At 37.4% G+C, this 576716-nt stretch overlaps 1 protein-coding gene and 2 pseudogenes across 1 annotated transcript; all 3 read right to left on the bottom strand.

Moving 5' to 3' along the window:
* Positions 1-211410: 211410 nt before the first annotated feature.
* On the bottom strand, positions 211411-213104 carry LOC149154265 (eukaryotic translation initiation factor 3 subunit B pseudogene; annotated as a pseudogene).
* A 145852-nt stretch (positions 213105-358956) lies between these two features.
* LOC149154264 (LOB domain-containing protein 1 pseudogene) lies at positions 358957-362248 on the bottom strand (annotated as a pseudogene).
* Positions 362249-549076: 186828 nt separating this feature from the next.
* LOC149154263 (uncharacterized) lies at positions 549077-549424 on the bottom strand. Its single transcript, XM_089444090.1, has one exon. It carries the CDS (start codon positions 549422-549424, stop codon positions 549077-549079), a length of 348 nt encoding a protein of 115 aa, XP_089300216.1.
* Positions 549425-576716: the final 27292 nt, after the last annotated feature.

The raw sequence follows: 576716 nt of genomic DNA, 5'->3' as shown, positions 1-576716 counted from the left end.
CTGTTCTGATTTTCTTTGGTTTCTCTACTCCTTTAAGTTATTAACTAGACTATGATGTAATTGCATGTTATTCTCAAAAATCTAAATTTCAACTCAATGATTAAGGGTTTCCTCCGAACCCTTGGATTATTTTGACGGTTATAAAGAAGGAATTCTATTACATTGCCCTTTTAAGTCCTATGTTGTGATTTTCCATGTATTGTTCCTTTCATGAACCCTAACCATTTTGTTGCTTTTCCTTGTTTCTACACGTTTACCCTCAAACTACCTCTGATCAGGTTGAATTAAATTACCCAGCCCTTTTTTCTTTATTTAGCATAAGGGTAATTTTTTTATTTATTTTACGGTCGAATCCATTCGAATTGTTCACTTGGGTTCATACGAGGGAATTTAACAAATACCCATATGGTTTCTTAGACACAAGATTCCTCCTGAGGAAGGGGAAAACGATATCCCATTGACTTAAAAGGTGGTTCTGGAACTACCATCTAGATACACTATAAATTGAACTTCTATTTGTGTTTTAATTGCCTTCGATTACTAGCTATACTTATTTATCAAAGGAGTTTTTGTACTATGATTTTAATATATCGTTTTTTGGGTTGCAGAAACCCACATTTGTCACGGAGTACTTGATATTTTGCATTGGCTTTCGTGTCATTTTTTTACAAGAAGCATACATATATTATTCGCCCATGATATGGAACAGAACCTTGATGCTTGCCATCAAGTATAATTTCATTGCAGTTAGATATATTATGTTTTCTATTCGAGTACTCAATAACTTTAATTCTTAGGTTTCCTCCTCCCGTATAATTTCGTTGCAGTTAGATATATTATGTTTTCTATTCGAGTACCGGTTTCCTCCTCCTTTTTTTATTATTATTAGACTATTGATTGTAATAGTTTTATGAATAGGCCATGGTAGTTATAGTAGCTAAGTGAACTAGCCCGTAATTTCATAACCCTACTCTTTTGGTTTTCTCTGTTTTGGGGCTTTAATGTAAACCTTGAAATTACTTACTAACTATAGAATTATTTTCTGTTTGCTATAAGTTCGACCTTCAACCCTATCATATGTTTATCCAATATTAACTTTTTTTACTGGTGCTATACAAATTTTGTTCCAAGTACTAGGTTCCCATTAATCCTTTTCCTTCTCATGGTAGGGTTTCCTTCCATTGTAATTGGCTTGTTATGGCAAGAGATACTTTGTCTCCCTTCGTGGACCATAACTTGGTGCACTTTATTGTTGTTAAGCTATTGTACTATACTGCAATTCGGGAAACTTCATGTTTGGTTAATTTATTTCATTTTAACTAATTTTTTCTTTTATTAATACTCATTTTCATTTTTGTAATTGATGCTTACTTGTGGTTGACTTGAGTTTATGAAACTCAACTTTAAAAATACATTTAATTTTTAAATTGGGCCTTCTATACTCAGTTTAACTATTATGAATATTTCATCAACAAATTTATATAGACTATTAAATTTAAGGCATTTTGAGTAATTTGAGTTTCTTATATATGAATTATCCATTGGACTCTCAATAAAATTTTAGATCTCATTGTTTCTATTATGCTTCATATTAGAGTTTATCCCCTTTTATTCATGGCTTATCTTTCCATAAATAGTTAACCACATATCCATTTGTAATAGCTAATGCTTCTTTAATATTATAGATTCGTTAATACTTTCTAGTTGTTTATCTTCTTTAATTCCAGGTTATTTTATACCTCCCATCTTGTGAGATCATAATAGATATCTACTAGAAGACATCGATGCATACTAGTATTATAGTTATATACTATAAAATGTTAATGAATGGGTAACACCTATAAACAATTGGATATAACATAATGTTATCTCGTAGGTTAGGTGTAATACCCCTGGAAAGACTTATTTTATAAATTTTATAAATTTTATGACTTTTATTTATTTTGAGAAAATGGAAAAAGACATGTTTTGAATTATTGTTTTATTTTCTAACATAAAGAAAAAAATATAATTAATGATAATTTATATTATAATTACGCTGTAAGGCATTCCCCTCTTAATGAACTTCCCCAAATGCCTTTCTGTCCTAATGTTAACTGTTAGATCCATTGTTAGACAATTCAAGAAAGATCCGCAGTCCAAGTTAATTAGAAAATTTTAAAAAACATTAAAAAAACTCTTAAGTTAATTACTTAATTAGTTAATTAAAAAATTAATTAATTGTCGTTTTTCGTTATGTTACCTTACCCAACTCGTCCGTCTACCCAACCGGTCCATCATGTACATGCGGATAGCCGCGTTTGCTACAGAGGAGGGTGGGGGAAGTGCAGAGGAGGGTGGGGGCAAATACCTTTGTTGTAGGAGGATCAAGAGGGTCACGGAGGATGGGGGGAGAATGGCTTCTTCTTGGCTGCATGACGATGAGGAGGTCCAGGAGGATGAGGAGGCCCAAAATGAGGATTAATCAGTTGGCAGTTTTTCCCTGCATCCGAATCTGGCGGCCTCTACATCAGAACTAGTTATGGTGGTAGTTATTAGGTTATGGTATACATTATGGGGTTGTTGTTCTCATTTCTCATCTCATATCAGTATTTGCAGTATTTTCAACCTTCTCATATTAGTACTAGCAGTATTTGCAGCCTTCACATAGTAGCCCTAGGAAGATTTGTAGCGTTCCGCATGTTAGGTTAGTTAATTTACCTCCATATTTCCCTTTTCATGTTGTTGAGCTTTCTGTCGGCACTCATTCATTCTACCATCCGTCTTTGCTTCTTGTTTTCTACATTTACTATTGTCAACCATTGTTCCATTTTGATTATATGCGTTGTTGTTCCTAAGAACCCGTAACTCAGCTGTATGGAGTGTTTTCTTGTCCTGTTTCAACAACATTTATTGCTTTTGTCAAAGTTTATGTATAGAATTTATAGTGTAAAGAGTTGTAACAGTTTTAACAACTATGTTATGTTAGCAAGAATTACTATAATGTCTACAAAAGCTATTGATGCCACTTGAATGCATGCAGAGGTAACTGCCGATTTCAAATTCTCAACTTTACATCTCTGGGTGGCATGAATGCATATTTTTGGCACTCGAAAGTATTAGACAGTCTTTAAATTTTTTACTGTTTGAAAAAAAAAAGAAAAAAATGAGGAAAGAGATTGAAGGACTTTCCATCCTCTAAAACTCTGTGATTCGTTTTAGTTTGTGGGAGCTCTGTTTTTACTTGTTCTAATTCCACTGTACATTGTTTTTACTTGTTCTTCTAATTCCAATGTGCATCTCTCTATCTGCTAAAGAGTAACTATGTTTATAACATGTCATGGTTGGAGTTAATTAATGTATCTGATATGATTTTATTTTACCAAGTGACAAGTCATGGTCAAATTATTTACACGCTGTCAGTTAATTCAGTGGAGAAATCATCAAATTGGAGTCTGTGTAGCATTCTGTCTAGGCTCACTAAATCTTAACATAGGAAAAATAGGCTACGCTTGGTTATACCTTGGCCCCAAGCCACTAAATCATATGGTATGATCAAACTAGAAATAAAACATACACATTGAGGCCTTAGAGATAGAGTGGAATGTGGGCTTCTACCTAGGTTCATCTTCTTGTGCAACGAAATGGGGGGCTCGGAGTTGTTCGTTTCCTGGTTGTGGGTTTTTTATGTGGCTTATTTAAAAAATGTTTGGAATATTCAAGGCTCAGGTTAATTGTCTATGTTTTGTAGGATTGTAAATATTTTATGGAAGATAATATCAATGAATCAAAAAACAATGTTTGCAATATTCAAGGCTCAGGTTAATTGTTTATGTTTTGTAGGATTGTTTCTGCTATGCCTCAGGACAAAGCTCCAGTTCTTTTCGAAAAAATATCTTCACCAACGTATTAGGAATTGGAAAGGTATTACAAGGTACCTGTTGATAAGCTTCCCTCTTCACCTGAAAGCCTATGCCTATACTTGCAACAAGCTAGAAACAACAAACAAAACCAAACAGGTGTGTGTTTCATTTCGAACCTAACACATTTTTTTGAAATAGTTCATCATTTTGGTATTGATAACCAACAAACATATAAACGAAACATTGCATCTACTTCATAGCAATACATAATCGCTTCGGTAGATTGTCTTACTGTGGTGGTGTGGAAATTTTATAAAAAAATTGCACCCAGACAATCCATCAGCATAACATAATTATATATGCAGCTCCATCTGCACATATAATCAGCAACACATCTACAGTACACGTTTACAGAAGCATAAAACATCTACTGATAGGGCTTCCATGGGAGATGATCAACCATTAGAGTTTGAGATTTATTTGGGTTTGTGACCGTTCTTTGGGAGAACTGGATAGATTTTTGTCCAAATCTGTCCCAGGTCATTTTTACACAGTCACTATTGTAAATATTTTATGGACTTCTTGTAAAATTTATGCAAGAAAAATGCTCTTACCTTATTTCCTAGGTGAGAATTATTCTCCACCAAGGATACTTAGGGAACATGGGAGTTTATTTAAATAGGTTTGGTTTCCTTAGATGGACTCATCAAAATAAGTTCTTTGAACATATAAACAAAATGAACTATCTTAGGCTAAATGCTTTACTAGCTTCACAACTAATATGGGAATGTTTAACTAAGGATCAAAGGAAATGAGGACCTATGGGCTATCCTAACTTTAACAAAGATTTAACCAGATGTGAATGCTATATATCCTATTTGAAACAATGTGAGACTCAATGTATTGTCCTACAATTTCATTTTCTAATTGTTGGGTGTGGAGCCTGATTATCTTCTTTATTCAGTGCTATCACTGCATTGGACCCTAGTTCATAATGTGGTGGCAATGCCGCCCTTAATATTTTGTGCTGCAAGAGGGCTCTAGGGGAGGGGGCGGGGTGGTAGCGATCTTTAGTAGCCCCCCTCCCTGGCGGGGGATCGGGGGCAGCGCTCCCAAAGCTAAAAATAGATGTAAAATTTCCTTGTAAAATGTTGTAATTTCGTAGTCAATCTAGGTCGTTCATTAGGTGGATATTTGACGGTAGAAGTTATGTTTCATTTTGGGTTTTTTGCCCTAGAAGGCAACCCCTCGCTATATATGAGTGAATTGTATTGCGTCTATGTCGATATGTATTCTGAGTGAGAAAGAGAAAGGAGATTGTGTGAGAGAAAAGAGGGAATTACATCGGATCTGTTGTAGGTTGTATCTCTTCAGTTTGTTAGATAATATAAAAAGGAAGGACTAGCTGTTTCTCCATGGACGTAGCCCATATTGGGTGAACCACGTATATCTGTGTCTCTCTTGTTTTATGTGTTTTCTGTGTTTATATTTCTGCAATATATTTTATGTGTTCCATTGCTCTATAATAATAATTTTCTAACAACTGGTATTAGAGATGAAGGTCTATTTGTCTGATAAAATCGTAGGAGAGATGGGTTACTGGTTCGAGTGGGAGTAATGGTGGAAGATGGTAGGTTTAGGGTCAAAAAATTTAACGGCCAAAACTACCAGCTGTGGAAGATGCAAATGGAAGATTATTTGTACCAAAAAGAGTTGTACCAACCATTGAGCGGAATGGAAAAGAAGCCGACAAGTATGACAGACACATAATGGGATATTCTTGATAGAAAGGCACTTGGAACAATATGGTTGTTCCTAGAGGCATCAGTAGCATTTAATATTTCAAAGGAAATGACAATAGAGGGTTTAATTTCGGCATTGGACAAACTATATGAAAAGCCCTCGACCTCAAATATGATATTTCTTATGAAGCATTTATTAATATGAAAATGTTAGAAGGTGGACTTGTTGCTGATCATTTAAATGAATTTAATACAGTTACCAGTTAGTTAAGTTTTGTAGGGGTAACTTTTGATGATGAAGTTAGGATTATGTTATTTATGTGCTCATTGCGAGAAAGTTGGAATGGTTTAGTTATGGCCATTAGTAACTATGTCTTTGGATCTAGTACCTTAAAGTTTGATGATGTTGTTGGTGCAATCCTTAGTGAGGAAATGTGACAAAAAAGCTCCGACAAGACATTAGGTAATGATTTGACTGCAAAGACTAGGGGAAGGAAAATGGAAAGAGGAAAGAGCCCAGGATATCGCAGTAAGTCAAGGAAAGGTAGATCCAAGTCCAAATCGGGGATAGTGTGTTGGAAATGTGGGAAGAAAGGACACCTGAAGAAAGACTGCAAGTCTCAGAAGGGAAAAGAAGGAGACGCGCAGCAAGAAAACAATCATGAAGTGAATGTGACACATGATGTGTTGCAAGATGCTTTGATTCTTTCATTTGAAAATATTATTGATGCCTAGGTGGTAGATTCAAGGGCCTCATTCCATGGCACACCTAATAGGAAACATTTTCATGATTATGTTCAAGGATATTTTGGACAGGTTCGATTGGGTGATGATAACCCTGTAAAATCCTTGGAATGGGTGCGTTTTTCATAAAATAGCAGAATGGAAATAAATGGCTATTAAAGGAGGTAAGACATGTTCCAGATCTGAAGAAAAATCTAATTTCAACAGGGAAGTTAGGAGGTGAAGGCTGCGTAGCTACTTTTACGGATAAAAATTGGAAGGTCACTAAAGGAGCCCTGGTAATAGAAAAAGGAGAAAAGGTTGGTACATTGTATTTATGCAATGGTATTTCTAATTTTGTTAATGCTTCAACCTCTACAGGAGAAGATACAACATTGTGGCATCATAGGCTTGGGAACATGAGTGAGAAGGGGATGCAGATTCTTCACTCAAGAAATTTGTTGCCAGGTTTGAAGGATGTTGATTTAAAATTTTGTGAGAATTGTGTTTATGGAAAACAAAAGAGAGTCAGATTCCTCAATGTTGGGAAAGAAAAGAAGAGCGAAAAATTAGAACTTGTGCATACAAATGTATGGGGACCTACTCAAGTATCATCTCTTGGTGGTTCTCACTATTATGTTACTTTTACTGATGATGCAACTAGAAAAACCTGGATTTATTTTGTTCGAAATAAATCTGATGTATTTGATACTTTTAAGAAATGGAAAGTTTTGGTTGAAAATGAGACAGGAAAAAGGTTGAAGTGTCTCAGATCAGACAATGGAAGTGAATATTGTAGCAAAGAGTTTGATAGGTACTATGCAGAGAACGAAATTTGCAGAGAGAGGAAAGATCTAGGAACACCACAAGAAAATGGTGTGTCAGAAAGGATGAACAAGACAATCATGGAGCGTGCAAGGTGCATGAGATTGCATGCAGGATTACCTTTACAATTTTGGGCAGATGTTGTAGATACTGTTGTTTATCTAATAAACAGAGGGCCTTCAAGTTCCTTGGATGGTGGTATTCCAGAGGAAGCATGGACAGGTAAAAATGTAAACTACTCATTTTTAAAGACTTTTGGTTGTGAAGCCTTTGTTCACATTAATAAAAAAATAGAACAAATCTTGAGGCAAAATAAAAGAAATGTACCTTTATTGGATATGGTGTTAATGATTTTGGTTATCGCTTTTATGATTATGAAAAGCACAAAATCATTAGGAGCAGAGATGTTGTATTCAATGAAAAGGTTTTGTATAAGGATCAGTTGCAGGAAAAGAAACAGGAAAAAGGAAACAGAGAATACATAGTGCTTGATGAGATCACAGAAAAAGTGAAGGTGCCTAAAAATCATAATGATCAACAACGAGAACAAATACAACAACCACAAAATCAACATGCACCTCAAACACCTGAAAGTGGTGTTAGAAGATCTACTAGGATAAGTAGACCCCCTGAATGATATTCTCCTTCATTATATTATGTATTGTTGAATGATTCTGGTGAACCAGAATGTTATGAAGAAGCAGTGCAGGTAGAAACTAGGAAGAAGTGGGAACAAGCCATGAAAGAAGAGATGGACTCCTTAGCACATAACCAGACTTGGGACTTAATTAGGTTTCTTGCATGTAAAACAACATTATAGGATAAATGGGTTTATAGGTTGAAGGAATTAGATGGAGGTAGGAAAAGGTATAAAGCTAGACTTGTGGTGAAGGGGTTTGCACAGAAAAAGGGTATATACTTTGATGAGATATTTTCTCCTGTTGTTAAAATGGCTTCAATCATAACTATTTTAAGTCTAGTAGCAGCTAAAGATTTGCGTCTTGAGGAGCTAGATGTAAAGACAACCTTTCTCCATGGGGATTTGGGGGAAGAGAGATATATGCAGCAGCCATAAGGATATGAGGTAAAAGGGAAGGAGAAAGTAGTGTGCAAGTTGAAGAAGAGCTTGCATGGCTTAAAACAGGCTCCAAGATAGTGGTATCTAAAATTTGACAGGTTTATGTCTGAACAAGGTTATACTAGATGCCACTCTGATCATTGTCTTTATCTCAAAAGGAAAACTGATGGACGCTATGTTATATTGTTATTATATGTAGATGACATTCTTGTTGCAGGTTCTAACATGCAGGAAATAAATGTGCTCAAAAGAAAATTGGCAAACTCATTTGCAATGAAGGATTTGGGTGTTGCAAAACAAATCCTTGGTATGAGAATAACTAGAGACAGGAAGAATAAAAAATTAGCATTGTTTGAGAGTGAGTACATAGAAAAGGTGTTGAAAAGATTTAATATGCAGAATGCAAAACCAATTAGTATACCTTTGGCTAGCCATTTCAAACTAAGTAAGGATGTGTGTCCCAAGACTCAGGAAGAAATTTCATATATGTCTAAAGTTTCATATGCATCAGCAATTGGAAGCTTAATGTATGAAATGGTATACACGAGGCCTGATATTGCACATGTAGTGGGAGTTGTAAGCGGGTAAATGAACAATCCAATAAAATAACATTGGATGGCGGTGAAGTGGATTTTCAGGTATTTGAGAGGTACCACAAATCAAGCATTATGATTTGGTGGTTCAAACATTACTCTACAGGGATATCTTGATACAGATATGGTAGGTGATAGAGATAACATCAGGAGGACAATAGGGTATGTGTTTACTATAGGTCGAAAAAATGTCAGTTGGGTTTCAAAATAGCAAAGTGTTGTTGCACTCTCAACAACAGAAGCAGAGTATGTTGCTGCTACAGAGGCTAGTAAAGAAATGATTTGGTTACAAAGGTTTCTAGATGAATTAGGTAAGAAGCAGGAGTTGGGCAGGTTATACAGTGACAGCCAGAGTGTCATACATCTTGTAAATAACTCTTCATTTCATTCCAAGACAAAACATATACAACTCAAGTATCATTTCATATGGTTAGTATTGGAAGAAGGACAGTTGAAGTTGGAAAAGATATACACTAGCCAGAATCCTACAGATATGTTAACAAAAGTTGTAACTAGGGAGAAATTGAGATTGTGCTCGGTTGCAATTAGTCTTCAAGTATGATGATGAAGATGAGAAACAACCATGTCCAAGGTGGAGTCATTTTCTAGCAAATGAAGGAGTAGTGGAGTTGCTATAATTAGTCTCCAAGTGGGAGATTGTTGGGTGTGGAGCCTGATTATCTTCTTTATTTAGAGGTATCACCGCATTGGACCCCAGTTCGCATGTAGCACCAATGCCGCCCATAATATTTGTGCCACAAGGGGGGTCTAGAGGGGGCGGCATCGATATTTATGAGCCCCCCCCCCACTGGTGGGGGATCGGGGGCAGCACCCTCGAAGCTAAAAATAGATGTAAAATTGCCTTGTAAAATGTTGTAATTTCATAGTCAATCTGGGCCGTTCATTAGGCAGAGATCTGACGGTAGAAGTTATGTTTAATTTAGGGGTTTTTTCCCTAGAATGAAACCCCTTGCTATATATGAGGGAATTGTATTGCGTCTATGTAGATATTTATTTTGACTGAGAAAGAGAGAGGAGATTGTGTGAGATCGAAGAGGGAATTACAACGGGTTTTTTGTAGGTTGTATGTCTTTAGTTTGTTGGATAATAAAATAAGGAAGGACTGGCTATTTCTCCATGGACGTAGCCCAAATTGGGTGAACCACGTATATTTGTGTCTCTCTTGTTTTATATGTTTTTTTTGTTTCAATGAGAGTGTGGTGTTCTATTTAAAAGGGATCCATCCTGACTTGCCATTGCTCCCTTTAATATCTACCTTATAGTGGCTAAATTTTCTTTGAAGGAACCCAATCAGATACCAATTATTTAATTCACAATTTTACTAATAAGGGTGGGGAGAGGGGGCGGCGATGAATCGATATAATATAATTTCACACAACTTAAATTATTCAATCACAGAAAGACACCAATCGCATGAGAACATTGAACACAAGATATATGTGGAAACCCATTTTGGAGGAAAACACAAAAATTTTAATTAATTGATTTATGTAGGCACCAAGATATTACTACAATCTTTGTTGGAATCCACCTACAAGGGATAATAATCCCCTGTAATTTGCAAGCACTAACTCGTTGGAGACACTAATCTCCTCTAATTTTCAAGAACCAATTTTGGAGACACCAATCCCCTCATATTACTCGTCCAATTTATTCTTCCTCCTATATCCCATTTTCTTCACATTCTCAAATTATATATACAAATTTTTTGTTAATCCTACTAATTTAGACTCCGTGGTATTCAATCTTCCTCCTTTTCTCTTTACTACAATAGTGATTTGTTATTTCTTGGTTAACTCACATACCTATCATACCTTGCACAACAATACGCTCTACTTTGAACTTCTCTTTGGTGGCATGTATATCACATAGTGTTCACCCCCCTGCCCACGCACAATTTTTTCGCATTGTTCCTTCTAGTTTATTTTTATTTAACACTTCATTCATATTTATTTATGATGACACCCTTTAATTTTCCCTTTTCTCTTGACTTAGAAATTTTTTGAGCCAATGTGCTTAATTTTACCTATATAATTCTCCTTTTACGTTTTATCTATGTTCCATACAACCACATGAAACAAAACATTTGATCCCTTTTAACTTGACCATTCTCTCTTAGCATGTCCTTTGGAGAAACTAGGACACTTGGAACATTGATTTTCCATACCAAATATTTGAGTTCTGATATCCTCCACTCTCAAATTCCCTAGTACTACTATGATTAATGGACTAAGTAGACAGATGTTAATTCACGGACTCCACATTTTGATGTCATTTTTCCCATCTCATTGAAAGAATACATACAAGAGGTTGTAACTTTTCATTCATTTTGATACTCTAGTACCGTAGTGCCTACTGACGGATGAGATTTTCGCAAAAAAAAATTCATAATCTATTATTTTTAGTGGCTACTCTATCACATTAGGACATTCCATACTAAATTTCTCTATCATTAATCCATTACATTACCCTAGAACCCTTGCACAAGGCTCACAAGGGCTAACACCTTGCGTCATTACATTTTTTCCCATAACCTTATATTTTTGGATTCTCAGTCAAAACTAAATAGACATGAAAACATTACCAAACATGGTCCTAGTGCAAGTTTCCATATCTTTGGACTTGCCACATTAAACTAGTATCATGGACCAATCACTATCTGCCACATGTTACATCTTCCATGTCATCTTCCATATGTCAACCTTTGACACTACCACGTGTCACTCACAAAAGCCCCGTGGGCTATCCAAAAGTTCAATTTCTTCTTGCCAATTTTCATTTACATATTCTACAACGTCATAATATCTGCCACTTTTCATTTACATGGAAGTGCTATGTTTCCTCCTTGCCATGCCATAGCACAACCATATGATGTTCGACGCATAGTACCTTGTTATGGTCCCATTCAGTACTAGTATTCATTAGCATGCTAAATATGTTAGACACTACTAATACGGTTTAATCATGGTTAATCATAAATTAGTGGGTGAGATGATGGAGACAAATTTTCACAAAAACGTAATTTTATTTGGTTTTAAAGTTCTTAAATTATTTTATATATTGCACTCTGTGGGCCTTTATACTATTATAACACCTTCATTTTCATATACCAGCACCATGCATATTCTTGTATAAACACCAAACTTTGGTTAGTGTAGGCACATTGTGGAAATGCAAAATTTCATTCCATGGAAACACCAAATTTCATTAATTGGTATTGATCCTTCTCAGTGTGTTAAGCATGTTGAGACCATGTAACTACTAAATGACTACCCATAACCTTTACAGTCATGTATCCACTGAGGACACTCCCTAAAATTGGCATCAATGGCAACATGATGTTCAACATGACATTAATTCTCATAACTCTTTGTGTAGTTCTTGGAAAGGATGACTATGTTCAACAAAGTACATATCCAATGGAGATCAAGAGACAAAGCTTCGACGATTAAAAGGAGGTGGGAATTCAAGGGAGTGCCAAATGATGAATTCTTTGTATGTATTTTCGAATTGTATGAATTTTATCTATATTTCTAAAGAAATCTATCTATATAAAAGCATGGAATTGTTGCTTAAATGGGACACTAGAGCATATAATCATATATTTAGAATTATACTTAATTATTATATAGTTTTGAAACTACCATAAATGTAATGCTTATAGGTTTTGAGTAGCCCCGTTTGTTGAAATAATATAAATCTTGTTTTCGTAAAAAGAAGAAACTAATAAAAAAATTAATCTTCTTTTCTAAAACCATTCCATAACCTTAGCTGAAAGAGGAGTGGTCATTATGGTTATGTTTTTCGATTAAATGTTTTTCTCACCATTTGTAAAAATTAAATGATATGATTTATGTAGTGCTTTATTATTGTAAGTAAATTTTATAAATTTGATGACAAAGATTAGACTCCATTTTTTTAGGATTTCTATGTTTTAACATAAAATTCCATGATATTGAATGTAGAAACCTATCTTTTTGTGAGAATAACTTGTGATATGTGTGGGATTCATACACCCTTTTAAGATATAAATTCTAATCCATTATAAAAATTATATTGTTTTTTATATTTTTTATAATGGGTTTATTTTCATTTAATGAAATAATATTAAGGGCTTTTAATATGAATAAGGACCATTATCATTTCTGTAAAATTTAACACTTTAGTTATGAAAGAGGGTATTTCATATAATATAATCATCTATCATGTCTTCAAACCCATGAGTACAAATATTTTGAATACATTTAGGCTAATGTATGAAATGATTGCAAATTATTTAGCAACAATTATCAAGTTTGAATAATTTTCTAAAAATAAACCTTAATTGAATCTTTAGTGTTTCTTTTGTATATGTAAACTATATTCAAATCCATGAGTACAAATATTTTGAATACATTTAGGCTAATGTATGAAATGATTGCAAATTATTTAGCAACAATTATCAAGTTTGAATAATTTTCTAAAAATAAACCTTAATTGAATCTTTAGTGTTTCTTTTGTATATGTAAACTATATTCAAACCCATGAGTACAAATATTTTGAATACATTTAGGCTAATGTATGAAATGATTGCAAATTATTTAGCAACAATTATCAAGTTTGAATAATTTTCTAAAAATAAACCTTAATTGAATCTTTAGTGTTTCTTTTGTATATGTAAACTATATTCAGGTCATTATTTCACTTCAATTGATTAGTGTTAAACATGTCACTTAGGATTATAAATTTATTGCTTATCATTTTAAAACTAAAATTCTCAAAAGAAATAAAACTACCTTCACTTGTGTGTGACACCCTTATCATTATCCCAAATTTTGTAATGTAATTATGAACATATAATTCTGAGGTTCTGATCAGGGTATTATGATTTCAATATCTATTATATGATGTGATGTTTATTTTTATTAATAAAAATGCTAGAGGGGAAGAAATGGGGGAACCAATAAATTATGGTTCCTTTAGGAGGGGTAAATTGACTTAACAAAAAAAATATACCTTTGGTCAATATTTCCATTCGTTGTAATGGTTAGTATTTCCAAGAAGCAGAAAGGTTTGGAATATGAAGGGTCAATGTATGATTATAAAAATAAGAGGGAGGAGTAAACACAGAGTTCTTCTTCTTGGTTTATAAGTTTCTATATTTTTTCTTTTCTATTACTCGCTCATTTTTCCCTCTCCCTCATAGAAATTACAATTGGCATCAAAATTGGTGGCAACTTGTGTTAGAGGAAATGAATGTGTTGTAGTCATCTTTCTTTATGATACATGGTTTTGAGGGTTGGAAATTGTCCTAATTTTGTGTGGTATACAGAGGACTAGAGAGGTTATGGTCAAGGGACTGCAGATATCAAAGAAGGACAATGTTATTTTGGGTATACCTGCATGGTATTTTGTGAATGTTAGAATATTCAAAGATGGAAAGGTTAATCACTACATTTTCTTCCATGTGTGTCAAGGAGAATGACCTTCACTTTTCATGTTAAATAAGGTCTGAATTTCAGTGTGTGAAACACCCCTTTGTGAAATTCTCCTCAAGGAATCAATATCTAGAACAAGGGTGGCCAACTATGAGAAACTTTACAGCACAACTAAACCTATGGTGGGGTACAATGTGGCTCACCCTACTTTATTTTCTAACATTTTTCTAGCTGCAATAGATAAATATTTATTTATTTGTTAATAATATTTTTGGCCTACATGGTATAGTGACATGAATGATTATTTAATTTCTCTTTTTAGAAAGCTTATATGTACATGCATTTTCCCATCATCAAATTTATCATGGTTTTATATGTTATACTATTTGGAGGTATCTTTCTATATGTATTAAATTTTGTAACATTGTTGGATGAGGAGAATACACTTCCTAAATTCTTCTTTAAATAGGTCATGTTAGAATTTATGATATAACTATTTTTCTAGGAGGTTCCAGAAACTAAAACTTGGACCATAGTGAGGGGGAATACTATTGATCATTTTGTCTAATTTTTATATCTTCGATCGCAAAACTTTAGGAAATAATATAAGAGGAAGTTAGAATTCCTATAGGCATCTTTAAATAGGTCATGTTAGCATTTTTCCTGTAACTTTTCTTTGGGTACGTTCCAAAAGTTGAAGCTTGGACCATAGTTATGGGAATTCACACTTGTCATCTAATTTAAATTCTGGACCTTGGGCTGCAATATTTTATGATATATGATTAGAGGAATTTGAGCTTCTTGGATGCTCCTAAAATAATGCATCAAATAGGTCATATTGGAATTTTTTCTATATCTTTACTTTTGGGAGGTTCTAGAAGATCAAACTTGGAACATAGTTGGAAAAATCCAGCTTATCATTTGGTAAAACTTACAGATTTTGTGTCATGATATTTTAGGAGATACGATTAGAGGAATTCAAGCTTCCTTAATTCTCATAAAATCACACATCAAGAAAGTCATGTATTTAAGGGTGTTTCATGGACATTGAGTGGTTGTTACATCCATGGGAAAATCCAAGTAGATCAACCTGAAGGGATCTACCCATCGGCCAAACTAGCAAGGGATAACTGCAAGGGATTCGAGGATATTTGACCTCGTGACCTCCCAAAAAGCGAGGTACTTAGCAACAGGAACTCGACCAAGTGAGTTATCCCTTGGGGGTATCAAGCAGGTCATGTTGGAAATTCTACTATAACATTTAGTCTGGGAGGTTCCATTAGCTAAAAATTGGATCATAGTCAATGAAACTCCCGCTAACCATTTGGTTCAATTTTCAAAGATTGTAATGCTATAGTATAGGATATATTCCCTATGGAAATTACTATATTATTTTTTATGCAAAGTGTTCGAAGAAATGACTAAATGGTTTAATGATTCATTGCATACAAACCGTTTGATGAAATACCCCAATGAAATTTTGTTTTGTGTATGGGGATTGTATTATTGTATGTTAGCATTGTTGTATGATGGTGTTGTTATAGCTGATCCATTCTTATTTGCATGCAAATCATTTGAAGGAATGTGTTTTATTACAATTTGTATACAAACTATTTGATAAAATACCTCAAAGAAATAAATTAAAAGTTGCATGATTGATTAGTATATTTCAGTTATTAAGTTACAAGTGGAATCAAAAAAAAGTTTTATAATTAATTTCATACAAAACTTTTGACAAAATATACATAATAAAATACTACTTAATTGGTGGAATACAAAGTATTTGAAGAAAGGTTTACAGTAAAGTGTGTGAGAAGTTATATGAGAGATGAAAATCAATTTTTGGCAAGTGTAGCTAGGATAAATTTAGTAGGGGCATATGAAAAAGTGGTATCAAAGCTTATTTTCATGCTTGTAAAAGGAAATTAATTTGTTGGTACCATGTAACTTCTACAAGTAATTTAGAGAACTAGATATGTTACAAAGTGGAATCAAAGATAAGGTTCAACACTAAACCTGAATGGCCTCAAGAAAAAATGAAATGATATAGTTATGTATACATGCGTATTTATATGTTTTTTTTTATTTTGATGTATAGGTGGATATAATGATGTTGTTTACAGACTAAAATGAGTTTGATGAGGCAATATAAACATGTAAGATACATATGAACAATGATGAATTGATTCCCTAGAGTATATGAGTAGAATTACAAATGTTTATTGTTGAGTGATGTATCCATAACTATGAGGGGGGGTATCTTAACTTATCTTTGGATAGTTTTAATATTTTTCATTAACTTTTTGAAAAGTTGTCATATGTTGATTAGTAATACCATATGAATGATAAATTATAAGAAATGAAATAGTTAATAGATGCATGTCCATTGGATATATATTAAATAATAATATGTCAGATGCGTGAAGATATGACAGGTGCTTACAGTAATAGACGTGCATGCATAAATACTCAAATATTTCCTCTATCATAGCATAATCTAGATAACTAATAGTGGTTAATAGTGAACATGTAACCAAGAAGAATTTGATATCATGGTTGGGAAGCCAGTGAAGTTGTTGCATGTAGTCTTATGGAATAAAGGATAAGGAATATAAGGTGATGATGAGAGAATAGTGCAAATGGAACCTATGCATGTTAATGTGCATATTCTGACAATGTTGTGACTACACTTCTTAGGTTTCCTTGTGGAAGGCTAGAAACCTGGAGGGAGGAGTGTAGGGACAAGTGTTTGTGTGTGGGATATTGAGAGTACCTAGAGCCCCATATGAAGGTGAAATTCCTATAAGCCACATGGATATAAAACATCCTTGGCCATCCCATGGTGGTTACCTTGGAAGGATAGATGCATAACCCAAGGGATTTTTTTGATTATATAAGGGGGATGTACTACCTTTTATCTAGTGGGATAATAGGGGAATGTGACTCCACCGCTTCGAGGTTGTTAACGTTGATACCTTGACCCTTGTTTGTTTTCAATATTTTTTATCTATCATACTATGCTCTTGATAAGCTAATGTATTTACGAAATCATGGCCAAGCCTAAGAATGAACACTATTAAACAAAACAAGAGCAAAAAACCTATGGCTAGGAGAAAATATGAGCCGATATGAACAAGACTACAAAGGGGAGGGACCCCATAACTATTACATGGAAATATTTTAATTTTAAATAGAATAAAGATATGGATAATGGATCATTAAATAAGGGGTTGACTTGGTCAATATGAATGATATGAACATTGAAGTCACGATAGTGAAAATGGCTTAAGAAGGGAGTTTCCCATAATTGAAATTTGTGCTTTGATGATATGTTCCATATATGACAATAATATGATGGTTGGAATGGTAAACATATAGAAAGTGGAACCTACCAGGTTTTGGGTAATGTGTAATGTTACCTATGAATTCCAAATTCGAGTAACGTTACAGTTGTATGAAGAAAATGTAGGGATTGTACTTTTGTTCATGAGTCCATGAGTAATGTCCCAATGGTTTCTAAGCTCAAGACAAGTGATTCTATACGATAATGTATATTTTTTTGGTAAGGATTATGTAACTATGGGATTGGTTTTTCCTAGTTAATATGGAAATTGTATGTAATTATTACTATATGAAAGCAAGTTTGTCATTAATACTTGGTGGGTTATGAAAAAGGAAAGAAACCTTCAATGTGTAAATATTGCTTGAATATATTTTATGCATGCCATGAGTTACTATGACATGAGTAGGTCATGAGAATAATATTATGTATCATGATGCCATATATTCTTGGGGTATTGACTCCACACATGATTATATGACACAATAAATTGCATAATTGAATGTGATGAAAAGAAATAACTTATAATATTTCTAAGCAACTTTTTGAATAGTGGAATGACTGGCACAAATATCTAATCCCCTAAGGAAAAGTGGAAGCTAATTGCTCAAGAATTTAGATATGTTTATCTTTCAATTTTAACCTATTGGTTTTTGAAATAATTGTTTGAATGCATTATTCAATGCCTACAATGATTTTGATGAAAAGAAATATTGAAATGGTAGCTTCATTTCAATTTATTTTCAAATCAACTAAAAGTGATTGAATTATTATGTGTATAATAATTCTAAGATCACTTGAGGGGATGTTATAAATCTTACAATGAAAATATTTTATGTATTAACACTTACCATTACTTCGATGATTGAAAATATAGATTGTAGTTGATATGGCCTTTGTTATGATAATGAAGGTTGAGTAATACCATATGATAGAGTTAAACATCATTAGAAGAATATTATAAATTTGAAATCTCATTCCTATATCAAGTAAGTTTGTAAATGAAAAGAAAAAGGAAGAAAATTTGACTTAAATTATTATGATTAATCTCACAGAAACTATATGCTTGTATTACATGTGAGATTATGATTTATCCAAGAAGGATAGATGATGGTTCTGAAGCTAAAAATCCCAGGGTGACGTTGTAGTGACATTGGAACTCTATGACATACACTGATCACCGTGAGTTATGTTATGACAAATGTGTTGTGCTATTTAGAAGAAGTCAGAGGGACATCTTTGTTATAAGATTCCATAAGTTTTAAGAATCTTCCTATGGGAGTAAGCCTTGCCAGGGAATGGATTTCTCAAGGGACTATAGAGGTAGGGAAGGGTATGCCTAAACTTGGAAGGTGTGTGATTGCAAACAAGGGTAAAATAAATGAACTGGTTTTCAAATATCCATGTACATACTCATCGAAATCGTGAATGCATTAGGTGTGTACATGAAAACAATGAGATGAACTTGTTCCCTTTGGAAACCTTATGAAGAAATGAACAACCATGCAAGAACTTGCTGGAATTCTTTAAGATTTAGGGTAACTAGACCATAAAAAGTGAATTACATTGTTGAAAGTGGCAACCAAGGACATGGAAAATGTTTTCAATATGGAAGTGGTGTATCCCTCCTTTTGCATAAAATGGTTCTATAGATAATAGAATACCAAGGAAAATGTTCCTTAAACGGGTAGGGGATTGTGAAACCCATTTCATTACCCCAAATTTCGTAATGTAGTTAAGATCATATCATGATGGGGGCGATAAAATTGATGATATGATGTCAAATTGTATTATATTATGTAATGTTTATTGTTATTAGAGAAAATTCTAGAGCTTAAGAAAGGAGACAACCAACAAATTATGATGCATTGGGGAAGGGAAATTTTCACATAAGAGGGAAAATATACCTTGGGTGAATATTTCTCTTTGATGTGATAGCTAGTATTTGAAGGAAGCTAAAAGGTTGTGAAGATGAAGGGTCATTGTGTGATTATAAAAATAAGAGAAAGGAAAAAATAAGGGGTCCTTATTCCTGGTTTTTAAGCTTCAATATTTTCTCTCTTCTATTAATCTTTCATTTTTTCCCTCACTCACTAAGTAATTTGAATTGGCATGGGAATTGGAGATAACTTGTGTGACAGGAAATCAATATGTTATAGGACCCTTTCCTTGCACTAGATGGCTCTAAGGACTAGGAATGGTCCTCGTTGTGTGTGGATCATAGAGAAATGAAGAGGGGAGGGTCAAGTGACTAGAAATATAAGATAAGTACTCCCTTGTTCTATGCATACATTCATGGTATTTTTGTGAATGTAAGCCTAGTCAAAGATGGAAAGGATAATCATTGAGTTTTATTACATGTGTGTGAAGGGGAATGACCTTCACATTTGGTGTGAAAATATAGTTTGAATTTAAGTGTGTGAAATACCCCTCAATAAAGTTTTTCTCAAGGAATAAATATCTTCCACAAGGGTGGGAAACTAAACTTATTGCACAACTAAGCCTATGGTGGGGTGGAATGTGGCTCACCTTACTTCACTTTTTAATATATTTTTGGATGCAATAAGCAAATATTTATTTTTTTGTTAATAATATTCATTACATAAATGGTTTAGTGACATGAATGCTTATTTAATTTCTATTTTTAGCAAGTTTATATGTACATGCATTTACACTTCAACAAATTTATCATGGTTGTAGTTGTTATACTATTTTGTTGTATTTTTGTTATGTATTAAAGTTTTTAACAACATTGATTCAAGAATATAGACTTCCTAAATTCTTTTGTAAATAGGCCATGTTGACATTTCTATTATATATTTTCTTTTGAGATATTCCAAAAGTTGGAACTTGGAACATATTGAGGGTAAATCATACTAATCCTGTGGTCCAACTTTTAGATCTTGGGGCACAAAATTTTATGAAATATGATCATATGAAGTGGGGCTCCCTAAATGCATCATTTAATAGGTCATTTTGGAAATTAATCTATAACATTTCTTTTGGGAGGACCGTGAAGTTAAAACTTGGACCTTAATGAGGGGAAATTTTGATAATCATCTAGTCCAATTCTCATGTATTGGAACGTGATATTTTAGGGGACATGATCATAGGAAAAAAATCTTCTTGGATGCTCCTAAAATCATTCATTGAAGAGGTCATGTTGGGATTTCTACAATAACTTTTGTCCGGGGAGGTTCTACAAGCTAAAACTGGACCATAGTGAGGGAAATCCTATTGATCATTTGATCCAACTTTGAAATCTTAGGTCACGACATTTTAGGATATATGATCAGAGGATGTTGAGCTTCATGAACGCTATAGAGTCTAAAACTTGGACGAAAAAGAGGGGAACTCACATTTATTATTTGGTTGTTTTTAGATGTTGGACTATAATCATTTAGGAGATATGCATTCATGAAGTTGTTATATTACTTTTCATGCAAAGATTTTTTTTTGTTAAGCGTGGTAGTACCTATTTTTTCTATTGATTTGACAACAAGTTACAACTAGTTTTTAAAATAGTTAGCTAACCTCAACTTGCACTATGGGAAACCATGTTTGTTGGCCACCTAACGACATGGTATGCCATCCAAAAATGAAAAGTATTGAGTCTTTATAAAAAATAAATATATGATTGTATGTCTATGCTTATCCTTCTATCTACTTGCATATTGGCATAACTTTAATTACAAGGAAAAGTAAAATCTATCCGCATGAAAAAACTATAGAAAGAGACATCATTTTAACTATTATGCTTCCTTTGCTGAAGAAAATTCCACTAGTGCAGTATCTTTTGCAGTAGACCCCGGGAGTTCAGTCGACCAAAGTATGCAAGGTAAATGATTTTCAATGCGCTGGAGGCGCCCATCCTGCTTCTGCATTCAGAACAAGAGCTTCTAGAAGTCTTGCGTATAGTTCGGGAAAGCCTACACTGCGGTGGTCATGTTCAAAGCTATTTGTTCCAGGGCCTTGCCCAAAATACCCTTCATTGACTAGTAGAGAAACAATGTTTGTTTAAAATGGGTCACTCGGACTCTTGTATTCCCTGGATCGGGCACTAAGATCCACCAATCCTCTGCATCGATCTCCATTGATCCTGCCTGGCAGTTCATATTCACCTCCCATTCCTCTATCAATTTCTTAATTTCCTCTACTGTGCCTTTGTGGTAATCTTGCGTAGCTTCATTAATGATGCTAACAGACAACTTGTGGCCTCTCAGTTCGCCTCCAAGGTTACTGGATTAACCTTGTTCCTATTTTCCTTTATTTTTCCTATCGCAGCCTCACAAGGTAGGTCTTCGAGTTCAAGATTCTGCACGAGCCATGGTGTCCTTCTCACAACTTGATGAAATGTATCACTGAGTGCTTTTCGGTGGTATAATCCCCCATCCGCTTAATTAACGATTTCTACTACCAACCTGTTCGCCTATCCAGAGACCAAAAACACTCTGTAAAACTAAGACATAGTTCGTGCTGGCCTCTTGTGTTTCGCAACAAATTTTAACAACATTTCCAGTAACAGCCAGAGGTTCCCACCCCTTGTACAATGAAAAGTTTGCAGGATTGAGGATACGACACAACACAGACCCATTTGCATTGATACAACCCAAGGGTTTTCTCCCACAGAGCTGCCAGGGAGTCACTTCAGCAGCAAAGACCCCCCATGCCGATTTACCCAGCACCCACCTATCATAATTCCTCGCAGAGTTACGACCGCCATAATTCCAAGGCTTTGCTAAACTACCCTATATCCTATATGGGACTTCCCTGCACAGATGCAGAGCCATGGGTTCAGTTATCTCAGGGAGGCCAAACATAACAAACACAAGAGTTTGTCGAAACCAATTGTCATATATAAACCCTCAAGCCCACTCGTTCATTAGCAAGACGTGCCGCAGTCCTTCTAATCCCCACCCCTTTCGATACAGCCATCCCTCTTTTCGTATCCAAAAGAATCTCTTCATACAGGCAGAGGAGAGGTAGCAGACTACAATTATCCCCTGTCGGGACAGGTAGATGCCAAACTGAACAGAAATAGGGACGTGCCTGAAATTCCTACAACTTAACCCTAGTGTAAAGCATGCACTAACAAGTCTTGACCTAGACCCTCTAATCCCCACAACAACATACCCTACTGACCCACATCGAAAATCCATAAGCCTCTCTTCATGGAGAAATCAGAAAAGGAATGAGCAACATACCAAATAACCAGTGCTAAGGGCAGAAGAGTGCACACCAATGTCGACCTTTCTCCACAACTGGTAAGTCAGCTCGCCACCATCCTTTGAACCAGGGCCAGCATCTCTACTCTAGGCCACTGCATGGAATGAACCAAATTCTTACGTTGAGAATGGCTTCCCCTGCCACCACCCACGTTAATATTACTATCTCACCTACATGAATCAACCCTGCTAGCGTTGAAACGCTTGTGGAGGGTGGTGGGTTTGTCCTTCGAGGCACATGAGATTTAATTGTAGTGATTGTGCCGATGGTGTCATACATACCCCGATTGGGGATTTATGCATACACACTATTTCATGAAGTGCCCCAATGAAAATGTTGTTTTGTAGATGGGGATAATATTAATGCATGTCATCATTGTTATATGGTAGCGTTGTTTTAGATTATGTATGGTTATTTGCATGAAAATCATTTGAGGGATGTGTTAAATGTGTTTTATTACAATTTTCATACAAACTATTTGATAAAATACCTGAATGAAAGAAATCAAAATTTGCATGATTTAGTTGTATATTTTGGTTGAAATGTTACAAGTGGAACCAGAAGAATGTTTCTTAATTTATTTCATATAAAATATTAGACAAAATTTCTACAAGAAAAAGACTAATTGGTTATATACCAAATATTTTAATAAAGCCTTACATGTAAATAGTTTGAAAAAAAATTTAGGAGATGAAAATCAAGTTTTTTCAATTGTAGCTAGCATAAATTTAGTAGGGGTGTGTGACAAAGTGGTACCAAATCTTACTCTCAAGCTAGTAAAATGGAAAAAAATAATTTGGGTACCCCGTAACCTCTATAAGTCATTGGGGGAATCGAGTACATTATAGTGGTATTAGAGCTTATTGTTAAGCACACGAAGAACAAAATATTTGATACCCCCTACTCTTAATCCATCAATAAGGTACTAGATATGTTACATTATCACTAAATTTTTATTTTTGTGAAATTAAAATTTAAATATGTATAAAATAATATAGCATTAAAATGATTTTTATTTTTAAGATATTTATTCATACCTTTTAATTAAAAGTATTTTTTTATGAAAGTAGATATTGCAATGCTCCCTGCCACCCCCTTGTACTATTTCAAGTCGCACGTGGTGTTACATATTCATTTCACCTAATCTCCAAGATCTATTATGAAGATAGGATTAAAAAATACACTCTTTCAAATGTCATCAAAACTCAAAAGAAATGTCGTCATCATGTTCAAATTGATGGGATCTTTCTGGTGATATAAATTTCATCTCAATCTAACTCCAAGATTGAATGTTATGCCCATTTTAATTTTAGCTAATCATCCAAAGCCATATCAACAATGAATCTCCTTGGTCATCCACATTACCCCTATTTGCATGACATGGCACGATCATGTCAACATAATGCGTGGTCCATGACATCATAGTGCTACCATGTGGCATTCATGTTTGGGTGACATTGTGTTCACTTGTCAGCATAATGGGTGTCTATGTCAAGCATGGGTCCCTATGTGACATCCACATGGTCCATGTCAGTTCCCCATGGCATTGCCACATCAACATAGTTGTGGTGCCCAAAAAGTCTTCCTCATTTTCTTTTGCATCCTTTTCTCAATATAGTTAGTCCATGGAAAATCTGACACTTCAACATTGTATTAGCTAGTACGATCCCTAGATGTTTGGATCTAGATAACCATTTTTGCTTGGAGGTAATCCATCCATATCCACGTCTGGGCCTTTACGTATGCATGGACCCTTCGTCACCCTCATATCCTAGATCCCCCAAATATAATCCAACTTAGAGGTGATCCATCCCTAGCCACATTCACCACTTGACTTTTCTTACCATTTCCAGAGCCCAATTCCCTAGATCCCAGTGGTCACTTGAAGGTAATCTAGGTAAGTTACATGTGGCCTATTACAAATTTTGTTTCTCCTTCCACACCGTAGACACCTAGATCTTAAATGTGGGTTGTGTGGAATAAGGGAAAGTTATCTTGGATAGGATCTGTTAACACTCAGGTTGTTCCCTTTGACTACAAAGGGAATACGGCCGAGGTAACCACTAACCAATCTTTTGGCCACAGGCCCTAGCCTACCTGCAACCAGAGAGGGCTCTCTCTTTCTGATTTAGCTTTATTTTGGTGTAATTTTAGGTTAGTTATTATGCACATGATTTTGTTTTGAATTTGTTGGGATGATGATTTCAGTTGGAAATGGTACATTTTTTCAGAATAATCTAGGCCATTGGGCATGGAGTCGATGATGGTGTACTGCTGGAAATGTTTCTTGAGAAAAAGGGTTATGCTACAGAGCTAGATAGGCATCCATGGAACAATTCTTCAAATCTGTAATATGATGGCATGAAATCAGGGAATGAAAGGCAACGAAGGATCTTTCACTATGGTGATAGAGGGAAAAGTGGGAACGTTATCTAGGAGCATTTAAGAATTCCTGAATAACATTCATAATGATAGAATGAATACAAACATGAGCAGTTAAGAATTCATGTTTATGATTAATTCTAAAGAAAACATAGTTAACAACCAGAGATTGAGCAGAGGGTGCATTCAAACAAGTCCTCAGCTATTCTTTTTCTCTTTTGCTAAGTTAATGAAACATATATTTGAATTAAGCAAACATAGAAAGACAAAACATGGTTTAGAATAACTTATTGCTCCATCAAACAACACAGGAATTTTGTAGCAGAATGCGGATCATCACTTTGACATCAAACAGTGCAGAGATCATGAACTTTCCCAACCATTTGTATTAGATAGTCTGAAAACTTACAAGATAGTGTCGTAGAGAGAAAATCACCAACGCCAAATACGTTCTGTGGGGAGGTATATATAAAAAAATAAGATACAAAATATCTAGCTGATGAGTTAATAGCTCATAAATTCTATGCCAACTTTGAGGAATTATACCTGAAAGAGTAAATGCTGCAGTAAATATTTAATGCATTAGTTGTCCATTCTGTCAGAGAGTTTTGACTTTTGTGACCAAATGAGTCGGTTGGGGCTCCGCTGTCTAAAATCTGCGTTTTCTCCTTTTTGGGCTTGCTGTCCCAGTATTTTGCTGAGTCATTGTTCTCACCTGCTCTGCTTGTTGTCTCCATGCTGTGCCTCGTGCTTGCGTATTAAATTCTGTTGACCTGAGGTTGACCAAAAAGAGACAGGACCGAGATCATTTTGGCAAAATTTGCAGCATTGCTTGCCACCAATCTTCTTTAGGTAGTTGGTGTCTTCGTATTTTTATTAAAGTCTCATCTGCCTCTGTGTATCTGTAAAAATTGGGTGGGACCTCAAACAAGTGATTAATTTCATGTTCAATGTAAAATAAATTTTCCAGCTTATCATACAGGCTCTGTCCTAATGGAGGCCCTGTTTCTTCTGAGGTACTTGTGGATGCTGTGATCTGATTGGAAATGAAATTACTCATCCTGGTGGCATACTGCTCACGGGTCAGCAGTCTTCCAGTGCCGGTCAGTAGGCTGGGCAATCCTTTACCTTGCAATGCTCCCATTCTCAGCTTGTAATCATCTACCTCTTCCTGCATTTCCTGACATTTTCTCTCTAAACTTTGCACAAAATTTCTAAGGGTCAGCACCTTTTTTACTGTTAAAACAGTTTCTGTTCTGTTACTGATGTCTAAGGCTGCCAACTCCTCTTTAATGTGAGTGTTCAGGAAGTGTATCATCTTGCTAGCCTGCTCAGGCATATTTCCTAGTGCTTCTCTGGCCTTTTGGTTTTCAATTTGGGCTTGGCCTATTAATTCGATCTGCTCATGCACAGTTCGGATTGATTTCCACTGTCTAGTGATAGAGTGGTCAATCCTAGTCCATAAAATCTTCTTTATTTCAGCCAGAGTCTTTTCTAAATTCAGCTCCTTCTCCAAGGCCTTTATTCCGTCCTTCAGGGCCTTAATTTCTCTAGTCTGTTTAGCCACTGTCATTTTGGATTTATCATATTTTGCTTCTAGCTCAGCCAATTTTTCTTTGGCCTATTTAATCTTTGTTGCCTGAAGCTCTAGCTCCTTGACAGCTTTTGTCAATTCATCCATGCTTATGCTAGACTTAGGAGCTGTTGTTGTTGCCGTTGCAACATCTGTAGTTGTTGTAGTTGCTATAGTAATAGGAGGGGTCACTGCTGCTTGTGTAGCTGCAGAAGTAGTTGGGGCAGTTTGAGGTGGCTGGGAGGTCGACTCTCCCTGCTTGTCTTGCAGTGCTCTCTCCAATTCTCCCTCCATTTGAACTATTCTCTGGTTCATTTGCATTAGCAAGTCCAATGTATCCTCAGCTTCTTTCTCTTTCACCAGCTCTCCCGTTTGTGGGTGCATAGTCGAGGAGAGCCTCATTTTCTTTTTCAGAGCAGCAATATCATCCTCCTTTTTCTTCATTAGGGCCTTGATAGCTTTGGGATTCTTAGGATCATGCCCCAGGTCCACAATAATGTCCTCCAATGTTTTAATTCTGTTGTCTTTGGCTGTGGAGGACATTCTTTCTAAATCAAGCTGAGTATTTGTGTTTCTCAAAGATTCCTTTAACTCATGGGCCAGTGTGGCCTTGTCTACAAGTGTGGCATAGACCATTTCCCCTGTTTGCTTATGTAATTCTATTTGATCCATGGGGTGAATGTCCTTTTCCATAACCTCTAACTTTGTCCTGACATAGTCTGCAGCTGACTGAGGCTACTGAACCTTGGGTTTAAAATGGCTGAGAATCATTTTTTCTTCTTTGATGTCATAAGCTGCCATTAACCTTTCCTGCTTGGCAGGTGTTGCCTTAAGAAATTGGTCATATAACTGTACTCTTAACAGTTCATTTTGTGCCTTAATTTATTTAAAGGTGGCCTTGATGCTAGCTGGCCTCTTGCTTTGCTGTGTGGAGGAGGACACCTCCATGCCATGTTGTCTATCTTGCTCTTGTTGGAAAGAGCTTGTAGCTGTTTGTTGACTGTCTTCTCTATCTTTCCTTGGACTTCCAAGGATTTCTTCACTGACTTCCTCCACAATTGGAGAATCAACCTTTTGCCTCTTGGCTTCAGGCTGCTGAGTGGACCCACTAGCAGGTGTGGAGTCTTCTCGGTCTCGTTTTCTGCCTCTTTCCTCATGGGCAGGAGTCTGTAAGGCAGGCACTGTTGGTGCTTCTGTTTGTTGTAGAGGAGCCTGTACTTGAGGTTGCTCCATTGAAGAGGCAGGTTGTTCTGTAATCACTTCTTTCTCTGCATCCATTATCTCCTTCCCTTTTGCCGTACCTGTTGCTGATGTAGATGGTCCCTGGGCAACTTGTGTGGCTACAGCAGCGGATGTGCCTTCTCCAATTTGATGTGGCAACTTGAATGTTACCTACTGCAAAGAATCCAAGTCAAGAGTTTTTTCTAAATCCTTGACATTTTTCTCCATTATTTCTTCTTGAGTCAATTCCTCAACTAATGTGCCTTGCAATCACTCATCTTGGTTGGCATATTGTTCAATTTGTGGATATTTACAATGGTCATAACCTAGCAACCTGTATTTAACTCTTCTGGCACTAATAAAACCTTCCGGGTCATAAGGGACCCACCAGAAGCTCCTCTTTAACTTATATTTGTCCCTGAGAATTTGATCAACATCTTGCCAACCTTCTTTCTTGTTCATAATGAAGGGGCCTAGATGGTCTTTGAATTTGAGGTGAGCTTTCTTTTTGGCACTATGAAAATGGGTAAGATCAGAACTAATGAGTTGCCTATAGTATTCCAAGGCAAACAGTCTCATTGGTACATACCTTGGAAGCCTGTAAGGGCAGAGCTCACAGCCATAGATTCTAATGACAGTGTGATTTTGATATAGGTACCAATCACCTATTTTGTAACTCTTGGACAGCTGCAAGGTCTTTTTTATGTCAAATGACAATCTAGGAGGAGGGGATCTCATTAGGAGACAAGAGACTGGGTATACAAATTGGTCAATGAACTCACAGTAGGAAAATGGAGAGTTTTGAACCTCATGGAAAACAGATGACCAAAAGATGACAGACCTCTTTTCACCCCTAGAATCCAATTTCTTGATGGGGCATTGGAAGCTTTCAGACTGGTAATACATGAACAAGTGGTAGATATATGATGAATATTTGAATACTCCCTCCCTATCCACTTTCAATAGCTGATCATGTATTTTATTAGCTATGAACTTGGCATAGTTATACTTGTAAGCAGGGGGTTGTCTTGGACTATATGCAGCTAATAACACCAACACTATTTCATCAATGTGCTCACTTGTTTTAAAACCCAGCACATAAGAGATCATATCAACTAGTAGCTTGCCCACCTCATTGAAATGGACATATAGGAAAGGAGGTGGTCCTGTAGGCTGGCGGTCTGCCCTCACGAATGTCTTGGTAATTTTTTCAATTTCAGAACTGGAGAGTTTGGAGCCTGCATCCAGCAAATAGTTCATGGAAAAGGGAAACAATAGCTGAGTCTGTTTGAAGTTGAGCATTTGGTTGATCGAGTCAGGAGTAATGTGAAACAGTATGCTCCTAGATGGAGACTTAACAGCTCTCTAAGTTGGCTCATAGTTCTTGGCACATAAGCAGATGATCTCAGGAAAAATATTGACAGATGGGAGGAAGTAATAAGGCAAATTGGACTCCCATATACCATACATGTCAGAGTTGCTTTGATAGCTGTTTCTCAACTCGCAGAAGGTCTGCAAGTGATTTATGTCGCCAACTAGATCTTGAATAAGGTAATCTCTATCAGCAAGAGGCATGGCTTCAAGCTCTTTGTTTGGTGGATTCATAGGAGTGACACTAAGAGCTGATGGAGTAGCCATTATAGAACTTTTCAGATGTTATCTTTAGAGTGAAGTTTTTGAATAGAAACAAACTGAGGATAACTGCTTGTGAGGATTTGTAGAGGGGTGGCAGAATGATTTCAGCTGAACCAAAAGTCTTCAATATTTGTGGCTGTGGTGAAAAGAACAAACTTTGCAGAGTTTGATTTATACTTTGGTTTCTTTTTAGCAAATTCTCTGAATTTAGAGACTGTGAGGGCCAAATGCAGAGGGGAAAGGGATTATCACAGCTCAATGCACTGAGGTTTTGTAGTGAAGCGCGGCAAAAGGGAACAATGCCGAGCAGGTATGAAATTATATCGGGAATTCAAGCTCGAAAATGGATTTTGGCACGGTGAAATCGTGAATGGACCGTGGTTCTCTTAAACAAGGGGTGTATCAGTAAATTTAGGCCAAATTTATTAGGGACAGAACCATTAACTTAGGGGATTGCAGGTAATTGAGTGAACAAATTCGAGAAAACGGGAAGAACAGGGGTGAACAAATGGAATTCGGCAAATACCTGGTTAAACTAGCGCCAAGGGTGGTTGAGCTGATTTAATGGCAAGTACTGACTTCGAATTTCCAGGTGGCGGCATCCAAATTGTTCAAACTTTAATTCTGGAGGTAATATGGTGTGAACAGCAAAACGACGCTCTCCAAACTTTCCAATTTAAATGACCAAAAAAGGTCACTTTGCGTGTTTTTAATAAAAAATTTGGTACATTGGCGCTTTTGGTGCTTTTCCACGATGACGTCAGCATTGTTAGGTAAAATTGACTTGAGATAGAGTCAAAGTTTACCAGGTTAAACAGTGATGGTTTTGGGGCACATGGTATTGTGCACCCATGGTATTCTGCCCGTGGTATTATATGTAATGGAGCTTATAAAAAGCTGGAAGGACTTCATTGTAAGGCAAGACCTGGAGGTTAGCGGTGAAGGCTCACTTGGTCGGAGTGGTCAGGGTTTTGGCCAATGCTAATAAGATCTTATTAGGTTGGGTTTTTCCCGGATTTGGGGTTTTTCCGGATAAACATTTGTGTTTATGTGTTTATGGTTGTTGCTGGTTATTTTTATATTTATTCCTCTCAGTAATTATTTATGTTATGCAGTAAATTTCTTAACAACTGGTATCAGAGCCAGATTTTGGCTTCAAAGGGATTCTTTGATGCCACGGGTTTATAGTGCTTGATAAGATCAATGCAGCTTCAAAGGGATTCTTTGATGCCAGGGGTTTATAGTGCTTGATAAGATCAATGCAGCTTCAAAGGGATTCTTTGATGCCAGGGGTTTATAGTGCTTGATAAGATCAATGCAGCCTTTTTACAGATCTGGGTCTGAAAATAATGGTGGAACAATCGTACGCGGAACCTCGAGGAGAATGTGCGGAAGATAGTGCCGTAACTGCCAGGGATCACAGTGCATTTGCGATATTTACCGGTTTGGAACATGTTGACGAATTGTTTGGTATTCATGCGGCTTCGAAAATTGTTCGTTTTCTGCTACGTGAGGCCACCGGTGCTGGAATCTACGAGGTTCTCGTCGAGCTTGCAGTTGGAGCAGTTTGATAGAAGTTTTCGAGCAAATCAAATTGAGAGAGGATGGATCAGAATGGCAGCAGCAATAAACAAAAAAAAATATTTTAATGAAGTCAAAATTATTGCATGAAAATGGGCATACTGCTGTAAGACCTGGTAAGGCATGTGTACCCCTCGGTGATCATCAGTAAAGTCTGGGTTAGACCTAGGTGATAGGGGGGATGTCAGGTTAACAATACCCCAGGTAAAAACTTTGAGGGGGTTAAGGGCTAGAGTGAGTGGGATTGTCTCACTTAGCAGGTTTGGCTGGAGTTAGTCAAGGAACCCCAAGTCAAGTTTAAGGGGGGAATTGTTAGGTAAACTTGACTTGAGATAGAGTCAAAGTTGACCAGGTTAAACAGTGATGGTTTTGGGGCACATGGTATTGTGCACCCATGGTATTCTGCCCCTGGTATTATATGTAATGGAGCTTATAAAAAGCTGGAAGGACTTCATTGTAAGGCATGACCTGGAGGTCAGCGGTGAAGGCTCACTTGGTCGGAGTGGCCAGGGTTTTGGCCAATGCTAATAAGATCTTATTAGGTTGGGTTTTTCCCCGAATTTGGGGTTTTCCCGGATAAACATTTGTGTTTATGGTTGTTGCTGGTTATTTTTATATTTATTCCTCTCAGTAATTATTTATGTTATGTAGTAAATTTCTTAACAAGCATGACATCACCGGCGGGCCCCGGCTACGGCAGGGTGACGTGGACGCTGACTCGGATGACGACGTGGCGGGACACGGTGGCACAACATGGATGCAGGCGGACAAAGTGGCGAGTGACATGGGGGAGCAGCGGAGACAGGGTGGTGACGTCATGGCTGACGTGATTACTGACGTGATGGGATGGATGGTGGTATCTGGTTTCCCCGCACAACCTTTGAGCAGAGGTGGTTTTGGGGGAGGGGCCTCCGAACACCCCGGGCGGTCGACACGTGGTGGGGGTACGGCAGGGAAACCGCCCATCCCCCAGACGTTAACCCCCGGCATGTTGTGGGCTGAAAACACCTGCCCACCGTTGGATCTGGTGCGGTGGGGAACGGATGGCTGGCGGGGCGTTTTGGAGCGGCGTGCAGCTTTGGAGCGGGTCCCTCCCGTATATTAAATAATATTGCACTGCGGTGGGTTGAAACTTTGGTTTAGGTGGGTTTTGTGGGTTGGGTTAGTGCGGGGTAATATAGCTTAATGTTTTAATTTAAAACATTTTAACATTAAACGTTGGGATTTGACTGCGGGGGCAGAATTGCAAGGTTTAGATGGGTGGGGTTTTAGGTATAGGTTATTAATCCTAACCAGAGGTTAGATTAATTTCGGGGTTAGGACGCGGAAGGGTTGATAATAGCCCCAAATGGACTAATATCTCCCATAACTATGTTACCTAGCTATAATGCTAGGGGGTGGGATAGTTAATATGTTTTTTGGGAATTTTATATAGTTTTTTGTAGAAAATAGGGGTGGGGATGTAACTAGGGAGCTATATAATAGAGTTAGGAGTTAATATGGGTATGTGAGGTGAAGTGTGAGGGAGAGGTTAAGCTTGTGAACTGAAAACTTAGATACAAGAAATGGATGGAATATGAAATGAGGGTTTTACACAAGAAATGTGGCTTCTTTTATTGAAGAAGGTCAAAACTTGACATGATTTTCTCAAGGGGGAAATGCAAGTAGGACTGGTTAGGCAGATCCTAAAGTCCTCAAGGGGATATTAGTAAGAAACTTTTTAAGGGGAGTGAGGGGAGTTAGACATGCTTTGATAGTTCTGCCATTTAGACCATTGCTTTGACCCTTCTCTTTTTGATGAGATAAGATATGATTTTCAATATATCAGGTGGTCAGACCTTGCTTCTGCAACCTCAACCTACCTACCCAGCCTAGTACACCTAACATTTTTTCTTCTTTTTGAATGGGTGCACTTAGCCTTGCAAACCCTGATTATCCTCTTTTCTTTTGACTGCCCTCCTATCTAAATCTACCCTTATCTCTTCCAAGAGCCCAGATTAAGCAGTTGGGCTCCTTCATTTCTCTATCTAGCTACTCATCTGCCAAGATTGAACTGTTTGGGCAGATATTCATTTTCTAGCCTAGAACAAGCAATTTAAAACATGGCATGGTCCATTTTGAACTGTTGGGCCATCTAGCAAGCTAGCAGTGGCATTTTGGTTAGCCACTTTCCTGGTCTCTCTTTGGGGTTCATTTCAATTATTTTTTCTGACCAATTCATTTTCTTGCCTTTTGATCATTCTTTTAAGGCATACCCTCTTTACATTTTTTAACTCTCTTTTCTTTTCACAAAATATGGAACCTTTGTAGAATCAAAGATGAACATTTTTGGCACTTCCACTGTCAATCATGAAAAATGAAACCTATTGGTATAGGAGACTAACAGGATCCACCTTTTGCACATAGGTGATGGCCCTTACCACCACCAGATGGTGGATGCCAAGATCTAACACTTTGAAGGGAAACCTACCTAAATACAAGCAAATTTCGAAAACAATATCTAGCCTTGTCTCATATCATGGTCATGCAAAAGAGAACTTTTCAGTGTTCACCCCAAACCCTCGATGCCTTAATATGAAATTCATTTGACTAAATGATCTAGCCTGGGTGGGTTTCAGCCTACACACCAAGGTAATGACCATTACAACCACTAGATTCCTAGATCACATTTTTTTTTGTAGAAGCATTAAGGTAGGGGAGAGAGGAAACCAAGGAATTTTACAAAGATTTCTTAACACAAGGGAATCTATATAGAATGCCAAATTTCATAACGTAATGGCCAAGGCCTAAGAAAAGACCCTCAAAGGTACTAGGCCACGATAGGAAGGAGATAAAGGGGAACCAACAAGACCAATTTATTCTAGATATATAGCAAGATAATGACATAGCTCCAAAGACGAAATTAACCAAGTTCAAGCACTTCACATGGTCAATTATGAAAAGAAGTCTAACTCCTTTGACTATTGTAGGCCAGCTAACCTCTTTAATGAGATAATTCTTCTTCATTCATCTTCAAGGAGACATATAGGTTTGTGTGACCATTCATAGGGATTATATATCATGTGTTAAGAAATCAATCTCATGATTTTACAATTACTTAGCATTCTCAGTTACAACAATATATAAGTGTTCATAAACCCATCGAATCATCGCATCATTCATAGACGAATTGATGATAAACTCTAACTAGATACTCATTTAAAATACAACATATAAAATAATTTCATATCATGTAAGGTAACCTACAATCATGGGTATGGGAGTAAGCTTCCCAATAAATAGACATATCAGACCAATAAGAACTTATGAGATAACAAGTTCACTAAGGGAAATCACAAGACAAGTCACGGTTATGTAAGTGATCATGCAAGATGGCAATAGTCACATAGTTAAAGTAGTTCAAATATATAATACAACTTGTCAACCATGAATATGGAGTGATTTATGTAAACCTTTCATGAGTAATACATAACCATACATCTATTAATAAAATACATCAAAATCCTTAAACCAAATATGCATAAACCACTACACTTATTTAAGTGTATTGGAATAGCTAGTAGCATAATGAGGGACTTCGACTCACCACCTAACTAATGACTAGCTACACTTCACTCTCTCTTATCACTGACACCTCTTAGCAAGATCTAGACTTTGTCGAAAAATACTTTCATAGGGGAAATTCACAAAATGGATTGCTCAAGCACTTAGGAGATGGATTCTACTATTGTGGTGGTTCTTTAACTACTCTCAATTAGTAAGAATCATAGTGAGTCACTTACTCTTTGAGTTTCAAATCATAGGGGTTCACCCAACTTCTAGAGGAAGTATTTTACCTAGTTCCAAGGGATTGAATCCACTATGAAGGTGTTCATTAGCCAACTAGAAAGAAATTGTCAGCTCATCAACCAAACAACAGGGACTAAGTGGTTCATTATCCAAATACCAAGCATTAGTAATTTAATTAACCATTCAACAAGCACTTAATGGTTCATCAGCTAAACAACAAGCACTATGTGGTTCTACAACCAAAAAACAAGCACTTGGTTGCATAACAATCTATTTAGCAAGCACTTAGTATTTAATTAACTATACAGCAAGTACTAAGTGGTTCATCATCCAAATAGTGAGCACATAGTGGTTCATCATCCAAACCGCAAGCACACTAAGTGTTTAGTTATTCACTAAGCTTCATACTAATCACATATATTTAAACAAATGGTTAACGGTTTAAAACAAAGTCACAACCCAGGCTCACATAGTATATGCTTAAGGTAATAGAGAACAAAATCAAAGTCAGCTCTAGTGTTGCTCATCATACACATTATCCTCCATAGCTCCTCACCTTCTAGAAATTTAGGCCTGAACCCTTTTGTCTGCTAGGAAAAATAAGGGTTCCCTTAAACTTGAATGAGAGGAGGAGGAAGAACCAATCTCCACACACAATTAGCAATCAAATCCCAAAAACTAATGTCATAGCAAAGAGAGTACAACCAGAGTACAACCCAACCCAAGATAAATATGAAGCGTAAGAGGACCATCTTTGTCCAAGGACCAACCATTACCAATTAACAATTGAGTTCCTGATCAAATTATGCCCATCCCAAAACAAATATGAAACCTCAAGAGATAGCCAACGGGAACATGAGGGAGCTAGAGCGAGAGTGCCCTCCATTGTGCGTATATATATTTTTCTTCAATAACCCGATGTGTTCTCGGAGACAATTAACATGGATCTTTAGTGTTTCTTTTGAATTGTTGTCTCTTCGACCTAAAGGGGAGAATGAAAATGGGAAGTGCCCTCTCATTCCACTATCATAATCCAACCTCATAATTACTGTCAGTAAGCTCTACCAAGCCCAGTTCACCCAAATCTCATCAGAATGAAAATTTTGAAGTAATGGCTTTATGGGTCATTGCATTTTAAAATTGTTGGGGTAATGAAGACATCCAATGTTTTCCCTTATTAACATACAATTACTCTCAAATTAAAGAATAGCGAATCATTGTTGTTTATGATCTAAAACGGGCGAGTTCAGCTCTGGCGGGATGTAAGAATTGAGCTCTGAGACTTCATGATATCCATAGATGATGCTTAAAAGATCTGTATTTTTCTCAGTACACTTTATTTTGGAGATCGTTGATTACTCCTACGCAGCCAAAGACAGGATCTCGAATTCTCTACCTCGCTTCGTACACCGTGCTGTTTACAGCATCGCCTCTCTTCTCGACCGGAAGATCCTGTAACACAATAATGCATCACCACACACTTAGTTTTTGAAAATCTCAGGGTCTTCATATCAGTACGATCATATCGAATTGTACGTAGAGGAGCTTAATTATTACTCTTCAAACACTTCTTCATGCCATAAAAGATAAAGTTAATGCACTCGTATTTCATTCTTATTTACATAGCAGGATTCCAGAAACTCGTAATAGGAGCGTGAACATTATTTATTCTTTGCAAATTAACTGTAGACAAATTAAATGCAGTTGAAAATTGATAGTAAGAATTAGAGCCTTCTATTTGTTAAATGTGTAATTTCAGCGCAGCCGAAAACCACCAAACAAAACCATCTATCTTGTTCGCACCGCCTTTTGGCAAAGGCTGTTTTTCCTTGGAGCCCTCCGAACACATTCACTGGCCGCCACGCGTCCCATGTACGAGCACCCAAAAACCACTTTCCCCGGACGGTAAAGTTCGTTTGTTTTGCCCGAGGTTGGTGTGCGAACCTCGTTGGATCAGCCAAGTGATCTGGGCACGAAATCTCCGCCGTTGATCTCCGGAAGGTGCACGGGCCCATGTCAAATCAATTTTTTTTACGTGGAGTGAAGTTTTGTTTCGTTGACCACCGTGAAGGAAACATTGTAGTTTTAATGCATTTACGTAAAATTTGGTGGCAGCTTTTATTATGGTAATGGGCATACGTCCCATGCCTTTAATACGATATGGGAATATAGTTAATTTTGGTTATGGGCATTGTCCCACATGCCATACGATTTATATTTTTTTTTATATATTTTTTTGCATACGTTGTTATATGTTAAAAAAAACATGGCTACGTGCTGTAGTTTTTTCTTTTAAGTTTAGAGTGGAGTGGCTGCGCACAGTAGTGGGATTTTTTTTTGTAAATGCACAGCAGTGCTATATAGATTTTGGAATGTAATGCTTTGTATTAGTTTTTTGAAGAACAGAGAGCTGTGTATGTAATTTCCACAGCAGTGGAAGATCTGTGAGAGTAGCAGAGTTTTTTTTGTAATTCCCTCTTTGCACAGAGGATGAAATATGTATCAGTTTTTTTTTGTTTTAATTAATAGAAATGCTTTGTGACTGTGTAATGGTGTCTTCTGAGTCATTTTGATTTTAAGAGGTTCTTGGCAAAAGATTCTGGACAGAGTAAACAGAGCATTGTCTCTGTGGTGAATAATTTTATTTGGTTTTGGTATTTCTCCATTAAAAATACCCAACAGTGGTATCGGAGCAAGGCTTAGGCTCTTTGTAGGAGACAAAGAAGCTGAAGGGAGAAGGTTGTTGCTGCAGCAAAACCTCTCAGGTAGACAGAAGACTCAGACAGCGAAGGATTCAGGTATTCCCCAAAAGCATTTCTCTTGTTATTGCTGAAGACAGTCAGTTTTTTTTTTAAAAAATCACAGTCAAGGATTTAAAACCATAGTTCAAGATGCAAGGAATGGCAAGCACAAGCATGGGTATGTTCAACACCCAGCTCCCACACTTTAATGGGAAGAACTATGACTACTGGTCTATAACCATGAGAGCTTTGTTCATCGCTCAGGATATATGGGAACTAGTAGAATATGGGTTTGAGGAACCAGCAGATGAAAATGAGTTCAATGCACTAACTCAGGGAGAGAAGGATCAGCTGAAGCTCAATAGGAAGAAGGATGCAAAGGCCATTGTTTTGTTGTATCAAGCAGTGGACCAGAGTATATTCCCAAGGATAGCAGCAGCTACAACATCACACAATGCATGGCAAACCCTAAAAACTGCCTATCAAGGCATGGAGAGAGTGAAGACAGCAAAATTGCAAATGCTGAGAAAGGATTTTGAAAACTTGAAGATGAAGGAGTCAGACAACATTGAATCATTCTTCACTCATGTGATTGGTGTAATCACACAAATGAGAACTCATGGAGATACAATTGAAGATAGAAGAATAGTGGAGAAAATATTGAGGGTCTTACCCTCAAGGTTTGATGCCATAGTCACCACCATTGAAGAGACAAAGGATCTCTCAAAATATTCAGTTGATGAGCTACATGCATCACTGATAACTCATGAGCAGAGGTTGAGTAGGAATGAAAACTCATCCCTTGAGCAAGCCTTCAAGACCCAGATGTCCTTTGGAAGAGGAAGGGGTCAAGGAAGAGGAAACCGAAGAGGAAGAGGCAGAAGCCAGAACAGAGGTGGAAGGAACAGCCCAGCAAATGCACAAGGAAGAGGCAGCAATCCAAATCAGAACCAAGGTCAAGGCAGCAGCCAACAAAGAGATCAGTATCAGGCTCAAGGACAAAGGTATGATAAATCTAATGTTCAATGCTATTATTGCAAAAAGTATGGACATTATGCTAGTGATTGTAGAAAGAAACATCATGATATGAACAGCAGACAGAATGCAAATGTTACAAGAGAAAACAGCAGTCAAGAAAATGTCCTGTTAGCTTGTAACATGGCTGAAACACATAGTGAAGACATTTGGTTTTTAGACTCAGGTTGCAGCAACCATATGACAGGGAATGTAGCCCTCTTTTCAGCCTTAAATCAGAATTTGAAATCAGAGGTCACACTAGGAACTGATTGTAAAGTGTCTGTTATGGGAAAAGGGGAGGTAAAAATATTTACAAAACAAGGAGAAAGGAAAACCATAGCAGATGTATACTATGTCCCCGGAATGAGATGTAACCTATTGAGTGTTGGACAGCTTATCCAAAAGGGTTACAATGTTTATTTTGTAAATGATGTGTGCACCATCATGGACATACCACCCAGCAAAAGATGCATTGCTGAAGTGAAGATGACAAGGAACAGGATGTTCCCTCTCCGGATCAGGGCAGACATGAAGAACAAAAGGGAAATGGCAGCAGTCACCCAAGAGGCCTTCCAAAGCGTGCCAAAGGATGAGAACTGGTTATGGCACTTGAGATTCGGGCATCTAAATTTTGGAGGTCTAAATTTGTTGAGCAGAAAAGGAATGGTAAAGGGATTACCATTGATAGAGAAGCCGGACAGCCTTTGTGAAGGTTGTATATTGGGCAAACAACATAGAGAGAGTTTTCCATCAGGGAAAAGCATAAGGGCAAAGACACCCTTAGAGATTATCCACTCAGATTTGTGTGGACCAATGCAAGCTCCATCTTTAGCTGGCAGCCTATATTTCTTGACATTCATTGATGATTTTACAAGAAAGACTTGGATATATTTCCTCAAGAACAAAAGTGAAGTCTTTGAGAAATTCCAAAACTTCAAAGCACTAGTGGAGAACCAAAGCGGGCTGCACATAAAAGTATTGAGAACTGATAGAGGAGGTGAGTATATCTCAAATGAATTCCTAAAGTTTTGTAGAGAAAATGGAATACATAAACAGTTCACAACTCGGTACACCCCACAGCAAAATGGAGTTGCTGAAAGGAAGAACAGAACCATCATGGAGATGGCAAGGAGCATGTTGAAGGCAAAGCATTTGCCAAATGAATATTGGGCTGAAGCTGTACATTGTGCAGTTTATATTTTGAACAGGTGTCCTACAAAGGCAGTCATGAACAAAGTGCCAGAAGAGGCATGGAGTGGGAGAAAGCAAGGAGTCACCCACATGAGAGTTTTTGGGTGTGTGGCCTATGCACACATTCCGGATCAGCTAAGGAGGAAGTTGGACAGCAAAGGGGAGAAGTGTATCTTTATTGGATACAGTGATGAATCCAAAGCCTACAGGCTGTACATTCCATCTACCAAGAAGTTCTTTGTCAGCAGGGATGTTCAATTCATTGAAGAGGAAGCTTGGGATGGAAGCATAGAGAAAACAGTGAACATTAAAAGCTGTTTGCCTCATGATGAAGATGAAGAGGAGGTGGCTGAAATGAATCCCCAAACAGCAGCACCAACACAAGGACAGCAAGGGACACCATTGAGGATCAATGAGAGTGCTTCTCCAAGCACACCACAAGGAGGAAATTCAAGTGCATCTTCAAGCACTTGCACACCAAGTGAAAGAGGTAAGAAGTTTAGAAATCTAAGTGACATTTATGATGAAGGAATGAATTCCTTATTTGCCTTGTTTTGTCATGTTGATGATCCTATTCATTTTGAAGAAGCTATTAAAGATAGGAAATGGATAGAAGCTATGGATGAAGAGATGAATGCCATAGAGAGAAACAAAACATGGGATTTGGTTGAGCTACCGAAAGGCAAAGAAGTCATTGGTGTGAAATGGGTCTACAAGACCAAGAGCAATGCTGAAGGCAAGATTGAAAGGCATAAAGCAAGGCTGGTTGTCAAAGGATACAAGCAGCAGTATGGGAGAGATTATGAGGAGACTTTCGCCCCGGTTGCAAGAATGGAAACCGTGAGAGCAGTGCTGTCCATAGCAGCTCAAAACAAATGGAAAGTCTACCAAATGGATGTGAAATCAGCATTCCTAAATGGAGTGTTAATGGAAGAGGTCTATGTGGAACAGCCTCTCGGATATGAGAAGAAAGGAGAAGAGCACAAAGTGTGCAAATTGAAGAAAGCTCTTTATGGGCTGAAACAAGCGCCAAGAGCATGGTACAGCAGGATAGATTCATATCTATTGGAGAATGAATTTGACAAATGTGAAGGAGAACCCACAGTCTACATCAAGGAAAAGGATGGTAAAATTTTAATTGTTGTCTTGTATGTAGATGATGTTATTTTCACTGGAAATGATATTTATCTTATTGAGAATTTTAAATCAGTCATGAAGAATGAATTTGAAATGACTGACATGGGTTTCTTGAGATACTTCTTAGGCATAGAAGTAGATCAAAATGAAAAAGGAATTTTTATATCTCAAGCAAGATATGTCAATCAAGTTTTGGGCAGATTTAAGATGCAAGAATGCAAGGCAGCCATCACTCCCACAGTGATGGGATTAAAACTCAGCAGAGAGGACAGCAGCAAGGATTTTGATCCTAGCCTGTACAAAAGCATTGTGGGCAGCCTTATGTATTTAACAGCAACTAGGCCTGATATTATGTATGCTGTTAGTTTGATTTCCAGGTTCATGGAGAGGCCAAAGGAGGCACATTGGCAGGCAGCAAAGAGAATTTTGAGGTATGTCAAAGGCACTAAAATGTTTGGAATTTTATATCATGCCTCAGAACATTCAGATTTGGTTGGATACACTGATAGCGATTGGGCTGGAAGTGTAGATGATCGGAAGAGCACTTCCGGTTATGTTTTTAACATGGGTTCAGGAGCCATTTCATGGGCTTCCAAGAAGCAGTCCATTGTAGCATTGTCTACAGCAGAGGCAGAATATGTGGCAGCGACAGCAGCAGCATGTCAGGCAGTATGGATGAGAAGGATGTTGAGAAGCTTAGGCCAAGAGCAGGCAAAAGCGACAGTGGTCTTTTGTGACAATAGCTCCGCTATTGCTTTGTCAAAGAATTCAGTGTTTCATAAGAGAACGAAACACATTGACACAAGGTTTCACTACATCAGAGAATTGGTGAGCAATGGAGAAATTGTCTTAGAACATTGCAGGACTCAGGAACAGGTAGCAGACATTTTGACAAAGCCACTGGACCAGAAAAGCTTTGAATTTTTGAGGAAGTGTCTGGGTATGACAGAATGCCCAGCTGTTGAAATTAAAGGGGAGTGTTAAATGTGTAATTTCAACGCAGCCGAAAACCACCAAACAAAACCATCTATCTTGTTCGCACCGCCTTTTGGCAAAGGCTGTTTTTCCTTGGAGCCCTCCGAACACATTCACTGGCCGCCACGCGTCCCATGTACGAGCACCCAAAAACCACTTTCCCCGGACGGTAAAGTTCGTTTGTTTTGCCCGAGGTTGGTGTGCGAACCTCGTTGGATCAGCCAAGTGATCTGGGCACGAAATCTCCGCCGTTGATCTCCGGAAGGTGCACGGGCCCATGTCAAATCAATTTTTTTTACGTGGAGTGAAGTTTTGTTTCGTTGACCACCGTGAAGGAAACATTGTAGTTTTAATGCATTTACGTAAAATTTGGTGGCAGCTTTTATTATGGTAATGGGCATACGTCCCATGCCTTTAATACGATATGGGAATATAGTTAATTTTGGTTATGGGCATTGTCCCACATGCCATACGATTTATATTTTTTTTTATATATTTTTTTGCATACGTTGTTATATGTTAAAAAAAACATGGCTACGTGCTGTAGTTTTTTCTTTTAAGTTTAGAGTGGAGTGGTTGCGCACAGCAGTGGGATTTTTTTTTGTAAATGCACAGCAGTGCTATATAGATTTTGGAATGTAATGCTTTGTATTAGTTTTTTGAAGAACAGAGAGCTGTGTATGTAATTTCCACAGCAGTGGAAGATCTGTGAGAGTAGCAGAGTTTTTTTTGTAATTCCCTCTTTGCACAGAGGATGAAATATGTATCAGTTTTTTTTTTGTTTTAATTAATAGAAATGCTTTGTGACTGTGTAATGGTGTCTTCTGAGTCATTTTGATTTTAAGAGGTTCTTGGCAAAAGATTCTGGACAGAGTAAACAGAGCATTGTCTCTGTGGTGAATAATTTTATTTGGTTTTGGTATTTCTCCATTAAAAATACCCAACACTATTTATATAAAATAATTGTATCGTGTGAGATGAGACGTGTAGTTCCGTGCATGTTTAATACATTTAAGTTTAACATGTAATTAATATTGATATTCAATGAAAAATATAAATATTGCAGTTTATTTCAAGCAAATTGTGTTATTTCTTAAACGTACATGAAACACTCATGGTTGGAGACAAGAGTTATAATATATTGGTCAAAATTGCTCCGCGTGTGCCTTCTTGACGACGACAGAGCGTAATGGTGTGGACAACAAAACGAGTAAAATGTGATTAATACAAGGTGTGGTAAGTGAGGAATATACAATTGGAAAAGAAACGATCGTGGTCGTTGTGGTGTAGTGGTCAGTATGACTGACGGTCATGGGAGAAAATGGATGAAAAAGGTGGGAGGACAATTCAAATGAATGAAAAGTGGTAAGAAAACTGAAAAATGGAGTCGCGAGGTAGAGAGCACAGTTTGAAAATTTTCAGCCTCTTTCAGCAAGGAAGAATTATGAAAGAGGTGTGATTTTATACACGGAAATGAAATGATATTTTAAGGTTCATAGACTAAAAATAGTCGATTATTAGTTCTCTGTTTTTTGCTTTTTGCAATTCAATATTTTTCAGATATAAATTGATGATGAGCTAGCCTAACTTTCCAACAATCTCCTCGCATTAAAAAGATAATGTCAAGAAATTGATGCTAACATGTTCTCATAAATTTCTCTCATGTCTTTGAATGTATCACCGGTGTTGCGGGGGAGCGCCCCCCTCGATCCCACTCCCAGTCCGCGCTCTGGGCAGGAGCGGCTCGGGAGTGCGCTCCCGATAAAAAAATTTGCGCTCCTTGCCAAATCTGGGAGCGACTTCGGAAGTGTTGCTCCCATCGCCTCAGGAGCGAAATTTAAAGCCTTGGAGCGATTAGGGAGTGATCGCTCCGGATTGCTCCCGAGCTTTAAATTTCGCTCCCAGAGCGACGCACGCGGAGGCCAGGAGCGAATGCGGCAGAAAAGAAATAAAATAAAAAATAAATAAAAAAAATCGCGCGCTTAAAAATTGATTTTTTTTTATATAATGAAGGCGGGAGGGCTTTTTTGAATCATTGTGACTTGAGTTAGACTGAGAGAAAGGAGTGACACTGAGAGCAAGGTGCCAAGGAGCAAGGAGCAAGGAACAAGGAGTCTTGGACGCATTTGAGGTACGTTAGCAATATATATATTTTTTTTATTAATTTACTCCTAATTTTTAAATAAATAAATAAATTTTTCTCTATTTCGGTTTCCCATTGGGCCATTCCCATTCCCATCCCATTTTATTAAATTCTGCAGATTCAAAACTACAAATTTCAAACATCATGGTTATATTTCTTGGCATTTTCTTCTTCTTGGTTCCTTTTCTGGTTGTTATGGTGCTGGAGAGTAGGAAAAAGAGGGTTCAAAATGAAGAAGGGGGACAAATTGGATTTGATGAAAACTTCGGTGAGGAGGAGCTAGAGGAGGGTGAACATGATTCAACAGCTAAAAAAACTAAACAAGACCAAACCCCATTGTGGAAATATGTTAACAGGCCTGAAGCAGGGAAAGGGGGTGGAACCACTAAATTTCATTGCCCCCATTGCAACAATAATTACACAAGTTCATACACCCGTGCCAGAAACACCTCTACGGGAAAATGCCATGGGATGGAGATAAACAAATAGGAATCAAAACTTGTGCAGGTGTATCAGCAGCAGATAGAGCCAAATACATAAGGGAAGAGGAGGAAGCCTAATACAAATCTAAAAAATTAAGGGGTTTCTTTGAACCAAGCTCATAATCACAAGCACAAAGAACTCCTTCAGCACCCTCCCAAGGCAGTGGATATGGAGGCACAGGGTCACCACCTTTAAGGTGTAGAACTGTATCAGATTTCCTTGATGAAGGGTATATGAATGATGTGGATTCAAAAGTTTACAAGTTTCTCTATGCATGTGGGATACCGTTCAATGTTCTTCGCTCACCTTATTGGCATGAAATGGTTTATGCCATAAATGATGCCCCTAAAGGATACAAGAACCCTAGGTATGACAAGGTAAGAACCGTTGGACTTGATCATGAAAAAACAAAAATATCACATTCTTTGAATAGAATGACAAGTTCTCGGACTGACCATGGGGTGTCCATTGTATCTAATGGATGGACAAATGTAAAAGGCAAGCCATTGATAAGTGTTCTTGTTGTGTCTGTTAGTGGTGCCACCTTTCTAAATGCATATGATTACTCAGAGAAGTTCAAGACCAGCATCAATATTGCAGAAGCATTACTTGAAACAATTAACCGTATTGGGCCATACAATGTCATCCAAGTCATCACTAATAATACTCCTAATTGTAAGTCAACGGGAGCAATTATTGAGGATAAATACCCCAACATATTTTGGTCTAGGTGTTTGATTCACACATTGAACCTTTTGATTCATGATGTTGTTAAGAACAAAAATGAACACTACAAATGGATTGGTGATTTGTACAAGAAAGGCAAACAAATGATAAAATTTATTACAAATCATAGCAATACCCATAGCCTTTTCTACAGTCACTCAAGATTGGAGTTGTTGAAGATTGCGAGGACTAGATTTGGTAGCTATTACCTCACCTTCAGGTGCCTTTTGAAGTTAAGAGAGCCATTGGCTAGCATGTTATCAAGTCCACACTGCCAGGTATTGAAGGAAAGGGATACAAATGCAGCTGATAGGCGATGTTTTGAATTGGTGGAGGAGGCCACTCTTGATGGTATGTTTTGTGCACGTGTGAGGCAAGTATTGGATTTAAGCAAGCCCATTTATCACATGATTCGGTTTGAAGATACAAATAAACTAGTGATTGGCGAGGTGTATGAGCAGATGGATACCATGTTGGGGAAAATAAAAGATATTGTTCATAACAATGATCCCGACTTGTACAAACTAATTCATGATTGTGTGCGTGTACGGTGGAATAAAATTAATCTTCCACTACATTCCTTGGCGTATATCCTTACACCAAAATACTACTCTACATCTTGGCTGGGCCAACCTGCACTAGGGGGTGGGGTTAGGACCAAACCCCATATAGATGAAGAGGTATCTAAAGGATATTTGGAAGCATTAGAAATGTTGATACCTAACAGGGAGGAATGTGCTAGTGTGCGCCTTGAAATAGGCAGATGCTTCAGTGGCACTGGTTTGTTTGGTACCTTCCATGCAATGGAAGACAGAGACAGATTTGATGCTCTCACATCGTGGGAAACATATGGCAGCCATGGAATTTTGCCAAAATTGGCAAAAAAATTTCTATCACAGGTTGTAGATACTTCTTCTGTAGAGAGGTGTTGGAGCACCTACAACTTCATACATAATGTGAAAAGAAACAGACTCAATGAAAATCGGGCAGAAAGCTTGGTTTATGTGCACTACAACTTGAGGTTGTTGAGTCATTACTGTGATCGGGCTTCTAAGGATCCAACATATAAAATCTGGGACAACCACCCAAAGGATGACAATTTGGAGGATGGCACTATACATCTTGAAGAACTCGAAGAGGAACTTATAAGGGAAGAAGATGAAGTAGCAGCCATGCCACCTGCACCATCCAGTAACAGTGCTCCAGTTCCGAGTCTTGTTCCTTTGCTATCGCCACCTCCATCTACACTTTCTCATAGAGGGCATGTGCCTTCTAGTTCTGGTCGTCGGTCTGTGCGGGAGACTCCTAGAAGACCACCACAACCTGCTCATACATTAGACTCTCATGGCAAGGGCCACATGCAGTAGTAGATAATAGATTTACAATTTACTTGTCTTTTCTAGTTTCTATTAGTTTTCATAACTATTGAGTCTTGACTCTTGACTCTTTCATATCACAATGATATTTTTTGTAAACAATATATGACTGTGACAATGAAAGTTTGAAGTTTGAAGTTGGCAATTATAACTCATTGGTAATGACTTTGAATTATGAATATGATGCTTCGTGAAAATTGTTTCATTTCATTTTATAATTAATTTTATAACATTTCATTTCATGTTAATAGTTAGATCTTATTTCTTGTAATGGTTAAACTTAGCTTACAAGTACAACTTTGGTGATCAATGATGATAAATGTTATATATTGAATTTTCAATTTTGAAAGCTTGAAGTTGAAACTTTAAGATTGATGAATCATGATTCACGAGACTCAATATGTTGTAATATGTATGCTACTAACTTGTGGACGTGGTTGATCAAGATTATAACTTCTAGATGATTGATGTGATATGGTTCAATAATCACTCTATGTTTTTTTATGTTTTTTATATCTAATTCATCATTCTGCATGTTTTTGTTGAAATATATGTATCAAAATATAAAAAATATAAAAATATATATATATTTAAAAAATTGCTCTGGGATTCGCTACCAAACTAGGAGCTTTTGAAAATGTCACTCCCACTCCTCGCTTTCGCTCCCGCTCCCAAGTAACACTGTGCATCACATTCCAAAATGAAATGTTTTCCGATTCCATAGCACCAGATGTGCAAAATGTACACACCCGTTCTTCCCAAGCATCTTTAAGCCTTTTCCACCATCCTGTTTCACTCCGAAGTTGATGTGAGTTGGTCCTTAATTGAGAAATAAGAACCTTTGTTGTCCACGAAACACTAACTCCAATGGACTCTTTTTGTTGTAGATCACATGTAGGGTTGAATTCTTCAATGTAATATTTCTTCTTTCTACCGGACTCTTTTCCCCATATCTTTTTACGAAACTTCTCACAAAAAGAATGAAATTAAATCATCCCCGTAATGGTGTCCAGAGATGTTAACTCCCCATAATAGAGTTAATAGTGCCCAAAGATGTTAATTCCCCAGAATAAGAGTTAATGTTACCCGGAGATGTTGGCTCCCTAGAATCACACTATGTTGTGTTGTAATGCAAAACCTGGAAACATCTAAAGATGTTTATATCCACTTTTTGACTAATGAACAAGTTCGACTTCAGAGGTCGGTTATGATCTTCAGCCATGCTACCGACTTTTTCTTTTATATATATGCCATCATCTTGTGCTTGAATTTGCCCAAATTGGTAATTTTGGGAGGAAGGAGGATGTACACAATAACGTAAAATAATTAAACCAAAAGGAGCCTCCTAATGCAATTTATGCTAATCAAGCCCTGACACATGCACACACACTTTTAGGTAGGAAGACTTACTGACATAATGCTCACGCCAGCAAGGTATGGGGTCAGCGTGATGGGCCCATGGAATAATTAATGGCTGTGAGGGACGTGCGGCGCGCTTTCACGCTGTTGAGCCCCTAGCCGTGGAGGGCCTATGGGTGGTGCAAAAGGGACAAGAGAATGAAACATGTTTCTCTCCGCACTTCGTGACTCGGCTAAATACCATGTGGCTTTCTGGTGCAAGGCCGCTTTTCTGCCAAACTTGGTGTGACATTAGGGCGATGAACGAAGTGGTGGGACTCCGACACATGGAAGGTGGCGAATGGAGGGAAAGAGGACATGGCTACAAACATGGCAGGTTATGTGGTACATGAGGTGGACGCAGAGAGAGGGACACGGAGGTTCACGTGGAGGCTGACATGGTAGCAGGTGGCAAGTGATGGGTGGTGTGGTGCAGTAACGGGCCACAGGCCGACATGGAGACAAGCAACAACATTTCGCGAAGCGTGAGAGGGGATTTCAAGTGACGAGGTCATGTGGAAGGCCTGTGATGTGAACACATTGCTTGCTTTGCATGGTCTCCGTGAATTATCGCGCGTGTGGTTTGCGTGAGGTTGGTAACCATCTCATCTACGAGTGCCTCCGTCATTAGATTGGGTGGTGCGCAACTTCCCTAGGATCCATTCTGCCCGTCAGCTTGGCCTGCTACGCCCCAATACACACGCCCTTGGGCATGCCCGCCGGTGCCCAACGCCCAATTTTGAGGTGCGAAGCGGCCCGAGTGGGAGTTGGGAGGTACCTACTTATGCCCTTGCCATGATGATTTCTGGTGCCTAGGAACAGGAACATGACCATGCTATAACTAAAACATTGGCGGACTACATCCAGACTTTGATCGTATCCACCATTGGATTCTCACAACCATTAATAATAATAATAATAATTTTTTAATGTGAAATGTGTTATTAATTAAGGGATAATCTAACATATAAATGAAATGGTTTTTTTCACAATATTTTTTACGGTTAATTTTAACCAAAATTTGAAAGATATTTTTAAAAGTTTGAGTTTAAATTGTTTGATTTGTAGAATTCAAGTATCTCGGGATTTTTCTCAGGATGAAAAAACCATTTTTCTATTCAAAAATATATGTTAATAACAAAAAATCACAATCTTGCTTGAAATTGTAAAGCCAAATTCTAATGAAGAAAGCTATTTTCTTTCAATTAAACTACACCTAAATAAATATTTTGATAAGAGTCTTGTGCAGAAATCACATAATAATACATTTGTCGACGAGTTTCGAACCAGCAAGTGTGGTTCATCGTCAGGACAAGTTGAAGAACCAGATCATGGAAGGAGTTTAAATAGAGAGAGCAAATCATCCAAAGGCTATAATTGTCCAAGAAACGGCTATATTTGACCACGAAAAGGCTATATTTGAACAGGAAACTATACTTGGGATAGGGCCATTCAAAAAAGTTTGTTATGTTAAATTTATTACTAAATTAGAATAAATTTAACTATTTATATTAAATGAGTATAAACTAATATTAGATTTATTATTATTATTAAAATTACATAAAATAAATATAAACTAATATTATTAAACAAAATTAAAATCATATATTTAGTTAATTAGATATTAAATCAAAGGAACTTTCTTACTAAAATTATTATAAAGTTATTAGTTAAATTCTTTTTCATTTATATTAAATGCCCGTGTTTTTGTTGCCAAGGTTGTGCATTTCCACCACCAAAAATATAGGGAAGTTACAGAAATTGATAACGGTTGGAATATTAGTAGTTGTTGGGTCCCTATCATTTCTTCCTAGCGGACTTCCCTCCGCCTCTTCCCATGCGTTGTTCCTTTCTAGGAGGTCTTCTTTGTTCTTTTTCCCTTTGTCTTCTAGTTCATTTGTTTTTCATTTTTGTCTTTGATTTTTTATGGATTTTTAGTAATTTTTTTTTTTTTTTTGTATAGTTCACTTTCCCTCCCTCTAGATTAGTAAGTAATAATAATTCTTTTAATTATCATTATTATATAAATAAATGAAATTAAAATTGTTGAAGGAATTTCAAAGTTGTGAACTATTGATCTTACCAACCCTTTGGATATAGTTAATAATGAATTAACTAACCTATTAGAAATAGCTATATTCTTTCTCATTAGTTATTTATTGATTTTAATTTAATTTCCTAGTTGTTCTAATTTGAAGAATTTACTTCATATTCCATACTGTTAGATTTCTTTAATTTAGTATGAGGTCAATTAGTTAATCTACTTAAATAAACTTTTATTAAAAAAATTAAGTTCCTCAATAACTTTAAGATATTGCCATTATCTAAGTAAGTAAGTAAGTTGACCCCTTAATAAATAATTTTGAAAATTTCTTATTATTTCATTCCATATTAATAATACTATTTTGTTTTTAATTTGTATAACTTTAATAGTAATAATAAATCTATCAAATTAAATCTTAGTTAATTATTAGTAATAATAGCCCCTATTTGGCTGACATGGCACTAACATCTCAACATAATGTGTAGTTTTGATTGATGAGTCCATACAGGTGATTCGATTGAAATTTTGTATGGAATAACATGTTAAGAGTATTTTTAACCCAACTTTTAAAACTTCAAAGTGAGCCCATTATTTAAAACGAAAAGTAAAAAAAGTAATAGAAATTAAGAAAATAATAAACACTACGAACCGTACCGATGGAATAAAACTTAGCATTACATCTAAACCATTATTAAAGAAAATCAACTATTCATAAAGGCGACACGAATTAATTCCTTTATATATATAAGCACATTTAATATTCTCAACGTAAATGACGTTCTCCTAAATATGGACTCACATAGAAGTCTGAAAAGTTTAGTTTAAAAAACTCTTAACAAGTCATTCAACACACAATTATCAATAACGTGCGGTCCATGTCAGCATAATGTTGTGTGTGGCATCGTTGTATGGAGAACACAATGTTGCCACGTCGATATAATGGCTGTCATTGTCAATGATGGGTCCCTATGTGGCATCCACATGGTCCCTGTAAGGTCTGTATGGCACTACCATGTCAAATTGGGCTTCATTCCCACCAAGTCCTCCTCCCTTTTCTTTTCATCCTTTTTCTCATTATAGTTGGTCCATGGAAAATCTAACATTTCAACATTGTATTAGTTGTTACCATCCCTAAATTCCTAGATCTACATATCAATGTCTGCTTGAAGGTGATCCAACCCTGGCCACATCTGGGCCTTCACATATGCATGGACCTTTTGTCAACCTCATATCCTAGATCTGCCAAATCTAATCCTTCTTGGAGGTGATCAAGCCCTAGCCCACATTCACGCTTGATAGTGCTTATTATTTTTGAAGATCAAATACCCAGATCTCTATGGTTACTCAAAGGTAATCTATTTGAATCACATATGGCATGTCACAAATGGTATTTCTCTTGCCACACCTTATACGCCTAGATCCCATGTGTGGGCCACATTGAATGAGGAAAAAAATTTGCATATGGGATCCATCCCACACACATAGGTGATTGCCCTTAACACTACAAAATTACAGTTGCACAAATGTAATACTTGGAAGGGCCCGAAAGAAAGCAACTATTGAAAAGGATATCTATCATGTGTAATATCAAGGTCATGCATAAGAGAACTTTTCCATGTTGGCCGTAGACCCATGATGCCTTGTTATGAAATTCGTTTGAATGAATGATCTAGCACAGGTGGAATTCGGCCTCCACAACAAGGTAATGTCCCTCACCACTGCTAGATGTTTGGATCTTTGAATTTCCTACAAAGGAACTAAGGTAGGGGGGGAGAGGAAATAAGGGAAGTTTACAAATCTTTCTTAAGACAAGGGAATCTACCCAAAATGCCTATTTTTAGAAGGTAATGACCAAGGCCTAAGAAAATAACCTCAAAGGTATTGTTCCATGTTGGGAAGAAGATAAAGGGGAATGAGCAAGAGAAATTTGTACCAAATCCATAGTAAGAGAACGACATAGCTCCAAAGGCTAAATTAACTAGGTTTAATCAATACACACTATGAATTATACAAATAAGTCTAACTCCTCTAACTGTTGCAGACTAACTACCCTCTATAATGAGATAGGTCTTCTTCATTCATCTTCAAGGAGGCACACAAGTTTGTATGAACATTCATAAGAGTTATAGATCATGTATTAAATAATGAATCTCATTATTTTATGGTTGGTTACTATTCTTAGTTTATATAAGTGTGCATAAACCCATTGAATCATCATATCATTCATAAACGGAGTGACCATAAACTCTAAACATATACTCATTTATGACGCAACATATAAATTGGTTTCGTAACATGTATTATAACCTACAATCATGGGTATGGCAATGAACTTCCTAATAAATAGACATATAAGATAACTAAGAAATTATAATATAGCAGGTTAACTTAGTGAAATTAAGGACATCAGTCATAATTATGTAAGCGATCTTGCAAGATACACAATTCAAGTAAATCAATATCACCATAGATATATAAAACAACTTGTCAACCATGAATATGTAGTGATTTAAGGAAAATTTTCATGAGTAATACATACCCTTACATCTATCAATAACATATATGAGAATCCATAAACTAATTATGAGTAAACCACTATACCTATTTGAGTGTATTGGAATAGCTAGCAATGGAATGAGGGACTTCCACCCTCCACCTAACCAAGGACTAGCTACACTGCCCTCTCTATAATAACTAACAACCCTTGAGCCAGATTTAGAGTTCAAGGAAAAATGTTTGCATAGGGGAAATTCACCATAGAAAGCACTAGGTGGTTAATCATCCAAAGCACAAGCACTTAGTGGTATAACCAAATATTCAACAAGAAGTTAGTGGTTCATTACTTAAACAACAAGTACTAAGCAGTTCATCAACCAAACAATGATCACTCAGTGGATCATAATCCAAATATCAAGCAAGTGTTCAATTATTCTCTAAGTTGCATACTAATCACACAGATTTAAACAAAGCATTCAATGGCCTTAAACAAAGTCACAATAATTAAAACCTAGGTTCACATAGTACAGGCTCAAGGTCATATGAACAAACACAAAGTCAACTCTAGTGCTACTCATCATCCACATTATGCTGCACACCTTCTAGAAATTTATCCTTGAATCCTTTTGTCTTATAGGAATAGTAAGGGTTCCCTCGAACTTGAATCAAAGAGACAATCCAAAATCATCTCCCAAGAACTAATATTAGAACCAATATAGGATAAGCCAACCAAAGGAAAATATGAACCCTAAGAGGACCACCTTTGTCTCAGGACCAAGCATTGCCAATTAACCAATGAATTCCTAATCAAATGATGTACATCCAAAAAAAAAATGAAACCCCAAGAGAGAACAATCATAAACATGAGAAAGTGAGAGTGAGAGTGCCCTCCACTGTGCATATATATAATTTTATCCTATTGTGGTCTGTTCTGAGATAGAATTGACTCGGCTCTTTATTGTTGCCTTCTGAAATGTTGTATCTCTAATCTGCAAGGGGAGAATGTGAATGGGAATTTCCCTCTCACTCCGTCATTATAATCCAATCTCATAGTTACTATCAATAATTTCTACGAACCATAGTGCCCCCAAATCTCATAACAATGAAATGTCTCATATAATGACTTTGAAATAATTAAATTTGGATGAGTCATGGCCTTTCAAAACTAGGAAAGCAAGTAGTTTTCCTCTAGCCAAAAATCCATAAAGCTATCACTTTTTTAATATTTTATTTTATTTTAAATAATAATTTTTAAGTTAGATTTTAAACTTATGTGGTAGTTTTTAGAGTAATAATTTTTAAGCTTTTAATTTTTGGAGTAATAATTTTTAAGCTTTTAAGCATGTATTAGGAAGCTATTGTTCACATTTATTATTACAAAAAGCAATGGTATGTGACAAATATTACTTACACAATTATGTTTTATATAACAATTTATATTTTGAGAAAAGATAGGACCATATATAAATATTTTAAATTTTATTATCTAATTAAAAATTATTTTATATAAAAACCTATTTTATATAATTTATAAGAAAAACTTGACATATATACAAATAAAGCATAACCCATTAGATAGAACAGTGTTGATATTCAATTATTTTTAAATAATCAATTTAATTAAAATTTTCAAAATAATTTTCGACACTTCATTAATCGTGAATAATGGACGTGCATGACAAGACGGCTGGGGCGGTTGGCTTTCGCACCCCCCAGCCGTGTTCGAATCCTGTCGCGGCTCTCTCTGCCCCTTGCTTCGGCCATTTGTAACGGCTATGCCGTATTCTGCTGGCTTCGGCCATATTGATTGTAAATAACTGTAGGCTTCGGCCATATGAGGATTTCTCTCTGAAAAAGAATAATGGATATTTTAGAGTATTGCCAGAAATTACATTAATGCAATATTGGTAGAAAATCTATTTAATCCAACTTTTCTTACACAACTAAGCAACCAAACAAATTAACTACATGTATTCATAAATTTAAAAGATAAACATATAACGGCTATATAACTTCTCTGACGGAAGGTAAGATGGAATCAAAGCGTTCACAATCTGCCTATTTAGCCAGCAGTAGCTGAATATAGAACACAAAGAGTTTAGAGATCGAAGCATAATCATATTTTTGCAGTAGAGTTCATTATTCGCATGCATTTATTCTCAAACACAGCAACAGCGAATCATTCTTATTTATGTCCACAGTGGTTGTAAATGCAGAGGTCGTACGCCGTCATAATCATATTTCTGCATCGGTCAGGACAATGGGCTCGGGAAAGGAGGACATCCAATGTTTTCCCTTATTAACATACAATTACTCTCAAATTAAAGAATAGCTAATCATTGTTATTTATGTCTACAGTGGCTCCCATAACTGCAGACGATCTACGCCGTCTAAAACGGGCGAGTTCAGCTCTGGCGGGATGTAAGAATTGAGCTCTGAGACTCCATGATATCCATAGATGATGCTTAAAAGATTTGCATTTTGCTCAGTAATCCTGGCTACTCCTGCTCGTGTGGCAGCCAATTGCGACTGCAGCTCCAACACTTTATTTTGGAGATCATTGATTACTCCTACGCATCCAAAGACAGGATCTCGAATTGTCTCCCTCGCTTCGTACACCATGCTGTTTACAGCATCGCCTCTCTTCTCGACCGGAAGATCCTGTAACACAACAATGCATCACCACACACTTACTTTTTGCAAATCTGAACGGTTTTTGCAAATCTGAGGGCGTTCAGATCAGTAGAGGATCCAAACACATCTTCATGCGATAAAAGATAAAGTTAATGCACACAATTATTTTGTCCTCGAATTTCATTCTTATTTAGAGAGCAGTGTTCCAGAAATACGACTGTGAAGATTACTTATTCTATGCAAAATAACTGCAGACAAATTTAACGCAGTTGAAAGTTGAAAATTGAAGAAGTGTATGATAGTAAGAATTAGAGGTTTCTATTTTATATAAAAGTATTGTGGGAGATGAGATCTGTAATTCCGTGCATGTTTAATACATCTAAGTTTAACATGTAATTATGTAATTTTGTTGTCAATAATGTATAGTCCCGGCGAGTGGTTGGAAAGGTTTAATGATAATTTTTGGAATTTAATGATAACCACCTCATCTGGCTTCAGTTACAAGACAAGACTGAACTGTTAAATTTACCCAAAATCTAGCGAAATTTTTTGGAAACCCAAAATAACAAATTAAATTTACCCAAAATCTAGCGAAATTTCTTGGAGACCCGAAATGACGAGATTTCATGGCGACTCAAAATGGCGGGATTTCGTGGAGACCCAAAATGACAAAATCCTTGCTCATCGTGTCATAACCCTTGAACGGATAGAAATTCCCAGATAGATTATGGAGTAAAGAACGAAATCTCTATCGCAACGAAATCTCTATCGCTTGGTTTGTATACACTTATGGGAGATAAAAATGAGTGGCTGGAATTTTTGTGAGAGTCATGTTACTATGTTTTTAATGGGTATTAGAATATGTTAATGGACTATATAGGTCAATATGTGTTTTTTCATTATGTGGACTCATAGTCTTATTTTATGGGTTATTTGCAAAGGATAGTTTTGAAGCAACAAACTCTATGGTTAGGAAGAATGTCTAATGTTTGGATGTAGTTGTGTAAAGAATAATAAAGATAGTTGTTATGGTTACTATGAGTAATATTGTGTAAATGATGTCTATGAATGTTATGTCTAATTTACTAACTATGTGTTGAAATATTGGTTTGCATGTTTAATCCAATTTTGTTTACGATTTTAAGAATTATTTTAGATACGCATGCACATGAATGTTCTCATGTGTGTATTTCTACATAATAAGACAATTAGATACATTACAAGGTGGTATCAAAGCTCGGGTTCAACACTACACTAATATCAACTAAAGATCAATGCAACTTTGACAAATTTCTTGTTATAGACTTTTAATTCACTTGATCCTAGGAAGATTATTGTAGTGAAATACAAAAATCCTATGTGAATTGGGTATGAATTTGAAAAATGGTTGTGAAATTAATGAGGACACTATAGAATTAAAGAATGGAAAGGTGAGTAGAGAGCTTCTATGGTGGCTAAAAAATTGTAAAATATAAAAAAATTGGGAGGAATTATATATAGATAATAATGTAGATTGTATCTTTGATGGAGAGTAACAAGGTCCATGATCGTTGAGACATGCCAACAAAGCCCTTAGGGTATCAGAAGATGGATATTTTTGGATCAATGCCCATACCTAAGTTGGCAACCTAGATTCATTTCAATGTTTGTCAAGAAAATCCATTAGTTCAATGACATGGAGAATTTTTAACTTTATGAATGAATTTTTTCTAAAGTTGATTATGAGGTTTTTCTAAAAGCATGTAGAAATACAATATGACTAAGGAAAACAAAAAGTTTATGTTTCATTCAAACTACCAATGAGAAGCAAGGTCTAAATTATTGAAGGGAAAATAGAAGAAGAAATGAGGATTTTAGAAACTGTTGAGAAAAAAGAAATTCTTCCAGAAATGTTGGAAGAAAAATTGATAAATTTTCCCAAAAGCACTGAAAATTTGACTTCAAGTGATGAGGCCAAAAAACTTGGTAAAAATTTTAAAAAATAGATAAATGAGTGAATTTCAATTAGTTGGCTAAGACACTTTTGGGGAATTTTTTCAAAAATACGAAAAGGATGTTTCAGTGATTTGGCTAAAGTTTATTCGGTGAATTTTCCCAAAGCCGTTGAAAAGAATTCTATCAAAATCAACCAGAAGACCACCTGCATTATTTTTTTTTAAATTTCACTATTTAAGCTTCAGTGAGTTGTCCAAAAGAATCCTTTAATAAATATTTGAAAACCATTCATGGAAACTTTTGAGCAAACCAGTGATGATGATTTTTAGAAAGTCCTCTGTGGAAACTCTTGCGAAAATGGAAACTTTTGAGCAAACCAGTGATGATGATTTTTAGAAAGTCCTCTGTGGAAACTCTTGCGAAAATCATTGATGAAACCTATATAGGAAATCCCCGATAAAAGAATTTGATCCACCATAATTGGAGACATTCGAGAAAATTGTGGATGGAAGTACTTTACTAACTGTGACGGAAGGATTTCATTAACCATTGACGTATCATTTTGTCAACCACTGAATCAAAATTTTCCTCTATCATGGATGAATGATTACGTTGAGCGTGGATGAGAGAATCAAGTGAGTGTTGATAAGTATTTTCTTTAGTTCACTAATAATGTTGATAAAATGGTTGAATGAGGGGATAACAAGTAGACACCAATGCCATATTGAAATCCGTATTCCATGCTAGGTCATCTAGATGCTAAATCAACAAGATAATGGTTTACTATAAAAGGGTTTTTTTTTGGGGAGATACAACAAAACTCCAAATAAGAAGAAATTCGTTGGTTAATTCTATAATGTCAAATTTGTTGGTTAATTCTATAATGACAATGCCTAAATAAGTCCTAGTTATGATTAATATTAAATTCTACACCAAATCTCTAAAAGATGAAAAATTATGGTTTTCGAATAACAAGGAATCGGTAAATAGTTTATTGATGAACTTTAAGATATAAATTTTGTTGAAAATTCTAGATATGTAGGAAAAAAAAATGTAAAATGTGAAAATTTGAGAATTCCAAAATCATCAATAATTGTTGATGTGTACTCATAACTATAGTTGGTCTTTACACCTGATACAAAATTTGGTCTAGTCTTTAATGGTTTTTCTTTTACATGTGGCAAAAGTTAGGCTTTGTGAACTATGGTACCATCTAAACAAGTATAAAAATGGTGAATTATTGATTTCAAAAGGTTTTGTCTTTTCAGTCAAAAAGTAGAGTGGGATGTGAGTATAATCATTGAAAATCTATGTTGGAAGAGGTTATTTTTAAAAATTCATAATATTTTTATTTGCAATAATATTTTTCATAAATTAAGTTGAAGAGAGAACTATATCCTAATTAATTAAATATTATGCAATATGTGTAACTCTTATTATAATTGTTGCATGGAGATTTTGTAAAATTAAAGGTACAAGAAGATTTTTTGAATAAGGTTCTCATAAGCATGGATATGAGATCAAAGGGTTGAATATTGGCCCAAGAAATGTAGAGAGAAAGCCTGATGGATATACAAGGAGAGTTGATCATATAGCATTGGTTGAGACCATGAAGAACTTACAAAAGAATGTATGAAGCTATAGATTGGAGAACAAAATGGTGATAAGAGATTATGAGTAGAATCAAACTAATAGTCCATCGCTATAGGGTCTAAACAATCTATAGAGGAAAATTCAAAAGGAGTCCACCACAAGACATGCAAGAAATGCAACATATGCAACATAGCATAATTCTCGTCAAAGTAGATATGAAGAAAATGAGTCTAGGAACTCAAGAAGTGATATTAGCCATTTTCATTCACTAAGTATTTCAGCGTGAATATATCATTAATTCTTAAGATCAAACACTAGCCCAAGCTTTGACATTGAATACATTAAAAAAGGATGATTTAGTTGCATTCTTTGCAATAAGAGCTTAGAAATATATGCCAACCTACATTTGATGGAGATCATAAGAAACATGAAAAGGTTGAAGCATGCTCGTTGGAAATGAGAAATTATTCATAGCTTCATAGTTATTCACCCAATCTCATAGGAAGGATTTATGTCCATCATGTTTAATAGAAGGTGTCAATATCATGGAGCTAAGCGAATCACATCAAGCATATCAATGAGAATAAAATTTCTTGGAATCATTTAAAGAATTTATTTCAAAAGAAATACTTGTTGGAGCATCAAAATGACAAGAATATTGTAATTTCCCCATCCACTTAGGAGACACAAGGAAGGGGATTCATAGGCCTAATATTGTCCCCATATGGTAAGGCAAGAAAAAATTAATTAGGGGAACACAATTGGCATAGGAGAAAACATTACAAAAGAAAAAGTGGTGAAAATGGGACACGTGTCCTAGGTTAATGAAAAGTTATTTTTAAATTCTAAAGTGAGAAAACCCACTAAAGTGACTTTATTAAAATAAAAGGGTAAAACGTTGGTAAAAGTGGTAAAACTTTGGTAACAAGTTAAAAAGTTGGTAAGAGTGTCTCGTCATTCTTGCATTTACTTACTTGATAAAAATAAATTTGGAGATCTCTTGGGAAAGGGTTTAGGGTTTTTGGAAACTCTAATTCTGATTTCTATTTGCACTGTTGAAACTATAATCCCTAGCAAGTTCAAGATAGAGCACTCATATTTCACCATCATGGTTCAATGCGGAGGAAGATATTAGTAGAAGAGTACGTCAATGGTGTTATGAGTTGACATTAAACATCGAATTTTGGTATTCTATACACCTCTTATAGGCTAAGTTACCAAGCTAAATATGTGGCATGAGTTGAGGAAGAAGGGATGAGTTTTTCTTTCACTGGAGGTCGATTGTTTCTCTTGTGTTTTCTCACTGAGTTTTTGGTTAAAGGGCGAGTTAACCACTACTAAAGAGGTAAGTTATTATTGTTGGAGGGTCAAGTTCTACTATGTATTTTGGGTCGATTTTCATCATCCTCAAAGGGGTCGAGTCTACTCTCTTATTGCTTGCAAAATTTGAATGATATAAGAAGGACGAGTTTATCTTCCTAGGGGGCATATACATATCTTGTTGATTGCATCCATGGAAGAAGTACCTTTGCATTGAGGGATGAGATCCATATTAAATTTGAGAGCCAAGGTTCATAAAGAGGGAAGTAAGTATCGAATCTTATAAAAGGAGGTAAGTTTGTCAAAAGGGAGATGAATATGTTAAAGAGGTCGAGACTGATAAAGTGAGGGATGAGTTACTGATTTCTGGGTTGGTGTTTGGTGATTGGGAAGTTGAACCATGTCTACATAAGTTGTTGAAGAATTCACATAGCTTATATCAATATTCTGGACCAATATTCTATAGCTAGGAATTTGGTTGAAGTACGTTATCATTATTGTAATATTTTCATCTAATCTTATTGTAGATAACTCCTACCACTGGTATCTGTAATCTTTGGGTTTAATGGAAAACATTCATCATTATGTGAAGTAAATTTTGGTTCTTTCAGTGGTATTATGTTGTTATCTAATGTCAAATAGAAATGGAAACACCCCTATAGCCAAATATATGCCATTTATTTGACGAAATGTCATTGCGGTACATTTAGATAAAATTTAGAAAACTTGGTGGAAACTATAAGGTATTATGACAAGTTATTATAGAGTGGCATCACAACATGGTCTTGGGAAACCATGTGGTTTGAAGGGAAGCCTATATCATTATTTTGATGAGTTCAAAAGATAACTACTACAAAGGTGCCACTTATGGAAGAAGTTATCAAGTGAGAAACTCTGGGAAAGGGGAAAGAAGAAGAAGTTCCATATGAAAAGGAAGATATAGTCATGGGGGATAAGGAGAATCGAAAGTCTGATAACTTGATTAACATCCTAAATGATTTGGCTAAGGGTTGGAATGTGATGATAGAGCTAATGGGGAAACTAGCCAATGATGGAGGTTCTACTGAGCTCTCACACGGAGAGAAGTTGAAGAAGGGTCCCATTAATGGTGAAGGATATAATAATGGAGAATCCAACCATGCACACACAAACATCCAAAGCCACCCACACATATATAGAAAATCATCTAGACCCACTATGTCACCATTATTAAATGAGACAACAACTGGTCATGAGGAATATAATGATTGGGACATACCTTTTGGGGAATATCTCGAAGAGTATATGAGGATATGATGGGACATTCGAGTTTCCACGTGTTTCACATATTTCTACGAACTCTAGATGATAAAAATCCCTGAATGTGCTCAAAAGGCCATGAGGCAGAACAATGGGCTTCAAAAGACACCAGAGAAAGTGTTTATCCCATGTTTTGATGGGTCATCAAAATGTTTAGCTAGACCATGGTTTCAAAAGTTGGACACATACTTCCATCTACATAAGATGACAAAGGATGAATCCATTAAGTTGGCCACATTTCATCTAAATGGAGAGGTCCATGAGTTGTGGTACCATGGGATAATGACCTTGGGTCATGCGAGCATAACTTTATATTTCAAGTTTACTTGAGACTCATATAGAGATTCATTTCAGAGAGTTGGCACAAGTCAAGAAAACTAGCATTCTAGAGGCATATATCTCTAAGATTAAGATGTTAACAGTTATGGTCATCGACATATCTGAGGAGTGACTAGTGATGTTATTTTTTGAGGGGTTACCTGAGCCTCTATGTGATTGGGTGGTTATCAGCCCACCACTCTATGGGATGTAGTTAGTAGAACCAGAGATATGCAGGATGTTGTTCTAGGGAGAAAATTTCTTACCAAACCATCCTTTCCTCAAAAGATTAAAGAGACTAAACCAGTTGGTACAATAGGAAATCAAAGTTATATGAAGAGACCTTGAAGGAGCTCGGGAAGAGGAAGCTTTACTTCAACTATTACGAGCCTTGGTAACCACGACATAGATGTGTAGAAAAAGGCAAACTAGGCGAGGCAAACTATATTAGAGTCTACTTGGATAGTAACAATGATGAGGAGTTAAGGCAGGGACATACATAGGAACAAGGACATCTAGCAATAGGTGAGGATTCATCCTAGGCTAGGCTTAAGGCCTTGTTATTGCATCCATGCCAATAATCGCAAAGTACCATGTATTAAGAGTTAGGAGGGTCATGTTAAGGCATAAGGTGATAATGTTCACTGATGGTGAGGCATTTCACAACTTTATAGATGCTGTGATGCTGGATCTGAGCAAGATTTTGACGAAGGAGTTTGAGGGATTCATGGTGGTCATCAAATGGAGTGCATTAGATGGGTACAAGAGCGGGGACTACACATTGGCGAATGACGTCTTTGTCATGGACATACGAGATAGCAATGTGGTACTCGATGTTGAGTGGCTTTACTCCATCAAGATATACACTAGAGATCAAAGGAGGATAGAGATGAAATTCATAAATCATGATGGCAGCAAAGAAATAAAACAAACAATAAATTGCATTTTAGCTTCTGAGGATACCAAACAAATAAAAAGACACATGATGTTTTAAAATACAGAATATTACAACCTCTCAAATTAAGCAGAAATAATAAAAATTCTTACAACCTCTCAAATTAAGCAGAAATAATCAAAATTCAATATATCAGATCTGAGAAGAACTGGTTTGAGGGATAGAAGCTCGAGCAAATTAGCATTAATCTATTGGCTGATGTGCTAGTAAGCCTAAATACCAAAACTGCATTAGAGGAATGGAACCTTGAGGAGTTTGATGACGCGGCCATTTCCGAACACCCTGCGTACAAGCAGGAATTTGTGGATATCGTCCGGAGGAAAATATGGTGCCAGCACGCATTTTTCTGAACACTTTTTTCGCCGGACTTTGCAAACAGCACATGCAGGTGTCGTCGACGAAGTGGCGCAGCTCATCTACAAAAAAAACAAAAATAGGCTGTATGAGAACCTTCTTATCACTGTTTTTCTAAAACAATATTATATTCGCATGGTATTGCCTACCTTTCAATTGTTTGTTGGAATAATGAAAACAGAAGCAGTTTAACGGTGGAGTTGGAGCATAACAGGAATGAGCTACTTATAAGCCAAACTTCGGTAAACTACGAATACTCTGAAACCATCATAATAACGGCCAACTATCTGATGTCAGAGTTTCTTCATGCATTTTCTTTCCAGGGAAGTCACAGTTTCATTATGTAATTTTTTTAATAATTAGATTTTTTAACAGGAAGAAGACCTATAATTAAGTTCTCAGAATAATGTCGTGAAGAATTTTGAATTTATGATTTTAGAATATTGCATAAAATCTTAAATCGATCCAAATCTGACGGAAATGAAGTCGTCTATTTTAAAAAAAATAATATCAGTCCAGCAAAGAAAATGCTGAATTTATTAGAAGATCTATATTTTGGTGGAAATTTTGATATCCCAATCCATATAGACGGAGAAAAATCTATGAAGATATCATATGATTTTACACAAAAGTTTAAACTATAATAAAATCTTGATTCGTATTTGAAATATCTGTTGACTTTGATCAAAGTGAAGATTTTAGATTTTTGTCGGCCAAATTTATGATTAAAAATTCTTTTACTAGAATAATAATAAGTTCAGAAAGATTGCTGGGGTTCCTGCTGACCCCGTAAATTCAAATGTAAAGTTGACGGGCTATTCTATGGCCTCTAATAATGAACCCGGAAATGCTAACGAATAAACAAGAAACGTCGGTGTTTGCCACTTGAGTCGTTTCCGTGACGCGTCTATCCCCGCCGTAATTGTAATCTGTATTCCCACTGCATCTTTGAAAGTACATGGAAATAAAATGGGAGAACTATAAAATTCTCGAGAAGACGTACTTTTAAAAGTTATTGTCGCCCAATTTGAAACAGATGGATGGCTATTTCTTCCCGCCGCATCCCAGCGGGGTCCTTCACAATTTGAAAAAAATGGATTGCTGTTTCTTCTCGCCGCATCCCAGCCGGGTCCTTCACAATTTGGAAAAAATGGATGGCTGTTTCTTCTCGCCGCATCCCAGCCATTGGATGGACGGTGAACGGTCTTTTACTTTATTATTAATAATTGAAATTAGAGAGGAGGGTGAAAGGCTGTCAATCCCCATGGGGGGCAATCCATGCGGACATCGAAACGTCAATCCGCCTGGATCCGACCTTGTCACTTAACAATTGACAATTAACGAAAAAGTGTGCGCACCGACTATTAATCGACAATTGGCGCAGAATAATGTACGTCATCACATCGTTTACAAGTTCCTTTGCGTCATAAGATGAAAATTGGGATAAATATGAGAGACTAACGAAGAGGAATTCACAATGTGGTGAATTCGACTCCCACAAATTTAGGGCCGAGAATGAAAATATGATGGAAAAAATAGACAGCCGGGTAACGAGGAAACATGTAAACAAAACATTTGTCAAACAATGTGTAAGTAGTTAGTAGTTAGATTTATATCAAGTGGAGAAATATTGTCTCAATGCAGGAGGGATTGCGACAAGGTGCATTGCTACTGCTTAATGTTACTTCATGGTATTACGGGATAATCAAATACCAATTGATGTTAAAATGCGTTAATCGTATAAATAAATAGTAAGAGTTCAAAATATATCTACCAGTTAAGAGAGGTGTTATGTGTGATTATATATTATTATAGTTATTAATTAAATGATATAGTTACTTTGCCATAGAAATTAAAATATTTACTTTATTTCATATGGTTATTGTTATATTTAAGTGCTTCTTAGTACATGTAACAATATTAAAAACCAATATTATGGTTTATCAATATAAAATTTTAAAATACCAAACTCTATAATCAAAATATTTTATATATATTATATATTTAAAAAAATATAGTCACTATCAATCCACCATAATCATTATAGTTAAAAAACATCAATCATAGTTAACTAGGGTGATCATGGCCAACCATTGTCAACCATAGTTTACTCTAATTAGCATGGTTGACCATAGTTAACCACGGTCAACGATGGTCAACAATAATTAATCTTAGTTGCCTATAGTCAACAATGGGCAACATACGTCTATCATGCTTATCTTTGGTCAACCATAGTCGCCATAATCAACCTTCAAAAACCATGGTCAACCCAATGTCAACATCGTCAAGCAACATCTCCATAGCAAACCATGGCCAATTGTAGCCATCTATTACCAACATGGATAACTATAATATGTCACAGAAAACTATGGTCAACCATGGACTATGTGGTCAAACCGTGTTCACCGATGGTCAATTTGGTCAAGCCATGGTCACCCATGGTTAAACCGTGGTCACCCATAGTCAAGTTCTTAAAATCTTCAATGATATTGATATTAATGTTAATAAGGTTTAACAATAAGGTTTATGAGTAAATTTCAATAAGGCTTTATTTACAGGGCTTAAAACTCTTTAGTAATAGTAATGTTGATATTAATAAGGCTTAGTCCATAGAAGCTAGCTCAATCAAATATCATCATGTCATGAAGTATCATCCAAACCATGAAATTCAAGGTTCAAATCCCCATGACTCAAACCAACAAAGGAAAAAAGATATTAATAAGGTTAAAAAAAATTAATAAGAAGAGTTTTTAATAACATTAATATCAAGGTTTATTAATAAGTTTGAATAAGGTTTTGTTAATAAGGTTTATATTTAATAATATTTCAAGTTTACTTAGTATTTATTTTTTAATAATAATAATAACAATGACAATAATAATAATAGTAGGTTCCTTACTGGTATTGATATTCATGCTTCACGTAACGTTTAATATTTATATTTAATAGGCCTTAAGGTTTATTTAATATTTAATTGGCATCATAATGTGGTAACCTAAATTGACATAGCCTATCTGGAGCAAAATATTCATGTTTAATTTTGATGAACAAAACTCAATGTTGTAATAATAACAACAAACAAAATTCTTCATTACACTATGACAAACAAAAAATCAACATCACAATATGATGATCTGAAATGAACATGAGAATGTGACAAACAAAAAACTGATGTCACACTATGGGGAGCAAATACAAATGTTACAATGTGATGACATAGTCAAGAATAGTCAACTTTTATAATCAATATTTAAATAGTTAACCATGGTCACATATAGTCAACCATATCTTTACCATAGTCAACAATAATCAATCTTGTTCACTCATAGCCATCCTCAGTCAACCTTACTTGACCATATTCAACTATAGTCATCCACGGTTGACCAAAGTCAAACATTATCAACCCTCGTCAACCATTGTTAGTCTTGGTCGGTCATTGTCAATGTTTAAAAAAGTTTAATAATAATAAGTATAATAATATTAATAAGGTTCACTATTAATGATATTAATAATACTATTACATATATTAATATGAAAGTTGACTATATTGAAATTTAATATTGTTAACATTATTTTTTTTCCCTTGGAAAAATCTAGGCAGATTAAGCCCAAAGGGAATCTTCTAAAGCTCGTCGGCCTGACTAGCAGGGCCTAACCCCAAGGGCGTAGAGGAGAATTGAGCTTGTGACCTCCTAATCAGCGAGGTACTTAACAACGGGGACTCTACCAATTGAGCTAACCCTTGGGGCATATATTGTTAAGATTATTTATAAGGTTTATTAATAATATTAATATTAGGAGTTGTGAGTAAGATTTAGTATTTATATTTAATAAGGTTTAAGGTTTATTTAATATTCAACATTGGAATGTGATAAAAGGAAATCAAAGCATGGTTGGTCATGGTTGAATAAGGTTTACAATAGTTAATCATTATAAGCTATAACCAATTTGGTCAACCATAGTTATCTATGGTCACCATGGTTTACTATGGTTGACTTTGGTTGACAATAATGAATTATGGTACCCTATAGTTAACTATGGTCAACATGGCCAACCATCGGAAACCATATTTGACTCAGTTCATGATGGTTGACCATAGTTTGCCAACCATGGTCAACCATTAACATTAGTAAACTTTCAATAGTCGCAATCATCAATGGTTAAGGATGATCAACCATGGTCTACCATGGTGATATCTAGTTGACCATAGTAAACCATGGAAAATTATAGTTGTGAGAACTTTGGTAAATTTCCTCTTACTATAAATATAATCTCTATTTCATCAAATTAAAAATCACTGAGAAATTGGGAAACTCATTCAAGAGTTTGGGGAAGGAGAATTTGCTTGCAGAAACCTAGTTGATATTAATAACATACGGTGTGCTTTAAATTAACGGGTGTCATAATAAATTCAACCAAAAAAGGAATGGTTGGGAGCCATGCATAATTATCTAAAAAAAATATGTAGAGAGAATCAAAATTAAATGAAGTATGTCCATGCTTGCAGACAGAGGCAATGAAGAGGGTGTGCCCACACAATCCAAAATTGGTGGATGCGTCCTTTTAATGGGATGAATTAATGAAGGGGGAATTACCTTTGTGCACATAGAAGAGGCAGGTTTATCCACACATCCAAAAGATCCACAACTACAAGAAACTAGAAGGGGAAAGCAATGGAATTAGAAAACATGGGAGATTATTATTTAAGGAAAATGATGGTGAAAATAAAAGGGGAAGGAAAAATTTGTTTTGACAAAGAGAGTTCTCTCTATAGCAATGCAATTGATAAAAAAACTATGAGTTCCTTACCTTGAGGTTGAGAAAACCACTAAGAGTGTCTTCTCTAAGGACTGATGAGCCCTTTGAGGACCTTGTGCACTGATGAATCTACTTGCTATTAACTTTGCATAGGGCTACATTGTTATTTTCTTTGATAAATGCATTACATTATTTACACATTAAATTCACCCCACAACATTATAACATTATTACAACATATGCAATTATGTAGAAAGAATAACATCATTAGTATTACAGTGAAATAGTAAAAGGAACATCAAAAGAAAAGCACGCACATAGAGATCCACTATGATTGATCAGAGACTAGGGAAAAAAACCACAAGGGGGAAAACCCAAAATTCTTCTTCTTCTATTAGATACCATCAAATTTTCAGTTGTGATATATAGTACATCATCGTGAGATATCATAAAGCAATTCATGCCACCTAGGACCAATCCAAAGAGGTTCAGAACTTTGTTTGTGAACAATGCTAGACATATCCATAGGGGCTTCATTGGGGGAGAAATACCATACCACGTGCATTCATATTGGGGGATATATATTGAGGAAAAAATGACATAATATATTAAGCATATAATAGGGGGTAAAGGGTTTTTATATTGGTGGGTATAAAAAATGGAACTCAAAGTTAATGAAAAAATATAAAGGGGTATAAAAAATGTTAATGGAAAAATGGATATCTACAATATCTAGTGAAAGTATGGGTTTTTTAAATTGTGAAGGTGTATTGGGTTCGTATTAATAGGGGGTTAAATAGTGTGATTTGTAGAGGTGTTTTCCAATATGTAGTCAAATTAATGGTATTGTTTAGTATTCCATGAGCGCACGTGATATGTCAGAGGTTCATTGAGTGAAGCCCCCATGGACATATCATTCTTTAAACAAGATGATCCATATACTACTATTGAATTTGAAGATACTACCATGTCAAATCATACTAAGCCTATTGTTATATCATCAATAGAACATTGTCTCACGTGAGATACAACATAGGTCACAAAAATCAAGGGTCACTACTATATTGGAAAACATACATTACTGTCATTAGGGTTACTGTAGATCTTTGCAAAACAGGTAAGATAATTTTCATCATGACGGCCACTTACATAGGTCATTAATTCAAGGTGATATCATACAATATTTCCACAGATATATACAATCGTAATGTCAATTATGTATTACCAACTCTCATGCCATCTAAACAACTGAACTGAGACTAATATATTCTACAGTGTCGAGATAAACCATAATACTATTGTATTACCTGTTATCCTCCACAATATCCCAAGGCTAAGAAGGGAGATCCAATAGAAGAAAATGGCTAATTAATTACTAAAAAAACTACTAAAATTTCCATATAAATGACTATTTTTCAGTTGGTGACTAGTAGTAGCTAATTTACATTATCTTATAACGCGACCAAATTTTAGTCGTTTTTAGCTTAGTCGTTTATTGGTTGTCTCAATTTTATCTTCTAGTAGTATATTTAGTCATTGATTTAGTCATTAATTGCCACAATTAATTACCAAATATACAACAAAATATATTACTATATGATCGCCTGAGAAACCAATTAATGACCAAAGTAATATGACCAAAATGTTGGTCATGTTATAAGATACTGTAAATTAGCTACTAATAGTCATATGTATGCAAATTTTAGTCATCCTTTGAAACCAATTAATGACCGGAGAAATATTACTAAATTTTGGTCATGTTATAAGATACTATAAATTAGCTACTAATAGTCGTATATATGCAAAATTTAGTTCTTATTTGTAATCACAAATTTATCATTTGCAATAGTTATTTATCTTTTTTTAGTAGTTTCATATTCATTATATAAACGACTAATTTAGTAGTTTATATTCGTTTCATTTACCTTCATTAATAATCATTATAAATGACTAATTTAGTCGTATATTCATTTTATTTGTGCTCATCATTAATCAATATAAAATACTAATTTAGTAGTTTTAAATTGATTTTATGTGTTCATTATTAATCAACATAAATTAATTAATATGCTTTTGCAGCTAAATTTAAAAAATGTCATACAATGTGCATGTTCATCTTATGCGAAACGCAAAGCTGCATATGTTAATTACAATACTAAACAATATCAAGTGGAACTATAAATAATTTCAACCACATAAATTGTATTATATGAAATGTTAAAGTATTACAATTTGAGTTTCTAACTTAATATTAATTGGACTACAATTTACACATGAAATGATGTTTAATCACTTCAAAACATTATCGTTATGTTGCCAAGGCATTGCAGGTGAATTCACCAACTCCAGAGACTTGACGATCAATATGTATGTGTGTGTCTTATGTGGGATATTGAATCTAAGGATATCGCTATATTGGTTACCTTCTCTCTCTTTTTGCATTCGTCGCTACAGTGTTATTGCTTTGAGCCTCTTTCTTCAATTCCTGCTTCTTACCATCAATATCGAGTTCCTTTTCTGAAAACAAAAGAAGGTACAATGCAGAGTGTAAGACATGAAATACAATGAACACTAGAATATAAACTAAAGTAGACTATAAAGATTTTATACGACATATACCTCAACATCAGCAATGTCAAAGCCATTTTTCCCCATACAAGCAAGAAACTCGAACAAGTTTTCTTCAGTTGGGCATTAGTGGCCACTATAATATGGCCAGATGACCTATATAAACAAAGCAAATAAAATGTCACCATATAAAATAACACCTTAATAACTTAGTATTCAACCTTCAGTGATTCACCATATAAAATAACACCTTAATAACTTAGTATTCAACCTTCAGTGAAAGCTTAGGCACAATCATGCCAACTAAGTTACATGCTAAAAATCTCAAGTTGTAGATAACTTGTGAAAACAAATAATATGAGGTGTGATGTTTAATCCTTGTCATTTTATTCGCAACAACATTTCATTTTCTAATGCATGAACTTGGTCAAGTATATAAACAACATGTGCTCAAATAACAACATGAAAGTAAACTTTTATGATAGTCATGAAATTTTTAACACAAAATGGCTACAAGGCTTCCAATCAATATCATGTAATACTAATTTCATATTCAAGCTTTGGTTGTTGTTTAAATGGACATGATACCAAATATTTTCAATTTCATAGTTAAAAGACAAAACAAAATCAAAATAAGCGTTCAAAATACAATCAAATAATAAAGAGAGTATATCACGGAATGAACATTGCAATTATAAAAAAATCTGTTCACCTGTCCATCGATGTCTTATCTGGAAATCCTAAAACATTTGCTTGCCCAAAATAAACATTAGTCGGCGAAAGAGTCACAACATTAAAAACCATAGGAACCCCTGCTAAAGAAATTTCTAAATTTGATGGCTCAGGTGCCTCAAGGATCTCTACCAACAAATTAATCATATCCAATACATGCTATGCATTGTCTCCCCATCCTTTTTCCAATCACATTTCCTTTAACATGCCCACAACATAGTCAAGTAACAATCAAATGAAGGCATTAAAATGTGTTTTTATCTTTTATATCTATACAATTTGACTCTTATTTGTTTCAGGAATATATTAATTCATATTTGAAGTTTTCCTGACATATGATAAGGTATCAATCAAGCATGACATCAGAAAAATCAACCTCAATGAGATCCTCAAACAATTTCTACAATATCAATATTTTTCTTGCTATGATATTTTCGGTAAAAAAATAAACATATATGCAAAAGAAAAATCCATATATTAGTTATCTTCAAACTTTGTAAATGGTGTATTCTTAGGTATCTTTTTAAGATGTTCCTCCGCCTTTACCAAAACGAACTGTAGCTTGGTTAAACTCTGTATCCTTTCATTGGGCATCAATTTCTACAAGATAAATGTCAAACATTATTCTTTCCCATTTCAAAACATGCTACATATGATAAATTTAAAGTCACATAACACCAAGAGAAAACCCTTTTCTCACCAAAATAAATAAACAAACAGTGCCTCTAATAAAAATTCATTCTAATATCATCAAATGAAAATAGAGTGGACCATTTTTGCTGCTTGACTTTACCTGCTTTTGTTATGAAAGTGCTTGGGCTTTAGGAACCAACAAATGTGAGGGAAGTTGTAAATGTGAAAAAAAATATGTTGACCTTTGTAGACTTCTTGAAGCAGTCTCTTGCAACTTTTCACCCAGCTTTTGATCCATAGTAGAAACTTAATATGAACATCTGCATCATGATGAAGAGTGCCATATTCTTCTAGAAGATTAGTTGATCCAACTTCCATTGCTTTGGGCTCTGAACTAGGCCTTGAAAATTGGTTCATTCTTCCATATAGTTGTAATTCTTGCATGGAATCAGTAAGAATTCCTATGGCTCCCTTATCCCCTACAGTAATAGGCAAGTTGATTTGACATTGTGTTGCCACAAAAGTTTCAAGCTTTTCAGTTTTCTGGTAAGCTTGATAAGAATCACCCCAACCAGAAGGGAAAAATGTATTCATATTCACTGAACATTCTATTCCACCAAAGCTTCTAGCTAAGTTAGCATTGCAACTCCCTGAAAACTCAGTGATTTTATCAACGTCATTTCCATTGGATTGATTTACTAATGTCTTCATAGCATGGTAAATTTTATCATCTTGGTCCAATGTTGTCTTCTGAACAACCCTATCTATCTCATCTGACCTCTCATTAATATGAGAATTAAGAGAAGGATATTCATCTAAATTCTCTCCACTCACTTGTTTAACTTTATCCCCTTGCAATCCATAAAATATGGGTGGGCCTATATTGACTTAAAGAATAATTTGACTTTTTCCATCACCCATATCTTGTTGATCTTGGAACGACATAAATCTTATTTGTGATGGGTTTGATTTAGAATATGAAGGCATTATCCGTAATGAAATTTATGAGCGATGACCTTGAGAAAAAATAATTCCTTCAGACATAGGATGGCTTGAATTCATGACACGTGTTTGTAGCATAGGATATCACATGAGGCGATGCCTGTTGATGAATTGACTGTTCATCCAAATCTGGAATTTGTTCTTTGGGAATGGTCTGTTGATGAGAAAATTGCTCCTTGAGATGAGACACCTTCTCATGAGGCAAATTTTGTTGATAAACAACATCTTGAGGAAATTGTTCATTATAATTATGAGATGTTGAAGAGAGAAAATCTATGTTATTTAGTAAAGGCTATGCACGAATGTTAGTGATTTGGTACAAGGAAAGACATGGGAAGTGAGGGAATTGTGGAGATTCCCTACAACTCTTTTCCCAAATGTGACACATGAGGATGTATGCTTATTACACAACTATATTTGAGAACATGCACCAATTTGAAGGAAAGACTATTTTGGATGTAGGCGCAGGAAGTGGTAATTTGGAAATCTAGTACGCACAAGATGATGTAAGGAAAGTTTAAGTTGTTGAAGCAACCAAAATGTTAGAACATGTATGTCCACATGTAATCAGAAATGGTGTTAGCCACATTGTCGATGGAAATGAAGGATCTATGGAGGATGTCATGTTTCTTGAAAAGTTGATGTCATTATCTCAGAGTGGATGGTGTATTTCTGTATACATGAATCCATGTTTCGGTGATCCATAGACGTGATCGATTTTTTAGGCTAGCTATAATCATGGCATCTATGTGTACACTTAGTTCTCATTATTGTTGTTGTAGTCACATGGTGGCCTTGTTTCATGCAATAGCTACATGTTACATGTTGATGAATGAACTCAAGCATTGGCTATAGTTTAGTTATTGATTTTGGATTATGAAGTTGAGTTTGTGAATTGGAAATGTTAGAAGAGAGAATTCTCAAAGCTTCAATTTATAAATTTTATATTGTGTTGATTCTTTCACTTGTCCAATGCACTAGGGGTAAAGTGCCCCAAAACCCCTAAATTGGAGACAATTATGGCCTTTAAGCATCATTGCTTCGCCTACACTAGTTCTCCACACAGTACCATGTTGAGGGCTCTTAAGAGGAATAAATATATTTGGGAGTGTCCAAATGCTTGAAGAGAAAATTTGTTCAGATTTACATGGAAAATATTGTACACACTCTCTTTGATGTTCCTTCTTTGAAGCATCATACCAAGAGAGGCAACATCATTTAGGACTTGCAATTGAAAAGCACTCTGAGAAATAATTTGGATTTTTTTGAGATAATATGGCTTGCCAACCATCGAAGCAAATTTTTTATGAGGCTTTGTTGTTGTACTCCAGAAATATAATTTTCGAATGGCATGCAACATTTTGTCACATTTTTAATAGTAATAGCATAATTTCTTGCCACCTTTGAAGGGTTATGGAAAATAAATGGCATACTCTATTCACATTGCAATTGAAAAGCACTTTGAGAACTAATTTGGATTTTTCTGAGTTAATATGGGTTGCTAGCCATTGAAGGAAAAAACTCTTCATTCAAAGAAGAAAATTTGATGATGAAAGATGACCTGTTTGTTGCATGTTTGGGTAGTGGCTTATTGATAGTAATGCCAACACTTGAAGAATCTGGCATTTCGAGAACACGCAAAATGTGCCTTTTGCTTAAGATGTTGAGCATGCTCCTTGACACTTCTTTTCCACAAAGTGAGCAGTGATACAACATTCGGTTGCTTTTCAACCTCTTTTGTTCCTCAGCCAATGGTCGTTGTATTGCCTTATTTTCCTAAATTAGACTTAGGCTAAGTTACAATAGAAACTTACTCAATGTTTGAGAAAGTGTCCTAAGGAAACTTTGGGTGACTTTTGCATGTCTAGACACTTAGACATGTGTTGACCTAGATACAAACATCACCAACACAATATCCTATCTAATGGAAAATAAATCACCTAGATCGAGAATATTTAGACTCTCTTTCAAGCCTTCTTTGATCCCAAATCCCGAGTCACTCACTTCAAGAATTTGATGCTTAAACCTCCAAGATGCTTCGGCTTCCAAGTAGTTTCCTATCTATAAATAAGAATTTTTTCTTGTTTAAAAGAAATGATTTTCTGGTTAAAAAATCATGATTTTTTTAAAGATTTTTCTCTATGGTGTTTGGTGTTTGTTCAAATTATTAGAGCCAAGAAAATGAATGTTCACATAAAGTTGAGCAGTAGAATATCAATAGTAGTCTACCTAAATAAGAAGGGCATTTTGATGTCCAAGATTTAGGCACTCTTATTTTAGGGAAACATCCCCTGGAAAGTTGAGCAGTAGATTTAGGAAAACATCCTGGGCATTTAGGCATTCTTATTCATTCTATAAAATGATGGTAAATCTAGTACCTTACAACATGTACCTTCTAGGGGATGTTTTCCTTCCAACAATGCCAGGCTTCACTCAAATTTTGCAAAATGGTGTGAGGTTTGTTTTTTTTATGCCTCTATCACAATATGGTTGAGTATGTCAAAAATCATATAAGAGAATTGTTGTGTGTGGAGCATGATTGTTCAGAGGTCTTTGTTTCAGCCGGATGTATACCCCAGGAAGTTTTGTACACCCCTCCATGGGGGGGGGGTGCGGGGAGGACTTGTCAATAAATGTAAAATTGCCTTGTAAAAGTATAGTAATTTCTAGTCAATCTGGGGCGTTCATTAGGCGAATGATATGATGGTAGAACTTATGTTTAGTTTATGGTTTTTTCCCTAGAAGGCAACCCCTCTCTTTGTATGAGGGCATTGTATTTGAGGCTGTGTGATAGATGTGTATTATGTGAGCGAGAAATAGAGAGCTGAGAATGTGAGAGAAAACAGAGGATATTACAACGGATTTGCTGTAGATTGTGTCTCTTCATTTTGCTGGATAATAGAAAGGAAGGACTGGCTGTTCGGGGTGGACGTAGCCCAAACTGGGTGAACAACGTATATCTGTGTCTCTCTTGTTTTGTGCATTTTCTGTGTTTATATTTTTGCAATATTTTATGTGTTCCATTGCTCCGTAATATATAATTTTCTAACAAGAATCACTAAGAGACTCAGAAATTGCATAACACTAAAACAATGTAAAGGGAGAAATAGGGATGTAGAAAATTCAAAGAAAACAACCAAATTAATCATTACAAAATGAGCTAGAAAGAGGAGAAATAGCATGCCCATTAAGGGTTGAACATATATAGAATAGAATAACTCAGACCTCTTTACTATTAGCATCAAAGAAATTTCAATCTAATTGATGTCTTCCAAACAAAAGAAACAAGACTTTCTTTCTAGTTATCAAAGAAGGAAAAAATTAAAATCACCTGGCATTGCATCAAGAGCATCATGCATGACAACTGCTCTAAGCTCCAAATCAAAATGACTTTCAACCCTTTGTTTCATCACAATTTTTTCCACTCCCTTTGAATGACGACCTTCAAACTGTCATGCAAGCAAGTTTCCAAGCCACCTTTCTAGCATTGGTACTATACCACATATGAAAAACAAAAATACTTTCCACATTGGAGCCCAAAATCCACATTCAGTTCCTTTCCCAATGGGGCCAGTGTTAAAGCAATAATAAATCAAATGCTTCAGATATTTACACATTCTTATTTGGGGCATAATCTAATATACTTGTAACGATACATACTAGTTAACTTCCCTACATGTAAAAATGTTGTTGGAAATAATACGGAGAGGGGGGGTGAATTAGTATTAGCAAGTCAATAATATTTCATTTCACAATCACATTTGTATACGCTACTTCAGTTAGTGAAACCTGTGTATATACGAAACTATAGTTAAGGAAACTAGTGTATCCCTGCAGACTTATAATTTAGTTAATTCATCAGATGTTGATCTTTAATCTGTGCATCAGAACCATATAAACAGTAACCAGGTACAGTAAAAACAGAGCAGACAATCACACACAAGAACATAAGATATAAGGTGCAAACCCAGTGTGGGTGAAAACCACCTGCTGCAATTGGCCTCTATCTTCTTTTAATAAGAAACTTCTTTTTACAATATTTTTGTATTGGTGCAGTCTTATACCAGTACGTAGGCTTCTACCTGTAGAAGGCTAAAACCTTCTCTTGTTCTCCAGTTTCTCCTGGAAGGTAGCTTCAACCCCCTTAGCTCTTGTACTAGATGATGTGTTTACTAATACGTAGGGGCTGACCTACAGAAGGCTACAACCTTCTCTTTTCTTCCAGGGACCACGTTTCATAAATTTTTAGACTGGATCCATCACTAACATCAATCAAACATCAAATATATATGCATCAACCAATCTCCTTTGTACCATCCAAAACTGAATCAAACAACCACTTCTCTGAATGCTATAACCAGAATACTGTAACAGTAACCAGAACCCAAGCCAGAACCCATAACACTGCAACAGCAAACAGAAGTAGCTAAAACATATTTTATGAGGTGTGCACTACATCATTATGCCGAACCTGCGTGCATACACATTCTTCCCAAGGCGAACCTACATATACGTTGTTCTTAAATGCTGAACCGGTGTGTATACATGCCTTTGCTATAATTAACATGCGTACAGATCTGTAAAAGATGACTTAACCTTTACAACTATTCAGACATCAGTTATACCCAGATCATCAGATTTATAGATTACGACGTGTGCCAATTATTTAGATAAAATATCAAACCACACAAAGATACTTCTCTTCAAGCCTTAAGATCTTGACCCATCAATAGAACTTATCCTTCATCAAGCGCTCAGGTTCATCCTTGATTCAGATCCAAATATGCACCATAACCCAAAGACCTGTATTCTAGATCTTATTCTTCATTAGATATTCAATGCTTGAGTGTCTTTGCCTAATGATCTTCTCCTCCTTTTATAGTCTTAGGATTTACTCAATACCATGGTCCAAAACCACTTAGAATTAATACCTTGGACCAAATACCTAGGGTCAACACTTCGGACAAGCTACCTTGGACCAATACCATGGACCAAAACCAAGTTTTCCAACATGTATGCGCCTTTCCTTCCATGAAAGTGTGTGTCTACGCATACCCACCTTTTGGTCTGCTAACCCGCATGTATACGTGGATTGATCAATGGGGAACCTTCGTATACCTCTTTTCTTCATTCTGTGAGTCTGAATTGTGATCTGTCATCTGAGTGAGTTGCCATCAAGGACAACACCTGTGTCATAGTGCCAAATCTGTATCATAATGCCAACAATCTCCCCCTTTAGACTTGATGGTAACTTCAAGCCACTCTCCCCCTTTGTCATCAAGGGCAAAGGGTTATGCTCCCCCTGAGTACATGCTGAATTCTCTGATATGCTGAAGTGTGTTGTCCATTCTCCCCCTGACTGTAAGCAAGGTCTACAAAAAGATGTTCTGCAAGAAGAACATGACTTTATACATCATACACGACCTTCCTATCACCAAAGGTTCATACATACATCCATCTCCCAACCAAGTGGGGATATACCAAGATTGACTTATCCACCCAGCCAAGTGGGGATATACCAAAAGTTTATATATGTCAAAACAAGAACATTACATCATCCATCCCATGCATAGTGGGGAAACAAAATAGGTCATTACATGACCTTGATACTAAAATATATACATGACATAGAGACAAAATATCTAAAACAAGACTATGATGGTTATCAAAAGCTATCATCACCAACATCTGTCAATCACCATCTAGACCAACAACCATGATCTCCCTTTGCCTGAATAAAAAACCACTGTGAAATTGTACCAAGATCTTCTAAGATAATGCCAACAATGCATTATTAGAAGTATATGCTCCCCTTGAACCTGTGCCAGATGATCACTATCAGACCGATATCAAACTCTTTTCATCCTGAATCTGGCCCACTTTTTTTCTTCAAACCAACATATACGCGACTGTATCCATAGCAATCGGCGTATGTACGCAGATACACTTCATGAAACTCGCGTACAACCACTTTTCTCTAAAATAGATAAGTTTCAACAACAAGATGATTCATCAACTACTCCCAGCTTCTCTCTGAGATATTCAAATGTCTCTCTGGGCAGTGGTTTGGTGAATATATGAGCAGCCTATTCTTTGGAGGGAACATACTCCAATTTGACCTTTTGTTCAAGCACTTGTTCATGGAGAAAATTATTCTTGATAGGTATGTGCTTGCTCTTGGAATGCATGATTGGATTCTTTGAAATACTGATTGCACTTGTATTATTACATAGAATGGAGATGGGTGGAGTACATGTGATCTGAATGTCTTGCAATGTTTACACCATCCAAAGAAGTTGTGTGCAGCAAGATGCAATAGCCACATATTCTGCTTCAACTGTAGATAATTCAATTGAACTTTGTTTCTTGTTGAACCAAGATACTAATCTGGAACCCATATAGAATGCACCACCACTAGTGCTCTTTCTGTCATCCATGCTTCCTGCCCAATTTGCATCTGTATATGCATGAAGTGTAAGATCTGTATCCCTAGGATACAATAAACCAAAATTTTGAGTTCCTTGAAGATATTTGAAGATCCTTTTGACTACCTGAAGGTGTGATTCCTTTGGATTTTCTTGGAATCTTCCAAATATTCCCACTGCATGCATGATGTCTGGTCGGGTACCTGTTAGATAAAGCAGACTGCTAATCATGGATCTGTAGGTTGGTTGATGTACTGCTGTTGATTCATCATTTGAACTGAGACTGCATCCTGTTACCATAGGAGTACATACTGGTTTAGAATCTTCCATGCCATATTTTTTCAAGATCTACTTAAGATACTTAGTTTGTGATATAAAAATACCATAATTATTTTGTTGAACTTATAAAGCAATAAAATATGTGAGCTCACCAAGCAAGGACATTTCAAATTCTTTTTGCATTACCAAAGCAAAGTTTTGACTCATGGCTTCTTCATTGCTACCAAAAATGATATCATCAGCATACACAACAAGTATTAGAAATTTATCATTGTCAATTTTTATATATAGATTGCTATAATCTGATCCTTTTGAAAAACCTTGTTGATGAAGGTATTTGTCAAGATGACAATACCAGGCCCTTGGAGCTTGTTTTAGACCATAGAGAGATTTTCTGAGTCTGCATACAAGTTTTGGATTATTTCCAAGGATGAATCCATCTGGTTGCTCAATATATACTTCTTCTTCTAAGTCTCCATTAAGAAAGAGAGATTTTACATCCATTTGGTAGACTTTGAACTTTTGAAAACTAGAAAGAGCAAGGAACATTCTTATGGCTTCAAGTCTAGCAACAGGTGCAAAAGTTTCTTCAAAATCTATACCTTCTTGTTAAGGATACCCTTTACAAACATGCCTGGCCTTGTTTCTAATAACCTATCCATTTTCATTCAGCTTGTTTTTGAATACCCATTTTGTTCCTATGATATTCTTATCATGAGGTCTAGGAACTAATTCCCAAGTATTATTCTTTTCAATTTACTCAAGCTCTTCATTCATGGCCTTGACCCAACATTCATCTTTGCATGCTTCATGTACATTTTGCGGTTCGATAGAGGAAAGGAATGCTAGATAGCTTGAAGATTCTGTAATATTTCTTCTTGTCTGCACACCTGCATCTTTCTGTCCCAAAATTTGAGTCTCTGGATGATTCTTCTGAACATACCTAGATGGAGTCTTTTCTTCTACTGTTATCTGTTCTTCTAGTGCATCATTGGTTTCTTTTTCAGAATTAGTCTGATTTGATGTGGAGAGATATTCCTTATCTTCTTCATAATCATTGGTTTTTACTTGCTTTGGATTTTTGCCTACTTCATCAACCACAACATCAATACTTGCAACAATTTTCCCAAGTCTTTTATTATAATGCTTATATCCTTTACTTCGGGAAGAGTAGCCAAGGGGAATGCCCTCATCTGCTCTAGGTTTAAACTTGCCAGGTTTTTCATCAGTCCTCTTGATGTAACATTTGCTTCCAAAAACTTTGAAGTATTTTACAGTAGGAGTCTTACCATACCAAAGTTCATGTGGAGTTTGTGTGCTGTTTACCCAAAAGTTTGTTTTGTTGAGAATAGTGATGGCAGAAAATGCAGCTTCACCCCAGAAGGTTGCAGGAGTTCCACACTCATCTAGCATGGCACGAGCCATTTGTTGAACGGTTTTGTTCATCCTTTCTACCACTCCATTTTGCTGAGGAGTCCTTGCAGTAGTGAATTCCCTTTTTATTCCACGTTCTTCACAAAAGTTGAAGAATTCCTCCAAGGTAAATTCCCCTCCTCGATCAAACCTGAGGCATTTGATTTTTGCGATCTGATTCATTTTCAACCAAAGATTTGAAGGCTTTGAAATTTTAAAATGCTTCATCTTTGTGCTTTAGAAGTCCTATCCAACACATTCTGGAAAAATCATCAATGAAAAATATAAAGTATTCTTCTCCACGAGGTAACCTTTTCCTTGAAGGACCACATAAATCAGTATGAACAAGTTCAAGAGGCTTGCTAGCTGATCCTTCCTTTTCTGGGAAATGTGCTCTGGTTTTCTTACCAAATTGACATGATTTGCATATTGTATTTTCTGGAATTTTGATGTCAGGAAGATCACGAACAACCTAGTATTTGCATGCTTTCCTTATTTGAGGGAAGCTTAAATGTCCCAGTCTTCTGTTCCATAGCCAATTTTCATCATTTTTTCTTAGATAGCACTGTTGTTGTCCTCCCTTGAGTATGTATAAGTTGTTTGGAGTTCTTATGCCTTTGATCACGGTTTCTCCTGTATCAAGCTCACGAAAAACACACCCATTTGATCGAAATACTACTTCATTTCCTTGATCACACATTTGACTAACACTTAATAGGTTATGCTTAAGACCATCAACATACATAACATTCCTAGCTTTAACCTTTTCTTTTAAAAGAACAGAGCCTTTACCTTTTATGACAACAGGAGTGTCATTTCCAAATGAGACCTTCTTTTCCTTTTCTAAGGCATTATATGATTGAAGTTTTTCTTTATCACCTGTCATGTGTTTCGAGCATCCACTGTTGATGTACCATTGATTTTCTTGTCCTTTTGCATACAGGGCTATACCATATCTTTCTGTTTGTGGTTCTTTCTTTCTCCATGTTTTGGGACCCAATGAAGTTTTCTCCTTCTGAGATGTTTGCCGAAATTTACTCTTGCATTCATAATCTTCATGCTCGAAGTTGTTACAGATGGAGCATTCTATTTCATTTTCAAGAGAAGAAAAGTTATTGTAGGTCCTTTTCATGATCCCAGTCACATTCCTTTGATTTCGTGCTTCTCTAGTCATGATGGTCGTGTAAGCAACACATTGAGTAGCTTTATGTCCAAAGTTATGACTGAGAAACATTTGCCATTAAAGAAATTTCTGTGATTATCGAACCTACTGACCTGGTGATTGTAGTTTCCATTGACATTCATTCTTGAAGAAAATTGACATGATTTACCTGAGGTTTGTTGTAGATTCTGTTCATCCTTGAAGTAGATTGAACCCTATTTATTTGGTGATCTTCTTTATGTCTTTGCTGACGATTGTCAAACTATTCACTTCTCCTTGCTGCATTAAGATAGATTTTGGAGGTTAACGACTTCTGTGCTTGTGATTCTTCTTCAGTATATTCAAGATCTATCTTTATCAGAGGAGAATGCTGCACTTTGATAATTTCATCTAAAGTTTCTGATCCTTTAGAAAATCTGAGATTGAGAGCTGTTGTTTTCTCAATATCTTTTCTTAGACCCACAATTTCACATTCTAATTTTTTATTGTGTTTTTCCCTTTAGGAAAGTTGGAATGTCAGAGTATCTATAATCATATTATTTTCTTCCAAACAAACTTTAAGTTTAGAAATTTCTTCATAAATACCATCTTCAGCTAAAGCATCCAAGAAGTCATCATCTTCAAAAGCCATCAAAAGTTTATAGTCATTACCATGTTCATCTTCATCACTCTTTGATAAACCATCGTTGTCTTCATGCGTATAATAGTTGTTCTTATTTACATTTTGTTTTCTATTCCATTTTGCTGATTCCTTACCTTTATCAAGTTTATCTTTGTGAGGACATTTGGCCGCATTATGATCGACTCTTCCACAAGCAAAGCAGTTGAAAGGTAGCTTACCTCTGAATCTTCCAGAACCCCGTTGAAGGTTCTTGAAAAAGTTTACTTCTTCCTCTCCTTTTGAAATATGTCCTGATTCACAGAGTTCTTCTCTTCATGAAGCTTTGAATGCAGCTTCTCTCATATTTGATGGACCCCCTTTTCTCATTTTGAAAGCAGTTAGGATTTCGTGGAGCTGTGTCATAGTGATACTCTGAAGATTCTACTTTTCTTCTATGGCAGAAACTTTTGATTCAAACTTAGAAGATAGGGATCTTAAAACCTTTTCAACTACAATAACTTCTTTTATCTCTTCACCCAAGTTTTTCATGCGATTAACAATCTCATCTATACATAAGAAGTAATTAGTTATACTTTCATAATTGTGCATTTTGAGAGTTTCATATTGAATTATGAGAGACTATAGTTTTTCACGTTTTACTTGATCGTCTCCTTCGTAGCTTAGAACAATATTGTCCCATATTTATTTGGTGGTTTTGAGCTGCATAACCTTGACAAATTCTGATTGTGACAGACTCCCCAATAATGTATTGACAGCCTTGGCATTTGCTTCATACTACCTTTTACCTGCCATATCTGTAGGAATTGCTGATGGAAATGTGTATCCTCCTTCCACGATTTCCCAAACATTTGTTCCAAGAGAGTGAAGATAGGTTGTGGTTCTTACCTTCCAATACACAAAGTTGCTCCCATCAAAGATTGGTGGTCTAATGGATCTCTCTCTTTCGTAGGTACTCATGATGATAGATCTTCCTAGCTTCTTCTAAACGTCTTGCTCTGATACCAATTGTTGGAAATAATATTGAGAGGGGGGGGGGGGGGGGGTGAATGAGTAATAGCAAGTCAATAATATTTCATTTCACAATCATATTTGTATACGCTACTTCAGTTAGTGAAACCTGCGTATATACACAACTGTAGTTAAGGAAACTAGCGTATACCCTGTAGATTTATAATTTAGTTAATTCATTAGATGTTGATATTTAATCTGTGCATTAGAACCATATAAACAATAACCAAGTACAGTAAAAATAGAGTAGACAATCACTCACAAGAACACAAGATATAAGGTGGAAACCCAATGTGTGTGAAAACCACCTGCTGCAATTCGTCTCTATCTTCTTTTAATAAGAAACTTCTTTTTACAATATTTCTGTACAAGTGCAGTCTTATACCAGTATCCAGGCTTCTACCTGCAGAAGGCTACAACCTTCTCTCATTCTCCAGTTTCTCCTGGAAGGGAGCTTCAACCCCCTTAGCTCTTGTACTAGCTGATGTGTTTACTAGTATGTAGGTGTTGACCTACAATAGGCTACAACCTTCTCTTTTCATCCAGGGACCACGTTTCATAAATTTTCAGACTGGATCCGTCATTGACATCAATCAAACATCAAATATATATGCATCAACCAATCTCCTTTGTACCATCCAAAACTGAATCAAACAATCACTTCTCTGAATGTTGTAACCAGAATACTGTAATAGTGACCAGAACCCAAGCCAGAACCCAGAACACTGCAACAACAGACAGAAGTAGCTAAAACATATTTTATGAGGTGTATGCTACTTCATTGTGCCAAACCTATGTGCATACGTATTCTTCCCAAGGTGAACCTGCGTATACGCTGTTTTGAAATGCCGAACCAGTGTGTATATGCGCCTTTTCTATAATGAACTTGCATACAGATCTGTAAAAGATGATTTAACCTTTACAACTATTCAGACATCAGTTATACCTAGATCATCAGATTTACAGATTATGACATGTGCCAATTATTCAGATAAAAGATCAAAACCACACAAAGATACTTCTCTTCAAGCCTTAAGATCTTGACCCATCAATAGAACTTATCCTTCATCAAGCGCTCAGGTTCATCCTTGATTCAGATCCAGCTATGCACCATAACCCAAAGACCTATATTCTAGATCTTATTCTTCATTAGATATTCAATTCTTGAGTGTCTTTGCCTAATGATCTTCTCCTCCTTTTATAGTCTTAGGCCTTACTCAATACCATGGTCCAAAACCACTTAGAATCAATACCTTGGACCAACTACCTGGGGTCAACACTTTGGACAAGCTACTTGGACCAATACCATGGGTCGAAATACCATGGACCAAATACCACAGACCGAAAACAAGTTTTCCAACATGTACGCACCTTTCCTTTTGTGAAAGTGCGTGTATACGCATACGCGCCTTTTGGTCTGCTAACCCACATGTATACATCACTTGATCAATGAGGAACCTACGTATACCTCTTTTCTTCATTCTGTGAGTCTGAACTGTGATCTGTCATCTGAGTGAGTTTCCATCAAGGACAACACCTGTGTCATAGTGCCAAATCTGTAACATAATGCCAACAAATGTATATTGTAATCTATCTACCAACTAGAAAGTATCTACATTTCTGAGTCAAAATTGGATATCTGCATCGACAAATAGTTTTGTTAGTCACAAAATTTCACAACATAAATGGAAAGAATTTCCAAAACATTACTTCTTACACTCCTTTTTTGTGAGTGTCTTCATAGGCTTTAGATTGAAATTGTAATCAAGATGAAGATAATTCAAGTTCTTTTGGTGAATAATAATTTTCAACATATTGTAACCTTGTCTACAAACTTGAAGCCCAACCTCTGCCCAATCTAGCTTAGTTGTCTGGAAAATGTTGGTAGCTTGAAGGGAATGAAACAAGTATTTCTTCTTTTGATCCTTTGGAGTCCTGTGATGAATTTCATTCCACATAACATTTTAGGAGCTTCTAATAGGTCACACGAACCTTCATTAGATATGTGGAGGGGTTGCATGACATGAAGCATTCAAGGAATCAAATCCATGCCACATGCAGCACAACTAAAGAACACAAATAACATGAATATGTGTCATGCATCATTAAAATGCATACCATTGTTCCTTGTACCCATAAAGAAACAAGAGGAATATCTTTCTCTCGTCGCATAAGACTTGATTGCATATTGAATTGATGTGGAGCAAAAAATAATGAAATACCAGCAACTGTTGTATCTATGTAAATTGGTGTATGGTGCAACAAAGGTTCTATGCCTTCCCGGAACAAAAAAATAATCGTCTTGATCCTCGTAAGTTTTCCCCTCATGGATATTAGTCTAATGAAAAGAAGTTGGATGAATCAGAGGATCAAAATAAAATGTTGGTAAATGTAGATCTTAAGTTTTTATGTACATCACCATGGGACTATGATATACACAAAACTTAAATTTCTTAGGCCTGTTGTTGTAGAGATGAGGAAATGAAATTATATACTCTATCTGAAGTGGAGAGTGGATAATAAGCTTATTAATATCATTGAAATCATTCTAGTCTTCATCACCCTTCTCCATATATTGGTACAAAGGATCAAACTTTGGCCCTCCTGTTGTTAAAATAGACATGTCAGTAAAAGTTTGAACTTGATTGCAACAATAAAAGTTATGACAAGAGAAAACAAAATAGATGACCAAAGATTGACCCAACAATTTCCTGGGCATTGGCTTCATAATACCTAGTATGCACATGTTCAGTGCTTTTGTTTTGAAAAATGACTCCATATCAAAGAGATAGAAATAGTTTTTATCAATCAAGTCATAAAGTAGTTGTCATGTGAGATGATGCAAAGTTGCCATGATTGGAAGTGATAATTGCAACCTTCTTTAACTCGGCCCATTTATAAGTTTTGTTTTCAAATTTTAACTAGGGGCTTGTTGACATAAAACCATGTGTATACAAAAAAATCTTCTTCCTCATACAACTCCAACTGGATAGGTTCAAGAGGGTCCACATCTAACAAATTATCTGCATAATTTAAAGGAGGTTCCTCATCATCAAATGGTGGAAAGAGCATTCTTTTAAAATGTCACTTGTCTCCTTTTTCTCTCCGCATTATGATCCACATTATACCCCAGAATAGGAAAATAAATAATATAAATATACATAAGGATTATATTTTAGAAAAAGTATATTATGATAGCGATTAGTTACTAATTAATGGGTTTCATGAGCAAGGAATTTTATTTTAGATGTCTCCCATTGTGAGCCTCTAGGATTTATCATCTAGTCATAAAAGTAAAAGAGAGTCAATGTCATGTATGAAGAACCCTTCTTGGGCATGTTACAAATGTATATAAGTCAATAAGATTGCCAAGTATCCCTCCAAGGAAAACACAAGTGATCCTTCTTCTAGTCAGCTTCAAGATGAAATATAGAAATCATGTCAGCTCACCTAAATTGGAGACACAACTCTTCATATAGTCAAGTCGGCTAATATAAATGGAAAGACTACTATAAATAAGAAACTCAGCCTATTCCATAGTCAAGAAATTCAGATCACATCTGAAATTCAGTGGCTAATTGCAGAGACAAGTTTAGTGAAGGAGCCCAGATAAGGGTACAGGAACTCGGGATAATTACAGATATAAGTTCAGATAGAAATTTCAAAGACAATTATTTTAGTGAAGGAGCTCAAATATATTACAGAGATAATAATAGTGAATAGTTCAGATGCAATTACAGTGAGATGTTATTACAGTGAATAGTTTGGATGCTATTAGAGTGACTACAGTAACTACAGGTCTCAGTGCACTTAAAGTAATGGTCTTAGTGCTATTACAATCTCAGTACAATTACAGTGGAGCCTATCATAGTCTTAGTGCTATTTCAGTGGAGTTATCTCAGTGCTACTACAACAAGTGATCTTGGTATTGCTACAACAAATAATTTCGGTGCTACTAGCAGAAGAGAGGCCGAGACAAATAAGATTTGAATTCAAAGAGGAAGTAGTAGAAGTCTAGAAGGAAAGCCAAAATTTTTGAAGCTAAAGAAGATCAAAGTGGAAGAGGAGTTGTATCTTGGTCTTGGAGAGGCACAAAGGTCCGGGTCTTGGTATTTGTCAATAGGAATCTCTATAAGAAGAATATGTGTGGGTTTTCCTCTCAAAGAGTGAGAGGTTTTGGACTTGGTTAATAACCTACATTCTATGTCTCTTGTCAAGCTGGAAGGATGAAAAATCTTTGTAAAGGTTGGGATTTCAGACCAAGGATAATGGCCCAGTTACAAATAGTTTTTGATGCACAATGCTTCTTCTACTGCTGTTAATGATGCCCACTGATGCTACTGTTGTTCTTTTCGCACTTGTTCTCACTGTTGCTTGCTTCTATATAATTTCCACTATACTGTTGTACCCAAATGTTTCTGTCATTTTCCCTGTGCCATGCAAATGCCTCTTCTACACTACACAAGTCTTACTACTACTGTTGTTTATCCATTTTCTGCCATCTCTTCTACTCTCTTGATGCTACTGATTATGACCACTGTTGTTTCGTCACCCTTACTTCTATTCAAACCTTACATGTGTAAAATCATCAACATAGATGTTGTAGCTTCATCAAAAATTTCTTGGCATACTTAACCAAGACACTACCCTTACTCTGTAATTTCACTGTTTACTTGAGTTCCTTTAGTTCTTGAAATTTTACTTCTTGTAGACTTCAAGCATAAGCATGTTGTCATAGGATTTTCTTATTACTTCATGTGTCAAATAAATCATGCTTCCAAATCAACATTTGTTAATGTTTTAACTGTGATACATATGGGGATGTTTGCACTATGATGATATCCCAATAGGTCTCCATATCTAGATCAAACAGGTTTGAGGGTAATGTGACACATAGTTCCATTGTTATAATATCAAATATTTTCCATCTTGTCATATCACTGCTACAAATTGTGGATGGATGAATGTCTGCCTTACAGTAAGAAACAATCGTAATTTTTTTTCCTTTATACAGAATTAATGCATACAATTAATTCACGATACTTGTAATACTGAACAAGATCTACCACTAAGGATTCACTCTTCAGATGAGGATGATCTGGTATTGTCCTATAAACATATCATCAACTACGGATCATTTTTCATCACAGGATGAGAAGTTTGATCTTGACATCATGAAACAATTTCCATTAGTTTAATTACAAGTGCCATCCAAATATAATTTGTGAAGAGATATTACTCCATCGTCAGTGAAAAGGACAAGTCAAATTTTGATTGTACATTCCAGTGTAGGATATGACTGAATAATTAGACAACCATTACATGACATCATTAATTGGTCAAAGACAACTTCATATCTAACTACACTTGTTGGTTCGAAACGTGTCGGTCAAAAATTTCTCTTATGTAATTTCCACCAAAAGGATTTTCTTAATTCGTTATGGATCATAAAAGCTTGAATACAGAAACTTTAGATCTATTTGACAAAACAATTATTATAGTTAAAAATATTCTGATTCCAAAAGACATTCTCAAGATCCCTTTAATATCAACGTACTTCAGATGGATTCATAATTTTTAAACTTCAAGGTGAGCATTGATATAGAAATCAAGCTTGAGACTTTCAAATGCATAGTGCTCAGATAAGGTGGAAATATTATGGAGTGATGATTGGTATTCGTCATTGTACATGAGAGAAAAAAAATAGCAGACACCTTCAATGAAACCCAAATTCCAACGAGTCCCAAAAGAAAAGATTTCGAAAAGCCAAAAAAAAGAAAAATTCCCATAACTTTCCAGATTAGGTTGGAACATAACTTCTCCTATACTAAACCATCAGATGACCATAAGGGCATAAAGCCAGAGTGGCAGTCAAAAAAATTGTGAAAGAGACCCAACTTCCAAGTTATTTCTCTGTTTTTCGTACACCTCCAAAAATATGTGTATAACAGTCTACCTGGCGAGCCGAGTTTGGGTTATGAAAAAATCTGTGTATAAAAATCTACTTGGGGAGCCAAAATTGGGTTCTGATTGAGGGATCGAGACTGATAATAAAGTGGAGTTTGTGAGAGACTTTGTAGTTGCTGGAAGGAGGTATGATTGTTGGTGTATTTATCAGGTTCCAATCTAAATTCTAGTGCTCTGTAACAATTATTTACTAGAATGTGTGCCATTTTATTGACTGTTGTCATAATTCTGAGTTAAAACATTAATAAAAAATTCTCATTCCATTGACATATGGCATATATCCATGGTATTTTCTAGTTGAATGTTTGTAAAATATATGTTACCATCCTATATTATCTCATTTGGAACCAAAACAATGAAAGTACACCTACAACACTCTGACATCAAACCTTTTGAATAAATGCTTCATCGAAAACATTTCATAAACTTAGAAAACTTAGTGCTATATTGGAAAATTTCTTTTTGGGAATATTACACTTACAAGTTTAACTATGTAGACCTAGTGAATGGTTAAGAGGTATATGATGTCGATGGGAAGTTGGTTTCCTTTGTGTGCTAAAGAGGGAAAACCCAAAATTTGGTTGCATCACCACTATTAACATCTGGAGGCCTCTATTACCCTTCATTTGTAAAACATATTGGATGTAAGGTGAAAATCAGACTTCTTGCAGCTCATGCAGTTGTCAAGGCATATGCATATTGTTGCATGAAGAGCAGGCTTGACATTACAGAATATCAGGTATTTGTACCATTTTTTCAAATGACCCAACCCTCCTTGAATAATGTTGGATTGGGCTTCTCCAAAATCATACAATTCTACATACATGTGTGCTCTCAAAGGAGTACAAGCTATTTCTGGATGGAACTCAATAAATAGCCATTGGATTAGTTGTGCTACCATATCTACATGAAGTTAGACCAATTATTCTTCAATCTAGTGCTTTGGATGCAACCCCACGAAGTTTGGGCATGGAAACCCTTACACCCAAAATACTAAAGAAATGAATTCACTAGATACCAACATGTCTAGTTGTGTCATGGTTCAATTGGGAATATAACAAAGAAAAGATTCAAGGACCTCTAAATGGAAAGAAAATGAGCTTCTAATTCCAACTGAGTTTTAACAATTAAGGACAATATAACATCAAACCACTTTGAAAGAAAGTAAAATTAAATTATCTAGGTAAAGCAACAGTACTTGTGAAACCTCAAGAATGCATTCCAAATAGAAGTAAGTTGGCTCCCCAATGCTTGGAATCCTTCTAGCATTTCCACATTGGATACCAATGGCCAATGCACATTTTTGGACTCAAATGATCCACTTTCTTGCTGCAAAAGAATTGTACAAGAGGAATAAAAACAATGGTACATAATGATACAACCTCATAACTGTGCATGTAAATACATTTGATTATACTATATATTAATCACGTAAAATGTCAACCCCCATCCTAAATATACTTTAGAATACACACACAAAGGAACCCTACTAGATAATGAAAATTGGTATCTTTACCTCTGAGGCACTGCTTGACACATCTATTGATCCTTCCAACATTGACTTCTCATTTTCAGTTACTTCATCATTTCCAAAACCCCTTAGATGTCCATTAAGTTTATTTTTAACTAACTATATAATCAAATGTTCTGTTTTATCCAGATCATCAATTCTTTGATTAATTGCCTTGCCAAGATTCTGCAATTTATCAAGAAGAATATCCCGAGATGTGTAGAGTGCTTTCCATAAGGAAATATCTTTGGAATCAACTTCAGGCTCCTCAGTGATTAGAGTCTGCCATCTCAAAAAACTTCTTGTAAGATGTCATTGGAGTAACAATAGTTGTTTACCATTTAAGAGAATTAAACAAGCATAGAGTGCATCATAATGAAATAAAGCATGTTACCAATGGTGAGATCTTAATAGAAAATGTGAATCTGATCTGACATTATGTTAATATCCATTAACTATTTCTTTTCTCAATTAGAATAAAAAGGAAAATGGTACAGATACAAACATAGAATATATGCATGCTTTCTTTCATCCTCGACGAAATTTTTAACCCATAGCAAACAACTTAAAGAAATAACTCATGGAATGTGATATTCTGTGTCACCACATTGAGCAAATTCTGCACTTTGGAATCTAAGTAAAGCAACAATACCTGTGAAACCTCAAGAATTACTAAAACTAAAAATTCCAAATTTCTGCAATACTATACCTAAACCTACAAACACATACTGCTGATAAAAACAAAAAACATGCAAATTTGAACACTCAAAACAACATCATGGATTTTCTATTAAATCTGAAAAAAAAAAGAAGCTAAATGCTACAGCTCAAAACTCAACTCTCAAACCATAAAGTGCTTCCACTTTATAGACTAGGAAGAAAAACAGGTACAATGAATCTGAATGCATGCACAATACCACCTCTACTAGAAATATTAACTCCTAACCCTAATACACCTTCCTCACAGGGATAACCAAGCCAAATAAGGTGCACCTCTACATGCAGATAGACTAAGGCATGGAAACATGCATCCACCTAGAGATTTGTCCCCCTTCACTAAGTTAGGAATCCAAGTGCACAAGTGCCAGTACAAACTTGAACTGCACCCTCTAACTATACATGCAACTTCTAAATAAAGAAAAAGACAGATTTTGAACTGAACTGCTGAATATGGAAAAATCATCTTAAACTGGAACTGGAATGCACATACATTTTTTTGGCATCCACATGCAGGTAAAATTACACATGCATACAAAAGCCTCTAAGATACACAGGTAAAACATACACTCCCTTTTAGCAAAGAACATGCTCTCCATTACACGAAGCCTCTCCTTGAACATCTAAAACTTCCCCTTTTCCAAGGGCTTGCTCCAAGTATCTAGAACCTGTCGATCTATAGGAATGTACTAAAAAATCATTAGTCCAATTTGATCCCTATCTCTAATAAAGTGGTACCAGACCAGATATCAATATGCTTGGACTAATCATAAAGCATTGGATTCTCAAAGATTTTTATACAACATTGATAGTCATATAAATCATAGTAATGTCCAAATTTTACCTTTCAAACTAAGCTAATAACTTGTGAAGTTAAATGGCTTCAAAAATAGAAGAGTTGGATGCCATGTACTCTGACTCTATTGAACTAAGTGCCATTGAAACTTGTTTCCTGCTAAACGAGGAAACCATACATGAACCCAAACAAAAGAAACACCTTGAAGCACTCCTCCTATCACTAGCACTACCTACTCCATCAAACCTATAAACCCATGCAACATCAACTCTCCATCACCAAAATACCTTAAAATACTGGAAAACAAATTTTGCAACAACACAATGAACCTACTCGGGCTTCACCATATACTAGCTCACAGTGTTAACTGCAAAACAAATGTCCAGTCTAGTATTCACCAGATACATGAGGAAGCCTATCTTCTCCCCATACAAATTGAACCAATCAAATCAGAATCAGAATCAAATGGGCATGGTTTCTAGAAAGAAGAAAAGGAAATTTATATGTTGGATGCAATCGTAAAAAATGTATCTAGTTCTCTAGTATTAATTTCCATATGGGATGGTGTATATAAATTCCTTTAAAGGTGATTTCCAAGATGAGATCACTGCATAATTTATTGCCTAATTCTTTGTCTGCATTTTTTTGATATGGCATCTTAGAATACAATCCCACACCCTCCCATTCAGAGATACATAATACATTCTTTAGTAGTCGCTAGCCATTGCTTACCAATTTTGATCAGCAACAAATATGTTTTACACCATGAAAATGTATTCGTCTAACCCTCTTACACTCACTTTGGGTGTGTGGCTACAGGGATCATCCCTTGAAACACATTAAAGTGGATTTTTTTAGAATAGGTACCTTTTTGGCTGCCCAATCATGTGATTGTCTGCTGGGTGCATTTTCTAGCAAGGGGGAATGCCCTCAGTAGATGGGGAGGCATTTCCCATCTGGGATGTAGCCCAGAAAAATAAAAAATTAGAAATTGAAAAAAATAAACATAAGAAATAAAACAAAAATAATTACATAGGAAATAAAACAAAAATAATTACATAGAATGCCTCCCCACAATGAATTTCTTCTTTGGGAAGTGCATCCTCCCATTTTTTTAACCATCTAGAGAAGAGTCAAGACAAAAAATGTCAGTGTTGAGCATAGAAATTTTTGAACTTGATGTTACTGTTCTAGATGCATTGAATAGTTTGGAGAAAAATTGTTATAAACTTGAAGGAAAAATAGGGCAAAGGGACCATGAAAAGTCTCCAAAACAGACCTATGTTGACCAACCCCACCCCAAGGAAGTTACCCAGCTAAGTAGTTCAAGGATCCATTTGGGAAAAGACTTATGTAGGTGCCCATTATCTCCTCTTTTATGCTCTTCCTATGCATTCCTGCTTTTGGTATTCCATCTTTCACAATATTCAACAGTTTGTTTCATAATGATGTAAATTCATCCCACAAACCATTTGGCATCATGGTTCCAAAAGGTTATTTTATTTTGGTCTTTAGCTTCTTCAAAAAGATCAATATTCAGTATTCCAAGGTGGTCCCTGGATTTTTGATAGAGATGGGTTTTTAATGAAGTAATGATATGAAGGTTTTTATTTGTTGGAGTCTGTGAATCTGGAAATCTAAAGGAGGCCCAAATTGGACCCACTAACTATACATACAACTTTAGAGTTTAGATGTAAACTAGTGAAGGCAACCAAAATAGTCAGACAAATTCCAGTAATGGGAAAAGAGAAAAGCCCACAAATATGAAGGGAAAATAAAATGAAAGAAGGACCTTGCAGCTTGAAGAAAGCTCAGAAGGACAACCTTGATGAAAAATTAAAAGACTCCAGAAACATGGCATACCCTCCATGCTTTGCTAAATCCCCTCATATGAAGCAACCAAAGGAAGAATCTGCTAGACAACCCTAGGAATCCAAAGAAAACCCAAGTCGCATTCTAGTGGGCCTGTAACATTGAAGGTTAGCTCAACAATCCCCCATCATAAAAATGGGAGTGAAGTATTCTCCTAGATAGTCCAGTGAATTCTTGACACAAAGAGGAAGGGTTGATTGAAAGGGAGGGACGAAAAGATGGAAAAAGAGATGAAGCAACCATTCTCAATTGATGAAGATGATCAAAATATAGAAAATCAACAAACAACAACTATAGAAAAGGATACCAATGTAGGCCTAGAAGTGTAGATTGAAGAATTAAACATTCCCTCGGGATAAAGAAAAAGCAATGAATCCTGGGATTTCTCCCTCAAGAGAGGTAGTTGTCAATAAAACTCTCTTGGGAGGAATAAAGCGATATCACAATTCTGACAAGTCTGATTCTGATAAGGAGTTGTGCCACCATAAAATTTCTGGAAATAAAAAATTATGATCTACAGTTAGTCCTTGTATAACCTTCTCGAGGAATACAGATTAAAGTTGAAAAGAAAAGACGAAAACAAAAAGTAGGATCAAGGATAATTTTCCTCATTATTAATTGACATTATTTCTTCAGTGTAATTGATGTGTATCTTAAATTTGTATCAATATGTATCTTATGGATATTTATGAATCATTGGATGCTTTTAAAGAAATTCCTTTTATAAAATGGTCTATAAGGTCATTTCTAAGGTGAGGGCAGCAAAATGAAACACATTCTCCCTAAAATCATTTCAGAAACCCATTGTGGACTTGTTAAAGGTCAACACATATATGATAGCATCACAAAATTATATTGGTTTGGAGAATTATATATCCGGATATGGTGAACTAGAGTGCATTTTCACTAATAGAAACATAGTAAAAGGCTCCATAATTTGGTTTCTGTTGTGTTGGAAAAAAGTTTGCCTACCCAAGTGCCAAGTTAGCAACTTAACTTAGGTAAAGAATCGAGGAAAGCTCATTTTTAGAAGTATATTGGTTTGGAGAATTATATATCATGAGCTCGAGTGAATTTTCACAAATAGAAATCTTGTAAAAGGCTTCACAATTTGATTTTTTAACTGAACAAACATAGAGATAATCAAACAACAATGGTTTTAGGAGTTCAAAGGAAAATATTTGGAACGAAACTTGGAGGTTAGCCAGGTATAGCTTCAATAAGCTCTCTAAAAGACTTGGGACATGAAACCATGTGCCTACTAGATAAAGCAGACAGAAGGGATGCTTAGGGAAAAGATCAAGAAGGATGTCAAGATAGCAATAGAGTTAAGCCAGGAGATTCAAACCAACTTATAGACCTAGTGGTTAGCTTTAAATCCTTTGCAGAGAAGAAACATAAACTTTGATTTAAAATGGTCATCTTATCGCAGAATATGGTTGTGTATTGTTTTTCTGTGTGTACAGTTTTTTTCCCAATTTCATGAGTTAATGAAGAAAAAAAATATGTGTTTCTGACTATTTTCAGAGTACTTCGAATTCTTATTACTTTGCTGTTAGTAATTTTCAGTTATCTTATTAATTTTTAGATCTAGAATAAAGAAGTAGTTTAGTGAGTTCCTTTAAGTTTCAACTTTCTAGGATTCATAGTTATGGATTTGTTTACCATTTAGTGAAAATGTTAGAAATGACATCCTTCAGTTCATGATTTTCCCATATAAGAAGTCATGTTTATATTTTACAAAGCCATTTCTGAATCTGTCAACATTTATGAAAGGCAGTAAAATTTGTGTGGTATCACATTTCAATTTATCACAGTGATTTCAGTTCACCATTAACTTGAACCTTGAGTATGAACTGCAACTACAATAAAGCATCTGTTGATTTTTTATAACAAGTTCTTTGCATAGGATAGATACTTCAGCGAACCTACTTTACATTAGCAATCACATTAGACATTATTATTATGATAATAATTGAATAAATAACACGTTATAAAAAGTTAACATGGAATCAGAGCCAGGAGAAGTCAAGCCCAAGTTAGAGTTAGATGGACCAGTCATACAGATGAGAGATTCTCTATGGAACTGTTTTGAGGCAGATTTTGTTGTATGGTTAGCACAGAATTTATGGCTTGGCTCAGAGGCTTATCCTCATGACAGTGGCACAAGGATTTCTTCACATATGATCTCATGATGGCTCCTTCCAACACGGTGTTCCTCTCTCTTCAGAGAAATCTAATGGGTTGTAAACTCGCTGAGAAGGTATTTTCTCTCACATGTCTGAGGCACTATAACTCGCTAGTAGGCTTGCACTCTCACTACAAGACTCCTTCCTTGTGATCTCGCTCTCAGGTAACACTATAATTGCTTACAATCTCACACTCGAGTATGACTACTATAACATTTGGTCTCGATCTCACTGAAACAGCGTATAGTTTCTACCTATTTGATCTTGTACTGGTTGGCTATCACTTCACTTCATGTATCATATGGCGTCTTTGTGTCATGTATGGCATCATCTACTTATGGTATCACTGCGTATAATATATCTGCATTATGTAGAATATCCTCTACTGGTTTTTGTGGCAGTCTTCATTTTCTTAATGAAACTCAGTAAAAATGTATTGCGTTGTACAATTTGGTTTGCAGAAGTATTGAATGCCTGAGAAAAGGGGTTACCTAGATTTTATATAGAGCCATTGTGACTTGTAGGCTAGACCTCTTCATCACCACTCTTTATATTTCCATTTTTTGCTAAAGCATCACAGCCCTTTGATATAGCTTCTGAGGTGTCTACTTCAATTTTTATCAGGCTTTGAAAACACTGGAGTAGAATGCTTTGGTTCGACTTGTTGATTTGGAAGAGCAAGGCTATCTCCAAGGTTTGCCTTGTAAGAAACTTTTTTGACATCAATGGAGATTATAGTGTCTATACCTTGTGCCTCCAAAGTTAATCTCCTACAATAAATTGTCTCACAAGAGATCCAATATGTGCACAAGGTCACAACTTATATCTTCAGAATATAGACTTAATTCAGAGATCGAGTCTTGAAGCATTTTGGAGCCCATATGCATAATGCATGTTCGAAGGGTGTTTATGTATTTATTTCAATCAATCTTGGAAGATTCCTGTGACCTACTTATGCATTTTCCAAGGTAATTAAACATAACTCTGTGGCAAGGTCAAATTCTAAAGCAGCTCATATTAGTCGCTATGATTTGTAATTGGTTCGGTATATCTCACCTAGAATAAATTTTTTGTGAGCTTGAACCTGAGGTAGAAATTTCACTGAGTCTACAATACCAAGACTCATTTATAGACATATCGTACGCTCATTCAAAAATTTCTGTGGAGCACTTCCGACTGAATCATGAAGAATTTTTGTGTGAGGATTAATTTTCTGGCGATTTTAAAGGCCATCTGTCCCTCCTTCTATAACTGATCTATGCATATACATTCAGCCCCTCCCTTGATCAGATATTTAGCATGCATTTCATTAAGGCAGAATATTCAATATTATTTTCTGATATATCTTGTGGAAAAATTTGCATAAAAGGCTGAAAATTTAAGATGCAACCCCTTCCTCATAAGCTTATATGTATGTATGCACTTGGCCCTGATCAAAGTTTAATGCTAGCATAAACATCTTGATCTGAACATCTTTTTTATCTTCTTTGGGACAAATTCACAATTCTATAAGAATGTGTATTTAAGGTAGAAGACTACATTTTTCTGAAGAAACATTTAGGGTGAGCTTCTAAGGCAATCATTTCTGTCAAATTCAGATTTGATTGAAGGTTCAAATTTTGGATATTGATTGTATGTCGAACTTGAGCATATCGAAATTACTTACTTTATAGTGAATATATATATAGTTAAGTATGGTTTGAGGCCTTTAAGGCTTCTCTTCAAGGTCATCTATATCAAGTGTTTCAAAATATGAAGTACACCTCTTACGACAAGAAAAGTCAAAGAAAATCACACTAAGGCAGTTTTGGTGCAAATCACTTGGCACCTCCATACAATCAGGGATATTAGTAACAATGTACAACAATGTATTCATCCTAAGAAGCATCACTAATAGTAGCATTTGTTGAAATGGGTTCTATAGCAGAAAAGAAGCTTTGGTCCAAGTTTGAGAATTGTGATAAGAAGGTAAATCGGTTTTGTTATTTATTGCACACATGAGGTATTCAATCAATCATAAGGATTGATCCCTAAAATAATTTTATACAAATGCTATCATATTACTATTATATGTCATGTGGTAGTACAGTAACAAAACATAATCATTAAAAATATTAGGAAATAAATATTGCTAATATTTTCACTTCAAAGATCAGACTGGCTTGAATCATGTAATAGCAAAAAATGTATGCTTGGATGAGGATGGTGTCAGTCTCTTAGTATATTCGTTCAGTCAGTCATTCTTATGAAATCAGTAATAAGGTTATATTGATATACTGTTGTTGAGGCCTGTCAGTTGAACGAGCAGATCATGTGAGAGAGTTTACTTGGGCATTGCTGAGGTTTGGTAATTGAAAGTTGTTGATATAGTTGCAGCATGATAATGTCTCATCTTAAAGATGAGGAGAAGATTGAAAAAGGTTGGATGTTCAAACGAAGTAAGTCTTCAGAGGGAGCTATGGAATCCCTGGTAGAATGGCTTGTTAGCTCTTCTTTCCTGATGATTTTTACAACAGAAAGACCATGTCATAAGACATTGATCTTTAGAAGCTGGATGACTGAATGATTTTGGATTAATAGCAGGTTACAAATAGCCTGATGGTTATGTTTTGGGCAAAGTTACTTTTCTGATCTTCAGAGGGAGCCTATGGTCAGCTTACAACTATTGATAATGTCTATAAGAGGGAGTTGTCTTAGCCTTGATGCACTTCTTCCTAGATAAAATGGAGAAGTTGTTGATCCAAATAGAGACAACTTATGAAGGCTCTCATGTTCATGAAGATATCTCTGTTAACTATGATCTACAACACCCTGCCAAAATTGCTAGATTGTCAGTATGATAAATGAAAAGAGCACCTTTAGGTGCTATATCTCTTGGAATCCACCCCTTATTTCATGGATGAATCAAGAACTAAAGTCTAGGAGCATCTTTGAGGCTGAATATTTAAAGCATCAAGCATGGCTTATTATGAAGCCATTTGGGTGAGAGAGCTCTCCCCTGTAAGCGATTTGAGCACGTGTTGGAAACCACCATTGTATATTGCAGAATGTGATTTTCCTTTCACAAAATCCCATGTTCCATGATCATTCCAAGCATGTTGGCATCAAGTACCACCTGATATGAGATATAACACAGCAGGGAGCAATCAAGCTCCATCATTAGAGAATGGTTGTGCAGATTATCAACATCCTCGATAAGACTCTTAGCAAGGTCACGTTTATCTCTCTTTCGATAGAGGTTGGGAGTTTTGGATAGACCCTACTATGAGGGTCTCGGTTGAACATTGAGCTCTGGGAGCTCCTGTGGGATTGGGGTACTTATTGAGCTATGAGTGACCATAGGGTGAGTGGTTCACCTTCCCCTATTGGTGCGTTGTGTACAGGGTGAGTGGTTCCCCTTCCCTTGTGATACCCCACAATAATTGATATGTATGTAGGGTGAGTGGTTCACCTTCCCTACGATTGTAGACACATGTATGTAGGGTGAGTGGTTCACCTTCCCCTACTGATAATGACATGTGCATAGGATGGGTGGTTCACCTTCACCTATGGCATATGAGGAGGATGAGTGGTTCACCTTCTCCTGCAGATGCCCCAATGAGAGATACATATAGGCATTTGTTGACATGTCAGTTGGACGTGGTTCATCATTTCCCCACATATAGGATGCTCATTCCCTACGATTATGGGTTGGCATGTCGGTGGGACGTGGTTCATCCTTTCCCCACATGTAGGATCCTACCCATAATTGATTATTGTGCCTTGAGTTTGTAGGATGTGGTTTGTCCTTTCCCTACTTGTGATTGTGATGTGTGATTGTAGGATGTGGTTCATCCTTTCCCTACTTGTGATTGTGAGTAGGATGTGATACATTCTTTCCCTACCATTGACTCAATATCATCCTACCCATGTAGTCTGGGACACATGGCAAGTACCTCTCATCTGGCAAATATTGAGTTGGGAAAAGTGGTTAGGGACCATAGCGCTAAGAATGGATGCATAGGGTACTGTCGTACTCATTATGAATAGGATGAATGGTGTTATTCAACTTGATCGGGGATCAATTCTAGTTGAGGTTTTACCTCTAGACTAACTTTTGTCAGTGGCGCGTAGTAAGGTCTTGTGACTCTCTCTCGATCAATTCTTCTTCATTATTATATCAGTGTCCAGCAGAGCAGAGATGAGATTCAGAGATGGTTTATGTCAGTAGGTAGATTGATGATGATAGATGGATTGACAGGTGGAATTCTCCCTAGTTGAGAAAATTGGAAACTAGTTCCAAATTATACTTTGGACAACTCCTTTGGTAATGATAATTGAAACATTAAATTCCTCTTGTTGAGAGGACCAAAATCAATCTAAATATTGTTAAATTTGGACAAGTAGAAGTGGGATTTTGAATTATTCTTCCACATGAAAATTAACAAGGTCAACCTCACCTTATGTCAGATCAATAAGCCCAAGATTCATGTCTCTTCAACCCCATTGATATATATATATATATATAGAGGAGCCCTCTCCCTCATTTGAGACACATCGACTTGCCGGAAATTATGTCTGAGGTGGCCATGGAATTGGAGGAGGTCGAAGGTTTTTTCATGGGTTATCTTCTGCCCTAGAGTCATGTCTCTCAAAGCAAGACAACTGTAGGTCTAAGGAGGTTTTTTCATTAGGTGATTCTCTGCACAAGGTTTGAGTTCCCTCAGATAATCAGCCGCAAGGTTTGAGGACTATCTATGAGTAAATTCTAGATCTAGTAAAGTCAGCAGGCATGCTTCACACTAGGATAGAGAGGCCAAGAAGGGTTAGATCAGCCAAAAAAGGATCAAATCATCCATCTATGGACAACCCCTTGCTTGACAATGGTAGCTGCAGATGAAAGGAGGGTTTCTAGGTTAATTGGATGGAACAATGGTGAACTGTAAGAAACCATCACTTTCCATTGTTGACAGAATGATATCATTACAATTTTGTCTCTAATCATTATACTTTCTCTCTTGGTTGAACATTTGATATTAATAATAACATGAATTGATCAAGGGTTTTCCCCATCGTGGGGTTTTTCCCTGGCTTGAGCCATATTTTGTGTCCTCTTGTCTTGGCTTATCTTCTGCACCCTTTTTTCATGTTCTTTCTTCAGTTATTATCATAATAATAATGTCTAATGTGATTGCTAATGAAAATTGGGTTTGTTGAAGTATCTATCCTATGCAAAGAACATGTTATCAAAAATTAACAACATCAGTTTTCCTCATAGAAATGTTTTCCAAGTTGACAAATGATACAATAGATATTTCATTTATTTACTAGTTTTCTCAAAATAAAGTGGCATCAACATGTTTTCATTTAGATTCTAGATGCCAAATCTTATATGTCCACAATTAATAAGAGAGATTACAAAATCTCAAATGGGAAGCAATGACGAGAACCAATGAAAGTAAAATTACATTGCAACTTCTATTGCTCTAGACCCATTATCACAGATTCAAGGCTTAGTCATTTTTTAAAGGAATGGAGAATAAGATCCTTCACTTAGAACAAATCAGAGAAAAATACCGATCTCTTACGTAATAATTAAAGTATTGAATAAGTATGCTTTAGATGAACTAAAAATTCGGATGTCAGGACAAAGCAATGCTTAAAACCTGAGCCATGACCAAGGATGTTTTTCCCCATCACGGTTTGCGAATCTCATGCTAGTCTTGTTAGCATTGATAAATATCTTTTCTTGAATTGGTTTTAATCCCAAGAAGGGTAAATAATAATAACTACTTTAGAATCTTACAAATGCACATTGACAAATCCACCTTTTGCCTTGCACTGAATCTCATCAGTCTTAATATAGTGCCTCATAAGAAACATAGAACTAAAACATTTGTCAAATCAGAAAGGCAGTAAAGATTCATGATCTCGAGCATTCATGTATCTATCAACTGGCATTACCACTAACCAAACTTTTACCTAACTTGAGAGTAGATAAGTGCTAAATTTTATCCTTAGATATTTTAATAAAATAAAGCATGGTAAAATTAGAAGGAATAAAATATCATCATAAAAAAAGAAACAAAAACAAGTTAGGCAGAATGCTAAAACCAATTTAACTATATAGAGAAACTTCACTGCTACATCTAATAAAAGAAATCAAATATAAACCAAGCATTTTGTTTAAAGCAATTTTTTGTTTGGAAGTTCTTTGAAAAACATGCCCTGCAGAGCTACACCATAAAGAGTAGATTTTATTTGCCTTAAGTGCCAAGCTTGGGGCTTATGTAGTCAACCTGCTCCCAAGATTTTAACCCAGTATCATCCTTTTGATTTTCACACAATTTAGGTGGGGCAGACCACAGTGAGAATGGAACCCTGATGGATGCCTCTATTGACCTTAGTAGTGAACTAATGCACCATTGGCATTTAAGGTAGTTGTCAAGGAAATCAATTTCAAAAGATAAAGTTGTTAGTAAAAGACAATTTAAGATGAAAAAATATGATGATGCCTATATTAGATTTCAAGCTATAGTACTTGAACTGCCATATCATAAAGTATGTCTTAAATGTTAAAAAGAAAAACAAGTCACAAATCAATCTAGTTGGTACAGTAATTGCCACCATCCCTATTAGAATGAGGTTCATAAATTAGTAAGTACTTATTCTTGTAGCCTTCTAGAAGAAACCTCGAAACCCTGTTCTGTGCATGAGCTCACGTGCATGCATATAGTAGCTCATAATATTAGAGGAAAATGTGACGGCTTAAGGGATAAACCTTGACGAGTGTAGCTACCACCATGGCTAGATAGTCACCATCCCAGCCACACCACAGGGAGTAAAAGTTATTTTTTAAAATTGGAAGATGGCATTCACCCATATATTCTACAATTCCATATGATATGTTTTACTAGTAACAGAGTCTTTGATGTAGGTTTTATCCCTGTACAGAAATTACCTGCATACGAGTTTTAAAACACAGAAAATAAATAATGCAAGAGTAGAACACATAAAACACATATACACAGAGATTTTCCCTTGGATCCCAAAATCGGGACTACCAACTTGATTTTTTTTATTATTTTCCTTTCAATGTTATAATACATATTTATACATGCCGAAGGACTAAAAACCATCGTGTCAAACACCATGGAACGAAAATCTTCGCGTCCAAAAAACCTGTGCAAAAATCATGCACAAAACCATAGGTGGGTCCGCCCATCCTAACATAGGGTCCAAAATCAAAATTTTCTGGGGTGCTACCCTGGACCCCATTAAGTGGGGTTACGGGTAACCCTCAAACCCCCTGTTAACTATGTGGAAAGAATATAACACAACCCAACATTCTCCCACTTGTTGTTTTCTTTCCACAGGAGGCCACAGGAGAGCTCAGTCATTTTTCTAGCCCTGAAATGCCAATTGTTTCTCTACACCAGGAGAACTTCTCAGAGCTCATAGATTTTGTCAATGCATTTGCAGTATTCTTCAAAGTGTCCACCTTTACCAGCAACACCTTTTGGTCTTCTATCATATCCCTCACAAAGTGATACTAAACATCAATGCGCTTTGTCTTTGAATGATAAGCAGGGTTCTTTGCCAAGAAAATTACACTTTGGCTGTCACAGTCTATCCTTATAGCTCCCTGTACTGATCCCATGAACAAAATATCTGCAACCAAAATGATTCCTTGCTTACATGAGTGGCTGCCATGTATTCTGCCTCTATAGTTAATATTTCCACTACAGATTGTTTCTTACTCATCCAACTGATTGCACCACCAAATAGGTTAAACACATACCCACTTGTAGATCTTCTCCGATCCAAATCTCCAGCCCAGTCTGAATCAACAAAGCCACGAATATCCAACATTTTTTCCAATCCTAGTCCTCCTTGGTAGCACAAACCATAATCACTAGTGCCATGAAAATACCTGAAAACCTGCTTCACTACTATCTAGTGCTCCTTCCCTGGTTTTGACATAAACCTGCTCAATACTCCCACTGCATGTGCAATGTCTGGTCTAGTACATACCATTGCATACATTAGGCTAGCAACTACACTTGCATATGGAACATGGGACATGTCCTCTTCCTCTTCTTGTGTCTTGGGACACTCTTCAGTAGCTAACCTCACACCTACAGGAATAGGAACCTTCACCGATTTACTATCCTGCATATTAAACCTCTGCAGTATTGTCTTGACATACTTCCTCTGGTTTAACCAGAGCTTCCTCTTTGCCTGATCTCTTTTAATTTCCATGCCCAAAATATAGTTTGCAGCACCAATATCTTTCATGTCGAATTTGGAGGACAATTGGATCTTCAGATCCTAGATAATTTCTTTGTCATTTCCAGCCAGCAACATATCATCCACACACAAGACTAGATAAATAACACGGTCACCAATTAATTTAAAATACACACAGTGATCTGCTTTGCTTCTGGTGAAGCCAAGTCCTCGTATAAATGTATCAAATTTCTGATACCACATCCTTGGTGACTGTTTTAACCCATACAGAGACTTCTTTAACTTGCATACCAGTTTTTTTTTACCCTACAATACAAAGCCTTCAGGTTACTTCATGTAGATCTCCTCTTCTAGATCCCCGTAAAGAAATGTTGTCTTCACATCCATCTGTTCTACCTCAAAATCAAAAGTAGCGGCAACATATAAAAGTAATCTAATAGAGGTTACCTTGGCAACAGGAGAAAAATATCACCAAAATCAATTCCCGGCACTTGGGAATAACCTTTTGCTACCAACTAAGCTTTGTATTTCTCCACCTTTCCTTCTGCATTTGTCTTCTTCTTAAACACCCATTTTTTTCCAATGGGTTTCCTTCCAGTCGACAACTCCACCAGATCCCAAGCATCATTTTTGTGCAAAGATGCCATTTCATCAACCATGGCCTCTTTCCAGAGTTTTCCATCCTCTCAATCCACTGCTTCCTTCACAGTTCTAGGATCATCATCAGTAACAGACAAAGCAAAATTTGAACAAAAAGGAGATGGACTATACCTTTCCGGCTGCCTTCTTTCTTGAACTGATCTTCTCACAGCCGGAGTTTGTGGCTCTTCATCTTTTGATTCTTCACTTGCTGTAGAGTCTGATTCTTCCTCCTTTATTTCAAACTCTATCTTCTCAAGTTCCTTTGGTTGGAATTCATGTTTAATAACATCTTTCACCTCTCTGAACACCACATCTTGGTTGTACACAACCTTCCTTTCTACTGGGTTCCAAAGCTTATAACCCTTTAAACCATCCTTATACCCAATAAAGATGCACTTTTTAGATTTACTATCCAACTTGGTTCGTTTCTCCTTTGGAACATGTACATATGCAACACATCCAAATACCCTCAGATGTGAAAGAGAGGGTTTCATACTAGTCCATACCTCTTGTGGAGTCTTATCCTCCAACGCTGATGAAGGTGACCTGTTGGCCAGGTAACATGCAGTATCCACCGCCTCTGCCCAGAATTCTTGTCCTAGCCCGGCACCACTGAGCATGCTTCTTGCCCTTTCCATCAACATCTTATTCATTCTTTCTGCAACTCCATTTTTCTGAGGTGTATATGAAGTATTGTTCTATCGTGCTATACCACACTTCTTACATAATTCTTCAAATTCTTTGCTGCAAAACTCTCCACGATTATCTATCCTCAGTACCTTTATCTTCTTCTCTGTCTAATTTTCCACGAGAGCCTTAAATTCTTTAAACCTTTCAAAGGCTTCATATTTCTTCTTAAGGAAATGTATCCATGTATTCCTTGAGAAGTCCTCTATAAATGATACATAGTACATAGAATTACCCAGTGATGGAACCTTCACAGGTCCAAACACATCATTGTGCACAAGTTCTAATATATGTTTCACCCTCTTACTTCCATAGGGGGAACTCACCCGATTCTTCTTCCCATATACAAAATTTTCACAGAAATCAAAATCCAGAGAGCTATTACTCATACCTTCTACCATACCTTTACCATGAAGTATTCGAAGGCCCTTCTCTCCATTATGTCTAAGCCTTTGATGCCACAACATGGTCTTCTCTCCAGAGACCACTAGATTTTCTGCTCCACTTTCAGGAGTCATAGAACTGTTGCACCCATCAATAACAGTGCTACCTTGTAGCTTGTATAGAGTTCCAATTTGAACTCCCTGCATCAATACCAGTGCTCCCTGAACCATTTTGCAGGTATCCTTCTTGAACACTGTTTTTACACCTACATCATCCAACTTGCTTACAGAAATCAAATTTCTGGCCAATGTCGGAATATGTAGAACACTCGGAAGTGTTCTAACCCTTCTACCTTGCAACTTCAACTTTACTTTTCCACGACCAATGATTCTAGCCTTCCTATCATCCCCTAAGAAGACATCACCACCATTGTATTTCTCATACTCGTAGAACCGCTCTCTATGGGGAGTGGAGTGAAAGGATGCACCTGAGTCAATCAACCATGCCTCATGATCTACATGTGTACTTGAAGAAGCCAAGTACACATCCCCACCTTCATCTGAGGTGGTTTTCACCTTTGCAGAAGGAGCATCATCAGATCCCTTTCCTTTATCAGGAGCTTTATATTTACAGTCCCTTTTGTAGTGCCCTTCCTTTCCACATTTCCAGCACACCACCTTTACAGGTTTTCCTGGAGATTTAGATCTCCCTCTAGATTTAGATCTCCCACTCGATGACTTATTTTTATTTTTGTTCTAGGACCATCCTCGTACAGACAAGGCATCACCATTCCAGCTCTCCATATTTTTACATCTCATCTCCTCCGTCAGCAAGGATGAGACTATTTCATCAAACTGCAAGGTAGTTTCATTGCTACCTATTGCAATAACCAGACTATCCCACGAATCTGGTAGAGAACAAAACAAATTGATGCACTTATCTTCATTTGGAATTTTAATATCAACAGATGCTAATTGACTTACCATAGTATTAAATGCGTTTATATGCTTTGTCACCGAGTCTCCATCTTTGATCCTCACGTTATACAACTTTTTCCACAGGAACAATTTATTCACCAGAGACTTAGATTGGTACAATGTCCCTAACTTATCCCACAAAGCCTTCATTGTAGCTTCCCTTGATACATTCAGCAATACTGAATCTGAGACACACAATTGTATTGTGCTCTTTTCCTTCCGATCCAACTTCTTCAATTCTTCATCGGACACTCCCATTGGTTTAGTACTCGTATCTACCACGATCCACTAATATTTATCCACCAACAGATCTTCCATCTTGAGATTCCACAACTCAAAACTCTGACCATTAAATTTCTCAATCTCTATCTTTCCACTACTCTCCATCTTCTTTCACCACCAGAATCAATCTCACAGATCTCCCATTGAACATGGTCTACCATAGGCCTGAGCGAAAAACCTCAGCAAGAAAGGCATCCCCTTGAAGCCAAAACTGCTCTGATACCAAATGTAGGTTTTAACCCCATACAAAAATTACCTGCATACAAATTCTAAAACACAAAAAATAAATAATGCGAGAGTAGAACACATAAAACACATATACATAGAGATTTTCCCTTAGATCCCAAAACCGGGACTACCAGCTTGATTTATTTTATTATTTTCCTTTCAATGTTATAATACATATTTATACATGCCGAAGCATCCAATACCATGGACCGAAAGCCATCGCGTCCAAAAAACATGTGTGAAAATCATGCACAAAACCATAGGTGGGTCCGCCCATCCTAACATAGTGTCCAAAATCAAAATTTTTTGGGGCGCTGCCTCAGACCCGATAAAGTGGGGTTACAGGTAACCCTCAAACCCCCTATTAACTACATGGAAAGAATATAACACAACCCAACATTTGAGAGGAGGTTTACACACTTTATTTGATTAAGCCCTACTACCTCAAACTATAATTTTCTTCTGGTTAAATATGAAAGAGAAAGACACATATAAAGAAATAAGCACTTTATAGATATAAAGATTTAATGCATATGGTTAAAATTATAGTTGTCCATCAAATCCTATTATGTTAGAGGCCTTATCAAATATCTAGTTACATGATAATAACATAAACAAACTTAGTGGGTAAGAACCCAAAATAGCTATACATGCAAGATCTCATTGATTATCATCATATCAGTCAAAAACCTAAATAATTGTTGATATCATTATCGAAGGATCTACAACTAAAAGACAAGAATGGAAAAATCATTGGAGATCTTGCCCTTGTTGGTTTGTTTAAAATGTGGCATAGAAATATTTCTTTCTCTTATGCCTTCAACATGCAAACTATAGCCCCAACAGAGCCCTCCCATGCATCAAAACCTTGAGGAGATTATTCTTCACTAACTAGAGCTTGGTCCATCTCAAAGGTTGAAATTTCAACCACAGTTTACTACCGGTCAGACCTTCAATCACTGGGTACGCACAAAGTATTCTCCAATTGAAAATCAATGGAAAGTAGGAAAGGAAAAAAAAGGTCATGGAAACGAACAACAATGAAAGAGGAATAATGGAAAGAGGCCCACGATTCTAAAGTTGTCCTCTTGTTATATACAATATGAGCTTGTACTCTCAAGTAGGGTCAAAAGTGATGGCCACTTTGATACCTTCGAGATTAATTCTTCCCCATCCCCAATCATATCAACATAAATTAGCTTTCCCTTATGGGTAAATTAGCAATTAAGCACATGTGAGCTACTACATGTACAAAGAGGGAAATGTGAGGAGAACAACCACAAGACAACAATGTTGTAAAGTCTCCAAGGTGACAAAATATCACAATCAAAAGGGGCATGCATGACCCGAGTGTTTTTTGTAATCAGATCAACCTCACCATGGGGAAAAGGTAATGGATTGATAGAGATGCGAACAATTGAGAACACAACACCTAGTCGAGAATCATAGTTTGATCTATGGTAAATAGAACGATGACTTATGAATAGATTCTTGTTTCAAACTTTCATCGTATTGTCTTATGTAGAAATTTTGTCAAATAAAGATATCTACTCCGAAGGACATGGCTATTAGAGTGTATGTGACTAGAATTTTACTTGAATTTTATTTTCATTGTCAATGAAATAGATATGATGTCTTTAGAATTTCCAATTCCTTCAATGCATCTTCTAAGTCTCTTTCTATTTTCTTGTCACTACAATAAAAGAAAATCAAGGAAGACATCTCCACCATATCGTGTATTATTGCATAATGACAATTATAACAAACGGGAGTATGATGTGAAAGTTTTGATGGAGGTTATTCCAGGAAAGACCCTTTATATTGTTGTTAATATCCAACAAAAAGCCTACTAAAATGACCTTGCATTCAAAAGTATTTGCGTTCAGGTCGCTACTGAAGAACACTGCACACAGCTTCAAGGAAATAGTTTAGTTCCATTGAGCCTCCCAGTGATGGTTGTGAAAGATCTCAGTCATACTGACTTGTCAGGATCATTGCATACTATGATTAGGGTAGAATTGCAGGTATGCACATCAATATTAGTCATATAAGTACAATATGTAAAATTAACTATAGGAATATTAGAATGCAGTCCCTTGAAAATGGAATGCTAATACCTCTATAATTTTGAATCCACATTTGTAGCTCTTTGTAAATGAAATGAACCAAAGAAAAGATATCATGCTACTTGTGGTAGTTCAGGAACTTGTATTATGAAGGAAATGATAGAGAGTATTTTTTGTCTTCTTTCAGTTTAAATGGCTAAATTTTTTGTAGTGCATATCCTTGTCTGCAATTCATGGAAACTTGTCTTTAGTTGTATTTTCTAAACTGCAAAGATAATTCTTTTCCCTTGTAGATCATTTTGGTGACCTCTAAAGAAATCTTACTTCTATAATTCTATCTAGTCAATGGTTTCACATTTTTATGTTGCTTTGCACATTTGACGAGGTTGAAGGGGCAAATAGAATTTGAAAAGCTTTGCAGGTAAGAGATACATATATATTTTGTATGTATTTTTCTTGTTTTGATGATTTGATATGCAGGTTGTTTTTGTTGTAGATTCTGTTATCTGTAGCCCAAAGAGTACTTAGGTTAACTGAGAGGTAGCATCACATGATTTTGAGGGGTTAAATGTCTTAACACATTTCACAGATTTTTCAAAGTGGACATGCCACTGTGGTAATAGTTGCAATTATCCTAGACATCACAAAGATGACAACTGTGAACCAAAGAGGGCCACAAGGAACAACACAAGGTATGGCACTGAAGCCACTAAAGATGTTAATTCCAGACTGAGGAAAGATACGATCACATCCACCTGGGGTTATGCACCCTGAAGCCAACTTCTAAATTGGAAAGGCTCTAGCAAAAGACATTCATTTCTAGTTGTAAGACCCCCTTACTGATATCTAAGTATCTCAGAACCTATTGCTTGCAATGCTCAAAAATCAAACACACAAAATATTCATGAGTACTACGTGAGTTAGACAATGAGGATAAATGAATGAATTTTGCAATCATTTAAGGCATATGTCATAAAATGTTTCTAATAAGAAATTGTTGATAAGCATCCACAACCCAGTACATCTAAACTAAGTTTTTGCTCGAAACTAGTATAATTGCATAGAATCCTCACCCATCTGTCAATATCCAATAAAAAAGTAATAATAGATTTTATGCCAACTAATCCCAATAACGAGTTGCATGCCACACTATTTGACCCGGGTGGGATAGTTTAGTTTGGACCAGTTGGTTAAAATAATTAATTCGCACAAATTCGAGAATTCATTTTGGTAACAGTTTGAAAGCAAGTTTACCTGGAATCAGTAGATTCCGCAGCAGCTTAAGCAGTAGGTCCAGTTCCAGGTGCAATTGATCCAGAGCCAGTGAATGATCCAATAGCTTACTCAGCAACAAAGGTAGCAAATCCAAATCCAAGAAGCCTTGAGCAATATATAAGTGAAATGATTGAGTTTGGGATTTGTAGAGATCATATAGTCCCTTAGTCCCCTGGAAGTAGAGATCTCGCCAACTATGATCGGGTTGTAATTCTAGTTTGATAGCCATAGAAAGGAGTTTCAGTTGACCTAGTGAAAACATGGGCACCACCACCCTCAGTTTGAGCTTCCATTTAGCTAGCTATAGCCTCCTGCATGGTCCCACACCCAAAAATATGGGCAAGGATATTTCCTGAAGGTGTGAACGTTGAGAATGTTTTCTTCCTTCCTAAAATCCAAATGAGAATGTTGGGTTTAAGAAAGTGTCAAACAATGGGCTGAGCGAAATGTGCTTAACCATGGACAGCGGGCTCAACGAAATGTTCTTAACCAGATAACACTGAAATGCAATAAAAATATGGAGACCCCATAATTCAATGCAAAATAACAAACCACTAAAACAAAAAGAAAGATACTTTGGGAGTACTTTCCATGCAAGCCTCGTAATCATTTATCCCACTTCACCATTGAGTCCAATGCTATCAAGTTCCGCATTTGTTGCTGCAAGATTTTCTTCAAGATTAAATGAGCATAACTTACAGCTTCTGGTGGGAACTGGCTGGGAAACATCAGTAGGAGGCCATTCTGGTTTTAAATCACTAGAAATGCTAAAATCTAAATCTATTAATCTTTCTTTGTTGCTGGAGAATCTTAAAAATAACAAGACAAACAGATAGGAATTTTCTGATATTGCTAAATATGAGATAGTTGCCAGGGTAATTCAATCCAAGATAAGGCATTTACTGATAAGGATATACACTATGAATAACTAGTTTTTGTGTTTGTGATCTTACAGACAAATTTTGTCAATGAATATTATCCTACTTTGAAGTGGAAGTGCAGATTTCAACACTTGTATTGTACCTCTCCTACTTAAGCAGGAGTTTCTAGATAAGATGCCATGCGATTGTCTTCCTGAACCTCTGCTCTGGTATTTTATGTGAGTGCTTTTGCAAGGACTGGAGAATGGTGGAATTCATCCATCACTGGTTGAAAGAGAAGTATGTATTGTCCTTCCAGTTACAAGTCTTTGAGCCTGTAAGATATGGCAGCTTGAATTCTTGCTAAGGAAAAAGGTTTCCCTAGCAGTATCGACATTTTTCAACATTTTTCCAGCAAATGGCATTAGGTTGGATTCTGCCTTTTGGACCTGTGCCAATAAATGGCATATCCATTTTAGTGTTGCTGAAGCCTTTCAGATTTAGTTGGCCTCATGTTGGAATTATAAACCAAAGATGGACACTATCCATTGAAAATTGAAAAGGCAGCAACTGATTAAACCAACTAAACCATCACCAGAATACAACTCAGATCTTTAGGGGGGCAGTAGACCACTCTTCTCTAGGGGTATATGATATGTTGGGATACTTGGGTCCTATAAGGCATATGCGTATTATTGTGTTTAGGATTGCTCGTTTTGGAATCTTGGGTATTTATCTCTTTTACATTGAGATTGAATAATGTTAAATATGTGATCAATACCATTGAAATCACTTCATTAACTCGCTCCTTGTTTCAAGGGAGTAGTTAGTAATTGTTGGTTGTTAGTTAGGATTTGGTGTATAAACTTTTAAATGTGAACAATTCCTACTGAGACTGGAATAGAACTCTTCTGGTTCTTGCAATCTGGTGAATGTGTAACCATTATATCTTCTTGATATAAATGAGTCGTATGGATAACAAAGGTTAAGGACATTTCCTCAATCTGTGAACACTGATACAATACCTTCGATCACTATCGTGGCTTGGTTTTCACCAGGTGAGTAGAGTACCAATAGAATACCATCGTGTCAAAGAAATATTCTAATAGGAATTCCATGGAATATAATTTCTTAATGGAAAGAGGACTTGGCACCATAGTTTGATTTTCCACCAAGAAAAAGAAAGACGAACTGTCTAACTGTTTAACCTACAAATTTTAAATGAACCCTTGTTCTAGCCCAAAATGGTAAAATATGTCTCAATGTATTCTCGATTTCTTGAATCTCAAAAACAAATGTAGGTTCGAATAATGCGAATATACTATATGTTTCCATCTCATAATAACTCTCTAAGACACAATAATGTCAACAAAAGGTATATTTTCAGATCTTCAAGAAATCTTCCACAAGAGAACGAACAAATAATTGGATTACTTGACAGGGAAAAAGGAGAAATATGTACCATGTTTGAGCATTTTGAGGAGAGAAAGAGAAGAAATGTAGACCTGCTCAAATGAATCAAGCATAGGGCCATCCATAGCAGGTGGTCCCATGCCCCCTACCCCTGAAAATATCCTTTGCAATCTCTCCATTGTTGCTTCTGCTTCTTCTTATGCTACTGAAATGAACCTGCTGCCAAAATCCCAAAACCTCTCTCTGCACAAATTATACAGAAATGAATAGGGCCATCTGTAGTAGGTGGTCCCATGCCCCCTACCCCTGAAAATATCCTTTGCAATCTCTCCATTGTTGCTGCTTCTACTTCTTCTTATGCTACTGAAATGAACCTGTTGTGGGGAAAAGTATCCGATGCGGATGACACTAACCCTTTCTAAAGGTGACAGACTTTAGCAACAACTGAATGACAAAGTTTTCATGTTCATCTTTATGAAAGCACAGAGAGAATAGAAAGAGGATCAACCAACCTGGTGTCTTGCGCTTAGTCGATCCTTGTCCTTCTCGCTTTGTATCCCGTTCCCAACTCTTTACTCTCCAAGCCGATCCAGCTACGCACAGAATCTGCACAACAAAAGGGAGCAAACTACGAGATACAAGCAATCATAATTGAAGCATGGATTAGGTTGCATCAAATATACATGTAAACACAAAAGCATCTATGTAAAACAAGTATATAGAAGAACATGCAAACTTTACTGATAGAAAGTAACAGGGTTCCAGAGGAAGTTACAACCAATGATGTTGGCCCCAATCCAGCAGCACCTCCTCGGCAACAAGAACTCTCTTCTTCACCTCTAGTAAAACAATCACCCAATAATCCTGGCAGTATACCAACAGCACCTCCTTGCTTATACAAAATTCCAGCCTCCTTAGACCTCATAGAAGAGCTCTATATATAGGAGAGAAGAAGAGAGGATGAGTCAGCTTGAGGCTGGCATAGAGCTGACTAGTGTCCTCTCCCTCTTCAGTTAATCTTCAGTTCTTGAGTCCACTTGGAGATCCTTGGTTACACATGGTGATCAAGTACCTCTTACTCATCACAGGGCGAATCTTATGAACCAAGTGTCAGTTTGGAAGCTTCCTGGGCAGTTGACACCTTGCAGGATGACTGTGCCACTTGGCCAATCTCGCCCAGCGCAGGTAGCCTTCATTACTTTTGACTTCCAGCGCAGGTACAAAGAGGGACAGTTGCATTCCAGCGCAGAAGCTCAGTGGAGCAGCTGACATGATCCAAAATAAGCCTGTTTTGAAGTGTTTTCAGGTGGAGAACTGATTGGAAGTGCTGTTGTTTGATGACCTTGTTCTTTTAGGGGTAAGAACAACATGTTTAGGGACTGAGGATCCCTATAATTATTGACATTTCATGCTCCATGCTGCGAGGCACAAAAATGTCTATAACAGTTGCCCCCTAAAGTATGAGGCCGTTTATCGGGTGAAATGCTTTATCTAGAGGATCCGAAGTTCGTTCCAGTGCTGAGGAGAGTGCCCTGTAATACAATACAATACAATACATTATTTTTCATTCTATTTTCATGATCTAGCTGAGGCGGGCATTCCCATGCTCAGCTTTTATAAATACATTTTGGTACATATGACAGACGATCGTCTGAAGATAGACTGATAATTTTCTGCTGAAATTATCATCCTTTGAGTAGGATGATCATCTGCTGCAATGATGTACATGGCAAATGCTTTTATATTTCCTGAATATATATCGCAGCCCGGATGGATAAAACTAGATCCGGGGTCTTCAAACTCGTTCGATCTTCACTCTAAGTACAAGTCGATCCATGTGAGAATTGCGCTGAAGTCGAACATGGAAAGACATCGCTTGATTACCGGTCAATAATGAAAACCGTTAACAAGCGCGAGAGGAATCACCAATAATGACGATGACCCTCAAGGTACTGCAGTACAATTCACGTGGCGTGAATAAAGGACTTGGCGTCGAACGCCACGCAAAATCCTCTGGTCGAAGGTCATTGATGTATACCTGTCGCCGGAAGTGAGAAACTTGCCATTAAGGCATGCAAGCTTCAAAGTACTGATGGGGGTGTTCCTAGATCAACTTCTTGGATAATGAGCTGAAGTCGACAAGAAGCGATCCATCAAAGGAGGGCCTTAATGAATCCCACATCAATGACACGGAACGGAGCTAATGACTTTAGTGGAGGTGAAAACAAACTGTGACATATGATTCAGGGTGGCGATCATGAATGGATGAAGGATAATGCATGGTAGTGGATGGGACACGGTTGACACTTTCAGAATGACCCCTCTTGAACATATAACGACACTGATGTGATGGATCGGTAGCATTACCCCAAATGTGGATGGTGTGGCGAGGACCATGGTGATGAGACCGGTGAATGAAACAACCCAACCCGATGTGATACGGAGGAAAAGTGTCATGTCCAAGAGTGACTTGCTACCATTAAACTTTGAATGTTCTCCCAATTTTTCCCCAGTCATTTCTGACCAGTACCTCTTTATTTTTGTCAAGCTTGAGGAGGATAACATATGCTTGTTCTATAACCTGCCCTTCGGGCAAGCCCATCGCTATGTTTTAACGAGCCTAGCGATAGGGAAACTCGTTCTCGTCTAAAGACAAGTTTGTCGCTATTTAATCATTTTAACGAGTCTAACGACAAGGAAAACTCGGTCCTTTTCATTTTAAGAGAGTCTGAAAAGGTACAGAAAGTTAACTCCAAAATTCCTTTTTCGTCATCTAATCCCTTAAGTCCGAAAAAGTATAAAACAATACAGAAGGGATGAGTGTTCAGTACTTTTAACGAGCCGAACAAGACAAGCGCTCGATCTTTTTGTGCAATAATCCCTCAGGTCCAAAAAAGATTAAAATCTAGAGGAGGGATAGCTCTTCTGGTCGTTTAACGAGCTGGAAGGCCAAAACTCGGCAAACTTTTCATATTTTACGAGTCAGATGAAAAGAGCTCAAAGAAGACTCGTCTTTTGAGGAACGAGTGATAAACAGGGATAGAAGCAGATTCCAGGTACAGGTTGGAATTCTCCAATCACGGCAGTGTCACAAGGATGGCTAGGTGAAATCACTCTTCACAGCTGTTTCTCAAAAGAGGTAAACACACAAATGGAGGTGAATGATCGGCCAAATGAAAAGTGGAGGTGACGGTGCACAAACACGACCAAGGCTTTTATGGCTGATGGATTTACGATCTCAAAAGGTTATTTACCGGGATAGGTTCTTTTTTTTTAGATAAAAATGAGCTTAAACTCTGGAGGGAACATTGCTCACTGCTTTTATTTATTTTTTAACGAGCATGAAGACCGCGTTAAAACTGCTCGGATCTTGCGTTTATTTTTTAACGAGCATGAACTATGTGCTAAAACTGCTCGATGATAAGTTTGCATGCCCCCAGCATAATAATGAAAATCGAGTTGCATGCCCCCCAAGCTTCATTGCATTCAACTCGGTGGTTGGAATGAAGGTTTACCTTTGAGATTTGGAAAGGGGATTTGTTTCATTTTTTAACGAGGTTGACATGAGATAGGAACTATCCTCGAAGCCCACTGTATTTACAGTATTTCCATTAGGGCGACGATCCATGCTGACAAAATATTTAGGAATCTTCCGAATCCGTTGGATATAGAAGATTTCATATTGTAGGTTTCCACTGTGGCTACTTCCGCCAGATCACCTGCCGGTGGTAGGGCAAAAGTACCCATTAAGGTTGGGTCTTTTAGGAGACCTACTCCAATATTTTGAAGTGAATGATTACTCTCATGGATCATTGTGCTGCTTCCCGTAACTTGAGAACTGTTGGGGAGAAACGTTTGTTGGTCGACGATTGTAATTTTTCCTTGAAAAGGAAATACAATCCTTCTGAAGTAGGTCGACACAACTGCGGCCATGGCATATATCCAAGGCCTTCCCAGTAGGATGTTGTAATCGAGATTTCCGTCGATTACTTCAACATCAACTTCTACTGTTTTGCCCCCCAGTTCGACTTGCAAGTTACTTAGAATTCCGTATGGAGTATATGATCGTCCATCAAATGCTTTTAATGTCGTCGACGATTTCGACAAGGGTGGTGAGCCTAAATTTTTCCAGCAACTCATCGACATAAGACATGTAGATGCCCCCTCATCAATAATTGTTCGATGAACAGTTTTGTTGAGGGCTTTCACTTGAATAAGGAAAGCTAGTTGAGCTGGTAACTTAGGGTCATATCCTTTATGATCAAAGGCCACAAGATTGGAATCCACTGGGCCAATCCCACCTATTGCTGATAATAAAGTTTCCTCTTTGGAGGGGTAATTTTGCGGTACCTCAAGTGTCGACATAGCGGACGGCGATTGGGCCAGGTCCTCTATTATATTATAATTCTGTGCTATTTCGGCACGAGGATTAAATGTCGATTTGTGTACTACTCCCTCTGGCGAGTTTATTATCGGCTTAGGAACGATGGGTGGCACAACTTCGTTCAAAGTTGTTGTCGAACTACTAGGTTGTTTATCAGCCTTGTTATTCGACCGCTGAGGATTCCGGTAACCTTTATCCCTTGTCAAAGCATTATTCTGCTGCTTTGAGGTGGACAACATAAGCACTTGGGATCGGGAAGCATTTTGATTGGCAACCAGATTTTGACCAGTATTAGGAAACGGATCAGTCAACACAGCTGAGGTTTTCGGACTCTTAAAGAATCTTTTAAGCTCAGCTTTGCATGGACAATCTGCTGTCCAATGATCCTCATCGCATATATGACACCCCGAAGGGGGTTTCCCTTTCTTTTTCTTCTTGCCCCCTGGTTGCTTCAGTTGTTTGCCCTTGTCGTCCGACACGGCACTTACTTCCGAGGCAAGAAGTTCTTCATTTGCATTTTGATTCGAAGTCTTACGGGTTTTCTTAGACGAATCCCGTGTTGACTTTGCGTTTGCAGTGCCAATCACACCATCGCCGGCATGAGAGTCACTATTTGATCCAGGAGGGGGAGGAATTGAAAATTCCGGTCTAGGGGCGTCAGGTATCTTGTCATAGAGCGTGCCAGACTGAGTATATACTAAGTCTAAATACTGGGCACGAGCAATAACTTGCTCCTCTGTTACGACGCCTCCCTTGGCCACATCTTCTGTTATTGCCGGCAGAAGCGACTTTATAAACCACTCAGCTAATAGCTGATCTGGAACATAGGTTTTTACCATTCTGCGACGACGACGCCACTCATGTATATGATCTGATATATGTGTGGCCGTTGTCTGCTTGAAATTGGTCAAGATTTCTGTTCCAGTTTCGTACCTTATAGGTAACTGAAAGTGTGTTAACAAAGTCGTGGCTAGGGAGCTAAAATTGTCGAAAGAGGCTCTAGGTAATTCAATATACCATTTGGCCGCCGGACCAGTCAATGTCCTCTGGAAAAGGCGAAGCCTTATTGAATCATCATTCAAGGTATTCGACGAACACCACAGATGGAATGTCATCACATGATTCGACGGGTCTTCGCCCGGATTTCCATTGAATTTAGGAATGTCCGAAGGAAGTTTGTGAGGAATCGCTGGCCACCAATGGGCATATGCGATTGGATCGTTCGTCAATCGATGTAAATCTGGTAATTCTAAAGTCGCCACGAATGGCAACTGCTGATTCAGGTTCGGCGAGGCGTACCCAGGGTACGATGGAATCGCCTGAGCAGTAGGTCTTTGCATACCAGTATAATGCAACTGGTGTTGATATGACTGATATGGTTGGTGGGCTTGGCCACTGTAAAGTGGTTGGTTTAACCCGTTCTGAATATAGGGTTGCCCACTATTTGCAAAGATCTGTTGCTCAGATCCCTGGTATACCTGTTGAAACTGAGGTTGTTGGTATTGCACCATCCATGGTTGTGAAGCCATGTTTTGTTGTGCAACACTAACCGACGGCCCAAGATGCGGGGTTATGGTCCCCGTTTGTATCTGTGTCGTCCCGGCAGTTGGCGATTGTGGTTGTGTTGCAGGGTCAATTGGCTGTTGCATTACAACTTGGGGTTGACATACAACAGGCATCGATTGAACTTGCGATACGGTTACAATTGCTGGCGTCGTCGGGATATGAGACATAGGTACACTTTGTTGCATAGAATATACAACTCTTGGTTGTTGGGGTAACATAGGTACCCAACCACTCGTCGTTACTTCAGTCAAACCTGAATGTGGTTGAAAACTGCCGTATGGGTATCCTCCCGAAAGAGGAAGTGAAAGGGCATATTGCCCCCCATACGGTAACAATCCGGAGCTCAAGGGTATAGATGGCCTTTGAGGACTGGATGGCCCAAAATGATTCCCAAAGGGATCAATTTGTCTAGTTTCAACATAAGAATTACCGGGTATTATACCGGAAGAGCAAACTGGAACAGACCAAGTTGTCATAATAGTCCCTGGGTGGACTCCTTCTAGTTGATGAGAACTAGTTGGGACAGATGGTATGCCGGCAAACATCGTTGGAATGGCAGCAGGAGCTTCTGTTGTCGCCGTGTCATTTGGCACAGTTCTAGATGTCGACGGTTGTTCAGACATTTTAAGTCTATCCAATAAACTTCCTAACGATTCTTCAGGAACTTCTTGTGGCGATAGACAAACTTCTGATGCAGAAGGAAAAAGAGTGGTACCTACTCCAAAATGAATTGGAGTATTTGCTTGCTGGTCCTCTACGATTTCCTCTATTGCAATCAGACCAGGAGGAAGAGGCAGACCGTCAGGTCCGTAAAAGATTTCTGGTGCCGAAGAAGGGGTTGCTTCGACAGCGATAGTTGTTTGAACAACAAGACTCTGTGGACCGGTTTCAGATGGAACTGGTTCAGTTATGCAAGTACTTGTCTTCAGACTAGGATCAGTACAACTGTCCTTCTGTTGCTGTTGAACTTCTTCAATAGAGGCAGGGATTCCAGAAATATTGGGAGTGACTAGAATCTCGGATGTTGTTGGAACTTCCGTTCTAACTTTAAAAGGAGATTTTGACCTGGTCAAGCGAGTTCGCTTCGTCCGTACTACTCTCGGTTCCGGAGACAAAGGTGGTTGACTCGCAAGTCTCCCTGAACGACGGGGTTTTAATTGACTTTCCTCCACGGTTGCGGATTACTTGATCAACTAAAATACAAAAAGGGGAATTATGTTTCTGTATTGAATGAATTTTATTAGACGCTTTTAGACACAACTTTGCTTTTTCATGTTTTAAGAGTCGAGAAAAAGCTAAAGATGACTCTAGTCGCCTTCGATGTATTAACGAGCCTGAAGTGACAAATGCTCGGTTGGACCTTTTCAATTATAGAGTTTGAAAAGAGCCAAAAGAAACTGCTCTGGAGATCTAGGCAGAGGGTGTGCCAAACCTTTCGCGAAACCACAGAATACGTTTTACGGTACGGGTGGTCGATCTTCGTGAATGCTGTGTTCACTGCATCGCGATCAGTAGGGCGGTCGACACGGCTTCCTAAGGATAAAGGATAATTGCCTATAGGGGTCTCCCAATATACGCGACGGTACGCGGGAGCTCAAATCCGTATTAGTGCTATCGTCCCTCAGGAGGAATCACCCACCTTCGTAGAGATCGACAGTCACTACGTTTAACGACGCCGGAACACGTCTCTACCTAGACCTCTATTGTGAGCGTTATGTTACAATGCGTTTTTAGATTCATTCAATATATTTTAAGTTGATCTTGTTTATCAGTTTGTCTTTCAGGATCACCACAAGATGTATTGGTACAAATTCCTAAATGCAGCTAAAATGATAAGCAAGCTTTCACAATCCTTTTAGCTTTGAAAATCCTAACTACTGAGGGGAGAGAAAAACAATATCTTTCCACACAGAGCACAAACTAATGCACTTTCTCCTAGATCAGACACCCAAACTTATCAAAAATGCAAATGCAAGATGCATGTATTTCTTTTCTTTTCCTTTAATGTTGATGCTTAACAAAAGGAAAACTGTTGTATGACTTTCGAATTCAATTTGAAGTGTAAACAAACAAGTATTGTCTAAATGAAAAGACGCTTTACAAGTACTTGTTTTACACCAAAAATATATGAATTCAAACCATAAAGTGAAAACAAACCAACTTAAACAGCTATGAACAGTAATAACACTAACTCATAAGATCGCAATCTAAGAGGCCACAACTACTAGGTTCGCTTTTCACAATGGGAAATTGTAACTGAAACAAGAAATACTGAAAGAACGTTTACAATTTCATCACACAACTGAGGCGGAATAATGTCAAGGAGATAAGGTCTACAGCAAATACAATAACCAGCAAGCAATCAGCCAAAAAATAAGCGCAAACAGGGCCAAGACACAAAGGAAGAGCTGAGCTAGACTAAGGCCAACTGGACCAGCGCAGGCACTGGTCTGCCAGTTTCACTCTCAGCGCAGTTCCCGAAGGGAGCACCTGCGCTATAATGCAGACTGCCTGTGGACAACCTGCACTGACTTACGAGAGTTATGTCTGCTAAGAATTCCGGGTCATAAAAAGCTCAAAAATGTACTGTTTTGACTGAAATAAAATGCTATGGGTTAAGTACAGGCTAAGGGATGATCAAAAGGATAAAGATCTATCACAAAGAGTAAGGATTCATCTGTAGATTAGCTCTTTAAATCTTGAATTTGCTCAGCAAAGGAGCAAGAGTAGCAAAACCCTCTACTTCGCTTTTGATAGAGTCAAAAGCTTTTCGATTCGGTACTCCTTTCTTCAAGAAATGAATAGCAAAATACTACAACAACAAGATACTAGGATCTCCCCAGTGGAGTCGCCAGTTTGTTGTGGGGAAAAGTATCCGATGCAGATGACACTAACCCTTTCTAAAGGTTACAGACTTTAGCAACAACTGAATGACAAAGTTTTCATGTTCATCTTTATGAAAGCACAGAGAGAATAGAAAGAGGATCAACCAACCTGGTGTCTTGCGCTTAGTCGATCCTTGTCCTTCTCGCTTTGTATCCCGTTCCCAACTCTTTACTCTCCAAGCCGATCCAGCTACGCACAGAATCTGCACAACAAAAGGGAGCAAACTACGAGATACAAGCAATCATAATTGAAGCATGGATTAGGTTGCATCAAATATACATGTAAACACAAAAGCATCTATGTAAAACAAGTATATAGAAGAACATGCAAACTTTACTGATAGAAAGTAACAGGGTTCCAGAGGAAGTTACAACCAATGATGTTGGCCCCAATCCAGCAACACCTCCTCGGCAGCAAGAACTCTCTTCTTCACCTCTAGTAAAACAATCACCCAATAATCCTGGCAGTATACCAACAACACCTCCTTGCTTATACAAAATTCCAGCCTCCTTAGACCTCATAGAAGAGCTCTATATATAGGAGAGAAGAAGAGAGGATGAGTCAGCTTGAGGCTGGCATAGAGCTGACTAGTGTCCTCTCCCTCTTCAGTTAATCTTCAGTTCTTGAGTCCACTTGGAGATCCTTGGTTACACATGGTGATCAAGTACCTCTTACTCATCACAGGGCGAATCTTATGAACCAAGTGTCAGTTTGGAAGCTTCCTGGGCAGTTGACACCTTGCAGGATGACTGTGCCACTTGGCCAATCTCGCCCAGCGCAGGTAGCCTTCATTACTTTTGACTTCCAGCGTAGGTACAAAGAGGGACAGTTGCATTCCAGCGCAGAAGCTCAGTGGAGCAGCTGACATGATCCAAAATAAGCCTGTTTTGAAGTGTTTTCAGGTGGAGAACTGATTGGAAGTGCTGTTGTTTGATGACCTTGTTCTTTTAGGGGTAAGAACAACATGTTTAGGGACTGAGGATCCCTATAATTATTGACATTTCATGCTCCATGCTGCGAGGCACAAAAATGTCTATAACAGAACCTGCTACCAAAATCCCAAAACTTCTCTTTGTGCAAATTATACTGAAATGAACAGTGCCATCCATAGCAGGTGGTCCCATGCCCCTTGCCCCTGAAAATATCCTTTTCAATCTCTCCATTGCTACTTTTTCTTCTTCTTATGCTACTGAAATGAACCTGCTGCCAAAATCCCAAAACCTCTCTCTGCGCAAGTGCAAATTATACGGAAATGAAAGAAGGGACCACATGACGGAAAAATATGTGACCGTGGAGAATGCTAAGGGGAATTAAATTTCATTAAATAAAATGTTGAGTCTTTTCTTTTGTTTAATGGGAGGTATTTCTGATTATAAATAATTGTTATAAATAATTATTAATGGTATGAAAATTGTTAGGTATTTGTGTCACCAAATATTATTTGAGGGGATTTTGGTGGATTTATCAAAAGTGAATTAGGGTGATATCAAAACAAGTTTTGTGTGGTTAAAAAGTGTAGAAAAATAGTAATGTTATGGTAATGATCAATCATCATTTCCAATTAATTGTTTGGTTTAATAAGGATAACTAATTTATGGAGATTTTTTTATGGTGTTCAATAGAGGGAGTCAACATGGGAAAGGTAATACTTTGGCTCTCGCATGTTTTAGAAAATTGATATCTCTTTGTCCATAAACATTAGGGGTGGAAAAATAACATAGGTTCTAGAGCTAAGTTTGTTCCAACTTAGTTATATCTTGAACCACAAATTGGTGTTGACCTCATGGATATGATAGAAATTTGGTGGCTTGTAGGGTAGTCTTTTCATGAAATAAGAAGGGTATAAATCAAAATAAGCTTTGTGGTAAAAATGTAGAGTGAAGTAGCAATGTCATAGGATTAATGATCATTTCCAGTGACATGTTTTTTTTAGTAAGGGTAACTAATCTATCCAGATTTTCCATGATGTTCAATAGAGGGAGTCAAGATGGCAAAGGCGATAGTTTGGCTCCCACATCCTTTAGAAATTGATCTCTTTGTCCATAAACATTAGAGGTGGAAAAACATCCTAGGCTCTAGATCTAAGTTTGCTCCAAATTAGCTATATCTTGAACCACAAATTGTTGTTGACCTCATAGATATGATAGAAATTTGGTGGCTTGTAGGGTAGTCTTGTTATGAAATAATTTTTTCAGTTATTATCTAGTCATATTTTTTAATCCTAGACTACATTAGTCATTTAAGTTAGTCACTTTTGGTTTAGTCACTTGTTGTCTAGTCGTATATTTTATCCCTAGACTAAATTAGTCATTTTTAGTTCGACCACTTAAAATTGCTCGAATTTAGTAGTATTTCACTTGAAATAATTTTGGTGACTAACGTTTATAGTCACCTAGTCATTAATTTCATCATTTTCTATTAGTGATCAAAGGAGGTAACCTCAAACTAAGCTTTCAGTTTTCTAGCTAGCCCTACCAAACCAAAGAGGGCTCTCTATGAAATCACAACCAAAGGTTGACTGGGATGTAAAAGCATATTAGGCTAGGTATGCTATGGTTAGTTAGGTTTTGAGTTTTGAGGGTTTTGATGTTGGATTAGGGATGAAAACCAAGTAGCTACATCAAAGTATGAAAGGGTTACCGTAGCAAATATATGGAGGATCAAGGTAGTAATAATTTTGTGATGGCTTTAGGGTTTTGTCAGTGTAGTGTAGGGTTTTAAAGAGTAAGAAGGTCTTAATGAGCATGTGCACCATGAATTCATTAGTTAGGAAGAAAAATTACACAAAATGACTTTCCCATCAAAACAAAGCTTACATGAAAAGAATTATGCTTATCACCTTTAAGGAAAATCACTGAAGAAATAAGGTATGGAAAGGAGAGATGTATATCATTCATATATAACCATAATAGAGAAAATACATCATCACAAAATCACTGCACATGAATTCCTAGATAATAGCTGCAATTGCTCCTTTAATTTCCTGAATAAAGAGTTAAAGTAGAAGCTACAAGTGCTCCAACCTCTGATTTCCAACCCTCCAAATGACTAAGAAAATGATACATATAGACCAAAACAACATCTCCCTTCTCTTAGGGGTAAAATCCATGAGTGGTGGAATAGTTCCCAAAATATCTCTAACCACAACCTAATGACTAGGGAGGTTAACAAACTCTGCTCTTAATAGAAAAATCGATACATTTGACGATAAAAGACATCTACAATCATGTATCTACTCCACATTCACTATAACCAACCTATTTACACCTATTTACATCATCACAACATCAAGAATGACAAATTACATCAGTGGAGGTATAATCTGGACTAAGTCAACCGAGGAGAGTGGCTTTCAGATGAAAATGCAATGAATTCAAGCAAAAGCATAGCGTGCGAGGAGAAAACGCAGTGAAATTGGTAGAAGTCACTTTTGGAGGCATTCTCGAGGTCAAAATCAAGATATTTACGTCTCATTGGAAATATGTGGATGGCTAGTTATCATTTGACTTATCAAGCAAGTCATTTGGACACTCCATGATAGAGAAAAATGCATTTTCCGAAGACTACTCCCCGAAGTGCAGCAAAAACATAGCAAAAACACAACACCATCTTGCAGGGCACTTTTGACTACCTTCCCGAGATCCAAATGCAGATCTGAAGGTACCATTGGAAATATTAGGATGTTTGTTTATCAATAGAGTACTTAAGAATGAAAATGACCTCTCTAAGATTGAGAAAAATGCAGTCTCCCAAGGTCACTCTAGAAGTGCAACAACTCTCCCGTAGCCACTATATTTTAGGAATTTCTCTGAAATCATAACACCTGGGTATAAAATGAAGGAGGTTTTTTTTCCTTGGTCTATTATTGACTAAAACATCTTTCACATTTCTAAAATTCATCTCTTTTGGTTAGAAATATACTTTGAAGAAAAATTGTCCCTATGTGTAGCAAATGATTTGTCTCTTGGAATGATTTTCTTGAGAAATGATGGAGACATAATGTTATGTGCCGAAATGGGATCATAACTGGATATTTTTAGTCCTTTATACTTACTTTGATCAGTGGTTGTGGTCTCTACATCCATTATGTAGACCTAGCTCAATAGGAAAGGAAATTAGGGTTTAGTGCTAGAAAACAGGGGATTTAGGGAAGTTTTAGGAATGGAGGGAGATGAAGGGTTTTGAGGGTGTCTAAATTCTTGGGAAAATTTAAGGGGGTAGGGATAAATGTTAGGGAGTGTAGGGAGGTATAATTTTAGGGAATGAGTGAGGGGAAGGGGTCCAAAATGTCAAAACACAGTCCTAGCCTAAGAAAGTATAGTCTAGGCTAGGGTTTGTGGGAAAATGATGATTTTGAGGTATAGGAGTGAGGGAAAATGTCTATAGAGGTATATGGAAGGTGGGAGAGGAAAATTGAGCTTAATTTTGATGGTTTGTCTCAATAATTTCACCAAATAGACTATGAAACCAAGCAAACCCCACGAGAGGGAAATATGATCTTTCTAAGCATGAAATGATGGTGGAAAGGAATCACTTGTTTGAGAGTGAAAATGAGTTTTTTTGGTGGCGATATGTCTTATAAAGTTGGAATGAGCAAATGAGAAGCTCATTTTGGTCTTTTATAGTTTGGAAATTAATTTTCTCCTTTGGTGATGTAGTGGCCCCAACATGTCCTTTCACATTCTGATTTGATTTGCTAATGAACTGTAGCCTTACAATTTTTTGCATATATTACATCTTTATGAAGATGAAAACATACTTTAGAAACCTTTATTGAAGACTTTTCACTATTACTACTCCTTTAAATGATGATTTTGATGGTGAAATGACCAATTTTCATGATCTTAACCCTATGACCTAATAATGGAACAACATGGAAATATGAGTTGAATGATGACTATGGGACTCTTTCAACAATGAATGAACTGACCATGATGGTTTCCATTTACCATGGAGGTGAAAGGAGTAGTAATAACCTAACTGACGTCGCGAGTGACAAAATTTTATTTTAAGACCTACTAAAACATAAAAATTTGACCTAGGACCCTAACAAAAAACTTTGTAAGAGAATATTTGATGACTAGTGAATGATAGGACTCATAGACGCTAACAAGACCAAGGATAATATTGTAGAGAAACCAATCATAATGTGGTATTGTAGCTAGAAATGTAGAGGTATACATACATGATACTAAGATTCAGAAAATATGATGCAAAGAAAGAGAATTCCAACTATATCTCATAAATGTCAATATACAATGTGGAGGTACTATACTGAAACTACAAGTTAACACAAATATTATATGCTTAGAAAAAGGTAGAGGAACAATGCAAGAAGAATCATATGTAATGTTGAGAAGCATAAATGAACTATGTAACACACCATACATAATTGTTCAAAGATATATCAATTCCTTTTGGAAAGACACCACTGTGCACATAAATGTTTTGATGTGACTTCCTGCAATTCCAATACAGAGGATGAGATCCAATTGAAAGGGAAATGGGACATGAGTGATACCAAAGATTTTTTGTGATGCATAAAATATTGTTGTAGACATTTTGGATCATAGGATATCCACACCACTGTAATGAGAACAAACCATAACGATCCATTGTGAATTACTTTACAACATATGTGTCTCACATGAAATATATATCCATCCTCAAAAAAATTAATACAAACCATAGTTAATGTTGGTCTTAGGAACATAAGCGAGCCATTAAAATCATGGAGCCACTAAGATCTGTAATAACTAAGTAATTTCAATTCTAGAAAAATAGTGATATGACCCACTAGAGCCATAGTCGGTGAGAAAAAAGAATGATCCTTAGAAATAGAAATGATTTCTGTGTCATAGATATGTGTGCAATCGAGAAAATTCGAATATAAAGATGCAAACTTGACAATATAAATATCTTGCCTCTCAGAATTGTGAGCCAAAAGATGTGAACCTCAAATGGATGCAACATTTATTTCAGAGATGTGAGAATGAAGTCTTGAGATATAATGGAAACCCAAAAGATACCTACAAACTCTCATAATCATAACTTCATGTAAATTCATCAACATAATGACAATATTTATAGATGTTTCCATGAACAAGTCGACATGAAGTTTCAAAGTCAACAATGATTTCTTAGTGGGAAACCCCTTTAAAGATAATTTAAATTTAAATAATATTTTATGTTTAAGTGTCTTCAAAATTCCTTTCTCCAAATCAATTAATCATATAACTCTTCTCTTTCAATTGACTTATTTTTCACCAATTCAAATTCCCTTTTAGGGCTTAAGGGTTCCTCTTGGGGCGTTTGGATTTCCCATAGGAAATTTGTCCTGAAGCTATCCACTTTGCAACACTCCCTCTCATCTAGGGAGAAATTTCCGTGTGCATCGTAGGACTTATCTCATCATACCTTCACCATAACATATCTCAAATGAAAACATCTCAATCATAAGAAAGGGAGACAATTGTATGATCGATAAGACCTATTTCATGTCTTCATATATAAGAAGAGTAATGCTCAATAAAAAGTAGGGGATATCAATCTTCAAACCCTGCCAATCTTCAATTTGAATTAAATCACCTCCAAAATATCCATCTCATCATATCCCATACTTTGATCATCAACTAAAAAATCTTAATCTAAAGTACAAGAAGAAGAATCATCATAGGGAAGCACCAGACTCCCATCCTATATCCAATAATTAGTATGATCATGAAAAATAGAATGATCATCGTAAACAAGTCATATTTCATCTTCAATTATCTTGCTTATCTCTATATGTTGAACACTATTAAATTTTAAGAAGAATGTGACGTCATATGGGATCCCAACTCAACCCACAACAACATTGGAGAGCTCAACTCAATTTGGAACAACATCAAGGATCCCTACTTAACCTGGAACCACATCAGGGAGCCCATCTTAACCTGAAATATCTATCAGCGGAGAGTAAATTCTACCACCCATGAAGCTCGTCATCAAGGAGCCAATGATACCACTTGGAATCCAATGACAACGAGGAAGGTGATATGGGACACTGTCACCTCATGTTTGTGACAATGTGGAAGGTACTATGGGACACTCTCACCCCAATGTCATCTCATGTAGGGGAGGATCCAACTACAATCCTATATCCAAATACATTGGGTGAGATCGGACCTACACTAATGCATAGGGATCACACTTTATCCCAAAGTCCCTGATAATAGATGAGATCAAATTACCTTGATAAGGATCACACACAACCCTATTTTCCTTGATCCTCTCATCTTGACCCTTGAGAGTCAAAAGGTATAATGCTTGCATCCACCAACTTGGGCAAGATCCACATCTACTACAAGGGGTGGGGATCACACTCTATCCCAAGTCCCTCATCACATTGGCCAATGTAGAGGTTATCCAACAAAGTGGTAGGATGCTAACTAGAGCATAATATGAATAATGGAGATCATATATCTCTATACACCCTATTTGTAACAATCTCAGGTTAAAAGTTCATATAATAATGTTAATAATGAAAAAATAAGGCGAAGGTGATGGGACACATATTCCAAGTTGAATGTTGGGCAAAGAATCCTAGCGGGAAACACTTCTTGTTTATTATGGATAGGGAAATTGGAAAAGGAACTAGAAAAGGATTTCAAAAGGAAAAAAAAAGAATTATTGGCATTTTATTTATGAAAATAAAGGAAATTAGGAGAAAAGGGAGGTGAAAGGTCATAGGTTGCATGTGAGGAGGAAATTGAAGGAAAATACAAGAAAAATGAAGAAATTAGAGGCATCAATAATAAAAATACATCAGACCATCCATTTGAGGGTTTTTGTCAATTTAGTTTTGGAATTGGTTCAGAGAGAAGGAGAACACCAAAGAGTAGAGAGAATGCAAGGAAGAAAATGAAGTAAAAGGAAAGGAAGGAAAGAAAAGGAAAGAAAAGGAAGGAAAATAAAGCAAGGATCAAGCAAGGAAGAGTTGGATCAAGTTCCTTCGATAGGAACTCTTTCATGTAATAGGTTTCATGTATGATTTCCTAGCTAGTTTTGGCATGTAGGGTACATGCATGTGTGTATTTGGTTCATTTTTTGTCTTAGGCATGGTTTTTTCAAAGTTTGATATTGGTTTCATCCTTTCCTTTCCATTTATGAATAGCCATGTTGTGATGGGATGTATTCTTCATTGAGCTTTGGATTTCCAGAAGTTTTTGGATCTAGGTAAGGTGGTCTCTGGAAAATCCCAAGGGTTGGGGGTGGAGATGGTTTTCTATGGGAAGCCATCAATAGGTGGGTAGAGACGTGAATATTCCTCAAGGGATGGTGAAGGAACATTGAGGTGTCCAAGCTCAGTTTGGTTTCTTTATCTCAGGACCGGTTTATGTGAGATCACGACAGAGTGAGGGTGGAGGTTGTTTAACCTCTTAATTCCATTGGTTTTTTATGGATTGGTTTATCTAGTGACATCCCACATTCATGCTTGGAATATGGAACGGGTGTGATTGGCTGAAAGAAAATTTTGGTTCAGCCCAATCTATGGTCGGGTGGTATGGAAGCCCCTAAATTTGTTGGATTTTGCATATGTTAATAAGAGTTAACTTCCTCTTGTACTTTATGACTAAATGTACTTGTTAATATGTGTCTTTAATGGTTGTTCTCTCATTATTATTATCCTGGTTATATATTGGTTATAAGGATTGTTTTATTACAGATTCAAATTATGGATCTTATCATGTTTGACTCGTAAGTGAATGGTTATTGAAAGCATTACCTAATAGGCATTATTAAAACTACTATGAAAGGGCCCTAGACCTTGTTTATGATTCTCAGATAAGTTTCATATATCTATGTTCAGATATGCATTCATCACATGTAGATTGCATGCTCACCATGTGTTTGACAGAATGACTCTCATGGTTAAACATGGTTAGGTCAAGTCCTTATCTAAGTTTTATGTTGAAGGCTTTGTCCTTGTGTCATTTATCTTTTTTGAAAGTCATCACAAGTTCCGGGCAGTTGTCTAGATCCTAGCCCTAAAAATGTGCTTTATATTTCATGGTTGCATGTGTTAGAGTCAGTCTGGTCATCCCTCCGTCAGAGATCAAAACTCTTTTTGCATTTCATTTTTAGGTGTCTCGCTCGATTCACTCAGTTGCATTCCGCTAGGAGCATGCCATAAATCTGACAGAAGGGCTTTGTCATTCATTCCCCTCATGTCTTGTACCTGCTGGCTTAGGTCTTTTCATCAATGTTTATTAAAGTCCATGATAGTCAATGTTTGATCTTTTAATGGGCAAAGAGTCATGTCAATCATAGGTCTAGGGTTTCACAAATTGAATCATTAAAGTATCCAAATGCCAACAGGCCAGAGGGAGGTTATACACATGTTTTTTATTTCGCGAATTTCATCATCATATGGATGGATTATGATTGTTCTTCAAAACTCTGTTTTGAAGAAAAGTCAACATTTTGTCCTTTGTAATAATTTTCAAAAGTTTTCAGTTGTTGAATTCTTCAGGCACAACCCTGGTCTCCTTTTCCAAATTCCATGTCAGCTATCCCTGCAAAAAATTGCCAAGAATTTCATCATTTTAGTCAAAAAATCAAAAAGGAAATTTAAAAACAGAGTTGTATTAAAATGGAAAAAGTGCCAATGCCAAAACATTACAAAGATGGGTCTTGGAGAGTCAAAAATCTAATCCATGTCTTTATAAAGATATTTTCATGAAGATCAATGTCATTTGTATGCCAAGACCAAAGAGAAGCCATTCAAAGCAAATTGGTAGAGTTAGTGTGCGATTTGGGTGAAGTTGGAGGAAATTTGGCCGGCGCGGTGCATAGAGCAGGTGGCGCGGCGCACTGGGGAGGCGCGACGCACTGGGAGAAGTTGTCCAGTGTAATTCTGAATGGGCGCGGCGCACTGGCACAGCGCGACGCATACACCTGAAAGCCCGAATTTGCTTCAAATCTCTCCAAATTTCCATTTATTTGCATGGATTTGCCAAGTAGGGTTGACATCTTGATATTTCATCCATTTTTGTGTTGAGTGATGGTGGTTTATGGATGCTAATGATTGAAACAAGAATTCAAACCCTTTCATTTTGAATCCCTCACATGTAAGCTACTGCCTAGGGTTTCAAAACTTGTTTGCCACCAAGGTTACTCTTCTCCATTATTTCTCTTGTCCTTAATTCCCTTTGTTCTTTGACTCCATTGTTCCCCATCGCCTAAAGTTACTAAACCCCTATCCTAAATTCCCTTTCCCAAAAATTTCAAATGTGAAACCCTAAACCCTATCCCACACATAAATCCCTCAAACCGTCTCCCATATTTCCCTAACAAATCTATCCCAAAAATTCGTAATCCCTTACTATTATTTCCCCGTCCTAATAGTGCCTGTTTTTATTTGTTTCCCCTTGGTGGCAGAATTTGAACACATCACTAAAAGAGCAGTTCAGCACAGTTTTCCTACACCAACATCTTTTTCTCCAAGGTAGTTTGAAAAACAACAGTCATGGCATCTGAGCATTCATCGGATTATGAAATGGAAACCCAAAGTGATTCTCCCATGGAGGAACATGCACCCCGGAGGCCTCACAGAGGAGGTAGGCATATCAGAGAAGAACCGGTCACCCTCACTGAATTACAGGCCTGCCCTCTTGCCATGTTCTATTTCCAGCATTAGTCATGCTTTGAGTTTTGTCAAAAGGTGGCTAATGTTCAATTTCATCATGAGTTGGCTCATCTATTTGTGTTGCATTTACATGGAGATCAGGCTACCTTGGCTAGTGTCACCTTTACACTTACACCAGAATCTGTCTCACTAGCAACCGACATACCAAACATTGGGGAACCATGGACCAAGAGGAAGAAGATTGACTGACAGCATTATGAGCCATACATTAAAACTGGTTTCTTGAGGCAGCTCAAGAGAGTGTTTCCATTCCGATATCTGAAAGATGAATATGCTCCACTAATGAAATTGATCATGAAATATTTCAGCTGTGAGGGACGGTTCTCTCGTCTCTATGCTTATCACATCAGGTTGCGCATGCATTTCACTAGTGTACGGATGATGAACATTCTGTATTTCATTTGCCGGAACATAGAGAGGATGACCACCCTTGTGTAGCACAAAACACCTCAGTAGCAACTTAACAGTGTTTATCATTTTGCTCTTATTAAGATTTTGGTGGTTCATCAGCTTGGATTACAGGGCATCACTTGGGATGATTTCCTCTCCTGTGACTTCTTTAGAGCTTCACAAGGATTATCAGAGGTCAAGCATGAGACAAGTGGACCTTCTCATCAGTATGAGTGCCATGAGACTGCTAGTGTGCCGGTATTCATCACATATCAGAGAGGCACTAGACATTTTTTTGCAGTAGTGAAGCGAGTGTTATCTCCACCCGGGGTGGAAGGGGCCTCGTTTCCTCCATCAACATCACAGGTATAGGACAAAGGCAAGAGGCCAATGCAGGATGAGGGGCCTTCAGGTGAGCAAGAGACCGACTTCATTTTCGTTCATGATGATGATATAGATACGGGTCCACAAAGTGCCAAGCTTAGGGAGATCATCCAGGAGCAGCAAACAGAGATCCAAGCCTTATCCCTTAACTTGGAGAGAGCTAAGTGTACCATGAAATACTTGGATCAGAGGAACAAACAGCTTGAAGATCAGCAAGCCATCATGGAGCTACAGAACATCCATGAGAATCGCCAAGCTGCACAAAGGAGAAGAATTGAGCTCACGTCATTAGAGCAAGAGATTAATGAGGATCGAGAGTCTAATCTCGAAATAGTTAACATGCACATAGAGATATTTTTGGACAAGGTCGATAAGGACCATGCATTTCTGAGACACATGGCTTTCCACTACATGGCACGAAACAAGGTCTGCAAGGCACGAATTAGGAATTTAAAGGCAAAATTGAGGAAGGCAATAAGGAAGCAAAAGAGGCAAAGGGAGCTTGATCGTCTTCAGATATTGGCTGAAGCCTCTTTATCCCAGAATAACACTTAATGAAGAAGCTCCATCCCAAATTTCAATAAATTTGGGGCATTTCTGGCATTTTGGTACAAAAAAAGTGTTTTTCTCCCTATGTGCCGCGCCACATGGCGTGCGCTTTTGCTAGGGAGCTCCAAATTAAAAAAAAGTTTATATTTCTAGATTTTTCATGAAAAAGCATGGTTTCTGGTGCATGTTCAAGAAGTTTGGGCAAGTTTTGAGTCCTCAGGAGGTCAAAAACACTCAAAAAATGACCTCACTGCCCCTATTTTCACACACAGGAAGCAGTCTTGGGAGATTAAAGTTTTGGAGGGGCAAATGACATCCAAATTCATAAATTCCACTTGGTTTGGAATGTAGATAGGTAGAGCTTTCTAATGAGCTATCTTGGGCTCAATTTTGACTTCAAGAAGTGCCTCAAACTCAGCCTCAAATTGGCACAATGCATAGAGGATTTGGCGCAGCACATAGAGGATTTTTGCTCAATTTTTCACGTTCCAGCTCAGAAATTCGGCCAATTTGACTAGTTTTGTTTTGTGATGTAATTTTTGATCTATCTTGATGTAATTAGATAAAAATGATGTAATTTTGGCACTTATTTACTTGTTCTAGAGGATTCATTCACTAAAAAGTGAAAATTTAATGAATGAAAGTTTCCTACCTTATAGAGGCAAGTTGTTTTGATTGCCTAGATTTTAGTGCTTTGTTTAGAATTGGTTGAAACAACTCCTAGAATGATGAGCTCGACCACTAGAGGCAAGGGAATGGGTTGGGCTAGTCTATATCATGTAATTCCTAAGTCATTTTCAGGGTTGGACACTTGGGATTGCTTTGGCATATCATTGTACATTCTATCTCTGCATTTTTGGCTAAGGAAAGACCATGGTTTTGTAGCACTGTTTGGGATCCATGTGGCTTTATGTTTTGATGGTGTTCTTCTCTAAGTAATTGTAAGTTCATTAGTGTTATGTGTATCATTTTCCTATCTCTTCTTCTGAATTTGAACAAATGAGTGATTAAGGTAGAATCCATTAACTGCTATGCTCTGCCTTTGAATTTGTTTTAATTTCCATGTTTTCATCTGTTTAAGGAGAATTATTGAGACTCTCTTGCTCTCTTTAGCTCCTCACTAGTCTGATCTATTCATTCACTTACTTTAAAGCATCAAAACGATTGCCTTCCTTGCCCCAATCAGAACTCTGCGGAAAATGTGCCTCATCCCCGAGCCCAATTTGCCTTTCCCTATTTCCAACACAAAACCCCCAAAAACTCAAAACAAACCCTTGTACTTCATACCTAGCGTAAAATTAGCTTTTATTTCAGTCATCTTGAGCCCCATCGCTTGTCTTTTGCCGAGATCAACCCAGAGAGAGCCCTCTCCTGTCCTCATAGGGCTAGCTACGAGGCTGAGCATGGTTTGATGTGGACCTAGAACCTTGTCTTTTGAGCCTGAGGCAAATCTAGACTCTAACAGCATGCACAGAATGAGGAAATTTAGATTGTAGCCATTGGGAGGTAGAGTTATCCATGCCACCAGAGGGTTACAATTGCTGGCTTGCTTTGTTATGCAACCAAATGGGAGTCCAAATCACTAAAAAAGAGAGTTAACTCAGGGTTTGGGCACCTCGAGTGGTTGTTTAGCTCCTGGGGGTCTTGTAGCACCTAAGGGAAGTCAATAATGGTTTAGGTTGTTGATTCCACTTCCTTAATTGTACTTAGGAGGTTGAGCCATGTCATATCAGCCCTCCACTCATGTTTACCTCGATGGGCTGGTGAAAGTGGGTGAATGTGGGAGGTGGCATTAGAGAGTGGTATGAGAGCATGGTTCAAAAACTTAAACCAGATGGACTAGATGCATGTGGTTATGCATGCATTGTCATGGTTATGGTTTTCATGCATGAGGTCATGGAATGCAGTTGGAATTTTCATACATGATCTTGGAATATTTATGTGATTATGATTATACAGATGAGATAAGCCTCCTTTGAACATCAATTAGGTATGATTTTGGTTATGGTATCTATTTGGTTTATTTGGCATGGTATACTTGTAGGAAGGACATAATCAAATATGAAGAGAAAAATAGTGGACTATAGTTCATGTGAATCTCCCTACATATCAGTTGGACAATAAGGATATGATTATTATCCTAATATAGAAAATACATTGAAAAGTTTGAAGGAAAAGATCAGAAGTTGCAAGTAATACAATGACAGGTTGGTTGAGGCTCAGGAAATGCTTGAAAGGGCTCAGGAAAGAAAGACGAGGTCAATTTGTTCATCCTTTAGAGTTTGTGATGCTTTCATAGAAAAAGGAGAGAATACTAATGGGGCATATGGTAGAAGGTCTCGGTTAAAATACAGGTTGGATAGATGGGACACAATCAAAGGTGGCATATCAATGGGTAGACCTGAGAGGAGGACTAGTATGCATGGGTTTCATCCTAGTTCCTCATCTAGGATACATCATCATCATCATCACTACCATCATCCTTATAGGAGGAATGAGTACTTTCCATAAGAGTTCATGAAATTCAAACCTCATACATTTGATGGAGAGATGAAGAAGTCAGAAGATGCAGAGGCATGGTTTCCTGGGATGAAGGAATTCTTCAGATTGGATAAACATTCAGAGAACATGAAAACCAAGATAACTACCTTCATTATTAAAGGTAAAACATATATTTGGTGGGAAGATGTGAATAATGTTAGAGGCATTCGAGAACAAGAGTTGATTTGGGATGAGTTTGAGAGACCCTTCAAGAAGAATTACCTATATGATAGATATTATGATGAAAGAGATAAGGATTTTTATGAGCCACATATGGGTTGTATGATAGATGATGAATATACCAGTAGGTTCTTGAAGCTTTTGAGGTATGTTCCTTACCTCAAGGATGAGAAATAAAATATTCCATGGGGGCTTCATTAAAAACGAAATACTATGTCATGTGCGTTCATATTGGGGCACAAAAAATGTGAAAAAACTAAAATAATATATTGACTATATAATAGGGGCTAAAAGGGTTTTTTAATTTTATATGATAATATATATACTATAGTTATTGTTTATTCAATATATTGGCGAAGTGGAGGAAAACTTATAAGTAGGAGTATGCAAACTTTTCCTCTGCAGTTTCGACTACTCCAAAGGGAAGCAAATTAAGCCAAAAAAAAATAATGTAGAGTATGCTGAGTTGGGGCAAGGAGGGTAGAAAGTATTTTCAAAGCGGAAGCAAGGACCCTACCGCTACTACTTTATATCAGAAGGCAGAGACTAGTTGTCTACCTAGAAGAAATGTTGGAAGTGGGTTCTCTAACTGGAATTTGGGATGTTGTTGTTGCTTATGATGTTGGTAGTGGTAATGGGCTTGGTCTAGTGGCCCATTCATTGTTTACTCCAGAAGACCCATAAATATAAAATCTCTCTTGAATTTGTAGGTGATGCATTAAATTCCCCTGCCAAATCCTGTCGATAGATTCACCACTTCAACATCGTTATTCTGCAATTCCCCCTTCCTATTCATAGTTGATTGTATTCCAAGCACAAACATTTCCTCTAGAGTATCGACTACTCCAAAGGGAAATGAACCTCAAGTTGAGGAAAGAAATAGGAGCAGTATTGTGGGAGACCACAATGAACTTTTCCTCTAGAATATCGAGAGATCGTAGCGAACATAGGGTTAACTTCTAAGAAAATCAACAAGGAAACATTCATCAATTTGTGGCGTCGAAGAAAGTGATTCATTGTTGAGTTTCAATGCAGTTTAAACTGTAACAAGATCGACTATGGCATATGCATTAGGAGGCCATCCAATGTAATGAATACCACTTGCCCAAATTTTGTAATAATTTGTTTAATCGAGTCATCGAGATATTTATGTCATAGTTTGTAAGAGAGTTAAGAAGTTAGCAGTCATCTAAAATTTTATCACTTACATGTAAATGAGTCTAAAAGTAGTAATGTATCCTTCATTAATAATCATCTAGCTCTGGGTTTTGAAAATATCCTTAAGGAGACTAGTGCAACAAAAACCCCCTTTTGATTGTATGTGGTTACTCTCCATTGTCACCTTTATTATGGCAGGGGAAGGAAAAGAGCTTGTCTCTATTCTAATCCAAGTTTTCAAATCCACCCTACTTTTCTCAAGACTATTGGACTAGGATTGATTAGTCTCAGAGCTTACGTCAAATATGAAATTTAAGTGCATATTCTTCTACTAAGAAACAACCTAAGATTTATCCAATTACCTGAACTAACTACCATAAGATGTTAGATGAGGACAAATTGCTTTCGAAAGATGTGCTACTTTCACTTTTCAGTGTTTCGCAACGATTGGTCCTAAGTAAGACCTAACCGGACTAATTAAGATGCTACAATAAAAATCCAGATATGGAAGCTTGAATAAATCACTATGAATAGTGAACTTAAAAGAGGCTAAAGTTTTCATTTTCATAATTATATGTTGTTGTATATTCCCTTATTGACTTGTTGTGAACAATGGGTATTCAATAGGTACTATGTTTCCTTGACATCATCCCTTTCCCTTTTGTGTGGAAGCTCAGGTTTATTAATAGTATTTTTTCCATGCCATTAGTGTAGTTTTAGTCTATTTTAACTAACATGTAGTGTTAGTTTAGTGTCTCCTTGATATAATCCCTTCTTTATGTATGTTTGTGTTAGATGATCTAGATATGCCTTTTGTGTTGTATTTATCATGTTTATCCAATAATGGATGGTTAATCAAGTTCATAACAGGGAACAACATAATGGATAGTTAATAAGGTTCATGGACATGCATGATTTGATAATTACCATGATAAGTTATGTTCATCCTTACACATGGGGGCTTAGGCTCTATTTATATGTGAAATGCTTATCAATAACTCATGGAAACATCTTTGTTTCACTGGTATTATTATGTATTTATTTTCCCAATTAATCACTTGTGAAAAGTACAAAAGTAAGTTGGAAGAATTACAAAACCCCTTCATCAACCACTTCTCCTCTCTATTTGTTTGAGGTTATACACCAATGGTGGAATTCTGAGTTGAACAAGAGTATTTGTACTATATATCCTCAGTTGGAAAAGCCTCTGTTGGGTGTTATGTAGAAGGAAATACACATGCCTCAAAGTGGAAATCAATAATAGGATAACATATATGACATCAACAATACGTATAGACAAAATTTTCATATCTTTGTCCATTTTTTATTTTAAAAATTTGATTATATACTACTTATAAGAGGACAACTAAATAAGAGAGTAACTCAAAAAGGTCATTGTAATAAGTAAATGATTCACTTTCTCATTTACATTTTTTTCATGGAATATCACTTTATTCCATCCAATGAACTAGATGTAAATACAATGAGCCAACAATTGGATTACTGGATGGTGTTTAGTATTTCCATTACATTGAAGAAATTTAAAATACCTTGAAACTGGGTGACTGACTCCCTAAATCATGTAGATTAACACCTTTCAAAATTTTTTATAATCCTAAACTACAAAGTGCCTTTGGTTTTATAACCAGAGTTGCTTGTAACTGATTGTGGGCATTTTTCACAATCATTCCAATGTGCTTGAGATCTCTTTCTAGAGTTGTCTTCCTGAATCACCTTTCGGATAAGCATGAAAAGTGAAGTAGCATTTCCTAGTGATCATAGATTCATTCAGTGCATAATGGAATCCCTTTAGTTTTCCATATAAGTTTCCATAAAGTTGATTTTGAGGTAATTTTGGGCTATAAACTATCCTCATCACATTTTCATCTTTCCCATTGTCAGGCTAGGTAGTAACTCCTCACCAAAAAATTGATTCATGCTTATTCCTTCAGGTAGGTCTTCATTAAATACATGAGGGAGAGACTGTTCAGTTCATCTCCCGATGACTATTCATATTACTTATTTATCTATTTACATTATATTCACCCAATCATGAGGATTAGGTGTCAACATTCCCCCCCTTAATCTGAAGGGATGTTGGTGAATCATTCTGAATTGTTCAAGCTTTTCTCTTCCAAGTGCTTTGTTGAAGATGTTTGCAATTTGCTAATTTGTGGAACAGTGACAGAGATGGATTGTTTTGGCCTCAACATGATGTCGAATTAGATGATATTTAGTATTTATGTGCTTCGTTCGATCATGGAACTTTGGGTCCTTGTCCAACTTTATTGCAGAGGTATTGTCAATCATGAGTGGAGTTGATTGTACTTGTTTTACCTGCAAATCTTCAAGAATTTTCCTAAGCCACACAATTTCTTTTGTTGCTTCAGCTGCTGCCACGTATTCTTCTTCTGTTGTGGAATCTACTGGAACTGATTGTTTACGTGATCTCGAGGAGACAACTCCTGATCTAAGACTCATAGCATATCCTGAAGTAGATACCCCAGTGTCTTTGTCTCCATCAAAGTTTGAATCAGAGTATCCAATCAAGCTGAAGTCGTCCACCTGTGTATACTTGGTTCCAAAGTCTTGAGTTCCCTTCAAGTACCTTAGAACTCTTTTTGCAGCAGACCAATGTCCCTCACAAGGCTTTTTCATAAACCTAGAGAGGATTCCAACAGCAAATGAAATTTTTGGTCTAGTTGTAGTTAGGTAGTTGAGACTTCCTACAAGCTGTCTATACTTTGTTGCATCCTCAAATTATTTTCCTTCAATAGATGTGAGCTTTAAGTTTTGTTCCATTGGAGTAGTAAGAGGATTGCATTCTGTCATGTAAAACCTGTTCAACAGATCTCCAATGTATTTCTTTTGAGAAAGAAATATGGACTTCGGATGTTGGGTTACTTCAATACCAGGATAGTAATGAACATAGCCCAAATCAGTCATTTCAAAACTTTTCCCCAATTCCTTCTTTATGGATGCAATGTAGCTTAAATTGTTCCCTATCATCAAAACATCATCTACATATACTGTTAAGCACACATGGGTAGTAAGAACAATATGAAAGATAAATCATGTGAGTACAATTTTTATTAACAAGAGATATACATTTATAGTACAATATGTGACCGTTGGGTTTCACATCCCAAGGTCTCTTGGAGTCCTTTTGTCCATTCGGCTTCCAAACTAACCCATTTAGGATTAGGTGTCCAACATTCCCCCCTTAATCCGAAGGGCTTTGTATGAGTCCAAGAAGAGAGATGTAATACAAAATGTGCAAAAAAAGCATGGCAGCACGAGGCTGAATGTGCTCTCTGAAATTTTGGTATAAAGGGCGGTGGTTTAAGGATGACTACCAACACTGGAACGCTTAGTGCAGTTCCCAGAACTCTTCCAAAACTGGCAAGAAACTGAAGTTTTCTGCTAGAGGAAGTGCTCCTATTGTTTTGAAGAGGGAAACCTTCAACCAATAAAGGGAGGTCTCACCCCGCATAAAAGGGAGAACTTCAACTTGAAAAGGGAAGTCTCAACCTGTGATGGTTTAAGGATGACCAACAACTCTAGAATCCTTAATGCAAGTCCTGGAACTCTTCCAAAACTGGCAAGAAGCTGGAGTCTTTTGCTAGAGGAAGTGTCCTCAATTTTGTTCTTGGAATTCTTCCGAAACTGGCAAGAAGCTGAAGTCTTCTACTAGAGGAAGTGTCCCAGATTGCCAACTGAAGGCATGTTTATGGGCATATTTGTTTCTGGCTACAACTCTGAAACTGGTGTGGCAGGTTGTGGCTCAGGCTCGCTTGATGTGACTTTGAAGCTTGTAGATGACCATCATTTCCCCCCTGTCAGATACAAGGTGAGATGATGGAGAAAACTCAACTGCAAGACTGTTCAATACTCTGGAACAAGTTCTGACATGCATTTGGAATATCTTCTTGGCTGTTGTTGCCCATTGCCAAGAAGCGATCCATCCAAGATGAATCTTTGTTCTTGCAGGACGTTTGTTTCTGAAGCATTTGTGTGAAGAATGGGTGGTTTTATGACAGTGCTTACATGGATGAAGATCAAAATAGTGATCTTTCAAATGGCCAACTCGGTCACAGTGTTGGCATTTCACAATCTGTTGTTGTTGTTGTTGTTTTGGAAGAGGGGTAGAGTCTGGAACAACTGAATCTGAACTGTCATAAGGAGCAGGTGCACTATCATGAATGAATCCAACACTCTAAAACTGAATGGGCTTTGAGTAGTCTGGAATATGAAAGGACAAGTCCTTGTCATATCCAAGGCCGGTTCTGTGCTTGTTGTAGACAAGCTGTTCCCAAGGTTTGATGATGGGCTTGGGAAGTGCAGACTGAGTTTCCGCATCTGCATGTACAACTACTGCTTTATTTGAATGAACGGTAACATTATTGACTTGTTGCTGATGGGTGGTTGTCTCAATGTTCTGAACAAAAATAGGTTCAGAATGATGTCTATTTTGATGTAGCTCTTCTTGATGTAGCTGTGATTCAAGCTACAAAAAATCGATCTTTTCTTGTGCATTTTGCAAATAAGTTTGAATATCAAAAAGAGTTTCTTTGTTGACTTTTACCATCCCATCAACAGTGGAATGAATTAGGATATTCAATAACTTTAATGCATCTTCAAGTCTGGCCATTATCTCAATAGATACACGCTGATATGCAAATGATTTTTTTTTTTGCCACAATGTTCTCCACGGTGGGTGATTTTCGTAAGTTTAGTCACTATACATTGTTTTTAATGCTTCCACATGTAGTAACAGTCTCCAAATAAGCTTATATTATCCAATAGAAAATTCAGAAATTAAATGCAACGACCATTAAGTGATAGCTACTACATAATGGACTTTTCTCATTCAAAAAATTAACTAAACAACGAACATATTGGAAGATAGAACCTGATAATTAAATGTCAACGAACACAAATTAGTAGATATGCAATTATCATCCCCCAAAATGGCACCTCAACATTTGTTTATGATGTACGCTGCCCAGGAAATGGAAGAATAGATTCCCTCTTCACCACAGTCCTTGTATCATCATCAAACCACACTCATTCAGCTTATGAGATAGCATACAGTCCCTTCAATGCAGCTACAACAATAGCAGAAGGTGGAATGATGACTTTAGGCCCCATAGAAAGAGCTCCAGAATTCAATAATACACGCAAAGAATACTTTAATCCATGAAGAGGGATGAACCTTCAAGGTTTCAAACCATATAACAATCCACCACAGAGAGCGTATGTATAAGAACTAAAGAATATAAGAGCCAATAATATTTTTCATTTATTAGATATGCAATAAAGTTGACCCTTGCTATCACTATCTTCACCACTATTTTGCTTCTCCATAATGCTGGGCATCCTCCTGCAAACAAAAGGAGTTTGACCTCACTGATTTCTCTTCAACAGGTTCCAGAACTGTGAATTCAATACCGTGTGAGTACTCCACCCTGCCCAACTGTCACATGGTATTGATATTCTCATCAACTTCAGTTTCAAGCCTATAGCTTAAAATAGTCCTCCAGTAAAGCTAAGTGTGCACAGTACCACGTTATATTTCAGTATAAACGACATCAAGTACATGAAAACTCCCATATGCCAAGCTTAGAGCATTTCATCTTTCTATTTTCCAAAAGCTAAATGAATCGAGTAGCGATGTTATTTAAACAAAAACTTTCGTATGCCTTTAACCCCAAAGAATCCTAACCATGGTTTCCGTGCTTCAACTTACAAGAAAAACTTCAAAATTGATTAATTTTACGGTCAAACTTCAAAGCTTTAAGCAATTGTGAACCATGGCTCTTGAGGTTTAAGCTTGAAGGAGCTTCAAATTGGATTGTTTGGGAAAATTCCGACTACAGACTTCAACCATTTTTGAAATAGTATTCTCGAGCTGCATCAGCTTCAAGAAAGCTTAAAATCACCTTAATCGACAAGTGATCTTCCCTTGTAGATGATTTCAAATGTGTTTGAAGCTTTCACCTTGAAAGGGCTAAATTGTTGCAATCAAAGGTCACCCTTTAATCATTTCTGGATCATCGCTCTCAAAGCTTTACTAGAACCAGCGAAGCTTGAAACCGACTCAATTTCACGACTTCCTCTTTTAGCAAAACTATCAACCATGCTCTTCAATCTTTTATCTTCACAAAGGATGGTTTGTAGAGTCAAGCTACTTCCGTCTAGCAATTTCGAACCAGTGCTCTCGAGCCTCTGCAAACCAAGGAATCTTGTAGGGAAAAGCACCTATTGATCTTCAGTATTCAAGCAATTTCAAGCCGTCCATCTAAAGCTTTAATCTTACTCATGACCTTAAAGCTTCAAAACAGTTTAATTCAAAAATCTTGCGTCTCCCACGCATATACAAATTTGGACGGGCACTGAAACAGAGTTTGTCGCAGACGCTTGAAGCGCTCTTGGCGCAACGGAAGGGCGTAGTGCCATACAAGGACGATGAGATCACGATTGTAACGAATTCTTGAACAAGAAAACTTGATTCCAGATTAAGAGAGTCGTGGAATCCATGGTTTTTCAATGAGTAAACCCACAACGTTAATACTCAAACGCATTCAATTACCATAATGTTTCAAATGCATTCAACAGCGCATTCATTCAATAGTGTTAATAACACAACAATTCAAATGCATAGGCATATACCATTCAGGTTCAATGCATACCATTCAGGTTCAATGCATATACCATTCAAAAGTTAAAGCAATACAGGTATCTCTGTGTGGCTCAGCAGATTCAACAACGTTCAAATGATTCAGCCACAATTAATGCAATATGCATTCAATAAACCAAACGTTGATACTACGGGACAACGTTACGCATACCATTCAATATCGAACCATAACGCATTCAAACCTCGAACATAACGCATTCAACAGGAGTTGGATCGTCATCGATGGTGGCAAATCTCTGCAGTGGCACCGTCAGGCCTCAACGCTAAAACATGAAACGACAGTGCTATAATAAATTGACAGCATGGACAGATGTGTAGTGTTGGCAGAGGCAGGTTATTTCAGATTTGAGGGGAATAACGCAGCTTCAGAGGTCAGGTAACGCAGAACTGACATATATATAGAGACCACAAAACAAGTGGCTCAAATTGGAGCAGGACCAGCAATCGCCTGCTCTGATACGATGTTAAACACACATGGGTAGTAAGAACAATATGAAAGATAAATCATGTGAGTACAATTTTTATTAACAAGAGATATACATTTATAGTACAAAATGTGACCGTTGGGTTTCACATCCCAAGGTCTCTTGGACTCCTTTTTTCCATTCGGCTTCCACACTAAGCCATTTAGGATTAGGCGTCCAACATATACCACAAGATATACAACTGTTTGGCCAACTTTCTTGACAAATAAAGTTGCATCATCAAGATCATAATGTTTGAAATTGAGTTTCAGAAGATGCTCAGTTAGTTTTTCATACCAGGCTCGTGGTGCTTGTTTGAGGCCATACAAGGACTTCACAAGTTTGCATACTTTATGTTCATGTCCTTTCACAGCAAATCCTTCACGCTGAGACATAAAAACATTCTCTTTTAGATATCCATTTAAGAAAACAGTTTTTACATCCATTTGATGGACTTTCCAATTGTTTTGAGCTGCTAGTGCAAAGAGTGTCCAGATGGTAGCCTTTTTCGCTATGGGGGAAAAAGTATCCTCATAATAGACCCCTTACTTCTGTGCAAAACCTTTTTCCACAAGCCTAGCTTTGTGCTTGTCAAGTGAGCCATCAACTTTATACTTGTTCTTGTAGACCCACTTGCAGCCTATTGGTTTGGTTCCTAATGGAGGATCAACCAGCTTCCGAGTGCCATTCTTTATGAGGGCATCATACTCTTTTTGCATTGCTTCTTTCCATTCATCATGAGAAGCAGCTTCTTTGAAGGAAGTTGGTTCAAAATCTGTAGGCAAGTTCAATTTACAATCATAAGAAACATCCATATCAATAGGTGAATTAGAGTCATCCACATCACCTCCATTTTTCCAGTTTGAATTTCTAGTTCCTGTCTTTCCAACCTCATCAGGATGAACACTTTCAAGTGTCTTTGTCAGCCACTTTGGGGGGTCTTTCTCAGATGGTCCAGGCTTCTCCATTGATTGAGTTGGGACTGAATCAAGATTGAGTCTCCCAATTCTATCAATCACATCACTTAAAGCATCATCTGTTGTTGGAGTTTCATGCGAGGGAGAGTGTTCTTTAGAAGAAGATTCCACATGTTGATCTAGTATAGGAATCCCCCCTTCAAGATGTGGAATCTGATTATCAAATTCTTGAAATGATTTTTCTTTTGCGAATCTATCCAAGCGATCAAGTTGCCGCTCAACAACATTGTCAGTTTTGGATGATTTAAGAAAAATTACATCTCTAGATACAACAAAATTCTTATTTACTTCATTATAGAGACGATATGCTTTGGAGGTGTTTGAATACCCCAGAAAGATACACTTATGACTTCTAGCACCAAGTTTGTTTCTATGTACCTTTGGTATCAAGGCATAACAGGTGGAACCAAAGACCCTGAGATGCTTTACCGAAGGAACATGTCTATACCACATTTCATATGGAGTCTTTTTTCTTATAGCATTAGATAGACATCTATTCTTTATATATGAGGCACATAGAATAGCATCAGCCCAAAACATTATCTTTACATTTTTGAAGAAGAGAATGGATTGTACCATATTTAATATTGTTCTATTCATTCTTTCAGCTACACCATTTTGTTGGGGATTATAAGGCACAATTGTTTGATGTTTGATCCCATGTTGGTGAAGATAGTTTAAAAATTCATTTGATGTGTATTATTTTCCATTATCAGTGTGAATAGACCCAATATGAGATTGTGCATCATTTTCAATCCATTTATGAAAATTCTTGAATGTTTGAAAAGCATCAGATTTGTTCTTCAATAAATAAACCCAACACATTCTGGTGTAGTCATCAATAAATGTCATGATATATTTATTTCCATTTGCAGAAGGAACAGACATTGGACCACATAAATCTAAATGAATGAGTTCAAGTTTTCTATGTGCTATTGAATGTGAATCATGAAAAGACTGTTTTCTATGCTTTCCTAGAATGAAAGCATCACATTGCTTAAGTTTCCTAGGAATTGTAGGCAAACCAGCAACACCATTTTTCTTCAACAAGCGGAGACTATCATAGTTCAAATGTCCAAATATAGTATGCCATAATAAAATTGATGGAAATGTACCTTCTTCACGATGAGAATTGTATGAGAAATGTTCTGCACGAGCAGAGGTTCATTGTAGCTTGAGAAGCCTTTCTTCTTCTATTCCCCTCATGACAAGTGAGTGGTCAGATGCTTTTCTTACCTCAAGCTTGCCATCAAACATATGAATAGAGTGACCTTGCTGGCAGATGTGGACCAAGGACAACACGTTTCTCTTGAGCTATGGGAGATATAGAACATGATGCAGAAGAAAGTATGGAAGACCAGGCAGTTTAAGCTTGACTGTGCCAAGCCCTAATGGCTTGATTTTTGATTGGTCTGCAAAGTATAATGCTCCATCAACATTGTCAGTGAAATCTTCAAAAAAATCTTTTCTAAGAGTCATGTGGTAGGTTGCTCTTGAATTAAGCAACCAATCATTTTTCCAAGAAGCAAGTCAAGCATTAAATAAATCTTCATTTACTACAATATTACATTGTGCCACAACATAGTGAGTGGATTCAGGTGCTTTACCTTTGTCTGTATCATCATTTTTACCTTTCTGTTAGTTTCTTTTCTGCTCAATTTTTTCCCATGGTAGGTTGCATGTAGAGGCATCATGTGATCCATTCCTTTTGCAGTGAATGCAGTGAAAATCTGCCTTTTCTCCTTGAGAGTGCCTACCCCCCTTGCCTTTGAAATATCTTCCTCTTCCTCTTGAATGCATATTGTAACAAAAAAAATACTTCTGCTCGCAAAACTTTTACTCTTAATGGAAAAAAAATATAGTTCTAATGTGACTGGACAACAAACTCAAAATGACAGCAAATGCCAATACCCCAGAGATATATATCGGCCTTTTTTTTTTGGTAATACACACTATTCAAAATATATATGGTTTTCTTCTTCCTTTTTTTTTTGATTAACCAATGCCGCCCTTCAAAAAATTTTAGCACACAACTGCGATTTTAAAACATGCACAAAATCAGGTAGCATACCAAAACTGGAAGAAATCTTGTCAGTGTACCAAAACAGTCGTTTTATAGGCAATGTACTAAAATAGTTCAAGATACAAGCAGCGTATCACAAAATCAAGCAGCGTATCACAAAATCAGGCAACATATATACCTGCAACGTATCACAAAATCGGGCAGCGTATATACTAGCAGTGTACCAAATCAGGCAGCGTAAAGGCAACATTAACATATTGTAATGAGAGTAGCTTGAATATAATGCCAAAAACTTCAGTACCTACACAAAGTGGGGCAACATTCAACATATATGCAACTTTCAACGTACAACACCAGGACAACATTGAATATTTAGGCAGCGTTCAACAAACTTCACACTTAGGATAGCAGTGCACATACAACTTTTTTTTTTATTCAAAAAAAAAACATTCAACCAGAAGCTTTGATTCTCACACGCAGGTTATCAAGCTATGAAGCACGTAGGTGTGCTTTGATTCTCACATGCAGATGAAGCACGCTATCACGCAATGAAGCACACAGGTGTGCTTTGATTCTTGCATGCAGGTTATCAAGCATGCAGGATTATGGTTCCATCTCAAGTAGTTCCCTTGTACACAGCGCCAAATCTTCCCTCACCACGCTTGTTCTTACCATGAAAATTTTCTATTGCAGCTACCAATGTTTTCATTTCAAACACTGTGAAAACATTGGACAAGCTAGGAATCGGTTGCAGATCTTCTCCAACTCGTGAGTCTTCACAGGAAAAAAGAAACGATAGCAGGTCAAACATTCAGGCTACTGCATGGAGTAGGTCACTGTGTGAAGCAGTGTCCACCATGTGGAGCAGCATTCTGGTCATTTCGTGCTAATAACGGTTCAGGTTACTGCGTGGAGCAGGTCACAACATAGAGCAGCATTCATGCTACACAAATAGTAATTGGGACAACGCTTTTGAATGGAACAGCACATTGTATGAACGTCGCTTTTAAATGGAGAGAAGAGGAGAAGAATAGGGAGTTACAAAGGACGTAAAAGCTAAAACGGAGCTGGCTATGATACTATGTTAGACCAGGCAGTAACTCCTCAACCAAAAATTGATTCGTGCTTATTCCTTTAGGTAGGTATTCATTAAATACATGAGGGAGATATTTTTTAGTTCATATCCCGATGACTGTTCATATTACTTATTTATCTATTTACATTATATTCACCCAATCATGAGGATTAGGTGTCAACATCCACGTAAACAATTCATTCATCTTTTGTTCAATAAATGCATCCTGATGTGTAAGAACCCTCCACAATAACATTGATGAGTTTATAAAAGTGATCACCCATCGTTCTCCTCTCCATCTTCTTCAACCTAGATTCAACTATTATAGATTCAAGGCCATCCTAAAGGTTTTCCAATTTTCTTTATTCAATCAGCCATAGTACCTCATTTGGATATACTCTAAGACTTACAATTAGTAAACATATCTAAGATTTAATTTTGAAGTTGTACCATTAATCCTCCAGCCTCAAGGTTTTATCTAAAAGCCACTAAAATGTATTAGTGTCATTTCCAAGTATTATAAATTAAGAAATTAGGTCACGTCCTTTACTATGAGCCAATAATAATGAAGCTCATTTTACTAATCGCATGCTTAACATTAATCTCTGCCTTACACCTATAATTCCACCAATCATGGCAAGATGAGACCTAAGAATGGTCAATCTGAAAAATCCAAAATAATTATTTCACTACCCAACAACTTGGCTTGACAGAGCCCAAGAAAAACATTGTTGGTGCTCCCTTATTGTCCTTACACTTTTATTATGATGTCCCTAAAATATAGTCAATGTTTATAAACTGGAATATTTTTTGGGACAGGGTCCCTTGGTCAAAGTTTGTTAAGTTTTGTTAAATATTGTAAAGTATCCACATTTTGAGGAGTGGAGCGCATGTAGCATAGGTTGATAGAAGTCAAAGGGGCTTTAGGAACGTCAAATCCCCTTAGTTTGTTATAGTCAAGTTGTTTTGAGACCCGCCCATGGTTCACAAACCATGGTATTGTAATGAAGAAGAATATAAAAGGAAGTCATAGAAGATTCATAGGATAGCTAAGTAAGAATAGTGCATGAGTTGGGTTTCATTTTATCTATTATGTCCTTGGACAAAAGGGAAGGCTCCTGCAACTGTGAGCGTGGAGACCTTGGTAAGTCTACAACTGTGTCCGCGGGCCCTTGTAGCTATGTGCACAGGGTTGGAAGAAGCTGTAATTGAAGATTTGAAGCATAATGAAGGCTTATTTTGAATAACTATCTATGTATCTATGTATTACAATTTTATCTCTGAATTTATTATATTTTTTATCTGTTGAATGCATTTAATCATGAAAAGTACTTAATATATTCGCGAAGACATATATCTATTTATTTATATGATGTTATGCATGTTTAGTGCAATTGACAAAGAACATAAACCTGCTAATTGTTAATTACTGTAAATTCCAGGTTTCAAGGGTTAGGGTTCTTAAAGGTCAAGATAAATCCCTATGTTTGGAAAAAAACATCACATTGTCCTCTAGATGTAGACACCCGGTTCTAGCATCCCCCAATACTACCTCGGGTGAGACTGCAGTCTGCGCTATGCGGGTTGCTAAAAGTGCCAGTAGTGTAGGGTTTTGTTGGTTACCACAACTAACTCCGAGCCTGGGTCCAAGCTCCCTCAAGCCAACAAATGGTTCTATTACCATGACCGACATCTATCTGAGGAATGTGTGATGTGGCATAAGTGGATATCGACTAATAAGGAGATTGAGAAGTGGATATATTAGAAGCTGAACGAGTTTGAAGCTCAAGAAAATAGGAATCTATGCCTATCAAAAGAAGAGTGGTTGTAGATACATCTGTATACATAGGAACACAAAGTTTTCTTTGGCTATTTTCCATGTGAATTATATGAATGCTTGGCTAAATTGGCAGATGGTCAACCTACCTAGAAGTTGGATAACCATATTATGTGGACTCAAGAGTTAGTAAAGTGTCTAGAAGGATCAGATTACAAGGTTGCAAAGGCTATTGATTACTGGATCAATAGTATTTCGGGTGGATTTATTACTGAGTTCGTGATTGATATGTCTGCTAGTTATGGTGAAGCTCAATGTTGGGTTTCCAAAGGACCAAGAGGTAAGTATCTCAAGGATCTGAAGACTTGGACTAAAATGATATTGTGCAAAAAATGGGTTATGCCGCTAAATTGATGTTTAGAAGAGGCTCGATGGGAGCTGCGTGAAGTGGGAAACAATTCATAAAATATCTAGATACAATTGTTGAGTACAGTCCTCTATTCGGAGCATCCGATAGCAAAGAAGACAGAAATAGTCCAAAAATGCCCAAGGTTGTGCCGCAATGTGTATATCAGGGCACTACAGGAATACCACATCCATTCACTCCGCCTCCTCCATCACCTGCACTCCACACACCTATGCCTCCACCTCCACGTCCGCTATTCAGTATGGTGAACACTATGAAGATGCCTATATTTAGGGGTTTGGGGACAAAAGACCGTGATCAATTTTGGTTTGTAGCAGATGTTGTGTGGAAGTCACAAAATATAACAGATGATGATCTAAAGAAAGCACAGTTGCTCATGGCAATGCAAGATATGGTGCTGAGTTGGTATATTAAGTATAGTAAGACTCATCCAGTTGCGTCATTAAAAGACACAAAAGATGCGCTAAATAATGAATTCAGAAAGCCAAAGTCTCAAGCCCAGAATGTGACTAAGGTCAAAGAAATTAAGCAGAAGGTAAATGAATCTGCATGGGATATTGATTAGAGGCTAAAATTCCTGTTGCAATAGGCTAATTTACAGATCTCAGACAAGCAACATAAGGATTGGTATATTGCTTCGTTATTACCTCATTTTAGATTACCATCGTCACAACAAAAGCTTGGATCGTAGGCTGAAGCACTGGAAATTCCTATGAAGTTGGAGGCTTCGCCTATTGAGGATATGAACCTGGGAATGTAGCAGATTCAGTCGCATTTGGTTAGCCCACATATGGAGTTACATGATCTCAAAAAGGGGAAGGAGTTCCAAAATTAGACCCGTGCTAGAGTATGGTGCTTAAAGTGCAAAGGAAATGGTCATGACAAGGATAATTGCCTAGTATATCATAACTATCTAATTATGGGAGGTCATATGCCCCTAAAGTCAAAGAATTCCACTAGATAAAGTAACAGTGTAGTGCCATGGTGTGCTATCTACCAAATAATAGGAAAACACTAAACTGACAATTTCCATTTGTTGCAGAAGTTCGTGTAGACTCCCCAACAACTATTCTGCATTTTTTGTAAGTTTGCAGGCCATGATGAGCTAAATTTCCGAAGCTATGAGTTAATTATGAATAGAAATCTGACATATAAAGTACAGGATGAGACCCGTCTATAGAAGGATAAAGGTGCACCTGCAGTGTGCAAAGGATTCCAGGGATGAGGAAGAGGACGAGGGGGAGGAGCTAGAAGAGGCTGCAGATAGATTACTTGTTACAATTGTGGGGAATCATACCACTTTCTGCGAGATTGTCAAAACATGACACATCCCTCTTGTCTGTATTTCTGACCATTTGACCATGTAATAGATGATTTCCCTGTAATCATTGCGAAGATGCAAGAGAAGAATAACTAGCATCCCACTCAGAACATCCAAATGACGAGGTCAGAACCACACGAGGATGACCCTAGCGTTAATATAGCTATGCAAAATGGTATATCTATTGGGGAAAATAAAGTTGTAGGAAAAAAACTAGAAGAGAATACATGGGTCCATAGTTCTGCTAACAAGGATAATGAATTTTATTTGCACAATGCGAAAGAAAAAATTATGGAGGTGAAAAAGAACTTTGTGGATTGAGGAGCTTCCACGTCAAAGAATCATAATGCATGAACAAAAAATTCCTGAATAAGTCATTGCTACATAGGAAATAGATCCTTTAGTATTGACATCCTTCATACATACCTGCATGAAGCTATTAAGGGACCAAAAAGTGGTGGAGGGACTGAAAGAGTTAATAAAGAATTGCACTGGCAAGGGTAAGTGGCTTCCTGAACAATGCGTAGTGAATAAAGTAGAAAAAATTAAGAAAAGGATTGGACGGGAGATGAGATTGTCTACAAAAATTGGAAAATTTTGAAATGGTCTAGGTGATCCTAGATTTGAGATCTAAGTGAATTTTTTTCCTAAACATACCTGGGAAAGAATGGGAAATTCGGCACTACAGTCGTCCCCAATTCAGCTTTGAATGGTAAAACAACAAAAGATTATTCCTATGGGACGTTTATATGGAGTAACTGTAGAAATTGAAGGGGCGTGTGCTATAGCTGACCTTGAGGTATTCGAAATATTGGATGATAATAATCCTTCTCAACGCTCCTTGGAATCGATTGGGTGTTTCATATGAATGCGGTCATCAACTTGAAGAAGCGCAAAATGACATTTGAGAAGAAGGAACTGCGAGTCATTGTTCTGTTGGATCTAGCTGAGGGTGCATGATATATTGAACTAGTCGCAGATTACTATGAGGAGGATGATATTGAAAATATCTAAAAGCTTACTGTGTGGAATGAGGATTGGATCAATCCTGTTGCGGATGCAATAATTACTTGGGAAAGGATAACTCTTGCAGCTCAGATTCAGATGAGAAGCTTGAGCATTAGTAGAATAGATTGCATGAAGTATCAAAGCTACGATGCAACAAAATTACTAAATCACTCCAATGTATATCCACTAAGGTACAAAATTTACCATATTATAATGGCTTAGAAGATGTAAATTTTTTTCTTGATAGATTTGAAAGGGATGTACCAGAAGAGAATCCGTTCTAGGAATTAGACATCACACTAAGAGATACACCTACCAGATGGTGGGGTACACATAAGAACAATTTTGCAAACTAGAAGGAGTACCAAAGGATGATGAAGTTGCGATTTGGATATGAAAATACTTGTATTTCTGAAAAATATACAGGGAAGGATGATCTGCAAGAGCATCTAGATCGTTGGACGAAAGCATGGGGAGAGGAACCACAACCTGAATGGGTACATATATTCCACCATACCTTGGATACTATTCAGATGAATTGGTATTTGGAAACATAACTACGACATGGAACCATGGAGTAGGATGTTTTGAAGGAAAGTTTTCTGCTAACATTTAGTTTTGAGGACGAATTCGAATGTATAGATGAAGCATTACAGGAAATCAAGGCTGCAATTTTTAGAATCCCTGTAGAACCTATCACATGGGTACAACCTGACTTGAGTACACAATTGTACCATGCTCTATAATGCTACAATGTTACCATAGAAGAAGGTGAGGAAGATCCTAGGAATATCAATATCCCTGAGTCAGAGGGACAATGTGATGTCACCGAGCCTAAGGTAGAGGTTCTTGACACTTCAAAACCATTGAAGACCAAGCAAGTGAACATTGGGTCGGAAGTGTAGCTGAAGTTCACGAAGATAGGTAATTAATGGGATGTGCACACATTTGACAAGGTCATGGAGCTAATGTGGTAATATAAGGACTTGTTTCCAACAAAATTCTCTGACCTAAAAGGGATAATAGGTGATTTGGGTGTTATGAAGATCAATCTGAAGCCAGATGTGAAGCTAGTAAAGTAGTGCCCATACCGATTGAATCCTAAATACAAAGAAAAGGTGCGCAAAGAGCTGGATAAGATGCTCGCAACAGGAATTATTGAGCTTGTAGAAGAATCAGACTGGGTTAGTCCTATGGTGGTTTAGGAGAAGAAGACAAAGGGAGAAATTAGGATTTGCGTAGATCTCAGGAAGTTGAAATATGCTTGTGTACATGATCCATTCCCTATTTCATTCACAGATGAAATCTTGGAAAACATTGGTGGTCAAGAAGCATACTATTTCACAGATGGATTCTTGGGATATCATTAGATCAAGGTCACGTCAGAAGATTGAATTGAGACTACCTTCACCACAGAATGGGGCGCTTTCCAGTATATAGTTATGCCCTTTGGACTTAAGAATTCCCTTGTGATCTTTTCTAGGGTGGTAGTCGTTGCCTTTAAGGAATTTATTCACAATTTTTTGGAGGTCTACTTTGATGATTGGACGGTGTTTGGGTTAGTTAAAAATCATGTATCAAGTCTTTGTCTAATGTTGGATACTTGTAAGATGCATCAGATCTTCCTAAATCCAAAGAAGTGTGTATTTTGTGTACCATATGGAATACTTTTGGGCCACATTGTTTGTAAGCAAGGGTTGATGGTGGACCCTACTAAAATAAAAATGCTTATCAACTTGGGGCCTCCTAGGAATGTAAGAAAACTACATGCTACATTGGGCCATATAGGATACTATAGAAAGTTCATTAAGGCATATGTGCAAGTCACTGCGCCCATGGAGAAATTATTGAAGAAAGATGTGGCATTTTGTTGGGATGATGATTGCTAGCAAAGCTTAGATGTTTTGAAGGAAAAGATGGTTACAACACCTATTCTAGTATTCCCTGATTGGAAGAAAGAATTCCATGTATATGTGGATGCATCCTAGGACTAGTTTTAACCCAACCAAGCGCAGGGGATATTGACCATCTGATTGAATTTGCGAGAAGAAAGTTGTCTAAAGTAGGAAAGAATTATTTCGCCATGGAGCGTGAAGGGTTGGCGATGGTATATTCACTCCAGAAATTCAGGCACCATCTATTGGGTGCGCACTTCAAAATGTATACAGACCATTCAACTTTGAAGTACCTAATCAACAAGCCTGTGTTGGGGAGAAAATTTATAGGTGATTACTGTTATTTCAAGGCGGGGATTAAATGTGGTTACTACTATTTCAGGAGGTGGTTACTACTATTTTAGTAGCTGGTTATTTCTATTTCAGGAGGGTGATTAAATGTTGGGCCTGATCACCTTTCGCAGATTGAGAATGGCAAAGAACCTATAGGTCTTGATAAAGGATTGTCTAACGCACAAATCTTTGTTGTGTGCATTACAGATGAAAATTTTGTGGATATCATCCAATTCTTATCTACAAGTGTAGCCCCTGAAGGATATACAACATAGTTGAAGAAGTAATTGGTGGTCAGAGCTGTAGATTTTTCCGTAATTGTAGGGCACTTGGATAAAATGGGGTTGGATGAAGTTCTCTGTAGGTATGTACCTGTTGACAATGTTGGAAATGCCAACATGTCAGGGGATCTCCCTGGTAACAAGTACCAATTAGACCTCAGACTGTTTGGTGTAGGATTCCCAGTAGTGGGTCATATGGTAATGCCTTGACCGTGATTTTTCACAGAGGCAAGTAACAAAACTCCGTTGGTAGCAAGGGTGTGATAGCTGCAGTGAATCAAGGAAGGTGCATGGGAGGTTCTAACACATGGGGGTTGAGATGAGTGCGCCCCTTGGAAACCTGTAATAGTACTCAACTTAGAAGGGAACACACGAGCAAAGATACATCACAACATCGAAGGAAAATTAGCGAGAAATCCAAAGTGATGGTTAAACCAACAACACAATTCAGAAATATTAATACATACTTATACAGAATAGTCCATACATGCATGCATAAGAAAATCAATACATAAATCATTTAGAGTAAACCAGATAGCATAGAATACAATGCAACATATGCATGAAACATGTTGGCTCTTATTATATAAAGAAGTGTAAGTTCGAGTCATACAATACATCCAGGTCCAACGACTAGTTCCAATAGTGGAACGTTATAGCCACATTTGCCTACTCCAAAGTGATGTACTAGCTCTACGCAGTGGAGAAGCCAAGGCTCATTACAATACTATCCAAGCTCTCTCCAAGAGAGTCTTAATGGAAGTTGGGCTGACCAAAAGCCTTTACAATGAGTTATGAGGGACTATTTATAGAAAAGGGTGGGGTGACCCTTGACATTCCCCGTTGTGACAGTTCAAATACCCTCATGACTATTCACCTAATCTATGATTGTTACATCCAGCTATCACAACATGAATTACACTTGACATGACTTTACATTACAATGCACATGTACCCATGTGAAACAAAATGGCTTGAGCAAGCCAAGCTAGACATCACTCTGAATTAGACAACCATGGATGTCCAACTCCTCAACATCCTCATGCTGATCAACAGTAACATACTAATGCCAAGAATGGTAGTCCTTAATGGTGTCTATGTGCTTCACGGTGAAATCTATCTAAAACCTGACTCTTGCCTCCATAGCACCCGAGTACACTACTCAAGCTCCTCTGTCCAACTCATCTAAAAGCATGCACATCACTGTCTTCAATGCATCCAGACCAGCAACATACTTGTGCATGATGTTTGCACTGAAGGGAAAGTTTGGGCTGGTGGCAATGCACATCAACTTGTCGTAGTACAAGTCAAGCTCTAGTCGAACCTGTTTCTTTGTCTTTGACTGGGTGAGAGTCCCAATGGGTGGGATTGCATGTGTGCACACCAGAACATCAATACTCTTGAATACTCGTGCATGGGAATATTATATGCTAGTGATGTGTTGCGGGAGCTCTTCATAGATCTAGATCTAACTCTAAATATGTGCTTTTAGCTCAACCGCATTGGCCCTCTCCATCTTAGGCAAGTGAAGCGAGGCTCCCTTGTATTTCATCGTCCATGTTCGCATGTCATTAACAATAGCATGCAAGTTCTTTAAATATGTTCTCTTTGAGGACATCGCTGCTGCCATCTGTTGAGATGGACAACTGCCTTATGAACGGTACCAAAATTGGAGTACAACACTCACATCATCGTGTCAAGGGACAATACTTCATCTAGTATTGCCTTGTTCACTTAAGTTCGAGTGGACGCTGTCACCAAGTCTCCTCTTTTCTTGGCCATCTATAGTTTCTTCACCATTCGCTCATTCTCAGCTATCATAAAGTGAAGACTTGAGCTAATGGCTTCGGCATACACTCTGGTTGTATGGGCCAAGCCTACTGGATGTTTGCGAACATTAGTCACAATCACTCATTCTTCAACTTGCGCAGGATATGTATGATCCTCCGAAGTTGACACTCTGTGAGACTGCACAACTCTATGTTGAGATTCGTCAAATGAGATGTTGTGCATCTCTCCTTTCGGGAGATCACCAAGGATCTCAGTGCCCCCTTGGTCACTTGAGACTTTATCATCATCTAGATGCAGTGAAGTGGGTAAGTTGATCTCTTGCTGATGAGGCATGAGGTCGGTGTCGTGTTCCAACTCTTGTTGCTCCATGTCTGCATCCAACTGTTGAAGTTCTTGTTCCTTGTCATGAGCAAAGTCTTGCTCCTACGATGGTTCACCCTGTTTTCCTACTGCTAGTTGTCTTGATAAATCAACTACTTGTATGAGCGTTTCTTCATCTGTTTGCACATTTTGTGCCCCTTGCCGTATCTATTGTTGTTGTGCTTCCCTCCCCTGTTTGCGCAGCTCTTGTTCCTTTTGTAGTTTCTCGCTCAACTCATGAAACTCCTTCTCTGCTTCTTCCATTCTTCTCTTATCCCTCTGCCTCTACGGGATTCACATGTCATGATGATGCCTCTTTATTTCTATAGCGATAGCTGATTTCTCTACTAATGGATCTTCTTGCAACTTGTTGCTTTTCTCTTCCTCCATGCGATCAACAATCTTCCTCTTACCTTTGTCGTGCATTGCTATGATTGCCTTTGTTGCTACTACTGTTGCTGGTGCTCTCTGAGGTGGTGCTTCATGTTTCTTCTCTAGCCACTCACAGTGAAGTCAACCTATTGATTAGGTCTGGAGAAACTATAGCAATATCTCCGTGGGTCCTCCTCAGCCCAATGAAATTCCCAGTGGATCCAGTTGGACTGAACTCTCATGCAGTGATCGTTCAAAATACAATGTGGGTCATACAGATTGTAACTTTAGAGGTTGAATGGATACTTCTTCATCTGTTCTGCTTTGACATCTTCTTTCTTGATACTCCGGATCTCATATAACCCAATCCACAATGGAAAAGTGGGCCAAATTGCCTTCTTCTTCTGGTGGAATATAGTTGTTAATCCTGACGAGATGTGATAAGCTACTTCCTACATGACAAGTATGTCCAAGGAAAACTTTGGTAAAACAAATTGAGGCTTCTCCACACTGAACATTCGGATGAAGGTGTTGGACGGTGAGGCATACCAATTAGCAATGTCTAACAGTGCCTCCATTGCTTCCTTTGACATGCAGGGTGGATCCTGTTCGAATATCATCTTGTAGACTGGGGTGACAAAATGATCAGACAACTATGTGATTACTCCTCTGAAGTTGCATTCAGACAACAACTTGAAATATGTGTTCACAACAGTCTCTGCCGGTGACCATGCCCACTCCAAGCCCGAGAACTCCTGTCGGGCACAGATTTCATCTAAGATGTAGGCAGACATGTAAATCTCTGCATGCATACCTCCAGGTGACTGTTGAGCCTTTGTTACTTGTTCCTTCAGCTGATGAGCTAGCATGCCAGACTAGTTACATGGTTTTCCCTCTCTAGCTAGTTGGTCTAGCGCGATCACCCAACTCTGTGGGAAGGTTTTTGTGCTTTCTTGGCCATACAGTCAACATGAAAATATGACCAAGTACTGATGCGCCTTCTGCAGTATCTTCGCCTTATAGATTTGGTTGGGTGTCAACCTGAATCGAGCCGGCTCCTTTACCCAGTTCTTCAGAATGTCTCTAGAGTTAGCACTCATGTTGGGTAAGCTGAAGGGAGTCTTCATGATAGTCATGGGCTCTAACATCTAATACATCTCATCATAGCCTTGTGCCCAGAAGGTTGCAAGATTTGTCCCACTGACACTGCTCAAGGTCATCATCTTGGGATTAGTGTGAGAGACAATCCAGCGTATCATGTATGCGCATGGGAACCCAGGGTATGTGCATGGAATCCAGTACAAGACGAGAATGTTCACATACACCAAACGGTCTTTGAGGTCTTCCTCAAAAGTACTGCGAATGCCTCATTAACCTCTTGCCACTTCAGTTCGATGTCCTTGTCTAGAAATAGTTTGGTATCTCCATAGATTGGTAGAATAGAGGACACTTGCTCAACTACTACTCCATCTGCATTTCTGTAAGTGTCCTATGATCCTGCTCTCTTTGAATCCATTGATCTTGTACTACTAAAAGGTAGATGAACATTTAAAATATCTGGAGACAAGTAACATGCATGGCGAGAAATCTGTCAGTGAAAACCAAAGGAAATTCGGGGAATGACATAGCACATACTTGGGGAACTGATAGGCAAGATTGCACAATATTTTGGGAGGCTGGTGAATGGCTACCAAAACTGCACAAAAGGTAGTCGAGGCTATTTGGGAAGGAAGAATAGGTGATGAATTTTCATAATGCGTAATCCATAATGGCTAATGGCTGTTGGGATTGCGCAATGTGCAATTCCAGCTGGGAGTGACTGCAGGCTCAGGTACTGTATTGCACAATTTTCTAGGCCAGCAGTCATTGTCCCTTAGAAATGTGTAAAACAGTCTTGGAGGATAATGCCTGGATAAAAATACACATTTCTGGAGAGGAAGGCAAAGCCTTCCTTCCCTAGCTTGAGCAATGTTGTCTTGATGAAGGCAAAGTCTGGGCTAAGGTTGGCCAGACTCGCCGACAGGAAACTGAAAGAAAATATGCAAGTGTATGCATGGCGACACTAATTGAAAGAAAAAGTGATTGTCATTACATGCAAATGATAGAAAGAGTTCAAATAAATCAATCAAACAACACTCACACAAGCGAAAACATAAAAATCGACAGAAATGATGAAAAGGACAAGTCGAGGCCACTTACCCATGAATAGCTGAGCTGGATGTGTCGAAGAGTCCTGGATATACTATGAGATGTTAGAGCTCCAAGGTTGATGTGAAAGAATGAGCTTTGATGCGTTGAATAAATAAGTTTTGAGCTCATGACACACATTCCACAAATCTAGGAAAAAGCGACACTTGGAGAAAATTTGCTAAACGAACTTTGCATGTAACCTCTAGCTGCTGAAAATAGCTCCCTGAATCATGGGATGCCTTTTGCATGTTTCCTTTTGCTATTTCAAGAAAAGGCAAGTCATGCATGAAAGTCAAGTTTCCTTGGTCCTGGTTGGAACTGGTCAACCCAACCGCTCATGCATGAAGCTGCTCAACTACTTGAAGGAAATGTGCATTTCTGGATGGGAGCTAGGCTGGCTGCCCAGGAGATTTGCACAATTTTTAGGCAGAGCAGCTGACTGCTGCCTAGATTTGCAGAAATTTCTAGCTAAGCAACCTTGCTGGGAAAAATTATGCAATTTTCACTATGAGGGTTGACTTGTAGAATTGCGCAATTTTGGAGCCTAGTAGGCTTCGAGACAGTATTGCACAATTTCTGGAGGTAAGGCTAGTTTCCCTCCAGAATTATGCAATTTCTTAGGGGAGTTGCTCAGCCTGCAGCTGGACGATGTCTGGATGAACAACCTGTGAGGGGAATGCATCAAGCTATGCTCGATAGGCTTCCTTTATTCCAAAAACACTGAAGCTTTTATACTTGATGACACAAGAAAAGGTGATATGAAAAGTTGGTAGGGAGGCTCCAAAATGATGCTAAGGAAAAATTTTGGAGGGTGGTTGTAGCCACCACAACACTTGGAGACAGGCTGGTAGAACTCCAGCTCTCTAAATGCACCTTGTTCATGAAAAGGAAGCCTAACATATCTGGAAGTATTGTCCAGTTCTCAGCTCATCTTGGTTTCATAGTAGCTTGATTGTAAGAAGTAGCATCTGCCAAGCTCTTGGTTGATTGAAACACATTCCAAGCCAAGGCAACATAGTTGTTTCAATTGGGGTTGAGGGGTATATTGTTCCACAAGCAGTATAGTTGTCAGAGTCTTAGTCTCATCTCTAGTGTTGCTCCACTGCTAGCAGGCTTGGACAGTACCTCGATGGAGTGACATAGGAACACAAGCATGGCTCTGCTTCCAACGAGCTTGGTCAGTACCCCGGCGGAGTTACTTGTATCACCTCTTTGCACACGAAGCCTTTATCTTATTTCACCTTATTCATTTTCATTTTGAATTTTTCTTACTTTTTGTTTCTTTCAACTGTGCATATCACTTATTCATTTCATAGGCAAAGGAGGGATCCTAACTTATTGAGAGTAGAAGAGGTTGTTGCAGTAGAGAAGTAGTTTATTATACCTCTGACGTGTGTGTTAAGGTTTCCCCCCTCACCTTACTCTACTTGACTGAGCGGACAAGGGTTAACCCAAAAACAACTGACTAGAGTAGGCGACACTAGCTAGCATGAAAGTGTCATGTTTTCACCGAGGTTCGCTTTGAACAATACGTATTTTCCTTCGATGTATCATGGACTAAAAGTAACAAGTTCTTCATACAGAGGCAAGATGACAGATAACCAAGTAGTGATAGTTGTACAAGCCCTCTTGTAGTTTACCCAGCTCGTTTCAGGAGTCACACATGGTTTCATGTGAAGTTGACCTACGAATGAAACAAGCAAACTAACAAACAAAAAAACAAAGCAAGATTAGAAGCGAAAGTGAAAGAAAAGCTAGTAAGAAAACAAGCAAGCAAGCAAATTGACTGAAAGAAAACACTACTCCTACTCCTAAGCTAACGATGCATGGGCCTGATCACGTGAAGTGATATTTCTAATGTAGCCATTGGCGTAGTGTTTGACCCATGTTGGTGAAGGCTTGGTCCACGACAAACCCAGTTGTATGAACCAGAAAGTAAGAAAGATATAACAATAAAGACAACCACACATCGTATTTCAAAGTGCCCACAGGACATAAGTGAGTACAAGTGCATGGCAGGCAGTTTGTGGACTTGTCATGAAGCTGTGCGACATTGCATGCAACTTTGAGGCATAAGCACACTCTTGTCTGGGACATGCAAGCAAACGAAAGAAACAAAGATAACTTCTTTCGTGCGCATGCACTTGCAGTGTAAGAGTTGTCCAATCCATGAGCGATAGGATCTTGTAGTTCGAGTGGAGAAAGTATGATCTGTGTGTGATATGGATCTTAAATGCATATAGATGAGTGATGAGGAGCCTTGGGTGATTGAATAGCTTCCAGATCGAAAGTGAGACTAACCCCAAGAGAGAAAGGACCTAACATAACCATCAAATCAGGCTAAAGTACCTTGATAGTTTTGGGTGTTTCAACTTCATCATCAGGTAGATCATCATAAACCGGTGGCTTGGAAACATCAACTGTGATAGAGTCATGATTGTGATCAAATATGGAAGCAAATGGATCACAATCACCATGATCAGAAAAATCAATAAGCTCATCAACATCCTCATGGTCAGATGAATCAAATAGAGGGGTAGATGAAAAGTGAACAAACTCATCCACTATGTTTCTAGAAAAGATAGATGAAAGGTCAAGTGGATTTTCAATGAATAACTTATCCTCTTCATTTTCGAATGATGGACCAACATCCGGTGTGTCTTGCGAGTTATCGACAATGGGTTCATCCGTGGATGGAGATACACATGCAAAATCATGGATGTCAGGTTCACCAAAAATTTCAAGAATGAACGGAGGAGGCTTGGATGGAAGGGAGTCATCCTTCGCCAAGTGTTGATGCTCAAGCTCCCACTCATACTCTTCATGAATGACAGTGCATGTTGGTTGTGTAACACCAACTTTGTCAATGGCTTTTTCCTCATTCACAACAAGTGAAGAGTCCAGAATGGAAGAACACAAGATAGTATCATCTAGAGGAATAGCCGAGTGTGAAGACGGATGTTGTGGAACATAATGCATATGAGAAATAGAAGGACTCACAACCAAATCTGCATGAAAATTAGGTGAAGTAATGTTGGGACGATGTGAGAGCTGAACAGGTGTGTGAGCATGATCCTCAACATCACTCGACGGTGGTGGAGTTGTTTGATGAGGGGATGACGGACAACCACTCATGACAGTGACTACATCCATTTGAGATTGTGTAGCGCCGCAGGGCTTGATTTCAAACCTCTTCTTGGGACAAGCAGATTTCATAATGAAATACTCGAATCGGTCCCAAAGATAGAGAAATTTCATCTGGATCCTTGGAGATAGAAACTGCAAGTTACAGAAGCGCTGCTAAAAATCCGTAATCAATTCATGCAGATTGTTCTATTGTTGTAACAGTTTTTGGTCAAGATGGTCTGGATCAAAATGATAGAAAGTGTCTTCAATGAGATAACAGAAGTGCTCAATTCAGTGCACACTGTTAGCTGGTAGTCTGAACAACCATCAAAGTAGAGATTCACGAAGTTTGTATGCAAGCAGCGAGTTGGCCTATTTGTTAGAACACCCATCTTCCTCATGAAGCATGGAAAGAAAGTCATGTAGGTACTTAGGCCAGGCCACTTCGCCTTCACCATCATACATGTAAGTGGAGAAATGATCAAAAAACTCCCTTGTGATGGTGACATCTTCATGATTCGAAAAAAAATCACGAAGGGAGAAGAGTGCAAGAATCCATGAAATATATGCAAAGGTTCAAAATCAGATGAAGGGACACATCTTGTCACATGGCCCTCCTTCTAACACAAGAAATGTTGACAGTGCTGGAGTAGCCAACATGTCAGGGGATCTCCCCGGTAAGAAGTCCCAATTAGGTCTTATACCGTTTGGTGTAGGAGTCCAAGTAGTGGGTCATATGGTAATGCATTGACCACAATTTCGTATAGAGGCAAGTAAGATAACTCTATTGGTAACAAGGGTGTGATAGTTGTAGTGAGTCAACGAAGGTGCATGAGAGGTTCTAACACATGGGGTTCGAGATGAGTACAACCCTTGGAAACCTGTAATAGTACTCATATTGGAAGGGAACACACGAGCGAGGATACATCACAACATGGAGGACAAGTTAGCGAACAATCCAAAGTGATGGTTAAACCAACAACACATTTTAGAAATATTCATACATACTTATACAGAATAGTCCATACATGCATGCGTAAACAAACCAATACATATATCATTTAGAGTAAACCATATAGCATAGAATACAATACAACGTGTGCATGAAACATGTCAGCTCTTATTATATAAAGAAGTGTAACTTCCATTCATACAATACATCCATGTCCAACCACTAGTTTCAATAGTGGAATGTTACAACCACATCCGCATGCTCCTCCAAAGAGATGTATTAGCTCTGCGTAGTGGAGATGCCAATGACCATTACAATATTGTCAAAGATCTCTCCAAGATAGTCTTATCGAAAGCTTGGCTAACCAAAAGCCTTTACAATTAGTTATAAGGGATTATTTATAGCAAAGGGTGGGGTGTCCCTTGACATTCCCCTTTGTGACAGTTCAACTACCATCATGACTCTTCACCTACTCTATTACTATTACATCCAACTATCACAACTTGAATTACACTTGACATGAATTTACATTACAATGCACATGTACCCATGTGAAACAAAATGGCTTGACCAAGCCAAGCTAGACATCACTCTGACTTAGACAGCCATGGAAGTCCAACTCCTCAACATCCTCATGCTGATCGACAGTAACATACTAATGCCAAGATCGGTAGTCCTTGATGGTGTCCGTGTGCTCCACAGTGACATTTGTCTGAAACCTAACTCTTGCCTCCATAACACCTGGGTACACTACTTGGGCTCCACTGTCAAATTCGTCTAAACGCATGTGCATCATTGTCTCCAATGTGGCCGGACCAGCAACATACTTGTGCATGATATTTGCACTGATGGGCAAGTCTGGGTTGGTGGAAATGGACATCAACTCATCGAAGTACGAGTCAAGCTGTAGTCCGACCTGTTTCTTTTTCTTCGCCTGGGTGAGAGTCCCAATATATGGGATCGCATGTGTGCGCAACATAACATCCATACTCTTGAATACTCGTGCATGGGAAGCTTGTATGCTAGTGATGAGCTGTGGGAGCTCTTCATAGTTCTGGATCTGACTCTGGGGACATGCTTTGAGCTCAACTGCATTGGCCCTCATCTTCTTAGGCAAGTGAAGTGGGACTCCCTTGTATTTCATCATCCATGTTTCCATGTCATCAATAGTAGCATGCAAGTTCATCATGATAAGTGCTCTTCTAGCACATCGCTACGGCCATCTGTTGAGATGGATGACTACTTTATGTATGGTACCAAAATTGGAGTTCAATGCTCACATAACTGTGTCAAGGGAAAATACTTCATCTAGTGTTTCCTTCTTCAGTTGAGCTTGGATGGACGCTGTCACCAACTCTCCTCCTTGCTTGGTCGTCTCTAGTTCCTTCGCCATTCACTCATTCTAAGCTATCAGAAAGAGAACTCTTTAGCTAGTGGCTTCGGCATACACTCTCTTTGCATTGGCCAAGGTTGTTACATGTTTGTGCACATCAGTCACCATCACTCATTCCTGAGCTTGCGCAGGAGATGTATGATCCTCCGGAGTTGACACTTTGCGAGACAACACAACTCTATGTTGAGATTCGTCGAATGAGATGTTGTGCATCTCTTCTTCCAGCTGATCACCAAGGATCTCAGTGCGTGATTAGTCAAGTGAGACATTCTCGTCATCTGGATGCCGTGAAGTGGGTAAGTCAACCTCTTGGTGATGAGGCATGAGTTCGGTGTCTTGTTCCAATTCCTGTTGCTCCATGTTTGCATCCAACTGTTGAAGTTCTTGTTCTAACTCATGAGTGAAGTCTTGCTCTTGTGATGGTTCACCCTCTTTTCCTGATTCCAGTTGTTCTGATGAATCAACTACTTGTACGGGCGTTGTTTCATTTTTTTGCACATGTTGTGCCCCCTGCTGTATCTATTGCTTATGTTCTTCCCTGTCCTGTTTGCACATTCAGGTTCCTTTCAGAGTTGCTCCCTCAACTCATGCAACTCCTTCTCTGCCTCTTCCATTCTTCTCTTATCCCTCCGCCTCTACACAATTCACATGTCGCTCTGATGCCTCTTTGCCTCTATAGCCATATATTCCTTCTCTACTAATGGATCTTCTCAGAACTTGTAGCTTTTCTCTTCCTCCATGTGATCGATGATCTTCCTCTTACCTTTGTCGCACACTGGTATGCTTGCCTCTACTGCTATTGTTGCTGCTGGTGTTCTCCGAGATGCTACTTCATGTTGCTTTGCTAACTACTCCACAGAAAAGCGGACCTGTTCATTGGGTCTGGAGAAACTGTAGCAATATATCCATGGGTCCTCCTCAACCCAATGAAATTCCACATGGATCTGATTGAACTAAACTCTTGTGTAGTGATCCTTCACAATACAATGCGGGCCATATGGATTGTAACTTTAGAGGTCGAATGGATACTTCTTCATTCGTTTTTCTTCGACATCCGCTTGCTTGATTCTTCGGATCTCATATAACCCAATCTGCAATGGAAGAGTGGGCCAAGTTTTCTTCTTCTTCCAGTGGAATCTAGTTGTCAATCCTGCCGAGGTGTGATAAGCTACTTCCTGCATGATAAGTATGTCCAAGGAAAACTTCGGTAGAACATGAGGAGGCTTCTCCACACAAAACATTTAGATGAAGGTGCCAGACGGTGAGGCATACCAATCAACAATGTCTAACAGTGCCTCAATTTCTTCCTTTGACATGCAGGGTGGATCATGTTCAAATATCATCTTGTAGACTGAGGTGAAAAAATAATTAGACAACCATGTGATTACTCCTCTGAAGCTAAATTCATACAACAACTTGAAATATGTGTTCACAACAGTCTTCGTCGGTGACCATGCCCACTCCAAGCCCGGCAACTCCTGTCCGACAAAGATTCCATCTTAGATGTAGGCGGACATGTAAATCTCTGCATGCATACCTCCAGGTGACTGTCGATCCTTCGTTTCTTGTTCCTTTAGCTGATGAGCTAGCATGTCAGACTAGTTACATGGTTTTCCCTCTCTAGCTAATTGGTCTACCGTGATAACCCAAATTTGTGGGAAGGTTTTCATGCTTTCTTGGCCATACAGTGGACATGAAAATATGACCAAGTATTGATATGCCTTCCATAGTATCTTCGTCTTATTGATCTGGTTAGGTGTCAACCTGAATTGAGCTGGCTCCTTTACGCAGTTCTTTAGAATGTCTCTAGAGTTAGCACTATTGTTGGGTAAGTTGAAGGGAGTCTTCATGATAGTCATGGGCTCTGACATCTTATACATCTCATCATAGTCTCGCGCCAAGAGGGTTGTAAGCTTCATCCCACTAACACTCCTCAAGGTCATTGTGTCATGATCAGTGTGAGAGACGATCCAGTGTATCATGTCCGTGCATGGGAACGCGGGGTATCTACATGCAATCTTGTACAAGACGAACTTGTGAATGTTCACATACACCTGATGGTCTTCGAGGTCTTCTTCAAAAGTTCCTGTGAATGCTTCATTAACCTCTTGCCACTTCATTTTGATGTCCTTGTCTAGAAAAAATTTAGTATCTCCATAGATCGGTAGACTAGAGGGCGATCACTCAACTGCTACTCCAACTGCATTTCTGTTAGTGTCCGGTTATCCCGCTCTCTTGGAAGCCATTGATCCTGTATTTCTAAGAGGAAAATGAACACCTGAAAGATCTAGAGATAAGAAACATGCATGGCGAGAATATGTCAGTGAAAACCAAAGAAAATTCGGGGAATGACATAGCACATACCTGGGGAACTGATAGGAAAGATTGCACAATTTCTTTTGGGAGGCTGTGTGAGTAGTTGCCAGAACTGTGAAAAAGGTTCTCTGTGCTATCTGGGAGGCAACACTGGCTGCTGGATTTTTGAATTCAAAATCCAAACTGGCTGTTTTTTTTGCGCAATGCATAATTTAGATTGGCTAATGGTTCCTGGGATTGCATAATGCGCAATTCCAGCTAGGAGTGATTGTAGGCTCAAGAACTGCATTGCACAATTTTTTGGGCCAACAATCACTATCCCTCAGAAATGTGGAAAATAGTCTTGGAGGATAGTGCCTGGAAATAAATAAGAAATTCTGGAGAGGAATTCAAAGCCTTCCTTCCCTAGATTACGCAATGCTGTCTTGGTGAAGGTAGAGTCCGGGCCAAGGTTGGCCAGACTCGCCGATGGGAAATTGAAAGAAAATATGCAAGCGAATGCATGGTGACACTAAGTGAAAGAATAAGTGATTGTCAGTGCATGAAAACATGAATGAAAGATTCATTGAATAGATCAACATGCATGTGGGTGAAGCGAGTCGCTGAATCAGCGACCGTTCGTGCAAAATAGTTTCATGCATGCGACAACAGTGAGATAGCAAGGAAAATAGAAACAGTGCATGGAAAAGCCAGTATACATGTAAAAAACAACAAGCATTTAATGAAACCAAGCAAGAAACACTCACACAAGCGAAAACATAAAAAACGACAGAAATGCTAAAAAAGACAATTTGAGGCCACTTACCCATGAATAACTGAGCTAGATGTGTTGAAGAGTCCTGACTATTCTGTGGGATGTCAGATCTCCAAGGTTGATGTGAAAGAATGAGCTCTGATGCATCGAGTAAATATGTTTTGAGCTCATGACGCACATGCCACAAATCTAGAAAAAAGCAACACTTGGAGGAAGCTTCCTAAACGAACTTTGCATGTAACCTCTAGCTGCTAAAAATAGCTCCCTGAATCATGGGATGCATTTTTCATGTTGCCTTTTGCTATTCTGGGAAAAAGAAACACATGCATGCAAGTCACGTTTCCTTGGTCCCGGGTGTAACTGGTCAACCCAACTTCTCATGCATGAAGCTGCTCAAGTGCTTGAAGGAAATGCGCATTTCTGGCTGGGAGTTGGGTTGGCTACCCAAGAGATTTGCACAATTTCTGGGCAGAGCCGCTAACTACTACCCAGGTTTGCACAAATTTTGGGTTGAGCAACCCTGCTGGGGAAAATTGCGGAATTTTCACTATGAGGGTTAACGGGCAGAATTGTGCAATTCTAGAGCATAGCAGGCTACCAGACAAGATTGCTCAATTTCTGGAGGGAAGGGTGGTTGTCGTCCAAAATTGCACAATTTCTTGGGGGAGCTGCTTAGCCTGTAGCTTAACCAAGTTTGGATGAACAACCTGTGAGGGGAATACATCAAGCTTTGATTGACAGGCTTCCTTTATGCAAGAAAAACACTGAAGCTTGTATACTTGATGAAGCAAGACAAGTTGCTATGAAAAGTTGGTAGGGAGGCTCCAAAACGATGCTAAGGCAAAAAAATTTAGGGCGGTTGTAGCTGCTACAACAGTACTGAATTATGAAATAAAAAGTATCCTCGCTGAAGTGCATGACAGAGTTGTTGGAGGACATTATGCTAGAAGAGCGATTGCACAGAAGATCCTATGAGCTGGTTTGTGGTGGCCAACTATGCACAAAGATTCCAAGAAGTACTGTCGGGCATGCAATGTTTGTTAGAGGACTAGGAAGCTGTCGTGAAGGGATGAATTGCTCTGAAAGCGCAAGCCTCATTACAAGCATTCGACAAATGAGAAATATATTTTTTGGGACCTATTCAACCACCAAGAAAGAAGACAAGAGCACGCTACATCATCACGACGACTGAATACTTCACCAGGTGGGATGAGATGCAACCCGTGAAGGATTGCATCACAACTATAGCTACGAAGTTTATATTTGAGTACATGCTATCTAGGTTTGGATGTCCTAATATTTGGATGAGCGATAGGGGTTCACATTTCCTGAATGAAATGATTGCTTCTTTTCCTGAATAATTCCAGATGTATCATTAGAAAAGCATGTTGTATCATCCTTAAGCGAATGGAACAGTGGAATATTTCAATAAGATCTCGGAGAATGCATTGATGAAGATATTTAATGTGAATAGGAATGATTGGGATATGCGCAAACAATCTATTCTTTGGGAATATAGAACTACCTATAAGAAGTTGATTGGACAAACACCATTTCGACTAGTTTATGGACAAGAAGCGGTGATGCTAATGGGGTACATAGTGCCTAGTTTGAGGATTGTTGCAATCATAGAGAGGGAAGATCGGGATATAATGGAGGAACGCCTCACACAGATACTTGAGTTAGAAGAAGATTTCTTCTTGGTAGGTTTTTGTTCGGTACCGAAGGTCCCACATAACAGTTTTGGGTTTGATAACCTAGAAATTAGGATAAAGATATTGTAAACCTCCAAAATATTTGGAGCGCAAAATGTAAAAGGTAAAGTCAAAGGGTTGTCTGCCGAAGAAATAATATAGAATTAAGTCGGTCTGCAAACCATAGAAAGGTATAAATAGAGCTAGGCTCTATGGGTAGAAGGCAGTTTTTGTTGGGTATGAAATATTGTATCTGATATGTAATGGGTTTTTGAGAAGGAAAGTCTGAAAGCATCTGTAAGTCCGAGTTGAGGGTATTGGGTAGTGGATAGAGGCTCTACAGCTATGTGCGCAGAGACCTAGAAGAGTCTGCAGCTATGTGCGCGGATCTGGATGTATTGGTGATAAAGTGGAAATAAAGATAAGTTGCTTCTGAAATTCCGTGTTAAATCTGAATTATTGCGGATCTGGCTATTGTATGGTTAATGTAACTATTTGATTTATGTGCATATTCTTATGTTATGAATATATGTGAATCTGTGGTTACTCTGAATGCGTGAACTGGTTAACTCTGATAAATGTTTGCTTAAAGACCCTAAAAAGTAGATTGAATCTATAAACAACACATTAATAAGTAGTAAGGATTATCCTAAGCCCTAATCTGCATGAAGCAGAGTAGCGCGAAGCTACAGAATGGTGCGCGAAACCTCCAAACCACATCTAGACATCCCAAGGGTGTGGAAAACTGGTTCTAGCACCCTCCCCTTCTACCTCGGGTGAGACCTTAGTCCACGCTACGAGGGTTGTTGCCGAAAGGACCGGTAGCTACGGGATTTGTTTGGCCAAATACTTCTTCCAAACCTAGGTCCGGCCCATATAAGCCAATAGTTTTCATCAAAAATTACAGAAGGCTCAAGGAAAGGCATGGCATGATCACCACATTAAGCAGTGCACCTTTAAAAATGGATATTTAGTGTTGATGTATGATAGAAAGTTTACCAAGTTCCCAGGAAAGTCTTAGATGCATTGGTTGGGACCATACATAGTCAAGGATATTACGGATTGTGGTGTAGTTCAGCTCGCGAAGCTGAATGGGGAGCTATTTCTAGTAAGAATCAATAGGAGCTAGTTGAAGTTGTATAGGGGCGTTCCCTCCCCTGCGTAATGACTATATGGATGCAGGACAATCTTAGTACTTCAGGAAGTTGCAACGAAGTGAAGAAATATAAACTACGTTTTCAGGAGAAACTTGTGGCAAAAATATTGGGTTGCACGATGGTTAGGAGAAACGCACAGATGGGAGCTGCGACAAGGAAGTTGTGCTAGCAAGGTGGGTCCTGTGAAACCTGACCAAAAAATGAAAGTTGGAAGCACTGTAGATGATTGGATGGCGATTTTTCTGTTAAAGGGAGTAGGAGGAAAGCATTTAAGGAGCATATCTTTGGAAATCTGCCACCAAAATGGAATTAATGAGGGAGATCTGGTGGGAATTGATGGATTTGAATCAAAGGGGGCTATAAATACAACATCCCACTCCACATTCGAACACTTTGCTTCCAAAGGGATTACCTTTCTAATTTTCACCTACGTTTGAGCACAGATGATTGCTACATGTCTGGGCGAGATGGACGAGAGATAGAGAGGGAGTTTTCGCAACAAGGGCTTTGGTTTGAGGTAGATTTGTTTGAGTGTTTGAAGAAACTATACTGGGAGAGCATTGAAAAAATGACTGCAACACCACTAGTCGCTACCACAATTCCTAGGTCACTGAGGCCAAAACCTACTAACTCTACGAAAGGATAGAAGAAGGAAAAGAAGCCACAACAAGCGTCGGTTTGGCAATCGCCATGGAAAAACCCAACTGAGGTTAGACATAAAGGTTGTATGGATAAGAATAAGTAGTCGACGGAACCCTTGGATCTGGATGAAGAACAATTGACTATGGGGGTTGAATATATCAATGCAGAGGGTGCAGAGCCAATTACTCTTCTACCACCTTATGTACCCCCTATAAAATCCACTGCCAAGGTGACTAGGGACCTTGACTCATTGAAATATAAGGTATTCACACCATTTATGCTGGAGAAATTACATGTTGAGGGTAGCTTGTTGGCCCACATACCAATTCTGAAGATGGGGGAATGGGATTTGGGCAACCATGCGATGTTTCCACAGTTAGAACCCATCAAATTCTTGAAATCAGTCTACTACGAGGAAGTAGGAGTCACAAGGCTTAAGCCAATGAAGTGGGCGGCCTAGATTGAACACGCGCGGTTTCTCAACATGCTATATGTTCCACATTTCACCCGCAGCATAATTAATAACATTTGTGTGTGTCAATTGTTTGCACTCGTTCATGATGGGTTCCTTTGGCTGGGAGGGCCCATTCTAATTGACGAGATGATGGTCCATAGAATCACCACACTACCTTATTAGGGTATGAACCCTGTAGACACTTTTTTGGGGAAGTTGTAGGAGAAGAACCTCTCAGATCAGATGAAGAGTGACTTTAGGTTGGTAAATAAGTTGCAAGGATAAACCATTAGCTCCATCTCGGATGGAGCCATGCAATTTGATGCACAGACTTTGGCAGGAAAAATAATGTGGAAGTGTCGTGCCAATGAAGTGTCAGCACTAGTAGTATCTTTAGATACGTAGTGTAGCCAAGGGGTCCAATTCAATTGGGCTACTGTTAGAAGTTCTTGGAGGATTTCTGTGAATCCTAGAAGGATGGAAAGGTGTTCCAATACACGTGGTTACTACTATTGATCGTGTTGGTAGCTTGGAGGATGCTTGAGGATAGCCAGTTCCCAACGCTAGATCTAGACTTGTGCGAGGCTGTGAAATTCATCTCTCTATGGGCGATGAAGGATCTGTTCCATAGTGATTGAAACAAAGATGTTCTGGGTATTGTTTGAGTTAAAGCTATGGGTGGTGATCAACCAATGACCACGGTTGTCACCCAACCTTCAGGTGCAATACAAAAATATAGTAGACTTCAAAGTATATTTTCACAATCTGTCCATATGCGTGAAGAAGTATGTCACAGGAACATGGCACAAGTTGGCATATTTAGTTAGGGAGGATGATATTATGGGGATCATCAGAAAATGACCAAGTGATTGGCTCACCCCATTTGGTAAAGCTGCAATAATAGTTAAGGCTGTATAAGGAGAAACGAGGAAAAAAACATCTACAACAATGACCAAGAAAGACAAAGAGAAAGAAGCACATAAGGCTTCTAAGAAAGAAAAAGAAGCTCAAAAGGCTTCCACGAAAGAGAAGGAAGTGCACAAGGAAAAATATGTGCATGCAGCAACATCGCAGGTCATCATTGACCTCAAGGAACGTGATACAAAGCACACTGATGTAGAGGTCGAAATCATAGATGAAGAAGAAGAGGGCACAAACCCCTATCTCGGATCGGAAGAGTTAGAGTCTCGATTATAACCCTATTTTCCACTCCATTATAGTGAGAGAAACCCAATATCAGTTTACCTCAGTTGTTTGGCTTAAATGCATCCCCTTTCACCTTTTATTTTACTTATGTGAGATTTATCCCATCATAAAAGGGTCAAATTACATAATTGAGAAATTTGTCATAGTTATTTTGCCAAAATATTATAATTATGAGATAAAATTTATTTCATTATTGAGATAATTGAGAGAAAACTCATAATTATGAAAAATGTTTCTAGAGTTTTCCATTCCCAATGAGATCAACTTGACCCACTTGTGCTTGAGTTGGTTAAGGGGCCATTATTGTAGAAGTTTCCTAACTTATCAAGCCCCTAGGTGTCTAGATACATTCTCTTGGAGGATGGAATGAGCCTTTATAATCTCACCAAGAGGGAAAGGGGAGATGTGTCAAAAATATAGTGCGAGAGCTCTACCGCCTTGGGAGAGGAGGCCATACTGCAAGTTGGAGGAGAGGATCTTCTTTGTTTTGATGGTATACATTTGATGTAGTTCTATTTATATAGTTAATAAAAATTTGGGTTCCCTTCCTTTCATGAATTTTTGTTTAGTATATTATATGATCGTAACTATTGCTTTTGATCTAACGATATTTTGAGGAAGATCAACTGTTTTCCTTGTTTATTTGTGCTTATGTGCAGAGATAGAAATCTGGTGTAAATGTGTTGCATCGCTAGAGTCGAACGCAATATCTGCATTGAACTCAAAACCATTCGCCGACATGCAAGGATTCTAGGTGTGATCTCTCATCTATATCATAGATATGATTTCTTGCTACATGTCATGCGGAAAGAGTCGTTAGTGCGGACACAACCGACCTCCCTAGAAGCCTAAGACTTTCTAGTGACAAACAAGACAAACAAGAGCAATCCTTCACTAAATATGCATTTACAATATGAGAAATCAAGTGTTTAGATCCTACCTGTAACCCAACGCTGTTGTAGTAGTCCAACTTCGTTGATCCGGATGAGCTCCTCCTTCTCTTCGAAACCTGCATTCACTAACAATCAAACGATTAAATAGCACCTGAATATCACATAAAATAAAACATATTTAACATATAGACCAAGGAGTATATGAAACAACTCATAAATAACAAATTGTTGAGAAGAATGGACTTATTTGTATTAAAAGGTAACAAAAGGAACTATTACAACCTGAGCCTTGGTGTTGTGCAAGTCCCTCCCAGGGTCCACAAGAGTTCTCCTTTACTCTGATCAGCTCACCCACTTCCAAATGAAACAAGCAAAGATGGTTATCTCTCCTCACAAGCTTCTACAAGGAAGTCCTAATTCCAGCAGCATCTACCCTTAGGAATGTTCAGCTTTCAACCTCTCCTCCCTTTGGCCCAATGCCTGTATTTATAGTGTTCTAGAGGAAGTTATTCAGGTCCACCATCAATGGGATAAGCCCCTCTTTGGATGGGATAGCTCCCCTCTTGATGGGATAAGTTCCTCTTTGGTAGGGATACATGAACCATCTGGAGGCGCTTCATACACGTCAAACAAGCTTCTAGAAGACTCTAGAAATGACCACAAGTAACTTTTTTAAGATGAAACTCGCGCCTTTTGACCTTTACAGGGGTACGCACCCACCCCTTTACATACAGAGCGTACAAGTACGTAGGTATTGTGAACTTGGGTTGCGTACACGCAGGTAAGGCTAAGAGAAACTGCGTACCAGAGATAATTGACTTTAAATGACTTTTCTCTCTTTCTTGAAGTTTGACATGAAGAGCAGAGGCATGAGACTTGCCAAGGAGGATAGTATGACAGTGGATGGAGCCATACTAACTGCAAATAGTCATGGTGACATTTTTTAGTGTAACACTACATGCATGACCATTTGGATTGAGGGGCCATTATTAGATCACATTAGCCATTATATTTTTTTTTCTGGTGATCTCAATCGGGCATGAGATCACGGAGCAATAGCTCCTTGCAGATCTAGCTGCAATAGAACTGGTGCTTTCAATGAGAGCATTTTTATTTTTCCCTCTTTGTTTGAGATCTCCTCTTCTTCTTTATGTTTTTTGGTTTTCTCTTGTTCCCATTGAGTTCTCTGTACTCTTTTGGATCCATTTTGATCTCCTTTGATTTTACTTGCTTCAGATCTAAGTTGATCTTAGATCTAGAGTTTTATTTTTGTTTTTTGTATGAGAGAATAACAAATCCGAGAATTAAAATCAAATTCTAGAATTTTTTGTATAGAATTTGATTTAAATAACCACATATATGCATTCTTCTCATATTTTTACCCCAAAACAAAAAATAAAAAATCACTGGAAACGGACTCTGTATGAGGAAGTTATGGCCAATTGAAAATTTTGAAAATTGTGCTTCTTTCACCCTTGCACCCTGCTGTTTTTTTGTTTATTTATGTTCTTTTCTATACATACTTAAGTGAAAATAACTATATATATGTAATCCTCTTTATTTTTTACCTCAAAAAAAAGAAAACAACTGAAACAAAGATTGTATGAGAAAGATATGGCTGATTGAAAAATCAGCCTGTTTTCTATCCGTTTTTCCCAATTTTTGGGTTTTCTTTCAGCTTATTTTCTTGATTTTTCAGGTGTGTTGTTCAAAAATTTCTACTATTTGTTGGATCTATTTATTTATTTTTATTATGGCTGCTAATATCTATCAGATATGATCCATTTATTATCTATTGGTTGGGATCATCCATTTCTTGGGTTCTTCAAAGTTTCCTTTGAAGAATTCTTTGTGTGCTTTGGTTGAGGACTAATGTTCTCATCTCTGGATCTTTGTTTTAGATATGTTTGGCTGCTTTTGGTAACTACTTAGATCTCATTCATGTCCCACTTTGGTTTTTTGTTACCTTTGTGTGGCTTGGTCACTTGTTTTTAAGTTACCTATTGTCTCTCTTATTTGTTTTCGTCACAATTGGTGGTATTGTGATTGGTTGTGTAGTTGGCATCTAGGAAAGTTCTTTTGAGTGTGTTTTCATTTCTTTGTATCACTCTCATATGATCTTTTTTAGGCCTTCCTATCTCTAGGGTCTGGTTTTTACCTTTGTAGAACATTGGCCTTTGTTGAGCCATTATACTACAACCCTAGTTTGATGACATTTCCCCCCTTTTTCACTTTTGTCTTTCAATTTGATTGCTTTTAGTTTGTTTCTTTCATTGGGAATTGTTTTTCATAGTTGTGACGCTTCTGGAGTGATTTTTTTCTTTCTTAGGAATATTTTCCTTTGGTTTCTTTTCAAATTGTTTTGGTTTGCCTTCCTGGTTTGTTTTGGGTCATTAATTCACAAAATTTGGGATAATTTTCATTCAAGAAGATTTAGAGGTTCATCATAATAGGCATTGGTGTGTTAGAGGGCTCTTACCCTGCTGTTGTTAGCATTCATTGAATTGAAAATTGAAAATTTCATATAGCTGCACCAGGGTGACTAATTAAGAGTCATTCACACCATCTCAGTTTCACACTGCATCCCTCCTGTGTAAACAATAGCCACTAAATCAACGCGATAATAAAATTAACTAGATTCATATTTTATTTTCACCCGTAGTACAAAAACACTAGCTTAGGCTAGGGTCTTGGAGATAGGAGTGTGAGTTAACTACTCCAAGTCTACAAAATTAACTTAGCATCTTGCAGTAGGGAGTTAAATCCAGTTGCAGTAGTGTGGTCTGGGAAGCCCTCCTCACAAAAGGGTCAAGCACGAGGTCACACTTGGGCTAATTGAATTGACATAACCCCTTTCTCTTAGTTTCAGGTGGCGCAATATAGCAAAATATCCACGCCTACAAATGGTGTCATTATCACTTGGGGACCACTTGGGAGACAACTCTTAAGGGGGTTTCGGTCTTAGCTCCTTTTGGGGTTAAGTTTCCTACCCTTGCATGTGGATTTGTCCTGCGAATGTCCCCCAAGGTCATGTTATTGTATGTGGTGACCATAGTGGCCTATCTTCTTAGGGCTTATACACAGGTGCAGGGTAGGGTTCGTCTTCTCTGTACCTGGGATGGATATTAGTCATACTCTCTCAGTCCTCTCGGAGGGTGCCCCACGACTAATAAGGGAACTTGCACCAAGTTCACAGATAGAAGGGATGGGAAGCAGGTCACTACTATAATTGTTCCACCGCCAGCTTCTTTGTATTTTGGTTTGCGTCTGCTATCTTCTAGGAAGTTTCTAGTGTGTACTGTTCAGTCCAAGTCAGTAGTTTTGGCCTTAGGGTGTTTCCACTAACATAATTATACTCAAATCATAAGTTACCACCCTGGCTGAATTTGTTCATCGATGGTCATGTCGTATTCACGGTTTGCCTCCTGAACGAGGTGGACTTCTTACCCCTACACAGAGAGTACCCATCGGTGTTCAAGACTTAGACCACCACATTGTCATGGATTCTATACCTGGTCCTTCTGGTACTTATTTGGTTTCTATCAAGATTTTGACATATGACTTTGACGCTCCTGCCAACCCACCTTTGACTGATCCATTGGGACCTAAGCTATTGCGGTTGAACCCTAATGGTTCCACACCTGTCTACATTCACATGCATTTGTCTATACTTTACCCTATGGCTGAGTCTGAGACATCCTTACATTCTGCATCAACAATGTCAACTGCCATGACATCATTTCCACCTCTTAGTGTGGTTATACCCACTCCTCTGTCAACACCTATTACTACTCCTTAGGGCATTCCACCAAATTTTCCTATGACTTTTGCAATTTTTTTGAATGTTTCCATGCCCACACCATCTCCTATGCCGACTATGGCACCCCAGCCTAGTTAGTCAGTAGGTTTAGGAATATTTACCCTGCATTTTGCCCAACTAAATGTTCATGACCCTCGGTTAGTCATGTTATGTCCAATAATATGTGGGGAGGATCATCCATTGTCCCTGGTCAACCTAGGGGAAAAACCGCTTCTAGTATATCACAGGCTTGGTATAGTTCACTTCTTGGAGGGGCGCCACCTACCAATACTTTTAGTAGGGGGGTTAGTTTACCTAGAGGCAACCCTATTTCTAGTACTGTTTCTCACATAGGGTAACCTCCTTATGTCGGTCCTACTGCGCAGAGTGGTCCTTTTCCTAAACTCGGGTACAACCCCATCAGTAGCCATGCTTTTGGGGGTCCTTTTCTCTCTGGTGGTACTTACCCTAGGGGAAAAAATCCATTTACTAGTCATGCTGTCCCACAATAGTCCTATGTCAGGGAGAACCCTTTTCTTCACCAGCAGGTGCATCTTTCCACTCATATGGGGGGACCACATGGTTGGTCACAGGCCTCTCCCTCCTATGACCCATTTAGTCAGGTCAAAAATCCTTTCTTATCTTCTCTTGATTTACCAAATTTGGAAAAACTGACTAATGACCCCATACGTCATGATCCTTGGTGGCTACCTATGCCCGCGAAATTACCGTCTGATATTCCCAAGTTTGAAGGAAATCCTTGGGAGAATCCATCCACACACATTACCACTTATCATTTGTGATGTTCATCTAATTCTTTAGTGGATGACTATGTTAAAATTCTCTTATTCCAACGTACGTTGACCGAGGATGCCACAAAATGGTACATTGAGTTAGATATTGCATCCTACGGTGACTTTGACTCCCTTGCTCAAAATTTCTTGACACACTTCCAGTTACCTACTCGGTATGATATCGATTCTGACCTCTTGTCCAATTTCAAGCAAGATGATGCCACATTAATTTCTGATCATATTCATTAGTGGCGTCGTCACAAGAGGTTGGTGAGAACCAAGTTACTTGATGAGATCTTACTTAAATGGTTCATTCGATCTCTCCAACCTCAGATTGCCAAGGATGTGTTAATGTTTCAAGCCCTTACTGAGGAACAAGCTATTTTAGCTACCCAATAGTTGGATCTTATCTATTCACAGTTAGGTACGCTTTATGAAGTGCTGCCTAACACCCCTAGAATTTCCATTGACTCTCTAAAACATGCTCCTGGCCCATATGTCGATGGTGTGATTGGGTTTGTTTCTGATTCCATGAGCCCACTTGCTGCCCAACTTGGGCAATTGATTATTATGTCTCAAGCCCAACAACTGCATTAGGCTCTACTAAAGAACCTACTCTTGAGCTGTCCACCGATGTTCTCATGGTGAAGTCCAGTCAATCAAAGAACAATCAACAATCTGGTGGTAAGAAGAATAATAAGTGAAATAAAAAAAAGAATCAAAATGCTTTGGAGTCTCAACCCAACCCTTAGAGTGAGGGAGAGGGCACTAGTGAATGTCATCGTAATGTCAAGTTCCCTTATAAAATTTGTCAAGGTGACCATCTTACTCATGAATTCCCTCGAATGGATGAGGTCCATAGGATTGTTTCACCACTGTCTACTCAACAGATTGTTGTTTTAACCCATGCATTCCCTGTGCAACCCCAACAACAAATGGTTTCTCAACCTTCTCACCCTTTACAAGTGGGAAATGAGGGGTCATCTTCACGTAATTCATTCATCTTCATGTGCAAGGAAGATCTTAATGTGCCCACATGAGCCAAGTCTTATGATGTTCTTGAGTCAAGGCCCCCATCTAAGGAATCATCAACTCCACTACCATCCACTAGACCTCTCACTCTAGATAAGCTTGTGGAACCCGTGTTTCGCCCTCCCAAGGGTCTTCCTTGGAAGACAACACACAATCCTTTTGCCAAGGCTGGTCAACACTACAATATTGTTGAAGATCTAGCACAGGTTCCTTGTGCCATGTCTACCTTGGAGGTATTTCAAAGTTGTCCTCAGCAGCGCAAAACCTTGTTGTCTTCCATTGGTGGAGTTGACCTATCTGACTCTAGTCTCATTTTATTTAACACTGATAAAGCACTCCTCACCTTTCCCATTAGATTGCTTTCCAAATCATCATGCATGTTTTCCATAAGAATATTCATCACACTTTGGTGGATGAAGGCTCTTCCATATGTGTCATGTCAGCATCATGTTGGAAGACTATAGGCTCTCTGATGTTCGCCATGTCCAACACGACTCTCCAAGCTCTTCATGGACACAATTTTGTCCCACAGGGAGTTCTTCCAAATTTTTCCATCGAGTTAGGAGGGAAAATTGTCCATGTTGATGTCGACGTTATCGACGCCACATTATATTACAACCTACTTCTTGGCCATAGTTGGTTTTATGCAATGACCGTAGTCGTCTCCTCTGTTTTTTGATTGCTTTGATTTCCTCATGAAGACAAGATTGTTACTATTGATCAACTTTACTTCTGTGTGCCATCTGCTCATATTTCCACCACTGGAAATTTTGTAGCACTTGTAGGAGCCCACCCTGCTCAACTCTAGAGTGTCAGAGTTGGGCTCTTCAAAATCTCATCTCTTATGGGAGTTTTTCCTCAACCCCCTCCACTGCCCACCAATCCTTCTACTTCTACCACAGCTCTTATGCATATGATCTCTTCCGACAACCATGGACCCCATAGACCTCATGATCCTTGGGTGGTGCCACTTGATTCTATGGAAGCTGATCAAGCTAGTGAGCATCGTCTGCCACCTCTTGTCGAAGATATTTCCTCTTTGGTAGTCCTGTCAGTACCTCCTGACGCGGGTCAGAAATTCCATCCCAATATGTAATATGATCAGGATCTTTTACCCACACTAGTCATCCCTTCACCTATTCCCCATGACTCCCTCGATGAAAAAACCACCTAGCTAGTCAACTTGGAGGTAATGGATTCATAGATTGATTATATTAGGGAGGGTACGCCTCTTCATGCCTCTAAGATCCCCGATGTGGAACGAGTGTAGCTTGGCACTTTAAATATTGAATCGACTCAGGGGGTATCTCCTCGACCTTCATTGGAATTCCCCCCCATGGAACGAGTCAAGGCTTTGGATTCTAATGTTGAACTTCCCAGTGAATTTTTGAACTCCTTACCACCTGTTGATGAGCGTATTATAATTGCTTTATGTCTTGATCTGCCCTTATGCGCTCAGGTTGATTTTTAGAGTGCGGTTATGTTAGACTATCTCTAGCATGGTCAACCTTTCCGGATTGGGCAGTTTGACTTCCTTTTCTATGACCCCACATCGATGAGCCATATGGTACCTTTATCCTTCATGCATTTGCGTATAGAAACCCTTGGCCTGTGCCCCGCTATGGGCACACCTTAGTGTGAGCTATTGGACTGTGTTTCGCTTTTACATATTGTACATAGGAGTTTTATCCTTTATCTCTTTTTTGTTTTAGAGTGTGATGTGAGTATTTGTCATGCCTTATTTATGCGAAAAATCCAAAAAATTATAAAAAATAAATAAATCATATGGTCTTGTTTTTACCTTATCCATGTTTATTTACTTCATTATGTGATTTAACCATGGGTCTAGTCTTTCTGGATGGTTTTTATAGGATATGGTGGTGTTTCTATTATGACATCCATTGGGCTTGAGGTATGTTTCCTCTTCCTAGAATATAGGGGTAGGTCATATATCACCATAACTGTTGCATTTTGACCATCAGTGCCATCATTATGCCTTAGGTCCAACCCCGTCAAGTTGCGACTTTAGCCACTCTCCTTTATGCATGTCGTAGCTTGGCAATAGAGCTTACCCGATCATGGATACCCTAGTTAGCACCTTTTTTCTGAGATGGTGTCCATGCAGTCATTTTTTACTCCTTGGAATTCCTCGTTCTGACCCACCATGACCTAGAATTTGAGCCTCATTTCCTCTTCTTCGTCATATTTCGAGATTTACCCTAGGAGGATTCCACCACTTTTATCCCTTGTGATTTCCATTTTTTATCAACCTACTTTTGCATGATGAGCCTTGGTTTCTCTCTTCCATCATCATCATCTACTTGGCCTACCATCCACTTTCACTTGGTTTTTACCCTTTCTTGGAGGAACTGCTACAATGAGTGGTCCTATTAGCCAACCTCTTGTCCTCATTAAGTCATGAGAAGTTCCAATATTACCAAAACCATTTGCTACCCTCTATACCACTTGTTCCTCTAGAGGAGTTTTCTTTAAGCTCTTTTCAGACTCCTTAATTTAGAAAATATTGTCGAGTGAACTTGTGTACTTCATGCTCGTTAAAGTACCTGAAGTTTCATCCACCCAATATAAGTTTAACCTTTTTCTAGACTAGGATAGACTAGTTACGAAAAAGAAATACCCTAGTCTATTTTGGCTAGGAGGTGCCCCTTTGTATACTTTTATTTCTTTTCCAGGCTTGGGGGACAACTTTACAAAAAAGGAACTTATAAAAAAGAGAAGGGGAGGAACATGTTTTTCCATTATTAATCAAAATGGCAATGTTATTTGTGCCACCCTTGAAAATGATGCCTTTTTGTCTCATTATCTTACTGTTGGGTTTTAGATTGCTTAGGAGCCATGCCATCCATATGAGTCTATATACTCCTCCAACTGGTTAGTCTTCCAGTCATATGGAGCATGCTTCGATGCCACTAGCATCATTTCATGATATCACCTGGTGCTCATTAGTCATGCTGCCAAGTCACTCTTGTGTTGTGCCACTATGTGTTCAAGGGAGGTCTCAGCCTGTGTCGACCATATGCAGTAGCCTATTGACCTTTTTGAGTTGGCCATCCTTGTGTCAGTTGTGCTTCACCACTTCATGACTTCATCCATTCATCAAATCATCCTAGTATGTTCCGTGTCGATTGATGGGGGAGACATTATGGGCCTCCTTTGATGAGTATTCTCCTGTCAACTTCAAATCATTATCCAGGAGCTTGATCTAGGAACTAGTATTACATTAGAGCTTGCAGACCTCAGTAGTAGGATTCTTCATGATCAACTATGGGTTTTCATCATTGGCTCCTGATTGATCGAGTTCACTAGCGTTCGACATCAACTCATCTATTCACACTTAGTGGACTGTACTAGGTACCTTGGGGTCCATTTTTCGCATTGGTGGATTCACTCACGTTTGTTGCTAGTTTACCTCAGTGGTTGGTAAATAGGTGATTTCTACCATGCTCAACTGTAGATCATCCATTCGCATGGTGTAGATTCGTACCATCGGGGTTATGTTGAAGACCCTAGGTTAGGGACATCTCACTCTTATATGGTATCCTTCCCAGGCTGCATTGGAGTTATGTATCATTCATGTACTTTGAGGGCTACCTTGAAACACTTCTTTGTTTGTCATCTGTTGATAGTCCTACTGATGTACACTGTTACATAGATCCATGACTATATTTATTAGTGGATATGCTCTATCTGTTGAGTCACATGGATCCATTATGAATGCCTTCGTGGCCATGTTCTAGCATTTCATTTCATGGATCCGTTGTTTATTTTTTGGCACCCATGTCTGTATCTTTTTATGACTGAGCATGGGTATGCCTTCCTTAGGGATGTTATCAAGAACAGATGAGACTTCAACACTTGAGTTCCTCCAATCCAACTTCGTAGTCTTGGCTCCTTCCTCCAATTTTGAACATTGAGTATTATTATAATGCATTTCGGCCATCATTTTCTCTTCTGACCTCATGCATTAGGGGGCATCTACTATAATCCTATTTTCCACTCCATTACAGTGAGAGAAACTCAATATAAACTTACCTAAGTTGTTTGGCTTAAATGCATCCCCTTTCACCTTTTATTTTACTTATGTGAGATTTGTCCCATCATAAAAGGGTGAAATTACATAATTGAGCAATTCCTCATAATTATTTTGCCAAAATATCATAATTATGAGATAATATTTATTTCATAATTGAGATAATTGAGAAAAATATCATAATTATGAAAAAGGTTTGTAGAGTTTTCCATTCCCAATGAGATCAAATTGACCCACTTGTGTATGAGTTGGCTAAGGGTTCATTATTGTAGAAGTTTACTAACTTTTTAAGCCCCTAGGCGTCTAGATACATTCTCTTGGAGGATGGAATGAGCCTTTATAATCTCACAAAGAGGGAAGGGGGAGATGTGTCAAAAAGATAGTGTGAGAGCTCTGCTACCTTGGGAGAGGAGGTCATACTACAAGTTGGAGGAGAGGATATTCTTTGTTTTGATGGTATACATTTGTTGTAGTTCCATTTATATGGTTAATAAAAATTTGTGTTCCTTCCTTACATGAAGTTATGTTCAATATATTATATGATCATATCTATTTATTTTGATCTAATGATCTTATGAGGAAGATCAACTGTTTTCCCTGTTTATTTGTGCTTGTGTGTAGGGATATTGATCTGGTGCAGATGTGTTGGATCTCTCGAGTGGAGCGCAAGATCTGCATCGAATTGAAAACCCTTCATCGAAATGCGAGGATTCTAGGTGTGATCTCTCATCTATAACATAGATCTGATTGCTTGTTGCATGCATGACCATTTTTATTGAGGGGGCATTATTAGATCACATTAGCCATTATATTTTGATGTCTGGTGATCTCAATTGGACATGAGATCACGGAGCAATAGCTCCTTATAGATCTAGCTGCAACAGTATCCCTTTACGACCAGGAAGAGGCAGAAGCAAAGTTCCATGGGACCTCGCAAGAAGTAGAAGTCTGCTAAGTCTATGAGTATGACACCATTGGTCCTCACAGAGGGGGACCTTGATGAGATAGGTGATGTTGTCTACTCTTCCACTGAAAATGTATGGGAACACATCGAGGATCAGTACAACCAGGTATTAGACAAAGTACAACAGGGTCTAAAGGAATCGTAGGTCCAGACAGGAGTGATCCAAGCGAGTGTGGTGGAAGCGACCGTGGATCAAGTGAGTGTGACAAAATTTAATACCACTGCAGAAATCACATCCGAGCGACAATCAGTGAAACTATGATGGGGTTCTCTCCATTTTGAGACAACCAAAGACTATGAGCGTGTGCAGTACTGGAAAAATCTAAGAATCAACCTTGTAGCACTACCCAGATGAGCTCCGCGTATGGGAGAGACAAGTGCTATTGCTTATCAACGAGATAAAAATTGATAATCCACATATTTTTGTAGAGAAAGTGTAGGCATTGTAGGCCCGTGATGGGGTGATGCAGCGCAATCAATAGTTAGAGGCAACCCTTACCCAAGTATGCAGCAAGCTCCTTGAGCTCCAAATTCCAGTAGAGGCAGCTTAAGCTATTGCGGTGAAGGAATCCAAGGAAGAAATTGGAAAGGTATGATTTGAGTTGCAGTTACATATTTTAGTGCTTCAACTGAAGCTGCAACCAACCACTCCTTCAAAAGTTAGAGAGCAGCGCGAGGCTGCTATGAAAGTAGATATGACCACTCTGGTTACTGCAGTCAAGGAATGCAGCCAATTGTTTGAGTAGACAATGGAGATCTGGACCTTGCTATAGGACGATCCACACTTGTTGAAGACCAAATATGACATCCGTGAAAAACAACTGTAGTTTTACGAGATTAGGGTGACAACGTGGACCCTAGCACCTGTGCAGAGGTTCATTGGGCTTCAAGAAGGGAAATTCATACTAGTCTAGATTGATGAGTTGCATCAGAAGGCCTCTATTATTTCCTCACAGAAGTAGCCATAGGTCAACGAGGCAAGCCAATTGTCAAAAGCATTCTAGAGCAAGTTAAAATCTCTTCAACGGATGCAAAGAGCCATGATCCTTACAGTCGAAGGTCCAACCATAGAGAAATTGGTCAAAGAATTTCGCCAGGCCACCACAAAGGGAACAACAGATCTTCAAGCATTGAAGATAGAATTCAGAGGCCTGCAAGAAAATGTTGAGGTAACACCACTAGAGTAACTCGAGATGAGTCACGACATTGTGTTGGGGGCCAGTTGCCATGGGGTCCCCTAGGTCAAATTTTGTTAAATATTGTAAAGTCTTTGCATTATGAGGAGTGGAGCACACGTAGTGTAGGTCGATAGGGGTTAAAGGGGACTTAGGAAGGTGAAAGCCCCTTATTTTGTTATAGTCAAGTTGTTTTGAGACCCACCCATGGTTCACAGACCATGGTATTGTAATGAAGAAGAATATAAAAGGAAGCCATAGAAGAGTCATAGGATAGCTAAGAATAGTGCATGAGTTGGGTCTAATTTTATCTATTATGTACTTGGGCAAAGGGGAAGGCTCTTGCAACTGTGTGTGCGAAGAACTTCGTAATTCTGCAGCTGAGTGCATGGGCCCCTGCATCTGTGTGAATAGGGTTGGAAGAAGCTGTAATTGAAGATTTGAAGCATAATAAAGGCTTATTTTGAATTATAGTTTTATCTATGAATTTATTATATTTTTTATCAGTTGAATCCATTTAATCAAGAAAAGTACTTAATAGATTCATGAAGATGTAGATCTATTTATTAATATGATGTTATGCTTGTTTAGTGCAATGGTCGAAGAATATAAATCTGCTAATTGTTAATTACTATAAATTCCAGGTTTCAAGGATTAGGGTCCGCGAACGTCAAGATAAAGCCCTAAGTTTGGAAAAAAACATCACATCATCCTATAGATATAGAAACATGGTTTTAGCATATCACAATACTGCCTCGAGTGAGACTGCAGCCTACGCTATGCGGGCTGTTTCCAAAAGGGCCAGTAGTGTAGGGTTTCTTTGGTTAGCACAGCTAACTCTAAACCTGGGTCCAAGCTCCCTCAAGACAACAATATTCATATTTGAGCTTTCACTAACCTTACATGGCTTGAGTAGTAATTTATTAATTTAATCTTAAAGTTTGCAATCTCCAATTTGGATATGATCCTTTCTTCCATGGAAATCCCCCTTGGTCGACATTACATTCCTTTATCTCCACTAGAGTCATAATCCTTGCTCTCCAATGTTTGTATAACTTGAATCTGATTGAGAAAATATACTTTCTTGTTCATGTCCCTTCTTCTATGACTTCAATTTAATTAACTACATTACATAGATATACAAATAACACATAACCAACCCTAACTTATGAATTTTTATTAATATCATATTCGTAGTATGACAAAGATAATTAAACAATTGTATAAAACAATATACTTAACTATTTTTGTCAACAAAGATTCAAATATTCATTAATAACTATGCATTTAACATCAATTTAAAACTAGATAATTGATGATAAAATTATTCATTGTTGAAGGTGATTATGATTATGCTTCTCTTTTGGGGTTTTACCCTTGGACACGATAGCTGGGGAGAGTATCTCTCTTGTACTTAGTTTCACATGATATCAATATTATATTCTTGGTCAATGCTCTAGCTCTTCCTCTATTTCCCTGGCATGATCTCTCTCAAATATATTTACAACCACTATTGCATAGAAATTATAATCACACTACTAAACCCCAATATATTATAATCACACTCCTAAATCCCAATAGCATGTGGGAGACTTAGAAGATACAAGATGCTTTTCTTGATCTAATATATGTGATCTGATTACTACTATCCAACCTGATAATTTGTATAGTAGATCCTAGTTCAACTTATCTTTTATTAGATAAAAAATATGACTATACAAAAAAGTTCCATCAAAACATTCTATCATTCAATAAATAGCAATTATAATCACACTACTAAACCCCAATATAATATAATCACACTCCTAAATCCCATTAGTATGTGGGAGACTTAGAAGGCTCATGATGCTTTTGTCAATCTAATGTATGTGATATGATTACTACTATCCAACCCTATAATTTGTATAGCAGATCCTAGTTCAACTTATCTTTTATTAGATAAAAAATATGACTATGCAAAAAAGTTCCATCAAAACATTCTATCATTCAATAAATAATAGATCAAAATTTCAAACTGTAATTTCTCTTTTGAGAAGTTGGGCATTCCAAAGCACATACTACAAAACTTCCAACAAATGAGTATTCTACTGTTATGAATGTGACAATGAAAACAGTTGAAAATTGTTGCATTTCTTCCAAAGACATCTCCTTCCATGAATGCACAATCATATATGCCTATATGGAGGCACAAATAGATTCATGCTATATAGTCACTAATTCCAACTACTCAAAACTAAATGAAGCAATCTCTTCATCGACATGTACTAACTCTTCACCTTCAACCTCTTTTGTTTCATATTCCTCTTCTTCATTAGTGGGCTCTCCATCACGTAATTTGTGCCTATATAATTTCTCTCCATCATGGATACTTTTCCATTCATTCACCCAACCCTTTCATTCCTCTTGCAATCTCTTATGTTTCTCCTTGTCTTACTCACTCAACAACAATGAAACATCCTCGTCTTTAGCCTCATACTTCTTGCTATAATTTTTCAAATTCTTAGAAATATCCTCCTCTTTATCCTGCCTTACAAGAGAGGGTTTCCTTGGATGCCATAATAGCTGATATAAATGATCTTTGAGAATGTGGTACAAAAAATTTCCATTGAAAGGCTATATGTAAAAACCATTTTCCATTTCATGAACAATTGTGACAGTTGTTGTAGCATACCTTTGTTAAACATATGTAGCTGCGGAAAAATTCCACTTTGGTCAGATCACCTTATGGATACAATAATTTCATCTAATTCCTCTTTTAGAGAGGACCAAAATCGACCTAAAGATCACTTATATTGGATAAGGGAAAGTGTACTTATGAAGAAAAGCCACATGTGCATATTAGATAAGGTTGGCCCTAAAGAAAAGTGGACCATATTGAAAGGATATAAGTACAAGTGTACTTAACCTCATTTAGAAATAATGATGAGACAATATTCTATATTATTTTTGTCTCGCATAGGTCTGAGGATCATTTACAGAGGATTAGGTTAGCTCTGAGTTGAAATTACAGGGTCTGAAGCTCTCATTTCAGGTCTAAGGTTTTGGGCCACAGTTGCAGGCACAACACAAAAGGATCCCAACTATAGTTGCTCTCTTAGAGGCTAATGCATGTGACAGGAGCCTTCCAGTTGCATGGACAACTCACTATGCATGTGACTAGCAGTTATGGTTTCCGTAGTCCATATCTGACCCAGGTTGCTCGCTTGCCAGGCTTAAGGGAGCGACTGGGAAACCATAGTTGCTTGCATATCTCCTCCTTTATGTGACTAGGAACTGGAAGATGAAATATTAGTCTTCTGAATATTTTGCCCAGTGACCATAATGTTTGGAAGTTGACTGCATGCAATGACAATCCATTATAGACTTCAAAATCATATTTTTGAGTACTAACATTATTCAGTTTAAATAATGGATGTTGTAGTTGTTTTATTAGATAATTACATAGATGAAGATATGGATCAGTGTAATATCCTTTTCTGAATCATTCGATGACAATCTAAGAAGAATAATTTGAAAGGGTTTTACCCATAGTGGGTTTTTCCCTTGTCCCCGACCAATCCTAGTGTCTCCATGCGTGAATCCTTTTCATCTATTGTTCCTTTCTATTTTGCCGCATTGATGACGATGATATTGTTCTTTCTACATAGTTTCATATGATCTAAATAAGGTTATGATGTTATGGGGTGAACTTAGTGTGTTAGTGAAGAAATCCTATTATCAAAGAAAATACAAATATAACCCTAAGAAAAATTAACAGGGTATCATAGCTTGGGTTGAATAAAAGTCATGGAGATCACCCCCATGGAGACACCTTTGATGGAAGAAAGAGAAGGTGGATGAGACCTAAAAGAATTCTAGGGTTTGAAGATAATATTAGGAAAGTTTTGTATTAGGGTTTTATGAATGTTATGAGGTTAGGGTTTGATAGAAACCCTAATTTATGGAAAATATATGAGATATGAAACCTTTCATGGTCAATGTGAAGATATTCAAGCACCTGTGACCTATTTGATAAAGTCCTAGATGGGATATTCTCTAGTAGACCTCGTTATTGTTAAAGTTGATTGAAAGAAACATTTTTATGTGGAAAATTCATAGTGATGGCTCTTAAAGTTTGGTTCAAGAGGGAGAGGATCACCTCTCATTGAAGATAAGTATTTCTTGATTTATGGTGCTCCTTTATGTCTTTACCTTTGTCTAGACTTATATATCTGATTATTTTTTAATAATTAATTATACATCCTACATGTATATTTGAGTATTTGGATTATTCTAACCTCCTTGATGAGATGTAATAAGAGGATCCTTCTTGATTATCATTTTAGATGTAGGAAAGACAATCTAGAGCTAGAAAAGGTAAAGAGGCACATGTTGAAAACATGTCTAAGTGATACAAGCTGCTAATGTCAAATGAAAACATGCACATGCATTTGAATACTATAAGGTATGCATGGTATATTGTTTCAATATTATGTTTCAACTGCAATATTGGATGGAAAGGTAAAACCTAAGGTATGTTGCAAAAATCTCCTTCTCAAATGGCTCGTGCATGAATATAAAAGTGATTTTGATTCCTGCTTCTTATGATGAAATGGTACACTTGATATTGAACAAGTATCTTACTCCTTGATCATGATGGACTTCTTAATTATATGATGCTACTTAATGTTGGTATTTGATATAGTAGTATACTGGATGTTTGGATAACATCTATCATTTTGGATATCTTGATCACATAAAGAATGTTAGCACCTTGATTCTAGTAGATGGTAACTTGACACTACTTGTTTGTGAAAAAAACGACAACCATGATAATAGAAGTATAACAATGATATTGATATTCAGTATCTCTTGTTGGCCATGGTTAAGTTTTGATGTGCTTAGTCATTATGGCATATGGTAAAATTGAATGTCCTAACTTAGTGGATTGGGTTATGTGACAAAGAATTAATGTTGTGGTCATGATTCTTGAAGTATGCTCCTATTAGCTATTTGGCACTAACCCTTGATGAAATATTGATGCCATGATGTCATGGTGAAGTGGTTTATGCTAACATATATGACCATGATGAATATGTGGATATGGTTTGACTTTATGATCTAATAGATCTACTAATGCATGATAGCATTATAGGCAGGTTGGTGGCATGAATGAAGATGACTTAAGTGGGTTCCCATTTAGAGGGATAACCTCTCCATAAGATCCCTTCTCCTATTTTCATTTGCATTATATACTCTTTACTATTGAAGTATGATTTATGGGCATAAATAGACAAATATCTAACATTGTTGATCTGCTGCAATGTTTTGCTGTGAGGAGAGAGGGTTTTCTCTTACTATAAGCCTCAGTCATACTGAAGAAAGCCTACAGGTGTGATTGTAGCCTCCTAGGCACATAGAAGTTGTAACACCCTCCTCCCACATCTACCCAAGCAACTGGACAGCTGGGGTAAACAAGCGACAAGAGGCCACTATGATATGATTCAACCTCCTAAGTCATGTTAAGGAAGTGGAACTAATAGAAACACATCATACATACATTCAACATCAACATTACAACCCTCAGGAACCAATCCAACATTTCTGCCAACTAGCCCTTGGGTCCCATTGAGATTTTGGACCACTTGACCTTTGGATGCTCTCATGCTATGGGCATGCTAGCATCATGGGACCTCTAACACTCTCACATACCTACAAGTGAGCATCCATGAACTATTTTGCATAGTGCATTGCTAGCATCCTCAGGATTTGAGCCAATTTTTCAAGCCCAGAGTCGAGGTCATTGCCCATAATTGAATCAAATCTTCACAACAGTAAAATAACAGAGAAATGACAGTACAAATGAAATTACTTGAATAAGACCTTGATTGGACCCCTACTAGCCATGACAAAAATTTCGTCAAACATATCACAAATATGTAATCTAAAATTGTAAATAATAGATCTGAGCATAAGGGTCTCATACTTAGTTGAGAATGACTAAGAAACATTGATGCCTCATCTCATCAACTGCCATTTCATCTATTAGGTCATAGATACATTGTTCATTCATTTACGAGTAAAAACATGATGAGAGCCATACATAGATACTGTCATAAAACAAATATTTAACCAACATAATAGTAGCAGAAATACAAATGAAATCATAACCATATAAACCACATATAACCACTATAATACTCATAGAATTATAAGGATAAATAACCTCATAATGATGATACAAAATCCAAATTGAGGATGGAACTTCCACGTTCCACCCGACTGTAGGATAGCTGCGCCAAATATCTCTTCATCCATTCACCCCCGTGCCATATTCCAAGCATGAATGTTTTATATGATAGAACACATCAATCAAAAACCATCCACTGCCTTCAGAGGCCATCCACCTCAACACATTAAACAATGATTCCACCTCACGGTCGAACATCACAAAACCATCTTCAGATTGGTCCCTATCCAATACTTCCATGGCTTCCAGATCACTTGTCCTACCAAGGCTTCCAGAACTACTAACTCAAACAACAAATTTTACTGGGCTTCCAGAGAATTTGTCCAACTATGTCTTCCAAGACTAGTAAATCAACCCACCAAGGGCTTCCTAAACGTTTTTCCAACCAAGGCTTCTAAGACTAGTAAGTCAACCCAAGATGTTACAGGGCTTCCATAGCATTTGCCCAACTAGGGCTTCCATAACTAATAAATCAACCCAAGCTAAGGAAACATGAGAACCAACCAAAAGAAACCAAAGAAAACAAATCCACAATCACCATGCCTATCTAGGAAATGGCAAGGCTAGGCAATCCACTATTAATCCCATCCATACTCGATGCCAATGATGGATCACAACCAACAAACCACATGCATATGCCATGCATGCCAAAATTATTGAGGAAAACATACAGGTAAGTCGACACCTACAAGAAAAATCTGCTATATCTACTAATCCTGATGTTGTCTTGCGTTTTCCTACTCTTCTTTTTCCTTCTTCCTCCAAAAATTTAAGTATGCCACACCCTCCAAGAGTTCTCCAAGAAAACTCTAAGTATCTAAGAGTATGAGAGAGCTCCAAAATTGAACTGAAAAATGGTTACCAACTTATCCTCAAAAGCCTTTTTATGAATGAGGCCTCTATTTTCTTCATTTTCAATTATTTTCATTCATTTTACTCCTCACATGCAACATGTGACATTTCACCTCCCTCTTCTACTAATTTGCATTATTTTCATAAATAAATGTGCGAAAAATTATATTTTTCCTTTCCGAAGCTGTAGCCATTTCCTTTGTAAATTTCCTTAGACATTAATAACCAAATGAACACCCACACTAGGATGTCTAGCCCAACATTCATCTTGGAATAAGTGTCCCATTAACCGTGATTACTATTTTTCCTTTATTAACTTTTGTTACATGGAATTTTCACTAGGGTTGTTACAGAACTCTCTCCCTTGGGTGAACACCATCCTCGGTTTTCAACAACACATATAATCACAAAAATGTTGTAAGAAAAATATACTATAGATGGAGTTTTATAACTTAGCTCGATGCAATATTTACAATGATCAACTTGCTAAGAAGCAAACCAACATTGAAACATAACAAACATAACATCATAATGACATGATACCCATACCGCTTATTGGAGCTTTATAACATAGCTCATGGTGGTATTTACATCCATATAGATATGTACATATAGCAGCATCACCAAAACATATACCAAAACATATACCAAGACATATACCAAAACCACTTTGCTTCAACCAAAAATCAATGAAGGATACATGGTCTACATCTAATTCGCCATCTCCCATGTAGCTTCATTGGGCACAAAGTGCTTCCATTGCACCTTAACCTACTTGATTTCTCATTTATGGAGAATGAGCACCTTTTTATGAAATATGCACTGAGCCTCTGACTGGAATTCTTCATCTGGCTCCACCTATAATAAAGACTAGTCAATCACATCATCAACATCTCTAACATACTTCTTAAGTAATGACACATGGAAAACATCACCGTCTTTCACTGTCGGAGGCAGTACAAGTCGACATGCTACTCGCCTAATCCTCTCAATAATACTGAAGAGTCCACAAAACCGTGGTGCCATCTTAGCACATGATCCAATCCATAAGAAATTATTTTTTGGTTTGATGTGCAAGTACACCTATTCCCCAACTTAGAACTCCTTGAACAACCTGTTTAGATGTGCATAGCTCATATTCATTTCATGTGCTTCCTTTAAATTCTTCCTGATATCCTGCATTTCCTGTTCCATGTTTGCCAACATGTCTGGCGCAATGAACACCCTCTTAACTAGGCCACTCCAACTGACAAGAATATTGCAACTCTACCCATACAATGCCTCAAATAGACTCATCCTCAAATATTCTTGATACCCATTGTTGTAAGAAAACTCTACCAATGGAAGGTACTCTTCACACTTTCATTGCTAATGCATCACCTACGTCATCAACATTTCCTTCAATATCCTATTTACCCTCTATGTCTGTCCATTTGTCTATGGATGACAAACTTTACTGAAGGCCAAATCTGTGCCCAAACCTAAAAAGAATCCTTCCAAAACTTTGAAGTGAACTTCACATCCTTGTCTGATACAATCTTCCTCGGAACACCATGCAATCTGATCACATCTCTCATGAATACCTATGCTACATCTCTATCTGATAATGTAGACTTCATTGGAATGAAATGTGCAACCTTTGTCAACCTGTTCACAATAACCATGATGGAATAATGTTGTCTCACTCTCCTCAATAAACTTGTGATGAATTCCATGGAAATGACTTCCCATTTCCACTTTGGAATGACAATTCATTGTAGCAGTCCACCTGGATGTTTACACTCTTCCTTCACACACTGAAAATCAAAACACCTAGCCACAAACGCTGCTGCATCCCTCTTCAAGTTCATCCAATAATAAAATCACTTCATTATTGTGAGTGTCTTCTGATAGCCTAGGTGATACAAATATGGTTTCACATGAAACTCCCTCAATATCACCTTCTTGATATCACTATTGTCTCACATATATATCCTGCCTGTGAACCTAACCCACATCTTGTGCACCTTCACCTATACCTATGTCTGTTCCTGTATATGTATATGTACTATCTCCTGTATTTGTACCTGTACCCATACTCTGCTGCAACCTATGCATAATATCCATATATATGGCATCCTTCTAACCTGCCTGCATGATCCTATTGTGTAATTTTGTTCCATAGGAGCTCATAGCTGCTAAGTGATTTACCTGTATTTGCCTACAAAGAGAATCTACCAATCTCTTCTCTTTGCCTTTAATGTACCTAATATCAAAATTGAACTCATTGATCGTATCTAACCACTGATCCTACCTACCATTCAAATTGGGTTGGTCAAATAGATATTGCAAACCACTGTGATCACTCATCAATGTAAACCTCCTACCCAAAAGACAATGTCTCCACATCTTCAATGCATATTTAATCGATGCCAACTCAATATCATGTGTGGGGTAGTTATTCTCGTGCCCATTCAGTTTTCACAACTCATATCATATCATCTATCCATCCTGCATCAGGAGTCCACCAAGTCCTTTATTGCAAGCATCTGTGCATACTACAAACTCTTTGTTCAGCTCTGCAATATTTAAGACTAGTTCATGTGTCAACGGATGCTTAAGTTGCTCAAAACTAGCCTCACACTCCTCTATCCATTCGAAATTCTTACCTTTCCTCTTCAATGATGTGATAGGATAAGCAATATGTGAGAAGTTCCTGATGAACCTCCTATAATAACCTACCAACCCCATGAAATATCTCACCTCATCTACATTCCTAGGATTTGCCCACTCCATGATGTCCCTTATCTTTTTTGGATCTACTGCAATGTCCTACTTAGCGACAACATGTCCCAAGTAGTGTACTTCAGTTTGAAAGAAACTACACTTGTTGAGCTTGGCATACAACTTATGCTCTCTCAACAACCTCAACACTGCTGCTAAATGCTCGACATGCTCTTTCTCATTTTTAGAGTATAATAATATGTCATCAATAAAAACAATAAGAAACTTATCCGAATATAGATTCAACAAACTATTCATCAAGCACATAAATGAAGCTAGAGCATTAGTTAAGTAAGAAGGAACTACAACAAAATCATAATTCCCATACGTCATCCGGAAGGTTGTCTTGTAAATTTCCTCCTCTTTGATGGATACCTGATGATATCCAAATATCAAATCAATCTTCAAGAACATTACTTCTCTCTTCAACTGATTGAACAAATCATCAATCCTCGACGACATATACCTGTTCTTAATTTTCATTTTGTTCAACTGCATGTAGTCAATGCATAATCTGAGAGTACAATCTTTCTTCTTCATAAACAAGATCGGTGCACCCCATGGTGACACAATTTCCTTAATGTGTCCCTTGTCTAACATTACCTTCAACTGTAGATTCAACTCTACCAACTCAGGTGTGCTCATCCTATAAGGTGTGTTTGATGCTGGAGGTGCCTCTAGCACCAACTCAATAGAAAAGTCCACCTCCCTGTGAGGTGGAAACTCTAAAACATCTTCAGGAAATACATCCTTGAACTGTTGTAGAACTCGGTACCTGTTCAAAAAATCTACATCCACAACTTCCTTACCCTTGTCACTAGAAATGTGCACTGCGAGTAACACAAACCTTTTCTGTGACTATGTTTTTCTTACATAGTTGTGACCATCCTAAATGACGTGGATTTCTTCTTACCCTGTAAGACTCTTGGTTCCCCATTTTCATACAAGCACTCAATAGCTTTTTCATAACAATCCACCTTGGTTCTATGACGGTACAACCAATCCGTGCCCTACAAAATATTGTATGATCTCAACGGTAATACATTCAAATGTGTTGTGGTAGGCAAACCATTCAAATCAATTGCACAAGCTCTTACCCAATGATGAACTCGCTTCTTTGTACTTGTAGCCAACTGCACTAACCAATATTCTACATGCAATTCCTTACTCAAACCACACTCATCCACCAAGTCAGAACTAACTTAGATATAATCAGATCCGAGGTCAATAAAAATAGAAATAACTTGATCACAAAGCTTACCGTCCATCTCAATGATAGATGTCTTATGGTCTGCTTGTTTTTTGTCCAATGTTGCATAAATATGATGAACACTCTGGCCAACATCCCCAACTGTTTGTGCGTCTTGTGCACTATATATCTGAGGCCTACCACCTTGATTCTGTGGACAATATCTCCTATGATGCATCATCTTTGTGACAAGTCCATCACTCTATAGGTTTCAAGCCTACATCCTTTTTCTGCTCCTCAGATCGATGCCCCAGTCCTTTTTCAGATGCTTTGAAACTCTTAGATGGTGCAACATTCTACTTATTACCCAAATACTATGATCTTACTCTCTTCTTGTCCCATTTTCCTTTGTTCTTTGCATTTCCTTTCCTGTCTAGATTAGTCTCATATCTGCACTTCAATTTTTCATAGCAATGCTTTAGGTTTGGGATGGCATCCTCTAATGATTTAGGCTCATCGAACTCAATCCTACCTTTGAAGTCCATTGGTAACACATTATTGAATCTATGAATCTTGGTCTTATCCTCCATGACGCAAGGCACATACCTTAGTAGCTCCAATAACTTGCCAGTGTACTCATCATTTGTCATAGACCCCATCTTTAGTTCATATAGTTCCTTTCCCTATCATTAAAGTATCTCTCTGATGGGTACTTCCTTTTGAATAGCCGCTCAAACTCATTCTAAGTTAACTCCTCCTATATACCTCTGACATTCTTCACATCTTCCCACAAAATTTTTGCTTTACATTTGAGACTAAATGTAGCTACTTTGGATTTCATGTTCTATGAATAGTGATGCAACCTAAAGAACTTCTTCATACCAAGCAACCATTCCTCTGCATCTTGTGATTTCTCGATCTCTCCAACAAATTTTGGTGGTTTTTCTTTCTTATACTCATATGGAAAGTATCACCTATCACTCCTCCTGTATAGATGATAACGATATCAATCATCATGCCTGTCAGAACCAGAACTAGAATGGTACATGTGTCTATCCCCTCTCCTATATGGAGTGTCCAACAGTATTCCATCTCTAACCATGTCATCTTTATCTAACTTGTGGCCACCATTTGACCTAATACCATATGCCTCATTAGTTTTTTCCTCCTCCTCATGGCTGATCTGAAGTAGTCCATGTTGCTGTAAATATGACAAGATCTGAAGTATCACTGCATTTACCTCTTGTAGATTCTCATGTTCCTGTAAAATTATGTCATTATCTGCCTTATAACTCCTTATTTCTTCCTTTAAGCTTCTCAGTGTATCTGCTAAATCAGTAGAGTTCCCAACACCATACTGCTCATCTGATTCACAGGGAGAGTCTTTGTAGTCTACCATCTTGATAGCCATTTCATATTTCTTCTTGTAAGGTATATCATGTTAGCTAAACCAAATCACAATACACCAACGTACCTTAATATTGCTCGAGGAGGATAACTTGTCTACAATATCAACAAATCAGCATAATACATGTATACCATAATCACGACAACATATAGAAACATAACACATACCTATATATCCATGCAACCATCATCCTAGCTAGGGTCTAGTCATTAATGCATGACCGTATCAACAACGCATAACACGACCTCATGCATGAAAAAAACCACTACATCATTGTATACTTGATCACATGCAAACATTAACATGCATAAGAAATGTGTAACCAACCACACACATGCATAAACACATGTAATCAAGCATAAAAGAACAATACTTGTAACCAAACCTACCAAAAAGATACATGTAACCAAGCATACAAAATGATGCATGTAAGCAACATACAACAACACGTAACTAGTCATAAACTCATAAAGATGCACTCCATAATAACAACATCAACTTCCACATCACGACATCACTACAACCATGATCAACATCATGAAAATGCAACAAGCATATGAAATGCAAGTTTAAGAGACACACATGCAATCAACATGCATGCATGACTGCACACATCCCATTCATTCCAAGGGGTGAACCATTCTCTCTTACCACTCTATAATACCCTCCTCCCACATCTACCCAGGAAATTTTCTAGTTGGGGTAAACATGCGACAAGAGGCCAATATGATATGATGGAACCTCCTAAGTCACATTAAGGAAGTGGAACCGATGGAAACACACCATACAAACACTTAACATCAACATTAGGCCCTTAAGAACCAATCCAACCTTTCTACGAACCATCCCCTGGGTCCCACTGATATTTTGGATCACTTGACCTCTAGACGCTCTCATGTTATGGGCATGCCAATTTCTAGGGACCTTTGGATGCTATCACAGGCATGCAATCCAATGCTCGGGGACTATTTTGCATAGTTTTCTGCCAATATCCCTAGTATTTGAGCCACTTTTTTCAGGCCCAAAGCGCAGGTCACTGCCCAAAATTGAATGACATCTCTAGAACAATAAAATAATAGAGAAATGACAGTACACATGCAATTACTTGAATAATACCTTGAAAATACCCCTACTAGCCATGATAGACATTTTTTCAAACATATCATGAATATGTAATCTACAGGTGTAAATAACAGATCTCATCATAGGGGTCTCATACTTAGTTGAGAATAGCTAAGAAACATTAATGCCTCAACACATCAACTACCATTTCATCCATTAGATCATAGATACATTGTTCATTCATTTATTAGTAAAAACACGATGAGAGTTGTACATATGTATTGTCATAAAACACACACACACACACACACACACATATATATATATATGTATATATATATATATATATATATATATATATATATATATATATATATATATATATATAGATATAGATATAGATATAGATATAGATATAGATATAGATATATCTATATCTATATCTATATCTATATCTATCTCTCTCTCTCTCTCTCTCTCTCTATATATATATATATATATATATATATATATATAACTTGCATAATAGAAACATAAATACCAATGAAATCAAAACCATATAAACCACATATAACCAATATAATACTCATATAATTACAAGGAGATATTGATGATGCAAAATCCCAACCTGGGATGGGAATTCCACATTCCACACGCTCATAGAATGACTAAGAAAAATCTCTCTTTAGTCATTCACCCTTGTGCCATATTCCAATCATGAATGTGGAATCTCATATAACAAATCAATAAAAAACTATTGAAGGCTTCCAAAGGCCATCCAAATCACCCCATCAAACATAAATTCCACCTCATGCTCTAACATCCCAAAGCCATCATCAAATTGGTCTGCATCCAAGCCTTCTAGGTTTTCCATAGTGATTTTCCAACCAAGGCTTCCATGACTAGTAATTCAACCCACATATTCTACCAGGAATCTAGAGCGTTTGTCCAACTAGGGCTTCTAGGATTAGTAACTCAACCCACCAAGGGCTTCCAGAGCATTTTTCCAACCAAGGCTTCCAGGACTAGTAACTCAACCCAAGCTGTTACAGAGCTTCCAAAGAATTTGTCCAATGAGGGCTTCCAGGACTAATAACTCAACCTAAGCTGAGGAAACATGAGAACCAACCAAAAAAAATAAGGAAAACAAATCCATAATCACCATGGATATCCAGGAAATGGAAAATCTAGGCAATCCACTATCAATCCCAACCATCCTCTATGCCAATGAAAGATCAGAACCAACAAACGACATGCATATGCCATGCATGCCAAAACTAGTGAGGAAAGCATACATGTGGCTCAGTACCTGTAAGAAAAATTTGTTGTAGCTGTTGATCCCAGTCTCCTCTTGCACTTTCCTTCTCTTCCTTTGCCCTCTTGCTCCAAAAGACCAAGTATGCCACACCCTCCAAGAGTTCTCCATGGAAACTCTAGGTATCCAAGAGTATGATAAAGCGAGACTAATGAGAGAGATTCAAAACTGAACTGACAAAAGGTTACCAACTTATTCTCAGAAGCCTTTTTATGAATGAGGTCTCTATTTTCTTCATTTTCCATTATTTTATGTCATTTTCCTCCTCATATGCAACCTGTGACCTTTCACCTCCCTTTTCTCCTAATTTTCATTATTTTCATAAATAAATGTGCCAAAAATGCCATTTTTCCTTTCCGAAGCCTTAGCCATTGCCTTTTCCAATTTCCTTAGCCATTAATAACCAAATGAATAGCCACACTAGGATGTCTTGCCCAATATTCAGATTGGAATAATTGTTCCATCAACCATGGTCATTACTTTTCCTTTATTAACTTTCATTACATGGAATCTTCACCAGGGTTGTTACAGAAGTGAGCTCAAGGGTGTGACTGAGGCATTGAGATAGTTATGGGAAAATATAACCACAATCGCTCAGTTATAGTTCTTCAGAGAGTGATTGAGAAGCCTCTGTCAATCACATAACCTCTTTAAGGCTGCGACTGTAGTCTCACAACCATGCAGAGGAAGGCCTATGGTTGCGACTATGCCTGCAGGAAACAAAACTGAAGTTTTGTGCATGAAATTACATTTTCACCTGAAATATGTGAGTTCTATAGTCATGAAGCAGACAATAGAATAATATATTAACACTAAAGTTTGAATGTTTGCTATAATATGAATATATAGAGCTAGCTTGTGTTTGCAAGTGATTAGCACATGCATATAGATATGTCATTATACTTGAAGTTTGTGCTACAAGAATTTGACATGATTTGGCTAATTGATATATATGAGCAGTGTTTAGATTTTTGACATAATTCTTGATAATTACTTAAGAACTTTGACTTTCTATATTTTGGACTATAGATATCACTATGATAAAAGAATTGAGATTTGGCCTAATGAGTAATGATTTGACTTGACGACTGAGGATTTTCATTGATAATAATGCTATATGGGCATAGTGACCTTCAGTGGCTAATATTAGTGTTTTATAATATCATCTTCATTTTTCTTAGCACAATGGTTGAAGTATTGACAAATGTGATTCTGTATGAAGTAACCTCATGATAAATGGATGGAACCTACATGAATTATTCTTGGTGTATGCATTTTGATATAGTAACTTATATTATGATCATAAGGATGACTTGATGAAGTTTTTTTTGATATTGCTTATGAAAATTGTTATAAATCTGAGACGAAAATATATGATAATAGAAATAAACCCAAGAAATAACAATATTTGAATATAGATAGAAATTCTTCTTTATTGATATCAAACCCTTGAGATAGGGCAACACCATATATTCACTCCTTAAGGAAGGAGAACACTCCACAAACCATATGCTTGTCCATATAATATTCTTTGACATCTCTCAATGGGGAGTCTCTAGCCTTTATATAGGCCTCATACATACAATACCATAGGTCATTACCATGGTTCCCTCAATACCATATATCTAATACAATGGGCTTATTATATTACTGCTAATTGCTTGTGGTCCCTTACATGATATGGGTTAACCACTTTATTTATTACTATGGCCCATCTCATTATTACATTATTCCCTTGGGTACCTCCCTCAGTACCCCATACTATCCCCCCTAGGTATACTACATTCCACCCCCCTTAAACATGTTTCATCCCCGAAACATAAGAAGAACACAAATAATAAGAGCTACTCAAAAGAGTAGTCCACTGGTACCATGCACGTGCATCTAGCCATCCAAGAGAAAGGTGAACCCTCGATCTAGCTGGTGCCTCACTCACTTGAGATGGAAGTTGACCCTGGCAGCTCTTCTGTGTTGATATGTAGTAGGTGGATCATCGCCCCTCTCTATCTGTCATGTCGTCCTTGTGGCTAATCCGTTGCCATCTTGTAGGTTGTTTTCTTGCAGGGTGATGTGGGTGGTGATATGCCAAAGTTTTAACCAACAATATATCTTTCTTTAATTCACCACCTAATGGACCCTGATTGGTATCTGGTACATGTTGTGGCATCTGTTGTTGTTTTTTATCTTCCAATATTACTTCAACCACGAATTACGTACCTGTAACATTTTTTGCTTCAGCTTCCTTGGGCTCTACCTGTTTTTCTCGTACCTAGTTTGATGTTTTTGTTTGGTTGCCGACCATCAAGGGCTCATCATCTAATGTGTCAGTCCCTGGAATATCTTCTGCTTTAGCCTCCTTGGACTCTACCTATTTATTGATGGAAATATCCTGTAATGTAATTTTCTTCTTTTTATAGCAGTGCTTCAGGAATTTTTTCTACACATTAATATTGATAGTACCCACAGATTCCATCCAAGGGTATCCCAAAACAACATCCATGTTATCCATATTTGAAGTATAAAAATGAAAATGAAGTACATACTTATCCATAAAAAGCTTCAAATCTTTAGAAAGTTGAACATCCTCATTATCAACCTGTGTGTTTTCAATGTGTTTTGCTGGAACTTGCAATTTTTTATCAAATTAACATTGATAAAATTATGTTTGCAGCTAGGATTTATAGACACAATGATATTCTCCTTCTGAATACATCCATGAACCTACAATATGGAGATACCAGTAGAAAATAACCCCTTACATGTCTCATTCTCCTGTTTTCTAGCCTGGGACCATTTGTCTAAAAGGACTTTTTCAAATTCTTCATCTGAAAGGTTGTACAACTTCTTCCTCGCAACTGATCTAAACCATTTGGCAGCCTCATCTTCCATATTAGTTGCTATGAAAATTTTCCAATTTTTTACCCATAATGACTTTTTTTCTATTAATTCTTCAATAGTAGGACCATTATCTTTTCTTGTAAAATATAGAATTGCCATGAAGAGGGTTTTGAAAACAAATCGCTTACTTGGAAAAAATTTGAAATGGCCACAATTCAGTTAATATGGCTCAGAATCCCTACTATGACCTATTTTCAGAAATGGAATAACCATTCTACATCTTCCCATGTGACATAAATCCTGATCTAGGCATTGTAATTTCATATTCGTGCTGCAACTGTTCCGCCGTCGCAAAAATTTATGAAAAAAAGAGCTAATTTTGAATTAGCGATATCTCTCTCCTTCGGACTTCGATTTGACTTTTTTTTTTTTAAATTGGATACTTTTTTGCAAAGGACCCAAATCTGCAATTAGATTCTGCAAACATTGACCCAACACATACATATCGGATTTGCAAACTCGTCGCCGCGAAAAATGTCTGCAACACAGCTCATTTTTAAATCAACGATATCTCCCTCATCTAGACTCTGATTCGGTCGATTTTTTTTTTTCAAATTGGGTATTTTTTTTGCAAAAAGCCCAGATCTACAATTAGATTCTATAAATTTTGCACCAAAATATATAGATTGGATCTGCAAACTTGCCACCCAAAATGTTCCTACAAAAAAAAAAAAAACTGCTTTGCCCAAGAAAGTGCTCTGATACCACTTGTTATAGATTTGATCTGAAAATATATGATAATAAAAATAAACCCAAGAAATAACAAGATATGAATATAGATAGAAATTCTTCTTTATTGATATCAAACCCTTGAGGTAGGGTAACACCATACATTCACTCCTTAAGGAAGGAGAACACTCCACAAACCATATGCTTGTCCATACAATATTCCTTGACATCTCTCAATGGGGAGTCTCTAGCCTCTATATATGCCTCATACATACAATACCATGGGTCATTACCATGTTTCCCTCAATACCATCTATCTAATACAATGGGCTTATTATATTATTGCTAACTACTTGTAATCCCTTACATGATATGGGTTAACCACTTTATTTACTACTATGGCCCCTCTCATTATTACATTATTCCCTTGGGTACCTCCCTGAGTACCCCATACTATCCCCCCTAGGTATACTATATGCATCGCCCCTAGGTATACTACAAAAACTTGTTGACATGATAATAGATAAAGTCATGACAGGATGAGAGCCCTGCCTATCACCTTGTCCAAAGAATTTGATGTTGTGATATTGTGATGATTTTGATATTGGTTCTGATTTGTCATCTAAAATTTGATACGCTGACTTAGTTGATTTGATTTTAAAATATTGTCGTTATAAGCATATTGGTTTGGAAAAGTATTATGTTTGCATACAGAACTATGTGAAGTAAGATCCTCGATCTTAATATGTCCACATTGACAATTATCTAGTCAAGCCAAGACGATGTGTTGATCCAAAGCTCTACTTCGGAAGTGTTCCAAGGTATGACTTTGATTTTGGTTTTGGTTTTTTATACTGATGGTCTACCATTGACATGTAATGAGCCTCTGATGATCTAAGTAAGAGGGATATGACTTCTGAACCTCAAAATGGTGAATCATGGCATGATGAATCAATTTCTGAAGTTGGGAAAGTATAATCTATATTGTGAAGCTATTGAAGAAGTATTGGAAAATGGAAATGAAAATCCTTGGACACTCCAATTGAATTTCAATATGTGGTGAATTTTTTTTGTTGAACTCATCTTGGCAACCAACAATTTATTGAAGAACTGATGTTCCATTTTGAACACCCATCCATATATATATAATGTGTATAGAATCTAAATGAGTTCATGATTGAGCACCTTCACTCACATAGATTTTCCACAAAGCATCCTTCTAGCTATTTGCATGGGATGATCAAATTTTTGTCTGAGACATTACTCCTGTGCTATATGACTACCTGGATGTACTAATGATGATTAGGATTATTATTGATGAGACGAAAAAAATTGGATGTTTCCTTAGTATGAGATCTCCCATGATATCCTAGATGAGGGTCCTGTAGTACAATTGAGGTTGAGTACGATGTTTATAGCATGTCTAGCTATGAGGTAAGATGAACAAGTTCTTTGGAGAGATGATTGAGAAAGTTCTAGATATGACATGGATACATTGCGATAAAAAATAGTGGGATCCAATTGGAAGAGAACCCAATATATATCTGGGACTGAAACACCTTCATATATTGAGACAGTGTTAACATACGAGACAAACTTAGGTGTGGTTGGAACCTCCTTGAGGGAGAGGATGTAAAGTCTCCTTTTTGTGATATATAGTTATATTTTGTTCTAACATGATATTTTATTTAATGTCTTGTATGAATAGGAGAAAACTACTATTGAGACATGCTGATTACCAGATATGAGAATGATGATAGGTTTTTTGATCTATAAAGAGAATCTCTAATTGAGGACATTGATGGTCTATGTAGAGTATACCCCAGTTGGCATCATATCCACAAGCAGGGCTTGCTGGGAATATCTCTCCCCGTATGGCCAATGGGTTGAGAGTGTACTTGGGGGTGTACAACCAAGGTCAATTATGAAGTGGGTGTTCTACCACATGATTGCTTAAACTCATCTACAGGAAGAGCAACATGCAATAGGATTAGGTTGATATTTTCTCCCCTATGTGGTTTCAGGTTGAGATTGAGCTCCTCGGTGTGATTTCAAGGTTGAGATGCACTCCACTGTGCATTTGGATATCCTATTTCTTAATATGGGGTTGTAGAAGTAGCTCCCCCATGAGATTTTGGGTCAATATGTGCTCCTTGATGTGGTTCTAGGTTGAAACCTGCTCTTGGATGGTATGTTCTCTGATGATGATACAAATCACAGATTTAGGTCCCCGCTGATATCCCCAGGTAGTAGCCGCTGGAGGATATTTCGGGTAGTGGCCCGATGGAAAGAGGGTGGTAGATTGGCTCCCTTTCGATGTCAAATTTTTTCTTCTTTTATATTTGAGAATGTTCATCACATAAGTAGGAATAATCATGAGATAAGAAGGAGTAAGAAAGATATGAATCTAAATGATCAGCAATGATACGAGATGATGAGATACCTTAGATTTGATATGATAATAGGATGACATGTTGATCGATGGTTAGATATTGGCAGGTAGAATTCTCCCTAGTTGAGAGGGAGTGGTAAAAATACGTAATTGTGTTAAAATTCCACTTTGGTCACCTAATGGAGATGATGATTGTAATTAATTTCTCTTTTCAAGAGGACCAAAATCGACCTAAATATCACTCAAATCACATAAGGGAAAGTGTACTATGAAGAAATGCCTATAACAACCCTAGTGAAAATTCAATGTAAAAATATATAAATACCACAGATGATGGGACATGTATTCCAAGATGAATGGTGGGCAAGACATCCTGGTGTGTGTTCATTTTGTTGTTTATGGATAAGGAAAGTGGCAAAGGCAATGGCTAAGGATTTGGGAAGACATGAGGCATTAATTGGCATTTTATTTATGAAAATAATGGAAATTAGGAGAAAAGGAGGTGAAGGGTCTCAGGTTGCATGTGAGGAGGAAACTGAAGGAAAATAATGGAAAACGAAGAAAATAGAAGCCGCATTAATAAAAATGCTTCTGAGGATCAACTAGAAGGACTTGGTCAGTGTAAGGTTTTGTTAGTTTAGCATTGGAGCTCTCTCATTATTCTCTCTCCCTCTCATACTCTTGGATGCTTAGAGTTTTCTTGGAGCACTTTGGCATTGGAGCAAGAAAGGAAAAGAAGACAAGAGGAAGCAAAGATCAAGCAGGGAAAGGCAGGATCAAGCAGCTACAATAGGTTTCATTGCAGGTATCAACTTTCATGTGTATTTACTTGCTAGATTTGGCATGCATGGGATTGCATGTGTTTCTTTTCTACCATGGAATGGGTCTTTCCAGGTGTGACAGTATTTTAAGCCTAGCCTTTGTCATTTCCTGATAGCTTTGATGAGATGGGTTCTCTCATGCATTTTTTGGGGGATGGTTGGATTAGATTCAAAGATGAGTGGGGTGGATCTCCGAATTGACTAACACATGGTGGTAGTGGTCCCTGAACTAGACTGAGGATGCACGAAGCCACTGGCCTAGTAACCCTTGAACCAGATTGTGGGTTGTGGTAAAGCCAGATTACGTGCCTCGATGGGCCTAGGAGTCCTTTCTAGTGAATGGCAGGATATACGGTAAAGCCAAGAGGTGGATTTTCTCTTTGTTGGTCCTAGTCATTCCAGGATGGAATGCATTGTAAATATTGGAGAGTATGTCTCAATCTAGGGCCTAGTGATCCCTGGATAAGACTACGGATGCATGGTAAAGCTTGAGAGACTAGGAGGAACTCAATTTCCTCACGCTGTAGGCAGAGAACTCTAGTGGTATACACATTGATTGGTGTTTTGACATGTTCTATGAGTCGCACATTCATGCCTGGAATATGGAAGGGGGTTATTGGCTGCAAAGATACTTGACTGAGCCAATCTATGGTCGAGTGGAACATGGTAGTCCCATCACCGGTTGGTTCATTGCATTTATTAACGAAAATTTCATTCCCTTGATTTTCATGTGCAAATGTAATGATGTATATATGGATTTTGATGGCTGATATGTTTATTGTATTTCTATTCATATTATGTTGTTTATATGCACATTTACCCCGGATATAATGGTTGCAATTAATTTCTTTTTTTGAGAGGACCAAAATCAACCTAAATATCACTCAAATCAGATAAGGGAAAGTGTATTATGAAGAAATGCCAACATGTGCATATTTGATAAGGTCACCGCTAAAGAAAAATAGGCCATATTGAAAGGATATAAATACAATTTTCCTCTACCTCAGTTAGACACAATGATGAGACACTCTTATATCTTTTTTTTCGCTCGCACAAGTCAGTAGCTTGTCCACGGAGGATCAAGTTCACTCTAAAGTGAAATTGCAGGGTCTAAAGCTTGCATTTTATATCTAAGGCTTTTGGCCACAATCACAGGCACAAAATAAAAGGATCCTGATGACATTCTCTCTATCAGAGGCTCATGCATGTGATTAGAGACTTCTAGTTGCATAGACAACTCACTATTCTTACGACTGAGAGTTAGGGTTTCCGCAGTCTAGATATGACCCCAGCCACTCGCTTGCTAGGCTTAAGAGAGTGACTAGGAAGCCATAGTTTCTCACATATCTCCACTTTCATGTGAATAGGAACTAGAATTTGAAATCATAGTCTTCCAAAGATTTCAGTTAGTGACCGTAGGGTTCAGTGGTTGATTGCAGACAATGACAATTCATTACATAGATCAGAATCATATTTTTGAGTATTAGCATTATTGGGTTCAATTCATGGATGTTTTAGTTGTTTTGTAACATATTTTCATAGATGAATATATGGATCATTGTACTCTATTTTTCTCAATCATTTGATCACAATCTAAGAATAATAATTTGCAAGGGTTTTCCCAATAGTGGGTTTTTTCATGGTCCCCGACCAATCCCGGTGTCTCTATGTGTGAATTATTTTCTTCTATTGTTCCTTTCTATTCCATTGCATTGTTGATGATGATATTGTTATTTCTACATAGTTGCATATGATCTGACTAATGTTATGATGTTATGGGGTGAACTTAATGTGTTAATGAAGAAATTCATTTATCAAAGAAAAGAACAATATAGCCCTAAGAAAAAATAACAAACTTCTAGTGGAATCCTACTTGTTATCAGTTGCCATAAAATGTTCGCCAATTTCCATTGTCTCAAGTTCATCAAAATTTTAGAATTCAAGGAGAACATTTAAGGTTCTGAGCCATGCAAGAATAATAAACGGTCTAATGGGGGACCCGTCAAGAAAATTTGCTTGTTTTCCTTTAATTGTAGCCATATTGGAAACTCGTTCCACGTTATTAGGGATCCTTGTTGAATAGAAACTAACATATGGCTTGGGTCTATTCCCATGGGTAGTAGAAAACCTATGCCCTTTGGTATCCCAAGTGAATCCAATGACATTTTCATTCTTGTTCTCTAATTCCATCACCTTTATGCAGATATCTCTTCCATTTATTTGGAAAAGTTAAAAAGTTGTGTATGTACTTTTATTCATCTTTATATAATGGTCCACTTTGACTACTAAAGTCCCTATTTCTTTGCTAGTACATTTTTCAATCACTTACACTGAATATATTTTTCTGACTTAGCTCCTCCCTTTTAGGGTTTTATACAAGACTCACATTTGCAGGTTGGTTACAACCACCTCCCTCTTTTACAAACAAGGGCTGGTATTGGATTTGTTAGTGACCAACTAAAATCCATTATATTGTCAACTTTAAGGGATTTATTATCTAGTAGACTCATGGTATTTGTATCTTAAACACCGATGGTATTTTTACCAATGCGGGAAAAGTATCTGTCATCTATGCCACTAGCCCATCTAAATATAGGCCAAGACACACCAGTAACACCACTAGTTCCACCAGTAACAAAATCATCAACACTTACTTTGAACTCTCTCAATACTTCACCAATCCTTGTGTTAAGGGTGGCCCTCTTTGTATCTTGAGTATTACTTGGCTCTTGGATGCTGTAAGTAACCAAAAAGTTTTCACTAGGAAAGAAATATACCAACTTGAGTTATGGATGTGCAAAGTGCATTGGGGGGTTAAAGGTTGTACTACCTCCCCAAATAGTTGCTTCCAACCTATGCATTGTTTCTAGGTATGTTCAAAGAGATGACCACTGGATAGAGCTCTCAGTCTAGCACCTACATCAGTAGACCCAATCTAGATTGAGTTGTCTAGGATCATTCCAATAAACTTTTGTGTCAGTGTTCAAATGAATAACAAATCAATCATGTCCTTTCTCATATGTTATCCACTTTTTCTAAATTTCCCCCCCGTGTATAGGCCATTGTTTCTAGAGGAATCCATTCATTTGATACTTTCATATATTTATCAAAATCATCAAACATGTTCACAACAAATACAGGATTTTTCCAAGTTATGTCTATTTGTTTGATATTTTTTTTTTGTGCTTCCTAAGTTGTATTGTACTCTATAAAGCAATATCCCTGAGTCTTATGGGTTTTGATATGGAGTAGCATCCAATGCCCCTCTTCCTCATTGTACCAACCTGCCCAAAGATCTTGCCAACAATACTTTCAAGTTTCTCAAACTTATCTAGAGGGACATTTGGGAGATTGTCTAGACTCTCTATAATGTTGCATAACCTAGTCTGGATCTCTAGTGAATATTCATCTTCCTCCTCATCCTCATTTTTGATGTCCAAATCTTCACCCATAGGAAGTTTTATTGAATCCAATTCAACATTGGAAAAATTGATGTTGATTTGTTGGATATTGTTACCCAGGCAAAGGGGAGGCACTGACACAAGCATCTCAATTGTATCCATCTTTCTTTCTAAGCTCTCTTACTGTTGTTGGACTCAATATCGAAGCCTATATGAGGGAAGGAAATGCATGCATAGCTGGATGCATATGTGATACTTTTGAGGCACATATAAATTTAAGCTTATCTTAGTACAACCTTGTGAGTGATCTCCAACTATTCAAGCGTTTAGGAGATCTCAAGAAACCCCTAAGTAATGATGTTTCAATGTAGAATCCAAGTATTGAACATAGATTAACCCAATCTGTTAAATGACCTCCACTTATTCAAGAGATTCCAAACAACCCCTTGTTAATGAAGTTTTCAGGTTCAAATGCATTTTCATGCAGGGAAGCCGAGAAAACTAAGATCTAAAAATCACAATGCTTATGTATCTATCCATATAGTGATTGTCTTCTTCTTCCCCTCGAAATGTTAGTTTTGAAATTCAAAATGGGTATTGCAAAGGGAACAATAAATACCTATGGAATTCTAGATCTTTTTAATTTTTCTAATTTTTGTTAATAATATACATGCGATGATATTCATAAAGGGAAATGGCTGATAGATCTCTTTTTTAATATCTATTAATGTGTAAAAAAGTGAGAAGGAAGTTTGTTCATTTTCGTATTGTGACACTAATTATGCATTATTTCCATTGAGATGCTTGTTGTTCATTATGAAGAATTATTTTTTTTGCAATTTACTTTTAAGTCTCAGTATGTTTAAATAAACCTAGATCCATCTTAAATCAATCTACTAAACATATATCAAATATCTTTTTACTATAAAAGAGGTTTACATGTCATATTTTATCCCTCTTGATGCATGGTAGATTCTAAATTAAGATGGATATAAGTTGGGTTAATTATAATTATAATTAATGTTATTAATTTATTTTATTTTTTACACCATAAGGTGTTTCTTTGGGAAGAACTCCCCTTTCTACCACTTTGTACCTTCCTGCACTATTGATTTTTGCATTAGATGATGGAATTGATATTCCTCATTCGATTGTGTTCGGTGGAGGTAAGTTACTAATTTTTTTAAATAGTGGGAGGCCTTTATTCTCTAAGTCATAATACTAGTTGTATTTCTACAATGTTAATTTCCTCACCCTAGCAATGGTTGGAATGGTCCTGTTATCACTTAAAAAAAAAATCTAAAATTTTGGACAACTGGTATGGTTCTAAAGTTTTATGTTAGTCTTGGTCAAGTCATTTTTATTGTTTTGTTTAGGAAGTCTAAATCATAGAGTGCCGTCTTGTTCCCATTATCAAATAAGGTCAAAAATCTTGTTTTACCTATCATTGATCCCACATTATTTCAAAAGTGTCATGTGTTAAGGATGTTTCAAAATTGACATGCGCAACGAAATTGCCTAGGAGTTTTCGTAGCACAAAACTCATAAAATACACTATGTGCACTATGAAATCGGGGATTCGTAGTTAGGAGTTTTCGTAGTGCAAAACCCAGAATTTTCACTGGATGTGCTACGAAGTTGGGGATTCGTGCCAAATCTTGTCTAGCTGTCAAATCCATCAAAATCCATTAATGTTTCATCATCAGGTGTCAGTCCATGAACCTTGCTTATCACATGCAGCCATTCACTCTCATCATTAGATTCATTACGGGTTTTGTATGCACTCTTTGTCTTGGTATTTTTCGTGTTCATTTCATGCATAAGAGACAATTGGAAAGCTCAGGGACGACATTCACCATAATTCTTTGAAAGCTCAAGTGAGGCAGTTCTTCATTGCAACTCAAGCGAGGAAGTGTTCAAACTAAGACAGTGCAAGTTTTTTCAACTCTACTTGCAGGGGTCTCACAGAAATGTCTGAAGGAAAGAAAAATCATAGATCAGGCCGGTGTCTTAGAGTTGAGCCTGAAGGCTTAGATGTTCTCATGAGGAACAGAGAGGTTGAACATGCATTCAAATAGGTGGGCTACTGGAGATTCTGTGAAAAACTTCAGGGAGGTCACATTCAAGTAACCAAGGATTTTGCCTTTAATTTCACCGGCTTGAATTCAAAGGTTGGAGTGCTAGAAATACCAATTTCTCCTGAGGTTATATCTACAGTCACAGAGATTCCTAGAGGCCAGGAGAGATGGTTTAAGAACTTCAAATTTGAAATGGCACCTTGCAAGGAATTTCTGAAGCCAGAATACATAGACTCAGACTTAACCAAATCAGTGCCTAGAAGCTATGTAAAAGATTCATATGCCAACTTACCTTCATGCATCCAAAGATATTTTACCTGTGAAGGGAGGTACCATAAGGTGTACTCTTACCATTTTAAGCTTTTATTACATTTCACTAGAAAAAATATCTTTAGACCTTCCTTTTTATCTATTTCATAGCTTAGGCAAGATGTCTGATAAGATTCAATTGAAGAAATAAGCTTGTGAAACCTCATTGTTCCATCATGGTTTGATCAAATTGATTGTTTTACATGAGCTTCAGAAGATAGGTAGAGAATGGTCTGCTTTCTTGTTTATGACAGGCTTTAGAACTGAAACAGGCCTTAGCCCTAAGGCTAAGGAAATATCTTCACCAGTAGTAAGTCATCAGGAGGAAGCAAGATCAAGTAGGTCTGTGAGATTGAAAGCCTGAAAGCAAGTGAAGGAGCCTATGACACCACTAATGGTTCAAGATACCCCTCAACAGTCACAGAAGAAAAAAGTTCAGATCAAGGAAGTGGTACAAGAGCAGTCTATTGATAAAACAGTCCAAAGAAGAGTAACCAAAAGTCAATTAGCCAAGGAAAAGGGGAAAATAGTGATTATTGATGAAAGCCCAGCTTCAAAGGGAAGTTTGAATGATCTCCTCCAGGTTATCGACATAGAAGAGTCCCCTCTGGTCCAAGAAGACTTATTTGAAGTAGGTAAGAACAAAACAAAAAGAGTTAAATCTTCTAAAAAACTCCAATTTGATGATCAGGTCTTAGAGTTTGTTTTCAAGCCAAGAAGGCCTATGACTAGACATTTAAGAAGGTTACAAGAGGCAGAGCCAGAGGTAAGTGAGACAGGAGAGGTAGCAGAGTTCCTTGAAGAGCCTGTGGTTCCATTAGTACAATCATCACTAGTGCACAAAGATGACATAAACAAGGTAGTGATCACTCATGAAGAAGAATATAGCTTTGATGAGGTCAAAAAGAAATTGGTGTCTGCCAATATTGAGATTGCCCAACTCAAGGAAAGGGCAAGGAAACATGCAGTTGAAAAAGCAAATTTCAAAAGAGTAATAGCCAGTTGGGAAGATGGAAAAGTTCCAAGATATGAAGTAGTGGGCAGTCATGCTCAATATTTCACTTGGACTGTCCTTGCAATAAAGGAAGCAAGATATATCAAAAGGATCAATGGAAAATTAAGAACTAAAATCTGGATGATGAAAAGACAAATTGAAGATTTGAAGATTCAACTGAGTGAACCTGAAGGACAGCCTCAACATAAATGAACCAGACAGTAAGTGAAGAAGTTTTGACACAATTTTGATGTGAAACTTACCTTTTTGAAGATTGAAGATTGTTTTTGGATGGACAATGTCAGTTTTGTATGGCTCATTAGCATATGGTGAAACCATTAAAAATCCCAAGAATGACAAAAACTGTGTGTTTTTTATTCACACAGCAGTTTCGTAGCGCGCTACGAAACTGCTGTAGCTGCCAATTTTGTTTTTGTGGATCAATATTGAAATGAAAGGGGGATTATTTTGAAAGTATGCTACTGCAGAGACATAAGAAGACCACCTAAGAAGTTTTGAACCTTAAGCAAAGGCAAATTCAAGAAATGAGAGACATATAGAAACCCCAAACTCTGTGCTACGAAAATAGTAGTCATTTCATAGCTCAGACAGTTTGTCATGCTTCAGGCAGCATTCAAGAGGTTTTTGTCTTGGCATGAGTATAGGAGCAAGATCTGTAGTTAATTCAATGCATCACATGTGATTAAAGGAGACAATATGGTTAGCAGACTTCGAAGAACCTCCTTGGAGACCAAAGCAGAAATACAGGGGCAGTTTCCTAATATCCAGGAACAGTCAAAGGACAAGCAATCAAAGGCCAGCATGGAGTTTAAAGTCATCACTTAAGCCAATTTTGAAGAGGGACGACTACCAAAGAGTGAGTTTATTTCATAGTCAAGGTTGTTGCCAGCATAATAAGGAGTTACACTCCTAGTTGTATTAGGTCTCTAGGACTGCTAGTTAACAACTAGTTGTAATTAATAGTTTGTTTAAGTATCAATAGGTGTCAGGTCAAGTAAAATTCGAAGTCCCCTCATGCTAGAGGAAGGAATCCAAGATTGTAATGAACTCTATATATGACAAGAGATGTAAGGCACCAAGGGTTGGAAATTTTTGAGAAAAACACTCATATTGTGTCATTGTAGAAGACTATGTTTTTTATGTAATACAAAGTTTGGCTTTACTACTCAGGATTCATAAGAGAGTTCAATACTTGATTGTCTTATGATTGTCCTCATTTACTCATTTTCAGTGGTATGAATGTATGTTACTTAGAACTCATTGGCAATGCTCTAACTTCCTTCATGCATTTGTAGATTGTGTTTCCTACATGTTCTTATGTGTTATTGATATATTGAACTCTTGATGCCCTAACTTCCATGTGAAGCTAATATTGTTGTCATACTAAATATTTTCTGACTCCATAAGCCCAATGGATGTTTACTGATTGTGTTCAACCATTCATACTCATTTACTTGTTTCATAGAGTTAGCCATCTAATCTTTTACTAAAATCTTTAACCTAGCGAGAGATCCCTCTCAGGTTTGGGAGGCTAAGCCTCAGCAAAAAGTTGGTTTGAACTAGTTACTCAAGGTCTTCCTGATTAGTAGCCTATTAGGAGAAGGTTTTGTGATAACAGGTCCAATCATTTTATATCTACCTCATGCCTGTCTGCGAGTTTTCCTTGTAGACTATGTTGAAGCTCCAGGCACTGATTCTATTTGATTCTCCAAAGTTCATGGTATTTGTTTTGATCTCTGCTAAGGTGAATTCCTTGGCTTTATCTTCATGCTTACTATAGGTGGAGGATGTTCCACTTCATTTCTGCCTTATTTCTCTGGAGCTCTGGCATCTGAGAGAGCTAGAGTGAAGCTGGGCAATGGTGGGCTGCACTGTGTTTTGGAATAGACCTTGGTGACCATATGTTTTATTCCATATGCACCACAAGACCACAAATATGCCCAACAAAGTACCATTTATCCCACCATAGAAAATTCCACTAACCCCCAATTTACAACTTCCCTTTTCCCAGTCGACCCTGAAATCACAACTAGAGGCTTAAAATAAGGAGTTCTAATAAGCATGTGGAAGAAATGTGTTGAGAATCAACATAGAAATTCTCTAAATATGGATACATCCCGCAGGAAAATTTCAACATTCTATAGGGACCTGGTATAGACGTTGGCACTTGGGGACGAGGGAAACCTCTAAATACTGAAGAAGTTCAAGTGGCACCTCCATGGGCAATGGGCGTCAAAATGAAAGTGCATTACATTGGCTTGTGTTGCATGGACCTTGTGTTTTTGGAAGAAATGGTAAGCTATAAGAAATATCGGCAACTAGAAATTGTCCATTTCAACCTTCATTTTAAACAGTAGAGTTATAGAAAAATTGGGGGAGCCAACACTTATTTAAGATTGAGGGGCTATTATTTAATGTTAAGAAGTTATTATGAATCTATTCTATTTAGCTATAGGTTTTCACGTGGGTTGTTTTGATACATGTTGTTGTTTAGTAGATTTAAAGTATGTTTTTTAGGGTTTCAAACATGAAGAAATATGAATACATGGACTTCTCGCCACCTGTTCTCTAGAGCATTAGTTTCTTTAGCGGCAATTAATTTTTCTTGGTAATGAAATCTCTATTGTTTTAGTGTCAAGCTCCACTCTTTCTCTGCATCTTTGGACATCAAGCAATTGGGTATCCACTTTGTTCTAGCCATAAATTTTTATATTTGACATAATAATTCAAACTAGGATGTAGTATTTCATGGAAAGAATTTCTCAGTAACTAATTGCTGGCCAATTGTTGAAATGGTTGAGATAGAGTTGTTGAAAGTGTTGGAGAATGTGTAATTAACCTCAATCCGAGTGACAAGGTACCTATAGTATTTACGGGAGTATTTCATAAGAGAAAAACATGTGTGATTTCCTGAGAATTAAAAATGAGAGATGGGTTCTGATAAATGATGCAAATTCAAGGTTTTGCATCAATGGGAAACCAATTTACAACTTCCTAGGCAAATCAACTTTCAACCAACACACTATTTTTCATGAAGGATGTCTAGCCAAAATTAATCCTAAAGCTCCTATTGACAAAGTTTGTATTTTAAGTTGTGTTGTTTCTACAGGTAAATTACATATTATTTTTCTAATAATTTGTTTACATATACATGTTTAGTATCAACCATATTTAGGACTATGGTTTCCATATTCACTAAGAAGTTACATATATTCTAATTTAAACACCCAAACAGATTGATCACTGCAGATGTTCATACCTCTTCTTTTGTGAAAATAGAGTTCCATACCCCATTCATGATTATCTCCCTACCATATTAAATATTACCCCCTCGGGTTTCTTTTCTTCTTTGACTTTGAGTAGGAAATTTCTTATTGGGATTCACCTTTCCGCTCATACATTGCATACCTTCTTTTTTACAAGAGAGCTTGCTTGCCATATTCACAAATTTTATGTGATATTTTCCAATAAATATAGTCTCTAGTAAGAATCTAGATTTCCCAATTCATATGGTTTATAATAAGATTTTTTTGTCCTGTACTCTTCTACACCCAAATTCCTAGGCTTCCATATTTCCTTGATGCCCAAACAATTGGCTCAACATTCCTCTAAGTGACCACATACATCTCTAAACACCGTGTCTCCTACTCCCCTTAGTTTGCATGCAAGGCATGGCTTTCCCTTCAATGTTCTCCTTCCCTCGACTCCTCGTACCATCTAAGGTCTGGGTTTACCTTGCACTATCACCATGCTCATAAACATTACCCTGCCCCTCCAAGGATTGGGTTTCTCTTGGACTGTGGCCATGCTCATAAACACTCACCTATCCCTCAAACTTCTAGGTTTCTCTTGGATGCTCCACTAAAATTGAATGTTACTCAATTGAGACTCTAAAATGTTTTATAAAGTGGGTTATTCAATTATGGGCAAATGAAGGGAAATGAAACACTTGAACCAATTGACATTTAATTATGTTTTAAAAAGTGCTTGGTTCAATGTTTGGGATGATTTACTGGCTAGACCGTTAATAAAATTATCCATGTAATGGTTTCTTTGGTCAAAAGTATTGTTTAAAATCCATTTCTTTTGTGGAATCAGGGATGGGTGCTACTTTGAGTGTAGGCAAACCCAAGAAGGGTTCAACAGTAGCAATTTTTTTCCTTGGGAGGGTTGGGCTTTGATGGGCCTCTAAATTAGACATAAATTAAGGCCCATGCCTCTAATTTAAAACATAAATTAAGACTTATGACCATCCTTCAACACATTAAACCTCTATTTTTGCCTTAGATAATTTATTTTTAACCTTAATATATTCATTAGGAAGGTTATGAATAATTGAATATTTGTGCCTAATATTATTTATTTTTTGTGGAATATTATGAGAATATTGGGCAGATTATGAAGAGTTGGAGGAGGAGATAATTTAGGAGCTTGTTCCCTACTACTCGAGGATCAATAGTAAATAATAAGTCAACAAGATACTATGGAATTATGGCACAAATTGTGGAACTCCAATGATTGAGAAAATCTAGGAATGTGTTCCACTAATTAAGGGAGCAAATCCATTAATCAAGGGATTTCAGTGGGGAAAGCTTCCTCCATTCATGGGGAATGATTCTTAATCATTTCTTATAAGTACGAAGTCAAATTTTCCTCTAGGAAATGACTGAGAAAATTTGGGAATGTTTTCCCTTCTATTTAATGCAAATTCCTATTATTGGGGACTGGATCCACTAATCAAGGGATTTTGGTAGGGAAAGCTTTATCCATTCATGGGGAATGATTCCTAATCATTTTGTATAAGTACCAAGTCAAATTTTCCTCTAGAGATATTTTCATTAATGTTATTGTGGAGAGAGCTTGTATTCTTGCAGCTACATTGTATTTTCTTGCAGGAATGTAATTCAATTGGTGAGAATAATGAAGATTGGTGTCATGTTCAGCTTTTAAATCTTGTTCTCCTCCATAGGTCTCTGAGTTTCCTTCGGCCTGACCATCCCAGGAACCTCAGAGCCCTTTTGTATCATTTTTCCCCTCTTTTCAATACTTATTCACATGCATCTCTTGTTCTTGTTTCTTTCTATTTCTGCATTTAGAATTAATGATTTCTTGTTGTAGGATTGAGTTAAATGGTTTATGTAAGTTATTTTACAGGATCACAAGCATTATTTCATCTCTCTTGTTTTTGTTTCTTTCTATCTCTGCATTTAGAACTAATAATTTCTTGTTGTAGGATTGAGTTAAATGGTTTATGTAAGTTCTTTTACAGGATCACAAGCATTATTTCATTGTTGGAAAAGATTTTGAAGTTCATAGGAATAATTGAGTTCCTTGGATTAGTTCTCTTATTCCCAAATCTAGATTGTTGGACCTCCTTTTTAGCAAAGAACAATAAATTTCTGCTATTTTTTAGAGCATGCTAATGAGCTTCAATCAAATTTATTCCACTTGCATTAGATCACAAAATCATTCTAGTTCATAACAAAAATTACCCCATTGCATTTGCACTTGATTTGGTTAGGATTTTTTTAGATTTACTAGCTCACTAGTTCTCGAATTTCTAGATTTTCGACTAGTAATGTTTTTTTATTTTTTGCATGGGTTAGCAAAGGTATTTTTGAGTGATTCCAATTGGAATAGGGGCCTAATACATCCTAGTTTATAACAATATTTTTTCCATCCAATTTGGATTTGATTTGATTGGTCATTAAACCCTCAACGATTTCATCATTTCACAAGGAAACTTCTCTAAGATTTTTGAGTAAATACATCCATCTCCCAACTTTGGTTTTGAGTTCTGAGTGATCCTAGGAATTTTAACACTCCATTCCACCCATCTACCACCTTCCCTAAGCCTTGCATGACCTACAACACCTCACATTTTTCTCTCGGCTATATCTTGTAGGTTCACTGTAATTCTTGCAGGATCATCCTGTAGGTTTCTAATACATCCTGTAGGTTTTCCTGAAATAGCTTGTTTTGAGGCTGAATTGATGGAAAACCTCTAGGAAGTAACCAAAATCCTCTCAAGGGTATCCCACACTATCCAACCATCTCCTAACCCTTCCATCCAGCCTCCAACATCCTTAATTCACCTGCCACATCACCAAAAGAAATTAGTTTGCATACTTGATTTTGCATGAAAAGACAAAAAGAGAAAAACATATTTATTTCAGTTCCTTTACTTACACATTAGTGATGTTTGATGCTTCTTAATTCCATGCTTATATAGTAGCATTTTGTTCACAATATTTTATCATTATTGCAAATCATAGTTTCTTGGTAGTTAATTAGGAAATGGCATGATTTAGCATTGAATTTCCGTCTCTTCCTTGTATTTTCTTTCTTGCAATAGGTTAAGGTTCCATTTCAAAAATTTCATTTTTTGCAATTAGTTTAGAATTTTACTTCAATACATGCACTCCATTACATCATGATAGCAAAGGAAGGACACATTGTATGCCACACATATAGTGCCGACACCTCTTAAGTTTGTACGAACCCCAAGTTGATAATTAAAGTCGGTAGACTTGGGAGTTGCAGCATTATTGTTGCAACACTAAGGCTCATCAGGCTTGCTGTAAGTATTCTCTCTTTATGTTTCTTTGTGTGATTCTTAGTGTATATTGTTGTTATACAATATGAAAACTTTTCTTTTAAGGACCAGTATTATCAACATATTGTTTAATCTCTGTTAATCTTTTTATCTAGATTTCACTATGCATGTTTCTATTTACTTACAAAATGGTTTGGTTGACTGTTTATGGCTGACTCAACTATGACCAAATAAATCATCCTTTGATTGGTTTATTTCCTGTGGGGGTAACAACTTTCTTCCATTTTGACTATGCTTAGAAATGTAATAATGAACTAAACCAACCTAGATTTATGAAAATGGATCGACGCTAAGCAATAGGTAGAGAGAATGGAGTAATGAGTGGAGGGAAATTTTTTGGATGGGTTGAGTGAATTTCTTTGTTGAGTTAAACTTTGTTTGTGAAAATGAATTAGGTTGTCTGATAGAGTAGAGTGAATGGTGTAGTACCTCTTATTTACATAATGTTGATTGTTAGAGAGGAATATTTTTTCCATGTCATATCCTTAAGTATTTAATTTTATTTTTGTTATAGTCGTTGTTGCTTAGGGACAAGGGAAACCTTAGAAGATTGAAGTTCAAGTGGCACCTCCGTAGGAAATGGAAATTAGAATCAAAGTGCATTGCACTGTCTTGTGTTGCACAAACCTTGTATTTTGGGAAGAAAAGATAAGTTATAAGAAATATCATAAACTAGAATTTGTTCATCTCAACCTTCATTTTAAACACAAGAGGTATAAAAAAACTAGGGGAGCCACCACTTATTTAATATTGAAGGGCTATTATTTAATTTTAAGGGGTTATGATGAATTGATGCTATTTTTCTAGAGTTTTGAACTTGAGTTTTTTTTGTCCATGTTGTTGTTTAGTAGACTTGAAGTATGTTTTTTAGGGTTTTAGACACAGAAATATGTGCACATGGACATATCCCCCACATGCGATCTAGAGCATTAGCTTCTTCGACTGCAATTAAATTTTATTGGTAATGAAATCTATATTTTCAGAGGGTCAAACTCCACTCTTTCCCTACATGTTTGGGAATGAAGAAGTTGGGTATCCACTCTGGTCTAGCCATGAATTTATGTATTTGACATAATAATTCAATTAGGAATGTAGTATTTCATGGAAAAAAGTTCCTGGTGATTAATTGTTGGGCAATTGTGGCAATGGTTGAGACAAAGTTGTTGAGAGTGTTGGAGAAGGGCAACTAACCTCAAGTCAGGTGATAAGGTTCTTCTACTATTTACTAGAGAATGCAGGTAATAGAGAGAATGCAAGTTAGAAGAGAGAAACATGTGTGATCTCCTGAGAATTAACACTAAGAGGGGTTATGATAAATGATGGAAAGTCAAGGTTTTCCATCAATGGAAAAATAGCTTACCACTTCCTTGGTACATCGAATTTCAACCAATACACTATTTTACATGAGGGATGTGTGGCCAAAATTAACCCTAAGGCACTTACTGACAAAGTTTGTATTTAAGTTGTGTTTCTATACGTAAATTACTTACGGTCTTTTTCTAATATTTTTTTTTTAATTTACATGTTTAGTATCAGCCATATTTAGGACTATAGCTATCCAAATTCAGTAAGAAGTTACATATATTATAACTTAAATGCCAAAAAAGATTGGTCACTTAGATGTCCATACCTCTTCTTTTGTGAAAACAAAGTTCTAGACCTCTCTCATGATTATCTCCCTACCATATTAAAGATTACCACCTCAAGATTATTTCCTTATTTTAATTTGAGTAGGAAAATTATTATCTCGATTCACCTTTCCCCAATAAGTTGGATAACTTCTTTTTTGCAAGATACCTTGCTTTCCATATTCACAAATTCTATACAAGATTTTCCAATAAATATGGTATCTAGTAAGCATATAGCTTTCCACTTTCATATGGTTTATAATAAGATTTTTTTTTTCCTTTAAACTTCTACACTGTGATGCCAAGCCCTCTATATCTGCTTGAGGCCCAAAAAATTTGCTCACCATCAGGCAAAATTTTAAGGATGGAAAAGTATCTTGAAGTTTAAACACCGTGTATACCACTCCCCCGAGTTTGCTTGTGTAAGACATGGATTTCCCTTGAATGTTCTCCTTCCCTTGACTCCCCTGCACCTCTAAGGTCTAGGTTTCTCTTACATTATGACCATGCTCATAAAGATACCCCTACTAGTGCAAGGACTGGGTTGCTCTTAGGCTATGGCCATACTTACAAACACTCACTAGTCCCTCCAACTTCTGGGTCGCTCTTTGATACTCCACTAAAATTAAATGTTGCTCAGTTGACACTTTAAAATGTTTTTTAAAATGGGTAATTCAATTATGAATGACTTAAGGGAAATGAAACACTTAAACTAGTTGAAATTTTATAATGTTTGAAAAAGTGTTTGATTCAATGTCGGGGATGTTTTGTTGGTTGGAATTTTAATAACATTGTAATGGTTCCTTTGATCAGAAATATTTTTTTAAATCCATTTCTTTTGTGGAATTAGGGATGGGTTCTACTTTGAATGTAGGAAAACCCAAGAGGGGCTTGACAGTAGGAATTTTTGGCCTTGGGAGTGTTGGGCTTTCTGTAAGTGTTCTCTCTTTATGTTCCTTTATATGATTAACAATATATATTATAGTTCTACAATCTACAAACTTTCCTTTTAAGGACTAATATTATCAACGCACTGTGTAATATTTGCTAATATTCTTATCTAGATTTAACTACACAAGTTTTTGATGGGAAAGAATTCCAAGATCTTCTCGAATATTTCGGATAGATTTAAGAAGTGAAAGATATGAACCAAGTTGCTTCTTTTCCCCATTTCCATATAGGATAATCTATGTATATATGTGTTGACTCTAGAATTTCCTTTCTAATTAGTTTCTTCAATACTTTTTGTAATCTCAATTAAACCATTTGGCTTAATAGAATTTTTGAGCCTCAGAGACTATGAAAAACCCATTCAAGAAGCATGTTGATTTGCCTACATTTTTGGATATTTTTGCACCTTGAGAAACTTGGTGTTTTAGTCAACCGGTTGAGTAGAGTTCCCTCATTTAATATTTTATGTGCATAAAGTAAATTTCCTTTCTATATTCATTATGCATATTTAGATTTATCAAATTCCCTTTATAAGAAAACCTATAATTTAATTCTTGCATATGTAGATTTATCAAATTCCTTTTATAAGAAAGCTATAAGTGAAGTCATAATATAAAAATATAGAATTATTTTAACTTATATTTATCCAATTTTTTTTTTTTTACTTTCTAAAACGTTATCATAAAAAGACATAATCAATTTAATGTTAGTATCTCCTATAATTATTGTTTTAATGATATACACTTACCAGTATGAATTTTTTTTAATAGGTAATTGCAGAAAGAACTGATGGAGGAGTTGACTGCACTATTAAGTATATAGTAAACATTAGAGCAATGATTCAAGCCTTTGAAGCCTATCATGATGCATTTTCTCTTAGCTCCTTTTCGTTTAAGATATTATTCATTTGAAAAATATCGAAAAGATAATTAACTTCCTTTTAAAGAAAACACCTGCAATGAATATGTCGATGGGCCAAAGGGAATTTGATATCATAAATTTGTTTTCTTAGGGCTAAGGTATATATCTAATAGTAGGTGTCCATCATTCAGAGATAGTGGGTGTGAATATTCTAAATGAAAGGACATTGAAAGGAACTTTCTTTGAAAATTATAAACCTCGTTCATATTTTCCCAGCCTTATAGAGATGCATTTGAGTAAAGTAAGACTTCAATTATTATTCAATAATGCATTCATTTGTTTGGTTACATTTCATTTCTATAAATATATTTGTCAAATCATGATCATAGATAGTTATTGGTTGGTATGTCAATGATATGACAACACTATTCTCTGCTTGCTAGATGTCATCTAGGTTTTTAATAGACCGTTGCTTGATTTTATAGAAGATTGAAATGGGTAGGATGCAAATTTTTTTAATTGATCATTACTTGTTTTTTGCAAACGCTTGAACTGGATAAATTCAATACCGAGGTTGTATAAATTTAATACAAAGGTTATGTTCGAATCATTAAGCACAGAGAAAAACATAAGCGTAGCTTTGAGATTATTCATGTGCAAGATGTTGTTGGGCAGGAATTTGCCACCCGACAGGGTAATGTATTCACAATTGGAGAAAACACAAAGCCTTGGGTTTCATTTCCAAAGGGTAAGGGTGTCAAGCTATCCATCACTGAAGAGGCGAGAAAACGCCATGCAACTGCAACTGCTAGTGCCTATTTTTTGCTCATTAGGAAACTCGATAGCTTTTATGGTTAAAATTTGTTATCTTTGTATACTTTGATTGATATGGAAAACTTCGTTGGGAAAAATTAGGCGCTAGCATTGTTTTACTTGTGAAAAAAAATGGTTTTATTTTTCATTTTTAAGTGTAGCTTTGAGATTCTACTGATATCTAAATGTTATAATGTTATATTTGTTTGACATCAATTTTCCAGAACAATTTGAATGCAACGATGAATATTTTGTGTGGCCATTCAATTTATTCGGTTGGTTTTGGATACGATTTTATTTTTTTTAATTACAAATAATTGTGATACGTTGAGATTCTTTGCGTATAGAGTTTGACTTATGGGTTGTTTTTGTTAAGTTTTACTTTATAAACAAGCAAAATGATTTCAATGTTATAGTGTTGGTTTGTATGGAAATATTGAATAATTGATTCTTAGAAAGCTTTTGAAATATTCCTTTACAATAAAACTATTGACAATGGACTGTTTTGTAGTCATATTTCTATTCATTTGGTGTTTATTATGTTTCTTATTTCGAGGGGCAGTGAGGTAAATAGTTTGGATTTATGGCATTTATCTGTTATTCCATCGGTTGTTTGCTAGAATGGTGGGAGTGGAAGGTGTGGGCAATAATATAGATATCATCTCTATCCTTCATTCCTGAGAGCATCGAATGAGTGTGTTATCTGGAGCATGCCATATTAGAAAGCTGAGAATTATTCTTACTTATAAGATTATATTTATCCTCTGACAATTGTTATAACAATTCAGGATTTTTTCACATCGGTTATTAGTGATATGTTTTTAGGTTTTCAATTGTTGTCATAGTAGTCATTTTTCTATGGAGTTACCTAATAGGTATCTATATGTTATAGATTTTGTAAAACAATATTTGGCATGGAGAAAGCAGAATAGATATAAACCTTTAGCCTTAAGGAGAAAGGTCTCTTGCGATTTGGAATTGAAAATAACTCTTGCAGGCTATTCAAGGCACTGTAAAGAGGATTTTTTCACATAGGTTATTAGTGTTATGTTTTTAAGTTAAGAATTTTTGTTATGTTAGTCATTTGTTATGAAGTTAGCTAATAGTTATCTATATGTTATGCATTTTGTAAAACACTATTTATCGTGCATGTAAGGAATAAAGGTAGGGTAGGGGAAAGCAGAATGTATATAAATCTTTAGCCTTAGGAGAAAGGTCTTTTGGGATTTGGAATTGAATGTAACTCTTGTAGGCTATTTCAAGGCACTATAGAGAGACTGTATTGTCCAGGATGGGGTTGGGTTCACATTGAGATTTAAAATAGATCATGTATGTATATTAAGTGATGAAACATTCAATAAAACACTCTCTTAATTCTAGACAGAATAATTTTAGCAATGAATCTATTTTTTGCAGAGTTTAAATTTCAAAGTTTTTCTCACAGAAATGTTGGTAATAAATAAAATTGCATAATTCTTTTATTTTTATCATCTATTTTATCTTTCCTATGCTCTGGACTCTTCTTTTGCAACATTGTGGTGCAATTTCTAGTACATAATTTGATCAAGTCAAAATGTTTACATAACAAGATAGGGCAACATCTTTTCCATAAACTAGAGAGCATCTCTCAACACAAATAAAATTTCATTTATATAAATTAAATATAATTTGTAATATTTTTTATTCATTTTAATAGACATTTTTTATTATATGTATTCAAATTTTAAAATATTGATCAACGTTGAAATAGAAAGGTATGAAATGTAATGTTGGAATGTGAAGGAGATATAGTTTTAATTTTTTAAATTTTTTAATAATTTTTTTATTATATAAAATTTAATTTTTAAAAATATTATTAATGTAAAGATTATTATCTATAAAGTATAATGTTGTAATTTTAAGAAAATGAATGAGAATTGTTTAAAAAAAATTAGCATAAAATGTAAATTTTCATTAGAAAAATAATAATTTTTTTTATAAAAATAGACATAATTTTTTAAACAGTGTAATAATACATTGTTATGATATTAATTGATAATACGTAATTATAATATAAAATTTTAAAATTTTATATTGTTCTAGAAGCTGAATATTATATTTGTAAACCTTAACATGTTTAAAAGTAATGTTATAAAATAAATAGATATTAATAATAATAATATTATAATGTAAAGTGTTTTTAATCATTCATGACATCATATAATGATTGCGTTTGTTTGATTAATAAAAATGCTAATAATATGATGTATTTTTAAATGATAAAATGTTGTTTGATAAAAATATTAATGATTTTTTTTTACAGGTTGGGTCGGTTAAACATATTAGGATAATAATGATCTGATTTTGTATTTATTATATAATATGTTTATGTTGATGATTATTTTTATTTTATTTTAATGTTAAATGTTTATATAAGGCTTATATTTATCAGCGCACGAGATTTTGGTTTGACAATGAAGGGTGTATTGTTAAGGCACTCCATGTGATAGGTTACTGATTCTTATATTTGTTATTCTAAAATATGATGATGATAATTTTGTTTTTGTTTCTTAGATGGGATAATTTTTCTATAAGAGAATATAATGTTCACATATATCCTTTGTGTGTGTTGAATTACAAAAGAAAAGGAAAAAATGCTTATATTTGTTATTCTAAAATATGATGATGATAATTATGGTTTTGTTTGTTAGATAGGATAATTTTTCTATAAGAGAATATAATGTTCACATATATGTTTCTAATTGTGTCACTTGTCCTGGTTTTGTTTGTTAGATGGGATAATTTTTCTATAAGAGAATATAATGTTCACATATATGTTTCTAATTGTGGCACCTGTCCTCCTATCTATAAATCGGGTCACAACAGGGGTGATTTGAACCTTGGATCTATCAATTTTCATAGATTTCACATTAATTTGATCACCAATTGAGTTGCCCGCTTGGGACATAATAATGTGCTTTTTTAATTAGATAATATGATTTTAGTTTTATTTATTAGAGTAGATGAATTATATTAGATATCATTCTTTTAGATGAATTATGTTTGTTAGATAATATTATTAGGATAATGATGAATGGTTTTGCATATTAAATGAAATCAATAAATTGCTTAATGTATATGGTATTGATATTTGTATGTTCTTAATGTGTAGTTTATTTCATATATATATATATATATATATATATATATAGGTGTGTGTGTGTGTGTGATGAGATATTTTTATTTCTTATATGGCATGATGATGACAAGCGAATTTTATTTTGATTTTGTTAGGAGGAGAGAAGGACGGAAATAGATATAGATAAGGGGGAGAGAGGGATGTGTGTTGGGGGAGGGAGGGGGAGGAGGGAGAGAGATAGTAAGAGGAGAGAAAAAGACAATGGCAAAAGGAGAGAGATACAAAGAGATGGATAGAGAGATAGGGGGAGGGAGAGAGGGAGAGATAGAGTAAGGGGAGAGAGAGTGGGAGGAGTGAGTGAGAGAGAGATATTAGAGAGAGAGAGAGAGGGGAGGGGGAGAGAGTGGGGGGCAAAGAGAGTGGAGAGAGAGGAAGAGGGAGAGGGAGAGAAGGGGAGAGGTAGAGGGTCACTATTCACAATAAGTATATTCCCTTTATTTACTTGTGAAACATAGTGTTGACATGATCTGTATATTCCTTTATATGTTCTAGCAACTAGTCGTTACCAAATAGAGCCACTCATTCATCCTTGTCGGAAACGAAGCCTTGAACTTAACCTGACAAACAAAATAAATTTTTAATTAATTCCATGAAAGTGTCCATGTTTATGAGATGGATAGGCCATAATCACATCATCTAAAAATAATAACTAGAGAAAGCTTTAACATTGAAGAAGGACTAATCCATGCTAGAGGATTGAAGAAGGGAGGGTAATAATTAAAGTTTGAGTGTAAATTTTAGTAGGGTATTCTCTACGTGAATGTCATTTGTAATTAGAATTTGCTAGAGTTTTCATTTTTATACGTTTTCCGAGTGTGATTGCGCATTCAATACATGCTAGATATTTTTCATTATTTTATAAGTGAACTAGGAAAATCACAACATAAAATATAATACTTAATCAAGCACACATGCTTATAAATACAACACAATTATTTGACTTAGCAACTTGAACCTCATTAAAAAAAAAATTTGGTAAATAAAAAAAAATACTTATCTTATTGAGTATTTACAAGGGAGCATGTCACATCATTGTAGAGACTAGACATTCTTTCATCTACTTTAGCATTCCTATACCATAGTTTGTATATATACCATTTTCCAAAAAATAGCAAATTTCTCTTACATATTGATTGGAATTTGTAAATACTACAAAAATAAAGTTTGCTACTTATAAACAAGGGTGGTTGTTCATGTCCATTATAATTCACCATGAATGCATGAGTATAGCAATATTCTTAGATATGCATTTCAATAAAAAACGAGGTTTCTCTCTTTATTCCTCTCAAAAAACCCAAATTGTTTGTAATAAGTATACTTTCTTAAGATATAGTGAGTGAAAGATTAATTGAAAGATGCGGGTATAACCCATCTATTTATAGGATATGAGATTTGGGGCCCCAACCTTGGCGGTGTTAGTGTCAATATTTGCATCCTGCCATCAATGATCAGAAATCCTCTTTTCATATCATTTTAGGGGTCCGATTTAGCAATTTTTTATCATTCCACTAGGTCATGCAAAAAATTAGTCACTGATGGTATTCCTAGTCCAAAAACATCACTCTTTCCTAAATGTGATTACTTGCTGGCATAGTTTCATATCTTGTTGAATCTACATCATCCATAAAGTTATTTTTATCATGCCATTTGTATCAGTCATAAGGTCATTATGTCATCTTAAAATTCATTCCTTGAAGGTCTCATTAGGTCTTTAGGGTTTTTCAAGGTTTCATTAGGCCGTTAGGGTTGCCAAGGTTCCATTCCATTGCATAAGACTAGCAAGTAAAGGGTGATCAAATAACATCCCTTCACCACGTGAAGATGATTTGTAAAGAGAAATGCTTATTTCATTATGTAATTTAATGTCTTTCAAATGTAATAATTTCACCATCCCAAGCTGTTAACTCAATGTTCCAAAGATGCCAGACCATAAAAAGGTCAATTTTCGAAGGAAATAGTCAAGTGAAAGGGTAAAGTTTCAAAGCGTTAAGTGCATGCCAAAGGGAGTTGTTTTTTCCCAAGGGTGTCCAAATCATCATTTTCCACAAGCACTAAACCCTAATTTTCTCACCCATTGAGTTAAGGTTGGTTATGCAATCAGAGAAATTTGAGTATATGAGGCATAATGGAGGCCATTTCAGTGAGTATGAGGCCATTCCAACTCATACACATCATGTCTTCATCATTTTTCAATAAGTCATTCCAAGGGACAAATCATTTGTCACACATAGGGCTGGTTTTCCTTCAAACTATGTTTTATACCAAACAGGGAAGAATTTGGAAAAAGTGAAAGAGGTTTTTGTCCAAAATAGGCCAAGGAAGAACAACCTCATTCATGTTTTACACATGTATCATGGTTTTAGAGAAATGCAAAGAATATAGTTGCCTAAGGAGAGTTGATGAACTTCGGGAGTGACCTTGGGAAAATCAATATTTCTCCTAGCTAGAGTGACCAAATGAATTTCTTGATGAGTCAAATGATAACTAGACACAGAGAGCTTTTCAATGAGCTTTCATGACCTCCAATTGGAGTTGATAAAGATCTCAAAAAGTTGATTGCAACAACACTCAACATTTTTGCAACCTCATTCTGCACATTTTGACCAGTTTTGCGAGATTGGGCTTGTGATAGGGAAAATGAGCTCCAAATTGAGAACTTCAAGATATTTTGGAACATATACTAAACAAGATTTCCAGCAAGCTATCCCACACTCAATTTGGACATTGGGATGGCACTCAAACGTTGATTTGAAGTCGGTGTTGTGCGTTTCCTTAAGGCGTTGCACGTTTGTCCAGGAGAGCCAAAATCGCCTCCTCAGTTGTACTAAAGTGATTTCAACCTCAAGATAATTAAGTAGAATCTAAGGGATGTTCCTTTTCCTCCTCAAGTCAATTTCTAAGTGTTTGAAAGGTTTTATTGAAGATTTGGTTTAATTTCACATCTAAACCCTATCTTCCCCAACACTATCCTTGTATTCACAATCCCTTTCATATACTCCCCTATACCTTCCTTCCCTCTCCCTAAACCTTTTTATCCAACACTCTCTAAACCTTTGTCCCAAAACCCTAAACCCTAGGTGCTACAATGACCTAGGCTCCCAAACCCCAACCCTCATATCCATCATACTAATACTCCCTATCCCCTCCTCCGTTACATAAATTCCAACAACCTAATACCTCCCTAGGGTTTGACATTAAAACACCATGGCAGAAGAAGAAAACAGACCATACAGTGAGGCAGACCTAGAACCAGAGGTTTGAAAAAAGCCTTGGAACTTAAAGGGCAAAGGCAAAGAGAGATAGTTTATGAAGCTATGGTTGATGATCATATGATCAAAGAACACAAGGAAGGTTGGCTTCAGGCCATTAATGATCACTTGGAGAAGTTATTGAAGAAATGTAAAAATAAAAAACTTGACACACTTGCAAAGGCTTCACTCCATGCCTAGATACACCAAACATTAGCTCCTTAACCAATTTTGAAGACTCTTGGCACATTTTAGCAAATATTGTCTTTTTTCTGTGTTTTTTGAGGCAATTTTATATCAGTAGCTTGGTCAAACGTGCAACGCCCTAGGCATTGCGCACTTTTTGGAGGCACTTGTTGGAGGAATGGCCACCACCATTGGATTTAGAAGGCCCAAGACAGTGAGGAAAACCATGTTTCCAGCCTTGGAAGGCAAAACTGGTTGGTTGAAAAGGCAAAAAACTCGCAACAAATCACATTTCTACCTCATTTTTGGACCAGGTGCTGCGCGTTTGACCAGTCTTGGGAGAATCCATTTTTGGAGAGTCAAATCAAGCTAATTTTGAAAACTAAAGATAGATGTGGAAACTCGATAGGATAATCTTTCCAACGAGCTATCTTGGGCTCAATTTGGACATCGAGAAGGTAGTCAAAAGTGGGTTTGAACATGACGTTGCACACTTCCTTCACGCGTTACGCAATTGACACTGGCACTGCGCACTTGACAGGCAACCAAATTTTTCACTATTTCTCTCAGAAAATACTTTTCACCGGTGGGATTTTGATTCTTCACTGATGTAATTCATAATGACGATGTAATTAAAGTGTAATTTTGTTACCTAGGGTAGATACATCGGATGAATGGCCTAAGTGGCATGTAATGAATTAGTTTGCTTCATATTAGGGATGAGTCAGTTTGACCACCCTAGTCTTTAGCTTTCAGTTCAGCTTTTTGTGCAACTGCTCCTCTCATGGATTCAACCTCTGAGGCTAGGATTAGTTGTTTTGAGGCCTATATCATGTATTTTCTTAGTTATTTTGTGGTTTGGACTCAGTGTGGATGCTCAGACCTTGATTGTACACCTTTGTAAGCAGTTTGGCAGGAGATTAATAAGAATTGTAGCTATTTTTATGGGATCCCTATCGTATGGAGTTTTAGTATAATTTCTTCTTCTTTTATTATATGTTTATGTGTATTATGTATGCCATCAATCATTTAATTGCTTCTAGTTGAATGTTTTCAATTTTGATAGGTAGAATCCATTGCATCAGTGCTCTACCTTGGCAAACCATTCCCCATTTCATGTTTTCTGCAGTCCAAGAAGGATCCATGATTGTCACATGCCCTTCTTAGCTTCTCATCAGTCTGAAACATCTCACCCCATCAAGCCTAAGAGTGTTAAAGCCTCTGCCTACCTTTCTCCATAGAACACATTGCATTTCTGACCTAATTTCCCAGACCTAAACTACCCTACTCCTCCTGATCCGACAAAACCCCTCTACAAAATCCAATCAGAACTTTTGTGCTACTATACCTAGCCTAAAATCCTTTACCTGATCCAGTCATCTTTACTGAGATCTTTATGGAGAGAGCCCTCTCCCAGCCTAGTAGGGCTATCTACTTGGCTAAGCTTGGTTTGTGGTTACCCTGGCATTGCCTCCCTTCAGCCTGAGGTTAATCTAGGTGATAACATAGTGGCAACGATACTGGCGAATGTAGTTTTATGTTCCTGAGTAAAATGTATCAAGTTTAGATCTGATTGTTGATGGTGGACAACAATCAGAAACCTGAAGGCTGAAATCATTCACCTGGCGACTCCAAGTCAGTTTCAAGATCAGATCCAAGGACTCCACTGGAGGATGAACCCGACTAGCAAAAACATGAAAGGACAATATCGAAAGATCAGGTATTCAATTTAGAATTTCATCCAGGACATTATGTTCTTTGTTATAAATTATCTCTTCTCTTTTCTCGAGAATGTCAAGAAGGCTTTAGAAGGTATATTTTATTCGAGAAGAGATCCTAGACCTGCATTTGATTCGCTCCCTTTGAAGATTGTGAATACAAAATATTCACTTGCCTTTGATCTTGATCAAGACCCTTGTTTTGAATCTTATGATGATCGTCTCCGAACTAATGAGACTCAAGAGACCAAGACTGATTCTACAGCTTTTGTATATACTCCTATAGCTTGTAAAGTTCCAGATAGATACAGGCCTCTGATTTTACCTCCTATATCCTATGGATTCCCTAAAAATCATTACCTATATCTACTAGGAATTGATGGTGAATGCGACAAAATCACTACTGAGAGACATGTAATAAATTTTGAGTCTTTTCTTGACCATTTTAAAGTTGATGAAGAGGATGTCAGTATTAGTATTTTTTCTTTTTCTTTGCAAGGCAAAGTCAAGAGTTGGTTCAGAACCCTACCTAATGCGAGCATCTCAGATTTCTAATAGTTCGTCAAAGTTTTCCTCAACAAGTGGGTGGTCAGATACAACCCTTTCTTGATTCTAGAAGAGTATAATCAGCTGAAAAGACGGCCGGGGGAGACAGTACAATAGTTTTCTGCTAGGTTTAACCAAGTCTATTTTTCGATGCCTGCTAATATAAGGTCTTCTCCTGGATCTGCTCTCTTGCACTACCCAGATGCCTTTGATCTAGAAATGGAGCTTCAGCTGAGAGAACGGAACCATGCAACAATTGAAGAGATGCAAAGCAATGTAGTAGATGTAGAGGCTAATCTATTGATCAGAAGGGCAAAGTTGAGGGAAGAATAGAGGAAGAACATAGTACCAGAGGAATCAACATCTTTAGAGGTAAAGCTCAATGTTTTGGTAAGTACAGTGGAAGAGATGATGCAAAATATCACCACAAGGAATAAGTATGATGTTGAAGACCATGGCTCTCTGATTGAAGAAGAACAAGCAGTTGTTCCAAAACATTTTCTTTCTTATCCCAGTTGTCATAGATCTGTTAATGATTGTTTTATAGATCATCTTGGAGAAGAGATATCTGTTGATCTGACATGTATGCTTGATGATGTGTTCTATATTGATATTTTACCTAAGTTTGATCAGTAGGATGATGATTATGTTCTCCAAACAAAAGCTAGTCTTGTAGACAAATCAGCAGCTGGTTTGTGGAAGGAGGAAGTTCAATTTTAGTAACTTGAATACAGTGATGAGCCGATGCATATCAGCTATGGAAGAGAGGAGGTAAGTGTAGCAAATTTTGAAGTAAGTGAAGGATCTTTCCCTATTTGTTTTACTTCGTTTTAGTTCATGAGAGACAACTTTCGTGCAATCAGAAATTAACCATTGATGAGTTTTGATCTGGACCATCTAGAGGGCAATGAAATCCTTGTTCAAGACTTCTCATATCTAGATTTGCAGTCCCCGAATCCCATTGAATATCAGGTTGAAGATGAAGACTTGGAAGCTGGAACATATGATCAAATGATGGAATATGATTCCGTACCATTATGTTTTGAATCATTTCATTTTTTGAGGGAAATTTTGCATAGTATATCTTCAAATGTGCAGCCTGTAGAAAATCATGCAATCTCATTGGAACCAATAGAAAATGGGTTGCAATAGGCTTTTCAAGTTTTTCATGATCCAATAGCTAATGTGATGGATGATGTCTGTAGTCAAAGTCCTTCTCCATTAGCTAATTGTGAGCTTAGTAAAGGTATTGATACAAACTTGGTCTGACACCCGGTTTCTTTGTCATTTTTAGTAGGAGTCTTGTCACAAAGCTCAGATGAAAGTTTTCATTCATGGTATGAGGAGAAACAAAGTAATTCATTAGATGACCTAAGTACCAGTGCACATGAATCTAAAGATCCTCATGCAGTATTTTTGGAGTGAGATAGAGCATCCATATTATTCACTCTAGGAAAATTTGGATCTGTTTACAAGTTTTCATGGGAGTTGCATTTCAGTAGTTCTCTCTTGTTGCTCATAAGCAAGCACTTGCGGAGAATTAAAACAGCAACCATAATGCTTACTTGGTTGCATTGTTTGTTTCATTTCACTTGATCACGTGAGTAATGGATCACTTAGAGTAGGGTGTGATTAATAAGCTCACAAAAGTGAGCATGGTTCAGTTAGTTTTAGAGTTAGTTTTTGTCGTCAAGTCATCAGTTTTCAGTCATGCATTTATATTTAAGTTTTTGACTGTATTGTTCCACATGGTTTCGCACTTGGTCTACGGTGTTCTTGACATCTCCAAGGAGCTACCATCCCTAATAAGGCCGATGTTAGTGTCAGTATTTGCGTCCTGCCATCAGTGATTGAAAATCCTCTTTTCATATCATTTTAGGGGTTTGATTCAGCAATTTTTTTATCATTCCAATAGGTCATGAAAAAAATTAGTCATTGATGGTAGTCCTAACCCAAAAACATCACTTTTATCTAAATGTGATTACTTGCTGACATAGTTTCATATCTTCTTGACTGTACATCATCCATAAAGTTATTTTTATCATGCCATTTGTATCAGTCATGAGGTCATTATGTCGTCTTGAAATTCAGTCCTTCAAGGTCTCATTGGGTCTTTAGTGTTTTTCAAGGTCTCGTTAGGTCATTAGGGTTGCCAAGGTTCCATTCCACAACATATGAACATCAACTAAAGGGTGATCAAATAACATCCCTTCACCATGTGAAGATGATTTGTAAAGAGAAATTCTTATTTCATTATGTAATTTTATGTCTTTCAAATGTAATAATTTCACCATCCCAAGCTGTTAACTCAGTGTTCCAAAGATACCAGACCATCAAAAGATCAAATTTTCAAAGGAAATAGTCAAGTGAAAGGGAAAATTTTCAAAGCATTAACTGCATGCCAAAGGGAGTGTTTTTTCCCAAGGGTTTCCAAATCATCATTTTCCACAAGCACTAAACCCTAATTTTCTCATCCATTGAGCTAGGGTTGGCCATGGAATTAGAGACATCTGAGTATATGAGGCATAATGGAGGTAATTTCAACAAGTATGAGGCCATTCCAACTCATACACATCATGTCTTCATCATTTTTCAATAATTCATTCCAAGGGACAAATCATTTGCCACACATAGGGCCGGTTTTTATTCAAACTATGTTTTAGACCAAAAAGGGAAGAATTTGGAAAACGTGAGAGAGTTTTCTGTCCAAAATAGGACAAGGAAGAAAAAAATCCTTCACTTTTTACACAGGTATCATGGTTTTAGAGAAATGTAAACAATACAGTTGCCTCAGGAAAGTTGATGCACTTCTGGAGTGACCTTGTGAAAATCGTTATTTCTCCTAGCTTGAGTGACCAAATGACTTTCTTGATGAGTCAAATGATAACTAGACATAGATATATTTCCAATGAGATTTCATGAGCTCAATTTGGTGTTAAGAAAGACCTCCAAACGTTGACTGCAACAAGACTCAACATTTTGGCAACCTCATTCTGGACATTTTGATAAGTCTTGGGAGATTGGGCTTTTGACAAAGCAAATGAGCTCCAAATTCAAAAAATTCAAGCTATTATGGAGAGTAAGCTCGACAAGCTTTCCAACGCGCTATCCCATGCTCAATTTAGACATCAGGAAGACACTCAAAAGTTGATTTGAAGTTGGCGTTGTGTGTTTCCTTAAGACACTACGCGTTTGTCCAGGAGAGCTAAAATCGCCTCCTCAGCTCTACTAAAGTGCTTTCAACCTCAAGAAAAGTAAGTATAAACTAAGGGATGTGCCTTCTCTTCCTCAAGTCAACTTCTAAGTGTTTGAGAGTTTTTGTCGAATATTTGGTTTAATTTCACATCTAAACCCTAGATTCCCCAACACTATCCTTGTATTCACAATCCCTTTCATATACTCCCCTATACCTTCCTTCCCTCTCCCTAAACGTTTACATCCAACACTCTCTAAACCTTTGTCCCAAAACCCTAAACCCTAGGTGCTACAATTACCTAGGCTTCCAAACCCCAACCCTCATATCCATCATACTAATACTCCCTAACCCCTCCTTTGTTACATAAATTCCAACAACCTAATACCTCCCTAGGGTTTGAAATTAAAACACCATGGGAGAAGAAGAAAACAGTTAATACAGTGAGGCAGACCTAGAACTAGAGGTCTGAAAAAATCCTTGGAACTTAAAGGGCAAAGGCAAAGAGAGATAGTTGATGAAGCTATGGTTGATGATCATATGATCAGAGAAGACAAGGAAGGTTGGCTTCAGGCGATCAATGATCACTTGGAGAATTTATTGAAGAAATGTAAAAAGGAAAAACTTGACACACTTGCAGAGGCTTCACTCCATGCCTAGATACACCAAAAATCAACTCCTTGACCAATTTTTAAGACTCTTGGCAAATTTTAGCAAATATTTTCTTTTTTCTGTGTTTTTTGAGCCAATTTTATATTAGCATCTTGGTCAAATGCACAACGCCCTTGGCACTGAGCAATTTTTGGAGGCACTTGTTAGAGGAATGGCCACCACCATTGGATTTAGAAGGCCCAAGACAGTTAGGAAAACCATGTTTCCAGCCTTGGAAGGAAAAATTGGTTGGTGGAAATGGTAGAAAACTAGCAAAAAATCACATTTCTGCCTCATTATTGGACTAGGCACTACACGATTGACCATCATTGGGAGAATCCATTTTTGGAGTTACAAATCAAGTTAATTTTGAAAATTGTAGATATATCTAGAAACTAGACAATATAATCTTTCCAATGAGTTATCCTGGGCTCAATTTGGACATCGAGAAGGTTGTCAAAAGTGGGTTTGAACATGGCACTGCACACTTCCCTCAGGTGCTGCACATTTGACACTGGTGCTGCACACTTGACAGGCAACCAAATTTTTCACTGTTTCTCTTAGAATATACTTTTCACCTATGGGTTTTTATTTTTCACTGATGTAATTCATAATGATTATGTAATTAAAGTGTATTTTTGTTACCTAGGATAGATACATCAGATGAATGGCCTAAGTGGCATGTAATGAATCAGTTTGCTTCATATTAGGGATGACTCAATTTGACGGCCCTAGTGTTTAGCTTTAAGTTCAGTCTTTTTTGCAACTACTCCTCCTCTCATGGATTTGACCCCTGAGGCTAGGATTAGTTGTTTTGAGGCCTATTTCATGTATTTTCTTAGTCATTTTGTGGTTTGGACTCAGTGTGGATGCTCAGACCTTGATTGTACACCTTTGTAAGTAGTTTGGTAGGAGATTAATAAGAATTGCAACTATTTTTATGGGATCCCTGTGGTATGGAGTTTTAGTACAGTTTCTTGTTTTGTGATTATATGTTTATGTGTCTTATGTATGCCATCAATAATTTCATTTCTTCTAGTTGAATGTTTTGAAGTTTGATAGTTAGAATCCATTGCATCAGTGCTCTGCCTTGGGAAACCATTCACGATTTCATGTTTCCTACAGTCCAAGAAGGATCCATGATTGTCACATGCCCTTCTTAGCTTCTCACCAGTCTAAAAAATCTCACCCCATCAGTCCCAAGAGTGCTAAAGCCGCTGCCTACCTTGCCCCATAGAACACCCTGCATTTCTGACCTAATTTCCCAGACCTAAACTCACCAGCTCCTTCTGATCCAACAAAACCCCTCACAAAATCCAATCAAAACTTTCGTGCTACTATACCTAGCCTAAAATCCTTTACCTGATCTAGTCATCTTGACTCAGATATCTACGGAGAGAGCCCTCTCCCGCCCTAGTAGGGCTAGCTACTTGGCTAATCTTGGTTTTTGGTTACCCTGGCATTGCCTCCCTTCAGCCTAAGGTCAATCTAGGTGATAACATAGTGGTGACCATACTGGGGAACTTATTTTTATGTTCCTCTATATAATGCATCAAGTTCAGATCTGATTGTTCATGGTGGACAACGATAAGACTCCTGAAGTCTGAAATCATTCACCTGGCGACTCCAAGTCAGTTTCGAGATCAGATCCAAGGACTCCACTGGAGGATGAACCCAACCAGCAAAAACATGAAAGGACAATATGGAAAGATTAGGTATTCAATTTCGAATTTCATCCAAGACATTATGTTCTTTGTTATAAATTATTTCTTCTCTTTTCCTGAAAATGTCAAGAAGGCTTTACAAAGTATATTGTATTCGAGAAAAGATCCTAGACCTGCATTTGATTCATTCCATTTGAAGATTGTGAATACAAAATATTCGCATGCCTTTGATCTTAATCAAGACCCTTCTTCTGAATCTTATGATGACCGTCTCCAAACTAATGAGCCTCAAGAGACCAAGACTAATTCTACAACTTTTCTATATACTCCTATACCTTGTAAAGTTCCAGACAGATACAAGCCTCTGATTTTACCTCCTATATCCCATGCTTTCCCTAAAAATCATTACCTATATCTACCAAGATTTTATGCGAATGCGACAACATCATTGTTGAGAGACATGTACTGAATTTTGAGTCTTTTCTTGACCCTTTTGAAGTTGATAAAGAAGATGTCAGTATTAAGCTTTTTGCTTTTTCTTTGCAAGGAAAATTCAAGAGTTGGTTCAAAACCCTGCCTGATGTGAGCATCTCAGATTTCTAGCAGTTCGTCAAAGTTTTCCTTGACAAGTAGGTGGTCAGACAGAACCCTTTCTTCATTCTAGAAGAGTATAACCAGCTAAAAAGACAGCCAGGGAATACAGTACAATACTTTTTTGCCAGGTTTGACCAAGTCTATTTTTTGATGCCTGCTAATATAAGGCCTCCTCTTGGATGTGCTCTCTTTCACTACCCGGATGCCTTTGATCCAGCAAAGGAGTTTTAGCTGAGAGAATGGAACCTTGCAACACTTGAAGAGATGCAAAACAGTGCAGTAGATGTATAGGCTAATCTGTTGATCAAAACGGCAAAGTTGAAGGAAGAAGAGAGGAAGAAAATAGAACCAGAGGAATCAACATCTTTAGAGATAAAGCTCGACATTTTGGTAAGTGCAGTGGAAGAGATGATGCAAAAGATCACCATAAGGAATGAGTATGATGTTGAAGATCATGGCTCACCGATTGAAGAATAACAAGCGGTTGATCCAAAACATTTTCTTTCTTATCCCAGTTGTCATAGATCTGATAATGATTGTTTTATAGATCATCTTGGAGAAGAGAGATCTATTGATCTGACATGTATGCTTGATGATGTCTTTTATACTGATGTTTTTCCTAATTTTGATTAGTATGATGATGATTATGTTCTCCAAACAGAAGCTAGTCTTGCAGACAAATCAGCAGATGGTTTGTGGAAGGAGGAAGTTCACTTTCAACAACTCGAATACGGTGATTAGCCGATGCATATGAGCTATGGAAGTGAGGAGAAAAGTGTAGCAAATTTTGATGTAAGTGAAGGGTCTTTGCCTCCTTGTTTTACTTCGTTTCAATTCATGAGAGACAACTTTTGTGCAATCAGAAATCAACCATCGATGAGCTTTGATCTGGACCATCTAGAGGCCAATGAAATCCTTGTTCAAGACTTCTCATATCTAGATTTGGAGTCCCCAAATGCCATTGAATATTAGGTTGAAGATGAAGACTTGGAAGCTGGAACATATGATCAAATGATGCAAGATGATTCTGTACCATTATGTTTTGAATCATTTCAGTTTTTGAAGGAAATTTTTCATAGTATATCTTCAAATAAGCAACCTTTAGAAAATCATGCAATCTCATTAGAACCAATAGAAAATGGGTTGCAACAATCTTTTCAAGTTTTTCTCGATCCAATAGCTGATGTGTTGGATGATATCTGTAGTCAAAGTCCTTCTCCATTAGGTAACTGTGAGCTTGGAAAAGATATTGATACAAACTTTGTCCGACACCCAGTTTGTTTGTCATTTTCCACAGGAGCCTCGTCAGAAAGCTCAGATGAATTTTTGCATTCATGTCATGAGGAAAAACAAAGTAATTCATTGGATGAGCTAAGTCCCAGTTTACATGAATTTATAGGTCCTCATGCAGTATTTTTGGAGTTGGATAAAGCTTCCATATTATTCAATCTGGGAAAATTTGGATCTGTTTACAAGTTTTCATGTGAGTTGCATTTCAATAGTTCTCTCTTGTTGCTCATAGGCAAGCACTTGCGGAGAATTAAAACAACAACCAGAATGCTTACTTGGTTGCATTGGTTGTTTCATTTCGCTTGATCAAGTGAGGAATGGATCACTTAGTGTAGGGTGTGATTAATAAGCTCATAGAAGTGAGCATGGTTCAGTTAGTTTCATAATTAGTTTGTGTCGCCAAGTTGTCAGTTTTCAGTCATGCATTTATATTTAAGTTTTTGACCGTATCGTTCCACATGGTTTGGCACTTGGTCTATGGTGTTCTTGACATCTCCAAGGAGCTACCATCCCCAATAAGGCCAATGTTAGTGTCAGTATTTGCGTCCTACCATCAGTGATTGAAAATCCTCTTTTCATATCATTTTAGGGGTTTGATTCAGCAATTTTTTATCATTCCAATAGGTCATGCAAAAAATTAGACACTGATGGTAGTCCTAGCCCAAAAAAATCACTCTTCTCTAAATGTGATTACTTGCTGGAATAGTTTCATATCTTCTTGACTGTACATCATCCATAAAGTTATTTTTATCATGCCATTTGTATCAGTCATGAGGTCATTATGTCATCTTGAAATTCAGTCCTTCGAGGTCTCATTAGGTATTTAAGATTTTTCAAGGTTTCATTAGGTCATTAGGGTTGCCAATTTTCCATTCCATTGCTTAAGACCAGCAAGTAAAGAGTGATCAAATAACATCCCTTCACCATGTGAAGATGATTTGTAAAGGGAAATTCGTATTTCATTATGTAATTTTATGTCTTTCAAATGTAATAATTTCACCATCCCAAGTTGTTAACTCAGTGTTCCAAAGATGCCAGACCATCAAAAGATTAATTTTTCAAAGCAAATAGTCAAGTGAAAGGGTAAAGTTTCAAAGGGTTAAGTGCATGCCAAAGGGAGTTGTTTTTTCCCAAGGGTGTCCAAATCATCATTTCCACAAGCACTAAACCCTAATTTTCTCACCCATTGAGCTAGGGTTGGCTATGGAATCGGAGACATCTGAGTATATGAGGCATAATGGAGGTCATTTCAGTGAGTATGAGGCCATTCCAACTCATACACAACATGTATTCATCATTTTTCAATAAGTCATTCCAAGGGACAAATCATTTGCCCCACATAGGGCCGGTTTTTCTTCAAACTATGTCTTAGACCAAAAAGGGAAGAATTTGGAAAACGTGAGAGAGGTTTTTGTCCACAGTAGGCCAAGGAGGAAAAAAATCCTTCACTTTTTCCAGAGATATCTAGAGTGACCTTGGGAAAATCATTATTTCTCCTAGCTGGAGTGACCAAATGACTTTCTTCATGAGTCAAATGATAACTAGACACAGAGTGATTTCCAATGAGCTTTCATGAGCTCAATTTGGAGCTGAGAAAGAGCTCCAAGCGTTGACTAAAATTGCACTCAGCATTTTGGCAACCTCATTGTGCACATTTTGACCAGTCTTGGGATATTAGGCTTTTGATAGAGTAAATGAGATCGAAATTGAAAAAATTCAAGATGTTCTGGAAAGTAAACTCAACAAGCTTTCTAATGATCTATCCCACACTCAATTTGGACATCGGGAAGGCACTCAAAAGTTGATTTGAAGTCGGTGTTGCGTGTGTCCTTAAGGCACTGCGCGTTTGTCGAGGAGAGCAAAAATCGCGTCCTCAGCTCTACTAAAGTGCTTTCAACCTCAAGACAAGTAAGTAGAAGTTGAGGGATATGCCTTTTCCTCCTCAAGTCAATTTCTAAGTGTTTGAAAGGTTTTATTGAAGATTTGGGTTAGTTTCACATCTAAACCCTATCTTCCCCAACACTATCCTTGTATTCTCAATCCCTTTCATATACTCCCCTATACCTTCCCTCCCTCTCCCTAAACCTTTACATCCAACACTCTCTAAACCTTTGTCACAAAACCATAAACTCTAGGTGCTACAATTACCTAGGCTCCCAAACCCCAACCCTCATATCCATCATACTAATACTCCCTATCCCCTCCTCCGTTACATAAATTCCAGCAACCTAATACCTCCCTAGGGTTTGACATTAAAACACCATGGCAGAAGAAGAAAACAGACCATACAGTGAGGCAGTCTTAGAACCAGAGGTTTGAAAAAAGCCTTGGAACTTAAACGGCAAAGGAAAAGACAGATAGTTGATGAAGCTATGGTTGATGATCAGATGATCAATGAAGACAAGGAAGGTTGACTTCAGGCCATCAATGATCACTTGGAGAAGTTATTGAAGAAATGTAAAAAGGGAAAATTTGACACACTTGCAAAGGCTTCACTCCATGCCTAGATACACCAAACATCAGCTCCTTGACCAATTTTGAAGACTCTTGGCACATTTTAGCAAATATTGTCTTTTTTCTATGGTTTTTGAGGCAATTTTATATCATCAGCTTGGTCAAATGCATAGTGTCCTAGGCGCTGCGCAATTTTTGGAGGCAGGTGTTGGAAGAATTTCCACCACAATTGGATTTAGAAGGCCTAAGACAGTCAGGAAAACAATGTTTCCAGCCTTGGAAGGAAAAACTGTTTGGTGGAAAGGGAAAAATACTAGCAAAAAATCACATTCCTGCCTCATTGTTGGACCAGGCGCTGCACGTTTGACTAGTATTGTGAGAATCCATATTTGGAGGGACAAATCAAGTTCATTTTGAAAAATGAAGATAGATTTGGAAACTAGATAGGATAATATTTCCAACGAGCTATCCTGTTTTCAACTTGGACATCGAGAAGGCAGTCAAAAGTGGGTTTCAGCATGGTGTTGCACACTTCTTTTAGGCGCTGCGCGTTTGACACTGGTGATGTGCACTTGACAGGCAGCCAAATTTTTCACTGTTTCTCTCAGAAAATACTTTTCACCTATGGGATTTTTATTTTTCACTGATGTAATTCATAATGATGATGTAATTAAAGTGTATTTTTGTTACCTAGGATAGATACATCAGATGAATGGCCTAAGTGGCATGTAATGAATCAGTTCGCTTGATATTAGGGATGAGTCAGTTTGACCACCCTAGTCTTTAGCTTTCAGTTCAGTCTTTTTTTACAACTGCTCCTCCTCTGATGGATTCAACCCCTGAGGCTAGGATTAGTTGTTTTGAGGCCTATATCATGTATTTTCTTAGTCATTTTGTGGGTTGGACTCAGTGTGGATGCTCAGACCTTGATTGTACACCTTTGTAAGGAGTTTGGCAAGAGATTAATAAGAATTGCAGCTATTTTTATGGGATCCCTGTGGTATGGACTTTATAGTACAATTTATTCTTTTGTTATTATATTTTTATTTGTTTTATGTATGCCATCAAACATTTAATTTCTTCTATTTGATTGTTTTCAAGTGTGACAGGTAGAATCCATTGCATCAGTGCTCTGCCTTGGGAAACAATTCACCATTTCATGTTTTTTGCAGTCCAAGAAGGATCCATGACTGTCACATGCCCTTCTTAGCTTCTCACTAGTCTGAAACATCTCACCCCATCAAGCCCAAGAGTGATAAAGCCTCTGCCTACCTTTCCCCATAGAACAACCTACATTTCTGACCTAATTTCCCAGACCTAAACTGCCCAGCTCCTGCTGATCCAACAAAACCCTCTACAGAATCCAATCAAAAATTTCAAGCTACTATACCTAGCCTAAAATCCTTTAACTGATCCAGTCATCTTGACTGATATCTTTACGAAGAGAGCTCTCACCTGGCTAAGCTTCGTTTGTGGTTACCCTAGCATTGCCTCCCTTCAGCCTGAGGTCAATCTAGGTGATAACATAGTGGTGACAATACTGGGGAACATAGTTTTATGTTCCTGAGTAAAATGTATCAAGTTCAGATCTGATTGTTGATGGTGGACAACGATCAGACACCTGAAGGTTGAAATCATTCACCTGGTGACTCCAAGTTAGTTTCGATATAAATCTGAGGACTCCACTGGAGGATGAACCCGACCAGAAAAAACATGAAAGGACAATATGGAAAGATTAGGTATTCAAGTTGAAATTTCATCTAAGACATTATGTTATTTGTTATAAATTATTTCTTCTCTTTTCCCGATAATGTCAAGAAGGCATTAAAAAAATATATTGTATTCGAGAAAAGATCCTAGACCTGCATTTGATTCATTCCCTTTGAAGATTGTGAATACAAAATATTCGCATGCCTTTGATCTTGATCAAGACCCTTCTTCTGAATCTTATGATTTCCGTCTCCAAACTGATGAGCCTCAAGAGACCAAGACTGATTCTACATCTTTTGTATATACTCCTATAACTTGTAAAATTCCAGATAGATACAAGCCTCTGATTTTACCTCCTATATCCCATGGTTTCCCTAAAAATAATTACCTATATCTACCAAGATTTGATGGTGAATGCGACAACATCACTGCTGAGAGACATGTACTGAATTTTGAGTCTTTTCTTGACCTTTTTGAAGTTGATGAAGAGGATGTCATTATTAGGATTTTTGCTCTTTCTTTGCAAGGAAAAGTCAAGAGCTGGTTCAAAACCCTGCTTGATGTGATCATCTCATATTTCTAGCAGTTCGTCAAAGTTTTCCTCGACATGTGGGTGGTCAGACAAAACCCATTTTTTATTCTAGAAGAGTATAACTAGCTGAAAAGACAGCCAGGGAAGACAGTGCAACGGTTTTCTGCTAGGTTTAACCAAGTCTATTTTTCAATGCCTACTGATATAAGGCCTACTCTTGGATCTGCTCTCTTGCACTACTCGGATGCCTTTCATCCGGAAATAGAGTTTTAGCTGAGAGAATGGAACCTTACAACATTTGAAGAGATGCAAAGCAGTGCAGTAGATGTAGAGGCTAATATGTTGATCGGAAGGGCAAAGTTGAAGGAAGAAGAGAGGAAGAACATAGAACCAGAGGAATTGACATCTTTAGAGATAAAGCTCAACATTTTGGTAAGTGCAGTGGAAGAGATGATGCAAAAGATCACCACAAGGAATGAGTATGATGTTGAAGACCATGGCTCGCTGATTGAACAAGAACAAGTGGTTGATCCAAAACATTTTCTTTCTTATCCCAGTTGTCATAGATCTGATAATGATTATTTTATAGATCATCTAGGAGAGAGATATGTTGATCTAACATGTATTCTTGATGATGTGTTTTATATTGATGTTTTGCCTAAGTTTGATTAGAATGATGATGATTATGTTCTCCAAATAGAATTTAGTCTTGCAGACAAATCAACAGCTAGTTTGTGGAAGGAGGAACTTCACTTTCAGCAACTCGAATATGGTGATTAGTCGATGCATATCAGCTATGGAAGCGAGGAGGAAAGTGCAGCAAATTTTAAAGTAAGTGAAGGACCTTTGCCTCTTTGTTTTACTTCATTTCGGTTCATGAGAGACAACTTTCGTGCAATCAGAAATCAACCATCGATGATTTTTTATCTGGACCATCTAGAGGGCAATGAAATCCTTGTTCAAGACTTCTCATATCTAGATTTATAGTCCCTGAATTCCATTGAATATCGAGTTGAAGATGAAGACTTGGAAGCTGTAACATACGACCAAATGATGCAAGATCATTCCACACCATTATGTTTTGAATCATTTCAGTTTTTGAAGGAAATTTTGCATAGTATATCTTCAAATGAGCAGCCTGTAGAAAATCATGCAATCTCATTGGAACCAATAGAAAATGGGTTGCAACAGTCTTTTCAAGTTTTTCATGATCCAATAGTTGTTGTCTTGGATGATGTATGTAGTCATAGTCCTTCTCCATTAGCTAACTATGAGTTTGTATAAGGTATTGATACAAACTTGGTCCGGCACCCGGTTTCTTTGTCATTTTGAGCAGGAGTCTCATCACAAAGCTCAAATGAAATTTTGCATTCATGGTATGAGGAGAAACAAAGTAATTCATTGGATGAGCTAAGTCCTAGTGCACATGAATTTGAAGATCCTCATGCAGTATTTTTGAAGCCGGATAGAGCATCCATATTATTCAATTTGGGAAAATTTGGATTTGTTTACAAGTTTTCATGGGAGTTGCATTTCAGTAGTTCTCTCTTGTTGCTCATAAGAAAGCACTTGCGGAGAATTAAAACAATAGCCAGAATGCTTACTTGGTTGCATTGGTTGTTTAATTTCACTCGATCAGGTGAGGAATGTATCACTTAGAGTAGGGTGTGATTAATAAGCTCACAAAATGGTTCAGTCAGTTTCAGAGTTAGTTTGTGTTGTCAAGTCGTCAGTTTTCAGTCATGCATTTATATTTAAGTGTTTGACCGTATTGGCCCACATGGTTAGGCACTTGGTCTACAGTGTTATTGACATCGCCAAGGAGCTTCCATCCCTAATAAGGCTGATGTTAGTGTGAGTATTTGCATCCTACCATCAGTGATCAAACATCCTCTTTTTATATCATTTTAGGGGTCCGAAGAATTTTTTTATCATTCCACTAGGTCATGTAAAAAATTAGTCATTGAAGGTATTCCTAGTCCAAAAACATCACTCTTCCCTAAATGTGATTACTTGCTGGCATATTTTCATATCTTCTTGACTGTACATCATCCAAAAAGTTATTTTTATCATGCCATTTGTATCAGTTATGAGGTCATTATGTCATCTTGAAATTCAGTCCTTCAAGGTCTCATTAGGTATTTAGGGTTTTTCAAGGTTTCATTAGGTCATTAGGGTTGCCAAGGTTCCACTCCATAGCATAAGAACATCAAGTAAAGGGTGATCAAATAACATCCTTTCACCATGTGAATATGATTTGTAAAGAGAAATTCTTATTTCATTATGTAATTTTATGTCTTTCAAACGTAATAATTTCACCATCCCAAGCTATTAACTCAGTGTTCCAAAGATGCAAGACCATCAAAAGATCAATTTTTCAAAGGAAATAGTCAACTGAAAGGGTAAATTTTCAAATGGTTAAGTGCATGCCAAAGGGAGTTGTTTTTTCCCAAGGGTGTCCAAATCATCATTTTCCACAAGCATTAAACCCTAATTTTCTCACCCATTGAGCTAGGGTTGGCTATGGAATCAGAGACATCTGAGTATATGAGGCATAATGGAGGTCATTTCAATGAGTATGAGGCCATTCCAACTCATACACATCATGTCTTCATCATTTTTCAATAAGTCATTCCAAGGGACAAATCATTCGCCACACATAGGGCCGATTTTTCTTCAAACTATGTTTTAGACCAAAAAGGGAAGAATCTGGAAAAAGTGAGAAAGGATTTTGTCCAAAATAGGCTAGGGAAGAAAAATGTCCTTCAATTTTTACACAGATATCATGGTTTTAGAGAAATCCCAAAAATACAGTTGCCTCAGGACAGTTGATGTGCTTCTAGAGTGACCTTGGGAAAATCAATATTTCTCCTAGCTGGATTGACCAAATGACTTTCTTCATGAGTCAAATGATAACTAGACACAAAGTGATTTCCAATGAGCTTTCATGAGCTCAATTTGGAGTTAATAAAGAGCTCCAAACGTTGATTGCAATAGCACTCAGCATTTTGGCAACCTCATTGTGCACATTTTGACCAGTCTTAGGATATTGGGCTTTTGATAGAGCAAATGAGATCCAAATTGCAAAAATTCAAGATGTTCTAGAAAGTAAACTCGACAAGATTTCAAACGAGCTATCCCACACTCAATTTTGACATCGGGAAGGCACTCAAAAGATGATTTGAAGTTGGTGTTGCGCGTTTCCTTAAGGCGCTGCGCGTTTCTACAGGAGAGCTAAAATCGCGTCCTCAGCTCTACTAAAGTGCTTTCAACCTCAAGAAAAGTAAGTAGAAGCTAAGGGATGTGACTTTTCCTCCTCAAGTCAACTGCTAAGTGTTTGAAAGGTTTTATTGAAGATTTGGTTTAATTTCACATCTAAACCCTATATTTCCCAACACTATCCTTGTAATCACAATCCCTTTCATATACTCCCCTATACCTTCTTGCCCTCTCCCTAAACCTTTACATCCAAGACACTCTAAAGTATTGTCCCAAAACCATAAACCCTAGGTGCTACAATTACCTAGGCTCCCAAAGCCCAGCCTTCATATCCATCATCCGTTACATAAATTCCAACATCCTAATACCTCCCTAGGGTTTGACATTAAAACACCATGGCAGAAGAAGAAAACAGACAATATAGTGAGGTAGACCTAGAAGTAGAGGTTTGAAAAAATCCTTGGAACTTAAAGGGCAAAGGCAAAGAGAGATAGTTGATGAAGCTATGGTTGATGATCATATGATCAAAGAAGATAAGGAAGGTTGGCTTTAGGCCATCAATGATCACTTGGAGAAGTTATTGAAGAAATGTAAAAAAGGAAAAAATTGACACACTTGCAGAGGCTTCACTCCATGCCTAGATACACCAAACATCAGCTTCTTGACCAATTTTGGAGACTCTTGGCACTTTTTGAAAAATATTGTGTTTTTCTCTACTTTTTGAGGAAATTTTATATCATCAGCTTGTCAAACGTGCAACGCCTTAGGTGCTACGCAGTTTTTGGAGGCACTTGTTGGAGGAATGGCCACCACCATTGGATTTAGAAGGCCCAAGATAGTTAGGAAAACCATGTTTCCAGCCTTGGAAGGAAAAACTAGTTGATGGAAAAGGAAAAAAACTAGAAAAAAATCACATTTCTGCCTCATTGTTTGACCAGCCACTGTGTGTTTGACTAGTATTGGGAGATTCCATTTTTGGAGGGACAAATCAAGTTCATTTTGAAAAATGAAGATAAATCTGGAAACTAGATAGGATAGGCTTTCCAAAAGCTATCTTGGGCACAATTTAGACATCGGGAAGGCAATCAAAAGTGGGTTTGAACATGGCGCTGCGCTCTTGCTTCCGACGCTGCGCGTTTGACACTGGTGCTGCGCACTTGATAGGCAGCCAAATTTTTCACTGTTTCTCTCGGAAAATAATTTTCACCTGTGGGATTTTGATTTTTCACTGATGTAATTCATAATGATGATCTAATTAAAGTGTATTTTTGTTACCTAGGATAGATACATCAGATGAATGGCCTAAGTGGCATGTAATGAATCAGTTCGCTTGATATTAGGGATGAGTTAGTTTGACCACCCTAGTCTTTAGCTTTCATTTTAGTCTTTTGTGCAACTGCTCCTCCTCTCATGGATTCGACCCCTGAGGCTAGGATTAGTTGTTAGGAGGCCTATATCATGTATTTTCTTAGTCATTTTGTGGGTTGGACTCAGGGTGGATGCTCAGACCTTGATTGTAAACCTTTGTAAGTAGTTTAGTAGGAGATTAATAAGAATTGTAGCTATTTTTATGGGATCCCTGTGGTATGGAGTTTTAGTAAAGTTTCTTCTTAGTTCATTATGTGTTCATGTGTTTTATGTATGTCATCAATCATTTCATTGCTTCTAGTTGAATGTTCTCAAGTTTGTTAGGTAGAATCCATTGCATCAGTGCTTTGCCTTGGGAAGCCATTCACCATTTCATGTTTTCTATAGTCCAAGAACGATCCATGATTGTCACATGCCCTTCTTATCTTCTCACCAGTCTGAAACATCCCACCCCATTAAGCCCAAGAGTGCTAAAGCCTCTACCAACCTTGCCCCATAGAACACTCTGCATTTCTGACCTAATTTCCTAGACCTAAACTTCCGAGCTCCTCCTGACCTGGGAAAACCCCTCTACAAAATCCAATCAAAACTTTCATGCTACTATACCTATCCTAAAATCCTTTACCTAATTTGGTCATCCTGACTGAGATCTTTACGGAGAGTGCCCTCTCCCAGCCTAGTCAGGCTAGCTACTTGGCTAAGCTTGGTTTGCGGTTACCCTGGCATTGTCTCCCTTCAGCCTGAGGTCAATCTAGGTGATAACATAGTGGTGACCATACTAGGGAATGTAGTTTTATGTTCATTGGTAAAATGTATCAAGTTTAGATCTGATTGTTGATGGTCGACAACGATTAGACACCTGAAGGCTGAATCATTCACCTGGTGACTCCAAGTCATTTTCGAGATCAGATCTAAGGACTCCAGTGGAGGATGAACCTGACTAGCAAAAACATGAAAGGGAAATATGGAAAGATCAGGTATTCAAGTTGGAATTTCATCCAAGACATTACGTTCTTTGTTATAAATTATTTCTTCTCTTTTCTCGAGAATGTCAAGAAGGCTTTACAAAGTATATTGTATTCGAGAAAAGATCCTAGACCTGCATTTGATTCATTCCCTTTGAAGATTTTTAATACAAAATATTCGCATGCCTTTGATCTTAATCAAGACCGTTCTTCTGAATCTTATGACGACCATCCCTAAACTGATGAGCCTCAAGAGACCAAGAGTGATTCTATAGCTTTTTTATATACTCCTATACCTTGTAAAGTTCCAGATAGTTACAAGCCTCTGATTTTACCTCCTATATCCCATGCTTTCCATAAAAATCGTTACCTATATCTACCATGATTTTATGGTGAATGCGACAACATCATTGCTGAGAGACATGTACTGTATTTTGAGTCTTTTCTTGACCTTTTTGAAGTTGATGAAGAGGATGTCAATATTAGGCTTTTCGCTCTTTCTTTGCAAGGCAAAGTCAAGAGTTGGTTCAAAACCCTGCCTGATGTGAGCATCTCAGATTTCCAGCAGTTCGTCCAAGTTTTCCTAGACAAGTGGGTGGTCAACGGAACCCTTTCTTGATTCTAGAAGAGTATAACCAGCTGAAAAGACAGCCAGGGGAGATAGTACAACAATTTTCTGCCAGGTTTAACCAAGTCTATTTTTCAATGCCTGCTAATATAAGGCCTCCTCTTCGATCCACTCTCTTGCGCTACCTGGATGCCTTTGATCTAGAAATGGAGTTTAAGCTGAGAGAACGGAACCTTGCAACACTTGAAGAGATGAAAAACATTCTAGTAGATGTAGAGGCTAATCTGTTGATCAGAAGGGCAAAGTTGAAGGAAGAAAAGAGGAAGAACATAGAACCAGAGGAATCAACATCTTTAGAGGTAAAGCTCGACATTTTGGTAAGTGCAGTGGAAGAGATGATGCAAAAGATCACCACAAGGAATGAGTATGATGTTGAAGACCATGGCTCGCTGATTGAAAAAGAACAAGTGGTTGATCCAAAACATTTTGTTTCTTATCCCAGTTGTCATAGATCTGATAATGATTGTTTTATAGATCATCTTGAAGAAGAGAGATTTATTGATCTGACATATATGCTTGATGATGTGTTTTATACTGATATTTTGCCTAAGTTTGATCAGTATGATGATGATTATGTTCTCCAAATAGAAGCTAGTCTTGTAGACAAATTAGCCGCTGGTTTGTGGAAGGAGGAAGTTCACTTTCAGCAACTCGAATATGGTGATCAGTCGATGCATATCAGCTATGGAAGCGAGGAGGAAAGTGTAGAAAATTTTGAAGTGAAGGATCTTTGTCTCTTTGTTTTACTTCATTTCAGTTCATGAGAGACAACTTTCGTGCAATCAGCAATCAACCGTTGATGAGTTTTGATCTGGACAATTTAGAGGGCAATGAAATCCTTGTTCAAGACTTCTCATGTCTAGATTTGCAGCCCCCGAATGCCATTGAATATGAGGTTGAAGATGAAGACTTGGAAGCTGGAACATATGATCAAATGATGCAAGATGATTCTATACCATTATGTTTTGAATCATTTCAGTTTTTGAAGGAAATTTTGCATAGTATATCTTCAAGTGAGCAGCCTATAGAGCATCATGAAATCTCATTGGAACCAATAGAGAATGGGTTGCAATAGGCTTTTCAAGTTTTTCACAATCCAATAGCTGATGTGTTGGATGATGTCTGCAGTCAAAGTCCTTCTCCATTAGGTAACTATGAGCTTGGAAAAGGTTTTGATACAAACTTGGTCAGGCACCTAGTTTCTTTGTCATTTTTAGTAGGAGTCTCGTCCCAAATCTGAGATGAAAGTTTGCATTCATGGTATCAGGAGAAACAAAGCAATTCATTGGATGAGCTAAGTCCTAGTGCACATGAATTTAAATATCCTCATGTAGTATTTTTGGAGTCGGATAGAGCATCCATTATTCAATCTAGGGAAATTTGGATCTGTTTACAAGTTTTCATGGGAGTTGCATTTCAGTAGTTCTCTCTTGTTTCTCATAAGCAAGCACTTGTGGAGAATTAAAAAAATAGCAAAATGCTTACCTGGTTGCATTGGTTGTTTCATTTCATTGGATCAGGTGAGGAATGGATCACTTAGAGTAGGGTGTGATTAATAAGCTAACAGAAGTGAGCATGGTTCAGTCAGTTTCAAAGTTAGTTTATGTCGTCAAGTCGTCAATTTTTAGTCATGCATTTATATTTATGTTTTTGACTGTATTGGCCCACATGGTTAGGCACTTGGTCTACGGTGTTCTTGACATCTCCAAGGAGCTTCCATCCCCAATAAGGCTGATGTTAGTGTTAGTATTTGCATCTTGCCATCAGTGATCAAAAATCCTCTTTTCATATCATTTTAGTGGTCCAATTCATTTTAGGGTAAGGTTTCAAAGGGTTAAGTGCATGCCCAAGGGAGTTGTTTTTTCCCAAGGGTGTCCAAATCATCATTTTCCACAAGCACTAAACCCTAATTTTCTCACCCATTGAGCTAGGGTTGGTTATGGAATCAGAGACATCTGAGTATATGAGGCATAATGGAGGTCATTTCCGTGAGTATGAGGTCATTCCAACTCATACGCATCATGTGTTCATCATTTTTCAATAAATCATTCCAAGGGACAAATCATTTGCTGCACATAGGGCTGGTTTTTCTTCAAACTATGTTTTAGACCAAACAGGAATGAATTTGGAAAAAGTGAGAGAGGTTTTTGTCCAAAATAGGCCAAGGAAAAAAAATGTCCTTCAATTTTTACACAGGTATCATGGCTTTAGAGAAATGTCAAAAATACAGTTGCCTCAGGAGAGTTGATGCACATCTGGAGTGACCTTGGGAAAATCAATATTTCTCCTAGCTGGAGTGACCAAATGACTTTCATGATGAGTCAAATAATAACTATACATAGAGAGCTTTCCAATGAGATTTCATGACCTCAATTTTGAGTTGAGGAAGACCTCCAAAAGTTGACTCCAACAGCACTCAGCATTTTGGCAACCTCATTCTATACATTTTGACCAGTCTTGGGAGATTGGGATTTTAACAGGGCAAATGAGCTCAAAATTGCAAAAATTCAAGATGCTCTAGAAAGGAAACTTGACAAGATTTCCAACGAGCTATCTCATGCTTAATTTGGACATCGCAAAGGCACTCAAAAGTTGATTTGAAGTGGGTGTTGCATGTTTCCTTGAGGCATTGTGCCTTTGTCTAGGACAGCTAAAATCGCCTCCTCAGTTGTACTAAAGTGCTTTCAACCTCAAGACAATTAAGTAGAAGCTAAGGGATGTTCCTTTTCCTCCTCAAGTCAATTGCTAAGTGTTTGAAAGGTTTTATTAAAGATTTTGTTTAATTTCACATCGAAACCCTATCTTCCCCAACATTATCCTTGTATTCACAATCCCTTTCATATACTCCCCTATACCTTCCTTCCCTCTCCCTAAACCTTTACATCCAACACTCTCTAAACCTTTGTCCCAAAACCCTAAACCCTAGGTGCTACAATTACCTAGGCTCCCAAACCCCAACCCTCATATCCATCATACTAATACTCCCTATCCCCTCCTCCGTTACATAAATTCCAACAACCTAATACCTCCCTAGGGTTTGACATTAAAACACCATGGCAGAAGAAGAAAACAGACCATACAGTGAGGCAGACCTAGAACCAGAGGTTTGAAAAAATCCTTGGAACTTAAAGGGCAAAGGCAAAGAGAGATAGTTGATGAAGCTATGCTTGATGATCATATGATCAAAGAAGACAAGGAAGGTTGGCTTCAGGCCATCAATGATCACTTGGAGAAGTTATTGAAGAAATGTAAAAAGGAAAAACTTGACACACTTGCAGAGGCTTCACTCCATGCCTAGATACACCAAACATCAGCTCCTTGACCAATTTTGAAGACTCTTGGCACATTTTAGCAAATATTGTCTTTTTTCTATGTTTTTTGAGGCAATTTTATATTAGCAGCTTGGTCAAACGTGCAACGCCCTAGGCGTTGCGGACTTTTTGGAGGCACTTGTTGGAGGAATGGCCACCACCATTGGATTAAGAAGGCCCAAGACAATGAGGAAGACCATGTTTCCAGCCTTGGAAGGCAAAACTAGTTGGTGGAAAAGGAAAAAAACTAGCAAAAAATCACATTTCTGCCTCATTGTTCGACCAGGCGCTGCGGGTTTGACCAGTATTGGGAGAATCCATTTTTGGAGGGAAAAATCAAATTAATTTTGAATACTGAAGATAGATCTGGAAACTAGATAGGATAAGATTTCCAACGAGCTATCCTGGGCTCAATTTGGACATCAAGAAGGCAGTCAAAACTGGGCTTGAACATGGCGCTGCACACTTCCTTTAGGCGCTGCGCGTTTGACACTGTTGTTGCGCACTTGACAGGCAGCCAAATTTTTCACTGTTTCTCTCAGAAAATACTTTTCACCTGTGGTATTTTGATTTTTCACTGATGTAATTCATAATGATGATGTAATTAAAGTGTATTTCTCTTACCTAGGATAGATACATCATATGAATGGCCTAGGTGGCATGTAATGAATGAGTTCGCTTGATATTAGGGATGAGTTAGTTTGACCACCCTTATCTTTAACTTTCAGTTCAGTCTTTTGTGCAACTGCTCCTCCTCTCATGGATTCGACCCTAGAGGCTAGGATTAGTTGTTTTGAGGCCTATATCATGTATTCTCTTAGTCATTTTGTGGGTTGGACTCAGTGTAGATTCTCAGACCTTGATTGTACACCTTTGTAAGTAGTTTGGTAGAAGATTAATAAGAATTGCAACTATTTTTATGGGATCCCTGTGGTATGGAGTTTTAGTACAGTTTCTTCTTCTGTGATTATATGTTTATGTGTTTTATGTATGCCATCAATATTTTCATTGCTTCTAGTTGAATGTTTTCAAGTTTGATAGGTAGAATCCATTGCATAAGTGCTTTGCCTTGGGAAACCATTCACCATTTCATGTTTTCTACAGTCCAAGAAGTATCCATGATTGTCACATGCCCTTCTTAGCTTCTCACAAGTCTAAAACATCTCACCCCATCAAGCCCAAGAGTGCTAAAGCCTCTGCCTACCTTGCCCCATAGAACGCCCTGCATTTATGACCTAATTTCCCAGACCTAAACTACTCAGCTCTTCCTGATCCAACAAAACCCCTTTACAAAATCCAATCAAAACTTTCGTGCTACTATACCTAGCCTAAAATCCTGTACCTGATCTAGTCATCTTGACAGAGATATTTAGGGAGAGAGCCCTCTCTTGGCCTAGTAGGGCTAGCTACTTGGCTAAGCTTGGTTTGTGGTTACCTTGGCATTGCCTCCCTTCAGCCCGAGGTCATTCTAGGTGATAACATAGTGGCGATTATACTGGGGAACATAGTTTTATGTTTTTTAGTAAAATGTATCAAGTTCAGATCCGATTGTTGATGGTGGACAACGATCAGACACCTGAAGGCTGAAAATTCTCCTGGTGACTCCAAGTCAATTTTGAGATCAGATCCAAGGACTCCACTGGAGGAAGAACCCGACCAGAAAAAACATGAAAGGACAATATGGAAAGATCAGGTATTCAAGTTGGAATTCATCCAAGATTTTATGTTGTTTGTTATAAATTATTTCCTTTCTTTTCCTGAGAATGTCAAGAAGGCTTTACAAAGTATATTGTATTCGAGAAAATATCCTAGACCTGCATTTGATTCATTCCCTTTGAAGATTGTCAATACTAAATATTCGCATGGCTTTGATCTTGATCAAGACCCTTCTTTTGAATCTTATGATGACCGTCTCCAAACTGATGAGCCTCAAGAGACCAAGACTGATTCTAGAGCTTTTGTATACACTCTTATAGCTTGTAAAGTTCGAGATACATACAAGCCTCTGATTTTACCTCCTATATCCCATGCTTTCCCTAAAAATCATTACCTATATCTACCAAGATTTGATGGTGAATGCAACAACATCACTACTGAGAGACATGTACTCAATTTTGAGTTTTTTCTTGACCTTTTTGAAGTTGATGAAGAGGATGTCAATATTAGGCTTTTTGCTCTTTCTTTGCAGGGTAAAGTCAAGAGTTGGTTCAAAACCCTGCCTGATGCAAGCATCTTAGATTTTCAGCAGTTCATCAAAGTTTTCCTCGACAAGTGGGCGGTCAGGCAGAACCCTTTCTTGATTCTAAAAGAGTATAACCAGTTGAAAAGACAGCCACGGGAGACAGTAAAACAGTTTTCTACCAGGCTTAACCAAGTCTATTTTTTGATGCCTGCTAATATAAGGCCTCCTCTTGGATCTGCTCTCTTGCACTACCCGGATGCCTTTGATCCGAAGATGGAGTTTCATTTGAGAGAACGAAACCTTGCAACACTTGAAGATATGCAAAGGAGTGCAGTATATGTACAGGCTAATCTGCTGATAAGAAGGGAAAAGTTGAAGGAAGAATTGAGGAAGAACATAGAACCAGAGGAATCAACATCTTTAGAGGTAAAGCTCAACATTTTGGTAAGTGCAGTGGAAGAGATGATGCAAAAGATCACTACAATGAATGAGTATGATGTTGAAGACCATGGCTCGCTGATTGAAGAAGAACAACCAGTTGATCCAAAACATTTTCTTTCTTATCCCAGTTGTCATAGATCTAATAATGATTGTTTTATAGATCATCTTGGAGAAGAGAGATCTATTGATCTTACATGTATCTTAGAGCATTGAATGTCACAAATCTTAATGAGATGTGCTTGAGTGTGGGTTGAGTAATTGAAATGTGGGAGAACTAATATGCATCTACAATGTATATAAAAATGAGAAAGGTGCATTGTAGCATTCATGTGGGGTCATAAGAGAGGCATCATGCCACTATAAAAGTGATATAAATATAAAGGGGTATTAAAAATTTTAATGAAAAGATGGTTACCTACAATATCTAGTGAGAGTAGGGGTTTTTTAAATTGGGAAAGTGTATTGGGTTTGTATTGGTGGGGGGTTAAAAAAAGTGATTTTTAGAGGTATTTTCTAATATGTAGTCAAATTAAGTGTATTTTTTAGTATGCCATGAATGCACGTGCTATGTCATAGGTTCATTGAGTGAAGTCCCCACTAAAGATTAAAAGGTTCATGAGTCGAATTCTAGTAGCGTATTGAGACCAAATTGAGTTTGATCACCCTCGATCGTTGGAGGAAGCCATCAGGAAACTGAAGCATTGTTATGAGAAATCAAAGCATAAAGCTAAGACTAAGTGTGATTTGAAGCGGAATGAGAAATTTAAAGGGAATTGGCCATCGAGTCGAGAAACACCTCAGGATGTTGGAGAGAAAGAGAATGTTGCTTCTTAGAAGAATTTTAATGTTGTTGAGAAGAGACATGGGTTGTAGCATGGAGAGAAGCGTAAAAGAGGTGATGGTAAGTGACCATTGCAATGTTAGATTTGTGAAAAATATCATCATAAGAAGGATTTTCCATTGTACTAGAGTGGAAAGCCTCAAATATCTAGTGCTCAAGAGGCGCTGAAAGTTGGGGATGTTGGTCATAACATTCCTCATATTTATGCACTTGTGGAAGAAAAGAAAGCAAATCACCAGACATCCATTATTGAGATGGAAGGTAATATTTGTGGTCGAGTTATTTCTATTTTGATTCACCCTGGATCAAATTATAGTTATATTAACCCTAACCTAGTGGATAAGTGTGGCTTGAGACAAAAAGTACATGTAGAGTCTTGGTTGGTGGAGTTGGCTATAGGTAATAAAAAGAGAGTTCATCATTAGGTAAGAGATTATGTATTTGAGCTTAATGGTATTCCTACATTGGCACATATAAATGTGCTTCCATTGGGATCATATATAATGCTTCTGGGTATGGATTGGTTGTATCTCCAGAGGACTAAGGTGTATTTTTATGACAAGGCTATTGAGAGCCTGGATGATAATGGGGAAAAGAGAATCTTGTAGGTAAAGAAGAATCCTACATCGGTGAGAATGGTTACAACTATGTAAGCTAAGCATAGTCATAGGAAGGGGTGTGTACTATTTGCAGTTCATATTTCCAGTGACAAGGGTAAGGATGTTGAGGATGTGGAATCCCTCAAGAAGTATCCTATCTTATAGCAATGCAAAATCTATTTCCAACATAGATTTTAGATTTACTTCCCCACAGGGAAGTGAAATTTTATATTGAGTTGGTACTAGGAGGAACACCAACGTCAAAGTTACCTTACATGATGAGCACTCCAAAATTGGTGGAATTGAAGTTTATAGTTGAAGGAAATTCTTGATGAGGGATGCATTAGGCCAAGTGTATCAACTTGGGGTGCACCGGTATTGTTCGTAAATAAGAAGGATGGTACTCTTAGATTGTACATTGATTACAGGAAGTTGAAAAAGGTGGCGATCAAGAACAAGTATCCATTGCTGAGGATTGATGACTAGTCAGATCAATTGAAGGGAGAAACAATGTTCTCAAAGATTGATGTGAGATCTGAATACCATCAGGTACACAGTAAAGAAGAGGATATCTACAAGAATTCTTTTCGGAACAAGTATGGGCATTATGAGGTTTTTGTGGTTCCTTTTGGGTTGAATAATGTTCTAGCTACTCTCATGTGCTTCATGAATAGTGTGTTGTGTCCTTATCTCAACAAGTTTTTGATTGTATTCATTAATTATATATTGATATATTCTAAGAATGAGGAAGAGCATGCAGAAAAGTTAGCAACAATATTGAGATTGCGAAGAGAGCATCAATTGCATGCCAAGCTTAGTCAATGAAACTTCTTTCAAACAAAGGTACATTACCTAGGACATGTCTCCAAGGAAGGCATAAGGGTGGATCCAGAAAAGATAAGAGCTATCATGGAGTGCGTTATAGAAATTTTTGGGCACTGCAAACCCAATCATATATGTCCATAAACCAAGGGCTTCTGAGTCCCTAAAAGTGTTGTTTCATGCCCTAAAGGAACAAGGTCAGCTGATTACATCATCTCCCATAAGTTCTCCACAGGAAACTGCTCAGAACTAGTCAAAACTGGACCATACAGGTTGCTCAATTTTAAGGGTGCGATGCATCTCACCTGCCCAGTGTAAAAGGTGCGATGCATACTAGAAATCCCTTCTGTAGGGTGCGATGGGTGAGAATGGACAAATGGTAGAGACAGTTTGTGAGGTGGATGATCATGGAATATTCCAGAAACTTCTCCTGTGACACTTGCCTCTCTGAATTCCCCCAGGGATGAGTAATAGATCATCAATCTCCAAGTGGAATCAAGAACTATCAGAGAGAATACACTAATAAAAATCCCAGAAGCTGACCCTCCTCGCTGTAATCATCTATATATGGATCCATCATCACAGAGATACAGAGGCTGGAATTTTGTATCTTGTAAGGAAGTGATGTTGGTTTCCTGGTGGAATATCATAGTATTGGGTGATCTAAGCTTTTCATGAGGTGAATAATGGCTTTCAAGATGGGAGGATGATGTTGGGTCAGAACAATGACTTGTAATCCTCTCTCCTAATATTCATATTAATAAAGCTATTTAAGTTTTCCTCCACATTCTTGTATGTTTGATAGTATATGCATTTGTGTGGTCAATATATATCTGGTCCTATATTGTTTATGGTTGTAGATCTCTGCACTTTGAAGGTATTATGTTGCTTTAACTTTACAGGTACTCTTTGAAGCGGAGTGGTCAAGGGAGGAGCGGCAAAGACCTGTCGGTGAGGAGAAGGAACAAGCAAACAACCGAGCGAAAGATCGAGGTTGGTATTCTTTGATCCTCTCCTATCTACTTTTCATAAAGGAAAATGAAAGTAACTTTAATCTATTTTCTAAGATAGCTACCCATCTTTGTGGGACTAGCAGCTCTGCATAGACACTAGATTTCCCGATAACAAAATGACGACTCCGCTGGGGAGAGAATATCTTGTTTGCTTGTCTATACTTCTTTTCTTTATAAACTTACAGATGGAGCTTGAAGTTAAGCCAGCTAGCCTTCGAACTGCATTTGCTATGAAAGTGCAAAGTAGATCAATGCTACTTCAGTCTATCTCCAGGTTTTGTTTATAAACTGAACAATCAATTTGCAAACATCCTAATTGCCCTAGTGGTGGCTCTAGTAACCTCATTAGATCAACCCCTGTGATTTCTATTTACTGGCTATCATTAGCTCGGCCTAAATCCCTGAACTAAGCTGCAAACTGTGACCAAGAACCAAGTTGAAGTCTCATCCCTGGACCATCGCACTTTCTCCTCTTGGGAATCTGGATGCATCGCACCTCCCGTGTCTAGTAGGTGCGTTGCATCACACTTTCCCTGTGTTGCAAGTGCGCTGATCAGATAAGACCTCTTCCGCTCTTAGATTTTCGTTTCTTTATTCACTCTCTCCAGCTTTATTCAGGAATTTTGTTGTCTATGATCAGTATACCACTATGGAAACTCCCTTCCTTTGCATGATTCCACCTCCATAGTACAAAGAATTATTAATGTTTTTATATATTGTGCTCCATTTACAGTTCTCTTTTACAAAAAGTAGTGTAATCAAACTGTCGTCTTTTGATTTTGAAGTGTCGCAAGTGTCGTTTTCAGTCGAAGAAAAGAATTGTATTGTTCTTGATGGTCGATTATACAGTTACTCTTGTATTTGATTTGAATTAGTATTTTTTCAAGTGTCGAAAGCAGTTTTCAATTCAAAGTCACAAAGTGTCATCATTATCTTCCTTTCATTTTGAAGAGAAATTTGTTAGTACTGTCGCTTTGAAAATATAATTCATATTTGTACTTAGCATTCTTCTTGTCATTCACACATTAAGAAGGCTCAAAACAAATACATGCATGTGAATTTGCATTTGGACTGCTTGTTGGTTTGATTTAGGACAGTGCATCTAGTGTGTGCTCTCTGCTCTATGTTGAAAGAATATCATCTCTCTTTCTTTAGTAGCTAGGATTTTCATTGCAAAAAGAAGATTAAATGATTGTTTATCATCTTAGATTGCATTTTAGGAATTGTATATCTACATCACGCGGTGAACCTGAAAGGAAAATTTCCTAAGAAAGATCAATTGTAAAATAAATTCAATGAACATAAAAGCGCTTTGGAACCTAACGCACAACATTTAGAAGTCTACGCTAGAGACGTATTCCGACATCATAAAGCCTGGTAACTATCGCTTTCATTGTTGGTTGGGTGATTCCTCCTCTTTGAGACGACAAGTGCCAGTACGGACTTGTGCTCCCACGTATCGTCGAGTATATATTGGGAGACCACAATAGGCTATATCCTTTATCCATAGGAAGCCACGTCTGCCACCCTATCGGTTGAAATGCACTGAACACAACATTCAGGAAGATTGACTGTCGTACCGTAAAAATTATTCTGCAGTTTTGCGATTGGTTTGGAAATCCCTCTGTCTAGATTTCCAGAGTAGTCTCTTTCATTCCTTTTTAGACTCCTTAAAGGAAAAGGTCCATCTAAGCACTTGTCACTTCAAGCTCATTAAAAATCAAAGGCGACTAGAGTCATATTTTGTTTTTTCTCGACTCTTAAAAATTGAAAAAACAAGTTGTGTCAAAGCATCTAAAATTTATTTTAATCGGAACAATGTCACTATTCTTGTGTTGGTCTTAGGTTGAGGAAAATGGAGTCCACCAACCAAGGATTTCCCCTTGGACGAAATCCTAGTCCTTTCTCCTCTTGGGGAGATGTTGGTGCACCTCATATGGCCACATTGTCACTTCCAGGATTGACGATTGGCTTGCCAATATGGCTCTTCTTGACCTTCGTCATTCAGAACACCATGATTCCTAAAGAATCAAGTCAGCAACTAGATGATACTAAAGTTACCCCCCAACCTTCTACTTCGTCTGATTCTCCCTCTCCTCCTTCCTCTTCGCTTGATGAATCTGGTAAAGCCAAAAATCAAGTAACTAAGAAGGAGAAGAACGAGAAGGAGAAGAAAGAAAAGAAGAAGAAGGAGCCAAAGGAAAAAAGGGGCAACCGTGCATCGTCTAGCGAAAATAAACACACTGCACCATCCATGACTAAATCTCCATGTGTCATTTGCAAAGGATACCACTATCATCGAGATTGTCCTTGTATCCCTCGGATCTTAAAGGACTATTCTCCTCATTTGCACAATCTGGTGTCATCAACCTCTGAAAATCATGTTGATAGTACACCATCAACTAGTGAAAGCGAAGCATTTGGACAAAAAAGGAAATGTAAATTTCCTTGAAACTCTGTGAAGGCGATCACGTCATCCACTGTTGTCCCTTCCTAGATTAAGCAAAAAGAGTCTTGGATAACCGCCCCATTTCACCGCTGCAGCTTCCTCCTGGATACAAAAAACTCTTTCCGAGTCCATCACTAGTTGAAAATCTTACCAACACAACTTTGTGGTCGATCGAAGCATATATCATTGAATATAAACCCGTTGAATCCATACCAGACAAAAGTCAAAAGGTTGAGGCGGCAGTCAACCCAGTCTTGTCTTCGGAAGGTCCATCTTCAGATGATACAATCACCGAAGAGAATGAGAATGACACCGTTCAAATTATTTTCGTAAACACAGACTTCGATGAACATGGGGGCAATCTACACGTTCCTTTACTACAAGAAGGAAGTTCACTAGAGTCATATATGTCCGTCTATTCGGTCCCACCTCCAAGCAACCTAGTGGTTTCCTTCGATTGGAATCTACTAGGCAGACCCCGTCTACCGTCTAATGTACCATATCGAATCATTGTACAAGCTTACAGAATGGTCATGGTCGGTACTATCATAGATGAAGGGGCTTCTATGAGTATCCTTTCCTTGACTGCTTGGAAAGTGCTGTGTTTGCCAACGCTTATGCCTGAGATGAGAAATCTCGCAGGCTTCGACAAAGGAACCAGTCGACTGTTGGGGATCCTTCCAAATGTGCCTATAACTTTGAGAAGGAAAACCATGTATATGAATGTAATGGTAGTCCAAGGGCCTTTAGATTACAATCTACTCCTTGGGCGTGACTATATTTATTGCATGGGAGCCATTGTCTCCTCACTCTTTCGAGTAATGTGTTTTCCGCATGAAGGAAGAATGGTCCAACTCATAGACCAGCTTTCGTTCCCCAGCTCACACATGGCAAATAGTCAAATACCATCCCTGAATGGTATTTTCATGCAAGGAACATCTCATCAACCTCCAGTCTGTCCACCTGAAGAACACGAGTAATTCGGGAGTCGTGTCTAAAACCCTGGGGGCATGCACCCTGGTCTGCTTCAGCAGGAAAACTCTGGGTATAGGATGGGTTTCTGCGAAGGATATATGACTAGTCTGACACCCTTCCGTATAGGAAAATGGGATTAGACCGGATAAGATACCTCTGTTAGAAGGTATGCCTTTCTTGATAGAATAAATGTTTTGTTTCGAAATTGAGGGGTAACCTGTAAAAGGTAGGCCTTTCCTAACAAAGCAAATGTTTTGTTTGCAAATTGAGGGGTAACCTCGAAACTCTACTTCACTATACCTGGGGTCATGCAAACCTTTTTGCATGCAAGTGAAGAATGACCATTTATTTTCTTAGTTTGTAGATTCTCAAACCCTTTAAACTCGTAGGATTGGTCGTTCCTAACTTACATAAAGAGAGGATACGAAGCAAAGCTTCGAAAGGTGAAATCTCCATAAAAATGGAATATATCGATGAGATGCCCTTATTATACGACTAGCACGAGTAGTTTTTATGTGAAGTTCAAGCTCGCTAAAAATTAAACCTAAGCAATGAGCAAATGTTTTCCCCAGAGTTTAAGCTCATTAAAAAATGAACCAATTTTCGGTAAATAACCATTGTGAATGCATTATTATTAGCTTTTGAGCCTTGGTTGTGTTCTCATCATCACCTCCACTGTGTTTTAGCCTATCATTCACCTCCATTTGATTGTTTACCTCTTTTGAGGAATAGCTGCGAAGAGTGATTTTGTTAGCCATCCTTGTGACACTGGCGTGATTGGAAATTCCAAACCTTACCTGGAATCAGCTGCTACCTAGAATTATCACTCGTTCCTCAAAAAACGAGTCTCCCTTAATATCTTTTCATCTGACTCATAAAATATGAAAATTTTGCCGAGCAGTTGGCCTCTCTAGCTCATTAAAGCTACCAGGAGTGCTATCCCTCCTCTAGATTTTAATCTTTTTGGACCTGAGGGATTATTACACAAAAATATTGAGCGCTTGTTTTGTTCGGCTCGTTAAAATTATCGAAAATTCATCCCTTTCATATTATTTTATACTTTTTCGGACTTAAGGGATTATATGACGAAAAAGGATTATTGGAGTTTCCTTTACATCCCTTTTTAGATTCTCTAAAATTGAAAAAGGACCGAGTTATATTTGTCTTTAAACTCATTAAAACCAATAGCGATAAACTTGTCCATATAGACAAGAACGAGTTTCACTGTCACTAGGCTCGTTAAAACATAGCGATGGATTTGCCTGAAGGGAAAATTATAGAACAAGAATATGTTATCCTCCTTAAGCTTGATAAAAATAAAGAGGTACTAGCCAGCAATGATTGGGGAAAAATTGGGAAGAAAACTTGAAGAAACTTTATTGGTAGCGAAGTCGCTCTTGAACATGACACCTTCACTCCACGTCTGAGTCGGGTTGGGTTATTTCGTTCACCGGTCATATTACCATTGGTCCACCGTACCATCCATCTTTGGGGTTAACGCTACCAATCCATTTCAAGTGTCGCCAATATGTTCAAGATAAGTTGATCAGAGAATTCACCAACCCATCTTGTGTCTCATCCATTGCAATACCTTTATGCTTCATTCCTTCATGACCGCCACCCTGAACCCTGTATCATCAGATTGTTTTCACATTCAAAAGTCATTTGCTCCGTTCCGTGTCATAGATGTGGGATTCATTAAGGCCCTCCTACGATGGGTCACTTCTTGTCAACATCAGCTCATTATCCATGAAGTCGACCTAGGAACAACGCTTTTAGTACTTTGAAGCTTACATGCCTCAATGGCAAGTTTCTCACTTTCAAAGACATGTTTACATCAATGGCTTTTGATCGAGAGATTTTGCATGGTGTTCGACACCAAGGCCCATTTTCGTACCACGCAAATTGTATTGTCATACCTTGAGGGTCATCATCATTATCAGTGATTCCTCTCGCGCATATTAACAACTTACATCATTGGCTAGTAATGAGGCGATGTCTTTCCATGTTCGACTCTAGAACATTTTCGCATGGATCGACTTGTACATCGAGCGAAGATTGGACGAGTTTGAAGACCCCGGATCTAGTTTCATCCATCTGGGCTGCATTATATTCAAAAAAAATAAAGACATCAAATGTACATCATTGCTGCATATATGATCATCCGAATCAAAGGATGATGGCTCTATTAGAATCATCAGTCTGCCACACAGACAATTGTCTGCCCTATGTACATGAAAATGAATTTATAAAGATGAGCATGGGAATGCCCACCTTAGCTAGATCATGAAAATTTTATGAAGATAATATTGTATTCTATCTTATTATAGGTTTCCTTCCAGCTTGAAAAACCTCAGTTCCTCATGATAAAGCATTTCACCCGACATCAAAAGATTAACGACCTCATGCTTTAGGGGGCAACTGTTATAGAAATTTTTGGGCACTGCAACCCCAATCATATATGTCCATAAACCAAGGGCTTATGAGTCCCTAAAAGTGGTGTTTCATACCCTAAAGGAACAAGGTTATCTGATTACATCATATCCCAAAAGTTCTCCACAGGAAACTGCTCAGAACTAGTCAAAAATGGACCATACAGGTTGCTCAGTGCTAAGGGTGTGATGCATCTCACTTGCCTAGTGTAAAAGGTGCTATGCATACTAGAAAGCCCTTCTGTAGCGTGTGATGGGTGAGAATGGACAAATGGTAGAGACAATTTGCGAGGTGGATGATCATGGAATCTTCCAGAAACTTCTCTTGTGACACTTGCCTCTCTGAATTCGCTCAGGGATGAGTAAGAGATCATCAATCTCCAAGTGGAATCAAGAACTATGAGAGATAAGACACTAATTAAAATCTCAGAAGCTGACCCACCTCCCTGCAATCATCTATATATGGATCCCTCATCGCAGAGATACAGAGGCTGGAATTTTATACCTTGTAAGGAAGTGTTGTTGGTTTCCTGGTGGAATATCATAGTGTTTGGTGATCTAAGCTTTTCATGAGGTGAAGAAGGGCTTTCATGCTGGGAGGATGACGCTGGGTTAGAAAAATGGGTTGTAATCCTCTCTTCTAATCTTCATATTAATAAATCTATTCAAGTTTTCCTCCACATTCTTGTATGTTTGATAGTATATGCATTTGTGCGGTCAATATATATCTGGTCCTATATTGTTTATGATTGTAGATCTCTATGCTTTGAAGGTATTATGTTGCTTTGACTTTACAGGTACTCTTTGAAGCGGAGTGGTCAAGGGAGGAGTGGCAAAGACCTGTCGATGAGGAGAAGGAACAACAAAGGACCGAGCGAAAGATCGAGGTTGGTATTCTTTGATCCTCTCCTATGTACTTTTCATAAAGGAAAATGAAACTAACTTTAATCTGTTTGTTTCTAAGATAGCTACCCGTCTTCATGGGACTAGCAGCTCTGCATGGACACTAGATTTCCCGATAACAGAGTGCAAAACTCCTAGAAATGTGGATTGTTATCGGGAAAACTAGTGTCCATTCAAAGTTGCTAGTCCCACTAAGACTGGTAGCTATCTTAGAAACAAACATATTAAAGTTACTTGTGTTTTCCTTTATGAGAGATAGATGAGAGAGAAGCAGAGAGCACCAACCTCATTCTTTCGCTAGTCTCCTTGCTTGTTTCCTCTCTCCTTTGATGAAGCTTTTGCCACTCCTTTCATTCTTGTCCCACTTCAAAGAACACTTGTAGAGTCAAGGAATAAAAATACCATCAAAGCATAGAGATCTATAACCATAAATAATGTAGGATCAGATGTACATTAACCATATAAATGCATACATAAACAAGATTCAGAGATATACAAGCATATGGAGGAAAACTCAAATAAATTTATTGATAGAAGTAGTAGAAGCGAGGATTATAACCAGGCTGTCTGATCCAACATCATCCTCCCAGCATGAAAGCCCTCTTCACCTCATACAAAGCAAGATCACCCAACAATGTCTTCAAAGAGAAACCAACAAGACTTCCTTACAAATTACAAAATTCCAACCTCTGAATCTCTTGGATGAGGGATCCATATATAGATGTTTACATGATAGTGAGTCAGCTTCTGGGATTTTTATTAGTGTCATTTCACTTATAGTTCTTGGTTCCACTTGGAGATTTCAGATCTCTTACTCATCCCTGGGTGAATTCAAAGAGGCAAGTGTCATATGAGCAATTTCTAGAAGATTCTCTGGGTTTCCACCTAGAAAACTGCTTCTGCCATTTGTCTGCTCTCAGTCATCACACCCTACAGAAGGGCTTTCCAGTATGCATCGCACCCCCCGTGTGTAATAGGTGAGATGCACCGCAGCCTATGCATGGAGCAGTTTGTATGGTCCTGTTTTGACCTGTTCTGAGTAGTTTTTCATGGAGAACTTCTGGGAGATGATGTAATCAGCTGACCTTGTTCCTTTAGGGTATGAATCAACACTTTTAGGGGTTTAGAAGCCCTTGGTTTATGGACATATGTGATTGGGGCTGTAGTGCCCAAATATGTCTATAAAAGTTGCCCCCTAAAGCATGAGGTCGTAAATCCTTTCGATGTCGGGTGAAATGATTTATAATGACGATCCGAGGTTTTTTGAATTGGAAGGTGACCTGTAATAAGATACAATACAATACATTATCTTCATAATATTTTCATGATCTAGCTGAGGCGGGCATTACCATGCTCAGATTTATAAATTCATACTCATGTACATAAGACAGACAATCATCTGTGTGGCAGACTGATGATTCTGGTAGAGCCATCATCCTTTAGTTTGGATGATTATCTGTGCAGCTGTGATGTACATTTGATGTCTTTATTTTCCTGAATATATCATAGCCCGAATGGATGAAACTAGATCCGGGGTCTTCAAATTCATTCAAACTTCGCCCGAAGTACAATTTGATCCATGTGAAAAGATGTTCTGATGTCGAACATGGAAAGACATCACCTAATTACCAGCCAATGATGTAAGTTGTTAACAGGTGCAAGAGGAATCACCGATAATGATGATGACCCTCAAGGTATTGTAGTAAAATTCACGTGGTGTGAATACATGAGTTGATGTCGAACACCACGTAAAATCTTTCGGTCGAAGGTCATTGATGTAAACCTATGGCGGGAAGTGAGAAACTTGCCATTGAGGCATGCAAGCTTCAAAGTACTAAAAGGGTTGTTCCTAAGTCAACTTCTTGGATAATGAGCTGATGTCGACAAGAAGTGACCCATCGTAGGAGGGCCTTAATGAATCCCACATCTATGACATGGAATGGAGCAAATGATTTTGTGGAGGTGAAAATGATCTGATGATATAAGGTTCAGGGTGGTGGTCATGAAAAAAGGAGAGTGAAGGTATTGTAGCATATGAGACGTTAGCTAGGTTGGTGAATTCTCTGAGCGACTTCTCTTGAACATATCGGCGACACTGAAATGGATTGGTAGCGTTAACGCCAAGGTGGTTGGTATAGTGGACCAATGGAGATATGACCAGTGAATGGAATAACCCAACCCGACTCAATCATGGTGACGGAGTGAAAGTGTCATGTTCAAGAGCGACCTGCTACCAATGAATCTATTGAAGTTTTATTCCCTTTTTCCCTAGTCATTGCTGACCAGTACCTCTTTATTTTTGTCAAGCTTGAGGAGGATAACATATGCTTGTTCTATAATTTTCCCTTCGGGCAAACCCATCACTATGTTTTAATGAGCCTAGCGACAGTGAAACTCGCTCTTGTCTGCATGGACAAGTTTGTCGCTATTGTTTTAACGAGTTTAACTTGGTCCATTTCAATTTTAGAGAGTCTAAAAAGGGACGTAAAGGCAACTCCAGTAGTCCTTTTTCGTAATATAATCCCTTAAGTTTGAAAAAGTGTAAAATAATACAAAAGGGACGACTTTTTGATAGTTTTAACGAGCCAAACAAGATGTTTTTGTGTAATAATCCCTCAGGTCCAAAAATATTAAAATCTAGAGGAGGGATGGCACTTCTGGTCACTTTAACGAGCTAGAGAGGCCAATTGCTTGGCAATCTTTTCATATTTTACGAGTCAGATGAAAAGAGATTAAAGGAGACTCATTTTTTGAGGAATGAGTGATGTTTTTGGATAACAACTAATTCCACGTAAGGTTTGGAACTTTTCAATCATGTCAGTGTAAATAAGGTGGCTAATAGAATCACTTGTCGCAGCTATTCCTCAAAAGGGTAAACAACCAAATGGAGGCGTATGATCAGCTAAAAAAGAGTCGAGGTGATGGTAAGAACACGACCAAGGTTCAAAAGCTAATAGTCATGCGATCAAAATGGTTATTTACCAGAGGTGGGGTTCATTTTTAATGAGCTTGAACTCTATGGAAACACTTGCTCATTGCTAGGTTTATTTTTTGACGAGCTTGAACTTTGCGTAAAACTGCTCATGGCGAGGTTTATTTTTTAACGAGCTTGAACTTTGCGTAAAACTGCTCGTGATAATAGTTAGAGACGTTGATTTCACCATTAACACTATGTTCTTTTGACGGTCGTGCTGCCTGTTCAATTACTCCATCAAATTGATTAGAAATGTGAATACATGCTTGAAAAATGAGTTAAACAACCATATTTTACTCGAACTACGTGAATAGTAACATAAAAATAGTTTTTACCTCTCATTTTTACCATTTCATTCAAATTTGGGATTTTTGGAGCTCTGGAGGTGTTTTCCCCTTTGATTTTCACCAGCTGATTCCGAGAGATTTTGTGGACTATTTTCGGTGCCATTTGGACCAGGTAGGAGCTAACCCTGAGCTCTTCAATTGCATTCTTTCCTTTTCTAATTTTCAGCGTGCTTTCCTGTTCTTCTGGGCCTCTGGGGCTTGAACAATTAGTTCTCTCCCCATCGCACCTAATGTACATCGAAAGGTGTGATGCATACTGAGTTGGCCATTAGCCAGTCAGGATGAATCTCACCTAGTACACAACTAGGGTGCGATGGGTGAAAAAGGGAAAGTTCATGCACTATTTTTTCATGAAAATTTTTCATGTTTTTTCCTAAATCAGGACCCTAATTCTTCTCTTGTTTGTTTTTCAGAGATTCATTGGATCAAGATGGTCGTTACATGGTGTGAATGTGAGCATGAAGAAGAGGACATGGTTTCTTTACATGATCCAGGTATGGTGATTGCTTTGCGAAACTGTGGTTTCCTCAAATTCTTCCGCATATCCAGCATAAGGCAAAAAATCAATTTGTTGCAATATTTTGTCAATGCATGGGATCCTACCAACCAAGTGTTCTAGATTTGAGGTAAATCCATCCCTTTGACAGTTGAGGATATCTACTTCCTGACTAGTTTATCGAGGCGTGGTGCCCCTCTCTCACTATCAGGATCCGCCCGTGGAGGTGAATCTATTAGGGATTATATTTGTCGATTCTGTAGAGATGGATCTCAGCCAAGCAGGGACAACAAGATCAGTATTCGAGATGTCACTGACCGGTCCTTGAGGACTATCTTATTCACCTTTGCTAGATTGGCTGGTAGTGCGGCTCTTCATTTGGCCAATAGGTCCTATATGCAGTATGCTCTGGAATGCCTTGAACCAAAGGTATTCAACTGGTGTGATGCAGTACTTCCAGTTATAAAAGAACAGCTCACCAAGGTGAAGAATGGAAGATCTAAGAACTTTGGCTATGGTTCTATTCTCACCGCCTTTGCCTTGGAGAAGATCCCATTGATGCAGCCACAATACATTTCACTCGGACCACCAGTACCAATGGAACCACGGATGCAGAGATGGGTCGATCTTATGGCCAGACATGCTGGTCAGTCACAGATTTCATTATTTGATGCCTTCTTTGAGTGGTTCGACTGTCAGGAGATGATCTTTGCTGAGTATCCATATGCTGGGATGGTTTTCCGGGGTGACCCAGATTTGGTGTTGCCGACTGGCGAGCAATGGGGTGTTATAGGTAAAATATCTGACCATATCTCTATTTATTATTTTTATGATGTTCTTATGTCTTTTACATGTTATCAAGACTAATCAAACTCATATATTTGTGCAGATATTGGAGCAGTGCGACCAGCAGTGCGCCCGAGGGTAGCAGCTACCATTCCAGCAGGAGAGGCTGTAGGGAGGGTTGTCCTTCATGATCTGGACGTACCTGAGACCCTTGTAGTATTGTAGGATCATATTGAGGGTCTCATTCTTGGTATCCAAGATGTGAGGACCGACGAGTTACCTCTGAGATTACAACGCCATACTATTGGCATGCTGAGCCGATGGACTAGGCTATTACGTATGATCACACATGCAGTGACTTCTATCACCAACACCATTAGTCTAGGGTGATTTTCTGCATTTTTGAGTTTTTTGGTCCTATGACTGATTTTGTCTTGGACACAGAACATCTTTCATAAACTATAAACAGTTATATATATTTTTGATTTTCCGAGCTTTATTTTGGTTAATTTATATGATCCTGATGCAAATGTTGATTGAAATGCTTTCATTTATAAATGCTGCAAATGTCTATCTAACACATAATTTGCTAATGAATAAGTTAATGTGTTTAAGTTTTTGGAAATGTGTTAATATCGAATAGAATCAAATTTTCTTTCCAAAATCCTGACCCTTAGGAACATATGATAGATAGCTGGATTCTGAACAGAATATAGCCAGTAAGTTGTAGGATGACAAGTTGTGAGTCTAGCCTAACAAAACGTTGGCATATGCCATGTGTGATGGCATCAGAGAGAAGTTCTATCAACGCGCTATACTCAGCAATGTTGTTCTTTGATCGACCAATACATACTCCTCTGAAACTCACTAACTTGCTGCTTGGATCAAAAATGGCCCACGCCGCAGAAGATAGGTTCCGCGTACTACGATTAGCTTCATCGGCATATCCAATGAATGATTCCAATAGGTTCGACATCTGCAACAAATGCAAGAATGGATTACCTAAACAAAATGATCACTCTTGACGAAAATAAAAATGTAACAAAAGCATATAAAGAGGCTACTACACTTAGTCAAGCATAGTAACGCTTGAGGTACAACCCGTTTTGGGGTTGTTCCAGTGGAATTCCATCATAATCTACTAGCTCGTAGGCTCCTTTTTCTAACACTCGTTTAAAAATGTAGGGACCCATCCACAAAGATTGGAACTTACCTGCTCCCAATTTATCAGATTCTTGATCATAAAGCAAGACCAGGTGACCTTCTGAGAAGACACGGGTTTTGACATTTTTGTCAAACTGCAACCTAACTTGTTTCTTATGGGCTTTGTTAGCCAAGGCGATGTCATGATGGGTTTCATCCAATTGGAGTAGTTCCAAGAAACGAGCCTCTTCCTCTGAAGTTCCGGGGAGAAGGTCAATTGCGAGCTTGAGAGATGAAATCTCACATTGAATTGGTAAGACGGCTTCCAGGCCATACACCAGCTGGAAGGGTGTAAACCCAATCGCATTTCTTACCGAGGTTCTGTATGCCCACAAGGCTGAGTACAGGATTAGGTGCCAACTCCATTTGCGGACTCCAATCATCCTTTGCATCATGTGCCTTAGGAATTTGTTGATGGCCTCAACTTGTCCATTAGCTTGTGGATAATACAGAGTAGAACTGTTGTGGGACAATCCTAGTTTGGCAGCCAATTTGACCATCATGTGATTGCAAAAATGTGATCCATGATCTATGACTATAGCCTGTGGAACACCGAACCTAGAGACTACATGATTGAAAAATAAAAGAGCATTCGTTTCGCCGTTGTTGTTTAATGTAGGCATCGCCTCGACCCATTTCGTAAAATAGTCAACTGCGACTATGATATACCCATGCCCCCCGGCCGAGGTGGGGTTACATGTCATGAAATCTATGCCCCATTTGGTGAATGGCCCAACAGCAACTACTAGTTGCAAAGGTGTGGGTGGTATTCTGGTTTTGCATTTGAAGATTTGACAAGCATGGCAACTTCTGATTGCGGTTATGCAATCTTTGAACATTGTTTGCCACAAGTAACCTGCTCGTAGAATCTTTTGTGCCATAGCATAACTAGATTGATGCCCCCCACACGCGCCTGAATGACAATCATTCAGTACTTTTTCGGCCTCCTAATGGGTGAGGCACCTTCGCAGAACTGTATTGATACCACGATGATAAAGCGTATCACCGACGATCATGTAGTCTTTTGCTTGGTATCGAGTACGTCGTTGTTCAGAGCGAGAGGTATTAGGCTTGTATGTTTGGGTTTGGAGATAGATGATTATATCTCCGTACCATGGATCACTTGATGATATTAGAAACAAAGATTCATCCACGATTATTGCTTTGGATGTTGAATCGTTGGACGGTGATGGGAAATCGCAAAATAACTCCGTGAAAACTAGAGATTTCTTTGATTTGGACTTGACGAATTCCAGATCAAACTCTTGCAAAATAGCTATCCATTTTGAATATTTGCCTCCAAGTAACTGACGCGATAGAATGTAAGTCATTGGGTTGCAATCTGATAAAATGGTAGTTTTGTGAAAGAGGATATAGTGTTGAAATCTCTGTATTGCTTGAACAGCTATGAGAGCCAGCTTTTCAACATAGGATTATTTTCTTTCTATATCATTTAAGTTTCAACTTAAATATTAGATAGGATGTTCGATTCCATTTTCTTCTTGAACTAAAACCATTGCGATGGTTGTATATGTTGTAGCTAGATATAGGTTAAATTATTTTTGATAATCAGGAGCGTACATTAATGATTCTTTTATTAGGGATTCCTTCAGAGCATCAAAGGAAGCTTGTGCAACCTAATCCCAGTTGAAGGGTACTTCTTTTTTCAAAAGACACATATAACCTTTAGCAAGTTCGACATAATTTAGAATGAATCTCCTTAGAAAGTTCGCTTTCCCTTGGAGTTTCTGAATTTGAAGAAAATTTGGAGGTGGAGGCATATCGATGATTGCCTGAACCTTACATGGGTCAAGTAAAATTCCATCCTTAGAAACTACGAAGCCAAGTAAATGACCAGAACTGACAGAAAACACACACTTGTGTGGATTGAGTCAAATCTTGTAGTGTCGGCAACGTAGAAATATAGCTCTCAAATGCCGCGGAAGATCAGTCCATTTTCGTGAATGAGCTGAAAGATCGTCGACATATGGTTGAACGATGTTCTTGACTTCATGGAAGGTATAATTCATATCCCTCTGAAAAGTTTCCCCTGTGTTCTTTAAACCGAAAGGTAATTTGTGGTATGCGAATGTGCCCCACAGACATATAAATGCAGTCTTCGACTAGTCCTGTGGGTGGATATTTATTTGATTATACCTGGAAAATCCATCCATAAATGAAAATATTTCACATCTGGCACATTCATCAATTCTCTGGTCAATGAAGGGTGTGGGGTAGTTTTCGTTTGGACAAGCTTGATTTACATCCCTATAATTAACGCATACTCTAATCGTTCCTTTCTTTTTCATCACAGGAACAATATTCGATACCCAATCAGTTAGAGGAATCGGGTAAATGAAACCAAAATGTAAAAGTTTTTCAACTTCTGCCATAATGGCAGTGGCTTTCTTCGGGTGCACCTACCGAATCCTTTGTCGTACCAGTTTGACATCTAGATACATCTTGATTTCATGTTCAACGATACTCGAGTCAATGCCTAGAATATCCTCGTACGACCATGCAAAGACATCTCTAAATTTGCGAAAGAGAGCACAATATATTTCCATTTCTGAAGAAGAACAAGATTTGTCGACATGAATATTCTCTACAACATTAGTTTTGATCGAGATATTTATGGCGATAGTTTCTTCAATATTGGACATATTTCACTCGGAATCCATCGTATTTATAATATTTGATAGAAAATCAAAAACTGAAGGATGATCAAGGTCGTTGGAATAATCTTTGTTGTAATCCGGAAGATGGGAATGATGGTGGTAATATTTCCATGGTGTCTCTCCTATCATCATCTACTGAATAATTCCTTCGTATGTAGAATGTACATGTGACCAAGCATCTGAAGAGGTGCCATATAACTTTGACCTATTTACCTAGACATTCGATGAGTGTTTATTTGGGTTTGCCACCCTGGATGAGAAAATTGATTGCTACAAAATCTCTATTGAGCTTGGAGGCAAAACCTGTTGATGATCCATGCTAATAAAATGTTTAGAAATCTTCTGAATGGAAGATATCACATTGCAAGTTCCTACTGTTGCTTCTTCCGCTAGATTACTAGGAGGTGGTAGGGAAAAAGTACCCATCAAGGTAGGGTCTTTCAGTAGGCCTACTCCGACATTTTGAAGCGAATGAGAGCTTCCATGGATCATTGGGATGCTTCCTGTAACTTGTGAATTGTTGGGGAGAAAGGTTTTTTGATCAACGATTGTAATTCCTCCTTGGAAAGGAAATGCAATCTTTCTAAAGTAGGTTGATACAACAGCATCCATGGCATAAATCCAGGGCCTTCCTAGTAAGATATTGTAATTGAGGTTTCCATTGATAACTTTGACATCAATTTCTACTGTCTTGCCCCCCATTTCAACTTGTAAGTTACTTAAAATCCCATATGGGTGTATGTTCATCCATCGAATGCTTTTAATGTCATTGATGATCTTGACAAGGGTGGTGATCCTAAATTTTTCTAGCAACTCATTGACATAATGTAGGTAGATGCCCCCTCATCAATAATTATTCGATGAACAGTTTTGTTGAGGGCTTTCACTTGGATGAGGAAAGAAAGTTGAGCTAGTAACTAAGGTTCAAATCCTTTATGATTAAAGGCCACTAGATTGGAATCCGCTAGGTCAATCCCACCTATTGCTGATAATAGAGCTTGCTTTTGGGAGGGGCAATTTTGCATTACTTCAAGTGTCGACATAGCGGACGGTGATTGGGCCAAATCCGCTACTATATTATAATTCTGTGTTGCTCTGGCATGAGTATTAAATGTTGATTTGTGTACTACTCCCTTTGGCGGCTTTATTGTTAGCTCAGGAATGATGGGTGGCAGAACTTCGGTTGAAGTTGTTGTCGAACAACTAGGTTGATCTGCAGCCTTGTTGTTCGACAGTTGTGGATTCCCATAATATTTATTCCTTGTCGACATCAAAGAATCATTTTGTTGCTTTGAAATGGACAACATAAGCACTTGGGAATGGGAAGCATTTTCGCTAGCAACCAAATTGGTTTCTAGGTTTGGAAACATATTAGTCAATACTGCTGAGGTTTTTGAACTCTTAAAGAACTTCTTAATCTCAGCTTTATATGAACAATCTTTCATCCAATGGTCCTCATCACATATGTGACATGGCCCAGGAGGTTTCCTTTGCCCATAAGGGTTTGCAGAAGATTTTTCAGGAGACGAATCATCCTGTTTCTTCTTTTTTCTTTTCCCTTTCTTCTTGCCCCCTGGTTGCTTTGGTTCTTTGCCTTTGTCTATCGACACAGCATTAACCTCCGAGGCAAGATGTTCTTCATTTGCATTTTGACCAGAAACTGTGTGGGCTTTCTTAGATGTAGCCTTTACGGTTTTCATGTTGGTTGTACCTATCACGCCATCGCTGGCATGAGAGTCTTTGTTTGATTTAGGAGGAGGAGGAACGAAAAACTCTGGTCTAGGAGCATCAGGGATTTTGTTGTAGAGCATACCAAACTAAGTATAAATCAAGTCTATATATTGTGCATGAGCAATGACTTGCTCTTCACTGACAACCCCCCCCCTTTAGCCACATCTTCTTTAATAGAAGGTAATAATGACTTAATAAACCATTTAGCTAGCAGCTAATCAGGAACATATGTTTTTACCATTCAACGACGACGTCGCCACTCATGAATATGATCAGATATGTGAGTGGTTGTCGTCTGCTTCAAATTGGTAAGAAGTTCCATTCCTGTTTTGTACCTTATAGGTAACTGAAAATGGGTTAAAAAGGTTGTGCCAAGGGCACTGAAGTTATCGAATGAAGCTCTAGGCAATTCGATGTACCATTTTGCTGCGGGACCAGTTAACGTTCACTGAAAGAGGCGAAGTCTAATCGAATCATCATTGAGAGTGTTGGACGAAAACCATAGATGAAATGTAATAACATGATTCGACAGATGTTCACTGGATTTCCATTGAATATAGGAATATTTGATGGAAGTTTATGAGGAATCACCGGCCACCAAGGGGCGTAAGCAATTGGATCATTTGTTAGCCGATTCAGATCTAGTAATTCCAACGTTGCGACGAAAGGAAACTGTTGATTCAGGTTTGGCGAAGAATACCCAAGATAAGATGGTATCACCTAAGTAGTGGGTCTTTGCATACCAGCATAATGTATTTGATGTTGATAAATTTGATAAGGTTGATGGGCATAACCATTATGACATGATTGATGGTGACCATTTTGAATATACGGCTGCCAATTACCTGCAAAGCTTTGTTTCTCAGGTCCTTGGTAAGCTTGCTAGAATTGTGGTTGTTGATATTGCACCAGCCATGGTTGCGAAGCCATTTGTTGTTGTCCAATACTGGATATTTGACCAAGATGAGGGGTGATAGTACCTGTTTGAGGCTGAGTCGCTTCAGTTAAGGAGCCACTAATCGACGATTATGGTTGAGTCGTTGAGACAAGAGGCTGTTATATTACGAACTAAGAGACTTGAGGTTAACATACAATAGGTAGTGCTTGTACTTGTGACACGGTTACAATAGTTGGTGCAGTGGGAATATTCGATACAGGCAGATTTGGTTGCATTGAATATACAACTCTTGGTTTTTGAGGCAGTATTGGCACCCAACCACTAGATGCAATTTTGGCTTTACCAGAATTGTTTTGTGAACTCTCATATGGTTGTTCTCCTGGAGGGAACAATGAAAAGGCATACTACCTCCCATATGGCAGAAATCTAGTGTTCAAAGGAAAAATTGGTCCTTGTAGACTGGACTGCTTAAATTGATACTGCTGAGGAGGATCAATTTGCTGAGACTCAACATAAGAAATCCCAGATATTATTCGGGACGAACAAAAGAGAACAGACCATATCGTCGAAACAGTCCTTGCGTGGACTCCATCTAGTGGTTGAGAGCTAGTTGGGATAGATGGTACACCAGCGAACCTTGTCGGTGTAGAAGTAGGAAGTTCTGCTACTGCTGTATCAGATGACACAGTCCTAGATGTCGATGGTTGTTCAGACATATTGAGTCTATCCAAAAGACTTCCTAGTGATTCTACAGGAACTTGCGGTGAAGGTTGACTATCTTCTAAATTAGAAGGATATAGGTGGATCCCAGTTCCAAAATGTAATGGGGTACTAGATGGAAGATCCTCCACAATCTCTTCTATTGCAATCAGTCCAGGTGGAAGAGGCAGACCGTTAGGTCCATAAAATATTTATGGTGCCGAAGAAGGTACACACTCTGTAGTGACAGATGTTGGACGGGTGACACCTTCCGAATCACTCCTAGATGGAGCTGGTTCAAGAATTATGTTTACCGTTACACTAGGATCAGTTCTAGTGTCCTCTTGTAACTTTGGAACTTCTTCTGTAGAGGCAGGGATACCAAAAATAGTTGGAGTAACTGGAGTCTCTAAGGATATTGAAACACAAGTTTTAAACAAACCAGGGGACTTTGACCTAGTTAAACGAGATCGCTTGGTCTGGAATGGTTTTGTTTCTGGAGTCAAAGACAGTTGACTTGTTAGTCTCCGCGACTGGCGGGGTTTTGATTGACATTCTTCCATGATTGCGGATTACTTGATCAACTCAAAATAAAAAGGGGAAAATTTTATTCTGAATTAAATGAATTTTATGACGCTTTGACACAACTTGCTTTTTCAGCTTTTAAGAGTCGAGAAAAAGCTAAAGATGACTCTAGTCGCCTTCGATTTTTAATGAGCCTGAGGTGACAAGTGCTCAGATGGAACTTTTCTTTTAAGGAGTCTGAAAATGAATGAAAGTGACTACTCTGGAATCTAGACAGAGGGATTACCAAACGAATCGCAAAACTACAGAATACTTTTTACAGTACGACAGTCAATCTTCCCGAATGCTGTGTTCAGTGCATTGCAATCGATAGGGTGGCAAACATACTTCCTAATGATAAAGGATGTAGCCTATTGTGGTCTCCCAATATATTCTCGATGGTACATGGGAGCACAAGTCCATACTGGCACTTGTCATCTCAAAGAGGAGGAATCTCCCAACCTACGATGAAAGCGATAGTTACCAAGCCTTACGATGCCAAAATACGTCTCTAGCCTAGACTCCTAAATGTTGTGCATTAGGTTCCAAAGCATTTTTATGTTCATTGAAGTTTATTTTATAGTTGATCTTTCTTAAGAAGTTTTCCTTTAAGGTTCACTGTGTGATGTAGATATACAATTGCTAAATGTGCAATCTAAGATGATAAACAGTCGTTTACTTTCTTATTACATGAAAATCATAGCTACTAAGGAAAGAGAAATGAAATTCTTTCAACATAGAGCAGAGAGCACACACTAGATGCACTTTTCCTAAATCAACTTCAACATGCAGTCTTAATGCAAATGCACATGCATGTATTGTTTTTTAGTTTCCTTAATGTGAGAATGACAAAAAGAAAACAAAGTATAGATCTGAAAAATCTTCTTTCGAAGCAATAGTACTAACAATTTTCTTTTCAAAAAAAGAAAGTAAAGCCAAGACGACACTTTGCGATTTCGAATTTAAAATTGCTTTCGAAACTTGAAATACTAATGATCCAAATCAAATACAATGGCAAAATTGTAATCGACTATCTAAAAGAGGAATGCTTTGTGACACTCTCTTTCTTGATTGAAAACAACACTTGTTACACTTTCAAATCAAAAGACGATAGTTCGATTAAGCTATTATTTGCAAAGGAGAACTGTAAATGATGAAAAATACATAAAAAATCATTCAAAATTCCTTCTGATGGAGGTTGAATAATGCAAGGGAAGATGGTTCAACAGAGATATACTAATCACAGGCATCAAAACTACTAAATAAAGTTGAAGAAAATGAAGAAAAAATGAAAATATGTAGGTAGAAACAGTCTTAGTCAATCATCGCACCTATAACACAGGGAAACATGGATGCATCTCACCTGAAACACACGGGAGGTGCGATGTTTCCAAGAAGAGATAGTACGATGGACTAGGGACGAGACTGCACTTGGTTTTCACTCATAGTTTGCATCTAAGTTCAGGGGTTTAAGCTTAGCTAATGATAGTCAGTAAATACAAATTATAGGGGCTGATCTAATGAGGTTATTTGAGCTAGCACCAGGGCACTTATGATGTTTGCAAGCTAGATGTTTAGTTCATAAACCAACCCAGAGATAGACTGAAGCAACGTTGATCTACTTTGCAGTTGCATAGCAAAAGTAGTTCGAAGGCCAGCTGGCTTAACTTCAGGCTCCATCTGTGGTTTATAAAGCAAACAACAGTAACAACACAAACAAACTATTCGCACCCTAGTGGAGTCGCCATTTTGTTATCGGGAAAACTAGTGTCCATTCAGAGTTGCTAGTCCCACTAAGACGGGTAGCTATCTTAGAAACAAACATATTAAAGTTACTTGTTTTTTCCTTTATGAGAGATAGATGAGAGAGAAGTAGAGAGCACCAACCTCAGTCTTTCACTAGTCTCCTTGCTTGTTTCCTCTCTCCTTTGATGAAGCTTTCACCACTCCTTTCTCACTTGTCTCGCTTCGAAGAACACCTGTAGAGTCAAGGTAGCAAAATGCCATCAAAGCATAGAGATCTATAACCATAAATAATGTAGGATCATATGTACATTAACCATATAAATGCATACATAAACAAGATTCAGAGATATACAAGCATATGGAGGAAAACTCAAATCGCTTTATTGATAGAAGTATTAGAAGAGAGGATTACAATCAGGTTGTCTGATCCAACATCATCCTCCTAGCATGAAAGCCTCTTCACCTCATACAAAGCAAGATCACCAAACAATGTCTTCAAAGAGAAACCAACAACACTTCCTTGCAAATTACAAAATTCCAACCTTTGGATCTCTTGGATGAGGGATCCATATATAGATGTTTACAAGAGAGTGAGTCAGCTTCTGGGATTTTGATTAGTGTCATTTCACTGAGGGTATTGTATTCAGGCTGTGGAATATATGTGTATTCTCAGAGTGAGAAATAAAGAGGTGAGACTGTGATAGAAAACAGAGGATATTACAGCGGATCTGCTATAGGTTGTGTCTCTTCATTTTGTTGGATAATAGAAAGGAAGGATTGGCTGTTTCGGGTGGACGTAGCCCAAAGTGGGTGAACCACGTATATCTGTGTCTCTCTGGTTTTATGTGTTTGTGTTTTTCCACATATTATATGTCTTGCATTTCTCTGTCATATATAATATTTTTCTAAAAACTCTGAGTCAGAACCTAACAAGGTGAATGAAAATGAAAAGCAGATTATCAATGCGGATCCCAACAACACCGTTGCCACAACGAAGATCCAGAAGGAGGAACTTGAAGATCCAAAGGAGGAGGAGTGCCTCTTCAACTCCCAGATGTGGGTAAAGTGTTCGCCACTACAGTTCATTGTCAATAGCGGGAGCTAAAAGAACCTCATTTCAGTAGAGGTCGTGAAGCGGCTGGGATTACCAACCACAGCATATCCACAACTGTACACCATCGGGTGCCTTGACCAAGCACGAGATATTCACGTGAGCCAGTATTTTCGCCTTCCATACAGCATCAAGCCCTTCACGAATGAGGTATTATGTTACGTTGCTCTCCTTAATGTTTATGATTTATTATTATCCAAATCATACTTATGGAAGTGACATGCTGGGTATGATTCAAGGCCTTGTGCTGCTATTATTACTTTTGGAAATAAGCTATATAGGATACCAGAGGTAGCACCGCCTACCGCCATCACTTTGGTTACTGCAAAACAATGCAGTAAGCTCATTTCCAAAACTGGGACATTTGTTTTCCTGCTAATACGCCCTCAGGGAAAGAAGAAGACAATGGCCACGACCTCCAGATAGGGCCCCTCCACACGACAACAACAAATGGAAAAGGTCATGGAGGAATACGAGGACGTCTTCACCTCCCCCATCAAGGTACCTTTGCATTGTTAGGTCAAGCACTCCATCGATCTGACCCCAGGTGCACCGCTGCCCAATGGACCAATCTGTCGGTGCTCCGTTCTGGAGAACGACAAAATCAAGAGGTAGATTTAAGAGCTACTACAAAAAGGTAACATCTAGCCAAGTTCATCACCCTGTGGGAGCCCAATCATGTTGGTACAGAAGAAGGATGGGACATGGAGACTATGTATTGACTATCGGGCACTGAAAAAGACCACTGTCAAGAATAGGTACCCGATCCCACGGATTGATGAACTTGTGGACAAACTTAAGGTGGAAACATATTTGAGCAAGATCGAATTGAAATCAGGATATCACCAATCGAACCCTCTGATGTGTGGAAGACTTCCTTCAAAGCCAAGGAGGGCCTTTTCAAATGGTTGGTTATGCCTTTCGGGTTGACAAATTCTCCTGCAACCTTCATGAGGCTGATGGATGACATATTGTGGCCATTCATCAACTCATTTGTAGTGGTATACTTGGATGACATCCTGATCTTCATCCAGCATTGGGCAGAGCACTTCCACCACTTCTGATAGGTTCTCCAAACACTACAACAACACAAGCTATCTGCCACTTTCGAGAAATGCACTTTTGGCATGACCCAGGTTCAGTATCTAGGATACATGATTGATGAATTAGGGTGCATGTGGATCGAGCCAAGATCCAAGTCATTCAGGATTGGCCAGCTCCAACCACTCTGACAGAGCTCCACAGCTTTCTGGGTCATTCCAATTTCTATCGCAGGTTCGTGTTGGGATTCTCTCATATCACTTGGCCCTTAAGTCAATTCACAAAGGAGGAGCAAAAGAAAAATTATTTTGGTCCAAATCTCAACCGAAGGAATTCACAGAGTTGAAACATTGCCTCTGCTCTGCACTAGTTCTCACATTACCAGACTTGCAACAACCATTTGAGATCGAGACAGATTCCTCTAACTATGCTATTGGGGCAATCCTTACTCAACAGCGGAATCCAGTGGCATATCACAATGAGACACTTTCAGACATAGTCCAGAAGTATCCCACTTATGACAAAGAGATGTATTCCATTGTGAAGGCCTACCAACAATGGAAGCATTACATTTTGGGGAAGGAAACGGTCATCCACACAGACCACTGAACCTGCAATTCATACAGACATAAGGGAAGTTACAGAATGATTTCCATTAGAAGTGGTCCACATACCTACAACAGTTCCATTTGAATATCAAGTATAAGAAGGGCAACACCAATAATGTTGCAGATTGCCTCATCCGACCACCGATCATGGCGTTAACCACCGTGCACAACTCTTATGGGCATTAGACTTCTGATTGGCCACTTCTCTATGAAAGCAACCCAGAATTCAGCCACACATACCAGATGCTCTTGGAGGGTCAGTAAGTTCCATATTTTCACCTCCAAGATGCCCAATTATACCACCTAGGACACCTTTGTGTTCCTTCAAGCGAGCATGCCCAGATTATTTGGGAAGCACACTACATTCGAGCCGCTGGGCATTTCGGGGTTGAGAACATGATGGTATTACTGCAGAAGTATTTCTATTGGCTGAATCTTCGAGAGAATGTCGAGAAGTACATTAGATCCTTCACTGCCTACGTCATTGCCAAACCGACCATTAGGAAGCAAGGCCTCTATACTCTGCTGCCTACCCCTATTCAGCCTTGGGAATCCATCTCCATGGATTACATGTCGGGCCTTTCTTCTACTAATCATGGAAATGATCGTGTTTTTTTGGTCGCCGAAAGATTCTTGAAGATGGCCATTATGGTGGCCTCCAAGAAGAATATCATTGTGGAAGCCACTACTAAAATCGTCTTTGAACGAGTGTGGGTGCACTTTGGGATCCCACAGACTATCATCTCAGATCGAGATAGAAGGTTCCTCAGTACATTTTGCTCCAGTCTCTGATCGATGCTAGACACCAAGCTAACTAGGTGCACAACTTTCCATCCCCAAACTGATGGCAAGACATAGGTCGTCAACAGGATGATCATACACATTTTTCACATTTACAACTCAAAGAATCCATGGACATGGGATGAGAGCCTCCACTATGTCTAACACAGCTATAATCGGGCTCTCCACAGATCAACTGGCAATAACCCTTTTCAGGTGGGCCTGGGATTCAAGCCACTATGTCCCATTCATGTGGCCATGCCATTTGCAGCTACTCAGGTATATTCGACTCATGTCCAGTCTGAAATCGATAAGGAAAATAGCTTCATTGAGCACATCCAACATATCCACCAGTAGGTCCATGACCTTCTAGAGAAATCAAATTCCAAGTGCAAGCAGTGACATGATCAACATCGGGTGCCACACAAGTTTTAGGTGCGCGACAATGTCTAGTTGCATTTGCAAAAGGAACGCCTTACTGGAGCCTATCAGAAACTTAGACCACTCCATTATGGTCCTTGCACCATTACCAAGGTTGTGGGAGACAATGCATTTGAGCTCAGCATTCCCCCATTCCTTGGCCTACAACCAGTGTTCAATGTGGACCGCCTTCGACCATACTTCCCACCATTGCTAGACAAGTCAAACATTGCAGAACAACCCACACCTACAGAGTTAAATCCAGATTGCATGGAACAAGCCACAACTGATTAGATCATGGACACGCATATCAAGAACACTTAACAATAATAGATCAAACTATATCAAGTTTTCAAGGCAGTCCAACTCCTTCACTGGGGCAAGTGGCTCACCAGGGACCAAGTTCAACAAAATTTTCCTCATCTCATGGAGGAACTCAATGCAATAGGGATCATTTCTTCCTAAGGGGGGAGGAATGATCCAGGTGTATATTGGTGGCCACCCGCCTATCTCACTTGGACCCCCACCATTGTTTCTTTTAGTTTTTTAGTTTCCTTATTTATAGCACAGTTTACTATTTTTGGTAGTTTTTCGGGTCTTGAACTTTCGGAGCCTTTTTGAGGCCCTAAATTATGTTACTTCAGAAAAATCAGAGAAACATGGATTGTGGACCGATGTTGCTCACTCAAAATATGTATTCCTTAGATAGATCTTTCTAACGAGGTATTGTGCCCATCAAACGGAGATCGTATTCCAAAGTTACAACCCCGGGAAGTTGATGTACCAATTTACCCAAACGGGGCCCATAGTTTTGCACTTAATCTCCTAGGGTTAGGTTTTGGATGTTTAGGGTTTTCCATTGTTTCTCAACAATAAATAGGCTTGTGAGTCTCATTGTAACATAGTTCAGAGGCATGTAGCCGCCACATCTCTTCTCAAAGATAAGCTACAATCGCCCGAGCTAGTCGTATTTCCATTTTGTCAGTAAGCATATTTCAGTATTTGATATTAATGAAATGAAACATTATTTCTACTCCATCTTTGTATTTATCGTTATATCTATAATTTTTTTCATTCCTATTTAAATCCAAATCAGTGGTAACAGAGCAGTCTGATCTTTCTCTATTTTTCTTTGCATGTCCCCAACAAGGTCTGGAAATAAGGAGTTAGGGCTTGAACTGGTCGAACCCTTGCAAGACCAGCCTTGCAAATCCCAATGACCTCCCATGGAGGATGAAATAAAGACAAGGGGGCAAGAGATCCTATCAAAATCATGCTCGAAGAAGCCCTTGAGCGACAAAGGAACGCGATGATGGATAAGTTCTCCCAGATCCTTCAGCGGCTACCCAAGGGCGACACATCTACTTCCGGTAGCTACTCTTAAAGCACCACACCCTTTAAGGTACAATTTAACTTTGACATTCCCATATTTGAGGGTTAGATAGATGCAGACGTTGTATATAGATTGTTAAATCTGTTAGAAGGATATTTTTCCATTCATGATTTTTCCAGCCGGGAAAAGATCACTTTCACATTTCTCAAAGCGGCGCCCCACGTCAAGGACTAGTGGGAAACCTACTCTGAGCAGAAGGATGAAAGTACAAACTCACTGCTTTTAGCTGCACCCACTTGGAACTCATTCCAGGATGCCATCAAGGAGCAGTACTACCCTGTCAAGAGCTAGCAGGATGAATACATCAAGTGGACAACGCTGCGACAAGGAAGGGAGCAAGATGTTCCAGAGTTTACCAATGTTTTTCATACCCTTCATACGAAGTTGGGTATTAAGGATTCTCAGAATAATTTGGTTCTCAAGTACCATGGCTCCCTACATAGGTACATCAAGGACGAGATGGAGTTCCTGGAAATCTCCTCGTTTCGCATGGCATACCGATATGTTGTCAAGATCAAGCAAAATTTTAAACTGAAGAAGTATGACTTTCGATCTACGAATCTAAAAAAAAAAGGAAAGGTGACCCCAAACCACAGAATAAAGGACAAAGCCAAGGTGGGGTGGCCCAGGAGAACCCACCAAAGCTGTAAGAAAAGAACAACACCACGAAGCCCAAGAAGGACACAGGAAAGTGGTGTGAGTTCCATAAGAGCTCCACTCACAACACAAGTGAGTGTCAGGCCAAGCAGTCACTAGTGGTTGAGCTAAAGGCTTCAAAATCAGATACATGTTTTGACTCTGAGTCAAAACCCGACTAGGGGAATGACAAAGGGAAATAGATTAACGATGCAAATCTGAGCCCCACCGTTTCCACAACAAAGATTTGGAAGGAGAAACCTGAAGATCCAGAGGAGGAGGAGCACCTCTTCCACTCCCAGATGTGGGTAAAGAGTTCCCCGCTACAGTTCATTGTTGATAGCGGGAGCTAAAAGAGCCTCATTACGGAATAGGTCGTGAAGCGGTTGGGCTTATTGACCATAATGCATCCACAATCGTACACCATCGGGTGGCTTCACCAAGGATGAGATATTTGCGTGAGCCAATAGAGCCACCTTCCATACAGCATCAAGCCCTTCACAAATGAGTTATTATGTGATGTTTCTCCCCTTGATGTTTGTGATTTATTATTAGGAAAACCATACTTATGGAAGTCACATGTTGTGTATGAGTCAAGGCCTCGTGTTGCTATTGTTACTTTGGGAAATAAATTGTAAAGGTTACCGGAGATAGCACTGCCTACAAACATCTCTTTGGTTACTACAAAACAATGCAGTGAGCTCAGTTCCAAAACCAGGAAATTGTTTCTTTATGATACGCCCTCAGGGAAAGAAGAAGACGGTGGCCACGACCTCGAGACAGGGCTCCTTCGCACAACAACAACAGATGGACAAGGTCATGGATGAGTACGACGACATCTTCACCTCCCCTGTAAGGGTACCTCTACACTGTCAGGTCAAGCACTCCATCGATCTGACCCTAGGTGCGTCGCTGCCCAATGGACCAATCCGTCGGCTCTCCATTCTGGAGAATGACGAAATCAAGAGACAGATATAGGAGTTGCTACAGAAAGGTCAAATCCAGCCGATTTCATCGCCCTATGGGAGCACGATCATGTTGGTACACAAGAAGGATGGGACATGGAGAGTCTGTATTAACTATCAGGTGCTGAACAAGATCACTATTCAGAATAGGTACTCGATCCCATGGATTAATGACCTTCTAGACCAACTGAAGTGGGAAAATTATTTCAGCAAGATCGACTTGAAATCAGCATATCACTAGGTACCAATCGAACCCTTCGATGTGTGGAAGACTACCTTCAAAGCCAAGAAGGGCCTTCTCGAATAGTTAGTTATGCCTTTTGGGTTAACGAGTGCTCCTGCAACCTTCATGAGGTTGATGGATGACATCTTGTGGCCATTCACCAAATCATTTGTAGTGGTATACTTGGATGACATCCTGATCTTCAACTAGAGTTGGGAAGAGAACCTCCACCACATCCGATAGTTTCTCCAAACACTGCGGCAACACAAGCTATGTGCTAATTTGGAGAAATGAAATTTTTGCATGACCCAGGTTTAGTATGTGGGATACATTATTGATGAATGAGGGGTGCATGTGGATCCATCCAATATCCAAATCATTCGGGATTGCAGCTCCAACCACTCTGATAGAGCTTTGTAACTTTCTGGGTCTTGCCAATTTCTACCACAGGTACATGTTGGGATTCTCTCATATCACTTGGCCCTTGAGTCAAGTCACAAAGGGAGGAGTAAAAGAAAAATTCTTTTGGTCTGAATATCAATAGGAGGCCTTCATAAAGTTGAAACATCGCCTCTTCTCTACACCTGTGCTCACATTACCAGACTTGAAACCACCATTTGAGATCGAGACAGATGCCTCTGACTATGTTATTGGGGCAATCCTTACTCAACAGGAGCATCCAGTGGCATATCACAGTGAGACACTTTTAGACACAGTCTGGAAGTACCCCACTTATGACAAAGATATGTATTCCATTGTGCAGGTCTGCCGACTATGGAAGCATTACATTTTGGGGAAGGAAATGGTCATCCACACAGACCACCACCCCCTGCAATTCATACAGACACAAGGGAAGTTGTAGAATGATAACCATCAAAAGTGGTCCACATACCTATAGCAGTTCCATTTGAATATCAATTATAAGAAGGGAAGCACCAATAATGTTTCATATTGCCTCATCTGATCACAAAAGCGACCCAAAATTCAGCCACACATATTAGACACTCTTGGAGGGTCAATAAGTTCCAGGTTTTCACTTCCAGGATGCCCTATTATGCCACCTAGGACACCTTTGCGTTCCTTGAAGTGAGCATGCCAAGATTATTTGGGAAGCACACTACTATTGGGCCACTTGGCATTTCAAGGTCAATAAAATGGTGGCAGTATTGTACAAGTATTTCTATTGGCCGAATCTTCGACAACATGTCGGGAGGTACATTAGATCCTGCATTGTCTGCACCATTGCCAAACCTACCATCAAGAAGCAATGCCTCTATACTCTGCTACCTACCCCTAGTCAACCTTGGGATTCCATCTCCATGGATTACATGTCGGGCCTTCCTTCTACTAAGCATGGCAACGATTGTGTTTTTGTGGTCACCTACAGATTCTAGAAGATGGCCATTATGGCAGCCTGCAAGAAGAATATCACAGAGGAAGCCACTGCTAAAATTTTCTTTGAACAAGTGTGGGTACACATTGGTATCCCACAGTCTATCATCTCAGATCAGGACAACAGGTTCTATAGGTTTTAACCCCATACGAAAATTCCCTATATACTAATTCTAAAACACATAGCATAAAAAATGTGAGATCATAACAGATAAAACACATATACATAGATATTTTCCCCTGGATCCCAAAACCGGGACTACCAGCTTGATTTTTCCTTATGTTCCTTTCAATGTTATAATACATATTTATACATGTCGAAGCATCCAATACGATGGACCAAAAACCATCGTTTCCAATACCATGGACCGAAAACCATTGCGTCCAAAAACATGTGCGAAAATCATGCACCCCTCAAACCCCCTGTGACCCTTCCGCTACGCAATCGACACAACGAAGCGGGGGCTCTGACCCCCCTCTAATCCCCCAGTTAACTACGTGGGTTACTCATGGAAAGAATATAACACAACCCAACATTCTCCCACTTTTTGTTTTCTTTCCATAGGGGGCCACAAGAGAGCTTAGTCATTTATCTAGCTCTATAATGCCCATTGTTCCTCTACACCAAGAGAACATCTCAGAGCTCACAGATTTTGTCAATGCATCTACAGTATTCTTCAAAGTGTCCACCTTTACCAACAACACCTTTTTGTCTTCTATCATATCCCTCACAAAGTGATACTGAACATAAATGTGCTTTGTCTTTGAATGATATGCAGGGTTCTTTACCAAGAAAATTGCACCTTGGATATCACAGTCTATCCTTATAGCTCCCTCTACTAACCCCATACATGAACACAATATCTGCATCCAAACTACTTCCTTGCTTGCATGAGTGGCTACCATGTATTATGCCTCTGTAGTTGATAGTGCCACCACAGATTTTTTCTTACTCATCCAACTAACTACACCTCCAAATAGGTTAAACACATACCCACTTGTAGATATTGTCTGATCTAGATCTCCAACCCAATCTGCATCAACAAAGCCATGAATATCCAAAACTCTATCCAATCCTGGTCTTCCTTGGTAGCACAAACCATAATCCCTAGTGCCACACAAATACCTGAAAACCCGCTTCACTGTTGTCCAATGCTCCTTTCTTGGTTTTGACATAAACCTGCTCAATACTCCCACTGCATGTGCAATGTTTGGTCTAGTACAGACAATCACATACATCAGGTTACTGACTGCACTTGCATATGGAACACGGTACATGTCCTCTTCCTCGACATTGTTTAGCAGATAACTTTACACCTACAGGAATAGGAACCTTCACTGGTTTACTATCCTGCATATTAAACCTCTGCAATATTGTCTTGACATACTTCCTCTGGTTTAACCAGAGCTTCCTCTTTCTCCAATCTCTTTTAATTTCCATGCCAAAAATATAGTTTGCAGCACCAAGATCTTTCATGTCAAATTTGGAGGACAATTGGGTCTTCAAATCCTGGATAATTTCTTTGTCATTTCCAACCAGCAACATATCATCCACATACAAGACCAGATAAATAACACGGTCACAAATAAATTTAAAATCCACATAGTGATCTACTTTGCTTCTCGTGAAGCCAAGTCTCCGTATAAATGTATCAAATTTCTGATACCACGTCCTTGGTGACTGTTTTAACCCATACAGAGACTTCTTTAACTTGCATACCAGTTCTTTCTTACCCTTCACCACAAAGCCTTCAGGTTGCTTCATGTAGATTTCCTCTTCCAGGTCCCCATGAAGGAATGTTGTCTTCACATCCATCTGTTCTACCTCAAAATCAAAAGCAGCAACAACAGATAAAAGTAATCTAATAGAAGTTACCTTGGCAATAGGAGAAAAAATATCACCAAAATCAATTCCTAGCACCTAGGAATAACCTTTTGCTACCAACTGAGCTTTGTATTTCTCCACCTTTCCTTCTGCATTTGTCTTCTTCTTGAACACCCATTTGTTGCCAATGGGTTTCCTTCTAGCCAGCAACTCCACCAGATCCCAAGCCTCATTTTTGTGCAAAGATGTCATTTCATCAACCTTGGCCTCTTTCCAAAGTTTTCCATCCTCTGAATCTACTGCTTCCTTCACAGTTCTGGGATCATCATCAGTAATAGATAAAGCAAAATTTGAACAGAAAGAAGATGGACTATACCTTTCTGGTTGCCTTCTTTCTCGAACTGATCTTCTCACACCCGGAGTTTGTGGTTCTTCATCTTTTGATTCCTCCTCTGCTGTAGAGTCTGATTCTTCCTCCTTTAGCTCAAACTCTATCTTCTCAGGTTCCTTTGGTTGGACTTCATGTTTAATAACATTGTCATGTGGAAAGAATCAATTTTGCGGACAAAACCGACCTCCCTAGAAGCTAAGGCTTTCTAGTGACAAACAAAACAATCAAGCACTATATTTCCCTAAATATGCATTTAAAATAAAAGCAACCAGGTGTTTAAGGCTTACCTTTAGTCCAACGCTTGTTTGTTGTAGTCCAGCCTCTCCGATCCAGATGAGCTCCTTCTCCTTGAAGCCTGCATTCACTAACAAGCAAACGATTACATAGCACCTGAATAACTCATATAATAAAACATATTCATCATAAAGACCAAGGAGTTTATGAAACAAATTATATATAACAACTTGTTGAGAAAAATGAACTTAATTGTATTAATTGGAAACAAAAGAAACCATTACAAATAGTGCCTTCATGTTGTGCAGGTCCCTCCCAGGGTCCAGCAAGAGTTCTCCTTTACTTTGATCAGCTCACCCAATTCCAAATGAAGCTAAGAAAGGATTGGAATCTCTCCTCTCAAGCTCTAAAAGGGAGTCCTAATTTCAGCAGCATCTACCGTTAGGAATGTTCAGCTTTCAACCTCCTCTCCCTCTGGCCCAATGCCTGTATTTATATTTCTTTAGAGGAAGTTAATCAGGTCCACCATCAATGGGATAAGCCCCTCTTTCAATGGGATAGCTCCCCTCTTGATGGGATAAGTTCCTCTTTCATAGGGATGCATGAACCATCTGGAGGCGCTCAATCCACGTCAAACCATCTTCTAGAATTCTCTAGAATCGACCACAAGTAAATTTTTTGGAGTAAAACTTGCGCCTTTTGACCTTTACAGGAGTACGCACCCACCCCTTTACAGACAGAGCGTACAAGTACGCAGGTGTTATGAACTTGAGGTGCGTACACGTAGGTAAGGCTAAGAGAAACTGCGTAACCAGAGTTATATAGATTTTTAAAGACTTTCTCTCTTTCTTGGAGTTTGACATGAGTAGCAGAGGTATAAGACTTGCCAAGGAGGACAGTATGACAATTGATGGAGCCATACTGACTGCAAATAGTCATGGTGACAAATTTTAGTGTAACAGATTGCCCCCTAAAGTGCGAAGCCTGTAGTAGATTAGGGTTTCATATCATCTAGGAAGGGTGAAGTACTTTATCATTTCAAGGATTATCTTGTGGAGAGCCCAGTCGGAACCTGCAAATATTCAACACAAAATACATATATGAGATCATATCATCGCTGAGGTAGGCATTCCCATACTCAGATCAAAAACTTTAACTAACAAACTAACTACTGCTCTGATACAGGAATGATTTCGCAGTACATCATAATCATAGACTCATGTAGACATAGTATGGACGCATCCATCTATTTATAATTAGTCTACTATATAATGAATACAAAACTCCTCGCAGCCTAGATTGCGGAAACTAGATCCAGGGTCTTCATTTCTACTTACCGAAATAGTACGATTCTATCCATGTGAATAAATGAGTTGATGTCGAACATGGTAGAAACCACTTGATTACCAGTCAATGATGTAAACTATTAACAAGTGTGAGAGAGACCACCAGTGATGTCAATGGTTCTCAAAGTACCCAGTACAATCCATGAGATGTGAATGAATGTGTTGATGTCGAACATGTTAAGGAATCCTTCGATCGAAAGTCAATGATGTAAACTGTCGTCAAAGGCGAGAAACCTGCCATTGATGCATGCAAATTTCAAGGTACTGACGATTTCTAGATCATCTTTCTAGATAATGTGTTGATGTCGATAGAAAGCGATCCGTCGTAGGCAAGCCCACAACATGAAATCATAAATCAAGTTGAAGAAATGTAGCTGTAAGGACTGACTCAGGGATGGTCAAGATGGATGACAGGTATTTTGCAGATGAATGGTTTATTTGCAGTGACCTCTTGAACACATAACGACACGATAGATGGCTTGGTGACAATTGACCCAAAGTTAATACCTGGCTGAAGACTTTCAATGTGTTTTGATCAACTGTGAGGCAAAGGATTTCCCAACCCAGGTGAATGAAAAGTGTCGTGTTCAAGAGCGGTGACAAGGTTTCTCTGAGACAAAGGATAACAAATAGGCTCACTTTTCTCTCTTTTTCCCCCACCATTTCTGGCAAGTACCTCTTTATTTTTTACAAGCTTGAGGAGGATAACATTTGCTTGATTATAAGCTCATCCTTCGGATGAGTCCAACTTAGTTTAGATTCGAACCCTAAGAAGGAGTGGTCCATTCCTATTTGTAATCGAACAGGTCCTTTACTGTGAAATTTTAACGAGTCCAGTATAGGAGAAACTCGGTGTTTTTCAATTTTAGAGAGTCTGAAAAACTTAAGAAGACTCCAGGGTTGACCTTTTTCGTAAGTTTGTGTCTCCCAAGCCCGAAAAAGTATAAAATAATACTTGAGAGAACCGCTTGATCTTTACGACCAAGGAGTACTTTCATGATTAGTGTCTTTGACCTGAAAAGTAAAAAGCGATCAAGGACACGTCGTTTTATTTCCAATATTGAATTTGAAACGACAAAAATCCGGCAATCTTTTCATGTTTTTATAGTCAGAAAAGGGCTATAAGAGGACCGTCTTTTAATTCCGCTTTAACGAGTGTAAAAGAAATGCTCGGCAATCTTTTCATATTTTAGGAGTCAGAAAAGGGCTTAAAGATGACTCTGATGTTTTTGTTTGTAAAAAATGACAATTTTCCCTGAAAATCCTTTATCCTGCACAAAAACCAACACATTAGTCATACCTGTTGATGATAGATAAAAATACTTTGAAAAATACCTTTTCATGGTGAAAATTAAACAAATTTACCATTTATTTACCCAAAAAACCTATAAAAAGGGCTTTTACCAATTCATTTTTACCATTTTACTGTTGAGGAGAGAAAAAGGGCTTTTGGCAAGAAACTTCCCATGGACATTGCGGAGAATCCGACCGTCGAAACCGAACGCCGTCTCTTTCAGGTATTCTACAACATCCTCCTCTTCATTTTCATCCATTTGGAATTCGTTTTTAGGCCCTAGTTTCATTTTTTGGAGGCTTTGGGGTTTCAAGATCCGCCTTTCGGGGTACGCAGGTGTTCCACTGGTGACCCGCGTACCCCGACATTTTCTCAGTTGGGAAAATGCCGGGCGTACGCACCTTGCCTTAAGGGAACCCGCGTACCCACGCTCTGTTCCTAAAGGCGGGGTGCGTACCCCGCAAAACGAGTTTTCAAACCCCAATTTCTTCAAAATGGACCAAATTTTTTTGATTTTATGGAATCTAACAGATGTTTTTTGGTGTGTAGATTGCCCACCATGCTTGATTGGCGTGAGAGAGAGCACGAAGATGTTGATTTGGCCGCCATTAATCATCAACCATCAATTGATGCTTTGAAGGCATGCGGCCTTTATAAATACTAGGCCATACCTGGCATGAGGGCCCAGGTGAGATTTCTAGAGTGGCTGGTAGAAAGGTGGAATGTTCAGGATCAGTGTTTTTATATCGGAGGGCACCAGATATAGCCCTCAGATATTTACTTTCTCACTGGTTTGCCCAAGAGAGGCGAACACTTGACTCTGTTCGGGACTAGGCCGGGTGGCCAGTCCATTGCTAGTCTCCGACTAGAGTGGTGTAACACTCAGAACCAGGAGAAGGGGATACAGATCAAAACTATATCCCGACCTGAACTTATGGTGATTGCCTTTACAGTTACCAGACTTTGCGGGGCTGCCGCTTTGCACATTGCCACTGGGTCCCAGATGCGGATGGCGATTGATTGCTATCGAGGTACCATTTTCAACTGGTGTGATGCTGTGTTGGCCAATGTAAAAGGCCAACTGCCTCGAGCCAAAAACGGACAACTGAAGACTTTTGGTTATGGGCCTTTAGTTGTCAGTTTTGGCTTAGATAGGGTTCTGATGCTGATCCCACAGCAGCTCACTGTTGGTGTTGGGCTTCCTCGAGAGCCCAAATTGATGCGATGGGTTGCGGTTATGGCCCGTCATCCTGATGAGGGAACGGAGGTTGTTTGATTTACTCCGGAGTACTTTCACTGGTTAGAGGACTAGGTCTTTTCGATATAGGATTTTCCTTATGCCAGAGTTGATTTTCGTGGAGATCCGGACATGATTCTTCCACTGGGAGAACAATGGGATGATACAGGTAACTTCATTTTCTACAAGTTTTTAAACTATCTATTTTTTTTTTTTGTTTTTATATCGTCTCAAAACTGACAGGTAACAATTTTCAAAATGCAAATGTAGGCCCACGTCGTCCAGCCAATCTTTGGCTTTTCGAGAGGAGACTACCAGTTGCAGCGGCACCAGCCCCGCAGGACGAGGCCACAGAGACTTTAGCTGAGTTGGAACATGACCTAGAGCGTCTTACAGCAGACATACCAGAGACTACCATAGATGATATTCCTATCAGGCTTCAGCGCTTTGTAGTCGGGGTCCCAGGACCTTTTAGGAGGTTCTTGTGTAGAGTAGTCCGTGCAGTGGTGTCATATAGAGATCATCACCAGTGATTGGATGGTCGTTTTTGTAGACACATGTGACATTTTGGTTTTTTTGTACTTATCATTTTTACCGATCATAAGGTGTTTTTCAAGCTATGATCGAAGAAGATGTATTTTTGACACACTCCTATCTATATACATCATTATTACCGGCTTATTTTGTAAATCATGTTATGGAATGGTTTTAAATTTACATGTATGATTATTGCAAATGTCTATTTAACATTCGAGAAGCAATTGCATCTGCTAATGTATTTAAAGACCTTAGAATATGTTGATATTCAATGTAATCAAACTCACGTTCCAAGAGACGCACTCTCAAAAATAACCTTAATAACACTGGATTTCTAATGGCATACACTCTATTAAGTTGTAATACAACGAGTTCAGAATCTAACCTCACTATCAAACTCCGAATCCCAAATGAAATAGATTCAGACAATAACTCAATCACTGCACTGTATTCTGCAATGTTGTTTGTTGTTTGACCGAGGCTCACCCCATGCATAGAAACTAACTCGTCAGAGGGCGAATAGATGACCCAAGCTGCGGAAGAGATATTCTGTGTACTACAACAAGCACCATCAGCGAAACCAATGTATGTTTGGAGAGGCATCGACATCCGCATCATCAAGAGTAAAACCAAGATAAGCCAGAATAACGATGAAAACACACTTTCTAAGATAAGAACACTGTCTAAACTAACAAACACACCATCTAGAAAGAAAAACCTGACCTAACTAAAATCTCCATACCCATATTTTAAGCGTAATACCTCTTTAGGTAAAGTCCATTTCTGGGTTTACCCAAAGAGTCCCCGTCAAAGTCTACCAGCTCATAGGCCCCTTTTGCTAGCTTTGGCTTGACAATATAGGGCCCATGCCACATAGGAACGAATTTTCCAGCACCTAATTTATCATTAGCTTGATCATATAGCAACACTAGGTCTCCTTCCGAAAAATTTCGAGGGATCACATTTCGATCATACTGAGCTTTCATCCATTTTGCGTGAGTCTCGATTGCCAATGCGGCATCGCGTCGATTCTCATCTAATTGAGCTAAGTATAATAAACGCTTCTCCTATTTGGAAGTAGCTGGAAGTAACTCGATGGCCATTTGCAGTGACGGGATTTCGCATTCAATGGGTAGCACAGCTTCCAAACCATAAACTAGTTGGAAAGGAGTGAACCCTGTTGATGTTTTCACTGAGGTTCGGTACGCCAAAAGCACTGAAAATAACATGTTGTGCCAATTCGACCGATGAATACCAATGATTCGTCGGATCATGATAACTAAAACTTTGTTGATGGACTCAACCAGACCATTTGCTTGTGGATAATAAGGAGTTGAACTATCGTGACGCAAACCAAACTGGCCTGTAAGTTCTGTCATCATAACGTTTCGAAAATGGCGCCCATGGTCAGTGATTATCGCTTGTGGGACACCAAACCTAGCAATTATGTGATTGAATATGAAAATTGCAGCTGTCTTGCCGTCTGCCTCGAATGTAGACATCGCCTCGGCCCACTTAGTAAAATAATCACCGCAAGGATGATATACGCATGCCCCCCGGCTGAGTGAGGGTTACATGTAATAAAATCGATACCCCATTTGGAAAAAGGACCAACGGAAATTATAGGGTGGAGAGGAGCAGGTGCAGCGCGCATCTTTCGATCAAACACTTGACAGTTGTGGCATTTTCGGACCGCAGTAATACAATCTTTAAACAAGGATGGCCAGAAGTAGCCAGCGCGCAACACCTTTTGGGTTGTGGCATACCCAAACATATGAACGCCACACGCTCCAGAGTGACAGTCATTTAGAACCCTTTCTACCTCTTTGTGAGTTAAGCAACGTCGAAAAATAGAGTCCGCCCCACGTTGAAAAAAGAGTATCTCCAATAATTTTTTATTGTTGGGACTGGAATCGAATTTTCCGACGTTCCGACTTTGAAGCTTCAGGCCGAAAGGATTGGGTCTGGAGATAGATGATGATATCCCCATACCATGGATCTAAAGTGCTGATTAGAAATAGAGATTCGTCCGCAATGGGATCCTCTGCCACAGTTTCCGTGTCAGCACGCGGGAAGTCACACATTAACTCTGCAAAAACTAAAGATTTCTTAGACTTAGATTTCTCAAACTCCAAGTCGAACTCCTGCAGGATAACAATCCATTTGGAGTACTTGCCCCCTAGCAATTGTTTAGTCAAAATGTAGATCATAGGGTTGCAATCCGAAATGACTATAGTTTTACGGAGTAAAATGTAGTGACGAAAACGTTGGACATCTTGAATGGATGCCAATGCCAATTTCTCCACATGTGAGTATTTTAGCTCAGTGGGATTTAACGTCCTACTAAGGTAATATATCACATGTTCTGTTCTGAATTCATCTTCCTGAACTAAGACCATTCCAATGGTGGAATGGGAGGCGGTGAGGTACAAAAAGTAATCCTGGTTGTAGTTGGGAGGATGCAACAACGGTGCATGGGTCAACGCGTGTTTGAGTGCATCAAAAGATTGCTGAGCTATCTCATCCCAAGAAAATTGAGCGTTCTGTTTCAACAACCGTGTAAAACCCTTTGTAACCTCGACGTAGTTAGGAATGAATCGTCGTAAAAAGTTTCCTTTCCCCTGCAAACTTTGGAGTTGGTGAAGACTCGAAGGAGGAGGCAATTTGATGATAACTTCTACCTTCGAGGGATCGACGCGAATGCCGTCTTTCGAAACTACAAATCCTAGCAATTGTCCCACTTCTATACAGAAGACACATTTGTGTGGGTTCAACCGAATACGATAATACCTATACCGCATGAAGATGGCTCGTAAATGGACAAGGTGGTCTGCTCGATGTAATGAATGAGCGGGCAAATCATCGAGATACGATTGCACAATGTGTTTGATGTCATGAAACGCATAAGACATCGCCCTTTGAAAAGTTGCTCTGGCATTCTTAAGCCCAAAAGGTAATTTGCAATAATGAAATGTCCCCCATGGACAAATGAAAGTCGTTTTTGGTTGATCGGCAGGTAGAATATTGATTTGATTGTAACCGGAAAAACCGTCCATAAAGGAAAATATTTCACTACCGGCACAATCATCAATGATTTGATCGATATAGGGCGTTGGGTAGTTATCCTTTGGACAAGCTCGATTAATGTCCCTATAGTCGATGCATATTCTTATTGTTCCCTGTTTTTTGTTAACTGGAACAATATTCGATACCCAATCTGTTAACGGGATCGGATAAATGAAACCTGCTTTCAACAGCTTTTCAACTTCTGCTTTAATTGCAGCAGCTTTTCGTGGGTGAATCTGACGCAAACGTTGCCGGACGGGTTTAGCATCCGGGTAAGTCTTGATCTCATGAACAACAATCGCGGGAACAATTCCTGGCATTTCCTCGTAGGACCAGGCAAACACGTCGCGGAATTCTTGAAAGAGGGCCTTGTATGTCTGAATTTCATCATTTGTACACGAGGCACCTATATGAATGTTCTCAACAATTCTGGGCTTAACTGAAATGTCAATGGGAATAGTTTGAGAAATATTTCCCAAATTCAACTCTGAATCAGGATGTTTCATGGGATTCTGAGCTTCCTTGACATATTCAGCTATAAAAACTGATGAGAAATCATTTTCAAAACGATCAACCTCAGGTAAAAACTAAGATCTATGATGGAGATTGTCCCATGGTAAGTCCTCTGTACACAGGACTTCACTAAGTTGTTCGTCAGATGACACAACTTCGGGAAACGCTATTAACTCCAAGGTTGACATGTAAAGTGATTCCTCACGGACCACATTCATTTGGTCAACTTTGGTTGAACACGGGTCGGAAAAAGACTGCACGGCTTCATAGGCAATTTCATATGGACTCAACGACATAGAATTACCAAATGAGTCTATTTCAGATTCAGAAGGAACGATCCAAGGATCGTCGTAATAAATAGTGTCTGATGTAATCATATGAATGGTTGCGAATGAAGACGACGCGTTGAGTGGAGGAAAAGGAAAAGTTCCCAGTAAACTGGCATCTTTAACTAATCCTACACCAACATCCTTATATGGGATAGTCGTTTTACCGACATGCTGGATACTCTCTGAAGAGGTTGGGTCGGATGAAAAGTAAGCTAGTTGGTCTATTGTTACGATCTTGCCATTATGTGGAAACTTTATTACTCGGAAGACCGATGAAACGACCGTTGTCATAGCGTAAGTCCAACTTCGACCCAAGAGAAGGTTGTAGTCTAGAGGGGCATCAACCACCTCCACATTTAGACTAACGGTTTTTCCTTCAACCCCTATAGGCAAATCCTGTAGAATGCCAAAAGGACGGAACCCACAGCCATCAAAGGCCTTAAGAATTGTCGTGGATTGATTTAGTGAAGGAGAACCAAGCGATCTCCAACACTGCATCGACATAATACACGTGGAAGCTCCCTCATCAATTATAGTCCGATGAATAGGCCTGTTTTTGACTATCACTGGGATCTGGAAAGCCATTTGATGAGGCAAATGCGGTGTACTATTTTCTAGATCAAAGATTATTAGGTTCGGGTCCTAAACATCAACAACTCCTATAGCCGACAAAAGTAATTTGCGTTGTGCTAGACATTATTGCAGCACTTCCAAAGCCGACATTTCTGAGGGTGAAACAGCTAAGTCCTCAACAATGTTATAATTCTGGGCCGCTCTCGCATGTGGATTGAAAGCGGACCTTCGAAGTACACCCTTGGCGGGCGGCTTGATTACTAAGTCTGGATTAGGCTTCTCGATCTGTAGTGGATCGGAACCGGGAGCTGAGGTTGATGGATTAGAATGAGAAGATTCTGCTTCTTTCGATCCATCAACAGGACTTTTACTACCATAATGTTGCGATCAAGTTGCAATCCTTACATGACACATCATCAAAATGGGTTTTTCAGTGGCACTCGAGGAAGAACCTATCATTTTGCTATCTTTCGGAAATGGATCCTTCAAGACAGCAGGAATTTGGGAACCCTTGACGATCTTCGCAACCTCTGCTCGATGAGGGCAGTCTCTTGTAAAGTGTTCTTCTTCACAAATAAGACATGGATAACGAGGCTTGCGTTTTTCATCATTGGATTCCGCCTTTTCAGTTTTCTCCTTTGGAGTTTTGTCTGCTTTATTCTTCTTCTTGCCTTTCTTCTTCCCACCAGATTTTGATTTAGCCGTAGATGACTCTACAGCGTGAATGTCGGCGGAGAGTTCAGCGGAAGAATCTCCCGTCGGGGAGTCTGGTAAGGTTATAATAGGAGAAGAATTCTTTGAGGATTTCTTCTTGCTTTTAGTGTTCACCGTACCAATCATGCCATCAGCAGCATGAGATCCCGAAGGAGCAGCAGCGATTTGATTTGACTTAGGAAGATCTGGGATCTTTTCGTGTAACGTACCTGACTGAGTATAAACTAAGTCAAGGTATTGCGCTTGAGCAATCACTTGCTCCTCAGTAACTACTCCGGCCTTAGCTACGTCTTCAGTAATCTTCGGTAACAATGATTTAACAAACCATTTAGCTAAGATCTGGTCTGGGATAAAAACTTTCACTAACCGCCTTCGACGTCTCCATTCATGAATGTGATCGGAAATATAAGTGGACGTCGATTGTTTTAATGAAGTTAGTAACTCCGTGCCATTATCATATCTGACCGACAACTGAAAATGAGTTAAAAATGAAGTAGCTAACTGGCTAAAATTATAAAACGAGGCCCGTGGTAACTCAATGTACCACTTGGCCGCGAGACCAATGAGAGTGCGCTCGAAAAGACGTAAGCGGATCGAATCATCCGAGATGGAATTTGAGGCACACCAGAGGTGGTAAGTCATCACATGATTCGACGGGTCCTCTCCAGACTTACCCTCGAACTTGGTAATGTCACTGGGCAACTTATTCGGCATTGGCGGCCAAAACGGAAGATAATTAATTGGATCGTTCGTTAGGCGCGACAAATCTCGTAAATCCAAAGTTGCGATAAATGGTAACTGTCGATTAGGATCCCTAAAACTCTGGGTCACACTACCAGCCCCAGGAGGAGGATATCCAGGATAACTAGGAATAGGAATCGCATTCGGGATATTGTATCCTCCTGGAAAACCAAGATTAACCGGACCGTATTGGGGTTGCTGTGGTTGTTGATAAGTGTACCCAGGATACGGTTGATACTGGTAAACTGGTTGCTAGACAGCAGGACCGAATTGGTACTGACCTTGGTACAGTTGATAAATGAATTGTGGTTGACTTGTGAGAACCGTACTTAAACCAGGTTGTCCTACAGGCATCTGAACTGTAGTTTGAATTGTGGATCCAGACGATGGTAAAGATGTCTGAGGAGTAGTTACAGGGACAGTAGAAACCGGAGCTGTCGATACTCCAGAAGTAAGTGCGGTAGATGGAACAGATGTTGTGGTAGTTGCAGAAGTCGTTTGAGATGGAGTACGAGGTGAAATAGGCCCGGACTGAGAAACTACCGAAGGTACAGAAGTTTGAATATTAGACTGGACTGGTTGTTGGGGTGGACCAGAAACTAAGGGTTGTCCAGTTTGAGATGACAACTGTACATTTGGCTGCAACACCTGTTGAACTTGTGATGGATCCCACACTATGTTTATTCCAGGGTATTGACCCATAACAGGTTGAGGATATTGAGATCCATAACCGGGTTGAGGGTAGGATTGATAATTGAAAGGTACATTTCCCGTACCTTGAACATAAGATTGACCTTGGGGTGGTTGGAAACCTTGACTCGAGTACTGACCTTGGGGTAGATACCCTTGAGGCATGTACTGATACTGGGGTTGACCTTGAGGTATAAATTAATACTGGGGTTGACCTTGGGATACATATTGAGTCTGGGGTTGACCTTGAGGAATGTAATGTACCGTAGGCACGTAGTATCCTTGAGGTTTCCCCCAACATGCAAATTGTGTACCTTGAGGTTGCCCCCCAGGCGTTAATTGAGGCTGCCCCCCAGGCGGTAACTGGCCACCTTGAGGTTGAGAAGCGGGAATAGAACCTGACATCATAAGAATGTCTTCTACGCTCAACGGCTTTGCACCATTGCTTCCAGTGAACATCCTTTGTTCAATGGGTTGAGGAGATGCTCCCGAAAAGGTACCAGACAAAGACTGATACCCGGCAGGAACAGAAGGACCGCCGTACAAAAAAGATTCAGGCGATTGAGTAAACATGGACGACTGACCTGACATATTTACGGGAGTATAAATACCCCTAGGTGGATAAGAAACTCGAGGTGGTGAAAAACTTGACACTGAGTTGTCCAAATAATTAGTTAAAGAAAGATACCAAGTAGTACTTCTAGGTGGACTGTAAAAAATGGATTCACGCTCCCTTAGATCAATAGTAGGTTGATCTTCAGGGATAGGGATGCCTATTTCTTCTTCCGGAACAAGTTCTTCAATAGCTATCAAACCAGAAGGAAGATTTTCGGTGATGACTCTTTCTACCCTAGGTGAATTAGGAACACTAGAAGCCGGAGAGACTAACCCCGATGTTGGAGTAACAGGTTCAGATATCTCAGGTTCTTCGCCTATATCACTAGTAGATGAAAAACTACCAGCAAGCTTGGAAACCGAAACAACTTCAGGATTATAACCTGTTTCTAGACTTTGGTAATCAGGATGAACAACCAATGAAGACTCTCCTTCTTCAGGTGACCCTACTTTACTGCCACTAGGAGTTACAAGGACTTTCAAACCTTCGTAATGGCACGGGACATCTTCAGGAAGTTGGCCCTGAAGTCTACGCGACTTCCTCAACAAATTAGCCACGGTTACAACCTCAGGAGACTGGCCCCGAAGTCTACGGGACTGTCTTGGTAATTTAGCCACAGCTAAAAACTTTTAACTATTGCACACGCAAACAAAGTAAAATCTCAAAGCAAACCGCCTAAAGTCTCTAAAGAACCAAACAAATTCGAATCACACACCTAAAGAATCTAGGGCGTCAAACCAAACACAAACAGTAACCTTCTGGACCGAAAACACTAGTTGGTGATGAAATCCAACATCGCCGAATTCAGTACAGAAGTGGTGGGTGGAACAGTTACCCCGACAACCTGCTTAATGAATAGACTGGACCAAGTTCCTCCACTTAAACCATCTCGAGTGAAGTGAACCCCCTAGAAAATCCAAGTGAGTCTAGCCGACGTCTGCTCCAGGTACAGTGGGATCTTCCCTCCACCGTCACCTTGGGTAGAATCCTAAAGATAATAGTCACTAAGGTTACCAACAACAACAAATATACATGGGGGAATAGTCTACGACCCGATAGCACGCAAGGGCAGAGTAACAAGCTCAATCCCCTTGCCGGCTCCTTGACAATAATCCAAGGTTTACCAATAAGTGACCCCAGGCTCCTCGACAATGGTTAATTTGAGCTTTACCGTTTGTAGTACGTGCGTATCTGGCATTGTTCCCAATGAAGGAGGATTGATTCCCTCACTGGTTCGGACATGGTCTCGTGCTTCTCCTTTAAGAGGAGCTTTCCCAGAGTACAAATGAAACAGTTGGATTTATCCTACCACAAGATAAGCTACTTGTTTGGTTTTACTGTCTTGGAGAGTTAATTACTCTCCTACTCCAAGACACTAGCCTGATCTATATTGGTGTTTCAGAGCCCTAGTAAATAAAAAGTTACTAAGTTGATTTTACTTTAAGCGTTAATTTTTATGTCTTTTATTTAGGACAAAAGGTAGCGAAGATGAAACTGATGGTGTGTAGACTCGACTCAAATCCACTAAAAAGATGCACCTAGGATGAAACAAAACAATCTTTCCTTTTCAATGAATTCCCTAGCTAAGAGAGTTGGAGAATGCAAAACTTATAAAGACAACTTTCTTGGCAATGAAAATCAAAGAAACAATCTCGTTTATCTTTTCCAAAGCACACAACACATGACCACTAATTATTTCATGAAAACTTCCTTTCTCTTTTCAAAGACTTCAAACACTACTAAAACAAACTTTCCTCAAAAGAGATTTTGTATTTTTTTCTATTTAACAAAGCATGTAAAACTACTTAACAAAAATCAATCTTAAGATCTATGACAATCAAATCAATCTAAGATCTATGAAAACGAAAACCAATTTTAAGATCTATGCAAATCTAAGAGAAATTCACCTAAAAGCAAATCTAATGAGGTAAAAGCCTACAAAATATAATTCCAGGATGTTTTACTCAGTTACAATCCAACCAAGGACTAATTCATGCAGAATCATAAACTAGTCAAAAACAAAATAAAAAGTTTTTGTTCTTTTTCTTAAGAATGAAATTCACAGCTTAACCAACAAGCCTTCTCGAAATTCCGCAAAGAGACAACACAAAGGTAGGTTTCTCACAAAGGTGAATTTTACGAAAGGTCTGACTCCTAAGAAGACTGAAAAGACCAGGGAGATCCAAGGTTTTTACAACTTCTAAAGCCAAAGTCACTACAAGACCAATGCAAAAATCAAACCTAGGGCTAGAATCTCTATGAACTTCACTAAAACCCTTGACGCTAATGAAACAAGCATAGATGAAAAATTTTTACAGGTAAACAGTGGATCTGGGCAGCAAAAACAAGCTATAAACAAAATCTAAAAGATAAAAAAGAAAAAATTGAAATTTTCTAGGCTTTTGACAGGGTACGCAGGCAGCCTGTTTGCACAGGTGCGGCCACGCTCTGTGTACAAAGCAGCAGTGCATACAGGTACGCACTGTGCTTAACGCAGAGGGTGCGTACTGCTCTCAAAATCAAGAAAAATAAAAACTAACTTAACCCTAAGCTATTCCACCCAAATTCACAGTCAATCAGTCAAAAACTAGAAAGAAATCAAATTTTCTCAAATCAAAGTATCAATCAAAAGAGAAATCAATCGAATCCATGGATTCCACAGTATGGTTGCCATTTTGTCATGCGGAAAGAGTCAATTTTGCGGACAAAACCGACCTCCCTAAAAGCTAAGGCTTTCTAGTGACAAACAAAACAATCAAGCACTATCTTTCCCTAAATATGCATTTAAAATAAAAGCAACCAGGTGTTTAAGGCTTACCTTTAGTCCAATGCTTGTTTGTTGTAGTCCAGCCTCTCCGATCCAGATGAGCTCCTTCTCCTTGAAGCCTGCATTCACTAACAAGCAAACGATTACATAGCACTTGAATAACTCATATAATAAAACATATTCATCATAAAGACCAAGGAGTTTATGAAACAAATTATATATAACAACTTGTTGAGAAAAATGAACTTAATTGTATTAATTGGAAACAAAAGAAACCATTACAACTAGTGCCTTGGTGTTGTGCAGGTCCCTCCCAGGGTCCAGCAAGAGTTCTCCTTTACTTTGATCAGCTCACCCACTTCCAAATGAAGCTAAGAAAGGATTGGAATCTCTCCTCTCAAGCTCTAAAAGGGAGTCCTAATTTCAGCAGCATCTACCCTTAGGAATGTTTAGCTTTCAACCTCCTCTCACTCTGGCCCAATGCCTGTATTTATAGTGCTTTAGAGGAAGTTAATCAGGTCCACCATCAATGGGATAAGCCCCTCTTTCAATGGGATAGCTCCCCTCTTGATGGGATAAGTTCCTCTTTCATAGGGATGCATGAACCATCTGGAGGCGCTCAATCCACGTCAAACCATCTTCTAGAATGCTCTAGGATCGACCACAAGTAACTTTTTTGGAGTAAAACTTGCGCCTTTTGACCTTTACAGGAGTACGCACCCACCCCTTTACAGACAGAGCGTACAAGTACACAGGTGTTATGAACTTGAGGTGCGTACACGCAGGTAAGGCTAAGAGAAACTGCGTAACCAGAGTTATATAGATTTTTAAATACTTTCTCTCTTTCTTGGAGTTTGACATGAGTAGCAGAGGTATAAGACTTGCCAAGGAGGACAGTATGACAATTGATGGAGCCATACTGACTGCAAATAGTCATGGTGACAAATTTTAGTGTAACAAACATCTTTCACCTCTCTGAACACCACATCTCGATTGTACACAACCTTCTTTGTTACTGGGTTCCAAAGCATATAACCCTTTAAACCATCATTATACCCAATAAAGATGCACTTTTCAGATTTACTATCCAACTTGGTTCATTTCTCCTTTTGAACATATACATATGCATCACATCCAAATACCCTTAGATGTGAAAGAGAGGGTTTATTACCAATCCATACTTCTTGTGGAGTTTTATCCTCCAATGTTGATGAAGGTGATCTGTTGACCAGGTAACATGTTGTCTCCACCGCCTCTGCCTAGAATTCATGTCCTAACCCAGCACCACTGAGCATGCTTCTTGCCCTTTCCATCAACGTCTTGTTCATTCTTTCTGCATCTCCATTTTGTTGAGGCATATATGGAGTAGTCTTCTGTCATGCTATACCACACTTCTTACAAAATTCTTTAAATTCCTTACTGCAAAACTCTCCACTATTATCTGTCCTCAACACCTTTATCTTCTTCTCTGTCTAGTTTTCCACTAGAGCCTTGAATTCTTTAAACCTGTCAAAGACTTCAGATTTCTTCTTAAGGAAATATATCCATGTATTCCTTGAGAAGTCATCTATAAATAATACATAGTACATAGACTTACCCAATGATGGAACCTTCACATGTCCAAAAACATCACTATGCACAAGCTCTAATATATGTTTCGCCCTCTTACCACCAGAGGGGAAACTCATCTGATTCTGCTTCCCATGTACACAATTTTCACAGAAATCAAAATCCAGAGACCTATTAATCATACCTTCTACCATACCTTTACCATGAAGTATTCGAAGGCCCTTCTCTCCAATATGTCCAAGCCTTTGATGCCACAGCATGGTCTTCTCTCCAGAGACCACTAGATTTTTTGCTCCACTTTCAGGAACCACAGAACTGTTGCACCCATAAAAAACAATGTTACCTTGCAGCTTGTACAGAGTTCCAATTCGAACTCCTTGTATCAATACCAGTGCCCCTCGAACCATCTTGCAGGTATCTTTCTTGAACACTGTTTTTACACCTGCATCATCCAACTTGCTTACATAAATTAGATGTCTGGCCAATGCAAGAATATGCAGAACACCTGGAAGTGTTCTAACCCTTCCACCTTGTAACTTCAACTTTACTTTTCTGCAACCAACGATTCTAGTCTTCCTATCATCCCCTAAGAATACATCATCACCATCATATTTCTCATACTCACATAACCACTCCCTGTGGGGAGTGAAGAGAAAGGATGCACCTGAGTTAATCAACCATGCCTCATGATCTACATGTGTACTTGAAGAAGCCAAGTACATCCCCACCTTCATCTGAGGTGGTTTTTACCTCTATAGAAGGAGCATCATCAGATCCCTTTCCTTTATCAGGAGCTTTAGATTTATAGTCCCTTTTATAGTGCCCTTCCTTTCCACATTTCCAGCACACCACCTTTACAGGTTTTCCTGGACATTTAGATCTCCCACTCGATGACTTATTTTTGTTTCTATTCTGGGACCGTCCTCATACAGACAAGGCATCACCATTCTGGCTCTCTATATTTTTCCATCTCATCTCCTCCGTCAGCAAGGATGAGACTATTTCATCAAACTACAAGGCAATTGCATTGCTACCTATTGCAATAACCAGACTATCCCACAAATTTGGTAGAGAACACAACAAATTGATGCACTTATCTTCATCTGAAATTTAATATCAACAGATGCTAACTGACTTACCACAGTATTGAATGCATTAAAATTCTCTGTCACCGAGTCTCCATCTTTGATCCTTAGGTTATACAACTTTTTCCACAAAAACATTTTATTCACTAGAGACTTAGATTGGTACAAAGTCCCTAACTTGTCCCACAAAGTCTTCGTCGTAGCTTCCCTTGATACATTCAGCAATATTGAATCTGAGACACACAATTGTATTGTGCTCTTTGCCTTCCGATCCAACTTCTTCCATTCTTCATCGGACACTCCCCTTGCTTTAGTACCCGGATCTACTGTGATCCACTAAACTTTCTCCACCAACAAATCCTCCATCTTCAGTTTCCACAGCTCAAAAATCTGACCATTACATTTCTCAATCTCTATCTTTCCACTGCTTTCCATCTTCTTTCACCACCAGAATCGATCTCGCAGATCTCCCACTGAACAGGGTCTACCACATGCCTAAGAACCCCTCAGCAACAAAGGCGTGCCCTTGAAGCCAAAACAGCTCTGATACCAAATGTAGGTTTTAACCCCGTACAAAAATTACCTGCATACTAATGCTAAAACACATAAAATAAAGAATGCAAGAGCATATCACATAAAACACATATAAACAAAGATTTTCCCCTGGATCCCAAAACCAGGACTACCAGCTTGATTTTTCATTATGTTCCTTTCAATATTATAATACATATTTATACATGCCGAAGCATCCAATACCATGGACTGAAAACCTTCGTGTCCAAAAACATGTGCGAAAGTCATGCACAAAACCATAGGTGGGTCTGCCCAACCTAACATAGGGTCCAAAACCAAAATTTTCCGGATAGAGTGGGGTTACCTGCACCCCTCAAACCCCCTGTGACCCCCCCGCTACGCAATTGGCACAACGAAGCGGGGGCTCTGCCCCCCCCCTCTAATACCTTGGTTAACTACGTGGGTTAGTCGTTGAAAGAATATAACACAACCCAACAGGTTCCTCAGTATATTTTGGTCTAGTCTCTTGTCGATGCTAGATACCAAGCTCACTAAGTCCACAGCTTCCCATCCCCAAACTGATGGCCAGACAGAGGATGTCAACTGGATGATTGTACACATTTTGCGCATGTACAAATCAAAGCATCCATGCACATCGGATGAGAGCCTCCCCTATGACCAGCACAACTATAAACGATCTCTCCATAGCTCGACTGGCCATAGCCCTTTTCAAGTGGGCCTGTGATTCCAGCCACTATGTCCCATTGGTGTGGCCATGCCATTTGCAGCTACTCATGTAGATTCGGCTCATGTCCAGTCTGGAACTGATAAGGAAAACAACTTCATTGAGCACATCCAACATATCCTCCAGCAGATCCACGACATTCTGGAGAAATAAAATGCCAAGTACAAGCAACGACATGATCAACATCGGGTGCCACACAAGTTTTAGGTGGGCGACAAAGTCTGGTTGCATTTACACAAGGAATGCCTTACCGGAGCCTATCAAAAACTCAGAACACTCCGTTATGGTCCTTACACCATTACCAGGCTGTGGTAGACAATGCACCAAGTGTTCAATGTGGAACGCCTTCGACCATACTTCCCACCATTGCTAGACACATCAGACATTGCAGAACAACTCACACCTACAGAGTTAAATCCAGATTGCATGGAACAAGCCACAACTGATCAGATCATGGACACGTATATCAGGAACACCCGAAAAAAAAGGAACAAACTATATCGACTTGTCAATGCAGGCCAACTCCTTCACCAGGGCAGGTGGCTCACTAGGGACCAAGTTCAACAGAAGTTTCCTCATCTCATGGAGAACTCAACGCAATGGGGACCATTGATTCTTAAGGGGGGTGGAATGATCCAGGAGGATATTGGTGGCCACCCACCTATTCCACTTCACCCCCACCATTGTTTCTTTCATCTTTTTAGTTTCCTTATTTGTAGCACAATTTACTATTTTTGGCAGTTTTTCGGGTCTTGAACTTTCGGAGCCGTTTTGAGGCCCTAAACGAAGTTTTTTGGGAAGATAGGGATCAAAATTGGGTGCCAATTAATGTTTCTCACTAAAAATTTGTAGTCCTCAGATAGAGCTTTCTAACGAGGTATTGTGCGCATCAAACGGAGATTGTACGCTAAATTTACAACCCCGGGAAATTGATGTACCAATTTACCAAAACGGGGCCCATAGTTTGGAGCTTCATCTCCTAGGGTTAGGTTTTTGGATTTTTAGGGTTTTCCATTGTTTCTCAAAAATAAATAGGCCTTTGAGACTCATTGTAACACAGCTCAGAGGCATGTAGCTGCCACATCTCTTCTCAGAGATAAGCTACCATCACCCGAGCTAGTCGTATTTCCATTCTGTCTGTAAGCATATTTTAGTATTTGATTTAATGAAACGAAGTGTTATTTCTATTGCATATTTGTATTTATGGTTATATCTGTAATTTTTTGCATTCATGTTTAAATCTGGATCAGTGGTATCAGAGAAGTCTGCTCTTTCTCTGTTTTTCTTTACATGTCCCCAACGAGGTCGGGATATAAGGAGTTAGGGCTTGAACTGGTCGAACCTTTGCAAGACCAGCCTCACAAATCTTGACGGCCTCCCTGGAAGATGAAAAGAAAGATGCAGGGGTAGGAGACCCTATCAAAATTGTGCCCGAAGAAGCCCTCGAGCGACAAAGGAACGCGATGATGGACAACTTTGCCTAGATTCTTCAATGGCTACCCCAGGACGATGCATCTACTTCCAACAGCTACTCTGGAAACACCACACCCTTTAAGGTACAAGTTAACTTTGACATTCCTATATTTGAGAGTCAGATATATCAAGACATTGTAGATAAATGGTTAAATCTGCTAAAAGGATATTTTTCCGTCATGATTTTTCCAGCCGAGAAAATATCACATTCGCACTTCTCAAAGCAACCTCCCACGTTAAGGACTGGTGGGAAACCTATTGTGAGCAGAAGGATGAAAGTACGAACTCACTGTTTTCAGCCGCACCCACTTGGAACTCTTTCCGGGATGCCATCAAGGAGCAGTACTAACCTCTCGAGAGCTAGCTAGATGAATACATCAAGTGGAAAATGCTGCGACAGGGAAGGGACCATGATGTGCCAGAGTTTACCAATGTTTTTCATACCCTTAACACGAAGTTGGGTATCAAGGATTCTAAGAAGCATTTGGTTCTCAAGTACTGTGGCTGCCTACATAGGTACATCAAGGACGAGATGGAGTTCTTGGACATCTCCTCACTCGGCATAGCATACCGATATGCCATCAAGATCGAACCAAAGTTTAAACAGAAGAACCAAGAGTTTTGATCTGCGAATCCAAAAAAAGGGAAAGGTATCCCCAAACTGTAGAACAAAGGGCAAAGCCAAGGCAAGGCGTCCCAAAACAACCTGCCAAATCCATAAGCAAAGAACAACACTACAAATCCCAAGAAGGACACGGGAAAATGGTGTGAGTTCCATAAGAGCTCCACTCACAACACGAGTGAGTGTCGAGCCAAGTAGTCACTGGTGGCCGAGCTAAAGGCTTTGGAATTAGATGCATGTTCTAACTCTAAGTTAGAACTCGACATGGAGAATGACAAAGGGAAGCATATTATTGATCTGGAGCCCAACACCATCGTTTCCACCATGAAGATCTAGAAGGAGGAACCTGAAGATCCAAAGGAGGAGGAGCGCCTCTTCCACTCCCAGATGCGGGTAAAGGGTTCTCGGCTAGAGTTCATTGTCGAAAGTGGGAGCTAAAAGAACATCATTTCAGCAGAGGTCATGAAGCAACTGGGCTTACCGACCATAACACATCCACAACCATACACCATTAGGAGGCTTCACCAAGAACGAGATCTTCACGTGAGCTAGCAGTGCCACCTTCCATATAGCATCAAGCCCTTCATGGATGAGGTATTATGTGATGTTGCTCCCCTTGATGTTTGTGATGTATTGTTAGGCAAACCATACTTATGGAAGCAACATGTTGTGTATGAGTCAAGGCCTCGTGTTGTTACTGTTACTTTGGGATATGTTGTACAAGATATCAGAGGTAGCACTGCCTACCGCCATCTCTTTGGTTACTACAAAACAATGTAGTAAGCTCATTTTCAAAATCGGGAGATTTGTTTTCCTGATGATACACCCTCAGAGATAGAAGAATATGGTGGCCACGACCTCCAAACAAGGCCCCTCCACACGAGAAAAACAATTGGACAAGTTTGTGGAGGAGTACGAGGACATCTTCACCTCCCCCACAAAGGTACCTCTCCACTATCAGGTCAAGCACTTCATTGATCTGACCCCTAGTGCGCCACTACCCAATGGACAAATATGTCAGTGCTCTATTCTGGAGAACATTGGAATCAAGGGGTAGATTTAGGAGCTACTGTAGAAAGGTCACATCCGGTCGAGTTCATTGCCCCGTGGGAGCCCGATCATATTGGTACAGAAGAAGGATGGGACTTGGAGACTCTGTATTAACTATCGGGCGCTGAACACAATCACTGTCTGGAATAGGTACCTGATCCCACGAATTAATGACCTTCTAGACCAACTGAAGGGGGGAAAATATTTCAGATAGATCGACTTGAAATCAGGATATCACAAGGTACCAATCGAACCCTCCATTGTGTGGAAGACTGCCTTCAAAGCCAAGGAGGGCCTTCTCGAATGGTTGGTTATGCGGGTTGACGAATGCTCCTGCAACCTTCATGAGGCTTATGGATGACAACTTGTGGCCATTCACCAACTCATTTGTAGTGGTATACTTGGATGACATCCTGATCTTTAGCCAAAGTTGGGAAGAGCACCTCCACCACATCTGATAGGTTCTCCAAACACTGCGACAACACAAGCTATTTGCCAATTTGGAGAAATGCACTTTTGGCATAACCCAAGTTCAGTAGCTAGGATAAATTATTGATGAATAGGGGTTGCATGTGGATCCAACCAATATCCAAGTCATTTAGGATTGGCCAGCTCCAACCACTCTGACAGAGCTCCGTAGCTTTCTGGGTATTGCCAATTTCTACCGCAGGTTTGTGTTGGGATTATCTCATATCACTTGGCCCTTGAGTCAAGTCACCAAGGGAGGAGCCAGAGAAAAATTATTTTGGTCTGAATCTCAATAGAAGTGATTCACAGAGTTGAAACATCGCCTCTTCTATGCACCATTGCTCACATTACCAGACTTGCAACCACCATTTGAGATCGAGACAGATGCCTCTAACTATGCTATTGGGGCAATCCTTACTCAACAGGGGCATCCAGTGGTATATCACAGTGAGACACTTTTAGACACAGTCTGGAAATATCCCACTTATGACAAAGAGATATATTCCATTTTGCAGGCCTCCCGAGAATGGAAGAATTACATTTTGGGGAAGGAAATGGTCATCCACACAAACCACCGGCCCCTGTAGTCCATATAGACACAAGGGAAGTTGCAGAATGATCGCCATCAGAAGCGATCCACATACCTACAACAGTTCCATTTGAATATCAAGTATAATAAGGGCAACACCAATAATGTTTCAGATTACCTCAACCAACCACCAATCATGGCGTTAACCACCGCACACAACTCTTGTGGGCACGACACTTCTTATTGCCCACTTCTCTACAAAAGCAACCCAGAATTTAGCCACACATACTAAACGCTCTTGGAGGGTTAGTAAGTTCCAGATTTTCACCTCCAGGATGCCCTATTATGCCACCTAGGACACCTTTGTGTTCCTTTTAGCGAGCGTGCCAAGATGATTTGGGAAGCACACTACAGTCGGGTCGCTAGGCATTTTGGGGTTGAGAAAATGGTGGAAGTACTGGAAGAGTATTTCTATTGGTCGAATCTTCGACAACATGTCTAGAAGTAAATTAGATCTTGCACTGCCTGCACCATTGCCTTACCAACCATTAAGAAGAAACGCCTCTATACTCCGCTGCCAAACCCTAGTCGACCTTGGGAATCCATCTCCATGGATTATATGTCGGGCCTTCCTTCTACTAAGCATGACAACGATTTTGTTTTTGTGGTCATCGAAAGATTCTCGAAGATGGGCATTATGGTGGCTTGCAAGAAGAATATCATAGCAGAACCCACTGCTAAACTTTTCTTTGAATGGGCATCGGTACACTTTGGGATCCCACAGTCTATTATCTCATATCGGGACAACAGGTTCCTCAATACATGTTGGTCCAGTCTTTGGTCGATGTTGGACACTGATGAACCCTAGAAATGGGTAATTATATGGGCTCATTCTACCTCTTATTTTGACTTAATCCACCATTTTCATTAGTTTATTGCATGTTTTTGAATATATTTATGCTAATAGAGTGAATTGGGTTAGTCATTTTGCCATGTAGTCTAATATGTGCCTTATGCATATTTTTTGGTCAATTTTGGACAAAGTCAAGGGATTTATGAGCAAATGGTAGCCAAAACTCAAGGAAAATAGGGAAGAGGACTTGTAGGGGGGTGTCTCCTTCATTCATGACCCCTTTCCTCAAATCCTCCACCAGCCACTCGGAGCACAAAGGTCCACATTGATGATTCCAAGGGGAAGCCGAGCAAGTAAAGTAGGACTGATGTTTATCTCCAGTCCTAGGAAGCCGAGTTCCTTGATTTTAGGAGGAATGTTGGAGGACTCCATTTGTATAAATAAGGAGGCTTAGAGCCTCAATAGGTTAGCTAGTTATCAGTAGATTTTTGCACTTTTGTGCAGCATTGTGTTCAGCTCATTTTCGAGTTCCTTTTTTAGAACAGTTTATGTAATGTGACTACTATTTTTGATAATGAAGATGAAATAGTTTTTGAGTCAACACTAATCTCTTTCAGAAGGTTAAATCTCTTGGGTTAGGGCCCAAACCAAGCTACCCAACACCTCCTACTGTGTACTTATATGTTTTTGCTTCAGTTCATGAGTTAATTTATGTTGCATATATTCATTTTACTTGATTAGATTATGTTGCTTTTGATGGTTAGCATAGTTGTTTTTGTTTCAGTTGCTCAAGTAGGTTACTATAGTGACAAAATAAGATTCAAAAAGGCCAATAGCAGGCCCTGATCTCCTTTCTCCCCCATGGGACTATGATTTGAGGTCAAGGCACTACTCTTGCCACCAAAAACACAGTTTTTGCTCTTCCATGCAACTGGTAGTGTGATACCTCAGTTTGGAAAGATTGATATTGGTTTAGATTCAGTTTCTTAGATCATTTCCTGTTCTTTTACCATATATATCTCTGCATGCTTTTCTGTTCACAGGTTACTGGTCAGCGTTTTCTGTTTTTAGGTCAGAAATTAGGTCAAGCTAGAGAAATTTCAGTTTTTAGTCCTTTCTTTGAATAGTTTTTGTAAGTAGATGTGTAGATCTCTTGCAAGACACCTTAGCTCACCATAAATCCATAAAACAACCAACACCAGCTCACTTCTCATAGATTTCCTAAGTCATTCGCAACATTTCGCCAATCTGCCGTAATTTCTGCGTTTTTCTCCATAAAGCTGCTCTCTTTCCATTTGAACAAATCCAACAATCACGTTCATTCTTGATCATCCTTGACAAGTTCTAGACACCTCAACACCTTCATCTAACCTTCAGTCCCCTTTCCCATCATTTTTCCACCTTCAAAACTCCAAAATTAGCTCTCTGCCTCCTCCTGTAGAGCCTCATGTAGATCCCCTGCAGCCTCCTGTAGAATTTCCTAAGAGTGTTTTTTCGAAGTCTGATCGCTATAAAAATCTTCAAAAGGGTACTAGGGACTTCTTAGGACCTCTCCACACCTCCCCCCACCTCTGCAACAACCAAGTCCATCTTCTTTTACCACCAAACCTTTGCACAGTCACAACTAGATAAATCACAGGCATAATAATTTCACATAAAAACACTCAAAAGCACAAAAAGATGTTTTCTTCCCATTTCTTTTCAAAAGTAGTTTGAATAAATGAAATTTACCTTTTTAGTAGTCAATGGCACTCATTCCATCAATTTTCATCTCTTTTCTTGCAAAAGTAGGGTTAATAGGTAAATTAGGGTTTGCTAGGGTTTACTAGGGTTTGCGTTACATTTCAGTTTTCCTTCTCTTTCTGTAAATAGAATAGTCCCTGTACAGTTAGCTTTCTTTCATCATAGCTAAAAGTTTCTTCTGAGAACTCATAGAAGTTGGCTTAAGCTCCTAGCAAACTTACGCTAGCTGACCAAGTGAGAGCCTGCAGTAAGAGCTAGTACTTGTGCATACAACACCGTTGCTTCCAAGTTTGTTACAAACTACCAGGTTGATAAAAGTAAAGGAGGAAGCCCCAGGAGTTGTAGCATTATTACTGCAATACTAGTGCTCACCATTTTTTTTGGCACCATTGCCGGGGAAGCATCAGATTATTTTGTGATTACTGCTTTCTTCTTTTTTCTACTGCAACATTCTGCTAGGTAGTTTATTTCAGCAAAAGTAGAGTAGTTGTTTCATTTCAATTCTGCAATTTCAATTTAGCAAAAGTAGATTAGCCCTTTCAATTCTGCAATTTCAATTCAGCAAACGTAGATTAGTCATTTCCTGCTTTCATTTCAATTCTACAATTTTCATTTCAGCAAACGTAGATTAGTCATTTCCTGCTTTCATTTCAATTCTACAATTTCCATTTCAGAAAAGTAGATTAGACCTTTCCTGCTTTCATTTCAATTCTACAATTCCCATTTCAGCAAAGTAGATTAGTCATTTCCTTGCTTTCATTTCAATTCTGCAATTTCATTTCAGCAAGTTTATTTCAGTTAATTGCAATTTATTGTTCAATCCATTTCAGTTTTGCAGGTACCAGCAGAAAAAAGAACAAAAATCACCCAAAAAGAGATTTCCTTTCATGCCTCGTAGGAATAGAGACAATTCAGGAAAATTCCTACCCAACACCCCCACCACATCACACAGTCACCCTTCTCTCTTCTTCGATGGCAGTGATCCAGAAGAACCTATAGGTGAACCTCCAGAGATATACGAAGATCCTATAGCAGAAGAAGAGCAAGAAACCATTCCTCCTAAGCCCATGGCTGAAAACATAAACGTTAGAGGAAATGGGGAAAGAGTAGAAGGTACCTTTCTTATCCATGAGACCAATGGGGACACTAAAACGAAAAACATAAGTCTCTCAGCCTTACCTCACTTCCATGGCTTGACTACCGAAGATCCTAATACCTTCTTGTTTGAATTAGTTGTTCTTTGTCGAACCTATGACTATGAAGACGATGTGCAGAAGTTGAAACTGTTTCCTTCTACCCTCAAGGATGCAGCATTGCACTGGTTCATGGGGTTACCTGGCAACAGCATCACAACTTGGCCTTAGATGCAGCAACCCTTTAACAACAAATACCGGGACTACTGTAGGTCAAAGGATACCAAGGAAGAGATTTTCTGAATGACCATGGGAAGCGATGAATCCTTAGAAGACTATGAAGAGAGGTTTTAGTTCAGTGATAAAAGGGCCAGGTGCACACTTGACCCCGAATCTCTGAAGTTGGTCCTGCTCAAACGGGTCCTGGAGGACCTTTTAGACACCCTCCATTTGCTGGCTGGGGAGACATCTACCAACTACCTTATGATGACATAAAGACTGTGTTTAGAAACCATTCTAGGGCAGCCAGAAAGAGAGGTAGGGGAAGCCAACCTTTAACCAGTAAATGCTCATCCAGTTCATCTCTTAGAAGTGAATTTGAGAATTGGCTGGAAGATTTCAAGAGCGAGATGAGGCAGACTCTTGCCATGCAAATGGATACCTTGCATATCAAAAGAAAACAAGAGGAAGCAGAGAGGGCTTTGGCCATCTTTTGTCCTAGGTGCACTAGAAGGCATCCTAGGAATGAATGTCCATTGAACTCTATAGAAGTGTGTTCAGTCTGTGAAGAAAACCATTCTACAAATCACTGCCCTTCCTTGTCTGGTCTTCAAGCTGCATACCAGGGGGCCGAAGGAGCCACTGAACCACTCTATTTCATGAACCAAAGGAGGCCACATGGGCCTAGAATTTACCAGCAGGGAATGTAAAAACATCCCAGACCTATTACAACCCCAATCAAGCCACTCCCATGCCTTCTTAGGGACCCCCTGCTCATCCATCCTGGTCCACACCCCCTCCTTGGTCATATCCATATCAATACCATGTTCAACCAGTTGCTCATTTGTTCCACTCTTATGCTTAGCCACAGCCTGAATGGAATGCACCTCATCAGGGTGGAGGCCCCAGTACAACTCTCCTCTTGCTCTCTTGCCTCCACCACCTGCTCAACCACAACCATTGCCTCCTGCTCCACCAAGGCAACCCCAAATACCTGCTCAATCAAATCCGAACCCGAATAATAGACAGGCCCATTAGGTATATAGTGGAGAAACATCATGCCCAACCTATGCTGTGGAGATTGAGGAGATTAACCTATGATATGGGAAGGTTCTCCTAGATAACCAACCTCCCCCTAAGGAGGATGAGGAAGAAAAATAGGAAAGTGAACCAAAAGCCACTCCACCCTTTCCTGAGAGATTAACTGGAACCACACAACCATTCCCAGAAGAAACTGAACTTCTAGGAGAATTAAAACAGTTATGTGTAAAGATAACACTTCTCCAAGCCATAAAGGATGTGCCCATATACAAAAAGATGATCAAGGAGAAGTGCTTCAGGCACCCAAGCAGGCACAGGAGAGATGCTCCAACTATCAATGTCGTAAGACAATTGTCCAACCTGATGTTGGGGCAGGTGATCTGTCTGAAATATATAGACCCTGGAAGTCCTGTAGTTGATGTCCACATCAATGGCACCATAATCCCCCATACCCTGATTGATCTAGGGGCTACCATTAATGTGATGACCAAGGACACTATGCTCAAGCTCAACCTTCAGGGCTCCCTAAGAAAGACCAAAATTGTACTACAGTTAGTAGATCGCTCCACCATGACGCCTAAGGGGATTGTGGAAGATGTAATGGTCTCCATCGATTCTTGGGAGTACCCTGCTGATTTCCTAGTTCTCCAGCCAAAGGCAAAGCTCACTGGGTATCCTCTCATCCTGGGAAGGCCCTGTTTGGCCACTGCAGATGCCTACATCAGTTGTCGAGCTGGGAACATGACAATCAAGAATGGGCATATGTCCAAGTAGCTAGTCCTATATCCTCCTGCCCAACCTTTGTTAGAACATGATTTACCTCTCTCGTTGGAGGAGGAAGATGAGAATGAAGTTTATTCCGCACCACTGTGTGCAGTAGACGCTACCATGGGTGGCCCACAAACTGAGGATGATCTTATTGCAAACTTGATTCAGAATCCACCCCCCAGTGTGTTGCCATTAGAAGAGCTGGTGGAAGAAACCCAAGCCAATCCTTTAGTTGATCTCTGTGTGGCTGACCTGACCTCTCTCCGAGTTAAGAATGTGGAATTCAGCCCAGAAAGAACCTTGAAGATCAACTCATCCCTATCCACCTCTCAGGAGAAAGAACTATGTAGCTTATTGAAAAACCACTTGGATGCTTTTGGTTGGAGCTATAAGGAGATGAAGGGAGTGCACCCTTCAGTCTGTACTCATCACATTTACATTAAGGAAGACTGCAAACCAATCAGGCAGCCTCAAAGGAGAATGAATCCAGCCTCTAAGGACATTGTCAAAGAAGAACTACAAAAGTTGTTGGATGCAGGATTCATCTACCCCATCTCTGACAGCGAATGGGTTTCTCCTTTGGTGCTAGTGCCAAAGAAAAATGGTTAGTGTAGAATCTATGTCGATTATTGGGAACTAAACAAGGCCACCAAGAAGGACCATTTTCCTTTACCTTTCATAAACCAAGTGTTAGATGGCCTAACAGGGAAGAAGTTTTTCTCCTTCCTAGATGGGTTTAGTGTGCACAACTAGATCCAAATCAGCCTGGAAGACCAAGATAATACCACTTTCACTTATCCTTGGGGTACCTTTACATCCTAAGTCCTTCCTTTTGGGTTGTGCAATCCTCCTGCCACCTTCCAGAGAGCAGTACTGAGTATATTTGCTGAACTGGTTCATGATGCAATGGAAATCTATATGGATGACTTTACCCCTTATGGTTCTAACTTCCAGAAAGCTTTGTCTAACCTGGGAAAAGTTTTGGACAAGTGCATTCAAATGAACCTATCCCTTAGTCCTAAAAAATTTGAATTCCTGATGACTGAAGGGACCGTCCTAGGTCATGTAATCTCTCAGCAAGGATTACAGGTGGACCCCAACAAAATTGCCATCATCCAACGAGTTCCACCTCCTCAAAAGGTAAGAGATGTTCGGAATTTCCTAGGCTTAGCAGGGTATTATAGAAGATTCATTAAGGATTTCAGTAAGCCAGCCTCTCCATTGTTTGGTCTTTTGGGGAAAGATGTTGAGTTCATATGGACTAACAACTGTCAAGAAGCTTTGCATACCTTGAAAAGTAATCTGGTGACTGCCCCAATTTTGAGAGGTCCAAACTGGGCCCTACCTTTCCACATTCATACAAATGCCTTGAACAAAGCGATAGGAGTAGCCTTAGGGAAAATTGATGAGAAGCTGTCTTATGCCATATATTTTGTAAGTAAAAAGTTGTCCAAGGCAGAATTAAACTACACTGTAACCGAAAAGGAGCTCCTAGTTGTAGTCCATTCCCTAAATAAGTTTAGACACTACATCACCGGCTATCAAACATTCGTACAGACTGATCATGCTACAATTAGGTATTTAATGAACAAACCAGATGTAAATGCTCGTATTATTAGATGGTTACTGTTATTGCAGCAATTTGATTTAACCATTGTTGATAAGCCGGGTAAGGAAAATTTTGTTGCTAATTTTCTGTCTAGACTAGATCTACCTGCAGGTGAGGAAGGAATGGTGGATGATCAAATGCCAGATGAACACCTATTTGCTATCTTAGTACTCTCTCTATGGTTTGTTGATATAGCAAATTGCTTGGTTTCAGCATAGTTCCCGCCACATTGTCCTCAAACGAAAAGAGCAAGATCATGAGTAAAAGTACCACATTCACCTGGATTGGGGGCAATCTCTTCAAACTTGGCCCAAATCATATTTTGAGGAGATGTGTCAGGGAGGAGGAAGTTTTTGACATTCTCCTAACCTGTCATGATGGGCCCTATGGCAACCATTTTGCAGCAAAGAGGACTGCTTTCAAAATTCTGCAAGCAGGTTACTATTGGCCCACTCTTCATCAAGATGTAAGGAGATATATCAGCCAATGTGACCGATGTCAAAGGATGGGGAAACCTACTCCAAGGGATGAGATGCCCCTGCAACCTCAAGTAACTTTCGAGCCATTTGAGAAGTGGGGCATGGACTTTCTGGGTCTTGTCAACCCTCCTTCAAAACAGAAATCTTACATCATTGTGTGCACTGATTATCTGACAAAATGGGCAGAAACAAAGGTAATCAAGATAGCAACAGAAGAAAACGTAGGTGAATTTTTGAGAGAGAATATCTTCTACAAGTTTGGCTATCCAAGATAGTTAGTCACAGATCAAGGGAGTGAGTTTACCTCCAATCTGATTGAAGACCTGCTCACACATCACAAAATTAAGCATAGAACTTCCACCCCTTATCATCCGCAAGCAAATGGACAGGTGGAAGTCACTAAGAGAGCTTTGGAAGGAATTTTGACCAAGGTAGTGAGCAGCAGCAAGAAATATTGAGCAGATCGATTGGTTGAGGCCACCTAGGCCTATCACACCACTTGGAAAACCACCACAGGGTTCACACCCTATGAACTGGTCTATGGAAAGAAGGCTTTGCTATCAATAGAATTTAAATACAAGACACTAAGGATGGAAGCTCAGCTGGATCTAGATCTCAGCCATGCACAAAAGGAAAGGTTACTTCAGCTAAATGGACTGGATGAACAAAGATTGCAGGCCCTTCTCCACTCAGAGGTAGTCCAGCTTCAAAGGAAAATATGGCATGACAGACACCTCAAAGAGAAACAATTCCAGGAAGGAGATTGGGTGTTGTTGTATGATTCAAGATATAAATATTTCAAGGGAAAACTGAGGACAAGATGGTTGGGACCGTACACAGTAGAAAAGTGCAATGACAATGGTTCAGTTCTGATCCGGACCATCGATGAAGAAGCCATCCCCATGCTCATCAATGGGCATAGGTTTAAGATCTATAGGAAGCCCCTCTCCAAGCAAGAATTCATTGAGAATCTAAGTAAAATAGTGTTGGTAGTGGAGCAAGTCTTTGCCTCCACTCCACCCACACCCTAAACACAAATAAAAGAAGAAAAAAAGCAAAAACAAAAAAAATAGAAAAAGGAAAAACAGGAAAAAAGAGAATAAAGGATCCCTGGGTGAAAACCTCCTGGAGGCACCCTGGGCAGGTAGTGAGGGTGAAAACCTCTTGGAGGCACCCCAACTATCTCAAAAAAAAGAGAGAAAAAAACAGAGAAAAAACAAAAAAACAAAAAAAACTAACTTCTTTTGAATGCATTGCAGATTGCAGGAGGGTAACAGAAGAAAAAGGGACATGGCTAGGCTGAATACACCACTGGTAAATCATTTCTCCATCGCCATTGTCTTTTCCCAAACCCTGGTCTCACTTGTTCTGGAAATTATGCACCCTACAGGAAGCTCTGTGTATTCTACAAGAGGCTCTTGTAGAAACCACAGAGAGCTCGAAATCAAGTTCAGAAAAGAATCAGAGGGCTAGAAATTTGTCTAGAAGACCTATGGACCTCCCTTCCACCATTCATCCTCCCAACTCTCCATTCCATACCTGCACCACTGCATTTCCACTCGCTTCTTTCTTCCGTGCATAGAACACAAAGAGATCCTGTTTATTTTGTTTTTTTTTTTTTAAAGAGAAAAAAATGAAGAATAAACTGCAGCATCCGTAACTTATTTCTTACCTAGTGTATACCAGCTACTTTTCCTTTTCCTTTAGAACATTCCTCAACTATCTCTTTAGTCCCTGCTCAAACCTCAGCCATAAATTTTAGAGGGAGAAACAGTTATAGGAAATCCTATAGGATTCCTGTAACAACTGATGCCCTTAAAAATCGAGCTCTAGAGGCAAGGTCAATGCAACCACAGATGATAAAACACCAGCATGATGTAGCCAAGCCACCAGTTCAAAAGCCATGAGCACCAACAGCAACAGCAATCCATGAATAGAGTGCCAAAGTCTGAGCATGCAAAGCACGGTGGAGACTAATAGGTAAGTGACGAAACCAGTTCCTCTGTTGCATGAGTATAATTTAGAAACTGCATGAACCATTGAGATGGTCGCGATTAAATGAAGTCGATGGCCATCTAACTGGACACCCTCATCCAGTTCAAACAGAACCCCTCGTCCAATTCAAACAACGTTCAGTGGGTGCAACCGTCATGTGTTTTCAGTCAACTCATGAAGAAAACTCAAAACAAGTAGTGGTGGTGGTGTATAATGGGAATGATGGAAGTGATTGTGGGTAGGCGGCATGAAGAATCATAATGGCACTGGAGTAGGGACCAATGGTCCAGATGGGGATAACGTACCCTTCCTGCCACCTCACCTCGTCACCGCAGAACATGCCATAAGCTTAAGTACGCTGCAGTCGACGCCTTCATCACCTTTGTTTTCATTTGCATCATCGTGCTCTCGACTGCAACAACTTACCTACCACCTTCAAAACCTTGAAACAGTTGCTCTCTGTTAGTTTCAAAACCCTTCCGCTTATTGGGCTCTACAGGAGCATTATCGCACTCTACAGGAGTGGAAACACAGTCTATAGGAGCCTTTCTACAGGAAGGCCAGTGAGCAGCTCTGTAGAGGAAAATTCAGGATTTTATGCCAAATTCAAGCTCGAAAAGGTAGGCTTAGTAAAACCCACTCTGCATTTTATATATCTACAAAAGGTGGTGGGATTTGAAGTGAAGTATTGAGTTGAAAAGAAAGGGAAAGTGAGAACAGAAGTCTGCCTGAGTTTTTTAGAAATATACACAGTTTCTCCATTTACCTTCTGCACTGAAATTCTGTCTCTTTCTCCTCTGTGATATTCTCCTGTGTAAAGAAATGATGCAACCCTAGGAAATTAAGCCTGTAAAACAGTGAATTTGCATTGGGTGGGCTGCTTACTTTGTGAAAAGAAAAAAACACTGTCTTACTCTCTATTTTTTTTAAAAAGATATTGATTTCCTCAAACAGCCCGAGAAGTAAATTAAGGTTGAGAATAGAGTTTGAAGGGCAGGAAAGTTGCAATTTGTTTTTGTTAAAAAGAAGAAACATGAAAAACTCTCTCTAGTTCCAGAAAAAACCTCAGCTATTCCTCTGTTTCCAGGTTTGAAATTTGTTGTCTCCCTCCTCACCTGAGAATTTCCAACAGTCACTGAACATCATGACAGGGGGTTTTATGAGGAAGGAGCCTCTGAATTCAACTAAATTGCATGAACATCCAGAAGTGGTGGCCCTCTTTACCAGGGCAACTTGGATGTCTTTCTTTGAGAAGTTTCATGGGTATGATGAGGAAGTCACAGAGGAATTTTTATTATCTTTAAGACCCCATTCAAAAACCCATGCTATAGTTAGTTTCAGGGGTCTAACCATAGAACTTACACCAGAGTTCATCAGTAGAATTACAAGTCTCCCACTTGGGCTCCCCTGGAGCAAAGAAGAAAAACCACGAGGACAGGTTGCTAAAAAGACCTTTTTCCAACCTGTTGAACATCCCGTGGACGATAAGAATGGGATCAGGAGGACAAGTATACCTTATCCATGGGGTGAGGTCAGCTATCAGATCATGAAATATATCTCCTGTGAAGGAAGATACAGTATAGTCTATGGTTATCATTTCAAACTGTTACATGAACTAAGATATGGCATGGACCTGCCTGCATCTAGAAAACTCAGTCTTCCATACTTTCTCCTCCAATCCTTGATAGAGTGTAGCACCAAATTGAATGCAAGGGTTCTAGACCAACTGGCTCACCATGGGCTCATTAAATTACTGGTGGAGGATGCCCTCCACACTTACACAATCCCTATAGCTTAGGATATTTTCAGGAACATGACTAAAGAAGATGACATAAAAACTCTCACTGATGACCTTAGTCCATCTGGTAGTGAAGAGGAGGAACAGAAAGAGGAACCTGAGAAGGAAATCCATGAAGAAGCACATAATATTCAATTGGAAGAAGAAAAAGAAGAAAAACAAAGAGGAGAGGAGAAACATGACACCACCATAGTTGAGCCTAAAGCAGAGAAGAAGATAGCATCAAAAGCAGAAAAATGGAAAACCACAGTAGAGAAAAAGAAGAGGACAAGAACTAAAAAGAAGAAACCCAAGACAGCTGAAAAAAAGGCTGTCACAAGAAAGGCAGAAACTCAGCAAGAAAAGGAGAAAACAACACCAGATACAATAGAAACAAAATTAGAGACAGCAGACGCAGGAAAAATAGCAGATGGGAAGGAAGAAGCCTAGTAAGAAGAAGTGTCTCCTGAGACACTAGCAAGAGAAGCAGCAATTGTTCTTGCTGCACTTAGTACTCTAGCCAAGCCCAAAGGAAAAAGGAAGAGAGAGCCATCTATGTACTTCAAAGCTTGAAAGAGCACCATAATCAAGATAGGGAAGCCTCAGCCACCTTCAAAGGAACCCATCATCATTGAGGATGTACCTACTGTAACAAAGGAGGAATCTCCCTCCAAAATCTTCATCACTTACGAGAGAGGAAGCCCTAAGACCTCTACCTGGAAAGAAAGGATCAAACTAAAGGACTCTAAAGTAGTCCTACAGGAGATGCAGACCTCTCTAAAGGAGACATTGGAAAAGCTCAAAGAAACTGAAAAACTTGAAAAGAAGGTAGAAGAATAGACCCAGGAGGAAGATAAGGCAAAAGAGATACCAGAGCCTGGACCTCGGCCTAACTTAGGCTCCTACTACAACCTTCTGGAAGGTGGGAAGATCATCCCACAAAAGTTTGTAGTGCCTCTTTTCTTCGAGCTGGAAAAGGAAAGAGTCAAGACACATACATGGATGCAGATTGCAAAATCAAAAGGGGTAGAAGACATTGGGCACATGGAAAACAAGTTGAGAGAGATGGGCAAAGAATTGAGCATGGTCAGGCATACAAAAAGCATCAGAAGAGCTCAATTGGAGGAAGAAAATGAAATGTTGAAGAAGTAGCTACAAGAAAAGGAACCTCAAGGAGGAAAGGAGCTATCAATCTTAAAAAGACAACAACAGGAAGAGGAACCCCAGACAGATAGTGAGACATTGATGAAACAACAATAGGAAAAAGAATCCCAGGCAGAAAATGAAGTGCTAATTTTGAAAAGGCAGCTACAGGAAAAGGAAGCCCAGTTAGCCTACATGGCTAGCTAGGCAATGGAGGCATTACAGTGCAGGCAGCCAGCCAAATCATATGCATTGTACCTCAAAGATCAGTGGCTCCAATTTCAGATTAAGACACTGGCCCAGAGGGGCACAATACCTTTTCAGGATTATGGCCAATTTATGCATTTATGTGATCACAGTTCAGTTGAGGATAAAGCGAAGCTAGCAGAATTTTACTTGCACAACATGGCACTTACTGACATGAACTTGTGGGATCCAAATGCTACGTTGGGAGACTTGCAGCTAATGGCTATGGCATCTTGGATGAGCCATGAAGAGAAAAGGGCAGTAGAAATCCAGAAAATGATGGAAAAAGAGCTGAGTGAACCCCTAATGATTAGAGCAGAACCAGCAGAACCCTTGGCTCTCATCTATGCCCACCAACACCTTGCAGCTAATCCTCAAGTTGTCCCTAACTATGTTGACAAGCAAGCCCAGGCTATTGCTCATTTCGAGGATATGGAGAGATTGTTTGGCGATGACTGCATTCATGCCTGCATGAGAAGGTGGAATACATTGCCACACAACCTAAGGATCAGGGAGTATCACTCCCCAAATAGGATGAGGGAAGCCATGAGGAGAGTGCCCCTGTATAAGCACTCAATGCAAAGCTTGAAGGCAAATTGGATTGGCCTTAAATTCAGTCCTCCACTGCTACTAGGACCGCTGGAAGGAGTAAGAGAGGAGCAAGAATACAAATAGTGGGAAGAAGTGGATACGAAAGCAGGTTTCCATGATAAAGAGGAATACATCACATCAGAGGCTTGGGATGCCAGGGAATCTATTAGAGCCATCAAGGATGAAGAGTTAGATTAGTTGCTCAAAGGATGAGAAACCCATTCAGTAGGGGGTGATGATGAGCCCAAGAAATGGGTAATTATATGGGCTCATTCTGCCTCTTATTTTTACTTAATCCACCATTCCCATTATTTTATTGCATGTTTTTGAATATATTTATGCTAATAGAGTGAATTGGGTTATTCATTTTGCCATGTAGTCTGATATGTGCCTTATGCAGATTTTTTGGCTAATTTTGGACAAATTCAAGGGATTTATGAGCAAATGGCAGCCAAAACCCGAGGAAAATAGGGAAGAGGACTTGTAGGGGGTATCTCCTTCATTTATGACCCCTTTCCTTGAATCTTCCATCAGTAACTCAGAGCACAAAGGTCCACATTGATGATTCCAAGGGGCAGCCGAGCAAGTAAAGTAGGATTGTTGTTTATCTCCAGTTCTAGGAAGTCGAGTTCCTTGATTTTAGGAGGACTGTTGGAGGACTCCATTTGTATAAATAAGGAGGCTTAGAGCCTTAGTAGGTTAGCCAGTTATCAGTAGATTTTCGCACTTTTGTGCATCATTGTGTTTAGCTCATTTTCGAGTTCCTTTTTTAGAACAATGTATGTAATGTGACTGCTATTTTTTATTTTGAAGATGAAAGCGTTTTGAGCGAGCACTGATCTCTTTCAGAGGGCTAAAGCTCTTGGGTTAGGGCCCAACCCAAGCTACCCAACACCTCCTACTGTGTACTTATATGTTTTTGCTTCAATTCATGAGTTAATTTCTGTTGCATAGATTCATTTTACTTTGTTAGATTAGGTTGCTTTCGATGGTTAGCATAGTTGTTTTTGTTTCAGTTGCTCAAGTAGGTTACTACAGTGACAGAATAAGATTCAAAAAGGCCAACAGCAGCCCTGATCTCCTTTTTCCCTTCCTGGGACTATGACTTGAGGTCAAGGAACTACTGTTGCCACCAAAAACATAGTTTTTGCTCTTCCATGCAACTGCTAGTGTGATACCTCGGTTTGGAAAGATTGATATTGGTTCAGATTCAATTGCTTAGATCATTTCATGTTATTTTACCATATATCTCTCTGCATTCTTTTTTTTTCACATGTTATTGTTCAACATTTTCTATTTTTAGGTCAAAAATTAGGTCAAGCTAGAGAAATTTCAGTTTTTAGTCCTTCCTTGAACAGTTTTTGTAAGTAGATGTGCAGATCTCTTGCAGGACACCTCAGCTCACCATACATCCATACAATAGCTAGCATTAGCTCACTTCTCATAGATTTCCTAAATCATTTGCAACATTTCGCCAGTCTGCCCTAATTTCTGTGTTTTTCTCCATAAAGCTGCTCTCTTGCCATTTGAACAAATCCAACCATCACGTTCTTTCTTGATTGTCCTTGACAAGTTCTAGACACCTCAACACCTTCATCTAGCCTTCATTTCCCCTTTCCCATCATTTTTCCACCTTCAAAACTCCAAAATTAGCTCTTGGCCTCCTCCTGTAGATCCTCCTATAGATCCCCTACAGCCTCCTGTAGAATTTCCTGTGAGTGATTTTTCGAAGTCCAATCGCTATGAAAGTCTTTAGAAGGGTACTAGCGACTTCTTAGGACCTCTCCACACCTTCCTCCACCTCTGCAACAACCATGTCCATCTTCCTTTACCACCAAACCACTGCACAGTCACAACTAGATAAATCACATGCATAATAATTTCATATAAAAACACTCAAAAGCACAAAAAGATATTTTCTTCCCATTTCTTTTCAAAAGTAGTTTGAATAAATGCAATTTACCTTTTCAGTAGTCAATGGCACTCATTCCATCAGTTTTCATCTCTTTTCTTACAAAAGTAGGTTAATAGGTAAATTAGGGTTTGCTAGGGTTTGCATTACATTTCAGTTTTCCTTCTCTTTCTGCAAGTAGAATAGTCCCTGTAGAGTTAGCTTTCTTTCATCACAGCTAAAAGCTTCTTCTGAGAACTCATAGAAGTTGGGTTAAGCTCCTAGAAAACTTGCGCGAACTGACCAAGTGACAACCTGCAGTAAGAGCTAGTATTTGTGCATATAGCACCATTGCTTCCAAGTTTGTTACGAACTACCAGGTTGATAAAAGTAAAGAAGGAAGCCCCAGGAGTTGCAGCATTATTTCTGCAATATTAGTGCTCACCAGTCATCAAACTCACTAAGTCCACAACTTTCCATCCCCAAACTGATGGCCAGACAGAGGTCATCTACAGGATTATCGTACACATTTTGTGCATGTAAAACTCAAAGAATCCATGCATATGGGATTAGAGCGTCCACTATGGTCAGCACAGCTATAACCAGGCTCTCCACAGCTCGACTAGCCACACACCTTTTCAAGTGCACCTAGGATTCCAGCCACTACGTCCCATTGATGTGTCCATGCCATTTGCACCTACTCAAGCAGATTCGGCTCATGTCCAGTCTGAAACTGATAAGGCAAACAACTTCATTGAGCACATCCAACATATCTGCCAATAGGTCCATGACATTTTGGATAAATCAAATTCCAAGTGCGACATGATCAACATCGGATGCCACACAAGTTCCAGGTGGGCGACAAAGTCTGGTTGCATTTGCAAAAGGAATGACTTACCAGAGCCTATCGGAAACTCAGACAACTTTGATATGGTCCTTACACCATTACCAAGGCTGCAAGATTTAATGCATTTGAGCTCAATGTTCCCCCATTCCTTGGCCTGCACCTAGTGTTCAATGTGGACCGCCTTCGACCACACTTCCCACCATTGCTAGACACATCAGGCATTGCAGAACAACTCACACCTATAGTGTTAAATCCAAATTGCATGGAAAAAGACACAACAGCTCGGATCATGGACATGCATATCAAGAACACCTGACAACAAAGGATCGAACTATATCGATTTGTCAAAGCATGCCAACTCCTTCACCATGGACCAAGTTCAGCAGAAGTTTCCTCATTTCATGGAGGAACTCAGCGGAATGCGGACCATTGCTTCCTAAGGGGGGAGGAATGATCTAGGTGTATATTTGTGACCACCGACCTATTCCACTTGGGCCCCCGCCATTGTTTCTTTCCATTTTTCAGTTTCCTTATTTGTAGCACAATTTACTATTTTTGGCATTTTTTCGGGTGTTGAACTTCCAGAGTCGTTTTGAGGCCCTAAACGATGCTTTTTGGAAGAACTGGGAGCAACATCACCTTTCAATTGATGTTGCTCACTCAAAAGTTGTAGTCCTCGAATAGATATTTCTAACGAGGTATTGTGGACATCAAACGAAGAGCATATGCCAAAGTTACAACTGCGGGATGTTGGTGTACCAATTTACCAAAACGGGGCCCATAGTTTGGCGCTTCATCTCCTAGGGTTAGGTTTCTGGATGTTTAGGGTTTTCTATTGTTTCTCAACAATAAATAGGCCTTTGAGCCTCATTGTAAGAAAGTTCAGAGGCATGTAGCTGCCACATCTCTTCTCAGAGATAAGCTACCATTGCCCGAGCTAGTTGTATTTCCATTTTATCTGTAAGCATATTTCATTATTTGATATTAATGAAATTAAGTGTTATTTCTACTGCATGTTTGTATTTATAGTTATATTTGTAATTTTTTGTGTTCATGTTTAAATCTGAATCAATGGTATCAGAGCAATTTGCTCTTTCCTTGTTTTTCTTTGCTTGTCCCCAACGAGGTCGAGAAATAAGGAGTTAGGGCTTGAAATGGTCAAACCTTTGCAAGACCAGCCTCGCAAATCTAGATGGCCTCCCATGGCAGATGAAAAGAAAGATGAGCAGGAAGGAGATCTTATCAAAATCTTTCTCAAAGAAGCCCTCGAGTGACAAAGGAACGCGATGATGGACAAGTTTGCCCAGATCCTTCAGCGGCTACACAAGGGTGATGCATCTACTTCCGGCAGCTACTCTAAAAGTGCCACACCCTTTAAGGTACAAGTTAACTTTCACATTCCCATATTTGAGGTTCAGATAGATGCAGACATTGTAGATAAATGGTTAAATATTCTAGAAGTATATGTTTCCTCTCATGATTTTGCCAGCAGAGAAAAGATCACTTTCGCACTTCTCAAAGCAGCCCCCCATGTCAAGGACTGGTGGGAAACCTACTGTGAGCAAAAGGATGAAAGTACGAACTCACTATTTTCAGCCGCACCCACTTGGAACTCATTCCGGGATGCCATCAAGGAGCAGTACTACCCTATCGGGAGCTAGGAGGATGAATACATCAAGTGGACAATGCTGTGATAGGGAAGGGACCAAGATGTGCCAAAGTTTACCAATTTTTTTCATACCCTTCACACGAAGTTGGGTATCAAGGATTCTGAGAATCATTTGTTTCTCAAGTAACATGGCTGCCTACATAGGTACATCAAGGATGAGATGGAGTTCCTGGATATCTCCTCTCTTGGCATGGCATACTGATATGTCGTCAAGATCGAGCTAAAGTTTTAGCAAAAGAAGTGAGACTTTGGATATGCAAATCCGAAAAAAGGGAAAAGTTCACCCAAACTGCAGAACAAACGGAAAAGCCAAGGTGGGGCTGACCAGGATAGCCCGCCAAAGCTGTAAGAAAAGAACAAGACTGTGAATCCCAAGAAGGACACGAGAAAGTGGTGTGAGTTTCATAAGAGCTTCACTCACAAAACAAGTGAGTGTTAGGCCATGCAGTCACTGGTGGCCGATCTAAAGGCTTCGGAATCAGATGCATATTCTGACTCTGAGTCAGAACCTGACAAGGGGAATGACAAAGGGAAAACTATTATCGATGCGGAGCCCAACGCCACCATTTCCACTACGAAGATCCAAAAGGAGGAACCTGGAGATCCAGAGGAGAGAGGAGGAGCGCCTCTTCCACTCCCAGATGTGGGTAAAGGGTTCCCTGCTACAGTTCATTGTCGACAATGGAAGCTAAAAGAACATCATTTCAACAGAGGTCATGAAGTGGTTGGGCTTACTAACCACAACACATCCACAATGGTACACCATCGAGTGGCTTCACCAAGGACGAGATCTTCGCGTGAGCCAGCAATGCCACCTTCCATACAGCATCAAGCCCTTCACGAACGAGGTATTATGTGACGTTGCTCCCCTTGATGTTTGTGATGTATTATTAGGCAAACCATACTTAGGGAAGAAACATGTTGTGTATGAGTCAAGTCCTCATGCTGTTATTGTTACTTTGGGAAATAAGTTGTACAGGATACCGGAGGTACCACCGCCTACCACCATCTCTTTGGTTACTGCAAAATATTGGAGTAAGCTCATTTCCAAAACTAGGAAATTTGTTTTCCTGATGATACACCCTCAAGGAAAGAAGAAGATGGTGGCCATGACCTCCAGACAAAGCCCTTCTATAAGACAACAACGTATGGTCAAGGTCATGGAGGAATACGAGGACATCTTCAGCTCCCCCACAAGGGTACCTCTGCACTGTCAGGTTAAGCACTCCATCAATCTGACCCTAGGTGTGCCACTGCCCAATGGACCAATTTGTCAGCGCTCTGTTTTGGAGAAAGACGAAATCAAGAGGCAGATTCAGGAGCTGCTACAGAAAGGTCACTTCCGGCCGAGTTCATCACCCTGTGGGAGCCCGATCATGTTGGTACAGAAGAAGGATGGGACTTGGAGACTATCTATTGACTATAGGGCGCTGAATAAGATCACTGTCCAGAATAGGTACCTGATCCCCTGGATTGATGACCTTCTGGAACAACTGAATCGGGCAAAATATTTCAGCAAGATCGGCTTGAAATCAGGATATCACCAGGTACCTATAGAACCCTCTGATGTGTGGAAGACTACCTTCAAATCCAAGGAAGGCCTTATCGAATGGTTGGTTATGCCTTTCGGGTTGACGAATGCTCCTGCAACCTTCATGAGGCTGATGGATGACATCTTGTGGCCATTCACCAACTCATTTGTAGTGGTATACTTGGATGACATCCTGATCTTCAGCCAGAGTTGGGAACAACACCTCCACCATATTCGATAGGTTCTCCAAACATTGCGTCAACACAAGCTATGTGCCAATTTGGAGAAATACACTTTTGGCATGACCCAGGTTCAGTATATGGGATACATTATTGATGAACGGGGGATGCATGTGGATCTGGTCAAGATCCAAGTCATTCGGGATTTGCCAGCTCCAACCACTCTAATAGAGCTCCACGGCTTTCTGGGTCTTGCCAATTTCTACCACAGGTTCGTGTTGGGATTCTCTCATATCACTTGGCCCTTCAGTGAAGTCACCAAGGGAGGAGCAAAACCAAAATTATTTTGGCCTCAATCTCAAAAGAAGGCATTCACAGAGTTGAAACATCACCTCTCCTCTGCAACAGTGCTCACATTACCAGACTTGCAACAACGACTTGAGATCAAGACAGATGCCTCTGACTATACTATTGGGGAAATCCTTACTCAACTGATCTGATAATGAGATCTTTAAACAATTATTAAGCTATTATAGACTCATGTGCATGGATTTTCCTATGTTACTTTGTGCAATGGATCGATAAGATTGCGAAATACATAGACAATGAAGCAGTTAAAGAACATAATAGACAACACACATAAACACAGCAAGTTTAATAAGGAGTTCACCCAACACTCCTGGGCTATGTCTCATGGTCCAGCCTTTAGTGGTGACCTCTCTATTATGTCTTCAAAATAGAGTTTTACAATAGTGAGCTCAATTTGAGCCTCACACAACAGATACAAAACAATAAGGCTTTACTTGGATCCCCCAAGTCTCTTCTGAGTACACAGACTCTCCTCACTGACTCTCTGTCTCTGTTGCTCTGTCTCAGCACTACTTGTCCCTATTTTCTCTCTATCTATGGCTTTTAAATCCAATCGGCACTGTCTGTTCATTTCACCTTCTCGGGCTCTCTGGCTCCCCGACCTCTATCCACTCAAATCCCTTTCGGAGTGTTAGGAATAATTTCTAAACGCTTCCCAGGATGGTGGCCACTTGTACTGTAACGAAATGGTCATCGGGCCTTTGAAATCCTTCAAAATCATCGTTCTCTATTTACGGAGAGAAATACGTTCAAACACAGGAAAATTCTACCAAACTCTATTTATCGGACTTCAAATATCCATAAATCCGCCTTATACTCCTATTGGGTCCATCTGAATGTCGACATCGCATCTCCACCGTTGAATATGGATCTTTACGTGGATCGCCCAAGTCTCTTCTGAGTACATAGACTCTCCTCACTGACTCTCTGTCTCTGTTGCTCTGTCTAAGCATTACTTGTCCCTGTTTTCTCTCTGTCTGTGGCTTTTAAATCCAATCGGCACTGTCTGTTCATTTCACCTTCTCGGGCTCTCTGGCTCCCTGACCTCTGTCCACTCAAATCCCTTTCAGAGTGTCAGGAATCATTGCTAAATGCTTCCCGGGATGGTGGCCACCTGTACTATAACGGAATCGTCATCGGGCCTTTGAAATCCTTCGAAATCATCGTTCTATATTTACAGAGAGAAATATGTTCAAACACAAGAAAAGTCTACCAAACTTTGTTTATCGGACTTCAAATATCCATAAATCCACCTTATACTCCTATCAGGTCCATCTAAATGTTGACAACGCATCTCCACCATTACATCTGGATCTTTACGTGGATCCCCCAAGTCTCTTCTGAGTACACAGACTCTCCTCACTAACTCTTTGTCTCTGTTGCTCTCTCTCAGCACTGCTTGTCCCTGTTTTCTCTCTGTCTGTGGCTTTTAAATCCAATCAACACTGTCTGTTCATTTCACCTTCTCGGGCTCTCTGGCTCCTCGACCTCTGCCCACTCAAATCCCTTTCGGAGTGTTAGGAATCATTGCTAAACGCTTCCCAGGATGGTGGCCACCTGTACTGTAACGGAATGGTCATCGGGCCTTTGAAATCCTTCGAAATCATCATTCTCTATTTACAGAGAGAAATATGTTCAAACACAGGAAAAGTATACCAAACTCTATTTATCGGACTTCAAATATCCACAAATCTGCCTTATACTCCTATCGAGTCCATCTGAATGTCGACATCGCATCTCCACTATTGATCTGGGAGATTCAGTTCCAACGGCTATGGTTCATTTCGGGCGGCCCTTTCGTACGGGGATTAACCGCCTGATGAGGGTGGTTTGCTCTCTCCTCAGCTTAGACACGTGGCAGCCATCCTATGGGATCGGGGGGAGCCTAGCCCAAACCATTTACTGCCCACGACCTACCCGAATTCTTGCATGTTTCCTTTATATTAAAAATATACATTAAACGCTAAAATCCCAATCATATCGGACTTGAAAAGAGTATTCAACAGCATTAATAAACCCTTTCGGGTCCGTAATATTGCATCGGTGCATTATCCCTTGTATTTTGTTTGTTTAACGAAAGTGCGATTTACACTGAAAAAGCGTTATTTCTAGACTTGAAATATTATCAAATATCTAGTCCATAATTTTATTGGGTCCGGCTATCGTAGTCATGGTTATTACCGACCCTGCTCCATTGAAATTTTATGTTGTGATGTTGCGATGTGATTGATCGCAATCGCACATCGCACATACCCCGGGCCATTGTAAGCGCTCCTTTGCATTTGTCGATAGCGATACTGCGATGCAGCTGGGGCCGTTGATCTGTGCGCTTGATCAACGGTCCTTGTTGACCCCACTGATCGTTGTCGTGTATTTCTTGTGGTCTCCGCCGATAGCCTCCCTTTGCCACCGCCGATTGCGATTCGCCGATCAGATCTGGACCGTTGATCGGCTAGATCCGATGACTCTGATTCAAAGTTGCTTTAAACCGCTGATACTCTATTTTTCAATGATTTCTCTATTTTTTTGCCTCCTGATAGTGTTATCCGCCTTCTTTAGAGGTTTTCTTATGTGACAGTTTTGAATGTTTAGAAGATTTTGAAGACTTAGAGGTTTTCTCGGATCCATTTGGATCACGTCTTGCCACTGAAAAGGCTTTTGGACCACCAAAAGTTTTTTTTTAAGCATCAATCAAGTGAGACAACTTCCTCACTTGTTCAATCTCTATCCATCTTGCACTGCTTGGTTTTGAACCTTTGAGTCCAATTCTGAGGTACTCAACATCCCCTCTGCGCGTAGTTCTCACCTTCCTATCCAGAACTGTATGTTCTTACAACTCATTAAGATATTCAGGCAACGGATCATCAATAGAAGGAAACTGACTTTGCTCTTCGGGATCTTCAATAAATGAAGGTTCAAATAGTCTCAAGTTCTCTGCATTAACTACTGAATAGATGTGCATGTAAGCTGGCAAATCAACGTGAAAAGCGTTCTCAACAATTTTCTCAAGTATCTTGAAAGACCCATACCTTACTAGCTTCAGCTTCTTACCTTCACCTTGCATTTTGTCTTTGTTGATGTACAGCCATACTTGATCACCAACTTGGAAGTTATGCTCAATTCGATGCTTATCATGCCTTGCCTTGTACTTGGCTTGGCTCCTTTCCAGCTATTCGTGCACTACCTAATGAATTTCTTGGATCTGTTCAATGAACTTGGTTGCTTTGTCAACATCAATGTGTCCATCAACTACTATGTCTTTACTAAAGACAAAATCCAAGGGATACCTTGGTATAAAACCAAAACAAGTCTCAAAAGGAGATCTTTGTGTAGAAGAATGTTTAGCACAGTTGTAAGCATGTTGCGCATAACACAAACGTTCATCCTAAAGCTTGGGATGCTTGCTGCAATAGCTACTGAGCAACTGGATCACTGTCCTGTTGACCACCTATGCTTGGCCATCTATTTGTGGATGGAAGGTTGTGCTCTTCTTCAGTCTAGTGTCCATCAACTCCCATAGACTTGACCAAAACTTCCCAACAAATTGGGAATATTGATCAAAGACAATAGAAGTGGGTAATCCAAAATGAACCCATACATGCGGAAAGAACAACTTTTCTATTTGTTCAGTTGTAATCTACTTGTTACAAGGTATTAAAATACACATTTTGCTAAACCTGTCCACAATAACATATAAATAGTCATGACCTTTTCTAGACTTTGGCAATCCCCCAACAAAGTCCATGGAAACACTTTCCCAAGGATGAGAAGGAACTGGAAGTGGAGTGTACAAGCCTAGTTTTCTATTGCTGGGCTTGCTTCTAGCACACATGGTACACCCTTTAATATATCTAGAAACTGTTTCATGCATTCTTGGCCAATAACAGAATCTTTGCAGTTGTGCAACTGTTTTACTTACACCAAAATGACCTGATATTAGAGAAGTGTGTGCTTCTTGGATTATATTAACTATTTCAGTTTGAGGAATGCATAACTTTCCCAAATGATACAAGATTTGGTCCTTAACATGATAATCTAATTCTTCTACTTGTTTTCCATGACTTAAAGTTGCATATACATCCTTAAAATCTACATCTTGAGCATATTGTTCAATGTAGCTTTCATGCAACACTGAGTTATGCTTAAGTATAGTAGATGCATTGATAATTGGTCTAGATAACATATATGCAACCTTATTGTGTATGTCTTTCTTATATCTGATGACAAGATGAAACTGTTGTAGAAAACCCATCGACCTATAGTGTCTTGATTGCTGCAATTTAGTTTGTGAGTGTAAATATTGAAGTGGTTGATGATCAGTATGTATAATTGTTTCTTTGCCTAATAGGTAATGTTTCCACTTTTTTCACAATCTGTACTAATGCATGCAATTATTTATCAAGGGTGGGATAATTAACTACTTCATAATTAAATGTCTCAGAATGATAACATATGGGTTTACTATGTTGCATCAACACTGCTCCCATGGCATAATCATTGGCATCTGTTTCAATCTCAAATGGTCTTTGAAGATCTGGTAATGCTAGTACTGGTGTTGTACTAATCTTTTCTTTCAAGGTTTCGAAGGATTTCTGTTGTTTGCCTCCCCACTGAAAAACCTTGTTCAATCCTATCAAATCATGTAAGGGAGCTGCAATCAAGGAAAAGTTAGCAATAAACTTTCTCCAATATTGTGTTGCTCCTAGGAAGCTTCTAACTTCTGTAGCAGATTTGGGTTTAGGCCAGTTCACAATGACTTCAACCTTAGAGGGATCTATCTTCACTTCACCATCCCCTACAATATGACCCAAATAATTCAAAGATGTTTTTCCAAATTCACATTTTGATAATTTAACATAGAGATTTTCTTTTTTCAAAACATCTAGAGTCTACCTTACATGTTTAAATGTTCTTCCCATGTTTTATTTAAAACAAGAATGTCATCTAAATATGCAATTAAAAAATCATCAATAAAAGGTCGGAGTACATCATTCATAACTCTCATGAAAGTGGCAGGAGCATTAGTTAAGCCAAAAGGCATAACTAGCCATTCATACAACCCTTGCTTTGTTTTGAAAGCAGTCTTCCATACATCTTGTTCTGCAACTCTGACCTAATGGTAGCCACTATGCAAGTCCAACTGGGAAAAGTAAACAACTTCTTTCAATTGATATAATAGATCATCTATGCGAGGAAGAGGATAACGATTCTTGATCGTTATTTTATTCAGTGCTTTGTAATCAATGCACATCCTCCACGAACCATCTTTCTTTCTCACCAAGACAATTGGAGATTAGCATGGTGATGTGCTTGGCCTTATGAACCTTTTGTCGAGCAGCTCCTGTACCCACTTCTTGATCTCTGCATTCTCTAAAGCGGATAGCCTGTACATTCCAATGTTAGGCAATGGAGCATCTTGCTGCAAATGAATATCATGTACAATTTCCCTTTTGGGTGGCAGACCTTTAGGTAATTGAAATAGGATATCATATTTTGAAACAACTTTTTCTAAATCAGCTTTCTGTTTAGCATCACAGCCTTCAAATACATGGGTTTTATCAGGGGTCTTTTCCTTTACAACCATTAGTAAAAATTGCTTGCATGAATTTACAATTCTTTTCATCTTCCATGAGTTAATGAGAGTGTAGTTATTTTTGAGTTGATGAGATCTTACAATATATTCTATTCCATATTTTTTGAGTTGATACTTATTTTCAGTTCTATAGAAAATGGATTTTCTATCATACAAGTAAGGACTTCCTAAAACAATACCAAATATATCCAGCGGAACTATATCTAACTCAACCTCATCTACAAAAGTTGACCCACAAGCAAACCTAAGTTCACATTGTCTAGTCACTTGTAGTTTTGCTTTATCACATACCGAACCTAATGGATATGGCTTCTTGTGAGGTGTGGCTATTAGTCCCAACTTCTTTACAATTGCTTCAGAAATCATTTTTACTTGTGAACCACTATCAAATAAAGTATCAATCTATTGATGCTTGGAAATAACTCTAATATGAAAAAGCTCATGTCTTTTCCTCTCATTTTCTTCATTATCAATAGATTGCGCATAATTACTGGTAGATGCTTCAAAAATTTTACCTTTTATACCTGCAGCTGTGATTGTTGTTTCATCACCTGTGTCTGACCCCAAATCTTTCTGAATAGCAGCAACATTCTTCTTCTTCTTGCCATCAAACTTCTTGGGTTTTAGCTCCGGATACAAAGACCAGCAGCGTTCATCAACATGTCCATCCTTCTTGCAGTGAGTGCATGAAGGTTTGTCTTTCTGTACAGTGTTTGTCTTCCTCTCCTTCCATTTTTGCTTTTTCTTTTCCTTGTTCTTGCTTGCAGTGGGTTTTGATGATCCCCCAATCTCTGGGTTCACATTCTTGCCTCTAGCCTCTAGATGTGTAGCCTGAACTAATATCTCATCTATGCTAGTAGGGTTAAACATGAGAATGGTGTGCCTCAAATAGCTATGCAGACCACCTATATACTTTAGCAAAGTTTCAGGTGAGTCTAGAGAAATGCCTAGAATTAAAGCTCTTTTTCTAAATTCTTGGGTATAGCTTTCTACAGTTTGCCCTTTTAGCTGGCGAAGAGTTTTCCAACTCATCATTGCTTGCTACATATAAGCTAGTGGATAGAATTGTTTTTTAATGGCAGAAACAAATTCACTCCGGGTAGAAAGAATTTTACCATGCTTCTTCAAATCAGCTTGTGTCCTACCTTCCCACCACACTAGGGCAGTTCCTCCAGGGCGAAGGCTGGCCAGCTGAATCTTTCTCCTTTCTGAATCAATGTTCTACACCTTGCAATATACATCAATCTGTCTAATCTAATTATCTAGCTTTTATGCATTTAATTCTCCATCATATATTGGCAAATAAAATTCTACATCTAATTTAATGAAAGGGCTAGAAGGAGTTGTTGATAGAGGAGGCTCTTTCCCTTTTCCTTTTCCTTCTGAATGGCCATCTAGAAGAGGTTCCTCTGTTCCTTTGTGTTGTTTAGAGGTTGAAGTATCTCCACTTCGAACTTTCTTAAATTCTCGATACATCTCTTCTACCATGCTCTCATGGTCATGAAACTATCCATGAACTGAGACTCTGATTCCAAGGGAATTTCTTTTGCCATTTTCCTTCTAGGACAAACTCTTCCTATTTCTGGGTTAGTCTCAACTAGTTCTCCTTCTCCTAAATTGAGCTTTGACCTAGTTAGCATTCAACAATCTAGCACAAGCTTGTCCAACCTTAGCAAACCTAGTGCTTTGATACCACTTGATCTAATAATGAGATCTTTAAACAATTATTAAGGTATTACAGACTCATGTGCATGGATTTTCCTATGTTACTTTGTGCAATGGATCGATAAGATTACGAAATACATAGACAATGAAGCAGTTAAAGAACATAATAGACAACACGCATAAACACAACAAGTTTAATAAGGAGTTCACCCAACACTCCTAGGCTGCTTCTCCTGGTCCAGCCTTCAGTGTTGACCTTTCTATTATGTCTTCAAAACAAAGTTTTACAACAGTGAGCTCAATTTCAGCCTCACACAAAACATACAAAACAATAAGGCTTTACTTGGATCCCCCAAGTCTCTTCTAAGTACACAGACTCTCCTCACTAACTCTCTGTCTCTGTTGCTCTGTCTTAGCACTTCTTGTCCATGTTTGCTCTTTGCCAGTGGCTTTTAAAGCCAATTGGCGTTGTCTATTCATTTCACCTTCTTGGGCTCTCTGGCTCCCTGACCTCTATTCGCTCAAATCCCTTTCAGATTGTTAACAATCATTGCTAAACACTTCCCAGGATGGTGGCCACCTGTACTGTAACAGAATGGTCATCAGGCCATTGAAATCCTTTGAAATCGCCGTTCTATGTTTACACAGAGAAATACATTCAAACATAGGAAAAGACTGCCAAACGTTGTTTATCAGACTTCAAATATCCATAAATCCACCTTATACTCCTATCGGGTCCATCTGAATGTTGACATCGCATCTCCACCGTTGATCTGGGAGATCCAGATCCAACGGTTATGGTTAATTGCGGGCAGCCCTTTTGTATGGGGGTTAACCACCCAATGAGGGTGGTTTTCTCTCTCCTCAGTCTGGACACGTGGTAGCCATCGTATGGGATCGGGTGGAGCCCAACCCAAACCATTTACCGCCCACTGCCTACTTAAAATCTTGCATGTTTCCTTTGTATTAAAAAATACATTAAACGCGGAAATCCCACTCATATCGGACTTGAAAATAGTATTCAACAGCATTAATAAATCGTTTCGGGTCAGTAACATCACATTGGTGATTTATCCCTTGTATTTCGTTTGTTTAACGAAAATGTTATTTACACTAAAAAATCGTTGTTTCAAGACTTGAAATATTATCAAATATAGTACATAGTTTTATCGGGTTCGGCTATCATAGTCATGGTTATTACCGACCTCGCTCCATTGAAATTTTCCGATGCGATGTTACGATGTGATTGATCACAATCTCACATCACACATACCCCGGGCCATTGTAAGCGCTCCTTTGCATTTGCCGATAGTGATACTGCGATGCAATTGGGGCCGTCGATCTGCACGCTTGATCGACAGTCCTCATTGACCCCGCTGATTGTCGTTGCATATTTCTTATGGTCTCTGCTGATAGCCTCCCTTTTCCACTGCCGATTGCAATTTGCCGATCGAATTTGTACCGTTGATCGGCCAAATCCGACGGCTTTGATTCAAAGTTTCTTTAAACCGCCGATACTCTATTTTTCAATGATTTCTCTATGCTTTTTCCTCTCGATAGTGTTATCCGCCTTCTTTAAAGGTTTTTCTTACGCGACAGTTTGGAATGTTTAGAATATTTTGAAGACTTAGAGGTTTTCTAGGATCCATTTGGATCATCAACAGGGGCATCTAGTGGCATATCACAATGAGAAACTTTCAGACACAGTCTGGAAGTATCCCACTTATGACAAAGATATGTATTCCATTGTGCAGGCCTGCCACAATCGAAGCATTACATTTTGGCGAAGGAAACAGTCATCCACACAGACCACCAGCCACTACAGTTCATACAGACGCAAGGGAAGTTGTAGAATGATCGCCATCAGAAGTTGTCCACATACCTGCAACAGTTCCATTTGAATATCAAGTATAAGAATGGCAACACCAATAATGTTACAAATTGCCTCATCCGACCACTGATCATTGCGTTAACCACCGCACATGACTTTTGTGGGCACGAGACTTCTCATTGGCCACTTCTATACAAAAACAACCTAAAATTCAGCCACACATACCAAACGTTCTTGGAGGGTCAGTAATTTCCAGATTTTCACGTCCAGGATGCCTTATTATGCCACCTGGGACACCTTTTTGGTCCTTCAAGAGAGCGTGCCAAGATGATTTGGGAAGCACGCTACATTCGGGCTGTTGGGCATTTCGGGGTCGAGAAAACAATGGCAGTGCTACAGAAGTATTTCTATTGGCTGAATCTTCGACAAGATGTTCGGAAGTACATCAGATCTTGCACTACCTGCGCCATTGCCAAACCGACCATCAAGAAGAAAGGCCTCTATACTCCACTGCCTACCCCTTGTCGAGCTTAGGAATCCATCTCCATGGATTACATGTTAGGCCTTCCTTCTACTAAGCATGGAAATGATTGTGTTTTTGTGGTCGTCGACAAATTCTCGAAGATGGCCACTATGGCGGCCTGCAAGAACAATATCACAACAGAAGTCACCACTAAACTCTTCTTTTAATGAGTGTGGGTACACTTTGGCATTCCAAAGTCTATAATCTCAGATCAGGACAACAAGTTCCTCAGTACATTTTGGTACAGTCTCTGGTCGATGCTAGATACCAAGCTCACTAAGTCCACAACTTTCCATCTCCAAACTAATTGTCAGACAGAGGTCATCAACAGGATGATCGTACACATTTTGCGCATGTACAACTCAAAGAATCCATGCACATGGATGAGATCCTCCCCTATGTCCAGCAAAGCGATAACTGGGCTCTCCACATCTCGACTTGCCACAACCCTTTCAAGTGGGCCTGGGATTCCAGCCACTATGTCCCATTGATGTGGCCATGCCATTTGCAACTACTCAGGTAGATTCGACTCATTTCTAGTCCGAAACCAATAAGGAAAACAACTTAATTGAGCACATCCAACATATCTTCCAGCAAGTCCACGACATTTTGGAGAAATAAAATTCCAAGTACAAGCAAGGAGATGATCAACATCAGGTGCCACACAAGTTTTAGGTGGGCAACAAATTTTAGTTGCATTTGTAAGAGGAATGCCTTATCGGAGCCTATCAAAAACTCAGACCACTCTGATATGGTCCTTACACCATTACCAAGGATATGGGAGTCAATGCATTTGAGCTCAACATTCCCCCATTCCTTGGCCTGCACCCAGTGTTCAATGTGGACCGCCTTCGACCATACTTCCCACCATAGCTAGACACATCAAACATTGCAGAATAACTCAAACCTACAGAATTAAATCCAGATTGCATGGAGCAAGCCACAATTGATCGGATCATGGACACACAGATCAAGAACACCTGACAACAAAGGATCGAACTATATCGACTTGTCAAAGCATGTCAACTCCTTCACCAGGGCAAGTGGCTCACCAGGGACCAAGTTCAACAGAAGTTTCCTCATCTCATGGAGGAACTCAACGCAATGGGGACCATTGATTCCTAAGGGGGCAGGAATGATCTAGGTGGATATTGGTGGCCACCCACCTATTCCATTTGACACCCACCATTTTTTCTTTCAACTTTTCATTTTCCTTATTTGTAGCAAAATTTACTATTTTCGGCAGTTTTTTTGGTCCTGAACTTCCGGAGCTGTTTTGAGGCCCTAAACGATGCTTTTTTACGAAAACCGGGATCAAAATAAGGAACTGACTAATGTTACTCTCTTAAAAGTTGTAGTCCTCAAATAGAGCTTTCTAACGAAGTATTGTGCGCATCAAATGGAGATCGTATGCCAAAGTTACGACCCCAGGAAGTTGATGTACCAATTTACCCAAACGGGGCCCATAGTTTAGCGCTTCATCTCCTACGATTAGGTTTTTGGATGTTTAGGGTTTTCCATTGTTTCTCAATAATAAATAGGCCTTTGAGCCTCATTGTAATATAGTTCATAGACATATAACCACCACATCTCTTCTCAGAGATAAGCTACCATCACTTGAGCTAGTCGTATTTCCATTCTGTCAGTAAGCATTTTTCAAAATTTGATATTAATGAAATGAAGTGTTATTTCTACTGCATCTTTGTATTTATGGTTATATTTGTAATTTTTTGCATTCCTATTTAAATCTGGATCAGTGGTATTAGAGAAGTTTGCTCTTTCTCTGTTTTTTATTGCATGTCCCCAACGAGGTCAGGATATAAGGAGTTAGGGCTTGAACTGGCCGAACCTTTGCAAGAATAGCCTCACAAATCTCGACAGCCTCCCATGACGGATGAAAAGAAAGACGAGGGGGCAGGAGATCCTACCAAAATCATGCTCAAAGAAGCCCTCAAGCGACAAAGGAACGCAATGATGGATAAGTTTGCCCAGGTCCTTTAGCAGCTACCCAAGGGCGATGCATCTACCTTTGGCAGCTAGTTTGGAAGCGCCACACCCTAAGGTACAAGCTAACTTTGACATTCCTATATTTGAGGGTCAGAGAGATGTAGACGCTGTAGATAAATGGTTAAATCTTGTAGAAGGATATTTTTTTGTTCATTATCCAGTCGGGAAAAGATCACATTCGCACTTCTTAAAGTAGCCCCCCACGTCAAGGACTGGTTGGAAATCTACCGTAAGCAAAAGGATGAAAGTATGAACTCATTGTTTTCAGCCGCACCCACTTGGAACTCATTTCGGGATGCCTTCAAGGAGCAGTACTACCCTATTGGGAGCTAGGAGGATGAATACATCAAGTGGACAATGTTGTGATAGGGAAGGGACCAAGATGTACTAGAGTTTACCAATTTTTTCATACCCTTCGCACAAAGTTGGGTATCAAGGATTCTAAGAAGCATTTGGTTCTCAAGTACCGTGATTGCCTAGATACGTATATCAAGGACGAGATGGAGTTATTGGAAATCTCCTCGCTCGGCACGACATACCGATATGTCATCAAGATCGAGCAAAAAATTTAAACAGAAGAAGCGAGACTTTGGATCTACAAATCCGAAAAAAAGGGAAAGGTACCCGCAAACCGCAGAACAAAGGACAAAACCAAGGTGAGGCGGACCGGGATAACCCGCCAAAGCTGTAAGCATAGAACAACACCACGAAGCCCAAGAAGGACACAAGAAAGTGGTGTGAGTTCCCTAAGAGCTCCACTCACAACACAAGTGAGTGTCGGGCCAAGCAGTCACTGGTGGCCGAGCTAAAGGATTCAAAATCATATGCATGTTCCAACTATGAGTCAGAACCCGACAAGGGGAATGACAAAGGGAAGTAGATTATCAATGCGGAGCCCAACGCCACCGTTGCCACCACGAAGATCCAGAAGGAGGAACCTGAAGATTCAGAGGAGGAGAAGTGCCTCTTCCACTCCCAGATGTGGGTAAAGGGTTCCCTGCTACAGTTCATTGTCGACAGCAAGAGCTAAAATAACCTCATTTTGGTAGAGGTTGTGTAGTGGCTAGGCTTACTAACCACAATACATCCACAACCGTACACCATAGGGTGGCCTCACCAAGGACGAGATCTTTGCATGAGCCAGCAGTGGAACCTTCCATATAGCATCAAGCCCTTCACAGATGAGGTATTATGTGACATTGCTCCCCTTGATGTTTGTGATGTATTATTAGGAAAACCATACTTATGGAAGCAACATGATGTGTATGAGTCAAGACCTCATGTTGTCATTGTTACTTTGGGAAAAAAGTTGTACAGGATAGCAGAGGTAACACTACCTGCTATCATCTCTTTGGTTACTGCAAAACAATGCAGTAAGCTCATTTCCAAAACTGGGAAATTTGTTTTCCTGATGATACGCCCTCAGGGAAAGAAGAAGATGGCGGCCATGACCTTCAGATAGGACCCCTCCACATGACAAAAACAGATGGACAAGGTCGTGGAGGAGTGCGAGGACATCTTCACCTCCCCCACAAGGGTACCACTGCACTGTCAGGTCAAGCACTCCATCGATCAAACCCCAGGTGTGTCGTTGCCCAATGGACCAATCTGTCAGCTTTTGACTCTGGAGAAGGATGAAATCAAGAGGCAGATTCAGGAGTCACTGGAGAAAGGTCACATCCAGTCGATTTCATCACCCTGTGGGAGCCCAATCGTGTTGGTACAGAAGAAGGATGGGACTTGGAGACTCTGTATTGACTATCGGGTGTTGAACAAGATCACTGTTCGGAATAGGTACCCGATCCCACGAATTTATGACCTTGTGGACCAACTAAATGGGGCAAAATGTTTTAGCAAGATCAAATTGAAATCAGGATATCACCAGGTACCAATCGAACCCTCCGATGTGTGGAAGACTGCCTTCAAAGCCAAGGAGGGCCTTTTCAAATGGTTGGTTATGCATTTTGGGTTGAAAAATGCTGCTGCAACCTTCATGAGGCTAATGGATGACATCTTGCAGCCATTCAACAACTCATTTGTAGTGGTATACTTGAATGACATATTGATCTTCAGCCAGAGTTTGGAAGAGCACCTCCACCACATCCGCCAGGTTCTCCAAACACTGCGGCAACATAAGCTATGTGACAATTTTGAGAAATGCACTTCTAGCATGACCCAGGTTTAGTATCTAGGATACATTATTGATGAACGAGGGGTGCATGTGGATATAGCCAAGATCCAAGTCATTCGGGATTTTCCAGCTCCAACCACTCTGACAGAGCTCTGTAGATTTCTAGGTCTTGCCAATTTCTACTGCAAGTTCGTGTTGGCATTCTCTCATATCACTTGGCCCTTCAGTCAAATCACCAAGGGATGAGCAAAAGCAAAATTATTTTGGTCTGAATCTCAACAGAAGGCATTCACAGAGTTGAAACATCACCATTGCTCTACACCAGCGCTCACATTACCAGACTTGCAACCAACATTTGAGATCGAGAAAGATGCCTCTGACTATGCTATTGGGGCAATCCTTATTCAACGGTGGCATCCAATGGCATATCACAGTGAGACACTTTCAGACAGAGCCCGAAAGTATCCCACTTATGACAAAGAGATGTATTACATTGTTCAGGCCTGCCGACAATGGAAGCATTACATTTTGGGGAAGGAAACTATCATCCACACAGACCACCGGCCCCTGCAGTTCATACAGACGCAAGGGAAGTTTCAGAATGATCGCCATCAGAAGTGGTCCACATACCTGCTACAGTTCCATTTGAATATCAAGTATAAGAAGGGAAACACCAATAATGTTTCAGATTGCCTCAGCTGACCACCGATTATGGCGTTAATCACCGTGCACAACTCTTGTGGGCACGAGACTTCTGATTGGGCCACTTCTCTACAAAAGCGGCCCATAAGTCAGCTACACATACCAGACACTCTTGGAGGGTCAGTAAGTTCCAGATTTTCACCTCCAGGATGCACTATTATACCACCTCAGACACATTTGTGTTCCTTTAAGCGACCATGCCAAGATGATTTGGGAAGCACACTGCAGTCGGGCCACTGGGAATTTGCAGGGTTGAGAAAATGGTGGCAGTACTGCAGAAGTATTTCTATTAGTTGAATCTTCGACAAGATGTCGCGAAGTACATTAGATCCTGCATTGCCTGCGTCATTTCCAAAACGACCATCAAGAAGTAAGGCCTCTAGACTCCACTGCCTACCCCTTTTCGACCTTGAGAATCCATCTCCATGGATTACATGTTGGGCCTTCCTTCTACTAAGCATGGCAACTATTGTTCTTTTGTGGTCATCGACAAATTCTTGAAGATGGCCATTATGGCGGCCTGCACGAAGAATATTGCAGTGGAAGCCACTGCTAAACTCTTCTTTGAATGAGTGTGGGTACACTTTGGGATCCTAAAATATATCATCTCAGATCAGGACAGCAGGTTCCTTAATACATTTCGGTCCAGTCTCTATTCGATTCTGGACACCAAGCTCACTAGGTCCACAGCTTTCCATCCCTAAAATAATTGCCAGACAGAGGTCGTCAACATGAATATTGTACACATTTTGCACATGTACAACTCAAAGCATCCATGCACATTGGATGAGAGCCTCTCCTTTGTCTAGCATAGCTATAACCGGGCTCTCCACATCTCGACTGGCCATAGCCCTTTTTAGGTGGGCCTGGGATTCCAACCACTATGTCCCATTGATGTGGCCATGCCATTTGCAGCTACTCAGGTAGATTTGACTCATGTCTAGTCTGAAACTGATAAGGCAAACAACTTCATTGAGCACATCCAACATATCCACTGGCAGGTCCATGACATTCTAGAGAAATCAAATTCTAAGTACAAGCAGGAACATGATCAACATCGAGTGCGCATAAGTTTCAAGTGGGCGACAAAGTTTGGTTTCATTTGCAAAAGGAACACCTTACCGGAGCTTATCGACAACTCAAACCACTCTGATATGGTCCTTCCACCATTACCAAGGCTATGGGATACAATGCATTTGAGCTCAGCATTCCCCTATTCCTTGGCCTACACCTAGTGTTCAATGTGGACCGCCTTCAACCAGACTTCCCACCATTGCTAGACACATAAGACATTGCAGAACAACTCACACCTACAGAGTTAAATCCAGATTGCATGGAACAAGCCACAACTGATCGGATCATGGACACATAGATCAAGAACACCTAAAAACAAAGGATCTAACTATATCAACTTGTCAAAGCATGCCAACTCCTTCACTAGGGAAAGTGGCTCACCAGGGACCAAGTTTAGCAGAAGTTTTCTCATCTCATGGAGGAACTCAATGCAATGGGGACCATTGATTCCTAAGGGGGGAGGAATGATCCAGGTGGATATTGGTGGCCACCCACCTCTTCCACTTGACCCCCACCATTGTTTCTTCCAGCTTTTCAGTTTCCTTATTTGTAGCACAATTTACTATTTTTGGCAGTTTTTTGGGTCCTGAACTTCCGAAGCCGTTTTGAGGCCCTAAATGACGTTTTTTTGGGAAAACTAAGATCAAAATGAGACGCCTAACAATGTTGCTCACTCAAAAGTTGTAGTCCTCATATAGAGATTTCTAACAAGGTATTGTGCGCATCAAACGAAGATCGTATGCCAAAGTTACGACCCGAGGAAGTTGATGTACCAATTTACCCAAACGGGACCCATAGTTTGGCACGTCATCTCCTAGGGTTAGGTTTTTGGATGTTTAGGGTTTTCCGTTGTTTCTTAACAATAAATAGGCCTTTGAGGCTCATTGTAACACAGTTCAGAGGCATGTAGCCACCACATCTATTCTCATAGATAAGCTACCATCGCTTAAGCTAGTCGTATTTCCATTCTGTCTGTAAGCATATTTTAGAATTTGATATTAATGAAATGAAGTGTTATTTCTACTACATCTTTGTATTTATGGTTATATCTTTAATTTGTTTCATTCATGTTTAAATCCGGATCAAACAAATTGAATCATCGCATCATTCATAGACGAATTGACCATAAAATCTAACGAGATACTCATTTAAAATACAACATATAAAATAATTTCATGTCATGTAAGATAACCTACAATCATGGGTATGGGAGTAAGCTTACCAATAAATAGACATATAAGACAAATAAGAACATATGAGATAACAAGTTAATTGAGTGAAATCACAAGATCAGTCACGGTTATGTAAGTGATCATGCAAGATGGCAATAGTCACATAGTTCAAGTATTTCAAGTATATAATACAACTTGTCAACCATGAGTATGGAGTGATTTAAGTAAACCTTTCATGAGTAATACATAACCATATATCTATTAATAAAATACATCAAAATCCATAACCCAAATGTGCATAAACCACTACACTTATTTGAGTGTATTGGAAAAGTTAGCAACATAATGAGGGACCTCGACTCACAACCTAAATAAAGACTAGCTACAATTCATTCTCTCTTATCACTGACCACCTCTTAGCAAGATCTAGAGTTTGACGAAAAATGCTTTCATAGGGGAAATTCACACCAATGGCTTTCTCAAGCACTCAGTTGATGGATTCCACTATCATGGTGGTTCGTTAACTACTCTCAATTAGTAAGAATCATAGTGAGTCACTTACTCTCTGAGTTTCAAATCATAAGTGTTCATCCAACTTCTAGAGGAAGTATTTTACCTAGTTCCAAGGGATTGAATCCACTATGAAGGTGTTCATTAGCCAACTAGAGAGAAGTTAGCAGTTCATCAACCAAACAATACGCAGTAAGTGGTTTATTATCCAAATAGAAAGCAGTAGTAATTTAACCATTCAACAAGCACTTAATGGTTCATCAGCTAAACAACAAGCACTAAGTGGTTCATGAGCGAAATATAAAGCACTATGTGGTTCATCATCCGAAAATCAAGCACTTAGTTGCATAACAATTTATTTAGCAAGCACTTAGTGTTTAATTAACTAAACAACAAGTACTAAGTGGTTCATTATCCAAATAGTGAGCACATAGTGGTTCATCATCCAAACAACAAGCACTAAGTGTTTACTTATTCACTAAGCTTCATTCTAATCACATAGATTTAAACAAATGGTTCAACGATCTTAAACAAAGTCACAACCCAAGGTCACATAGTATATGCTTAAGGTAATAGAGAACAAACTCAAAGTCAACTTTAGTGTTGCTCTTCATACACATTATGCTCCACAGCTCCATAACTTCTAGAAATTTAGTCCTAAATCCTTATGTCTTCTAGGAAAAATAAGAGTTCCCTTAAACTTGAATCGGAGAGAAAGAGGGAGAACCAATCTCCACATACAATTAGGAATCAAATCCCAAGTACTAATATCATAGAAAAGAGAGTACAACCCAACAAAAGATAAATATGAAGCCTGAGAGGATCACCTTTGTCTCAGGATAAGCCATTGCTAGTTAACCAATGAGTTCCTGATCAAATTATGTCCATGCCAAAACAAATATGAAACCTCGAGAGAGAGCCAACAGGAACATGAGAGAGCTAGAGCGAGAGCGCCCTCCATTGTGCATATATATATTTTTCTTCAGTAACCCGATGTGTTTTGGGAGACAATTGACTTAGATCTTTAGTGTTGTCCTTCGAATTGTTGTCTCTTTAACCTACAAGGGGAAAATGAAAATGGGCAATGCCCTCTCATTCCACTATCATAATCCAACCTCATAATTACTATCAGCGAGCTCTACCAACCCCAGTTCACCCAAATCTCATCATAATGAAAATGTTCAAGTAATGGCTTTTTGAATTTGTATGTGATTTTGAAACTTAAGTTTGGATGAGTCATGGTATTTCAAAATAAGTGAAAAATCAAGAAGTTTTTTCTTTGGCCAAAGATCCATAAGACTATCACCATTTTAGTTCTTTTAAATAATTTTAAACAATAAATTTTAAATTCTTAATCATGTATTAAAAAGTCATTGTTTTCTCCCACACTGTTATTGCATTCACATCTACCATTACAAAAAACAATGGTGAAACAAAGGGACGTGACAAATACAACCTATACAATTATGTTTTATAATGTTTTATATAGCAAGCTATGTTTTGAGGAAATAAATTTTATTAGCAAATTAAAAATTATTTCATATAATTCATTTTATATAATTAATTGAACAACTTTAACAACATGCATACTACTACAACTCATTCAAGTGTCACATGAGATTATTTTTAATTAATTAATTTAATTGAAAATTCCAAAATAAATATCAACATTTCATTATTTTGCTATGAATAGTTTAGAATATTAGGTGCATAGGACATTTGTTTTCTCTTGTGAGTGTTGAAATGACGTAGATATACATTTCCTGGATCTATTGATTCTTAACAGGTTTGTCCTGCTCGTATTTGTTGGAGAATCCATCTTGCTGAAGTATCAAGTCCACATTTCCTGGATCTATTGAATCTTAACAGGGTTGTCATGCTCGTATTTGTTGTAGAATCCATCTTGCTGTGTACTAAGTATCAAGTTTACGGGGACGTACTAAGTATCAAGTCTAAGGTGATTAAGAGTCATGTTTATGTAAAACTTTCTCTTTAATAAATGAAAGAAAATTTAAAATAAATTTCTACTAGTTAAAAATATATTTAATCAAACTCTCTTTTATACGATTAAGGCAATTTGAGTATCAAGTGTACGGTGATTAAAAGTCATGTTTATTTAAAACTTTGTCTTTAATAAATGAAAGAAAATTCAAAAGAAATTTCTACTATCTAAAAATATATTCAATCAAACCCTCTGTTACACAATTAAGGCAACCTGAGTATCAAGTCTACGGTGATTAAGAGTCATGTTTATGTAAAACTTTCTCTTTAATAAATGAAAGAAAATTCAAAATAAATTTCTACTAACTAAAAATATATTCAATCAAACCCTTTCAAACCCTTTTTACACAATTAAGGCAACCTGAGTATCAAGTCTACGGTGATTAAGAGTCATGTTTATATAAAACTTTCTCTTTAATAAATGAAAGAAAATTCAAATAAATTTCTACTAGCTAAAAATATATTCAATCAAACCCTCTTTTACACAATTAAGGCAACTTGAGTATCAAGTCTACAGTGATTAAGAGTCATGTTTATGTAAAACTTTGTCTTTAATAAGTGAAAGAAAATTCAAAATAAATTTCTACCAGCTAAAAATCTATTCAATCAAACCTTCTTTTACACAATTAAGGCAACCTGAGTATCAAGTCTATGGTGATTAAGAGTCATGTTTATGTAAAAATTTCTCTTTAATAAATGAAAGAAAATTCAAAATACATTTTTACTGGCTAAAAATATATTCAATCAAACCCTCTTTTACACAATTAAGGCAACATGAGTATCAAGTCTACGGTGTTTAAGATTCATGTTTATGTAAAACTTTCTCTTTAATAAATGAAAGAAAATTCAAAATAAATTTCTACTAGCTAAAAATATATTCAATCAAACCATCTTTTACACCATTAAGGCAACCTGAGTATTAAGTCTACCATGATTAAGAGTCATGTTTATGTAAAACTTTGTCTTTAAAAAATGAAAGAAAATTCAAAATAAATTTCTACGAGCTAAAAATATATTCATCCAAACCTTCTTTTACATAATTAAGGCAACTTGAGTATCAAGTCTACAGTGATTAAGACTCATGTTTATGTAAAACTTTCTCCTTAATAAATGAAAAAAAAATCAAAATAAATTTTTACGGGCTAAAAATATATTCAATCAAACCTTCTTTTACACAATTAAGGCAACCTGAATATCAAATCTACAGTGATTAAGAGTCATGTTTATGTAAAACTAAAGAAAATTCAAAATAAATGTCTAAGCTAAAAATATATTCAATCAAACCCTCTCTTACACAATTAAGGCAACAATTAATTTAACCGGATGTTCTCATAAATTTAAAATATGAAAGACAGTCCGACTTTATACTGCAAAAATGCTGAGATTGAATCAAATTGTTCATGATCTGCAGGTTTTTCCGGCCATACTTAATAAAGAACACAAAAGTGTTTAGAGATCCAAGCGTAATCCAATTTTTGCAGCGTCAGTTAATAGATTAGTCTCGGCGGAACAAGGTAGACGAAGAAATGTTTCTCAAACAAAACAATAGCGAACCATTCTTATTTATGTCTACAGTGGTTGTAAATGCAGAGATTGTAAGTCGTCATAATCATATTTCTGCATTGGTCAGGAGAATGGTCTTGGGGTAATGAGGACATCCAATGTTTTCCCTTATCAACATACAATTACTCTCAAATTATAGAATAGCGAATCATTATTATTTATGTCGACAGTGGCTCCCATAACTGCAGAGGATCTACGCCGTCTAAAACGGGCGAGTTCAGCTCTGCCGGGATGTAAGAATTGAGCTCTGAAACTTCATGATATCCATAGATGATGCTTAAAAGATTTGCATTTTGCTCAGTAATCCTGGCTACTCCTGCTCGTGTGGCAGCCAATTGTGATTGCAGCTCTGACACTTTATTTTGGAGATCGTTGATTACTCCTACGCACCCAAAGACAGGATCTCGAATTCTCTCCCTCGCTTCGTACACCATGCTGTTTACAGCATCGCCTCTCTTCTCGACCGGAAGATCCTGTAACACAATATTGCATCACCACACTTAGTTTTTGCAAATCTCAGGGTCTTCAGATTAATTATTATTCTTCAAACACTTCTTCATGCCATAATAGATAAAGTTAATGCACTCGAATTTCATTCTTATTTACAGAGCAGGATTCCAGAATCCCGTAATAGGAGCGTGAAGATTATTTATTCTTTGTAAAATAACTGTAGACAAATTTAATGTGTGTTTCGTGTCTTTGAATTCGGCCAAAATTTGGTAATTTTGGGAGAAACGAGGATGAGCACAGTAATCTATAATAATTAACTAAAAATGAGCATTCTAATGCAATTTATAGTAATCAAGGCCTGACACGTGTGCGTAGACTTTTGCGTTGGAAGAATTGGGTACATCCTGTTCACGCCAGCAGGGTGTGGGGTCATCGTGATGACTTTTACGTTGGAAGAATTGGGTACATCCTGTTCACGCCAGCAGGGTGTGGGGTCATCGTGATGGGCCCGTGGAACAATGAATGGGTGTGAGGGACGTGTGGCGCGCTTTCGCGCTGTTGAGCCCCTAACCATGCAGGGCCTAGAGGTGGTGCGGAAGGGACGAGAGAACGAAACATTTTTGTCTCTCCACTTCTTCAATCGGCTAAACAGTGCGAATTTCTGGTGTGAGGCTACTTGCAACCGTTAGATGAGCAGTTGTCTCCACCGTCCGATCAGGCATTGCAACTTTTCTGCCAAACATGCTGTGACATTAGGGCGATGTATGAAGTGGTGGACTGGGGCACATAGAAGGTGGCGAATGGATGGAAACAGGACATGGCTGCAAACGTGGCGGGTGACGTGGTACATGAGGTGGACATGGAGGAGGGACACGGAGGTCCATGTGGAGGCTGACATGGTAGCAGGTGGTAACTGATGGGCGGGGTGGTCAAGCAGTGGGCCACAGGATGACATGGAGAGGACACACAGTAGCATTTCGCGAAGGGGATTTCAGGTCGCGAGGTCGTGTGGAAGGCCTGTGATGCGAACACGTGGCTTTCTCTGAATCCTCTCCACGCGTTATTGCACGTGTGTCATGGTGGTGCGTGAGGCTGGGAACCGTCTGATCTACGAGTGCCTTCGTCATTGGATTTGGGTGGTGCTCAGCTTCCGCTGGTTCCATTCCTCTTGTTGGCGTCGCCTGCTATGCCCCACTACGCACGCCTTCCTGTTAGCTTCCCCTGATATGCCCCACTACGCACGCCCTCGAGCATGCCCGCCCGTGCCGAGTGCCCTAATTTGAGGTGCGAAGCGGCCCGAGTGGAAGGTACTCATGCCTTTGCCATGATGGTTTCCGTAGCGTAGCAACCCGAATATGATTATGGTTAACTAAAATATTTAAGAGCAGCTGCGTATAGGTTGTATGAAGAGGTGAAAGTAAAATTAAAAATTTACTAAATATTTTTGAATGTTTTAGAAGCGATATCGGGGTCAAGCAAGGTTGTCTATTGTCTCTTTTGGTGACAAGTAGTTAAATTCACAAAGGGGTAATGGTATCTATTTGGGCAAGTTTGTTATAAGGCTTCTTTGCAAAACGAAAGTATGAAAGTATTGGTCTTCTCTAAGAAAAGAAAACATAATCACCGTAAGTTCTACTTTGAAGGCAACATTCTCGAAGAAGTTGCAGATTACAAATACCTCGGAATTGACTTCAACAAAAATCTCCCTGGAATGGTTGTAGAAAGAAAAGAACTTTGGGGTATTGGAAAGCATTTTATGCTTTTCAAAATAGGTGTAGAGAGGCAAAGTTATGGGACTGGAAAACCACTCAAACTCTTTTTGGGCTTCTAGTGATTCCGGTTATTCTATATGGTTGTGAACTATGGGCCAGCAGTACATTCGATATGCAGTGGAGAAAAATTGAGTAAATTCAAAAGCATTTGATTCCAAACAAATTTAAAATTAAGCAGAAATGTGAAATGTGAAATAATAATAATAATCTTTTAAATGTGAAATGTGTTATTAATTAAGGGGCTTAGTTTTTTGTTTTGTTTTTTTTTTTTTTGTATTTTGAAGGGTAGTCTTACTTATAGATGAAATGGTTTTTTTTCACTAACATTTGGCAGAATTTTTTAAAGATTTGAGTTTAAATTATTTTCTTTGAAGAATTCAAGTACCTCCTCGCAATTGTATAACCAAATTCTAATAAAAAAACTATTTGGTTTAAATTAGACATATTGTGGTGACGTTAAACCACACTGGTTCAAAATGCACAAATAAATTTTGATATGATTATTATCGAAAAACATGTGTCAAAAACTTAAATAAGTGTATTGATATTTATGAACTTTTCTCCAACATTTTATTTATATAACTATAGTAATCTATATTTATTATTCAGACCAATAAAAATGAGAAATAACCATATCAATGTCTTTCAGATATTTATTCTCAAATAAATAAATAAATTGACCCCAAAAAAAACAAAAACAAAACAATAAATTGCGTTTTAATTTGAGGATGTCAATCAGACAAATATAAAGACAGAACATTACCAGTTGAAACAGTGTTGAACTAAACTAGCTCTAAAATGTGAATGTAAACTTTCATCGTTCTCCTCATACACCTACAAATCCTACAACCTCTCAAATTAAGCAGAAATATCAAAATTCAATATATCAGAACTGAGAAACTCGATCGGTGGCCGGTTATTACTTCTTGAGGAACCTTGGCTGAATTTTCGTGAATGCTGCTCTGTGAAATTAGCATTTATCTATTGGTTGATGTGCTAGTAAATGTTAAGCAGCAAAGCCTAAATACCAAAACTACATTAGAGGAATGGAACGAACCTTGAGCAGTTTGATGACGCGGCCATTTCCGAACACCCTGCGTACCAGCAGGAATTTGTGGATATCGTCCGGAGGAAAATATGGTGCCAGCACGCATTTTTCTGAACACTTTTTTCGCCTGACTTTGCAAGCAGCACATGCAGGTGTGGTCGACGAAGTGGCGCAGCTCATCTACAAAAAAAAGACAAAAATAGCCTGTATGAGAACCTTCTTATCACTGTTTTTCTAAAACAACATTATATTGGCATAGTATTGCCTACCTTTCAATTGTTTGTTGGAATAATGAAAACAGAAGCAGTTTAACGGTGGAGTTGGAGCATAACAGGAATGAGCTACTTATAACCCGAACGTCGGAGAACGACGAATACAGGGGAGACGGCAAATACTTTCAAGTTTCAACCCATCATAATAACGGCCAACTATCTGATGTCAGAGTTTCTTCCTGCATTTTCTTTCAAGTGATGTCACAGTTTCATTATGTATTTTTTTTAATAAATAGCTTTTTAACAAGAAGAAGACGGAAATGATTTTAGAATATTGCATAAAGTCTTAAATCGACGGAAATGAAGTCGTCTATTTTTTTAAAATAATATAAGTCCACCCAAGAATATGCTGCATTTATTAGAAGATCTAAATTTTGGTGGAAATTTTGATATCCCAATCCATATAGACTGAGAAAAATCTATGAAGATATCATATCATTTTACACAAAATTTAAATTATAATAAAATCTTGATTCATATTTGAAATATCTGTCGACTTTTATCAAATTGATGAATTTAGATTTTCGTCGGCCGACTTTATGATTAAAAAATCCTTTACTACAAGAATAACTTGAGAAAGATTGCTGTGGTTCCTGCTGACCCCGTAAATTCAGATGTAAAGTTGACGGGCTATTGTATGACCTCTAATAATGAACCCAGAAATCCTAACGAATAGACAAGAGATGTCGGTGCTTGCCACTTGACTCGTTTCCTTGACGCGTGTTTCCCCGCCGTAATTGAAATTTGTGTTCCCACTGCATCTTTGAAACTACATAGTAATAAAATGGGGGAATAACTATAAAATTCTTGAGAGGACGTACTTTTAAAAGTTATTGTGCCCCAGTTTGAAAAAATGGATGGCTATTTCTTCTCGCCGCATCCCAGCGGGGTCCATCACAATTTGAAAAAAATGGATGGCTGTTTCTTCTCCCCGCATCCCAGAGGGGTCCTTTCTCCCGGCCATTGGATGGACGGTGAACGGCTTTTTATTTTATTGTTAATAATTGAAATTGGAGAGGACGGTGAAAGGCTCGCACTTATGCCTTCTATTTAAAAGAGGGGTTGTGTATGATTATACATTATTATAGTTATATAATTAAATGATATAGGTAACGAGATTTATGATATGCATTAAAATAATTGGCTTTTCAGATTGATACACTTAAAAAATATATATATAATTAAAAATATAAAAAATAAATAAACTATATATAGATATATATTAAATTATTACTCAGCCCCAAGGGTTAGATTAACTGGTCAAATAAGTGCTTCGCTGTTTGGGAGGTCACAGGGTCAATTCTCCCCGAAGCCCTTGGGGTTAGGCCTAGCTATTGGCTGTGGGGCTTGATACCCTTGATCAATCTCAGATATTTCCTAGACATAGCGGCCAACCAGTGACCGGACAAACACAGATATTTTGGTGGACATAGCGTTCAACCAGTGATCACAGGTGTCTTTAAACCACCTAGAAATAAATAAATAAATAATTTATTAGATTATTACTCTTATTATTAATTATAAAAATAATCAAAATATTTCATATATATTATATATTTTATTTTATGTTAATGTTTTTTCTTTTATAATTAAATTGAAAAGGAAAAGGGTTATAACTATTTCGAAATACCTTTTATTTGTGATTAATAATGAAACTTTTGTGCATATGTAAATTGTGTAAGCTCTATTGGGAAATAAACATGCATATCAACTTCACAAGAGATATATCATCTCTATTTGTGACAAGACTTGACAAGAGATATATCATATCAGAACAATATGAAAAGTAAATCAATGTAAAGATACATTATTAACTTAAAAAAAAATGGTTTGAATACTGATTTTCATTCTAGAATAAGGAGTTTCATTTCACTTACTTTCAATACCAACAAATACATTGTTGTAACAATATTATAGACTTCATCACTTTATGGACATAAGGCTCCATAAAAGTACTTAATCCATCAACAACCAACTACTAATCAACCCTTTGCATTACACCTATCTTGGAGGATGATCCCATTCAACTGTTGAGATTTTTATCACCTTGTTATTGGTATTGATATCTTCTTCTTCTTCATATCAAACATCTCTATCGTTTTGTCTTATCAAAACTAGGTATTGCATCCAATAGATTTCACTCCTTGCCTCTGAACCTTTGTTGCAATTGTTTTCTCCTCTAGATATCCCTCTGGTCCCAAAAGTAGGTGTTTCAACCTTTATTACATGTTTGTAACTTGACCCCTTCATTTTGATGATCAAAATGAAGGGTCCAACAAGCCTTAACCACACTTGTAAAAGTTAGCTCATAGATCTTCTACACTAGTATAAATTGTTGAAATTCTTGAAAATCCTTCTATCATTTAGCTAGCAGTATGTTTGGTCCTCCCATAAATGTTTGAGATTGTTCTAGGTTTCATTCAAGTCTCATCATGTAATGCACCCCAAATTCACACTTTTTTTTTTTTTGGTTCATTATCATGAAGTTCCTGTTGGATTAGTATCATGATTGTATGCATTAACTCACTTCTTCCTTTTATGTGTATAGATCCATCCATCCAATTATTTTTTACTCTAATTTCTTAATTTTACTTCATGCTCAATTTTTCCACCTTATGCGTGAAGGATTCTATTCCAAGACACCCTCTTAAGTTTTCCAAGAACAATACTCATACTTATGTAAAAGGTTAAGACTTAAATGTAATAAGGTGGGTTTGCCACCTTACTGCCATACAATGCAATCCCTGTGTTATTGTTTAGTCCTTATATTATATATTGTTGGGTCTCCTTACCTATTTTATAGTCATGGTCATTTGATAAAAAGGCTTATGAGAGTATTTTGAACCCAAGAACTTACATTTTAAAGTGGATATACCTTGGCAATACATGGATGCTTCAACCTTATGGTTGGAAACTAATGTTCCTTACCCATGTGGCAATGTGTTATGTGAACTTTGGCTAAGTGGCTTCTCCTACAGTGTTTGACCCTGACCCGCACACATGAAGTTTCAACAAGGCATGGCGTAAATCACTTGGATTAATCCAATCGTGGGGAAACTCTTAGTGCCATTATAGTAGACTAACCTACCTCTTAGTTGATTCATTTTCTTTGCTCATTTGGTTGTGACTGTCTTTGTGACTAAGGATGAAGGTTTGTACCTCATGTTCTTTGGCTCCTCTGAAAATTCTCTTCCATGAATTTTACCCTATTCCCCTCTTCATAGGCAATTTTATCAGGTAATTTGGTGCATTCCCAAGTGTTGTTTCACCTTGGTGCTCTATTAATTCTTCATGGCATAGTTAATGGTAAGCGATTGTAGCCCATATCTTTTCTCTTCTCTATTTTAGGTGTGTGAATTACTTTTTTCTAACTAATAGCGTACTTATTATCTTTTTCAAGTTCCATTAGAAACATCTTAGTAAATTTGACATTTTAATAATTAAGATCTTACATATATATCTATTCTGATTCTCTATGGTTTCTCTACTCCTTTAAGTTATTAACCTGACTGTGATGTAATTTCATGTTATTCACAAAAATCTAAATTTCAACTCAATGATTAAGGGTTTCTTCCGAACCCTTGGCTTATTTTGATTGTTATAGAGAGGGAATTCTATTACATCGCCTTTTGAGTCCTAAGTAGTGATTTTCCATGTATGGTTCCCTGCATGAATCCTAACCATTTTGGGGGTTTTCCTTGTTTCTACAGGTTTTCCCTCAAACTACCTCTAATGAGGTTGAAATAAATTAACCAAGTCCTTTTTTCTTTATTTAGCATAAAGGTAATTTTTATTTTATTTTATGCTAGAATCCACTCGGATTGTTCACTTGGTTTAATACGAGGCAATTTAACAAATACCCATATGGTTTCTTAGACACAGGATTCCTCCCAATGAAGGGGAAAATGGTATCCCATCGACTTAAAAGGTGGTTGTGGAAATACCATCTAGATACACTATAAATTGAACTTCTATTTGTGTTTTAAGTGTCTTTGATTACTAGTTATACTTATTTATCAAAGGCGTTTTTCTACTATGGTTTCAATATATTATTTTTTGGGTTGCAGAAACCCACATTTGTCACAGAGTACTTGATATTTTGCATTGGCTTTCGTGTCACTTTTTTACAGGAGGATATATATATTATTCACCTATGACCCACGACATGGAACAAAAGCTAGCTTCTTGCCATCAAGTATAATTTCATTGCAGTTATATATATTATGTTTTCTATTCAAGTACTCAATAACTTTAATTCTTAGGTTTCCTCCTCCTTTTTATTATTATTAGAATATTTATTGTAATAGTTTTAGGAATAGGCCAGGGTAGTTATAGTAGCTAAGTGAGCTAGCCCAAGTAATCTCATAACCCTACTCTTTTGGTTTTCTTTGTTTTGGGGTTTTAATGTAAGCCTTGAAATTACTTACTAACTATAGGATTATTTTCTTGTTTGCTATAGGTTCGACCTTCAACCCTATCATAGGTTGATCCAACATTAACTTTTTTATTTGTGTTGTACAAATTTTGTTCCAAGTACTAGGTTCGTGTTACTCTTTTTTCCTTCTCATTGTAGGGCTTCCTTCAATTGTAATTGGCTTGCTATGGCCAGAGATACTTTGTATCCCTTCGTGGACCATAACTTGGTGCACTTTATCATTGTTAAGCTATTGTACTATGATACAATTCAGGACACTTCATGTTGGTTAATTTATTGCATTTTAACTAATTTTTTCTTTTATTAATATTCATTTTCTTTTTTGTAAATGACTCTTCCTCGTGGTTGACCTAAGTTTGTGAAACTCAGATTTAAGAATATAACTATTTTTTAAATTGGGCCTTCTATACTCAGTTTAACTATTAGCAATATTTTATCAACAAATTCATATAGACTATTAAATTCAAGGCATTTTGCATAATTTGAGTTTCTTATATATGAATTATGCATTGGACTTTCAATAAAATTTTAGATCTCATTGTTTCTATTATGCTTCATCTCAGAGTTTGTGCCCTTTTATTCATGGCTTATCTTGCAATAAACAATTAGCCTCATATCCATTTATCATGGTTAATTGTTCTTTAATATTATAGATTCGCTAATACTTTCTAGTTGTTTAGCTTCTATAAGAAGGCCCAATTTATGTACTATAAAATGTTAATGAATAGGAAAGACCTATAATCAATCGGATATAAAATAATTTTATCTCATAGGTTAGGTGTAATATCCCTGGAAAGAATTATTTTATGAATTTTATATATTTTATGACTTTTATTTATTTTGAGAAAATGGAAAATACATGTTTTGAATTATTGTTTTATTTTCTAATATAAAGAAAAATTATAATTAGTGATAATTTATGTTATAATAAGTAACTCTCTCATAAATATGTTAGAGGCTAACATGAGAGATTAGCCATTAATTTCCAAGGAAATGATTGAAGTATTTATGCCTAAATAGGTAAGAAAAAGGGGGGAAATGTACCATTTTCTCTCTTTCGGCTAAACTTGTATTTTTCTGAGGGAAGAAAAGAAAATAAATTATATAGAGATTGCAGAACACCTTAATAATATAGGGTGGGAGAGAAATACCCTACAGTGGAATCTGAATGAGAAACTTTGGGATATAAATATAGTATTTGGATAACCGTTACAAGTGAGAGAGGAATATCGGTAAACACATGGAGTTTGCAGGACACTACATAGGGTGTGGAGAGTACAAATCCAAGGATCTTTTTGGTTTTACATAAAAAATAGAGGGAGAGCTTGGGGGGAACTGCTTTTACAAGATATTTCACTATTGGGGCTAGTGTTTATCAATGGTGTATGTATGGATGAAACTTTCACTTATAATAATATAATTGAGCCACCACGTTTCATGCATATGTTGTTGATGTAGTTGGACTATTCTGGTTTCTTTAGCAATTTATGTTATTTAACTTATGCATTTTCTTATGAACTATTTTATATGCAATTGTATGAATCTTGTTGAATGTGTTTTGTTGGATTAACCCGTCACTTTGGATTGTAAACTATTCCACTTTCCATCTTGTGATTTCATTCTGATCGCGTGTTCTATTCAGTTTACGTACTATTACAGTCTTCTAAGGGACACACTTCTTTTTCCCCTCGGTGTGTTAGCACCCCCATGCATCTCACTTGACTTGTTGCAAGATCACACACTTGCTTCTGACCAAAGTCATCATACTTATATATGTGTGCTATCGCGGTCAAGGCACTACATTACCACCCACTACTGGGACTCCTACTCCAAAGGGTCTGAGGTCGATTGGGACTTCTTACCCGGGAGATCCCCTTGAATGTTGGCAGGTCCAGCACCTTCAACACATGGTTAATCACAGATTAGTGGGTGAGATGATGAGGACCAATTTTCACAAAACCGTAATTTCATTTGGTTTTAAAGTGCTTAAATTATTTTATATATCGCATTGTGTGGGCCTTTATACTAGTATAACACCTTCATTTTCATATATTAGCACCATGCATGGTCTTTTAGAAACACCAAACTTTGGTTAGTGTGGCAACGTTGTGGAAATGCGAAATTTCATTCCATAGAAACACCAAATTTCATTAAGGGGTATTGATCCTTCTCGATGTCTTGAGCATGTTGAGACCATGTAACTACTAAACAACTCCCCATAACCTTTACAGTTATGTATCCACTGAGGACATCCCTTGAAATTGACATCAATGACAACATGATGTTCAACACAACATTAATTCTCATAACTTTGTGGGAATAGTTCTTGGAAAGGATGACTATGTTCAACAAATTATATATCCAATGGAGATCAAGAGACAAAGCTTTGATGATTGAAAGGAGATGGGAAGCTCAAGAGAGTGCCAAATGATGAATTATTTGTATGTATTTTCAAATTTTATCCATTTTATCTATATTTCTAAAGAAATCTATCTATATAAAAGCATGGAATTGTTGCTTAGATGGGAAACTAGAGCATATAATCATATATTTAAAATTATGTTTAATTATTTTATAGTTTTCAAACTACCATGAATGTAATGCTTCTAGATTTTGAGTAGCCCTCTTTGTTGATATAATATAAATCTTGTTTTGGTAAAAGAAGAAACTAATAACAAATTAATCTTCTTTTCTAAAATAATTCCATAACCTTAGCTAAAGGAGAAGTGGTCATTATGGTTATGTAATTGTGATTAAATGGTTTTCTTGCCATTTGTAAAAATTAAATGATATGATTTACATGAGTGCTTTATTATTGTAAGTAAATTTTATAAATTTTATGACAAAGATTAGACTCCTTTTTTTAGGATTTCTATGCTTTTCCCTTAATCTAGACATTTAACATAAAATTCCATGACATTGGATGTAGAAACCTAATTTTTTGGTGCGAATAACTTGTGATATTTGTAGGATTCATACACCCCTTTAAGATATAAATTCTAATCCATTATAAAAATTATATTATTTTTTATATTTTTTGAAAAAATAAATTCTTCTAAAATTATATAAATAGATGTTTAAAATGGTGTAAATTTTTTCTTTCAATTTATATAATGTATTTTTTCTTTTTTTCATTTAATGAAACAATATGAAGGGTTTTTAATATGAATAAGGGCCATTATCATTTTTGTAAAAATTAACAATTTAGCAATGAAAGAGGGTATTTCATATAATATAATCATCTATGCTATTGTTAAAGCCACGAGTACAAATATTTCGAATATATTTAGGCTAATGTTTGAAATGATTGAAGATTATTTAGTAACAACTATCAAGTTAGAATAATTTTCTAAAAATAAACCTTAATTGAATCTTTAGTGTTTCTTTTGTATATGTAAACTATGTTGAGGTCATTATTTCACATCAATTCATTAGGGTTAAGCATGCCACTTAGGATTATAATTTTACTATGTATCATTTTAACACTAAAATTCTCAAACAAAATAAAATTGCGTTCACTTATGTGTGACACCATTTTCATTACCCCAAATTTTGTAATGTAATTATGAACATATAATTTTGGGGTTCTAACGATGGTATTATAATGTCAAACTCTATTATATGATGTGATGTTTATTTTGATTAATAAAAATGCTAGAGGGGAAGAAATAGGGGAACCTATAAATTATGATTTCTTTAGGAGGGGGAAATTGACTTAAGAGAAAAAATATACCTTTGGTCAATATTTTCGTTTGATGTGAAGGTTAGTATTTCCAAGAGGCAAAAAGGTTTGGAAGATGAAGGGACAATATGTGATTATAAAAATAAGAGGGAGTAAACATGTGGTTCTTCTTCTTAGTTTATAAGATTCTAGATATTCTCTTTTCTATTACTCGCTCATTTTTCCCTCTCCCTCATAGAAATTCTAATTGGAATCAAAATTGGTGACAACTTATGTTAGAGGAAATGAATGTGTTGTAGTCCAGATTATTTATGATATGTGGTTTTGAGGGTTGGAAATTGTCCTAATTTTGTGTGGTATATAGAGGACTGAAGAGGTTAGGGTCAAGGGACTATCGATATCAAAGAAGGACTCTGTTATGTTGTATATACGTACATGGTATTTTGTGAATTTTAGAATATTCAAAGATGGAAAGGTTAATCACTACATTTTCTTCCATGTGTGTCAAGGAGAATGACCTTCACATTTGGTGTTAAATATGGTCTAAAATTCAGTGTGTGAAACAAATCTTTGTGAATTATCCTCGAGGAACCAATATCTAGACCAGGGGTATCCATCTATGAGAAATGTTACAACACAACTAAGCCTATGGTGAGGTGCAATGTGGCTCACCCTACATTATTTTCTAACATTTTTCTGGCTGCAATAGATAAATAAGTATTTGTGTGTTAATAATATTTCTGGCTTATATGGTTTAGTGACATGAATGATTATTTCATTTCTCTTTTTAGAAAGTTTATATGTACATGCATTTTACCATCATCAAATTTATCATGGTTGTATATTTTATACTATTTGGATGTATCTTTCTATATGTATTAAATTTTGTAACTTTGTTGGATGAGGAAAATACACTTCCTAAATTCTTCTTTCAATACGTCATGTTAGAATTTATTATATAACTATTTTTCTAGGAGGTTCTAGAAACTGAAACTTGCACCATAGTGAGGGGGAATCATATTGATCATCTTGTCTAATTTTCAGATCTTGGATCGCAAACTTTTGGGAAATAATATTAGAGGAAGTTGGACTTCCTAAATGCATTTTTAAATAGGTCATGTTAGCATTTTTCCTATAACTTTCCTTTGGGCCAGTTCCAAAAGTTGAAGCTTGGACCATAGTTATTGGAATTCACTCTTATCATCTGATTTAAATTTCGGATCTTGGGCTACAATATTTTATGAGATATGATTAGAGGAAGTCAAGCTTCTTGGATGGTCCTAAAATAATGCATCAAATAGGTCATATTGGCATTTTTTCTATATCTTTTCTTTCGGGGGGTTCTAGAAGATGAAACTTGGACCATAGTTCAATAAATCCCTCTTATCATTTGGTAAAGCTTAGAAATTTTGTGTCATGATATTTTAGGAGATACTATTAGAGGAAGTCAAGCTTCATGAATTCTCTTAAAATCACACATCAAGCAGGTCATGTTGGAATTTCTACTATAACTTGTAATCCGGGAGGTTCCATAGGCTAAAAATTGGAACATAGTCTAGGAAGCTCCCACTAACCATTTGGTTCAATTTTCAGAGATTGTAATGCTATAATATAGGATATATTCCCTATGGAAATTACTATATTATTTTTTATGCAAAGTGTTCAAAGAAATTCCTAAATGGTTTAATGATTCATTTCATACAAACTATTTGATGAAATACCCCAATGAAATTTTGTTTTCTAGATGAGGATTGTATTATTGTATGTTAAAATTTTTGTGTGTGGTATTGTTGTAGCTAATCCATTCTTATATGCATGAAAATCATTTGAAGGAATGTGTTTTGTTACAGTTTGTATACAAGCTATTTGATAAAATACCTCAAAGAAATAAATCAAAAGTTGCATGATTGATTAGTATATTTCATTTATTATGTTACAAGTGGAATCAAAAAATGTTTTATACTTGATTTCATACAAAATATTTGACAAAATATACATAAGAAAATACTACTTAATTGGTTGTATACAAAGTATTTGATGAAAGTTTTACAAGTAAAGTGCGTGACAAAATATATGAGAGATGAAAATCTATTTTTGGCAATTGCATCAAGGATAAATTTAGTAGGGGCATATGACAAAGTGGTATAGAGCTTATTTTCATGCTAGTAAAAGGAAAGTAACTTGTGGGTACCATGTAACTTCTACACGTCATTTAGGGAACTAGATATGTAACAAAGTGGTATGAAAGATAAGGTTCAACTCTAAACCTGAATGGCCTCAAGAAAAGATCAAATGATATAGTTATGTATACATGTATGTTTATATGTTTTTTATTTTGCTGTATATGTGAATATAATGATGTTGTTTATAGACTAAAAATGAGTTTGATAAGGCAAGATAAACATGTAAGATACATATAAAGGATGTTGAATTGATTCCCTAGAGTACCCCAGTAGAATTACAAATGTTTATTGTCAAGTGATGTATCCATAACTATGAGGGGGGTATATTAACTTATCTTTGGCTAGTTTTAATGCTTTTCATTAAATTTTCGAGAAGTTGTCATATGTTGATGAATAATACCACAGGAGTGATAAATTATAAGAATTGAAATAGTTAATAGATGCATGTCCATTCAATATATATTAAATAATGATATGATAGATGCATGAAGATATGATAGGTGATTACAATAATAGACGTGCATGCATAAAGACTCAAAGATGTCCTCTATCATAACATAATTCATATGACTAATAGTGGTTAATAGTGAACATGTAACCAAGAAGAATTTGATATCATGATTGGGAAGCCAATGAATATGTTGCATGTAGTCTTATGGAATAAACGATATGGAAGGTAAGGTTATGATGAGATAATAGTGCAAGTGGAACCTATGCATGTTAATGTGAATATTGTGATAATGTTCTGACTACACTTCTCAGGTTTCCTTGTGGAAGGTTGGAAACCTGGAGGGAGGAGTGTAGGGACAAGTGTTTTTGTGTGGGGTATTGAGAGTACCTAGAGCCCCATATGAAGGTGAAATTCATATAAGCCACATGGATCTAAAACATCCTTGTCCATCCCATGTTGGATACAATGGAAGGATAGAGGCATAACCTAAGGGATTGTTGTGATTAGATAAGGGGGATGCACTACCTTTGATATAATGGGATAATGGGGGGATGTGATTCTATCGCTTGGAGGTTGTTGAGATTTATACCTTGACCTTGTTTGTTGTAAATATTTGTTATGTATCATACTTGGATCTTGCTAAGCTAATGTATTTACAAAATCATGGCCAAGCCTAAGAATGAACACTATTAAACAAAACAGTAGCAACAAAACTATGGCTATGAGAAAATATGAGTGGATATGCACAAGACTACAAATGGGAGGGACCCCATAACTATTACATGGAAATAGTTTAATTTTAAATAGAAGCAAGATGTGGATAATGGATCATTCAATCAGGGATTGACTTCGTCAATATGAACCTGATGAACATTGAAGTCATGATAGTGAAAATGGCTTAAGAAGGGAGTTTCTCTTAATTAAAATTTGTGCTTTGATGATATGTTTCATTTCTAACAATAATATGATGGTTGGAATGGTAAACAAATAGAAAATGGTGCCTGTTACATTTTGGGTAATATAATAAAATTACTTATGAATTCCAAATTCTAGTAACATTACTGATGTATGAAGCAAATGTAGGGATTGTAATTTTGTTCACGAGTCCATGAGTAATGGCCCAATAGTTTGTAAGCTCGAGACAAGTGATTATATAAGATAATGTATATTTTTTTGTAAGGAACATGTAACTAAAGGATTTGTTTTTCCTAGTTAATATGAAAATTGTATGTAGTTATTACTATATGAAAGGAAGTTTATTATTAATACTTAGTGGGTTATAACAAATGAAAGAAGCCTTCAATGTGTAAATATTGCTTGAATCTTTGTGATGCATGCCATGAGTTACTATGACATGATTAGATCATGAGAATCATAATATGTATCATGATGGCATATATTCTTAGGGCATTGACTCCACACATGACTGCATGATACAATAAATTCCATAATTGAATGTCATGAAAAGAAATAACTTCTAATAATTTTAAGCAATTTTGGAGTAGTGGAATGAGTGGCACAAATCTCTCATCCTCTAAAGAAAAGTGGAAGCTAATTTCTCATGAATTTAGATATGTGTATCTTCCAATTTTACCTATTGATTTTTGAAATAAATGTTTAAATGATTATTCAATGCCTACAATTATTGTGATGAAAATAAATATTGCAATGGTAGCTTCATTTCAATTTATTTTCAAATAAATAAGTGATTGGATTATTATGTGTATAATAATTATGAGATCACTTGAGGGGATGTTATAAATATTACAATGATTTTTTTTATGTATTAACACTTACCATTACTTGGTTGATTGAAAATATAGATTGTAGTTCATATGGACTATGTTACGATAATTAAGGTTGAGTACTACCATATGATAGAGTCAAACATGATTAGAATAATCTCATAATTATGAAATATCATTCCTATATTAAGTAAGTTTGTAAAAAAAAAAAAAAAGGAAGAACATTTGAGTTAAATTATTATGATTAATCTCATGGAAGCTATATGGTTGTATTACATGCGAGATTATGATTTCTTCAAGAAGGATAGATGATGGTTCAGAAGCTAAAAATTCTAGGGTTACATTATGGTGACATTGGAACGCTATGACATACATTGATCACTGTGAGTTATGTTATGACAAATTGGTTGTGCTATTTACAAAAAGTCAGAGGGATGTCTTGGTTATAAGAATCCATAAGTATTAAGACTCTTCTTGTGGGAGGAAGCCTTGCCAGGGAATGGATTTCCCAAGGGGCTATGGAGGTAGGGAAGGGTATGCCTAAACTTGGAAGGTGTTTGATTGCAAAGAAGGGTAATGCAAATGAATTGGTTTTCAAATATTCATGTACATACTCATCGAAATCATGAATGAATTAGGTGTGTACATGAAAAAAATGAGATGAGCTTGTTCCCTTTGGAAACATTATGAAGCAATGAACAACCATGCAATAATTTGCTACAATTCTTTGGGATTTAGAGGTAACTAGACCATAAAAAGTGAATTACATTATTGAAAGTGGCAACCAAGGACATGGAAAATATTTTTGATATGGAAGTGGAATATGCCCTCCTTTCCATAAAATGGTTCTATAGATAGTAGAATACCAAGGAAAATGTTCCTTAAAGGGGTAGGGGATTGTGAAACCCATTTCATTACACCAAATTTCATAATGTAATTAAGGTAATATCATGCTAGGGGTGATAAAATTGATGCTATCATGTCAGATTCTATTATATGATGTAATGTGTATTATTATTAATAAAAAATATAGAGCTTAAGAAAGGAGACAACCAACAAATTATCGTGCATTGGGGAGCGGAAAATTCTACTTAAGAGGGAAAATATACCTTGGGTGAATATTTCCCTTTGATGTGATCGCAAGTGTTCCAAGGAAGCTAAAAGGTTGGGAAGATGAAGAGTCATTGTGTGATTATAAAAATAGGAGAGAGGAGAAAACAAGGGGTTCCTATTCTCGGTTTTTAAGCTTCAAGCTTTTCTCTCTTCTATTAATCTCTCATTTTTTCCCTCATTCACTAAGAAATTTGAATTGGCATGAGAATTGATGATAACTTGTGTGACATGAAATCAATATGTTATAGGACCCTTTCTTTGCACTAGATGGGTCTAAGGACTGGGAATGGTCCTTATTCTGTGTGGATCCTAGAGAAATGAAGAGGGGAGGTTCAAGTGACTAGAAAGATAAGAGAAGGACTCCCTTGTGCTATGCATATATTCATGGTATTTTTGTGAATGTAAGCCTGGTCAAAGATGGAAGATAATCATTGAGTTTTCTTACATGTGTGTGAAGGGGAATGAACTTCACGTTTGGTGTTAAAAAATAGTTTGAATTTAAGTGTGAGAAATACCCCTGAGTTAAGTTATTCTCAAGGAATAAAGATCTTCCACACCGGTGGATTGCTAAATTTATTGCACAACTGAGCCTATGGTGGGGTGGAAAGTGGCTCACCTTACTTCACTTTTCAACATTTTTTTGGATGCAATAAGCAAATATTTATTTTTTTGTTAATGATATTCATGACATAAATGGTTTAGTGACATGAATGATTATTTAGTTTCTCTTTTTAGCAATTTTATATGTACATGCATTTACACTTCAACAAATTTATCATGGTTGTAGTTGTTATACTATTTTGTTGTATTTTTTTTATGTATTAACTCTTGTAACAACATTGGTTCAAGAATATAGACTTCATAAATTCTTCTCTAAATATGCCATGTTGACATTTCTAGTATTGGGATAGGGTACCTAGGGTCAATGTTTGTTCGTTTAATCAGTTTTTTATTATAATTTTATAAAGAATGTAAAGTATCCACGAAATGTGGAAGCGGAGCACACATCTAAGTAAGAGTAAAAGGGGCTTTAGACCCTTCTATGGGTAAGTGATAGGATGGTTTTTGAGACTCACCCATAGGCTACGGGCCATGGTATTATAATAGAAAGGCTATAAATATTTGAGTCATAGTGAGTCTAGACGATAACTTTAAATGAAGATTGATTGAAAGGGCAAGGTGATAAGATAGGAAAGGTTTGTTTCATGTACTTAGGTGAAAGGGGAAGGCTCCTATAGTTGAGTGTGTGGAGACCTTGGAAAGTCCACAATTGAGTGTGTGGGCCCCTACAATTGAGTGTGCAGGGTAAAAGAGTCCGTAATTTGAATGTTGAATCTAATAAATATTGATTTGGGTTGAATTGAATACATCCGTTCCTTGTTCCTCAATTATGATTAAGTTAATGTATCTTTTCTCTGTAAGATGTTTTCTATAAATTTATATGTTCTACTTCATGAATCTGTTGGATCTTTAATGCGTATACCTATAAAATGTAATGAACAGTTTTTGCGAAGATATTGGATAAATCTGGTAATATAAGTGTTCAGAACTGGTAGATCTGCATGAAGGAAAATCTAATGTTTCTATCTACTGATCGAAAGTCATGATTCTACCTCTTTTATGTCGAATAAGCCTGATCATAGACCTTTGCTAAGGCCTAGAGCTCAATTGGATAGAGTTGCAGTGGTGGACAATAGGAGGGTATAGATCTACGTGAACGCATATCTGCGCTAGAAGCACTTCAGGATACACATCACACAGTCTCTGGATGCAAAAACCTAGTTCTAGCATCCCCTAAACTGCTTCAAGTCAGACTGAAACCTGTGTTACACAGGTTGTTGCCGAAAGGGCCAACAGTTAGGGTTTTGTTGGTTAGAGTGAATAACTCTGAACTTGGGTCAAGCCCCCTTATGCCAACATCTAGTATAAATTTTCTTTTGAGATATTCCAAAAGTTGAAACTTGGAACATAGTGAGGGTAAATCCTATTGGTCATGTGGTCCAACTTTTAGATCTTGGGGCACAAAATTTTAGGAAATATGATCATATGAAGTCGTGCTCCCTAAATGCATCATTGAATAGGTCATTTTGGAAATTATTCTATAATGTTTCTTTTGGGAGGATCGAGAATTTGGAACTTGATTCCTAATCAAGGGAAATTTCGATAATCATCTAGTCTAACTCTCATATATTGGAATGTGATATTTTAGGAGGCATGATCATAGGAGGCCAATATTCTTGGATGCTCCTAAAATCATACATTGAAGAGGTCATGTTGGGATTTCTGCAATAACATTTGTTTGGGGTGGTTCTACGAGCTAAAACATAGACCATAGTGAGGGAAATCATATTGATCATTTGATCCAAACTTGAAATCTTAGGTCACAAAATTTTAGGAGATATAATAAGAGAATGTTGAGATTCATGAATGCTACAAAGGTTGAAACTTGGATGAAAATGAGGAGAAATCACATTTATTATTTGGTTGTTTTTAGATGTTGGACTATAACAATTTAGGAGATATTCCTTCACAAAGTTGCTATGTTAGTTTTCATGCAAAGCATTTGAATAAATGCCTAAATGGTTTAATGTTTCATTGCATACACACTATTTCATGAAGTGCCCCAATGAAATTTTTGTTTTGTGGATGGGGATAATATTGTTGCATGTCATCATTATTATATGGTAGTGTTGTTGTAGCTTATGTATGGTTATTTGCATGAAAATAATTTGAGGGATGTGGTAAATGTGTTTTATTACAATTTTCATAAAAAAATATTTTATAAAATACCTCAAAGAAAGAAATCAAAAGTTGCATGATTTAGTTATATATTTTGGTTGAAATGTTACAAGTTGAACCAGAGCAACGTTTCTTATTTGATTTCATATAAAATGTTATACAAAATGTCTACAAGAAAAGGATTAATTGGTTGTATACCAAATATTTGAATAAAAATTTACATGTAAATAGTTTGAAAAAATGTATGGGAGATGAAAATCAAGTTTTTTCAAGTGTAGCTAGCATACATTTAGTAGGGATATGTGACAAAGTGGTACCAAAGCTTACTCTCTAGCTAGTAAAAAGGAAAAAAAAATTGGGTACCCCGTAACCTCCGTAAATCATTGAGGGAATTGAGTACATTACAATGGTATTAGAGCTTATTGTTAAGCACATGAAGAACAAAATATTTGATACCTCCTGCTCTTAATCCAACAATAAGGTACTAGATATGTACATTATCACTAAATTGTTATTTTTATGAAATTAAAATTTACATATGTATAAAATAATATAACATTAAAATGATTTTTATTTTTAAAATATTTATTCATACATTTTAATTATAAGTATTTTTTTAATGAAACTAGATATTGTAACACTCCCTTCCACCCCCTTGTACTATTTCAAGTTGCGCGAGGTGTTACCTATTCATGTCACCTAATCTCTAAGATCTATTATGAAGATAGGATTACAAAATACTCTTTTTAGAATGTCATCAAAACTCAAAAGAAATGCCATCATCATGTCCAACTTGTTGGGATATTTTTAGTGATATAAATTCCATCTCAATTTGACTCCAAGATTGATTGTTATGCCCATTTTAATTTTACCTAATCATACAGAGCCATATCAACATTGAATCTCCATGGGCATCCACATGACCCCTATTTTCATGACATGGCACTCCCATGTCAGTATAATGCATGGTCCATGACATCATAGTGATACCATATGGTATTCATGTGTCGGTGACATTGTGTTGACATGTCAGCATAATGGGTGTCTATGTCAACCATGGGTCCCTATGTAGCACCCATATGGTCCATGTCAGGTCCCCATGGCACTGCCACATCAACATGGTTGTGGTGCCTAGAAGTTCTTCCTCATTTCCTTTTCCATCCTTTTCTCAACATAATCAGTCCATGGAAAATATGACACTTCAACATTGTATTAGCTATTACTATCCCTAGATGTTTGGATCTACATAACCATTTTCTCTTGGAGGTGATCCATCCATATGCATATATGGTCCTTTACGTATGCATGGACCCTTCGTTACCCTCATATCCCAGATCCCCCAAATCTAATCTGACTTGGAGGTGATCCATCCCTAACCACATTCACCACTTTTCATTTCTTACCATTTCCAGTTCCCAAATCCTTCACTAGTAGAAAATGAGCAATTAGTGACTAGGTGACTAAAAAAGTTAGTCACCATAGCTTTTCCAAGTGAAATACTACCAAAAATGAGAAATCTTAAGTGACCAGACTAAAAACGACTAACATCAATCACTAATTTAGTCGAGGGTTAAAGTATGTGACTAGCTAATAAGTAATACAACTAAAAATGACTAACATGAATGACTAATTTAGTCTAAGAATAATAATACAACTACTACAATAACATGAATCAGTTTTTTATGTTAGTCATCTTAATTGTGTCAAGCAATAAAAACTTTCAAGTGATATGGGATTGAAAGGTTGTTAAAGATTGGTTGAAAGGTTATCCTTCCTTAAACACTTCTTCATCCTCACATGGTGTATAGGTGAGCCAACTTTGCATTATTTATCTCTAATAATTTGTAATTTTAAAAATATATTTTTTAATAAAAAAAATATTTTATGTATTTTTTAAAAATCTATTCATTGAATCTAATTGGATCTAGTTCCAATTTGAAATTAATTTGAAGGGAAATTTTAATTTTTAAGACTATAATATCAAATAAAAACTACTTTAATTTCATATTAACCGACCTAGATGGACATCTTAACCCTGTGTTGTAGCGGCTACAACCACCCTCCAAAATTTTGTCTTAGCCTGTTTTGGAGCCTCTCTACCAACCTTACATAGCAGTTTGTCTTACTTTGTCAAGTACTCAAGATTTATTGTTTTCCTCACACAAAGGCAGCCTATCGATCACAGTCGATCCATTGCCCTCACAGGATGCTTACCCGGACTTGGTCCAGCTACAGGCTGAGCAACATCCCCTTGAAAATTGCGCAGTCCTGGAGGGAAACTAGCCTTCCTTCCAGGTATTGCTCAATCCTCTCTAACAGCTTGTTGGGCTCCAGAATTGCGCAATCCTATCATCCAACCCTCCGAGATAGATTTGCACAATTTTTCCCATCAACAAGCTGTTTAGCCCAGGATTTGTGAAAATCTAGGCAGCAATCAGCTGCTCCGCCCAGAAATTGTACAATCCCCTTGGGCAGTCAGCCTAGCTCCAAGCCAGGAATGCACATTTCTCCTGAGTAGTTGAGCACTCGTATGCATGAACAGTTTGGTTGACAAGTTCCACCCGAGACCGAGGAAACTTGACTTGCATGCATGCATGACTTGATCTTCCTAGAATAGCAAGAGACAACATGCAAAAGGCATCCCATGATTTAGGGAAGTATTTTTAGCAGCCAAGGGTTACATGCAAAGTTGTTTTAGAAGTTTCCCTCCAAGTGTTTCTTTTTCCTAAATTTGTGGCATGCGCGTCATGAGACCAAACTTTTTTATTCGACGCATCAAAGCTCATTCATTCACATTGATCTTGGATCTCTGACATCCCACAACACATCCAAGACTCTTCAACACATCTGGCTCAGCTCTTCACGGCTAAGTGGCCTCAACTTGTCTTTTTCATCATTTCTGTCACTTCTTGTGTATTTGTTTGTGTGAGTGGTGTTTGCTTGATTTCTTTGAACATCTGTTGTCGTTTACATATAGTATAGCTTGTTATACTCTATTTCAATTTTCATTGCTATCTCACTGTTGTCACATGCATGAAACCCACATGCAGGTTGATCTACTTGCTAAAGATTCCATTCATGTTTTGCATGGTTTGTTTATCACTTCTGCTATCACTTAGTTTTTCCATGCATTTCATTGAATTACTAGCTTTCAATTGCCTGTTGGTGAGTCGAGCCAACCTTGGCCCGGTCTCTGCCTTCACCAAGGCTACATTGCACAATCTAGGGAAGGAAGTCTCACCTTCCTCTCCAAATTTGTGAATTCTGGCCCAGAACTGGCCTCCTGGACTGTTTTTCGCATTCCTAGAGGACAGTGGCTGCTTAGCCCAGGAAATTGCGCAAATCTGTCCCTGGGCCAGCAATCCTTCCCAGCTAGAATTACGTAATCCTAGCAGCCAACTTCCCAACTTGATTGTGCATTTTGCAAATCCAAAAACTAGTCTAGTCTCCCAAATAGCCTAGACTACCTTTTGTGCAGTTTTAGCAGCCAGTCACTTAGCCTCCCAGTGAAATTTGTGCAATATTTCTCATTAGTTTCCCAGGTATGTGTTATGTCCTTCCCCGGGTTTGCTTTGTTTTCATTGACATATTTCTTTCCATGCATGCTGCTTGTTTCCAGATCTTCCAGGTGTTCATCTGTCTCAATGGCTTCCAAGAGAACAGGATCTTAGGACACTAATGGTATGGCATCTGGAGCAGCAACTAAGCAGGTGTCCTCTGGTTTGCCGATCTATGAAGACACAAAGCTGTATCTAGACAAGGACATCAAACTGAAGTGGCAAGAGGTGAATGAAACATTCATAAGTAATTTTTGGCAAGACCTTGAATACCGCCAGGTATACATGAACATTCATAAGTCCAGCTTGTACTGAATTTCATATAGATACCCCGCATTCCCATGCGCGAACATGATTCACTGATCGTCTCTCACACTAACCCCGAAAAGATGACCTTGAGCAGTGTCAGTGGGAAGAAGCTTGCAACCTTCTAGGCACAAGATTATGTTGAGATGTATCAGATGATTGAGCCCATGACTGCCGTGACTCCCCCGTTCATCTTGCCCAACAGCAGAGGCCACTCCAAAGACATTCTAAAGGATTGGGTAAAGGAGCCAGCTCATTTCAGGATGACCCCCAATCAGATCTATAAGATGAAGATATTGAGGAAGGCATACCAATACTTGGTCATATTCACATGTCGACTGAGTGGCCAAGCAAGCACTAAGACCTTCCCTCAGAGTTGGGTGGTCGCGCTGGACCAACTGGCTAGAGAAGGAAGACCATGCAACTGGTCTAGCATACTGGCTCATCAGCTAAAGGAGCAAGTCATGAAGGCTCGATAGTCACCCAAAGGCATACATGTAGAGATTTACATGTCAGCCTACATTCTAGATGCAGTCTATGACCGACATGAGTTCCCAGCTTACAGTGGGCATGGTCATTGATAGAGACTATTCTGAGCACGTATTTCAAGTTATTGTTTGAGTGCAGCTTCAAAGGAGTGAACATACGACTATTCGACCATCTTGTCACCCTAGTGTACAGGTTGATATTCAAACAAGATCCACCCTGCATGTCAGAAGAAGCGATGAAGGCATTATTAGGAATTGCATATTGGGATGCCTCACGAGGCGGCACGTTCATCCAAGTGTTCAGTGCGGAGAAGGCCCCGCATGTTCTGCCAAAGTTTGCTTTGGATGCGCTTGTCATGCAAGAAGTAGTGTATCGTATCTCAGCATGATTAAAAGTAGGGTGCAGTGGAAGAAGAAGGCGCCTTGGCCCACTCTTTCATTGCGGATCGAGAAATATGAGATACTGAGCACCAAGAAAGCGAATGTCGAATTGAACAGATGAAGAAGTACCCGTTCGACCTCCGAAGCTTGAACCTGTATGACCCACATTGCATTGTGAAGGATCACTGCATGAGAGTTCAGTTCAATTGGATCCATGGGGCATTTCATTGGGTCAAAGAGGACTCATGGAGATACTGCTACAATTCCTCTAGACCCAATGAACAAGTCGGCTTCGCTGTAGAGTGGTTGGCAATGCAGCATGAAGCAACACCACGGAGAGCACCAGCAGTAATAGTAGCAGCAGCAGAAACAACGGAGCCAAGCATACACATGCACAACAAAGGGAAGATGAAGATTTTCAACCACATGGAGGAGGAAAAAAGCTGCAAGTTTCGAGTAGATCCACTTGTAGAACAAGTAGCTATGGCTTTTCAACAGAAGAGGCAACAACGCGACAAGTGAATCGCGTGACGACAAAGGGATAAGAAGAGAATGGAAGTAGTAGAGAAGGAGTTGCATGAGCTAAGGGAGAAAAGCCGGAAGGAACAAGAGATGCACCAACTGGAGAAGGAAGTGCAACAATAGCAGATTCAACAGGGGGTGCATCACGTGCAGACAGATGAAGTAGCACCCATACAAGTAGTTTATTCTTCTGAATAGCTGGCATCAGGCAAACATGGTGAACCCTCGCAGTGGAAAGACTTTGCTCAGGAGATAGAACAGGCTCTTGAATAGTTGGATGAAGACATGGATCAACAGGAGTTGGAACATGACACTAACCTCATGCTTCACCAAAGAGAGGTCGACTCACCCACTTCAATGCATCCAAACAATGAGCAAGTCTCAGATGACCAAGGAGGCACTGAGATCCTTGGTGGTCAACCAAAAGTGGAGATGCACAACATCTCCTTTGACAAACCCCATCACAGAGTTGTGGAGTCTCATAGAGTACCGACTTCGGAAGATCAAACATCCCTTGTGCAATTTGAAGAGCAAGTGATTGCGACTGATGTGCACAAGTATCCAACTGCGTTGGCCGATGAAACTAAAGTGTATTCCAAAGCCACTAGCTCTAGTGTTCATTTTCTCATAGCTTAGAATGAGCGAATGGTGAAGGAACTATAGGTGGCCAAGCAGGGAGGAGACTTGGTGACAATGTCCACCCAAGTTGAGCTGAAGAAGGAAATGCTGGATGAAGTATTGTCCTTGGACATAGTTATGTGAGCATTGTACTCCAAGTTTGGTACTGTGCATCAAGAAGTCGTTCATCTCCATGGATAAAAATAGCGATGTGCAAGAAGAGTATGCATCTTGAAGAACATATATACTTCTTTTCATAACATGCGAGCATGGATGATGAGTACAAGGGAGCCTCGCTTCACTTGCCAAAGATGATGAAGGCTAATGCGATAAAGCTGCAAGCATGTATCTAGAGTCAGGTCTAGAACTATGTAGACCCACTGCAACTCATCACTAGCATACAGGCTTCCCATGCACAAGTATTCAAAATCATCAAGGTTATAGTGCACACCCATGCGATCCCATCACTTGGGACCCTCACTTAAGCGAAGACCAAGAAGCAGGTCCAACAGGAGCTTGACTTATACGTCGACGAGCTGATGTGCACTGCCACCAGCCCAGACTTTCTTATCAGTGCAGCCATCATGCACAAGTACGTTGCTGGTCTGCCCATTCTAAAGAGAATGATGCACATGCTCATAGACGAATTGGATAGAGGACCGAGCAGTGTACCCAGATGCTATGGATGTAAGGTTCAAGTTTTAGATGGATATCACAGCAGAACACACAGACACTCTTAAGGACTACCAATCTTGGCATCAATATGTCACTGTTGATCAACATGAGGATGTCGTGCAGTTGGACTTCTTTGGTTTTCCAAGTCCAAATGATGTCTAGTTTGTTTTTTCCAAGCCATTATTCACATGGGTACATGTGCATTGTAATGTTGAGTCATGTCGAGTGTAAGTGAAGTGTCAAGAGTAGATGTAAGAGTCATAGAGTAAGTGAAGAGTCATGAGGGTAGTTGAATGGTCACAAAGGGGAATGTCAAGGATCACCCCACACTTTGCTATAAATAGTCCCTCATAACTCATTGTATAGGCTTTTGGTCAGCCAAGCTTCTACTAAGACTATTTTGAAGAAGGCTTAGACAGTATTGTAATGTGCCTTGGCTTCTCCATTGCATGGAGCTAGTACATCTCTTTGGAGGAGCAGGCAGATGTGGTTGTAACGTTCCACTGTTGGGGATAACAGGTTTACATGGATGTATTGTATGATTGTGACTTACACTTCTTTATATAATAAGAGCCAACACATTTTCAAGCATATGTTGTTATTGTAGTTGGACTGCTCTCGTTGCTTTAATGATATGTGTTGTTTAACTTACGTACTTGTGTATGAACTGATTCACATGCAGTTATATGAATCTTGTTGCTAATGTGTTTTATATGTTGTTAATGTTGTCACCGTTCGTGTCGACTGCTCTATCGGAGATCATATAGACCTTTCACTTGAACCTTGCTATAACAACCATCTCACTCGTCTCGAACTGATCTGTGAGTGTTGTACATGTTATCTTACCTTTTATGATGTGAATACCAAATCCGAGTGGAATGCTCCGCCGGAAGTTGTGCATGTCCTTTGTGTTGTGTGTTCCTAGCCTAGTTGGGACTGCTCCCTTTCAACATGGAACTCACCTTCACCTTCTTCCCTTTTCGAAGTGTTGGAACCTCTCATGCACCTTCCTTGACTCACTGCGTCAGTCACACCCTTGCTGCTGAGAAAGTTATTCTACTTGCCTCTGTGCGACATCGTGGTCAAGGCATTACCTTATGACCCACTGTTGGGACTCCTACACCAAATGGTCTGAGGTCTAGTTGGGACTTCTTACCAAGGAGATACCCTTGACATGTTGGTGGGCCCAACACCGTCAACACCCCGGATCTACCAAGCGCCGAGAGGGGTCCAATCTCTTGAGGTGAAAACATTTTTTCTAATGCAAAACTTGACGAAATGTTTGCTCCTCGAGAGATTGGATCTCTCTCGACACTTGATAGTTATAGGATTAATATGGATCTAGGTTGGTTATATAATACTATATAATATCTATATTTTTATTTGTGTCTCTTTGTTATTCCCTCTCTATATCTCACCCCATGAACATACACACACTCTCTCTCCCTCTCTTCCCCTCCTATGTCTAACTCTCTTTTCCCCTTCTCTCCCTCCCTATCTGTATCCTTCTCTCTATTCCATCATGCTCTCCTCTCTCCCTCACTCTCTCTCCATGACTCCCTTTTCACCCCCTCTCTCTCTCCACCTTTCTCCCTCTATGTTTTTCTTGTTCCCTCCCTCTCCTACCCCATCCAATTCCATCTCCCTCTCATCGTCTCTATCTTCCTTCCTCTCTATCCATTATCTCCCACCTCCCTCTATCTCTCCGCCCAAATCACTCTCTCTCTCTCTCTCTCTCTCTCTCTCTCTCTCTCTATCTCTCTCTTCCTTCCAACACTATCACTATCTTCCCCCCTCCCTCTCCTTCTCCATCTCTATGTCTCCATCTCTCTCCCTTCCCCTTCTCTCCCTATCTCTATCCTCTCCTCTTCTTTCTCTTCCATCATTTCCTCTTTCCCTCACTCTCTCTCCATCTCTCCCTTCTCACTCCTCTCTCTCTCCACCTCTATCTCTCTATGTCTTTTTTCTTTCCTCCCTCTCTCCCCCACTCCAACTCCATTTCTCTCTCTCTCTCTCTCCCCTCTCTCTTCCTTCCTCTCACTCCCTCTCTCCCACCTCCCTCTCTCCCTCCCCCCACCACTATCTCTCTCTCTCTATCCTCCAACATTTTCACTATCTCCCTTCCTCTCTCCACCCCCTCCCCAATGCTCTCTTAAATTTGATCACATTGTATTATGTTTAAGAAATTATTGAAATAAAAAAAACTTAATTCGTTGTAAAATATTAAACCTATATTTTGGATCAATCATGTCAAAGAAAATAAAATAATGACAAAATTTAAAAAGTCATGCACCATATTTAATCTATTATAATTAGTCAATTTGCTTGCTCTCATCCCTTGGATACTTAGATAAGATGGATCTAGGCCGGTTCTATATATATATATATATATATATATATATATATATATATATATATATATAGAACCGGAATAGATCCATCTTAGCTTAATTTTATTAAAACCTTAATTTAATTTCTATGGGAATATTTTTAGTAGTCGTGAGGATAGAGTGTTTAGATATATCTCAAATTGTAACATTTTCCCTTTTAGATTCAATTAAAAAAATGTTGTAAAATTAAATTAAATTAAAATATTTTTACTATGAAATAAGTTATGGTTTTTTGGCATGTGGTATTGATAATCCATGGTATTGGTCCATGGTATTGTAACAAAGCCTATTTACAAGTTAATATCCATGGTAAAGTGAGGGTGAATATCCATGGTTAACAATCTTGTCATATTGTTATAAAATATTTTGATTGTGAAATAATTTATGTTTTTTGGGCATGTGGTATTGATAATCCATGGTATTGACCCATGGTATTGTAACAAATGCTATTTTTTATAAGTTAATAATATCTAAAGTAATGTGGGGGTGAATCTCCACTGTTGAGAATGTTGTCATATTGTTATAAAATATTGTGGTTGTGAAATAAGTTATGGTTTTTGGACTTGTAGTATTGATAAGCCATGGTATTGGCCCATGATATTGTAACAAAGCCTATTCACAAGTTAATAAAAATATAACAAATTGAATTTTATTATTTTTATTAAATTAACTTTTTATTGTTAATTGAGGTCATATTACACTCATCCCAGTATCATTTTTAACTTCTTCTTCTTCGTTTTAACTCAGCGCAAAAATAACAAATTCTTATCAAAAATAAATCATTTAACCCAATTTCAATTTATATAAATATTTATTTTATTTTTTCCATTATAAATATTTCTTTTCTTTTTCATTGCCATTTTAGCGTTGGGTTCAAATAAAATATTCACAGATTACAACATCACATTGTAGCACTGCATTTTTCTCAGTATCTCTTAAAGGGAATTCATTAGAAGGGTGCACATACTCATGACAACGCCTACATCTAAATGGTACATGCTCGTAATCAAGAGTCTGCTTCCATATTTCATCTTGAAAGTGGATATCCACAAATATGGGAGTGGTTCTAAAATATTAATAGATTACAACATCACATTGTAGCACTGCATTTTGCTCTGCCTTGTCTATATATGCATGGAAATGCCGGAAGAAGGAAGACCATCAACGTGATCTATGGATTTCATGGGATTTGAACCCCAGATGGAGTTTGCATGGGAAACACCTCAGGAGAGCATCAACCATTAGAAGGAGATTTTGGTAATTTTTACATGGGTATGAATTTGGACTCTAGAGAGTTCTTCCTTTGTACTAAAGATGATTTTTGTTCTTATGGGTAAACAATTTCAAGGGTTTATATGATCAAAGCATAAATTCTATATAGAGTTGAGGGATTAATGATTATGGTAATGCGGATCTTGATTGCGGCCAACAATTCATGAAAATACAATGCACAAGTAAGCATTTTGCATGTTCTTTTTAAGATTTTGGTAATTTTTACATGGGTATGAATTTGGACTATGGAGAGTTCTTCCTTTTTACTAAAGTTGATTTTTGTTCTTATGGGTAAATAATTTCGAGGTTTTATATCATCAAATCATAAATTCTATCTAGAGTTGAAGGGTTAATGATTAAATTTTACCTAGAGTTGAAGGGTTAATGGCTATGATAATGTAGATCTTGATTATGGCTCACAATTCATCAAAAGACAATGCACAAGTAAGCATTTTGCATGTCCTTATTGTACAAAGGGTTTAATGATTATGCATATCAAAAGACAATGCACAAGTAAGCATTTTGCATGTCCTTATGTACAAAGGGTTTAATGATTATGATAATGCAGATCTTGATTGCGGCCAACAATTCATCAAAGGACAATGGACAAGTAAGCATTTTGCATCTCCTTATTGTACATATCAGTTTGCTCCTCCGTAACTTTTCTAGGGTCAGAATGCATAAAATTTTATTTTTTCTTTTCGCCTTCTTTTAGTGTTTGATTTTTTGTGTAATGGACTCTACCATGCCCAAATTCAAAGGGATCGAGTGATGCAAGAAATTTTTCTAGTACGATGCAAATGCTAGACCTTCCTCAAACTTTGTTACATGAAATTAAAATTTCTTGTAATCATGAATATAAAATATTTTATGTTTCATCCATAGATTTTGATCTCAATGCCTATAGTTTTAAACCATGTTACTATATTTTAAGTGGAATATATTTAGATCCATTAAACCTTACAACTCTCGAAAGCTTAGGTTAATTTTAGCTAAAAATAATGAACCTGAATGACTTTTTGAATTTAGATTCAATTCTTACAGACAATGATTAAAAATGGAAGAACTCAAATGGTATGATAACTTTTACCCACCCATGAATTTCCAAGACCTTTCCTATTATTTTGAACCTAAACAGAGAGAGTAGAAGAAGAAGAGGGGCCTATATGAGGTGGACCCTGACCTGCTTGATACTTTTCAAAAGTTGGGCATGCCCGTGACTAGAAGAAGAGATTGACCAACGTTGTTGTAGATGTTATTTTTGACAGTGTTTTCATTGCTACCACGCATAGGTAGATTCTATAGGCAGTTGATGTTATATTTTGTTCGTTATAAGAGGTAATTCAAGAGTACCTTTATGTAGTTTGGAAGTAGCTTGGCAGGGTTGTTCCTCTAGTTGATAACTATTATGTTACATTGTATTTTTATTTTTTTAGTGATAGTTCCTTCTATTAAATTCCCAAGAACATTTTTTCACCCATGGAAATATCCACTTATTTCAGGATGAATGAGATGCAGACTAGGCAGTTTGAGAGGACTCTTATTGTTGTAGATGAGAGGATTTCTGTGAGGTGAGAGGAGTTATGTGACATATATTGAAGGATGCACTGCACCATTTTATGACATCAATCATCTCCATGCCACAATATTGGATATTTATTGCACCAAGGGAGCAACAATAAAGTATTCCAATATAAAGAATTGGTATGTCGGGGACGAGGAAAGCAGATGTGGGATTTATAATTTTATTACGAAAAGAGGTTTGTATGATTGACGCAAATCCTACAGGTAAATCATGTCATTATATTTCTATGAAATCTCGGAATGTGCTCAATACGAAAATATGTATGTACTCTTGAATTTATCTATGTTGTAATAAGATCAAGAATAAAGTTGTCATTGCAAATAATTGGGATCTACCATCTAAGTTTACTTTATTATATGGAATTGTTGATTTGTTAGATCCAAACTAGTTAGGGTTGAATTTATTTTTGCTGTAATGAGATTAAGAATAAAGTTGTCATTTTAGTCATTGAAATATACCATGTAAGATTTAATGACTACATGAAATTGTTTATTTGTTAGAGCCCAACTTATTAGGATTATGAAGAGTCCTCTTTCACGACAATATTTATGAATGCTCTATTCTTGCTCAAAGAATTACAGATTACAGAACGGTGGAAAATAAATGAGATGCAACTGAATGGTTCTTGTTTTAAAATGTGTGGAGGGAGTATAAAATGATTTTCAGTTGCATTCAACTATTTTGGAGAACCCACTAAAGTGCTTCAATTTCCTCCTAGTTAATTGCATTTCTATTATCCTAATGCTTCTATAAGTTCTTCTCTAAAGTGATCTCTTAACTACCTTGGAGGGAAATTGATGACTTGATTGGAACCCACGGATTACAATTTGATTAGGAGCAAGGGATGAGAAAGATTCATATTCTTCAATATATTCTGCAAGTTAAAAGCATATCGAACTATTTCCTTTCTATTTAATTGATACGACAATCACTCGACAATTTGTTAGGATTTTGAGACCTTTTTCAATGATTTGTTTTCTTTTGAAAGTTATGTTCTCAATTAAAGAAATTAAAGAAAAGGTGAAAATGATGCAATGGAAGGATTTTCTGTTTTAGTGCATAAGAATTCCTTGCTAATGTGAAGGGCTTGGTATTTTCTTGACTCAATATTAGTCGCATTTGACTTCCTAGAATTTATTTTAATTTCATTTTTGTTTTGTTTATATTTTTATCCTTGAAGTTGGTGATCTATTGTGTAATAGGAAGTATTAAATACTAAACACTCTCAAAGGTGATATTGATGGATGACTAACTTTAAATGACCCTACTTGACACTTTAGTATTACATGGTCATGCAAAGAAACTATTAATAAATATTAAAGGGAAAATGATTAACGTGCAGTGTTTCTTAGCTTATCATATAATTACTACATTTTGGCCCCCAATAATATATTTGAGGCTACTTTTTGGTTGTTACTTATGGAGCTTCCCTTTGGCTCAGAAAAACATCGAGGATAAATTTCTATTGCATTGGCATTGGACATCATCAAAGAGGAATTCACCAAAATTAGTAGAGGACATGGAAGCAATTGGTACAATGAGTGGATAATGCTAGTGAAACACCAATGCACCATGATTTCTTGTGTATTTAGATTCACTTGAAATTAACTAGCCATAAAACGTACATTTTTTTCTGAATATTTTCATGTATACATAAATACTAAAAGCACAATTTTAGACTAATTATTAAAACTAATAATTATCTGATAGTCATCATTTATAATTAAATAGTATAATATGATTAATGTTATTGGACACCATTATAGGGTATGATTGTGAGGGGAATTTTGAAAATATATGTACACTTCTCATTGTATTAGACAATCATCTCTCAGAGTGTGATATCCATCAAACGAAATGTACTACCAGAGGCCATTGTGGGATTGAAATTTTTTCTTTCAGTTGAAAATTCGTGATATATTTTCTTGGGCCTTAGTGTTCTGCTTCGCTAAGGTTTTGACACTACTCATAGCTAGCACCTTCATTCAACCAATTGAGGTACTCATCTTGGAAAGTTGAATCTTTTTGTCTCCACAATCGAATATGATGTTGGATCAATCTCATGATCATAAAAAAATAGGTCATAATAGCGAGGAACTTTTACTGTGGGAAAAATAATATCGAAATTTAAGGAATGTGACTCTTTTAGAACGAGCAATAAGCTTATTTTTTACACTGATCTTTTTTGTTTCCATTTTCTTTCACAAGTTATCTATTGCGCGATGTTTTTAACATGTAACTTAGTTGGTATGATTGTGCCTAATGTTTTGTTGAAGGTTGAATACTAACTTCCTAAGGTGTTATTTTCTATGGTGACACTTTATTTGTTTTGTTTATACAGGTCATCCAGCCACATAGTGGCCATTATCGAATGTTGAGGTATATGTTGTATAAATCTTTTATAGTATACTTTATTTTATATTCAAGTATTCATAGTCTTTCATGTCTTATACTCTGCATTTTATCTTCTTTAATTTTCAAGAGAGGAACTCAATATTGATGGTAAGAAGCAACAATTGAAGAAAGAGGATAACAATAACACTAGAGCGAAAAATGCAAAATGAGAGAGAAAAGAGAATCTATCGAGTGATACCCTTAGAGCCAGTATCTTTCATAAGACACACTCATAGAGACTGATGGTTAAGCCTTCAGAGTTGGTGAATTCACTTGCAATGCTTTGGCAACACAATGATAATGTTTTGAAATGATAAAACAATATTTCTTGTGTAAATTGTATTCCAACCAATATTAAGTTGGAAACTCATATTGTAATACTTGATATTTTATATACTAAAATTTATATGATTGAAATTATTTTTATTTGCACTTGATATTATTTAGCCTTGTAATTAAAATATGTAACTTTGTGTTATCATATTAGATAAACATGCACATTTTATGATTTTTTTTTAAATATAGTCGCAAAATCATACTAATTAATTTATGTTGATTAATAATAAACACATAAAATCAATCTAAAACTACTAAATTAGTAGTTTATTTTAATTAATGATGAACATGAATAAAATGAAAATATGATTGAATTAGTCGTTTATAATGATTATGAATGAAATTAAATGAAATGAATAGAAACTACTAAATCAATCGTTGATATAATGAATATGAAAATACCGAAAAAGGATAAATGAATACAACAAATGATAATTTTTTTATTAAAATGATGACTAAATTTTTCATATATATGACTATTAGTGCTAATTTACAGTATCTTATAACATGACTAAAATTTAGTCATATTTCTTTGGTCATTAATTGGTTTTAAATGATGACTAAAATTTGCACATATATGACTATTAGTATCTAATTTACAGTGTCTTATAACACGACCAACATTTTGATCATATTTATTTGGTCATTAATTGGTTTTCTTGAGGATTCATATAGCAATATACTTTTTTGTATATTTGGTCATTAATTGCGACAATTAATGACTAAATCGATGAAAAATTAATGACTAAATATACTACTAAGTGGTAAAATTGAGGAAACCAATTAATGACTAAGCTAAAAATGACTAAAAGTTGATCACGTTATAAGATACTGTAAATTAGCTACTATTGGTCACCGACTGAAAAATTGTCGTTTGTATGCAAATTTTAGTTGTTTTTTTAGTAACTAATTGGTCATTTTGTACTAGTGCCTAGATCCTTGTGGTCACTCAAAGGTAATCTGGTAAGTCACATGTGGCCTATTATAGATGTTATTTCTCTTTCCACACCGTAAACACCTTGATCTTAAATGTGGCAATGTTGAATAAGGGAAAACTATCTTGTATGGGATCTATCTTGTGCAAATAGGTGAGGGCCCTTGCCACCACCAGATGGTGGATGCCAAGATCTAATACTTTGAAGGGAAACTGACCTTAATACAAGAAAATTTCGAAAACAATATCCAGCCTTGTGCGATATCAGGGTCGTGCAAAAGAGAACTTTTCAGTGCTAACCCGAAACCCTCGATGCCTTAATATGAAATACATTTGACTAAATGAGCTAGCCTAGGTGGATTTCATCCTACACACCAACATAATGGCCCTTACAACCAGAAAATTCCCAGATCAATTTTTGTTTTTTTAGAAGCACTAAGGTAGGGGGGGAGAGTAAATCAAGGAATTTTATAAAGATTTCTTAACACAAGGGAATCTACGCAGAATTCCAAATTTCATAAAAATGGCTAAGGATTAAGAAAAGACCTTCAAAGGTACTATTCCATGTGAAGAAGGAGATAAAGGGGAACCAAGAGACCAATTTATACTAGATCCATAGTAAGATAATGACATAGCCCCAAAGGCGAAATTAACCAAGTTCAATCACCTCACATAGTGAATTATGAAAAGAAGTCTAACTCCTTTGACTATTGTAGGTTAGCTAACCTCTTTAATCAGATAAGTCTTCTTCATTCATCTTGAAGGGGACATATATGGTTTGTGTGACCATTCATAGAGGTTATATATCACGTGTTAAGCAATAAATCTGATGATTTTATGACTACTTAGCATTATTAGATACAACAATGTACAAGTGTGCATAAACCCATCGAATCATCGCATCATTGATAGAGGAATTGACCATAAACTCTAACTAGATACTCATTTAACATACAACATATAAAATAATTTCATAGCATGTAAGATAACCTACAATCATGGGTATGGGAGTAAGATTCCCAATAAATAGGCATATAAGACAACTGACATGAGTGGAAAATAATAAGTTAGTGACTAGGTGACTAAAAACATTAATCACCACAACTTTCCAAGTGAAATACTACAAAAAATGAGCAATCTTAAGTGACCCAACTAAAAGCAACTAACATAAATCACTAATTTAGTCGCGGGTTAAAATATATGACTAGCTAATAAGCAATACAACTAAAAATGACTAACATGAATAACTAATTTAGTCTAGGAACAAAAATACAACTACTTAACAAGTACTACAATAATATGAATATATTATTTATGTTAGTAATTTTAATTGTTTCAAGCAATTTAAACTTACAAGTGATAGAGGATTGCAAGGTTGTTAAAGATTGGCTTAAAAGTTATCATTCCTTAAACACTTTGTTCGACTCTTAATTTGTCATTATTATTACCACTTTTTAACATTCATTTCATCTATCTCCACTATTGTTTTATCACATTATTTACCATAATTTATTATATAATTTCATTTCATAATCGTTTATGCTCTTGTGGATAAATAATATATGATCTCATTTATTTTTAATAATTAATGATTATAATGCATGATTTTATTTTAATCATTCGTTATAACCTCACTCATGATTTTAGCCTCCAAGATCTCTTCCAGATTGTAGATTTGGTCTTCAACAGATAATTAGATATTCCAACTCAAGAATTTGCTGGCATAAGAAGTGACAATTTTGTGTAGCACGTTTTGGGCAAATGAAAGTGAATATAGAAAATAAAAGACATGGGTTTTGTTCAGAATGAACCCAATTAGTTTTCTGCTGAGCAGTTTTAAGAAATTCGGTTTGTATTGGGAGAAATGCAAGGTTCTTTGAAGGACATATTTGCAAATTTGTTGTTGCGGCCATTTTCTAGAATTGCCCAATTGTCATAACTAAATTCGACTTGTTCCAGCTGAATCATGATGGAAAGATATCTCAGATCTCATCTTGAATATTGAGATTAGTTTGTTGTAAGTTTCATTTGGATGTTTGCATATTTAAAAGACACAATTCAAAGAGAAAAGGGGTTACTAGCTGATGTAAGAATTGAACCTTGTAACAGTGGAACTCTTGTTAATGAAATTTCCAGCCTTATGATATTTTTCTCAAATATGTGAGTTAAGTACAACCCTGACAAGGGAGTTGGGCCCACTCTTCTGATCAGGTGTTGTGTGTGTGTCCTTTTCATGTATATTTTTTTTACTTGTTCTTTTCTTTATTGTTGTTACAGATTTCCATAGATTGTTGTGAATGTTTTTCTTTCTACAATTTAATTCCATTACTGTTACAACGATGCTTTAATTTCTTAGTCACGAACCCTTGGTCAACATAAGATTGTAACCTTACTCCTACATATACCTTGTGTTACCTTGAAAAGTGTACGCACCTAGATTGACATATTAATGTGGTAAAGGGTTGAATAATTTGTTCATACTCGGACACCAACATTTTGGCATGATTGCAGGGGAAGGCTAACAAGGTGCAAGACATGATCTGTATCGACCAGAGGGTCAATCTCTCGTCTTGGGGAGAGAAGGAGTTTTCTCACTCTATTCTAGGTCTTGAGCGTAGTCATTTCTTTTCTTTTCTTTATTGTTTTTATTTCGTTTTTTTCCCGTTTTTATCTTTAGGCCCAATCTCTCATCTTGGGGAGGGAATGGTCTTTTGATGCCCTGCTCCAGGTCCTGAGCTCAAATTTTCTTTCATTTATGTTTATTTTGATTTTGGAAAATCTAATCTCTCATCCTCAGGAGGGAATGGTCCTTTGACGCCCTGCTCGAGGTCCTGAGCTTGAGATTTCCTTGTGTGCATTCTTTTCTTGTTTGGTTTCTTGGCCTGGGGAGGGAAGGGTACTTTGACACCCTGCTCTAGGCCCTAAACCCTAGGTTTCTTTTTCTTTAGCTGTTTTCCTTTCCACTTAATCTCTTGTCCTGGGGAGGGAATGGTCCTTTGACACCCTGCTCCAGGTCTTGAGCTTTAGATTTCCTTTCAAATTGTTTTTTTAACTAGGAAGAAAAAGGTAGAAATTTGAAGAAATCTTACCATTTCACTCAAGTGGTGATGTACGCACCACCCATTCCACTAACAAATTGACAGGAATATTCAAAGGAGGAACCTCAAAGCAGCACATGAAGAACATCTTATATTATGGTAAGAAATGGCTCACGTTGTTACTTTTGAATCCCCTATCAAAGATCTAGGAGGAGTGACACAATGTCACATAATTCCTCCATCTTCTCTGCCAAATTTTCATGGTTTGGATAATGAGGACCCAGATATATTCTTATTTGAGTTTGAAGTACTTTTTATAGGATATGATTATTGTACTAATGATCAAAGGTTGAAAGTGTTTCCTCCTACTGTAAAAGGAGTAGCTCTTCGATGGTTCATGAGACTTGGTGGGAATTGCATCAAAACATGGGAGGACATGAAGAATTTATTCTTGGAGGAGTACCAAGACTATTGTAATGCCAATGGAGATATTTTCAGTATGATACAAGGGGAAGATGAAATCTTGGATGACTATTTGGAGTGATTTAAATACAACCTTCAAAAATCAAAGCATAAGCATTTGGAAAAAGAGATCTTAAAAACACTCATTCCTAAAGGAATCAAAGATGAAATTTTAGAAATATTAAATCTGATAGGAAAATGTGACTTTTTTCAGCTAACATATGATGATGTTTGTGATTTATGCATAAGGTATTCAAGAGGAATTTCCAAGGCTGGTAATAATTCTAGAGAATTTTCTTCGTTCCTTTCCAAATCTGCTACAAGAACAGGAGATATAAGATATGACATCAGTGATTTATTTGAACATTTTAAAGTTGATTTTATTAGCTCTCTAAATTCACAATTTCATGTTTTGCAGGTTAAGAAAAATCAAGCAGAATTTGAAGAAGTGATTTTTCCTCAATGCCAAAAGGAGCATCCCATGGATAGTTTCTCTTTCTTACCTGGGATGAAAACAACATTTCCAAGAGATGGAGAAGCTACAAAAATTTCACAACCATGGAAACCTTGGCCTACATGTATGTTTCAAAACACTTCCTCTCCATTGTCTTACTTGCATAATATATTATGGAATACTCAAGTGTTAGGGCAGCAATGCCAATCTCAATATAACCCCCATCAATCTTGTCCACAAGTTTGGCATGGTTCATCCTATGATTACATGAATACTCTCCCTCATCTTGTGGCACAAAAATATCATCCATATTCTTTTCCATCTTTTCAAGAACACCTTGCTTGCGTATCAAAATCATCCACACATCCCAATCAACTACATCATCATAATCCTCCACACCCTACACAATATCTTGCTCAAATAATTCCACACCCTCACCATAATAAACCAGTACAACATGCTTACAGTGTTGAATTGCAAAATATACCTATCCTTCCCACCCAATCTATCTCGCATACAAAATTGCAAAAAACTTATATCGAGATTGGAAATGTTTCAAATCCAAAAATTGTAGAAGAAAAGGAGGTTTCTTCTAGTCTGCATCAACAAGTTGTTTTAGAAACTCAAGAACTTCATAATGACAATTATGGGAAATCAAGAAAGTAAAGCATATATTGAAGAATGGTTTCACTCCATAAGTTGTTTGCAACGTCACTCCATATTTCAGCAATTTTTGACACCATATTTTCAAAGGAAGTTGGTCTCTCATACCCTAGTATTTATTGACAGACATTTCTCAAATTCGGGTGTGTATACACTTGAGGCATTATTCCTAAAATGGATCCATTGGAAGTACTCTTATATGTAATTATGCTTTATTTTTCAATGTAGAATAGGTTAGTGTAGAATATAGAATAAATAAGTATATAAATCATTTTCGTTATATGTAGAACGAGTTTTGTTTGCTGCAACTTGCTGAGTATATCAACATCAGTGGTAAATATTTGAATTTAATTATGTATGTAGATGTATTATATTGAAAATTATATTTCTACAAACACTCATCATTATTTTGAAAAAACAATTGCTTGATTATCATATCTTATGGCGTGTGGGCTTGATAAAACCACTGAAATCACAGTCGGTACAGTTATGTTTTGAGGGACAAAATGGGCATATTTTCAAAACATATTTCTATCCTAAGTAGCCCTTTATTTCTACTTTCTAATCCAATTTGAATCATTCAATTTGGATTTGAAACGAAAGAGTTATGACTAAAACATTAACAATATGCCTAGTAGGCAGCTCGAAACAGAGTTGGGACAATCAACTTTTGGAGGCCTAATAGACTAGATTTTGGAAACTTGCTTCTGCCATATATCACCCTATTAATCTAGATTAAAGTGCAATTTTAATCACTCAATTTTGATATCGTATGAAAAAGTTATGACCCAAATACTGACTATCTATCGTAAATCAACACCTTTAAAACTATGTTTTTCTGATTGTTCCTTCGCACATTTGACCCATCAATTCTTCATTATTTAAAAAAAGTTTCTATTGGATATATTTACATGAATCTTCTTTAATCTCCAATTTGAATCGATTCAATCCGTCATCAAATGAAAAAGTTATGCTTAAAATATCCACTATTGGTCTAAGCTGGGAAATTGAAAATGACTCTGTTATGGAAGTTGTTCTAAGTAAACTTGACATATCATACCATGGAATTTTCAAAAAATGTTTCTATTGGTGATATACCTTTGAGGCAGCTCTGATTTCACTTTGGAAATCCTCAAATAAGAAGAAGAAAAAGGAGTTATGATTAAAACATTGCTGGTTAGTATGGCCGACCACTACTCTCCCGAAGGTGACAATTTTTTTTCCCTGTTTTTCTTTCTGTGGATTTGTTTTCTAGAGTAACTACTTGTTATTTTTTTCATATTTATTGGATTTAAAGAGCCCGATCACCTATATTCTTCCATGATTACATGTTTTATAGCAGGTAGACGCTCATTTTTTGCAAGTCCCAAGAGAATAAAGGAGGTTGATTTGTTTTTGAACAAATCATTCTTAAAGGAAATAATAATGAAATAATAGATTTTCATCCAAGCATCTATTAAGAAAATCTGATATCATGTAATTTTGATTCTTTCAAGGTTCCATGAAAATTGATCATAAGAGTTTGTTACAAAATTATTCCTGTTATTTCTCACCAACAACATGAAGACTTTTTCATTACCTAATGGATTCATAACAGGAGAAATAGAGAATTGATTTCCATTTGAAGATCCAAGTCATTTCTACCAAAACATTTTTCCATTCATTTACCATTGAAAGATTGAAAAATTGTTGTTTCTTGAAGCAAATTAATATTCTCTTAGGAACAACATTGTTGCAATTAAAATCATAGCCGTTGCAACTTGAGCTATTTATTTATTTACTGTTTTTCAATAAAAAATTTGTTTCTTTTCTGATTTATTTTATGTTGTTTTTGTTCTAAAAATAAATAAAGAAAGTTCTTAGGTATCATGATGTCTCTCCATATCTATACAGTTGCTCCTGAGTCTTATCAGTATATGGTTTCCTCAGATCTAACTAATGTTACTCCACTGGTGCTGTTACTCTGCCAGTGATGTTACTCCGCTAGTGCTGTTACTCCACTGGTGCTATTACTTCGCTGGTGTTATTACTCCGCTGATGTTGTTACTCCACCAGTGTTGTTACTCTGCTAGAGCTGTTACTCCGTCAGTGCTGTTACTCTTCCAGTGATGTTACTCCGCCAGTGTTGTTACTTCGTTGGTGTTGTTACTCTGCCAATGTTGTTACTCTGTTGGTGTTGTTACTTCACAGGTGTTGTTACTCTTCAGTGCTATTACTCCGTCAGTGCTGTTATTGCATCACTTTTGTTACTCCATCGGTGCTGTTACTCCGCCAATGACGTTACTCCACTGGTGCTATTACTCCACCGATGTTATTACTATGCCAATTATGTTACTCCGCCGATGTTGTTACTCCGCCAGTGCTGTTACTTCATTGGTGTTGTTACTTAGCTAGTGTTGTTACTCCACCGCTGCTGTTACTCCACCGCTGTTGTTACTCTTCCAGTGCTGTTACTCAGTCAGTGTTGTTATTTCGTCGGTGCTGTTACTTCGCCATTGCTGTTACTCTGTCGATGTTGTTAGTCCTGAAAATTTTCTGAGTACTCAGCGTTGTTACTCCTTCGGTGCTGTTACTCCTCTGGTGCTGTTACTCTGTGGTGAAATTTTTTCTAAGTACCTGGTGCTGTTATTCCTTCAGTGTTGTTACTCCTTCGGTGTTGTTACTCCTCTGGTGCTGCTACTCTGTGGTGAATTTTTTTTCTAGTTACTTGGTGTTGTTACTCAGTGGTAAATTTTTTTCTAGGTACCTAGTACTTGTTACTCCACCAAGGTAAGTCTTCAAGTACATCCCTAATCAACTCCGTGTATTTCATTGATGTTTCAATTATAATTGAGGACGGTCATATCTTAGTTGGGGGGAGGTGTTGCATTTGATCGAAAATGCATTGTATTTAATATCAATGATGTCATGTCATCGTTGTTATTAAAATTTCACACGCCAACTCATACATATCATGATTATTACCACCATAATCCATAACAATCCGTAAACCCCACTTATCCACACACATTGGAACTTGAATCATGCACGGCGACATTAACTTGGTGAATGGGGAAATACATTTAATTGTCTAGGTTCTCTCTGACATAATGATTGGGTAGTCAATTTATCTTTGTTTATCTATAAACATAATTTTATTTTTTAAGGAATAATTATGAAAAGATGATTTCATCATGGCAACTTTCAACTTTCCTAATTTATCAAGTCCCTGATCTTGTAAAATTTATGATGATGACAACAAAATTGTACTTAAATCTTTCCATCGCTATCTAATGAATTATTCCTCAAACCCCAACCTTAACAAAGAAAAATATATTTATCAACAACCATTTGAAGGTTATTAGTATTTGAGAAGAAAAATTACCCGAGTTGAAAATTCAATACTATGATCTACTTGGTTACCTTGTTTTCTCAAAACTAACTACCGATAAAGCCATTGTTGCATATATAAGGTTTGCTAGAACTCATGGTTCATGGGGTAATATTTAATCAGTTCTTAGATAATGGTGGTTATGGTTTATATTTATTATTGAGTTATAAATATTTACTTTACATATTAGGGATGAAACTTTTAGGATATTTGATATTTGACATTTTGTATCATCTAATCTATCATTTCTTTATCCTACAAGTTTCATATCTTTAACCAAATATAGTTGCTTTATCCAATCAATCTCTATTTAATCCTAGCTTAACAACAATACTATTATTTTGGGGAAGGATGAAGAGGCCTAATTCTGATTTTGAATCTTGATAAATTACTAATTGAGGATACTCATGAGATGTGCTATAGAAATTTTGATGATAGGGAAACTAATCAGTTTGGGGGAAGGAAATCCTGCTACACTTTTTGATTACTTTCTTTGAGCTTGCATGGCTTCCACCTTCTACATCACTTACACAAGCTCAACCTACATTAACCTCGACAAATTTTAATCCATAGATGTCATTCCACGTTATTTTGTTGAAAGTAACAATTGAGGTGAAATAACATGAGTGTTTGATTTATTAAAAGTTTAGGAGAATGTCATAAAAAAAACCACTGAGCATTATTCACTCATATTTTTCAAGCCATTATTTCCCCTACTTTATACAGAGGCATTGGGTCGCATCCCCATGTGGGCATGCAACATATTTAGTTTGGGGGAATGTTGAGCTCTTAATTTGTCATTATTATTACCACTTATTAACATTCATTTCATCTATTTCCACTATTCTTTTATCAAATTATTTACCATAATTTATTATATAATTCCATTTCATAATCATTTATGCTCTTGTGGATAAATAATATCTGATCTCATTTATTTTTAATAATTAATGATTATTATTCATGATTTTGGTTTATTGATTCATTATAACCTCACTCATGATTTTAGCCTCCAAGATCTCTTCCAGATTGCAGATTTGGTCTTCAACAGATAATTAGATATTTCAACTCAAGAATTCATTGGCATATGAAGTGACAGTTTTGCGTTGCACGTTTTGGGCAAATGAAAGCAAATCTAGAAAATCCGAGACATGGGTTTTGTTTAGAACGGAAAAATTCAGTTTTCCAATGAGCAGGTTTCATAAATTCAGTTTGTATTGGGAGAAAAGCAAGGTTCTTCGAAGGACATATTTGCAGATTTGTTGTTATGGCCATTTTCCAGAATTCCTCAATTGTAATAACCAAATTTGACTTGTTCTAGTTGAATCATGATGGACAGATCTCTCCGATCTCATCTTGAATATTGAGATCAGTTTGTTGTAAGTTTCCTTTGGATGTTTGTATATTTGAAAGACACAATTCAAAGAGAAAGGGGAGCTAGCTAATGTAAGAATTGAGCCTTGTGACAATGGAACTCTTGTTAATGAAATTTCTAGACTTATGATATTTTTCTCAAATATGTGAGTTAAGCACAACCCTGACCAGGGAGTTAGGCCCACTCTTCTGATCAGGTGTTGTGCGTGTGTCCTTTTCATGTATATTTTTTTACTTGTATTTTCCTCATTGCTGTTACAAATTTACAAAGATTGTTGTGAATATTTTTCTTTCTACAATTTAATTTCCATTACTGTTACAACGATGCTTTAATTTCTTAGTCACGAACCCTTGTCAACGTAAAATTGTAACTTTACTCCTGCATATACCTTTCGTGTTACCTTGAAAAGTGTATGCACTCGGATTGACATATTAATGTGGTAAAGGGTTGAATAATTTTTTCATACTCGGACACCAACACACTTCTTCATCCTCACATGGTGTACAGCTGAGGCAACTTCGCAATATTTATCTCTAATAATTTGTAATTCTAAAAATATATTTTTTAATAAAAAATAATTGTTTTATGTATTTTTAAAAATCTATTCATTGAATCTAATTGGATCTAGTTCCAATTTGAAATTAATTTGAAGAGCAATTTTAACTTTTAAGACTATAATATCAAATAAAAACTACTTTAATTTCATATTAACCAACCTAGATCCATCTTAACCTCGGATCTATCAAGCACCGAAAGGGATCCAATATCTCAAGGTGCAAACTTCTTTTTTTAGTTCAAAACTTGTGGAAAAGTTTTCACTTCAAGGTATTAGATCCGTCTTGACACTTAATATATCTCGGGTGAAGATGGATCTAGATTGGTTATATAATACTATATAATATCTATATTTGTATTTGTGTCTCTTTTTTGTTCCCTCTCTCTATCTCATCCCCCAAAAATACCCAATCTCCCGCTCCCTCTCTTCCCCTTATCTCTCTCTCTCTTCCCATTCTATCCCTCTCTATCTCTCTCCTCTCTATTGCCTCCCACTCTCCTCTCTCCCTCACTCTCTCTCCACCTTTCTCCCTCTATGTTTTTCTTGTTCCCTCCCTCTCCTGCCCCCTTCAATTCCATCTCTCTCTTCCTTCATCTCTCACCCTTCTCTCCTACCTCCCTCTATCTCTGCTCCCCTAATCACTCTCCCTCTCTCTCTCTCTCTCTTTTGTCCATGTTATGAAACCAGCTCAAGAAAAGATAGAAAAGATAGATCAACGCCTTAGAATTTAGCCTCTTCGAGGGGGCAACCTCCTTTACATTACATAAATGAACAATTCTTCGATGATACAAATGACAAAACCTCCTTTCTATATATAGGAGTCTAAGGAGTCACAATATAACCCAGCCTACCTAACAATAATAATATAAAGCCACAAAAATAACAATAGAGGGATTCTATGGGGCACAGTAATAACAATATGGGGGCAATAGGGGCACAACAATATTAATAAGGGGTATAACTACAATAGTAATGGGGTAATCACTAGTATTATAGGGACCCAACATGCCCCTCTCTTTCAAAAAAGTGTTTTCCTCAACGCTTGAGTAGTTCTGGATACTTTTGTATAAAATTCTCATCCTCCCATGTGGAATCTTCAGCAGATAAGTTCTTCCACTTGATAAGATACTCCGAAATTGATCGATTTCGTAGCTGTCGAGTTCTTGTTTCTGTGACTGCTTCCGGTTCCAATATAATTTTTCCTTCCTCATCAAGTTCTAGAAATATTGTTTGAACTGGGAGCTCGTCGCCTATAACCTTCTTTAAACATGAAACATGGAAAACTGGGTGCAATCGAGAAGCTGCAGGAAGCTCCAATTTGTATGCCATAGTACCAATCTTTTGCAACACCTTGTACGGACCATAATACTTTGGTGATAATTTATTATCCTTATTAGCTTGCTTGAGGGACATTTGCTTATATGGTTGTAGCCGTAGGAATACCCAATCACCTACACCAAAAATTCTTTCACTGCAATGTTGATATGCCTGTTGTTTCATTCTATTCTGTGCCAACACGAGGTTATCCTTTAAGAGTTGGAGGACTTGTTGTTGATGTTCGATGTGATGTTCCACTGCCTGAACCTTAGAATTTTCTCTTAAATATGATGTGATGGATTGTGGTTGATACCCATAAAGTTCCATAAATGGGGTCATTTTTGTTGTTGTATGGAAGGAAGTGTTATACCACCATTCAGCTAGAGGCAACCATTTGACCCATTGTGTCTGTTTATCAGATACAAAGCAACGAAGATATCCTTCCAAACATTTGTTTACTATCTTAGTTTTCCCATCAGATTGAGGATGATAAGATGAGCTATGAGCGAACTGAGTACCAAGACAAGAAAATAATTATGTCCAAAAATTTCCAGTGAAAATGGGATCTCTGTCACTTACAATAATCTTTGGGTTTCCATGTAGCTTTTGAATTGTTTCCGTAAATGCAGTAGAAATTGTACTGGCCTTAAATGGATGTGATAATGCACAAAAGTGTGCATACTTGGTAAGTCTATCAACTACCACCATGATGACACTCTTTCCCTAAGACTTGGGTAAACCTGTGATAAAATCCATTGAAACCTCCTCCCAACGTTGGCTTGGAATGGATAAAGGTTGTAATAAACCCGGTGTCTTAATTGTTTCAACTTTATTTTGTTGGAAAACGAAACATTACGCCACAAACTTTTGAAAATCTGATTTAAGGCCATCCCAAAAAAATTCCTTCTTAACCCTGTGGTAAGTTTTTAAAAATCCTGAGTGCCCTCCTAAGGGAGAAGTGTGCAATTCCATAAGAATCTTTTGTTTTAGCTGGGAATTCTTACAAAGGTATAAGCGATCTTTGTACCATAACGAATCATTTTTCCAGCTAAATGTATCAGACGTACTGGAATCTTGTTGTAACTTTCGAATAAGTGCTCACACTTCTTCGTCATTCTTCCATTCCTCCCTTGCTTCGTTTATCCAATCTGGTTGGATAATAGAAATGGCACACAACAATGCTTCTACATCCTCATCCTTTCTTGAGAGTGCATCTGCCACACATTTTTCTTCCCTTTTTTGTAGATGATTTCAAAGTCATGACCCAACATCTTTGTGACCCACTTTTGTTGCTCTTCAGAGGATAATCTTTGTTCTAAAAAGTATTTAAGGCTATCATGATCCGTTTTTACCTTGAAGTGTCTTCCCATTAGGTAGGGTCGCCATTTCTTAAGTGCATGGAGTATTGCCAACATTTCCTTATCATAAATAGCTTTTCTTAAAAACTTTCCCTTGATTGGACGACTTTCAAAAGCAATGGGTCTTTCATCTTGCATTAGAATAGCACCAATTCCATTTCCTGAAGCATCACATTCCACAATAAAGGTTTTTGTGATGTCCGGTGTAGCTAAGACCGGTGCTTGGCACATTGCCTCTTTAAGATGTTCAAAGGCCTTTGTTGCTTCCGGAGTCCATGAAAATGCATCTTTCTTCAATAATGTTGTTAGAGGTGCTGTTATTCTCCCATAATTCTTAACAAACTGGCGATAATAACATGTCAACCGAGAAATCCTCCGAGATGCTTTATGGATGTGGGAATTTTCCATTCCTTAATGGCTTTAATTTTGCTAGGGTCTACCTTAACTCCTTCATGAGATACAATATAACCCAGGTATTCCACCTCCTGGATTCCAAAGAAACATTTGGATCTTTTTGCATATAATTGTTTCTCCTCCAATAGTTGTAGCACCCTGTCAACATGTTCAACATGATCCTTCCAAGACTTGCTGTAGATTAGTATATCATCAAAAAGTACTAACACAAATTTTCTAAGGAATGGTTTGAAAATTGAATTCATCAAACCTTGAAATGTTGAAGGTGCATTGGTAAGGCCAAAAGGCATAACCAAAAATTCATAATGACCCTCATGAGTTATAAATGTTGTTTTCGGAATGTCTTCAGTCTTCATTCTGATTTGATGATATCCTGAACGAAAAACAACTTGGTGAAGTAAATTGATCCATGCAATTCATTCAGTAATTCTTCAATGATAGGAATGGGGAACTTATCTTTAATAGTGAGCTTGTTGAGCTCCCTATAATCCAGACACATGCGCCATGATCCATCCTTCTTGTGCACCAATACTACTGGAGCAGAGAAAGAACTTTGACTTGGTTGAATTATACCAGCCTCTAGCATTTCTGCAACCATACGTTCAATTTCACTCTTTTGGACATAGGGATATCTGTATGGCCTGATGTTTGGAGGAACACTTCCTGGAATCAGATGAATAGCATGATCATGATCACGCATAGGTGGGAGACCTTTGGGAGTCTCAAATACCTTGGAATGATTGTCCAGGAATTTTTGGAGATCTGGAGAAATAGATGATTCTGGTGTGGAAACATCTAGCGAACATAATTGTGCAATTACACCTCCTTGTTCCTTTTTTAGAAGCTTTGTCATACCATTAGAGCTGATTATCTTTCCTGGTTTCCCTGCAATACCCCTTAATTCAACTTCCTTTCCTTCCGTAGAAAATTTGATGAAAAGTTCTTGAAAATTAAAAGCTATTGTACCCAAGGATTGTAGCCATTGGACTCCTAGTACAACATCAGCACCTCCCATTGGAATGGAAAGCACTGGGCTAGTCAATACATATTCTCCCATGGATAGCTTGATATTATGGCACTTTCCAGAGCAATTTATTGTTCCTCCATTTGCAATCATCACTTGACACTCTGGTGCTGGATATACGAAGCAATTAAATTCTTTTGCTACCTTACAATGAATAAAATTGTGGGTGGTTCTTGAATCAATCAACACTATTACCTTTTTCTTCTTGATTTGTCCTTCTATCTTGATGGTTTGAGGAGTGGTAATTCCCGCCAATGCATTACAAGATATGGTTGGATTTATTTGTTCTTCATATAGGCTTTGTTCCTGGAGTATATCCTCTTCTTTTGACCTTTATTGCTTCTTTTCTTCTTCCTCTTCACAATCTATGTATACTAATTTCTTCTCAGCACACTTATGACCTTTAGTGTATTTTCTATCACAACTGTAACAAAGTCCTTTTGCTCCTTTTTCTTCCAATTGTTGAGGTGTCAACCTTATAGGTTGTGGAAGACTAGGGGCAGCAACACTTCCGTCTTTATAGTTGTGAGTGGTATGCTTCCTGGTTGCCATAATTTTGCTTTCCATTTTTCTTGCTAACCTGAATGCCTTCTCTAATGAATCAGATTCCCAAAGGTGAACATCATGTTGGATATTATCCTTTAAAGACCCTATGAACACATCAATCCTATGCTCCTCTGGAATATCTTTTACCCTTATGTTCAATTTTTGGAACTCCTCAATGTGCTCCATTATTGAACCCTTTTGTTTGAGACTTATCAATTGGCTAAAAAAAGTGTTGCTTTTTGTATCCTCATAATGTGCTATCAATTCTTCCGTAAAAATTGCCCAAGTGATAAATTGTTTACGAGAGCAAAGCCATTGATACCATATAAAGTGATTTGGTTCCAAATATAAAGTTGCCATACATACCTTTTGTGTGTTTTGCACATTATTGAGATCAAAAATTTGCTCCATCTGTAATATCCATGTTGTGGGATCCTTGCCATCAAACTTCCTCATATCGATTTTTGGAATATGGTGGGTCTTTGATCCAACATTAGAGTCTATGGAATCATGATTAACATTTATTTTGTTCACATCATGAGTTTCCTTTACAACCTTTTCACCATTAGTAAGTATTTCTTGTAGAAAATTTGTCAAATCTGTCTTCAAATCTGCCATGTCTCTCTTCAAATCTATCTTTGAATCATCCATTTTAGCTTACATGCCCTTTATCTTAGATTCCACGCCATTTATCTTAGATTCCACGCCATTTATCTTAGCTTCTGTTAGCTTTTGTGAGCGTGACATTTGTTGCACTTGTTCTTGTAATTTTGATATATAATGTAGCATTTCTTCCTCTTCTTCATGAGTCATGCTAGAGCTTTCAGGTTCCTTACTAGGTGTTTGCATTTTCTTTCCTCAGGGCATCAGTTACCGATAATAATGCTTTACTATGCCCTTTGAATTCCTTCAAACCAAGCTTACGCAAAAATTAAAAAAAAAAAAAACTACACACCTTTTTTCACTTCGTAGAAGCCTGATATTGAATCTGATGTATCTCTATAATTTCGGATCATCCAGTTTCAGTTTTGAAATTGTGACCTGTAGTAGCCTTCTACGTCCTCTTTTCAATGCCACCAGTCTGATCCAAATTGGATTTTCCAAGGAAGATTTATGCAAAATCTCCCACAGTGACCTGCTTATAGACTAGTTCAGTAGAGCCAACTTGTACGACGTGCCACGAATCACTGTTTCAACCTTTGGCTCTAAACAAATATATAAAAGAAACTACAGTCCGTCCTCTTTCTGTAACTTCTTACAAAATTTCAATCCGATGCTCAGAAAGAACGTTATGACGATTTTTTCCAGGTCACCTGTTTGGAATGTAATTCAGGAGTCTGCAAGAAGACCAACTTCCTTAGATCATATCTCCCCAAATATAGCTGGAAATGTTCTGAAATTCAGACCCGATATTCAGCGCGATGTCTTCTCAAATGGGTTTTTTTTTTAGCTTCTGAAAAGTCACAGAAAAAAAATTTATACCGAAAATTCCATGATGACCTGTTGGGTGCAGCGAAACCCTAGAATCCAAGCCTTTGATACCAAATGTTATAAAACCAGCTCAAGAAAAGATAGATCAACGCCATAGAATTCAGCCTCTTCAAGGGGTCAACCTCCTTTACATTACATAAATGAACAATTCTTCGATGATACAAACGACAAAACCTCCTTTCTATATATAGGAGTCTAAGGAGTCACAATATAACCCAACCGACCTAACAATAATAATATAAAGTCCCAAAAATAACAATAGAGGGATTCTATGGGGCATTTTACAATAACGAGTGCGGAGCCCACAACATACCCCAAAGCTATTACTTACTTGATACGAGCACTGGAAGGAAGCAGCTTACCTTATCCACTCCGCCTACTTAGGAATAGACTACCTAAGCCTTTACTAAACCACACGGCTTTTTACCCTCTTCTTTTATACCTTACCTACTATGCTTACTTTGATTAGATAGAAAGAATTTCTTTAAGGCGGGGGGGCCCCTTTCACCTTGAACCTTGGGACTCTCACCTTTAGCCCTCATCATAAAAATCAACAAACAAGGCCAACAAAAGCCTTTCTAATAACAATATGGGGGCAATAGGGGCACAACAATATTAATAAGGGGTATAACTACAATACTAATGGGGTAATCACTAGTATTATAGGGACCCAGCAGTCCAACTCTATCACTATCTCCCTACCCTCTCCTTCTCTCTCTCCCCTCCATATATATGGCTCCATCTCTCTCCCTTCCCCTTCTCTCCCTATCTCTCTCCTCTCCTCTTATCTCTCTTCCCTCCTTTCCTCTCTCCCTCACTGTCTCCATCTCGCCTTCTCACTCCCTATCTCTCTATATCCACCTCTATCTCTCTATGTCTTTGTTCTTTCATCCCTCTCTCTCCCCCTCCAACTAAATCTCTCTCTCTTTGTGTCTCTCCCTCTATCCTTCTCTCTCTTCCTTCCTCTTGCTCCCTCTCTCCCACCTTAGTCTCTCTCTCTCTACCCTCAACCTTTTTCACTATCTCCCTCCCTCTCTCCCCTCGGCCAACCCCCAACTCTCTCTTAAATTTGAACACATTCTATTTTCTTTAAGAAACTATCTAAATTAAAAAAACTTATTTGGTTGTAAAATATTAACCCTAAGTTTTGGATCAATCATGTCAAAGAAAATAAAATAATGAAAAACTTAAAAAAATCATGCTCTATATTTAATCTATTATTTCTAGTCACTTTGCTTGCTCTCATCCCTTTGATCCTTAGCTAAGATGGATATATCGTGGTTCTTTATATCTATTTAGCTAAGATTTATCTATATGGTTCTTCAACTAGCATAGATCCATTTTAGCTTAATTTTATTAAAATCTTAGTTTAATTCCTATGGGAATGTTTTTAGTAGTTGTGATGATAGAGTGTTTATATATATCTGGAATTGTAACATTTTCCCTTTTAGATTCAATTAAAAAAATGATATAAAATTAAATTAAAATAAAATATTTTTACTATGAACTAGGTTATTGTTTTTTTGCATGTGGTATAATAAACCATGGTATTGGTCTATGGTATTGTAACAAAGCGTATTTACAATTTAATATCGATGGTAAAGTGAGGGTGAATATAAATGGTTAACAATCTTGTAATATTGTTATAAAATATTTTGATTGTAAAAAAATTATTATTTTCGGGCATGTGGCATTGATAAGCTATGGCATTGTAACAAAGCTTATTCACCAGATCATAATATCAATGACAAAGTGGGGCTGAATATCCATGGTTAAGAATCTTCTCATATTGTTATAAAATAATTTGATTTTGAAATAATTTATGTTTTGGGAATGTGGTATTGGTAATCCATGGTATTGACCCATGGCATTGTAATAAAGCCTATTTTTTACAAGATAATAATATCTACTGTAATGTGGGGGTGAATATCCATGATTAAGAATCTTGTCATATTGTTATAAAATATTTTGGTTGTGAAATAAGTTATGGTTTTTGGGCTTGTGGTATTGCTAAGCCATGGTATTGACCCATGGTATTGTAACAAAGCCTATTCACAAGTTAGTAACAAAATCAAAATATAAAAAAATGAATTTTATTGTTTTTATTAATTCAACTTTTTATTATTAATTGAGCCAATATTTAAATGTTTACACTCATCCCAAATATCACTTTTAACTTCTTCTTCTTTTTAATTTCGCCTCTAACACAAAAATAAAAATTTCTTATTAAAAAAATTCATTTAACTGAATTACAATTTATAAATTTTATTTTTCTATTATAAATATTTGTTTTATTTTTTCCATTATAAATATTTATTTTCTTTTCCATTTCAAGTTTAGCTCTAGGTTCAAATAAAATGTTCATAAGTTACAACATCACATTTTAGCAATGCATTTTTCTGTGCCTTGTAGATATCTGCGTGGAAATTCCTGAATAACTATTTCTTTTCTTTTTTATTTCAAGTTTAGCATTGGGTTGAAATGAAATGTTCACAATTTACGACTATCTTGATTTGGGTAGGAAGTATCTCGGCAGGGTTCAAATGTTCACAAATTTTGGGAGCTACAAACAAATTTTCGGTAATGGGGTAATTAATCAAAGACCACTAAAGTCCAAACTATGTGGATATTTGGAGATAGATTTGCAGGGGTGGGATAAAGGCAATCTGGATCAGACTTCATGAACTCCTTTCTTGGAGGTTTCCTCCCTATGGGGTAATTGATGAAAGACCACTAAAGTCCAAACTATGTGGATATCTGGAGATAGATCTGCAGGGTTGGGATAAAGGCAGTCTGGATCAGACTTAATGAACTCCTTTCTTGGAGGTTTCCTCCCTATGCGGGATCTCTCGGTCAAAACCCTTGATCCATCACCCTTCTGTAATTTTCTTGTTTTAGTGGGCTTGAACAATTTATGTGTGGAAAGATGGGTCTAAATTAGTGTGGATATTCCCATTTTGATAAATCACACTTTTGTAGTTGTAAATCTATGGTTAACTCTATGCCTTTATAAAGGTTGGTTGACTTAACCATAAGCAGTGGACGTTCGACTTGATTTGAATGGCACTGGATTAAATAGGTGAAAATATGTGGAGTTCTGGTAAGTGTTTTGGTTAAGGTTCTAGTTTCTTGTACATACATTAATTGTATAACTTCAGGCTGGGTAATTTTTTACATTCAAAATTGTCAAATATGTAGAAGTTACTTTACACGTAGCTTAGATGAGAAAAAAATTGCCTTAATATAACATGTAAACTTCATATTACTTACAACTGATGCTATTGTATCTTATTGTGCATATGTTAATTGTATAACTTTAGTCTGGGTAATTTTTTACATTTAAAATTGTCAAATATGTAGAAGTTGCATTACACGTAGCTTAGATGAGAAAAAATTTGTCTTAATATAACATGTAAACATCATATTACTTACAGTCGATGCATATTGTATCTTATTGTGCATATGTTAATCGTATAACTTCAACCTAGTTAATTATTTACATTTATAAATTGTCAAATATGTAGAAGTTACATTACACGTAGCTTAGATGAGAAAAAGTTTGTCTTAATATAATGTGTAAACTTCATATTACTTATAGTTGATGCATATTGTATCTTATTTTTCATATGCTAATCGTATAACTTCGATGTGGGTAATTTTTTACATTTAAATTGTCAAATATGTGTAGGTAATTATTTACATTTAAAATTGTCAGTAGAAGGTACATTACACGTATCTTAGATGAGAAAAATTTTGTCTTAATATAATGTATAAAATTCATATTACTTACAATTGATGTATATTGTATTTTATTGTGCATATAATAATCATACAACTTTAGTGTGGGAAATTGTTTACATTTAAAATTGTCAAATATGTAGAAGTTACTTTATAGGTAGCTTAGATCTGCACACAAATAAAATATAAAAAATATGTGAGGCGAATGAGTAAGCATTTTCACACAGGTTTAAATATTCCCCTTGTTTGGTGAATAGAACCAATTTAGAACTATTGCTATTTTTGGTGGAGTATTAAGTTATTAACCCAAGATAAAAAAAGGTTAGTCTCTTAAATGATTGAAAAAGGCTATTTTGAATTTTATATAGAAGTTACATTTTAGGTAGCTATATCTACCGTGATGTGATTATAATATTCCAACTCCATTTTTTTCAGATTTTTGAAATTTTAAAGGTTTCTCTAGTTTAGTGTGATTATGCAACTAAATAGTCGATATTGTTTAAGACGTCTCCTGTTTGCAACATCTTGAATTCTTAAGTGGGATCTTGGGCATGTAGTTTTAACTAGATGGTGTTTTATAGTTCAGGAAAGAGACTTTAGGAGAAATCTTGAATTGCATGCTTGTTTCCATTATGCATCTAATATTTGCATCTTTTTCCAGGTGAATAACCCAACATCCTGTGTTGAACATGAAGCAACTCAAATATTAGGGAAGAATAGTTATTCTATTTCTAGAGGGGTATAGATCTAGAGAAGGCAATAACAACTATCATAAATGGCTTTTGTCAGGTTGTATTTAATGACATCTCACTAGAATTTTCTACTGAAGTAAATCAGTTGATGAGTTTGAAGCTTGAAGGCAGTGTTGAATAGGTGTTGCAAGGTCGCTCTATAACACTATCTATCTACATGATTCTAATACCATCATATGGTGTCTCAATAAAACTATTGTCTAGTGTCGGGTGGTAGATGTAGATAGATTTCTCATGTCCTATAGGTAAATCATATCATTATATTTTCTATGAAATCTCAGAATGTGTTCAAAGTTTGTCTCAAATAAGGAAATATGTATGTACTATTGATCTATGTTGTAATAAAATCAAGAATAAATGTTTCATTGCAAAGAATTGGGACCTACCATGTAAGTTTTCTTTACTACATGAAATTCTTGATTTGTTAGATCCAAAATAGTTACAGTTGAATTTTTTTTTTGTTGTAATGAGATTAAGAATAAAATTTCCAGTTCAATCAATAGAATATACCATGTAAGGTTTCTTGACTACATGAAATTGTTGAATTTCACAACTTATTAGGATTATGAAGAGTCCTCTTTCATGAGAATATTTATGAATGCTCTATTCTTGGTCAAAGAATTACAGATTACAGAAAGGTGGAAACTAAATGAGATACAAGTGAAGGGTTTCTATTTTAAAATACGTAGAGGGAGTATAAAATAATTTTTGGTTGCCTTCAAATATGTTGGAACACCCACTAAAGTGCTTCATTTTCCTCCTCGTTAATTTCGTTTCTACTATCCCAGTGCTTTTAGAAGCGCTTCTCCAAAGTGATGTCTTAACTCTCTTGGAGGGAAAGTGATTACTTTATTGGAACCCACATATTACAATTTGATTAGGACCAAGGCATGTGAAAGCTTCATATTATTCGATATCTTCCGCAAGTTAAAAGGATATCGAACAATTGCCTTTTTGTTTAATTGATACGACAATCGCTCCAGCATTTGTTAGGATTTTGAGAGCTTTTTCAATGAATTCTTTTTGGAAAGTTCTGATCTCAATTAAGGAAATTAAAGAAAATATGAAAATGATGCAATGGAATGATTTTATGTTTTAGTGCCTAAGAATGCCTTGCTAATTTGAAGGTCTTGGTATTTTCTTGACTCAAGATTAGTCGGATTTGACTTCCTAGCAGTCCTTTTAATTTCATATTTGTCATGTTTATATTGATATCCTTGAAATTGGTAATCTATTGTGTGTGTAATAGGAAGTATAAACTATTAAGCACTCTCAAAGGTGATATTGACGGATGAATAACTTTAAATGTCCCTACTTGACACTCTAGTATTACATGATCATGCAAAGAAATTATTAATCAATATTAAAGGGAAGATGATTAACGTGTAGTATTTCTTGGCTTTCCATATAATTACTAAATTTTTTCCCCCAATAATATATTTGAGGCTACTTATTGGTTGTTCCTTGTGGAGCTTCCCTTTGGCTCAAAAAAACATCTAGGATAAATATCAATTGCATTGGCATTCAAAATCATCAAAGAGGACTTCACCAAAAGAAGTAGAGGACATGGGAAAAATTGGTACAATGAGCAGATAACCACTAGAGAAACACCGAGGCACCATAATTCCTTGTGTATTTAGATTCACTCGAAATTAACTAGTCACAAAATGTACCTTTTTTCAAATATTTTTGTGTATACATAAATACTCAAAATGCAATTTCAGACTAATTATTCAAACTAATAATTATTTGATAGTCATAATTTTATAATTAAATAGTATTATATGATTAATATTATAGGACACAACTATAGGGTTTGATTGTGAGGGGAATTATGACAATATATGTACACTTCTCATTGTATTAGACAATAATCTCTCAGAGTGTGATATCCATCCAACGAAATGTACTACCAGAAGCCATTATGGGATTGAATTTTTTCTTTTAGTGCATCGTGGTGATATATTTTCTTGGGCCTTAGTGTTATGCTTCCCTATGGTTTTGACACTGCTCACAGCTAGCACCTTCATTCAACCATGTGAGGTACTTATCTTGGAAAGTTGAATCATTTTTTCTATACAATTCAATATGATGTATTATTAATCTCAAGATCCTAAAAACAGAGGCCATAATAGAGAAGAACTTTTACCATGGGAAAAATCATCTCTGAATTTAAGGAATATGACTCGTTTAGGACAAGCAATAAGGAGATTTTTACACTGTTTTTTTTCCACGAGTTATCTACTATCTGATATTCTTAGCATGTAACTTAGTTGGTATGATTGTGCCTAACATTTTCTTGAAGGTTGAATAATAAGTTCCTAAGGTGTTATTTTCTATGGTAGCATTTTATTTGTTTTATTTATACAAGTCATATAGCCACATAGTGGGCACTATTTCCCAACTCAAAACCATTGCCCAACTGAAAAAAAACTTTTTTGAGTTTCTTATTTTTCTAGGGAAAAAATGGCATTGAATTTAGTTTATATTCCAATGTTCATCGTCTTTTATGTATTATAATCTGCATTGTATCTTTTTTCATTTTTAGAAGATGAACTCAATATTCATAGTAAGAAGCAGGAATTGAAGAAAGAGAGCAATAACACTAGAGTGAAAAATGTAAAAAGAGAGAGAAGAGAACCAGTCTAGTGATGCCCTTAAAGTCAATATCTCACATGAGACACACACATACATACCGATGGTCAAGCCTTTAGAGTTGGCGAATTCACCTACATTGCCTTGGAAAAATAATGATAATGTTTTGAAGTGATAAGACACTATTTCATGTGTGAATTGTAGTCCAACCAATATTAAGTTGAAAACTTGTATTGCAATACTTGAAATTTCATATAATATAATTTACGTGGTTGAAATTATTTATAGTTTTATTTGATATTATTTAGTATTGTAATAAACATATGTAACTTTGTGTTTTCACATTAGATGAACATGTGCATTGTATGACATTTTTTTTAATTTAGTCACAAAATCATAGTAATTAATTTATGTTGACTAATAATAAGCACGTAAAACCAATCTAAAACTACTAAATTAATAGTTCATATTGATTAATGATGAACACAAATAAAATGAATATATGACTAAATTAGTCATTTATAATAATTACTAATGAAATGAATGAATAAAACTACTAAATTAGTCGTTTATATAATGAATACGAAACTACCAAAAAAAGATAAATGAATACTGAAAATGATAAATTTGTGATTACAAATGATGACTAAATTTTGCATATATACGACTATTAGTAGCTAATTAACAATATCTTATAACACGACGAAAAATTAGTCATATTTCTTTGGTCATTCATTGGTTTCAAACGATGACTAAAATTTGCATATATATGATTATTAGTAGCTAATTTATAATATCTTATAACACGAACAACATTTTGGTCATTAAATGGTTTTCTCAGACGATCATATAGTAATATTTATTGTACATTTGGTCATTAATGGTGACAATTAATGACTGAATAAATGACTAAATTAATGACCAAATGTATGACTAAATATACTACTAGATGATAAAATTGAGACAACCAATTAATGACTAATTTACAAACGAATAAAAGTTGGTCGCATTATATGATATTGTAAATTAGCTACTACTGGTCACCGACTAAAAAATGGTCGTTTATATGCAAATTTTAGTCCCTTTCTTAGTAATTAATTATCCATTTTGTACTAGTGTAAGAACTTATGAGATAACAAGTTGACTGAGCGAAATCACAAGATCAATCATAGTGATGCAAGTGATCATGCAAGATGGAAATAGTCATATAATTCAAGTAGTTCAAGTATCTATTAGAAGTTTTCAACCATGAATATGGAGTGATTTAAGTAAGCCTTTCATGAGTAATACATAACCATACATCTATCAACAAAATACATCAAATTCCATAAACCAAATATGCATAAACCACTACACTTATTTGAGTGTATTGGAATAGTTAGAAACATAACGAGGGACTTCGACTCACCACCTAACTAAATACTAGCTACACTTAAATCTCTCTTACCACTAACCACCTCTGAGCAAGATCTAGAGTTTGACGAAAAATGTTTTCATAGGGGAAATTCACACCAATGGCTTACTCAAGCACTTAGGATATGGATTCCAATATCCTGGTGGTCTCATTAACTACTCTCAATTAGTAAGAATCATAGTGAGTCACTTATTCTTTGAGTTTCAAATCATAGGGGTTCATCCAACTTCCAAAGGAAGTATTTTACCTAGTTCAAATGGATTGAATCCACTATGAAGGTGTTCATTAGCCAACTAGAAATAAATTAGTAGTTCATCAACCAAACAACATGCACTAAGTGGTTCATTATCCAAATAGCAAGCATTAGTAATTTAATTGACCATTCAATGAGCACTTAGTGGTTCATCAGCTAAACAAACATTAAGTGGTTCATGAGCCAAATAGAAAGCATTATGTGGTTCATCATCCGAAAAATAAGCATTTAGTGTTTAATTAACTAAACAACAAGTACGAAGTGGTTCATAATCTAAATAGTGAGCACATAGTGGTTCATCATCCAAACAACAAACACTAAGTGTTTAGTTATTCACTAATATTCATACTAATCACATAGATTTAAAAAAATGTTCAACGGTCTTAAACAAAGTCACAACCCACGGTCACATAGTTTATGCTTAAGGTAATATAGAACAAAATCAAAGAAAACTCTAGTGTTGCTCATAATCCACATTATGCTCCACACTTTCTAGAAATTAGTCCTAAATCCTTCTATCTTCTAGGAAAAATAAGGGTTCCCTTAAACTTGAATCAGAGAGAAAGAGGGAGAACCAATCTCCACACACAATTAGCAATCAAATCCCAAGAACTAATATCATAGAAAAGAGAGTACAACCCAACCAAAGATAAATATGAATCTTGAGAAGACCACCTTTGTCTCAGGGCCAAGCATTCACTAGTACAAAATGGCTAATTAGTTACTAAAAAAATCACTAAAATTTTCATATAAACGACCATTTTTAAGTCGGTGACGAATAGTAGCTAATTTACAGTATCTTATAACATGACCAACTTTTAGTCATTTTTATCTTAGTCATTAATTAGTTGTCTAAATTTTATTATCTAGTAGTATATTTAGTCATAAATTTGGCCTTTAATTTAGTCATTGACTTAGTCATTAATTGGCACAATTAATAATCAAATATACAACTAAATATATTACTATATGATCAACTGAGAAAACCAATTAATGACCAAATAAATATGAGAAAAATGTTGCTCATGTTATAAGATACTATAAATTAGCTACTAATAGTCATATATATGCAAATTTTAGTCACCATTTGAAAATAATTAATGACCAAAGAAATATGACTAATTTTTGGTCATGTTATAAGATACTATAAATTAGCTACTAATTGTCATATTAATGCAAAAATTTAGTCGTCATTTGTAATCACAAATTTATCATTTGCAGTAGTCATTTATATTTTTTTGGTAGTTTCATATTCATTATATAAATTACTAATTTAGTAGTTTATATTCATTTCATTTACTTTCATTAATAATCATTATAAACGACTAATCTAGTTGTGTATTCATTTCATTTGTGTTCATCATTAATCAATATCAACTACTAATTTAGTAGTTCTAGATTTATTTTATGTGTTTATTATTAATCAACACAAATTAATTAGTATGATTTTGTGACTAAATAAATAAAAAATGTGATACAATGTGCATATTCATCTAGTATGAAAACACATAGTCACATATGTTAATTACAATACTAAATAATATCACGTCCAACTATAAATTTCAACAAGAAATTATATTATATAAAATGTCAAGTATTACAATACGAGTTTACAACTTAATATTGGTTGGACTACAATTTAGACATGAAATATTGTTTCATCACTTCAAAACATTATCACTGTGTTTCCAAGACATTGCAAGTGAATTCACCAACTTTGAAGAATTGACCATCAATATCTATCTGTGTGTCTTATGCGAGATATTGGCTCTAAGGGTATCATTAGAATGGTTCTCTTCTTTCTTTTTCTTCATTTGTTGCTACAGTGTTATTTTTCTCCTCTTCCTTCAATTCTTGCTTCTTACCATCAATATTGAGTTCCTCTCCTGAAAATGAACATCAACAATGTCAATGCCATTTTTCTCCATAAAGGCAAGAAACTCGAACAAGTTTTCTTTAGTTGGGCTGGATATTGGATACTATGTGGTTAAATGACCCATATAAACAAAGAAATTAAATCTTCAATATACAAAAGAACTTAGTAACTTAGTATTCAACCTTTAGAAAAAGGTTATGCACAATCAAGCCAACTAAGTTACATGCTAAAAAGCTGAGACTGTAAATAACTTGTGAAAAAAAATAATATGAGGTGTGATATCTAATCCTTGTCATTTTATTCACAACACATTTCATTCTCTAATGCATGAAATTGGTCAAGTATATAAACAACATGTGCTAAAATAACAACATGAGAGTAAACTTTTCTAATAGTCATGAAATTTTATTAACACAATATAGCTAAAAGGATTTCAATGAATACCATGTAATACTAATCACATCTTGAAGCTTTGGATGTTTAAATGGACATGATACCAATTATTTTCAATTTCATGGTTAAAAAACAAATCAAAATCAAAGGAAACGTTCAAAATACATTCAAACAATAAAGACAGAATATCATGGAATGGACATATAAAATATTTGTTTACCTGTCCACTAGTGTCTTGTCTATCATTTCTATTTTTTTTTTTTCGAAAATAACCATGAGGTAAAAGAATCACAACATTAAAAATAATAGGAATACCTACTAGAAACATTTCCATAATTGATGGTGCAGGTGCTTAAAGAATCTCCAACAACAAATGAATCATATCCAAGACATGCTCTACATTGTCTCCCATCCTTTTTTAAATCTCATTTCCTATAACCTACCCAAATCATAGTCAAGTAACAATTAAGCGAAGGCATTGACATTTTTTTTATCTTTTATATCTATAAACTTTGAATATGATTTGTTTCAGGAACATATTAATTCATATTTAAAGTCTTCCTATCATGAGAAGGTATCAGTCAAGTGGGACAACAGAAAAATCGACCTTAATGAGGTAGGAAATAGAACATATATGTAAAGAAAAAAATCATATATTACTTGTGTTCAAACTTTGTATATGGTGTATTCTTAGGCATATTTTTAAGATGTTCCTCTGCCTTTACCAAAGAAGATTGTAGCTTGGGTAAACTCTATACCCTTCCATTCAACATCAATTTATGCAAAATAAATGTGACATGTTATTCTTTATCATTTCTCAACATGCTACAAATGATAAATTGAAAGTCACATAAAACCAAGAGAAAACCATTTCCTAACCAAAACAAACAAGCAATGCCTCTAATAAAACTTTACACCTCAAAAATTACTCTGCGATGTTCTTAAGCTAAAGCTGAGGTTCTTTGAATCATCTTTAGGTCATATTTAATGTGATATTCATATGTTTACCATTATGTACATTTGGTGTTCAAAGAAATATATAAATCCACGTCATTATCATTTCCACTATGGGTCCATTCTTAACTGGTTGTAACCCATAGTATCATTTTCGCATGTTATCTCCACATACCCACCAAAAATATCAAATATGGCAAACAAATGGGATTTTGGAGTTGTTTCTAAAACTATGTCATTAACACACGCTTCCAATGTATCTGAGCAAATGTACCTACTTGAATTTCTTCTTCCATATTTATTTACATCTTAGAAAATATTCATTTCAAAAACCAAGACAACTCCAATATCTTCGAATCCTAACACTCATCCATATTTGCTACAAACACTAGGAATTAGTACCCTCTTACAATTAAAATTGTTAATGTATAATTGCTTGACAAAGAATAAAGAATGCTAAGAGAATAATAATTCTCTCACAAGTAATTACCAAGATCCGAAATTCAACTTGCAATCGAATTTCAACACTCATTTGGAACCAATGATATGACTTGTACATTCAACATTCTTATATATAAATGTTACTTATATGTAAAAATTACTTTTCCTATTATGGATATTACCATATTCCAGATGTTCTAAATATTTGTGAGTATACAAACCTTGTTTGTTACAGACTCGCTGAAACCTGCCAAATATTCAAGAGAATTATCAACTCTTTGATGATAGAATCCAAATTTTGCATCATGGGGAGACCAAAGAAACATTTCTCCTTTCGATTAGCTATACAAGGACAAAGCATGATCTATTAAGGCTCTCAATTGCAACCTGACTTTATAAATTTGTTCCAGGTTGGATGCATACAAATTCCAAGCTGAGTTTAGGCTTCATATTTCTCTCTTGCAATTTTCATTGAGTAAATTATTTATCTTTTAGTGGCCCATAAGATTCTGGAGCCTTATCTATGGATTGCTACTTAAGTGACTACTCTGAAAGTTATCAGCTTTATTCAAGAAATCTTACACCTATTATTCAAATTTAAAATCTCTTCATTGATTAGTGTTAGTGAGGGTGTCTTTGCATACAACTTACCACTACTCTTAAACTTCGATACAATGTTCAATATCTTTAACACAATTGGGTCAGATATTGTTTCATGTTCTTCACAAGTTGTGTCTATAATCTTGTTCAACTTGGTTGTCTTAGGTCGTACACTAATTGTAATAGGTGGTAGAGGAATTAGCCTCAAGAGAAGAAACTCATATAAAGAAGAGACATTGAGTTTGAAAAGAGGTTATAGGTGAAAGAAATCTTCACCTGTTTTATTCTCGAGGCAAATTTTTATTCAATCTCAGTTTGCCGAGGAGAAACAACAAGAGAAATTCATGCTTGGAAACTAGTTCACATGAATTGCTTTTGTAGAATAAACTAATTCAACTATGCCTGCAAGGTAAATGGGACGATAAAATGAGGAATTTATTCATATTTTTATATGAAAAGATAATAATATTTAACATATATGAATAATACTTTCTTAACTTTCAGTCACATGCTAAAGATGAAAACATATGAGAAAAGTGAGTTTAAGATGGACTAAATGGATAAATCTGAACTATAAATTTCTACATAGTTAGTTTGAAGAAATCCATACAAAATGTATATTCCTCATGTGAGAAAATTGCCTTATAGGATGATTTTGTTAGTAATAAGGCAATAAATATTTTGTCAAAGGGATAGTCAATGCTAAAGTTTAGGGACCTCACAACAATTTGTTTCCTTCAACTCTATTAAAAGGAATATCATCCATTTGCACAGAGCAGAGTAGGGATTCTACACCACAGTACTTACCATCAATGTAATTGAATATCTTACAGTGGGGCATAGATACTTGAGTAACACTTTGGAACTTCCTCAATGTCATGTTCCTCTCATTCTTCATGTAATTGTGTAGTTGTAAGGATAAAAATAAAGGGTGAGATGATCAAATCGTTGAAAGGAATGATCAGGATGGTATGACAATCACCTGGGCAAGAAAGGAAAAAAATGAAGGAGGAATACAACATGGCTTGAGATGAATGGTGGAAAAACTATGAAATGGGAAACTAACAGGTAGGGGACAAGGAAAGAGGGAAATAAAGGGGACATAATCCAATAAAGTTAAGAAACATAATTTGTTTATCTACAAATAAATAAACTTGAGCAAATATAAATGAGTGAATCTTAGTTGTCACATGCCAAAGATCAAAATAAATGAGTTTAAGATAGAGAAAATTCATCCGAGAAAGTTAAATTGTATATTGTTAGATTCCAAAAACATTCATAAGGAAAATATTTCATTTGCCAAAAAGAAAAAGGAATGAAAAGGACATGATTAAGTCTAATGAAATTCCTAGATACAGAAAGGGCTCAGAACCCTAAAATATTGTCCATATCATTGTGGAAAAAGAGACAAAGGGTTTCCCTGTGTGGTTTGAGCATTCAGAGTCTTGGAAAACTGCTAGCATTAATTCATTATCCATTAACAAAGGTGGATTCATCCCTTGGATGAAACCTCAAGGTAAAAATACATAGCTCTACTCCTAGTCTTGTGATACCAATGCTTAGGTTATTGTTTCAGCCCTAAATCTCAATGAATTTTCACTCATATCATATGACATAGTGTTTTCATATTCTACAAGAGTAAAAATGGTCTACCCTACATGCATATACTTGATGTGGTTTGTATTTCCTAGGTTGCTTATTAGTACAACATTCCATTTTTCCTTTCCTTGTTCATATTTATTTCCATTTCTTCCCATCTAATCTTGAACCAAAGTTTGATTAGATAGGTATATTGTCTATGTCAGTCTGGGTGAAGAGGGTAAATGCTTCCTTGGCCAGTTGTAAAACTATGTTAAATTACATATTCCAGTAACGTTGGCATATTTCATTTGCCGCTACAACCACCCAAATGATAGGAAATTGAACATAATTTATTTTCGGAGAAATATTTTTCAAGTTTGATTTTCCTAAGGGAAGATACAAGGGGGGATTTCTACTTTATTCATATTCATGGAATAGTTGGATTTATTGAGAAAATTGTAGCTATTTAAGAGGAAGGTTGAAGATATAATAGAAATTTTTGCCCAATAACAAGGGGTGAAGGAACACTTCAAAGAGTAGATGCTCCATCATATGATGGGAGTAGGTGAGTTAGAAAGGAGTTAGGAAGAGTCAACAAGAAAGCTTCGAGCAAGTCTCCTGGTTGGTTCCTGAAATGTATGCATTACTGGAATACAATGAATTAGAAAATTAATTAATTAATCTATTGTTGAGGATTATTATTGAGCTATTTCATGTATTATTGCAGACTCTAAGTTGAACAATTTCCAGTTTAAGTGACTTGCTACAACCGATCCTCACACAAGTTTACAAATGCCAAGAAATAGGACCGAATGGTCATATTTTCGAAAAAGAATGTTGAATCTATCTATTTTAATAGAAATAATAATTCCTTGATGATTGCGTTTAATAAGGATTGTCCATCCTCAAAGTTTAGTAGCATCTAGATTGTATCAATTAAAACAGGGAAAACTACACATGACATTAAGATATTTTTAGATATGCCAAAAACATTTCTTGGGTTTTGATATTCCAATTTGTAAGGAGATGATTTAATTTTTGTCAGATAGAGCATGCAAAGTTTTCAAATTGAATGAATACAAGTTGTTTTTCACCCGGATATTTAAACACAATTTATTCCTAACATTTTAAGTCCTGGAAATATGGAGATGGTGATTTATTTCTAAGAAAGGAAATTTCATTAAAAAATCATTCCAAATACACTGAAGCACTTCACAAGCAAGTTTTCATCTCTCTTGGTAGTGGATATCATGATTAGTTCGTTGCTCTCTATGGCAGTGATTGAATACTTCACAACTACGTGGATTGGGGATGGAAGTTCTTGATGTATCTTTTGGATTCCTCTAAATAATAAAATACAATGAATTTCATGCAGTGTAGAAACTTTTCTATTATGAAAAACTATATCAATTCGTGTGCCACAACCAAAGAAAAAGGTTTCAATTTGTGATCTCTCAGAGATCTTGGCCCAACCCCAAAAGGAAAAGCCACACATGCATAGATCCTCCTTCATAACAGGAGAATACAATAGTGAGAAAGTAGTTAAGATAGTCCATAAGAAAGCTTGGAGGGGATTCCTCATCGATCTATCCTCCCATGCACATATGTAGATATTTTGGAATAAAAGAGCTCTGATCAATATTTAACTATATATCTATAATATTTCTCTAACTCCTATCTAAACACTAATTATTTCCAATCTAAAGTTCATTTACTTTGTAATCTATGAAAAAATAACTTTCTTTATTGTCTAAACAGTAATGGTTTCTTATCTAAAGTTCATATACTTTGTAATTTGTGTAAAATACCTATGGAATTCACTTCACACAATAGTCTTAAATTGGTGTTATATCAAACTTAGCTGAGGAATTCTAGCCAAAAAAACAAAAAATATATGCTTCTCGTGCACATGAAATCATGGCTCAACACATACATATTTTTTTAGAATGAAAAAGTGGGGTTGAATTGTTCTAGCCACAGGCACGTGACCTTAATAATCCTCAGTTTTCAAACTTCACCCATTTTTTTATGAACATTGTATGGTAGTTGAAGGAACCCAGTGTTGGTATTTTATGTTTTAGGGAAGGTCATAGATAAATTGGTTTACCAAGGAATGTGGACAAAATCCCTTCATGGATTTAGAAACAATGCTCCTATATTGTGTTCAGATTCATGGGAGGTTGGAATATATGCTCTCTAACTTCGTCCCAATGAAAATTTTGGGTATGGAAGTTTTCACTGATGCTTTGTATTGTCTATCATTGCATCAATTGTGACAAAGTTAATGAACCTAAGGATAAAGAAACTTCATAAATTCCAATAGGATATGATTCTGCTTCAGAAGTAAAATTTTTACTTTTTCGTTGCCTTATTATGTGAAAATATTGTCCTATGGGAAGATTCTTGGTTGTCAAGAAATAAACATATTATCTAAGATATAAGTTCCCAAGGTGAATATTGTGGAGTATAAAGTGATTCCTAAGTATTCAAAGATCTATCTAATCTGTATCGTCCATAGAAGTAGATGGATTAAGAATTGTTGTTTCAGAATCTATAGAGACAATGGGCAAGAATGACAAGATCCATGGAAGATTGAAAGAAAACCCATTTCTAAAGTATTGTTTTAATTTTAGATTCACAAAAACTTTTAAATGTCTCTACAAGTGTGGTCAGAATTTATGAACATTATTTGGAGGAAAGCCATTTGGAATATATATTGCATGACTGTTATGCCACAAAATGGAATATTTGACGATGCAAAATTTCTCCATGAAAATGCAAGAATGTGTGAGTGAAAATCCCTAACATATCTTTATAGAATATTGGTCACTTATCCCTTGAGGGTGTAGATAGAAGGAATAGTGGTTATTCAACTATATCTAGATGCCTATAGGAGGTACATGAAACAATGCCAAAGAATATTAGAATGTAATCTTCAGATTAACTCTTTTCCAAAATTGTAGCACAACCTTCAAAAGAGATCTGTTAATGGAGATATATATAGACAAAAGAAATTCAATATTAAGATTAATGTCTTGAGTTGCAACAAAAGAAGTTCTCTTCAAAAGTATATGGATTACTTGGGAAGCATGATAGGATTTAAGATCATAACAAAGAGACATTAATCTTAGAGGGAGAAGGTAGAATAAGAAAGGCTAAAGCATTAAAGACCATTTTATCTTCTAAATAATGGTGTTGATTCATTTCTATGAGCCTTGTTGAGATTTGACATTATGGATTGTATGTCCATGGATATCTTCTTGAAAAAGTCTCCGATGTTGAATTGATGAGACCTTCTGACTGGCACATTTGATGCATACCTATCAAGGCTTGGTAAAACTAATTCCAACCTCCATATCAAGGTTGTGATGGATGAACCTAGGAATCTTCTTCCTTATGTGTTTGACTCCCCAATGAAAGAGCGAGTTGGTTGCTAAAATGAATAAGAAGAATCTTGGGTTGATGCCCTATTTGGAACCATAAGTCTAAAGTTTCCCTTGGACAAGGGAAGAATGATATCAAGATTCTATTGCATGTCTACGATCATCATATGCAGGGAGCCAATTGGTTAGCAAGGATTTTTTAATTAACTTAGAAGTACCGATGAGAGGAAAATCACAACAAGTGGTTAGTTTTGGCTCTCCTATGATGAGAAAAAATCAGTCTTCTAGGGCACCTAGTTATACTAATGCAAGGCATATGGAAGGGGTAGGGGACCTACATTTCATCGATCTAGAGCTTCAGCCAATTTAAGATGTCTATTTGGATGATCTCAACATCTAGTTAAAGGATTTTATCTGGTGCATAACCAACGATGTGTTTTTGAACATCCCCCATCACCTATATATTCTATAAGTATTGTGAATGTGAGATTGAGGTAGAAGCCTTCAGATTTCATTTTCTTGAGAGCACTTCAGACTACTACAAAATTGTCAACTTTACATATTCAGTGGATGATATTGATGTGGGCTATTGTGTTTCATTTCAATGGTGTTTTACTTTTAATTTTTAGAAAGTTTTCATCCAAGAAAATGAGAATGATAAGTGCTTGTTTTTCACCCAATTGAGTTCCCAGGATTTACATACGGATTCCCATTGCATATCATAAACTCCATCCTTCTAAAGGGAACTAGTCGTTTAAGCTTTTCCAGCAGGAATGGCATTAGCCTTGACATCTTAAGTACCCAACTCTTGCAGAACAACTTGAGTTGTTGTCTAGTTATCTCTTGTAACCATGATTGGGTGTATGACCATTTTATTTAGACCTTCTATGACAGAAAATACCTTCCTTTTAAATGGATCAAAAATGGCCAACATTTCCACTAGTCTTTTATCAAGGCCACCAAAATTCCTATTCTGATATGTTATTTAATATCCTTTAAATAATAGTCTGCAAATGAAGGTGTAGACAGTCCATGCTCAGACATCAGCTTCCAAGTACCAACCAAAATATTTATCCCATCTATTAAAAATCTTACATATTTTCTGACAAGATCTTCAATTTTTTTGGAAGTTAATCAAGCAGTATTCTTGGTCCCAAGCCCCTTCATATACATAGTTGTAGGTGGCTCACAAAAGAAATGAAAGTGATGTATGTAGTCTAAGACTACCCTTGTCAATGGATGCTAACTGCACAACTCTGTTTGAATCAATTTTGTTGAATGTGTTTGAAGTGGAGGTCACCATAGCAATCTAATGAAATCTTGTTTGAACCATAGTGAAAACAATAAATCATTTTAAATCTAAACCTATATTACATGTGGAAGAGTGGCGCAGTTTTTGCTAGCTTGGGAATCATTTTATATCCAACCTCTATTTAAAAACCACTAAAATTATAGAGTGAACCGTAAATCAATGCTCCAGGAAGTCTGAGGATTGTTGGATTAGTTGTGTAAATGGTCAAGATTAAATATGGCATTGAATTCTTGAAAAATATCGCGTGTTTTTGGCGCTTCAATGATATTGACAATGACTATGGATTCATGGCTATATTCGGTGGGAATTTAGTAATACCTCCAGTTTTAGAATGGGAAGAAGTTAGAAGATTGCAATAAGGTCATAATTACATGGTTAAGGTTAAGATTCTATTGTTAAATATCACACCAAAGAGCAACTATTTTGAGAAATTCAACTAGTTGCATATATGATATAACTTTAGCCCTAGTAATAAAGGGTTTTCCTTTTGTGAGGGTACTTGTTTATCAAATACAACACACTATATTTTTTTGGCACTTGACAATGTGGGTCATTGGTTGTTTCACCAACAACATAAGAAACAACGCCAGACCTACTTGAGGGTCATCATCAAAGAAGTGCGATTAGGGAGACACCTTGATATATCTTCCCCACCAAATGGGAGAGTCACACCTATTGCTAGCATAGTGACTTCATCCTCAATACACAAAACATATGAAACTTTAGCACCAATATTCACAACACATGAAGTCAACACTTCATTTCAAAATGTTGCAGAAGAATTTGCTAGTGGATTATAGTAGTATTGAACTACAAGTCCCACAAAAATTGTTTCCATTCATTATTTTCAAATTTTTCTAAACCTATTTTCATCACCTCTGAGATTATTTTATTATTATTATTTTTGTTTCCTCTCAAAATATGTGAACAATGCCATCTTCCACAAATCATTGTCCAAGATTTCATCGAATTTCAAATCCACTTCCTTAGCAATGGAATCATGTAAACCTTCAATCTTAAACTTCTAAGAAACAATAACCCAAATTAAAACATCAAATATACCGACCATATTCTTGAAATGGTTATGTGGAATGCAAACTCTTACAACTGAAGACAATATCTTCTAGACATAAAAGTCCACTGATAAAAAAATGTGTAATATTTTATTTGAAAATGCTTCAATGTTTTCAGTTAAGTTCTCAAATGTGAGATTTTAATTACACTCTCTTTAAAAAAAGCAAGAAATCACATTCTTGATCAAGATCTACTTCAAGAAGACAAGCATCACAAAAATTTGGCAGTAGTTTTAAATCCAAAGTTCCCTTTTTCCCTTCACGCATCCTCTTAAATCATCTCAAATAAATTTTAAACCACATGCCTTTCTAAAGTCCCAAACTCCTAGTAGATAATTGAGGTCACTCTTTCTAAAACGAGTCCTCCTTAGGCCCTAGCATTTGTTGCTGGTAAAAGAATATTTCAGTCAAATAAGCATGTTTGAAGTTAATAAAAATTGTGTTTACTTAATTAAAAAAGTCCTCTATTTCTACGCGGAGATTATGGCAGGCCATTAACAAATCACAAATGTGTGGCCATTCAGTAGTTGATAAAAACCCCACTACATTATGTGTATGGCATGCCCATTTGAACCTAATGTTGCTAACATTTTTTAGTTCAAGTGGTGCTTCTAGGCTATAAATTAAATGTTTTTTTTCCATATGAATTGAAAATTTACAATATACATCAAAATTTCTAAAGCTTTCACTAATCAACTGCAACTTCAGAATTGTACATGGAACCTTAACAGTGCAAGGAAAAAATTATTCATAGAATTCCCAAAACATTAACGATATGGTAAATTGTCAAACAAACCAACCTATGTGCAAATATGCACATTTCATATCTCTTACATGGACCTACATAATTCATATTCATTCCTCAACACCAGATACAAGGAATTCAACCCTTGGTTTAGAATATTGTCACTAGAGAGATTTTACAATTCTTGAGATGGATTACCTTAACTATGATAAGTAGCACAAACCAACAAAGATATGTAGTAATGAATTGAGGCCATTTTAGAAGGAAAAAAGATTCATTCAAGTTTGGTTTTGCATCAAGCAATAAATAGGGAAAGGCACTTCATGTCTAACACAAATGGAAACAATGCCAAAAAAATAGTTGGACGATGAACTATATTTGTATATCCTATATAGTATTCACCATCAAGAAGATAAGAAAGACAAATTTTAGTTTTTCAATATTTTATTATAGCAAGTTCCTCTCCACTGATGAGGTCAATGATCAGTGTAAATCTCTTTCATTACTGTGCCAATATTCTTTATCAATTTAGCCACATCCATCATGTATCTATCTAAACATGCAAAAACATTTGTAAGTTGGATATTTATTACATAAATGCATCTATTTGCTGAGGAAAATCACTAATGACAACAAACATATCATTACACTAATCCATCATGGAATTTTAGAGACATAAGTAGTACTTGAACTGAGAGGGCCTTTCTGGAGGTCAGAGAAAATCTCATGATCATTAGAAAAAATAGTGATCCAAACAAAAACAAAAAATCTCATGGGAATAACCTTAAAACAAAATCAAGGCCATATGGTCAAGGCACACACATAGAGGTAATACAACAATGGACAAATAATATTAAATATTTGATGATAATTTTTCATCCTTGAATCTCCAACACACACATCATTCATCATATCTAACTTATTTATAGCACCCCTACTTGTTAGGTAGTTTAACCACTTAACCTCTAACATAAATATTGATATTGTATTTAATTGGTCACATATTTACATTATAATGTGACTTAAACATTAATGCCTCCTAACTTTAATGTTCAAGAGTGCTAAGGCTTTAACAAGAACCAATGCGATCAACCCAAAGAATCCACAATAAACTCAATGATCCCCAAGCCCAAGTATCCTCCTTGCATATTTCAATGAGAAGAAGATTAGATCAAATAATTCTCACCCAACAACTCATGGTTGAGAGAATACCTCCCATTTTCCCCACCTCTCCCACTTTCTCTAATGGACCTTAGGTCATACATGTCAATGTCCTCTTTGAGATTTTTTAGCACCAAATTTATTGTTGATGCATTTCTCCTTTGATTTTGTTTTCCTCTTCCTTCCAATAGATTAGGTACTTCCTATATTTTATGGAAAATCCCTCCCTTATATAATTTTTTCACTTATTCTAGTGTGGTTGGGTTGAATAGGATTTTGTTCTTTTGGCTCTTTCTTTTAAACTCTTCTCCTCCAATATTTCTTCATCCGATCTAATTTGCATCATTCTCTTGTGGTTAGCCCTAACCAATAAGTTTTTCACCTTGGATAATGAACAAAAGAGGAACTAAGTAGGGATAGGCAGATGTATATTTTACAATAGTGAGAAAATTGTGGATCAATAATCTATGACTTATTATTTTTCTAGAGTAGTCTCAAATGAGGTTACTAAAGCCAAGTGGGAAAAACTAAATGGAAAAATATGACTTTGGTTGATTTTCTTTTTGGCTGGTTATATGATAAGACAATAGAAGCGTATAAGTCTCTCACCTACCTGCTTTCTTATGGGATTTGGGGGACCTGAAATTAGATGATCTTTTAGGATTCGGTTATTAGATCTGTAGAGGTAGCATGCAAGGTTAGAATGGCTTGAGCTGATAATGAAGTACTTCTCAAATAGATTCCTCCTAGAATCTTATTAATTCCATGTATTGACCATAAAAGGTCTTGAGGCTTCTTCGATGTAGCAAGTCAAGGAAACCCTGGTATATGTGGAGTAGGGGCTATTTTGACTCTATGAACTACCTTAAGCTGATGTATGATGTTGGCCAAGGTTCAAACAATCGACTTGAATTATGTACCCCTTGGATTTTGTTGAAAATTGCAGAGGAAAGAGGTCTAGAAAAAATTCAGGTCTATGGAGATGGAACATTGGTAATTTCACTCTGCTCCCAATTACGAATATTGTCCAAGAGATATAAGACTCTTTTGAAATTAATTCATTTTCACATGCATACCGTGAATTCAAGACACATGCAGATAGGTTGTATAAAGTAGCTTCTCTCTTGCAGGAGGGTTTCTTAAATTAACTTGAATTCAGAGGAGCACCCTCATTTCAGCTACAGAAAGAAATTTTTATTCAACTAGTCTTTCGGTACCAAATGGTGGTTTTTTTAGAGGTTTTTCAGATCCATTATAAGAACTATGAGTTTTAAATTCGCAGGATAAGTAAGATGTCCCGAAGATGTTTTTTGATGGAATAATTGTCTATAATACACTACAAGAATTAAAATTGTGGATTTAGTCTTGTGACTAGAGTGGACAATGCAGAGAACAAGAGAGGCTTGAGTCCGTACAGGATTGAACAATGTATATTCTGATTCCATTCTAAAAAATATCAAATATAAGATTCTTTTGCTTTAAAAAAAATAATATTTTTGATCTCTAAAAGGGAAAGAAATGTCAAGGCATTAGAAGGTAGGAGAAGGGATTTATAAAATGCCATTAATATTAATCTAAAAGTACCACACAACTCTGGAGATAAAAATCCATTTTTATTGTTAAAAACAAATTACGCCCAAATTTGTGCTACTGCAGAGGAATCAAATCAACGTAAATGCCAAAAGAAAATTCTTCAAAGTTTATGAACTTACCAGACAGAAATTTTTCCTCCTTGAGGAAATAATGTATGGATTTTATGAAAATTGGTCTGTCCAAGGGCACGAACAGAGCAATGGAGTAGAAGGAATCGGTGACATAGTAGATTTGCATCATGGAAATCTATCCCCACACCTCCATATTAGATTTACGTTATGGAAATCGATCCCCGCACCTCCAATTATTCATCTGTGACAATAATATATGGAATGTCAGTAAATATCGATGGGTAATTTACTGTAACTGTGTCCTCTCCTCTGTCACGGGAATAGTAAAAAATAATTACGTTTCCGCTGAGTCTTACATTAAAAAATACCACTTGATATCACTCTGAAGAGTTATGACATAACTATAATGCCAGGAGAGCTCCTAGCTCAGCTCAAAAAGTTTAATCTTCCGGCACATCAACCAACTCATACTCAACAAGTGAAAGATTGTTGTCTTCCTTCACAATGAAATAATCAACCAGTGAAAAGTTGTTTTCTTCCTTCACAACGAAATCTGCAAGCTCCATTGCCTCAATCCTGCCCCACTTGTTAACAATAAGTCTCATTGAACCCCTAAACAAATAAATCTTCGCATTACAAAAGATAATTTTAGTTCCTTTCTTCATGATATCAACTTAATCAGTCCTCGCAGTGAAAAGAATCATCCCAGTTTCATCTCCTACGAGGCACTCTGTAATATGCATTTCATGGATCAGAGCATCATATCAGGTTTTTTCAAGAACAAGTTGTGTGCTCAACACTTTCACAACTAGATTGTGCCCAGATGACCGAGGTGTCAGTTGGTCAACCTTTGTGAAAACAGGCTTCCTGATATTTGCATACGTAAGACATTTTTCTTTGAAGTTATACATAATTAAATACACGTCTGAAACAATGACTGTTAATTCGAATGAAAATTTGTGAAAATTTGACTGTATCGACAGCAAGATGATTGAATCTACTCTCCTATCAAGACATTGAGAAGTGAAAACACTGAGAAATAAGCAGAGCATAATTTAGGGTTATAATGTCGATCACTTCTCTCTGCTCCTATGCTAATATTTCTTTCACTATTTATTCACGAAAATAGGTTCTCATATTTCTATGTTTTATGGCGCGAGCTATTGAAGAGATTCTCCTCCATCCGTTGATCCCTCAACAAAACGAATTTGAACCCTGAAACCCTAATTGCTGGTGAATCACTGCCTCATTTCCTATGAAAACATAGAACAAATATGCAACTAACGCATGGAAAATCTACCTTATTAGAACATGTTACTGCAATTTCACATTTCCCGAATCGTTATTTTGAACTATGAATAACATAGATTAAAATCCCAAATAATGAAACCCTGAAGGCATTCACTGGTCGAAAACACAATTTCTAATGTGACTTGCAACTTTCAGTTTGCTAGGCTCGGGGACCCAAACAGAAATGGGCCCTATATACACCTCACGAGTACATTTTGACACCTACACACACTTTTTTCCAATTATAAACTCAAGATTGAGTCTGAACTATGTGGACTCTGCATCGAAGGTTCTCATTATGGATGGGAATGAAAATGTCTACTATAAGTACTTGTTGGATAATAAAATGCAAGCAACCAAATTTATTTCGGAGCTGAGGAATGCAGGCCATCCCAGACTGTAACAGAGCACATCTTCACAACACTACCTGGAATAGATCGGATGTCAGAGAAAATATTCACAGAGTCGATACAACAAAGACATCTAAGCAATAGCTTTAATTCACACAGATTTCTGATTTTACTTTCTTCCTTGGGACAAAGATTGAGATGAAGCCTAATATTCTGATGGACAGGTATGAAATAGGGTTCCTAGTAGGGAAAGGACATTTTTTAAGGTTTATCATGGGAGAATCCTGAATACTAGTGAGGATGTCACCATTAAAGCTATGGACAAGCATAAAATTCTCAAGGTGAGGATCATGAAGCAGATTAAACGGGAAATCTCTTTCATGAGATTGGTCCAGCACCCAAACATCATTTCCCTTTATGAAGTCATGGAGAGCAAGTCCAAGATTTACATCGTTATGGAGTACATTAAGGGTGGGGAGCCCTTCAACAGAGTAGTCGAAAAGGGGAAACTGAAGGAGGATGAAACCAAGAAGTATTTTCAGTAATTGATATGTGCAGTGGATTTCTACCATATCCGAGGAGTGTATCACATGGATTTGAAGATGGATAATTTATTCTTAGATGACAAAGGCGACATGAAGTTCTGCGACTTTGGCCTTAGTGCGTTGCCGAACTAGTTCATGAAGGATGGTCTTCTCCAAATGGTGTGGCGCCAAAGGTCATAACGATGAAGGGCTATGATGGTACCAAGGCCGACATCTGGTCTTGTGGGATTTCTTTCCATTCCATGATGCGAATTTGATGGCCTTGTATAAGAAGATCCACAAGGGGAACTTCAAATTCCTGCCCTGGTTTTCCTCCGACATCCAGCAACTCATTCTCCAATTCCTGGATCCCAACTGTGAGACGAGGATAACCCTCACCGAGCTAATGGAGGTCGCGTGGTTTCGGCAGGGCTTTGAACATCCACAACCCTACTGTGATGATGATTACAACCTTCTTCATGATGTTGATTGAATGTTATTTATTCCTAAGTTAGCTCACTTCAACGCCTTGGACAGTATCGCTCTGTCCCCTGCTTTCGACCTCTCGAGATTTTCAAAGTAACACCCTCGTTCGTTGTGGTGGAGCTTGGAAAGATCGAGGGAGATATGAAAGTAGGTGCCGAACAAATCGATGTTTTGTGGGGCGATCTATTAAAGAGATCCTCCTGCATATGCTGATCCCTCAACGTATCGAAATGAAACATTGAAATCCTTAAATGCTAACTGTCAGTGAATCACTTCTGCATTTCCTGTGAAAACATAGAACAAATCAGTGTGAAAACGTAAAACAAATCTGCAGCTAAGTCATCAAAGTTCAATCGATTTGAAGAATGGGAATCGAGGGAATCGATCTAGATATCCTAAAGATCGATCCAGTGACCTTTCCATATATTCCAAAGAAGATTGGAGATTGATATTGTTGTGCAAAACTATTTTTCCAGGTTTTTTTTTTTTTGGGTGGGAATTAGATCATGGTAAAATATGTTTAACAACACGCCCAATTTTTAGAAAAATCTGTTAAATTATGGGATGGATAGATCTATTTGTAGGCGCTCAATTTTGAGCAATGTGTTTTAAATTTATTCGAAGATTTTTTATATTTGTTTTCTTCTAGACATTTTTTTTTTAATTGTGTGGAAAGTAATAATTTTTTTCATCGTGAAATGTCATAAAAGTATGAATGTTGATCATTTTGGAGGTGAAAATATGGGCACACTATGATGTTAGTAGTGTTTGGTAGCTTACAACAACAACATATTTTCAATTTTTTTTTTCATAGCATAGTTTTTTGCATCTACGCATTGAGTAGGGTTTGATTCATGTGCTCGTGCACATCATTATAACCTTGCTCATCATATCATTTTTAGTAGTGCTCACAAGTTTAGTGATAACCTATCTAATAGCAATTTCACATACATAGCTCCATCACTAAATTGAGAAGAAAGTGGGGAAAATATCCATCTAAGCTAGGAGGACCTAATGTGACACATTAGGCCATGATCGCCAAGGAGCATCATCACTAGTAGTTCACCTCCCATGAAGGATCCCTTTCTAGATCTTAAATGCTAGTTTGTTAGTTAGTTGCATATTTTGTTGTTTCTTCTAGCCTTTAATTTGTATGCATGCCAAATTTAAGGATTGACTCTTCAATTGATGATCTCTTTGTAAAAATATAAAAAATCCATTGTGGGATGAATAAGAACCAATAATTTTTCTTTGGGATTCATTTATGATTTTCTTTCTCTATTCCCTGGGTATTTTTGTTGCATTTTTTTCTGGATGTTTGAGATAAATATGATTAAACCTCATCAAACTTATTCTTCTACTTGAAAATTTGCTAGGTTTTTACAACATACTAATAAGACGATAAGTGACATACCTAGACCCTTAGTCTAAGGCATGTTAACATAAATCCAATTGTAATACCATTTTGAAAGAAATGAATGTATGTTGTCTCAGATATAGGCTCATGTGATTGTCCATGATTTTAAAATTCAATAATGTAGATGAATTAATCATTCACAAGAACATTTAAAAATACATAACATAAATTGAACATAACATTCAAGCATTAAATTTACATATTAAATAGAGTGATTGGAATATTTATCCTTATAAATGTTTTACACAACTAGCTACAAATGTCAAATATGCCATCCAACTATAGTTTTTTTTGGACTAATTCTCTCTACAATAGGCCACCCCTAATATAGGGCTATGATTCCACAAAGGTGAGTATGCTCCTCTAGATGTATATAGTCAACACTAAGATACCAATACCTAGTAAATTAAGAGTGATGTGACCCCTACAATAATTCCTACTGGCCAACTCTATTTCCCAACATTTTTCACAATCTAAGGATGATATTTATTTCTATGTATCATAGACCCTTAGACAATCCATCCCCTCTAGGGCTCTAACATAGATTGGTAAGGAATCTCTTAGTTATGGGATTTAGGAAATATAGCTACTAGTGGAGCACTTACAATGTCAACTTTTACATAAGCACTTGAGTGATTTTTAAATGAAAACCCCTCACAAACATGCAAAGCTGTTTCTTATCATAAATATCAACCCTAGAGATTGGTTTTCAACACAAATTGTATTTTCTCCTTTTGTAGCACCGAAAATCTAGTTATTTTTGTCCTCTTGCTTTTTGAAATTTAGTTATCCCCTCTATTGAAATTCCTTTTCTTATGCATGTTCTGACTCAGACAATTCAAAAGAAAATTTACTCATCACATGTTCTCACATCTAGGTTAGATGACTCTCTCACCCACCTCTTACACGCATTCAATAAAACCACTCCCCTCATGAGTGTACTTAGCCCATGCTTCAATAACTAATTGATATGACTCTTCTACCAACCTCAAAAATGCATTCAATGATTCGTTTTAATAAGTCAAATGGGGATTATATGGTAATGACATCTAATTTATGCTAATAACATGGGATTTTAGGCATGTACGATTTACCCTTGGACCCATTTTATCCCCCTCCTTTATGGAATGATAGGTCCTCCATGAATATGTTTTTGTTGATTTTATAACCATTGATGTATTTTATATTATTAATTTCAATGTAAATGATTACATATAATTTTTTCTTTGATATTGTGTCCATGACTTGTGGGACTAGCATGTGATATAATAAACCATAACCTAGGGCATCTAAACCATCAAAATCACTTGACGATCATACTAGGCCTAGACCACACCAACCCTTAACATGGATAACTTTTTTTTTTTTATGTCTCCTCTCGACTATTGCGAGTTTCACACATTAGTCACCTTACATAATGAAACCATTGAAATCCAATAATGCTAGCGATATTTTGCTACATTTTAACATTTTATATATCTTGTTATTTACACATTCATCATATTTAAAAATATACATTTCGAATCTAATGATCAACACCACCATATAGGTTTACATGTATATACATACAAAATATTACATCTTAGCACTCTATAATTTGAAAATGTAGTAACTCCTATAGAAATTCCAAATGACCAACTCTCACTCCCCTCAACCTACATAATCCATGGAAGAGGACTTCCTTATCTCCATCACATTCCTTTAAGTTGTCCCACTTACTTTTGTGGGCTCAACCACTGGTTGGACATTAAAATATCCAAGCTATGGAATTTAGTAATCCTAGCTATAAAAAATGGAGTCTTTAGTCATTTATGCACAAATTTACATTCATATTTCCTCAAAATATGCAAAAGCTATGGGTAGTCCTCCCACATAGCCTCTTCATGCTCCGATGTGGTATCTTCAAGATTGCAGTAGGTCCAATTGACCTTTACCAAGACAATGCCTTTGTATAGGAGCACTTCTAATTTTGAGTCTAAGATTCATATTGGCTCCACCCAAAAGTCCCCTTTGTGCTCCACCTAGACCATAGTCTAATCAATCACAAGGTTAGGATTAGGCACATACTTTTTCAATAAAGATACATGAAACACTTTTATGAATATTCATGGATGCAAGTAATGCAAGAATGTATATAACCAACCTTATCTTATCTAGGATTTCAAATGGCCCACAATATTGTGCTACCGATTCTGGGTAGCTTCCCAATTTTAGTGAGCTCTTTTTAGCCTTCACTTTGAAAAACACATGGCCAACCAATCTTAATTATCTATGCATTTGTCCTTTGTTTGCGCAAATTTATACCTATCTTATGTATCCTTTATATTTTTACTTATCTTTAACATGTGTTCTTACATCTCTTTTATAATATATATCCCAACAATCACTTTCCTTTTTATATAAATTTCCACAATATTGGATTCTTTATCAATCAACTTAATTGAAATAATATGTGTGCCTTTTGTAAGCTTGTCCATCAATAACATGATGGAATAATCTCACATTGTTATCCTTGGTAGCTTGGTGATAAAATTTGTGGTAGCAATTTGTAATTTGCATTTAGGAATGGAAAATGGATATAGAAATCATGTTGGATGTCTATGTTTAGCCTTTACCTTCTAACATCATTTGGCTATGTAATCAACCACATTTTTTTCATACTTAGTCAAAAATATTGGATTCTTATAGCTACAATAGTTTTCTGGTACAATAGTGTCCAACATATGGTGCATCGCACAGTTCTCTTATCACTAAATTTCTTAATTCTTGAGAATTGGGAACCTAAACTTTTTCTCCTTTGCGGTGTGAATTACCTTGTTGTAAGCCTTTTTAAATTTGTAAATAGTGTTAGTTTGATCCTAATCTTCCAAAATTATCCTTCTTAAGTCTATGTTGTATATGCTAATAGCTATAACATCATTCATTACATGCACCCTCTTAATGTTGAGTGTGTTAACCTCTTTATTCTCTTTTCCCAAAATGTTATTGATGTTAAAGTTAGATTCACTAGGGAATTCCAACCATCTAATTTGTCTATGTGAGTATTACAAACCACTATGGTCTATTTTCAACGCAAAATTTCATCCCGTTAGATAATGTCTTCACATTTTCAATGGATGGATAGTAGTTGTAAGCTCGAAGTCATGGGTAGCATAATTTCTTTCATGTTCTTTGATTTTCTTCAATTCATATGACATGCCTATCTTGCATAAGGGGTCCACCAATTCCTTATTTACATGCATTTATGCACACCAAAAATATCCTCATTTGGATCTGCATTCTTTAGAATAGGTGCATTGGTTAATAAATATTTCAGATATTGAAAATTATCTTCACAATTTGTAGTCCATTCAGTCTATACGCATTTCCGTTGCAACAAAATAATTGAATGTATAATATTATAGAAACCTTCAATAAATATCATGTGGTAATTAGGTAAAACCATAAACATCCTCACCTTTGAAATATTCTTTGGTGATGGACAACCTTTGATGGATTAATTCATCTTCCCTAGGTCCATTGTTATGCCCTCCTCTAAGTCATTTTGAACTAAATCATGGATTTTCCTTTGATAGAAAGTGCACTTTCTCAACTTGGCATACAATTATTGCCCTTGCAACACGTATAACACCATCCTCAAATGTCACTCATCCTCCTCTTTTGTCTTGGAGTGTATAAGAATATCACCTAAGAAGGCAATAACAAATTAGTTTGTATAAACTCTAAACACTATATTCATCAAACATATAAAACTAGCAATTGCACCACATGTTTCAAAGTAAACGTTGTAAGGTGGTAGCATAAGAAACAATAGCAGAGTTGAAAGAAAAACTTTCATGCAATTTTGTTTCTTTACTAGCATTTCTTTTTTATCATATGTTATGTTTCAGGGAGATTTCAATGAGGCCAATATTCTAGAATATGTTCAAAATGAAGATAATGCGCAACATCTTAACTCCAAAGGATTTATGAAAAATATATTCATTAAGATTCATGAACTATTACAAGTAAATGATTTAAATCAAACATTTCATAGAAAAAGTAATCTCATGATATCACCTTTTATTCACAATGCAATGGATAATAGTTTTTTTTAGAAGGGATTCAAGATAATGTATGTGCATTTTGAGTAATTTTTATGTCAAATGTTGTTATGACTAGAAAAATTTAGTCATTTTGAGTCATTTTTATGTACTTAACATTGCAGATGGATTTAGAGACCCTCTTAAATTGGTCTCTAAATTTTAACACTGCAGATGGACTCAAAGGCCCCTATGTCTCTAAATTTAAGACTGTACATGGATTCAAAGAAGGGGATCTTTGATTCCATTTGCAATCCTAAAATTTAGAGACAAAACGGTATCCATAATTTTAATTCTGTAGATGGATTCAGACACCCCTTTGTCTCTCAATTTTAACAATGCAGATGGATTCAGAGACCCATGTAGTGAAATGTAACACTTCAATATCAAAATTGCAATTTTCCATTTTCAGAGTGACATAATTGAAAATTACTAACATATATGAGTAATTCATATACTTTTTGTACTTTTTATTTGATGATATTTTTATTCTTGGACTATAGTAGTCATTTAAGTTAATCATTATTAATTTTATCTCTTATTATCTAGTCATATATTTTAGTCCTAGACTAAATTAGTCATTTAATTTAGTCACTTATTATCTAGTCGTCTATTTTATCCCGAGACTAAATTAGTCATTTAAGTTAGTCAATTTTAGTTCGGTCACTTAAAATTGCCCAAATTTAGTAGTAATTCACTTAAAATAATTGCGGTGACTAACGTTTTTAGTCACCTAGTCACTAATTTCATGATTTTTTACTAGTGATTGCTAGTTAAACAATGAGTTCTTGATCAAATTATGTCCATCCCGAAACAAATATTAAACCCCGAGAGAGAGCCAACAGGAACATGAGAGAGCTAGAGCGAGAGTTCCCTCCATTGTGCATATATATGTTTTTCTTCAATAACCCAGTGTGTTTTGGGAGACAGTTAACTTGGATCTTTAGTTTTGTCTTTTGAATTGTTGTCTCTTTGAATTACAAGGGGAGAATGAAAATGGACACTGTCCTCTCATTCCACTGTCATAATCCAACCTCATAATTACTGTTAGTAACCTCTACCAACCCCAGTTCACCCAAATCTCATCACAATGAAAATTTTCAAGTAATGGCTTTCTAAATTTGTAAGTGATTTTGAAAATTAGGTTTGGATGCTTCATGGCATTTCAAAATAGGTGAGAAAGAAAGATGTTTTCTCTTTGTTCGAGGATCCATAAGGCTATCGCTTTTTCGGTTATTTTAATTAATTTTAAACAATAACTTTTAAGTTCTTAATCATGTATTAAAAAGTCGTCCTTTTCTCCCAAATTGGTATTGCATTCACATCTACCATTACAAAAAGCAGTGGTGAAACAAAGGGATATGACAAATATAACCTATACAATTATGCTTTACATAGTAAGTTATCGTTTGAGGAAAGATAGGAAAATATATAAATATTCTTAAATTTTATTAGCTAATTAAAAACCATTTTATATAATTAATTGGACAACTTTAACAACATATATAAGTATAACTTGTTTGATATGACACTTGTTCATATAAGATTACTTTTAATTAATCAATTTAATAAAAAATTCAAAATAAATTTAAACCTTTCATTATGAGACTAGGAATAGTTTAGAATATTAGGTGCATAGGACATTTGCTTTTTCTTGCGAGTGTTAAAGCTAGTCTATTGATTCTTAACGGTTTTTTCCTTCTCTTATTTGTTGTAGAATCTATCTTGCTGTGTACTAAGTATCAAATGATTAAGAATCATGTTTATATAAAAGAAATTTAATACATAGTTTTTTTTTTTTTAATTAAATTAAATATTTATCTAATTTTATATAAATTAAATTAAATATTTATTTGATTTTATATGACACATTCATGTGAGATTTTTTTTAGTTAATTAATTTAATAAAAAAATCAAAATAAATTCCTACATGGCTAGAAATCTATTCAATCAAACCCTCTTTTACACACTTAAGGCAACAAATAATTTAACCTGATGTTTTCATAAATTTAAAAGACGAAGGAAATTCCGGCTTTATACTGCGAAAAAAGCTCAGATTGAATCAAATTGTTCACGATCTGCAGGTTTTATCGATCGTACTTATTAAAGAACACAAAAGTGTTTAGAGATCCAGGCGTAATCAAATTTTTTCGGCGTCAGTTAGTTGATTAGTCTCGGCGGAACAAGGTAGACCAAGAAATGTCACTAGTTTTGGTTATTCACATACATTTATTCTCAAACAAAACAATAGCGAATCATTCTTATTTATGTCTACAGTGGTTGTAAATGCAGAGGTTGTACGTCGTCATAATCATATTTCTGCATCGGTCAGGAGAATGGGCTTCGGGTAATGCGGACATACAATTTTTTCCCTTATTAACATACAATTACTCTCTAATTAAAGAATAGCGAATCATTGTTATTATTTATGTCCACAGTGGCTCCCATAACTGCAGAGGATCTAAAACGGGCGAGTGCAGCTCTGGCGGGATGTAAGAATTGAGCTCCGAGACTTCATGATATCCATAGATTATGCTTAAAAGATTTGTATTTTGCTCAGTAATCCTGGCTACTCCTGCTCGTGTGGTTGCCAATTGTGATTGCAGCTCAGACACTTTATTTTGGAGATCGTTGATTACTCCTACGCACCCAAAGACAGGATCCCGAATTCTCTCCCTCGCTTCGTACACCATGCTGTTTACAACATCGCCTCTCTTCTCCACCGGAAGATCCTGTAACACAGTAATGCATCACCACACATTAGCCCATCACACTTAGTTTTTGCAAATCTGAGGGCCTTCAGATCAATACAATCAGATCGAATTGCACGTAGAGGAGCTTAATTATTACTCTTCAAACACTTCTTCATAGTAAGAATTAGAGCCTTGTTTCTTCTATATAAAATAATTGTATCGTGTGAGATGAGACATGTATTTCCCTGCATGTTTCATACATTTAAGTTTTACATGTAATTGATATTGATATTCAATGAAAAATATAAATATTGCAGTTTATTTCAAGCAAATTGTGTTATTTCTTAAACGTACATGAAGCACTCATGGTTGGAGACAAGAGTTATAATATCTGCTCCGGGTGTGCCTTCTTGATGACGCCAGAGCGTAATGGTGTGTACAACAAAACGTGTAAAATGTGATTAATACAAGGTGTGGTAAGTGAGGTATATACAATTGGAAAAGAAAGGATCGTGGTGGTTGTGGTGTAGTGGTCAGTATGAGCGACGATCATGGGAGAAAATGGATGAAAAGGGTGGGGCGAAAATTCAAATGAATGAAAAGTGGTAAGAAAATTGAAAAATGGAGCCGCCAGGTGGAGAGCATAGCTTGAAAATTTTCAGCCTCTGTCCACCATAGAATTATGAAAGAGGTGTCCTTTCACACCGGGAATGAAGTGAAATCATCCCCAGTAATGGTGCCCGGAGATATTGGCTCCCCAGAGTCACACTACTTTGATGCAAAACCTGGAAACATCTAAATAGTTTCTATCCACAGTTTGATTAATGAACAAGTTCGAATTCAGATCTTGGTTGTGATAATCCTACCTCCAGGAAATATTACTTGCATTTGACGCTCTTTTAATGTTGGTTTACTCCGTCTGGACACACGATGCTCACGATGCTTAAAGGAAGATGATATTACAACAAATAGAAAAACCATAGATTAACTGGTTTCTAGAAATTAATCGAGCATATGACTCGAAATTTAGACTAGAAATATTAATCATGACAAAGTTCCCTTACACATTCAAGATACATGCATCTAATTTTCTCTTTTAAACGTAACAATAAAAAGAAATAACACGCTGAATAATATCACAACCAGAAAGCCAAATTCTTATACAGATTTTGATTCAGTTTTCCTTTAATGATCCATTGCAACCACACAAACGACATAATTTAAATTACGTGTACCCAAAAATTTGTTCACATTCGACTTTTGTTGCGCATTCTTCATGACCGCGTGATATACATAATTAGAATCATTTAAATTCGCGTCAAATATTTCAAAGTAACCGTTAATTTGAGAGTGGTTTGAGATTAAGGTGGGGAAAACAAGTTTTTTGTTTTTTTTTTTTTTTTGGGGTTGATTTTGAGTAGCAGCAGTGTAATTTTTGTGTTTGACATAAAAGTTTCGAGAAATAAAAAATGGATGAAATATGGAGAATCATGTTTTATCCAACTTAAAGGAATAATTAAGAATTTATTTAAATTAAATAAATTTATTTTGGTGGATGACTAGACAATTAAGAATTCAACCATGAGAGAACACATAATTTTGAAATTCATCCATTCATAATTTTGAAATTTATCAATTCTTTTTAAACCCTTGAAAGAAATATCAATAAATCCAGGATACTGTTCAAGGTGTTTTGATAGATTGATAGATCTTACAAAACTGAAACAAACAATCATATTGATGCCAAATTTCATTTCAGCCATAAATCTTTATACAATTCTACATAATTAGTGTAACATATTAGGTTTACAATTCAAAACGCCATGAAAATTCCATAAACTTGCATTTCATTAGTAGTAAACTTAAAAATTAATGTTACATGGAAACATACATGATGAGAAGAACAAACAACCCAAGAGATACTTCCGAATTCTTCCCCAAAATTACTGCAAGACATCCGAGTAAATTCACCAAAAAATTTTACAAAATTTCCCCTACAACCAACATTTCCCCCTTTTATATTTCAAAATAAAGCCTATATATAAGCACTCAGAGATTGGCCCTACTCTAAATGACTAGTGGTGCCTTAAGTTTGTTACAAAATTACCAACTATATTGTAACTAACTTCTTCTAGAAATTTCTTTCTAAAAATCTGCTGATTCTGGAATGGGCCCTCTAGATTTAACGTTGATAACGTCTCTCTCCTAGTTGGATGCGGTCTTCCTCTTACTCCTCTTAGTCTGGGGAACTGACAGGGCTGGTTGATATATCGACTGGGATGCCCATGGATGGCTGAAAGCATCGTCTTTCTTGTTTGTTGACGTAGAAGTCACCCTTGGTCTCGTTGTTTCCCCTGCATATACACTTGATCTATATATTTCCCACATACTATTCCATTCCCCGTCTGTTGGTACGTCTAGTATTGTTATTTCTAGTATTGTTGTCTCTAGGTTCAAGATAGGCGTATCATTGACCTCTCGCTGGTCTTTAAAAAGTTACTTCAACATGGGCAGGGGTTCGAAGTGCGACTTGTAAAGGCTTGTCAACTCCTCTTCTCGTGAAGCTTGTCCCTCTTCCTTGGCACTGCTTAAAACATCATGGGCACGACATAGGATGTTCAAAATAAAATATTTGGGAAACAAGCTCCGTTGATTATCAAAGAACGACGATAAACCCCTATGATGCAATTCTTCACATCTGCCTTTAAACCTCTCCGTCTCTTCAGCCATGCTACTGCCTTTTTCTTCTATATATGCCATTATCCTGTGTTTGAATTCGTCCAATTGGGTAATTTTGGGAGGAACGGGGATGATCACAGTGATGTATAATAAGTACTCTATATTTATTTAATTTCAATTTCGGATTTAATGTAAGTTTAAAAAATCAAATTTTTTTTTATATGAAAGTGTTTCGGATTTAATGTAAGTTTAAAAAATCAAATTTTTTTTTATATGAAAGTGTTTTTTGAGTACAAAATATAACGTATAATTTTTCATTGTTTAAATTATATTTTTTAAAACTATGTAGATTACACAATGCTACACTTTTTACTTGCACATTTTTTTTTACTTCTAATTACTTTACAGGAAATTATATTATGTCATATGGAAAACTAACTAAACATCTATAACATATTCATTTTTGTTTTTTATTACAAGGAACATTTAAGAAGACACATATCAATTCCACCATTTACACTGACATATTTTTACACATCACTATCATACTGTATTGTAAAATGAGTCTCTGAGTTCAATTAACCAAAAATGAACATTATAATGCAATTTTACTAATCAAAGCTTGACACGTGAGCAGAGACTTTTACATAGGGAGACTTGCTGACATCATGTTCACGCAAGCAGGGTGTGGGGTCAGCATGATGGGCCCGTGGAACAACTAATGGCTGTGAGGGAGGTGTGGCGCGCTTTCTCGCTCTTGAGCCCCTAACCATGGAGGGCCTAGATGTGGTGCGGAAGGGACGAGAGAACGAAACATTTTTGTCTCTACACTTCTTCAATCGGCTAAACAGTGTAATTTCTGGTGTGAGGGTACTTGCAACCGTTAGATGAGCAGTTGTCTCCACCGTCCGATCAGGCATTGCAACTTTTCTGCCAAACTTGCTGTGACGTTAGGGCGATGTATGAAGTGGTGGGACTGGCACACATAAGGTGGCAAATGGATAGAAAGAGGACATCGCTGCAAACGTGGTGGGTGACGTGGTACATGAGGTGGACATGGAGGGAGGGACACGGAGGTCCACGTGGAGGCTGACATGGTAGCAAGTGGTAACTGATGGGCGGGGTGGTCCAGCAGTGGGCCACAGGATGACATGGAGAGGACACACAGTAGCATTTCGCGAAGGGTTAGAGAAGGCGATTTCAGGTCGCAAGGTCATGTGGAAGGCCTGTCATGCGAACACGTGGCTTTCTCTGCCTGCTCTCCATGCGTTATCGCACGTGCGTCTTGTTGGTGTGTGAGGCTGGGAACCGTCTGATCTACGAGTGCCTTCGTCATTGGATTTGGGTGGTGCGCAGCTTCTGCTGGTTCCATTCTTTCTGTTGGCTTCGCTTGCTATGCCCCACTACGCACGCCTCCCTCTTAGCTTCGCCTGCTATGCCCCACGACGCACGCCCTTGAGCATGCCCGCCCGTGCCCAGTGCCCAAATTTGAGGTGCGAAGCGGCCCGAGTGGAAGGTACTCATGCCATTGCCATGATGGTTTCCGGTTCTAGTAACAGGAACATGACCATGCTTAACTAAAACATTGGCAGACTGCGTTTGGACTCTGCTCTTACCCACCATTGGAGTCTGACACCAATAAATAATTATATTAATAATTCTTTAATGTGAAATGTGTTATTAATTAAGGGGTATTGTTGGTCTGTGGTTTGTTGTTTTTTGTTTTTTAAGGGTTAGTTTAATTTATATATGGAATTTTTTTTTTTCACAATATTTTTTTGGTTGATTTTAATTAAAATTTGGTAAATTTTTTTAGTAATTTAAGTTTAAGTTATTTAATTTAAAAAATTTAAGTATTTTTGGATTTTTCAATATGACAAAATCATTTATCTAATCAAAAATATATTTTAAATAATTAAAAAACATTTTATTCGCATTATATAACCAAATTCTAATAAAAAAATTTATTTCACTTAACTTAACCTACACTTGAATAAATAATTGTTTTGATATTTATGAGCCTTTCTCAAACATTTTATTTATATAACTAGAGTAGTCTATATTTATTATTCATACTAATAGAAATTAGAAATAAAGTATATCACTGTTTTTCAAATATTTATTCTCGAATAAATAAAGTATATCACTGTCTTTTAGATATATATTCTCAATAAATAAACTGACAAAAATAAAAAATAAAGCAAAACAATAAATTGCATTTTAATTTGAGGATGCCAAACAAACAAATATAAAGACAGAATGTTTTAAAACACAGAACATTACAAGGTGATGTTAACTTTTAAAAACGATTCTATATGCGGAAAAAACTTAAAGAATCGTTTTAATGCCCAGATAATAAGTTACCTACAGCCATTGATAACGTTCTTGCTGCAAACCACAGTCCACTTGCTTCTTTACTGAAAACAACGCTCCAGCTTCAATCCTAGCAAAAGAAAAGAATACAGAAAGTTTGAATGCACTTCCAAGCTCTGCCCTCTCAGCTAGATGGTGTAAAAACTGAAGGGAATTGAGATGCTAGCTTCGGGACCAAACATATAAATTTATAGCCAAGCTTCCATCAAGCTTCTAATGACTATGTGTCAGGTGTTCCACAGATCAAGGTAGAAAACTCCAGATGGAGTAATGGACCACTTCAGAGGCTCCAACAAGAAAATTAATTAACTGCAGTTGATTTCCTTAATTTAAGGAAATTACTGCAGTTGGTTTCCAGAAATTAAGGAAAGACTGCAGTTTACTTCCATAATTGTAAGCAGCAATTGTTAAAAAAAAATTAATGGAGCTTAACATTCTCCCACTTGATCCATACTTCCAAACTTAATGTCTCAACTTAAAACCCATTGATAATCTGTATTAAGTAATAGATACATGAATTATGGCGATAAGTCCTCTAATGACGAGTATTATCTTCCATGTATTACTATGTATTTATTCTTATTATAATTTATGTGGCAACAATTTCTTAATGAATAAACCTTATGTTTATTCTTGGTCCTTCTTAAATGAATTTTCTCAAATCAACTTAAAGTGCACATAAATATGAGTAAAAACATCACAATAATTAAGAATTTCATTAAAATAACATTGTCCATGCAATGAGAAACTACATAATCGAACCAAGTCCCATATTCATTACATGATCCTTGAATTTAAATGGTGGCATGCCCTTAGTCAAAGGATCAACAATCATCAACTCAGTGCTGACGTGCTCAATGACCACTTTCTTTTCTTTAACACGTTCCCTTATAGCTAAATACTTAATGTCGATGTGTTTATTTCGACTTTCACTTTTGTTGTTTTTAGCCATAAAAACAACAGTTGAATTATCACAATATATTCTCAATGGCTTAGAGATAGAATCCATAATTCTAAGCCCAGAAATGAAACTCTTAAGCCATACACCATGTAAAGTAGCCTCAAAACAGGAGACGAATTCGGCTTCCATAGTGGAAGTGGCAATCAAGGTCTGCTTGGCACTCCTCCATGATACAACTCCACCGGCCATCATAAAAATGTAACCTGATGTTGATTTGCGTGAATCAACACATCTAGCAAAGTCAGAATCTGAGTAGCCAATTACTTCCAAGTTGTCCGTCCGTCTATACATAAGCATGTAGTCTTTGGTTCCTTGAAGGTACCTCATTACTTTCTTTGCAGCTCTCCAGTGGTCTAAACCTGGATCACTCTGATATCGTCCCAACATTCCCACAACAAATGCAATGTCAGGTCTTGTGCAGACTTGAGCATACATTAGGCTTCCGACAGCAGAAGCATATGGAATGTTCTTCATTTGTTCCCTTTCAAAGTTGTTCTTCGGGCATTGGTTCAAATTGAACCTATCACCCTTCACAATGGGAGCTACACTTGGTGAACAATCCTTCATCCGAAATCTCTCTAAAATTTTATTAATATAGGTTTCCTGTGACAGACCTAAGATGCCTCGAAATCTGTCTCTATGAATCTTAATGCCAATGACATAAGATGCCTCACCCATATCCTTCATATCAAAATTTTTAGAGAGGAATTGTTTCACCTCATGTAGCAAACCCTTATCATTGGTTGCTAGCAAAATGTCATCCACATATAAAACAAGAAAACAAATTTTACTCCCACTAGAGGGGAATCCTTCAGGTTGTTTCATGTAAACCTCATCCTCTAGATCTCCATTAAGAAAAGCCGTTTTCACATCCATTTGTTGCAACTCCAAGTCAAAATGGGCTACTAATGCCATAATAACGCGCAAGGAATCTTTCTTAGATACAGGAGAAAAAGTCTCCGTGTAGTCGATTCCTTCTTTCTGAGTGAATCCTTTAGCAACAAGTCTTGCCTTGTATCTCTCAATGTTGCCCAATGAGTCTTTCTTTGTCTTAAAGCCCCATTTACATCCAATGGTTTTTGCACCATTAGGCAACTCAACAAGATCCCAGACTTCGTTATTCTTTATGGAATTCATCTCTTCCTTCATGGCATTGTACCATAGTTCTGATTCTTTGCAACTCATGGCTTGTGAAAATGACTCGGGATCATTTTCGGCTCCAATGTTGTAGTCAGATTCTTGTAGATACACAACATAATCATTAGGAATTGCTGATCTCTTTGGACTAGTAGATCTTCTTAATATTGTACCATCATCTTCGTGGGAAGTATGTGGTTCAACTTGTTGTTCAAAAGTTCTTGGCAACTCTTGAACTCCTTGATCTACTGGAATATTGTCAGCAGCTTGTGGAACTTCAACAATTGGTTGTTCAACACCAGTTTGTACTTGAGGGGCACTATGAACAATAACCAATCTATCACTTGAAGTGGAAGGTTGAGATTCTGAATGATCCTTCTCAGAAACTATGTTTCTGGTTTGATCGCTCCCACTGATCAAGTCATTTTCAAGAAACTTTGCATTTCTTGATTCCACAATCCTAGCGCTGTGAGATGGACAATAAAATCTGTAACCTTTAGACCTTTCAGCATCTCCAATGAAATACCACTAATGGTCCTTGGGTCCAGCTTCTTCTCTTGTGGATTATAAATTCTCACTTCAGACGGGCATCCCCAAACGCGCATATGTTGCAAACTCGGTTTCCAACCTTTCCATAATTCAAATGGCGTTTTAGGAACCACCTTGGTTGGAACTCGGTTTAATATATACACTGCCGTCTTAAGTGCTTCAGTCCACAAGGATTTAGGAAGATTGGAGCTGCTAAGCATACTCCGCACCATGTCCAATAATGCTCGATTTCTTCTTTCTGCTACACCATTCTGGTTGGGTGAACCAGGCATGGTGTATTGGGCAACGATCCCATGCTCTTAAAGAAATTTAGCAAATGACCCAAGTGCTTGTCCATTTTCTATGTATCTACCATAATATTCTCCACCTTTATCTGATCTCACGATCTTAATTTGCTTGCCGCATTGTTTCTCTACTTTAGCCTTAAAGATCTTAAAGGCATCTAATGCTTCGCTCTTTTTATGAAGCATGTAGAGATACATATATCGTGAGTAATCATCTATAAAGGAGATGAAGTATCTCTGACCATGTGAGTCCATGTCTGGACTACATATATTAGTATGTATGATTTCTAATATGTCCGAACTCCTATTGGCACCTTTCTTTGACTTGTTGTCTGCGTTCCCTTTATGCAGTCCACACAAGTCTCAAAATCAGTAAAATCTAGAGTATTAAGTATTTCTTCATTTACCAATCTTTTAATTCTTTCTATGGAGATATGACCTAGGCTCCGATACTAATTGTTAACTTTTAAAAACGATTCTATATGCGGAAAAAACTTAAAGAATTGTTTTAATGCCCAGATAATAAGTTACCTCCAGCCATTGATAATGTTCTTGCTGCAAACCACAGTCCACTTGCTTTTTTACTGAAAACAACGCTCCAGCTTCAATCCTAGCAAAAGAAAAGAGTACAGAAAGTCTGAATGCACTTCCAAGCTCTGCTCTCTCAGCTAGATGGTGTAAAATCTGAAGGGGATTGAGATGCTAGCTTGAGGACCAAATAGATAAATTTATAGCCAAGCTTCCATCAAGCTTCTGATGGCTATGTGTCAGGTGTTCCACAGATCAAGGTAGAGAACTCCAGATGGAGTAATGGACCACTTCAGAAGCTCCAACAAAAAATTAATTAATTGCAGTTGATTTCCTTAATTTAAAGAAATCACTGCAGTTGGTTTCCAGAAATTAAGGAAAGACTGCAGTTTACTTCCATAATTGTAGACAGCAATTGTTAAAAAAAATTAATGGAGCTTAACCGTTGAAACAGTGTTGAACTAAACTAGCTCTAAAATGTGAATGTAAATTTTTATCGTTCTCCACATAGACATACAAATCCTACAACCTCTCAAATTAAGCAGAAATATCAAAATTCAATATATCAGAACGGAGAAACTCGATCGGTGGCCGGTTATTACTTATTGAGGAACCTTGGCTGAATTTTCGTGAATGCTGCTCTGTGAAATTAGCATTTATCTATTGGTTGATGTGCTAGTAAATGTTAAGCAGCAAAGCCTAAATACCAAAACTACATTAGAGCAATGGAACGAACCTTGAGTAGTTTGATGACGCGGCCATTTCCGAACACCCTGCGTACCAGCAGGAATTTGTGGATATCGTCCGGAGGAAAATATGGTGCCAGCACGCATTTTTCTGAACACTTTTTTCGCCTGACTTTGCAAGCAGCACATGCAGGTGTGGTCGACGAAGTGGCGCAGCTCATCTACAAAAAAGACAAAAATAGCCTGTATGAGAACCTTCTTATCACTGTTTTTCTAAAACAATATTATATTCGCATAGTATTGCCTACCTTTCAATTGTTTGTTGGAATAATGAAAACAGAAGCAGTTTAACGGTGGAGTTGGAGCATAACAGGAATGAGCTACTTATAACCCAAACGTCGGACAACGACGAATACAGGGGAGACGGCACATACTTTCAAGTTTCAACCCATCATAATAACGGCCAACTATCTGATGTCAGAGTTTCTTCCTGCATTTTCTTTCAAGTGATGTCACAGTTTCATTATGTATTTTTTTTAATAAATAGCTTTTTAACCGGAAGAAGACGGAAATGATTTTAGAATATTGCATAAAATCTTAAATCGATCCAAATCTGACGGAAATGAAGTCGTCTATTTTTTTTAAAATAATATAAGTCCAGCCAAGAATATGCTGCATCTATTAGAAGATCTAAATTTTGGTAGAAATTTTGATATCCCAATCCATATGGACTGAGAAAAATCTATGAAGATATCATATCATTTTACAAAAAAATTTAAATTATAATAAAATCTTGATTCATATTTGAAATATCTGCCGACTTTTATCAGATTGATGAATTTAAATTTTTGTCGGCCGACTTTATGATTAAAAAGTCCTTTACTACAGGAATAACTTGAGAAAGATTGCTGTGGTTCCTGCTGACCCCGGAAATTCAAATGTAAAGTTAACGGGCTATTCTGTGTTTGCCACTTGACTCGTTTCCTTGACGCGTGTTTCCCCGCCGTAATTGAAATTTGTATTCCCGCCGTATCTTTGAAAGCACATAGAAATAACATAGGATACTATAAAATTCTTGAGAGGACGTACTTTTAAAAGTTATTGTCCCCCAGTTTGAAGAAATGGATGGCTATTTCTTCTCCCCGTATCCCAGCGGGGTCCTTCCTCCCGCCATTGGTTGGAGGGTGAACGCCCTTTTATTTAATTTATTGAAATTAGAGAGGACGCTGAAAGGCTCTCACTTATGCCTTCTATTTGCAGACCAAATTATTATTTCATCTTTGTTAATTAACATTAGAGACGGAGAGCGCACCGACTATTAGACCACAATTGGCGCAGACCACCTCCACTTCAACTACAGTAATAATCTACGTCATCACATCGTTCACAAGTTTCTTTGGGTCTTTCGATGAAAATTATGATGTAAGAAGAATTCACGATGTAATGATTTCCACTCCCACAAATTTAGGGATCACGATGAAAATAAGATGGAAAAAATAGGCAGCCGGGTAACGAGGAAACATGTAAACAAATTTTTCAAACCATGTGTAGATATTGAGTTGAGGTTTTTGTGATTCAATATCATATCAATGATGAGGAGTTTTTTGGTCAAACCACATCAAAATCCATGATAGGAGTTTTTTTAGCCAAACCACATCAAAATATATTTGTCAACATATTTAGAATCAATAAGTGTGGTTTCTTAACTTGTCTTGTCTTGACAATGAACCATACTCATTAGTTTGAAACACTTCAACAAATATATCATGATGTGATTTCGCAGCAAAATCTTCTCAACAATGTGTAAATAATTAGAAAGCTAAATTTATGCATCAAGTGGACAAGGATTGTCGCAATGGGTGACTTTGTCATTGATTGCGACAAGGTGCATTGCTACTGCTTAAGGTAACGGTATGGTATTACGGGATAGTCAAATAAATATGATTAATGTGCGTTAATCATATAAATAGTAAGAGTTCAAAATATATCTACTATTTAAGAGAGGCGTTACGTGTATGATTATACATTACTTAGTTATATAATTAAATGATATGGGTACCAGTTTATGATATACAACCAAATATTTGGTTTTTCAGATGGCTACAATTAAAAAAAATAGAAAATAAAATTATATATAGATATATATTAAATTATTATTTTTATTATTAATTATAAAATAATCAAAATATTATATATATATATATATATATATATATATATATATATATTATATTTTATTTTATGTTAATGTTTTTTTATAATTAAACTGAAAACAAAAAAGTTTATAACTACGTTGAAATACTTTTTATTTGTGACTAATAATGAAAACTTTTGTGTATATATAAATTGTGGAAGTCTTATTGGGAAATAGGCATGTCTATTAACTTGACTAGAGATATAACATCTCTATTTGTGACTAATAATGTTTATTTTTGTGCATATGTAAATTGTGGAAGCCCTATTGGGAAATAGACATATTGATCAAGCCATATATCATATCAGAACAACATGAAAAGTATATCAATGTAAAGATATATTATTAACATGATAAAAATGATTTTAATAATGATTTTCATTCTAGAATAAGAAGTTCTGTATCACTTACCTTCAATACCAACAAATACATTGTTGTAACAATATTATAGACTTCATCACTCTATCGACATAAGGCTCCATAAAAACACTTAATCCATAAACAACCAACTACTCAACCCTTTGCATTATACCTATCTCGGAGGATGATCCCATTCAACGGTTGAGATTCTTATCACATAGTTATTGGTATTGATATCTTCTTCCTCATATCAAACATCTCTATCACTTTGTCTTATCAAACTAGGTATTGCATCCCATAGATTTCATTCGTTGTCTGTGTACTTTTGTTGCAATTGTTTTCTCCTCTAGATATCCTTTGGGTCCCAAAAATAGGTGTTTCAACCTTTATTACATGTTTGTTAACTTCACCCCTTCATTTCGATAATCAAAATGAAGGGACCAACAAGCCTTAACCACACTTGTAAAAACTAGCTCATAGACCTTCTACACTCGTATAAATTTCTCAAATTATTGAAAATCCTTTTATCATTTAGCTAATAGTATGTTTGGTCCTCCCATAAATGTTTGAGCTTGTTCTAAGTTTCATTCAAGTCTCATCATGTAATGTACCCCAAATTCACACTACTTTTTTTTCGGTTCATTATCATCAAGTTCCTGTTGGATTACTAACATGATTGTGTGCATTAACTCACTTCTTCCTTTTATTTGTATAGATCCATCCATTCAATGTTTTTTTACGTTGATTTCATAATGTTACTTCATGCTCAATTTTTGCACCTTAGGCAAGAAGGATTCTATTCCAAGACATCCTCTTAACTTTTCCAAGAACAATACTCATACTTATGTAAAAGGTTAAGACTTAAATGTAATAAGGTGGGTTTGCCACCTTGCTTCCACGCAATACAATCCCTATGTTATTCTTTAGTCCTTGTATTATGTGTTGTTGGGGCACCTTACCTAGTTTACAGTCATGGTCATTTGATAAAAAGGCTTATGAGAGTATTTTGAACTGACGACCTTACATTTAAAAGTGGATATGCCTTGCCATTACATTGATTCTTCAACCTTATGGTTGGAAACTAATGTTCCTTACCCATGTGGCAATGTGTTATGTGAACTTTGGCTAAGTGGCTTCTCCTATAGTGTTTGACCCTAACCCGCGCACGTGAAAGTGTCAACAAGGGATGGGGTAAATCACTTGGATTGATCCAATGGTGGGGAAAATCCTAGTGCCATTATAGTAGACTAACCTAACTCTCAATTGATTCATTTTCTTTGCTCATTTGGTCGCGACTGTTTCTGTGACTAAGGATGAAGATTTCTACCTCATGCTCTTTAGCTCCTCTGAAAATGCTCTTCCATGAATTTTACCCTATTCCCCTCTTTGTAGGCAATTTTATCAGGAACTTTGGTGGTTTCTCAAGTGTTGTTTCCCATTGGTGCTCTATTAATGCTTCATGATGTACTGGTTAGTGGTTGTAGGTCATTTGTTTTCTCTCCTCTAATTTAGGTGTGTGAATTAGTTTTTTCTAACTATTAGTGTACTTATTATCCTTTTCAAGTTCAATTAGAAACCCCTTAGTAACTTTGACATTTTGATAATTAAGATCTTACATATGTATTTGTCTTAATTTTCTTTGGTTTCTCTACTCATTTAAGTTATTAACCAAAATATGATGTAATTGCATCTTATTTAGGGAAATCTAAATTTCAACTCAATGATTAAGGGTTTCTGCCGAATCATTGGATTATTTTGACTGTTATAGAGAGGTCCGAATTATATTACATCATCATTTGAGTCCTAAGTTGTGATTTCCCATATACTGTTTTTTGTAGTGGCTACAACATCCTCAAAATTTTTGCCTTAGCTTCATTTTGGAGCCTCCCTACCAACCATCCTTAGCAGCATGTCTTGCACTGCCCAGGTACATATGATTTTAGTTGAGTTTCTTTGGCTTACCAACTTATGTTCGCTAACTTCTTTTTCTTTCACCCGCAAGTTGACATCTCAAGACTTGGTCTTCAACTGGCTCTTGTACTCACTTGGAGAATTGCACAGAACTGGATGGAAACCAACCATTCTCTCCAGAACTGCACAGAGCATCAAGGTAGCTTGTTGCTCTCCAGAAATGTGCAGAGCAAGAAAACTCCCTTCCCCTTGAAAATTGCGCAGAGCAGCCCATCATTAGGCTTGCTCTTAGAATTTGTCTTCAGTCTAGAAATTGTGGAGAGCTTCAGGGACAGCTAGAGCCAGTTAGCCCAAAAACTGCGTAGAAGTCACTCCAGGGTTTGCATTCTGCGGCATGCGGTCCCCTCCAAAACTGAGCAATCTTAGTTTGCATGCATGGGCATTTGTTTCCTGAAAAAGAAAAAAGAAAAAAAACAAAAAGCATCCCTAGATTTTAGGGATATATTTTTAGCAACTAGGTGCTACATGCAAAAACCGTTTTAGAAACCTCCCGCCAAGTGTTGACTTTTCCCAGATTTGTGGCATGCATGTCATAAGCCTTGATCTTGCCAAAACTATTTTTTTGATGCTTCCGAGCTCATTCTTCACTTTGATATTAGATCTCTAGCATCCCCAATGCATCTAGGAAAATTCAACACACTCAACTCAACTTTTCATGTCTTTTGCTATTTTTCTGTTGCTTTTTGTATTTCAAGTTGTGTGAGTGTTGTTTGTTTGGTTGTGTTGAATGTTTGCTATCCTTTTAATGCATGCTACCTTGTAGAAGTAATGTTTCAACTTTCCATTCCATCTCCTTGTTGTCGCATGCATGACATTGTTTCTGCACTAATGGTCATCGTTGCAGCGACTTGCTTCACACACTTAGTTGTTTTTCCTGTTTCACTAAATCTTGCACTCGCTAGTTGCATGCATCTTCATTCACTCATTTTTGCACCTAGTTTCACACATGCATTTAGTCCATATTGTTTTCAGTCACCCGTCGGCGAGTTTGAGCTGCCTTCACCTGAACCTTGCTTTGCCCGGCTTGCACTACGCATTTCTGGGATGGAAGGCCTTGCCTTGCTCCCAGAAATTACTCAAAGCTTGCCTCACATTGGCCTTCCAAGTTTTCTCTACGCAATTCTGAGAGGCAGTTCTTCAGTGAACCCTAGCAATGAAATTTTCTCGGGTTTCAGTCATGTTGACTGAAGTTGTTCATTCCCAAGTGTGTTGCATGTCAACCCTCAAGTTTCTTTTGGTTTTCAAATGACATTGTACTTTCTATGAGTGTTTCTCTATCTCCAGGTATCGCAGGTGTTCATCAATCTCTCAGCAGTACAAGTACAATGGCTTCCAAGAGAGTAGGGTCAAAGGACATCATTGAGAGTGCAACTAGAGATATGTTCAAGCAAATGTCTATGAGCTTGTCCATATATGAAGACACTAAGTTGTTCATAGAAAAGGATATCAAGATCAAATGGCAGGATATCAATGGCATCCTTTCAACCACCTTTGAGGATAATCTGGAGGACCGTAGAGTCTATGTCAACATACACAAGTCTGGCTTGTCTTGGGTTGCATGTAGGTATCCCGCATTTGCATGCGCAGACATGATCCATTGGATTGTCTTGCATACTGATCCAGAGAAAATGGTGTTGAGCAGTGTCAGTGGAACAAAACTTGATAACTTCAGGGAAAAGGAATTTTAGGTGATGTATCAATGGCCGCAGCCAGTGATCGTAATGCATGCACCCTTCACCAGGCCCAACACTAGTATGAAATCAAGACACATCTTAAAGATCTCAGTGAGAGAATCATCTAAGTTCAGGACAACACCCAATGAGGTATTGTTGGGGTAGGGTCCCCCGAGGTTAAATTTTGTAAAATTTTTGTTAAGTCTCCACATTTTGAGGCACAAACCGTGTAGGTCAATTGGAGTCAAAGGGGCTTTAGGACAGAAAAGCCCCTTAGTTTGTTAAGAGTTAAGTTGTTTTTGTGACCCACCCATGGTATTGTAATAGAGAATGATATAAAAAGGAGTCATAGAGAATCATAAGAGATATGTATCAGTTAGTGAATGATCTAAGTAAGAGATAGAAGTTTGTTTTATGTACTTAGGTGAAGGGGAAGGCTCCTGCAAATAAGTGTGTAGAGACCTTGGTAAGTCCGCAGTTGAGTGTGTGGGCCACTGAAACTGTGTGTGTAGGGTTGGAAGAGTTTGTAATTGAAGATATAAGTGTAATAAATGATGTTTTGGAGCATTGTATGTGTATCTGTGTGTTATTGTTTACTTCTAATTTTTTTTTTTTTTCTAGTGGCTACAACATCCTCAAAAAAAAATTTCCTTGCCTTTATTTTGGAGCCTCCCTACCAACCATCCTTAGCAGCATGTCTTGCACTGCCTAGGTACATATGCTTTTAGTTGAGTTTCTTTGGCTTACCAGCTTGTGTCCGCTAACTTCTTTTCCTTTCACCCACAAGTTGACATCTCGAGACTTGGTCTTCAACTAACTCTTGTGCTCACTTGGATAATTGCATAGAACTGGAGGGAAACCAACCTTGCTCTCCATAATTACGCAGAGCATCAAGGCACCCTGCTGCTCTCTAGAAATGTGCAGAGCAAGTAAACTCCCTTCCCCTTGAAAATTGAGCACAACAGACCAACATTGGGCTTGCTCTCAGAATTTGCGTAGTTCAAGCGTGCAGCCTTGGCTTCAGTCTAGAAAATGCACAGAGATTGAGGGACAGCCAGAGTCAGTCAGCCTAAAACCTGCATGGAAGTCACTCTAGGGCTTGTTGTCCATGGCATGTTCTCCCAAGTTGAGCGGTCCCCTCCAGGACTGAGAAATTCCGCTTTGCATGCATGGGCAATCTTTCCTAAGAAAGAAAAAGGAAAAAAAGAAAAAAAACATCCTTAGATTTTACAGATCTATTTTTAGCAACTGGGGTTACATGCAAAAGCCATTTTAGAAACCTCCCACAAAGTGTCACATTTTCCTAGATCTATGGCATGCACATCATAAGCCTTGATCTTGTCAAAACTTATTATTCGATGCTTCAGAGCTGATTCTTCACTTTGATCTTAGAGCTCTAGCATCCCCAATGCATCTAGGAACATTCAGCACACTCAACTCGGCTTTTTTTAGGTAAGTCCTCTTTTCATGTCTTTTGTTGCTTTTCTGTATCTTTTTGTATTTCGGCTTATGTGAGTGTTGTTTTCTCGGTTTTGTTGAACGTTTGCTATCGTTTTAATGCATGCTAGCTTGTAGAAGAAATTTTTCAAGTTTCCATTGCATCTCCTTGTTGTCGCATGCATGACATTGTTTCTTAACTAACGATCGTCGTTGTGATGACTCACTTCACACACATAGTTGTTTTTCCCATTTTACTGAATCTTGCATTCACTGGTTGCATGCATGTTCATTCACTCATGTCTCCACCCAGTTTCGTAGATGCATTCAGTCCATACTATTTTATCCTAGAAATTTCTCAGATCTTGCATCACACTGGCCTTTTAGGCTTTCTCTGTGCAATTCTAAGAGGCAACACCTTAGTTGGCCCCTGGAATTGCGCAATGAAATTTTCCTACATTGCAGTCACGCTTACTAAAGTTGCGCATTGCATAATTTAAGTCCTCAACAGGCCAATATGGATTGTGCTATGCGTAGTTTCAGCATTCAGTCATCTCACTAACAGTCAAGACTACGTTCTGCGTAGTTCCAATAGTTAGTCTCCTAGCCTCCCAGTGAAAATTGCGCAAATCTAGCAGTCAGTTTCGCAGGTGTGTTGTAGGTCAATCCTCAAGTTGCTTTTGGTTTTCAAATGACATTGTACTTGCCATGAGTGTTTCTCTATCTCCAGGTATCATAGGTGTTCATCAATCTCTTAGTAGTACAAGTATAATGGCTTCCAAGAGAGTAGGGTCAAAGGACACCATTGAGAGGGCAATTGGAGATATGTTTGAACAAATGTCTATGAGCTTCGCCATCTATGAAGACACTAAGTTGTTCATAGACAAGGATATCAAGATCAAATGGAAGGACATCAATGGCATAGTTTCAAGCACCTTTGAGGATAATCTTAAGGACCACAGAGTCTATGTCAACATACACAAGTCTGGCTTGTACCGGGTCGCATGGAGGTATCTTGCGCTTCCATGCGCGGACATGATCCACTGGACTGTCTCACATACTGATCCAAAGAAAATGGTGTTGAGTTGTGTCAGTGGAAAAAAACTTGCTACCTTTAGGGCAAAGGACTTTCAGGTGATGTATCAATTGCTACGGTCGATGATCACAATGGATTCAACCTTCACTAAGCCCAGCACTAGTACGAATGCAAGAGACATCTTAAAGAGCTAGGTGAGAGAATCATCTAAGTTCGGGACAACACCCAACTAGGTATTGTTGGGGCAGGGTCCCATGGGGTTAAATTTTGTAGAAGTTTTGTTAAGTCTCCACATTTTGAGGAGCGGAGCACGTAGGTCAATAGGAGTCAAAGGGGCTTTAGGAAGGTCAAAGCCCCTTAGTTTGTTAAGAGTTAAGTTGCTTTTGTGACCCGCCCATGGTTTGCAGACCATGGTATTGTAATAGAGATTGATATAAAAAGAAGTCATAGAGAATCATAATAGATATATATAGTTAGTGAATGATCTAAGTAAGAGATAGAAGTCTGTTTTCTGTACTTAGGCGAAGGGGTAGGCTCTTGCAACTGAGTGTGTGAAGACCTTCGTAAGTCCGTAGTTGAGTGCGCAGGCCCCTGCAATTGTGTGCACAGGGTTAGAAGAGTCTGTAATTGAAGATGTAAGCATAATAAATGATGCTTTGGAGCATTATCTGTGTATATGTGTGTTATTGTTTACTTCTGAATTTAGTGTATATTCACTGTGTTTACTGCAATTTACCATGAAAAGTACTTAATAGATGTGCGATAGGGGTAAATCTGTTTAATTACATGATGTTATGAATGTTTAGAACAATCAGTGAATATTTGTATATGTTATCTGTTAGTTACTATAATTTCCAGGTTTTAAGGGTTTGGCTTCACAAAGGTCAAAATAAATCCCTAAGAGTAACATAAACACATCACATAGTCATTTGGATGCAAAAACCTTGTTCTGGCATCCCCCAATACTACCTCGGGTGAGACTGCAACCTGCACTACGTGGGTTGTTGCTGAAAGGGCTGATAGTGTAGGGTTTTTTTGGTTAGCGCAACTAACTTTGAACCTAGCTCCAAGCCCCCTCAAGCCAACAAATGGTTCTGTTGTGAGGACCAGGATCTATCTAAGGAATGTGTGTTGTGGCATAAGTGGATACCAGCTAATAAAGAAATAGAAAAATGGATAGATTGGAAGCTGCACGAGTTTGCAGCCTAGGAAAACAGGAATTCACACCTGTCGAAAGAAGAATGGTTGAATAGATACTTGTATAAAGAAGAACATGAAATTTTCTTCTGCTCTTTTTCGTACGATTTATATGAACGGTTGGATAAAATGGCAGACATTCAAGGTATGTGGAAGTTGGATAACCCTATTGTGTGGACTCCATAGTTAGTAAGGTGCCTCGAGGGTTCAGAAAAGAAGATCGTGATGGCTGTCGATTATTAGATCCATAGTATTTTGGGTGGATTCATTGCTGAGTTCACGATTGACACATCTATCGGTTATAGTGAAGTTGAACGTCAGTTTTTTAAAGGACAAAGAGGTAGGTATCTGAAGTCCTTGAAAACTTGGATTAAAATTCTATTGTGTGAGAAACAGGTTATGCCATTGAATTGATATTTGGATGAGACTTAACACGAACTACTTGAAGTGGGAAGTCATTAGGAAGAGATCTAGATTCAAGTGTTGAGTACAATCCCTTATTGGGAGCATCTGATAGTGACGAAGAAACTAGTAGTCTGAAGATGCCTCGAGGTGCGTCACAGATGGTAAAGCAAGGTATTATGGGAATACCACATCTATCCACTCCACTTATGCCTTCACCTCTAGCTCAAACACCAAAACCTACACCTCCACCTCCACCTCCACCTCCACCTCCACTATTCAGTATGGTGAATGCGATGAAGATGCCTATATTAAAGGGTCTGGGGATAGAAGACCCTAAATAATTTTGGTTTTTGGCAGATTCTGTGTGGAAATCATAGCAGATAATGGATGATGACCTAAAGAAAGTGCAACTGGTCATAACATTGCAAGATAGGGCATTGAGATGGTATATTAAGTATAGTATGAATCATCTAGCTACAAAGTTGAAAGCTATAAAAGATGCATTGAATAATGAATTCAAGAAGCCTAAGTCCCAAGCTCAATTTGTAACTGAGGTTAAAGAAATAAAGCAAAAGGTAAATGAATCTTCATGGGATTTTGATCAAAGTTTGAAATGTTTGCTACAAAAGTCTAATCTACAGATCTCGTATGAACAACCCAAGGATTGGTATATTGCTTTGATGTTACCTCATTTGATATTACCATTGTCAAAGAAGAAGATTGGAATGTAGGCTGAGGCACTGGAGATTGCTATGAAGTTGGAGGCCTCACCTCTTCAAGGTACGAACCTGGGACTGCAACAGATTCAGTCCCAGTTGGCTAGCATGCATATGGAGTTGTAGAGTCTTAAAAAGGGAAAATAAGTCTAAAATGAGATCCACATGGAAGTATGGTGTTTAAAATGCAAAGGCCATGGTCACGACAAGGACCATTTCCTAGTGTATTAGAGTTATCTAGTTGGGAGAAGTCATGTCGCCTTAAAGCTAGAAAATACCGCTGGGATGAGCACTAATGTAGTACCATGGTGCACTATCTACGAGATCACAGGAAAACATATGACGAATAATTGTCATTTGTTACAGAAGTTTGTGTAGACTCCCCCAAAACTGTTTTGCAGTTTTTGTAAGTCTATAGGTCATGACGAGCGCAACTATCGAAGTTATGAATTAATGATGGACATAACACCAACATATAGAGTATAGACAGAGGCATGTCCTCAATAGGAACAAGGCACAACTGTAGCATGCGCAGGGTTCAAAGGATGGGGAAGAGGACGAGGGGGAGGAGATGAAAGAGGTCATGGCCAGATCATTTGTTACAATTGTGCAGAACCAGGTCACTTTGCACAAGATTGTCATAATACAATGCACCCATATTGTTAATATTGTCAACAATTTGATCATGTCATAGACGATTGTCCCATGCTCATTGTAAAAATGGAAGAAAATAAGACCCAAACCCAGTAACATACTTAGAATATCCAGATGATGAGATCAGAACCATGTGAAGACTGACCCAATGTTAATATCATTATGCGAAGAGGTGTAGCTACAGGGGAGGATAAAGGGAAACAACCATAGGAAAATGTATGAGTACGCAAGGCTGTTGACAAGGATGTTGACTTTGATTTAAATAAGGCAAAGGAAACTTTTATGGAGGCGAAGAGAAGATTTGAGGACACATGAGATTCTACATCGAAGGCTTAGAGTAAATGAATGGAGAAACTTGAAGAAGTTAGTATTGTAAAAGAAATAGATCCATCATTGCTAACATATTTCTTACAGACATGCATGAAGCTCCTAAGGGACCAAAAAGCATTAGAGGGTGTTTGGTCAATTTAGTGTGATCTAAATTTCTATTTATAATGTCAACCCGGGGTTCGTAAACTGACGAAGTGAAGTGTACTATATGTACTAGATAACCATTTCTTTAATCTTTTGTCGTTTTTGAGTTTTTTTTTTAGTTTATTTTTGGATTTATCTTTCCCTAATGTGTGATGGTGAGAGTGAAAGTGAAGTATGAAGTATGGACAGTGATGGTGGTTTCTACAATGATTTCCTCAAACTTGAAAGTGCTCAAGAAGAAAGCTAAACTGAAATCAATTCTTAAGAGAAAGTAAATGCATCAAAAAGTGAACTAATGACAATGGCCCAGTATCCTTGCTGCTGAATGAAAAGAAAGTAAAAATTGAACTTAAAGCAACTCAAACCAAAAGCAAAGCAACTAATTCACACTACTCAAACTCTTCATATCCTTTACCCTTCAGCTCAATCTACCTTGTGGGAAGTAATCATGAATAAGTCAAGCAATATGCTATCTAAATGACAAGAAATTAAATTGCATGAAAGAAACTAGTCACACTACTTTAACTCTTCTGGTCCTTTACCCTTCAGCTCAATCTACCTTGTGGGAAGCAACCAAGAATAAGTTTAAGCAATATGAGAACTAAATTGCAAGAAATTAAATTGCAGAAAAGAAACTAATCACACTACTTCAACTCTTCTGATCCTTTACCCTTCAGCTCAATCTACCTTGTGGGAAGCAATCATGAATAAGTTTAAGCAATATGATAACTAAATCACACTACAGTTAGTGATATTCTGATTTCTTGCTAATAGAGACACTTCACTATAGAAAGAAACCATAAATTGATGAGCAGTATGATATCCAAATAACAAAGAAAGTAAGTAAGCAAATCACAACTTGGAAAAGACAGTGCTGAAATTAAACTTCAGAAAATGAAAGAACTTCAGAAAATGAAAGTTAGCAGGAAGGACAAGATGATCTCATATGCCAATAGTTATCAAAAAGATGAAAATTTGCCCGGGCTGCCTAAGGAAACCTGCAGAAAAGCACTGATCAGTTGACAATCATAAGAGAACAGAGATGAAAATCTAAGCAGTAGTGAGTTAAGAAACATAAAAAGTATGTTATGTACAAGCTAGTGATACAAAAGCATAATAAAACCAAATGACAACTTTACAAGGTTTCAGCACGTAGGGGCCCTCTGCCACTTCGGCCGGTCACAAGGAATCACACGAATAAGCTCAGAAAAGTCTCCTCATATATTAAAACAGCAATATGTATAAACAGTGGGGTGACAACACGATAGTTCAGAAATTACATATAAAAAAAAACTCCTTTACAGCGTTCATCGACACGTTATTTATAATGCCAAAATGCTGAGACTAGCTAACTAACTCCTACGCTAATGACTGTATTGACAAAGACACGTAGATCCCTTCAGCCGAGATCTAGCGTAACTGTCATCATGTTTATTAAATCTCTGGAGTGGTTGCTGTTAGATTCCGGTTGCAGAAGTGATCTCCAGGTGTGCTGGTGTCTTCGTGAGCTGAGGACTGTGCCACGTAACGTTCACGTGCTCAAAACAGAGTCGTGCCACCGCTGGACTCTTCGGTTGGCTCTACCTTTGACCTTCATTGACCGTGACCTTCCATGGATGATTTGGCTACTTCGAAGGGACACGTTCCATGTATTCGTCGCCTGGAGCTTGCCCATGTGGCTCGTTTCTTCATAGGACACCTGTAGCACAGCTTTTAACAAAATAGCTGCGGAATCATATGCTGGATGCGGAAACCTGTGCTGGCTGCGGAAATTGAAAAGTTTCCGTAGCTGCATGAACAAAAAAACTAAACCAAACAACAGTCATAAGTATAGTCAGAAAACCATGTAAAGAACTCTTTTTAAACTATAATGCAATGATTTAGCAGCTGGGTGGATGCAATAAGTGGAAAAGGAAGGCTGAGAGGGTGTATATGAAGGTGCAGGTTTGAGGCTCAACATACCCCCACTGTGAAGGTGTTGCATGTCCTCATGCAACCAAAATTGAGTTATTTCCCTCTAATCCATGTGTTCTGATGCTTCTGCAAGGACATCTAGCCCTCTTTTCTTCTTCCTTGATGCTAACATCATCCTTGGCTTCCTGACTAGGCATTTGAACTTGAGGTTAATCAATGCTCTGCTTAACTTTTTGCACTTCTTCTTCAGTTTTCTGTTTTTCTTTTGCCACGGTCCTAAATGGAGCATAGTATTATCATGGAAAATCTTGTCTACTTTACTCTGCTCTTTGAGTGCTTCATTTTCTTGTATAATATGCCTATTTAGGACTTCTAACTCAAATATTTCCTGTTTCAAAGACTGAACTTGTGCATCAGGTGGCAGAGAGGTACTTGGTCCTGCAGCTGATTGTTCTAAGGTTTCCAGGTAATTGTATGCTTCTTGCTGATTAGAATCTACCTCAGGTGTCTTTCTCGGCCTGAACTCAAATTCTAGTGAAGGAGGACTGCTTTCTCTTTTCGGTCGAAAAGGGCTTTCCTCACGTGGAGGACTTGACTCAATGCTTGGCTGAGTTGGAGATATCTCAAGTGTCTCTTTATCTAAATCAATAAAGTGAGACTATTTTTCTTTGGTTTTATTCCCCTTCCCTTTTAGCCTAGTGCTCCTTCTTAAGTATGAACTAGTACTCTTTTCTTGTGCAGTCTGTTTTCCTCTTTGTTTTTTCTTGGTTATGGCAGCAGTTTGAAGATCTATTAATCTCTCTGACAGAGGTTGATAATCGTCTTCTATGGATTGCTCAGGGGATGGATAGACTTCTTGGATAGTCCTTTTTCCTTTTTCCTTTTTCTGTTCCTTACTTCTAGCTCTATCTTCTGTTCCTTTTTGGACTGTTTCTTGAATTTCTATTGTAGGGGAGTCTTGGATTGTAATGCTTTTTTCTTTCCTCCTACTTTTCCTTGGAATTTTTGGTGGACTGCTTCCAGAGGCCTCAGACGGCTCTTGGAAGTAGTTCCTTGTTAAGAATTGCCCCCAAGTATCCTTAGTTTTCTTCAACTGTTCCTCAATAAGAATTTTGATGAATCCATGGTGGTAAAGATGAGGTTCAATATTGCCTACATGTTTTTGAACTATAAAACTCATCTTTTTCAAACTTGATAGCAGAAAATGAGGCAAATTAAGAGTGTGATCGTCCATGAAATTCATCATCAGTCTGACATGATACATATACATAGAGCCAAAACGACCTTCACATGTGATAAATTTCTAAATGACTAACAATAGACTAGACCATTCCTCTTTTAATACATTAACATGGATGCCTCTTGTGAATACAGTGGTATCCATACCTTGGTTTTGTAGCATTGTTCTCCATATTTGATCTTCCACACTTCTATTTTTAAACCACCTTTCACCTTCTTGAGGTAGGCCTGTGGCAGCTGTTATTGTGGCCTCGGTCACTGTAAATTTCAAGTCTCCAACCTCCACTATTTGTCCATTAAAGGACCTTGCAAAAGCTTTGGTAACTTCCTTGTTATAGCCCTAAACTTCTGGATAAATCGTAGCCATCTGACTTTCTTCAGCAGTTCCTTAACTTGCGGATAACCCTCCAAGTATTTCGATCCTTCCAGCTCAGCTCTCAGTAATTTTCCCATTTTTTTGTTTTAAATTCCACTGAGAGTTCTTCTGCGTGTGAGGGTTAAGAGGAAAAAATAGCTCTGTTCAGGGTTTCAGATAGACTGTAATGACAGTAGTCAGGGTTTAGAGAAAACTGTAGTGACAGCAGTTGGAAATAGAGAACAGTGAGTGAACAACGGTAAATGGTGAGTGAACAGCGGTAAACAAGTTCATAAAATGAAATGTGGACGCATGCAAAGAGTATGATATAAGTGGAGTATGAGTGGAGTGATAAGCGGTGGAGTAACGACAAGATTCCTTCGAGTCGAATGACTGTGTATGAGATCTTACACATCTCAACAGACGGCTGCGGAATTATAGCTGGGAAGAGCCGTAGTACAATAGGTCACGTCTCAAGAGTACGGGTAATAACTAGAAGTGCAGTCACATTTGAGTTCAAACTCGGAGTAATCATGAGACCGTTAGGGAGATAAATGCGGGGTGTGTGGAGTGACATTGCGGAATAAGAGTGATAGTGGGCTAATATATCAAATCATTGCACATAGGAGAGCCTATTATGGTTTAATAACTATACGTAATTATGACTTGAATCATTATTTGATAAAGATTTTTGATCATACCTTTGGAAGCTTTGTCAATTCTTGCTCAAGGCTTCTAACCAGTTGCTCTTCTTTGATATCTTGAGATGCCCCATGTCTTTAGCTCAATTACACCTGCATTTCATGATTATGGCATTAACAGTTGATTGTATTTTTGAAAACAGAGTGATGCTGGCTGCGGAAATCGTTTCTGGCTGCGGAAACTGATTCTGGCTGCGGAAACGGTTCCCAGTTACGGAAACTGAGACAACACCCTCTTGTCTGCACAAAGATAGTTAGAAAAAGAACTAACTGAATGAAAATAGTCCTGAAGGGGACTTTTATTGATGGAGTGAAATGGAATGAGTGAAAGTGAAAATGAAGTGGAATGGAGATGAAAATGAGATGGAGGTGAAGTGAAATGACAAGTGAGATGAAGTGAAGATGGAAAGAGAAGGAGAGGAGATTTTTTTTTTTGGAAAATATAGTGTCAAGTATCCCTGATTTTCACTCTATATTTTCTGCATAAGACCGCCAATCTGGGATTGGTTTTCAAGCTTATACACATTTATTTTTTCTTTTCTTTTTTTTTTTCTTTCATAAACTGAAAGAAACAAAGATTAGGCTGGTGGAAGAGAACGATTATTCTCCACCAACCTTATTGCAGAATTCTCTTGGAACATTTTGACAAACTCCTCTTTTGAAAGTGGCTTATGATAAATTTTCAATCGGTGGCCATTCACAATAAGAGGAGTCTGATGTTCATCAATGGTCTTGATTCTTACTGCTCCATTGTTAAAGACTTTATCAATCTCATATGGCCCAAGCCAATGAGTCTGAAACTTCCCTTTGAAGACTTTAAACTTGGAATCAAACAGTAAAGCCCAATCTCCTTCTTGAAACTTTCTCTCTTTAATATATCTATCATGCCACTTAGTTCTTTGATGTTGAACTAGATCAGTCCTTAAAATTGCATCTTGTCTGATCTCATCTAGCTCATTCAGCTGTTCCATTCTGTGCTTTTGGGCTTCTGATAGATTCATCCCCAACTGGACTGCTATCATGAAAGTCTTGACTTGAAACTCAATGGGGAGCAGGACTTCTTTCCCATAAACAAGTTCATAGGGAGAATGTCCTGTTGTGTTCCTCCATGTAGTTCTATAGGCCCATAAGGCTTCAGGAAGCCTTTCTGCCCAATCCCTTCTGTGGAGATGAACAATTTTGGTGATGATGCTCTCAAGAACTTTGTTTGTGGATTCCACTTGACCATTTGCTTGAGGATGGTAAGGGGTATATTTTCTGTGCTTGATTTTGTATTCTTCCATCAGCTTCTCCATCAAGTTCGATGTAAATTGACTTCCCTGATCTGTCACAATTTCTCTTGGGACACCAAAACGAGTAAAAATATCCTCAAAAAGAAATTGAACAACTGAATTTTCAGTGGCAGAAGGCAATGCCTTGGCTTCTACCCATTTAGTGACATAATCAGTGCAAACCAATATATATTTCTTTTTTCTAGATGGTGGATTAATGGGTCCAATGAAATCTAAAGCCCATTTTTCAAAGGGTTCAATGAGTACCTGTGGCTGTAATGGCATTTCATTTGAAAGAGTCGGTCTCCCAACTCTCTAGCAGCTGTCACACCTTCTAACGTATTGTTTTGCATCTTTAAAGAGAGAAGGCCAATAATATCCTAAAGAAAGGATTTTATAGGCCGTCCTCTTGTCAGCAAAGTGTCCACTGCATGGTTCATCATGACATGCCTTGAGGATGTCAGGCATTTCATCTTCCCGAACACATCTTCTGATCACACAATCTAGCCCTATTTTAAACAATTCATTAGAAATCCATGAATAATTTGAACTCTCCTGAATAATTTTCCTTTTCTCATTAGGAAATAAGTGTAGAGGTAGCTTCCCTGTAACCAAATAGTTAGCAATATCTGCATACCAAGGAGTTTTAGTAGTTACTGCAAACAAATATTCATCTGGAAACTTATCCTCTACAGGAGAATCTTCGTTAGTATTTTGGATTCTAGACAAGAAATCAGCTGCTGTATTTTGTTTCCCCGGTCTATCTAACACAGTAATATTGAATTCTTGTAAAAGTAAAAGCCATCTTGTAACTCTGCCATTAGTAACAGGTTTGTTCATGAGATATCTAATTGCAGAATGATCAGTATGGACAAAAGTTTCATAGCCTGTTATATAATGTCTAAACCTGTTGATTGCATGAACAACAGCTAAGAACTCTTTTTCAGTCACAGTATAATTTAACTCAGTGGGAGTCAAATTTTTACTGGTGTAGTAAATGGCATAAGGAACTAAATCCTTTTGACCCAACACAGCTCCTAGAGCTGTATCTAAAGCATCTGTAGAAATATGGAAAGGAAGTTTCCAATTTGGCCCTCTCAAAATGGGTGCTTTAGATATTCTTGTTTTCAAAGTTTCAAATGCAGATTGACAATTAGGATCCCACTTGAATTCACAGTCTTTTGTAAGTAATTTGAAGAGTGGAGATGCTATTTTGGTGAAGTTTTCAATAAATCTTCGATAATATCCAGTAAATCCAAGAAAACTTCTAACATCTTTTTGACAATTTGGAATAGGCAACTTGGAGATGACTTCAACTTTCGATCTATCAACTTTAATCCCATCTCCTAAAATATGATGTCCTAAAACAATCCCTTCAGTAAACATCATAAAGCATTTCTCATGACTTAATGAAAGGTTTGTTTCTTTACATCTTATAAGGATTTTTTCCAAATTCTCTAATGCCTCTTCAAATGAATTACCATAAACTATAAAATCATCCATATAAACCTCTACACAATCATGAATTAGATCAGAAAAGATTCATAGTACTGCCCTTTGAAATGTTGCGGGTGCATTACATAATCCAAAAGGAAGTACTTGGTAAGCAAAAGTTCTCCATGGACAAGTAAATGTGGTCTTGTCCTGATCTTCAGGTGTTACCTGAATCTGATTGTAACCACTAAAACCATCCAAAAATGAGAAATACTTTTTGCCTGCTAAAGTATCTAATACCTGATCAATAAAGGGTAAAGGAAAGTGATCCTTCAAAGTTGCTTTGTTTAATTCTCTGTAGTCAATGCAAACCCTCAATTTACCATTCTTTTTAGGTACTATAACCAAAGGAGAAACCCACCGGCTATCTGAAATGGGGTAAATGAAGTTTACATTAAGTAACTTTTGGAGCTCTTCTTTCACTATCTCCCTAAGGTTTGGATTCATCCTTCTTTGAGGTTGTCTGATTGGTCTACTGTTTTCCTCAATGTAGATGTGATGAATGCAAGTCTTAGGGTCAATACCTTTCATATCGGTATACTCCCATGCAAATGCAGTAGAATGTTTTTGTAAGATTTTGGTTAGCTCTTCTTGTTGTGATTTTTCCAAGTTTTTGTTGATATTCAATGTTTTTCCTGGAAAAATCTCAATGGCAGAACTACCAAACTCTTCCATAGAGAAAAGAGACATTTGTCTAGATGATAGACACTCAATGTCAGAATCCAACTGAAATTGTGTGTGGTCATATTCTGAAGATGGTTCAAAGTTTTCTAATGTGTTCAGAATTTGACTATCTTCACTGATCTCAGAAATGGTAAAGACAGGTTGTATAGTATCTTCATCATCAACCCACTCATTATCTCCTATTTCTGTAATTTCTTTTGCTGGAGGATACAGATTGAACTTCTTTGTCGAATTACCATCAGAAATATACATATCCTCAGACCTACAACTGATGAAAGCATCAGTTGTGGCTAGCCAAGGTCTTCCTAAGATGAGAGGATGTCCTCCTAGATTACTCTTGGGAGTTAAAATCATGAAATCCACTAGATATTCCCACGAGTCTAAGGAGACTGAAATATCTTCTAATACACCATCTGGTTTAATAATTGATCGATCTGCAAGTTGCAATAAAGTAGGTGTAAAAAGAAGATTAGGAAGTTTTAGTTGTTCCATAGTCTGTCTACTCATGATGTTGATAGCAGCCCCTAAATCAATCAAAGTATTTGGTATTTCTACCCCATTGATATGTGTTTTGACAATTGGACTACCAGGATCTACATATTTCTGCATAGTAATTTTTCCCATCATGATATCTGCAATTTTCCCTACCAGGTGGATTCTTCTTGTATCTCTTGGTTTCCTTCCTGGTCTTTTAAGACTCAACTCCTTTATTGTTTTTGCTAGAATAGGAATCTCTTTAATGGCTTGTAACAAGGGAATCTTGATACAGACATTCTTCAATTCATCTAGAAAATCATAGTCAGGCAACAAAATTTGTTTTTCCACCCCTTTATCAATTTGTAATCTTTCAGGAAAAGGAGGTGTGGATGATGATGCAGGTTGCTCAACTATAGGAGTTGTGGGGATTAACTCTTTTTCTTTTTCTTTTTGAGTACTTGGGTTTTGAAGAGATGCTTCAGAACCCTTATTGGCTTCAAGAGAATCTTCCTCAAAAATGCTTTGCTTTTGAGCATTTATAGAAGGCTTATCTAGGACTCTACCTGATCTGAGTTGTACATCATTGAGAGGAACAATCATATAGGCAGGAAATTGTTGACCTTCCATCATGTAAGCATTTTGAGGGTTTTTGTTATTGGGGTTTGGCAATGGCTGAGAAGGAAGTTGATTTGACTTTTGTTGGAATGGAAGCAAGAGTTGAGAATTTGGATTCTGTTGAGAAGGTTGTTGTTGTTGTGGAAATGGCAATGATATTTGTGGATTTTGATTTGGAAGTTGTGGAGCTTGTTGGTTTTGAAAAGATGGGGGATATTGATAAAATTGAGCAAATCTCCCATAAGGATTTTGCATACCTTGTACCCATGATTGAAAAGGATTTTGAGGTTGGGACCAAGGTTGTTGCCAAGGATTCCAATTTGGTGGGGGTTGAAAATTCATAGAGTTGCTAAACCGTTGATTTTGTTGCCCCTGCCAAGGTCTCCTTGCAACAAAACAGAGAGATTCGATTGTATTTGGATCTTCTTGAAAGACAGCTTTGAGCCCAGGAATTGAAGGACAATCCTTGGTCTCATGATTCTCTAAACAAATTACACATGTTTCTACAACTTTTGCATCCAAGGGACATTCCCTTAGAGCATGTTTCTTCCTACACTTTGGGCAAAAGATGGCCAAAGCCTCAGCTTATGCTTTCTGCTTATTGTGAATCTTAAGGGTGTCTAGTTGCTCACTAAGACTCCCTAAGATGTCAGTTTTGAATTCATCAAACATGTTGCCAATCTTAGCCCTACTTACTAATCCAGTTGCAGATTTGTTTTCTCTGATGAGAGAAGGATCTCTAGGCCCTTTTTGAGTTTTAGATTTCCCCCTTGAGAGATGGACACATAGCTTTGCTATATCATGAAGTGGAAGTTGAGATATGTCTCCTTTTCCCATCATGTTCAAAATATCTATCCATTCATCTCTAATGGCTTTTAATAGAAGGGCTTTCAAGGTCTCCTCATCTAAGTTACTCATTTTTGCTCTTTTCAGGTTGTATTGAAATCTTTCAAGTAAATCCTCCAAGTTTTCATCTTCTCTTTGCACCATTTTGAATACCTCATCCTTGTGATTGGTGGGCATACAATAGTTTAGGTACCTATCCAAAAATGTTTGTTTCATATCATTCCAAGTCCTAATGGATTGAGTGAGTAATCCCATGAACCATTTCAAGGCTACTCCTTTCAATGTTGAAGGAAACAATTTGAGTTTTTGAGAGTCTTCCAGATAATCATAAGTTCGACACACGACCTCAAACTCAAATAGAAATGTTTCAGGGTCCTCATTCCTTAACCCATGGAAGTTTGGGAGGACAGATGGTGAGATGTTTTTCATTGTGGCTCGGGAGTCCTCATCGACTATAGGAAATCCGAATGAGTTATCTCCATCCCTATTTCCCACAATGTTACCTCTACCTCCTCCATTGTTTCCTCCTCCTCCTCTACCTCTACCTCTACCAAATCCAGTTGCTCCTTCCTCTGTCATGGTAGTTTCCCTGGAGACTTCAGAGTCTTCTGGTTCTTCTACTAAGGGTGAACGAGAAGGAATTTCTCCCTCTTCTTCTTCATATGATTCTACTTCTTCAATTACAATTCGTCTCTCTATAGAAGGAAGGAAAGGATCACTTTCTAATTCAGATTCAATGGAAGGTGTGGGAGAGTCGACTCCTGCCTCTTGAATTCCAGGAATCCTAGGGCTAGGAGTGTAAGTTGGAGATGATGGAGGTGTCTCTTGTCTATTCCTTGAAGTAGATGGAGTTGTAAAAATCGAACTCTTGGCTCTAGCTAAAAACCTTCCCCTAGAATCTCTTGCTCTATGCATGTCATTTTTATTTTTTATTTTACTTCAAGTCGGGCTAATCATTCTCTTTCTGATCTTCCAGGTCACTCTAGGTGCAAGAAGAGAGCATACTCAAGAAACTATTAAACCAATAACTTTCTCTTTTCTGATCCTCCAGATCACACTAAGTGCAAGAGGAGAGCATACTTTGAGAGGTTATCAATTTTCCTTTCTTGAAATTTTCTTGTTTTTTTTTTAGAAATTGGCTACCTAATTTCACTTCCCCGGCAACGGCGCCAAAATGTTTGGTCAATTTAGTGTGATCTAAATTGCTATTTATAATGTCAACCCGGGGTTCGTAAACTGACGAAGTGAAGTGTACTATATGTACTAGATAACCATTTCTTTAATCTTTTGTCGTTTTTGAGTTTTTTTTTAGTTTATTTTTGGATTTATCTTTCCCTAATGTGTGATGGTGAGAGTGAAAGTGAAGTATGAAGTATGGACAGTGATGGTGGTTTCTACAATGATTTCCTCAAACTTGAAAGTGCTCAAGAAGAAAGCTAAACTGAAATCAATTCTTAAGAGAAAGTAAATGCATCAAAAAGTGAACTAATGACAATGGCCTAGTATCCTTGCTGCTGAATGAAAAGAAAGTAAAAATTGAACTTAAAGCAACTCAAACCAAAAGCAAAGCAACTAATTCACACTACTCAAACTCTTCATATCCTTTACCCTTCAGCTCAATCTACCTTGTGGGAAGTAATCATGAATAAGTCAGGCAATATGCTATCTAAATGACAAGAAATTAAATTGCATGAAAGAAACTAGTCACACTACTTTAACTCTTCTGGTCCTTTACCCTTCAGCTCAATCTACCTTGTGGGAAGCAACCAAGAATAAGTTTAAGCAATATGAGAACTAAATTGCAAGAAATTAAATTGCAGAAAAGAAACTAATCACACTACTTCAACTCTTCTGATCCTTTACCCTTCAACTCAATCTACCTTGTGGGAAGCAATCATGAATAAGTTTAAGCAATATGATAACTAAATCACACTACAGTTAGTGATATTCCGATTTCTTGCTAATAGAGACACTTCACTATAGAAAGAAACCATAAATTGATGAGCAGTATGATATCTAAATAACAAAGAAAGTAAGTAAGCAAATCACAACTTGGAAAAGACAGTGCTAAAATTAAACTTCAGAAAATGAAAGAACTTCAGAAAATGAAAGTTAGCAGGAAGGACAAGATGATCTCATATGCCAATAGTTATCAAAAAGATGAAAATTTGCCCGGGCTGCCTAAGGAAACCTGCAGAAAAGCACTGATCAGTTGACAATCATAAGAGAACAGAGATGAAAATCTAAGCAGTAGTGAGTTAAGAAACATCAAAAGTATGTTATGTACAAGCTAGTGATACAAAAGCATAATAAAACCAAATGACAACTTTACAAGGCTTCAACGCGCAGGGGCCCTCTGCCACTTCGGCCGATCACAAGGAATCACACGAATAAGCTCAGAAAAGTCTCCTCATATATTAAAACAGCAATATGTATAAACAGTGGGGTGACAACACGATAGTTCATAAATTACATATAAAAAAAAAACTCCTTTACATCGTTCATCGACGTGTTATTTATAATGCCAAAATTCTGAGACTAGCTAACTAACTCCTACGCTAATGACTGTATTGACAAAGACACGTAGATCCCTTCAGCCGAGATCTAGCGTAACTGTCATCATGTTTATTAAATCTCTGGAGTGGTTGCTGTTAGATTCCGGTTTCAGAAGTGATCTCCAGGTGTGCTGGTGTCTTTGTGAGCCGAGGACTGTGCCACGTAACGTTCACGTGCTCAAAACAGAGCCGTGCCACCGCTGGACTCTTTGGTTGGCTCTACCTTTGACCTTCGTTGACCGTGACCTTCCATGGATGATTTGGCTGCTTCGAAGGGACACGTTCCATGTATTCGTCGCCTGGAGCTTGCCCATGTGGCTCGTTTCTTCATAGGACACCTGTAGCACAGCTTTTAACAAAATAGCTGCGGAATCCTGTGCTGGATGTGGAAACCTGTGCTGGCTGCGGAAATTGACAAGTTTCCGCAGCTGCATGAAGAAAAAAACTAAACCAAACAACAGTCATAAGTATAGTCAGAAAACCATGTAAAGAACTCTTTTTAAACTATAATGCAATGATTTAGCAGCTGGGTGGATGCAATAAGTGGAAAAGGAAGGCTGAGAGGGTGTATATGAAGGTGCAGGTTTGAGGCTCAACAAAGGGACTGCAAGAACTGATCGATAACTAAGTTGGCAAGGGTACGCGACTACCCGAACAATGCGCAGTGCATAAGATGATAAAGGTAAGAAAAGGACTGGTCGAGAGATGAGATTGATTGCCCGGATTAGAGAATTTGAAATAGACTATGTGATCCTTGATTTGGGAGGAGTGTCTTCCATTGGTTGAGTTTGCATACAAAAATGGCTATTGAGAGTCATTAAGGATGAGTCCCATCGAGGCATTGTATGGATGGAGTTGTAACACTCCCATCAGATGAAGTGATCCAGTGAACTGGGTACTTATTAGACCAAACATGTTGGTAGACACAGAGCAGGAAATGCAGGTTATAAAGAAGAATCTAAAGTCAACACAAGGTAGACAGAGGAGTTATTAATATCGTCACAGGGTGTTCAAGGAGTTTTAGGTTGGGGAGCATGTGTATTTGTGCATCAAGCCTAAGAAAATCTCTCTGAGGATTGGTTCATGTACGAAGTTGGCACCACAGTATTGCGGGCCTTTCTAGATCCTGTAGAATTTCCCACTATAGATTAAACTGATTATGCAATGTCCTAAAGAAAAATACTTAATCTACTTCTACAATCAAACTTTGTGGAAGCTTAATAAATTTGAGAAAGATCAATCAGAACACATATAACAGAGAATGAGAAATCAATCACACATGAACACAAAAGAATACTCTAGGGAAAGCCTCAGCCTAAAACCCTAATCTCTGTAATATCATACAAGTGTAAATATGTTCAGATTTCACAAGCCATCCAACTCTTAGCACAATCGAACAATATAGCTCACAGACTAAATAGACACAACATATGCCTTCCCTCAGCCCTCCAAGCCTCCTATTTCCTTGTGCAGTTTCTCTTGGGGTCCAATGCTGCCAGCTTTGTGAATTGGCCTCATCACACACTCATCAAACTCAAAAGTAATTGCGTAGTCCTCAAGGAGTGAATTCCTTCTGCATGCAAGAGATATCCTCCAAGGAATATTCCTGCAACTGATAGTACACTGTCCCATCACCTGATCTCAACTAGGTCTCTGACTGAACTGACATGCATGAGTTATTTATGAGAGAATGTTCAGTTATCTGAAGTACAATAGTTACATGCATGCATGCATTAACTAACTAAACTCACAATCAGTTCCACAAACTTTTGGAACTAATCTAACTGGACTTGACTCAGATAATTGAGCTAACTAATTACAACTCAAAGTACAACTCATGCTGATCTCCTTTAATCAAGGGATAACTTCCTCAATCAATGGAGAAACTGTTGCATGTCTTCACATAGACTTCATGTTTGATTTCCTACAACTAATTAACTCAAGATGAATTAATTAATTATTTTACAAACAACTGCTAAGATCAAATTCGAATTTTACTTCTCAATTTTAGTTCAGGGACTAACTAAAATTGGAAGGTATCCCGAAATGCTATTTATAGTAGTTCTATTTTTAGCACTTCTATTTTTAGCATTTCTTGTTGCTATTTTCAACAGATCCCTGAGAGGATTGGACCAGTGGCATATTGACTTGCACTGCCTCCAACAATGAAATTGCGTTATGTTTTCCATATTTCATTGCTTAAGAAGTATGTAAAGGATGTTGATCATGTTATTGATTGGTCTATATTGCAGGTGGAGCAACAAGTAGAGTTCTAATTGGAGCCTCAATGCATATTGCAGCAAAAACATCTCATGCTCGGGAACAAAGACATAGAGATGTTAAAGTACATTTTAAGCACTATGGTCCTAAAGAAGCTACATGGGACATGGCGGATCAGATACATGGTCTGTATCCTTCATTGTTTGCTAGTTCAGGCAAAGCAATTTTGGTTTGATGTTGGTTTATGTTGGCATATGTTTTTTTTCGATGTTTTGGTATATGTATGTATATGTATATAGATGTAAATACCTCCGTGAGCTAAGTTATAAAGCTCCAATAAGTGGTATGGGTGTCATGTTATTATGGTTGTTATATTGTCATGTTCTCATGATTTTTTTCTTTGGAGCATGTCATTCATTGTAAATAGTGTAATGAGATAAGTTATAAAGATACATGGGAAATATTTTTTCTTTTCAAAAGTTTTTCTGAGCTCATGGTGTGGTTTAACACCGAGGATGGTGTTCCCCAAGGGGGAGGGTTTTGTAACATCCCTAGTGAAAATTCCATGTAATAAAAGTTAATAACGGAAAAATAAGACCACGGTTAAGGGACACTTATTCCAAGCTGAATATTGGGCAAAGATATCCTAACGGGCATCACTAGATGTGTGTTTTGGCTAAGAAAAATTGGAAAAGGCTAAGGCAAAGGAATTAAAAGAAAAAAAGGAATTTTTGGCACATTTATTAATGAAAATAAAGAAAAATGGGAGAAAAGGAAGGTAAAAAGTCATAGGTTTTGTGTGAGGAGGAAATTGAAGGAAAATAATGGAAAATGAATAAAATAGAGGCCTCATTAATAAAAAGGATTATGAGGATCAATTGGTAGCCTCTTCTTAGTTCAAGTTTGGAGCTCTCTCATTATTATCTCTCTCTCTCACTCTTGGTCACTTAGAGTTTTCTTGGAGCACTCTAGCTTTGGATCAAGGAAGGAAAAGAAAGCAATGGGAAAGGAGGGAAAGGATCATGGAAGAAGAGAAGGATCAAGAAGCTTCAATAAGAATACTTGTAGGTAACCTTTTGCATGTGTGATTTCCTAGCTAGTTTGGACATGCATGGCTTTGCATGTTGGTGTATAGTTCTCTTGTTATTGGTGGCATGGTTTTGCCAGGTTATGACAGTGGTTTTCATCCTATCCTTGACATTTTATGGATGCCATCGCGTTGGTTGTTTATTTCAGTTTTGAGCTTTAGCTTTCCAGGTGGATTTCATAATCTGGGGCAGAGGTGGTCTCAAGGTTCATCCCCAAAGGCCTAGGAATCCCTTGACCGGGTTTGGTAGGATACATGGTAAAGCTTGAGGGAGAAGTCTCAGTTTAGGGCCTGGTGATCTAGGTTTGGATTGCAGTAAAGCCTAAGAGATTGGTCTCGATTTAGGGCCTAGTGATCTGAGATTGGATTACAGTAAAGCCTAAGAGACAAGGAGATGGAAAATTCCTCAAGGATAGTGATGGATTCCAGATAGCATTCCATGTTCAGTTTGGTTGTAATTGGAGCATCAGTTTTGGTGTGATCACAGTTTGGTGAGGGTGGAGGTGGTTTAGACTCTATATTCCCTTGGTTGTTCTTAGATTGGTTGTTCTATGAGTTCCCACATTCATTCTTGGAATATGGCACTGGGGTGACTAGCTGAAAGATAGATTTGGTTAGCCATGTCTATGGTCAGGTGGTACATGGAAGTCCTGCACTTGGTCATATTTTCCTATGATTAATAAAAGCTAAGTTCTCTTACTTTTGTTCTTGCTTATATGTGGATTTAATGGCTGTCATATCTCTGATATTTATATAGTTTAATGTTGGTTATAAGTATGGTTATGTGACTAGTTCATGTCATGGTTATTTCATGTATTTTACATGTAATTGTTAAATGGTTGGATGAAAGACCTAATTGATGATATAATAGTCCAATGGAGAAGGAGGTGATCCTTATACTTATGTTTCATAAGTTCTTTCAGTCATTTATGCTCTATCTTGTATCCTAGACCTATAGGTTGCATTGGTGCTAAGTGTTTGACAAAATTTCAGTCTCGGTTTGGGATGCTTAGGCCTAGTCCTAAGGTTGATTTTTGATTTATTAACATTTTTATTATGTCTTTGATGGATTCTAAAGGTTGTAGAAAGTTTCGGGTAGAGGTCGGGGTTTTAGGCTAGGAAAGTGGCTCAAATCGCAGGGTTGTTAGCATAAGTCTACTGAGAAAACTCCATAGTCGCTGGCACAGAGTCCTATGACAGCGAATTTGAGCTGTTGGTTGCTTTCTTTCCTATAGCATGAGAGTGACTTTCAGTTGAGAGGCTTAAAACATCAGTGGGACCCAGAGGCAGTTTGTTTGAGTGGTTGTCATGTCTCCTGGTGGTATGGTTGCTGATGTGGATGGGTTTGTTTGATTTGTTCTGTCGAGTCCATTTCCTTAAGGCTTCCAAGGAGATTGAGTCCCTTATAATGACATCTCTCATCACATGGTTGCCCTGGTTGGTTGGTTGCTTGGGTGGACCTGGGAGGAGGGGGTATTACATTTTCCCTTCTTATATCTGTGAGATATACACCTATTCTTATATTCTATTTCTTTGTCATGACCTCCTAATATAGTATAAGGAAATTTAGAAGCAAAATGACAAATTCTAGCACAATCAAAGAATTGAAGGGGTAACTTACTTTTACACTTGCCATATCCCCTTTTCAACTTCCTTATGAATTGTGATTCCTTTATATCTAAAAAATAATTAGAGTCATATTAGGTATGATGTTCATTTTTTATTTTCAATACTTTGAGGTAGCTTCCTTTGATAAAAATATCTCTACTCTGATCCTCATTTAATATTTTGTGTGGATTCCATGTAGATCATCCATTTTTAATGTTTTTAGATATTTCATATTCTAAATGGATAAAGTCTTAGCATTGAATGTCATGGGAAGAGATCCTAGCACTTTGTGAAAAGAGAATACTTCATCAACCTTTTCATCCAATCCTTTATTGGTGTTTACAACTTCATCTACTAGAATAGGAATCCTCCAATATGTTCATCTTCTTTCATCTTTATACTTTCAAACCACAATACATGTGTTTGAAATTTTATCTCTTTACATTTTCATCTCCTTCATAGTCAATGTGAAGCTTATCACATAACTCCTTGTAAGATTTACATTACATCATTTTAATGGAATTAGATTCATCAAGAAAATAGATAATTGTGTTCATTGTTTCCGCATTATTTGTAAATACCCTTCCCCCATTTTGATATGTTGGAAGAGTTACTGGAAATCTATATCGATCCTCAAGAAACATTCAAATGCAAACACTAAGATACATTAAATAGGTTCTCATTATTACTTTCTACAAAGCATAGTTGGTTTAATGAAAGAGTGGTGCTCTATTTGAAAAGGCTTCATCCTGACTAGCCATTGTTCCCTTTAATATCTACCTTATAGTGGCTAAATTTTCTTTGAAGGAACTCACTCAGATACCAATTATTTAACTCAAAATTTTACTAATAAGGCGGGGGGTGGGATGAATCGATATAATATAATTTCATACAACTTAAATTATTCAATCACAACAAGACACGAATCATGTGAGAGCATTGAACACAAGATATACATGGAAACCCATTTTGGAGAAGAACATAGAAATTTTAATTAATTGATTTATGTAGGCACCAAGATATTAATACAATATTTGTAGGAATCCACCTACAAGGGATACCAATCCCCTCTAATTTTTGAGCACTAACTCGCTCGAGACACTAATCTTCTCTAATTTGCAAGAACTGATGTTGGAGACACCAATCCCCTCATATTACTGGTTCAATCATTCTTCCTCGTAGATCCCATTTTCATCACATTCTCAAACTATATATACAAAACTCGTGTTAATTCTACTCATTTAGACTCCATGGTCTTCAATCTTTTTCCTTTTCTCTTTACTAATATAGTGATCTATTATTTCTTGGTTAACTCACATACCTATCACAACTTGCACAACATACACTCTACTTTGCACTTCTCTTTGGTGGCCTGTATATCACATAGTGTTCATCCCCCTGCTCACACACAATTTTTGCACATTGTTCCTTCAATTTTATTTTTATTTAACACTACATTCATACTCATATATGGTGACACCCTTTAATTTTCCCCTTTCTCTTGACTTAGAAATTTTTTGAGCCAATGTGCTTAATTTTACCTATATAATTCTCCTTTTACATTTTAGCTATGTTCCATCCAACCACATGAAACACAACATTTGAGCCCTTTTAACTTGACCATTCTCTCTGATCATGTCCTTTGGAGAAACTAGGACGGTTGGAACATTGATTTTCCATACCAAATACTGGAGTTCTGATATCCTCCACTCTCAAATGCCCTAGTACTAGTATGATTATTGGACCAAGTAGCCATATGTTAGTTAATGTACTCCACATTTTTATGTCATTTTTCCCATTTCACTAAAAGAATACATACAAGAGGATCTAACTTCCCATTCATTTTGATACTCAAGTACCCTTGTACCTATTGAATGATGAGTTTTTTGCAAAGAAATTTTCATAATCTATTATTTTTTACTGATACTCTATCACATTAGGACATTCCATACTAGTTTGCTCTATGTTTAGTCCATTACGTTACCCTAACACCCTTGTACAAGGCTCACAAGGGCTAACACCTTGGGTCATTACATTTTGGCCCATAACCTTAAATTTTTGGCTTCTAGGTCAAAACTAAATATGCATGAAAACATTACCAAACATGGTCCTATTGCAAGTTTCCAAAGCTTTGGAATTTCCACATTAAACTAGTGTCATGGACCAATCACTATCTGCCACATGCTACATCTTCCATGTCATCTTCCATATGTATACCTTTGACATTACCATGTGTCACTCACAAAAGCCCTGTGGGCTATTGAAAAGTTCAATTTCTTCTCGCCATTTTTCATTTACATATACTACGACATCATAAAATCCACCACCTGTCATCTACATGGAAGTGCTATGTTTCCTCCTTGCATTGCCATACCACAACCGCATCATATCAGATACCAGCTTAGTGTTTGGTCAACATGATGTTCGAAGCCTAGTACCCTATTATGGTCCCATTCGATACTAGTATTCATTAGCATGCTAAATATGTTCGACACTACTAATACATTGGTTAATCATAGGTTGGTCTGTGAGATGATGAAGAGAAATTTTTGCAAAAAGGTAATTCTATTTAGTTTTAAATTTATTAAATTATTTTATATATCGCACTGCATGGGCCTTTATACTAATATAACACCTTCATTTTCATATATGAGCACCATGCATGTTCTTGTAGAAACACCAAACTTTGGTTAGTGTAGGCACATTATGGAAATGAAAAATTTCATTCCATGGAAACATCGAATTTCATTAATGGGTATTGATCCTTCTCGCTGTGTTGAGCATGTTGAGACCTTGTAACTGCTAAATGACTCCCCATAACCTTTACAATCATGTCTCCATTGAGGACACCCCCTAAAATTGACATCAATGGCAACATGATGTTCAAAACAACATTATTTCTCATAACTCTTTGTGTAGTTCTTGGAAAGGATGGCTATGTTCAACAAAGTACATATCCATTGGATATCAAGAGAGAAAAGCTTCGACGATTGAAAGGAGGTGGGAAGCTCAAGAGAATTCCAAATGATGAATTCTTTGTATGTATTTTCGAATTGTATGCATTTTATCTATATTTCTAAAGACACCAATCTATATAAAAGTATGGAATTTTTTCTTAGATGGGACACCAAAGCATATAATCATATATTTAAAATTATGTTTAATTATTATATAGTTTTGAAAATACCATGAATGTAATGCTTCTAGGTTTCGAGTAGCCCTGTTCGTTGATATAATATAAATCTTGCCTTGGTAAAAGGAAGAAACTAATAACAAATTAATCTTCTTTTCTAACATAATTCCATAACCTTAGCTAAAAGAGGAGTGGTCATTATGGTTATGTAATTTTGATTAAATGTTTTTCTCACCATTTGTAAAAATTAAATGCTATGATTTATATAAGTGATTTATTATTATAAGTAAATTTTATAAATTTGATGACAAAGATTAGACTCCATTTTTTATGATTTCTATGCTTTTCCCTTAATATAGACATTTAAAATAAAATTTCATGACATTTAATGTAGAAACCTATTTTTTTTGTGAGAATAACTTGTGATATTTGTGGTATTCATACAACCTTTTAAGATATAAATTCTAATCCATTATAAAAAAATATATTGGCTTTTATGTTTTTTGAAATATCAATAATGTATTTTTTTCATTTAATGAAATAATATTAAGGGCTTTTAATATAAATAAGGGCCATTATAATTTTTGTAAAAATTAACAATTTAGTTATGAAAGAGGGTATTTCATATATTATAATAATCTATCATATTGTCAGTTGAGCTAGTTTATTAACACAAATTAACACAAGTATTCATTATCAATTCAGGTTTGTAAAACTTGGAGGCATGTCCACAATGTATGGATATCAGATGTAGCCAAGCTTAGAAGATAAAATATAAGGAATTAAGGAAGTGCATATTACAAATATAAATCTATTTAAACAATTTCTAATTCACTTCTACAATGTATGTGAGATGAAGTGGCTCTTAACTTAAGAGATCCATTTGTGTCCTTCTTCTACAATATCACTTAATGAATAGAAATAAAAAATCATTAATTAACAACAGCTCAAGATGCATGAATAAACAATGAAGGAGACTCCTAAGTTAAGAGATATTTGGTATTCCTCATCACAATTCACTCATTATTATGCTATTATTAGAAAACTAAAATTGCATAAAACTGCTTAAACACACTAAAGATGAATTCTAGTTTTGATCCATTAATTAAACAGAAGGAGGATTTAACTTGAACCCTTTGTTGTCCCTTCTTATCAAAGTGAAAAACAAAATAAGATTCATTAGTAATAAAAATCATTACTCGTCAATTCAAGTAAGAAAATCTAAACAAAAACAAGTAAATAATTCTGAAGCAACTAGTACATGAAAATTAAACTAGTTTAACAATGAAGTGTACTTAGCTTGGAGTGGGGGCCCACCAACCTTGCTTTTCACTTTGAGGATGCTATAAACTACTAAAAATTCAGTCCCTCATCCACACCAATGAAAAGCAAAATGGAATTAAAACAAGTTCTCCAAATTAACTTCAAATATTCAAATGTCTCAGAATAAAGTTATACAAAAACTACACACATAAGCCTTCAAAGTTTTGGCTTTAAATAGAAGATCATGAAGCAAACTGATATAAAGTGTATCCAACAACTCTATCTAGTCATATCCATCTATCCAAGTCGAATTCATTCAATCTATCACTAAAATATGGACAATCCCATGAAATCACAAAACTTCCCTATTCGTAGGGATTTTCTGGATGACTAGTCCTATTTGACCAACTTTGACTGGGTCTGATTTAGCTTGTTTTGACAGAACCAATTAGAGTTAGTTCATTCCTAGTTCCCAAGCTTTCCATTCATGTATCCAGCTTGAGCCTAGGTGTCCTGCAAGTATGACATCCATATAACTATTACAAGAATTTCTGATTGTGTCCAAAAATTGCACTTGAAATTCAATTCTCATAAAAACTTTCAGAAATTGCAAAATTAAACTTAAATACCTAAATGTGCATAAAATACATCAAAATGAGGTGAATGTGATGGAAAATGGACGGATAATATAAGATTTAAGTAAGTTTTCTTAAGCAAAAATGGACCAAAACCGAGGGCTAACATCTCCCCCTTGCTGATCTTCAAGCATGTCCTCATGCTTGTTTCTTCCTCTTAGACCTCTTTACCCCTATTTTGTATCTTGTTTCTGACCCTGATGCCCCCTGTAGTGCTGCCTCTAATAGATAATCTATCCCCATGTTGTGTTCTTCTTTATACAAAGTAGCCATGACCTTCTGCTTTTCATATTTGTTTTTCCACATGTTCTTTTTCTTAAGCCACTTGAATGCCTGTTTGTAAAGTATGTCATTTTTTCGCTTTACTTTGCCTATTTCTTTAGTTAAATTTTCATTGTCTCCTTAACTAGATTTGCATTACTCTTATTACTTGCCTTGTTTTCCTTATTTAAGTGCTTTTCCATAATCTTATTTATTTCTAGCTGGTCAGTTAATTCTTTGATTTTTCTCAAGTGTAACTCTTTTTCCAGTTCCTGTGTGTATTTTGCAAAAGATGTTTCTGCCACATCATCGAAATATGAGTCTTTCTCTAGAGCTTCTTTCTCTAGTCTCTCAATGATATCCTCTACCTGCTTCTATGTAGAAAATGTTTCTACAATTTGTACTTCTTGGTCCCTGCTACTTGTTTCTACAGGGCTCTTCCTCCTAGGCTTCCAAGGAGTGGATATGATGGATGTTTATTTTTCAACCATGAAAATGTTGGTTTGTTTCTTGGACTTGGTTCTGGGATAAAATGGTCAAGTCATAATTCCCTTGGTTTCCTGCTCTGTTGTTTTTTGTTCCTCAATGACCTGTTCTTGATACTGGTTTTGATTTAAAAACTCTCTCCAAGTTATGCCCTGTGTTTTGACTTGATGCTCTACAAGTATTTTTATGAGCCCCTGATGATAGACTTGTGCCTCCCTTGGTTTATTCTCATTTCTTGTTGATTCTATCATCTTAATGAGACTTCGGAAGAAGAAATATGGCAGGTTTATTTTGACTCCCCCCTTAATGTGTTGGAGGAGCCTAACATGATACAAGTGTGCCATACTCTGTCCCCTATCACAAGTGAAGAATTTCTAAATAATTAAGACTAGTTCCCCCCATGGTTCATTGAACCACTCCCTGGGTATACCTTTGGCTCTGTCAAAGGTTCCCTTCCTGTTTTTCTCCAGGAAGAAAGTGCATGCTTTCTCCTTGAAATGTAGACCCTTGTGATAATTTTCCCCTATCATTGGAAGGTCTAGTGCTCGGGAAATGTATTTTTGAGTCACTGGAATGATTAGATTCCCTACCCTTGTTTGCTCCTGAGTATATAGTTATTCTCAAATTCTCTGGTTACCCCCTCACTGTGACCATTGAACCTTTGTAAAAACCCTATAAGCCCTGTCTGACACAACTTTTCTATTGTTTCCTACTTCTATTGTTCTATTTGAAATTTTGGCTCTATCTTGGTGGCCATGTTTTCTGAAAACTAGTGGATATACCCTTCTACTGTCATTAACTTCATTATCAACAATAAAAATAACAATAGCTTCTTTTTTTCTCTATCTTTCTGCAATCAATGAATCATTGTTTTTTTATTAACTTTTGTGACTGAAAAACAAAAGCACACTGCTTCCTCTATTGTAAAATTCACTCTCAGCTTTGTCCCTTTTTATCACATCCCTATTCTATCCATACAAACAAAGTATTCCTTTCATGCATAACTCTGTTTATAAGTGAAGACTTGGAAATCAATCTTTGTTTTTTTCTAAAAATAAAATCATGTTATGATTTTCTCCCTTTTCGATTTTCCTTGTCATTCTCCTAACTCGTTCATATGTTAAACAAATCATATGTCAAACACCATTATTCAGATCTTGTTCATATACAAATGGGAGTTATTTTCTTTGTTTATTGTTTTTCATATTAATGCTACTATGTATGCAATTAATATTACTATTTATGCAATCAAATTTACTGTTTATGCATTTAAATCCACTGTCTATGCAATCAACCCACAATTTTTGCCTTTTGAACTCACTGTTTACACAATTAAGCCACGGTTTTTGAACTCACTGTGTACTCAACGAATCCATTTTTATGCATTTCTTTACAAGTTCAATACTCTATTTTATTGACCAATTCCATCTAAACATGTATTCATGCAACTAGACCTTAACTCATCGTTCTGTTTCATTACCCAGCATGTGTTTATGCAATCAAAATTACAATCAAACTCTCTGTTTTAACTCAGCGACAGCATGTGTTTTCAAAACTCCACTTTAAACACTTTGTTTTCATTATTCAGTCTCGTCAAAATACTATGTTTATGTTTTCAAAACCACAATAAACATTTCATTTCATTACTCAAGCTCAATGAAAAAATTTACTTCTAAAATAAAACATTCAATTCAGAGATTTAATGAGTGAACATGGAGGTTCCAAATGGAGTTACCTGGCTACAATGAATTATATTGATTTTCCTTTGATCTTGACTCGACCGACCTGCATTTTATTATGGTTGCCACTTGTTAAACCTCAGTTCAAAACATCTATTCCTTGACTGATGGCAGAGACAGCTAATGACTGATGAGCGCTTTCCTATCTTGGAGTTTAACCTCTATTTTAATGAAAGAATCCTGAGATTTTTGCATAACCATCTGTTGCATTCAATGATAGAGATCACGTTTCGATCTTACCTTGCTTTTCACAAGATTTCTCTTAACTAACTCCACTTTCTTTGTTAGTCCTTGGCTTATCTCTTAATCCTCTCCAGTTTTCCTCCTTATTACTCCAATCCCCAACTACTATATCTTCTACCTTTGCCTTCTCAGTTCACTTTCCTCTCTTCTCATGTTTCTTCACTCAAACACGCATCTCAGGCTCACAACCATATGTTAAACGCTTCTACAATATTTTGTTGCTCTCCCTGAGCCTTCAGCATGACTGTGATGGTGGAGAGGGACGATTTTCACCGCACTCTGTGTATACAATGGCAGACTCTGTGTTCAATGGCAGACTATATGCAAACTCATGACATTGTTTGAAACCTCTGTTGTTTGTATTTAAAATTTCATTTGACCATTTACCTACTCTGATGGCTTCCATCATGGCCATCCCTCATTTCATCGTGGCTATCACGACTGTCCCGCATACCATTCCTTAGTACTATTGTGGCATTCATTGTTTGACCTTGACTGATATGCCACTTATACCATCATATTATTTGCAAACCATATGTTTCATTATAGTTGGCTCGTATTTGTTATGCATTATGTTTTGATTGCCATTTGAATAGTTTTGATTGCATGTTGTATGGTCTTATCCCTATTCAACTGTCATCGTCCTTTCCCTTATATCCACTACCTCCATTACCTATGGCTTATTTCTCCAAAGCATTCATGACATGCATTATTTAATTATTATAATAACATGTATTTGCATGGTATGTTTTTTTATAATAACCCTTGTCACTTGAATAGTATCACTTATTATGCGCCATTATAATAAATCATTTCCACTTTATATTTGTTATAATGCGCATGTTTCGATATGTATGTATTTCAATATATCTCTTTTTAATTTTAAAAATGACCATATTTAGGTCATGTTTTAAAATTAATTCCATGATACTAATGTTGTTATTGGTTGTGCAAGTTCTAGGGTTTCAATTGTTGAACCCTCTATTCTGATCCTTTTTTCTTTTCAAAAAAACTTATGGTTAGGAGATGAAATGGATATGGAATGGAGTATGGAATTATGAATATAGGCCATGAAATAAATATTTGGAGGATATTTATAGTATTAGATATAGGATAATGGTTATGAATAGGATAATAGGATGAGGGTAATAAAAAGAATATGTAAGTAAAAAGAATAGGATGAGGGTAGTGAAATGAATATGTAAGTAAAATTATGCTTTTAGGTACTAACTTAATTTTAACATGTTTCTAAAAATTTCTAAAAATTTGAATTTTCAAGAGCAGAACTTTGTACTTACAGTACTTGTACTCCCTGATAATATTTGATAAAGCCTACGATGTCTTCTGGTCAAATGGATTTTGATGAAATGTCTAAGATGGATTGAATAAACTTTATTTCTGCTTCCTATTCTTGCATCCTTCATTGATTCAGGTCCATTGATTGTTGATGTCGATCAGGTCCCTTTGCAATTGATTCATAATAACTCAGGTCCCTACTGTCATGTACATTTTTTATGCAGTATATACATGTTTTTGTATAACATTTCAGGTCCCTTCTGCTCAATGGTTTCAAAAGTGTTTCAGGTCCCTACTACCATACAATACAAGTTCCGTCATCAATTCAGCTGCTCAAACTTCCAGCTACTCAACTAAGTTTCTTTTGCAACTTTTCCCCTTGCTTATCTAAAGACTTGTCCTCAAGTATTATTTCTTTGGAGGATCTTTCCGCAAAATCAAATTGTTGTGAGTGTAAAACAGAAATTGTGAATTCATACAGGCCAAAACTAGTTGTTTTTCCTCTATGAATTCCTGTTTGCTTGGTGCTAGTTGCCTGGTTTTCACTAGCAAACCTTTTATTATTTTTTTAATTACTTTTTTTATTCTTCCTCTTCTGGGGTACTAGAAGGAATATGGCTATGTCATTCCATTACTTCTAGATCTGTCTCTTTTGTCAGTTGTTTCACAAAATCTTCTCTATTGATAGGCTTATTGTAAACTTTAAGCCTATGTCCATTTACTAAAAATGATGTGGACTCTTCATCAATTGTTTTTACTTGAACAACTCCATTGTTGAAGATTTCTTCTATCTGATATGGCCCTATTCAATGAGTTGTGAACTTTGCTTTGAAATCTTTGAATTTGGAGTCAAACAGTAATGCCCAGACTCCCTTGTTGAATGTCCTGTTCTTGATGAATCTGTCATGCCATTTCATTCTTTGTTGCTGCACCAGTGTTGTATTTTCTATTGCTTGCTGTCTCTGTTCATCCATTTGGATCAATTCCATTATCTGCTGATGTTGTGCTTCAGAAAGTTCTAGGCCTAACTCTGTTGCTAACTTAAATACGTGTATCTAAAACACTATGGGTAGTAAGACATCTTTTCCATACACTAACTGGTATGGACTAAACCCTGTTGTGTTTTTCCATGTTATTTTGTATGCCCATAATGCATCTCTTAACTTTTCTGACCAATCCTTCCTATTCATCTATACTTCCTTTGTCATTATGATTTCTAGGACTTTATTTGTCACTTCCACTTGTCAGTTTTCCTAAGGATGGTACAGTGTTGATTTCCTGTTTTTGATCTTGTATTTTCCCGTGAGATCTCGAACAAGTTTTGAAGTGAACTCTCTACCCTGGTTTGTCACAATCTGTCTAGGTACCCCAAATCTAACAAAGATTTCCTCAAAGAGGAATGTGACCATTGTATTCTTTGTTGCTCTTGCTACCGCCTTTTCTTCAACCCACTTAGTTACATAATCTGTACATACCAATATGTATTTCTTTCCATTTGATGGTGGATTTATTGGTCCCACAAAATCTAGAGCCCATTTCTCAAATGGTTCTATGAGCACTTGTGGCTTAAGTGGAATTTCATCTGATACTATTGGTCTTCCTATTCCTTGGCAATTGTCACACCACTTGACATAGGCTTTTGAGTCTTTGAAGATTGTTGGCTAGTAGTAGCCCAATTGTAGCACCTTGTAGGCTGTCTACTTGTCTGAAAAATGACCATCACATGGCTCGTCATGACATGCTTTCAAAATTTCTAGTATTTCGTCTTCTCTAACACATATTATTATTATTATTAAATCAGATCTAGTATAAAATAGATCACCATTCACCCAACTATATCTAGATCTTTCTCTAATGACCTTTTGTTTTTGTTTCTTTGTGAAATGAGCTGGTAATTTCCCATAGGATAAATAGTTTGCTATATCTGCAAACCATGGTTTTTTTACAATTATTGCAAACAATTGTTAATATGGTTACAATAGGATTTGGATCACCGGGTGTATGAAGCCTTGAAAGGAAATCAACTACTTGATTGTCTTTGCCTGGTCAATCTTGAATTGTAATGTTAAATTCTTGCATTAACAATAACCATCTTTTTATTCTTCCGTTTGTGATTGATTTGTTCAATATTTTATCACTGAATGGTCTGTATGAATGAACAATTGGTATCCTACTATGTAATGCCTAAATTTGTTTACTACATGTACTACAACTAACATCTCTTTCTCTGTGACTGTGTAGTTCAGTTTTGCTGGTGTTAAGTTTTTTCTCATGAAGTATATAGCATAATTGAATAAGCTTTCTTTTTGTCCAAGTGATGCAACTATAGCAGCATCAGACACATCAGTTGAAATATGAAATGGAAAAGACCAATTTGGTCCTCGAAGAATGGGGGCAATTAATAGTTTTTCTTTCAATATTTGAAATGTATTTTGACAATGATTTATCCATTGGAATTCGACATCCTTTTTAAGTAACTTGAATAGAGGATGTGCTATTTTACTGAAGTTTTCTATAAATCTCCTATAGTAGCCTGTGTAACTCAAGAAAAATTTACCTCTTTTTGTGTTGTCAGTGGCATCAAATTCACAATGACTTGTATTTTAGCTGGATCCACCTTAATTCCTCATGAGGAAATATGGTGTTTGAAGATTATCTCTTCTGTTAACATCATGTAGAATTTTTCATTACTCAGGGACAAATTTGTCTCTATGTATCATTTCAAAACTTTATCAATATTTTTCAAACAATCGTCATATGTGTTTCCATATAGAGTGAAATCATCCATATAGACTTCTACACGTTCGTTGATCAGATCAGAAAATATTGCAAGCACTACTCTCTGGAAAGTAGCAGGTGAATTACATAGTCCAAATGGCAAAAAATTGTATGCATAGGTTCCCCATGGGCAAGTAAGTGTTGTTTTGTCCTGGTATTCCATTGCTATTCTAATATGATTATACCCACTAAGGCCATCTAGAAAGGAAAAGAATTTCTTCGCAGCTAATGAGCCTAGAACCTGGTCAATGAATGTTAGTGGGAAATGATCTTTTAATGTTTCTTTGTTTCATTCTTGGTAGTCCACACATAGTTTCCACTTCCAATTTTTCTTTGGTACAATTACTAAGGGAGAAACCCATTGACTATCTGAAATAGGATAGATGAACCCAACTTGTAGTAGTTTCTGTAGTTCTTCTTTCACTATTTCCTTCATCATGGGGTTCATTCGCCTTTGAGGCTTCGTTACTGGTTTAATCTAGTCATTTGTATAGATGTGGTGGATACATGTGTTGGGATGAATTCCCTACATACCTATGTAATCCTAGGCAAAAGCTTTTGACTATTTTTGTAGTAATGCTATTACCTCTTGTTCTTGTGACGATCGTAAATGGTTACCAATGTTCAAATGTTTTCCAAGATATATCTCAATTGTTTTTGTTGTTGAATTGGAAATTGTGTTTACAGGAAAAATATTTGTGAAGGATTCTTGCAGGGATTGAATTGTACAGGTTTCCTGAAAACACTGATTCAAAAGATCACTTGCAGCTTCATACTGAGTTACTCTAAGCTAATATGAAATATCTAGTTTTTAGATGAAAAGATCCAATAGATCTTCATTCTCCTCTTCTTCTCTAAGATCAAAAACTTGGTTTATACTGAGAACTAATTTAGTTTGCTATTGTTCTTTCTCTTCAAGCATTGATACTAAAGAAAGTTATTGTGTAGGAGAATAAAGTGTGATGTGTTTTCTCTCATCTCCATGCGCAATAATCATACTTCTAGATCTGCATCCTATAAAAGCATCAACAGTGGCTAACCACGATCTACCTAAAATTAAAGGATGTCCTCCCAAGTTTGTTTTTGGCTACAAAATGAGGAAGTCTACAAGATACTCCCATGAATCCAAAGAGACTATAATATCTTCTAATATTCCTTTTGGTATAACTTTAGATCTATCCGCTAACTCTAATATTGTGGTTGTAGATCTAATGTTGTTTAAATGAAAATGTTTCATTGTCTTTGTAGTCATTACATTTATAGTTGCTCTCATATCTATCAATGTGTTTAGAACTGAGAAATTGTTTATTGAAATAGTAACCATAGGGATACCAGGGTCAATATATTTTTCTACTGTTGTCTTTGTAGACATGAGGTTTTCTAGTTTTCCAATGACTTAGATTGTAGTAGGATCCTTCTTCTTCTTACCAGTTTTCTTGATGCATAATTCCTTTATTATTTTAGCATAAATTGGTATTTCTTTGATTTCTTGCAATAAAGGAATTTTTAGAAAAGCATTTTTCAATTCATCTAGAATATCAAATTCCGGAAGGGTCATTTGAATTTTTCTGCTTTACTAGCCTCTCTGGATAGGGTGGTGTTTGAGTTATGATAGGATTTCCCTTCTAACTTTTATTTTCTAAATGTGATGTTTCAGGTTGTTCTCCCTGTTCAGCTTGTTCTTCTATGATTGGAGGAGAATTTTTATGAAGTACTTTCGCAGAACTTAAATGGACATCATTTATGGGAAGAATGGAGTATGTTGGAAAGTATGTTGCTTCTTCCACATTGTATGTAGGTTTATCCATTTTATTTCTCGGATTTTCCACTGGCTGGGCTGGTAGTTGAGTTGGTCTAGGTTGCTTTGAAGGCAATTGTAGCTATTTTGGTTGTGTTAGTAATGGTGCAAAATTATATTGTGGAAATGGCATGGATAGAGGATATGCGGAATTCTGTTGTACAAATGGCATGGATTGTGGATATTGTTGGGATAATTGGTATGGGAATGGTTGTTGATATTGTTGCCGGTATTGTTGTTGGTATTGTTGAGGTGGCCAGTTTCCATAACCATATCCTCTCCAACCTTGTGCAGGTTGGCTTTGATATTGTTGTGGAGGCCAAGCGTTCCATGGCATTAGGGTATTCCAAGAGTTTTGAGGAGGATACTGATAGTTTTGTTAAGGGAATTGCTGAGGACTTCTTGGCTAACAATGCCTTCTTGGTGCCACATAATAGAAACCTTCTATTCCTTGTACTTCTTCCATTGGATTCATTTGTAATTCTTTCAACTTTAGACAGTTTTCTATTGAATGATTTTTTGTGCAAAGACCACATACTTGAACACTATCTAAAGGACATTCTCTTAATGCATGTTTCTTCCTACATTTGGGACAAAAGATTGCTAAGATTTGTTCTTGCTCTTATTTCTTTTTGTTTGCTTTTAGAACATCTACTTGTGTCCCTAATGTACTTAGGAGATTAGTTTTGAAGTTTTCTAGCAAGCTTCCTATCTCTACTCTTGTTACCCCTCCTGCTGCTGATTTTGCTGCTTTTGAACTAACATCTCTTCTTCCAGCTTTTGATCTTCCTCTAGAATATTTTTGACATAATTATACAATTTCATTAAATGGAAAGTTTGAAATGTCACCCTTGCCCATTACATTCAGAATGTCAAGGTATTCATCTCTTATACCCTTGAGAAAGATTGTTCGAATGGTTTCTTGGTTTAGTGAGTGTTGTTTAGATTTTTGTAGATTATAAGCAAATCTTTCTAAGTATTCTTCTAAACTTTCATCTTCTTGTTGTGTCATTTTGAAAACATCCTCTTTCGAGTCCCTAGGTCTACAATAGGCTTGTTATTTTTTAAGAAATATTGTCTTCATTTCATCCTAAGAAGTTATTGTTCACTCTCCTAAACCCATGAACCATTTTAAGGCTGCTGCTTTCAAAGTAGCAGGAAAGAGACGAAGTTTGTGTGTGTCATCTATGTATCCATAAGTTCTACACAATATGTCAAATTCAAACATAAATGAATCAGGATCTTCTGTTGACATTCTGTAAAAGTTAGGCAATAAAGAAGGTGGAATATTGAGAAAAGGCCGAACAATCTTAATAGGGATGATGGCTGGAAGATCAGCAGTTGCTGGGTCCCAGCCTTATCCTCCTAGCCTCCTCATTCTCCCCTTTTTTGGTTTATCGTAGGGTGTCTGTCTCCCCCCTCCTTTACTTTTTCTTTTGGCAGTTTGGTCCGATTATTATGGAATGTTTAAATCTTTATTAAGTTAGGATTTGTATTAACGTGAACCTATTTATGATACTATTAAAATTAGATTTGTTTTTTCCATTATTTCATTATTCATACATCTATAATTATGTCTATTATAGCCTTAGAATTGAGTTTCCCTTTACTAGTGTCTAAAAACCCCCCCTTTTTAATCCTTATAAGTTATAATTCATTTACCTAATGACATTGTTATCTTTATTTTTGGAATGAATAAATATATATTTTTGACCATTAGGTTTAAATGATAAATTATGAAATACCATTAATATTAGTTATTCTATTAGTAATATACTTGGACTTTATCCACCCTATAGGTAATAATATATTTACCTAAGGACTTATTTACCTTAATATTTTTATTTGAATAAAATATTGAACGAATTTTGAGTATTGGACCAGTAGGTTTAAAGGATAAATTTTGATAATATTAAGTTATATTATGAGACTTTACCCTAATTTATGGTAATTACCTATTATAACTAAATTCTAGGAATAATAATATTTTAACATCTTGTTTGGAATTACAAATTAATAAGTAGATATAGATTATTTAATAAACATATATTATTGTATATACCTTAGTATTTTAATGGACCATTATTTTAAATAATAAATATGATATATTTTTAAGAACTAAATAGGAAAGTCCTATCTTACCAATGGACCATTAATAATTATTATACTTTTACCTAGTGTAACTAAATTATTAAAATAAGAGTGATGTATTACCTTTCACTTTTATTTAAATAATATTGGATTGATTTATTTAATTTATATTATAAGTTATAATGACCATTATAATTAAAATATTAATATTATACTTTGGATTCTCGTTAATAATACTAATATATCTATTTGTTTGTAAATGAATTCATTTATTTACCTATTTTAGATATTTCTAGAAACATTAATTTATTAATTTAATGATTTGACCAGGGACCTTAAGTCAAATTAGCCGTTAGCATTATAGCTGTTGAGTCTCTGCACGCTCTATTTATTCAAGCTAAGCCGGATTGGTTCTTCAACTTGTCCTGACGATGAACCACACTGGTTGGTTCGAAACGCGTCGACAAAAGTTTGGTTATGTGATTTTGCCGAAGATTTTCTAAACAAGGTGGAATATTTTTCATTTTCACATCTTCCCCTAATATTTCACTTGTATCCAATATTGGAAAGCTGAAAGTAGCTTTCGGATTACCAACATTTTCCTGTTCATTATAATTTTGTCTTTTCCTATCCTCTCCTCGCTTCCTATCATTTTCTCTTTTTGCACCTTCCTCTCTTTCTCTTCTCCATTCTCTTTGTTGTCTTTCATATTCAAGTCTTTGTTCAAGAGTAAAGATAACAGATCTGTGCCCTTCTTCTATCATAGCTTCAGCTATTTTGATGTCAATTTGAGACAGGTTGTTCAAAAATAGGTTGATCTATGGACTAAGAAATGGGCTGATTTACTTTAACAATTTATTTTTTCCTGAAGTAGGTGTTGCTTTTTGAGTTTGCTTTCTTTTCACCTCATAGACTAACAAAGTTTGTCTTTCAATTAAAGTTAATCTTTGTCCTGTTATTTGTTTTTCTTCTAATTCTTCTATTGTTGGTTTACTAGCAACTGGTGTGGTTAGTTTTGATGGTCCTACTTCTATTGATGGGGGGTTTTGTTTAATAAATCTACCTTTAGGATCTCTATTTCTAGGCATAAAGAAACATAACTAAGAAAAATGTAACATAACTAAATTTTTATTGTTTTTGTTTTATCAAATTTTTAGTGTTTTTGTTTATCTTCTATTTGACTATGTTGATGAATGCCTCCCTGGAAATGATGCCAAAATGTTGAGCTAATTTATTAACACAAATTAACACAAGTATTCATTATCAATCCAGGTTTGTAAAACTTGGAGGCATGTCTACAATGTATGGATATCAGATGTAGCCAAGCTTGGAAGATAAAATACAAGGAATTAAGGAAGTGCATATTACAAATATAAATCTATTTAAACAATTTCTAGTTCGCTTCTGCAATGTATGTGAGATGAAGTGGCTCTTAACTTAAGAGATCCATTTGTGTCCTTCTTCTACAATATCGCTTAATGAATAGAAATAAAAAATCATTAATTAACAACAACTCAAGATGCATGAATAAACAATGAAGGAGACTCCTAACTTAAGATATCTTTGGTATTCTTCATCACAATTCACTCATCATTATGCTATTATTAGAAAACTAAAATTGCATAAAACTGCTTAAACACACTAAAGATGAATTCTAGTTTTGACCCATTAATTCAACAAAAGGAGGATTTAACTTGAGCCCTTTGTTGTCCCTTCTTATCAAAGTGATAAACAAACTAAGATTCATCAGAAATGTAAATCATTACTCATCAATTCAAGTAAGAAAATATGAAGCAAAACAAGTAAATAATTCTGAAGCAACTAGTACGTGAAAATTAAGCTAGTTTAACAATGAAGTATACTTAGCTTGGAGTAGGGGCCCTCCACTCTTGCCTTGCAAACTTGAGGATGATATAAACTACTGAAACTTCAGTTACTCATCCACACCAATGAACAATAAAATGCAAGTAGAACAATTTCTTCAAATTAACTTCAAATATTCAAATGTCTCAGCATACAGTTATAAAAAAGCTACAAACATAAGCCTTCAAAGATTTGGCTCAAAATAGAAGATCATGAAACAAACTGATATAAAATCTATCTAACAACTCTATCTACTCATATCCATCTATCCATGTCGAATCCATCCAATCTATCACTAAAAATATGTACAATCCCATGAAATCATAAAACTGCACTATTTCCTAGGGATTTTCTGGATGACTGGTCCTACTTGACCAGCTTTGACTGGGCTTGATGATGGGCCCCATTATTGCAGCAATAATGCTGCAACTCCTGGAACTCCCTTCTTTAATTTTATCAACTCGGTAGTTCGTAACAAATTTGGAAGCGACGGTGCTATATGCACAAGTACTAGCTCTTGCCGCAGCTGTCACTTGATCAACTGGCATAGGTCCGCTAGGGGATTAAGCCAAATTCTATGAGCTCTTAGAAGAAGCTTTTTAACTGATGGATGAAAGCTAACTCAAAAGAGGCTAATCTACTTGCAGAGAGAAACTGAAAGTGGAAAGGAAATGCAAACCCTAGCAAACCCTAGTTCTACTGACTAACCCTACTGGTGTAAGAAAAATGATGAAAGATACAGAAAGGAATGCCATTGAATCTTAGAAAGGTAAAATGCATGTGGCTAAGCTACTTCTGAAGTGAAATCTGAAAAGAAACATCTTTTTGTATTTTTGAGTAAGTTGGCAGAATTATTGTGCATGTGCTTTAACTATTTTTGACTGTGCAGAGGTGGATTGGCGAAAGGAAATGCTTGTAGGAGGTTGGGAAGGTTAGAAGAGGGCCTAAGGGGTCCCTAGCACCCTTCCAAAGAGTTTCACAGTGATCGGATCTCAAGAAACCACTTTCGTGAGCTTCTACAGGAAGTCTGCAGGGGTTCTACAGGATGTTCTAAAATTTCTATAGGATGTTCCGAAAAGAGGATTTTGGAGGGTTGATGGAGGAAAAACGGTGGGAAAGTGGACATGGAGGTTGGATAAGGATGTTAAGGGGTCTAGGACCTAGCACATGAGGCTAAGGAGCGATTGGATTTGGTTCAAGGATGGAGGGAGCAATGATGCACAAGAATGTAGAAATTAGGGCAAAGGGAGAAAACGTAGCAAATGAGAGGCAAGAATCTAAGTTGGAGGACGAAGCAGGTTGCATGGATGGGGTAAGGGTAGGAGAGGAGGTTTCACAGGTGCTCTGCATGTGATTTTTCAAAACTAACCAACAAAGACTAAGAAAACCAAAGATCTAGCTCCTTTAACCTAATCTGACCTAAATAACAGCAAAGAAAATGAACAACAGTTTATTTGCAACGAAATAATGTGAAATAGCTATGCAAACTAAGAAATCATGAACCTGAGCATGTAACCACATATGGTATCAACTTTTGCAAATGAGAATCTAACACTAATAATTGCATGATGAAGCAAAGACAATGTTTTTGGTGGCAGCAAGGACACCTTGGTGCTAGCGCATGGTCCCACTGAGGGAGAGGTGAGATCAGAGGTGCTTGATAGCCTTTTTCTGAAGATCTTCTCTGTTATTAACCTATCAAATCAATCTGAACATGAGAAGCCTTTTTAATCATCAAAAGCAACCTAAATAACAAAACAAGATTTAAATCTAAATATCAGATTTTCTTCTAAGAATGCAGCAAAAACACATAAAAGTAAACAAAGGAGGTACTGGGCACTTGGGTTGGGCCTAACCCCAAGAGCTACAGCCTCCTAAGAGAGATTAGATCTAGTGCAAAGCTGGATTCATCTTTATTGAGCAAGAAATAATAGTTACATCAAAAACTGTCCACAAAGGAAAGCTTGAAAGTGTGCTGAAATGCAAAGCTAATCTACTGCCTAGAAAATGACTAAATCGAACTACAAACTAGCTAACTTCTGCCTACAAAGAGACTAACTGAAATGATGCCCTAAACCTTCTTATTTATACAAATTGAGGACCCCAACAACCCTGCTAATATTTAGGAACTCGGTTGACACAAATTGTAGTTAACATCACCTTTACTAGCCCTTGCTCGGCTGCCCTTGTGATAATCGATTTGGTGGCCCTTGAACTCCAAGCTGATGGTGGAGAATTTGAGGTAAGGGCCCATAAATGAAGGGGACACCTTCCTAAAAATCTTCTCCATGAATTTGGCTGCCAAGTGCTCATTTAAACCTTTTATTTTGTCTCAAAATTGACTAAAAATCTGCACAAAGCACCCATTAGACTTGTTGGCATAATGACTAACCCAATTCACTCTATTAACATAAATATAATAAAAAGCATGCAATAAACTAATGAGAATGGTGGATTAAGTCGAATTAGGAGGCTGAATGAGCCCATATAATTATCCATTTTTGGGGCTCATCATCACCCCCTACTAAAAGTGTTGCTCATCCTCTGAGCAACTAGTCTATCTCTTCGTCTTTGATGGCCCTGGTGGCCTCCCTGTCATGCCAAGATTCTAAAGTGATGTACTCTTCTCGGTCATGAAACCATGCTTTTCTCTCTACTTCTTCCCACTGCCTGTGCTCCTTTTCTTGTAGCAGTTTTGTTAAAGTTTCAACCTCAACTGGCAGCTTGTCCTCTCCTTGCTGTTCATCAGATGTTTCCTTGTCTTTCCTTCTTCCTGCGATTGTTTGGCCACATTTTCCTCCAATTTCTCGGTCTCTTTTAACTTAGCCCGAGTTTCTTGTAGAGAATCCTCAGCTTCTTGTAGAACTATCTCAGCTTCCTGTAGAGTTGTCTTTGAATCCATCATTTGAATTCTCTCTCTCAAAGTGAAGGGTTTTGGCTTCCTTGTTCATAGGTGATGGTTATCTTTGAAGGATACTCCTTTTGTTTAGCTATTGTGTCCTTAATGACAATTTTCCCCTTTGACTGTGGCCGAGGTCTACCTACTTCTATCCGCATGCTCCTTCTTGCCTTAAAATACATGGAAGGCTCCCTCTTTCACTTCCCTTTTTGTTTTGGAGATGTGCTTAGGGTAGCCAGCATAGCTGCTGCCTCCCTGGCTAAAATCTCAGGCGATTTTTCCTTTTGTTTCCCTATCTCCATGCTTCCCGTAGAAAGTCCTGTGTCGATTGTTTTCTGGCTTCCTGTAGAAACTGTCTTCACTGTTTCGGTCTGCTTGGCTGCGGGTGTCTTCCCTTTTAATTTTGGTGTGGTTTCCTTGGTTGTGTCCTCACTTGTTTGGACTTTTTCAGTCTTCTCTGCCCTGCTCTGCAATCTCTTCTCCCTGGATGTTTGTGCCATTGTTCCTCCCACAAATTTAGGCTTTGCAACTTAGCCTTTTCCTCATTTCTCTTCTTGCTCTCTTTGTGGCGGTCTGTCCTGTGTTTCTTTTCCACTAGCTTTCTCTTCCGCCTCAACGTGTTCCCTTTCTTCACTGCTGGATGAAGTGAGTTCCTCGGCCAGAATTTGAATATCATCATCCTTGGACATATTGCGGAAAATCTCCTAGGAGAGAGGGACAGTGTAGGTATGGAGGGCATCTTCCACTAGAAGCTTGATAAGCCCATGATGGGCTAGCTGATTCGATGTCCCTTCCTTCAATTTTGTGCCACACTCAATTAATGATTGTAGGAGGAAATAGGGGATGCTTAACTTTTGTTCTGGAGGTAAATCTATCCCATGTCTGAGTTCGCTCAACAACCGGAAGTGATAGCCATAAACAATACTGAACCGCCCCTCACAGGTAATGTATTTCATGATTTGAAAGCTAACTTTGCTCCAAAAAGGATGTAGGCTGGCTCTCCAGATCCCATTCTTGTCTTCTGCAAACTATTCCTCTGGTAAGAGGAATCCTTTCTTGGCTCTTTGGCCCAATGCCCTCTCCTCTTTGCTCCAGGGTTTCCCCAATGGCAGATCAGTAACTCGACTAATGAGTTGTGGTGTAAGCTCTAGGGTCAACCCTCTGAAATTCACAGTGGACAGTGTCTTTGATTTAGGCTGTAGGGACGTTAAGAACTCTTCTGTTACCTCATCGCCATGACCTTGAATTCTGTCACAAAAGGTCATCCAATTGGCACGGGTGAATAGGTTAACCACCTCAGGAGTTTCACGCAATTTTCTGGAATCCGAGGGTTCCTTTCTGATAAACCCTCCTGGCATGGTGAGAGTGCTCTATTCTGGTTTGTGCTCTGATCAGAAAGGGATTGCTGTTTTATGGTTTCCTTCTTCGAACTTGAAGACAGTACCCCTCAGGTGTTTATGTTTTAACTTTGCACCAGTTCCCTGGTTTTAAGAAACTCGACTGTCTATGTACAGAAGGAAGACTTTGCTTTCCCCAGACAGAGTGCAGAGCTCAATTTCCACTCCCCAGCATACATATAACCATGTAAAATTCACATTTTTTTTTACACAGGTTAGCCCTGACAATGCTTTAAGTTTTCTACAGGAAAAAAAATGTTTTAACAGGAACTATGGAGGAGAATATTGACGTAGAACCGACTGAGAAATTCCGTGCAACACAGGCAAACTGCTATTTTCGACTCACGGGTAGACTTGTCTCTAACCCTCCAATTCAAAACAGCTCAGTTCATCATATTTGCGGAATATATCATGCATGGAAGAGTGTCTCGAGCCTACCTCTCTCAGAACCCCAAATTTGATGAAGAAAAGTCCAGGCTTCCCTGCTTTTGAAAGCTGTGCTGTACTTCCTGTAGAACTTCTTCCTGTAGAACGCCGATAAGCAGGAGGGTTTTAAAAAATGCCGAGAAAGCTTGGTTTGCTGCTATGGAGGTGGTATGGAGCTTGTTACAGCTGCAAGGATGATGATAGACTGGAAACAACAGTGGTGAGAGTTCGATTGGCTGTTTATGAAGATTTCCATTGATGGAGGGTGATTTGGCCAACTACACGTTGGCCCCATGCAGACTGTTGGCCCCCACTGTAGTGTTTAACTATTTGTTCTCTACCTGTAACCACGTCCATCAATCACGTTGAGGTTTAAACGGTCACCACTACCTGTTTCCATATTTCCTCCTGAGATGGTTGAGCACACATGTCGTATTCACTCACCGAGCACTGTTTGAATTGGATGAGGGTGGCCAGTTAGCTGGCCACCGATTTTTTTAATCACAACCATCTCATTGCTCACGCAATTTTCAAATTACTTTCATGCAATCAGAGGAACGAGTTTAGTCACGTACCTGGAAGTCGAATGTGGCTGCTGTGAGGTGCTTTGGCCTTTCATTTGCTGCATGCATTGGTTTCTATGGTTGCATGATGGCTTGGTTGCTGATTCATGGTTGTTTTCCTTGTGCAGGTGTCCTCTGGCCAGATCTAAGCTGCAGGAGTTTGTTTCCACGTTCAGACTTGCACCCTCAAGCTACTGATGTTGAATTTTTACAAGGTAGCGACTTATTTTCTCCACAGCTCCCAAACGATAAACTGGATCGATCTGAAAATTTTTGAGCATGGTTCTATCATCATTATGCACCTCCCATAGTGAAATTGCGATCAATGGATGCACAGATTTCGAGAAAAATGGAAAATGGCTGAAGATTACAGAGGTCAATTTCTCGGAAACTGTGCATCGGAATCATCTGAAACTGCTTGGGTAGGTTACTATCATCCATATTCATCTCCCCATGAAACAGGTTTTGAAACGAATGCATGGATATGGAGAAGATGCAAAAATGGCTGAAGGTGATGGAGGATGGTTTCTTGGAAATTGTGCACCGGAATTGGCTGAAATTGCTCGGGCATGTTCCCATCGTCCCTATACAATTCCCACTATAACATTTTTGTAAATGGATGCATGGTTTTCAAGTTAGGGACAAAACAAATTTCAGCACTATGCATTTTTGCTTCCAAGCATTCTGCAATTTTTTGCATGGTAAGAGAAAATGGGCTTGGGCTGTGATGCAGGCATGGATTTGATGGGAGAGAGGTTTGAGGATTGTAGGAGGACTTATGAACCCGTGAGGAAGCTATCACATTCGCCAAACTACCTTTTTGAAATCCATTTCTAGCTTCTTGTAGAAATCCTATAATTTCTACAGGAACTTCCTGTAGAACACGCAATTTTTAGGAAAGAAGCACAATGAGATGGAAAAAATGATGGAGAAGGGTGAGGGATGGAAACATGGATGCTTGTAGGCCTCATGGACATATTCCTAGCCTTCTGGTCCTCTTCAGAGATCAATTTTGACTCGTTTGTAGGCTTCTTGTAGAAGACACAAAACTTCCTGTAGAAGGCACAAAAATTCCTCTGTCTTTGTTTTGAGTGATCCTCCTAACCTACAATGTCCTTGCTGCAACCTGCAATTATTCAATGGAAATTAGGTTTACTTTTTCTTCTTCTTTTTTCTCTTTTTTTTTTTTTTGAAAACAACTAGGGTGCCTCATGGAGGTTTTCACCCTAATTGCCTGCTCTGGGCGCCTCCAAGGGAGATTTTCACCCAGGGATCTTATTTTTTTATTTTCTCTTTTTTTCCAACCCATTGACCACCTCATGGAGGTTTTCAATCAATGAGCCAATCTGAGGCGCCTCCAAGGAGGTTTTCACCTTAGATTTTTATTTTTTTCTCTTATTTTTATTTTTTATTTTTTCTTCTTTTTATTTTTTCATTTTTCTACCCTACCCTACTTGAAAAACAAAATCATTTTCAATTATAAGAATACTTCCAATGGAGCCATATGCACATCGAGATTAGAGACAAAATGATGTGGAGGCTTGAAATGCATGCTTTGACAACTATCCGGATTTCAGAGACCAAATGATTTGACTTTGAAGGGATCAAACATAGCTTAGGAAGAGAGTATTGTTGCAACTTAGTGACCGTCTGAAACCATATCTCAATATAGCTCTGATATCCTTGGTCCTTTTGCTGATCTGGATCATTCTCCATATCTTCTTCTATCATGACCTTCACATCTTCCTCTTTTTACTGAGTTTTCTCTTGAATACATGGAGGATTTGATGGTAACCATGAGGGAACTCTCTCGATCTCTGATTTTGATTTCTTCTCTTCATCAAGTGCAGCCCATGATTCTTTGATCTCCTCCTTTGAATCTTCTTTTGTTGGATGTGGTCCTTCAATGCTTTCAATATAATCTCTTTTTTGCAATGCTCTTCCTGAGCTATGGTGAATATCATTGAGCTCAAGAGGAGTCATTTGGACATGTTGTGCCTCAGCTTTGCAATTGGGTTGAGCTACTCCAATGGGCAAGTTTGGAAATGGTGGTATGGGTAGTTGAGTGGGGGCAATGGGGTTGCGGTTGGGCATGCATTTGGGGCTGCCTTGGTGGAGGAGGTGGCTGGGTTGGTCAACCAAGAATCAGGACCAAGGATGGAACCCTAGGCATCATAGAAAACCAACGAATAAGATGAGTTAGTAATCAAATGGTTATAGTGGAATGCGAACCCCCCCTCCTCACCCTCCCCCACGCCATGACATCAATGGGGAGGAGGGTGGGGGCGTCACACTTGACAACCACCATTGGATTTATGCAAGAAATGAGTAGCATTCGATTAGGAGGATAGGTTTGTGCCCTGAAACCACAAATGCAGACGCCCCTATGACATGGTAGATGATGTGGGGTCCACATTTGTTGTCGTTTGTCAATTTTTTTGGAGAGTTGAGAGTCGTTGGATAGATATGGTGGGACTCATGCTATAATGATATTTGGCACGTACAAATAAGGATGTGGTGCTCATGTGGCATCCTAATTTTATTATTTGGTAGGTCCAAATGGGAAAAATATGAGTGAAACGTGGCACTCCTGAAGGAAGCCATGTGGAGGGTATGGCGTCAGCATGATGTGGGTGTGATGTCACTCTGAGCTTACATCACCACAATGATTTGTTTTGGAGCTTGGTACAAAAATCACTAGGAAAATTTCTAGGGAAATAAATGTCAACATATGTCACCTCGACAATTTTAAGCAATGACATCAACTCAAAATTTTAGAAAGGGTTGTTGTGGGGAAGATTCCATATTTATGTATCAATTTGAGAACTTTCCCATTTGATAACAAAGAAGGAGGTTTTGTCTTGTTCCCAAAATCCTAGAGGTTTTGAGTGGAGGCTGTAGTTGAAACTATAGAGATTTTATTCATAGGATGGCATGGTAGTCATGGACATATCGTATAAGGTTCTGGACCATACAAAGTGTGATATGTGTATATTGCTCACAGGGAGGCTTGGCCATATCATCCATGTAACTCTATAGATTTTAAGTGAGGGCATTGGAGGAAGCTTTGACGATTTTAATCTTGGGATTATGTGGCAGAGTAGGCCCGTAAGCCATGAGTTGCATCGTGTAATGAATTTTACATATATTATATAGACAAAGGAGGTTTTAATTGTGTAGCACCCAAAGGGGATTTACCCTTGTTATATATATATATATATATATATATCTATATATATATATATATATATATATATATATATATATATATATATATACATATACTACAAACCATGGAAGGGGGCTCGTGTATAATAAGGAAGCATAGCCCACGGTGGTAGCTACTGACAGAAAAATGGCAATGACTTGACCAACCACGTGGGCACCATGTGCCAACTAGGATGACATGACAAAGATGAGTAGGCCAATTTTTAAATGGCCATAAGTTTTGATCCCGAGTCATATTGAGGCAAATTTATATCGAATGAAAGGTATCAATGAAACTGATGCAATGATGAAATTTGTTTTGGGGTTTTAGGTGTTTGTAAAAAGTCAAAAAAATTTAGACCCCATATCCATAACAGGACCTTGGATGTCGAGCCGTCATAGTAATTTCCTTCTTATACCCTTAGTGTGGGCTATGAGTGGTAAGGATGTATGTTACGATAGTCAGCGCATGTTCAATATGGAAAACCATGGTCAACTATGATTAGAATGGTAAAACATGCTCAATTAAGGTCACCATGGTTGAACATGGTCAAACATGACCATCTATTGTGAACATGGACGACTATAATCTATGATAGGAAACTATGTTTAACCATAGTCACATTGGTCAAACCATGTTCAACCTTGGTCAACATCATCAATTATAGTTAGCATATCGAACCATAGTCAACCATGCACAACCATGGTTAACTATATATTTACAATTAAACCCTCTACAACATGTACATATAGTCAATCATTGTCAACCATATGCAACTGTGATCTACTAATTCTTTCCATGCACACCTACTATCCCTAGCAAAACCACATTAATAAATGTGATTGGTACAAAAAGATTAACAACATTTTCCACATATATGAAAATTACACCTATCTAATATATCAACCACATTTACTAATAAACTATAATTGAAATAAAATTACTTTTCTTTTGTTTCTTGCACTCCAGGGGAGTGCACCTTTTAAAGTCAATTATCAACAATTTTAAGGTCAATTATCAATGAAAAAATAAGTTATTGGCCTGAAAGTAAAACAAAAAAGGCATAAGTGCGGCTTCACTGTCCATGCAATGGATGGGAAGAAGATCCATTTGTAACGTCCATCCAATGAGAACAAAAAGGAGGTGGTTGGGACGTGGTGAGAAGCGATAACCATTCATGCATCCAATGACCAGCTAAAGGAGGCAGCCAGGACGCAGCGAGAATCGATGACCTTTCACGTATGCAATGATAAGGAAAAAGGCATTGATCGGGATGTGGCGAGAATCCATGTATTAAAAAATTCACCGCCCATCCATACATGGAAAAGAACCCGGCAGGGATGCGGCAATAAACAATAACTGCGAGAAGTCAATGTCTCCGAAATCCAGTGGACGCCAGTAAGTTTGACACAAGTCTAGCGTTGTAACTATGGCACTGCAAAATCATTTGTCAATAAAATTTCATCCGAAATTTATGGAGCCTAGCTCACTCCATCGTCAATGAAACGATGAGCACATTCTTCATTGCTCTTCTATTTTCATCACAATTTCATTGTATGAACCACAGAAAGCCAATTGTTAATGACATGATATGCATCGTTGTTGTAATTGAAGTTAAATGTCGCGACCCCAATTATTTTCCAATTACCTGAAATGGTTCCCTGAACTCCTCCGCTCACACTTTTTCTCCCTCCGTCAATTATCAACAACAAAATAATATATTGGCCTGGGAATAAGAGGCATAAGTGAGACCCTTAACCGTCCATCCAATGGATAGAGAAAGAACCCAGCTCGGATGCAACGAGAATCAATAACTGTGAGAAGCAATAAACATCCATGCTTTCAAAATCACCACCCATCGAATGAATGGAAAGAGGAGGCACCTAAGATGCGGCTAGAAGCAATAACTATCCATTTATTCTCCAGTGGATGACAATAACTTTCAAATGTACTAGGGGAGGGACGCCATTACCTGTGTGTCCTCCCCGCCACATCGCCTGCCACCACGTGAACCTGCGTGATGTTAGTACGACACTTGTTGGCTGTGGAGGTCCACGTGTTGGGCATCGTGTCATCGCCTTAAAATACCTTTCCACGTCGTGTTGAGGGTTCATTACGCGTCATTTGTGCGATGTTCATTTTTCCGTTTGTTTTTCTGTTTGGGTCCGGTTGTTGGGCGAAGCCCTCCGCTGAAGATGGTGCAGGATGGCCCCAGAACCTACGCGCTTCGTCTGCTAACCAAGAGCTGATGTCCACCATTGTTTGAGGTTACGCGTCCATGGTTGGAACAGGGTTTCTAGCTTTCTTGTGGTTTTTTTCCTGGATTTGTTGGTCATTCTGGACCGCCTGTGGTTTAGGGTTTCTTTGGTGGTGGTTTAATTCACAGTTTTTGTTGTTTGGGGAGGAGCTAGTTGTAGTTTTAGTGATTTCGAGGTTGAAGGTTTTTTTAACAGGTAATTGCAGGTTTTTTTGTCTTTTGTTGGTTTTTTTGGTTTTTTTTTGTTGTCTAATGACTTATTTCCAACTCGTTGCAGGTGTGGCGAGCTCTGGAGAAGGTCTAGTGAAGGTGTGGCGAGCTCCGAGAAGGTCTGGCGGCCATCCATGGCCTCTATCTGGTAGGATTTTAATCCTACTAGCTATTTCTACGTGTTTTTCAACACAAAACACCTTATTGGAATTTTTTTTAACTTTGCATGGTAGGTTTTGAGGGTTTAGGGTTTTACAGGTTAGGGGTTTAGGGTTTAGTGTATTTAACTCATTTTGCTCTTTCTTTGGTCTCTTGGTCTGAATTTAGATTTAAATGAGGGTTTTGTTCTTTATTTGGTTTTCATTAAAACCTCTGAACCTTCGACTGTCGATGGCGACATATCTCTGTGTATAAGGTTTTTGTTTTCTAACTACATTCTTTATTTCTTTGTTCTCTGGCTTCGAAGAATTTTGGAATCCCTGTATGCTTCCTGTGATTCATAGGCTCCAAGGGCATTTGTGTTTAGATCACGCCCTTGCAAATATAGCATATTTTTTTGTTAATGTACACTGTGAAGGTTTTGGTGCCAAAATAGTTTATATGGAAAGGGGAATTTGGGTATAGATCATCACTTGGCAAATATAGAAAAATTTTCCCTATGCTGTTAAGATTTTGGTGTCAAATTGAGATAAATGGTTAACTTCATACTGATATAAGCTCTAACCTTTGAAGATGAGCTAGGGTTTTTCTGTCAAATTGAGATAATGGTTAACTTCATACTGATATAAGCCCTAATCCTCAAAGATGAGCCAGGGTTTTTCGTTATTGTTATATGATCCAATGTTTTTGGTGAAATTAGGTAGGCCTGTAAACATGGTTCCCCTCATCAAAACTAGAGCCCAACGATATCCAAATTGAAAATATAAAACTATAAACTCCTTGAAAAAAGATAAATATAGAATATGTTTCTTCAGTAGTATGCATCTCACTGTCTTTGTGTAGCTTCGGATTAGGGATTGAAGATTTATGCACAAATATGTATAAACTTATCACAAAACAACAATGAATTTAGATCTCTAGCCCTCTAGTCAAATCTCAATCCTTTGCTACTACTGCACAATGCATAAACCTCTGACTTCTGTATGTATTTGACCTTCCTTAGAAAGTTCAAGACTATGATGGATGAAACCTCCTCAGATAGATCGATACTCACAAGATGCTTCTAGCGACTTCGACCTTCCTTAGGATATCAATTCTATGTTGGTCACAGACATAAGATTAGAGATAGATCCAACAAAAAGTTGATTGATGCGTAAGAGGACCAGAAATTCCTCCTTGCCTATTAAATTTATGCTATTGCTCTCCTCGCAATTCCTATGTCTGGGCCTCTTTGTCCAGTTAGATTTTTGCAAAAAAGGAAAAAGGTTGTTCCTCATGTGTAGACCTGCAAGTCCAATTTATAACTTTATATAGGCTATGTCTTCAACAGAAATCCACCTAAATAGCTTTTGCCAATGGATATACATAAGGAAAAACAAGTGAGGGTGTTTATCACTGAAAGGAAAAGAGATGTGCGTAAAGGGTGCAGAATGCAAACAAACGCCTTTTCTATAAGATGCCTTCCCTTTATAGAAGCAGTGCATTTGATCAAAAATAAAATCTACAATAAGACAAGTGACACAGAGGAACAAATGGATTCTACTCAAATCGAACAAGATAGTAGAGAATATGGTAGAATTCCAAAACTTTTCATTATGCCAGCAGCATTTATACCTTGCAAGGAAGACATACAGAAAGCTTATCGTATAGAGATGGCAGAGAAAAACAAATGGAATGCTATCTCACCTTTAAGTTTCTAACTATCTTCTATCCTGAGATAGTGAAAGATCCATTTCTTGACATCTACTTATTTGTGGAAGATTTCAATATAGATTTGCTAATAAAAAGAGCACTGGTCACAAAGGCTAGTCAAATTGAAAAGTTGTTTTATACAATGTATATAAGATATACCTCAGTTCTCATGACTGATTCATTTAATTTCATTAATTTGGTAATTGCATGCAGGACATTCAAAAGATCAGAGGTTTAGTGAATTTAACGATACATTGCATATCCTGAAAGTATGCGTAATTCATTGAGAATTCTTAAACTCTATTCTTTATGACCTTGAGAATATTGAAAGATTTCTACATTATAATAAACTATAGATGTTCCTTATAAAATGGATTTTGGCTACAATGTCACACACATTATGAAATAAAACAACCTAGGTTGTAAGCCAAAATGTTTCCGTGACAAGAAAAAGATACAATCCATCCAAAATCCACATCATAATGTGGTTAGAACCAAAAACATATGACACCCCTATTCTTTATGGCCCTGAGAATCTTGAGTGCCAAAACTCCCGAGTTACCTTCTTGAGCCAGGTAGGTTGGCCTACCAGTCAAGGGTTGATTAGGAAATGGTTGATTGTTGTCATATGATCGATTCCAGTTTGCAGCTTCCAACCATGGAGGTATTGAGTACACATACCTCACATTTGCACTACTGACCCCTGCATTAAGTGGAGGTGTGTAATGAGCATACAGAGAATTGACACCAACTTTGGTAGGAACAAGGCAAGTGGGTAAACCCTTAGTTTGATAGTGAGGCACTTGAATGTTTATGAGATCTTGGAATAATGGTGTATTATCTACAATGGAGTCCAATGAGTTTGAAATAATCCTGGTTTCATCAGCTATTCTTGTATCATTGATCATCCCTTGTTCCTTTTCAAGCATTTGTTGTGCCTTTCATTTTTCCTTTTCCTGTCTTGCCATTTTTTTGTTGGTCCTTAACTTGCCTTGCTTTATCTCTTTCAATCCTTTCATTTGCTCGACGTTGCACTGCAACAATCCTTGTTGCCTTCTTCTCCTTGACTAGATCCTTCTTTTTCTGTTTTAATTCTTGCATTTCAAATTTCTTTTTTTCAGATTCAATTAACAGGTTTATATAGTCCTCTGAGGTGAGTAACTGTGAGCTTCGGCCCAGATGAAGACTACTTGGTGCACCTTTCTTTTTTTTCATTGATACTCTCTCTAATGGTAGCTTTAGGAACCGGCCAAGTGTCTTCTCCACCCCTCCCACCTACATGTCATTGCTTGGTACTTCCCTTTCAGTATCTGTTGGAACTGGTTGAACTATATCATTATCTTCATTTGATGCCTCATTATGTCCTTCATGTTCTTCCATTGATCTATTGTCCACAAAAAAATGAACAATTTCATTGTTCAATTCTGTTGGTTGTGAGGGCATGTTCATGATTTCTTCATTGGTTGCTGAGACACTATGTGCATTCATATTGATCATTGCTTCTGCTAGCCATGAAGGTGGGGTTACTTGGCTTGGCAATGTCAATTGGTCATTGTCAACTACATGTTCAACAATGTCATTAACAATATCAACAACAGAAGTTTCATGTTCTTGAGTTGGTGGAACAATCTCCATGTTACTGCGAATTTGTTCATGGTTATATTGTGTTTCACATACAATTTCATCATCTTCAACATATAAGTGTCCTTGAGATAGGGAAATCATATTACCAGCTGCAACAACATCATCTTGGTCATCTACTTCTTGCACTTCAACACTTGTTTGGGCATTTCCTTCTTATATACCATCCACATGAAATGCTTGACTACAACCAGTATCATGCATAAGAGCATCATAGTTCAGTGGCTAGATTCCTATCCTCCTAAAGCCAACCTTGATATTTGATGGTGTCAAAGCCCTTTTAAAAGCTTTACTTGCAAGCTCTGCTAGCTCGAACCTTTTCACCTCAGCCCTTGGATTCTTTGCCATCCATACAGCGTGTTCCGACCTGAAATAGTTCTTGAAAGGGCCAAACATACTAACATCAAGGAGTTGCAGTCTGTGAGTGGTATGAGTGGGAAATGTCAATAGGTCAATGCCTAAATTGTTTTCTTCCTCAATTGTTTATACAACCATGTGGCTCCCATGGCCATCTAATATCAATAGGTGTCTGCTATTAGGCGAGATGCCACCTAGTACCGATGCAGCAAAGTGAAAAAGTTGTCTTAGAAACAATTCTTTAGTCATCCATGCATGGGGATGGGCAGCCATGCATGCACCTGGCTCACAGTTTTGTATATAGTTTTTCAGTTGATTTTTACCTTTGAATAGATAAAATCCTGCGATTGAAGTACCAATGGCATTGATAGAACATAAAATAGTTATCCACTCCCTGCTCTTAGGAAAAATATTTGGCACATTTTGGCTCCCCCTCTTGGAAATTACCCGCATGCCACAATTCTTCCCTGCCTGTAACCCTATTTCATCACAGTTCCATATATGGTCTGCTCCATAAGAATGTTTATCGTAAGAACTAGAAAGTGTGTCATAGAACTTTTCCACAACTTCAAGGCACAAATTTAATGCTCTGTCTCTGTCAAGGCCCTCAGCAGTACGCAATACAAGTTTTGGATGCCTTCTTTTAAACCCAAACCACCATGATTTACCAGGAAACCCATCTTTGAATGGGTTTGGCCTCCCTTGACAGATTTGAGCAACTGTTGATTTGAGTTGTATCAACTCTAGCCCATGTCCCAATTGGGCCATCTCTTTACACCATTCAACCACCTCCGCCTCCTCCTCCTCAGTCATAACTGTAAGAGGCCCTCTACGTTTTGTACGAGTCAGTCCATTTATCCAATAATGTATTGATGAGGGAGGAATACCATGTTTTTTTGCAGATGCCCAAACTGAGTATCCATTAAACTCTATGTCGTCAATTGCAACTAACATTTTTTCTTTTTTCCATCCTCTTATAGCACTAATCTTTTTAGTTGAACTTGCCCCTTGGACTATTGTTGATGGTGGTTCTATGGCTGACGGTGTGTTAACATCAGCTATCGTCACATGGTCATCCTCAATAATGTTCCCTGGTGCATTGTTGGCATTGACATTAGTTGTCCTATCCTCATCAGACGATGTGCACCGCAGCTGCGCACCCCTTGTCACTTTCCTGCCACTTCTCCTTGTATGAGCAGTATAACTTCCTTTTTCCATAGATGCAACAACCTGTAAAATTATTGCATGCATTTAGACATTAGAATATTTGTAAATTATGCTTTCATACAAGGCAAAAATACTTCTGCTTTATTACAGGAAATTATCAACATGTATGTGATATGAAATCGAATTGCATTACTTCGTAGTCTCTCATTGCAAATTACAACTTTCTTTTGCCTCAGAAGATGGGCAGAAAGCTAGGAATAAGCAAGAGAAAAAGCTATTGCAAATTACAACTTTCTTTTACCTCAGAAGATGGGCAGAAAGCTAGGAATAAGCAAGACAAAAAGCCAAGGAAAAGAGGAAGGCCTGTGACCAAAAAGTGAAAATATCCAAAGCTAGACAAACTTGATCCATGTAGCACAAAAACAAAATGATAGTCAGCACCCATAATTTTCATGACACACACAACATTGGTTTCTAGGTGATAGATCAAGATTAAAGTAAAATCTTGTCCTAGGTCATTTGGAGGATAGCCAACCAAAAGCCAAATTATCTTGAGTTTCTAGCTTAGTCGATTTTGATTATTACATTTTGAGTCTCTCCATTGACCTTTGTTCACCTATTTACACAGTGTTTTAGCTAAGGCATACGCAAGTGAAATGTGCACATATATTTTGTTTCAAATATCATTTTCCATTTTCTTTCTATTTGGCATTGACAAAAATGTCTCAGTATGCCAACTTCTCCATTGCAATCCATGGCCACCATTCCAAGCATAGTAATTAGTTTTGAAACTCAAACAAAATATGGTCATATGCTCCAGAAGAGTACTATGCTTGTCATAATCACAGTAAAGCTGGTCATAAATTCTATGTTGGGAACAACTTGCAGCTTTGATCAGTCTTGGAATGGACTTATTGTCACTTTCAACATTATACAAAACAATATCTTTTAAACTACCACATTATATCCACAATATTTTAAGTGGTTGATCCATAAGTATAAGTTTAGATCACCTGATGATCACATTGCTGGACCTTGCTTTTCCTAACAACATAGAAATTAAGTCAATTGCTTGTCTGTTCATCAGTTTAGCAACTTTTATATGGATATCTGCTAATAGGCTTCAAGTAGGATTCTATGATAGAAGTTGCAGTGCAGTTTAAGGCATTATTCAACAATTAGTTTCCAAGGCTTTTGCTCAGAATTCCCTTATAGCAGCTGGGCTTATAAGGATGCATTTCCATGATTGCTTCATTAATGTAAGGATAGGAACTAGCATACAACCATGTATATCAAAGTTACATGTTTCTAGTTATAAATGCACCCAAAGTATTGTCTAAATTTAATGCATTGTTGCTATAAATTCAAGTTGTCAGTATCTAATTTATAAATGGATCCAAATATTGTCTATTTTAATGCATTATTGTATATAGTTGATAGTGAACACTATCCACTCAGTTACAGAGCATTGAATGCTGTTGTCAGTGGTATATGGAGTCTGGACCATCAGATCTACCATCTATTCAAATTAGACAGTTTACAGACCACTCTCATAGTGTTCAATTAGAAAGTTTATAGACCACTCTCAAATTGTTCAATGTTGCTTAGCCAGATGGATAGTGTTTAATTAGAATTGATAAACTCATCCAAGTTGTAAAAGGTATCAGATAGTGTTCCTGTAGAATTGGTAAACTCACCCAAGCTGTAGAAGGTATCTTGATAGTTGATGCTTTTTAGTTGGCCTTTAGGCATAGAATTACTCTTCTTTTAAGGTTATATCTGTTGTGATGTGCTTTAGGCTTAGAATTACTCTCTTTGTAAGATCATCTGTGTGGTGATTGTTTTTTTAAGAGTATGATTGATCAAGAATTCTGACATTTCATTAGCATTTTTAATAAAAACCTGTTGTTTTAAATTAGGGTTGGTAGTAGTCCATAGGCTTACATTCCATTGCCATCCATTTTCTTTTTGGTATGCTTTCCATCTACAAAAATACTGAAAACTCACAATGTTTTAGCTAAGGCATAAGCAAGTGAAATGTGCACATATATTTTGTTTCAAATATCATTTTCCATTTTTTGTTGTTTGGAATTACCAAAAATGTCTCAGTATGGCAACTTCTCCATTGTAGTCCATGGCCACCATTCCAGGCATAGTAATTAGTATGGAAACTCAAACAAAATATGGTCATATGCTCCAAAAGAGTGCTATGCCTGTCATAATCAAAAATCATTCTGAGTCTCTCCATTTACCTTTGTTCACCTATTTACACAGTGTTTTAGCTAAGGCATAAGCAAGTGAAATGTGCACATATATTTTGTTTCAAATATCATTTTCCATTTTTTTGTTGTTTGGCATTGCCAAAAATGTCTCCGTATGCCAACTTCTCCATTGCAGTCCATGGCCACCATTCCAGGCATAGTAATTAGTTTGGAAACTCAAACAAAATATGGTCATATGCTCCAGAAGAGTGTTATGCATGTCATAATCACAAATCATTTTGAGTCTCTCCATTTACCTTTGTTCACCTATTTACATAGTGTTTTAGCTAAGGCATAAGAAAGTGAAATGTGCACATATATTTTGTTTCAAATATCATTTTCCATTTTTTTGCTATTTGGTATTGCCAAAAATGTCTCAGTATGCCAACTTCTCCATTGCAGTCCCTGGCCACCATTCTAGGCATAGTAATTAGTTTGGAAACTCAAACAAAATATGGTCATATGCTCTAGAAGAGTGCAATGTCTGTCATAATCATAGTAAGGCTGGGAAGCTTGAAAGCCATTAGAGATCTTGATGATGCTTTCATTCAAAATTGTGTTCATTCCCATTACAATAGACTTTCATGTAAATCAAGATTCCCGTATTGGACAAAGAAAAATTAAATGAAGACGTATGACAAAAGATCTTAGGTTTTTAAAACATTTATCTCATTAAATGGAGAAATTAGAGTTTGAAATAAGAAACTCTACGAAAACTCTATAAAAAGCAGTTCTGTGGTTATATGGTTTCCAATTTTTATTATCAGTCATAAAAAAATTTAGAAAATTGAACTGAAAAAATTAAGTATGTTGAAGGCATTCATTTTTTTTATTTTAAGGAATGGTTTTAACTTTTCTAAATAGCTATATTTAGAACCTACTTTTTATTCAATGGCTGTTTGTGAAACCATCTAGCTATCCTTTTAGTAGTTATGGCAAGACAGAGCATGTAACCATCAAACCAAGAGAAGTAAAGGAGTATAGAGAGGAAAAGATAAATTCTCCATGGAGAAATTGACGTATTGCAAAGTCTTTAATGTTGTTTTATGAAATCTGTAAGAACTGAAAATGTAAGAACTCTGATAAATGAAAACAATGAAAACATAATTGTAAGAAGAATGAGTTGTAATTAATATAACTAACCTGGATATATTGGCAACTGTTTTGTGATGTTGTCTTCAAGTTTGCTGAATAGTTTGAAAGCATAAGATGCAACTTCAACAGTGGGTGGATTTCTTTTATAGTTTTTGGGACTTGAATTTAATTGATGGACATGGATGCACATGGATTGCAATGGCTTCATTTTGAGTGTGTGGTTTGGATTTAATTTGATGTGATCTAATGGTTGGGAATTGGTTATTTGTTGATCCATGTGCTTTGATCTGTTTTAATGAGAAATAGAGTGAGTTGGGTGTCATTTATTGCAATTATTGGGTTTGGGTGTCATTTATTGAGCAAAGTGGGTTTAAATGTTATTGGGTTGGGTGTCATTTAATGAACATAGGGGGTTTAGTTGTTGAACAACACAACAGTTATGGCTGACATACATTCCCTTTTATTATGTGCAAGTAGGGATATTTATTTGGGATACAAAGCTTCAGTTCTAATGAGTGTGTGTTGAAGTGACTGCTACTGTGTACGTCTGGAATAGACCATTTTGGAAGCATTTATGGTTTTAGCTGTTTTCTAGTTGGGTCAATATGGTTTGCACTCTTAAGTAATAAGATACTATTTATGGATAGTTGTGGGCCCAGTCAATGTATAGGGAAATTTTGGACATAAATTCATACTTATTTATACTTAATGTTATTTATTTTTGTTTAAATATTGGTTTCAAAAGTGTCAATTTATGGTGGTTTGGTGGGACTAGTACGACATCAATTACTGGTCCATGCACAACATTAGGAATCTCTCCCCTACCATTTATGAATTTTAAGGTTTTTAGCCGCAGTTTTTCTGTGTACTTTGAAATATGAACAGGCATTCAATTTACGTCAAGGGACGGACATGTCAAGGAATCATACAACTGGAAACTATCAACATTGTTGCTTGCTTCATCGAGATTTCTGGCTTGGTTATTACAAGCCATAGAACGACCGATGAACATTAGATTTGAATTTGCAGTGTCAGCCGTAGCCTCAACATGTTTTTTTAAAGTTATTCATGAAAGAAATGATTTTTTAAATCTTAAATTTGATTTACATAATTTTTTTACTATATTTTCAGTAGGACTTTTTTTTTCACGTAGGAAAAAAGTCGTAATTTTATTCCTGTGAATAAAATTGCATTTTGTAGATGCTAGAGCATATGCATATGAGCTGTTCCTGAAAATCAGGACGCAAAGAATACAAAATTAACAAGAAAAGAGATATTGTGCCAGCAAGTCTATATTTTCCTGCCTTTTATCTTCTCCACTTTTTGCCAAACTCCAGTGTTGGGAGTGGGAACAATTATAGCAAGCTGATTTTCCTCTTTGTACATTGGTTGTTCTTTATCAGATTCCGATCCTTCGGAACTATGTGCTCATTTGGCACCACTTATTTCCAGCTGTAATTCTTGTTGTTGTACCAAGTTATTTGGCCCCAAATTGGGCCCCCCGGTGCTCTCTTCCTGCATTTTTTCCTGTCTCCTTTGCATGTCAAGATGTTCTGTCTTCAGTGCCTCCTCCTTCAGTGGTTCGGTATGCTGCCAACCTTTGGGTTTTTTCTGTTGTTTCTTGTTCCCTTTTGGATCCTTACTAGACAATAGACAGGAAAATTGTAGGTGCCCTGTCTGCAAGCAGCCGCGACATCTGAATGCTTTGTTCTCATAGTCAAGTGGCTGTGTCCACAGTGAATTATTAAAATTCAATGTGATGTGATTTGGGAGTCCTTGACTTAGGTCCACCTCTACACACATTCTGGCATATGTGAAGATTCCCCGAATAGCTCTGTCTTCATTTGTTTTAAGATGTTTTCCTAAGGAGTTCCCAATGGCTGTTAAAGCTTTTTGGTGCGAAAAATGCAGTGGGAGGTTATGCAGCCTTAACCAAACTGGCATTGTTGAAACTACCATGGTATTGGCATCAAAGTCCGTGAACCAGGGGGTGATAAAGCGACCAGCACTGCCCCAAAACCAAGGCCCCTGATTAGTGATGTTGTCTCGTTCCAGTTCTATGCTAAATCTAACTATGGAAAAGCCCTTAGGGCATAGATATATTTCATATTTACGTGACCATGATGTGAAAATCCATTGATGCAGTGCATCTGCTTTTGGCCAATAACCATTAAATCTACATATAATAGTATTGTGGATTAAATCTGTGTATAGATCCGTTACCTTCGGCAGAGATACTATAAGCATAGGTGATTCCAGCTTTTGTTACACAATGTAGGGGCCTGGTAGCTCCGTTGTGGGTCTGGTCTGCATTGCAATGGTTCCTTTCCTTTGACTGCATCGCGAAATGAGCCTGTAGTTTTTGAGTTGGCTCCCTTGCACCCGCCTCGTAGTCTCAGGTTGAGGATGATGGTTGAATATTTAACAACTCCATAGTGCTAGAGTGTGTGTTGGTCCTGCAAGCAGAGTCCTGAAAATAACAGATTTTGGTATGTTACTGGAGTACCCAGTTTGATCTGGATCTCCATTTTTAACTCAAGAACGCTCATCCCTTTCCTGATCTGTACACAACAATGTCTGCCTTCTATCGATCTGATAAAGATTTGCTTCAGATCTATATTCATACATGACGGATCAACCTTATCTAGGCCCCGATTTACTGGGTTGTATTCCAGATCTGGCGGGTCGATGGCAGATCTAGGGTTTATATGTCTTCCCACTGTGTAAAAGGGCTGTCCACCTCCTATCAACAGTTTTTCAGGTACTGTTGTAGTAGATCCAGAGTGTGATTCAACAGATCCAAACCATTCAACAATAATATCATAAGATCTACTTGTTCCGTACCCAGTAGCGCGCAGTTGTCCCTTCTGCTGTCCATTCGCTGTAGAGATCTCAGGTTTCAGATCTGGGCCATTTTCCTCGACAATCGTCCGGTGCTCGCAGATGGCCAATGTGGGTTTTCTGTTATCAATGGGGAGGCCCCTGGTATGGCTAGCCGCTTGCCAGTTCTCATCTTCCCAAACGCCCATCCCGACATTTTCCCTTACTGCTGAGAGATCCCTATTCTGGGCGTTTTGTATGCATGCAGTCGCATGGTAGCAAAGATCTCCATGTTTGCCATGATTCTTGCTCAGGTGGATTGGTGTGCTGGTTGCCGTCTTGTTCAGTAAGCCAATCACAAGAACAACAACGGATTCTGCAATGAAAAAACCCTTTCTTGTGCCGCCTTAATGGAAAAGTCCGCGTAGAATTAGCGTATGCACATTTTGAATCCGCAGATCCACTACTTTCAGTGGGTTTTGGGATGATCCGGCCCTTGCATTTGCAGCCGCAGTATAAACCCTGGTGAGATGTGCCATTGCAGATCGTCCAGACCTCAGAGCTCCAATTCCTTATTTACAAATGATGAATATTATTTCATATCTAGCGTATAATTATCCCTAAATCACCTCTTTTCAGTAGGGATTTTATATCATGTATAATATATTATCTTCATTATGTCACGTCTAATATATCATTGTAATTAGAAGGAAACAAAATTGAACTAGTAACTTCACATCAATTTATTTTTAGAAATAATTAAGATAAATTTTAATATGATAAATTTTAATAGATATTTAAATATAATCAAAATTTCATTATAACTTAAATTTTTATATAAAATATATCGTTAACAAAAACATTTTGCTAACATCAATGGATTGGCATAATGAAAATTTCCAACAAAATTCACAAGTGATAATAAAATCAATATTTTTTTTGAGTGGATCTATATAATCCTAGAATGTTTAAATAATAACAAGACAACTTCATTGCATCTTTACCATTAAAAATAATGATGAAACTCACATCGCATAGCATCCAATTACAACACCTTCCTTACCAAGGGACCATTTCATTATTTAATAATAACTATCACAATCACATTATTAAATAAGTTGAGGTATCCAGATTCATTTTCTACCTTTAAAATTAGTGACAATGAATTTACATAAATTAGGTGGGAAATGAGGCCAATAAGCACATATTAACAACTTTATTAAAGGCCATTTTAGGTTTATAGCTGATTTTTCATCTTTATGTGGATAGGGGATTTCTAGAATATTTTGAGAATTGACTACCTCACCTGTCTCTTGGAACTCTAAACATTCTAGGAATCCATAGTCGACTTAACTTTAGGGCTTTATTAATGTGGTTGTGTCAATTGATGGGGAGTATTCACAAAACATTGTTGAACATGGTTGAGTATGGTGGATAAGAGCACGGTTGACCATGGATGTTGATGGTTGACCATGGTTCATGATGATTGACTATGATTGACCATAGTTGTTGAGGGTTGACCATGGTTCATGATAATTGACTATGGTTGACCATGAATGATGATGGCCAAATGAGTAGTCTATGGTTAGTAATGTTGATAATGGTTAAGCATGGCTTAGAAAGTTGACAAGGATGGATATGGTTGTCTATGGGTAGACGAGGATTAACCATGGTTGACTATGGATAGATCAACGTGGATCATTGTAGGCCATGGCTAACAAGGGTTGACCATGGTCAACTATGGTTAAATATGGTTAATCATGTATAGCCATGATAACCATGGTTGACTATGTTTGAACTTTCTATGTTTGACCATGGATGAGCTTCTTCAACATTATTAAGTTCAAAATTGTTTAACTAAGGGTGATTATGGTTGACTATGGTTATCACGCTTTAAGTAAAAATGAATATACTCTACCATGTTGCCTATGGTTGGCCATATTAACAATGAATTACCATTGTTTGCATGGATGACCTTGGAGACCATGCTTGATCATTGTCAACTATGGTTTTATGATACTTGAATATGATTACCTAATTTAATTTCATTGAATATGGTTGACTATGGTAACATATGGATGTTATGGTTTATGAGGGTTAACCATGGTCAACCATGGTTGTTTCTTAATTTTAGTTAGCAATCGTATGTTCTATGCTTAGCACAATTACTTCAATGTTCCTTTAGCAACCTAATGACAATTTCAATTTAGTTTTCCATAGCAATCACATTGACAGTAAAAGTAGATAGAGCATGAAACAAATGCAAAAGACAAGCTAAGACAAGTGGACACAAGATTTGGCAAATGCCTGGGAAAAGCCCCAATGTGGAGAAAACCCTTTGATCAATTCTTTTTATTATTATATCAAATGTTTAGTAGAGAGAGAATACAAAAGTAAAATTGACTTCTAAATCAAAGTCAAAACATCCCTTTCAATTCTGTAGTCAAGTGTAGTCAATCTCATCCCTCACCAACAATTCAAAGATGGTCAACGCAACATTCAAACTAGCCTCCTTGAGCTTGACCAAACTAAGTCAAATTCGACCTTCCTTGTTGGTCAAATTTAGCCCAAAAAAATCCACAAAACTGCAATCAAAGTTGGTCAACGTGATGTCAACCCTACGGTCAAACATGCCTATGGTCAACATAGGAAAAATTCCTGCTTTTGCCTCAGTCCAGGTGCCCAAAAATTAGGCCTACTGAGACAAAAAAATCACCTTGAAAATCAAAGCCAAAGGATGCCGAGAAAGTCAAAGTCAATGTTGGTCAATGCTAGTCAAACTATAGAAAATTCTGAAATTTTTGACCTTGTAATTCTATCCATAAATTCATCCTCCTTGTGTCACACGTGTGAGAGAGAGAGAATTCCCAATTTTGTACGAACCAATGAGAGAAGGAGAGAGAAGAATGTGTGTGTGATGATGATGCCAAATGAGGTGAGAGGGAACTTGTATTTATACAAGTCGTTGAGTGTGAAGAGGCACATCCATTGGGCTTCGTGAACCTACATGATGATGTGGCCAACCTGAACAATTTGCACATGTGTGGGCATAAATTCAAAAACACACTTCTGCTTGTCCAAATTGGATTATATTTATATCAATTTTGGTCCTCTCGAAATGAGGAATTTAATGCAATCACTGTATCCATCAAATGTGTTGTCCCAAGGTGAAATTTGTCCCTAGTTGCAAAATTTAACATTCCCTATCAACTAGGGAGAATTCCAACTACTAATCCATCCATCATCATTGATCATAATGCCATCCTGACGTCATGAAATTTTTTTGTATCTCATCTCATCTCTTCTTTGCTGAACACTGATATGAATAATGAAGAAGAAACAATGAAGAGTGAGTCACAAGACCTTACCACTCTCCACTGACAAAAGTCAGTCTTGATCCCAGATCAAGTAGTTGTGGGACACCATGCATCCTAGAGATAGGGGGTCCGACAATACACAATGCGCCCATTGATAGTGCTATGGTCCCTATCCACTTTTCTCAACTCATTGGAGATATGAGAGCTAATTCCCATGTGTTCCGAACTACATGGGTAGGATGTATGTTGGGGCATTCGCATGAGTAGGTGGACCACTCATCTTGCTCATATGCCATAGGAGAAGGTGAACCACTCACCCTACACACGTGTCATCCATCGTATAGGAAGGTGAACTACCCACCCTACACACATGTTAACCATCATGGGGTATCATAGGGGAAAGTGAATCAATCGACCTATGCATAGCACACCAAGATCAAGGTGACCCACTCACCATATGGTCACTCATAGATCCAAGAATTACCCCAAGTCCCCAGGAGCTCCTAGAGCTCAATGCCCAACTCAAGCGAGACCCTCATGGAAGGGTATTTCCATGACTCCAAGTCTCTCTCAAAAGGCTAAGAATTTGATCCTGCCTAAGGGCTTTGTGAGAATGTCTACACCCTGCTCATCAGTCTTGATGTGTTGAAGACTTATTTCTTTTGTTATACCATATCGCGGATAAAGTGGTACCTGATATCAATGTGCTTGGAGTGGTCATTGAACACGGGATTCTCTGAAAGGAGAATCCCATTCTAGTTTTCATAGTATATCACGGTGGTACCTAGCACATGCTCAAATAGCTCACTAAAGAGCCTTCTTCAACCAAACAGCTTCACAATAGGTCATACTAGTAGCAATATGTTTGGCCTCAAGTATGCTTAGAGCAACTAATTTCTTCTACGTTCTCATCCAAGAAAGTGAAGAAGAACCCAATCTGAAGGAACATCCAAACATTCTCTTACAATCTACCACATTTCCAGCTCAGTCAACATCAGTATATCAATGTAGTCTCAAATTCCCAATAGTGTATCTCAATCCATAGTTGATTGTGCCACAAAGATATTTCAAGAGATTCTTAACAACAATCAAATGTATGTGATGAGGATGGATCATAATTTGACTCAACATATTCACAATGAAGCATATATCCAACTGAGAGTTTACTAAGAACATTAGGGCTCCCACAAGTTGTCGATACTCAGTAGGGTTTTCTAGTTCAGGCCTAACAACACTTCCACATAGTTTCTTGAAGTTGAATTCCATCGGACTATACAAAAACTTGTAATCCACCATCGCACATCTCCCGAGCAGCTTCACAATGTATTTTCCTTGAGAAATAAAAGTATCCCCTCACTTTTGGAAAACCTCTAGGCCTAGGAAGTAGTGCATCATACCTAGGTCCTTCATCTCGAATTCGAAAGCCAGCTCCCTCTTGCACTAATAAAATGAGAGGGTTTGCACCTGTCAGGAAGAGATCATCTACATAAAGGACCAAAATGAGAGGCACGCCCTTTTCAACCTTAAAGTATAGTTTAGCATCAACATCACTTCTTGTAAATCCCAACCTCATAAGACATATATCAATCCTTTCATACCAAGCCCTAGGGGCTTACTTCAACCCATAGAGGGCTTTGTTTAACCTACATACATGTGTTGTTTGATCTTGTACTTTTAACCCCTACGGTTGTTCCAAGTAGACTTCGTCCTTAAGGGAGGCATGCAAAAAAGAAGTCCTAACATCCATTTGATGTAGGATCCATCCTTAAGAGGTAGTGAGAGAAATAATCAACTAGATATTGGTATATCGAGAAACCGACGCAAATATCTCATCATAGTCCACTCATTCCTTTTGAGAGAAGCCTCAAGCAACAAATTTGGCCTTAAATTTTTCAACACTCCCATTAGCTCCATGTTTAATTTTGTATAGCCATTTCGAGGTGACTACAGACTTGTCTTCCAGTCTAGGCACCACATCCCACACATCATTTTTCATGATAGATTCATATCCCTCATCCCTTGTATCCTTCTACCCATGGTTCTTTACAGCTTATTCGAATGTCAATGGCTCAGATTGAATAATAGTACTCATAAAAAATAAGTACCCTTGATACCTGTTTGGCTTCTTACTTTCACGAAATGTCCCTCTTAAAGAAATTTGTCTTTTAGCATCTTTGAGAGTATCTTTGAGCCACAAAGGTATTTTTTTAGGTAGAGGGATCATCAGGAGGTGGACTAATGGGATCCACCAAGTCTTCAACATTAGGAATAGGCTCATATGTCGGAGATTCCTCTTGCTTTTCTGTAGTATCATCATTATCCTTCCTTATGATGGGAAGATATTTGGACTTCCCAAGGGTAGTGTGTTCATCGAAGGTGACATCATGCCTTACTTCCACATATCTTTTTCCAGGCATATACATTCTATATGCCTCTGAATCTTCACTATAGCCCACAAATATACCTTTCTTCCCAAATGTTTCTAACTTGTTTCTTTTCTCTTTTGACACATGAAAATATACGGGAAAACCAAACAATAAAAAATGAGAAACATCAGATTTCTTACCACTGAAAACTTCTTTGGATGTTTTGATATTTAGTGTTTGATGTGAGCTCCTATTTTGATATATGACAATGTTTTCAGCTTCTCCCCATAAGAACTTTGGTAGACCTTTATCATGTAGCATGGCACAGGTGGCTTCCATGATTGTTGCTTCTTTCTTTCAACAACTCCATTTTGCTCAAGAGTGTATGGAATGGTTGTCTCCCTCTTAATGCCAACCTCTTTGAAAAATTCATTGAATTCATTTGATTCATATTTGGTTCCATTATCAGTCCTTAATATTTTGATATTCTTCCCTATTTCATTTTCCACCAAGGCTCTGTAGAATGAAACCATTTGAACAATTCATCATTCTTCTTCAAGAAATAGACCCATGTTTTGTGAGAGAAGTCATCCACAAAAATTGCGTAGTATAAGTATCCTACCAATGATGTTACAGGAAATAGACCACATAGGTCAGAATGGACCTATTGAAGAATATCAATAGTTTGGATTTCACTTGAAGGGAATGGTCCCCTTGTAAGTTTCCCAGTTGCAAAACCTTGAAAAACTCCTTCATGATTCATGTTGAACTCGAGTCTACGTATGACCATCTTCCTTACCCCAGATAAGGCTTTATAATGAAGGTAAAAAAATCTCCAGTGTCATAATTCAAATTGAAGAGAAGTATCACAAGTTAAGGATCCCAAAGGACTTCCTCCAACTTGATAGAGACCTTCAACCCTAAATCTATGTGTAAATTCATCTTTAGGGATTCTATTCCAAATTCATACTTTTCCATCAATGAATTCTACATTGAAGCATTTATCTTCTATTGTAGAAATAGACATTGGGTTCTTCTTAAAATAGGGCACACATAATACTTCTTGTAGATGAATGGTTTGACCTTGATTTAAGTGAAGAGTAACGATACTTATCCCTTTCATGGGGTAGGTGGCATTGTCTCCAAGTATGATCTCCAAATTAGTGTTCTTTTCAACCAAATTTGAGAGGGCCTCCTTGTACCCAATGAAGTGCCTTGAGGCTCCACTATCAATCAACTAATGATCCAAGGTATCCAGAGGAGAGGTCGTAGATAGAGAAGAAATGAGATAAAACTCCTTTTTTTTTTCTATAACATTACTTTCTTCATATCTGGAATTTATCATCCTTTTGGGAGGTCGACCATTTCCATATCAAGAAGTGGGATAACTCCTCTTTCCTTTATTTTTGAACCTATTCTTCCTTTAATTTCCATTGCCTTGGTAGTTTTGGTTGTTGTTGTCATCATCCCTTGAGGTATCATTCTTGTGAGGACACTCTTTAGCATAATGGCCAAACATGTTGCAATTGTAGCACCTTCCTTTTCTTCCTTCTTTTAATCCCTTCTTGAATCCTTGACCTTGTCTTCCTGGATGAACATTATTATTCCTCTTAGAATGAGTGGAGAAGGTATTAGTTTCATTTCCATTTGAGGTATTTTCTCTCTCCATCATACTTATCTCTTCTTGAGTTCATCTAGCTAATAATTCATCGAAACTAGGAATCCAACCATTGTTGAGAATAGTTTTGTTAAACACATTCCATGATATTGGAAGACCTCCAAGAGCAATGAGAGTGATCTCCTTATCCACAATAACTTCTCCAATAGATAGAAGGTGATTCTTGATTTGTGTGATCCTCATGAAGTAGTATTGGATAGAGTCCCCTTTATCCATCTTGATGTCCTTCAAATTGTTCTTGAGAAAGAAGATTTGATTTGCATTGTTTACTTTGAACATCCCAACCAGCTTATCATACATCTCTTTAGATGTTTCCAAATTAGAAATCTAGGAAACCAAATTATTTTGAATGAAATCTATGATAATTTTCTTAGCTTTGACCTCACCTTTCTTGTATTTAGTCTTTGCAACAACATGTGCATTTAAAGGAGGCACCACCACTCTTCCCTTCACATAGTCCATAACATCATGCTTTTCCAAATTCAAGTCCAAAGTCATATTCCATGCATGACAGTCAGATTTTTCCTTGAGCTTAACCTCTGATTTCAAGTAAGATGTAGTAGCCATTAGTCCAATAGTCTTCTCCAATAGATCTCTCTTAGTGATTTATTTTCTCTCTCTTTCTTGGGCTTTGTCTTCAACTTGGATCTAAAACCATGTTAATTTAGTTAACAATGGTTTGTTCCATGCTTAGCACACTTACTTCAATGTTCCTTTAGCAACCCAATGAATATTTTAATTTAGTTTTCAATAGAAATCATATCAACCATTAATCATATTGACAGTAAAAGTAGATAGAACATGAAACAAAATGCATAAGGCAAGCAAAGAAAAAAGGACACCAGATATTCTAGATGCTACTGAAAAACCCCAATGTGGGGAAAACCATTTGATAAATTATTCTTATTACTATTTCAAATGTTTAGCAGAGAGAGAGAGTACAAAAGTAAAATCGACTTCCAAATCACAGTAAAAACAACCCTGTCAATTCTGCAATCAACTGTAGTCAAACTCAACCATAACCAGAAAGTCAAATATGGTCAACATAGCAGTCAAACTTTCCTCCTTGAGCTCGGTCAACCTCAATCAAATTCAGACTTCCTTGCGGGCCAGTTTCAACCCAAAACAGTCAACACAACTACAACCAAAGTTGGTAAACTTTATGTCAACCCTGTAGTCAAATAGTCTATGGTTAACGCAAGTTAAATTCCTTGTTTTTCTTGGGTTTCTGTGCCAAAAAATGCAGCCTGCTGAGACAAAAAATCACCCTAAAAATTGAAGTCAAAGGATACCCAGAAAGTCAAAGTCAACATTGGTCACACTACAGAAAATTATGAAATTTTCGACCCTCTAATTTTTATAGAAATTCGTCCTCCTTTTTCCACACGTGTGAGAGAGAGATAATTCCCAATGTTATACAAATTAATGAGAGAAGGAGAGAGAAGAATGTGTGTGTGATGATGATGCCAAATGAGGTGAGAGGGAACTTGTATTTATACAAGTCATTGAGGGTGAAAATTCACATCCATTGGGCTTCATGAGCCTACATGATGATGTGGCCGATCTAAACAATTTGCATATGTGTGGGCATAAATTCTAAAACACACTTCTTCTTGTCCAAATTAGATGATCTTTATATCAATTTTGGCCCTTTTGATAAGAGGAATTTAATGCAATCATCATCTCCATCAAATGAGATATCCCATGGTGTATTTTGGCCCTAGTTGCCAATTTTAACATTGTTGAAGCCTAAAAATGGTTGATCATGATTGATTATGGATGACTAAGGTTAATGATGGTTGAAGAGGGTCAAACATGATTGATGATGGCCAATGATGGTTGATAAGGTTAATGAGGATTGACCATGGTAGGGGAAGAGTTTATGAGGATTAACCAACGGTGACTATTGTAGACCATGGGCGACAAGACTTGACCATAATTTACCATGTTTAAATGTTGCTGATCATGGATGACTAGGTAACTATGGTTGACTATTGTTGAGCTAGTTTGACCATGGTTGAACATTGTTCAATGGTTGAATTTCTTGTCCATGTTTGAACATGGTAAAAATGTTCTACTATAGATGAGCTTGTAAGACCATGATTGATTATGATCAACTATGATTGACTATAGGTGAACATGGTTGACCTAGTAACCAACATTTAAGAATAAATGTATATGGTTGATCATGTTTACCATTCTTGAAAAAGTGGTTGACCGTGGATGTCTATGTAGGCCATGTTTGACCATTGTTGTGTTGGTTCAACCATGATTGAATATGGTTTAATAAGGATGAACACATTAACTATATTTGTTTGTAGTTTAGCTTGTTTGAGCATAGCTAATTATTATTAACCATAAATGAACATAGTTGATTATGGTTATATATATATATATATATATATATAACCATAATCAACTATGTTCATTTATGGTTAATAATAATTAGCTATGCTCAAACAAGCTAAACTACAAAGTTAAGAGGCGGTCCAAAATGATAAAGACATTTTAATGTAATGTAATATCTTGTAGACTTAAGTAAAAAATAAAATAAAATAAAAATAAAAATAAAATAATTATTAATTAGAATTATCAATAAATCATTTTGACTTAATCAAATTAATAATAAAATTAATAATCAAACTAATAATTATAATTATAATTAATAATTAATAATTAATAATTAATAATTAATAATTAATAATCAAGTTATTTCATGCCACTAGAAATCTAGCCAGAGATAAATAAAACCTCTAGTAATAATCAAGCTATTTCATGCCACTAGAAATCTAGCCAGAGATAAATAAAACCTCTAGTAAATCGAAAAAGCTAGCAATAAAAAAACCCATAATAACATCTAATATTAACAAAGTATGCTTCACAGCTACCAAACCCGACCATTATTCTCTGAGATCATCGAATCTATGTAGGCATGATCGAGTCTATTAGCAGGGAAGAGAAGCCACACCTCTTGTCACTGAACATCATGTTTCCCAGAAGTAATGCAATACAATGCAGTGCAGGAAAATGTATTGAATCCGACCTTCTTTTACAGTGTTAAAGCAATAATCGACTAAGGCTAACATTCTCATAAGTTTAAAACGCTAGAAGAGATGTTTGTGTCTTAGAAACTCAGATTGAATCGGGTTCACAATCTGGAGCTCTGGTTGGCAGTGACTTAAATAAAGGCCACAACAAAGTTTAGAGATGCATTATTATAGTTTTGCATGAGATTGGAGACTTGTCGGTGTAACAAGGTAGGCGAAAATATGTTTGAGGAATACATTTATTATCAAACACGTGAATCATTGGTATTTATGTCCAGAGGGGTTAGTTAATATTTGCAAATTGTTTGATAGATGAAGTTTAAAAATTATTTTTTTTTAATAAAAAGTAAGGATTTGAATATATATTAGTGGGTAAAAGGTAAAGAATTGTATAAATATTAGTGGGTAATAATTAGTAGTAAGTTTAAATATTTATGTTTTTATTTTGTTTTTTAAAATGTTGAAGAACATATAAAAATTAGAAGTAGTTATCCACATGACATTGTATTATGCAAACATTGTAATAAGAACTTCAAATTATGGTCCAATCAAATGTTTGAAAGTAATTTTTTCAATAATGTTGATTTTTTTTTTTGTTTAAGTTAAATATTATAGCTTACATTTGTCAATGTTAAACTAATAGTGTCCAATATGACTCTTTTCAAAAATTGTTAAAACTATTTAATTAGTTAATTTGCTTAGATAATTAACACTTATTATTAAAAATATTATATAAAAATATTTTAATTTATAAGATAATCCCTAAATTTTATTAAATTAAATTTAAATGCATTTATAATCAAGGAATCTTGAAAAAAAATGATCATTAGCTTTCACTTTCTTAAGAATTTACAAGCTAATCTATTATTTTTCTTATATTAATTTTTTTCAATCACTCATTTTATTATGAAATAAATACTTTCATAAAAAGTTAAAAGTTAATTTATTATTTTTCTTATATTAATTTTTTGCAATGAATCACTCATTTTATTATGGAATAAATACTTTCATAAAAAGTTAAAAATTAATTTATTATTTTCCTTATATTAATTTTTTTCACTAACTCGTTTTATTATGAAATTTATAAGAGTTTGTTGTTGTTTTAGCACGTAAAATTTTGCTATAAAATTTATGGGAGGTTTTTTTACCATAATAGTATCGTTATTTAAATTAGCGATAGTAAAATGATAATTTAATATTTTAAATCTGCTTAACTATCTCTTAATGGAAATATAGCTTTATGTTATTCTTGGTTTCTTGTTATCCCACAAATTTTCTTTAAATTTAAATGTTACAATGTTTCGAATTATGCTGATACATATGTTTATATGAAAAGAAGACCTGTTTATATCCAAAGGAGGGTGTCATAGCTTTGTTATTATATATATTGGTATTTTTTAATAAAAGTCTGTGATTAATTACTTTCATTTTATAAATAAAGATTTTTGAGATATTTCCATTATTAATAAGTTGCTATGCAGTTACCTTCTCATCATATGATCTATAATCTAAATTATTTCCAACGTTCAGCGTCCATTTATCTTATATAATTGGACTGATATTATTAATGTTCCAACATATAACCTACATTTTATTGGATATAGTTTAGTCAACGATCATTTTTATATCACCTTGTCTTAAATGTCAATGACCTTCTCTTCTTATATGATCTTATCCATCATATTTAATTAATCCAAGTCTTAATGGGCACTTTCAATGCAGGTATAGGAAGACTATTAAGTGAAGTGTATTATTAAGAGTTGTTTTTTTTCAAAGAAATATAACTTTACTAAGTATAATGAGTGTGGGAAAAGATTATTACTTTAAAATATACTCCTTTGAGGTTGATTTTAAGAAAACAAATACTCTTTTCATTTTCCATTAATAATTTTATCAACGCCCAAAGTTCTTGTTGAGCCTATGATGAAGTTCAATTTCGAGATTAATCGTATAAAAAATTATGGTATATGATGTCATTAGATTTTTTATTATAGCATTTACCTTGTGCACATAACTAATATAATAAAGGTGAAAAAAATATTTAAGTATTTTAAAACGCCTCCGTAATTATTTGAAAGGATTATTACGAAACGAAAAATATCGTCATTTTAAAGAAGAAAGATTATGATTATTGCACTGAAAATAGTGCTAACATTGCATTGTTTGTGCAAACAAATCTTTAAGAGGCTGATATAGGGTAGGGGATGAGGAAAAAAGATACTTATCTCATGGGTTCCAATTAATTTCTTGTAACCCAATCTTATTATTCTTGTATATCTTTATTATAGTAAATTTTAATTCAAAATGAATTATTACATCATTTAATTGGTTGTATAGAATATTTCTAAGAAATGTATTAAAAGTCCATGAATCAATAAATGATATAATGGTTTTATCCGTTTTAAAACCTATCTAGTAATCTTATTATTAGTTAAGTAGATAATTGTTGAATTATATTTTATAAATCATGGTTGGTTTTTATTTATTTTTCTATGTTTTTTAAAAAAATCAAATGAGAAGGTTGGTAGGTGGTGGTGGAGTGAGTATACGTAATCTTAAGAGAAACAAAGAAATACATTATTATGTGGGATTGGGAAGTCTTTCCAATATTTTCATAGAGAAGTATTCACTTCATCACAACCTTTCCATCATGATGGAACAAGGCATCCAATCCATGATAGTACTAGGGTATTATATTCATGATTATATTCTAATAATTAAAGTTACAGTGGATAGGTCTATCCATGGAGAGAATCAACTTAATTCCATCATTTTTAGGGTCATGCAACTCCCTATTAACATTGAAACACTATCATTCTTCCATATAAAATAATAATTCAATAACAATGATGATTGTCAGGTAAAGGTGGCCTTCACTCTTGATGTAAGCGTTGGGATTAAAAGTGGGATGATTAGATATAGTTTTATCCCTTAATTGAATTAAAATAGGAACTTCACTCTTTTCAAACTTCATTCATCACATTTCTAAACTCATAACCTAGAACAAATATTGACCCAGAGCTAAGATGTTGTCTTTTCACCTCCTTCATTCACTCCAAATGGGTTCACATGTGGTTTATCAATGTTATTCATTAGCATGGATTTCCCTCCATGAATCTCACTTTGTTCGCTAACATAGATAGTATGGTCATTTTGGAGGCTAACATTAGGGAAAGCATCCTTTAGAGGCATAAGGGTAATTTCTATTTGTGGGAAATAATATTTTGTGTCTCTCCTTGGCTTAACTAGAGGTGTCTAAATTTCCCTATGTCATCCAAGTGGTTCTCTATATTTCGTGTTAACCTAGGAAACCTTGCCTACTTGGAATATCCCTAGTTATTTCTGAAGGTCCCCTCATTTATATTAACATCCATTACCCTTAGGAGGTTTAATAAATTAGAAATGAAGGGATTCTAATTTTTAGACATTTTTAGGGTTTTTTTCTTTCCTTGTTTAAGTGTTTTCCTTTTCCTTTTTTTTATATTGTTACTCCATCAATTCTCTTTCTTCTCTTAAACATTTTTGTATTGAAGACGGGTCTTGGTCTGGACTTGAAACATTGAGTCAAAATTAAAACTGTGGAGCATACTCAAGGCTTTTCTTCTTCAAATCCTATAGATAGAAATCTGCAAACAAGAATGGAAGGATTCATTGTTATAGTTTGAGTTATGTATGGTTTGAGATTTTCTTATTGTTTTCTCTCCAATCCTCTTTTCTTTAGGTTATCAATTTGCAGAAGGGATACTAATATAGATAATTTAGAAGTGAAAGAGGTCCATAAGGTGATTTATAGGTAGGAGGATACATACAAAAAAATAACAATGACTTGATGACTTTTGTCATGATAGTAGAGTTGTAGTAGAACATTGCTTTCGACAATGTAAATTTCTTGAGCCGCATTCACATACATAGGTAGAAAGTATATTATCTTGAAGCTAAATGTAGTCACCTTAGATCCTTGTTTCTCACATAGAGAATGGATGCCCTCTCACATGCCTCCAACATTATCAATTCTTGTAATAACTTATAGGTAGGTCGTGTAGAGTTTGACTATTTTCAACAAAGTAGGGATCCAATGGAGATTGAAGGGTATTACTCCCCTCATTTGGAGGGATGGTAAACTCAATACACTACCAAACCATGACTTCTTCATATACATTTTGGAATTTTATGCGTTTTTCTAAATTTGTGAAACAAATTTATCTAGAAAAATCATGAAAATCTTTCTTGATAAGGTCCTAGAGGCTATAATCGTCTATTTAGAATTTAGTTTAATTTTTCAATAGTGTCAAAACATACATGAATGTAATGTTAATAAATTTTGAGCATCCTCTTTAATATAACATAAATTCTTCTTTAATAATTGAAAAAAGAAATTAATATTATTTATAAAAATAATTTCATAAATTTTAAGTAAAAGAGGACTAATCATTATAATCTTGTAATTTGATTTGGCACTGCTTATAAAAATAAAATGAGATCATTGATCCAAGTGATACATTATTGTAAATGAGGTTCATAATTTGATAACAAATTTTAGTAACTCAACTTTTAGGTTTTCTGCACCTTTTCTATAATCCAAACATTTAACATAAAATTCAATGACATTGAAAGTAGAAATGTATTTGTTTTTGTGAGAGGAATTTAATTTATGTATGTAAAATTTGGGAATTCATATACCCTTTTAGGATATATGTTGGTCATGGGATCCCCCGCAACATGTTTTTGGGGCTCAAAGCCCAAGTTTTGGTCAATTATATTGTAAGACTCCATGAATTGCGAGTGTGGAGCACGAAGTCTAGGATGAGTCATAGGGCTGTCTGGCCTAAAATATTGTAATTTAATGTAAAGTTGTGTCGGCCTACCCATGGTCCGTGGACCATGGGATTGTTTAAATAGAGCAAGGTTCTAAGTGTAAAGAGAGGTAATGATAGATATAATAGCGAAGGAATGGTTCATGGTTAGATTTGGATCTAAAGCGTACTGGGTCATAGTAGTAGGAAGAGGCTCTGCAGCTGAGTGCGCAGAGGCCTAGAAGAGTCTGCAACTGAGTGCACAGACTGCTGCAGCTGAGTGCGCAGGGCGGAGTCGATTCTGTAATTGGGATTGAAAGTTAATAAAGAGAATTTTACTCTGTGCACCTGTTCTTGAATCCATATTTTGATGTTATGCATTACTTTTACTCTGTTTATTTACTGCGCCAATTGATAAATACTTGTATGAATGCTTATATATGAAAATAATCTAAGTAATCAGCTAACAGAGCCTAATTAAGGAAGACTTGGGTAAATAACACGAGTCACACTGCGGCTAGAACTGCACGAAGACAGTATCGTAGGGCATGGGGTGCCTGCTGGTGCGCGTAACATAGTAAGTGCGAAGGTTGGACTGCGTACCGATCACCCCCTACCATACATCCCTAGGGTGCGAAAAACTGGTTCTAGCACCTTCCCATACTACTTCGGGTGAGATCTCAGTCCGTGCTCCACGGATTGTTGCTGAAAGGGCCAGTAGTACTGGGATTTGCTTGGCTAAATCACTTCTGAACCTGGGTCAGGCCCCACTAAGCCAACAATATAAATTTCAATCCCCGGTAAAAATTATGTTATTTCTTTATGTTTTTTGGAAAAATAATTTTCCTCTAAAATTATATAAATGGAGGTTTAAAATGGTGTAAAATTATTTTTTAATATACATCATGCATTTTTTCATTTACTCACTTAAAACTAAGGGTTTTTTTATATATAATAATGATCATTACAATTTCTCTAAAAATTACCAAATTTAGCTATGTAGAAATTAACATCTTACTTGTGGAAAATGGTATTTCATATAATATAATTATCCATCTTATGGTGACACTCATTAATCTACATCTTTTAAATCTTTAACCAAATCATTGTTTTTTCTTAATAAGTAAATTAAATCAAAGTAATCACTTCACCACAGTTGATTAGGAATGGACATGATCCAGGTGACTCGAGACACACTTAGAATTCAACAATGGCTATGGAAAAGCTCAAAAATGAAAGTTCTTGTATTGAAGTGAAACCAAGATCAGATCATAGATCTCGTTGTCTTGATTCCAACGCTATGAAAGACACTGAAATATGAGTTCGTATGCCGAAGTTATAGCTCGTCAAACTTTCAGTCAAACTTAGACAAGTGGAAGGCTTAACGAGGCAACCAATTGGCGGAATCTATTGGGCTTTACTTGCTAAGGTAAGTTAAGCTTTAATTCTTTTGTCAACCCAAGTAGGTACACTTAGAGGCACTTATCTAATGTATATAGATCTAGAAAGATCTAGTTTTCTAATGATACCCTAGTGAAGTGAAATTAACAATTCTCTCTTACAAGAGGTGTCTCCTTGTCTTTTTCAAACACTTAAGAATTGATTTAGATGAAAACAAATATGATTGAAATCTGATTACCTATTTAAAAAAACAGAGTATTAATTACTTGTTGAAGATTCTATCATTCCCTTACAAGAACTTTACTCTATAGAATCCCTTCCAATCCTAAGTCATAACAATTCAAAACAATTTCTAAATCTCAACTAGTCAAAGAAATGAATGAGATAAGCAACTTTGGAAATCAATAATAGTTGATCCTCTTACAAGGTTCATTCATCTAACTATAGATTGAATTTTTCAATTACAAATCTTAATGAATGGAAATTGAACTATGAACTAACTCTTAAAATTGAAATCATAAAATAGCAAAAAAAATTGTCAACTTCAAGATGAATATTGGTTGAGACTTCTTACAAAGCTCTTTCACAACAAATACAAATCTCTTCAATTAACAAATTTTCAATTGCATGAACTTGTAACACATAAATTAAATAACAAATTCTAAATATCAAATCTATCTATGCAATTTATAAAGAAAACTTAAGGAGTGTACCAGCTCCATAGTGGGGGCCCTTCCACACTTTGCAAGCACACTGTAAGCTAACTCAAATGAAGAAATTTATGTATCTGAAAGCATAAGATGAACTCAATACTGTAGCTCTGTATTTAAGTCTAAGAATCAAAGGTACATCAACTGTGTTTCCAAGTTTTTCATATATCAAAACTAACTAGTAACATAGTTCTCACTTTGAGTTATTTATCATAAATATCCATAACAAAAAGAATCTATTCATACTCCTTATTATCCTAATAAGATCCTATCAATTACATCAAAGGAGGTCGAATTGGATCAGATCCTCCATTTAGGCAAAAATCTCAAAAATAGAAAATTATGTTCACAAAATCTAGAATTTCTGCTAAAGTAGCTGGGTTTGACTAGCGTTGACCTTCCACCTATATTCTTCACAGCCTGAAGTGGATAGGTAATCCACCATATTTGTACATTTAGGTTCATTCCCACAATCTTCAAATTTTCCATCCTGTTATGCAACATGTCAAACCATGGAGCGATTATAGGAAGTTACAACATCTTGTAATTTTCTAGAAAATTTCAATTTTAACACAACAATTTCAAAAATTAATTTCAAGATAAAAATAATGACAATGACATTATACCATTCAGTTTCTAAAGTTTATGGAGGAAATATAAAGGTCAAATGGTAAGAAATGATGAGCAAAAGAGGATTTTTAAGTGAAATGGTCAGTCATAAATTGATACCAACAGAATCCTAGCGCACAAAATTCGGCGGCTAGAACAGGCAAAATTGTTGCCTCTTTAAGGGGCAATGGGTTAGCACCCCCACCACCCCGCAATGACACAACACATTATATATGAAATACATTGTAATGTGGAGCTGACGGGAGTTGAACTCACCTAACCCACGTAGCCCGAACCCCAATGGTTGGCCCGGTAACTTGGAGGCCAAGTTACAACCATGAAACTGTATGCTAATAAAAAATAAAAAATGCGCTAATCTGGGGGTCAATGGTGTAGATCCAAGTGGATCCAAAGACACACATAGGACAAAGAGGGCTTATGAAAGCTCGAAAATTCAAAGTGTTTGGATTATGCTCAAGCTAGGTTCATGTTAAATATCTCGTTGTCATGATCATCGTGGTGCAAATGGTTCGTCAATCTGAGTACGGATGAGGAAGTTATAAGCAGTCAAAGTTCGGTTGACTTTTGTTGACTGATCAAGTTAACGGAGACACAATTTGGACTTTTTCCGGTAGACGGAATCTAGCTAAATCCAGCCAGATTCTGGGTGAAATTGTCGCCTCGTTAAAATCACTCCTTCAATCAAAAATCCGAATTTTCAAAAAGCATCATTATGTTATAAACTATATATATATATATATATATATATATATATATATATATATATATATATATATATATATATATATATATATATATATATATATATATATATATATATATATATAGATATATATGGTGGAGGTGGTGGGCCACCACCCCCACCACCCCACACCTCACCTTAACATGTACGCATATTAAAAGGGAGCCGGTGGGGGTCGAACCCGCCTGGCCCACATGGCCGGCCCCCAAGCGGGCGGCTCCATGTGATGTACCATTAACCAACCATCGAACCCTCCATTAATACATAAACCAACGCAACCTTAAAACATGCCAAGTTTTGCTACGGAGGGTATGGGGGCGAGCCACCCAACGTGGACGGACCCCTAAATACATATGCGTTTTTCTTAATGGAACGGTAATGTATTAAAATTCGAGGGGCGGGGTTTTACCACCACATCCCTCCTCAATTAATTTCGCCTTAAACCAATCCACTTCAACCAATTTCTTGGTAAATCTTCCTGAGAAATTATATAACCCTTCATTTGCATAGTGTGCCTAGGCATCGAGGAACCAGGAGCGAGCACGGAAACTGAAACGCAAAATTTTTTAATTAATTTTTTTATGCAGGTGGAAGCATGACTGAGCGAAATTTCTAGGAGGGTGAAAATTTTGTAGTGTCCAAATTGGAGAAATTTTACATCGATCCTACACCTCTCCGCGACACGAACCCGATGGCGCAGTTAGTTTCCTGATATGAGCAACCGATTTGTAGAGGACCCAGAGGAGGGAATATTTGAGGAATCTAGGGGGAATCTAAAAGATTCCTTGAGCCCCAGATTCACACTTTCTTCGAATTCAGAAATTTGACAGTTGATTTTGCACTATTCGATGCCACAAATCTGATGGTGTGTTTAGATTTTTCATTTGCGCATTCTATTTTTCGGCCACTTTTCTAAGTGGAATGCAGGTGTCAGCATTCATGTGTGAGCATCCATTTTCATGCGGTTCGATGCCATGAGATCGATGGTTTGAGCAGCTTCAGCAGTTTGACATCCGCTTCTTTAGATGGCCCTTTGTTGTGAGGTATATGTAATGTTCATGTACTTATTTTTCTATGCATTGTGCTGCACAAGTCCTTGCTTGATGTTTGATGTGGGATCCTGTTTCTTACTCGTTTTTACGATTCCTTTCTTGATGTGATGCGGAATCGTCTATGTGATCTACTTTTTGTCATGATTTGTCATGTTATGTTTTGAGATCCCTTTGTTGTATGTTGATGGGATACTCATATTCTCGTCATGCATGTTTTGCATTGATATCCCTTTTATGCCATGTTGGCAGGATGCTCATCGTGCATGAGTTTATGTCATACTAATAGGAGTCCTTTTGACCGAGAGTTCCTGTAGCGAAACATCTCTTGGAGCCACTCCTGCGGGAGGGAATTTTTCCTTGTATGATAACGACATCACCTCTATGTACAACATCACTATTGACAACATTTAATACAGCAGCCTACACCATCTTGACACTGGGGCCTGGAGATGTAGTCCCTCCTAGACGAACTCCGTTATCAACGACTTATGTTTTTATGTTGCTGATGATTGTCTCGTTCTTCTTCTTTACAACATGCAGATGTATTCATTAATGTTCTTTTAAAAATGCAATTTAACACATCACGAAAGTAAAAGGTCTTGGAAGGGTCCTTCATCACACTCTGACCCGGTTCAAGTGGTATCAGAGCGGTCTTTGTGTTGATGTAAATTGCAGCGTGAACAATGGAACGTGCAGCGACAGAGGATGAAAAAGCGATGTATGAGACGATGCTCAAAATTTCCAAAAGGGTAGAGATAATGAATGAAACCCTACAAAAAGAGACAGAGGAAAAGGAGCGATTACAGTTTTAGTTGTGAGCCACAGAAGAGGCCCTGGAAGAACTGAAGCATAACAAGCAAAGTCTTCAAACCAAGAGCGTTGAATTGAAGATGTGTCTACATGAAGAGAAAGAGGAAAAACAAAGTTTTCTACGACAGCTGCAAGCAAAGGACGAGGCCTTGGAAAAGCTGCAGCGTGACCCATGTGAGGTAAAAAGTAGTTCTCCAAATTCAAGTATGTTTCCTAATGATGATTTCGCTGTTTTTGAAAATCATACCACAGGAATTGGCTCTAAACTATTAAAGAGAATGGGGTATGAAGGAAAATACTTGGGCATTAATGGCCAAGGCATTGTCAACCCCATCAAACTGGAGGAATTACTTTGTCAAATAGGAATTGGGTATGTATGAAAGGAAGTTGGGGAATGTGCTGAGATAGCTAGCAAACCACCAACAACAGATGATGAAAAGCCCTCATCAATTCTTTCCAAATCAACATAGGAGGTAAAAGATGTTGATTTACTTTCGGTTTCGTCGTCGCATAATATGATTTTTGTTGGATATTTGGAGATCCAAATTACAGGGAAAAACATGAGGCTCCTTACAAGGATGAGGCACGAGGAGAAAGAAAAACTTGGTATTATTAACCAAGGCATAACTCAACCTTTGGAGGTTGTGCATAAATATCGATTTGCAGGCTTGAGATACACCGAGGGATAATTCTTGAAGGTGTCATATTCGTCCAAGACATCGTCGAAATGGTTAAGGCAAGAGAATGATGGGAAAAAATCCCCATCATCCCATGGCAGTGCCCATTGCAGGGAAAGAGCTGAGGCAAGCTCTCATCGCCATACTTACACCAAAGACAGCAAGGAAAGGTATAACCACTTTCGACATGCGAATGTTCATTTCGATTATGATCATGTTGTTAATGATGAACAAAGAACATGGCATCAAAAAACATGCACCTTTTGTGGATTACATAACCATACATTTTCTAAGTGTTGGAAAAGAATGGTAGCACACAAAAGGATGAGGCGTGAAAGACCCTCTCAACAACAGCGAAACAAACATGTTAAGCAGGTCTGGAGGAAGAAAACCTATTGCAGTCATTGCGATAGAAGTGGACATCAAAGGGCCACTTATTGGAGGCTCCGTCCAGAGCAGCACCTTAAAGACAAAGTGTTGGTGCATGAACCAGGTGAAGTAGTTGGTCAACCATCGAATGTGCCACAAGGAGGCAACCCATTCACCTTGATAAGTGAAAAATGGTTTCTAGATATATTAGCGTTTCATGGTCGTACTTTTATAAATCATTTGTTTCATTTTAAAATGTAAAAGTGATGATGTGTTTTCCATCACTTGTTCAACAACAATGATGTCTAGTCTTATTTTGAGTTGCATTTTACACTCTAAAAGTGATTTTGTGTTTCCATCACTTGTCAAAGAAAATAGTGTTTGGCCTTATCTTTGTAAATCATGTGTTGCAGTGATGATGTGTTTTCCATCACTTGTTGGAGCAACAATGATATGTTGGCCTTATTTTCGTAGCTGGGGTATTGCATCCATCTTGTTGTAAACTTGACCACCGAGTATGTGTTATAAACTCGTGGCAAGTGTGGGATGCTTGGGTCATTAGTTGGTCATGAAAGTCAAGCATGTAATTTGCAAAACAATGTACTATAGGTTGTAGAGGTTGCAGGTGTCGGCTCATCGCTTAAGGCTCCGAAGAACAAAGGTGAAGGAGATGGAAGTGAGGCCTTTCAGGATACTTGTGATGTAGACAAGGTACAAAAATGTTGCAGATTGTTTTTCATGCTTTTGGAGGACCAAAAGCTCCTCAGTGGGGAGGATTGATCCAGGTGGATCTAGAGACACACACAAGACAAAGAGGGCTTATGAAAGCTTGAAAAATCAAAGTGTTTGGATTATGCTCGAATCAGGTTCATGTTAAAGATCTCTTCGTTGTGATCATGGTGGTGTGAACGGTTCGTCAATCCAAGTCCGGATGAGGAAGTTAGAAGCAGTCAAAGTTCGGTTGACTTTTTCTAGCTAGGCAGGTTAAGGGAGACACAATTTGGACTTTTTCCGACGGATGGAATCTGGCCAACTCCAGCCAGATTCCGGGAGAAATTGTCGCCTTGTTAAAATCACTCCTTTAGTCAAAAATCCGAATTTTCAAAAAGCGTCATTATGTTATAAATATATAAATATATATATATATATATATATATATATATATATATATATATATATATATATATCTATATATATATATATATATATATATATATATATGTATATATGGTGGAGGTGGTGGGCCACCACCCCCCCCACCCACATCTCATCTTAACATGTACGTGTATTAAAAGGGATCTGGCAGGGGTCGAACCCACCTGACCCACCTAGTCTACCCCCAAGCGGGCAGCTCCATGTGATGTACCATTAACCAACCATCGAACCCTTCGTTAATACATAAACCAACGCAACCTTAAAACACGCCAAGTTTTGTTACGGAGGGTATGGGGGCGGGCCACCCAATGCATACCTGACCCCAAAATACATATGCGGTTTTTTTTAATAGAACAATAATCTATTAAATGGGAGGGGCAGGGTTTGACCACCCGACCCCTCCTCAATTAATTTCGCCTTAAACCAATCCACTTAAACCAATTTCTTGGTAAATCCGCCCGAGAAATTATACAACCCTTTATTTGCACAGTGTTGCCAGGCATGGAGGAACCAGGAGCAGGCACGGAAATCAAAACGCAAAAAATTTTAATTAATTTTTTTATGCAGGTGGAACCATGACTGAGCGAAATTTCCAGGAGAGTGAAAATTTTGTAGTGTCCAAATTGGAAAAATTTTATGTCGATCCTACACCTCTCGGCGACACAAACCCGATGGCGCAATCAGTTTCTTGATATGAGCAGTCGATTTGTAGATGACCCAGAGGAGGGAATCTTTGAGGAATCTAGGGGGAATCTAAAAGATTCCTTGAGCCCCAAATTCTCACTTTCTCAGAATTCAGAAATTTGATAGTCGATTTTGCACTATTCGACTCTACAAATCTAATGGTGTGTTCAGATTTTTCATTTGTGCATTCTATTTTTCAGCCACTTTTCTAAGTGGAATGCAGGTGTCAACATTCATGTGTGTTGGCTTATATGGGCTTGACCTAGGTTCAGAAGAATTATTTAGCCCAAGGAAAATTTTAAGGATGGAAAATTTTCTTGAAGTTTAAAACATTGGCGAATCTCACTAATCCGTAATATGCAAATTTTAAATGTTTATTGATATATTTGTAAAATTATTCAAATTTATAATTATTTTATATATAGTCTCTATATAATGTTGGCGATTTTTAAGGTAAAATAATTTTATATTCTAAAATTTGGGCGAATCGTCTTTTATAAAATTGGAAATTGGCGAATCGTTTTTGTGGAAAAATCATGGAAAATTAGCCCACTGGGCGAACATTAGCCCCTAAAATTTTCCCTGATTTAGCCAAACAAATCCCGCAGCTACTGGCCCTTTCGGCAATAGCCCGCGAAGCGCGGACTGAGGTCTCACCTGAGGTAGCAGGGGAGGGTGCTGGAACCAAGTTTCTGCACCCTTGGGATGTATAGATGTGGTTTGGAGGGCTTTCGCGATGTTCTGCAGCCTCGCGCTGCTCTTCTTCTGCATAGATCTGGATCTGGGTTAATTCATAATATTAATTACTTGTTGAGGTATTATAAATTAGATCTACTTAGTAGGGTCTTTAAGCAAACATTTATCAGATTTAACCAGTTCGCGCACTTAGAATAAACTCAGATTCACATACATTCATAACATAAGCATATGCGCATAGATTAAATAGTTATATTAACCATACAAAAAGCCAGATCTGTGATAATTCAGATTTAACACAGAATTACAGAAGCAACTTATCTTTATTTCCACTTTATCACCAATACATCCAGATCTGCCCTGCGCACTCAGCTGCAGGGGTCTGCGCACACAGCTACAGACTCTTCTAGGCCTCTACGCACATAGCTGCAGAGCCTCTATCCACTACCCAATACCCTTGACTCAGACTTACAGACGCTTTTAGACTTTCCTTCTCAAAAACCCATTCCATATCAGATCCAAGATCATACCAAAAAAAGAACTGCCTTTCTCCCCATAGAGTCGTGCTCTATTTGTACCTTCCTATGGTCCGCAGACTGACTTACTTCCTATTATTCTATATTATTTCTTGGGCGGACAACCATTTGACTATACTTTTTACATTTCACGCTTCGCATATTTCGGAGGTTTACAATATTTTTACATTAACTTCTAGGCTATCAGACCCAAAATTGTTACACAGGACCTCCGCTACCCAATAGTCCCCCAACACGATCATCGTGACTCGTTCCGAGTCACTCGTCGGTGTGGTGAGACGTGTTGCCTTGGCTTCGCAGTTCACCTCCCTCTGAGTGATGCTCATCATCCTATTACTTCTTCGTTGTCTCCTACAATTCTTCGTCCAGCTCCTGCTTCGTTGTTTCTACGAATTCTTGCGACCGATAATGCTCATTCTGCTCTACTCGATTAACACAGAACACCCCGTCGTAGGATTTTAGCTCAAGCGGGGGAGCCGCATAGGGGACCTCCTTGTACCACTGCAGCCACTTCCGATCTTCGTTTCTATTGCTCGCACTGTCTGCTGCAGCGTGTGTTACAATTTTGCAAGACCTTTGCTACTTTCCGCGAAATCCCAATCCTCAAGGTACCTTAGAGATGATGTATTAACTACATTGCTACCAGTGCTCTCCATCTTTCCATCCTTTCGCTGTTTTTTTGTAGTTCACCGGCCTGCCCCCGAGCGGGGTGACGGCATCTGGACCAATTCTGCTTCATGTCTCCCCTTTTTTGGTACATCCCCTACTGTTGATGTGGCATTCTGCGGGACGCCCGCAGCGATCAACACCATGTTCCTTAGAGAGTCCCGCCTTTCCATCGGCCATATCAACACCCTTAGGCTTACTCCTTGTGCAGAGATAATGAAATATTCCATATCAATAACCAACATATTTTTTCTAGAAGTGTAGTTCGTCCGGTGGATGCCCCTCGGTGATTTATAAGTGATTCGAGTTTCAAATTCACTGGTTCCCACTTGTTATGTCATCCTCGTGTAAAATCTGTGGCAGCTCGTTCCATATCTGGTTTGTACTCCTTCTCTTAATTGCCCGCCACCCACTCCCTTTTGCCATAATGCAAACATCTTGTCATGAATAGTGACAGGAACAATCACCTCTCCTCTTAGCAACGCATCAACGCACTCCTTGCCGTGCGACTATGGCCTTTGTGGTTAGCAAAATCTATGTGTATCCTAGCAATCGTACCTCTTTTCCCCAGACTGCTTTATCGTCCCGCACTCTCTTTCAACTAGCTGGAGCGGTGAGACTGTCCCTCGGTCGGTTAGTCAGGCGGTCGGCCCACTCGTGTAGAGCTTCAGGCGATTTCCATTCACTCGTCCAGGGAACGGGTATCCATTGAGTTTGGCAAGCTGAACTATGCCCCCTTCGGTAACTTCTTTGATGACATAGGGTCCCAACCAATGCATTTGGTGTTTACCAGGGAATTTTTCGAACTTGTTGTCGTACAGTAATACTAGATCATCCTCCTTGAAGGTGTGCACTTTGATATGGCAATCATGCCATGCTTTCTCGCACTGTTTCTCTACTTGCTGATGGAAGCTAGCCAAAAACTGTTCCTCCTCTAGTTCTTCTAGCTGCGCGAGCCATTCCTCCAAAGCCCCGCGATCGGCCATTCTTGTTATTGCTGTGATCCGCAGACTAGGTACAATATATTCCATAGGCATAATGGCCTCCCTGCCATAGACTAACTGAAAAGGTGTCTATCCTGTTAGCTTCTTGCACGTGGTTCGGTATGCCCATAGCACAGCAGAGATGCACAAATCCCAGTCATTTCACTGCGCATTACAGACCTTGGTCAACGCGGTCTCCAAGATTTTGTTGAATCCCTCAATGGTCCCATTCGCTTACGGGTGGTATGGCGTACTCTGTTGGTGATATATTTGTAATTCCTCAGTGAGTGTGCTCATCGTTTCATTCAAAAAATGCGTTCGCCGATCGATCATGAGAATTTTGGGACATCCAAACCTTGGCAGTATGTTTTTGAACAAAAAATTCGCAGCTGTCGCAGCCGTGTAGTCCTTAACCGGTTGTGCCTCTACCCATTGGGTCAAATATTCTGTCGCCGTAGTGATATAGCGTGTGCCTATCTTTCCTTGCAGCTCGATAGGTCCTACGAAGTTGATTTCCCACTTCTCGAATGGCTGTAGCGTCATCTGTAGCTGGAGTGGCATTTTATCTCTCCGCGATGATTTCCCCGTCCGTTGACATATGTCACAGGCTCGACAGTATGCTTTCAAATCTTGATGCAGAGTGGGCCACCACAATCCTGTGCGAAGAATCTTCTGGGCTGTGGCGCGACCCGTATAATGTTCGCTAGCAACCCCCCCATGTGCTTAGGCTAGGATCTGTCCTCGCTCGAACACTAGGACATACCTACGTAATATTTCTTCGTTGCCCATTTTTTAGAGGTGTCTTACAATCACAATGAAGTCTGCTGCGTGCATCACCAATTCCTTCTTCTGATGAACAGAATATCACTGTAGCGTGGTTCATGTGATTAAGAAATGGATTACATCCTCAAAATGGCCATCCACTATGTGCACCACATATAGTTGTGCATCTGGGAGTCTGTCCTTTAAATTTGTGGGCTCTTTGCCGGTCTCAATTTGAGACAAGTGATCTGGGCCTGCGTTTAGACGTCCCGGCTTTACGACGACCTCAAAGTTATATTCCTGGAATAACATCAACCATCTACAAATGTGCCCCCCAACACAAGCTTATTCACTAGTTATTTTAATGCAGAGTGATCGGTATACATCTTAAAGTGGCCTCCGAGTAGGTAGTGGCAGAAATTTTGAAGCACGTATACCATTGCTAATCCCTCTCGCTTGGTAGTGGAGTAATTCTTCTCAGCTTTTGACAACTGGCGACTTGCAAACGTAATCGGATGGTCAATTCCCTCCGCTCCTGGTTGAGTAAGTACCGCCCCCAATACGATACATGACGCGTCGACATGCACATGAAATTCGACGTCCCATTTCGGAAAGACCAATATAGGGGCGGATGCCATCATTTCCTTAAGCATCTCCAGACTTTCTTTTCCTTCCTCATTCCAACAATAAGTAGCATCCTTCTTCAACAACTTTTCCATTAGAGCCGTGATCTGGGCGTAGCTTTTGATGAACTTCCGATAGTAGCCTATGTGTCCCAGTGTGGTGCGTAGTTGTTTGACACTTCACGGCACTTGCAGATTGAGTATGACAATGATCTTTGCTGAATCCACCATCAGGGCTTGCTTACAGAGCACATATCCTAGCAGGTTCCTGAATGGGACAAGGAAAGTACACTTCTTTAGGTTTAACGCAATTTGGTGTCGGCAGCAAGTATCCAGCATTAACTGTAAGCTCGCTATGTGGTGCTTAACTAGTACGAACATGGTCTAGTCATCAAGATAAACCTCTAAGAACTTGTGTATAAATTCCTTGAATTCCACTACCACTATTCATGAAAATATCGCCAGCGCGTTCTTCAGTCCAAAGGGCATCACTATGTACTGAAAGAAACCCCATTCGGTGGTGAACGTTGTTTTACTCCTGTCCTCTGGCGCGATCTTGATCTGGTGGTATCTTGAGAACCCATCCGTGAAGGAGTAGGCTTCCTGCCCCCCCACATTTTCCAATACCTCATCTGTAAACGGTGTTGGAAATGGATCGTTAACATAGGCATCATTGAGCTTCCTGAGATCCACGCAGATGCGAATCTCACCCTTCTATTTCTTCTCCTGCACAACCATCGGACTTACCCAGTCAGACTCCTCGACTGGTTCAATGATTCCTGCTGCTAGCATCTTGTCTAGTTCTTCGCGGACCTTTGCTTTATATTTTGGATTCAATCGGTAGGGTCGCTGCTTAACTAGTTTTGCGTCTGGCTTCAACATTATCTTCATCATTCCCAGGTCTCCTAGGATCCCTTTTAGCTCTGTGATTTTTTTTGGGAATAAATCTCGATATTCCCAAAGTAATTCAATAACCTTCTCCACTGTGGCGTTGTCCCAATAGTCCCCAAGCATTGCATACTTCGACTCCTCTTCTGTTCCGATATTGACTTGTCTCATTTTCAATGGCACCGTGATATCTGGATCTTCGATTTCGGGTCCGCGCACCTCACGGCTCCCCTCTGATTCCAGAATATTGACGTTTCGCGGATCGTCCTCATCATCTTCTACCTGGACATTATAACATTCGAGAGCCTGGCTCAGCTGTCACGACTAGTCGGGCTGCACAGTTTCTTCTGGTTCTAGTGGCATCTTGAAAATGGTGGCCTTTACCAGCTGTAACGCATCGTCCACGGGATCCATCCATTGATCTTCAAAGAGGAATGTTGACAAAAACATTTCACACAAGATATCACACTCGCATGTGTCATGTCGGAGCTCTGCTTCAGTATACCAGTTTCTGGGAATGACGTCCAAGGTCTGATAAAATAAGTGCACCCATTCTGGTTGAGGTTCCTATCTGTAGGCTTTGATCCATCTAGTAAAGTGCATGCGCGGGTCATCACGTCCATCGTATTTCTCCGTTATCCGTAGTTCTGGCTTCCCAAATCTGATCTTCATCATGCGCCTGCAGTCGCGCCAATCTTTGAAAGTCCCTTCATGTGTGCCCCACCATCGCGCAGGCATCGCATGCAACGCCCATCTCAATGCATCAAACCATTGGTGCTCTGGTACTGTGATTTCAAATTTGGTTAGGAATTCATCTATTATTGTCAGCCCATCATACGTCAGCAATTCGCGATCCTGGGCCCTTACGCAGTACAGAGATTTAGTCACCATATTGCAGTGTAGCATGGTCACTCTGTTCAACCTGTTATGCCACCACTCATCTTCTTCATCTGAATCGGTGGTGCAAGACTCTACATAGCCCCGTGATATTCTTCTATCCTCCGTTGTCTTGACCCATTCTTGCCTTTGTGTAGCCATTCTGTAGATACCATCTGATTCGTCGTCACTCTCTTTGTTGCGCATGGGTTCAATATAGTGCAGTCCTTCAGCTGGATCTAGCAGAACGACTACGCAGAGCGACTTTGTTTCAAATATCATTGTCCGCTTCTTTAAATTAATAACCCCATTCATGTCGGTGGCCCAGTCTATTCCTAACAACGCAGGATAAGGTGTACTTTCATCCATGATTTCAATCACTTCAAAGTCCATTCGAGTACTTGCGCTGTCAATATCTACCATAATTCCTTGCAGCCTTCCCATGGGCAGGACCTTCTGCTAGTTTTCCATCCGCAATTGGATAGGGGACCATTATAGTGTAGGCTTACCCATGTACTCCCAAGTCTGTTTAGGCAATACGTTGGCATTTGATCCTAGATCCAGAATGACCTGATCCATCTCATAATCACCGATCTGCGCTGTTAGTCACATTTCCCTCCTAGTCCGCAACGCATGTCTTCCCAACTTTCGAACTACGCGAGGTTCACTCCATCCTGCGCATCTATTTATCAATTCCTATAAGCCTTTAACTGACCTGTTTTCACGAAGAAATTTTATACATATCTCTAAAAAGGTAATTATCATCAAAGGGTCTCTGTCTGGCTCAGGTTGATCCCTACTACCTGGGGTAGAGACCTCCATGAAGCTCTCCCTAGCTTCCAGATATGTCTCCTTACCAACCCTTGCATCTTCCTTACTTAAGTTCCTTCTATCCACTCCTGTGGCCGTGCCACTTCTCAGTACCATGTTTACTTTGGGATCTTCCTCGTGGGGTTCAGACCTCATCATCTACACATTCTGGGTCGTTGTTGGTTGCGTGACCCTTTTTCATGAATCTATGCTATCACCGTAGGGAAATCTATCAGCTCATGATCGAATTGCTCATAATAAATGCATGAAATTCTAGTTGGGTTGGTACAATCCCACGCGTAATGTCTTGGACCTCCGCAGTTGTAACAGATTAGCTGCTTGCGACCCCTTCCTAGCCCCATTCCGCCCCGTCCTTGTCCACAGCCCTGGAACCCACCACGCACGATCGCCGTGGTTGGATCTTGACCTCGCGCCTCAGTCTGCATTCTGTAAGCAGGTGACTGGTCCATTAATAATTGGTAGCTACGATAGTCTCTTTCCTCGTGGCCCACCGATCTGCAAAAGTTGCAAAATAGCTGCTGGGGGGTCTGGTTGTATTTTGGCAGTAGATGACAGTTATCAGTGTTGTGTTTTCCTCCCACCTGACAGATTGCGCACCAGAGCGAGGTTGTTGTGCTTGGCCCTGCCTGTGCCTCTGGTCGCAATGGTGTTGGTCCCCCTGTTGCCACATAATTCACTGAGACCAGGCAGTGATCTTTATCATGCCCCTGGCTCCTACACTTTATACACCATACTTCCTCCCAGACTTCTGGTCGCAGTGCCTATTCTTGTTTTAACTTCTTCATTTCCAAACACAAATTTTGGATCTATGCTTGGATTTACTGAACTCCCAACCCTGGGTCTTGTAACGAAGTTTCGTGCAACCTCATCGTTGTCTCTAATGCTTCAGCCTGGGTTGAGATCTTCTGTTGTGACAAAGCCATCCTCAAATGTGGTGTTAAGGATGCCATAAACCAAGTGCAGTGCTGCGCATCCATCAATGTCATGTTTTCCTCACAAATAGTACTTTTCAGTCTTTGGTCCAAATCCCACAGGGTTTCACTAGGCATCATCACGATCTCTTTGAACCCTATGATCGACTGTGTTTCTGACTTTGGCCGGCTAAACTCTTTCTTTAGTTCAGTCTGGATTTCTGTTGTCCCCACAGTTGGGTGATCGCTTGAGTACTTTATGTACCATGTCAGCGCCCGGTCCTGCAGCGCGCTAACTAAGGTAGCCTTTCTGATATTATCATCTGCAATTCTATGTGCGTTCCATACTGAGGTTAGCACGAACCAAAATTGTTTTGGGTCTTCGCTTCCTACTCCTTTGAATATCGGTAGCTGGATCGCGCTCGTCATTGTCAACTCTGCCACCATACTCTGAACTACTACTGCTCCTGGTCCCTTCGATCCTTCAATTCTTTTTCTATAGAGTCCCCGCATTCCACATCAGACACCCCTTAGGCAGATCCCGATCCCGGAAACGGAACCATTTGTTGGCTTATATGGGCCTGACCCAGGTTCGGAAGAATTATTTAGCCAAACAAATCCTGCAGCTACCGGCCCTTTCGGCAATAGCCCGCGAAGCGTGGACTGAGGTCTCACCCGAGGTAGCAGGGGAGGGTGCTGGAACTAGGTTTCCACACCCTTGGGATGTCTAGATGTGGTCTGGAGGGTTCGCGCGCCGTTCTGTAGCCTCACGCTGCTCTGCTTCCGTGTAGATCTGGATCCAGGTTAATTCGTAATATTAATTACTTGTTGAGGTATTATAAATCAGATCTACTTAGCAGGGTCTTTAAGCAAACATTTATCAGATTTAACCAGTTCGCGCACTTAGAATAAACTCAGATTCACATACATTCATAACATAAGCATATGTGCATAGATCAAACAGTTATATTAACCATACAAAAAGCCAGATCCGCAATAATTCAGATTTAACATAGAATTACAGAAGCAACTTATCTTTATTTCCACTTTATCACCAATACATCCAGATCTGCCCTGCGCACTCAATTGCAGGGGTCCATGCACATAGCTGTGGACTCTTCCAGGCCTCTGCGCACATAGCTGCAGAGCCTCTATCCACTACCCAATACCCTCGACTCGGACTTACAGATGCTTTCAGACTTTCCTTCTCAAAAACCCATTCCACATTAGATCCAAGATCATACCAAAAAAAGAACTGCCTTTCCCCCCATAGAGTCGCACTCTACTTATACCTTCCTATGGTCCGCAGACTGACTTACTTCCTATTATTCTATATTATTTCTTGGGCGGACAACCCTTTGACTCTACTTTTTACATTTCGCGCTTCGCATATTTCAGAGGTTTAAAATATTTTTACACTAACTTCTAGGCTATCAGACCCAAAACTATTACACGGGACCTCTGCTACCCAACAATGTGCGAGAAACCATTTTCATGCGGTTCGATGCCTTGAGATCGAAAGGTCCGAGCAGCTTCAGCAGTTTGACATCTGCTTCTTCAGATGGCCCTTGGTTGTGAGGTATATGCAATGTTCATGTACTTCTTTTGCTATGGATTGTGCTGGATAGGTCCTTGCTTGATGTTTGATGTGGGATCCTGTTTCTTACTGATTTTTACGATTCCTTTCTTGATGTGATGTGGAATCGTCTATGTGATGTAATTGTTGTCATGATTCATCATGTTATGTTTTGAGATCCCTTTGTTGTATGTTGATGGGATACTCATGTTGTCTTCATGCATGTTTTGCATTGAGATCCCTTTTATACCATGTTGGAGGGATGCTGATCATGCATGAGTTTATGTCATACTGATAGGAGTCCTTTTGACCGAGAGTTCCTCTAGCGGAACATCTCTTGGAGCCACTCCTGCGTGAGGGAATTTTTCCTTGTATGATAACGACATCACCTCTATGTACAATATCACTATTGAAAACATTTAATACAGTGGCTTACACCTTCTTGACACTGGGCCCCGGAGACGTAGTCCCTCCTAGACGAACTCCGTTATCAATGACTTATGTTTTTATGTTGCTGATGATTGTCTTGTTCTTATTCTTTACAACATGAAGATGTAATCATTAATGTTCTTTTAAAAATGCAATTTAACACATCACGAAAGTAAAAGGTCTTGGAAGGGTCCTTCATCACACTTGATCCAGGATCAGGGGTTAGAACCCTCAACCACCCAGACTAAACTTATCACATGCGTCGTTGAGCCAAGAACTCATTTTTATAAATTCCGCCACCTTTTTAAGATAAAACCCACATCATTTGACTAGTGATCAGAGGGAAGAAAAGGGAAGACCAGAGCAGAACCATGAGTAGATCATAGGTGTGGAACCCTGAGCGAGGGTATCATTAAGATGCTGAAAATATTCCCTTAGAGGGTCAGAGGGGCTAGTGTCAAAATTTGTCAAGCTTATAGTCATTTTTTCACATTTTCTCACCAAGAGTCCAACCATGCAGTCATAATCTCCAACTGAGTAGCAGAAATTTAGGTGACCAACAGTAAGGAATCTTTGGAGAATCATGTGGAATCTAAAATATTCCCTTAGGGGTTGATTTTTGATCGAGGCAGAATGTCGACTTTATAGTCATTTTCCAAAGAATTTTGTAGGGAGTTCAATGGTGTGCTCATAATCTTTATCCAAGCAACGAATTTCTCAACCATCTTCAAGAAGGAATCTTTGGGGGAATCTTCAAAATTCCCAAGGTTATAGAATTCGATAGTGTTATAAAGGGGAAAATTTTATAGTCGTTTAACACGATTTGACACCATGAATTCAATGGTGATGTCCATTTCAGCATATGAGCTTTGCATTTTTCGGCCATCCCTGATAGTGGAGGTATATGATGCAGTGATGTCATGCTTTTCTTTGATTTGTTGAGATGCTGCTTTTGTTGTTGAGATCCCTGATTATGATTTTGTTGAGGGACACTTGTAGCTCACATCTTGTGATATTTTATTAGCACCTCATGCTGAAGGAGGACCCATTTGTGTGAGAGTTCCTATAAGACATCTCGTGGAGAGACATGCCACTCTTGTTGAGGGAATTTTCCCATATGAGTGAGAGTTCCTGAAAACATCTCGTGGAGAGACAAGCCACTCTAGTTGAGGGTATTCATCCTTGTAATGAAAAATAATTTACTATGTACTCACCATCATCTTGCAACATTTAATGAAGCCACCTCCCCACTATTGATACTAGGGCCACACTAGGTGATCTATGCTATGAATGTGTTTGCGTTCCTTGATTTGATGGTTGTCATTACGTTTCATATTCTTTACAACATGCACATGTGGTTGTTTTATACTTTTTCATATGCAATTTGCTAACATCACAGAAGTTAAAGATCTTGGATAATTTGAGTAGTTGAACAGATCTGTATCAAGTTTGGTATCAGAGCGGTCTTCTCACTCATGTGAATTGCGAGTGTGAATGATTGAACGTGCAACAAGAAGGGAAATTGAGAACAACAGATATCTCTATGAGGACCTCCTCAAGATGTCACACATGGTGGAGATAATGTATGAAGATTATGAGAAGAAAATGGCAAGAGAGAAATAGGAGAAAGAAAGAGCAGAGGACGATACTCCATCTACCCCCTCGGGTGACCATTCATATTCTTCATAGTATTCTCATCATTTAGATGAGGATATCAATCAAAGTCTTCAAGCAGAGAATGATGAATTGAGGAGACTTCTACTAGAATAAAAAGAGGAGAAGCATAGATTGCATCTTTAGCTATGAGTCATGGAAGAGGCATTGGAAAAATGGAAGCGTAATGAAGGCTTAGTAAAGCAATCATCACTTGTTCTAGAATCAATGGCTGAGATAAACAATGTTGATCATTTTTCAATTTCATTTTCACATGAAACTATTTCTGTTGGAAACATGGAGGTACCCATTTCAGGAATTGGCATGAGACTCCTTACCAAGATGGGATATAAAGGAGGAGGACTTCGTGCAAATGGCCAAGGAATGACTCAGCCATTGGAGGTGGTACAAAGACCTCATTTTTCATGTTTTGGATAGACTAAAGGAGAGCAGTCAAAGGTGTCAAAATCTTCCAAGACAATGTTGAAACTATCGACGAAATAGGATGATGGGAACAAATCACCATATTCCCATAATAGTGCACATTGTAGAGGAAGAGCTAGGACAAGCTCTCATCGCCAGGATCACATGAGAGACAGTCAAGAGAGGTATAACAAGTCTCATTATTATAAATTTCATTTTGATTAAAAGCATGTTAATGATGAACAAAAATCATGGCATAGAAAACTATGTAGTTTTGTGGTTTGCATAACCATGTGGTTTTCGAGTGCTGGAAGAGAATGGTAGCAAGAAAAAGGATGAGGCATGAAAGGCCTTCTCCACTTCAATGAAAGAAGAAGGTTAAGAAGGTCTAGAGGAAGAATATTTTTTGCAGTCATTGCAACAAAGGTGGACGTCAAAGAGCCACGTGTTAGAGTCTCCATCCATAGCAACGTCTCAAGAACAAAGCGCCTATACAGGAACCAGTTGTAAAAGTTTCTCAACAAGCAAATCCACGCTAGGGAGATGACCCATTCACTTTTATGAGTGAGAAATGTTTTTTCTAGCTATAGTATCTTATCATGGCCACATTTTGTAAATCATGTGTTGGGATTTAAATTGTAAAAGTGATGATGTATTTTCCATCGCTTATTAAAGAAACAATGATGTTTTGGCCTTTTATTAATAGATGGGGTATTAATTCCTATTATGATGTAAACTTGACCAAAGAGTGTGTCTTATAAAATCTTGGAAATTATGAGGATGATTGGGTGATTATTGGTCATGTAATTGATATGTACTTCCAAAATATGTACTACATGTTTACAGAGGATGCAGGTGTTAGTTCATCACTTATGACTCTGAAGGACAAGGGTGAAGGAGAAAGAAGGGAGACCTATCAGGACACTTGTGGTGCAGAAAATGTAACACAATAGTTTCAGATTATGTTCATGCTTTTGGAGGACCAAAATATCCTTAGTGGGGAGGAATGATCTAGGTGATTCCAAATGCTCAAAATTCAACTGTGGCTATGGAAAATCTAAAAAATTAAAGTTCTCAGATTGAAGTGAAACTAGGACTAGATGGCAATACTCATCATCTTGATTCCAATAATGTGAATGCCACTCGAATCCCAGTTCATATGATCAAGTTATAGATGGTCAAATTTTCGATTAGACTTGGACAAGTGGCAGGCTTAACGAGGCAACAAATTGGTAGAATCCTGACGCACAAAATTTGGCTGTCAGAATAGAAAAATTGACGCCTCTTTAATTTTTATAAAGACCCTTATTTTTCAGCTAGAAAATAATAACTATATTTGTTAAAATAAATAAATAAGTAACATAAAAATTCGAGGGCGATGGGCCACCATCTCCGTCACCCCCTAATGACACAACACATATTATATATCAAATTTACATTGTAATGTGCAGCCACCATGATTCAAACCTACCTGAACCATATGGGTGGACCCTCGAGGGGCAACCCCATGACCCAATGGCCAAGTTACAACCACTGAACCCTATGGCAATAAGAAATAACAAACATGCTAATCTGGGGGTACCCCCGACCACCCACACTAAACTTATCACATGAATAGTTGAGGGAATGACTCATTTTTGTATAATATGCCACCTTTTTAATATAAAACTCACACCATTTTCCCAACAACCAGAGGGAAGTAGAGGGTAGACCAGAACAAAACCATCAACAGATCGGGGGTGTGAAACCCTGAGTGAGGGTATCATTAAGATGCTCAAAAGATTCCCTTAAAAGGCCAAAGGTGCCAATGTCAGAATTTGTCACGCTTATAGTCATTTTTGCACGTTTTCTCACCAGGAGTCTAATTGTACAATCAAAATCTCCATCTGAGTAGCTTAGATTTAGGTGTCAAGCAACAAGGAATATTTGGAGAATCTTGTGGAATCTAAAAGATTCCCTTGGAGGCTGATTATTTATCGAGGTGGAATGATGCCTAATTTATAGCATAATGGTGTGCTCAGAATCTTCATCCAAGCGATGGATTTCTCAGCCATCTTCAGAAAGGAAACTTCAAGATTCCTAAGGGTCTAGAATTTGATGGTATCCGAAAGGGGAGAAGTTTATAGTTGTTTGAAATGATTTCATGCCATGAATTCAACGATGATGTCTGTTTTAGCAAGTGAGCTTTACATTTTTTGGCCATCCCCGAAGGTGGAGGTATATGATGTAGTGATGTCATGTTCTTCTTTAATTTGATGAAGTGATGTTTTTGTCATTGAGATCCCTAATTATCATTATGTTGAGGGACACTTGTATGCCACATCATGTGAGATTTTATTAGTTTTTCATGTTGAAGGAGGACTCATTTCAATGAGAGTTCCTATACTATATCTCATGGAGAGACATGCGACTCTTGTTGAGGGAATTTTCCCATATGAGTGAGAGTTCCTAAGAATGTCTTGTGGAGAGACATTCCATTTGCATTGAGGGTATTAATCCTTGTAATGAAAAAGAATGTACTATGTACTCATCATCATCTTGTAGCATTTAATGATACGACCTCCCAACTCTTGACACTAGGGCCCTGACATGTAACCCACACTGGGTGAACTTTATTATCAATGTGTTTGTGTTCCTTAATTTGATGGTTTTCATTATGTTTCATCCTCTTTACAACATGCACATGTGGTTGTTTTATACTGTTTCATATGTAATTCTGCTAACATCACAGAAGTAAAAGATCTTGGTTAATTCTGGTAGTTGAAGAGATCCAGATTAGGACATGTGACTTAGAAATGATTACTGATTATTTTCTTATGAAATTTTGCCAAGAAAATAACACTGCTTTCATTTTTCTTTAGGTAAAATTTAAATATAGATGAAATGACATATTATTCAAATGATTTTTATTTACATAATACACACACACACACACACACACACACACAGATATATATATATATATATATATATATATATATATATATATATATATATATATATATATATATATATATATAGTGTTGAGATGTGTTTTTGAGCTTAGTATGGTAGAGACGTTGTAATGTAATATAATGAGCTGTAAACAGTTTGGCTAAACATTTTTTTTAATAATAATAATTATTATAATTATAATTATCAATAAAACATTATGAGTCAATAATATTACATAAAAACGAAAATAAAATAATTTAAAATGAAATATAAAATTAATAATCATATATTTTTCATAATAATAATAATAATAATTAAACCAATCTAATTCATCTAATTCCAGATCTGCTAAGTATTGAGAGGAATCAAATCAATAATCAAATCCCTTGTGATACAAATCTCAAGATTTGATCCCTCTTGATGCTTGATAGATTCGAAATTAAGATAAATCTAAGGGGAAAAACATAACATCTTTACGTATAACATTTAGTACTAAGACAATATACTTGAGAGTTGCAAAACCCGATGATTATTCTCTGAGATCATCAAGTCTATTATGGTATCCCGGACTTCACATGAAAGAGAATCCATGCCTTATGTCACTGGACATCAAGTTTGCACAAGTAATGCAATACAATGCAGTGCAAGAAAATGTATTGAACCTAACATTCTTTTACAATATTAAACCAATAATCGATTAAATATAACATTTTGAGATAAAAGAGATTATTTTGCGTCAGAAACTCAAATTGAATCGGGTTCACAATTTAGAGCTCTAGCTTCCAATGAATTAAATAAAGGCTACAAAAATGTTTGGAGATCCAAGCATAATCACATTTTTGCATTGGTTTGGAGACTACCATCAGTGTAACAAGGTAGGCAAAAAAGTGCCACTAGTTTTCCATTATTCACATACATTTATCATCAAACAAGCAAGTCAGTTATTTATTTCCACAATATCTCCCATAACTCAAGTGGATCTACGTCGTCTAAACCAGGCGATTTCATCCTAGTGTCTTCACTCGCTTCAAGTGGAGGGATGCAAAAATTGGGCTCTGAGACTTTATGATATCCATAGATGATGGTTAAAAGGTTTGCATTTTGGTGAGTAATCCTGACTACTTCTGATTGTAGCTCCAACACTTTATTTTGGAGATCATTGATTACTCCCACGTAGCCAAAGATAGGATCTCGAACTCTTTCCCTCACTTCATACACCATGTTACTTACTGCATTACGACACTTATTTCCCAGACTATAGATCCATTAGTGTGGTCAGGATTTATATGCCCACCCTTAGATTTAAACATATACATAATTTAGTGATGGGAATATACAACCCAATTGAATTAATGGGTCTATTGCATGTTAAATATACCTCTCTTCTCATCTAGAAGCTCCTATAACACCGTAATGCATAAGAACACATTAGCTCATCACATCAATACATCCATGCGATCAAATAATATCAGATGAAGAGGAGCTTAACTAGTACTCTCTGAACACATTTTCATGCCATAAAGATAAAGTAAATGTAAACAAGTATTTTGTCATCGAATTTTATTCTTATTTACACAACAGGATTCAAAAAGGTTGTCATAGGGGTGTGGAGATTATTTATTCTATGCAAATTAACTATAGACAAATTTAATGCAGTTTAAAGTCAATTTTATAATAGTAAGAATGAGAGCTCTCTATTTTACATTAAATAATCATCTGGCATGAAATGAGAGATGTGTAATACATTCACTATTTGATGCAATTAAATTTAATATTTAAATGATATTTAGAATAAAATAAAATTATTATAATATTTAGAAGAGATATGAAGTTTATTTAATGTTTAATGTTTCCTTTTTGTAAGTCATTCTTATATTAATTTGAGGGAAAAGAGTACATAGAGATGTCGCCAAAATATGTGGTCTCACCCTCACCAGGTTTGTTGACCAAAAAGTTCACCATATGAGAAAAATATAAAAAGGCCTCTAATGGCAGAAACTGAAACCGATTAGGCCATATGAACCAGAACACATCTAAAATAAAAATACTCCAGAAAGTATACTAGTCATAAGAAGTAATGAATGCAAGGTTGTTCGTGGCAGTTTCAGGAGGCAGTGGACGGCAGAAGTCGCACTGTACGTGCCCTTCGAAGTGCACCATCCGGGTCTTTAGCTTTTTAACTTTCTTTGGGAGCAGATTTTGACCTCTCCACACCACAACTACAGGGTCCCTGAGTTGACTCTAGAAGTAGTGAAGCCACTCTAAGGTTTCCATCTACAGCACATGTTCTTCTCTCCAGATGCATTTAGCAGTATCCATTCGATTCATTAGATTAACAATGAGGTCTCGACAGCTCTCCCATAACACTGGTGGGGGAATTTCTGTTGGCTTCTAATTTTTCCTATTTTTACCCACCTTTTTATCCCTTTCTCGAACTCATTTCATGCCCTTATTGGTCAATTTTCATTCTAAAAAGCAAAGGTACACCTATTTTCATGTCTTTGTGAATTGTTAATCATTGAAACATAGTCATAGGGGATTATTGCCTAAATCAACTTGTTAACTTAAGTTTCGTGAAAACTTGGAGGAATGATGATCGAAGGCATGATTCAGCATATGATGACTATTAAGCTGGTAGCGCTATCATTGGATATCAGTTGCAAGAAGTGGATCAACCTCTCGGCCAACACATGTGCTATCTTTGAGTTTGTTGTATCTCAAAAAATCACTATGTATTTATAGGCAGATAGCTGCCGCAATATTAGGCACTGTTAGTTGATTTATGAAATGTATAAGTATTGATTATGGGGCTGGGAAAGCCATCGCTAGGAGATATATGTTATTTTTGAGCTGCAACAATAGACCTCTGTAAGGATATATTTTGATTAATACAATGTCTCATCCTTTGAGTATTATATAGATCTCAATCTTCCCACAACCCTGATCAAGGAGTTGGGCCCACTATCCTGACCAGGTGTTTTTGGATTAGCTGCATGCGTGTGTAGGTTTATTTTCTATTGTGTTATCTCTTTGTTGTGTAATGATTTTAGTGTGTTGCTATGAGTATTAACTTGTTGTTACTCTTAACTATTTTTACAATTACAACTTGTTGTTACACATTGTTATGCTATCATTGAATGTTCAATGTTGGATATGGAACTTTTGGCTTGCATATACCTTGCATGGTAGCCTTGAAAGAACCAATCGAGTCATGGGTTGACAATTAATGTGGAATTGTGTGAATTTTATGATTCATACCTAAGCACCAACATTTCGGTGCCATTGCCATGGAGGCTATCGAGGGCGCTAGAGTGCGACCAGTATTAACCATATGACCATTCTCTTGTCCTAGGGAGGGGTTTTTCACCTTGCTCCAGGTCTTGAGCATTAGATTGTTTTTTTCTTTCATAAGAACCATTCTCTCGTCCTCAGAACGGATGTTTCTTTAACCTGTTTCAGGTCTTGAGCTTAGAATTTTTTGGTTGGTTTGCTTTCCTTCTTTTGCCTTATTTTTAGGGGCCACTCTCTAGTCCTAGGGAGGGAAGCTTTCACCCTGCCCCATGTCCTGAGGTTTCAATTTATTTGAATGTTTTCCTTCTATTTTCAGATTGCATGAACAAATATATAAATAAAAGGGGCAGAGGAAGACCCCAAAAAATAGGAAGGAAAGATCTAGGTAGAAATACCTATATCGAAGAAATTATTTCAAGAGCTAAATCAGGAGCATCATCATGAGATGATGTTAGGGTGAGATATCATACGAGATCTGGAGGGTAGTTAGTTTCACAACTAGAACCTCCCCCAATAACAGAAGCACAATTCAAGGAAGAAGAAGTAGTAAGAAGAGGATCGGGAGAACTGAACACTGTGAGTTCAGAAGAAGAAGAAGACTTGAGGGAATTCACTACACCATTTGATCGAGGGAGTGTTGTTAAACAAACTCAACCACACATTATAGAACAACCAGAACCTGTTGAAATTCCAAGTGAATATTGGAAGATATTCATGCTCCTGCAACTTCTTCGATTGTGTTTTCAATTGGTGATATCATGGGAGATTCACCTATGAAGCCTATTCATATGAAAACATTATCTAATTTTCATGGTATTTCTTTTGAATATTTAGACACCTTCCTATTTGAATTCGACGTTATCTATCGGGGGTATGCTTATATTTCTAATGCACAAAGATTGAAGATATTCCCCGCCACTTTGAAGTGAATAGCTTTGAGATGGTTCATGGGTTTAGGAGGGAAATCTATTACTACATGGGGTTATATGAAAACTATTTTCCTTGAAGAGTATCAAGACTACTACAAATATCAAGATGTTAAGGAATAAATTTTTAAGATTATGGATAAAGAGGAACAAAACATGGAGGACTTTGTGGAACGTTTTCAATACAATTTACAGATATCAGGCCCTAGTCATCTAGATAAGGACATCTTGAAAATAATTTTTCTCCAAGCACTAAGGGAGGAATATTTGGAACTTTTGAATATAGTAGGAAAGGGATACATATCAAAGGAATATTTTGACACCATGTGTGAATTGTTCATTAAGTGTTCATGTGGAGCTGTGAGGCGGAGGCATGGGATCCGAACCCTTAAGACATCCAGCTCTGCAGTTACGAAAGAAGAAATTGGAAACTTGTTGGACAACTTGAGGACTGATATATTGAGCACAATACCCTCACAGCTGGACATTTTACAGGCCAAATAGAAGCAAATGGAAGTAGAGACAACCATGTCTATTTTTTTCCCTCGGTATAGAAAGAAACACTCGCTGAAAGAATGTCAAGTGAATACTATCGAGACATGTGTAATATGTGAACAAATCCATTCCACTAACACTAGTCCATCTCTTCCTAGGCTGAAAATGACTTTTCATGGAGAAAATGAAGAAGTAGATCAGTTGTACTTCATGGCATTAAGGAAACTATGATAACCACGGCCACAAAACGTGAATCAAGGTATGCCTCAAGACCCTTATCAGTATTTTAATAGTTTGAATTTGTGGCCTCAGTATGTAACATTTTCACCTTCATGGTTGCAGTCCTGTCAATATCCAATGCCCTGGAAACCATGGTTCCCTCATTTTGGTCCAAATCCTTCATGGCCCCAAAATTGACGTGGATCTCCTCCTCCTTTAGGACAATTCTCCCAGTCTATGCCACAACAACAGTTACAACTACCCTCTAATGCCTCTACCAATAATCCTCATCTTTTTCCACAACTGTTTGTTCAATCCAACCCAAATCCAAACAATAGGGGTACTCAACCGGTTGAGACACTCAACCTTTCTGCATACACTGTTGCCACTGCGGAGTGTAATGAATTAAAGCTTCAGCCTGGTTGAGTGGTAAATACCCATACTTCACCAATAATTTTCAAACATACTGATGATGAAGTCTCAAAACCAGAACCTAGGAATTATGTTGGAACAACTTGAGGTGAGTCAACACAAATACCTATGGAACAACAACCCCCTTCTTAAACAATTGTTACTAGAGGAAGTCAAACTAGTCCACCTTATCCTAAGAGACTACCCTTGAGAAAACAGAGTCCTCATTCAGAATTTGACATTTTAGGGGAATTGCAAAAGTTATTTGTAAAAATCCCCTTACTTCAGGCTATGAAGGACATATAGATTTATTCCAAAACAATTAAATAATACTTCTCTAAGAAACCTGTAAGAAAACAAAATGATCCGATCACTATTGATGTTATGAGAAAATTATCAGATATAATGTTGGGGAATTCTATAACTGTTAAGTACGTAGATCCAGGGAACTCGATTCTTACAGTACATATTAATGGGGTTGATATCCCAAATGTGCTGGTAGACTTGGGGGAAACAATTAATGTTATAACTTCTGCAACTGTCATTACCTTGGCTCTGCAAAACCTTACACCAACTCCCACCATCCTAGAATCAACAGATCGGTCTACTAGAAGGCCGATAGGGATGTTGGAAGATATAACCATTTCAGTAGACTCATGGGAGTACAATGTTGATATTTTAGTGTTACATACCCTATCCCTAGCCAGTGGGCATCCTTTGATTTTAGGAAGACCTTGGCTTGCGACCAAGAACGCTTACATTGGGTTTTGGTCGAGAAATATGGTAATATCCAATGGGGAAGTTACAAAGAATCTCATTCTTTATCCCCCTACAGAACCGAGTTCATCAGATAAACCAGGATTTACCTTAACACAAAAACCTCTACCTGCGAAAGGGCTCGAACCTGAAAATGAAGAAATTAGACCAATTCTTACTATTGGTGAAGCCCTCTGTTTTAAGGATGAAACAAAGGATGATGCCATTAGTGATTTTATCAGCAGTCCTAATTCCATTTCTGATTCAACTGACAACTATTAGAATATGTTATGAGTTGCAATGTTCAAGAAGCTATTGAACCAAAGACTGAAGTTGAAAATGTTCCTATAATTGCACCCCATAATAGTATTCCTGTAGAAATTAAAATAGGGAAGACATTGAACATTAATCCTGACCTTTCACCTTCCCAGACTGAACGGTTACTAAAAGTCCTTGAGGAACAGAAAGAAGCCTCCACTTTGGAATATATAGACATGAAAGGGATCCCTACTGATTTATGCACTCATCACATATACATTAAATAAGAATTTTGACCTATTAGGCAACCACAAAGAAGAATGAATTCTTCTTTAAAGAACATTTTCAAATACAAATTATAGAAACTATTGGATGTGGGATTTATTTACCCAATATCGGACAATCAATGGGTATCCCCACTAGTCATTGTTCTGAAAAAGAATGGAAAGTGGTGGATTTGTGTTGATTATAGGGAATTAAATAAAGAAACTTAGAAGGATCATTTTCCCTTACCTTTTATTGACCAGGTCCTTGATACATTAGCTAGAAGGAATTTCTTCTCCTTTCTTAATGGATTTAGTGGGTACAACCAAATCCAAATAGCCCCTGACGATCAAGATAAAACTACCTTTACATGCCCCTAGGGAACCTTTTCATACAAAGTCCTTCCATTTGGTCTTTGTAATGTGCCTGCTACCTTCCAACGGGCAATATTGGGGATTTTTTATGATCTAGTCAATGATAGTGTTGAAATCTACATGGATGACTTCACCCCATATGGGGATTCCTTTGAAGAAGGTCTAGAAAACTTAGAGAAAGTCCTTAAAATATGTAAGAAAAAACGTGTTTCTCTTAGTACAATAAAATTCCATATGATGATGAAGGAAGGAATAATGTTTGGACATCTTCTTTTAATTGCAGGAATTTGGGTTGATCGTTCCAAGGTAGAGGTAATATTAAATTTTCCTACACCTAAGACATTGACATAGGTATGTAGTTTCATTGGTTATGCTGCCTATTATAGACATTTTATAGAATTTTTTTCTAAGATAGCATTCCCACTTTTTCAATTGTTACCTAAGGATGCAGAATTTGTGTGGACAAATGAATATGAAACAACCTTTGTGAAAATCAAAGAACTAGTTTGCAAAGCTTTGATATTACGTGGTCCTGACTGGAAGCTCCTATTTCATATCTCTACAGATGCTTCTCACACAATAGTAGAGGCAGTCCTGGGACAAGAGGAGGAGAAGGAACTGTATGTGATTTATAACGTCAGCAAGAATTTGACTCCTACTGAACTGAACTATACAGTAACTGAAAATGAGTTTTTGGCTATTATTTATGCTATTAATAAGTTTCAACATTACATTACAAGGTATCCCACTTTTGTGCACACTAATAATACAACCATCAAGTATTTAATGAATAAACTAATAAATCTTAGTCGTATTACGAGATGGTTATTATTAAGTTAAGAATTTGATATTACCATTGTAGATAAGCTAGGAAAAGATAATGTAGTTGCATATTTCTTGTCTAGGTTGGATACTAGTGATGAAGGTGCACCTATAGAGGATAGTTTTCCAGATGAACATATTTTTGCAATTTCTACTCACACTCTGTGGTATGCAGATATTGCTAACTATATTGCTATAGGAAAAGTACCTCAACACTTACCATTCAGAGAGCAACGAAGGATTATCCACCATAGTGCCTTCTATTCGTGGATACATGGATACTTCTTTTATACAGGCATTGATATGAAAATTTGGCGCTACATAGGCGAAGATGACATCTATGATGTCTTGAAAGCTACTCATGATGGCCCTTGTAGAGGGAATTTTTCAGATAAGAGAATAGGTCATAAGGTGTTACAGATGGGGTACTGTTGGCCCTCTATTTTTTGTGATGCAAATACATATGTCTGAGGGTGTGATAGCTGTTAGTGGATGGGACGTCCTGGTCGGTCAGATGATATGTCATTACCACCTCAACTAGCTCTTAAGCGCTTTGATAAATGGGCTATTGATTTCATTGGGCCATGCAATCCATCCTCACATCAAAAATTCCACATTCTGGTCTGCACCAATGATGGGACAAAGTGGGTAGAGGCCAAGGCTGTTGTGAAAGAAATAGAATAGGTTGTCTTATATTTGTAATTCAAATAAATTTTGGCTCAATATGGAGCTCCTAGACAGAGTTTCATATGGAGTGGCACATTTCACATCATATCTAATAGCAAGACTTATGAAGAAGTATGGAAACAAGCACAGGGTGACATCTCCATATCATCCTCAGGAAAATGGTCAAATAAATTGTTGGAGAATATCCTTATGAAGACTGTAGCAAACCATCACCGAAACTGGGCTGAAAAGCTGCTTGAGGAACATTGGGCATATAGAACAACATGGTAGAACATAATAGGATTTTAACCATATGAGCTTGTCTATGGGAAATCCCCTTTGTTTCCAGTGGAATTCAAAATTAAGATGCTTAGGACAACCCTTGAAGTAGGTTTGGATCTTTCAGAAGCCCAGAAACACTGACTAGAATAGTTAAATGAGTTGGATGAAATTCATTTGGTAGTTGTCCAGAACATTGCTGCAATTCAGCAGTAGCAAACTAAATGGCATGATAAATTTATCAAGAAAAAGGTGTTTCAAAGAGGAGATTGGGCATTGCTCTATGACTCTCGGTTCAAATATTTTAAAGGAAAACTCTTCTCTAGATGGATGGGACCATATGAAGTTGACATGGTGTTTGATAATGGGACTATTAGACTCGTAACAATCGACGAGGCACATACTCCCCTGATTTTAGATTATATCATTGTCCAGTTTCCAAGACTCCTTTATTAAATATCCCTCTGATAATTCTAGTTTTGAAATTGTTAGCGTAGAGAATTCTTCCTCTACACCTCATGAGTATTAAAAAATAGAAAAAAAGAAAAAAAAGAAAAAAATTTATCTATAGATATATATATATATATATATATATATATATATATATATATATATATATATATATATATATATATATATATATATATATATATATATCTATATATATATATATATATATATATATATAGATAGATATATATAGATATATATAGATATATATAGATATATATATCTATATATATATATATATATATGTATATATATATATATATATATATATATATATATATATAGAATAAAATGTTGTTACTACTCTATTATTATTTTTCTTGCAAGTACTACTTTGGTGTTGTTACTTTGTTCGTCGCGATTTCGTCTAAGTACACTGGCGTTGTTACTTGTCTGGTGTTGTTACTTCGTTCATCGTGATTTTGTCTAAGTACAATGGTGCTATTACTCCTCCATGTTGTTACTTCGTTCGTCGTGATTTCGTCTAAGTACACTTGTGTTGTTACTCCTCTAGTGTGGTTATTCTGTTTGTCATGATTTTGTCTCAGTACATTGGTGTTGTTACTCCTCTGTTGTTGTTACTCCGTTCCTCATGATTTTTTCTAAGTACACTGGTGTTGTTACTCCTCTAGTGGTATTGCTCCTTCAGTACTATTATTCCTTGTTACTCCTCTGGTGTTGTTACTCCATCAAGGTAAGTCGCTAGGTACGTCCCAAACTGACATCATGTATTTGATTGATATTTCACCTATGACATGTCTAAACATGACCGCGGACGATCATCCCTTAGTTGGCAGGAGGTACTATATTAATTCTAAACATGTTGTATTTAACATCAATGATGATTCATGTTATAGCTCCAAATCTCACTCTTATGGTTTGTGATGCTGCACTCATGGCCTAGGGCAACCCATCCTTCTAGACCTAGTCCTAAAATTTAAAAAACAGTGTTTTATCCCTTATACGTGACATTGCCCTGAGTTAAACGCGTGTATATGCGGGTCTGTTTATACCCAACCTGTGTATATGTATTAAAACACTTAAAAAAATATAAAACTCCTTAATTTTGGGCGGAGATCGTAAGTTTTACCTGCTGATCACCTGTTAGTGCCCGTGGCCCAACTGTTCCCAACCAACTTCCAACTAAAAAACTACTTTGGGAGAGGTATAAAAAGACCTCAATGGGAAGGCCTAAGGGAGGTGACAAGAGAGAGAAAGGTTATTATGCTGAGATTTTTCCCCTAACCAGGTCTGAAGTCCCTTGTGCCTTCTGCACTTCGCCCATTTGTACAGGAAACCCTTGTTTCCTTGTGTGTTGATGTTCATCCTCTACTTATGAAATCATGGAGTAAGTCATGGAAGGAGTTTGTTAAAGGCTTGAGGCTGGAACGGATCCGGAAGGAAGCTTTGCTTGGAGCCTGCTAAAGGTGACTCAGGTGAAATTATTCCTTTTTATGTACTTTATTTGTTTATAATAAAAGAAACACATGTCTTGGTTCCTGATATGAATCTTCTTTATGTTTATGATATTCATGTTAGAATACATATGTGAATGGTTGTTAATATTTCATAACTAACTACCTTTATTTATAACATGAAGATGGTTTCTTTATAAGTTTTTGTCCATATATTGCTGTGTTCTTTGGAATTGGTTGTTTTGCAGGACAAAGGAGAAAGAGGAACTTGAAGGAGGGTTTGGACCCTTGAGGACCTTCTCAAACGTAGGACCTAAGGTACATTCCCTTATCATAGAATTTGTTTATAATAGCATAATGGCTGTGTGAATGTGTGTTTCTCTGTATAGACAACTTTCAGTCTGCTAGGGTTTCAACCCAAAAGCCCTAGGGGAACATTTCCCTCCAACAGAATTGGCAACTCCACTGGGGACAACACTCTTGTTGTTCCTAGTTTGGGTGTTTTCAAGCCAATCAGGGCTCAGATACCTATCTACTTGCTGTTGCTGTCTGGTCTGTTTTTGAACTTTAAGTTTTGCCAGTTTCTTCAGTTTGTTTTTTATTTTTCTTGAAACCTTTTATATACACTGTTTTTCTTAGTTACAGAGGCGTATATATGCATGTTTCTTTAAGTGAACCCGCGTATACGCAGGTTTCCTTAGTTACAGTAGCGTATACACGTAATCTGTACATCAGTACAGTCGCGTATATCTTGCAATTTTCAATATTTTTAAATTCTGATTGTCTCTGAAGGTTTGTCAGTAGTTTGAGTTAGTCTTAAACAGTCACTTTCCAGTATCAGTTGTTGTTTTTACAGCGAGCATCTTGTTCCAAATTCTCTCTGATTGTAAGGGGTATTGGTCTTGTTTTTGTTGTTGCAAGTGTCATCCTTTCTTGGTTAAGCACGCAAGATTTCTTGTTTGGAATCTTGGCTGCTATGATTTAGCAGGGCAGAAAGATTGATCTCAATCTTTGTGTTAAATCTTGCTTTTGGTGACTTTTTGTTTGCTTCACAAAACCGCTTTTTATGGCCATCTACTTCTTTGTTTCATGAAAGTTGTTGATTGATACTTTCTTGAAATTTGTCTTTTTGATCTTTTTGGTTTTTGTTGCCAAAGCTTTCATTGCTGCTTTTGATTGTTAAGAGCATCCTTAAACACATCTCTTTTTGTTGAGTTTTCATCCATTGTGTGGTGTCAATTTTCAAAAGTGTTTGTTGCCTATTTTTCAATCACAAGTTTCAGTGTTGTTGAGAGCATTTTTGAAAAGACTTTTTTGTTGTTGCTTTGAAGAAAACTTTTTGAAAAACTTCGTTTTTCTTTCTTGAACTTTGTTTTCATTTGGTTTCCTTTTAGTGAATGAAAGTGCTTTATGTTTGTCTTGGAACTTGTTTTTAGTGTTTAGACGAAATGAATGGTAACATCTCATATTCCATCTAGACATTTTAAGTGGCAAAATAGAAACTGATAAGCGGGCAACTTTCATTTCTTGTTTTTAGAGTAGTTTTGAATCTTGCATCAACATATATTTGTTGCATTAGGATAGATTTGCATATCTTTTTAGGCATACATAGCTTTGTTAACTTTTGTGAGTGTGAAGCATGAATTAATGAAAAGAAAAGAAAAATTTGTTTTATTAGAAGTTCCTCTGAACCCTATAGAAATTGCTTTTCATCGAAAAACGAAAACAAGTGCATGTGCATGTAGTTAGGTTTTTATTAATTTCTTTTGCATCAAAAAACACCACTAGTTTCACTTCCGTTACCCTGTGACTTAAAGAACAACCTATTTTAAAATCAAGCGCTAACTAAAATTCACTAAAACTTTTTGTTTAAGTCAGTTACACCAACAAGTTTAGGATTTTAGGGCCTTGGATTAGGTGAGTGGAGAGTTAACTCTCCAAGGCCATATAAACGTCAAACATAGGAGTCTGAATAGTGAGTGAAAATCCAATAGCGTTAGGAAGACTAGGAAAGCTCCGGATCTGGGAGTTAAGCATGAGGGTCTGTGAAGACAGGGAAGGGAGATACCCCCTCTCCTACTTGTCCGAACTTACCTCACGACTGTTTCGCCTGGCTTCTGCAATGAGTTGGTATCCATAGTTGCTACTCCTATGGATCTACATAGGTGGCTGCGAAGGGGAATCTCGTGGCACCTGAGGTCGACGTTGCATCACTCTCGACAGTATTACTGGAGCGCACCCTTGCGAAGCTTGGGGGCTTGCACTGGCGCAGGCTGTTGTTAGGAGGTCAGCGTAACTTCCTCTGATACCTTCGCTGATAGGACTGGGCCCTCATCATCCCAGACTATCTTCGAAAGGCCCCTTAATTCACTTTCTTGTATTTTGGTGTCCGGTCCTAATCACCCTGAGCAGAAATACTTGGAAGTTGTTTGACTGGCTGTTATCTTTAGGGATTTTATAGTGTGTGCTCTGTGCTCATAGTTGGCCTAGCTTTCAATTTTTTGAGTCTTTAGTTAGATCATAACAAAAAATTCAAAGTGGCTAACCGATCTCCTAGACGGTCTCGAAGACTTCATGGTCTTTCACTACCAAGTTTAGAGCCTTCTCCTAGAAGGCGCAGAGGTAATACTGCTGGTGGGTTTCGTCCCATAGCAGTTGACGCATCGGGGATTGATCCTCCACTCGGGGGCATTAGTGGTCAAGCAAGGCCTGGCACTTCCACAGAACAAGAGAGGGACACTCCAGTCCTTTCTCGAGTTCTCTTTCAAGCGAAGAATAACATAGAGGTAGAAGAACTCTCAGAGTCGTTAGCGGCTCCAAATTCTCCACTACCATCTAGTCATCCAGATGTATTACAATACTTTGGGACTTCGACGCATAGACCGTCAAGTCCAGGTTATGCTACGTGCTTACCATCGATGACCACTACTGGAAGCATGGCTTCTACTATAAGTGCTACAACTATGCACACTCCAACATCGGTACAGGGGGGGGAAACGATTTCCATCTCCTCTGCTTCTTTGTTTGGATCTTTTTCTAGCATGTCTTTAGTTGGGTCTACCTCCATTTCGTCCACGAGTGGAAATTCCCAAACCAATGCTTTCAGTTCTGGATTTTTCCCATTTGGCACCCACTCACAGGGTATTCCATCAGTTCCGTTTAGTGCCGCTATGTCCATGATGGGCGGATCGGCTTTATTCCAGGGTTTTCCTTTCGGAAGTGGTCATATACCACATTCCAACCTGATAATAGGATCCATGCCTTTTTCTTCTATAGGACAAAGCGGCAATCCTTTCCAAGGTTGGACTAACCCTGGGGTTAGTGGCGCACGAACTGGGAATCCGTCTTTCGGCCAACAAGGGAATAGGCCGTACTCCACAGTTAGTTCATTTCAAAGTATTCCTCCCCGAGCTTTGGCTTGGAATCCATATCAGGGGTTATCAACTCCTTATAATCCTTTAGGAGGAAACTTTGCTGGTTATGGAGGCTTTGCGGCCGGAGTTGGTCAAACTCTGAATTTTGCTGGATCACAAGGCTTGCCTTTTGGTTTAGCTGGTTCTACTGGTTACTTCGGGCAGCCTGGTGCCTTCCAAAATCCAGGCCAATCTTTTCAGAACTTTGGGAGTTCCACCCAGTCTGGGTGGAATCCCCAAGGTCCTCCTAGGCTTCCGTTTCTGGCAACGTTGAACTTGCCAGATCTCACTAAGTTAACAAATGATCCAATCAAGTATAATCCAGCCTAGCCTCCAGTCCCAACCAAACTCCCTTTGTACATTCCAAAATTCGAGGGAAGAGCGGTGAGGACCTAGGCGACCATGTAACCACATTCTATTTGTGGTGCTCATCTAACTCCCTTATCGATGACTCGATTAGGTTGAGACTTTTTCAACGCACCTTGACTGGTAATGTGGCCAAATGGTATATAGAGTTTCCAGGGGGCAGCTTTACATCTTTCGTGGACTTAGCCAATATTTTCTTAAATCATTTCCAGTTGCCTGTCCGTTATGATGCCAGAACTGAACTTCTGGCCACTTTTCATCAGGATAAGGCAACTCACATTTCTGACCATATTCAAGAATGGAGACGGAGAAAGAGGCTCATTAAAGCCAAAATCCCTCTGGAGTACCGTCTCGAATGGTTTTTGAAATTGTTACAACCCGAGATCTCCAAGGATGTCTGCATGTCTGGAGTCTATTCAGAGGAGCAAGCCATTTTTAGGTCCCAGCAATTAGAATTGATCTACTCTCAGTATGGGATCCTTCAAAAATACTTGCCAGATGCTCCTGGGTCTAAGGTTGACATAGCTAAGTCGAAGCTAGGTCCTCATGCGGATGGTATCGTTGGGTTGGTAGACACAACTACCGTGAACTTGTTGAACCAATTTCAACAGTTGTCTTTACAAACTGCTTCTAACAACCAAGTCACATCGTCTAACCCTCCGGCTTCCCAAAATTCTTCGATTAATGCCATCCAATCTGAAAACCCCAAAGGAAATCAAAATTCCAATGGGAAAAAGAAAGGACGAGGTAAAAAAAATAATCAGGATGGGAAGGCTAACGCAAATAAATCTGGCAATAATGCTGGTGGTGGTAGAAATGAGTCTAGAAAGAAAGTCAAGTTTCCATGCAAGTTGTGTAATGGAGACCATTTAACTCATCTCTGCCCCAAGATTAAATATTCTCAGCGCTTGTTAGGGAAGCAAG

The sequence above is a fragment of the Pinus tabuliformis genome, chromosome 9 (assembly GCF_031772625.1).
Source record: "Pinus tabuliformis cultivar Carrire ecotype Pingquan chromosome 9, CPIR1, whole genome shotgun sequence".
Classification (NCBI taxonomy): Eukaryota; Viridiplantae; Streptophyta; class Pinopsida; order Pinales; family Pinaceae; genus Pinus; species Pinus tabuliformis.
This window is presented reverse-complemented; position numbering and strand designations above follow the sequence as displayed.

Bases quoted from the DNA above. Each gene is read 5' to 3' on its own strand.
- LOC149154263 (XM_089444090.1), bottom strand. From the start codon at position 549,424: ATGGCCGATCGCGGGGCTTTGGAGGAATGGCTCGCGCAGCTAGAAGAA.